At 37.4% G+C, this 562,310-nt stretch overlaps 3 protein-coding genes, 2 long non-coding RNA genes and 1 other non-coding gene across 16 annotated transcripts; 4 read left to right on the top strand and 2 right to left on the bottom strand.

Moving 5' to 3' along the window:
- Positions 1 to 70,586: 70,586 nt before the first annotated feature.
- LOC131824466 (uncharacterized) lies at positions 70,587 to 109,675 on the bottom strand. Of its 3 annotated transcripts, XR_009350864.1 has the most exons (5): positions 109,526 to 109,675; positions 95,488 to 95,595; positions 93,475 to 93,597; positions 72,703 to 72,826; positions 70,587 to 71,473 (listed from the first exon to the last, which is right to left on the bottom strand). It is a non-coding gene; the product is annotated as an uncharacterized LOC131824466 (long non-coding RNA). The 3 variants fall into 3 exon arrangements; XR_009350862.1 differs by having other exon boundaries at positions 70,587 to 72,826; XR_009350863.1 differs by having other exon boundaries at positions 70,587 to 72,826; positions 93,475 to 93,594.
- A 101,355-nt stretch (positions 109,676 to 211,030) lies between these two features.
- Positions 211,031 to 250,397, top strand: LOC131825820 (uncharacterized). Its single transcript, XR_009351322.1, has 4 exons — positions 211,031 to 211,189; positions 240,655 to 240,787; positions 247,608 to 247,703; positions 250,299 to 250,397. It is a non-coding gene; the product is annotated as an uncharacterized LOC131825820 (long non-coding RNA).
- A 3,000-nt stretch (positions 250,398 to 253,397) lies between these two features.
- Positions 253,398 to 352,051, top strand: CMC1 (C-X9-C motif containing 1). Of its 2 annotated transcripts, XR_009350861.1 has the most exons (6): positions 253,398 to 253,622; positions 273,941 to 274,030; positions 339,502 to 339,592; positions 345,530 to 345,650; positions 347,309 to 347,416; positions 348,409 to 352,051. XR_009350861.1 is itself a non-coding variant. In XM_059162425.1 (5 exons), exons 1-4 carry the CDS (start codon positions 253,604 to 253,606, stop codon positions 345,648 to 345,650), a joined length of 321 nt encoding a protein of 106 aa, XP_059018408.1. In that variant the 5' UTR covers positions 253,398 to 253,603; the 3' UTR covers positions 348,409 to 352,051. The 2 variants fall into 2 exon arrangements, 1 of the variants encoding a protein (XP_059018408.1); XM_059162425.1 differs by lacking the exon at positions 347,309 to 347,416.
- Positions 256,453 to 256,564, top strand: LOC131826177 (U6 spliceosomal RNA). The gene has a single exon (XR_009351467.1). It is a non-coding gene; the product is annotated as a U6 spliceosomal RNA (small nuclear RNA).
- Positions 348,112 to 386,157, bottom strand: AZI2 (5-azacytidine induced 2). 2 transcript variants are annotated; one of them, XM_059162415.1, is made up of 8 exons: positions 385,610 to 386,157; positions 372,614 to 372,834; positions 371,061 to 371,186; positions 370,297 to 370,396; positions 369,019 to 369,167; positions 360,323 to 360,381; positions 352,388 to 352,506; positions 348,112 to 350,190 (listed from the first exon to the last, which is right to left on the bottom strand). In XM_059162415.1, exons 1-8 carry the CDS (start codon positions 385,710 to 385,712, stop codon positions 349,778 to 349,780), a joined length of 1,290 nt encoding a protein of 429 aa, XP_059018398.1. In that variant the 5' UTR covers positions 385,713 to 386,157; the 3' UTR covers positions 348,112 to 349,777. The 2 variants fall into 2 exon arrangements, with proteins under 2 accessions (XP_059018398.1, XP_059018399.1); XM_059162416.1 differs by lacking the exon at positions 385,610 to 386,157 and having other exon boundaries at positions 371,061 to 371,179; positions 372,614 to 372,741.
- Positions 386,153 to 519,157, top strand: ZCWPW2 (zinc finger CW-type and PWWP domain containing 2). 7 transcript variants are annotated; one of them, XM_059162417.1, is made up of 12 exons: positions 386,153 to 386,264; positions 393,695 to 393,809; positions 405,408 to 405,512; positions 412,380 to 413,377; positions 427,263 to 427,616; positions 439,502 to 439,661; positions 468,421 to 468,535; positions 481,038 to 481,084; positions 505,082 to 505,137; positions 506,288 to 506,355; positions 513,122 to 513,228; positions 516,537 to 519,157. In XM_059162417.1, exons 4-12 carry the CDS (start codon positions 413,334 to 413,336, stop codon positions 516,696 to 516,698), a joined length of 1,113 nt encoding a protein of 370 aa, XP_059018400.1. In that variant the 5' UTR covers positions 386,153 to 386,264; positions 393,695 to 393,809; positions 405,408 to 405,512; positions 412,380 to 413,333; the 3' UTR covers positions 516,699 to 519,157. The 7 variants fall into 7 exon arrangements, with proteins under 7 accessions (XP_059018400.1, XP_059018402.1, XP_059018406.1 ...); XM_059162419.1 differs by lacking the exon at positions 405,408 to 405,512; XM_059162423.1 differs by lacking the exon at positions 412,380 to 413,377.
- Positions 519,158 to 562,310: the final 43,153 nt, after the last annotated feature.

Below are 562,310 nucleotides of genomic sequence, written 5' to 3'. Positions count from 1 at the left end.
TTTGCTCTGCCACAGACATCCTGGGGCTGCTGTGAATGTTGAATCATGGGACAGCAGCCTGAAACTGGCTACATTGTAATGAAAACCACAGGGAAGAGAAGACACACAAGATTTTGAAGATGACAAAGTCATTTTTAAAGACAAATTTCTTATCTGTTGGAAAAGTTTGGAGAAGATGGGGAAAACATTTGTTTCCTGTTTTATACACAGAAAAACTGGAATATGGAGAATTAAGGTAACTTACCTAAACTTATGCAATAGGTCACTTCTCCTTTGTACATACTCCAATAGTAATTTATATTTATTAAAACCACAAAAGGAAGGAGTCATCACCTTCTTACTCTTGAAATAACAGCATTTCATTTGCATTATGGGCTGAAATGTATTCCCCCCAAATTCGTATGTTTTAGTCTGAGCCCCTAATATCTCAGAATGTGACTGTATTTGGACGTAGCATCTTTAAACACATGATTAGGTTAAAATGGGTCATTAGGGTGAGCTCTAATCCAATAAGACCAGTGTCCTTATAAAAAGAGGAAATTTGGAAAACAAAAGTTTCAGAGGGAAGACCATATGAACATAGGGAGAAGGCTATCTAATCAACATGCAAAAGAATGAAATTGTACCCTTATCTTATACCACACACACAAAAATCAACTCCAAGTGTATTAAGGACTTAAAGATAAGCCTTGAAACTATAAAAATTCTAGAAGAAAACATAGGGGAAAATCTTCATGATATTGATCTTGGCAATGATTTCTTGCATATGACACCAAAAGCACAAGCAACAAAAGCAAAAATAGACAAGTGGAACTATTTCATATTAAATGCTTTTACACAGCAAAAGAAACAATCGACTGAGTGAAAATGAGAGAAAATATTTGTAGACCTACACAGTGGGAGAAAATATTTGCAAACCATCTGATAAAGGGTTAATATCCAAAATATATAAGGAACCCCTACAACTCAGTAGCAAAAAAAACCAAGTAACCTGTTTTAAAGATAGACAGAAAGCTTAATAGACACCTCTCCAAAAAAGCTAAAAAATTGCCAGCAAGTTATGAAAAGATCCTCGACATTGCTAATCATTAGTGAAATGCAAAGCAAAATCCAATGAAATACCACTTCACACCTGTTGGAATAACTGTTCTCCAAAACACAAAAATAAGTGTTGGCAAGGATATGGAAAAATTGAAATCCTTGTGCACTGTTGGTAGGAAGGTAAAATGGTACAGTTCTTACTGAATATAGTATGGAAGTTCCTCAAAAAATTAAAAATAGGATTATCATATGATCTGACAGTACCACTTCTGGGTATATATCCCAGTGAATTAAAATCAGGATCTCAAACAGATATTTTCACGCTGTGTTCATTGAAGCATTATTCACAGCCATCGAGATATGGAAACAACCTAAATATCTACCAGTATATGTGGAATAAAGAAAAAATGATATGCATACAATGCAGCCTTAAAAGAGAAGGAAATCTTGTGGTATATATACACAATGGAATACTATGCAGCCATCAAAAGAAATGAAATCTTGCCATTTGCGAAAACATGGATGGAACTAGAACGTATCATGCTTAGCGAAATAAGTCAAGCAGAGAAAGACAACTATCATATGATCTCCCTGATATGAGGAAGTGGTGATGCAACATGGGGGCTTAAGTGGGTAGGAGAAGAATAAATGAAACAAGATGGGATTGGGAGGGAGACAAACCATAAGTGACTCTTAATCTCACAAAACAAACTGAGGGTTGCTGGGGGGAGGGGGTTTGGGAGAAGGGGGTGGGATTATGGACATTGGGGAGGGTATGTGCCTTGGTGAGTGCTGTGAAGTGTGTAAACCTGGTGATTCCCAGACCTGTACCCCTGGGGATAAAAATATATGTTTATAAAAAATAAAAATTTTAAAAAAAAAAAGAGAGAAGGAAATCTTGCCATATACAACAACATGATGAATCTGGAGAATCTTATGCTGAACAAAATAAGCCAGTCACGGAAGGACTAATACTGTATGACTCCACTTGCATGAAGTATCTAAAATAGTCAAACTCACAGGGCGCCTGGGTGGCTCAGTCGATTAAGCTCAGGTCATGATCTCAGGGTCCTGGCATCGAGCCCTGCATGACTGGGCTCCCTGTTCTGTGGGGATTCTGCTTCTTCGCTCTCCCTCTGCCTCCTCCACCCTGCTTGTGCTCTCTCTCTCTCTCTCTCAAATAAATAAATAAAACCTTTCAATGTAAAGATTTTGCATCGTCAAAATTCATAAAATAGTCAAATCCATAAAAAAGTAGAAAGGTGGTTGGCAAGGACTGGGAGGAAGAAAAATGGGGGAGTCACTGTACGATGGGTGTATAGTTTCAGTTATGCAAGATAAACAAATGCCAGTGGTCTGTTCTATCACATTAGACCTATAATTAACAATACTGTATTGTGTATTTAAAAATTTTTTTCAGGAGAGTAGATCTCAGGTTAAGTGTACCCACCACAATTAAAAAAGTGTTTTTAATATAAAAGAAAAAAATTTAAAAGACGGCCGTCTACAAGCTTAAGAAGAGAAGCCTCAGAAGACATGAACTCTGCTGACACCTCGAATTCGTACTTCTAGCCTCCACAGCTGTGTGAAAATACATTTCTGTTGTAGTTTAAACTACTCAGCTGTGGTATTTTGTTACAGCTGTTCTACCCAACTGATATAGACCAGTCCTTCTTGTTTTTGTTCATCTGTATTTTAAGGGGATATTTTACCAAGCTGAAACTGCATGAAAGGGATAATGATATCAGTCTGCTTGATAGAATTAGGAAAATCCTTCTGTCTTTATTGAGAACCAGATTCACACCTTGCAATGGACTTTTTGAGCCCAAGGTGTGTAATTTCTAACTGAAGGTGGCAAATATAGAATGCATTACCCAGTTGATGGTAACGTTTTCTATATTTACTTGTCTTAGTTAATCACACTTACAGGCTTAGTATGTTTCCCTAAATCATCAATTGTGTGTGCACCACCAATAAATAAGTGACATGTAGAAAGGTGACAGTGGTACAAGTTAGAAACAGGCTGTCTAGGCCCTAGGCATAGGGAAGAAATGAAGGCATGGGGCTTTGATAGGTCACCATAGTGGTGACAGTTCCTACCCGGTGGCCGAGCACCCTGGAATCCTTTCACAATTAATTAGGTTGAACTCCTTGAAATTTGTAAACTTGAAATGAGTTCTAGAGCATGGGTTCTTCCACTATCACCTTCTTCCAGTTTCCAGAGAGATGGACTCTGATGGAACCATCCTGACCATGCGGTGCCTTGCTGGTGGCACAACATGGCTGCCCTTAGGGCAGGCACTCCTCCCTTGCCCCATGACTGGGAGGGCAGTATGATTCCTGTGTCCTCAGTGAGGCTGGTGCTCTGCTGTTTCATATAAAGGGCTTTTAAATCGAGTAGGCTCCATGACTAACATTTCTAATACAGAAACTTTCTCCAAATTCACCACTTTTTTTGGAGATCCAGACTTGACAACTAAGGCGAAACAAGATTAGCTTATTAGCTAGTGATCTGCTAGCCTTCTGTGGCATGTCATTTCTTGTTTCTCTGTTCATGCAATTGACCATTATCCCCCCCTAAAACTGCCCTACAAACAGCCTTCCTAGACTGCTCCTTGTCTGTAAGCCAATCTGCATACATGCATTAAATAGCCTCTCTGAGGACCTGTCCTTCCAAAACCTCTGGAGGTCTGGCCATCTCACCTGCACTGGCCCAGGATCAGTTTTCATCTGACTCTTCTGCACAGCCCATTCTGCACATAGACCACAGACAGAATGAGAAGGGTATCATTTTTCCATTTACTAAAACATTAACAAATGCAGACGTGATCACACCCCAGAGGCTGAGAAACAGCACTCCTGTGAATTCCTGAGAGAAAAACAAACTTTTTTGTTGATTTTTGTTTTTGTTTTTGTTTTTTCTTTAGCTGTGGTTCTTTATAACTCACTAGCTTAACAAAGTACAGAAACTAAGGAAACAGTTTTATAGCTAGATATTTTATAATAACCACATTTGAACAAAACAATTTATAGAGTTCTTCCCCCACCTCCTTCAATGCTCCGTTTAGCATATATATATATATATATATATATATATATATATATATATATATATTCTTCAGTGCAAAGTAACTATGCACTTTGGGCAGAATTCTTTCTGATTTACAGACCTCCAGCTGATTCTCTGTAGAGAATAGGACTGCGGGCCTAAGAATCTGTACAGTCCAGTGCCCAGAGCAACATCTGTACTTTCTACTTTATCTGGAAAAGACAGGAAGGAAGGAAGGAAGGAAGGAAGGAAGGAAGGAAGGAAGAAAGGAAGGAAGGAAGGAAGGAAAGAAGAAAGAAAGAAAGAAAAAACAAACATAAAAACCTTGGGGAAAAGTGATGCCTGGTCTATCTATGTTAATACTGTTGGCAAATCTGCCATCAGGTTCTGAAGCCTTGGTCAATGTTCTCAAATAATTAGAGGTTCTCAATTATATGAAGACTCATTACTTCCATGACTATTTGGGTAAGGCTCTTGAATGAGCTGTTTGTGTTCCTAATCACATTCTTTTAAGCCTAATGCTAACAACGCTTCCACTGCAACCCTTCTCTCCTTCCTCGGTGGTTTTCAGTTTTATTTTTTAAATAAAATACTAGTGTTTAGCTAGGTGGCGGCACAAGATACAGGCTAGGATCCAATTAGCTTTTAACAAAAGCTAGGCAAGGGTTCAACTGAGAGTCAAAATATTAGTTTTTCCCCCGGCCCTGTAGGCAGGGTAAAGGAGATTGGACCTTGAGCTGATAACATCCATTCTCAATGGTAGAAAACTCCAGAGATGGGTGGCACAGAATGAAGAGTATGCTGGGAAACCAAGCTTTTTCTCAAAGGAAAAAGGCTAACCAGCCAGTCTTTTTTTTTTTTTTTTAATTTTTTATTTAAATTCAATTAGCCAATAGATAGTGCATCGTTAGTTTCAGATGTACTGTTCAATAACATATCAATTATGTGTAACACCCCATGCTCATCACACCCTCTGCCTTCCTTCATGCCCATGCCAGCCAGTCTTTATTCTCACTTTCCTATATCCCTGAAAACAAATTACTTAGCCAGCCATGCTGGCTACAAAGAAAAATCCTTTGACTAGAAGCACAGTCCCCTTTCCTTCCTTCTGACATTCTAAACATAGAGAAATCTAGATCTCATCAGATCCCACTGTCCAAAATAAAGCCCAGCAGTTCTAGAGTTAGTACAAATGATATCATGACTAAAGATATCCATGAGGTCTGACCCAGATAGAGCTTAATCTATGTCTCTATGAATTAAAATGGTGGTAGCTTCTTTCCAAACTTCTAAGAAGGAGCTGGGTTTGTAAAATAATCATTATAATAACAATAACATCATCAAATCACAAGTCCTTTCCCTCTCTCCCTCCCCAGTCTCTGATCTTTGTCTTTCATTGGCATTGTTGTTGTCATTCTTGTCTTTAACTATTCTAAAAAAGATTTTAATTATTTATTAATCTGAGAGGGAGAGAGTGAGCATGCTAGCAGGGGGAGGGGAAGAGAGAGAGAGAGAATCTCAAGGAGACTCTGCATTGAGCTTCCATCCCACAGTCCTGAGACCATTACCTGAGCCAAAACCAAGAGTCAGACGTTTAACCAACTAAGTCACTCAGGCACCCCTTTTGTCTTTAACTTTTCCTTATCTCGGTGAGGTTTTTTTTCCCCTTTTCCCTCCTTTCTCCTTTTCTCTCTTCTGGAAGAAAGAGAGATCAATGGGAAGACACAAAGATGTCCAAACAAAAGCCAGAAAACCATCTTGGACTTGGAAGGAGAGTATTGACTGGATCCAAGGACGATGCTGGGGACACAGTGGGCTCTGTGAGAGGAGAATCAATACTGATGACAAGAGTCTGATCTGGCTGGAATTTTGTTAATGAAATTCTCCCCTCCCCACAGCTGCAGGAAGAAGATGAATTGGAAATGGTAGCTCACAGCAGGTTATTCTCTTATAAATTCTCCTTCTCACTCAATCTTTGAAAGGAAAGGATGCCCATTTACTTGAATGCAGCCCTTCTGGCTGTCCATCCCTTTGGAAGCCCAGAGTGCTTGGACATATTAATCTCCCTGAGGCCTGAGGGCATTGAATTTAGCCCAATAATAATTGTCTGAGAATCTCATTTCTGTTTAAGTTTCAGAATCAGGGGCATATGAAGAAAGGGTTCCAAGCTGCCATTTGGGTGGGCGAGATGAATATGTCTTATGGTAGAGATATCATTAATTTTATCCCTGTGGGTGGGTGGTGGTAGTAGAGAAATAAGCATTAGTGGTTGGGGAAAAGTGATGAATAAGAGGCCTGGTCCTTGGGGTTAGGAGGATTGGGTTTTAGAGCCATCTTTTTGTAAGCTAAGTGCTTTCATTAATATAAAATCATGTAACAATGGGAAAATACCCAAGAATATCTTTCAGTTACTTTCTTGCTTTTTTATTCTATGACACACCAATCCATGAGGCCAAAACACTCAAAGATGAAGCTACAGGGTTATTAAAAGAGACAAGATGACTGGAAACAGTTATTACCAACTCACATCTTTGTGCAGCAACAAAGGGCATTGAGCATTTCATGTGAGACTCCATGTTGATAGGAACATTTTCCTTTCATATACTTCAGTCAATTTGTTCGTTTGGGGATATCTTCTAAAAATCTCTCCTCTCTTCCTTTTTCCATCTCCTACACAGCTACCACGTCAAATGTTTTTTCTCACCAAATATGCCCTTATGTGACCCCCACGCACAAGTGTGAAAATGACTTGGTCTGAATAGGCATTTACACGGCAGATAAGTTCCATCATGGTTGGATGGGAGATTTGGTATCTGATTTCTTCTTGAATGTTCTATTAATAATGCCACAAACCAAATTTTTTCCAGTATTTTCTCTTCCTTGTGCTTCTAGAAGCAATTATCACTAATAGGAAGCAAAAGGAAAATACAGCCTCAGTGTATGCTTTTAGGATTTAGGTTTTTTGTATGTTTTTTTAATCGTTAATGGTGGGTGTCTTGTGGAAAAAAATTCTGAAAGTAGTCCTCTGAAAAGATTAAAATCTATTCATTTGCTAAATATTTATTGAAATTTATGATGTGCATAGCACTGTAATAGGCACTATGGAGAAATACGAAAAAATACGTACATAGCAGTGGTAGAATTTTCTAGTTTTCTATTTAATACCTCCCTAAACATTTTTGTTACACACCAACCACTAGCAAACTATGCCAACCCTTATCTTCAAAATAGATACAAAATTTGATCCCTGAGGTGTCATTATCTTTTAACTAGATTATTGCAACGGCTTCCTACTGGCCTCTCGTTTCTCCTGGATTCTCTTACAGTTTATTCTCTATGAAGAACCAGTGATTCCTTTAAATCTTACCAGTGGCTTTCCATCTGACTCACTGGAAAAAGCATTGTTCTAGGGTCCCTACATCTGGCCTGTCATTGCTACTCTGACTGCATCTCCTACTGCTCCTCCTCTTCTCCATTCCACCTGACCAGTCCTCTTTTTACTCCAACCTGTCAAACACCCCCCTGCCTCAGGGTCTTTGCATTTCTTCTTCTCTAGCTTAACTGTTCTTCCCTCAGATATCTGCATATCCTGCTTTTGATGCTTCTTTTATGTCTCCACTAAAATGCTATCTTACGTGTGAAGACTTTCTTGACCAAGTTTCCTGGTTTATTTGTTTATTTACTCTCTCCATAGACTATTAATATGAGGTCCAGGAAGGTAGGATCTTTATGTATGTTGTGCATTGTTCTATTTCTAGGAACTAGAACAGTGTCTGGCACATAAAATACGATCAGTACATATTTTTGGAAACAGTGTTGGCCTTTATAACAAAACACAAAGTTTATTCAAAATGGTGATGTACCTATCTGAAACACCGCATTTTCACAGACTGTCTTAAATGTAGGAATAGTTGACTGGATTTAAGCCTAAGTCATTCGGTGGGTAGGGGGCTTTGGGAGAGCCCAGTGAAAGGGAATGACTAGTCTGAGAAATATATATTTTGTTCTTCCCTATCTTCTCTTCATTCCTGCCTGAATGCAGACTTGATGGCTGCAACTCTAGCAGCCACATTGTGTTAATGAAGGCCCTCTAATGATGATAAATGTAGGCTAAAGATAGTAAAGCATAATGATAGAGTCTGGGTCTCTCTTATGAACACCAGTCCTAGACTGCTTGTCGTATTATTTCTCTATATTATGAGAAAAGACATTCCATCTTATTTAAGACACTGTTGTTTCAGGAAGTTTCCATTACTAGCAGACAAAGAGAATCCCTAGTGGATGTAATGGCCATTTTCCTTCAGAAGCTTATGTTCATTTAAGAAGGGAAGGCATAAAAACAAGAAAGTATAAACAGACAAGGTAATAATATGACTGCCACAGGAATAGTATATATGTCATCCAATGCTATATGTGCAGAAGAAGAAAATATTGAAAGGCTTCATGGAAGGAGTAAGAAGTTGGTTGAGGAGGAAGGGGGCAGCAGCTTTCTGAAGGTTTGGATGTAGAAAATATGTTGCAGAGATAGTTTGTCTCAGCTAACTGTCTCAGCTAACACTTATATGTAGGAGATTGTTAAAAGGTTATGATTTGAAAAGAATATTGGGATTGAATTTCATAGGGCTAGACTAGTGACAAAAAAGGAAAGAAAACAATGGAAATGAGAAAAGCTGCAAAGATTCTGGTCATGGGAAACATGGAGAAAGCGGGGCTATACAGACAGAGACTGTTGAGAGAGAAGAGAGCCAATCATCAGGCTGAGATTCTCAGGAAAGGTGAAGGACCTGGCTTCAGACATATTTAATTCAGCATGTTAGACTGCTACCTAAGTGGAGCTGTCTTGGTAGACGACTAGAGATGCTGAAGTGGGGATTGGAAAAGAAGTCAGGATTGGAGAATTAGGTGAGGGAGACACAGAGGATATGTTAATAATGGGTTAGGCAGCTGTAGACTACAATGGTAGCTAGAAGAAGGAAATTTAGTGAAAGCAATATACTGGGACCAATGAGCAAACAGATTGGGAACCAGAAAGTTAATAGGGCCAACAGAGAGTGGTTCAAGAATTAGAAGGTAGACAATTATGTTCAAGACAAAGCAAAACATTAGGGGGAAAAAAAAAAACCCACCAAAAGGAAACTGAGAAAAGAGGACTGGATAGGGTGATTCTTCAACTTGAGAGATCTGTGAGTATAGCTTTCATGGTGAGAAAAGGCTGCTGGGAGTAAAGGAGCAATGGTAGGGAAAGAGGCAGCCTGAGGTGAGCAGAATTTGAAGAGTTTGGTGACAGGAACCCCATAGCTCGTAGGCAATAGGGCCCATAAATTTTTGTTTTATTCCGTGTCTTTAAAGGAGAAGAACTTTATGTTTGAAAGTTAAGGCAAAGAAGTTAGTCCAGGAAAGACTGATGCTGTGGGGAAGGGAGGAGATGAATACAGAAGGAACTTATAAAGAAGATTTCCCCCTTAGAAGCCAGAGAGAATGTGAAGGGATCAGAGATATTTTCAAGGTGGAAGATAAAGGATCTTCTTTGGGAGGAGAAAGATTTATCTGTTCAATCAGAGGTGGACATCTGCTGAGAACTGAGTTAAAGAGAAATGGATCTAGATCAAGAATATGGAGAAGTTTTCTGTGGCTCATGGGGAGTGTGTCTTGACAAATAATTTAGTGTTGTAGTTACTAAGTGGTTTGTGGCGGAGAGGTACACATTGTCCTACAACTTATTTTTATTAACTTAATAACATCCCAGCCTTGTTTCCAGATACATAAATGTGGATCTACCTCATTATTTCCTATTGGTGTTGTACCATCATATGAGTGATCATCATACTTTATTTAGACATTCTGTTAAATGATGGGTATTTTAATAGTTTCTATTATAATGTCTGCTGCAGCAAACATGTTTATACATAGAGATCTTTATAGACTTTTGACACTTGGGACACAATAGAATCTTAAATTCAGCTGTGTTGCTGCCAACTTTTTCTTCAAAGCATTACACCTAATAAGTCCTTAGCAACCTGGAAATGCTTCTTTTCCAGAACTTTTGCCACTTTGCTCTTAGTAATCTTTTTAATTTTTGCCATTGAGAAGCAAAATGCCTTCTTACTGTTTTAAAATGTTTCATTAAAAATAATAATAATAAAATAAAATAAAATAAAAGCATGTCCTTAGTTGTAGGCAAGGTTTACCATCTTTTTCTATGTCCATTGTCATTTGTGTGGGGTTTTTTTAAAGATTTTATTTATTTACTTGACAGAGAGAGATCACAAGTAGGCAGAGAGGCAGACAGAGAGAGGAAGGGAAGCAGGCTCCCTGCTAAGCAGAGAGTCCGCCAAGGGGCTTAATCGCAGGACCTGGGATCCTGACTGGAGCTGAAGGCAGAGGCTTTAACCCACTGAGTCACCCAGGCGCCCCTTGTGTTTATTTTTGTATAAACTTCCTGTTCACATTTATGGCTCGATTTTCTATTATGGCTTTTCCATATTTATATATATATATGTAAAACATATAGATATATGTATTATATATATACATATTTGTATATACTATATTTGTATAAATGCATTTTGCTTTTAATTAACACTTTATGTGTCATATATTGCTAATCTTTTTTCCTAGTCTGCCACTTTCACTGTTGTTTCTGTATTCTTTGCTTTAGTAATGTTTTTAATATTTATACAATTATATTTATTAAGTTTTTTGCTTAGAGATTTTGAATTTTAAACTTTCCCAACACCAAGGTTAAAAACATATTTCCTGTACATTTACTTCTAATAATTGATTTATATTTAGATTTGTAATCCAGATGAAAGTTATCTTTTTATGCAATATAAGCAAGCATCTAACTACTTTCTTAAATACAGATAACATGATTTGCATCAGTCTGTTTCCCCCCAGGATTAATCTACTACTTTTAGTAAATACTAAATTTCTACTTGTTTTTTAGTTTCTTTAGATTCTGCTCCTATAATTGGTTTATCTGATAGTGTTAACCTTTCACTATAATTATAATTCATTTTCTAAACTATGCTGGCTATTCTCACTCATTTATTCTCCTAAGAGATTCTAGAATCAATTTGTCAAGTTAAAAACCGAACACATATATGAAACAATTGGGACTTGTATAGAATCGTCTTAAATTTATATATTAAGTATTTTGATTTGGACATATGACATATCTCTCTATTTCTTCAAACATTATTTCATGTCTTTTAATACAATTTTAGAGTTAGATATTCTAATATTTTTATTTTCCTTTTTGGCATCACTTTATACTAAGGAACTAAAAATGTGTTAATAGAGTTTTTAAATGTTGAATAACCCTTAAAATAGTGTCTTATTCTTTTAACTATTTTCTGCATTTGATTTGCTGATGTTTAGTTTTATTTTTGCATATCTATATATAAATGTATGTATATATATAAAACTTGCTACCATATTTCTTTCATTGTTAATATGTTTAGCTTTGATGTAAGCATTCTGTTGGCTTTATAGTCTGAATAACATGGACATTGCCTGTTTCTGGAAGGTTAGGTGTGCTCTGAGCCTGGCACCCTTTCAAATGGTAGATCTTTGACAAACTTCAATTTCCTCTTTGGACTTTAGACAACTTGGCTTAACTATCTTTTCCTGAGCATTTCCCACATTTTGACTATTATCATTCAACCATCTTGACTTTCAAATTTTTGGTTAAAAGAACACAAAATAATTACTTAAAATTTTGGAACTAAATTCACAACTGCTGTATTTCTTTCCTACTTTATTCCTGATATAACATTGTTTTTTGTTTTTCTCTTTTGTGGTCTTACTTAGTATATCAAGTATTTATCCATTACATTCAAGTAATTGAAGAAACATCTTTGTTTCATTTATCAATGTTATTTTTAATTTTTAAAAATATATTTTATATTTTCATATTTCTTTATTAATTTTAGCTTTATATTAATTTTTTCCTCCTATTTTCTTTTAGTTTATTTTATATTTTCTTCCTTTTATTCCTAGTTTGTTGAGAGTTTATACCATAAATGCATGTTAGATTTTCTCAAAAACTTCTCCTGTACCTATTTTGGGATGATCATATGATTTTTATTATTTTTTTTTTATCTGTTACTATGGTGCTACTGATTTTTAGATGTTATTTTCTCAAAAACTTTTCCTGTACCTATTTTGAGATGATCATGTGATTTTTTTTTTAATCTGTTAACATGGTATTACTGATTTTTTTTTTTAAAGATTTTATTTATTTGAGAGACAGAGATCACAAGTAGGCAGAGAGTCAGGCAGAGAGAGGAGGAAGCAGGCCCCCGGCTGAGCAGAGAGCCCGATGCAGGGCTCAATCCAGGACCCTAAGATCATGACCTGAGCCAAAGGCAGAGGCTTTAACCCACTGAGCCACCCAGGTACCTTGGTATTACTGGTTTTTTAAATGTTAAGTCAACATGGCCTAGGAATGACCACAATGGCTTATCCTTTTCTATATTGTTGAGTTTAATTGGCTATAATTTTTTTTTTTAGTTTCCTTCTTTGTTTACGTGGGATATTGGTGTATGGTTTTCTGATAACATCTTTGATTTACTATCAGAGTAATGCTGGCTTCATAGAATGAATTGGAAAATGTTTTCTTCTCTCTTAACTTCTGAAAGAATTTGTGTAGAATTGATGTTATGTCACCTTTAAATATTTGATAGAATTCACTAATGATGTCATTTGGCCTGAGTTTTCTTTGCAGGAAGTTTGTTAACTACAAATTCTATTTGTTTTCTCCATAATGGTGATATAATAATGCCTAATCTAGTTAGTTGCTTATTATGTACCAAGCACTGTGAAAGTTAAATGAAGATGTAAGTCAGTGCTCACAACGTTGTTACGAAGTTTGTGGTCTTATTCTTCTCATTTTAAGCAAAGTAACTGTGTCTTCGGGAAGTGAAGTAAGTTTCTAAAAATACAGTAAATAATAGAGCAAGTTTTCATATGTACGTCTTTCCCACAGAATCCATTAACCACATATTGATCATAAACTTTTCATTTTAGTAATAGGTGGGGAGTAGGAAGTGCAATCTCTAATTCGTTTGTTTATTCCATTCATCCACTCATTTCTTACCGTCATTCAACAAACGTGTTAAATGCTTACCATGAGGCTTTACCACGTGGCAGTCCCTGTGTAGTGGGCATGCTTATTAGAGACAGGTGGGTATGAAGGACAAGTTATTGAGGATGATTGTAAACATCTTCTGTACACATTCGGAGAAAGATTTTCTGCATAGATCCTCAGGAATTCTTACCTTTGCCAGTATTATGGCATTTTGATCAACTTCTTTCCTATCTCTTTTCAGCACTCCTGCTAACCCTGATCATGTGAAAAACAAAACAAAATTCCCTCAGCTTAAGAAACTTTTAGCCTGGATGCCAGTTCAGTTTAGTATCACCAATAAAATCGTGCCCATTCTTTGAAAAGTAAGCATAGAAAGTAAACAATGTTAGACCCTCTATGCCAGCTGCCACGCTATGGCAAACCGAAATTCTCTGATGTGGAATTTTCAAGAAGCAATTAAAAACTAAGTCTACATAATTTCCTTAGCAATCAAAAAGATAGACATCCCCCAACCCCAGCCCCACCCAGTGCTTTTTGACTTCTCACCAACAGCCCTGAAGTATTATAGACTTACAGATGTCTGTCTGAAGTAATATAGACTTACAGATGTCTTGCTATGTAGGGTAGATATAGAAAGAAATCATCTGTACAGCTAAAAGGAGATTCTCAGCTGTAACTTTTTCTTTTATTTGAGACCAGTTGTTGCTTTACTTTAAATATTTTTCAGCTGGGTTAAAGGAAGCTGGAGTTGAAAATGTTCTTACACTTAAAAAAATAGTTGTTGCCGGGAGGGTTTTTCCCAGTTTGAAAAATAATGCAGTGTGCCTCCAAAGAAACAAATGCGTCACAAGAAGTGGAAGCCAAGAGGCTAAAAACGAACAAACAAAAAACAAAACAAAACAAACAAAAAAAAACGCTCAACCCTAACGTCTGCTTAGATATGTCAGTGCTTGGTAGAAAAAATTAGGCCTACACCTGCTGTGGCTGTCTAGCCCTGCATGATGTGATCTGTGCTTTGATGGGCCTGGTTGGAAAGCTGGAACCAGGAAGAGACAGCACAACACCTGTACCGATGATTCCTTGGATCTTCAGCAACTGGCTTTGAATTTCAAACTCTGCTCTCAAATCTCCTGAGTGAATTACTGCAGACGATCAGATGGTGATGTACACAGCTTTCAAGTATAAAGTGTCCTTTAAAAAGTCCAAAGTTTAGGGGCGTCTGGGTGGCTCAGTGGGTTAAGCCTCTGCCTTCAGCTCGGGTCATGATCTCAGGGTCCTGGGATTGAGCCCCGCATCGGACTTTCTGCTCAGCAGGGAGCTTCCTTCCTCCTCTCTCTCTGCCTACTTGTGATCTTTCTCTCTCTCTCAAATAAATAAATAAAATCTTAAAAAAAAAATCCAAAGTTTAGTCTATGACCTCATGTTACCAATGAGGAAATTGAGGCACAAAAGCTGAATTAATTCAGCCCAAATCCAACTTCTCAGTAGTAGTAGAACTCAGACCAGAACTAGATCCCAGGACTGAGACGATATATATTTTTCTCAAACTACACAGCTTTGATAGAGGTAAGAAGTATGGAAGGGTAAGAATAATGCTGAAACAAACAAACAAACCCAAGTCTCCCTTGGGTTCTCTGCATACCTGAAGACTCTAGAACCTACTATACTCCAGCTCACATAAAACATTTTTTTAAAAAATATTTTATTTATTTATTTGACAGACAGAGATCATAAGGAGGCAGAGAGGCAGGCAGAGAGAGAGGGAGAAGTAGACTCCCCACTGAGCGGAGAGCCCGATGAGGGGCTCTATCCCAGGACCCTGGGATCATGACCTGAGCCGAAGGCAGAGGCTTTAACCCACTGAGCCACCCAGGTACCCCACATAGAACATTTTTTTAAAACTTCTGTTTCTTTCTTTCTTTTAATTAAGTTTTTAATTTTAATTCCAGTATATTTAACATACAATGTTAGTTTCCAGTGTACAATATAGTGATTCAATAATTCTATACATAACTCAGTATTCATCATAAATATACTCTTAATCCCCATCACCTCTTTCACCCAAACCCTCTACTCAGCTCCCCTCTGGTAACCATCAATTTGTTCTCTATAGTTAAGAGTCTTACACAGAAACTACGGAAGGGCGTGGTATGGGGCAAACCTGAACAACACTCCAAATCAGGATATGGTAATAAAATTTTGAAGATTAAATGAGATAATACATATAAAGCACCTAACATAGAGTTTGTACCTACATAGAATGTAATAATTACAAACATTATCTTGAACATAAAGTTATGTAACTAATATTTGTTGTAGCAGTGAGTATTTATCTCTCTCCCTGGCTATGTTGAAAGCAAAGGAAGCTCTCTTCCAGATTAAGTACATTTCTGTGGGATAGAACATGTCCTGAGTTCAAACTCAACACTTTCAGCTCACTAACCTGGACTCCTAATTTGAGCTACTCAGTGGTGATAGGCAGGTGTGGGCTCTCTCCACTGATGGAAAAAGCGACGGGACTCCTGCTTGTGGTGGAGATGGCCAGTGATCTGCTATATCAGTTGGCTATAGCTACTATACTACCATATAACAGGCAATCGTAAAGCTATTGTGAAACAACTCATTGATAGAGTAGAGCAGAGGAAAACTCCACGCAGAAAGGGAAGATCAGGTCTTTAAGGGAATATTTTCATAGAATTTTACTCTCTCTTACTTTTTTTTTTAGGATTTTTTAAAAAGATTTTTATTTATTTATTTGACAGAGATCACAAGTAGGCAGAGAGTCAGGCAGAGAGAGAAGGCGAAGCAAGCTCTCTGTTTAGCAGAGAGCTCGATGTGGGGTTCAATTCCAGGACCCCTGTATCATGACCTGAGCTGAAGGCAGAGGCTTTAACCCACTGAGCCACCCAGGCACCCCTATTTATTTATTTTAGAGAGAGAGAGCATGGGGAAGGGGCAGAGGACTAGGGAAAGAATCTTTTTTTTTTTTTTTTTAAAGATTTTATTTATTTATTTGTCAGAGAGAGAGAGCACAAGCAGGGGGAGCAGCAGGCAGAGGGAGAAGCAGGTTGTCCGCTGAGTAAGTGGCTCAATGTGGGGCTCGATCCCAGGACCCAGGGATCATGACCTGAGCTGAAGGTGGACACTTAACCAATTGAGGGGCGTACATGTCTCAAGAGAGAGAATCTTAAGCAGACTCCTTACCCAGCGTGGAGCCTGACCTGGGGCTGCACCTCATGACTCTGAGATCATGACCTGAGCCAAAATCAAGAGTCCTGACTGAGCCACCCAGAAGACCTTCTCTCTTCCTTTAAGAACTAAAGGCACTGAGCTGGATTAGAAACAAGTCGGACCAATCATGGTCTCCATCTCTTCAAGAGACAGTGACTGAGAAGACACTATTCTGTTAATAGTGGCCCCTCATTGTCATATACAGGGAAGTGAACACAGATCTCCAAATCATGCAAATAAGAGTCTGGATACTGGTTCCTGACTTCATAGATCTTGTACACTCTATCAGTAAGTCTCTGTTTCCCTATCTGTAAAATAATAATGATAATAGCACCTACTCAAAGGGCATATGCATATAAAACAGCTTGCTTAGGGCCTATCTTCTAATATTTGGTTTAGTCGAGCTGCTGAGGCATCACCAAGTTACACTAGATCCTTTCCTCCAAAAGTCCTACCACAAGCCTGACTTTCATGGATGGAGACAGTATCTCATCAGGCTAACCCTACTCAGTTCTATTTTCTCTACATTCTTTTGGCTGCCAGTCTGAGAGCCACCACAGCCTTGTGGGCTGCACCTAGATACATAGTAGGAATTCGGTAAATTCTACTTAGCCCTCCATGGTAGCCCTGCAAGAAAATACTTAAAAATAAAGAACAAAGTAGTTCACTAACTAAAAGAAGCTGGAGAGTTGGCAGTTGGGATGTAGTCAGGTATGATGTGATGTTCACTTGTGTAAGACAATGGAGAATGGCTGATAGTGACAAATGATGGGACAGTTCCAACAGCTCTTCTAAAGCCTTCCAATGACATTATTTGAAGCAAACAGAGCTGTGAAACAAGAAATCAGTGAATATTTGCTGATAATACTAGATAACAACATAGTAAAAACCAGCAATAATCAAGGATGATACTTGCCATACAAAGACTGACTTGAGGATTTTACTTGACTTGATTTAAATGTCAAGTAGAAAATATTATGGTGCCTACAATAATAGGTGAGCTAGGGAAAATTATTTTAACTTAAGAATTTTTATTTGGACTTAATTGTAGACTCATACGCTGTTTTAAGGATTACAGATTCACATGCAATTTTAAGAAGTTGTGCAGAGAGAGCCCGCATAGCCTTTATCCAGTTTCCATGAATGGTAACAACTTGCAAAGCTATGGTACAACATTACAACCAGGATAGTGACATTCATACTGTCAAGATACAGAGCGGTTCCATCACCACAAGGATGCCTCATGTTACCTGTTTACAGTCATACCCACTTTCCTCCTGCCCCTATTCCCTCCCTAACTCCTGGTCCCCATTTCTATAATTTCATTATTTCAAAATGTTATACATGTGGGAACAAGGTAACCTTTTGCAATTGGCTTATTTACTCAGCAAAATTCTTTGGATTTCCAGCCAAGCTATTGGGTGAACTGATAGTTCATTCTTATTTAATGCAGAGTCATGTTCCATGGTATAGATATATCAGTTTGTTTGACCATTCACCAGTTGAAAGACATCTGAGTTGTTTCCAAGTTGGAGATATGACGAATAAAACCACTATAAATATTCTCGTGCAGATTTTTATGTGAACACAACCCTTCATTTCTCTGGATAAATTGCTGGGTAATATGGTGGTTGCATGTTTTTTTTTTGTTGGTTTTTTTTTTTTGTTTTTTTTTTTTTTCGTAAAGACCACCAAACTGTTTTCCAGAATGCCTGAGCAATTTTACATCCCCATCAGCGATGTATGAGTCATTCAGTTTCACCACATCCTGCCAGCATTTGGCATTGTCACTATCTTTTATATTTTTACTTTAACCATTCTGATAAGTGTGTAGTGATACCTCATTGTGGTTTTAATCTGCATTCCCTAATGGCTAATAATATTGAGCATCATTTCGTGTGCTTATTTGCCATCAGTATATATATATATATATATATATATATATATATATATATATATATTTTGCCATTGGCATATCTTTGATGAAATCTTTTATCATGATGAAATGTCTCTTCATTTCCCGTAGGTCTTTCCCCTATGTTCTAATTGTATTGTTTGCTTTTTTACTGTTGAGTTTCGAAAGCAACATATATATTCTAGTATATATATCTGCCTTTGTCAGATACCCAATTTGCAGATAGACTCTTCCAAATTGTAGTTTGTCTTTTCATTTTCTTAACATGGGAAAAAGTTTTTAATTTTGGTATGGTAAAATTTATAAACTTTTCCCTTTGGAGATCATGTCTTTGCCATCAAGTCAAAGAACTCTGCTTGGTCCTAGATCCTAGAGATTTTCTCTTGTTTATTCCTAAATGTTTTACATTTTCACTAAAGTCCATGATGAATTTTGAGATAATTTTTTATAAGGTGTGAAGTTTAGGTAAACATCCGGGTTTCTGTTTTTGTTTTTAATCTATGGATGTCTGTCCAATTGTTTCAGTACCACTTGCTAAGAAGGCTAACCTTCCTCCATTAAGTTGTTCATACACCTTTGGAAAAAAACCTCTGTTTGGTATATTTGTGTGGGTTGTATTCTATTTCTGCATTCTCTACTCTGTTCCATTGATTCATGTCTATTTCCCTTTGTCAATATTACAGTACAATCTTAATTACTATACTTATATAACAAGTCAATAGTGGATAGATTGTTTCATCTATTTATTTCTCTATGACAAGATATTTTAGCTATTATATGGTATATTTTTTCCATATAAATTTTATAATTTTATAATTTATAAGCTTGTTTATATATACAAAAAATCTTGTTGGGATTTTAATAGGAATTATGTTAAAGCTACATATCAGTTTGGGGAGCACTGACTTCTTTATTATGTTAGTTTTTAAAGCTATTTTAAAGCACTGACTTATTTATTATGTTAGTTTTTAAAGCTATGAACAGAATATGTTTTCCATTTATTTAGGTTCTTAAAAAATTTCTTTCATCAGAATTGTATAATTTTCAGCATACAGATCCTAAACATGTTTTGTTACACTTATATCTAATTTCATTAATTTAATTTCCTTTGGAGTGGTTATAAATGGTATTGTGTTTTTAGTTTTGCTTCCCATAGGTTTGTTGTTAGTACATAAAAATACAATTGGTTTTTGTATATTGATCTTATAAATCGACATTTTAAGGAAGCAATTTCATTTCACAAATGTTTGTTAGTATTTTAGCCTGTGTAAATCACATGGTATCATGGGGAATATTAAAGTGTAGTTAAGGGGTGCCTGGGCGACTCAGTCAGTTAAGCATCTGTCTTCAGCTCAGGTCAAGGTCCCCAGGTCCTGGGATTGAGCCCTGCATCAGGCTCCCTGTTCAGAGGGGAGTCTGCCCCTCTCTCTGCCCTGCCACTTCCCCTCCTTGTGCTCTCTCTCTCTCAAATAAATAAAGAAAACATTAAAAAATAATAAAGTGTAGTTAATTATTACCTGTATTTTGATGGTGTTCATTCCATTCAACTTACCCCAGCAGAAGTTCAAGAAGTGAAAAATTTGAGGAACTAGAACTTACATCCATAAATTATACAGTGTCTTTGAAGAACTGATGAGAAGCTTTGCAAAGGGACAGGGAGAAACTGTTGGGTAAAAGGAATCTGAAGAGTATATCAGGGCGCAAAGTATCCAGGCCTCAGGTTTGGAACACCTGAATTCTCTGGCACTCCAGATCTTCTCTGTGGCTCAAACAAGCCTCTGAATGATTTCCTCAGCACAAATGGCTTACACAAGTCCTCCCCACTCCCACCCTCACCAACATATTTTAGAATCCAAAGAAATCATATTTGTGGACGTGTTTCTGAAATATAGAAATACTACACTAACATAAACTTTGGAAATGTTCTCTTCTCCTGTGACCTAAATAATTAAGAGGCATTTTCCACTTGGAAAATGCTTTTAAGTTTTATCATAAAGGTGAGATGTGTTTGTTCAAGGTAGTCTGTCTACAAAGAGCCATGTTTCTGGGGAACAGGAGTTAATTACATCACACCATGTATGAGTGAGTGCCCCTTCCATCCAGGCCAACTGGGCATTATTACAAGTGAGTAATTGCACTGCTTTTCATCACTCGCCTGAATCATTAGAACACAAGATTATTAAACCAAGACCCTACCAATTTAGCTGCTCAAGGATGGAGTCTATTAGACCATCTGCTACCTTATCAACACCAGACACAGCAAGTCCAGGCAACTTTATACCCAACATGTAGCATCTTACTGCTTCCAACTCATCCATATACTATTTTTTAGTGATGGTTATTTAATTGCTAGAGCTAACAAGCAATCCAACAACTGCTTCTCAGCTGTTAGTAAGATTTGCCAAAAGTAGACCGTTTGGTTCAGTAAGAACCACTGCATAATGTAAGATTATTTCAAATGAAGTTGTGCAGTGTAGAGTCTGGAAAGACTATTTCAGGAAGGTGCAAGTGTTAAGGATACAGATCTGTGACCTCATTCTCCTCTTTGCTATTGTGCTCTCACTATGTGGAAGCTCAGTTCTTTTAAAAGGTGAAAAGCAGAAAAGAAATATGGGATATAGAAAACAGGTGCATTTATTTTCAGCTTTGCTCTCTGAGTCCCTCCTCTCTACTTTATGTCTTATCTCTCTATGGATGCAGAAGTCATTTCTATATTGTTCACTATTGTATCCAGCACCTGGCAGGCACTATGCAAGTATTTCACCAATGAATGAATGTTGCTAAATGAGTATATAGGTGTACACACACACATGTAGGAAAAGAGGCAAGGAGTCATATGCACACAGCTTGGCCGGAGGAGGAGAACAGAGTTTCAGGAAGCAAACCAGCCAGTTTAGCCACGTTCATCTCCTTCAGCAACTTCTGAGAATCAGAAAGTCTGGAAGGAATTATCTAGCTGTGTTGGAGAACTGATGTGCTGGCAGAGCATTACAGAAGAAAAACAATAATGCTTTGGGTAAAAATGGAATGGAGGATTTGCCCTCCTCTCCCAAATAAATCCTACTCTTGCACTCTTCAATGATGCTGCATTCCCACGAACCCCAAGCTTCAGAAGTAATGACAGCCCCACTGCCCCCGCCCCCAGTACTTAACCACTCATTGCTTGATAATGTATTTCACCTTTCATCCAAGGAGGTGGCAACATTATAAGTTCTTCAGCAGCAAGGCCATGATTGCATTTGTATTTCTTAAGCACACCCGGCTAAGTACAGAGTGTGTATGGACCACTGCAGACTGACTGATGGAAAGACCCTTGTTTATCACTCCAGCAGTCGGGGAGGAAGGAACCTGTGTCTCTACATCACTTTCCACTAGGTTCTTCAAAGCTCAAGGAGCTAAATGACTCAATTTTTCAGGTTCCCCTCAGGTCCCCTTCAAAGACTTAATTGATAAAAGGGCCCTTTCCTGGGGCGCCTGGGTGGCTCAGTGGGTTAAAGCCTCTGCCTTCAGCTTAGGTCGTGATCTCAGGGTGCTGGGATTGGGCCCCCCATCGGGCTCTGCATCGAGCTCTCTGCTCAGCGAGGAGCCTGCTTCCCTTCCTCTCTCTCTGTCTGCCTCTCTGCCTACTTGTGTTCTCTGTCAAATAAATAAATAAAATCTTAAAAAAAAAAAAAGGGGCCCTTTCCTTAAAAGGATCCCCCCCCCAGCCTCCAGGCAATATTACTTTAGTTAGATTGCTCAAGGTGCAAAATTTAATTTGAAACATTTGAAGAGTGATAGTGATGGTATAACAGAGAGTGGTTTCCTTGGAGTCAGACAAACTGGGTTCAAATCTAGTCTTGTTCCTTATAACCCTGTGGCCAAAGACAAGCTATTTAACCTTTACAATTTTTGGTTTCCTTTTCTATAAAGTGGTATTGATGAAGTGGCCGTGAGAATGAAATATACATGAAACCATGAGACAAAGGCTGGCACTTTAGTGAGTACTAGTAAATAGTCAATTAGCAGCTTTGATTAGCCTCTTGGATCCTTGATTTCCTCCTCTGTAAAGGAAGATAGCATAGATATTCATTTCTACAGGGTTATTGTGGGGAGTGGGTGCATTTGTGCACACCTGAAGGGGGAGAGTAGAGGTGGGGAGGTGGTATGGAGGTTATTATCTTGAAGATACATTTTACTCTATATTAATGGATTTAAAGCATTGTTTTCCACATTAAAGCAAATACAGAGCTATATTAGAATAGGAAGTAAAATAAGGTTGAATTCTTTTGAAAAATCAGGAAACTTTACAACAAATCTTTGGTCTGTTTCAAAATGCTGGCAGACCCCAGGAAGTCACATTCACTGCCTGCACTGTTAGAGGTAGTTTGGAGGCATAGTTTGAAAAGCACCATGAGAAAATGACTGGTAAACCATATAACACCACGAACTATCAGTTGAAAGGACACATCTGGTGTCTGCTGAGCTTCCTCCTGTGACCAAGAGCCAGACATCAGACATACTAAAACAAATATATTTTTCTTCTTCTACCTTCTTAGTGGAAGCCCATCTCTGCCATTTTTAGTTTCCTGCCTCTCAGCTTCTCCTTCCATAAAAGGCTGTTCTGCTACCTTTGGGAGACTGAGATTCTTTGATGACTAGATGACATTGTGGATTTCAGTCCCCTAAAGAGATATTAAGGAGAATTTCAGCAAGTCCCAGGAGGTTTTCAAGTGACTCCCATTCACGGTGTGTCCCCTCAGAGAAAATGGCAACTCTTAGTCCAGACACTTAGCTACCATGTTCTCAGAACTCACAGGAGTATCAGACTTTATTTTGCCTATAAGCTTTTTCTAAGTTAACCTGAGGTTTATCTTGTTTAAGAAATCTTCCTATGTATATCTACAAATTGCAAATTACAAGATTTTTTTTTTGTTAAGAAAGCTATTTGTTACAAAAATGATACTCATACTTTTCTCATCACCAATACAGCAGTCCGTACAAACTCCTGAAAAGCCCTGAGTAAACCTGGCTCCAAATGGTCTCCAGGTGAAACTGGGCTATTAGATCTCTAGATTATAAATGGCACATAGTAGACAATCAAGCTTTCATGGATTTTTTATTCATTCATCAAATATTTGCAAAGCCTTCATATTATGCCAGACAATGGACAAGACATTGGATGGACAAATGGATGGGCAGATTTACGATAGTTATATCATTGGATGGATGGCTCTCCAAGATGTAAGTGTGTTAACATCTGGTTTAAACCAAACACAGTATTACCTAGAAAAGATGAAGGACAGAAAGCATATTATTTTTAGGGGAACAAGGTCAGATCCATATCCACTGGGACATATACTATTTCAGAAGTAGCTTGGGCTCTGAAGTTTGGATGTTTGTGATAGTGAAACATAGGAGGAGTTGAATAATTTCAAATGTACCAGGTGAAAGGTTTTCTTTGATTTTCAACTACCCGCCCCCCAACAAATTCCTTTAATCCTATTGTAGGGTAAATGCCTTTATCTTCCCCTGTTAGAGACTCCCTCAGGTCTGTAGGGCAGAGCAGAACCAGCCTTCAAAGCCTAAGGAGAAACTGAGAGAGAGAGAGAGAGAGAGAGAGAAAACATGGGAGGGAGGGGCAGCACAAAACTTGATGTGGGGCTTAATCTCCCCATCCTAAGATCCTGACCTGAGCTGAAACCAGGAACTGGACACTTAACTGACTGCACCACCCAGCTGTCCCAGTACATTTTCAGCTTTTATAAGCTGAACCCAAACTTTGTCTTTGGAAAAATCATTATGTATCTCAGTAATTTGCCTGTCCCTGTTATTTAGCGTAGTACATCCATTAAGAAGTTCAGCTTTTGAAGGCAAGGACTTTTCCAGTTGCTCATAGTAACGTTTTAGCAACTGAATACATTCATTAATAAAGTCAAGGACCAGATTCAGGTTTTCGTTGTGAACCATGTGTCTGTGTCCAGTGCGTTGTAACTCTTGTCACCTTGTACTCCCCTTTAGCCTTGATAACAATGCATATTGAAAGAAAAGAGTAAAAGTGGTAGGAACAGAGGAAGTGTATTAAAGTCGGCTGTATTTAAAGAAATTCAGAAAACACTGTCTGTGTCACACTGGCCATTTCTTTCTCCTGACCATACAATAACATCGGCTCTATCGTTTTAAATTCAAGTTTTTCCTTACTACTTTCTCAGATCAGATTAGATTACTTTTCTTCAACACGTGTAAATTTTATTTCTTGTTTTCTAATCTAGGAAGTTCTGGCAAAAATATCTGTTGTTTAGTCTAAGTTCAAATAATAGCTGACACTCTCTCCTGGCAATATCCAAGCCTGGAAATAAACCAAATTCCCCTATTTTCCCAGTTATAAACAGAACATTCTAGAATCTTAAAGAAATAGTCCTAGTGGATTTCCTCTTTCAAGTCTTATTAGGTCTTATGTCTGGTTTGGGGATTGTATAACCTTTATCCATCAAGACAATGGTTAACATAAGGTGCTTAGACCCAATCACAGAGAAAATGTCAACTAAATTCTATCCTCCTATGAATTCTGGACTAGCTTGCTAAATGTTTACTATACTTTACTCATTTGCTTCATTAAGAGAGCTTGGACATATTTTCAAAATAATCATATCATAATCTTAATAATACTACTCTGATTCTCTCCCCAGCATATTAGACTTCCTTAATTTTGAGGTCTGGTTTTAACTTAGACAGATATCTTTCAAAGCCCTGGATTGGTGGGCTCCCTTGAGTACAGGAACAGGAGAAAATGCCCATCTCTTCCACTGAAAGTTCACTTCTCATGTGTAGAACCAGCCTGTCTTGAGGCAGTACTTTATTCTGATCCTGAATATTTCCAAAGCAAGGGAAAAAAAAAAAAAAAAGTCTAACCTATCATTTAGGACCAAAAATGCCATTCTCTGGTTCAAGTACCCTTGGAAGATCTTTACTGTTAGTGCCTTCCTCCCCCAAATTATGTCTGTCCTGAAATTCATTTGTTGAAGTCCAGTGCCTCCGAATGTGACTATATTTGGATATGGGCTTTTCTACAGGTAATTAAGGCTGAACGAGGGCATGGGGATGGGCCCATTATGACTGATACCTTTGTAAGAAGAGGAGATTAGGACACACAAATGTGCCATACGAACACACACAGAAGGCCATATGAAGACACAGAGAAAATGGTCACCTGATAGCCAAGGAGAGAGGCCCTTGGAAGAAATCAACCCTACCAAAACCTTGATCTTGGACTCCTACTCTCCAGAATTAAGAAAGCATAAATTTCTATTATTTAAGCCATCAGTCTGTGGTATTTTGTTATAGCAGCCTTAGCAAACTAATACATTGTCTTAGAAAATCTAGAGAAGAGATGCCTGATTAAGGCAGAGACGAAGGTAAAGAAAAATGGAGTTCCTTTCAGTTGCCAAGGTGATAGAAGTCTGTGAAATGTGACCAGAGATAGTCACCTGCTTAAAAAAAAAAAAAAAAAAAAAAAAAAGAGTAGACCTTAATAAGGACGAGGGACCTTTCCTTTTGGCCCTACTTATATTCAGGTGAAAGCTAGATTGATTTCTGCTTTGTTCCCCAAGCAGCTTGCATTAGCAACTGGCCACTGCCAAGTTTGGGCTGGGAGGGGAGAAGGCTTTATCAGTATGCAGATGAGGCGCTTGGGGCAGGCTGCTAAACCAAACACCCTTGTGCCTTTAACCTGATGTAGGAATTCAGTCTCATTTCTGGCCAGCAAATCAATTCATCCCAGGGAGAAACCTTGCGGATAAAAATTCACACACCATCAGGAATTCAAAACCTTACCTCCTGCAAGACTGGCTTCCAACAATTTGGAATAATAATACACCCCAACACAAAGACCCAAAGCAACAAAAGCCATCTCAGACTTAAACACATTTAAAAAGCTCTCAGCAGATGGTCAGTTCCTTCCCGAACTGAACAGGCTGCACTGAATCTATCAAAATGCTGTGTTAGCACCACGCTTTCATCTTGATTTCAAAATCGAATGCTCCCTAAGCCTTTCCAGTTTCAGGCAAGCCCCCATTTTCACTTTCATTTGGAGAAAAAGTCGAACCAGTCCTCACCCAAATTTAGGTCAATAACTCTTTCTTCATATCCACTAGCACCTGGTGTCCCTGAAATACCTGTGCGTTTCTTCTCTCAGGGGACACCTGGTTTATCTGATGCCCTGAGTGGATCGTTTTTTAACACATCCTCCTCTAATCAACAACATTATTTTTAGCAATAACCATGAAATCAAATGGATCATGCCCAGAAAAGAAATGCAAACAAGGAAAGCTTTTCTTTTCCTGAACTTTGGACCAAGAATCATATTAGTGAAAAATAATAAGAAAATAAAATGTCAACGTTCAAAAAAATGAGAAAGGAGGGAATTAGTACTTTCCAATTAAATGCAAAAAGTCCAATTTACAAAACTAGGAGATCATACCACTAAGTTAGCATTGCAATTTCTTGATCATTCACTTCTTAATTCACAAACACAAAGGAAGATGTATCAGTTTTAAACTTATTCGAATTATTTAAAGTATTTCATCTGTGAGCTAAAATTTGTACTTACCAAACAAAATATGGGCACCTAGCGGTTCCTGTTCTGGTTCACTGTTTTAACTTTTTTTTTTTTTTTTTAAGATTTTAGTTATTTTATTTGACAGACAGAGATTACAAGTAGGCAGAGAGGCAGGCAGAGAGAGAGGGGAGGAAGCAGGCTCCCTGCTGAGCAGAGAGCCCGATGTGGGGTTCGATCCCAGGACCCTGGGATCATGACCTGAGCCCCCACTGTTTTAACTTTTAAACACTCAAAACAAGAACTCCACGTGGTCACAAAGGAAGACAAAAAAAATGAGTAACTCTAGCTCTGATTCTTCATTTGGATTGTTGTTTATATAGAACCCACCATAGCAGGTAAAGACCCCAAATGGAGCCTGCATGCCTGAAGGGAATCTGAATGATTCAGAACCAGTGGGAACTCTCTCTTGCAACAAACACGTGCGGCTAAGTCCATAGCTGTTACAGGTCAACCATGAAACCAGTTATCTTCCAAATTAACTTCCCTGTAGACTACCTGGGTAGTAAAGGGTAAGTAATACAAACGTGCTAATTCAAAGTTTGCACACATTAGTAATTGTCTGGAACCTAGACATACAAAAATTTTGTGGGGAGGGGAGATATTATGTCACTGAGGAGCTTAGAATTGTTGGTAAGTGATGACAATAAGAAACATTTTTACTAATGATTTAGGACTTCCCAGTTCTTTACAGTGAACCCCTCCAGTGCCTCTAGCTGGGGAAAATGACTGCTAATGCCCTGATCTGGGTACCCCACTGACTTCTCTTCCCTACCAAAGCTGCCACAGGGAGCTTCAGTTTTGTTCCTGCACATTCTACCCTTAACAGTCGTGCCTTCACTGAGCCATGGGGTAGTTTGACCTTCTTTAGAGATGTAAAGATTTTAAGAGCAGAAAGTATACCTCTCCTCTCTTTATATCCCTCATGGAACAAATGCTAATTGAAGAAGTGAATTAGCCAATTGATAAAAGATTGATTGATTTCTCTTATAGGTACACACACAGAGCGTGTGATGGATAGAGATTTCATGCCTGTTTTGTTTAAAAAATTATGTAAAATGTTTAATATTGTAAGTCTTAGGTACATGAAAAGGCAGAGCAAATGAAATTAGATGTTTAAAAAGTACATACTATATGATTTAATTTACATAAATTACAATGACAGAGAGACTGTTCTATCAGGATGGTTCCCCATCACCTGACAAGGAGGGGAGGTTGTGTTAATAAGTAAATGAGAGTACAAGGGGCATTGGGAAAGTTCTAGTGATGTTCTGTTTGTTGATCTGAATGCTGGTCGATGAATGTGTTCACTTTATGAAAGTTTCCCCAGGCTGAGCATTTATAATATGTGCACTTTTCAGTAGGAATACTTCAATAAAAATATTTTTCCTAAAAAAGGAATCACAGAAAAATGTATTAAATAATAAAGATATATTCTGACCATATATGGGAAATAGATGATCAAAGCCTTTTATAGGGTTGGGTATATTATAGCCTTAATTTCTCTAAGCTTCCATAATCCTTAATGCTACAGGACTTTCTTAGTTTATTTAGATGAGTAATTAATATCTGCAGAACTAAAGCCAGATTTTAAAATCTGCTCAATGAAAGTTTTGGTTCTGACTTCATCTTCTATACCCATAAACCAGCCGGACTCTGAAATGGTCTCTGGTTGTCAGAGCATTTAAAGATTGTTGGTTTTTGTTTGTTTGTTTGTTTGTTTAGGAAGAGAGCACGCAGGGCACCAGTGGGCAGAAGGAGAGGAGAAAAAGGATCTCAAGAATATTCCATGCATAGCATTCGGTATAGAATCCAATGTGGGGCTCGATCCCATGACCCTGAGATCACCACCCAAGCTGAAATCAAGGGTCAGACCCTTGACTGACTGAGCCATGCAGGCATGTCTCTGGTTGTCAAAGTTTTAATCCTTCTTTTCTCTCTGTGCTCCATTCTTCTATCATGGCTTCTCTCACCTCTCTTCATAGGAGGCTTTCTACTTCCAGAATATTGATGTCAATATATTTCCTAATCATCCCAATAAGCATAGCAAAATTTTCTCACTTTGTCCTCAGAGCCACTCAGGTGATTTCCTATAAGTGTCTAGGCTCCCTTAAATTTTTTTTTTAAGATTTTATTTATTTATTTGACAGACAGAGATCACAGGTAGAGAAAGAGGAAGGGAAGTAGGCTCCCTGCTGAGCAGAGAGCCCGATGTGGGGTTCGATCCCAGGACCCTGGGATCATGACCTGGACCGAAGACAGAGGCTTAACCCACTGAGCCACCCAGGTGCCCCGGCTCCCTTAAATTTTATCAGTGAAGTCCTTCAGCGTCTGAGTCAGTCAAAAGCCCTCATCTACTTCATTCTCATCGCCTTTACCCTGTAGACTCCTAAACTTCATGGCTTCCCATAAATCATACTCTTTCTCCAGAAAGGAGGATGATTTCTGCAGGAAGACAGTCTTGAGGGGAAATGCCCATGAGCCATAGGTGAAATGGAAAGGCACTCAGGGCATGAGAAAAGAAGAAGAAGAGAGGAATTAACAACAGTAAGTAGGTGAACCACAGTGAGTCACAGTTTTGCCACATTCTAACACAATAGTAAGAGAAAAATATTTACTGGAGTTTCTCAGAATCTAATGACAACATGAATAACAAGAGCAGTACCAGCACGAGCTGTTATTCACTCAAGGCTTACTCTATGCCAGGCACTGGGCTAAGCACTCGACTTGAGTCTTGTTTAATTCTCACACTAAGTCAATGAGGTATTTTCTTCTCCATTTCACAGATGAGATAACCTAAGACTCAACCAAGTTAACAGGGCAATCAGACCATACTTTGAATCTAGTTTTCATTTGATGGCCCACATCACCACATAATTTGGCAAATACGATACAGATAATGAAGAACAGGCAGTGAGCCCCAAATCCCAGAATCCAACTGAGAAACGTTGTCTGTCATGAGGGGTTCTGGTTGATCTTACTCCTCTATCTTAGCATTGCCATATTTGACTGAAATTTGTTTGTTGGTTATCTCTTGTTTACATCTTTAAAACGTCACGATGTAGGCTATTGGGTTTTGTTCATCTTGCATCTTTGCATCTTGTAGTGTGCCTGACACATCAGTAACAATGGAGGCTATTACAGGAAACAATGCTCAAGATTTTCAACTCTAGGCTTAATAAAATCTAACAGAGCACCCCTCCTCCATTGCAATCAATCTACATTGAGCAGCATATCTCCACATTCTTATATCATTCAGTCAGGCTGAAACTAGGACCCACAAAGCCAATAACCAAACCCAATAGTAATGAATTTTAAAGTCTTTGCCAAAGATCTAGGTGGTTTTTTGTAAGGAATTCCTTTTTGTTTACATGTTGTTTCTGGGGGGATATGTTTAATTTATTCACTCTGGCACCATCTAGACTCCAAATTGCTTCATTTCTTCTTAATAAGTAGTTTTCCCACCACTATGAAGTTATAGAGCATCAGGCAAAAATAAAACAACCTGCAATTTGAATAAAAGAAAAGAAAGCTAAGGGTCATTTGAAGGTATTTCAGCTTGGTTTTTGCTCTTGTTTTTTAAGTAAAGAGATTAGTGACCATACATGAGGTCCATTTCCACAAAATAATTAGTAGCAATAGGTTATTTTATAGCATGGGCGGTTGTTTATATACAGCAGAAAATTTGTTGATGAAAAAGTGATGAAATGTACCTGATCTTGTTGAAGGCCTTCATAGCTCCTTGTGACTCAACTGGGCATAGAATGAGGTGGCTAGTTTAGATATTCTAAGATTTCAGTCAAAAGTCAAATCCATAAGAACCCATTCTATGGCAGATTTAGTGGAAAAAAATAATTAACTCTAAGTTATCTTTTCAGTTACATCTTGATACTAATTAAGAAAAATCTTAGGTCTGGAAAGCTGTACCATAAGGACATTAACTGCCTTGGCTCTAAGTCCCTGTTTATAATCAAAATCTTAAACATAAAGTATCAAACAAGTGGGGTAACTGGGTGGCTCAGTAAGTTAATTGTTTGATTCTTGATCTCAGCTCATTTTTTTTTAACTTATTTGTTTATTTATTTGAGAGAGAGAGAGAGAGCATGAACAGGAACTGGAAAGGAAGATGGAAGAGAAACTGAAGCAGATTCCCCACTGAGCAAAAGCCGGACACGTGGCTCGATCTCAGGACCCCGAGATCACAGACTGAACTGAAACCAAGAGTTGGACCCTTAACCAACTAAGCCACCCAGGTGCCCCTCAGCTTGTAGTTTGATCTCATGGTTGTGAGTTCAAGCCCTGCATGGGGCTCTACATTGGGCATAGAGCCTACTTTAAAAACATTATACACACACACACACACACACACACAACAAGTTTCTCCATCAACCAAAGAGATTCGGGGAATCTTTGAGAATAGGGCATGCATTCAGGTGTCTTAATGCCCAGAAGTCTAGAGTAAGAATGGAACACAATTCACATTTTTTTAAGATAATTCTTTCTGATCTTTCCTCACCAACCAGAGGAGGCATGAATTAGAATACAGTTCAGAACCCTTAGGACAACTGATTTCATTACATGAGTATGTGCTCATAGACTAACAGTGAGAAAACCCTGTCTTAGGATATACCCTTGACAAGCCTGGTGAGCCTCACTCCAGCCAACGGTACTTCTGGGCTCTACATCGAATAAGGCTCTTTTTCTCTGCCCCCGAACAGATGATGGTTCTTCCCTCTATAGGATACACCTACAAAAATGCTCTTACTCACCCAGCACACATTAAGAGGCCCAAAGTGTATTCAAGACTGGGGTTAAGACTGTCCTCCTGAAATAAGCAAAGATAGCAACCTGTCTACAAGATAGCCAAGAATTTGTCTCAGTTCTGTGACTATTCAGATATATAAATGAAAGTTAGAGCTGCTGAGCATTAATACAAAGAGGTCAGGATCGAGAGTGTAAATACTCTCTAGTTTCATGGCCGCCTTAAGCCTGGAAATATAAGTGAATAAATTTACCTAATAAATGGTGTAATAGTATGATATTACAGTAAATTTTACAATCATAGCATGATAGGATACCTTAATACATTGTTTTCTTAGCCATCCAATCTCAAGGCTTTGCACAAAATTTCAATGAACGTAGTACACGAGTGTGGCATTTCCATTAGCCCTGACATGGGCATTTGTGATGCAATGCCACAGTAATTTGTGTCTCTCATTTTCACTGAATAAACTGTGCTTTAGCATTCCCTAGAACAAGATTAAGAGGGTTCATACTAGCGAGCATGCAGCAGACTCCACGGGGCAATGAGATCCGATCCAGTCTGGGAAACCATGTTCCACCCAGTCCCTCACCACTCTGGTGTAAGGGATGGTACATCACAATATTGAAACCACTCTGGTGAATTCACCTAGCCTGTCGACCTAGAATTTAGAACTTTTTTTTTTTTTTTTTAATGTTATGAGAGTGGAAGTGACTATTTTCTCATATAGGAATCTTGTCTAATGAACCATCTGGCTATGATTCCAGAACCAGAACATAACCTATGCTTCTTTTTTATTTTTAAATAAATTTTAAAATTATTTAAATAACATTTTTATAAAATTTTATAAAATACTTTATATAAGAAAAATAAAATATCTTTAATAAAATATTTTAATATTTTATTTATATATATAATATTATATAATATTTTGATACATAGAAATAATAATTTTGATTTTTAAAGATTTTATTTATTTATTTGACAGAGAAAGACACAGCTGAAGATGGAACACAAGCTGGGGGAGTAGGAGAGGGAGAAATAGGCTCCCTGAGGAACTGGGAACTCAGTGTGGGGCTCGATTCCAGGACCGTGGGACCATGACCTGAGCCAAAGGCAGATGCTTAAGGACTGAGCCACCCAGGTGTCCCTATGGTTGTTTTTAAAATTCATTGATGCCACAAATATTTATTGAACATCTACCATATGCTAGATGATTGACTACACCTGTAAACAAAACATAATCCTGGCCTTTGTTATGTTTACAGACAGGGGGATAAAGACAACAAACAATGAACATGATAAATAAGTATAGAATAGAGTACGTTAGAAGGTCACAAGCAATGGGGGGTGGGGGGAGTAAAGCAGGATATCACAACATTCGTTAATATTTAAATTTGACACACATTTCACACTTGTAACCTTGGCTACACAATGCGGGGGAATCAAAACATATAGACAGAGTGACATAGCCAATCTATAATAATACTTGTGTATGGTTGAATTTCAAGAGAAAATGGCGTTTGAAAAAAGAAATGTCCATTGGAGAATTGGAAATGTCAAACAATATTTCTTCTCTTTTTTCTTTTTTTCTTTCAAATAAGTCTCTGATTGTATTACAAGGAGAATTCACATGTGGAAAATTAGAGGAGATTTGGGTTTATCACTATAGTTGGACTTCAGTCATCTTGAGTAAATAATCAGCAATCTATTTAATCAGTCAACTTTCAGTTTTTACTTTAAATATTGAAACAATCATGATACCTTGGATTTCCTGGCAGATAGTTGACTGTACAGGCCACATAAGCCAATAATTCTAACAAGATTCAAGCGAAGGCTTAGAATTAGAAGAACCCAGTTCAATGATTTGCTGTTCCTCGTACACTGATTCCCAAAAGAAAATGGCTGGCTCTTGGCCGGCTGTTGGGTGAAGCATGCTTATGAGAGACGAAGACCCAATTCTAGCTTCTAATTATGGGAGGAAACGCTGTTTAAACATAACGCATTTCCTAGGACATCTTTGTATACTCCATCATCCCTTCTCCCCAACCAGCAAACTGTCACACCCTGACACCCTCCGTCCTCAATCCATAATCCATGACTCCTACTGACCCAGGAACAATGGGGGTTCTCCCTTGGAAAAAGGCACGAGGGGAGAGGAGTGACCGTTGAGCATATTCTGATTTTTTGAAAAACTGTCATATGGTGAGATAGTAGTAGGTTTCAATGCTGTCACCTATTCAGTCAGTCCAGATGAACTAGAATCACCATTTCAGTTATATCATAGCTCCAGGCAAGAACATGTCACCCTCTTTATTTCCAGCTTCCAACAAGCTGCTTAGGCAGATGCTAAATGTGGTCCTCCCTGCCACGTTCAGTAGAGTGGCCTTTGTGTGGGTTAATTGAGCCCCCACTCCATTTAATAGGCTGTTGAAGTCTTATTGAAACAGAGCTAGTGCCGCAGGTTAAATACATTGCAGTGCTCTTGCTAATCCTCTCATTAACAGGGCTGGAAAGCTCGTTGGGAGCTGTGAGTTTGCATATATTAACAGGGAGCTCTTCACTCAAGTGCTATCAATAAAATGACAAAGCCAGTTTGCAAATAGTGAAATCAACAGTGACACAAAGCTAGATACCTTAAAAAAAATAAACAGCTTAATAACTGATAAATCTTATATTCACACTTGAGAGAAGGAAAAAGATAAGCTGGGAAAAGATGTCTTTTATTGGGTCAGACATAAGACGGAAATGAGACGGATGTCAAACCACTGCAGAGACTAGTAGATGAAGCCGAACTGAGAAATGATGTTAAGGAGCCACAGAGGCGAGGCCCACGTCCACAAGTACCCAACGTGGCACATTATGTTTTTTGTTTTTGTGTTTTTGTTTTTGTTTTTGTTTTTTTAATAAGAGGCTAATACAAAATACTGGCCATGGCTGACATAGGTAAGAAGAGAGAGTGCTGAGCAGCTGGGTGTCCTAGGAAAACAGGGCTGACAAAACCATTCAAAAAGCGTGTGGCATGGGGAGCAGACTCCTGGCGCTCAGACTGCTCTGTGCCAGCAGGGGAAGTGGGGGCACGGGGAGCTGGGAAAAGGGAGGGGAGGACCACGAGTGCATTCAGCCGAACACTGCCCGTCACCGGTTTGTATGCTATACCAGAAAATGGAAAGAGGATTTGGGGAGGAGGGTATCGATAGATACAGTGTCAAAAAGGCCTAAGGAGTGGGGCACAAAGACCAGAATCTTTGTCGATCTGATCTGTTAGCCACCCCTGACGCTTAGCGAAAAGACAAAGCCATGCTCCATGATGGCAAACAGCAAAACGGAACCCCTGTGGCCGAATGGGTTCTGAATGTACTGGGTAAAATGCTATCCTCCTTTTAGGAGAGAAAGACTTTCCCCACACCATCTGGTCAAACGACAAGTCTTTACAAGTTCTGCTAAAATTTTAAGAAGCAAAAACAGATGAGGGCTAATGATAAGTGGTACTTTTCCTAGGAGTGCTGAATCACAGTGCGGGGGTGGGGGGTGGGGTGGGGGGTGGGACCCTGCTGTCCCCCCTCCCCAAGCCTCCTTGTAGCTACAGCCCCTCCACCCCTATAAACCCTCCATAAGGAGGCACGCAAGACCCCAGGGCTTGTGTGTGATGTGTTAGCTCTCAGAGATGAGCCTCAGACCGCTGGTTTTTCTGTCTGTAATTGTTGCTGTGAGTAGACAGTGCTGTTAAGAAAAACCAACTCCTAAGCATTTCCACGTTTAGCCCCAAAGTTTCCAGCACAATTCACACAGCCTTGTACCTGAAACCTCTCTTTAGTCTCTGAACTGGCAAAAGAAAATAAGGAGCTCCTCAAGCCATAGATAGCCTTCTAAACTGTCAACCGTTTTAAGGTAAATTCAGTGAGATCCCTCCTGAGATATTGGATAATAAAGTTTACTCAGTACAACTAATAACCTTCCAGTTTACAAACTTCAGTAAGACTAGAACAGGATCATCCTTTTCTTTGGCTTGCCTGGAGGTATCTTGCAAAAAAGCCTTCAAATGAAAGGGGATCAGTAAAGATTTGTTTACTTAAATGGAATGATTTGCCAAATATACCCTTAAATACTCCCCTGTGAGTTCTAAGCTGCTATTAAAAAAAATCTTTTTTTTTTTTTTTTAAGATTTTATTTATTCATTTGACAGAGAGAGAGTGTGAGGGTAGAAGCAGGGGGAGGGGCAGAGGGAGAAACAGAGTCCCCACTGAGCAGGGAACCTGACTCTGGGCGTAAACCTGGGACTCCAAGATCATGACCTGAGCTTAACCGACTGAGCCAGCCAGTCGACCCTAAAGAAATCTTTTTAAAATGAGGATAACTACCTGAGATTCATCCTTTAATACCTTGAAATTCCCCCATGTTAGGTTTCTTTCATTCTTTTTTTTTTGGCGGGGGGGGGGGGGGGCGGAGGAGGCCCAGAAATGTGAGTAGGCAAAAAACCCATGGAAAAAAGAGGAAATCCAAGTTCTTGAGATCATCAGTAATTTACCCAAGATCACATGCAACTCCTTAACTGACAGACCTAAGATGAGAAGGTCTAGGTTACCCTGATCTAGTATGGTTCATGGATCAGGATCACCTGGGATTTTGTTAATCTCGGGCCCCATCCCAGACCTACTGAGTCAGAATCTGCATTTTAACAAGATCCTCAGGCGAATTACATGTGCATTAAAATTTGAGAAGTACTAGGGCACCTGAGTGGCTCAGTGGGTTAAGGCCTCCGCTTTGGTTCAGGTCGTGATCCCAGGGTACTGGGATTGAGCCCCACATCCAGATCTCTGCTCAGCAGGGAGCCTGTTTCCTTCTCTTTTTCTGCCTTCTTCTCTGCCTACTTGTGATCTCTGTCAAATAAATAAATAAAATCTTTAAAATAAATTTTTGAGAATTGCTGCTCACAGATAGATCTGGAGGAAAGATAATGCCTTTGAAGCTTTCAGGGATCATAATGTTTAATCAAATCTTACAGATTCATATTTTTTCATCAACTTGTATCTGTTATAAAGTTAGTCTACGACAATCCAAACAAGGAATGACATGGTGACCATCCATTCTTATTTGCTCAGGACCAATAATTATTATTTAAAGGTCAAAATAATGCTGAGGACCTTCGATCAGCTCATATGAAAAGTCACTGGCTACATGCTGATTTAGTTAAGTTGAATGAAAGCCATTACCTTTTCTTCCAACTCTGCCTAAATAGTTATTATTCCAGTTTAGCAATTTTGACAATTTTCAAGGCTCCTCTAAAAAATAAGAAAAACAAGTATCCTACATTTTAAATACATTCTGTACCAGGTATAAAAAATAATTTTTTTAGTACAGTTGGGACTTATTTTGGTCTACTATTATATTGCCTGATTTATATGGCATTGTCTGTACCAGTTGTAGTAAGAAATAAAATATGTGGGGAATCTCATAGCCAAAAAATGAACATGACCGACTGTATGAAAGTAGAATACTATGAATTTAAATTTGTTTTCTCCTCTCCTTCCTTTCCCTTACCTCACCTCTACTTTTCTTTAGAAAACAAGATTTGTCGGGGAGTTTCCTTGGAGAAGCACCTTGTCATTTCACCAGTCTTTAAGACAACTGTGGAATGCAAGAGGGAAATTCTGCCTTAAGAATTCCCCAGTATCATGTTGCCCCAAGTTGAAACTGATCACATTTATCAAACACTAGAGAAGTGCTAATGGTATGCATTGTTATCCACAGTTAATGCAATCAAGGGAACACCTTCAGTACTCTGGTGTGTGTGTGTGCGTGTGGGTGGGTGTGGGTGTGGATGCCAGAGTGGCTCTCTGGGTAAAAAGAGCAGGAAAGATTATAGCAAAGGCTAGTGTGGGCTTTTCGCCTTCTGAAGAAAGGCATCAGGAGTTCTGTGTCAGTCTGGTAGGATGTTAACAGTTCCTGATAACTCCTCTCTCAATGTTCAGTGAAAACGGACATACAAAATGCAAGGAGAGAGAGACGGAAACAGTTTTCAAAGGAGAGGAAAGACAAGGCTGTAAGCGATAGTCAAGGGAGAATTTCTATCCACTGTAGCTTTAATGGAATTGCTCAGAGAAACGTAATCCTAAAATACATTTTACCTCCTGAAGCAAAAGCAAAATAGCATGTAAGGACTGGAGCAGTAAAAACAGAATCTTCCTTTAGCAAAAACTAGTTTTTAAAAAAAAAGACTCTGGGCCCAGTTAGTTTTATAGGAAAACGTTCTGCCTAAAGTTGAATATGTGGAAAATTTCTATCTATAACAACAGCATGGTTAAAAAAGAAAAAAACCAGGGGCTCCTGGGTGGCTCAGTTAAGCACTGGACTCTTGGTTTCCACTCAAGTCATGATCTCATGGGTCGTGGGACTGAGCCCCGCATTGGGATCTGTGCTCAGCGGGGAGTCTGCTTGAAGATGCTCTCCCTCTGCCCTTCCCCCCCACTAAAATAAACAAAGAAATCTTTTTAAAAAAATTTTATTTATTTATTTGACAGAGAAAGAGATCACATGTGGGCAGAGAGGTGGGGGGTGGGGGGTGGGAGGGAAGCAGGCTCCCTGCTGAGCAGAGAGCCCAATGCGAGGCTTGATCGCAAGACCCTGAGATCATGACCTGAGCTGAAGGCAGAGGCTTAACCCACTGAGCCACCCAGATGCCCCAAAATAAATAAAGAAATCTTAAAAAAAAAAAAGAAAAAAGAAAAAACCAACCTCATTCCATTTTATCTCATAAAGATACCAACACTAATGTAAAACTGGGTGAGAACCAACCCCAACTTCCACTCCCACCAATACTATAGATAAATCTTGTTTATGAATAAGTAGAAAAAAATCCTTGATATAAGAGTAGCAAATAAAATTGAAATGATTGGAACGGTTTTAGTTCTTAATCTATCTCCCTAGCAAACTATTTCATCCCAAAGTATTTGAGATTGTGTTCCTCAGGAAACTGAAAGACTGTGTTTAGCATACAGGATTTTTATTTCCTAGGGACAAACATGTGGAAGTGAGAGAGAAGGAGCAGAAGTGGGTGGAGGAAGAAGTTGGCCTGTGATACAGGCCCCAGCACATCCTCAGCAGGGCCTCAGGGAGCTCTTAAGCTAGGAAAGTCCTAAGTTTGCATGAAATAGTCCAGCTTTTTTGCTGCCACATTAATCAGCATTTGGATGTTGGCCACTTTGAGAAGGGACATGACTGGGGTGAATAACCAGGGATAGGAAAGATTTGTTGTGCTTAGTGTATTGGTACATGGAGAGAACCTATGTATCCTAATACAAAATGTAAGTGACACCGGAGTGGGACAGAGAGAGACTGTAAAAAGTTTTGGGGTCAAGAGTTTACTATTAGCAATCCCTGAGGCCTGATTCCTCCAGTTTTTTCTTTAATCCTCTGAGATATTCTAGTATCTCTTCCAGTTATAGAAGTAAAGAAGACTTCACTTTCACTTAAGGTAGTATAAATTGGGTTTTTATTACCTGACTTACACACAATATCAGGTTAACTCAGTTGCCAAACCCAAGTAAAGAACGAACACACACACACACACACACACACACACACACACACACACACCTGTAAGCTAATATTAAGTACGTGGGACTTGATCCTGGGACTCCAGGACCATGACCTGAGCAAAAGGCAGTAGCTGAACCTAGCCACCCAGATACCTATCTAAAAAGTTTTTTAAAAAGAGAGATTCTGGGATTGATAATCACTGTTCTCAAATTCTTCTGATATAACAAACATGTACAAGTTAAGTTTTCAAAAAATTCGCAGACAGCAGTAAAGCCTGCCACTTTTTAAAAAAATTACAACAATTAAATCCATGTGGTACCAATTTTAAAACACTTGTGTTGATAAAACACAACAAATCTTTACAACCAAATCCTAGAATAAATTATATATTTGCATATATATATATATATGCAAATGAATTGGCAAGGAAAATATTATCCAAAACAGGATTTTACTAGGGAAAAAAATACCTGCTAAGACCTTTTGTTCACACCATAACCACGAATTAAAGAAGAAAAAGAAATAAACGAATATGTTTAAAATCTATGGGTAAGGTAAACACTTTTTAAATATTCAGATGAGGTAAAGTTTTCTGAGTGGAGAATAGCAATGGATTAAACCTTTTATGGGGGGGGGGGTCAAGTGAATTAAAGAGTAAACAAGATCCAAAAATCACCCAAAATGTTTATGAAAAACATTTCAGACAAAAAACCATCTCTTCAATGTATGTAATTCCTATATTTCATTAGAAGTTACTAAGATCCCAATAGAAAAAAAAAAAAAAAACAGAAAAGGAATTCACAGTTTATATATGAGGAAATTCAAATCCATTTTTTTGAAAGCCACACTAGAAAACACTTGAGATAAAATTCATTTGTTCCTCTCTCCCCTACAAGGTTATTTTGTTATATATTAGATCACCTTAAGTGTAGGAAGTAAACCCTCAATTGTTCATTGAATAAATACCTAAGGAGGTAACACGAAGAAAGTAGCTTAAACAAGAACTTAATATTTCTTCTTTATTTTATTTTATTTATTTAAATATTTTATTTATTTATGTATTTATTTGAGAGAGAGAGAGAGGGTGTACACACACACATAGAGAGGGATAGAGAGATAGGGACAAGCAGACTCCCTGCTGAACAGGAAGCCCGACGAGGGGCTTGATCCCAGGACCTCAAGATCATGACCTGAACCAATGACAGACCCTTAACGACTGAGCCACCCAGGTGCCCCTTAAGTAGTACTTCTTACATACATAGTATGTGCTGGGGATTATGACAAATACAAAAGGTACATAAGGTAAGTTCTTAAATTAAATCTAACAATAAACATGATATGAGTAAGTGGCATTCTCATTTCATAAATATGAGGTCACTTGGGCTGGGAGCATTGTAATGCAAATAGCTGGATGGTAAGCCACCAGTGGAACTGGGAGGTAATCATCTTTTGCCACAAAATCTTCATCACCTTGCAATTAATGTCAAGAAAGAACTTAACGCATAAAAAGATTCTTTACTTCAGAGGCAAACTGATGTAGTAGCAAAGCCTAGTGATCAGAGCATTAGTTACGCTTTTTAAGACTAAAGAGTAGGGTGACAATGGGCAAGTCATTTAAAAGCTCTAGATCTCAGTTGGTCTCATCTCTTTGGTAATAATTCCTGGTGGGTCTTCAGCCTCAGAGGCTTGGTGTTGATGCACTCTTGTAACCTCTTCCATCGTAACATCTGTGAAAGGTTCCTAAAGATCTTCTCATCCAGAGACCTTGGAGGGGAAGATCTTATAAAGAATATCATTCAGAATAGTTTCCCAGAAATGAAATTCCCAAGAAGAAAGGAAAAACTCCCAGGAAAGAAGGAAGGAAGGAAAGAAGGAAGGAAGGAAGGAAGGAAGGAAGGAAGGAAGGAAGGAAATGAGTTTCCAGACTGAAAGAGACATTAAGTCACACACCATGCATATCACCACAACATTTCACAGTATGAGAGATAAAGACAGACCCCACAGGACAACTGCAGGCTTTTAGAATGGGAAAACAGTAAGTGGTATGTATCAAAATCAGAAGTCAGAGTGGGTTTGGGAATCTTCAAGAGCAACACTAGAAGCTAGAAGACCTCGGAGCAATGCCTTCAAAATTCTTAAGCAAAATGATTTCCAACCCTGAACACAATATTTAGCCAAACTATCAATTAAATATGAAGTAAAATACAGACAATTTCAAACTTAAGTTCTCAAAAGTTTACCTCTTATTTGTCTTTTTTTGAGAAGCAACTGGAAAATATGCTCCACTAATATAGATATATATGAGATACATATTATATATATAATATTATACATATAATATGTAAGCATACTTAGAGATAGGGACTTGAAACACCAAATAACAACAAACTTGGCTTAGCCTGACTTCAAACTCTGTTCTTTTCATTACTGCACACATAGTCCCTAATCAAAGAACGTCAGGGTCATTGTGGTCCTTTGGGAGGCGGCAGTAAGTAACAATATTCAGAAAGTCAGTTAGATGAGCCATTGGGAGACTGACTAATGCAATACGTTGTACCTGCTTAAGGAAGAAGGGAAAAGTATTTATCAAGAGCTGGTGATATATTTGGTTTTCTTATTTAATCTGGTTTATCTGAAAAAACAAATAACACTTGCGTCTCTGAACATCTTAGCCTGAAGAGTAGGCCGATATTTACCAACCCCTAGTTTATTTCAAAGTGACATTAGTTTCAAGATGTTCACCACTAAAACTAATGCATACATTTCATGTTCATTTATCTACACAGTCTCTGTGATTTTACTGGAACACCGTAGATCCCAGAAGTGCTGGAGGCCAGAGGGTTCCCACTGATTCTTTCTAAACACTGCTTTATAAAATACATTTTTGATTTGTACATTCTCATTTTTAGTTTATTCTGATTTCTGATTTATGCTTAAATCATAGGAGGATGGTTCTGAAATCTAGCTTAAGAAAAATATATAAATGCAGCAGTGTACCAGGCATAAAGGAAGGGAACTATTTGGTGAACTCAAAATGTTCCAGTTTTTGGATGTTACCTGAGGATATAGTCCCTAGAGTTATTGGCTTAAAGGGAAACAGAATCTTGATTTACATTTCATCTGTCCATCAAATATTAATGCTTTTTGATTACTAGGTTTTATATGCCAATTGAATTTTCATATCCTTTAAAGCAACACCTCCAAGCTGAGTTAATTGTAGAAAACAAAGAAAACCAGTCAAACTGAAAATCATAAGACACTTAAGGGGTGTGGATTTTCCTAACAACTTTAATAGGCGCTGTTTAAAAGTCTAGTTTTAATCATTTCACTGCATTTGAGTCTTGCTTTGAAGCCCACATTTCTCCACCTTGTTCCTCTCACTATATGAGAACCATAAAATACAGATGGCAAAAATTGTAAAGTTGGGCTTCCATCTTCTCAACATCCAGTGGCAGAAAGTGAAATACACTTCAGCAATACAAAAACATGGACTGATGGATATACATACACTTATCAATTATTTGAAAACAAATTCAAAATAAAAATCGAGAAAATGTATCCATGCAGGTCCTCATGCACCAAGGCCTTTAAAAAGTATTCTTAGTTAATGCCAGTCACAAATCTAGAAAACTGAATTGTGTTATTTTTGAAAAATAATATTTTTGGGAATACAAAGACTTTATATTCTTCATTAAACTCCTTAGTTTTGAGACGAGGAAGGATTCACCTCAAATGAGGGACAAAGAGGCTGAACGACCTTCCTGAGGTCACCTATTAAAGAAATTGACTCTTAAGTCAACAAATACGTAGTCTAGTGTTTTGTTGGTTTGATGGTTCATTCATTCAAAAATATTTTTTGAACACCTACCACAAGCTTGACACCAAAATATAGTGATGAAAAAAAAAAAAAATCTCTGCATCGAGAAGCTAATAATCTGGTGGGAATACAGAAAAGCAATCACTGCCATAACGTGTAGCCAGAGAAAAGAAAATGAAGGAAGATAAAATCTAGAACATGAAGGTAGATTGGTTTGGGGAATCATGGTAGGAAATGAAGTTAGAAATGGAGCCAGGGGCCAGGTCATGCAGGACTCTGTAGGCCATGATAGGACTTTTTAATTCAGTTTAATTTTAATTTTAATTAAATTTAAATTAATTTAAAATTTTATCCTATTTTATTTATTTTTTTAAGATTTTAGTTTATTTATTTGACAGAGAGAAAGCACAAGCAGGGAGAGCAGCAAAGGCGGAGGGAGAAGTAGACTCCCTGCTGGGTGCCCTTACGCCCCAGGACTTTATGTTAAGTATAATGGGAAGCCTGGTGACAGTTTCTGAGCAAGAGCCTGGCACGATCAGTTCCATTGCATCATGTTTACTTACAGAACTGGATGGTCTGCCTAAAGCTCTTGTTATATTTTTCTCTATTTTGTTTCAACTTTTATTTTTAAAGACATGGCAAACCATGTGTACAGCAGACACCTCCTAGCTTTGATGAAGTCGAAGCTTTGCAAGCAAACCAGGCAAACTGGCTGAGTCTGAGAGTCAGATGATTTATTTGTCTACAGGTCTAGGTTGTTTCCATAAGATTTCTCTCTCTCTCTCTCACTAATCTAAGTCCTGTGTCCTTTCACCCATCATTTCCAATGATAGCTAAATAGCAATAGTGACTTGTTCCAGAATAGTTTGAAACTCACTGCACCTTATAGGGGCTATACCAGCAGTGCTATAAAAGCAAAATTTAGAAGCCACAATAAAAACTGTAGTTCATCTTTTTAGAGAGCGTATGTCCTGGACTTTGTGGCATGATTTTTATGTCCCTAAAAGATATTTATACTCATTGCCCCATTAGTTCTTTTTTTTTTTTTTTTTTAAGAGTTTATTTATTTATTTGACAGACAGAGCTCACAAGTAGGCAGAGAGGCAGGCAGAGAGAGAGAGAGAGGAAGCAGGCTCTTTGCTGAGCAGATCGATCGGGGCTCGATCCCAGAACCCTGGGATCATGACCTGAGCCGAAGGCAGAGGCTTTAACCCACTGAGCCACCCAGGCACCCCTCCCCCATTATTTCTAAGTCTGAAATAATAACTGTACTTATTTCACATTGCATGACCAAATGAACTGAGATTTGCTCAAAAGAGTCTTCCATTGATCTTATACAACTGTGTCGATAGGCTTTTACCTTTCCACAAAGGTGAAAATTTGAGGAAAGAGAAAATATTGCAAAAAATGCAATTATTGAGATGTGGGTCAGGATTTTTAAGTTTGCTGATTTTATCAACCTCACAGTTGTCTTCAGTCTTTGGGCAATTAATTAATTTCAGCTGAAAAGCATTTTTCATGAATATTACTCTAATAGAAATTTCCAAAGAAAAGAACACCTGAAGAGAGAAGGAAGGAAGGGAACTTCTCCTCATGCTTCTTCCCACACCTCCTGGAAAATACTTTAGATTTATTTTAAGGATCATTACATCATAATTAACTTCTTTCTATTTGATAAGCATCCCCCAAACTGCAGCTTTGTTCTGTTTTTCATTTCAGTTCAGCTAGAACTGCTGTTTTTAAACACATTTCAAATGCTGGGATTTGCTTATCTTTTTACAGTTTCAGCCTATACCAATAAATTCTGTGTGTTATGTTACATAGATACTTCACTCAGCCTAATATACAGCAATGTAACCCGACTTTTTTAAAAAAAGAACAAAAAATATATGTTGAGAATAATCTTGGCAGAGATCAAAGATATCTCTTTAGTTAAATCCAGCTATGGTTTCAGAGTCAACCACAGTGGCAATGCTGACTTGTCAAGTGCTTTTTTCTGCAAGATTGACTTTTATTCACTTATAAATATATCTATGACTAGCAGAATCGCAAAGGGGCCGAGCGAAGGGATGCTAGAATTAGCCTTTACTAGACCTGAGAGCTTGAGTAAATTAAGCCCGTGTTTTTCCATCTGTGTGTGGAAAGGAAATAGCACACATAGTGTATTTAGCACCGTATCTGACACATAGTAAGTTCTCATCAATGCAAGCTATTTGTTACAATTAAATTGGCCCCCAAGTCCTCCCCACAGCCCTACTATCCAGAGGCAGCTGTCCTGATACACAGCTGGCACCAACTATCAGGAGACCACAGTGATTTTGAGTTGGAAAGTACCTCAGAGGTCTTCAGGTTCAACCTCCCACATTTCACAGATGAGGAGACTGAGACCCAGGTCAGAGAAAACAACTCAGAGGCATGGGGTTAGTTATTGACAGAGACTAGAGTGTAGGTTTTCTGATGGCCAGACCCATTTTTATTTCCCATAATTCAAGCTGAACCAAATCCCCTCTTCTAAGGTGTCCTATGCAGCAGAGTGACGCTTCCCACCATGCAATTACGGGCGTTGTCCGAGGGAGCTAATTGAGCTATCACAGAACTGGGACTCTAACTGGCCCCCAGATATAGCTCACAAGGCGGGCTGCTGGTCTGAAGGTAAGAGCTGGGTGGGGGAGGGTGGGAGACAGCGAGTGGAAATGCTCGGTGATGAACAGACAGGACACCTTTTAAAATGCATATCAGAGTCTACCGTTCCACCAAAGTTTTCTAGCAGTTTCCCACCTCACTCAAATCCTAAGCATGGCCTGTGAAGCCCAGAATAAGCTGGCCTCATCCACCTCTGATGCCCCTCTTACGTCTCCTCTCTACTCGCCCCGCTCTGGTCCCCCTGTCCACCTTGCTGTCTTTGAAACACACCAGGTACATTCCAGCCACAGGCCTTGCCTTAGCAATCCTTCTGCCTGGATCGCTGTCTCCTAGACATCCACATGGTTCTGCCTTCCCTTTGTTCACAGCTTAGTTCAAATGTCATCTCACTCCAGGGGCTTCCAGGCTCTGTCCAGAACTGTGCCTCTTGGGCCTGCTGCTCTCCTTACCCGGAAACCTGCATCATTGTTCCGCATAGCACTGATCCAGAGCTGACGTTAGAAGGATACTAATTTCCTTGCTTATTGTGTGTCCCCCCACTAGAATGTGAGCCCTGCAAAATCAGGGAGTTTGACAAGAAGGGTGCCTGGTGCTAGCAGGCTTGCTAAATCCGTAAGGACTGAGTAGAGAAAAGGAGGCAAGGAAAAAGTTGGAGGAGGGATCTGGAAGTCCAGCAAGCTCTCCTGAGGAATTTTGAACTGAGGTAGAAGCATTGAGATAAATAACTTTAAAGGGGACAGTAGGCATCCTCTTTCTTCATAAGCCTCAAGGCCACTCACTTTTTTAAATATAGGGCTTATATTGCCTGCCTTCTTTCACTGTTTTGCAACTGCTTGAGGACAAGAACTTCGGTTCTCTGCTATGTCCCCAACACGAGACCAGTGCCTGGAACATGAAGAGTGCTCAATAAATTGATTGGATGAATCAATAAACTAAGTTTTACTTATGAAGGGAAAAGAATAAACGTGGGTATAAAGTACCCTGTATAGGCCTTGAATGTGAGTCATCAAAATTTAAAACCTTTCATGAAAATCTATACTTTAGAGACCATATCTAATCGTTCAGTCTTTTAATTCCAACATTTAACTTGTACCACGCAATAGATAGATGCTAAGTAAGGATTCGTTGAGTGTATATATGAACGTGCGCAAAGTGCTCTTTAAAACCTGGTCTGCTACATGTGATGTGATTCAATACAGTGGTCATTGCACATTTACTGCAGGAAAGCCCTATATTAGATCCTGAAGCACTGGATATTACAGCTGGATACAAAGGAGTAAGCAAATTGCAGAGAATGGAAAGCCAAGCAAAAATTTTGCTTTTCATTGATTGACTTCATTGATTGATTTCATTAATTGACATCGCCCTCTGGAAAATGAGCCTGGGCAACTTCACCAGAATGAAGCATTCCAAAACTTTGGCATTTGGAGCAGGTAAGCTCATTTCAGTCATTTTCATTGGGTCTTGATTCTATAAACGAACCATAAGCCTTGAAATCAGGGTTGGCAGATGCTTAACATGGGCATGACTCTTCCCCCTACTAGATTGGTGACAGACATCACTAATGAATCTCAGTATCTCAGTATTATATAGCACTGTGCCTAGACGTGGCCTTGGAATCCATCACAACTAGTGCTTCCCAGCTGATCAGAGTTAAGCCTGGAGACAAAACTGTGATAAGCCCGGGTCTGGAATGTGACCTTGCCTACAGCATTCCCTGGCTAAACCTATGAGGCGAATGTCTCACTACCCTGTTTCTATGGAAAATGCCCCTCGCCCCTGGGTTCCAGGGTTCAGGGCGGGAGAGGTGACTGCAGACGCTCGGCTTCATCTGGGTCATGTTCCATCAGAGGACTGGCTCTCAAACGGAGTATTTTTCCTAGCCCTCAATAGACACGTCAGCACTCTCCCTTCCTGCTGGCTCTGGCAGAGAGAAAGGGAGAGACAGGGACGAGGAGCTGCCACGGATTCCAGGTGTCCCTTAATGCAGTCCAATGTGGCCACCACAGGGCCTCTCTGCTTGCCTGCAGATATCCTTTTGAGCGTTCAATTAAAAGGGACATTTGCTGACGTCCGTAGGTGGTGCGCAGGGTCCTGGCGGTTTCAACATGTTGGCTTCCAGCGTTGATGCTTAGAAGCTTTGGGGATTTTTTTGAGTTTGTTTAAATGCAAACATTAATGTTTAGAGGAACTGGGCAATGGTGTGTTTATTTTAAGCCTGAGAAACAACAGGACCACTGTCTTTAACACTAGCAGTGGCCACAGGTGTTTTTGCATGAGAATTTGAGATTCGGAGCCAAGTGCAAAGAAAAACAGTCACAAATCTCCCAGCAAGAGTATACAAAGTTACTTGGAGAAGAGGAATTCCTTTTCTTATTCCTTGAATCGGGTTCTGAAAAAGATTAGGAGTAAGGTGTCCATTTCCTCAGTCATAGAATAAGGCTAACAGTATTTGCTTAGGGACCTTTGAAAAGATGAAAATAACAAGGGAGTGTTTTTGTAACTCTGGAGTGGTGAAGGCCTTTTAATAAGAACTCAAAATCCAGGGGCCATAAAGAAAAATTGGTACATTCAAATACATTTTAAAAATAAGCAAATCAAATCATGAATGAAAAACTGGAAACATTGTGTCTTATACTACAAAGAGCTCATCTCTTTAATATATAAAGAGCTCCTAGAAATTGAGAAGAAAATGGTCAAAAGTTTTATGAATAGACTGTTTATAGGAAAAAAAAAAACACAAACAACCCTTATATGTATAATGTGAAAAGAGGCTCAATTTTACTCCCAATAAGAGACAAAACCGTGAAATTGCACTGAAATTTCTCACCTATCAAATTGGCAAAAACCCAAAAATTGAACAGCACACTCTCTTGGCAAGATGGTGGGGAAATGGGCACGCTCATGCATTGCTGGTGGGAGTGCAAAATGGTACAACCCCTGCAGAGGGCAATTTGGCATGCCTTATCAAAATTACAAATGCATTTACCCTTTGACCCAGCAATCCCACTTCTGGGAATTTATTCTACTGATACACCTCACAGATATGAAACAGTGAATATACATTAATATGCAGGGCAGCACTAATTAATGGCAAAAGATATGAAATAATCCAGCTCCCCACCAGCAGGGAAATAAACCATGGCGTATGCACACCAGGTAATATTATGCAACCATAAAACATAGCCCATTCCAGCCATAATTCATTGCTTCTTAACCTTTGTTCTCATGCAGCACCTTGTCTGCTCACTGCTCTGCCTTCCTTTCCTTTCTCTCTCTCTCTTCCTTTCTTCTTGTGAACAGCTTGTCATGAACTTTGAGCTGTTGATTTTTTCTGTTCACTTTCTAGGTAGCCTGCCTACGCTTGTGATGGCGATGGTTTCCTTGCCCTCAGGGTCAAACCCTGCTTTCCTCACTATGAGGTCTAACCTAGATGACTTGCTCCTTCCTACCTTTCTTATCTCATCTTGTGCTGCTCTTTCCTGCCCTCCGCATTCTGGCCACCCTGCCCTTCTTCCTTTCTTTGAGTGTGCCACACTCATCCCTGCCTCAGGGCTTTTGCATTTGCTAGGCCTTCTGCCTGGAATGTTCTTTCTGAGTCTTCCAAGACCAATCCCTGCGAGCTCTGAGATTTCAGCTCAGATCCCATCTCCTTAGAGAGACCTTCCCAACCACACCATCCCAAAGTGGCCCACCTCCCCTCCTCTCCCTGCTTCACCCTTGCTGGTCGCTCTGTCACCTCTCCCCATTTTGTTTTCTTCATAGCACTCATTAGTATCTAATATCTTCTGTATTTGTTGATGTCTTCATTGTCTGAATGGCTCCCTGAAGCTGGGGCTCTCCCTACTTTGTTTGCTGCCATATCCCCAGGACCTAGAACTGTGTGGAACACCGTAAATGCCCAATCAATATTTGTTAAGGAATCAATGCCTTCCTGCTTTCTGTGGCTTCTCATGCCATCTCTTCCACTTCCTCTCCTCAACCCCACTCCCTCATAGTCTTGGTGCCAGCTACCACTGCTAATGTCCATGTCATGTCATCATTTGTTGATGTGAATTCCTAAGGAATCATCTGGGCTGACAGATCAAGCTGATCCTCTCTCCCCTGTCATAGTTGACTGCCTTGATTTAAGCTTCCACCCCTGACCAAATCCTATGTGGGGTGTGTGTGGGGGGAGCCTGGGGCTTGTGGTGTTGGAACCAGACTCAAGTGGTTTGGATAAGAGCCTGTGAATGAGGCTGCTTCACTGAAAATAATCTATCTAGAAAAACATTAGACTATCAAAGGCCTATAAAAGTGTGGGAAGAAAGGCCCTATCAAGATAGAAAGGGGACAGGAAAGGGAAATTGGGGACAAATTTTGCCTCCTCCATGGTTTTCAACAGGGTCAGCCTTCTTTTAAAGGCGTGCCTCCACTCTGTCCTACTGGGTCCCGGGGCCATTACTAGAAAAGCAAATCAGGGACAAATCAGACTGGGAGCAGAGCGGAATTCACATCTTTTGTGAGCCCAAACACAGACTTGAGTGGGGTCAAGCTTGTGTTGTGAGCTCAACACAGACTTGAGCCAGTGCGGTCATTGAGATCTGTGGTTCTGTGTTCTCCACATCGATTCAGTACAATTAGCAAAGGAAACTGGAGTTTAACGGAAGAAGCAATTTCTATTTTGGTGGTTCATAAAAACAACTAAAACTCTGCTTTACCCCGGCCTCTCTCAGACTTCTGACCAGAGGAGGCGCTGTGGTCCGCTTCAGATGAGATCGGCATCTTCTCCCTTTTGTAAGCTCCTACAAAATAAAAACCACCAGATTCCCAGAAGATAAAAAAAAAAAAATCCATTCTCTCCCTTCCGTTCACATAAGTGCATCCTCACGTATTCACAGGCTTCTGCAGATTTTAATAAGGTCCCCTGTGTGGGTCTCTTCAAATATGGGCAAAATACTCAGAGTGAGAAAATGTCACATCTAATCAAGGGTGCTGTAAAGGCAGCGCCCGTGGCAGGCAGACGGCTCACAAGTGGCTGGAACCAAATCACAGTCTTGGCCTGTAGTAACCAAAATTGAAAAATCTCATTTCAGGGCTTCATTTTGACAATTTCAATTAAATATTTATGATTTTTTTTTTTTTTTAAGGAAAACTATATTTGAGTCGGGCAAACAGCATAGCCTGCTAATGGCTATAGACCCTCAGAACTTTTATTTTCTGGAGAGAAAGTGCTAGAGAGACCAACATTCTCCCCCCCCTTTATTCCCCCCTCCCCCTTTATCCAATGTTTCTTTTAAGCATATACCCTAGACAACACGAGCACGGCTGCCCCTGCCATCCCCTGCAGCCCAAACCCTGTCAGACTCTACGGTCTCTGCCTACATGACTGTAACCTAGACCTGCAGCCTGGATTTCTTTAGTCCTATGGCTGATGTCAACACTACATGCTTTGGGGGGTGTCTGAGCCACATCCGGGATACCTGGAGGGTTTGGGGTAGGATAACTCATCTTAGGGAGATTTTGCCCATAGAGGCTATCTGGAAATGTCCAGAATTTTTTTTTTTTTTTTTTTTTTTTTTTTTTTTTTTTGGTGTCACAACCGGAGAGAGAAGGGTCCTATTGGCATTTAGTAAGTAGTAGCCAGAGATGCTGCTCAGCACCCGAAAATGCGCAATATGGCACTCTACACCCAAGAATGATCAGGCCCCGGACGTCATTAGTGCCAGGGCTGAGAAACCCCGTGGCAGGGACTCGCGTTTCCCCGGTCGCCTCAGGCTATTTGTTCACTCAGTCGGTCCCTCGGCAGGGCGCACCTTGGACCCTCACTTCTACGGGTTCACTGCAGCTCTGGGTTTCGCTCTTTCTCTGTGTGATGTTGCTGCCGCCATACTGGTATCGCAGAGTGCTGGGAGGGAAATACTGCATTCCTCTTTACCGTCCCTTTGTCCCCTCTTACACAAAGGCCTCTTACTGAAAGCCTTAACATCAAGGATGAAGAGAACAGCAGAGCTCAGTAAAGGGAAGAGATTAATATGTTGACATTCAACTGTCCTTTCAATAAATGGTTCTTCGAAGACATTTCCCTGCTAGGACTTTGCCATGGTTTGTCATCCCCATCTTGTCCTCAACCTGCAGCTGCCAGTCTGCACCTCCCCGCCCCCCCAATTCTTTTCGCTTATTATGCTTTGCTCCCTCCACCCAAACTAAATTTATGATCTATTTCTGCATTTTAAAAACCTCAAAAAGGCTTTCACTAAACCAAAAGCCTCTGATTTCAGCATAAAAACAAACAAAACAAACAAAAAAACATTAAAAAAAAAAAACCCTCTCGGAAACTTGTAAACTACAGTTTTTTTCTTGAACATATTCTGGTTCAAAATTTTAGACATGGTGCCCCCTCAAACAAGTCTTTGAGAGAGGAACAAAAGAAAAATATGTTTCCTCCCGAGTTGAGCAAGGGGAGGAGCACATGTATATTTTCTTTTATGTTATATTCTCAGTTTTGTCAAGACAGAAGGGCCGAATAGAAAAGTGATCAAGGGTATTAGAAAGTTCTAGATTTGAACCATGAAACTCCAATATATAACCAATGTGATCATGGCCACATTGTTTGTTCTCCTTGAGGTTTGATTTCCAAACAAGGAGATGACAGCAGTATCTACTGATTAGGGGTTGTAGGATTTAAATGAAGTAATTCATGTAAATACATACAAGTGTATGGCAGGTAGCAAATTTTCAATGAATACTAACTGTAACTATTACACACCTCAAATTTCTGACATCATTACCATTAATTATGGTCCATTATGGACCCAATCCTTTGAGAAATGTGACCAATCGATGACTTAAAAACAAAGAGAAGACAGGCCCACCTTTCCCACAGCTCTGAGGATAAAAGCAATTTCCTTAGTATATAATTTTCACCCTAAGTGTGACCCTCGGACTGTGGTGTTAGTCTCCTCTGGGAATTTGTTGGAAATGCTATATCTCAGGACTCACCATAGAACTACTGAATTAGAATCTGCTCTTTAACAAGATCCCCAGGAGGAAGTGCAGGTTGTATTAAGGTGTAAGAAATGCCAGGGAACTTGGTGTGAAAGATATGGATGTGGCAGCAGAAGACTAGCTTCAGTTGGTTCTGTTTCCATGGGTCTGTGGCTGATCCAGACGACCTATCGGTATCAGTATTCTATTGCTGTGTAACAAATTACCATAAGCTTAGGAGCTTAAAATAATACCCATTTATTATCTCACAGTTCTGAAGGTCAAAAGTCCCACAGAACATGGCTAGGTTCTCCACTCAGGGCATTGCAAAGCTGAAACCAAGTTGCTGGCCAAGCTGAGTCTTCATCTGGACATTCTGGGATGAATCCAATTCCAAGATCACTCAGGTTATTGGTAGAGTTAATTCCTTGTAGGATTAGGGCTGAGCTCCCTGTCATCTTGCCAACTGTCAGTCAGGGTTTCCTTTCAGCTCCTACTTGTCACTCTGTAGCCCTTGCCATGTGACTCCCTCATCTCAGCTACAGAGAACCTCCTTGCATCAACTTTCCTTCATATAAAATCTCTTTGATTTTTCCCTTCTGCTACTTATCAAAACTCTTTGCTTTTTTTCAAGAGCTTTAAGATTAAGTTAGGACAGTCTCATATCAAAAGGTCAAATCTGCACTACCACTTAGCCTAATCACAGGTATAAAGTTCACCATCTTCATATTCCTGGGACAAATGTACCAGGGGGAGGAAATCTAGGGGACATCTTAGAATCCAACATACCATACCAGATGTTATTTTCTGTATGCGTACCTCCCCAAATCCATATGTTAAAGCCCTAAGCCCCAATATGACTATATTTGGAGATGGGGTGATTAAAGTTAAATGATGTTATAATGGTAGCCCCAATCCAATAGTCCTTAGATGAAGAAGAAGAGACCCTGGGAGTGTGTGCCCACAGAGGAAAGGGGATGTGAGGACATAAAGAGAAGGTGTCCATCTCAGAGAGAGATCTCTGGAGAAACCAAACCTGTTGACATCTTAGTCTCAAACTTCCAGCCTCCAGACCTGTGAAAATAAATTTCTGTTGTTTAAGGCACCCAGTCTGTGGCTTTTTTTTTTTTTTTTAATGGCAACTCTGCCAGACTAATACACCCCATAATCATACCAATGAAAATTAAATTTTTCAAAATCTGAAATTGGGATGGCAAGATCTTTTGATGAAGTTGGAAACACACACATCTATAAGCCAACTTAAACATCTGTGAGTCAGACAGGAGACCAGGATGTGAGGTAAGATGAGATAAAAATCTATTTATGTGATGGTCTATGCACCAGAAAATCACATATACACAATTACTATATACCTTCTAAGGTATATAGTAAGTGTGATGGAAACACAGAGAATGAAAGATTGTCTGCCATGATACTTAGATATTTTGTAGATGGAGCACCACCCATCTGATGGGCTAAGAAGATCTAATATGGCTTAGAAGGATCAGTAGCCTTTGTGTTCGTATAATTCCTGGTGGATATTTGTAATTGCTTGTTTGCTGACAGATAGTGAAAAATACCAGTCCAAAAGGAATCCTTTGTGGAAAAAAAAGAAAAAGTATCTGAAGGAGTACTACTAAGAGCCAGAGGGAGAGAAAACTGCATTTTTTCTCATCTGAAATTTTACAATAATTCTGAGTAGCTTAATAGTACAGTTTTACAAAAGACAGCAAATATGTATTTTAAAAGATGTGCATGGACATGTTAGACTTAGTTTATTGCTGCTCTTTTCACATTGAACTAGTGATATTAAATTTTGATGACAATGTCCCACAGACATAGTTAACAACCGTCTTCGTGTGGGTACGGTTGGACATATAGTCCAATAGATAGATGGGTTTTTGTATTTGTTGTCTGTTATCCAGGTGGACTCCATGGAATCTAATCACAGATTTTAAAAAATAGTTTTTTTAACTTGTTATTTTTCCAGTTCAAGCATTAATGCTTTTAGAAAAAATAGGCACATCCACAGTCATCTTATTTCGGGAAGCCAAAGTGTAATTAATGACAAACTAAATTCTCTTCCTTGCATTAGAGATGTAACCAAGAGTAAGCAAGGGTATACCAACAGGTCACTTAATCAAACAAATTTCCAGCTAAGAGCCTGAAGTGCATTTCAGAACTCTTGTGAAAGCTGATATAATCAATCACATACATAAATTGGTCAGAGGATTTTTTGTTGCTTTTTTCTTAAACATCTTGAAAAAGAAAAGGATTTGTTTTGAAATTAGCTGTAATGAAGGTGGGCAGGGAATGGCAAAGGTTATGTGCATGAGGTGTGACTAATTTCCAAACCAACTTCTCTCACAAGATAATGACCTTACCCACGGCCATGGGGGTTGCTGTGTCTTTTATGTGTCTTTGAGTCACGTGTTGTGGGTGAACCCATACTTCAAAGACAAAGATTGATGAGAGAGTGTGTTTCTGGGTGTACGATTTCCTCCAAATGGGACTCACATCCTTTCACCATGCAGAGCCCATGGAGAAAACCTGCCTCCCCAGGGAGGTCTCAGAGTGGTCCCCTTGACAGGGACTCCTGGATTTTCCAGTAGATTTTAAAAGACATATGTGGTTCATTTCCAAGGTAGCTTCCAGATTCTCATTGCCTTTCCCCTCTCTCAGTAGCAGCCTCAGTCTTGACCAACATTCATGGCTTGCAGGAGTTTGTAAGTCTCATAAGCAGAGCTTCATGCCTATAAACTGAGGACCCTGAATGCAGTCTAAATGTTGCCTAGATTCCATTTTTCTCAGAAGACAAAATCTAGAGATCTCTATATTTGTGAGTTTCTTTTTCTAGAGGAAGTTACAGTTGATATGTGAGCCATTGTTATAGTTCCCACTTCTTTTCTGGCCAACAGCTATGGCTGTAACTTGTAGCTGATACTATTAGCAAGAAGTATGAATGGGTAAGTGAATGAATGAATGAATGAATGAATGAATGAATGCTGGCTGGCAGAAGCCCACAGTATAGACACAAATCACCATTCTCACACCTCCATTCAATAACTTCACTTAATGTTACCCTGGTGAATTTATTAACACCGTTGTCACCATTCCCTTTCAGGCACCAGGCCTTGCAAAAATGAAAAAAAGCTTCTAGTCATGAAAGATTGGGTTTCATCACCTTAAACAGTGTAGAGGACCCCGATAAATTCACAATAGCTTCCAACTGCTAGTTGGTTGGTTGTTTTGTTTTTTTTTTTTAAACTTCCGTGGCATTTATACAAAGCTTTGGGTTCTGTATGTGATAGAGCATTTTTCCTACTTTCTGTTTTTGTTTTTTGTTTTGTTTTGCTTTGTTTTGTTTTACTTCTGATAAAATTTGCCCATTTTTAGGACTTGTGTGCTTATGCTGTAAGAAGTTTGTGTGGTAAACCCTATGCATGTTAGCTTTATCATTTGTTACATTAAATAGAAAAAGAAATAAGATATTTTTGTTCCTACTATTCTCTATCTGTACAAGACACATGGGTTTACTCCATGAGTATCTCTCTCCCCTTCTCAGCCACATAGAAAATTTGTGACACATTGCCCACAAAAGCAAGATCTAGGGTACTAAGAATCTCTTACTTGCCATCTTTGTGGACAATTGTTAACCTAGAAGAGGGAGCTTAAAGGTAGTAGGATTCAGTTTGACCTGATGGAAGTCAAGTTTCAGAAATGGAGGGCAGATCCTTCCCACCCAGGCAGGGGTCCCTTGCAGCCATGCATGTAAACACAGCTCTTGTACAAGGCAATGACACTGACCCTGCAACCAGAGTTTACTTAAGGTGAAAACTCAAAACTAAACTTCAAGGAAATGAAAGCCCATCACAAGTGAGACAAAAAGAAAAAAAGAAACAGAGGGAGCTCATGTGGATAGAAACTGTCAAGTTTCCCATTGCTTATACTTGTCAGAATCCTATCAGAAGTCCCCACCCACCTACCCTCCTTCCCTCCTTCCCAAAGTGTTACTGAGAGCAGCCTGTGCAGAAACAATGGGAACTTGTACATAAGAGAGGACTGTGGAGCTAGCTCTGCCAGAATGGTCTCAAACACAGTAGACAATTTGCCCAGCTCTGCTCAGTACAACTATTTCCCTTAACTCACTCTTTTTAGAGTTAGGTTTCAGCACCTGGCAAGTGACATTTAACTTTACCTTCTTGAAAGGGCACACACAGACTATTGCCATCCAATCCCCAAGCTTCTTTCAGGACTTGAACTCATGTAAGAACAAAGGGCAAGCCACATAGCACTTTACCTACCCTCCTCCCACACATGGAAACCTAGCTCAATCTGGGCAGTCTTTTGAGAGTACCTTACTTAAAAGTCTCAGTGCCAAAGGTATCTATTCCCCAGAACTCCAAAAGAATGTAAGCACAATGAAAGCTCCTTGTGAGCATAATACTTCACATTTATAGAGCACTTACATTGTGCCAGGACCTGTGCTAAGGAATGGACAAGGGTGAGGCCATTTAATCCTCATTTGAACACTGTAATGTAGAGGAAACCGAGGCACAGAGAGGTTAAGTGAGTTGCCCAAGATCACTCAGCTGTTAAATGGAGAAACCAGGCAACTTGAGCTTATGCTCTTGGGCATATTCCACAGGATCCATGTAAATACTGATATAAGGGTGTGTGTGTGTGGTGTGTGTGTTTCCAATGTGTACATGAGAGGGTTTGGGTACTAGAGGTGACCCAAGAGCAGAATGAAGTAGAAAAAGAAGAGCAATATCCTAAGAGCCTTGGAACAACTCTTAATGGATACGCCTTCCATGGATAGTCTACGGGACCTTTGAAACCAAACATCAACAGCAGACGGCTGGCGGGATGTATAACAATTTCTCACTCTGTCTCAATGACAATTTGAGGAGACCAATTCAATAGACATCAGTTACCAATTATTGAGGTTTCTAAGGAATTTACTGGGAAAGTTGTGAATGATAGTAAAAAGTATGCTCTAGCCCTTTTGGGTCCCCAAACTTGCTTTTTCCAGCTTTGTTCCGAGAGGGGACAGGAGTGGCAGGTGGGATAAGAGAAACAGGGGAGTAAAGAAGGTTAAGAAAACTCCCAAACTTGCAAAGAAGCTCTTCATCTTACACTATCTTAGAAAAGAACTTTAACTATCCTGTTTTGATTTTCCTTTCCACCATGATCTCTATTGTTACTGGGACTTCACAGACAACATGGGAAGGTTATTAAGACAAGAGTCCTTCTTCAGAAAGTAGCTCCTTTTGAAACCTTATTAGGGAATTTAAGATACACCACCCAACAGCAGTCTTGTGGATTTGCAAGGCTATTACTTTGTAGATTCAATGCCTTTTCTCTCCTTTTTCTCCATAGAACTTCCACTAACACAAGGAACATCCTATGTGGGTAGAAATTTAAAAGATGAAAACAGTTTTTAGTATTATATTTTTATTAATATAAGCCCAGTAAACATTACTGCTAGAAGACCTTAGACATCTTTTTATTTTTCTTGAACAAGGAAAACAAGATTCTGAATATCTCCCAAACCACATGCTGTTTCAAAGTTTGATCCCACTCCGAATCTCACTTTATTTCTTACCTTGACTATGTATTTTATACAACCCCATTTGCTCAAGATGGCAATACACCATTCAACATGAGAAAGGTCATTCAGAAGCTCTCACTGAACTAGCATTCTTTATTCTAGTGTCTTTATAAAGAGACTCCCCTTACCTCCCATATCATTAAAAAAAAAAAAATGTATGACCCTTTTGGCCAAACTTAAATGTTGGTAGAATCCTACTTTGCTTTCAAAACACAGTGCTAGAGATAGTTCAAATTGTATATAATGCAGTTGCTTAACTGCATGGATTAGTAGGTCCTCTTACTGAGGAGAACTGAGATAAAAAAAGCAAAAGTAGAAGCTGATGGCCAGTGTGACGCCACAGTGGTGGCTATAGGCTCTGCCAGGATAGAAAGCTTGCCTGTTGTATTTACTACAGTGAGCCCATGATTAATAGAGTATATGGTAAGTGGTGGGCATTCAACACATTTTGGCTAAATAAATTAACAAAAGGGTAATAGGAGATTGTGTGCGTTGGTGGGGGACGGAGTTCCTCATACATTTCTACATGTTCCAGCTACCATGTTTCCCCAATGTGTTCTTGGCTCATGGCATATCTGACATTGCTGGATAAATAACATTTTGTTAAAGCATGGAACTGAGAAGAGATCATTTAATGCTTAAAACGCATGAAGGTACTCATGTGCACAGTGAAAGGAGAAGTAAAGCTGGCTGCTTTCCTATCTTATCAATACAGTGAACAGCCCCTCTCTCTCTCTAAAAAAGGGGATGCCTGGGTGGCTCCATCAGTTAAGTGTCTGACCGCTGATTTTAGCTCAGGTCATGATCTCAGGATCATGAGATCAAACCCCACGTCAGGGTTCATGCTAGGTGTGGAGCCTGCTTAGGATTCTCTCTCTTCCTCTCCCTCTGCCTCTCCCTACCCCACTCCCCTGAATACTGTGAGCCTCATATTACCCTTGAAGGGTACCTCCTGCTTCTCAAGGTTGCTGTCTCCAAGCCTTAGGTTCTTTTTCTGTGAAATGTCAGTCATTCTGGTTAAAGGCGGTAAATGAGGAAAGGTGCCATTTATGGATCAGAAAGTTGGGGGATAGACAGAAACAGAAATGATTTGTTGGCAGAAAAATCACAATATGGACTGGCAGTCCCAAATTGTGCCGTGAGTATTAAGGCAGCTCAAATCCTTCACAATGGAGAGGCAACAGGGCTGGGTCAATTGATGATCTGTGAGATAATTAATCAAAGGACAGCTGAAGAGCTTTGCCAGTTGATCTCCATCCCCACTCATTTCTCCTTATTCAGCAGTTGGCCATGATTCTGTCCCCCCCCCATTATATCTAGAAGAATGATCTCTAAACAAAGTGAGGACTCTGTCTTGAGGATGAACAGTGAACACGGGGGCAAGAAAGAAAAGCTGATTTCAACTCTGAATTTGGATATAAAATAGAAAGGCAGCTCTTCTTTGAAGCACAGGGTATTAAAGCACATTGCCTCATAAATTTGGTAACCATAAGTGGCGGTACCATGCCCTTGGCCCATCCTTAGAGAAGGCTAAATTCTGCCATTCTTTGTCCACTGCCAAAGCTGTCCCTGTGACAGCTGAGTTCCCCTGCAGACATAATACTTCATATCATGTTGAGAAAAACCCATATCATCTGCCTATATTAATTACTCCAGCCTGCAGTTTTATAAAATTAAGTAGATAACCATGAATCACTAAAGATTTTAGAGGCAAAAATCATAAATAAAAAAATTAAAATCTGGAGCTAAAACATTCTAGTTAGAAAGGAAGAAATAAAAATATGCCAAACACCTGTTTGAAGGATATGGGTTATAAACATTGATTTATTTTGGACAATAAAAATTTACGTATAAATGCATTAAAAATATATGGCTAAACATGAGATAACTAGAAATAAGATGTGGAGCTTCCAAAACCACTGGTTTAAAGCAAAGCAAAGCACAACACAAAACCAGGAAAGGAACAAAGGAAATTCAGTCCATCCAGTGACAGGAATGAGAAGATCACAGCAGACAGAAAAGAAAATAAGATGACAGGAATAAGATCAACTATACATGTAGTCAGAATATAAGTAAAAGACTTGGATTCCCCCATCAAAAGACAAAAATTTTCAGGTCAGGGCTTTAAAAGAAAAAAAAAAATCCAGGTAAGGAAAATACTTTCAAATCAAACTTAAAATACTTTTAAGTTTGATTTGAAAGGATTGAGAGATAATGGAGCTTTACAAACATATATCAAGATGAAGAGGGAATTCAAAAGGAAGAAATATAAATGGTCTATAAACATATGAAAAGATATCCAAACTCTAGTAAGAATAAAAAGATGAATTTAAGGGTGCCTGGGTGGCTCAGTGGGTTAAGCCTCTGCCTTCCAATCAGGTCATGATCTCGGAGTTCTGGGATGGAACCCTGCATCAGGCTCTCTGCTCAGCTGCTTCCCCTCTCTCTCTGCCTGCTGCTCTGCCTACTTGTGATCTCTCTCTGTCAAATAAATAAATAAAATCTTAAAAAAAAAAAAGAAGATGAATTTAAATGATCGTGAGATACCATTTGCCACCTGTAATGAGATAGACAAAATATTTAACAATTGATAGCCAGAGTTGGTGAGGAGGTAGATCGCTCAGAATTCTCCAAGCTATGGAGAGCTATAGGAAGAAATCACAAAAATGGTACAGTCCTACTAACTAACCTCCAAGATGAAGACTGGAGGGACTGGACCACAGGTTGTGTCAACAAGTCATGTCACCATTAAGGGTGGAAATCCAGACCCACCTCTGATTCTTCCTTATTATTTTTTCTCTAGTACAATTCTCCTTGCTAGAGTGTGCTTCCATTCTTCCATCTGCTTTATGACTTCATAACATGAAATGAAATAGTATATGTAAAAGGTTTTGCAGAATAAAAAAATCTATACAATGTATGGCATTATCATTTTTATAATAACATTTATTGATATGTGCCCAAAAGAAGCACAGAAAACATGCAAATGTGTAAAATTCAACAAAATCTGGTTACTGCCCCCTGAATGTTTTTATTCTGCCTCAAAATTTACAAAAACAAAAAACAAAAAACAAAAAAAACTTTAAAGGAAGTGCATTCAGCAACCTTTGATAGATCCAAATATATGGTCAGCTTGTTTTCTTTATAGAAATGCAACAAGATGTTCCCCTGCTCCCCTACAGCTGTGCCTGTCTAAAGCATTCACAATCACTGGGCTTCTTAGAGATCCCACTTAGGAGAAACCAAAGAAAGTGCTTTTAGCAGCTGGGTCCCAAGCCCAGGCCACAGGTCTCAGCATAGCTTGTCAACCCTGAAGTGGGAGGCAGGGACTCGGGATTTTGGTTATACCTTCCATTGTCTGCCTTTTACTGTCACAGCCACTGTTGTTGTTAAGGGTGACATCCGAGCAGGCTTCTGACTCTGGGGAGAGAGAGAGAAGATTTCCACAATCCAGGAATGACAGGCTTTCTCAGAGGGAAGGAAAGTTTCTCTTTCTCTAAGACCTTTGGTATCATCTTCAAAAGTCAGCTCTTCCACAGAAAATTTCCATTGACCTAAGACATTCTTTTTGAGAGTCCTCACTCTATAAATCAAACAATAATAAAACAGTATTGGACAGATATAAATATACTTCAGGAGTAAAGATACTAACTAGGTTGGCATTCTGGTCTACCTATCATTAGATCTGCAACATTTTGTAAGTTACTTCTTTTTTTCTTTTCTTAGTAACTTTCAAACCTTCAATGCAGTATTATCAACTACGGTTACACGTAACATTACACACCCATGACTTGCCTCTGGCAACCACCAATATGTCTTCTCTATCTATGAGCTGAGTGTTCATTGTTCCTTTTGTTCTTGTTTTAGATAGAAATGAGGTCATATGGTATTTAGTTTTTTCCTGTCTGACTTATTTCACTTAAATAATGTTTTTAAGTTCCATCCATGTTGTCACATGGGTTTCATTCTTTCTTATGACTGATTGGTATTCTACTGCGTAAGTGTGTATATACACGTATATATACATATATGTGTGTGTGTGTATATACACACACATACCCATCTTCTTGATTCATTTCTTCACCGATGGATACTTGGGTTGCCCTTATGTCTTGACTATTGTAAGCAATGTTGCAGTAAATACAAGGGTGGATATATCTTTTGGAATTAGTGTTTTCTTTGGATAAATATCCAGAATTGAAATTGCTACATGTGGTAGTTATATATTTCATTTTTTGAGGAACTTCAAAACCTGTTTTCCTGTATTGGCTGCACCAATTTACACCCCACAAACAGTACTTCTGTGTTCCATTTTTGCCACATCCTCACCAACACTTGTTGTTTCTTGTCTTTTTAATAATAGTGATATTCAATTCAGGGGTGAGGTGATACCTCATTGTGGTTTTGATTTGCATCTCCTTTATGATTAGTAATGATGTTGAGCATCTTTCATGTCCCTGTTGACTCTTTGTATGTCTTCTTTGGAAAAATGTCCTCTGCCCATTTTTAAATTGTTTTAATTGCTATTGAATTGTATGAATTCTTTATATATTTTGGATTTCAGATACAGGATTTGCAAGTATTTTCTCCCACTCAGTAGGTTGCTTTTTCTTTTTGTTGATGGTTTCCTTTACTGTGCAGAAACTTTTTAGTTTGATGTAGTCCCAGTTGTTTATTTTTTTCTTTTGTTGCCTTTGCTTTTAGAATCAGATCCAAAAATGCATCGCCAAGACCAATGACAAGGAGTTTACTGCGTATGTTGTTGCCTATGAGTTTTACGGTTTCAGGTCAAGTTTTTAATCCATTTTGATTTGATTTTTGTGTATAGTATGAGGGTATTCTAGTTTCATTCTTGTGTATATGGCCATGCATTTTTCCCAGCACTAGTTAATGAATTTATTTATTGGTTTTTTATATTTGCAATGAGATAGTAATAGTACTTACCCAAATGTTTGTTATGAGCATCAGATGAGACAGGGCTGTATTTTACAGGACTATATTTCACATAGTCCTGGTTTGTGACATTGTTTGGTAAACAGCAGCACTGGTTTTTGTGATTGTCTCATTCATACTCTATTATCCTTTCACTTCCATTCAGGCAGAGGCATCATTTCAGGAGCACACAATGTTAACAAATGAAAGCAGTAGGCAAGATAACATTTGGCCACCCAGGAGGAAAGACCAGATGGCCTAGGTTGCATTTACAGACACGCACCAGGAGAAGCTGGGCCACTGTGAGTAAAAGAGTTTGAAAATTCACTATAGTAATCAGGAACTAGAGAACAAGCTTAGTGTACCTACCACCTGCTTTTGGGTCAGCTGAGGGGACATAGCTGGGAATCAGATTGAAATTGGAATCAACCTAGCTTCCCAAGACTTTTTCAAACTAATCTAGAAGTAAGAGAATAACCCTTCCTTTCTGATAGGCCAATTCAAGTTCAGATTCATGGCATAAAATTATACAGCTTGCAAGTTCTGCTGGAAACAAGTTTGTGAATGAAGACTTCTCATCCTTTTCCTGACCTGTTTCCTACCCTAAAAAAAAAATCATGGTTCAGAGTTCCACTATGGCCTAGGATGTAGGAAACTAGAGATAGTATCCCTGCGAACCTAACAGCAAGAAAAATCTGAATAAATTACAAAACCATCACTTTTCTTGAACTCCTCAGGTTGCTGAGGTTGTAGGGCAAACAAGGAGCTGGAGATCCAAGGAAGGAGAGGCTCCTCCAAGGAAAGATGGGCTAAGAGTTTGGCTCATTTGTGGCAGATGATGAAATGAAGATATTGAGTACCATACAAGCAGGTATAAAGAACTCAGCTTACATTTTTAACAGATTGTCAAAGATTATGCTAGGGCAACCATGATAGCATATAGCACATGGGATACTCAGACATTTAAGATATTTTCCTCCACTCACAGGGTTTGTCCATGACTACCCCATCTGCACCCTGCTATCCTACAGAATATAAATTTTAAGCTGCTAGAGGAGAAGCAACAAACCGTGTCACCCCAATGTGCAGGTGAAAACCCATTGCTGTTAGAGAAGGGAAAGAAGCAGTAGCAGCCCCTCTACCCTTGGAGAAGAGCAGGAAATAGTTTGGGACCCAAGATCTGATTCAATTAACATCAGAGGTTTTCTACAGTTGGGAGAAGGGTCCATAACACTAGTCTTGGATGATGGGACCCCAGGAAAGAAACAGACAAAACCAACTGCATCAAAATTTTCCCTATGTGGCTGTTCTGAGCATATAGAATCATGAAATGGTACTGTAAGGGAAGTGGTTGACTTCATAGGGTATCCTCCAGAAATACAACAACAATTTATGTTAATGGAACACTGTTCTCATAGTTGGCTTCTTTATATCCATCTAGGCAGCAAATCCTTTGTGGTGAGAATTCTAATTTCATCTTAGGTAAGAAAGTTTGGTGACATATTCTCCAAAGAACTTTAGAGTTGAGGCTTCCATATTATGTAATAAACCACAGCTTCTCAAATTTCTATAGAAAGTTTCTTTCAAAGTTCTAAGTATCTTATATTTACTTTATTTTTTTTTATTAGTGCTGAAAACATCTGATTCAAATTAGAACAATGGACACATCACCATTTACCATGTGTGAAAGCTAAACCATAGATGGAGATGGGTCCTTAACTGTTTCTCAAACTCAGTTAAAGAAAATGACCACATTTAGAAGAAAAGATGGTGGAGGCTTGGAATGTGCTGAAAAACTTCTAGAAGGAATTGGCATCATGTACGTAATAGAGATCCATAGAATACAACCTTTTTCACCAGAAGCCATTTGTTTTTAAACACTCTCATTAATTTTATCTTCTGAAAAGAACTTGGCCATCAAATTTATATCAAATACCGGAAGGCTGTCTTTCGGTTTTGAAAGGTGTCTGAGTCACTTAAGAATCACAGAGTTCTGTGCTTGAGGAAGACCTTCTTTGGTGTTGAAAGATGTCTGAGTCATTTAGGATATGTAGAAAGATGGCTCCCTGCCAGCTCCTGGGTTATCTAACATCTGAGCAGCCCAAAGTTCATGTTGGCTGTTTGCATCAATCACCATAATTTGACTAACAAGCCCGAAGTGACAACTCAGCATCAGCAGGGCACTAGGGCCACAAACTGAACAAAGACAAGAAGAAAAAGGAAGAGTGGGGAGGCAGAAATCCCCTATTCCCCTCCATGGTAAGTTGAGAATTTCCCAAGTGCCAGTAAAGGCATCAGCAATTCAAGCAGAAAGAGATCATGAAGGGAAGCCCAGGTGGGACGAGGACAATCTCAACTTCCTTGCTCCCTGATCATGTTTTCGGTTCTATCGATCCAGTTTCTGACTTTTGGCTGTGGCTCTGTGTATGGTAAAGCAACGGACTCAGGGTACCCTGGATTCCCTTGCCACGCTGATCAAGAATTCCAGCTGGGCACTTTTGATTTCCAGCTGTCAGATTTTGTAATTTTCTGTACAAAATATAAGCTTCTATATCCAAGACCTGAGAGAGAATGGAATTTGGGGGGGCACCTGGGTGGCTCAGATGTTAAGCATCTGCCTTGGGCTCAGGTCATGATCCCGGGGTCCTGGGATCGATAGAGCCCTGTGTTGGGCTTCCTGGTCAGCAGGAAGCCTGCTTCTCCCTCTGCCCCTTCCCCCTGCTTGTGTTCCCTCTTCTCTCGTGTCTCTCTCTGTGTCAAATAAATAAATAAAATCTTCAAAAAAAAAAAAAAAAACAGAATTTTTAGAATTTGGCAGAATATGGATTTTACAGTTTAAATTTACAAGGAAACTGAAGGTATCTTCACACATAACTAGACTAAGGCACAGAAGAAAATGACCTTATTTAACACAGATTACTTCATTCTTAAGTCAAGCAGTACATTTTAGTTTCTTAAAGTCAAGCAATCTGTTGGCTTCCTTCCTGGATAGGACTCTTAACTTGCCCCTGGTTTTTCAACTCGGTCTCTTTCAGTTTGCTTGAAGTACATTATTCTGCCAAGTATTAAGGCTGTACTTTTTAATGAAGTATGCTTCTTTCCTCCTTTTGTATGGGCAACCCAACCTACCGGTCAAGTGAGCACATTTCCTTCCACAATCGAGTACTTTTTTCAAAAATCTCTACCATTTCCTGAACTGAGCTCCACAGAATACGAATTTGTGCAAATCCTTTTAAAGCAAACTTAAATAAGAAGCAGGGCTCCTCAGAACCTCTTGTGTGCCTTGCAAATTTCCAGGAACAAATACTGCAGGCATGGTTTCCCAAACTTATCTGACAAAGGAGCCCTTTTAATTTTCTCACTTGCAATACTTACTGCTCCATATAAAACAGTGGATATTTCTGTCAACCTCATAAGTTAGTTTCCCCTCCCAATGACAAGAGAATCTACATCCTCCTGCTTGACAAACCCACCATCGTACTTCATTCCCTGGTCAAAATTCTACCTCTGACTCTCAGCTCATTTGCAGGACAAGGATAATTGGCAGCCTGAGTCCAGCCCCTCCTGTCTGAATTTACCATCATCTGCATTTCCCCAGGTGCTAAAAAAAGATGCCTCTTTTCACAGAAGAGTGGACTTTCAGAATTGGATTCATTACAGTTATACTTTATGATTATTTCACACATATGGTAACACCAAAAAGAGTGCGCTCTCACATTTCCCCCACGTTAATTCATAGCCCGGGGACGTATAATGTGATCTCCCCACAGACAGTTTGCTTCTTTCTGCTCTACCTTAACAAACCATAATCTTTAAATCCGTGCCCCAGAGAATAGCCATAGCACATACTTCACAAAAGATCCCAGCTATTTAATAATAAGATAGAAACAGATATGCCCATCATTTTCTTTCAAGGTATGGGCAGTTTTCTTGTTCATAAATTAAAGCCTGATTTAAAAGAAAACAAGTTTTCTTCATAACTATAAGTCAGCCTGATCATATCCTCACTTTTGATTTCTAAAAACAAAAAAATACAACAATGTACTCCTCTTTCAGTTGCTAATTGAAACTTATTTCAGGGGTTTTGTTGTTGTTGTTGTTGTTGTTTGTTTGTTTTTAAAGTAGAAATGGATCAGATTTACAGAGGTATTTATTTTGAGTTAGTCAAAAGATTCTGTACCTGTTTTGGGATAATGTAATTTTTTAAAGTGTGGGTCCTTAGCATTTGGAGGAAAACAAAGATCGCTGGGTATGGGAAGAGGTGACTCTTATTTTCACAGAGACGTCAAAGCTTGAGTCACCCTTGTCATTTTCTTCAGACTCAACTGCTTAAAGCTGAGTCACAGGGGTGGGCTGGAGTGGGGGGTTCAACAGTATTCATCTTATTAAAAGACTGACCATTCTTTATTCCTATACCTCTTAAAGTCATGGTAAGGAATAAATGTGTTGGTGTGTGCACAACTATTTGAATAGGGCCTGCTGCATAGTGCTGCCGAGTTACTAAATATAAGTAATAAATGTCGGCTATCATTCCTACTATTACTACTTCTACTACTATACTACTATTATACTAGCTATTAACCACCAATTTTCATCTTTACTGAAGAACTGAAACTGTGTTTCCCAGACACAAGCCTGGAGAATAGACGCTGTTTGCTTTTACTAATATCATCCCAGAGTAAGTGCAACATTTGTAACTTGAGTAATTAGCATCTGGTCTGTTCTTTCCAAATTATGAGTATCTCCCTCTCTCTAGTGCTTGTGCACGATATCTCTCTCATTCTCTCTCTCTCATCTTTCTCTCCCTCTTTCTCTCTCTCTCTGGTTTAATTAATGCTAATGCATACTGTCCTACAAGAATTTGCAAGCTGTACTGAGAAATAATGCAGTGTTAGCTTTGTAATTTAGTGCACAGAGCACATTTGTGCAAAAGCTTTGTAAACTGGGCCCGTGGTCAAAAGGAGCAATTAGCACTTTGTTAATATGCAATGATGTACTAATCTGTGCAGTCCCCAAAAGCAATTGTCTGTTCTATTTTGCCCTCATGTGCAAATTTTTTCCAGTGTATACAGCACTGCTCCAAAAATAACACATTGCATGCCTGGTGCTGTAAATTGGGTTCATGACGATGAAGACATAGAAATTAGAAAATATTTGTTGGGGGAAATGATGTGCATAAGTTTGGCCCTACAATTTCCAGCAAGACAAGGAAGTTGTGCACAGCCTTCAAGGGGAGGGGAGTTTTCTATTCCTCCCTCAGGTTTCACAAGCGGAGTTGTCTTCCTCTTCGGAAAAAGACGATGGGGAGGGCATTTGGTGGAAAAATAAGACCTCACACCAGAATAGTTAACCCAAAATCACACTGATGTCGACTTCGTTAACACTGCAGACTGATTTGCATTTAAACAGACACCATCCGTTTCTTTATTTAAATAGCACGTAGGAACCATAACAATCATGCATTCTTTGGACTTCTCAAGATCTTAGTGAAGCACTTGACTGTGTCAGGTTAATAATAAAAATTACAATGTCTTACATTTTTACAGTGATTTGCAGCTCCACCAAGATATTTCAGGTACACAGGCTCATTTGAGTGTCACCACACATCTGTGGGCAGGCATTACTATTACCACTTTGCTGATGTGGGAATGTGGGTTCAGAGAGGTTGGGTGACTTATACAGAGTCACACAGGAGACAGTACTTTGTAGTGGTTCAGAACATGGGCTCTGACGCCAGGCTCCCTGCAGGCAAATTTCTACTCTGCTTCTGTCTGACCGTGTAAACTTGACTTCACACTTCTGAGCTGCAGCTTCCTCATCTATACAATGGGAATGATAATTATAGGACCTGCCTCAAATGGTTGTTTTTTGTCAGGATTAAATGTAAAGCACTTAGAACAGTTCCTGATATGGGAACGCCTGGGTGGCTCAGCCAGTTAAGTGTCTGCCTTTGGCTCAGGTCATGATCCCAGGATCCTAGGGTGGAGCCCCACATAGCATTGGGATCCCTGCTCAGTGGAGAGTCGGCTTCTCCCTCTGCCCCTCACCCTGCTCATGCTCTCTCTCTCAAATAAATAAAATCTTTTAAAAAAGAACATTGTCTGCTACTATTATGTGCTATCTAAACATTAGCTCTTGTTATTGCTGTTATACTTACCACTATAATCATTTAGCATAAGTAAGTTACAAAGCTAGGATTTATTCTCAGATGTCGTGAGCGTTCCAAGGATTGGAAGGTATCTAGTAAATGTAACTATCTTTCTTTGTCAAGTACCTATTTCCCAACCAAAAAGTATCAAACATACTTTTAATGATAAAAGAGAGTTCAAAAGCAAATTAATGCTATTGACTTGAGGGAAAACTATTGTATGGAAGATAGCGACAATGGTTCTTTATAGAATAAAGACTAGCACTAACTGGTAATGAGCTGAAACATGATTTTGATCCAGTTTAGAGACACAGTCCTGATAATGGAAAAGAGGTGTTTTTGGGGAATGTTGCAGATTACAGAAATGACCAGAACCCAGGACCTTTCCTTGTATCGGTGGACTTGTGAGATGGCTTTACAACTCCTGCCATCAAGAGGTAGCCTACCATCCCAGCTAGTGGTTCTAGGGTGGCCCTGTGGCTTGCTTTGGCAAATAGAATGTAGTGGAAGTGATGGTTAGGAAAGAGGCCCAGTTTGCCTAGGCTAGCCTGTCAGAGGATGAGAGTGCTTCTCCTGCCCCAGGGGATAGCCAGCCATTCAGGAGGCAACCATTTACCTCACCAGTACTCGTATTTTGTACTGCAGGTATGTAAGTCCAGAAGAATCACCCAGCTGAGCCCAGGCCAGATGGCTAACCCACCGAAGTATAAGCTAATCAAAACTGTGGTTTCAAGGTGCCAGGTTTGCCGTGGTTTGCTACGTGGGGAGACTGTGGCATCGTTAACCCTAAAAATTATTCAAGACAGTATTGGTACCTCCCTTTGGGAACAATTTAGAAAAAAATGATATGGGGTAAGAGAATGAAAGAAGAGGCTTTAGAGGTTTTGTTCCCACACACATGCTTCTCTGAGTTTGTTAAATGGAGGTTTAATCTCCAGCTAAAGGATTATTTTCTGTTCATAAGCAAACAACATAATTTTTAAATATGCATTCAATAAACATTATTGAGTGCCGACTATGTGCTAAATGTTAAGAAAATGAACTGATTACTAAAAATATAAAAGACAAAAATTGTGTCAAACATAACTTTGACTATGTTTGGTTCACTAGATGACATTCAAGACTATGGTTTGTTAAAAGAAATATTTATATATTTCTTTAGCAGTCATTTCTATAGCAGTCACATAAGTTTAATGACAATGAGTTAACAAATGAGATAAAACAAATGAGTTAAACAATGTTTTTAGAGCATATACTAATAGTTTGCATATCAAAACTATAAAAATATGTATTTGTCAAAAGTTGAAAATCTAGAATCAGACATTCATGCAGATAACAGGCCGTGTCGTCATTTTATTTTCCATTCTACAGTTTGGTAGAATGTGGCCAGAGCTCTACACTTGACTTTGACCAAAAATGTATGTACCAATTGATATCACCTGTGATACAAATTTGATGCATAAAATTTGGGGTACCTCATTCTCTTTCTTCTCTTTGGCATTTGGTAACCTTCATTTTATTATTATTCTCATTCTCAAGAAATTCTTCCTCCTTTTCTCGTATTCTCCTCTGTATTTGCATACTATGGTTGGGGTCATTGCCCAGCCCCCTTCACTGACATTGGCAATTGTGCTTTTATCAAATCTGGCACCATGCTGGTTTGGGGACCAACCTCCTTATATTCAAGGTGCAGCAGGATGGCATGAAGTCCTCTCAGATGTCTCACTGTTGGTTTCATATGGAAAGGTTAGTGTGTATCATAGTTGCAGAACCAGAACACACTCAAATTTTCAGATTGCCTGGAGCATAAAACATAAGCCACAGTTTTCTCTCATTCATTCATTCATCCACTTGTTCATTCACTCAACAAATGACTGTTGATCCAGGAAAAATGCTGCGCATTGGGAGATACACATGGGAGCCAAGTATTAACTTGAGCTTTGTCCTCATGAAGCTTGCAGTCTCGTGGGAGAGACAGACCTTTGTCAAATAATCACAAAATAACTCCCCCCAAACCCAAGTGTAAAACTGACCCCAGGACTAGTGCCACATTTATAGTTGCCAAGGTCAGAAAGAGCTTTCATGAGGAAATGTCACTTGGGTGTGGTGTATAAACAATGAATTCTGGAACACTGAAAAGAAATTAAAAGAAAAAGTTAATAAATATGTAACAAAAATAATAATAAAGTGAAATAAAGCCCATGTAGATATCAACCAAGAGCAGGAGAAGGCACAGTGGAACAGGCAAAGTACAAAGGCCCTGCAGTAGGAAGAGGCATGAAGAGGACATGGGAGGAAAAGGGAGCCAGCACAACTGGGATGGAGGTTAGGATGAAAATGTAGAGGGCTGGAGGAAACAAACTAAGCAGGCCTTGTTGAGGAGTTTACCTTGATTCCAAATGCAAAGGAAAAGCAAAGGAGGATTTAGCAAGGTATCAACATGGGCCGCTATGGAATTCTGAAAAGATTACTTTGGCTGCAGTGGAGGATAAGGACACATTGAACCTCTGTTCCATAAGCTGTCCCCCCAAGAGAGGCCAGACCCAAGCCACAGCTGAGTGTTTAAGACTAGGAAATGAGAAGGAACTGCAGATGAAAAATGGTCTAAGAAAAGACAAAAGCCAAACTTGGATTAGAAAAGACAGTAATCAGTATTTTGCCCACCAGCTGTAAGACCCATCAAAACACTCTGGATGATTTGTTAAAAATGCAGATTTCATAGGCCCCCATCCCACCAGAGTCAGAATCCATGGAGGTGAGACCTGGTAATTGATCTTCGTGTTTTGAGTCATCCGTGACTAAAAATTATATTGCCAAAGTGGACAGGGAAGTTGGAAAATGATGAGGCTGAAAGTATTCAAAATCCCATCCACTCCTCAGCATGAGCTCAGAGCAAATTTTAAAAAGACAAGACAGAGGTGCATTGAAAGAGCTTTAACCTGAGTTCTCTTGCAGGCCAAGTCAGCCCAGCCTCCATGCACCCTGGAGCTGGTCAGAAACACTGCTTTCTGCCTCTTCCTCACCCAGTACCATACCACCAAAGCCCCTTGCAGCAATTAATGCTCAATTCTGGTTTTGTTTTTTGTTTTTTGTTTTAAGTAAAGGTTTTATTTATTTATTTGACAGGGAAAGTGAGAGAGCACAAATGAGGAAGTCACAGAGGGAGAGGGAGAAGCCGGTTCCCCACTGAGCAAGGAACCAGAAGCAGGGCTCGATGCCAGGACCCTGGGATCATGACCTGAGATGAAGGCAGATGCTTAACCAACTGAGCCATCCAGGCACCCCTGAATGTTGAATTCCAAACTAAGTGTGTACGTCGATTCCTATTTTTCCTTACACACGGTGATATCAAGCATCTTACCTTCATCTCATCCTGCTTTCATTCTGTCAATGGAGACTTGCTCACAATACTTTCAATCAGGGGGTGGCAAATTATAATCCACGTGCCAAATCAGGCCATCCCCTGATTTTGTATGGCCCAGAAGCTAAAACAAAAACAAAACAACAACAACAGAAACCATAAGAAGACTATTTTATGACATAATAAAACTATATGAAATTCAAATTAATATCCACAAATGAAGTTTTATTGGGGTCCACAACCATACTTGTTCATTTATTTATTATCTATGGCTGATTTTGCTCCATACATACACTACAGAAACAGAATTGAATAGTTGTCATAGAAACCCTATGTTCTACAGAGTCTAAAATATTTATTACTTTTTTTTAACAGAAGGTTTCTGACTCATGCTTTAAGCTTGCCTTTTAAGCAATTTGGTCAAATAACTAACAAATTGGCAAGGCCTATGAAGCAAATAACTAATTTTTAATGTAAACAATTGCCCCATCATCAAAATCCTTTATCAGCTTGACTTTTCATATTGAATTTTCTCAGTGCTTGATGTGCCTTTATCCCTGTGTACTAGGACTAACTTACTGTTACTCAGGTGAGTCAGAAAATGTATAACTTTGTAAAGGAGCTAACATAATTTTCAGTCCATAATTATGTATATTGCCTATGCTTCTCCAAAAGTAATATGACAAAACCACCATATAGTCCCTACTCCAATTCTAATTGATTTATCTGAAACAGAAATAATTACTTTTGGCTTAAAACCCACTCTGGGTTAATAGTGTACATTTGAATGATAACATTTTGTGAATATGCAAAATACTTTTGGAAACAGTAAAAATCAGATAATTCACACCAACGACAAGGAAGCTCAGTACAGAATAGCACATTTCTTGGGAGGGAGGATTAACTGAAAAAAAAAAAAAAATGATGTAAGTTTACTGACTCACCCTGCAAACTGTGCCCAGAGAGACACACACTGTTGACAAGACTCTTTTAGTAAAGATACTATAACATATTTAGTAAACATAATGGGGGTTGCCCTTGCAGGAGACCTCATTACAGCTCTTGGCTATATATCTTGGTGGAGAAGTAAGGTGACACTGCTGGGTTTACTGTGAGAAGTATTCAGTTTGTGGATTATTAAGGAGGTGAGAACGAGTAAATAAGTAGGGTTAGTCTGTACAGCACTTTGCAAAATTTGTTCTGTCTTTGATGTTTAGACTGCTAGAGATATTCCTTCCCAGTTTCAGCTAAACCCCAAGGAAATATTTTTAACCTAATTATTATTTTGCTTAGTTTTGGGTTTGATTTCTTCTTTACTTTTTTTTTTTTTTTTTTTTTTTTTTGGTACCAGATGCCACTCTTTATAGCAATAAAATCTTCTAAAGGAGAGGAGAGGAATTGGACTTGAAGAGAGAAATAACAGACTGCTAATAAATAACCTTTGGATGTCACCTTCTCCAGCTTTCTCAGCTCTTAATAGGCCCATGAGAGAGCAGAAAATTTTAAAACCCAGTGGGAAAGGAAATTAAAATTACTTCTACCATGGGCCAGGCCTGACCAATCTAATAAAGAGAGCAACACACGTTTTCTTTCTTTCTTTCTTCTTCAGTGCATACTGTTTTTTCTAATCAATTACTTGTTTATTCCTCGATGACCAATTCAACAAGTATTTACTGATCATCCAAAAGGCACCAGTTTAAATCTCTGGCAGGTCTGCAGAAAGGTGTAAGTAGTGCCTGCTGTATTAGTGAGGGTAGAAAGGATGCTGGAATGTACAATGACAAAGTGTCATTGAATTAACTAATAAAAGTTTCTTTCTTGCTCATGTAAATTTGAGTATAGAACTTGGGTCCTGGACTAACTTCCCTCTTGTCCCTCTCTCATATCATGGGGTGTCAGGGACCTCCACTGTGTTTGCTTCAACAGACTGGCTGATGAGGGGAAAGAAGGTCAAGAATTATATCAGTAGTTCTCCATGAACCAAGCATGGAAGTGGCATGACAACGTGTGCTCCCATTCCACTGGTCAGAGCTTAGTCACTTGGCCACAGGTAATTGTAATGAGAAATGTGAGAAATGTGGTCTAACTCTGGCCAGGAGGAAAAGCAAACGGGTTTAGGAAGGAGTTAGCTAGTCTTGGCCACACCAGCCTTCAGAAAACTTGCTGTCTCCCACATGCCAGCCCTGAAGCACTCAATGCCATCATTAAACTTGCAGGGACTACTCTTTCTTTCACACTTCACACTGCCCAAGGGTCTGCAATCTTCTAGCTTCCTGGGACCATTGCACAGAGGGATAGGAAATGTTAACTTGATTGGGGTCAAGTTAATAGGAGATCAATGGCACTCTAAGCCATTATTTTAATCTTATTAAAATAAGTAATCAACCTCAAGTCCCCTGGATCCTTTGTCTAGTGCACTTGCACTATGCTGCTAGGTTCCAGTCTTGAGTCTTTTGTGCCCCACTGGCATCCCCTTTACCATACAACCAGACTAACGTTCCTATTTAGAACATCCACGCACGAAAACTTAGCCTTAGCCGAAGTGATGCTCTCTGTTGATATGATAAGAAGGTACTATATTCTCTGGTGCATATTTCATCAATGCTCAACTTCTCCCACCTTGACAATCACCTGGTTGCCTTTATTCTCATTATTTGTCATTTATATGACATTGGGTACATTCAGGGGTATGACCATAGAGTCATTATTTGTCATTTAGGATAATAACCTGATAAATCATTTTCAGCAAGGAGAACAGACCAGAGTTGATCCTTCTGCAACACCTTCCCTGGGATCTTTCCATTGTTAAAAAGCTATGTCATATTTAACCCAGACAAAGGGTCTCTAAAATTATATCCCTCAAATTAAAACCACCATAAGTTATCATTTCAGAGCCACTGGAATTACTAAAATTAAAAAGACAAATTTAAATAGCGAACTTGACAAGGATGTGGATGAACTGGAACTCTCATAAATAGCTGCAGGGAGTGTAAAACCGAATAACCACTTTGAAAAACAATGGGACAATTTATTTAAAGGTTAACATACATCTATCCCTGACCCGAAAATTCCACTTGTAGGTATTTACCCAAGAGAAATGAAGACATATGTACACCAACCCCTCCCCACACACAAAAACATTTTACTGGTGGAACTCCTCTAAGTTCTTCTTCTTTTTTATTTTTTTTAATGTCAGCATACTTTATTTTTATTAATTTAATTTTATGTTTTTGTTATGTTCAGTTAGCCAGCATATAGTACACCATAAGTTTTTGTTACAATGCTCAACAATTCATTATTCTTTATAGTTACTGAGAACCAAATTCTTTTCATTTTTGTCTGTTAAATTTACTAAATTAGAAATTAAAACCAAGAAATTTTAAAATATTTATTCATTCACTTAAAAGCAACAACTCATTACTTAACCTAAATACCATATTTTTACAAAAAAAAAATCCTCTATTCTTCAAAATTAAAAAAAGTCAGTGTTAAAGTGACACTATTTTGTATTTTTCCAATTATTCTAATATCTGGCTTCATAGGAGACAGCTGGATTCTCTTATCTGCTTCCACATTCAATCTGTTGTGATAATACATACCAGGCAGTCTCTGAAACACTCTGCTGTATGTTTAAGAGAGAATGAGAATGCAAAAGTCAAATAACGTCATTCTTATGAAAATAATTTTAGACCAGGAGCTCTCCTAAATAGGTCTCAGAAACCTCTAGGCCACTCTGAGCCACTCTTTGAAAACTACTACTAGAAGACTTTTCCACCTAGCCACAGGTTTAAGAATGGTGTATTGCATTATTTCTTATAATAGGAAAAAGTTGGAAACAATAGAAATGTGTATTTAATAGAGGATGGATACATTTCATATGCACAATACTAAATAGCTTTTCAACTAGATAAAGTTACAGATATCAACCTAATAAACCTCAGAAATAGTACTTTCTAAAGAGACAGGTAGAAGAAAAACATGTAGTATGAGACTATTTTTATAAAGTAAAAAAAAAGAAGGAGTATTCTAAATGTTATTTACTATATACAAATATACTAAAAATTCACATAAGTTGCATGGAAATTATAAACTCTGATTTCTGAGTAATGATTCCCTTTGGATAAGAGAGGGAAGGTGGGAGAGAAATGAGAGTAGAAAGCAGTACCCAGGGGGTACTTATTTAAAATGTTTAACTTTACAATTCTAAAGCAAATGTGGCAAACAGCTAAGATTTGACAAAGCTGGGTAGTCAATACCTGGGTAATAGTTCTTTTATATATTATTCTTTTATATAAGATTGAAATATCTCAGAATAATATTTAAAAATATTATGTACAAGAATACAAGAGCTTTGGGGAGTGAGCTAAACAAATGTGTTGATAGTCTATGTTTTAAAGGCTATTTACAATTTTCCTGTTTTGAAGAACTTTCTAAAAATCTCCAAACACGAGAAGAGTTTAGACTCAATTTTTGCACATATTGTTGTTCTTAAAACTTTCCTGAATATGGAGCCATTCTAAATTTTAAAGGATTGTTCCTTTATCCAATGCGGATGCCTATTTATGTTCATCTTATGAAAATTCATTGAATACTCTTCAGAAAGAAAGAAAGAAAGAAAGAAAGAAAGAAAGAGAAAGAAAGAAAGAAAGAAAGAAAGAAAGAAAGAAAGAAAGAAAGAAAGCAAGAAAGGAAGGAAGGAAGGAAGGAAAACTGTGTAAGAAGTGGAAGAGGTACAATGTTGGCATCAGCCAATGGTGCAAGAATAAAGCCTTTATTTATCCCAGCTAAGTTCACAGATGAATGGCAACCAGCGAACACTGATCCTGGGTGTCTGTCCTATAGGAATATATGTACCACTATGTGGGACACATGTACAAGGATGTTTACTGATTTTAGCTATGATTAGCCATTGTCAGGGGAATGGCTAAATGAATTATGGTTAGTCTACAGTGATATATTAACCAGCCTAGATTATAGCAGGTAGTCATCTGAGAAGACAATAGCTTCTCTTTGCATAGTGATCTTGGTTATTCTGGAGGAGTTTTTCTTTCTCAATACTTTTAACATAATTTTATCTAAATTTAAGGAAGAAATTTGATTTTTAATTAGAATTGTCTTAAATGTAAATAATGTTTATGAGAAGCTATCTTAATTTTTTTTTTCATTTTTGTAGTTATCATGAGTGAAATGTTTTCCATTCTTAATTTCAGGTATTCAAGCCTAGAATCTATGAGCATGAGAGAGGGAGCCAAGATGGCCATATAGTAGGAGGACCCTAGACTTGTCTCATCCCTCAAATGCCACTAGAATCTATGAGACCTGCAGCTTACTGAAAATATTTTTCATGTATATAGTGCCCCTCCCAAATCTTCTTATTAATTCTATTGATTGTTTTTTTCAATAGAGGTTTGTTACTTTTCTTTGTAGGTTCCTTGGGGCTCAGGTATGTTTGACCAAGGGAAAGTGAAGTGGTCCTGCCTCATGGCCTTCAGTTTAACAGCTAGCCCCTGCTGAGATACCTAGATGAAGGAACATTCCCGCTTTCCACTCTCCTTATTTCCTTTTCAATACCCGGTCCTTCTGTTCAGTTCCTTCTTGACCTCTTGGGGACTAGGAATACCTAGCACTCTCATGGAAGGCCAGTGATGACCTTCTTCCTGGAGTTTGCCAACCTCCAGAAGGAAAATTCTTGCCTGGGGATCCACAAAGGAGATAACCCAGACAACAAGGAAGAGAGTCCCCACATCAATTTTCCCCATAGGGTCTCACCACCCATCCAGCTATCTGGGTCAAGCAGGGGTAAGCAGTGGAATTGGTAGGAATGTTGAAGGGTTACACTTGGTTACATGTTCACTGAATCCCTTTCTTCAGATTTCTAGATTATAAGGCCTAATACATTCAATATTACTTTTTAAGGATACTGTTGAGAGATATATTTATGGCTTTATCCTGGCTCAGGTACATAGAGACTTGACTTCCACATTCCCCTACTCTCATTCTCTATCCAACCATGCACGCACGCACACGCACGCACACACACACGCACACACACACACACACACTTTGGTTAAGTGGAGTCTCACAATGGGAATGCCATTTCATGAATACCTGAGCCACAGGGTTAAAAACCTCTATTCAGTGGAAAGAACTACAGAATAACTGATTAAATTATCCATGCAAGAAGGTACATCATGCATTACTATTGGGGGCTGAAGAGCAAAGTACATAACATGACATGTTAGCTGGCATCCAAAGACAGCTCCAAGTGAGCCACAACTCCCAGTTTTCCAGCCTTGTGTAATCCACTTGGAGACTGAATCTGGGCTAAGCCTGTGACATTCAGCTGATAGAATGCAGGCCAAGTGATACCAGGATGGTTCTAAGACCTAAACCTATAAGAACGCCTAACAGCCTTGAGCCACAGAGTAAAATGTCCAGCTACTTTGCTGGAGAGACCATGTGGAGACATCAGATGTAAAGACCAACTGAAGAGGAGAAAGAGAAAGCCAACAACACCCCGTCTGCCCCCACCAACCAAGACCCCAGCTTAGTTGTCCTTGACAAGATGACAGATTCGTGAGTGACAAATCCTGAACATTCAAGCCCTGTCCACTGGACTACAGTTCCAAGGAGACCTTAGTGAGAACAGCAGAAGAACCGTCTGACAGAGCCTAGGGGAATGAGTGGGGGAAATAACATGCAAGTGATATTGGAGGTCAGTCTTTGCTGAGGCTTCAGCTGGCTTCATTCATTCAAATATCCACTCTTTAGAAGGCCAACCCACAGAACGTAAAGAACCACACAATGGTTGTCATTTTAAGCCACGAAGCATTTGGAGTGGTTTGAGTTGCTGTAATACACAACCAAAACACATATTAAGGCAGAAATTTGGGGTGAGGATGGGGACTCTCAAACCCACATGATGACTTATTTCTAGGGCTGGATTTTCTGTTTTGTTCATTAGTTTCATAGCTCTAACCAGACCCTCTGCTGCCTTGTTACACAAACATACCAATCTTAAATTATTACATGGACATTCCTGACTCCCAGGGATTTAAAAATGCTTTTTAAAAAATATTTAAATATTTAAATACGAGCTGCCTTGGAACCTGGAGTGAAGAACGCTGATAAAAGCTGCCTTCCGTCTACAGCTCCCCAACACACGTACACACCCACTGCTGAAAGCATGGAGACTTATTTCATTTCTCAGAAGCACAAGGCTTTCTGAATCCAGCCTTCGATCCAGTGAAGTGTTTGTGAAAGAGTAAAATAACACACACTCACACAGGCTCATGAAATCATCATCATAATACAAACCAAACCCCTTGGACTTCTTCTTTTTCTTTTTCCTTTCTCTCTCTCTTTCTCTCTCTTTTTTTTTTTTTTTTTTTTTCAGCTGTGAGGCAGCACCTGCCATTAGCTGTGGTGGTTCCTATTTTCATATTGTCTGACAGTAGCAGTTGGATCAGGCTTGAGCCAGTGTGACTGAGAGGCAGGCTCCCTGCTTCCACAAAGCTGAATTTAATAAGATGAGAACAGCATGCCAAGATGGGGAGCTCCCTCCCTAACACTTATCCTGACACCAGCCCCTCAGCGGGGCCGTATTGCCGCGGTAATCTGGGTGAGCCGGACAGAGGGTCCTGCTTACAAGTTCAATATAATGGAACAGCAGGGGGCGAAGGGCTGGCAGAAAAGCTTAGCAAAGTTAAAGCCTATTACTCTATGCTTGAGGAAAAATGAGTCACAAAATATTACACCCAGAGCAAGACTTGAACCTGCCAAATGCAGTAGCAACACACGCTAAGCTTGTCCATAATGGTGCATTCATTACGCCATGGTCCAGGGTAATGTGGATTTAAATGTCTTTAACCCGAATGGAAATGTATATGCAAATTTCCCCATAAGCCCATCCCTCCCTCGCTATTCTTTGGCTCTATTTGAATCTAATGGACAAGGTGACTGCATACTACAGATGTCAAAGAAAATGATGCCTTTTTAATCTGCCTTTAGTGGCAGGAAGAAGGCAAGAAACTGCACCAAAACCGCTCAGCTGCACATTACGGCCTTTGTTGTTTTATGGCTCTTGTGGTGTTCAATTTAAAACTAATGGGAGAAAGAGCAAACAAATGGTCTCTGAGATCAGTCTTCACTGACGCTTGGGCTGGCTTAGTGAATTTGAACACCAACTCCTCACAGAAAGGAGCTCTAACACAAACTAATCAATACTAGTTAATCAAATCAAACTCTTAAGACTTGGAACAGACTTGCCTCACACTTTCAATCAACGGGTGCCCCAGAACCAATCCAGTGCTCCATCCGACTAAAAGGCCATTATGTAGAATCCTGGACATGAAGCGGCTCTAGGACTGGAGTCTTTTGAAAGAACAACAATAGAACCAAGACTTGTCATTCCCACTGCTCCCCCTAGATCAGCTACGACCGGTTCTTATTCCAGCAAATTCACTCAGATCGTCAGATGTGGTGTCAGTGTTGGAGCCACCAGTTCCTAAGCTCTTACCATGGGCCACGTGCTTGCCTGGGTGCCTCCTATCCCTCATCTCTGATCTTTATGTAGTGGGTTGTACAGTTTCTTGCGGTGCTTCATGGCATTTCTGTACCAAGAAATCTCATCTTCTTTATTTATGGCCAGTCGAATCTTCTTCGTAGTTCTCCAGGGGAGAAGCAACATTAAAGTTCAGACTGGGCTAATTGTATTTTTTATTCTCTTCCGGTTTCAACAGCCTCTTTGGTGTGTGGTGTCTGTCCAATATATGTTATCTTTTAGATCTCCTCTCTGTCCCCTTGCGCCTTTTGAAGGTGGTTTCTGGAGCTCATATGCCACATGCCAATAGAGAATGGGGACCATGGATTTGTGTGGTAACTCTCAGATCCCTGGAACGCTCCACCTTGGCATAGCTGGTTGGTCAGCTGCATGGATGGAAGAACAATCATATCTTCACCACCATGTGGAACTTCCTATTGGCTTACTTCTAGAAACTGGTCCTGGCCTATCAATTGTTCATAATGTGCTCACACATGCATCTCAAGGTATATTACAATCCACTGCCTGTCTCTGAAACTTTGTGTCTGCACATCAGGACTGGAAGGAAGATCAGGTGCTGGCCAGGGAGAGAAGCCCACTTTCTTAGGCTAACCTCTCCAATTTTTCCATCAGCCAATGGTGTATTTGTATTCCCACTCTATGAGGACATGGTATAGACATGACTGTGGGGATCTTCCTAGGACCTTAGCTATGTCTAGGGAAGTAGACCATGAAATTGGTGTCGTGGTGTCTCCTATATCTATCAGAACATTTCTATTGTCCTCTTGCTTCATGTGCAGGACCAAGAGTGAGGGAAATGGGAATCTTGGCCTTGATGTCCTCTCTTTATCTTTCTCATCTTTCTTTTGTTCAACACTACCCTGGGCCCAGAAGTGGGGCTTACCCCTTTCTCTTCCTGCCTAGACAGACTCCCTTACTGTCTATGCTGAGTTCTTCTTACACTCTGACTGTCCTAATTTAGATTCCTCAAAAGGAGGCAAAGATTGAAATGGATCTAGTTCATTTGGGAGAGGCAGAGAACACCAAAAGAGGACTGGGAAATGTGAGAGGGAAGGGAAGGCAGTGAGAAACAACATTCTACATCAGTCACCGCTGTGGGCAACTGGACCTTAGTCTCATGGGAAAACTCTGGGTACTGGTCAGAGAACACATTCAGACTTGTTCAATCAAGGGTTAAGGAAGCTGCAGCATTTATATACCAATTCCTGTCACTCACTGACTGAGGACCACTTCATTTGGGATAATGGAACTAGTTTTGTACATGTGTTAAAACTCATAGAATGAAGATATACAGACGGAAAATAAGCCCAGGAAAAGATGCTCATTATCATATGCTGTGAGGGAAATGCAAATTAAAACAATGAGATACTGTTAAACACTTATTAGAATGGCAAAAATCCAAAACACTGACACTACCAAATGCTGACAAGGACGTGGCACAGTACATTCCCACTGCTGGTGGGGACACAAAATGATACAGCTACCTTGGAAGACAGTCTGGTAGTTTCTCATTATACCAAACACACACTTACCATACAATCCAGCAATAGCACTCCTTGGTATTTACCTAAATGATTTGAACACTTATGTCCGTTGGTATATAAAAACCTGCACACTGATGTTTGTAGCTTATAATTGCCAAAACCTGAAAGCAACCATGATGTCCTTCAAGAGATGAATGGATAAATAAAATGTGGTACACTCTGATAATAAAATATTACTCAGCAATAAAAAGAAATGAGCTGTCAAGCCAAGAAACACATAGAGGAAACTTAAATGCATATTACTAACTGAAAGTCGCCAATCAGAAAAGGTTAAAAGGAAAAGAATTCCAACTCTTCGGCTCAGATCATGATCTCAGGGTCCTGGGATGGAGCCCTGCATTGGGCTTTCTGCTCATCGGGGAGCCTGCTTCTTCTTCTCTCTCTCTCTGCCTGCATCTCTGCCTACTTGTGACCTCTCTCTGTCAAATAAATAAATAAAATCTTAAAAAAAATAATTCAGCTTTAAGATTAGAAGATAATAAATTATTTACCTGTTTCACTTGTTTACTTATTTTATAGGCATTACTCGTTTTCTCTTCTGAGGTGATATGCCTCCCAATACATCCTTGAAAATCCAAGATTACAAAAGAGCATGATTTAAAGAGGTGATAATCATTCCTTGATTTAATAGTTTCAAATTATTGCCTCTGCTACCTTTTCAACCCTGCCAGGAACACATTACTGCCCTTATTTTCTAGACAAGGAGGCCCTGGCATAGAGAGTTTAAATGACTAACCTCTGTTGGTAGGTGTGGAAATCTGTGAACTGAATGCCGGTCTGCGTGGTCCCAAAGTTTAGGTTCTACTCACAAAACACAAATACAAATGTTCAAGATCAGTTATTGATAACTCACACAAATGGGTAATACTGTATTTGGAAAGAAACCTCCAAGGTGGAAAAGATAGGAGGGAAAAAGGAAAAGAAAGAGGTGGGAGCCGGGGCAGCAGTCAAAACCCCAACTTCACCTATGTACCACACTTCAGTGAGAAGGAGCTGGAGTGGCACAAGATGGTGTTTTGGATCTTTTCTCCTAAGTTTTGTTGTTGTTGCTGTTGTTTTCTTTTCTTAACCTAAGGGAGTGATTACCTTAATTCCTAACACTAATGAAAACATGGTGATTACATTTCTACCCCCACCGGTCCTGCCATGATGTTAAATAATTCAGACATTTTTCTGTATTATTCTTATTCCAAAGAAAAGCATTTCTTCACCCAACCAGTTCCAGTCATGGAGCATCATTGATTTGTCATTGCTTCAACAAGACCAAAGGATCCTAGCAGTGGATTATTTAATTCCAAATGACATTAACAGTTAAATCCTGGCATTTCGCAGAACTGTCATTTTCCTAAAAATTGTTTCATTGACTCTGAAAAACAAACACCCAAACAAAAGCTACTATATCTTGGAACACTGAAAAAAATAAAATTTAATTAAAAAAAAAAAACTATTACATCCTTACACCACACACGAAAATAGACTTAAAAATGGATGAAGGACCTCAGTGTGAGAAGGGAATCCATCAAAATCCTTGAGGAGAACACAGGCAGCAACCTCTTCAACCTCAGCCGCAGCAACATCTTCATGGGAACATCGCCAAAGGCAAGGGAAGAAAGGGCAAAAATGAACTTTTGGGATTTTATCAAGATCAAAAGCTTTTGCACAGCAAAGGAAACAGTTAACAAAACCAAAAGACAACTGACAGAATGGGAGAAGATATTTGCTAATGACATATCAGATAAAGGGCTAGTGTCCAAAATCTGTAAAGAACTTAGCAAACTCAACACCCAAACAAATAATCCAATCAAGAAATGGGCAGAGGACATGAACAGACATTTCTGCAAAGAGGACATCCACATGGCCAACACACACATGAAAAAGTGCTCCATATCACTCGGCATCAGGGAAATACAAATCAAAACCACAATGAGATATTACCTCACACCAGTCAGAATGGCTAAAATTAACAAGTCAGAAAATGACAGATGCTGGTGAGGATGCGGAGAAAGGGGAACCCTCCTACACTGTTGGTGGGAATGCAAGCTGGTGCAACCACTCTGGAAAACAGCATGGAGGTTCCTCAAAATGTTGAAAATAGAACTACCCTATGACCCAGCAATTACACTACTGGGTATTTACCCTAAAGATACAAACGTAGTGATCCAAAGAGGCATGTGCACCAGAATGTTTACAGCAGCAATGTCCACAATAACCAAACTATGGAAAGAACCTAGATGTCCATCAACAGATGAATGGATCAAGAAGATGTGGTATATATACACAATGGAATACTATGCAGCCATCAAAAGAAATGAAATCTTGCCATTTGCGAAAACATGGATGGAACTAGAGCGTATCATGCTTAGCGAAATAAGTCAAGCAGAGAAAGACAACTATCATATGATCTCCCTGATATGAGGAAGTGGAGATGCAACATGGGGGGTTAAGGGGGTAGGAGAAGAATAAATGAAACAAGATGGGATTGGGAGGGAGACAAACCATAAGTGACTCTTAATCTCACAAAACAGAGGGTTGCTGGAGGGAGAAGGGGGATGGGGGTATGGACATTGGGGAGGGTATGTGCTATGGTGAGTGCTGTGAAGTGTATAAACCTGTACCCCTGGGGATAAAAATATATGTTTATAAAAAATAAATTAAAAAAAACTATTACAATATTCATTCTAGTTCAGTGAAAGCTATGCGTGAAAATGGAGAATAACTTGATCAGGTATCAATATCACAGGAAATTCATTACTTGATAGAACAGGACTAGCTTTTGAATAAAAATCCAGTAGATACTTTTAATCAAACTGAAGCAGTTACAAAAGGAATTTAAAAATAATTTGATTTGTTCTAAATCGAAATACTATCTCAAACATGCAGGGGTGCCACACTTTCTTTTTGTCTCTGAAATTCTTTCTGAAACACCCCACCATCCCACTTTCCAATTCCAAAGAAGGTACTTTTACCCATAGCACAAGCTACTTAATCTATTAGGGAATGCATCTGTCTGTGTGTTAATGGCCAGTTTTCTTCTCTGAAACCCAGTAGCTCATGAGCTCGTGAAGACAAGGACAACATCTAGATAGCTGTAGCTTGATACCTAACATGTCTTACATGCTCCCAATCGTTACAAAATGAGTGAATTACACTTCTGTTCATTTGGCCTGAAGCCTAGCCTAGGTTAGGAGACAACACGTGGAATCAGAAGGAGCTGGTATAAAAATACTAATTACCCTGCTCTGTGACTTTTGGCAAATTGCCTAACCTCAGTAATCTTCTGTTTCTTCATTTGTGTTATGTTGACATTAATATTCACCTGTCCAGGATGTTAAGCTAGTAAGTGAGATGTAGTGAGTCAGTTGCTTGGCATTTTATATAGTAAATAGTAAGCGCTCAATAGCGGGTAAGCGGGTTCTCAACAGACACTGCCTGAAGCCATGTTAACATTTAGAATGTATTTGTTCCCACAATCAAACTAGTCTGAGAGGCTAAATATATAATGGTTCTCAATGGTTCTCAAATCTTAGTGTGTGCTAGGATCATCTGAAAAACTTAACAGAACAGATTGCTAGGCCCCAGCTCTACTTTCCAATAAAGTGGGCCTACCGGAGGGTCTAAGAATTTGCATTTCTAACAATTTCCTGGGTGATGCTGATGCTCCTGGGCCTGGGACCACACTTGGAGAAATGATTCCGTTTCCTCCCCTTCCCCTATATCCCCAGCGACTGCACTCTAGAATCACTCGAGAAGCTTTCAAAATTATTGAGGTCTGGATCTCACAGTTTCTGATTTAATAATAGGTCTCTGGCGAGGCCTGAGCATTGGGATTTTTTTTTTTTAAGCTTTCTAGATGCTTCTAATGAGAAACTAAGGTTGAGAACCATGGCCCTCGATATATGCCGGTAGAACCTTGCATCTCACAGTGTGGTTCCCTGATCAGCAGCATAAGCATCACCAGGGAGCTTGTTAGAGATGCATAAATTCTGACCCCACCCTGACTTAACTAATGAAAGTCCGCATTTTTAGTAAGATCTCCAGAGAATTCCCATGCATGTTAACGTTTGAAAAGCCCTGAACCAGAGAATCCTCCCTCCCAACTTACATTAGAGAAAGAATCAGCAGATCTCACCTTTGCCCTACTTGAGTTTTCCCTTCCTGAGATACTGGGATTTGGACGGAAGGAGGAACTCATGATCTCACCCCCAAGGCAGTGGTTTTTACTTTCTACTTTGCAGGTGTGAACCTGAGGAGCCTTCTGTCTTTGTCCCCGTTCTTTTCTCCTCCCTGTCTTCCCAGACTCAGTTTCCATCTCCAGACACAGCCTGCATCACACCTATTTATTAATGCTGAGGTTTCAACGGATTTGAGTAAAGACAGGAGGCAGGATCAATGTCTTAGTGGGATTCAGAAAAATGAAACTTTGCTTTAAAAAATAAGGTAGCACCTGGTTCCTCCCTAAATTACCCTAACACAGAGATGTGTTGTGAGATGGTATTAAAATAGAATCCTTACCCACTGCAGGCTGGAAAGTGAAAAGTAACATGGAAGAGATGCCTAATGATTTGGAAAAAGGAAAAGATCCCTAAGTAAAGAAATGATGAGGTGTCCGTGACCAGAGAAACCTGAAATGTGCTAATTGAATGCCCTCAGATGCCATTATCAGTGAAGCCCCTCCGGAGCTAACAGCACAAGCACATCTGAGCAGAAACCTGAGCTAACAGCACAGAGAACTGTCTTGACAGCTTAAGCAGGGTTCAGTGTGCATGAGTCAGCAGGGGAGGGTCCTCGTGCACGCAGTTCATTAGAAATCCTTCACAAACAAGAGGGAAAATCTCTTCCAGCTGAGTGCGCCAGGCATACTCAAAGAGAAGACAAGTTTGGTCTTTAGAAAGAATAATGACCATATTAGGGACATGTGTGTGTACATACATACTCACGTGCACATGCACACATTACAGATCACAACTTTTGTTACTCAAAATGTGTTCTGTGGACCAGTATCAGCATCATCTGCCCCTCCCCCCTCACTGCCCCACCTACTCTTAAGGGTCTACATTTTCATTCTTTTTTCTTTTCTTTTTTTTTTTTTTTTTTTGGTTTTTGAGAAATCTCCATACTGTTTTCCAGAATGGCAGAACTAGCCTATGATCTAAATACTGCACCACTAAATATTTACCCAAGGAATACAAAAATATTAATTCAAAGGGATACATGCATCCCAACGTTTAAAGCAGCATTATCTACAATAGGCAAATTATGGAAACCACCCAAATGTCCATTAACTGATGAATGGATAAAGAAAGTAGATATAGATGATATAGATATAGATATATCAAATTTTTATGCAACTGGGACATATGGTTTTGCATGAGGAACATTTGAATCTATATAACCATGAAGTATGCTTTACTGGAAATTTGTTGTGCATAAGAAATCTTGATTAATGGGAACTCAAAGCAAGGAAAAATAAAAGCTGATGTCAAGAATAAACTTTCTTAGACATAACTATCTCTAAGATACATCCTACATTCAGAATATATTCAACAGAGTACATCACACTTTAGTTTCTATAAATTTGTGCAATGACTATCAGTACTTAGAATGATTATGCTAGACAGAGTGTCAGCAAATGTTTTCTGTAAAGGACCAAATAGTAAAATTTTTTGGTTTTATAAGCCATTTAGTCTCTGCAGAAACTACTCAGCCATAGACAATAAGTAAGCAAATGATTGTACTTGAGTTCTAATAAAATGTTATTTATAAAAATGAGTAGATTTGACCTACAGGCTGTAGTTTTCCAACCCCAGAAAGAGAAGATTATAAGAACTTCATTATTTAAAAGTAAAATGGAATAAAATTTACTTAAAATGTGAGCATGAGTTAGTTTGGGGAGAAAGCAGGATATAACCATCTCCACACCCTCGTACTTATACTGTTTTCACATGAACTATAATTCCTTACCAAAATTTTCAGGTGCAATGTTGGCAAGGAGAGGCAGTGGCAAGATGCTCTGTTAACTTGTAAGTTAACAGAATATGTTATTTAACTAGGCCATGATATTTCTCAAATAGTCAAGTTATACAATATTACCTTGCAAAGCCCATAGGACCTAGAATGATTTTATTCTTCATTATAAGAAGAATCGTGTAATGGCTTGAGTAGGTGAACTGGAGCCAAAACCCACCTTAGTTTGCAGAGGAAGCAGGGAAATGGGAAAGCCAGCCAGGAGCTGATGGAAACATAGGCAGTCAAAATGACATCCATTCCACTGCAAGGACCCTTAGCTATTTGGTCTGTGCAGTGTAATGGAAGATTATTTCAATGCTAAGACTGTTGAGTCCTAACTGGATAGGTAAAGAGCTTCAGGTTCCTAGTAATTTCAATTCCTTCCCTCAGAAGAATGGAAGTCACAACAGTTAACCCAAAAGGAAATTCAGCCAAGCCTGAGATGCTATTGTGGGCCCCTTGACAACATCTAATTCATTAGGCTTCATCGCTGGTAAGACCAAGTGTGCCCACATGAGAATCCATTTCTCTAGCAAATAAAACACATTTAATTATTAGCTTGGTCTAAGGCAGATGGTCCTCTGATTTAAATTTGCTTGATAATTTTAGAAGACATACTTTTAGGCTTAGTTGGAAATAATTATCAAAGTATGCTCTGGGTAAAATATTCCGGATTTGAAAAAAAAAAAGAAAAGAAAAGAAATTACTTTGACTCAGGGATTCAGCAAGCAAGTGTCAAGTTTTCTTTTTCATGGTGATGGTGGTGGCAGTGGTTTTCTTTGGAGATTTGGTTTCAGACTCACTTATTAAGCTCTTCATCATCTTCCCCTTTGCTCCCACCCTAGAAGTATTCTTCCTCCAAGGCAATAAGTGTTTAACACAACAAACTTGCTGATAAACTAGAAAGAAGAATCTCTTAATTCAGTATTGGGCAAACTGGAAATATTTTACATATTTTGGCAAGAATTGGACTTTTTTCAGAGATCATTTGTAAGCAGGTCTCTTCGATATAAACCTCCCTTAGAATTTAGGGTTTGTGGAAAGTGTGTAACAGTTTCCCTTTCTGTGGCATTCTGTGCAAATTGGTCGTCAGAGTACCACTGTAGAGAGTCATTCACAAAACAGAAGGTGGCATTCTGATTTGACTGGGAAAAATCTCATTTTCCCCCTTCTATCCCAACAAATTATTAGTAGAGTCCACTCTCAATCTCCAAAGTGTCCCAATTGAAAAAAAAAAAGTGTCCAGATTGGACAATGAATTCTATGGTCACTGTAATGAGAGCTGATGTCTATTGACCACTTACTTGAAGCACTCTGCTAAGCACTGCTATGCAAATTATTTCATCAAATACAACATCTCTCAGAGAGTACATCACCATTGCTTTCAATTAATAGATGAAGAAACTGAGTATAAGAGAACTGCAGTTACATGAATAGTGACTAACAAAACTTAGATCTTAATCCATGAAAAAGATTCTTAAAGTCAGAATGTCTAATCACAACGTTCCATCTAATTAAAACCTGCAGTTAGAACAAGATGCTAGGGAATCATCCTCTTGTTTTAACTGTGTTTGGAAGAAGGTGAGAGTCAAAGAAGGATGGAAAGAAAGGTGGAAGCTTCACAAAGTCAATACTTTTATGTGCAGTGTAGTTTCCACATCCTCTCTTTCTTAGTTGGTATCGTCCAGCTTAGAATATGAGGTCAAAATGTATATTTTCAGGGGGATTTGTACATACCTGTCCATGTCTAAAGCTGTGGGTGGAGAAGAAATCATGAAGAAACAAACAAGAGATGAGGTGGGCAATACATTGTATGGCAGCCCTATCTATAATAAAATATTCATATAAATTCATTTCTGTTTAGGCGCTGCTAATGCTTAATTCTCAGCTTAGTGCATATCTTTTAATATTTCTTGAGATATTTCATTTAGAAGACAACAAATGTGATAATTTATTTAAACCCTTATAGAAATCAGTAAACCAAGCCCTAGAGGGTGGGAATGAATCCACAGATGAAGATGGCAGCCTCCAAACCAGAGATAATTATGAGATATCATACCAAAATCTTTTATAAAAGAAGTAGGTAAAGCTATTTCTGGAAAAACGAGGCTTTATTAAGGACGTAGCTTTATCCTAGATTTGAAATACACAGTCAAAAGCTTACCTGGTAGTCTACGTAGAGGAGGAATATTCCAGAAAAAATGTGATCCAACTCATACAAGCCCTTTGCAAAATAGGGCTAAAAGAAGAAGAGGCCAAGTCTTTCTGCTTCGGGGCAAAATGGCAAGAAGATAGAGGAGAAAAAAGAGAAATATCATAGTTTCTATGATCAGAGACAAGGGCTCTCCCATTTGGTGTCTAACGAGCTCCCACCAACAGGACAGGATTGCCTGGGAGCTAGAGGAGTAGGGAATGTAAAGGAAGAATAAAAACAGCATTTTCTCCTCTCTCTGACCACCAGGAGCCCCCATTGTCTTTCTTCAAGCCAAAATTCAAGGGCTTCTTCGGAGTGCTGTCTGTACCTGGCGCATGGTTCCAGGTATCTAGCTGTCTCCAGATCTAGAACATAAGATACCAGTGTGGGAAAAGTTTGCCTCACTCCTGACTTGGTAGTCTGAGTTCTGGTTTCCCTCCCTCAAACTGCCTGCTGCGATTAACTTTCCAGATTCCTCAGAATTTTCAATGCATTCACTGAGAGACACAGAATGGAGTATTTTACCATCTTGACTAGAACTGGACAAAAAAAGAACATCTTAATTACTGTAAGGAGACCAGCTCTGTGACTGAAAGTGTCCAGAAAACTTCCTACCTATATTTTGAGAAAGATATGGGACCTGTCTTAGATTTCACCCAAGAACTAGGGGAAAAAAGAATAAAGTTGCTTTATGAATGGTCATTCAACCTACTACTCACATATGGCTAAATCTTCATAAAGAATATTTTTACAGGTATTTCACCTTCAGTAATCAATTCTATAGAGCTGGCAAGGAAAAAAAAAAGTCAATCTGAAAGCACTTGAGATGCTTAATTATTTTTCAGAGTAGAGAGTATGGGAGAAAAAGCTCAGTATCCTAACTTTGGCTCTCCGCTTCACTGAATCACCAAAATAAAAGCAAGTCTTCAGCCGTGGCTTCAGATTGAGGCAAGATGAGAACTTCATCATGCCTGCGTTATTGTTGGAGGATTGATTCAAAAATAAAAGACCTAAGTTTCAGCTGGTCCCAAACTATGGAGAATTTTACCCACACAAAGCCCCCATTTGCCAATGCAAATCTGATAATTGGACACTTAATTACCCTATTTGCACACATAAATGAAGGGTGTGTCAGCGAGAAATCAGAACCCTCTCTTAAAACTTTGGCCCCAAGCAATGAAACCACATGCTTTTGTCAACAGCTAAATTGATTAGAATTGTGTTTATTTCTGCTCGTGTTAGTCCACATGTATTTTCACTGGAGCCTGATGTCTATTGAGTTAAAGCTTAGTTAAAAAACCTACGTTATGCAGAAAACCTAGATAGTAATTGCCAACTATGTGCCAAGAGTCCTTTCATTTTATAGAGAATACAAGGTCTGAATAAAAAGAAATATTCTTTGCAACTTCATATGCTTGGGCAGACTCAGCAGCCTTAGAGTCATAATAAAGACAGAAGGGCCTTTTAAAAGAATACTTTAAGCAAAATTTCCAGCATGGATTACTCTCTTGGGTAAACGGCTCAGGCATTGAATTCTCCTATTTCCCTGGGGCAGGTAAAGGGGTGAATTTTCTCTGAATATCTTCTAGCTAGACAGTGTCCTAACTATGTCCTGGGGGAGTGGAATCTTTGATTTGGAAGCATCTATTGTGAGTAGGTCCATCTGGGTTTCCTCTCCATGAATAGAAACATCAAGAAATGGCTGTTTCTTGATTGTTGATTATATATAGACCTGAGTTCTAGTCCTGGCTCTAATTCAAACAAGCCATGTACTAATGGAGACAGATTCAACTCCTTACAATTGCTGAATAATAGTAAAGGAAAAAGGGAAAGCTTGTCAGGGAGGGCCAGGCAGTGGGTCTGAGAAGTGGAAACAGGCCAAGGGAGGCCACTATAGTGTCGAAAAGAGGATAAGCAATAAGGAATGGTCAATGGATTTGGTGATTTAAAAGTCATTGGTAACTTAATCTTTGTTTTGGTCACCAGATACTGAACAAATTCTTGTTGAGTGAGTGACTTACTTATCAGCACAATTTATTGAGCACACTGCACAGGGAGCACTGTGTGAAGAGTCAAGAGTACCCAGAATAAGAAAAGGGACTCATGTCTACAAAACTACTACAAGAGTGCTACTTGAAGAGTAAAAATTCACTGAAATGAAACAATATTAAACAAGACAAAGTTGAAAGACTCAATGTGAAGATAAGGAGCAAGATGACTGACTTTTTACATAGTGCTGGGATGCCTACTATGATTCCATGGAGGGGTTCTGACTTCAGGGACTCAAACTATAAAATGATCAGAGCCGGATTGCCTCCACCACTACTGTGATGTCCTGGGGTTCAGCAGGTGCCAAACAGAGCAGAGGAGCTATGCATCAAAGGTTGCCCCACCTTAACACAGTGAAAACTAGAGAACTCTGGGCGTAGGCCTGGATTTTGCCAGCCTGAAAGGAGAATGCTTACCTTTATCATTGCTTTGGTCTTCTGGATTATGGGACATCAGAGTACTCCTGCTTGGGCTCTGTCTTCTGTTATTGCTCACGGTGTACATCTCAGATATATGACCCAATACTCATTTTTATTCTTCTTTTACATTTAAAACAGAAAAAAAAATACATCACCCCTTGCAAAATTATGCTTCTGTCCCTTGTTTTATTCTCAAGGTTAATTTTCCAACACATCCCTCTGCTAATGGAGTTATGTGTGAAAACTGTCAATTTCTGTCAAGCAGAAATGCAAGCCATTTATGTTGCATTCATTATGATGATCAATGTCTTTGCCGTCTACCTACCCCTCAATAAAAAGTATTATTTAATATTCATCACAATTTCTTTTTCTTCTTTTGTGTCTTCTTTTTTTGAGAAGCTGCTGGTGCTATTCTAATGGATTGACCAGAAGTAGCTCAAAAAGAAACTGACTATTTATTGAACACAGAAGAAACAGTGTTATTATCAGCAGTTAAACAAAAACTCTGACCAAACTTTAGAGGTCAAAGGGCTAAGAGAAATGTTTTTTTCACTGCTAAAAACCTGTGAATTTTAGCTAGGTCTTGTTGGTTTAGAAGCTTAAGAAAGAAAAAGAAACTAACATTTATTGTCTACTAGATTCCGGGCTCATTGACCACATCATCTCAGTTAACTCTTCCTACTACCTTGAGATAGTTATTACATTCACTTTACAGACCATGAAAGTGTTGTTTGGAGAAGTTTGGCACCTTGCATAATACCATCAAGTGAAGGAGAACCATCAGAAGGAATGTTCTACAACCTCAAGATACATCTAAGATATTGGTGTTGTTTAAGCCATGGATAGGGAATCAATTCAAGTGCCATGACTGGAGTTTTTAAAATTAAGAGACTAGATTAGATTTGGAAATATCCTAGTATTATTTCCCTTAAGCTTTTGCTTTATGGGGTGTGTGCCTGTGTGCATGCATGTATGCGTGTGTGCGTGCATGTGTGTGTGTGTGTGTGTGTGTGTTAATTAGTATACTATGTGATGATGAAAAATTTATTTCTCCCTATGAGTTTTGGTCAAAAAGTTTGAAAGCCACTACAATTGCCCATGCTGGCACTATGCAATAGGAATAATTTGTCTAGTTAATTATCATTGGGACATCTATATAATTTTTAAGCCAAAGCACCTCAGAGAATGAGAGGAAGTTCTATTATTAATTACATAAAGTTAGCAAACATAACCAGAATTATTCTGAAGAAAGTGAAATAGGTGTTCATCTGATTATAACCCACTCTTCATTTCCAATTATTTCTTCCACTGTAGTGACAAAAATGACTGATAAAAAGTAGTAAACTCGGGCGCCTGGGTGGCTCAGTGGGTTAAGCCGCTGCCTTCAGCTCAGGTCATGGTCCCAGGGTCCTGGGATCGAGTCCCATATCTGGCTCTCTGCTCAGCAGGGAGCCTGCTTCCCTCTCTCTCTGCCTGCCTCTCTGTCTACTTGTGATCTCTGTCTGTCAAATAAATAAAAATCTTAAAAAAAAAAAAAGTAGTAAACTCACTTAGGAAAGTACATAACACATGTCATACTTGGGGAAGTAAAACAACAACTATTTCAGGCTATAATTATATGTTCTTCTCTAGCACACCATTGAGATCTAAATCATTGTAGACTTGCCCAAATGATGTGTCCCTTATTTGGAGATTGCAATGCTTGTCAGCATAATCTGGAGTTATTAATTTTGCTAGCAATTAAATTGTTAATGTATGAAATAAATAATTAAAATATAAAAAGGTCTCTTGTGTCAAGGGTAAAGGGGGTATGATAGTTTTCTGTCCATAACTCATTTATTCAATATCCACTGGATTCCTATAGATAAAAGCAGGAGCATTTGTGAAGTTAACTTCATCCTTTTACCTTCACTACACTTACAAAATGTGTAGGGTATTAGTTTTAGAAGGCTGAAATTCTAAAGTAAATAAGTAGATGGAAATACATGGAGGAAGCAAGAATCAAAATACCTTATGTCATGTTCAATCTGAAAATATGGATGCTCTGTCTATGGACAGGTACTTAGTGACTTTGGAAGTATATGTAGTCCTTCAGCACATCTTGCTCTTTGACACCTTCTGGAAAAGAATGGAAAATGTCAGGTTATTAGGAACAGTTGACTTTTTTGCTACTGTAGCTCTTCCAGTTTTTTTCCTTGTATTTATTCATTTTGTAGATCCACTTGTGATTTCTATGCTGGGCACTATGCTTAAATGCTAGGGATAGAAAGATGAAGAGAAATATTCTTTGTCTTCAAAATATGTGTAGTCAGAGAGAGATACAGAGAAAAAGAGACACATATAAATGGATAAAAGGCTATATAATGTGACAAAAGCTATAGTAAATGAGCATCATTGTCTAGAAATTCAGAGTTCTGGGAAGACCACATTGGCCTAAGGAAGCCAAGAAGTTAAGAGATAAGGGAAGAGCACTCCAGGCAGATTAAAGAACTGTGTGCATGGCCTGGAGTCGTGAAAGGACATGGTATGCTTTGAGAATGATAAAAGGTTCTTATAGACAAGTGCAGTGGAAAATGATATTTGAAATACCAATAGGCACCAGATTGTAAAAAGTTTTCTGTGTTATGATACAAAGCCTGAGTATAATTACATCAGCAGCAGCCAAACAATAAATAATGCTGCATGTGGAAGAAAAAATAATTAAGGCTTTATATTTTTCTTTAAGAGAAAGATAATTTCTTAGATGTGTGATTGATTGTGATTAGAAGAGCCTATGGTATGATGTCAGGCAAGAGAAGAAGACTTAGCAGGTTAAAGATAGCTGGATAGGCAGGAGGATCCATTCCCCTCTAAAATCTCTGACTCCTTTGACTAATGGATTATGACCAAAGTGACATGACACCTCATCCAAACCTAGTCATTAAGAGGACTGGCAACTTCTGCCTTGGTCTCAAGTCCTCATTGAAGAAGTCCCACTACATTGCTTGGAGAGGCCACAAATCTATATGGCATGTGAGTGAGGCCATTTTGTATCCTCCAGACTAGGTCAGCTGAGTACCACTGAATGACCGAGTGGAGTGGAAGAACCATCCAGCTAAGTCTTCCATGAATTCCTGATCCATAGAATAATGAGATAAAATAAAATGATTTTTGCTTACGCCACCAGGTTGGGATGGCTATCCAGTAATACACTGCCAGGACAAGGACTTAGATTAAAATATTTTAATTGACAAAATGATATACTCAAGATATTTCCAAGTTAGAATCAATAAGACTTGAAATCAAATGGAATTTGGAGAGGAGAGGGAAGATTTGAAAATAATATCTAATACTTACTGGGTCCTGAGTACGTCGAACACAGTACCAGGAAGGGAGATACAACCATAAATATTTCCTACACTTTATAATTTAAAATCTAGCAGTAGATCCTATAATTTTCCAAAGCCTATCTCCATTCAGCCATATTTGAGATTAACAATGTAATTCCTAATAAGACATGCCTCCTCTTCAAGTAGTTTTCCAAACATAGCTGTTTTTTTTTTCACCTAGACAGAAAACAATTTGAGTGCAGATCAACATAAACTTAACTGAATTTAGATCTCACTCACAGTCTTGAAATTGTGCCCATCTAAAAACTGTGAACCTCCATGATAGGATACCCAAAGCCCTGCTGTGCCTCCTGGGAGAAATAACAAAGATTTTGAGACAGATGGCTCTTTCTCACTATGCCAGAATTATGATCCTTGAATTATGGCACTTCAAGGGATTGAATCAAAGAATAAAATTTAGTCCAACCTCTGGAAGAAGTGCACTTGTCAGAGGGAACTCACTTTAAGGGGAGATACAAGAAAGTCCTTTACATATTATACAACAATATTATACATATTGTATTACTCTCTGAGAACCCAATAGACACCCAGGAATACCGGTGGAGGTAGGATAGGGGTTGCCTTCAACCCTGTGAGAGCAGAAGTGTCCGAGTGAATGTCAAAAGCATTCAGAAAGTCAGCCATGGAGTCAAAACACACAGTAGTTAGGACTTTCATTTGTCTCATTTGTTTCTCAGTAAGTATGTATTACTTCTACAATTAGAGTAGTCCATATCATTACAAATTTTAAATTAAAGACAGTGAATCAGTCTATTGGTGGTGATCAAGGTAATCCTTTTAGCATTTAAGATCCTTTTGGACTAAGGGAATTGGGCTGGATGGGTTGGGCGAGACAGAAGCAGGAGGTGTTGGGGTCTGTCTTGGATTGTTTTCCAGAAGCAGATCCTGAGACAATGATTGATAAGTAAGTGATTTGTTGCAGAAGTAACCCTGGGAGAAACTGGGAAGAGGAATGGGAAGTAAGAGGGAGGAAATTGGGAAGTAAGAGGAAATTTTGATAATGTTCTCTTTATCTATTTTTAATTTTATTATTTGTGCTTTTGGTATCTTATCTTTTTAAAAAATTGTCTAATCCAATTATGAAGATTTATGTTTATATTTTCTTCTAAGAATTTTGTAGTTTTAGCTCTTAAATCTAGGTTTTTGATGCTTTTTTTTCATTAATAAACATTACACTTGGAAAAGTTTTAGATTTACAGAAAAATTGTAAATAGTATAGACATAGTATATATTGCAAATAATATGACAGTTCTCATAGACCTCACACAGAGTTTCCCCTATTATTAATAGTTTATATTAGTATGGTACAGTTGTTAACAATTGATGAACCAGTATTAATACATTTTATTAACAAAAATCCATGACTTATTTGGATTTCCAGTTTTTGTTTGTTTATTTTTAAAGATTATTTTAGAAGTTTTCCTTCTATTTCTGTTTTTTGGTACAATTTCAGGAGAATAGGAATTCATTCTTCTTTAAATGTTTGGTAGAATTCCCCTGGAAAACCATCTGGCCCTTGGCTCTTGTTTATTGGGAGATTTTTGATGATTGTTTCAATCTCCTTACTTACTGGTTATAGGTCTGTTCAGGTTTTCTATTTCTTTCTGGCTCAGTTTTGGTAGTTTATATGTCTCTAGGAATGCATCCATTTCTTCCAGATTGTCAAATTTGCTGGCATAGAGTTGCTCATAATATGTTCTTATAATTGTTTGTATTTCTTTCATGTTGGTTGTGATCACTCCTCTTTCATTCATGATTTTATTAATTTGGGTCCTTTGTTTTTTCTTTTTGATAAGTCTGGATAGGGGGTTATCAATCTTATTAATTCTTTCAATGAACCAGCTTTTAGTTTCATTGATCTGTTCTACTGTTGGTTTCTATTTCACTGATTTCTGCTCTGATCTTTATGATTTCTCTTCTCCTGCTGGGTTTAGGCTTTTTTGTTGTTCTTTCTCCAGCTCCTTTAGTGTACGGTTGGGCTGTGTATTTGAGACCTTTCTCATTTCTTGAGAAAGGCTTGTATAGCTATATACTTTCCTGTAGGGACCACCTTTGCTGTGTCCCACAGATTTTGAACAGTTGTGTTTTCATTTTCATTTGTTTCCATGAATTTTTAAAATTTTTCTTTAATTACCTGGTTGACTCATTCATCCTTTAGTAGGATGCTCTTTAGTCTCCATGTATTTGAGTTCTTTCCAACTTTCCTCTTGTGATTGAGTCCTAACTTCATTGTGGTCTGAATATATGCAGGGAATGATCCCAATCTCTTGGTACTAGTTGAGACCTGATTTGTGACCCACGATGTGATCTATTCTGGAGAATGTTCCATGTGCACTAGAGAAGAATGTGTATTCTGTTGTTTTGGGATGGAATGTTCTGAATATATCTGTGATGTCCATCTAGTCCAGCGTGCCATTTAAAGGCTTTATTTCCTCATTGATCTTTTGCTTCGATGATCTGTCCATTTCAGTGAGGGGGAGTGTTAAAGTCCCCTGCTATTATTGTATTATTGTCAATGTGTTTCTTTGATTTTGTTATTAATTGGTTTATATAATTGGCTGCTCCCATATTAGGGACATAGATATTTAAAATTGTTAGATCTTCTTGTTGGACAGACCCTAGAATGTCCTTCCTCATCTCTTATTATAGTCTTTGGCTTAAAATATAATTGATCTGATATAAGGATTGCCACCCCAGCTTTCTTTTGATGTCTGTTAGCATGGTAAATTGTTTTCCACCCCCTCACTTTAAATCTGGAGGAGTCTTTGAGTCTAAAATTAGTTTCTTGCAGACAGCATATCAGTGGGTCTTGGTTTTTTTGATTTTTGGTTGTTTTTTTTTTAATCCATTCTGATACTTTGTGTGTTTTGATTGGGGGCATTTAGCCCATTTACATTCAGGGTAACTATTGAAAGATATTAATTTAGTGCCATTGTATTGCCTTTAGGGTGACAGTGACTGTTCTTTTCTGGTCTATGTTACTTTAAGGCCCTCTCTTTGTTTAGAGGACCCCTTTCAATACTTCCTGTAAGGCTGGTTTGGTGTTCACAAATTCTTATAGTTTTTGTTGTCCTAGAAGTTTTTATTTCTCCTTCCACTTTCAATGACAACCTCGCTGGATACAGTATTCTTGGCTGCATATTTTTCTTGTTTAGTGCTCTGAATATATCATGCATCCTGGCCTGCCAGGTCTCTGTGGATAGGTCTGCTGACAGTCTAATATTTCTACTGTTGTAGGTTACATATCTCTTGTTCCATGCTGCTTTTGGGACTTTCACCTTGTCACTGAGATTTGTAAGTTTTAGTATTTGATGATGGGGTGTTGACCTATTTTTAGTGATTTTGAGGGGGATTCTCGGTGCCTCCTGAATTTTGATGCTTGTTTCCTTCCCCAAATTAGGAAAGTTCTCCTGTAATTAGTTCCAATATACCTTCTGCCCCCTCTCTCTTTCTTATTCTTCTGGGATCCCAATTATTCTAATACTGTTTCATCTTATGGTATCACTTATCTCTCGAATTCTCACCTTGTGATTCAGTAGTTGTTTATCTCTCTTTTGCTCAGCTTCTATTTTCCCCATTATTTGGTCTTCTATAACACTAATTCTTTCTTCTGCCTCATTTATCCTAGCAGTAAGAGCCTCCATTTTTTACTGCACCTCATTAATAGCTTTTTTTATTTCAACTTGGTTAGATTTTAGTTCTTTTATTTCTCCAGAAAGGGATTCTCTAGTATCTTCTACCTTTTTCAAGTCCAGTTAACATTTTTATAACCATCATTCTGAACTCTAGTTCTGACATCTTACTAGTGATGTATTGATTAGGTCCCTAGCAGTCAGTAATGCCTCTTTTTCCTTTTTTTTTTTTTTTTAGGTGAGTTTTTCCACCTTGTCATTTTGGCCAGAAAAAAATAGATGAATGACAGAACAAAATGCTAAAAGGGTAACAACAACCCCAGAAAAACACACTAACCAAACAGAAGAGACTTGAAACCAGTGGAAGAAGAAAGGGAAAAAAATATATATGCTTAAACTGGTGAATAGAAAAGACCCACACACTTGATTTGGGGTGTATTTTGGTCTGTTAGAAGACAGTGCCTCCCAAAATTTTAAAGGAAGTATATATATATATATATATATATATATATATATATATATATGTAAAGACAATGAAGGGATAGAATATGACTGTAAAGATGAAAATTTAAAAAGACTTTAAAAAAGGAATTGATAGGATAAGAAGTTGGTTGAAAAAAAAAATTTTTTTTTTAAAGAAGAGAATGTGATCAGCCTGGAGACTAGAACAAAACCATATGCTAGATTTAGGGTAAATTTTGGTCTGTTAGAAGAAACTGTATCCCAAAATTTTAAGGAAGGAAAAATTTATATTATACAAAAAAAAAAAAAAAAAAGATTAAATACAATGAAGGGATAGAATAGGACCATAAAAATGTAAATTTAAAAGATTTTTTTAAAGGGATTGATAAGATAAAATAGTTAAAATAGGAAAGAGGAAAAATTCAAAAAAATAGAAAATGAAAATTTAAAAAATTTAATTTTGGAAGACTAAAGAATCATAAGGGAAAAGCCATGAATTCTATGTTCTATATTCCCCCTAGCACTGTGTTTTGGAGTTCTCATTGATCTATAAATTTGGTCTTGGATGCATGTTCTTGCTGATCCTCCAGGGGAGGGGCCTGTTGCAGTGATTATCAAATGTCTTTGCCCAAGGAGGAATTGCACCACCCTTGCCAGGGGCCAGGCTAAGTAATCTGCTTGGGTTCACTCATGGGAGCTTTCTATATAGCTTTGGAGGAGGAGAATGAAGATGGCGGTCTCCCAATCTCTGGCCTGGAGCAGCCAGGAGCTCAGGGCCCCACTCCTCAGTGCACCCTTGGAGAAAAGCAGTCAATCCCTCCTGTCTCCCTCATCTCTGGCCACACTCCAAGCTCACCTGGCCTGTGACCAAGCATTTCTATCTCTGGCACATGGTCCCATTTGGAGTCTCCAAACACAGCTGATTCTTGCTGTGCACTCCCACGCTTCTCCTCCTCGAGGAGGAAGGTGAGTCTCCCCATATCTGCCACTTGTGGGTCTCTGCTCGAAAAACAGTGGTCTGACTGTGCTTCACATCATGGTTTAAGGTAACCCCAAGCTGAGAGCCTCTCCTTGGCTGCGTCTCTGTGGCTGGCTGCTGTGGGAGTTCTACTGCACTCAAACACCCCCAGTCTTTCTGTGGCCCCAAGGGTCCTGAGACCTCACTGTTCCTGTAAGGGCTCCACCCCCTGCTTAGTCTGTGGAGCAAGGTCCCTCAGTGGAGCAGACTTCTAAAAGTTCCAATTTTGTGCTTCAATGCTCTACTGCTTACCAAGAGCTGGCCCCTCTCCCCCCAGACCATATTCCCGAATGTTTCCTCAGTTTCACTTCTCCCCACCTTCTACCTTCCAGAAAGTGGTCGCTTTTCTGTTTCTAGTATTGCTGCTCTTTTTCTCTTCAATCTCCTGTTGAGTTTGTAGTTGTTCAGAATAGTTTGATAACTATCTAGCTGAACTCCTGGGATCCTATAATATTTAAGTCTCTTACTCCTCTGCCATCTTGTCCCTCCTTCCAAAAGTCTTTCATTATTCAGTATGATGATAGTTGTAAGTTGCTGTAGATGCTGTTATCAGGTTGAGAAATTTCCCTCCTATTTTTAGTTTATTGAATATTTTTGTTATGAAGTCGTGTTGGATATTGTCAAATGCTTTTTCTGCATTTATCAAGATGATCATATTTTTGGTACTCCATTAACATGATGTATTACTATGAATTGATTTCAGGGTGTTAAACTTGTATTCTTGGGAAACACCCCATTTAAGTCATAATGCATGGTCCATTTGATATGTTGCTGGGTTAGGTTTGCTAGTATTCTGTTGAGGAATTTTGTATCTGTATTCACAAGTGATATTGATCTGTAACTTTCTGTTTCTGTGATGTCTTTGTCTGTTTTTATTATCAGGGTAATACTGGTATCATAGACTTGATTGTGAAGTGTTACTTTGGTCTCGCTTTTGAGAGTTTTCGAAAGATTGTTCATTTATCTTTCAACATTTGATGGATTTCACCAGTGAAGCCAATGGGGACTAAGCTTTTCTTTGCTTAGTGTTTTTATTACTATTTCTATCTCTCTACTTTTATATGTATTTTCATATCTTCTATTTATTCTTAAGCAAGTTTTAAAAATACATTGTTATAATCATTACTTTATATAATTGTATATCTACTAAAGAAGCTATGAAAAGAAAGCAGAACTGGTATATATTTATAAAGTTTGTTAAACTTTTAAAATATTTCATGTTCTTTTCATTTGTTCCTGTGGATTTAAATTTACCACCTCCATCATTTTTGTTGTTGTTGTTGTTCATGTTTCCAGTGCAGCTTTGCTACCACCCACCTCCTTTGTAATATTACAAATGTCATTAAGTTACAAACATTACAAAAAAAATTATAAAATGTCAAATATAGTACATTTCTATATGTTATAGGTCTAATAGTTCAATTATATACATAGTTTTATAAAGTACTTTAAATATGCATTTATATTGTCTTTTAAAATTATGTTTACTGTCACTTGTTTGTTGCCTACATGCAAATCACTGTCTGGATCACTTACTTTCAGGTAGAAAAACTTCCCTTAGTATTTCTTGTAAGGAAAATCAGCAAGCAAATAAATTCTATTAGTTTTTTGTTAATCTGGTAATGTCTTTACTTTATCTTCATTTTTCCAAAAATAGTTTTGCTGGATATAAGATTTCTGGTTGACATTTTTTCCCCAGAACTTTGGATATACCATACTACTGCATTTTGAACCCCATTGGTTTTGTTTTTAATGAGAAATAAGCTGTTTATCTTATTGAGATTCTGTTGTACATGTCATTTTTCTCTTGCTATTTCCAAGATTTTCTCTTTGTCTTCATCTTTCAGCATTTTTACTATGATGTGTCTGTATTAAATCTCTTCATGCTTATCTTACCTTATATTGTTCATGGATTTGTATATTACCCATTTTCAGCAAAAGTTCCAGCAATTATTTTTTCAAAATTTTTTCTGCTTCTTCTCTTCTCTTGTTTCTTCTGGTACTCTTATCATAATATATTGATGCTCGTAATGGTATCCCACATTTCTCTGGCTGTGTTCATTTTTCTTCATTCTTTTTTTCTCTGTGCTCTTCAGATTTCATTATTCCTAACAATATATCTTCAAATCCACTGATTCTTTTTTTCTACAGGTTCCAAATTACTTTGAACACTTCTAGTGAATTTTTCATTTTGGTGATAATGCTTTTCAACTCCAGAATTTCCATTTGGATCTCTTTTATAATTTCTACACCTTTATTGGCATTCTGTATTGGATTATACATTGTTATCATATCTTCTTTCACCTTCTTTAGGCATCCTTTCCTTTAGTTCTTTGACCATATCTATAATGGTTTCTTTGAAGCCTGTGTTAAATCTGATATCTGGGTTTTCTCATAGTCAGTTTTTGTTGTCTGCTAACTTTTTTTTTTTTTCTGCCTGCTAACTTTTTTGTGTACGGGTCACACATTCGTTTTTCTTTACATGTCTTGTGATTTTTTTTTTTTGTTGAACACTGGAAATTTATTATAGAAAATCTGGATACTTATTTATCTTTTCCCTCTCCAGGTCTTGTTTTTGTTATTGTTTGCTTGTTGACTGACTTGACTACATTATTTCAGTGATGTCTATGCCCCTTACAATGTGTAATTTCTGTTGTCATTTCTCAGAGGTTATAGTCTTGAGCATGTGCATAGTCAACATGGGATAAATAGTTTTGGGAAGGAGGTTCACTTTGAATGTCTCTTTCCCTGATTTCTTTGTTAAGTTGTCTGCTTTGGGTATCACACCCAGTTATTAGGCTACGTTAATTGCTGGCTGGATGCTCTATTATATTCTACAGTGCCTTAGAGAATAAGTTGATCCATAATCTGGAAAATTAAATTTAAGCAGGTATAGTTTTTGAGGCTACATTTTGAGGTTCATTCTGACTCCATCAAGGCCACTCTTAGCTGTCTCTTTCTCTGGTCCTTAGTAAATTGGTTGGCCTATGATTTAGTTTGTTGTTCTCATAGAATTATCTGCCTCCTCTTAATTATTCATCACCAATATCTCCAGTGAGACAATTTCTATCTATAAATTTCCCACATACTCTGTCTCAAATAAAATCAGTTCCTTTGGCAATTTTAAGAGCTCTCTATTCTTAAGGAATGCTTTTCCACCTGGGAAAAAAAATTTCTAAGCCATTGCTCTGGTCACTAAGAGGGAGCCACAGTCTCTGATCTTTCTAGGTTTGCCTTCCTGGCTTAGAACCACTATCCTACTATTATGCTGGGGCAAGGATTACTAGGACCCCAAAATTCTTGGCCTGCCATACCTGCGGTAGAATCTCCATCCCATAAACAGGAGCTGGGTTGAAGAAAAGAGACACTGACCTCTTTGTGACCCTCATTGAGAATGTAGCCTTTGAAAATTAGAGTTGAAAGAGATGAGAAATGATAGTGGCCTCTCCCTCCTGGTGAGATACTGTATCCCTTAATAGAGAGCTGAGGGATAGGGTATTCTGTTATCTTTGTCATGTCCAAAGTGGAGCTTCCCTAAAACTGAGCTGGGCAGTAAGAGAAGTAGTAAAAGAGTTAAGTCATTACTCTGGGGCTATAGACTCTTTTCTTACTTGGTTTTAGTAGGTTTTCTTGATTAAATGTTTCTTCACTTGCTGTATGACCTCAGTTCAATTTCCATAGTATATACATATACATATATATGTATATATACATATTATTTCCACCAGTTGCATTTGTTTTTCTGAGGAGTGGGGCCCATAGAGGTCCTCATAATGCATTTCCAGAAGCAGAACTCACAATGGGAATTTTTATCTATAGTTTGGCAGCAAAAAGAAGATGCCAAATTTCATATGACACAATAGAATTTTCTTAAAAACCTCTTCAAATACCTATCTTATTCTCATAATTTCTCTGTTCCTAAAGTCACCTGCATAATTCCCCTTTCTCTTCTTTCTCTTGCTCCTGTCTTTTACTACACCTTGCTTTTTCATTTCCTTTTCATCTCCAAGGCCTCATCCTATCACCATTGCCCCCAAATCCCATCCCATGCAATCATCTTTGGGTTCTCCCATCATCCTTCTCTTACACAAGTGTATGCAACTCTCTCTGTGCTTCTCTTTCCATGACAGATCCAATATCCTACTTAGTGAAACAAAAACTTCCATTTGCAATGTAATCTCTTTGGTAGTCCTAAGAATGGGAAGAGGTAAAAGGCAATGTAACATTCCTTCCCATCATGATATTTTATTTTTTAACTGGAGATCTTTAAATTCATAAATGCCATTTTCACCAGCTATAGTTGATAGGATGTTATAACCAAGGACAATGTTAATACTTTCAAGGAACTGCTAAATGTTTGAGGCTTACACTCTCCCAATCTGTATAGTAAACTCAAATCAACTTAATTGAATAAATATTTACTGATAAATGCCTCTCCTAGGCCAGCAGTAGATGCATGACTTGAAAACTTGTTAGAAATTCAATTTGTTGGCCTCATCCCAGACCTAATGAAGCAGAAATCTTCATTATTAAAACCTGAATTTTTTAAAACAGATTTATTTTAGAAAGAGAAAGATGGGGACTGGGGTTGGGGGACAGAGGAAGAGAGAATCCAAGTAGACTCCACACTGAGAGCAGAATCTGTCACAGAGCTTGATCCCAGGACCTGAGATCATGACCTCAGTCAAAAACGAAAGTTAGATGCTTAACAGACTGCACTACCCACATCTCCTTAAAATCTGAATTTTATGCCCTTCTGGTGATTCTAATGCACACTAAGACTTGAGACCACTGTTTCAACATATGAGAAAAGAACCTTGCTAGAAGTTATGGAACACAGTGCTGAGTGTGACTCTATTTATTCTCTAGAAAGAGACATGGTCGATTGGGGAAGATAAGCATGTACATAAATACTTAAAATACAGTGTAATATGTGCGATACTAAAAGTATATAAAAGGTACAGAATTGTAGAGAGAAAATAAAGTTAAATTAGCCAGTGAGGGAATTGCTGAGCATATTTTACTATTGACTGAATTATACTTAGCACATAGGCTAGGTAGTTGCCTCTCTGAGCATTATTTCCCCATCTCTACAATGGAAATAGTAATACCTATTTTGACAAGTTGTCCTGATTAAATTAAATCAAGGAAGTCAAAGTGTCCAGCATAGACTACTTGGCTCAAAGGAGTCTTAGCCCTTAGCCCTTCCTGTCCAGACCTCCTCAGAACACAGAAGGTTAAGGGATATGTAATCAGATTGCAGAATGATGAATCCCCAGACTTTACAGAAAGAAATAATCATTTTCTTCCCAAATCGGGTTTCTGTCCATCTGCTTTATTGGCTGATGAGAAATATCAATTAGAATTAAACTCATCATTTCTGCTCTCCAGACTCATTGGGTATCAGGGAAGTTCCAGGATGAATTTTGTTCAACATTTGCACATATCATATTGGCAGTCAAATTTATCTGGGAAAACAAAACTTTACTCTTAGTAGTCACTACCACGTTCTACCTCAAGTACTTCACAAAATCAGATCTCCCCCTAAAAGGAGAAAAATACAACACTAATCATTCACTGAAGAATTACTGAGTACCTACTCTGTTCTAGGGAAGAAAGTAAGGGGATAGAAAAGACAAACATCACTCTATCCTCATGAATCTTATAATTCAACAGAGAGGATCAGCCTATCCTGAAAATACAGAACTGAACTCTTATGGAGTTAACATTTTTTTCAAGAATAGAGATGAAGCTCGTGTTTCTGTGGCGGTATCTTCAAGCTATGAACAAAATTTATAAGATATATGGGAAATGGACTACAGCATTTGAAATGCAGACTACAACATTTGCTTCAATTGAGGTCCCCAAGTTTTCTAAGATTCAGAGATGAATAACGTATACTATCTCCCTCCAGAATATTTTCAGCTGATGGGACAGGCACAAAGTAGGATATTCAATAATGGAAACAACTGTTATTATGATGGCTTACTTAGCGCAAAAAGGGGCTTGAGGAATCCAATGTAAGCCCTGCTGCGTGCTCACGCCATATAGCATATCATCAAACATTAGCCAGAGGGATAATTCATTAGTTCTAATAATATTTGTTGAGTTCAGACTACATAAGTGTTGGAGACACAAGAGTGAGAAAAGACGTACTTGTCTTTGCTCCCATAGAGTTTAAGGTCTATTCGTTGATCATTGTAAATGAGGACGCTGTAAATTCTGGATGAAGACCAAAACATCAGGAGCAGGCCTGGCATTCAGGGGAACATATTGGTCCAGCTGCACATGTGGCCAGAATCCATCCCAGTCAGTGCTCAGGTCATAACTTTTAGGAATTCTTTTTATTACCACTTGGACCATGTCTAGACTCTTTAACTCAAAATATCTATGGCAAAATAGATAAAACAACACCACTGATGTGGTAACCTGCAAATGGAGTGTTTTGGGTGTTCCGATTAATATCATTAGATATGAGATAGCCCCTCGACTGAATGGCCAGTGTGAGCCCATTGCTGAACCCAGGATGCAATGTAAATGCAGACCCATTCCCTCACAACTGTGTTCACACCGATAACCCTCTTGGCAAGAACAAGGTCCCACGTACCTCTGCCCCATTCAAAAGAGTCGACCTATTCTCGGACGTGCATACTTTAGCCCCAAGAAATGCTTCTCAGAAAGGGCCCCCCCACCAAAATTTTAAAAATGCTTTATACATAAGACAGCATACGAAGCCCCCGAGGAGTCTTGCGATTAAAAAGAGATCCATGTGATGTGTGATCCAGGCCTCCCCACAGTAATTTCACCAGAGAACCACGTTCGCAAAACATACATTAAGTATCTGGAAAAAATAATATTCTAAGAAAGACACTTTGGAATATTCTGGTTTAACTTATTGAGATCCTACTCTGCTAGGTGTTTCTTTTTAAACTGTCAAAATAGAATATTTACAAATGTACTGAGTTGTTCTAAGTCCATTTTGATCAGTTACGTCACCTGCCAACAGACAACAATTCTATTTTGTCTTTGGATAGAAAAGCAATCGAGAGGAGAATAAAAAGTGGCTTTTGACACAGTCAGAAATAGCCCGATAATGCTCTACCTGGGTCCATGCTGGGGCCTACAGAGGATTCATCCTGCAAGGTTACACATAATTCATTTTTATTCCTTCATTTCATATCTATTTTTCTTGTGTTTTTCTCTGCTTTGGCAATCCTAGATACATTTCTAATTTTCCAAGATTGCCTGCAGTGAAGTCCTATCCCCAGAGATTGTTTTTTATTAGTCTCTTAAGCAAGTTATACAATTCAAATCACCTCTCCCTGTCCACCCATCTGCTTGTTTTTGCTTTTCTTCCTCTCTGCTGGATTTGGTGTAGAAATCCTCTATGCCTCCTCTCTCCCCTCCCTGTCCACTGCCCTAAACTCTCCCCCACCGTTCTGTCTATCCTCTCTGTCAGGGTCCAGGGGCCCCTTCTGTTCAAATGGCTCTGGGCCCACCTGTACCGGCCCCATCTGTCAGCAAAGCAGCCCCAGCATCCCACAAACCTGGTGGAGGAAATTCTCCTCTGAAGAATTGACGTCACTAGGTGTTCTCCTGAGAGTTGTGCCCTGAAAAATTAGCTACATTGAGGAAGAATAAAGGGCATTTCAGCATGGAATAGCGACGTTCATTCCACTGGCATCAATAAAACACTTCTCCCACACAGAACCACATTTGTCTTCTGTTTCAAACATTATTTTACATCAACCAGAAAATTAAAGGAAAAGAGGAACCGAAAAAGATATCTTCAGGCCAGCTAGAAAGTTCAAAATATTTGTATTTTCATGCATAAGAAGATAAACAGGATAAAATCTGTTTCCTGAATCTAGCATGACCAAATATATTTGCAAGATCATTTCCTCTTTCTTGCAATTCAAGTAATGTAGCAATTTTTTTTTTTTTTAAGATGATGTTCAGTTTAGTTCCTTGGCACTATTTGTAAAGAAGTCAAGGAATAATATCTCAGAGGAAGCATTTCCTTGAAAGAAGAGTCTATTTCTAATATTAAAAATCCTCAGGCTCCTATAAAATATATACAGTGAAAAAGAGAGTTCTCTCCAATTGAAGAGTACTAAGCCTTGGCTATCATTTCCTGTCTGAAATTTGATTCATATTTAACCCAGATTTGTGTGTTGATTTAGAGCCCAGAGTGCCAAGAGGAGAACAGAATGGTCACAGCCAGCCATTGTAGGGAGTATTTTGTGCCAGGACGGAACAAGCTCTAAAAAATGTTGACGGCACCTGAAATTCATACATTAGAAGCCCTTGCCGTACAAGCCGGCCTCTCGGTTCCGATGTTCCCGTGCCTGTTTCCTGTGTGTGAGCGAAGCGCCGCGGCGACCCTGTTTATCTGGCCCCCGCACAACATTGTCAAGACACATTTCCATTTTCCAAGTGACTGCTGCCACTGGGCCGCAGTCTGTGCTCATTTCTCGAGTAGCTAAACCCTTTGACACTGTGGTTTTTAATTAAAATTACATTAAAGTTAATCAACCAGAAAGAGGCTGCTGTAGAAGGCAGGTTTGATTGCAACCTGCAAAGGGCATGGAGGCTGCCAACTTGCTAAAGATGTGCCTGCAGATGCCAATCTGCCTGCATAAGCCCCACGGTTACAGAGCTGCTGATGAGAGGTCAGTTCTGCTTGCATTTTCCCTGGGACTGTCAAAAAAAAAAAAAAAAAAAAAAAAAATCGCGATGGCAGTAGCATGCCGTAAAGTTAACAAGCAGACCGGCCTTTCCAAAGTGCACCATCCCCGCATGTCTGCTGCTGCCCCAAACCACGGGTGCGAAATAGTCAGAGCCCAACTGTTTCATCTTCTGACGCAGTTAGGCTCAACAGGGAGCCATTGGGTTCGTTGTTGTGGGACGCAGCGGATGCTCTTAGACAGTCCTGTCTTGTACAGGATGGTTCCGGCAGATGGTGCTGAGCTGGGTTTTGCTTTGTTTTAAAAGGGGCAGAAGTAATACTTGAACGCTTCAGGGTTTTGGTTGTGTGTGTGTGTGTGTGTGTGTGTGTGTGTGTGTGTGTGTGTGTGTGTGTTTTGTTTTCTTCTCCAGGCTCTTTGCAAAAGAGCTTCACTGGAAAATGCCTGCATGTGGGAGAGCCTATCTCCACACAGGCGGAACCAAGAGACTGATGGAACTTCATGTCTAAGACTTAGTTACTTTACACTTACTAAGTGTGGCAGCGGTGTTGAGTCTAAAATTTGCGTTTTATTTCTGTTGTATGATTACATTATTTAAGATACTTAGGCCTGAACGAAGTACCCGACATTGGTAAGGGATTGGCTAATTTTGAGATTAATGAGTGAAGAAAAAAGTGCATTGTTTATCACAACCTGTCCTACGAGTTTTGTTTTGTTTTGTTTTTCTCAAAAGCTATAAAATCACCATGAGTACGAAAAGCCAGGTGTCCTTTTATCCTGAGTGCTGACTCTGATCTATTGGTAATTGCTGCCTAAATCTCTGTGTTGAGAAAGATTCTGAAGCTGGAGCCAAGTAATGTAGCAGAGAAGGTGATCTTAGTCAAAGGCTCCAAATGCTATCCCTGCTTTGAAGCTTACAGAGTAATACCAAGATTTATGTCAGAATTCTGTAGTCTTGTTTCTGTACTAATGAAAGGAGAATGAAGCCTGCAAGGAGTTCTTTTTTGCCTCCCTAACCAGCTTGCTATTTCTTGACTTTGAATGCAGCCATGATTGGAGCTACAGCAGCTATCTTGGGATCATGTGACCGCAAACACCAAGACGCCACCCCCAACCCCCAAAAGTTCTGATGGTAAACAGAAAGATGGAAAAGAAGTTGAGAAACTAAAGATATTTTTGAACTGCTGCCCTCAAACTGGAACTTCTAGAGTCTTTCTAATGTGGAACAGCTAAATGCCACAGTACATTTTTTAAATTTAATTTTATTTTTTCAGTGTTCCAAAATTCATTGTTTATGTACCACACCCAGTGCTCCCTGCGATACATGCCCTCCTTAATACCCACCGCCAGGCTCACCCATCCCGCCTACCCTCCTCCCTTCTAAAACCTTCAGTTTGTTTCTCAGAGTCCACAGACTCTCACAGTTCGTCTTCTGCTTCTTCTTTCTCTGAATGTCCTCCATGTTATTCCTTATGTTCCACAAGTAAGTGAAACCATATAATAATTGACTTTCTCTGCTTGACTTATTTCACTCAGCATAAAATCCTCCAGTCCCATCCATGTTGATGCGAAAGTTGGGTATTCATCCTTTCTGATGGCTGATTAATTGTCCCTTGTGTATATGAACCATATCTTCTTTATCCATTCATCCACTGAAGGGTATCTTGGCTCTTTCCACAGCTTGGCAACTGGGGCTATTGCTGTTATGAACTTTAGGGTACGGATGGCCCACAGTTATATCTTTGGGGTAAATACCCAGTGGTGTAATTGCAGGGTCATAGAGTAGCTCTATTTTTAATTTTTTGAGGAATCTCCACTGTGTTCCAAAGTGGCTGCACCAACTTGCTTTTCCACAAACACTGTAAGAGGGCTCCCCTTTCTCCACATCCTCTCCAACACTTGTTGTTTCCAGTCTTGTTAATCTCTGCCATTCTAACTGGTGTAAGGTGGTATCTCAATTTGGTTTTGACTTTAATTTCTCTAATGGCTAATGATGATGAACAGTTTTTTCATGTGTCTGCTAGCCATTTGTATGTCTTCTTTGGAGAAGTGTCTGTTCATGTCTTCTGCCTATTTTTTGAGTGTCATAGTACTTAAGCCACTGTTAGTTTGGAAATCTTTTGCTCATAGCTAATAGCAGTCTAATTAATACAGTTGTCTTGTTTTCCAACATAGAAAATGAAGCCTTCCAATTCCATCGTGTTCTCCATTCATTCTTCGTTCCATCCACTTTAACATTTTATTGATGTTACATCTTTGTGCTCACAGTACATTAAAAAAAAAAAAAAACCAACTGTGTATTCTTTATAGAAGTCCCTAATGGGGAAACATATCAAAGGTTAGATTTTCTTGCCTGAGCAGGTTTTTTGGACTAACATCTCTCCAGAGGTCTCTGGCAGGTCTCCACAAAACTTTCCCTAGTCAATACTTAGGTTTTGTTTTGTTTTTTTTTCCCTAGCCTTAAAACAGACATAAACTTTCTTGTTCACTAGAATAGAGTTTTCCCATGAGAAGGTGAACACTCATATATGCCTCCATGTAAGTGAACTAACTAGATCATTCCCTGGATTTTGAAAAAAGACAAAAAGGCTAAGGATATGGGCTCATTACTTGGGCTGGTTAATATTCATGAAGAGAAAAGAAAGATAAGGTTGATGCTGTCCCCTAGCAACCTTTGCCCACCCTATGACTGTTCCAGGAAAGTCTTACATCCTGCTCCTACTCACATATGCTAGCCATAAGAATCATCTGGAAAGCTGGAAAATTTTGCTAGCTAACTTGACAGACTGTATTTTAAAATATCCAGTCACATGCTGTCACAAGAGATATCCCTATGAGATAAAGACAGAAAAATTGAAAATAAAAGAATGTAAAAAGATAGACTGGACGAACACTAAACATAAGAGCTGAAATAGCCATATGAGGCAGGATGTTAAATTAGAAATTCAACTGGAGTACTCAGATATGTTAAATGAACATTTAGGAGGTGACTGGACTCCCTCAAATGGTTGGAACAAAGGTATTTGCTCCAAAAAATGATGGGCCATAAATGTTTGCTTTGAAAGAAATGGTGTTTTCCATGCTTTGGTTTTGGAAGATGTGTGAAGTTAGCTAGCTGAGAAGGGAAGAAAGGAAACAGAGAAGCAACATTCTTTCTTCCCTAAAGGCAGCTGATTTATCTGCAACAGGTCAGCTCTTGGTGGAGAGGTTGAGGGAACAGGAAAACTTATTTTTGGTGAACATTGAAAAGAACATTATACTGGTTAATACTGTAAAATAAAATAGAGCACAACATTAAAAAACAAGCAAACAACCCACCCCATCATGACATTATGCAGTCCAAAAACATTCAATGGCATAAAATATAAGGCTGCATTACTGGGATGTTATTGATATGAGCCTGAACAGCTAACATGTTAAAATTCTGGGGGGTTGGGAACCACTTTTCAATGGCATCACATCTGAATTTGTTTTATTGCATGGTATTTGTAGGGTGTCACAGTTTGGATTATCTGTAACAGCAGATACTAAGACAGAGTGTGGGGGATAGGATATTTAGTAGTCATGACCAATACGTGACTGACAAGGCACTTTGGCTGTCAATGTCATCTTGTGTCAGGCTGCAGTGACTAGACATGTATAGCTCTGCCTTTATCAGTCACAGAATGCAGAATGCCCCCAAAATGGTATAAGCTCATTCAGGACAACTCTCTACAGCTGAAGCTTGCCCTAAACGAGCTGCCAGCTGGAGAAAAAATTGTAACTATATAATGTCAACTGTTCTATATGGCTGGGACTATTTCTGATCTCCTTTCTTTATTGGGATAGACAAGACAGCCAAATATCATGTTTCTGAGACCCTAGTAAATCAGCTGTAGCAACTATACTGCTACCTCCACCATGATGGCTGCAATTAGAGCTAACACTAAAAAGCATAAATAGAATCCTAAACCCAAAAAGTACACATCACAGACAGAAAATTGTTAGAACCAAAATCTGTTAGAACCAATAAATGAATTTAACTAAATTTGCAGGATACAAAATCAATACACAGCAATGTGTTACATTTCTATACACTAATAACAAACTGTCAGAAAGAGAAATTAAGAAAACAACCCCATTTATAATTGCATCAAAAGAATAAAATATGCAAGAATAAATTTAACCAAGGATGTGAAAGACCTGTACAATGAAATCTATGAGACACTGATGAAAGAAATTGAAGATGACAAATGGAAAGATATTCCATGATCATGGAATGAAAGAATTAATATTGTTAAAATACTAACAATGTACAGACTCCATACAATCCTTATCAAAATTCCAATGGCTTTTTCCCCACAGAAATAAAACAGTCCTAAAAATCATATGGAATCATAAAAGAGCCCAAAATGGTGAAAGCAATCTTGATAAAGAACAACATTGAAAGCAGCTTGCTTTCTGATTTCAAACTATATCTTAAAGCTTTGGTAATCAAAACAGTATGATATTGGCATTAAAAATAGATACATAAAGAGGCACCTGGGTGGCTCAGTGGGTTAAAGCCTCTGCCTTCGGCTCAGGTCATGATCCAAGTGTCCTGGGATCGAGCCCCACATGGGGCTCTCTGCTCAGTAGGGAGCCTGCTTCCTCCTCTCTCTCTGCCTGCCTCTCTGCCTACTTGTGATCTTGTCTGTCAAACTTAAAAAAAAATAAAAAAAAATATAGATACATAGATCAATACAATAGAACAGGGAGCCCAGAAATAAACCCACAAATATATGGTCAGTTGTTTTACAATGGAGGGAGCCAAAAATATACAGTGAGGGACGGGACAGTCTCTTCAATTAATGGTGCTGGGAAAATTGGACAACTGTCTTACACCATATACAAAAATTAACTCAAAATCAATTAAAGACTTGAATATAAGACCTGAAACTATAAAACTCCTAGAAGAAAACATAGGAAGTAAGCTTCTTGACATCAGTTTTGGCAATGATTTTTTGCATTTGACACCAAAAGCTAAGGCAACAAAATCAACATTAAGCAAATGGGACTACATCAAACTAAAAAGCTTCCGCACAGCAAAGGAAGTCATCAACAAAATGAGAAGGCAACCAACTAAGTAGGAGAAAATATTTGCAAACCCTGTATTTGATAAGCAGTCGATATCCAAAAAAATATAAGGAACATATATAACTCAATCGCAAAAAATCTCCCAAACAATCCAATTTATAAATGGGTAGAGGATCTGAATAGACGTTTTCCCAAAGAAGATATACAGATGGCCAACAGATATATGAAAATATGTTCAATATCACAAACTCAGTATTTTCTGATACCAGGTCCCATACAGGTCATGTTCTCCAAACACAATCCTAGAGAAGTAAAAAGTGAGAAGTCATTTTTTAAATCTAAAAATCTAACCTGTTTGCAAAATGAACACTACAGTTCTAAGTAAGTTATGAGTCAAAGAAGAAACCATAGTGCAAAGTAGACAGGCCATTATGGACCCCCCCTAAACCAATGCTTTCATTATTAAAAATGAGGCAACCAAGAGCCAGAGCAGTTAAATAGTTGCTCATGGTTGCACTTCACATTGGTTAACAAATAGGAGAGTGTAGTTGAGAGTGTAGTTGAGAGCTACTCACAGGATGAGGGGTCCAAGAGAAAGCAGAAGTCTGCAAGGCTCAGGCTAAGACCTGGCACATTGTCACTTTTTCTGTGTTCTATTGGCCCAAACAAGATCATCCCACCTTAAGGGGGCGGGGAAATAGAATCTACCTCCTTATAAAAGAAGGTGCAAAGACACAGAGCAGAACAAAGAGCAAGTTCAGAGGGAGGGGTGGAGAATTTGGAAATGTTTTTGTCATCAACCCACCACAAAGCTACATTGACACCTTGGCAGAAGCTAAGACTGGATTAAAAACTAAAAAGGGGGTGTGTCTTGTTACATGAGGAATACAAGTATTCCTTTTAAAATTCACATGTGGTTTTCTCTTTAAAGGAATCCATACTTCCCAATAAGGGTTAGATACAAAAGACCAAGTTGATATATGAAATGTTAATCAATGGAAGATGTATAAAAACCACTACTGAAGTTACACAAACTAGAATAAATCTAACTTTAGACTTGAAGATTTGAATCAAATCATTCAGCATGGAACATAGCATTTCTAACACCCAACCTGTTTTGGTTTGGTACAGAACAGAATATTTACAGACAAATTAATGAATATGAATGGCAACACATCCTAGGGAAATATTGTTATTTGGACTACATAATTCCAACATGTGAGTTGTAGGAATCTTTTAAGTACTATACCTTCTGGTGTAGAAAATGAAGGTTCTGCTTTTCTTTTTTTTTAAGTTTGAATTTCTTTTTTTTTTTTTTAATTTTTTATTTTTTTTTTATTTTTTTTATTTTTTTTTTATTTTTTTATTTTTTATAAACATATACTTTTATCCCCAGGGGTACAGGTCTGTGAATCACCAGGTTTACACACTTCACAGCACTCACCAAAGCACATACCCTCCCCAATGTCCATAATTCCACCCCCTACTCCGAAACCCCCTCCCCCCAGCAACCCTTAGTTTGTTTTGTGAGATTAAGAGTCACTTATGGTTTGTTTCCCTCCCAATCCCATCTTGTTTCAACAGATGAATGGATCAAGAAGATGTGGTATATATACACAATGGAATACTATGCAGCCATCAAAAGAAATGAAATCTTGCCATTTGCGACAACATGGATGGAAGTAGAGCGTATCATGCTTAGAGAAATAAGTCAAGCAGAGAAAGACAACTATCATATGATCTCCCTGATATGAGGAAGTGGTGATGCAACATGGGGGCTTAAGTGGGTAGGAGAAGAATAAAAGGTTCTGCTTTTTAATGGGGCATCCGAATTCTGCAATAAGACTGGAATATTATATCTTATCCAGTTCTTACGAATGTAAGCCCTCTTTTGTATTGTATGCTTGGCACAAAGATGGAGAACATTTATAACATCATGAGAGAATAGAGGTAGAAGACTTTACAGGTATAAAAAAGCATAAACAATGTAATTTTCACTTCCAGCATCCTGAAATCTGTATTACAAACAAATCTTGAAGCTGCTATCAACCATCTATCCAGGAACCAGGATTCCAGAGAATCCATCTCTCTATCTTAAAAAAAAAAAAAAAGCAAATTTTACTGATTCAATAGTACATTTAAGCAATAGTAAATTAAGCATATGTTTAATAAGGAAGACCCATGTTTTAAGGACCAAATTAGGGGTGCCTGGGTGGCTCAGTGGGTTAAAGCCTCTGCCTTAGGCTCAGGTCATGATCCCAGGGTCCTGGGATCGAGCCCTGCATCTGGCTCTCAGCTCTGCAGGGAGCCTGCTTCTTCCTCTCTTTCTGCCTGCCTCTCTGCCTACTTGTGATCTTTGTCTATCAAATAAATAAATAAAATCTTTTTGTAAAAAAAAATAGAAAACATATATTTATTTTTATAGAAATAAAACAACACATCATGAAATTTTGCTTAGTTTCTTGCACATTTGTTGAAACTTTGCTCCATTCCACACCTGTACGGAATAAAAGTTATGTGAAAAAGAAATGCTTATACAACTCTTCAGAAACAACAGTAAACTATATTATTGACAGAATCAGCAACTTAATTAAAAACTCTGTTAATGCTGGTGTTAATAAACCTGGCATATTTTCAATTTCGATTGACACTTTTCAAAACTGATACTTCTCGGTAATAAAATATGTCACAAAATCTGGATAGGAACACGGGCTATCTAAATTGAGGTTTTATTACTTGAAAATATTGAAGGCTATTACAGATGTTTTTCATCAAATTATAACTTTTCATTAAGATTAAGATTTTCATTAAGATGGGCTGTGTCCTATTTACCTTCTGACTAGAGAAAAATCACCAACACATAGTTAAACATGTTATTAACATTCTAAACAAACAAATTTACTTCTTTAAGGATACATATGTGCACTGTTTGAATTCCAAAACTGACTGCTTGATTTATTGTTTCTTTCACTCCTTTAGCAAATATTTATTGAGTTCCTATTACATGCCAGGCACTTGTGTAGACATCAAAAAGTATAGAACGAGACAGACCAAGATGCCATGCTCATGTACTTTACTTCTAGTGATTTTATTATCAAAATTTAGTGAGTTTTATTAAAGAATGAATGGATCACTACAGTGACACAACAGCTGCTTAACAAGCTGTGAGGACCTAAAATGAAAATTCTGATGAAAGTTCCAGAATTTCTAAAGAGTTATATCAGAGGAAACTATATGTCAGTGACTCCTTGCCCCATCAAAATGAGATGGTGTCTTCTACTTTCTACCAACTCCTTTCTTTTCAGAAGTCCAAAGTAGTACCTAAATTTTCTGGGATCGGGTAAGGAGACAATGGCTTATATTCTCAGAACCAGTAAAATTTTCAGACCTCTGGGTTCTAGAAGTTTCTTCTGTTCCATTCATTTCAATACACACAACTCAGTCCTTGCTTACTTTCCACAGCAATCATATGCATCATTTCCTGAAACTCTCTGTTTTTTACTGTCCTCAAGGCACACTGGCTTATTTTCCGTTTCTTAAGCACACCAAGCTGACTTTTAGATTACTTGCTGTTCCCTCTGCCTGGAACACTGGTCTTCCAGACACCTGTAGAGATTGCACCCCCCACTTCATTCGGGTCACCGCTAAAATGTTGCCACCTTTGACCGCCCCATCTACCCCAATACCCTCCCTCACTACCCCCCTCCCTCACTACCCCAATACCCTGCTTTATTCTTCTTCGTAATATTCAATAATAGCTGACATTTTGCAAAATCATTAATCTGTTTGTTCTCTCTCTTCAACTAGAGTGTAAGCCGGGTGAGATTGCAGCCTTGGGCATGTTCACTGATATAACTTCAAAGCCTTGAATATGCCATGAACATAGAAGGTGCTCAATTACAATTTGATGAATGGATGAATAAATGAATATGTGAAAAAATGAATGAACATGAGTTTAATAAGACTTTTCTGAAGCGTTTTGGGCTAAGATGAAAGAGAAGCTCAAACTACAACCGTACAACTTGTCTTAAAAGGAATTAAAAGGACCCACATCCTCAAGAATGTCCTATAACCACTCACTTCCCTTTCCCTTTGAGATGCAAAACAATGCACACTGCCCTCTATTCTAGAGTTCTTTCTTTCTTCAGGCACTCTGGCCTCAACACACTCACTCTCTGACAGCTCACTTTCTGCCCTGGGCACTTCTTGATGTATTTTTCCAAGGAAAGTTACCTCCTTTAGAGGAAATTACTTAGTATGCACTATTTAAGAATTTCTCCCCCTCTTGCATCATTAATTAAAAGCAATATGAAATCAATTTTTTTTAGAAATTTAATTTATTTATTTGTCAGAGAGAGAAAAAGAAAGGACAAGCAGAGGTAGCAGCAGGCAGAGGTAGAATCAGGCTCCCTGCTGAGCAAGGAGCCAGATGCAAGACTTGATCCCAGGACACTGAGCCAAAGGCAGATACTTAACCAACTGAGCCACTCAGGCATCCTGTAAAATCAAATTTCTGAGTTAAGTATTATCCTAGATGGAAACTATCTGCTTCATATAAGTGGGAGACTTCAAACCATATGTACAATTTTAATTTTTCTGGGGGAAGACTTTTCTTTTTTTAGAATTGTTTGTTTGTTTATTTATTTATTTAACAAAGGGAGAGAAAAGAGAAAGAGAGTGTGAACACGAGGGGAAGCAGCAGACAGAGAGAGAGAGAGAGAAGCAGGTCCCCTTGCTGGGCAGGGAGCCCAAACTGGGGTCAATCCCAGGACTGTGGGATCATGACCCCTGCCGAAGGCATAGGATTCACTGACAGAGTCACTCAGGCACTCCTAAGGAGGACTTTATAATCTTGCCAAAGGATAGAGACTGGTGCGTGAAGGGTAGCACAAGGGAGTTCCTTTGTGCTTATGGAACAGTTTTGTGCCTTGATTGTGGCCATGATTTCATGAATCAATATATGGGTTAAAATTGTATATAACACACACATACATGAATACAAACACATACACAAAAACTTATTAATGGATGCACGTAAAAACTGGCTAAATGTGAACACTTCTCAGTTTTATATTGTACCAGTGTCATTTCTTGGTTTTGATATTATATTGTTATGTAAGATATTGCCATTGGGAGAAGTTAAGTAAGGAGTACCCAGTGCCCTCTGTGCTATTTTTGCAACTTCCTGTGAATCTGTCATTGTCTCAAAAAGCATAAAACAAAACAAAAAACCACAAAGATTCTGCAGAAATTTTCAAGAATCTATTACAGACCTAGACCGTGAGTCCAAAGTTAAATATATGGGCAGTAAAGAAATTTGCAAGGTTTTTGGAGAAAAAATAGTTTAATTTTATTAGAGATCACAAACACAATATTTTATGAGTTTAACCAGGACTTAACTAAAATGTTGATTGACAAACTGACTAAATGTATGGTACATTAAGTTTCTTAAAAATAAAACCAAAGGGTACCTGGATAGCTCAGTCGGTTAAGTGTCTGCCTTTGGCTCAGGTCATGATCCAAGCTCCAGGGATCAGGACCCCACAGTCTGTGCCATGCTCAATGGGAAGCCTCCTCCTCCTCCTCCTCCCTCTCCTTTTGCCCCTCCCCCTGCTTGTGCTCACTCCTACTCTCTCTCTGTCAAGTAAAAAAATGAAAATCTTTTTAAAAAATTAGATAAAATAAGACACCAGGCATTGCCAGGCACTCCAGCCTAAAAAAATGAGTCCCCTGTGAATGGGAAACAAACTGCATTCTTTATTTTCCCTAGACAGTTCCCCAAATTAAAAGCTTTTCTTCACTGACTCTGCATTTAGTGCAATCCTGGTAGTGGAGGCAGAAGAAAGTGTTAGGGCTGGGTAGAGGTTATTCCCTGGTCCACAGGGATTGGGAAGGCAGTGTTGTGGCTCTCAGTATCCTGCCCACTGGACACTATTGTGCCTCCTCTCCTTTTGGAGTGAGAGTTGTCAGACTTCGAGGATCATTCTATGCAAGTCCTGATGTGAATTAGCCAGCTGCAGTGACAAAATATTCTTCATCGTTATAGCCCAAGGCAAATTCCTTCCGCCCTATGTACCTTTAGAAGGATTGGACTTCCCTCAAGAATACATCCTTCTTTTTTGATTTTTTTAAAGATTTTATTTATTCATTTGACAATGACAGAGAGAGAGCACAAGCAAGGGGAGCTGCTGGCAGAGGGAGAATGCAGAACCCAATCCCAGGACCCTGGGATCATGACTGGAGCCGAAGGCAGCTGCTTAACTGACTGAGCTACCCTGACACCCCAAGAATACTTCCTTCTTGGATGTCAAGAAAACCAGTGATGCCCCAGTCCATCTTTTTTAAAAACTATAATGGTTACTGCAAGGGGGCGTGGCAGGAGCTCACAACTAATCTGTGCTATACGATGAAATTCTGTTAATTCTGTTTGAATCTGTCACCTATAAACTAGAAATGGATTGAGTAAAAGAACTGGAAGAAATGGAAAAAAAAAAAAAAACCCCAACTAGTCAAATCCAAATAACATCTATAACTGAGTTAATAGTTTGTTCCGATATCAATTTTCTGGTTTAAGCAATATACTACAGTTATATAAGATGTTATCTTTGGGTGAAGCATATATAAAAAGAATGTATTTTTTTAAAGGGTCAGAAAGCAAAAGAACTGAAAATATAGGGCAGTGCCTCACACACATAAATTAATTTACTGAAAATAACTTTATATACTATCCTTAACTACAGATGTGCAATAACCCTAAAGCAGATTTTATAATAAACATTATCATTGACTGATCTCTTTTTATGTGCCAAACACTATACTAAATGCTTTATATGTGTCATGTTATTGAATCCCCACAGCAATCTTCTCATAGGGTAATTTAATATTTCACTGAGCTATTTTATCATACTGGTTTCACTATTGAGGAAATCAAGATTCAGATGAGGTAATTTTCCAAAACCATGTACCCCAATAAGTGATGAAGGTAGGAATTGGGGCCAATCCCCTTGACTTCAAACTCCATGTGATTCATGGCACAAATAACCATGCTTTCTTTTTTCTTTTCTTTTCTTTTCTTTTTTTTTTTTTTTTGTAGTGAATCTTTAATTTTTCTTTATTAACATATAATGTGTCATTTGTTTCAGGGCTACAGGTCTGTGATTCCTCAGCCTTACACAATTCACAGCACTCTCCATAGTACATACCCTCCCCAATATCCATGTTTTCTCGATGTCTGCCCTATGGCTTACATAAAGAAAGTACATTTGGATTTTTCTATGTTCTGTGATCATACAGACATAAAGATTTTACTCAGATAGGCACTAATCCATCCTTGTTACCCCTAACAGGCCTGAGTGATGAAAATGGGAATGTTCCCTTTGAAGAAATTGACTACAGGTGGTTCTTTTTTCATGTGTTTATTTTGTGTTCTACAGACATGATAAACTGACCTATGTCCACTGGACCAAGAACATTGCTATAACATAGAATACAATCTCTGTTGTCTAGGTCTGCAAAGAATCTTTGGTTTGGTTGGCTCTGCTATATATCAAATTGGGATCCAGAGCTTGACCTAAGGTAGTCCAACTGCTTATCAGATGGATTGATGAAGGAAACCCACCCAACTGCTGTGCTCAGTAATAGATGTTGACTAAGTAACCCAGTCATATCTTCCTCTAAGATATTTTGAATGCAAGATACACAAGAGAAACAGAGGTACAGAAAGAATCAGAGGTTTCAAAAAGAAAGGAAAAAAAGCTAAGTCTGAGAATAGCAATAGCATCATCTTCAGGCAAGAGATCAATGGCCACAATCTGCTAAGAGGAAGTAAAGATATTGGAGGTTCTGGAGATGCTCTTAAATCATGAATCATCACAGTGGATGCTCTGGGTTCCAAAGGCCTGATTGTGTGATTATTTCTAGTGTCTGTTATTTATTATACATCCTTAACTGCTTTGTTTTTATAAATAAGGGTTTCCCTGCAATTGGAGAGTACACATATGGAGAAGTTTCTTACAGTTAAAAAGTAAAAATCAAAAGGATAATATACTTCTAATATAATATCTAAAAAAGCTTTATCATATTTTTTAAAGATTTTATTTATTGGGGCATCTGGGTGGCTCAGGGAGTTAAGCCTCTGCCTTTGGTTCAGGTCATGATCTCAGGGTCCTGGGATCAAGCCCACATAGGGCTCTTTGCTCAGTGGGAAGTCGGCTTCCCCCTTTCTCTCTTCCTGCCTCTCTGCCTGCTTGTGATCTCCTTCTCTGTGTCAAATAAATAAATAAAATCTTTTTTAAAAAGGTTTTATTATTTGAGAGAGAATGAGAGAGCATGAGAGGGGGGAGGGTCAAAGGGAGAAGCAGGGAGCCCAACGTGGGACTCAATTCCAGGACTCCAGGATCATGACCTGAGTTGAAGGCAGTTGCTTAACCAATTGAGCCACCCAGGTTCCCAAAAGCTTTATCATATTAAAAACATAGCAGTAAGTGTATAAAAGTGTTCTTTTTTTAATGCAAAAAATAAAGTTTTTAAAAACATAATTTCAAACTTAAAAGAAAAATTGCAAGAATAGTACAAAGAGCTACCATGGACCCTTTTTCTAGATTCCACCATTATTAACACTTTACCACAATTGCCTCATTCTTGCTTTAATTGACTATATATGCATACATATTTTTTCTGAGCCACTGTAAGTTGCCTGTATCATTCCTATCACTCCTTAACATTCACTATGTATTTCTTCAGCAGCATTTTTTCCTCACATAACTACAGTGCAGTTACTGGATTTGTGAAATTTAACATTGTTACAATATTATCACCTAATGCATAGTTAATATCCCAATTTCACCAGTTATCCCAGTAATGTCCTATATAGTAAATTTTTCTGGCTCAGGAACCAATCCAAAATCACACTGTATTTAATTGTTAGTGTTTTAGGGCTCTTTTGATCTATAACAGTTCCTCAGTCTTTCCTTTTCTTCTCTGACACCAACATTTTAGGATTACATGCCATTTCTTTTCTGGCATATCCTCAGTTTAGGCTTGTTTGATGTTTCTTCATTAACAGATTCTAATAATGCATTTTTTGAAGGAACACTACATATATGATGATTTGTCCTTCTTAATGCATCACATTAGGGGCATATGATGTGAGTTTGAAAATCATCAATTTTGTGACCATCATAGTAATTATTATTATTTAGGCAAGAACTATTAATGGATGTTAAGTTAATGAGTAAAAGTTTGATGAAGAACAGAATATTTACATAATCTCAAATTATTTCCCTATAAATATTTATTCATTACAAGAGGAGAAATAGCTTTGCAATGGCAAAAGTTGGTAAACGCCACCTTAACAAAGTGATCAGAACCATGCACTCTTCAAGGTAATTAAGTACATAGGCCATTCCTTCAGTATGTTTCTTATTTTATCTTATAGTACCTATGTGGAAAGCTACTAACAAAAATGAAAACTAACAAGAAGGGATAGTGAGACAAAATATAGCAGCAAAGAAATTGTACCTTCCTTTCACTTACATTCTCAGTAAATGGGTCTTATAAGGTTAGATATTTCTACATTGAAGAACTGGAGTAACTAAAAAATCAGTACCCCCAAGCCTGCCTACTAGATTTATCAACAAGAGCATTAGTGCAACTCTTGTATTATTCATATGTAATATACTTCTAGCCAGAGCCAAGGGGATGGAGGGTGGGGAGACTCTAAGATGTAACAATCAAAAACTATTGGGTTTATGAGCAAGCGCTCTAAAGAGGAAAAGTAGAACAAAGACAGTCAGAAGGCCTGAAAGTAGTGCCTATAACTACAAAACCTAGACCTGAAAGAGTAGGGAAAGATCTGCTGGGCATATTCCATCTGTATCCATGAAAACAGAAATAACACACAACTGCCCCACAAATATTTACTAAGGGATTTTTATGTGCCAGAAAAGGGGATGGCCTTAGGAATCCATACATGGGTCAAATATAATCCCTGTCTTCTGAATTTTATTTGGCAGTAGAGAGAGTAGACTGGAAGCATTAAAAAAAAAAAAAAAGCAAAAAAAAAAAAAAAAGCATTATTTTATTATAGGCTCTGTGATTAGTAAAAGCAGTATCCAAGATGATAAAGTATTTTAAAAGTGCCCAAGAAGTTGATAGGGGTTGATCTAGTCTATTGGAGAAACTGATAGCAGTTTGATGCAGCTAGAGAATTACTCTCCTTATGACACTTCTTGAGCAATTATTATGAGTAATCAATGAACACATATTAACACATGTAATTCTCAGAGCAACCTATGAGGTAGATACTATTATTATATCTTTTTGCAGATGAAAATTCTAGCAGCATAAGATGGGGTAAATTTGGTGTTTTGTCTGAAGTTTTAATCAGGAGCCAAACTGCAGGAAGGTAACTGTCCCATGCTAAGGACATTGGATATTTATCCATAGCTCTGAGGTAGTGCAGATCTTCAGAACAGAAATGGCATGTTAAGATTTGCATTCGTTCTGTCCACTGTGTGAATGGTGGAGTCAAGTTGGACAAGGCTGGAAAGAAAGAAGCCAACAAGGAGAGAGATGAGACATATAACAATAGGTTTAGCAAGGTAAGAAGAGGACATGAACCACAGCATAGGGCTGGAGAGGACAGTTTGGTCCAGGAGTCCTATCAGTGGGATTAGTGATTGAGTGGGTATGGAGACCAGGGAAGGCAATGGAGAAATTCAGGATTGCTCCCAGTGTTTGGCTAAATCTAATAAATGGTTTTAAGCTCAGGTGACTGAAGCCTAAGTTCTTTGTTCAACGCTCGTATGTGTCCATTAGCTTGGATTCATCTTTGATCACTGACCACACCACTGAACCAGACTTTAATTTTGAGGGGCACTAGGCGAGAATTTAGATGTTTCTGAAGAAATCACTGCCTCTGTTAGGGTGGGGAACCTAAATCACATATGAAAAAAGGGTACGAATCTGTCATATCAGTAGAATCATCTTATTATAAAGAGTACAGCATATGTCAGATATTTCAAGGAAAGATTGGGAGATGGTTCTCCACGGGTCACAGAGTTCTGCATACCTTATGAGCCAGTCACTGTATGTCTTTTTTTTGTCCAGGATATATTTTCAAAGATGTTTATATACTGAAAATATGAAATAATGTCTCCCTCCAGAGTAAAGAATAGGTTTGCTTACATCCTTGAAACCTAGTGTCTTCCTCCAGGGTAAAGGAGGTAAAGTGAACTCATGCTTATTGGTCATTATTTTAAAAATGGGTTTCCAAGCTTAAGGCTGCTCTCCTGTGATATAACCTGGTGTATCTACCAAGGCCTATCTATGTTGCCCCTGAGTGTCCTGGGGATGGGGCAAATAACACAAATATACTTAATTCTGCTTGCTGGCCCATGTATCATAAAATCCTTTGTCTCTGACCTAGAAGTCTTATATTTTCCCTCAGCATGCATGAAATTGTGAAAGGCTTATTAATTTATGAGTAGGATAAAATCACAGACAATTCACAGTTCTTAATAGAAAGTTGTTAGAGATTCCTAATTGTAGTCTGTTTTATATTTAAAAATAAGCAAATTGAGCAGTTTCTGAATTTTATTCATTGTAAGTTCTTTTTTTTAACCTTCTCAAAGATCATATCCCCATTCCCATCCAAGAATCTTGCCCAAGACTTAAATAAGTTCACTTTCTTGGTGATTGACGTGAATTTTCATAATTTTTGAATAGAAGTGTTAATGATGAACAAGTTTGACCTGCCAGAAATCCTCACAGAAAAACAGGAAATGATGGCAATGCTCAGATGTCTATTTCGGTGTTCACTGGTGGAGACTTCTTTTCTTTTCTAAAAGAACAAACCCCTGAGGGGTCTGAAGATGACTTAAAAAGTGCAAAAAATAGCTTACTTTGAGATTAAATATACAATGGCTGTTACTGGAAATGAAATTCTTCCAAATTTCAGCTAACACAAATAGCTACTAAGCATGGAAACCTGTTTTGGATTTTTTACCCATATTATAGGTAAAACAGAGTTGAGGCAGAGGGAACTGGCCCCCAAGAATGTTTGAAATTCTAATGAGTTGATTCTGTAAAAACTGTCATTTAATTGTCTGCCTTTTATGAAGTAGAGACTAAATTTTATTTATGAAGCCAATTGACCTTATTTTCATATGAGAAAAACATTCCATGGGCTTTTAGTTTTACACATGAGAGAAAGATTTCTGAAGTCCAGAGATTCAAAAAGGACAGATCTCAGGAGCTACACTTCTCAGAAAAATAATGCAAAACCTTACCCTTATAGTGGTCAGAGTACATCTCTATAGATTTGAATTTTTAAGCAATGAATAGATTTCTTATATTAATAAATATATTATTAATCATTACTAATAAAAATTTATTTTTAGAGCAGTTTTAGATTTATAGACAAGCATAAAATACAGCTTCCATATATCCCCTCCCCCCCACAGTTTACCTTTTCATTAATATCTTGTGTTATTGTGGTACATTTGTTACAATTGATGAGCCAACATGCATATACTATTAACTAAGGTTGGTTTACATTAGGTTCACTCTTTCTGTTGTACATTCTATGGATTTTGACAAATGTATAATGACATGTTCCTACCATTATAGTGTCATAAGGAAGAATTTCACTGTCCCCCAAATCCCCTCTGCTTCACCCATTCATCATGATCTCACTCTCTCCCTCCAAACCCTTGGTAACCAGTGATCTTACCATCTCTGTACTTTGCCTTTCAAAAACTGTCCTATAGCTAATATCATATAATAATATGTAGTCTTTTCAGAGTGGCTTCTTTTTTTAAAAAAGATTTATTTATTTATTTGAGAGAGAGTGAGTGGTGGGGCAGAGGGAGAGGGAGAAAGAGAATTTCAAGCAGACTCCTTACTAAGTGCAAAACCCAACTCCAGGACATGATCTCACCACCCTGAGACCATGACCTGAGCTGAAATCCAGAGTCAGATGCCTAACTGACTTAGCCACCAAGATGCCCCAGATTGGCTTCTTTCACTTGCAATATTCACTTAACTTTCCTCTTTATCTCATTAATTTTTTTTAAAGATTTTATTTATTTATTTGACAGAGAGAGATCACAGGTAGGTAGAGAGGCTGGCAGAGAGAGAGAGAGAGAGAGAGAGAGAAGCAGGCTCCCCGCCGAGCAGAGAGCCTGATGTGGGACTCGATCCCAGGACCCTGAGATCATGACCTGAGCCGAAGGCAGTGGCCTAACCCATTGAGCCACCCAGGCACCCCTATATCTCATTAATTTTTTTCATTAATTTATTCTTCTTATTTTTTGTTAGCTCATTTCTTTTTATCACTAAATAATACTCCACTGTCTAGATGTACCATAGTTTGTTTACCTCTGCTGAGGGACACCTCATTGCTTCCACATTTTAGCAATTATGAAAAAACTATGAGTGTTGTTACAAGTTTTCAGTTCATTTGGGTACATACTAAGAAGCCATGATTACTGGAGCATCTGGTACTAGTATGTTTAGTTTTGCAAGAAACTGCCACACTATCCTCTGAAGTAGTTAGACATTTTGCAAGTTTTTTCCTTAGGTATTGATTTAGACTGCTGTGTATCTATATTGCTTTTCGTGTGTGTGTGTGTGTGTGTGTGTGTGTGTGTGTGTGTGTGTGTGTATTTTCAAATAGTTATTTCCAAAGGACCTGGAGCAGAGACTCCAAGACAGCTAAAAAGATATTGTGGTAGGCAGAATAATGCCTCCTGAAAGGGGCCAGAGAATTGTTTCAGAATCAGTGAATATGCTATATTACATGGTTGGGAGGAATTAACGTTGCAGTTGGCATTACAGTTGTTAATCAGCTGATCTTAAAATAAGGAGATGACCTACATTATCCAAGAGGGCCTGGTGTAACCACAAGTATCCTTTAAACATGGAAGAAGGAGGCAGAAGAGAAAATCACAATGAGAGATACAATAAGACAAAGACTGCAGGCTTTGAAGATGAAACTGATCACCCTCTAGTACCTGCTAACACCTTGACTTTAGCCCAAGGAGATCCACTATAGACTTCTAAACTCCAGAACTTTAAGACAATAATTCGTGTTGCTTTGAATCCCATGTAGTAATTCGCTACATCCATTACAGAAAACTACTACAGATATGTAACGTCACCATCTCAAAGTAGAGGAAAGATTTTGAAAAGATTTTGAAAAGGAACTAGGCTGGACTGCTCATGGTCCACATGTTATTCTAAGATTGAATGACCTAGAATTAAAAACATATGTCTACACAAAATCTCAGATACAAATGTTCACAGAGCATTATTCATAATAACCAGAGAGTAGGAATAACCCAAATGTTCATTAATTAATGAATAGATAAACTATATGTCATATATCTATACAATAGAGTATTATTCACCCACAAGAGGAATGAAGTGCTGATACACGCTACAATACAGATGATCCTTAAAGACATATGAAAGAGCCCAGTCACAAAAGATCACATAGCGAGTAGTCTCAGTTATATTAAATGTGTATAATAGGCAAATCCATAGAGATAGAAAGTAGATTAGTTGCTGCCAAACATTGAGGTAGAAGGAAATAAATGAGGAGTAACAAGCTAATAGCTATGGGATTTCTTTTGGGGTTAGCAAATATGTTCTAAAATAAGTGGCAATCATTGCAAAACTCTGTGAATATACTAAAAAAACAGTAAATTACATATGTTAAATGAGTGGCTTTTATGGTATATGAATTATATCCAATTATATCTCAATATATCTCAATAAAGCTGTTATTAATAACAAGATGGAAGGACCTGTATTTTGGGGAACGTACTGGTGATCAGTTATTGAGCTCTAATGTGAGTTTTGGAGGGACGATTTTTCCTGGGAGAAATGGACAATGGAATTTCTCACTTTTATTCATTTGGGAGGAAAGTTTTAGATTGTGATGAAAGGAAAACTATATTCTTTCTCTGGCCTTCTGGTTGTTGATTCTAGTTGAACCTAGATTCTGGGTATATCAATCAAGATAGGTGAAGTTACACTGCAGCAAAACGATCCAAATTAAAACAATTAAATTTAGTGACTTTAACAGCATAGGTGTGTTCTTTACTCATTGTTTACGTCACTGCAGGTCAGCCAGGTCTCTGTTTCACACCTCCCTCCACAGAGAAACCAGCTGGTTGGTATAGCCATCGTTCCAAAATTTCCTGTGCTCCCAGCATAGGGAATTGCAGCTCTCTCGTTCTTACACTAGCAATTAACTGCTTAAGTTTAGAAGTGACACAAGTTACTTTTACTCGTTGGTCATATCCCCCATTCAACCAAAGAAGTCAGAAGTCAGGCAGTACAATACTGCCAATGTCTAGAAGATTACAAATGGGAACTATTTGGTGAACAGCACTAAGACTATTGTGGTAGGCTGCATCATGGCCCCCAAAGATATCAGCTCTGAATCCCTGGAACCTGTAAGTGTTCGCTTATTAGAAAAGGGCCTTTGCAGATGTGATTAAACTAAGGATCTTAAGATGGGGGAGGTTACCTGGTATTATCCAAGTGCACCCTAAATGACACAACGTGTATCTTTATAGAAGAGAGAAACTGTGACATTGTGATTTATAGTATTTCCTTTTTTTTTTTAAAGATTATTTATTTATTTATTTGACAGAGAAAGAGAGAGATCACAAGTAGGCAGAGAGGCAGGCAGAGAGGGAGGGGGAAGCAGGCTCCCCGCAGAGCAGAGAGCCCCATGCAGAGCTCGATCCCTAGACCCTGGTCGGAAGACAGAGGCTTAACCCACTGAGCCACTCAGGTGCCCCTGTGACATTGTGATTTAAAATAAGAAATCTGTATTTGGTCTTTATCTCATTACTGACACAGAGCTCGTAAAACCCTTATAATTCCCTGTAAGGAGAGCAATAAAAGTGTCTTTTGTTAGGTTAACAAGGTGATTTCTGGAAAGCCCCTAGGTAACAGGAGGAAGGGGGGCTGGTTACCAGTGGAGCCAACCATGTGATTAGGGGGAAGGGGTTGAAAGTTCCCAAATTCTGGGTAGAGCAGAGGAGCTGGAGATTGAATTCAATCTTCAGTAGCCCATGAGTTACACCAATCTGGCCTTTGTTTTTTGTTTTTTAAGATTTTATTTATTTATTTGAGAGATAGACAGTGAGAGAGAGCATGAGCGAGGAGAAGGTGAGAGGGAGAAGCAGACTCCCGCTGGAGCTGGGAGCCCTATGAGGGACTCCATCCCAGGACTCCGGGATCATGACCTGAGCTGAAGGCAGTCGATTAACTGACTGAGCCACCCAGGGGCCCCCAATCGGGCCTTTGTAATGAAGCTTCCCTAAAAACCTAAAAAGACTTTCTCTGAAGAGCTTCCAGGTTGGTGAACATTTGTAGGGTCTGGGAGTGTGATCCCCAGAGGAACATGGAAGCCACATATCTTTTCCTACATATCTTGTCCTATGTGTCTCTTCCATCTGGCTGTTCCTGTGTTATATCCTTTTCTAATAAACAGGTGATCTGGTAAGTAAAATATTTCTCAGAGTTCTGTGGGCACTCTAGCAAATTTCCAAGGAGGGGGTCAGTCAGAATCACAGGTGATAACCTGGATTTACAATCAGCATCTTAAGTGGGAGGAGGGGGCAGGGATGGCAGTCTTATAGGACTGAGTCCTTAACCTGTGAGATCTGCTCTCTCCAGGTAGGTAGTATCAGAATTGAGTTGAACCGTTTGGCACTCCGGGGTCATAGAACTGCTTGGTGGCATGGAAAAAACACACGCATTAGAACTGGTGTCAAAATCGTAGGGGCTGAAGGAGATATGACATAGACGGGACGGGAGGACTCAATGTGACCCTGGAAGCAGAGATTAGAGTGATAGAGCCACAAGTCCAGGAACGCAGGCGGCCACCTGAAGCTGAAGAGGCAAGAAACAATCTTTGCTAGAGCCTCCAGGGGAGTAAAGCCCTGCTGACACGGTAATTTCCACCCAGTGATAACTATTTTGGACTTAGGGCCTCCAGACTGTGAGGGAATACATTTCTGTTGTTTCAATCATAAAGTTTGTAGTAATTCGTTCCAGCAGCCATAGGAAACAAGTACAATTGCTATATTGGATATGATATATTTGTTTCAGGTCCTCACTTTGGTACAACCAAACTGGTCCCTTTAATATGGTCATAAGGCCATGACTACTAGGTTCAAGCCAAGCAAAGATGCTAAAAAAGAGGAACCCCACAGAGAACCACAGTGGGAAGGCTTGGACCTGGGGACTCCCAGGACTGGTAGAATCAAAGAGCCGTTCTTCACTGGACTCACAGTGCATTATCCTCAAGACCTCAGAAAATGCTCATTAAAAGTAACGGTGATGTCTGTGAAAAATACAGTGATCCAGGGCAGCACAGATGCCTGCAAGAAGCTGGCCTAAAATTGCAAGAAGAGAACAGCAACAGAATGAGCTTTGGCCTGTGCTCCAGAGCAAGTCAGCTGGTTGAAATGGCAAATGACTACCAGGGTAAATCCTTCAAATATATAGTCATTTATTTCTCAGATACTCTCAGGGAAGGAAATAAATCAGCATCTGCATTTCCTGAAATCAAGCAAACTGGAACTCAAACTAAAGTTGACTTGGTATTTTTACAAAAGTGTGACACTATAACAATCCTAAATTTTTAAATCAAAGAAATCAAAAAACTAGGGAACCCTTGGGAAAACATTTAGGATTATCATCTCATTCTACTAATGATGCAGCTGAGGCTCACAGAAATTGTCAGAGCCTCAGTTTCTCTATCTTTAAAACAGAGAAGTTGGCCAAGACCATCTTGAGTGATTTCAGTTAAAGAGTTGGGATCCAATGAATTAAGTCAGTAATGGACTCTAGCATTCAATATGGGAAAGTAATCCAAGATATATGAATACTTTAAACTTGTGCACAAGAGGTAATAGTTTTTCATTCTTCTCAAGAATATTGCTGGGATCAGAAGTGGATTGTGACAGAAATAGCCATCATCTTCCAGGACTACTTAATATTAACTATAAAATGGCAAAGCTCTAAAAAAGCTTTCTCAAGTAAATCTCAGAACATGGTGATAAACAGTTTATGAGTAGAGTTGGGAAATGACTAGAAAAATAAATGTGTAAAGCAGAAGTACATAATCCTTGGGTTTTTTTGTTTTGTTTTGTTTTGTTTTTTTGTCTAAAATACCTCCGACAAGATAGCTCTACTCTCAAAATATATACAGATCTGAACTCTTCTTAAAACACCTGTTTCATGTTGGTCTAACCTGTTATCATTTCCTGCCTGGGTTATTCCAGATGGTTCCTTGTTTCCATCTCTACCCCAAACAGTAGGTGTTTTTAAAATAAATCCAATTAAGTCACTCTTCTGCTTAAACCACCTTCTACTGCAATGGCTTCCCATCTTCTCTGAACTCACTTCCTACTAATGTCTTCATTCATTCTAGTCTAATCACACAGGCCTACTTGCTGTTCTTAAAACACAATTGCACTATTGGGTATTTACCCTAAAGATACAAATGTAGTGATCCAAAGGGACACATGCACCCGAATGTTTATAGCAGCAATGTCCACAATAGCCAAACTATGGAAAGAACCTAGATGTCCATCAACAGATGAATGGATCAAGAAGATGTGGTATATATACACAATGGAATACTATGCAGCCATCAAAAGAAGTGAAATCTTGCCATTTGCAACAACGTGGATGGAACTAGAGCGTATCATGCTTAGCGAAATAAGTCAAGCAGAGAAAGACAACTATCATATGATCTCCCTGATATGAGGAAGTGGTGATGCAACATGGAGGCTTAAGTGGGTAGAAGAATAAATGAAACAAGATGGGATTGGGAGGGAGACAAACCATAAGTGACTCTTAATCTCACAAAACAAACTGAGGGTTGCCGGGGGGAGGGGGTTTGGGAGAAGGGGGTGGGATTATGGACATTGGGGAGGGTATGTGATTTGGTGAGTGCTGTGAAGTGTGTAAACCTGGTGATTCACAGACCTGGGGATAAAAATATATGTTTATAAAAAATATATGTTTATAAAAAATAAAAAATTAAAAAAAAAAAAAAAAAAACACAAGCATGCCATGATCTCACCTCAAGGCCTTTGCATTTCTCTTTCCTCTGAACAGAATGCTCTTTCAACCCCTGATGATGACATAAATCCCTTCCTCATTTAACCATTCCTGCTTAAATGTCACTTTTCCAGCAAGGTCTTCCCGGAACACCCTATGTGAAGTAGGAACAACAACCCCTCTCCTGCTTAGCACTTCTGCCCACTCCAGCCCATGCCTCCTTACTCAGCTTCATTTTTCTCCACAGTGCGATTTATCATACAAAATACATTCACTTCTGCATTGGTTCATTGGCTGTTTCCACTAAGGCAGAGATAAAGACTTTTTTTTATTTATTGCTGTCTCCCCCGAACTTAGTATGAAGCCTAGCACAGACTGGGCACTCAGAAAATATTTATTGAGTGAACCAACCAGTGAAAAGTAGTTTTAAAAATAGAGGGGGGGCGGTGCGTCTGGGTGGCCCAGTGGGTTAAAGCCTCTGCCTTCGGCTCAGGTCATGATCCCAGGGTCCTGGGATGGAGCCTCTTCTCAGCAGGGAGTCTGCTTCCCTTCCTCTCTCTCTCTGCCTGCCTCTCTGACTACTTGTGATCTCGGTCTGTCAAATAAATAAATAAAAATCTAAAAAAAAAAGAAAATTAAAAAAATAAATAAAAATGGGAGATTTTGTTGTATATTAAGAGAAATACAGAGGTAATTTGCCACAAGACTATCTCGGTAGCTCAATGATGCCATCAAGGAACTTCCATGGTGACATCTTCAGGGCATTGGCTATTTTCTTAAAGTTTCTTGCTTCAAGGTTACAAAATGGCTGCTACAGTTCTAAACATCACATTCTCTCACAAATATTTGCATGTATTCCCTCATTCAGTCAGTAAGTAAATATGGTGAGAGACTACTAAGTACCACACATCGTTGTAAGTGTGGGGACATAACCATAAACAAAACAGACGAAGTCCCTGTTCTCATGAAGCCTCATTCTAATGTCAGAAGATTAAAAGGGAAAAAGGCTTTTTCATCCTCATCATATTTTAATCATAGAGAAAAATCTTTCTGGAAAGTCACAAGATTTCTTATAACTCACAGATCAGAATTATGTCACTGACTATCTCTGCTTGCAAGAGAACTTAGGAAAGCAAGTTCCCCAAACTTGCAGCTTCCCATGACAGGAGGGGTTTGCCGTCGAAGGAAGGGGTAGGGGGAATGGCTCTTGGGAGGACATGAAGGGTTTGCCACAAATAGTTCTGAACATATGCAGTCATTCAGTATCTGCTTTTTGATAAAGTACTAAGGAGGAGAATGATTGGCCCATAGCTAAAATTTAATATTTATTTCTGAGGTTTTGTTCCCTATGTTTCTGTCACTTCTCCTAACAGCCTTGAACATACAAAGCCCCAATCTGCTAACAAACCCACTTTGGAAATTTACCGAGAAAGGCTGAATTGCTCCCAGGATGGCATTTAATTTTCTCACCTGAAAAGAATTACAACTCCAGAAAAGACCATTTCTCCTCGTATTACCTATTGGTCAGCCAACAACCTTTAGGCCAAAACTGTGAATATATATTTTCTGTCAGCTCTCTTTGTGTGTACTCTGGGACCAGTCCTGAGCTTAAAACTTCTCTTGTCCAGGGGAACTACAGGATCAGCTCCAGACTCCCCACTTGGCTTCTCCGTGGGCAATAAAGCAGCAGTTTCATCACCGTTGTCCACACGGCAAATGAGAAGTGATGGTTTGCGTATAAGGTACTGTCTAGAAAAGAAGAGAAAAAGGCAACGCTTCTGACAGAGCTGTTCACACTTCCCCGGCACAGCTGGGAGATATTAGCTGGCTTTTCCCCAGACTGCTTTCCTCTCTGGCACGGTGAGTTAAAAACCCTACGAGCCTCCAAGGTAAGCTGGATTTCTATCATACACATTTAGCAGCTAAATCACCAAAAGTCACTTTCAAATATTCATGCAAAGCTGCATCTTTACCCAAGGTCAAGAGTTCAACAGAAGTTAGCCAAAAGAGAATTGTAGGCAGGAGGCAAGAAATAAAAGAGAAAATATTGATAAATCATTTCTGTTCTTTTGGAGGGAGTTTGTGCTCAGGCAAGAAGATGAAAGTTGTGTGATAAATACTGTGGAATATGTAGGAGAAGGATAGACAAAAATAACGTTTCTATGCCACTTTCCAGCCCTGCCTCCCCGTTGAGTGGATGGGAAAGAGGTCAGGAAGGCCAAAGAAATATGAGGTTTGCATGAAGCATTTGAAATTTATTAAGCAAATAACCCACATTTGAGGATATGTTTTTCACTAGTAGTATTCACTAGCCTGGTCTGCCTCTCCCAAAGACTGTCCAACTAATTTTATACAAAAGTTATGAATGAAATCTGTTTAAAACAACATCTGTTTAGAAGTAAAATATCTAGTTTCATTACGGATTTTGACTAAGCTATCTTGAATCAAATGCCCGAAACATGCCTTTATGGAGATTTTAAAATCTTGTGTTATTTGGATAGTAGGGTTGCAGAAAACCCAAGATTGAAGAAGCTCAGAATAGAAAAGGCTGAATTGTAGGCCCGTTTTAATCGTTTTAATAGGAACTCAGTTATGAAAAGTTCTATTTTTCTAGTACTAAGTGATCTAATAGTAGCATTGGATTCCATAGAATCCAACTCTCTCTGGACTTCCTACATTCTGCTTAAACCCAGAAGGAATTCCAGGTTGTTCTAGGGGCTAGCTTATATGATTTTGATTTAGATCTCAAATTCTAAACATTTTTATGAATCTACATGGCGATATCAGAATGGATTTTGAAAGTGCTGATTCTAATTTAAAATGGCTTACAACAGGATCGTGTCTGAAATGTCTGAATATATAGATCACTGAAATGATCTATATATTTCCTCCTGCCCCAACATGTATAACAATTTTAAAAGACAAACATCCTTTCCTAGGTTGATGATATAGTCTTTCTATTACATTATAAGGACGGCCTGAAGAAGAAAACAGGAGGCAAATTGTCAATTTGAATAAAAAAACAGAATTCCATCTCAAGAGGCCTTTGGTATAGCATTCAGATCTGTGCTATAGCTCTAGTTTCTAGAACTGATGAGTCATGAAACAGGGCTAGAAACACTAAGTAAGTGAGCTTAAGCTCCAACCTCAACCCATCCCCAACCATTTTTGTTAGTGGTGGTTTTATTTATCAGACTTCTGTATAAATTTCATTTAAAGGAACAGATTTCTTATCTAAAAAAATAAAATTTCAAAGTCTGATCTAAATGAAAAGAAACAAACTGGGAGTCATTAGAAATCTTGCCTAAGAAATTTGGGGTCTGTAATACACCATTCAATTTTTCAAAAAATGTTGCCAGTATTTAAAAACATGTCATTTTACATAAAAACCAGATTTCTGGGTCCCTTGACAATTGGGGAGGACTGAAAATACTGGCCTTACATTCCTACAGATAACAATTAACTGCAGCCAAGTACTGGCTGCTCCCTTTAGAAAGTTACACACTTCCCCATTCATAGGGTCCCCATGACTCTTTTTTTTATCCACCTGGGTATAGTCACACATTATCTTACTTGCTTCACACCTGAGGGTGGTCTGGATGGTGATCCCTGATTTACATGTTTAACACCTCTGATGCTATGCTATAATAAGAAATAGATCTTTTGGCCTTTCTCAAGATTCCTGGAATCTAGCTTCTACAATCCATGTATTTTCCTGAATGGTTAAGTGCAATAAGAACATCTTTTGTTATAATATTTAGATTTTGTTCCACAGTTCTGAAATAGGTCCAGAGTGATAAAGGTGAGATGGAGGTCTTTTGTTATTCTTAATAAGCACCCTCCTCTGTTCAAACACACCTGAGTTTAAGTTAATGAGGTGGTTTTGTGAAAGCCCCCAGATAATGGGGGGGAGGAGGGGCAGTGTGTGTTGGTTGCCAGGGGAACCATCCTTTGATTACAGGGTTATAACTTTCAGCCCTACCTCCACACTCCCTCAGTCCTAAGAAGGGAGGAGGAGACAGGTGGAGGTTCAGCTGGTCAGCAATGGCCAATAATTTAATCAGCCATGTCTTCGTAATGAAGCCCCCATAAAAAACCAAAAGACAGTGTTTGGAGAGTTTCTAGGCAGTCAGGCATGTGGAGGTGCTGGGAGAGAGGTGCCCAGGAAGGCCACGGAAGGTCTGGACTGCTTCCCCCATACCTGGCCCTGTGCCATCTTCCATCTGACTGTTCCTTAATTGTGTCATTTCATAATAAACTGGTAATAGTAAACTGTTTCATGAATTCTGTGAGCCATTTTTGCAAATGATTGAACCTGAGGACAAGGCTATGTAAACCAGCAATTTATAGCCCACCAATCAGAAGCACAGGTGACAAGCTGGACTTGCGACTGGCCTCCAAACTGTGAGCAGTCCTGAGGGACTGAGCCCTTCCCCTGTGGGATTTGGGCAGCTAGTGTGCTAATGTGAGTTAAGTTGTAAGACACCCCGGGGGTCATCTAAGAATTGCTTGGTGTGGGAAGAAAGTCCGTACATTTGCTGGCCAGAAGCGAAGTTTTGTTTTTTTTTTTTTTTAACTAATTAATTTATGTTCAGAAAAACTATTCACAGAAGCAAAGCATTCTGTGACTGTTCTAAGAGTTCGGAGAAGGAAAAAGCAGAGAATTCTTTTTCCTCAGAACTGTTACATTCTGGCATGTTGCCCAAGATGTATTCCTACTCAAAATTAAGCTTTTTGAGTTAGTCCCATGGAGTCTTAAAGGACAGAACACAGTAGCTCCAAGCTAGGGTTTGTTTCAGCATATGGGCAATTCGGCCAGTCTTATGTCCCTCATGACATTTTGTGAGGAGGAGCTGGATCTTTCTGGGCATACCCTCAGATGGAACCGTGGAACCAGGAAGGCATCAATTGTCTTATCACATAACCTAAGGACGATTGGATTGCAAATCTGCCCTTAAATGGCAGCCCAGACATATTCCACTCTGTCAGAATCACGGCAGAGATGAGGTATACCGGAGGGTTGTCTACCGAGGGCTTTTCAAACTCATTTTTACTAAGACTAGCAGTAAGAAATGCACTGGGACATATGGACACATAAACTCACAACCAAGTTCCTACTAAATAAAAATATTGTATTTTTATTTTATTTTTTTCATTATGATAAGCATTCTCTTTAAATCCCCATCACCTATCCCCCCAACCCACCTCCACTCTGGTAATCATCAGTGTTCTCTATAGTTAAGAGTCTGTTACTTGGTTTGTCTCTCTCTCTCTCTTTCTTTTGCTGGTTTCTTTGTTTCTTAAATCCCACATATGAGTGAAATCCTATGGTATTTGTCTCATTTCACTTGGCATTAAACTCTCCAGCTTCATCCATGTTGTTGCAAGTGGCAAAATTTCATTCTTTTTAATGGCTGAGTAATATTCCATTATATATATATATGTGTGTGTATATATAGGTATGCATGAATAAAGTGTATATATATGTGTGTATGTATGTGCGTCTATATATAGATAGATAGAAAGACAGACACACACACACACACACAATATTCATCTATTGATGGACACTTGGGCTGCTTCCATAGTTTGGCTATTGTAAATAATGCTGTAATGAAAATCAGGGTGCATGTATCCCTTTGAATTTTATATTTTTAAAATAAATACCCAGTAGTGCAATTACTGGACCATAGGGTAGTTCTTTTTTTTTTTTTTTTTTTTTTTTAATTCTTTGTCAGATCTCCATACTGTTTTCCACAGTGGCTGCAATAGTTTGCACTCCCACCAGCAGTGCAAGAGGATTCCTTTTTCTCCACACCCTCCCCAATACTTGTTTCTTGTGTTTTTTATTTTAGGTATTCTGATATGTGTGAGATATCTCATTGTAAGTTTTGATTTGCATTTCCCTGATGATGAGTGATGTTGAACATCTTTTCGTGTGTCTGTTGGCCATTTATATATCTTCTTTGAAGAAATGTCTGTTCATGTCTTCTGCCTATTTTTAAATTAGTTTATTTCATTTTTTTGGTGTTGAGTTGTGTTTTGGAACACCTAGGTTTTCCTAAGTCTCTTGGTTAGGTGAATATGCCTATGTAAAATTAAAATTGGCAATACTCCAAAAAAAGGAGAAAATACCTAAAGAGCTAATAAAGAATGAATAGCTTTAAACTATTGATTATGTGATTTTTGTTATGTTTTAGTATCCATATATAGAAACATAAAAAATAGATGCTTATATATCAAGGAATGTTCTGGTTTATTCAACAAAAGAAACATCTAGATATGGATTTTAAACTCCTGGCTCAAGGGCCAAATTTGGCCCTGAACCAGGCTTAGCTTCTCATGAATAGCATTTAAAAATTTCTATCTTGAATAACTTTACATGAACATGTTCTGACTGATTCACTACTCCCAGCTGTCCTAAACATAGTTCATCACATTAATTTCAGCTACCTGAAAGACTCCTTATGGCTTTAGAATTTATAATTCTTGTTAAAAGTTAAAAGATCCAGGAAAAGTGATCAAATGGAGCCCTTCTCATCATAATCTATTTTGGCTTCCAAATGCTAGTTTTGTTTCTGTTTTTTGTATCATTTCCAGATTAGATTTTATAAGTGCCTAAAATCCCAGAAAGAAAAGAACTATTTTCCTACCAGTCTAAATAGGCAAATACATACATACATACATACATAAAATAGTCCTTAGGTAAGATATTAAGAATAACATCCCTGATTAAGCGGCATTTAAGCTGAGACTTAATAAATAAAGAGGAGCAAGCTATGAAAAGAGCCAGACAAAGTATATTCTAAGAGAAGTAGCAAGTGCAAAGGGCCTGAGGCAGGAAAGAGTTTGGTTTGTCAGGCCAGTGTTAGTAAGGCTTAGAAAGAAAGAGCAAGAACTGTTATGACATTAAAAACTTTGCTAGGGTTTGGAATATGAAGCACCTCAAAGACCATAGTGAAGAATCTGGATTTTTTTTTTTTTTTTTTAACTTGCAACAGACCCTCTTCAAGAGTTTTGGGTAAGGGAGTGATATGGTAGGATTCAATTTTGGCTGCTATGCAAAGAAAGATTTATAGGGGAGCTGATAAAGGAAACCAGGAGAACTGCCTGGAGGCTATTGCTGCATACAAGATGAGAGATGATGGTGCCTTGAAGCAAGTGGTAGTTGTGGAGATGGAATAACTGGATGCACTGGAGATGTGTTTTCAAGGGTAAATTGACAGGAACTGCTGACTGACTGGGTGTGAAGTTACTATTAAAGGAGAACTCTAGGATGACTCTAGGGTTTCTGTTATTATTAATTGAGTGGATGATAGTACCGTTTACTGTGGGGAGACTGAAGAAGAATGAGGTTGCATGGCAGAGAATGGGAAAAGAGAATATCATGACTCATTCTGGGCACGCACAGTTTGCAGTCTGAAATAGGATTCAGAGAAACTCTAGACTGGAGACACAGATTAGCATTGGCTAAAGATGGAATTTCAAGCCTTAGAGAGTGTGGACAGAAAAGGAGGAATCCAACACAAGATCACTGATAATCCAACAACAGATGATGGAATAAAGCAGGAAGAGCTAGCAAAAAAATACTGAGAAGGAGCAACTGGAAAGGAAGTATGAACCCAAGGAGAATGTGATATTATCAAAGCCATCCAGGAAGGAGTTCTCTATCTTGTTGAATGATGTTGAAAAGACAAATAAGATAAGGATGGAAAAACAGCCATGGTGTTTTGGAAAGCCTAGGTTATTGGTGACCTGAACAAAAACAGTTTTAGTGAGTGGTGGAATGGATTTGAAGAATTTGAAGAAGTCAGCCTTCCCTTTGGTTCAGTCACTACTAATGTTTTTCATCTAGCTATTCTTCTCAAAAGACAGTTTTGCGACTTGGCTGTGATCATTCTGCTTGTCAGTGTGCTGCAGGGCCTGAGGTTATCTCAAGATGGTGTGTTGGAGTCAGTACAAGTTTCATTTATTTAAAACTTGGACCTGGTAAAAGAGTCTCTTGAGATATAACACCTCCCTTCCCTGCTAGGCTTGGGAAGAGGAAACAAATCATACATGGCAAATATCATTTACACTGTTCTAACACATTCAGAGCACTCTTAACCAAATCCTAACGAAGGGAGAGATGGTATGTGCGCTCAGCAGAGGAGTTTGTAAAATGAGAAATACACATTTTAAGAATACATAATCCAATAAAGAAGTTTTGGGAAAGCTACTGACCCAGTGTTCATTTTTTACTTGACTAGATATCAATATTTGAAACTTTAAAATTTAAAAATAGGATGAATTTTGTACTATTATTTTGTACCTTTCTGTACAAGCAACTAGTCTTTTCTTTGATAATAGTAAATGGATTGTACCCCATTGCAGCCATGGAGTTGCAATGGCTAGAATTTTAAGATCCTCATCTTAGAAATTAAATGAATATAGCCAGAACATTACAATTTAGCCCAATCAGAAATTAAATTCACTTTAAGCCAAGAGAAGGATCTTATATCTTGAGCTTCTGATTGCTGTGTGATAGAGCCATAGAACCTTCAAGGAGAAGGAATCCTAGACTTTATCTAATGCAAGTTCCCACCTAAAACACAGGGATCATACCAATTCTCTCTGAAAATTTTATTGATTGTGCCCTTATTACCATACAGTGTCAGTAACATTTTGAAGCAGACCTAATAGAAAGTTATTAAGTTTTCAATTTTGTTCTCTTCACATGTATCACAGGACTCAAATATTTAAAGGAAATTATAAAGCCTTGCCATTAAAAATGTTTCTCTTCAGGGAAAATAATAGTAACAAATAATTGTTATCTTTTTAAATATTTACTATATTTACCTGTGAAAATTATGGTGCCATGTTTCATCCCATTATATATTTATAGATATATTCTGAGGTGGTTGAGGCCAACTCCATGAGCTCCATCTCTCTTGCCTGCTCTCCTGATTAAAGGATAGAAAACCAAATGCTTGCTTTCTTCAACTCTCTTGCAGCCAAGGGTTGCTTTAGAATTCAGTTTTGGCCAAGTAGGTGAAGAGGAAAATGTGCAAGGGGGATTCTGGGAAAAAACATTTGCTCCCTTTTAAAGGGAGAGGGGCATGTTGGAGGCTCTCACAGCTGCTAGATTTTGGACTTGAAATTGTGAGGGTGAGGTGTCTGGAACACTGTTTGCCATTTTCAACAATGGAGGGAAAGTCATGGAAATCATAGAGAACTTAGAACCTTCACACCAGGGAGCCTCTGAACTAACTGTAGAACCATGGACCTCTAGATTTCTTGGTAAGTAAACAAGTGCTGTCTTTCCTGACTGGGCCAAGATTAGCTGAATTTTCAGTTACCTGATGCCACCATCATCCTGACAGAGCAGGCCGTGTGATTGTTCTCCTTTCACCGAAGAGGAACTGACTTAGAAAAAGTAAAGTAATATCCCAAGGTTGCACAGAGGACAAAGAGCAGAACTGTAACTCAAACTCATAGCCCCAGAACAAAAATGTAATCTCTACTTTCTTGAGTTAATTTTCACATGTCATGTCTTTCAGATTCTTTGTTATGCTAAACAGCCTCATGTTGTCATAACCTGTTTTCTCATTGTCTCTCCTATGACATCTTACAGCCAAGTACAGTTACTCCAAAATCTTACTAAAGTAAAGGGTGAAAGAACACTAGCTGTCTCATTCTGTACACATACATGAACATAGACTAAATTCCATGAACTTTTTCCCAGGCTTGTTATTCTCTTATTGGTTCATGGTAATTTATTATTTTCCTAATTTCCCTCTAACCCATAAAATATAGACAGTGGAAATAACTTTAGAAAATTGAACAGTTGTTGAAGAAGCATCTCTTTTATATATTTGCCTTCATACATGCATAGAGGATAATGTGTAATCCTTTTTTCCCCAGGTTTACTGATATATAATTGACATTTGATGTTGCAAAAGTTTAAGGTATTGATTTGATACATGTATATATTACAAAATGATTGTCACAATAAGATTAGTTAACACCTCCATCACTTCACATAATTACCATTTCTTTCTTATAGTGATAATAATATATTTTACATATGTGTATATATAATATTTATATACAGTGATATATATGGTGGATATTTATATATATTTTATGTACATATATAAAATTGATATTTATATATCACATTTCATCATCCATTCATCTTCCCATGCAAATTAAAATCTCTCATATACTTAAAGATATTCAGATGTAAATATTCCTAAATCTTACTGTAATGTTCAAGTGTTTAAAATCATTATGGTTATCATTAATTGTATCAATAAAATGTAAGCTGCACAAATGCAGACTTTTTATTCCTATGCTGTATCCTTGGCATTTTAGTATAGTGCTTGACACATATTAGGCACTCAGTAAGTATTGGTTGAATGTGAATTAACATTAAGAAATTCTTCCTTCTAGTTACTTTAAGTTCTTAATTTTATTCCCCTATATTCTTTGCATAGTGGAGACCCCAAAAGTAATGGCCTAAGGTACCGATATCTTACAAATCCCTGGTTGGAGGCTGCATCTGTCTCTACAGTTCATTAGCTCTCTCTAATCAATTATCTGGGTACTGTTTAATACTAGTCTGTACACAGATGACACTATTTACCATGAAACTCAGTCTAATCAGTTTTTTTGGACCCTCTAACTGCTTAACAACCCAGAGCACATGGCTGGTCAATGAATATGTCACATGAGATAGAATTGAGAGCTATATTGGAGCCAGTGACACTGAATGAATGAATGAATGAAATCAAGATCTATTGCAGTTACAATTTTCCTTGATCACTCAGTCTTATCTCCTTTCACAGGAGGAGAAGATAGGAAGACTGTTTCTGACAAGACCTTTTTGATGTTTCCCCAATACTCAATTCTCTTTTACATGTTTTCCATTTGATTCCTACTATTTTCAAAAGAATTAAAATTAGTCTCTGAAGTCTGGATTTTCTTTGTTTTCCCTATCAACACTTACTCCTCTTCCTTTTCTAATCTTAAAAGAATTTTGGTAGGTCTCCAGGAGTACCTAATTGCCCTGAGATTAACCAAGGGCCAATTCTTTATATCAGATTTCAGAAGAACCTATGAATATGAATCCATTTACTCATTATTATTATTTTAATCAGTGTTCACCACTTTTGTTTAGTCATCCTAATTCTTCTCTTATGGGGAGCCTATCTAGTTTTGGACTCACTTACTACAATGATTAGAAAACCCTTCAGATTAAAAATCTAAATAAGACTAATATTAGCATGTTTATAGTTCATAGAGTTACCAAAAGAACTTGTTGAAGTTAAAAACGGGAAAAGATCCAGGAAATCATGAAATTGTAAAGACTATTAGTATTATTTGAATTATGTTCTCTTAATTGGTAAAGATGATGTCAAATAAGGAAAACTATGGGTGTCTCTGAGAACATACTTAGAAATAATTTATTTCTCTGAACTTAATTTAATCGAACATTGTAGCATTTGGGAGTCCTCTTCAAGTCCTCTTCACTAGACATCTACAACCTGGTTTGTCTTTCCAGTAGAAGGAAAACTGTGTTACTATTTACCTAGTAGGAGAACAACCCAGAGATTGAAGCTACACAACTAAAGCCTTATGCTAACAAAAACACGGGCAACTATGGAAACAGAATTGTTAGAGTATTACTGACACTGTTTATCTTTAATACAATTTATGAGTGAAACATCTAAAATAAAAGACAACTAGTACGTGCTTTGAAGTTGGTGTTAAACTTCCAGTGTGACACGGGTTAAGAGGTTGTCATAATATCCGCCACTCCACTTCCCTCTGACAGGCAATACATATAATAAACTATTAAAACTTGATTTATTAGAACAATTTCTAACATGCTGACCCAGGCTGTCAAGTTTCTAATGAAGGATTCTATGCCACCCCCAAGGATAAAAACCAAAATCAGACATTGCCACAAAAGTGAAAGCAATTTCCAGTGATGCAGGAAAACAACCATATTCTATTAAACATCTATTAAATGAAGCATTGGAAACACAGGTCTGAACAGCATGGGTTCACTTATATTTAGATTCTTTTCAACAAATATACAGTATTTTAAATGTATTTTCTCTTCCTCATGATTTTCTTAATAATATTTTCCTTACAAAAGATGTGTTAATCACCTGTGTATTTTATCAGTAAGGCTTCAGGTCAACAGTAAGCTTTTAGTAGTTAAGTTGTTGGGGAGTCAAAAGCTATACCCCTATTTTAGACTGTGGCCAGCACTCCTAGCCCCCCATTATTCAAGAGTCAGTTGTACTGTGAATTTGTTCCCAGTATCCTAAATAGTGCCAAGTTCCAGGGACAATATGTCCATTTTCCAAACACAATTCTCACATATTCTCAATGGGAGAAGAAATTGATGCAACTTATTTGGAGGATAATTCAGCCAAATTCTTCTCAGTTAAAATATTTATATTCCCGGGGTGCCTGGGTGGCTCAGTGGGTTAAAGCCTCTGCCTTCGGCTCAGGTCATGATCCCAGGGTCCTGGGATCGAGCCCTACATGGATGGGGCTCTCTGCTCAGCGGGGAGCCTGCTTCCGACTCTTTCTGTCTCTGCCTGCCTCTCTGCCTACTTGTGGTCTCTATCTGTCAAATAAATAAATAAAGTCTTAAAAAAAAATTTATATTCCCTTTCATTGAGCAATTTCATTTTAAGTGTTCTGTGCGACATATATAATCCACATGTTTCCACAATTGTATATGCATTATTTATAAGATCTAAAAATTGGAAATACCATAAATAGCCGTCAAAAAAGGACTGGTTAAATAAATCATGGTACATTCACACAGCAGAATGCTACATGTTCTTAAAAAGTATGAGCTGAAATGAAACACTCTCCAAAATGTATTAAGTGATTTAAATGAAATACATAATTTTTCTCCCTCTCTTGTATATGCACTGAATTTCTCTAGAAGGAGACATGCAAACAAGTAACTGGCTGCTTCTAGGAAGGACAGCTAAGGGACCAGGGAACAAAGGAGAAAGGAAGAGTTGTATTTCACTACACAAGAGCTTAAAATTATAACACATCTAGGTATTGCTAATTCTTAGACTTAATTTTTTAAAAGTACATATTGCTGGGGTGCCTGGGTGGCTTAGTTGGTTAAGCAACTGCCTTTGGCTCAGGTCATGATCCTGGAGTCCTGGGATCGAGTCCCACATCGGGTTCCCAGCTCCATGGGGAGTCTGCTTCTCCCCCTAACCTGCCTTCTCATGCTCTCTCACTCTGTCTCTCTCTCTCTCAAATAAATAAATAAAATCTTAAAATAAAAATAAAAGTACATATTGCCATATTCACAGTATCTGTGACTTTTATTGATCAAAATCATGTATTCCATATCATATTATGGTTATCTCAGCTGTCTAAAAATTGTGAAGTTCAACATCATTAGAAATTATGTTTTTTTTAATTTAGTTTAATTTTTAATTTTTTATAGTTTAATTCTTATAATTACAGAAATAGAATTACAGTAACTCAGACACTAGAGCTTGTTATTTATTTGTGACTAAGCACATATGTAACTATCGTTAAGTTGGATTTGTTAGCTGTATTTTAATATTAATATTTCCTTTGTAATGCTATGTGTTTTATTTTATCTATTTAGAAGTATTACAGACCTGAGAAAGGTCCATAGGCATGTTTAGACTTCCAAAAGGGTCAATGGGACCAAAGAGTAAGAAGCCCTGGAGAGATGCAACATTTGCTGAAAGAGAGGTAACTAAGGTCTCATCCCTTGTCCTCAGAAACCCCTGGAGAAGCTAAATAGCTAGAGGAAAGCTAGGAACTAAAAGGACATAGGATAGGGAGCAGGGTAGAGGGCAGCTAGCCATGCAGCCATGGCGAACTATTTTACCTTCTGTTCTTGTTTCTCCTCTATACTGCCCTAAAAGAGTCTTTGCAGGCCTGGTGGGCATTTGGAGATCAACACTCACAAGGGAAGCCCAGGTGTCTAGGCATATCAAGGCATTAGAAAATTGTTGGAGTGCGGACAGATTCAGAGTTAGGGTATCCACTTCCCCACCTACCCATCCTTGGTCAGTTGTCATTCTCTGATGCCTGGAGGGTACCCATTTCTCTCTGCCTTATCTCGGCAGAAGGGGCACCAACCATAACTTGGCCTATACCCCCACATGATGCTAGTCCATGCTGCTAAAACCCCCAAGGGAACTAGCCCTCACACACCAAAATATCTAGACCCTTGAGGGACACAGTAGAAGATAGACACACTGAGCATATGAAGTAAATATATGGGATCAATGGATCCCTAATTAAAAGTGAGCATAATATCCATAAAGAGATAAATGAGGGTTTTATTAATTTTATATAGGATACCATAGATTTGAAATCCCCATAGATAGCAGAAGACATGCCCACTGTCAAGGAAGACAAGTTAGTTAGTAATTTGCTGTAAGTCCATGATGAAACTAAAATATTAATAAAATTGCTAATGGTTCTCACAAGGGCCAAGAATACTAAAAACCAGTCAAACAGAGTAACAACGAAACAGGCAGTTAGTATCAATCATGAAGTCCCTCTTGGAGTTGGGCTTTAAAGCAAAACTTTAAGAAAGAAAAAAATAAGGTTTGGTAAAGGGGAAAATGAAGGCATTCAAGGCAGACAGAAATACAGATGAAAACACAAAGGTAGGACTAAAAAAACAAAAACAAAACAAAAAATACCAAACTTGGAAAAAGGAAGTAGATTCATCTGGCTTGAGCTGACAACGTATTAAGAGGAGTAAGGGAAAAGAGAAAGCTGATGTAGGTTATTGAATAAAAGATTAAGAAATTCAAATTTTATAAGCTAGGTAAAAGGAAGCCACCAGAGTCTTATGCAGGTAATTAAAAGATTTCCATTTTACTTCTTTGGTTTGGAGGAAGGTAAATACACTTAAAATTACACACTTAGGGGCGCCTGGGTGGCTCAGTGGGTTAAAGCCTCTGCCTTCGGCTTGGGTCATGATCCCAGGATCCTGGAATCAAGCCCCACATCGGGCTCTCTGTTCAGCGGGGAGCCTGCTTCCCCTTCTCTCTCTGCCTGCCTCTCTGGCTACTTGTGACCTCTATCTATCAAATAAATAAATAAATAAATAAATAGATAAATAAATAAATATTACACAATTAGACTTTCTTTTTAAATCTGCCCTCATTAATAACTTGACATCTTCTGTAATATTCAAGTCTTGAGGCATTACCAATTCTCCAATGGAAACCTGGTAGGAAACACAGGTGTTTCAAGATTTCCATGATAATGTATTTGGATTTTTGTAATCTTTCTTAGTAAGTCTCAGTTTCCAAAAGAATCATCCTGAAAAAGAGTGCTCTTAGAATTTTTATATAATCATTGACATACTAAAATGTCATGGTCAAGATGTTAGCCCTAACTAGTATTAACACATTTTTGACACACTGAACATTAAAAAGTATTCTTTGTCAGCCATTTGGGTTATTTTCTCTGCTTGTTGAATCATTTCAGGAGTTTTATTGTGAATTCTGAGGATAAGATTAAAAGCATGGTTATGGTTGCTTTTTAAAAGGCACAGTTCTACCAGTGAAAACTGTGTTTTATGATGTCTTCTAATCCTCACATGATAAAAGAGCCCAAATACTTATTCATTACTTTTCTGCATTAATTTCATATCATAACCCTGTATACTTTATAATCTGATATTTCCCAGATATGAGTCTAAAAGTTTCCATTATTTATTTGTTTGCTTGCTTACTTTCTAAGAATCTGATAAAAATTGAATATTACATAACTCAAGATCGTCCTCTTAGAATGGGTTTTGTTTTTAATTTATTTTTATCAGATAGTCCAGACAAATAATTTCGATGTTGAGGAATGTTGAAAGGCTTCCAGCAAAAATACAGCAGTCTCTTGATACCTCCTCCCCAGTTCCTCACTCCTGTGCCCAGAGTAAATCATTTTCAGCTTGTTGTTATCGTCTCCTCTGACATTTACATCAATATTTTAAAATTAGGTACACAGTCTTTTCCTCTTGATTTTTTCTAGAAATTAGTCACCATTGACAAGATCGATGTCCTCCTAATCATTGCTCTTTGTAATGTGACCTATCCTCAAGATCTTTTTCTGTCCCTAATGTTTTGACATTTCACAATCATGTAGGTTCTTTTTATGCATTGTGCTGGCATTCCTCCCTTTCAGTTTGAGGAACTATTCCTGTATTTCTTTCTTACCATTTTCTCTATTCTTTCCCTACCCTGTGGAATTCCTGTTCATCAGATATTACCTATATCCGTAATATATGGCTCTTACATACCTATATATGTAAAAAATATATAGATATGTAATATCTATAATATATAGATATTACATATCTATATATTTTTGATCTATATATTTTTGCTCAGTTTTCTTTTTGTTCAATTTCCTTTTTCATTTCCTTTAATGGTATGCTGTTCTTGTTTTATTTGTGCAATATTTCTCTTATCTCTCTGATGTTTACTTTGAGATTTTTCTCTTCTTGAATTTTCTTTTTGTTTTTCCTTTGTTGCCTGTTTCATTCTCTTTCTTTTATGCTGGGTATCCTCAAATACCCAGCTATCACTGGCTGTTCTTCTGTTTAAGAATGAGGCACTAAGAAATCACCTGGCATCTGTTTGTGAAAGAATAAGTTTGTGTGCTGGTGGCTATAACGCAACGCAGTGAAGAAAGCCCCTGGCTTTTTACTTGTGGATACTCCAAGTCCAGATTAGCACGTCTTTCCTCTGGATTTGTTTGTTTTCTCCAAGGAAGGAGATTCTAATCTCCTGTTTTAGAGATGAGGTGATGATAAGGAAGGATAAAGAACCTGCTGCTGTTCTGGAAATGAGTAGGGGAAAGAAACCAGGGGTTCTTACCACTCAGAATGTTCCTTTTCTTTTGGCAACACAGTTTTCAGTATGCCACCTTCTTCCACTGTCTGCCCTCTGTGTCTGAGGTCCCCAATCCAGAATATCTAGTTTGGTTAATCTAGAAAATAAACATTCAGCTTGCCACTTAAAGAGAATAAAGGAAACACTCTGACCCTGTAAGATAGAAGTATCCTACCTACCTATATTTGAGAATTTACCTCAAGTTTCTAAGCCTCTCTCAGGTTCTGCAAAGCTCATCTACTTATTCCCAGTTATCACTCCAAACAAAAACAGTCATTTGACTTTCCTCCCACCTGCTACGTCATTTATGATTTCTCCGTATTTTTCTATATTCATATGTCATTGGAATTAAACATCTCCTAGTTTCATTAGTAATAGAATTTGTTTTTTGTTTGTTTCTTGTTCCTGTTACTGTTTGAGCATGACCTTTGAAGCCAAGAGTTCAAAATATCTCTTTGTTAAGCAGCCTTTTAAATAAGCATTTCTTGGGAGGTGGTTGAAAAATAGATAATTTTTGTGGTTGATGAGGACGCATAAATTTTAGACCAGCATTGCCCAATAAAAACTTTAAGATGATGAGAATATTCTATTCTGGCATTGTTTGATATGGTAACTGTTAGCTGCATGTGGATATTAAATACTGAAATGTAGGTAAGGAAATGAGTTCTTAATTTTATTTAGTTTTAATTAATTTAAACCTTTAATACCTAAACCTGGTTAGTGGCTACTCTACTGGACAGTGTAGTTGAGAAGCCAAATCAAGGCTCCAGGCCAGATAGATGTCTATTTCCAATCTAACTACAGATTTAGTCTTTTCTCACTCATAAATAATTAATGTAATTGCCAAAGTACTATACTGTACACTTCTACAGTATTGTGAAGATTATTTTGTGCTGGAAGTCAAACATATCATCTATGATAACTACAGAAAATGTCAAGAGTGCTCCAGTGCACTGTCCACTTATTTTTAAGAGATTTCAGGAGAAAAACTACCAGAATTGATAGACCACAAATTGTCCTCCTCTTCACTAAAGTATGAAGGAATCTCCTACTGCATGAATGTATTGGCTATATTAATTAAATTTTAGATAATATTTGCTGAAAATAACTTATTAAAGAATAATATCAAGTCCTTTTACATCAATTACTCAAGAATCTTTTGTTCTCAGAGGTTCTTCTACATTCACTATCATAAGAACATATAATTTACAATGGAAGAAATATTGTTTGTCCTATATGTTCTAGCCAAGAGGCATATATCTAGAGCATTCTAATTATCAGGATATAAAATTTTAAAAAGGAAAAACAGCACAGCTCCATTTTTTAGCTCAAATGAACAGATTATTTCTGTAGGCTCTAATTCTCAAATCCATGAGTAGTGAATAAGTTTCAGAAAATCATAAGCCATTAGAGTCCATATCCAGTCTGCTGAGTAACACACTATAGTTCCTGTCTCTGGAACCAAACTCCAAGGAAACATATGTAAAAGTTGAAAAACACTTTATATTATTTCTATCAGATTCTCCATGAGATATAAAAGGGGATCAGTGGTAAGAGAGCCATCCCAGAGGCTTGCTTCCCCTGAGCAACTCAGACTTGCAGTTTGTTGAGGAGTAAACTGGAATAAGGTTAATCTGGGATTTCCATCAAATTGATAAGTTGGAGGGACTTGAAAATTTACTTTTTTATTTATAGTAGGGAAAAACTGACCCTCTGACAAGATTATATCCATGGAATACCAGGCACATACACTGTTCAGTAAAAGTTTCTAGTCATGCTTTGGTTATTTATGATTGTTTTGCTGCAAAAGTAAACAAAAATACCAGAAATCATCATTTTGCATCATCAGTGCCAGTAGTATTTTGATATTAGTGTGTGTAATGTTTGTGTTAAAGATGAGAGGCGAATTTTTGTTAGTTTCTGCAGTTGAAAATATTACCAAATACCTAAAAACTTTAACTATTATTTAATTATGCCCCTATGAGGAATAATAATTGATTGGTCTAAATAAAGGTTCATGTATAAATCCCAGCAAAAGATGGCCTAAGCCTGGGTCCCTGTGCAGTGTATGTGATGTGTAAATCAAGCACACTTGTGAAACCCAAGTGTTCTCTATGTACTGAAAGATACTAATGACTTTAATAAGAGTGAAACATTGTGCTTAAAGTAAACTGATTAACCTTGACAACAGAAGTGTAAACAAGAGTCTAATGAATATTAATTTTTCTTCTTTCCTGCATTAGCTGTAGCTGTTGACTGATTAGCTCTGACATCTACATGGTCAAATTAACAAGCACATTTGTAAGACATTTTCTATTGTTTATGATATCAACAATATTTCTGACTTTGGTAGGTTGTTAATAGCAAGTTTTCATCATTCTTTAGAAATCTACCAGATAACCTTTAAAAACAATCATATATATTATCTCCCATACTGTAAAAGATATATATTTTAGAATGGATAGATATTATTCTAATAATTTATAATGGAATTTCAGAAGCTAAACCAAAATGTAGTAGTGATTCCATTATTAGACTTACACATGAGCAGGATTACTTATCAGCAGCCTTGATGCAAGGTCAGCCTTGATGTATCCAGAGCTACCATATTGAACTAAGTGCCACTTCCCATTGTGCCCTTGCCATCTGTATAATGACATCAAAGGAGACGAGGCAGGAGCAGATGGCACCAATGGAATACAAGAGCAAAAGTCACACCCACAGCATGTTGCTGAGTAATGAAAGTGAGGTGACACACAGGCAGAAAGCAGAAAGAAATTAAGAAAGGGTCATGGTGGTGCTATGGACTGCTTAGCTCTCGCCATCATTACAAGAGCAGCATGCCCCACCCACTCCTACCTCCTTCTTACAGGAAATGCTCTTCTACCATTCCCAGTAAGGGCTGTCATGTTGTTACAGGAACCCAGTCTCTCACTATGGTTGATTATCTCAGGAAGTCAGCACCAGCCTACACAAAATAGTCTTCAGTTAGAATGACAACACTAACTTGAAGTAAGAAACAGAGACAGGTTCTGTTTCAGAGAATAAAAATTTCTGAAATGGAAAAGAGATGGAACTCAGGTGTAAATGGTTCTATCTGCTTTCAGTTACACAGGTAAAGATGTAAACTTTTAAAGACCATGGTAGTGGGGTGCCTGGATTTTTGGATTTTGGGGTCAGGTCATGATCTCAGGGTCATGGGATAGAGCCCTGAATCGGCTTCCCCATTCAGTGTGGAATCCGCTTGTCTCTCCTTCTGCACCTCCCCTGTTCTCTCTCTCATTCTCTCTCTCTTAAATAAATAAATAAATAGAACCTAAATAATAAATAAAGACCATAGTAGAAACGTGTAAAAAACTGTAGTATCCAACCTTGGCAGCAACAGCCAAGAATGGCCAGAGCAGTTCCAAGATCATTCGCTTCCTCTTTTCTATACCTATAAAAGAAACTTGGGGACGCCTGGGTGCCTCAATTGGTTGAGTGTCTGCCTTCACCACCCTAAGCCAGGTTGGGCTCCCTGCTCAGCAGGGAGTCTACTTCTCCCTCTCACTCTACCCTCCCCCTGCTCATACTCTCTCTTCCGCTCACTATCTCTCTTAACTAAATAAAATCTTCAAAAAAAAAAAAGGTCGGGGGGGAAGCATTTGGGCCCATTCCTAAAAATTTCTGCCCGTCTGCGAAATTCACTCCATTCAGAAAGTTTCATTTGAGATTCCTGAAGTATTTCTTCCTCTTAATCCTTTTAAATCTAGCAGAAGCCAGAACATTATCATAAATCTATCCTTAGAGAACACAGCATTGGGATGGTTGGGTTCTTTGCTATGTTTATGATTAGGTTCTCTCTGTAAAGGGAATTGGAGTGGGGGAGAAAGTGGGCAAAAGAGGGATATTCAATGAACCTATGTTGATTAAATTGCTTTCTAATAATGATGATACCATAATAATAGCAGTATGTTAGATTCTTTTCTAAATACTTTACATTATTCATTTAATTCTGGCAACAACCCTAGGAAATAAGCAGTAAAATTAAACTATTTTATAGATGAGAGAACTGAGGCATGGGCAGATGAACTTACTCAAGGTCACATGACTAATAATTGGCAGAACCCAGATGCTAACCAAGTAATCTAGGGCTTGTATTTTTAACCAATATACCCTCCTATGTCTATAGGAAGGAAATATTACTCATATATTGATTGTGTTACTAAAACCAAACTTATTAGCATAATTTTTAATTTAAAAAGGTGTTTTTTGTTCTTGGTTTTGGTTTTTTTTTTTTTTTTTTAAGAGAGAAAGAGCGTGAAGAGGGGAGGAGCAGAGGGAGAGAGAAAGAAAATTTTAAGCAGGCTCCATGCCTAGAACAGAGCCCAAAACGGGGTCCATGACCCAAGCTGAAATCAAGAGTTCGATGCTTAAATGACTGAGTCACCCAAGGGTCCTGGAAATATGAAATACTTTTATAAGTTTGGAAAACTATACACCAAAATATTAACTTAATTAATTTTTAATTAACTAAGTGGAAATTAATTTTTAAATATTGGGAATAATTTTATTTTATTCATTTATTGTTTTATTGCTATTATTGCTTATTTTTTCCAAATAGAAAAAATACTTTACTTTCACAATAAAAAAGTCACTAGTTTTCAAGGTCACATAGTTCAAACCATCTTATGGGACTTCCCACACTATTGCAAGGAACATTCTGTAAAGCATACAGTTACTCCTTTTCTAATTTTTTAAGAAATTAGCTAAATTGGCTAATTTAGCTCTGGTGATTGGCTCTGGTTTATGGTAAATGGCTATGAGAGTTCGATTTTTCAGAGATGTTGTGCCCATGTTTTCTCCCCGTCTGGCACAGCATGCTGTTTGAGAAGGTGTATGTTATACCAACTAAATATGAGCTTGCGTATAATAATGTTGACTTGCAACTAATATGTGAGTGATATCAAAAGTGTGGGCCATGAAAATTTTTTTGTAGTAGTATGAATACAGTCTCTATAATTTTTGTCTGGGAACAGTCATGCCTAAGGAAGAGCACTATGAAATGGCAGCATGATACGATGAAAAGAACATGAAATTGGGACAATAGGCTGGAATTTGGGGAGAAGTACTTTATCCCGCTAGTTAAGGTTTTAATCCCAATTGTATCTTAAATGGTATGACCTGTGTAAGCCAAGTAAGCTCTTTGATTTTTCTTTTCCTTGCATATAGATGCCAGATTTAAAATTTTAATATTCCATGATTACATGCTAATATAGTTGGTCATGTCTGTAGAACTCACTTTCATAATCTTGATTAAAAGAGAAATCTCCTAATCATTCAAAAACTGAACTTTCCCATCTTTTGGACAGATGTATAACACTCCCTCAGGGTAACAGGCTGCTATAGCTATTTGAATGTTTCCCTCTGTCTAAATAAAAGTCGAATATATATATCCAAAAAGGCAGGATGTGCTGGTGAGAGTAACCCAGGAGACATGAGAGTTGCTGTCTTGGTATCAACAGCACAATGGATGTCAGCTTTCAGCTCACATAGTGAAAACAGCTTTTAATATTGATAGCTTCAAGTCAATGCTTTCTGACATGGATTCTAGCAGAAAAGAAAACAGACAAATATAAAAATTTATTTCTGCCTAGAGATAGTTCATTTGGGAATGAGATGGCCTATATCTAAAAAGTTTATTTATTCCTCTAAACAGAACACAGGTAAAAGGAATCTGTTCTCAAAATTTATGAGTACATATGGGCACAAGGGAACTTTTGGTTGTGCTGGAAATGTTCTCTATTTCTTTTTCTTTTTTTCTTTTTTTAAGATTTTATTTATTTATTTGACAGAGAGAAACACAGCAAGAGAAGGAACACAAGCAGGGAGAGTGGGAGAGGAAAAAGCAGGCTTCCCACTGAGCAGGGAGCCTGATATGGGGCTTTATCCCAAGACTCTGGAATCATGACCTGAGCCAAAGGCAGACACTTGACTGAGCCACCCAGGTGCCCCCCTTTTCTTACTTTCTTTCTTTTTTTTTAAGATTTTATTTATTTGACAGACGAAGATCACAAGTAGGTAGAGAGGCAGGCAGAGAGATGTGGTGGGGGAAGCAGGCTTTCTGCTGAGCAGACAGCCTGATGCGGGGCTCAATCCCAGGACCCTGGGATCATGACCTGAATCAAAGGCAGAGGCTTAACCCAATGAGCCACCCACGTGCCCGCCTGCTTATTTCTTGATTGTGGTGGTGATAATAAGGGTATATACATTTGTCAAGACATCAAATCACACAAATTGAATTGGATACATTTTATTATATGCCAGTTATATCTCATGGCATTGAATTAAAAAAAAACAAAAACCCATGGGGATATGTTGTCCAACCACATACTGAAAAGGATTCCTTCCCACTTCTTTGAGCTCAAGATAAAAAATTCCAAAATACTTACTCTAAAATATGCTTAGCTTTTGGGGTACCTGGGCAGTTAAGTCAGTTGAGTGTCCAGCTCTTGATCTCAGCTCAGGTCTGGATCTCAGGGTCATGAGTTAAAGCCTATTTAATAAAATATATATGCTTACCTTTCAGCTCAGAAATCCCACCAAGATAAATTCCTATCATTGTAGGAAAACACTAATTGATGAAACTAAAATTTGTCTTCAAAGATGTCTACTGTTTATTACAGTGCTGCTTATTATAGCAAACAGAAGAATACAAGGTAAATGTTTGACCTTAGGAGATGACAGCCTGGTTGGTTTCTATTTCTAAAATAAGGTTAATAATAGTACTTACCTTATGGGGTTGTTATGAGGATCAAATAAGCTAATATTTAGAAAGTGCTTAAAACAGTGCCTGGCACATAATAAATGTTGGATATATAATCATTAGGTAAGAGCAAAGTGTTTTTCCTTCATATATTACAAAGGTCTAGCCTCACAAAGTTCATTTTGAAGTAACTTTCTTTACTAGATCTAAATAATGTGATGATTTTATACTTAATAAATCTGAATTTTAATGATAAATATAACAAATTACTTTTATAAGAGTAGTCATTTTAGTTTTCTAGATATTTCTCCTTTTTTAAAAGATTTTATCTATTTGACAGAAAGAGAGGGAACACAAGTAAGAGGAGTGGGAGAGGGAAAGGGAGAAGCAGGGTTCCCACTGAGCAAGGAGCCTGACCCGGGACTCAATCCCAGGACCCTGGGATCATGACCTAAGCTAAAGGCAGACACTTTAACAACTGAACCACCCAGATGCCCCTATATAGAGCTTTCTTCTATAGCCTTCTAAACACTGTCCTCTTCAGCATAGTATGCATATGTACTATCTATCATTTTTAAAAAAGGAATATTAAAGTATGTGTGATATTTTTTAAGAAAAAAAGGAGTATAAAAGTCCATCTTTTTAAAGAAAGGAATATAAAAGTGTATTAAAAAAGGAATTAAAAAGTTTTATTTGTAGTGGAAGAATAAGCTAAAAATAAATATAAGTGGTTATCTGTAATGATCAGGAGGGAGCAAGGTAAAGATCAAAGAGATGGAAGCTATGCTTCTCCGAATCCATTAGTTTTATAGTTTTTGTCTTTGGGCACATGTAAATGTTTTACATAATAAAAAACCAAATTAACCCAAATGTGATAGTTAATTTTATGTGTAGGCTTAGAGAGACCCAGATAGCTGGTAAAACCTGATTTTTGAGTGTGTCTGTGAGGATAATCTCTGAAGAGATTAGCATTTGAATTCGTGAACTGAGTAAAGCAGATGGCCCTCCCCAACGTGGGTGGGCAGCCGCAAGTCCACTGAGGGCCTGCATAGAGCAAAGTATGTGGAGGAAACGTGAATTAGCTCACTCTCCCAGTGTCTGCTGAGACATCCATCTCTCCCTGCCCTCAGACGGCTGCAGCATTCCTGGTTCATAGGGGGGAAACTCATATCAAGATTCTCACCAGCAGCTTTGAGGGATTTAAAAATCCCTAAAAAATAAAAACAAATGAAATAAATATAGTTGTAGACTTAACCACCCAGCCAAAAACTATTTTGATGACTTTAATTATATACATATATATAAAACTTTACTTTATATATATATATTAATTATAGATTATAAATTCAATTATACAGCTTAGTGTGATATATCATAAAAGCAAAAAGAACTGCAAGGAAATTAATCTATGTTTATTTTTTTTAAGGTATGTTTAATAGTCATATTGTTAGTATTACTAGTGGTATGGTTATTTTGAAATTGTATATTAGGATCAAACAAAGAAAAACTACATTTTCATTAGAAACTGAGATTTACATCGCCTGAGAAAGGAGTTACAAGTATAAAATCAAATAAATAAAAATTATAAATTTATGTTGGAAATAGAAGTATGAATTCATGATTTGTTTTTTTCTCGAAAAAAAGATTTCTTAGTTCTGTCTTTTGAAAAGGCCTAAACACCATTTCTCACTAAAAGGATACAGGGGTTATTAGAAAAGTAGCTGATTCCAGAAAGTACGAAATCAGCCTCGTCATGCCGGAAAGCAAGGAATCTATCCAGGATACTGCAGAAAAGTTGAAAGAAGAAGCCAACTTGAAAGGTTTTCTTTTGGACAAAGATGAAATAATCTGTGATTTCAAAAAATATTATTTCAATGTATTGAAGCACATCAACCTTTTAAATCTACAAGCTTCCTTATAAGGCGAGATATTTTTAAAACTCAAGCATGTCTCCTATTTCTCTTTTATAAACTTTTGCTTTAAAATAAAAATAATTAAAATAAAGAACTTTATAATAATTTGACCAAGTTGACATCACTTGAATCCATTCCTCTTTTTTGACATCACCAAAAAGAGAGAAAACCAAACATTAAATGCCTCCTAATTTAACACAATTGAAATGAAGACCACCCATAAATATTCTTGCAAAAGAAGATAAAACCAAATCTAATCAAGTTTCTAGTTCTAATTAATTATCAGTTTACTGAAAAGCCAGGTCTAGAGTAACATGTTACTCATGACTAATCAGTAAATCCATAAAGTGGGAAATTTGACATGACAAATGACCTGTTTTCTTTAATACATAAATAGCAAGCGGGGGGAGGGGGGGAACAGTAAAAAAAATCTATAAATAAATGAGACACAAGAGATAGATCAACCTACTCCACACGAAGCTCTTCTTCCTATATCATTTGGACAACAACAGAGAAAAACCACTATCAAATAAAAATTTGAAGACAACTGGAGAAATTTAAACCATGACTAGATATTTAATGGTATTGAAAAGTTATCATTATTTTTATTTCAGGCATTATAATGGTAGTAGTCTTTGCTTTAAAAGAAAAAAAAAGGTAACTTTTAAAGATACATTTTGAAGTATGTGTAGCCCAAATAAAAGGATGCTTGAGATTTTTTTTTTTAATTTTTTATTTTTTATAAACATATATTTTTATCCCCAGGGGTACAGGTCTGTGAATCACCAGGTTTACACACTTCACAGCACTCACCAAAGCACATACCCTCCCCAATGTCCATAATCCCACCCCATTCTCCCAACCCCCCTCCCCCCAGCAACCCTCAGTTTGTTTTGTGAGATTAAGAGTCACTTATGGTTTGTTTCCCTCCCAATTCCATCTTGTTTCATTGATTCTTCTTCTACCCACTTAAGCCCCCATGTTGCATCACCACTTCCTCATATCAGGGAGATCATATGATAGTTGTCTTTCTCCGATTGACTTATTTCGCTAAGCATGATATGCTCTAGTTCCATCCATGTTGTCACAAATGGCAAGATTTCATTTCTTTTGATGGCTGCATAGTATTCCATTGTGTATATATACCACATCTTCTTGATCCATTCATCTGTTGATGGACATCTAGGTTCTTTCCATAGTTTGTCTATTGTGGACATTGCTGGTATAAACATTTGGGTGCACGTGCCCCTTTGGATCACTACGTTTGTATCTTTAGGTAAATACCCAGTAGTGCAATTGCTGGGTCATAGGGCAGTTCTATTTTCAACATTTTGAGGAACCTCCATGCTGTTTTCCAGAGTGGCTGCACCAGCTTGCATTCCCACCAACAGTGTAGGAGGGTTCTTAAAATAATCCAGGTTGTGGGTGAAGTAGGCAGGGTTAAAAATGAAACAATTTGGGCCAAGTGATGATTATTAAGAAACTAAATGTTGGGTTCATGGAGTTTATTATACTGACCTCTGTGTTTGAAATTTTCCATAACAAAAAGTACTGCTTTCTCCTGATTCCTAAAGTTTTGCGATTCTTTGTTCTGGATGTTGGTAATTCAACTGTGGGCGGAGGCTTTTTTACAATGCAATCAAGACAAGATATGGGAGTGGGGTGGTAGTTGGGAAGCCACAGGTATATTAAACCTAAAAATCTAACAGTTTCTAAGTAATAATATATTACTGTATAATTACATGTGTCCTCACTTTGGTTTGACTTCAAATGAAGCTGCATTTCTTCAATTTGCTTCCACTGGATAATAGTGTGTGATGAATGTCAAACATAATTAAAACATAGCAGAGCAAAGGAGAGACATTGTCAGCAGCCAGTGAATACAGTACTGTTCTTCATCCAGTAAAGCATTGTGCCACGGGCAGCCAAACAGCTGCTGCATTTAACTCTAAGGAGTCTATGCAGGAGGGAAGCAAATTCCCAAGACAACATAACCCTGTTCCTCTCCCAGTCCTGTGTGACCCGCACTAGCCATAGACTTTCTTACCTATTTTCCTTGCCTCCAGAACTTTCTTCTCTAATTCCTCTCATTTTCCTGAAACTTGCCTGGCGCAGACCCTGCTCTTGCCACTCAGGTCTGCCCAGTCTGTTCGAGTCAACCCAGTTCCTTACCCTGGCCTTCAAAGCCTCCCACCATCTGGCTCTAACCTTTGGGTCCCACCCTAGCTGCAGCCTCTTTCTCTCCTTCATTCCAAGCCCCAGGCAAATGAGTCACTTACTGTTTCCTTAACACAACCATACTCCTCATTTAGAGTTGCTACCTACTTAAACCTGTTGCTTCCATCCTTTTCTTACACACACCCCCCCATTAATCTGAAAGGTCATTAAAAAGACATTTGTGAAAAACAAAACAAAACAATCCTCCCAATCCTTTGATGGTCCTATCTCAGAGTCTGCCATTAGCCTTTCAAAGTCTTGGGGATACACATTCAACTTCCATCTTCAAATTCCAAAGCCATTTGTCAGTCTCCTTCCATTAACATCACTTTCCTCGAATCCTATACCCCTTCCAGGTCCTTCTTTCCAGCCAAGCTCCTGTTTTCATCCTGTACTTACCAGGTCCATATATTCTTCACCTTTTGTGATAATTATTTGTCAAACGTGTGTCTCCTGAGTTAAGCCATAAATTCTGTATAGCAGGGACAACATTTGTTTTTTTCACATTGTAATCCCAGGGCCTAGAGCAAAGAGATAAAACTAACATTTTCAGTGAATAAATAAAGGCAAAATCTCTCATACCTTCATTTTATGCAATATCAGTTATCCATTATAAGTTAACGAATATTAATTTTGTATTTTCTCACATTAGTGCATTCTCTACCTCTTGTCAGAAATCATCTTTCTTTTTTATTAGGAAACATGTCTTTAATCCAAAATTTCCTTGCATATTTTTTTTCAAACAGAGTATGCATGAACTCTAACAATCCTAAAATAACCCAACAGAGTATGTATCTGCTTTTCTTTAGATATTCGTATCAAGACTCCAAAATAGGAAAATTGTAAAACAAATAAATGTCATGGGAAATATTAAATCTAATCATAGAAAATGATATATGTATAAAATAAGGACTGGTAACATGCAGCCCATGGGCCAAGTCTAACCCACAGACCATTTTCGTCAAGTTTTATTGGAATGCAGCCACACCCACTCACTTAAATTGTTTGTGGCCTCTTTTGCACCACAAGGACAGAGTCAAGGAACTGTGACACACTGTGTGGACAACTCAACCTAAAATATTTACTATCTGTCCCTTTACAGAAAAAATGTTTGATGACCCCTGGTAGGAAAGATTGTTTTTTAGAAGATAGAGCACGAGGGATTTGTGATTGGGGCCGCACTGGGAAGATAGACACCTCTAGGGAACACAGCTAGAGCTACAGAGTGAACATTTGGCAATGTGTGGTGAACCTCCAGATGCAAAGGTAAAAAAAACTAAGTAGTAGTGTCACCAGGTATGGAGGCATGGCTAAAGGAAAACGATTGATTACTAGGAAATAGCAATCACAACAGGGGCTGTTTGCAGTTTGAGTGACCTCAAAAAGCAAGTATCCAAAGGAAATGATTCCAAACCCAGGTGTGCTGTGCCTGAATTAATTATCTGAGTTTGGTTGTGATGTTAAACTAGAGGTTGTGTGGTGATCTGGTGGTTGATGCTGGGAGCCACAGTGGAAGTATGAGACCTGGGGATATTAGGAAGTGATGGGTAGAGAACGAAAAGCATGGCAGGGGCACATAGCTGGGTGCCCATGGGCAAATTAATTCATCAACAACTTTGGGTCTCCATTATCCCACATGTCAGCTGGGAATGATAATATGTAAAAGCTTAAATAAGAAAATGTACATGCAACTGTTGGCATAATCAAATAAACCCACCTTTGATCAGGCTGAATGGAACTCTATAATCTCTCATGAAGGATTTTGTCGTAATCATGGATATTGACAGAGGAAGCGCTCCATAAATAATGGTGTATAAGTACACTTAGATGGTCATGCGGGGTTGTTTTTTCCTCAACTAGACATAGGGGCAAAAGTATTGCACTGTTTCTTACATGTGGCAGTTGGTTGCCCAGAGTAATCTCACAGAGATGACATGACTTTTTTTTTTTAATTTTCATACTAATTTACATGATAGCTTTTCTATGAAACTGCACTAGTGTCTCTGATACAGCTATTATTTGTATGGCTCCACAATAACTTAAAATTCCTATCAGATTCTCTCCTGATCTCTAAAGTCACATAAGAAAATACTGACTCCATGGAATTACACAAGCTGGTGGCATTACCTGCTTCACATTCTTTCTTATTCTTCCTTTAAGATAATTTCTGATTTGGTCTGTTTGACCAAGGTCTTCCCTAGAAGACCAAGGAATTCTGCTTATATGGCATTTTTCTTTGCTCTTCTATAGGCAGCATGTTTTCATTGGTTCATTGAAGGCCTACTATGTGCCAGAAATTCTTCGAGGATTCATATGTCCAGTAGTGAACTTAAGGTAATTCTAGATCCTGTAACAAATAAAACTCCAGATTCCATTGCTTTAAAACTATGAATTTGTATTTCTGGCTCCTGTAAATTCCAATGTGTGGGAAGAGGAAGGGGACAATCTGTTCCACCTAATGATTCAGGAACCTGGGTGGTGGAGTCTGCAGTCTTTTATACATGGCTCCCATAAAAGTACTAAATTAGCAGATGAGGCTTAAGAGCATGAACAATGCTCCAGGGACTTAATGGGTCAGGGCAAGCAAGGGTATACCTCACTTCCATCCACATTTCATTGGCCATTTCTCAATCATGTGACCACACCCAATGCAGGAATGCTGAGGAACAGTGTCTATGACTAGAAATCCCTTTGTTGCAACAATTCTATGCTATTAAATCATAAAATTTAGTCAGAAAGCTGACCATTCTGCCACGCTTCCTCGTAAAAGTGAGCTACCACGAACAGTTAGCGCATTAATATTTGAGTGAGATCTAAGTTCTGAAAAAACAAGGTTGTCCAAGAGGACATGTAAGCCCACGATTTCTGTCACAAAAGGGCTCACTGCGGAATTTTATCAAGATGCAGTAAACCCTCTGAACATAACTCATAAATGTGTTCACACCAAAATTAGAAAAGGACAGATATGTGCAAAACAGAGGTTAATAACAGAGCTATTATTTTTGTTCATTTGGTTGATTTTTTTAGAGTAACTTTATTTTACCACTTTTATTAGATCATTCAGTTGTTTCCTCAAACTTTTCCTTCTTGAATTTTCTACTATAATCTTAAAGGATGAATAAATAAATAAATAAAATAATAAGCAAATAATCTGTGGTGGAAATTCGCTTGATGAACATTTGTCATGGTGTTCAATTTTATGTAAACAGCAACCATAAAAAATGCATTTTGCAGTCTTGAACTTTTCATCATTAAATTGTGTAGGTCAGTAAGTTTTTCAGGGAGAAAACCCAGAAGTTTCCAACTATCACAGGAACTCTGGGTTCTAATTAAGGAATCAGATTCAGCAAAGTTCATATCAATGTAAGATCACATACCTCGGGGGCGTTAAAAAGCTGAAGTCTGTTCCCTGAACATCAATTACAATTTGTAGTGTCACAGTATCACTTAAAATGTCCTAAATTGTACCTGAAGGTATCCCAGAGTCAAGGAGAGAAAGTTTTAATCCCTCCATTGTTAGTCACTTGGTCTGAAAGGCATTTACTTCTAGGTTTGGGTATAACTATATCATGTCATAGTTCTGTTTTTACCTAAAATTACAAGAGTGGTAATTATTTCTTGGATCCCTCTTATATCATAGTATACAGGTTATGTTAGTTGTCAGCCTCAATGATGGGAGACAAAAAGATACCGTATTTAGAAAAGAACACTGAATTTAATGAGGCGATGTGTCCCAGCAGGAGCAATAGTGTTCCTTGAAGGTCTTTTAGAAATTTGTGAGGGCATGTTTGGTTGTCTCAATTATTGGAAGGCATTACTGGAACTTAGTGATATACAGAAAAGTCCCATGTAATGAAGAATTGTCCAGCAGTGGGCACAGGTTAGCATCCCACCAGATCTTCATGAAGATAAGCTACCTTCATTATCTGACCCCAGGACATAACTCTATTTTATATATTAACATAAATTATATTTTGCACCATTTTTAGGCTCACTGACTTTTCTAGAAATGTATGTACCATACAAATCCATGGAAGATTATCCTTTCTCTTGTTCACAATTTGACAAACAGATACTAACCATTTTAAAAAATTGTGTTCATAATTATAGTCCTGGTTCCAATATTTGAACTGCCAGTTTTAGACAGCGTTTGAGCTCTCCCATTTGTGTGGATTCTAATTTTAAGTGAACACATGAATACTTTTTAATGTTTCATTGTATAATCATGCCTGAACTTCCATAGCTGTTCTGTTATAAAATATTTCCCTTTTTTTTTTTTTAAATAAATTTCTAGGTAGAGGTTTGTCTAAATCTCTGAATATCAGGAGACTCACAAAATCTTTGCAACATTGAGTTTGAGAAGATTGGGAACCACTGTTTAGGGCAGTATATGTTTTCAGGGTTACAATAAGATCAGAATTATAATGATGGCTACCATTTATTGATGCTTACCATACACCAGACAGTGTATAATCAGTTGGCAAATATCTTCTCATTTGATTCTCATGATTAACTTCTCAGATGGGCACTATTTTTTCTGTATTTTTCAAGTGAGACAAGTGAGCATAGAGCAGTTAAGTGATTTGGCCAATACAGTAAATAAATAATAGAGCATCATTTGAACGCAAGTCTGTCTGACCTCAAAACCAGGGTGCTTGATTGACCAATCTAGAAAATTCTAGATTATTCTAGAAACTTACTCTAAATAATTCTAGAAAATTACTTGGGGCCCAACAATCTAGAAAAGATTGCTGCATTGTCTGGAGGAACAACCTAAAGCAGGTAATAGCCGTATATCTGACCCATCACTGTTTCTGATACAGCAAACTTCTCTCTGAATTTCAGGAGATAAGAGAGGCTACCTAAAACAATGCTTCTCAATCTTTAATGTGCATGCTCAACTAAGGATCTTATAAAAATGTAAATTCCCATTCAATAGATTGCTGCTGGTCTGCAGGTCACCTTTTATGAAACAAAGATCTAAAAATAAGTTTCAAATATGAATGCATCCTAGCTATAGGAAATTGTTAATTTCCACATAATTTAAATAGTAGAGAAATGTAAGCAGTAAAAATATGCAACATTTTCAATATTTCCATAAATGAAAATCTGCATTACTATCAAGACATAAGAAAATATTAGGCCAACAAAATAGGTTCGTGAATATAACATAGAACTGGTATGCACAACTAGGAATCTCACCAAAATGCCAAAATATAATGAGCCCCAGGAGTGAGTAGACTTAGATAATATACAACAGCACATATATTGAAATTATATATCAACTGATTAAATATAAAGATACTAAACAATGTTTATTGGAAAAAAATCATATTAAAACAAAGAATTAGTTCTATTTTTGCTCCCAGTGTACTAGTTAAAACATTTACATTTTAATCTAAAGCTAGTTAGACTATGGAAAAATACGTACGTTGACATATTTCTGGTTGTAATAAAAACAAAGGTGATTATTTTATAGGATAATCTGGCAACTTTTATGAAAAAATCATGAAAATTTTCATACTCTATGACCAAACTGCCTCTTATGCTAGGCTTTTCAGAGTATCAAAGGATTTACCCTGAAAAAACAATACAACAAAGAAAAGGGTTTAGAGCTTTTCTTGTCTAGAACCCAATGCAGTATAGCAAATGTTTATGGGAAGCCTACTGTGGCACATGTATGAGACTGCTGTAGGTGCTTTGAGAACACTAGGGAGTGAAAAAGGTGAAGATCTATGTATGGCTACCAGGATAATCAGATAATAAATGTGAATGCAATAAGGATATTTTATAATATATGAGAACGTTATTGGTGCTATAGAAAAAGAAAATGCAGAGGAGGGCAATGAAGATCAGCATTTACATTGACAGAATAAGCAGGACTCATGTTGGGCTTTTCCTGAGTGCAGTTGTGGAGCCATTGTTGGGTCCTGAGTAACAGAGGAACAATGGTTATAATATTGAGAAAATAAAGACAGTCTCTCATGTTCAACAGCGGGAGAAGAGTTTAAGACTTTGAAGTTAATAAACCCCATGGAAGAATACAAAGTCTTTATTTATAATAAGATACAAAATAAAAGATAAACATATTTCTGTATTAAAATCATGAAAACTAGAAAAGATAAAACAAAATTGATTATAAATTTTTTCATCATAATAAAGTGAGAGATGATTAGTGAGAAAAAAAAAAGTACACTTTCGCATGCATACAATGTGTGTATTTACCTTACCAAGTGGCAAAATGAAAAAAAAAAAAAAGGGGGAAAGAAAATCTTTAGATCAACCAACTAAGTCTTCCATCTAGTAGAGCACTGTCTCAAGGTTACCATGACATACACTCCTATATTCTTCTTTACATAAACTGCAGGTAGATACATTCAGGTCAATACACAGCAAAATTAAATCCTTCTTAAGGTCGTAAGAGTTCTTTCTCCTTGGACTTCTTTTTTGCCACCCTTACATTTTATAAAGGTAGGTAATTTAAGGTCCTTCCAACTCTAAAAATCTGTGGCTCTTTGGTGTTTTTGTAATTAATTTAGTCTTAAACTCCTGATCTCTATTGCTTTAGCACGAAGGGTAAGGCTCTGGCGTTATCAGGATAGACAGGAAGAAGAGCTACATAGAATTAACAGACTTCAACTAGATCTGCTATTCTCCTATTTTAAAAATAAAAATGCAACAGAAGGCTCCAAGGTCAAAATCTCCTGTACTCGGCCCTTCTCCATGAACAACTTCTTCATACACTCATGCAAACCCTTTGACCCCGAAGAAGCCAGCAGCATCAGTAATTATGTCTCAAAAACAACTCTTTATATGGTATCCACTCTATAATGGATTCAGAGACATGAATAAAACATCTTAATTCTCAAGTATTTCTTTTTAAATTAATTTTTGAAAGAAAAATATCTTATAAAGAAAGGAGATTATTTTTGAGGCTCTTGCATAGAAGGATATAGTTTTCATGGCCTATCTTGTTAAAAATGTTCTAGTACCCATCTGATGCACACTTATTTATGGATTTTAGACTAAAAGCTCTTTTTTTGCCAGTTTTCTTCACAAGCACTTATCTCGACATCCTCATTAGGTGATTTTTCTCTTTTCTTTTTTGTTGAGGCCTAGCCATGCCCTTGGTACTCTCTTTTGTTCCATGCTGCAAAAGGAATGGTTTTAAAGGCTCCCTCTCCACCAGTCCCACCTTTTTTTTTTCTTTGTAATTAGCCTTATTTGAGGACCAGGGAAGCAAAAGACTGGAAAGAAATACAAAAACTGTTGAACAAAAGATACGATGTTCTTTACCCCAACCATATGCTGTATAGCTCGTGTACAACCTGGGTCAGATGATTCGCATATATGCCTTTAAAATGAAAAGAGAAAGAAAAAAGAAAGAAAAAGAGAAAGCACTGACTTACACAGCAGCTGCATTGGTATAAACAGGCTGGGAGTAAATGTCACAGTGAAAAGAGAATAATACATTTTACCTTCATTGCAAAAGTAATTCACTTTAAAACCAAAGAACATGATGAAGCTCCTTAGCAGATAACAATGCTTGCAGAAATCCATTTGAAATATCTTAATATTAATTTTGCTTTAATTGGGAAGAGAGCAACACTGCTTTTTTCAAACTCTGAGCAGGCTTTGTCACTTGAGTTTCACACAGGTGGGATTGTCCAGCTAGGTCCTTTGGTTTTCATGCAGTGGTGATTAATGAAATAATTTTTTCCTGCCTGCTCTTTTCCTTAAATCATTAGTTAAAAACCTGTGTCTGAGTAGAGGGCCAAAGGATGTACGCCAGCCTTGTCTCTAGAAGTAAAACTCTAGCTTTCAGAAGATTAAAATTCATGAATACCAGCTGGCTATTAGGCCTGGAATAGTGTTACTCCTCAAAAAGAAAAACAAGAGGTATTCATACCAATAAAATTCCATGAGAATGACCATCAAGGACACTTTTAATGGGGTAAGTGCTGCAAAAAATGAAGACTGAGGGTTGTCAAGAACCGATCTGTCTTCTTTCCCACTCTACCCCATAAAGTAAAAATTTGAAGGTTACCAGATTGTAGACTTTGTTTGTTGTTTGTTTGTTTGTATTCCGTTTTGGTTAGGCAAATATTAATGACCCAACAGGAAACATAGAGCATACTCTAACTGGCTAATTTAAGGAGAGTTCAGTAAGTGGACTATTTTTATGGAAGTGTGAAAGGGTTTTAGAAAAATCAACATGGTGCAGTGTTGGTAGCCATTACCACCCCTCAGCTTGAAGCAGCAAAAAGAAGAAATCATTATCAAAATCTAGAGAGCTATATGAAATGAACTATGGCTTTTTGAAAAGGCCTGTAGCCAGCCCACAATGACCTGGCAATGCAGAAGTTAGAGGAACAAACACCCAACCCTTCTCACTTCCTGCCCTCTGATTTTCTGCAGATGCCTCCCATTAGCTAAGCCCCACTGAAGCCAAAGGGCAAGGGAAGCTGGTGATGCCATCCTACAGATCAGCCTCCCCAGAAAAAGAACAGGTGAATGGGAAATCAGGAGGGGCAAATAGAAGCTATCCATTTTTTTTTAAAGTCCCAGGTAAGTACCTCTTTCTCTCTCTACTTTTCTCTATAGACAGGTTTGTATTCCCCTTACGTTTTCTTTGCCTTAATGTAAAATAAGTTTAATGAAACTCTTTTAGGGAACAATTCTAAACAGCAAAGATAGTCTTCTTAATCATGTTAATAGGTCTCAAAGAGCTCAACATTAATGCCCCCTCTTCACCCACTATTGGGTAGAAAGTAATTAATGATATGGTCATTTCATTCAACAAATATTTATTGAATACTTACCAAATACATCCCAGGTACCATCTAAGAGCATGGAGTGACCAAAAGTAAATCAAGGATCCCATCACTAGCATTTATCTTTGGATTCCTTGCATCCCTTTCTGATTTCTTCTGTTGTGTGTACTCAGCCACAAGATGGTGCACATGGCCCAGGCCTGCCAATCAACAAGTTCCTTTCTTCTGGTAGCATGATGGGTTCAGGATGGAATAATTATCTAAGATAAGAGTCTTATTTGGGACTTTTCTGCCATATTTATCAAGAAAGAAGTACCTTTCAAAATGAATTGTTCAGTAAATGGTGTTTGAAAAAAAAATGTCTGTAAGAAGGATGAGGCCAAATTGAGATGAGCAGTACTGAGAATAAGAGAAAGAGACTGAGCCTCTGGATCCAGCCATGCCTGAAGCCTCTCAGATTTCTCAGTGTTCTGAGAATCTATCTTATTAAAAAGAAATTATCTTGTTTTACTTAGCTGTGACTTTATCCTTTACAAGGAAATGAATCTTGACTAATTCCTTCTCCTCAAGAAGGTTATATGTAATAGGGAAGATAGGTAGGTAAGTAAAACACAAAATATAAATTTACAAATGGCATTTTAAAAAGACGAAGGGGAGGCTTGGTTTATATATAGATGTAATTATTTGAATAATCAGTGAAATGAAGATGCCATTTGAACTGCCCTAAGTCACAGAAAAAAATGCAAACGTGCCTATCTCTGAGGGTGGGGAACAGAGGCAGCAGATGTGGTATAGTATTTTTTGTGTTAGCATTTCACAAAGAAAGAGTGGTGGGAAAAAATGGAAACATGTTACAATTTATTCCTAGTGAGTACACAAACATTTTGTTTTTAATTATGTGACTCCAAGATCATAGAGTAAATTACTTCACAGCACTTCACTTTTTATAGCAGACTATGAATCATTTGGTTGTTTTTCTTTTTTTCCCCTCATGTTTGTAGTTTTCAAACTGCATTTTTGTACTAAGGAGAAAATAGATTTTTTTAAAACAATAAAGAGAAAATGCCAAAATCAATTATAAAGGGAGAGTCACAGTTAATGTCAAGTTTTTAAAATGTTAATACTCAAGTCCATTTAGTTTGGAATTATTTTAAGACTAAAGATGCATTTTTTGGTCAACAACTCTTAAAAGTATGTCCACAAATTCAAGGGTAGAATTAGTGGAGGCCACTGCAAATCCAGGCTTCAAACCACTCACCATTTTTACAGGTTGCCTAAGATCAATGTCTGCGTAGAGACACTTGTTTAACACTTTACTGTCACGCTAGGAAACTTGATTTTAGCACACCATTTTATCAATGAGAGTCAAAAAAAAACTCAAGTAATATAGTTACATGAACCTAATAAAACCATCCGAACTGAAAAATTCAAGCAGACTGTGCAACGGATGGAGCTGCCTAAGACCTGGTAAGAGTTTGAGCATTTCCTTTACATGAGAGACGAATGGATTTTATTTGTTTAATGCTGAACACCGTTAACTGTGAATGGGAAAAGCAACAATCTTCTGTTACTCCTGAAAAATATAGAAGAGGCCTCCACTGTCTCTCTGATGCCATTATTTTAAAGTTATTCTGGACAGTTATTTTGAATTTGGATAACAAGTTCTGGGCATCCTTCCTGTCCAACCAGCTTTAATCTTCTCAACAGATTTTTTTTTCCTTCCAGTTCTATGCAGTACTTACTACCTTTTGAATTGCTGGAGGTATAGGAAAGAAGGCAGACAAGGAATTGGGATCGTCATCATATAAAATTTAAGATAATCTTATGTGGCATCACAAAGATTCTTTCTCAGGTTAATTTTTCTATTTACTATTGACTTCAGATATTAATTGCTGTTTTATAGCATCTTGTGGTTCTAAATGAAATATAGTGTCCTTTTTACAAAATTCTAAGTGTGCACTAGTAAGTTAGTAAGTTAGTAAACTGACTCTTTAACAAATAGAATTCCTTCTTTCAAATTTTGGAGTGGGCTGAATAGTTTGTTAACTTCGCTATGCTATTAAGAAAAACTCAGGATGATTTTAAGAATCTTGCTACTGTAAATAGAAAAAAAAAAAAGGGCGGGGGGACAAAATAGTGTCCAGAAACAAACCCAGGTTACATTAAAAAAATGTCATTTTTATTTTTTTACATTTTTCTTCACACTTTTAAAATTTTAATGCCAGTCTAAGTAACATACAGTGTTTTGTACAATATAGTGATTCAACAATTCTGTACGTTTCTTAGTATTCATTGTGATGTGTCCTCTTAGTCTCCTTACCTATTTCTCCCAAACTCCCCACCTCTCATCACTGATGGCTAACAGCAGTTTGTTCTCTATAGTTAAGAGCTATTTTTTGGTTTGTCTCTTTTTTCCTTTGTTCATTTGTTTTGTAACTTAAATTCCACATATGAGTGAAATCATGTGGATATAGTAGTTGTCTTTGACTGACTTAGTTCACTTAGCATTACACCCTCAAGATCCATCCATGTTGTTGCACATGGCAAGATTTCAATCTTTTTGATGATTAAATAATATTCTGTTATAGATATATGTTATATGGAATGTATTATATATGCTAATGTATATATACCTCTTCTTCTTTATCTGTTCATCCATCCTTGGAGACTTGGGTTGCTTTCATATGTGGGCTATTGTAAATAATGCTGTAAAAACTTAGGAATGCATATATCTTTTCAAATTAGTGTTTTCATATTTTCATATTCTTTTTTTTAAATACCCAGTAGTAGAACTATCGGATCATATGGCAATTTTATTTTTAATTCTTTGAGGAACTTCCATACTGGTTTTTTTTTTTTTTTTTTTTTAGATTTTATTTACTTATTTGACACAGAGAGAGAGATCCCAAGTCGGCAGAGAGGCAGGCAGAGAGGGAGAAGCAGGCTCCCTGCTGAACAGAGAGCCCGATGCGGGGCTTGATCCCAGGACCTGGGATCATGACCTGAGCCAAAGGCAGAGGCTTTAACCCACTGAGCAACCCAGGTGGCCCTTCCATACTGTTTTTTAAAGTGGCTGCCCCAATTTGCATCCCCACCAACAGTGCACAAGGGTCTCTTTTTCTCCACATCCTCACCAACATTGTTGTTTCTTATGTTTTTGAGTTTAGCCATTCTGACAGGGGTGAGGTGATACCTAGTTATGCTTTTGATTTGCATTTGCCTGATGATGAGTGATGAAATGCATCTTCTCATACACCTGTTGGCCATCAGGATGTCTTCTTTAAAGAAATATCTGTTCATGTCTACTGCCCATTTCTAACTGGATTTTGGGATTTTGTTGTTGAATTGTGTAGCTTCATATATTTTGGATACTAATTCTTTATCAGATATGTCATTCGCAAATACCTTCTCCCATTCAGCAGTTTATCTTTTAGTTTTGTGGATTGTTTCCTTTGCTGTGCATTAGCTTTTCATTTTAATGTAGACCCAATAGTTCATTTTACTTTTGTTTCTCTTGCCTCGGGAGACATATCTAGAAAAATATTGCTCTGGCCAATGTCAGAGAAATTGCTGCCTGTGCTTTCTTCCAGGATTTTTATGTTTCAGGACTCACATTTAGGTCTTTCACCCATTTTGAGTTTACTTATGTGTATGGTGAAAGAAAGGAGTTCTATTTCATTCTTTTGTATGTTGCTGTCCTCTTTTCCTAACACCATTTGTTGAAGAGACTCTTTTTCCCATTGCATATTCATGCTTCCTTTATCAAAAATAAATTGGGGACATCTGGGTGGCTCAGTTGGTTAAGTGTCTGCCTTCGTCTGGGGTCATGATTCCAGGGTCCTGGAGTCAAGTCCTGCATCGGGCTCCTTGCTCAGCGGGGAACCTGCTTCTCTCTCTCCCTCTGCCTGCCACTCTGCCTGCTTGTGCTCTCTCTCTCTCTGACAAATAAATGAATAAATAAAATCTTAAAAAAAAAAAAGAGTTAAACTGACCATATAATCATGAGTTCATTTCTGGGCTCCATATTCTGTTATGTTGATCCATATATCAATTTTGTGTTTAATATTTTATTTATTTTTTTATTTTGAAAGAAAGAGACAGAGAGACAGAGAGAACAGAGTGTGAGTCGGTGAGGGCAGAGGGAGAGAGAGAATGAGAATCTTAAGTAGGTTCTGTCATCAGTGCAGACCTTGACACAGGGCTCAACGTTACGACTCTGAGATCATGACCTGAGCCAAAATCAAGAGTCAGAAACTTAACCAGTTAGGTCACCCAGCCACCCCTCCATGCGTCTTTGTGACAGTACCATACTGTTTTGATTACTACACCTTCATAGCATAACTTGGAATCTGGATTGTTTGTTTATTGTTGTTGTTGTTGTTTTTGTTTGAAATCTGGATTGTGATACGTCTAGTTTTGTTTTTCTTTTTCAAGATTGCTTTGGCTATTTATGATCTTTCGTGGTTCCATGCCAATTTTAGTATTGTTTTATCTAGTTCTATAAAAAATGCTGTTGGTATTATGATAGGAATTGCATTAAGTCTATAAATTGCTTTGGGTAGCAATGACATTTTTATAATATTTGTTCTCACAATCCATGAACATGAAATATCTTTCAGTTTGTGTCATCTTCAATTTCTTTTCAATGTAGCTTTCAAAGTACAAGTCATTCACATAATTGACTAAGTATCCCTAAGTATCTTATTATTTATTCATTCATTCATCCCTAGGTATTTATTATTTGTTATTTTTTATTATTTTAGTATTTATTATTATAAATATTACTGTTTTCTTAATGTCTTTCTGCTATTTCATTATTAGTGTATAGAAATGCAATGGATTTCTGTATTTTGATTTCATATCCTGCAAACTTACCGAATTCATTCCTAGTAGTTTGTTGGTGGAATATTTAGGGTTTTCTATATATTGTAACATGTCATCTACAAATAGTGAAAGTTTTACTTCTTCCTTACTTATTTGGATGTCTTTTATTTATCTTTCTTTTCTGATTGATACAGCTAGAACTATGTACTATGTTGAATAAAATGGTCAGAGTGGACATCCTTGTTTTGTTCCTGGTTTAAGGGGACAAGTTCAGTTTTTCCCCAGTGAGTATGATGCTTGCCGTGGATTTTTCATATATGGCTTTTATTATGCTGAAGTACAGTCCCTCTAAACCTACTGTTGAGAGTTTTTATCATAATGGATCTTGTACTTTATTAAATGCTTGTTCTGCATCTATTGAAATGATCATATGGTTTTTATCTTTCTCTTGTTGAAGTAATTTACCCCGTTGATTGATTTGTGACTATTGAACCACTCTTGCATCCCAGGAGTAAATCTCACTTGATCCTGGTGAGTCATTTTTTAAAATATATTGTTGCATTTGGCTTGTTAATATTTTGTTGAGCATTTTTGCATCTATAATCATCAGATATAATGGCCTGTAGTTCTCTCTTTTAAGTACTACTTTTATCTGGTCCTTTTTGAGTCTTTTTTTTTTTTTAATCAGTCTGGCTAAAAGTTAATCAATTTTGTTGATCTTTTCAACAACATGGATGGATGGATCTCAGCAGTATAATGCTGAGGAAATAAGTCAGTCAGAGAAAAAGAAATATATGATTTCGCTGATGTGGGATTTAACATACAAAACAAATGAGCAAAGAAAAAAGACACACACACACACACAAAAAAAAAACAAAACAAAACAAGACAAAACAAAAAACAGGCTCTTAGAGAACAAACTAATGTTTACCAAAAGGATGGTGGGGTTGGGGATAGTTGAAACAGATGAAGGGGATTGAATATACTTGTCACAATGAACACTGAGTTATGTATAGAATTGTTGAATCACTATATTGTACACCTGAAACTAATACAATACTGTATTTTAATTATACTAGAAATTTTAAAAAAAAGAAAGAAAGAAAGAAACCGGTTCCTGGTTTCATTGATCTGTTCTATTGGGGTTTTTTAGTTTCAATTTCATTTATTTCTGCTCTGATCTGTATTGTTTCCTTCCTTCTCCTGGTTTTAGGTTTTATTTGTTCTTTTTTAACTCCTTTACATGTAAGATTAGGGTTTGGTTTTTTTGTGGGTTTTTTGTGATTTTTCTTGCTTCTTTAGCAGGCCTGTATTGCTATAAACTTCCCTTCTAGTACAACTTTTGCTGCATTCCAAAGATTTTGGAAGTTATTTTTCATTTCCATTTGTCTCCATGGATTTATTTCCTCTTTGTTTTATTATTGACCCATTCATTATGTCATAGCATGGTATTTAACCTCTATATAATTTGTGTTCTTCCCAGATATTTTCTTGTGCTTTCTATAGCATTGTTGTTGGAAAAGATGCATGGTACGACTTCAAATTTTTTAATTTGTTGAGGCTTATTTTATGGTCTAATATGTAATATATTTTAGAATGTTCCATGTGTACTTAAGAAGAATGCATATTCTGCTGTTTTAGGATAGAATGTTCTGAATACATCTGTTGACTCCATCTAGTCCAATGCATCATTCAAAGCCATTATTTCCTTGTTCATGTTCTGTTTAGGTGATCTGTCCATTGATGTAAGTGGAGTGTTTAAGTCCCCTACTATTATCATATTTTTATCAATTACTTCCTTTATGCTTGTTATTAACTGCTTTATATAGTTGTTATGTCTTGTTCAATTGTCCCCTTTATGATTATATATTGTCCTTCTTTTTATCGCTTGTTATGGTCTTTGTTTAAAGTCTACTTTGTCCCGTAGAAGTATTGCTACCCTGGCTTTCTTTTCACTTCCATTTGCATGATAAATGCTTTCCCATCCCTTCATTTTCTTTTCTTTTCTTTTTTTTTTTCCATCCCTTCATTTTCAATCCGCATCTGTTTTTAAGTCTAAAATGATTCTCTTATAGGCAGAATATAGTTTGGTCTTTTGTTTTTGTTTGGTTGGTTGTTTGTTTGTTTTAATCCATGCCATCACCCTATGTTTTGATTGAGCAATTTAGTCCATTCATATTGAAAGTAATTATTGACAACTCTGTACTTATTGCCATTTTGTTATTTGTTTTATGGTTGTTTTTGTAGTTCTTCTCTGTTCCTTTCTTCTCTTATAGTCTTCTTTCAGAGTTTTCTGCCTTTCTATAGTAATATACTTGATCCCTTTCTCTATTTTTTGCATATATGTTACCAGTTTTTGATTTGTGGTTACCACTAAGTTTATATATAACATCTTATGTATATAGCAGTCTATATTAAGTTGACTGTCTCTTAAATTTGAACTTATTCTAAAAGCACTACATTTTTACTCCTCTCCCTTCCCCCCACCCCCAAGTTTTAAGTGCATGGTGTCATCTTTACATCCTTTTATTTTGTGAATATCCTGACTGATTTTTATATGTAAGCTTAATTTTGCTGCTTTTGTGTCACCTGCTTTCCTTACTTCTGCTTATGGTCCTTACTTTCCACTCGGAGTGCCCTTTAACATTCCTTAAAGGGCTGGTTTAGGGGACATGAATTCCTTTCACTTTTGATTGGGAAACTCTTTATCTCTCCATTTTGAAAAATAATCTTTCAGCATTCAGTACACTTGGTTGCAGGGTTTTGTTTCGTTTTTTCTTTTTTCTTTTTTTCTTTCAGTACTTTGAATATATCGTGGCATTTTCTTGGGGCCTGCAAAGTTTCTGCTGAAAAAATCAGTTGATAACCTGATGTGGTTTCCCTTTTATGTAACTGTTTTCTTTTCTCTTGCTTCTTTAAAAATTCTTTCTTTATTACTACTTTTTGCCATTTTAGTTACTCGTGTCAGTGTGGACCTCCTTGGATTGATTTTGCTGGGGGCTTTCAGTGCATCCTGAATCTGGATTTCTATTTCCTTCTTCAGATTTGAGAAGCTTTCAGATATTGTTTCCTCAAATGAATTTTCTACCCTTCCCTCTCTCTCTTCTCCTTCTGGGATCCCTATAATGAAAATGTTATTACACTTGATGGTGTCACTGAGTTTCCTTATTCTATTTTTTTAAATTATTTTTTTCTCTCTCCTTTTCAGCTTGTTTGTTTTCCATTACTCTGTCATCCAGGTCACTGATCAGTTCCTCTGCTTTCTCTAATCTATTATTATTCCTTCTAGTGTATTTTTAATTTCAATGATTGTGTTCATCATAACTGATTGATTCTTTTTTATGTTTTTCTATCTCTTTATTGAGGGTCTAACTATGGTCTTCCATTTTTTTCTCATGCTCAGTGAGTATCTTTATGACCATTTCTTTAAATTTTCTATTAGGCACATTACTTATCTCTATCTCATCAGCTCTCTTTTTGTAATATTGTCCTATTCTTTCATTTGAGACATATTCCTCTATCTCCATTTTGTCTGTCTGTTTCTATGTTAGAAAAATCAGCTACATCTATTCTTGAACAAGTAGCCTCATGAAGAAGAGGTTCTATAGTGCCCTGAAGTTCAGGTTCCCTGTTTGCCAAAATCTGGTACTTCAGGGGTGTCTCCTATGTGTGTTGAGCACCCTAGTGTTGTGGCTGATCACATTTGCCTTCAGTCCATTCATCCCATAATAGCTCTCTCTGCCTATTATGGGCAGGGTTTTGCCCCTCTGTTGTTAGTGGGCCAGTGTGGGACCACCTCGAGCTTGAATTGAATCAGACCAGGTACCTGCCAGAGATTCAGAAGAACCAAATTACAGGGTGCTTTCCCTGTGTTGTGCCTTGAAAAGCTTTCATTGGTGGGCAGGGCCCATACACCAGATATTTGATCCAAGCCCACTGCTGGGATTGCAGTCAAACTGGTATGTGGTTAACTTCCATTCTCACTAGGGCAGGAAACACTCTGAGGTGGTGATGTTTCCTATTGGGGTTATTTGAACACTGGCATGTTTGTGGCACTACTTTGGATGTGTTCCTGGCAAGGGCTTGTTGGAGGGGAATGGTCTGCAGGAAAACATGGAGGTAAGACACATCGTGTCAGTAAGGGCCTTGCCAGTGTACTGTGGGAGGAGGCCTGCACCTGACTAGGAAAATTCCTGTCCAGTCAAGAACAGAAGGGTTAAGTCTACAGAAAAGCCCTGAGGCAGTGCACAGTATTAGCAAGGTAGGTGGAGTGTTGGTGCTCTACTGGTTCTGGCAGATATCTGCATATCTACACTTAGGAACATGGGAAGGAAATGGTGCCCATCAACCCTTTGTTTTGGAGTAGTCTTCCAAAGATCTCTGCCCTTCTGGTACCTGCTCTGAGATTAGTAAACAAATCTCCCTCCTGTGTACCCCAGCTTTCAAACGACTGTTTTTAAGCTGTATGTCAGTGGGGCTATTTGTTATGTTGTCTCTTTAAGGGCAGAGACTCAGTTTCCTTTTGCCGTCTGGCTCTCCCAGAGCTAAGCCAGCTGATTTTTAAAGTTCCAGGTATTAAGCCCAACTGATTGTAAGAACTCGTGAAATTCAGCCCTTCTGGTTTTCAAAACCAAAAGCTATGGAAATTCATCTTCTCAGTGCAGATTCCCTGTTCCTGGGATAGTTGGCATGGTGTCTGTTCCTCTTCCCCCTCTGAACTCCCTACTTCCTTCCTTGCCATGGATAGTCTTATGGTCAGTTTGGCTCCCGACCACATCTGCACTCTTCCTTCTCTCTTTGATGTGGCCTCTTCTCTACATTTGGCTGCAGAGAGTCTGTTCTTCCAGTCTTTTGGTTGTTTTCTGGGTTATTTACACTGATACAGGTGTTACCTATGTGTATTGTGGGAAGAGGTGAGCCTACTGTCCTCCTGTACTGGCATCTTCTCATCAACTTAATGGCATTTTTAATCAGCAGGGAAAGGGAAAACTATTCAACAACTAGTTTTAAGAAAATTGGCTATCTACTTGTAAAAAATATTATATTATTACTTCATACCACCCACAAAAACAAATTCCAGATAAATAAATCTATCAGTTTAAATCTATTTTAGCTCTCTATGTTATAGAAGACAATATAGTAAATACTTATAATAATCTCACTATAAGGAAGATAATTATAAAGCTTGCCAAGAAATGTGGAAAACTTGTGAGACCTGACAACATACAATTTCATTGCCTTTATAAACTGCAAGATACCATAAACAAAATACGTAGTTTGAATCAACAGATTAGAAGAAAATATTTTGAACGCTTAGCCCATATGAAGGGCTAATATCTTTAATTCCTAAATGGTTCTTACAAATCAAAATTGAGAAAATCAAGCAATCCAATTAAAAATTGTGCCTGAAAAGATAAAAGTAGATGTTAAACCCCTATTTAGACAGTAATAAGAAAATGCTTAGTAAAATAACAGTGAAATATAGTTGCAAATGTTTAGAAGCTTGATAAGAAAATATTAACAATAATGTAAAGAAATAGACAATATGATTCATGTTGGTGAAAATGTAAATTGATGCAGCTTTTATGAGAGGACAATGCAGCAGTATCAATATTTTAAATCCCTGTACTCTATGACCTGGCAATCTCATCAAGAGAAGTCTATCCTATAGAAATACTAGCATGAGTATACATACACATCTATTAAAGAATGATTGTTTCTTTTCTTAAAATAGCAAAAGTCAGTTCTAATCTATATAGTTATTTAAAGACCTAGAAAAACAAATTATAGCATATCTACTCATTTAAGTCATCTAATACTGTATAACAAACCACTCCAGAACATATGTTTAACAGAACATAATTTATTATTTTTCATGATTCTGTGGGCTGGGAATACAGTTGTGATATTGACTGGTGGCCAAAAATGTGCTATGACAGCTGGTGACCAGTCTAGGTTAGAAGTTCTAAAAGGTTCTTTCCACAGTTTGGTGACCATGGCGATTGCTGCTATAAATATTGTTATGTTGAAAATAAATTTTAAAAAATTTTTTAACAAAAAAAAAAAAAAAGGGAGTTCTAAAAGGCTTCACTCACATTTGGTGCCTCAGTGTGCCTCACATGGCCTCTCTGTCTTAACATGGCTCTCCACAAAGGATGGTGGTCCCATAGTAGTTGGACTTCTTACATGGCAGATGGTTTTCAAGAGACAGCATTCCAAGAGGACAAACCTCCTTGTGGAAGTACCTATCAAACTTTTGTTCTCCATTTGGTTAAATCAAGTCACATGGCCAAGCTCAGTATCAGTGTGGGAGGGAATTACACAAAGCCATGGATACCAGAAAGTGTGGTTCTTTAGGGACTACCAATGCACCAGTCTCCAGAGCATGAAATAGAAATAACACAGCCATTTAGTTAATTATATTTATTTTGATTACTGGGAATTTGGATTTGAATGGAAAAGGTTTCAGGTTTTTTTAAAAAATTGTTGTTGTTGGCATTGGACTGTAATTTTTACTTGCTCTTTTGTATGCTTTAAATGTTTTAAACTACTTTTTGTTACTTCTGTAGACTTTTAAAAAGAAAAAGTATCCAGAAATCTCCTTTAGTTCACTGTGCAGACATATAAGCATTGGCAATACCTACTTGTGTCCTGCTAAAGCAGTGTGACAAGAAAGGGTGACAGGAAAGAAAAATAATATAGGGACATAAATTATGGCAGGACAACTTATTATAATAACATTTTGAAAAAGTTTGAAGCATAAAGATTTCTTTCATAATTTCTTCCTTATGACTTTTCCTAGGAAAAATGCAACTGAGATTTTGGTAGTAAAATTTAATATGTTCTGCCAAAAAAAAATTCTACCATATGGATTTTTAATTTCTTTGTTTCTATTGAATGAGTAGTTACCAGAATAGGATAGTAATAACAATGTGATAATAACACAGCACATGGTGCATGTCAAGCCCTATATTAAGTATATCACCTACACAATAAGCTTATAAACTATTTACTACTGTAATATGCATTTTGTAATCAAGGAAACTGACACTTACCCTAGGTCATATAAGAAGTGGAGGCTGAGATTTGATCTCAGGAAGTCCTGCTCCAGAGCTCCTAATATACTGCTTCTCCCTGGGAATGATGGTAGATGGTCTCTGTATACATAAACATCCTCAGAGAATTACAAGCTCTATCCTTAATACAAATATGTAAGAGTGATAACTAAAAGTCTTCACTATTTAAAGCCCATTTCCCATGATCATTTGGGGGTACAGCTAGCTGAGGTTAAGTGTATATTTATGTCCATGATCTTGATTTCAGCATTGCACTAATTCAGAGGTAGTTGGGGCATGTAGCTTGCTTCTAGCACCACACATCAGTCTCTCTGTGCCATAAGAATTCTCTGTGGCAGGCAGAATCTGATCTCCCAATATTCTAATGCTGAAATTAGAGAGCTCAAACAACAGCTGATTGCACACCATGAGATCCACTAAAATCTGACAGCAGGTGTATTCACCAATTTTGACCATAATGATGGCAATAAGGAGACTTTCTGTTAAAGGGACAAGAGAGCAGATATCTGGCACCAGGCACTGGAAAAAAGCAAGACAATTTTAAACAAGTACCACATGTGGTGACTCATTAGATGTTGAGAGCTAATAAGAGACTGAAGATTTTTAGCTTAGCACTGATGCTGTGGACAGCAGGATATCCTAACATCTAGAAATTGAGAATGAATCAGGGGGTGGTGATAAATCCTGTGCTGATGCCTGGTGTGTGGAACTGTTATATTTTTAGGATAAAGTCAAGGATATAAAAGTCAAAGAGAGTGCCAGAGTGGAGCAAATATATTGAGAGATCTACACGTTTGTGGGTTCATTCATTCATGAAGCAGTACAACAATGTGGTGGGTAGTGTCTTAGGTTTCAGAATACAGAAGTCAACAAGAGAGACATGACACCTTTCCTGATAGAGCTGGTAATCTAATGGAAAGAAAACAATGAACCAGATAAAAATTATAAAGTGTGATGAGTATTGGAATACTAGAGACAGAGGATACCACTGGGGACTTGTTCTAGAGAAGTGAAGAAATTCCAGTGGAAGTGCAGGTCCAGGACAAGGAGAAGGAATAATGCAGAAGGAGGGAAGTCCCATAAGTAGGACTTGAGCACAGAAGGTCAGCTAGCAGGAGATGGGGGTGACTAGTGAGCATGGAGAGGTGGGCAGGGGCCAGATGTTTATGCTCTATACAAAAGTATCTCTATTCTTGCAAACAAGAAAATTATTCCAGTAACCACCATTTTTAATAGTAGCCAATAGTAACCAACACTTACATTTTCAGAAATTACTATGTGCCACACTGTGAACAAGATAAAGTTCCGGCTCTCAAAGAGCTCATCTAATAGTAGAGGGATTCAGACACTAAACAGATAAAAAAATAAATACAAATCAATATCCACCAAATGCCAGGAAAAGATAAAATTGGGTGCTATGGGAGAGAATGAGTGAGGAGCAGGGGATAGTTTAACTCTGTTGGGCGAGAACGACCACTCTTAGGGAGGAAATATTTGAACTGAGGTTTGAACAATTAGAGGGGAAGAGGCATGTGAAGGTCTGGGGAAAGTATTTCAGTCAGAAGGACAGCAAACAACGAGGGGCAGAAACAAGCAAATGTGTGTTCAAGGCCCAGAAACTAGGCCAGCGTGGCCAAAGAGAGGAAATGAAGGGAGGTTTAAGGTATACTGTGTCAGAGAAATGAACAGAGGACAGAGCAAGTAGAACCTCGAAGGAAGAATGACCAGATACCCACTTTGGCCCAAGATAACCCCAGTTACCACCTTTAACCAAATTTAATTTTTTAAAAAAGATTTTATTTATTTATTTGACAGAGATCACAAGGAGGCAGAGAGGCAGGCAGAGAGAGGGGGAGGCAGGCTCCCCGCTGAGTAGAGAGCCCGATGTGGGGCTCGATCCCAGGACCCTGGGATCATAACCTGAGCCGAAGGCAGAGGCTTTAACCTGCAGAGCCACCCAGGCACACCCCCGAATTTAATTATTAATAGTTAATTATTAATTAATAATTCTCCCTTCTCCCCTCTAAAGCTTGTAGGATATGGCAAATCGCTTAGATCTGGTTCAGATGAAATCCCACCAGGAAATTTTAAGCAAGGGAATGACATGATTTTATTCATGCTTTAGCAAAGTTGCTTGGCTACAATTTAAACAAGTTCTGGAAGGGGGAAGAATAGGGCAGAGAGCCCAGTCAGGAGGTCTCACATTTCCCCTCATTCTGTATAAGGCCCCGACAGCCAAACAAACAAACAAACAAACAAACAAAACCTGGTTTCTCACAGTACTCCAGAATCTTGAAATTTGGAAAAAATCTTGAATTTGTCCATAATTCATGTACTATATAACAATGCAACAGTTGATGCTTATAATTAACTGGCTTTAATGAAACTCAGCTTTTAAAGAGACTACCTGGGGTGCCCGGGTGGCTCAGTGGGTTAAGTGTCTGCCTTCAACTCAAGTCATCATCCCAGGGTCCTGAGACTGAGTCCCTGCTCAGTGGGGAGTCTGCTTCTCCTTCTCCTTCTGCTGCTCCACCTGCTTGTATGCTCGCTCTCTCTCTCTTTTTCAAATAAATAAATAAATAAAAATTAAAAATAAATAAATCAATAAAGAGAAGACTACCACTGAATAAAGAAGCAGGGAATTTAAGATAAAAACCATCTTTGAAGCAAGACAGTGTCTGATATGAGTCCTCAGTCTTTATGAGCTTTGTGACCTTAGGGAAATTATTTAGCCTCTCAGCCTTTCACTTGACATCAGCAAAACAGAAGTAATAAAGACCACCTGGCTGCCTTTAAAGAATTAAACTATAAAGCACTAACCGATGCATAGTATTTCAACATTATAAAAATAAATTATTTATTTTTTAATTTTTTATTTATAAAATAAAATTGAAAAAAAAATAAATTAAACAATAAAGTTTCTTTAATGTCATTTCAAAATTCCAATCCTACCTGACAGTGATTTTCAAATTATTATCAGCATCATTTTTTCCAGTACAGTTTAAACCTCTGTTGAGAACAACACATTCTCCCCCCTCCCCCACCCGCTACCCTGAATGATGCACACATTCATATGTACATGACATTTTACAAACATTTATTGGATGGGGGCTCCAAAACAATTGTGGCAAAACTGTTGAAGGGTGTCTTTCAAACAAACTGGGTTGGCAATTATAGAACTATAATTCCATCTAAACCCCACTTTCAGTATCCCAACTTTGTTGGGAAAGTGACTTAAATCTTTCTCCCTCTGGTTCTTACACTCCTACACTACCTTTAGTCTAACTAACTTCACTAAGCAAATGGATAAGTTGTAAATGACTATCAGACACGCAAGAGGCAAGTTCTATACAGTACCATAATAAGGAAAGAAAAAAATTATGAAAAGTCTCCAGCAATCACAGCAGCAATGTTTTTCCAATAGTAATTTTTGTCCTTATAAATCTAGACAGGTCTGACCGTTCCTAAATATACATTCGCACGTCTCCTCCTCCACTCCTGCAACTAGGATAAGGTGACCCAAATCTTTGCGATTTACCACTGGTGCTAAGAGACCAGAACCACAAACACTCATTCACATCTAAAGGGATAACCTTTCTCAGAAATCTTGACCAGTAATTATACTAACTCTAAAAGGAAGTCTTTATAAAAATATCACAAAAATTATGTTGGTTTTCTAGAGCTGACATAGCAAAGTACCATAAACTGAATGGCTTAAAGAACAGATATTTATTGTCTCATAGTTCTGGAGACTAGAAGTCCAAGATCAAGATATGGGCAGGGTTGGTTCCTTCTGAAGTCTATGAGAGAGAATTTGTCCCATGCCTCTCACCTAGCTCCTGGCAGTTTGGTGGCATTTCTTGGCCTATAGATGCATCTCCCTGATATTTTTTATATTTGTTTGGCATTTTCATGGTGTATATATTTGTCCCTTCACATCACATTCTTTTTATAAAGATACCAGTCATATTAGAGTAGAAGCCCACACCCTACTCCAGTATGACCTCACCTTTACCTTTACAAATCACATCAGCAATGACCTCATTTCCAAATAAGGTTACATTGTGAGGTACTGGTAATTAAGCCTTCAGCGTATAAATTTTGGAGACACAAAACAACACAGAAATGAATCCTTTTTATTTTACATTTACAATCCATCCAAAAAAGATTTCATCTGACCTTTTTTAGTTTAAAAAAAGATGAAAGGGGAACTTCCTCAATTTGCTAAAAAAAAAAAAGAAAAAACTACAAAAAATCAATTGTTAACATCATACTTAATGGTGGAAAAACATGATGTTTTCCCACTAAGATTGCCTGCAGAACAAGGATGTCCCCTCCCACCACTCCTTTTCAACACTGTACTAGAAATTCTAGCCCATTCAGTAAGACAGTAAAAGAAATGAAAGGCATGCAGATTGGGAAGAAAGAAATAAAAGTGTCTTGTTTGGAGATGACACAATTGTCTATGTAGAAAATCCAAAGGAATTGACAAACTCTTGGAATTAATAAGCGAATACAGCAAGATTACAGGATACAAAGTTAACATATAAAAGTGAAACACTTTCCTATATTCCAATAATGAACAAGTGGAATTTGAAATTAAAAACACAATACCATTTACATTTGAACCCCTAAAATGAAATACTCAGATATGATTTTAACAAAGTATGTAGAACATCCAAATGAAGAAATCTATAAAACTCTGATGAATGAATCAAAGAAAACAAACAAATGGAGAAATATTTCATGTTCATGGATAAGATGACTCAATATTGTCAAGATATCCATTCTTACCAACTTGACCTATAGATTCAGTGCAATACCAGTCAAAATCCCAGCCGTTTATTCATAGCCAACATGATATTAAAGGAGAACAAAGTTGGAGGACAAATCCTACCCAACTTTGAGACCTACTGTAAATCTATAGTAATCAAGACAGTGTGGTATTAATAAAAGAATACATAAATAGAATAATGAAACATAATACAGAGCCCAGAAAAGACCCATGTAAATGTAGTTAACTGATCTTTGACAAAGGAACAAAGACAATACCATGGAGAAAAGATAAATCTTTTCAACAAATGGTTCTGGAACAACTAGACATCCATATGTAAACAGAAAGCAAGAGAGAAAGAGAGAGAAAAAGAAAGAGAGAAAGATAAAGGAAAGGAAGGAAAAGAATATAGACACCTTATACCCATTACAAAAACTAATTCAAAATAAATAATGTAAAATGCAAAACTATAAAACTCCTGAAAGATAACACAAGACAAAACCTAGATGACCTTGGGTATGGCAAAGACTTTGTAGATATAACACCAAAGGCAGGATAAAAGAAATCATTGATAAGCTAGACTTCATTAAAATTAAAAACTTCTACTCTTTCAAAGACGTTGGCAAGAGAATGAGAAGACAAGCTATAGTCTGGAAGAAAATATTTGCAAAAGGAAAGGACTATTATCCAAAATACAAAGAACTGTTAAAACGCAATAATAAGAAAACAAAACAAACATTTTTAAAAATGGGACAAAGACCTTCACATATACCCCATCAAAGAAAATATATAGATGGCAAATAAGCATATGAAAAGATATTCCATGTTATTTGTTATGAGGAAAATGCAAATTAAAACAATGAGATACCAGCACATACATATTAGAATGGGCAAAATCCAGAACACTTAGAACACCAAATGCTGGTGAGCATATGAAGCAACCAGAACTCTCATTTATTGTTGGTAGTTATACAAAATAGTATAGCCAGTTTGGAAGACAGTTTGGCAATTTCTTACAAGATCAAGCCTACTCTTACCACACAATCAAGCAATCATGCTCCTTGGTATTTACCCAAAAGAACTGAAAACTTACATATACACAAAACCTGCACATAGGTATTTATAACAGCTTAATTAATAACCACAAAGGTAGAAGCATCCAAAATGTCTTTCAGTAAGTGAACTACGGTACATCTAGATAATGGAGGGGCTCCTGGGTGACTCAGTGGTTAAGTGCCTGCCTTCAGCTCAGGGTCCTAGGATGGAGCCCCGCATCAGGCTCCCAGCTCAGTGGGAGGCCTGCTTCTCCCTCTCCCACTCTCCCTGTTTGTGTTCCCTCTCTCACTGTATCTCTCTCTGTCAAATAAAAATAAATAAAATCTTAAAAAAATAGATAATGGAATATTATTTAGGTATTAAAAAATGACCTTATCAAACTATGAAAAGACATGGAAAAAACCATAAATGCATATTACTAAGTGAAAAAATATGAAAAAGATATATATGTTGTATGATTCCAACTATATGACATTCTGGAAAAGACAAGGTTAAAAAAAAAAATCCAAGATTACTGGAGTCTGACGTGGGGACAGGAAATGAATAGAGGATTTGGGGGCAAATGAAAATACTCTGATACTGTAATAATGGATACATGTCTTATGCATTTGTCCAAATCCATAGAGTGTATAATACCAAGAGTAAACTGTAATGTAAACTATGAAATTGGGGTGTTTATGATGTGTCAATGTAGGTCATCACTTAAAATAAATTTACCACTTTGGGGGGATGCTGATCATTGGCATATCTATGCATATCTGAGGTCTGGTGCATATGGAAAATCTCTGTATCTTCCCCTAAATATTTCTGCACACACATTAAATTGTTCTTTAAAAAAGGTGTTAGTAAAAAAGTAACTTTTAAAAGTATCTTAGAGCTACATAATTCTTTCCTGTTTAAAAAGATATTTCCTTTGAAAATATTATGCTTTGTTTAAAAAAATATATACAACATTATAAAAAAGAAGTTAAAGTAGAAAACAGTCTGAGGCAGACTTCCCCACAGACCTACCCCTGCCACCACTTCTTTCCAAATTGACATTTGAGTCTCAAGGGTAATCAAGAACCTGGAATTTATTCTGAAAATCTCTTCTGTTCGGTTGGAACAACTGTTTGTGTTTAAAAGGCACATGGTATGATGAAGATTACATTTATTTTAAAGTAGTCTGGGGATGGCATTGTTGTTCTAAAAATCTGAAGATGAAATTATAAATTTAAATAGTTCATGGTAGTAGCAAAGCCTGCTGTTTGCTCTGGCGGATTCTGTCATATCCTGTAGGATTTGTCTTATCAAATATGGCTGTCATATCCAGCCATATCCTGTAGGATTTGTCTTACCAAAAGCACCATGACTCTGTGCCAGAAGAGAACTGTGTAGCAGGCTGGGAGTCCTGGGGGTTAATATCACTGGGAGGAATCCTCAGTCAATGGCAGATGGCAGTTTGCAGACAAATGGTATAACTTGGTTGGGATAACTCTAAGAAATGTCTACACTGCCTTCCGGGATTCCCCAGCTAGAGTATTTTCAGTTGCCCATTCTTGTAACTTGATTTATAAAACAGTTTTTATTAGCTGACTTCCTTCCTTCTCTCACTTTCCTACTTCCCTTATGTTTCCTGGTTTCATCTCCTAAACAACCTACTTATACATTGTTTTAGGATCTTCTTCTGGGATAACCCAAACTAAGACCAATATCTTCCCAATACCTATTGCCTTCTTCCTTGTTAACATGACTTCAGTTTTCCTGAAATTCCTACCCTCCTCCCCAACATTATGGGCTTCAAGGAAGGCTGACTCACATCACCCCAAGAAAGGGGTCCTGACTAGTTTAGATCAAGCATGGTGTTCCTATTCTTCTAGCACGGGCAGTTGGTTCAGTTGCGACCACTGAGACATGCTACAAAGTCAGCTGGGGGGTTTTGAAGACAGAGGAAAAGCCACTTTATTTTCAGATCCTAAATTTTGTCATGTCTAGGTGAGATGCTAGAACTGGTGAGGTCCTCTTACAACAATGAGGGGAAATAGTAGGAAGACAGAAACAACACGGAGAGGATAGAGCCATGAGATTTCCCAAGAAGTAGAGTCAGAGCCCCAATTATATTATATGTGGAGCTATTCTGCCCTTGGAGTTCTTGTTATGTGAAATAATTCCTTTTGTTTAAAGCAGTAAAGTCAGGGTTTTTGTTACACCAGGCAGAAAGCATCTTATTAATAAATTTCCTTGACTATAGGAAAAATAGAACATAGTCCTTAGACTGTCAAAAGACAGCATATGGCCCCTGAAGCAGAAATCAGGAGTCAAAAGGAGTCAAAAACATTTCAGCATTAAGAATCCAAGGGGCAGGGTGCCTGGGTGGCTCAGTGGGTTAAGCCTCTGCCTTCAGCCCAGGTCATGATCTCAGGGTCCTGAGATCGAGTCCCGCACCGGGCTCTCTGCTCAGCAGGGAGCCTGCTTCCCTTCTTCTCTCTCTCTCTGCCTGCCCTTCTGCCTGCTTGTGATTTCTCTCTGTCAAATAAATAAATAAATAAATAAATAAATAAATAAATCCATCCAAGGGGCAGGGGAAAGGGGTATGGAACAACGTTCACCAAGCAATAATGGCAAACGGAGCAAGAATATACAAACCGGACAAGTATGGCACCTCACCCAAGCTGTCTCCTTCCTTTCTCCCTCCCTCTTCTCCTCCCTCCCTTCCTCCTCCTTCCTGCCTTCCTGCCTTCCTTCCCTCCTATCTTCCATGATCATCATTGAATGTATATTCTATTCCAGGCACTTTTAGGAGCTGAGAATTTTGTGGTGAACAGGACTGATATGGCCATAGCCCTTGGGAAGCTTGTGTCCAAGGAAATCACTGGAAAGTTAGAGCCTAGGAGTACACATTGGAGAAAGAGGAAGGACGGTGGGCACATGTGCAGGCACAGATAGTTGGTTCTGCTCCTCTGCTACTGTATGTGGCTATTTTCACTCCAAGCCTCAAAGGAGCCAAGAATGACTTTGGACTCAAGACAGTATCAGTGACTAAACTATCCTCAAAGAAAGAAAATTCTTTATAGACCTCCATGGAAGTCCTGTGAACTGGGCAATATTTGGTAATGATGCACTGAAAGAGAAAAATCACTTTTATCATAAATATGGCATGAATGAAGACCGGTAGTTGGCAAATGATTTTTTTCCTCGCACAAGGAATGACCTAAGTGGAGAATATTAGATAAGATCAACCAAAAAGCTACCTGGAAATCTGTGTTGACAAGTTAATGCTCATTAACGAAAAAAAAAATGCTGTGGTATTTTCATGGACACAGAAAGAATGATAGTCACTCAGATAATGCATTTGCTGTAGCCAAATTTCAGGAAATCATGGAAAAGGAAAGTCTTCATTCGTTTTTATCTTTATGGGAGAAATTATTCTGCCACCAAAAGAAAAATAGGACCAAAAATTAGAGCTCTACTTGTTTCTCTTCTTGGAATTTATGACATAAAGACTGTGACTCTTGAATATGGCAAAATACCCTTTCCTGAGTGTCAAGCTGTAAATCGACCCCAACGTCTTTTAAATGTAAAATGCAACATTACTTAAACAATTTAAGTGTAGATTATGCTTTATTATTTATGGGTCCCTAAGATTTACTTAAAATGTTTTACTGAATGTTTACCATTTGTACATTAAGTCTGATAACACCTTTTTTTGTGCACCAGCTTACAGATGGCCATGTTATCTATTGTTGTTCTGCTTTATATGTGCACTGTTTTATTTTCAAACATACCAATAATATCCACATAGACACATTTATGCTCTCTTTTCAAAGTAATATGGCTGGCAGTTATGTTTAAAAATATATGATTATTGCTAAAAATGTGTGGCTTTGTGCATTTTATGGAAGCATAAAGACTACTTGGTTCATTTATTTATTCATTCAGCTAATATTTGTGGAATCCCTATTACACATTAGATGCTAGGACTGGGCTAGAAGTTAGATTTGTCACGTAAGTCTGTTTGTGGAAACTGTATTTTCTCTGTTGCCTTATAATAGAGCCAGTTGTTATTAGAATTATTTGTATCAAAGTCTAAGTAATAAATCACTCTCAGATGGCAAAAAGAAAGAAGTCAAAAAACAGAAGAGCTTTGGTAAGATGTGAGAACCAAGAATTTTGGACACAAGCAGTCACAACAAGGCCAGATTCAGATACTAAAATTCAAAGAATTGAAGATACAAGATTTAAAGAATGATCAGGAGAGAGTATAAAGACAATGGGAAAATCTGAGATGCTAATAGACACAGAAGCTTTCAACTAACAAGGAAAGCATTCTTTAGTCCATGCTCAAAGTAAGCAAATTCTCACTGACAGAGAACTGTATTGAAAACTTTGAGCCCCATTCTTTGATCCCAATTGGCATCTGAGAGGTGCATCTAGTAGAACCTAAGAGCACTATTTTCTACTGCCTGAGACTTCATCACTTCCTCACAGAAAGCCAATCCCTCCATAATCTCCACTTTATATTTTTTGCCTACCAATTTTCAGTCAGTGTCTAATTATGGAGGCAGAATTCCAACACTGCATCACAAATGGCAGAATCTGGATTTATCCTGCCATTTCAACCTATAGTACATTCTTTTTTTTTTTTTTTTTTTTATAAAGTTTTTTTTTTAAGATTTTATTTATTTATTTATTTAACAGAGAGAGAGATCACGAGTAGGCAGAGAGGCAGGCAGAGAGAGAGAGAGATGAGGAAGCAGGCTCCCCGCTGAGCAGAGAGCCCGACGCGGGACTCGATCCCAGGACCCCGAGATCATGACCTGAGCCGAAGGCAGCGGCTTAACCCACTGAGCCACCCAGGCGCCCCTCAACCTATAGTACATTCTCTTCAGTTTATGAGATAGCAATCATTTATGCTACCTGAACATCGCTGTCTTCTAAGCTACAAAGAACAGAACATCACATCATTAATATCAACAAGTTAGAAAAAAGGAAACTTGATGACAGCAAGTTACAAACTAAGATAAGCTCCCATGAATGTGGAAATCTTAATGGGAGAGGTCAGACATTGGCAGGTTAATGCTTAAAGAGCACTGGAATCTAAAGGACAAATTCTGATAAGTGGTATAGATTCAGAAATTTAGCGTTAACATTTTTCTTCAAATTAATCAGACCCTAGAAATTGAGTAAATTAACTACATCTGAAGAGATGGAAATATGTACAGTTGGTCAGTTAGTTGCTGGTGATCAAAATACTCATGTCACCTTTCCCAACCACAAGGGACTTATAAAACTAGAGATTCTGGGGAGATCATGGACTTAGAATAACAAAAGTCAAAGAGTCTTGTGACCTTTTATCCATGAAGTGGTGATCAGACTCTATTCCCTATCATCTAAGAACTCATGCCAGACAGATGGACTGTGGGGCTTGGAATAAGGCATCATTTCCAGGACCTAAGTTCTGAGACTCAGGAATGAGTACTGGAACATAGCAGAGTTGACCCAGAGCCTATTGTATGAAGCAAGTAGAGAGAAAAGGGATGGAGTTATTCAAGATCCAGAGAGTCCAAAGGAAAATCATGGCTGAAGCAACAGGGCAGTTAAGGTTCAAGTAGATAGGAGGTGGTGTCCAGAAAGAGTCTCAGGATGTGGAGTTCCAGCTAGAGACCTTTTTCTGGGGGCGCTTATGGGCCTCACCAATAAATGGAGAAGGATGAGTCAGGTGTGCCAAGTGTTTCTGATTCATGACAATTCACTGGGGTGCTGCTGACTGGAAACTTGGTTACTCTTACATACTACTGGATGAAAACTGATAGATTTACCTTTTGCTTTTCTGAACTCTGAAAATTACCAACTTTCTCCATGCAAACTACAATTCGTTAAACCTTTAATCTATTAATCTTTAATTAAACTTTAATGACAAGACTGAACTACCAAAAGCAAGGTTTGACAAGTCATTTGATCACTCTTACTATGTAATTCCAAAGACAGGAGAAAATGAATGGTATAATTCTTTAGTAGTATATTTCCTTAGGAATTTTGAAGAGAGTGGATTAAACCCAAAACAACAAATGATCATCTGTTAGATATTCTCTGTTTGCCTTTCAACATCTATTCTTTAACATGATCTGCCCTGCTCTGTGTTAGAAATCTACTTTTTTTTTTTTTTTTTTTTTTGGATACATAAACCAGGTTGATGGCTCCTTTTTTTTAAGTTTTTTTTTTTTTTAATTCAGTTAGTTAGCATACAGTGTTATATTAGTTTCAGGTGTACAATATAGTGAATCCACACTTCCGTACAACACTTGGGGCTCATCACAAGTGCACTCTTTAATCCCCATCACCTATTTCACCCGTCCCTTTCCCCCTCCCCTCTGGTAATCATCAGTTTGTTCTCTACATTAAAAGTCTGTTCCTTGGTTTGTCTCCATCCATCTCTCACTTATTTTTTTTCTTCTCCTGCTTTGTTTCTTAAATTCCACGTATGAGTGAAATCATATGGTATTTGTGTTTTTCTGACTTATTTTAACATTATACTCTCCAGTTCCATTGATGTCATTGCAAATTACAAGATTTCTTTCTTTTTTATGACTGAATAACATTTCACTACGTATATAGATCACTTCTTCTTTATCCATTCATCAATCCAGGGACACCTGGGCTGTTTCCATATCTTGGCTTTTGTAAGTAATGCTGCTATAACAGAGGGATGCATGTATCTCTTTGTATTATTATTCTGGAATTCTTTGCATAAATACCCAGTAGTATAATTGCTAGATTATAAGGTAGTTCTATTTTTGACTTTCTGAGGAACCTCCATAATGTTTTCACAGTGGCTGCACCAATCTGCATTTCCAACAACAATGCATGAGTGTTCTTTTTCTCCACATCCTCACCAATACCTATTGGTTTTTATGCTTTTCTGTACTTTTTTGTGCTATTCTGATAGGTGTGAGGTGATATCCATTGTAGTTTTGATTTGCATTTCCCTTATGATCAGTGATGATGAGCATTTTTCATATGTCTGTTGGCCATCTGAATGTCTTCCTTGGAGAAATGTCTTCTGCCCATTTTTTAATTAGGTTATTTGATTTTGGATGTTGAGTTGTATCAGTTCATTAAATATTTGGGATACTAGCCCTTTATCAGATATGTCGTTTACACGTATCTTCTCCCATTCAGTAGGTTGCCTTTAAGTTTTCTTGGTTGTTTCCATCCCTGTGCAGAAGCTTTTTACTTTAATTTAGTCCCAGTAGTTTGTTTTTGCCTTTGTTTCCCTTGCCTCAGGATACATATCTAGAAAGAAGTTGCTAAGCTTGATGTCAAAAGAAATTGCCGCTTGTGCTCTCTTCTTGGATTTTTATGATGTCAGGTCTCACATTTATGGGCCTTTAATCCATTTTGAAATTATTTTGAGGCATGGTGTAAGAAGGTGATCTAATTTCATTCTTTTGCATGTTGCTGTCCAGTTTTCCCAACACCATTTGTTGAAGAGACTATCTTTTTGCCATTGGTATCCTTTTCTGCTTTGTGGAAGACTAATTTGACCACATAGTTGTGAGTTTATTTCTGGACTCTCTATTCTCTTCCATTGATCTGTGTCTATTTTTGTGCCAGTACCATACTGTTGTGATGTAACTTGAAGTCTGGAATTGTGTTTTCTCCAGCCTTGCTTTCTTTTTCAAGATTGCTTTGGCTATTCCAGGTCTATTGTGATTCCATACATATTTTAGAATTCTTTGTTCTAGTTCTGTGAAAATCATTTGATATTTTGAAAGGGATTGCATTAAATGTGTAGACTGCTTTGGGAATCATATACATTTTAACAATATTTGTTCTTCCAAATCATGAGTATGGCGTGTCTTCCATTTCTTTGTTTCTGCTTCAATTTCCTTCATCAGTGTTTCATTGTTTTCAGAATATTGTTCTTTTACCACTAGGGATCCTATTATTTGGTGTGCAATTGTAAATGTGATTGTTTCCTAATTTCTCTTTCATTTCTAGCAGTGTTTTGGTGGAGTCTTCTGACTTTTCTGTATATAGTATCATGTCATCTGCAAATAGTGAAAGTTTTACTTTTTCCTTGACAATTTGCATGCCTTTTATTACCTTTTCTTATTTAATTACTATAGCAAGGACTTCCAGTACTATTTGAATTAAAGTGGTAACAGTAGGAGCATCTGGATGGTTCAGTCAGTTAAGTATCCAACTTTTGATTTCAGATCAGGTCATGATCCCAGAGTTGTGAGATCAAGCCCCACACCAGGCTCCACACTGGGCGAGGAGCCTGCTCAGGATTCTCTCTTTCCCTTTCCCTCTGCCCCTCCTCCCCAATTCATGCTTTCACACATGTACATTCTCACATTCTCTCTCTGTCTCTCAAAAAAAAAAAAAAAGTGATGAAAATAGACATTCTTATCTTGTTACTGAACGTAGGGGGGAAGCTATCAGGTTTGGTTTTTTTTTTTTTTTTTTCCTCTTGAGGATGATGTTAAATGTGGGCTTTTCATAGATGGCCTTTATTATGTTGAGGTATGTTCCCTCTAAACCTATTTTTTGAGTGTTTTTTATCATGAATGGATATTGGACTTTGTCAAATGCTTTCTATTGAAATCATCATGCAGTTCTTATCTTTTCTCTTATTGATGTATCACATTGATTTGTGAATATTGAACTACCCTTGCAATGCAGAAATAAATCCCACTTGTTCATAGTGAATGATTTTTAATGTATTGTTGAATGTGGTTTGCTAGTATTTTATTGAAAATGTTTACACCTATATTAATCAAGGATATCAGCCTTTATTTATTGTTTATTTATTTATTTACTTATGCATTGGTTTCTTTATCTGGTTCTGGTATCAGGGTAATGCTGGCTCATAGAATGAAGTTGGAAGTTTTCTTCCTTTTCTATTTTTTTAGAATAGTTTAAGTAGAATAGGTATTAACTCTTCTTTAAATGTTTGGTAGAATTCATCTGTGAGACCTGGGCTTTTGCTTGTTGGGAGTTTTTGATTACTGACTCAAATCTTTGTTTGTTATTGGTCTGTTCAAATTTTCTATTTACTTCTATTTCAGGTTGGGTAGTTTATTTGTTTCTAGAAATTTCTCCTAGAAATTTATTCTAGGTTACCCAATTTGTTGGCATAAAGTTTTTAATAATATTCTTTTATGATTGTATTTTGTGTTATTTGTTGTTATTTCTTCTCTTTCCTTTGCAATTTATTTATTTGAGTCCTTTCCTTTTTTCATGTTAAATCTGGCTAGAGGTTTATCAGTTTTATTGATTTTTTTTTAAGAGTCAGATCTTAGTTTCACTGATCTGTTCTATTCTTTTTTAACTTTGTATATCACTTATTTCTATTCTGATCATTATTATTTCATTCCCTCTTCTGGTTTTAGGTTTTGTTTGTTGTTCTTTTTCTAGCTCCCATAGGTGTATGGTTTGGTTGTTTGAGACTTTTCTGATTCTTGAGAATTGCTATAAATTTTCCTCTTAGAACTAGTTTTACTGTATCCCAAAGATTTTGGTTCATTGTGTTTTCATTTTCATTTGTCTCCATGTCTTTCTTCATTTCTTCTATTGTTTCCTGGTTGGCCCATTCATTGTTTAGTAGCATGTTATTTAACCACTATATATTCATGTTCTTTCCAGATTCTTTTTCTTCTGGTTGATTCTAGTTTATAGTGTTGTGCTCAGAAGAGATGCGTGGTTTGATTTTGAGTTTACTGAGTTTGTGGAAGCTGGTTTGTGGGCTAATATGTGATCTAGTCTGGAGGATGTCCCACATGCACTTGAAAAGAATATGCATTCTGATGTTTTAGGATGGAATATTCTGAATATATCTGCTAAACCCATCTGGTCTAGTATGTCATGCAGAGCCACTGTTTCCTTGTTGCTGTTCTGTTTAAATGATCTGTCCATTGATGTAAGTGGAGGGTAAACATCCCCTCCTTTATAGTATTATTACTGATTACTTCCTTTGTGTTGGGTATTAACTGTTTTATGTATTTGGGTGATCCTAAATTGGGTGAATAAATACTTACAATTGTTATATTTTCTTATTGGATTGTTCCCTTTATGATTATATAGTGTCTTTCTTTGTCTCTTGCTACAGTATGTGTTTTAAGGTCTATTTAGTCTGAAGTATTACTATTCCAAGTTTCTTTTGGTATCCATTTGCATGATAGGTGTTTCTCCATCTTCTCACTTTGAATCTGCAGGTGTCTTTAGGTCTAAGATGGGTCCCATGTGGGCAGCATACAGATGGGTCTTAATTCTTTATCCATTCTGTCACCCTATGTCTTTTGACTAGTCCATCTACATTCAAAGTAATTACTGATAGAAATGAGTGTACTGTCATTTTTATTACTTGTTTTGTGGTTATTTCTGAATATTTTCTCTGATCCTTTCTTGTCTTTCTTTCATGTTTTGCTGATTTTGTTTAGTGATATATTTGGATTTCTCTCTCTTTTTTCTTTGCATATGCATGAGTGGTTTTTGATACACGGTTACCATTGGGTTTGTACATAACCTTTTCTGCATGTAGCAGTCTATATTGAGTTGATGGTCATTTAGTTTGAACCCATTATTTTCTCCTATTCTCCCCATGTCTTAGGCATGTGTTATTATGCTTATATTCTGTTTTTGAGAACTGCTTGACTGATATTTTACAGAAATGTTCATTGATACTGCTTTTGTGTTTCCTACTTCCAAACTGTTACTTTTGGTCTTCCTTCCCCCTCTAAGAGTCCCTTATAAAATTTCTTGCAAAGCTGGTTCAGTGGTCATGAAGTCCTTTATGGTTTGTTTGTCTGGGAAACTGTTGACCTCTCCTATTCTGAATGATAGCATTGCTGGATAGAGTATTCTTGCCCACAGACTTTTCCCATTCAGCGCTTTGAATATATCATGCCATTCCCTTCTGGTTTGCAAAGTACATGTTGAAAAATCTCTTGCTAGCCTTATGGGTTTTCCCATCTAAGTTAATGACTTCTTTTGTCTTGCTGCTTATAAGAGGTTTTCTGTATCACCATATTTTGCAAATTTAATTAGAGTATGTCTTTGTGTCTGTCTGCTTTTGTTGATTCTGCTGGCAAGTGTCTGTGCCTCCTGGATCTGGATATCTGGTTCCTTCACCAGATTCAGGAAGTTTTCAGCCATTATTTCTTCAAATAAATTTTCTGTCCCCCTTTTCTCTCTTCTTCTTCTTCTGGGACTCCTATGATACAAATATCATTACATGTGATGGAGTCACTGAGTTCTCCAAGTCTATTATTGTTTTGCATGATTCTTTTCTACCTCTTTTGTTCAGCTTGATTACTTTTCATTATGCTGTCTTCCAGGTCACTAATTTGTTCCAGTTCTTCTTCCCTCCTGCTGCTCATTCCGTCAAACGTGTTTCTCATTTCATTTATTAAGCCCTTCATCTCTGCTATGTTATTCCTTGTCTCTGTGTTAAGGGTGTCACTCATGTCTTCCACTCTTTCTCAAGTCCAGTGAGTGAGTGTCCTTATGACCATTGCTTTAAAGTCTCTATTAGGCAAGTGACTTGTATTTGTTTCACTTAGATCTCTGGCTGTAGTCTTCTCCTGCTCTTTATTGGGGATAAATTTCTCCATCTCCTCTCATTTCTGTCTGCCTCTCTGTGTCTGTTTCTGTGTGTCAAGAAAGTCATCTGTGTCTTCTGCTCTTGCAAGTAAGGAGTTTATGCAAAAGAGATCCTGGAGTGCCCTCCAGTGCACTGTCTTCTGTTCACCAGAGCCTGGTACTTTAGGAGAATTGCTTATGCCTTGTTGTTGTGTCTGAGTCACTTTTCCTTTCAATGCAGTCATCTGTACTTACTTTCTGCTTGTTATGAATTGTGTTTGCTCTTTGTGGTGTTAGTGGGATCCCTCAGAGCAGCTCTGAAGGGTGGGGGCATGCCCACTGGTGAAGGTGGGAACAGGGCAGAGACGTTACCAAATTGGTGTTGGGCCTGTATTCTATGTGAAGTGCTGTGGCAGCTGGGATCTGCACAAAAGGGTGGCCATGGTCACACAGCTTGGTGTGGTGCAGTGGATGTACATAGCATGTGGTAAAAACAGTACACTCTGAGTGGGTGCCCTTGAGGCTTTAAAAATTTGCCTTGTGCCTGGGGCAGGGGCTAGCAGGCTTGGAGTAGATGAGTTGTCAGGATAACTTGTAGGCATAGGCCACTGCCATATTATTAGCAAGTATCTGTGCAGCCCCATTTCCTGCAGGTATCTCTGTGTTTATGCTAGGGAGTTGGGGTGGCAAATGGCACCTGCCTATTCCCTTGTTTTCAAAGGAGTTCCCTAATAATCTCTGAAATCTGTATGAGCAGATTTGTCTCCTGTTTGCCCCTGATGTTATACAAACTGCCATTTTTATGTTGCTTCTCCACAGGCTGCACTCTTTAAGGACAAACTAGCTATCATTTGCCTTCCAGGCTCACCAGTGTTGACTCAGTTTAACTCCAAAGTCCTATTTCCATGTGCCACGGGTTTTACAAACTCATGAAATTTCAACTCTTCTGGGTTTTAAAACCAAACACTAAGGGGATTAGTCTTCCCATGTGGGCTTCCTGGTACAAGGACCCATTTCTCTACCCTCTCCATGCGTGCAGCTCCCTCCCTCCAGTGGGCAGCCTCCCTCCACCTTTCTGACCTTCCTAATCCTTCAGATGCAGATCTTCTCTATATTTGGTTGTGGAATTGTTCTGCCTGTCTTTGGATCCCTCCCCAGTTTACTGACTTGGATGTAAAAGACATCTAGTTGTAAACATGGAATTAGGTGAGCTCAAGTTCTTCTATCTCCACCATCTTCCCCAGATATCAGCTGATGACTTCTCCTCTGGCTCCCCCTCAGTTCAGCCAATGAGAACCAGTAATAGGAAGGCAACAAGTGAAACAAAGATGAGATTATGTCAGTAGGCCTCACACATTTTGATCTCAGGACACATTTATACTCTGAAAAGATAAAAATTGTATCTATTGATTTTATCATACAAAAATTAAAACAAAAAAAATTGTATCTAGATATAGATATATAATATAGATATAGATATATAATAGAAATTGATACTGATATATATCAATACATTGATACAGAGAAAAATTCTGTCTATTGATGTTAGAAGCTAAAACAAATTATATCTATTGAAGTTACCACATTAGATATTAAAACAATACATTTTTAGATTAATTTATAAATTTATTTCAAAAATAATAGTTCCATTGTACATTCATATAAATAACATGTTTTTATGAAAATAACTATATGTCCCCAAAACAAATAATAGTAAATGATAAAACTGGCATTGTTTTATATTTTTGCAGATCTCCTTAATATCTGGCTTAATTTGAAACAGCTGGATTTCTGCTTCTGCATTCAATCTATTGCAGTATCATGTCATGTAATCCTTGAAAAATTCCATGGTATACACATGAGGAATTTAGAGTAAACAAGGCAAATACCTCAGTATTATTATGAAAATACTTTTAAAAATAATTATTAAAAACTAAAATAGTTATAAAATTTGTTGGGGACACAAAGGAGTCTCGATGCCACACTTTGAAAACTGCTGGCCAAACCATGACTCCAATGTTCTCCTTTCTGGGCTGCAAGTTGACAGTGGCAGTGTTCCCTTGTCAGAGCTACACCTGCCATTTGGCAGCCAGCCTCCTACACTTACAGGATGCGCTTTCCAGCCCCTTCCCCTCCCCTTGAGTAAGAAAGTCTACTGCTATTGCTAGGCCTAGGGTTCTTCAATACCTCTCGTTGGTTTCTCTTGATTTTGCCCAGACCACTCTTTGTAAATAGGCCCCTCATTAAACTCTCACTAATGTCCTGTGGTGGACAGACTCTGAGCTGGTCCTCCATGATCTCCACCTCCTGATATCCATGCCTTTGTGTAATCTCCTCCACTTGAGAGTGATCTTGACCTGAAATTTGTTTCTAACTAATAGAATGTAGCCAAAGTGATGGGATGTCATGCCCATGATTACATTATGTTTTGTAGACTCTGATTAACAGATACATTCTAGATACTCTCTTTGTTGGCTTGATGGGGTAAGTAGCCTTGTGGGAGAAGCATCCACATAATAAGGAGCTACAGCCAGCAAGAAGCTGGACCTCAGCCCTATAGCTATAAGGAAATGAATTCTGCAAACTATCTGAGTGTGCTTGAAAGTAATTCCCTTCCCCCAGTTGATTCCCCAAATAAAATTACAACCCAGGGGCACTTGGGTTGCTGAGTCGGTGAAGTGTCCAACTCTTTATTTCAGCTCAGGTCATGAACTCAGGGTTCTGAGATCGAGCCCCACATCGGGCTCTGTGCTAGACAGAGAGCCTATTCAGATTCTCTTTATCCCTCTGCTTCTCCTCTCTCTCTCCATCTATAATTAAAAAAAAAAATCACAATCCCATCAGCACCTTGATTGTAGCTTCATCGGATCCTAAGCAGAGGCTCTGATGATGGTATGCCCAGATTTCCTGAACCAAAGAAACTGTAATATAGTAAGTGTATATTGTTCTAAGCTACTAAAATTTTGGTAACTTCTTACACAATAATAGATAACTAATACAGTGCTATTTCCCCCAAAAAACCTGATTCATAAACTACCAATTCATAAACTGTAAAAAATGTTTTACCACTTCCTTCCAGTCTTTAATAACCTTTCCTGTATTCATTTTCATATCACATGATGGCTACCAAAGCAATAATAATTTATAGCATGAAGTATGTAGTAATATTGGAGTCCACCATTTTAGTTAAGACCTTGTTCCACTTGACTTTTCTCTGGATTAGAAAGATATAGTATATACTAGTTATACGCACAAGACTCTTTTACTTTTAATTCTGTAGCAATTAATAACAATACATGCAGAATATTTTCATGTAACTCATACAATATGTGTATAGTATAAAATTGCAGTACCATGAACATCTGCATACCTACCACCCAGTTTAAAACACTTGAGTATGACCAGAACCTTTGATACTAACTCCTTGAATTTGTATCTAAAAGCCTATTTTCAGGTGGTTGGGTTGTGGACATTGGCGAGGGTATGTGATATGGTGAGTGCTGTGAAATGTGTAAACCTAATGATTCATAGACCTGTACCCCTGGGGCAAATAATACACTATATGTTAATAAAAATAATTTAAATAAATAAATAAATAAATTTTTAAAGGACTATTTTCTTGCCTCCTCAATTAGGTAACCAGTATCTGGTATTTTGTGTTTGTCACTCTCCTGACTGTGTTATTAGTTATCAACTATATGTGTATGTTTAACATTGTATGGTTTAGGTTAGCATGTCTCTGAGCTTCATATATATGTATATACATACATACATACGTGTATTTATATTTAATAGAATTCCTCAACAATTTGCTGCTGTTTCTCAATATCATTTTTAAATCCATTCACATTGCTGTATATAGCTACAAATCACTCACAGTTTATTATACCTGAAGTTAGTTGTCTATTCTCCTGTCTTTTTTTTTTTTTTTAAGATTTTATTCATTTATTTGACAGAGAGAGATCACAAGTAGGCAGAGAAGCAGGCAGAGAGAGAGGAGGAAGCAGGCTCCCTGCTGAGCAGAGAGCCCGATGTGGGACTCGATCCCAGGACCCTGAGATCATGACCTGAGCCGAAGGCAGCGGCTTAACCCACTGAGCCACCCAGGCACCCATATTCTCCTGTCTTATATATTTAGATTATCTTCAGGGTTCATTATGAACAAATTTGCTTAACACAGGGTTGAGAGTTGAGAGTTGAGAACTTCTAGAATATATACCTAGGAGTGGAATTGCTGTATCGTAGAATATGTTGATCTTTGCCTTTTATCAGATAATGCCTAGTTCTTTCCCAAAGTTTTTTGCCTAACTATGCTCTTTGAAGCAGTGTATCAGACTTCTTGTTATTCCATGTTTTGCTAATAAGACTAACTTAGCATATTTATTAGTCTTTATTTTCCCTACCATGATTAAGAATGGGGCACAAAAGTAAAATTACATCAGTCATAGAAACAAAGAAAGCTGTATTTTCTTTGTTCATTAATTCACTTATTCAGTAAATATTTATTGAAAATTTACTTCATATTAGACAGTATTCTAGGCACTGTAGATACATCAGTGGATAAAACAAACTTCCTGACCTCATGAAACTGACATTATACAAGAAGGAGACAGACAGTGAATTAGAAAAATAAGTAAAATATACAACGTGCTGAAAACTGATCAATACAGTAAAGGAAAAAAAAATACACAACGAAGGAAGGTAGGGTGTGTTGGAATGAAAAAGGGTGTACAATTGTCAATTGGTTGCCGGCAAAGGCCTCCCTGAGATGGAGACATCTGTATAGAGCTGCAAGGAGGTAAAAGAGGAGCCATGAATAATCTGGGGGAAAAAAAGCAAGTGTAGCAGCCTGGAGATGGGAGCACATTTGTTATGCTCACAGAAGAGCAAAGGAGCAAGGCTGTTGTGGCTAAGTAAAGGCAAGACTAATGGGTAAAAGTGAGATGAATCAAGTAAGACATTGAGGTCATTGAAAGGACACTGACTTTTATTCTATGTGATACAGGAAGTCTTTGGACAGTTTTGAGCAGAGGTGTGACATGATATGTATTTTAAGTGCATCATTGGTTTCTTGGTTGTAGACTGACTATAGGAGATTCAGGAACAGGAGAACATTTTGGAAATGAAGACAATAATTCCAGCAGTTTGACAAAATAATGTCTCAACAGACGTTACTAGTTTGAACCTGGATAATAGTGTTAAGGTGAGGAGATTTCAAGATTGAGGAGCAGTTTGCTGATGGACTGGTTGTCAGGGATAAGGGGTGTTGTCAGGGATTATTCCAACACTGTTGGCTTATCTAACTATAAGGGTAGAGGTGCCATTAATTAAATTAAGAAACGATGCAGAGAGGGCAGGTTTGGGGAATATTGGTCAGAACTGACTTCTAGAGATGTTAAGTTTGAGATGTCCATTAGTCACCCATATGGATATGTTAAATGTGCAGTTGTATATATGAGAATAAAGCAGGGTTTCTCCACCTCAGCTCTATTGACATTTGGAACTAAATAATTCTTTGCTGTGGGGAGCTGTCCTATGTACTGTTAGATGTTTAGTAGCATCCCTGGTCTCTATACACTAGATGCAAGTAGTATCCACTCCCCCTGTTGTGAGAATTAAAACCTTTTTAGTCATTGTTAAATATCCCTCAGAGTGGGAGCGGGAGGCAAAATTGCCCTAAGGTTAGAACCACTAGAATGGAATAGAATTATGAAAAGAAGTCTGGGCTGAAGCTATAAATTTGGGAATCATGAGCATACAGATGATATTTGAAGTCATTAGACCAGTTGATATCACCTAAGTGTAGATGGAAAAGAGAAGAGGTCCATGGACTGGGTTTGGGGTGGGGGGCTTCGATATTTGGAAGTCAAAGGATGAGAAGGAACTAGCAGATGTTCAGCAAAAGAAACCTATAAGAAACATCAGTTAGATGGGAAGAAAACTAAGAGAATGTGATGTTCAATTGGGGGGGGGGTATCATAAAAGGAGGGAGTATACAACTCTGTCAAATACTGTTGAGAAATCAAATAAAATAGGACTGAGAATTGATCATTGAGTTTATTGTCATGCAAGTTATTAATGACTTTGTCATTATCTATTTGTGTAGAGACTAGGGAAAATATATACTTCTAATTGATTCCAGAGATAATGGAAGAAAAATAATTATAAACATTGAGTAAAAAATAATATTCTCAATGAGCTTGCTGTAAAGGGAAAGAGAGAGAGATCAGTAATCAGCTAGCAAGAGAAGCAGACACAGTGAGGGAAAAGGCAGAGCATATTAATATAATGCAGAAGGAAATCCAGTTCATAGGGCAATTTTCATGATGCAGAAAGGAGAGGGAAAAAGGTTTGAGTGGTATCATAAGGTAATCAAGAGAGAATTGATCACAACATTTGAATCATTATATGTACATTTCAATATATTCCACAGATGTCAAGAATGTTAAGTCTGAGATCTGCAGGGCAGATACCCATATCCTCTCAACCCTTTCTGTCCTGTGCTTGCCTACAGTTTCAACCTAGAGCACACCATTTATTTCTCTGACTGGAAGTAGAAAAGTAGATGTGGTCCACAGATGTTGACCCTTCTTCCCCCAACCAATCTTCAACTAATGACAGATAGAAGTTGGAGCGTTAATACCCCAGAGTCTTCACCCTTGGTAAGAGGGCAGCTTTACGGAGGCTGCTATGGCATCTCCTCCGGGTATCCAGGGGAATTGGACCTCAGTTGTCCTCAGCTTTAATCTGCTCATTAGCTCACCCACTACTGCTTTCTTTTCCCTGTTTCACTTGTCCACCCTCTTACAATGCTACTACCTCCTGGGATCACATCCCAAATAAGCTATTACACTCAAATCCTTGTATCAGTGTCTGCTCTAGGGAAACCCAATCCAAGACAGTGTAAATCACATAATTCTGACTAAGCCCTACCCACTTGTTAGTAGTACAATACTTCTTACATGTTGCATAGAAAAGTTGTCATTCCAGACTAACTTCAAACAATGTCTATATGCCTTAGCAGACTCAACCCGGAATATAACTGACAACTAAAATGGCCTTATATCTTTGCCTGAGTGTCATTCTTTGTCACATCAGCATGGCAGCACTAAGTGTTTTGCTTGAATAAGTGGCTCCTTTGATAATACACCACAGGTCCAGCATTCTGCTCGCCATGATTTTCAATTCTATCAAGGGAAACCTAAGACATTTCAGAATTCCCAGAGATTCTCAAACTGTGCTTCATTTATTCTATTATGCACTCAATCTGTCTTGTCCATTTGAACTGGATTCACCAGGGAATGCAATTAGATAGCCACTTTATTTGCTTTTTCTCTTCTTACACTCTCTAACCTGCCATTTCATTTTTAGTCTAAATTGTTGTGTTGCTTTCTCATCCCCCACTCACCCCATCTCCCTCATCTTTCATTTTAAATCCCACAGAGTTAGGCAACTATAATATTATTCCTTCCCTTAGTACCAGAAGATTTCATTTTGCACAGTTAGGTAATAGTAGTTAATATCTATGTAGTGTTTATATGTTCCAGACGTTATTGTAAGTGCTTTACATGAGTATTTCACATCAGCATGTGTAGCAGGTACCATTATTGTCTCCATTTTACAAGATTGAATTGCTACAAATTTTTATTGGCACATTTTGAATTGCATAGCACCTTAGATTTAGAAATAATGTGAAAACTCCTTTAGGTAATCTTTTCTTAATAGGTATTTCCTTGGTAAATAAAGCTGCTTCCAAGTACTCCTTGGGTAATTATAGATCCAAAATTTAAAATAGTCTACAGGTTCTATGCACTGAGTTTTGTCTTTCCAAAATTCAAATGTTGAAGCCCTAATCCCCAATGTTATGGTACTGGGAGTTATTTAGGATTAGGTGAGATCATGAGGGTGGAACTGTCATGATGGGGTTAGTTCTCCTATGAAAAGAGACCAGATAGCCATGTGAGAACACAACAGGAAGATGGTTGTCTGCAAGCCAGGAAGATATTCTCACTAGGAACCAGATTGGCCAGCACCTTGATCTTGGATTCCCCAGCCTCCAGAATGGTGAGAAATAAATGTTTGTGATTTAAGGTACCTAGTCAGTGGTATTTTCTATAGGACAGCCTGGGCTGACTATGACAACAGGTTTTTGCGGGAACCCCCCCTCTCCCTGGCCTCTCTCTCTAGACATTCTTGTCCTCCCCTTAAAGTGACAGTCCAGTTACAGTAGTTTCATTCTGCTTCTCCAATGACATATGTCCCTCTAGTTCAGCACGTCAGTAAGTGCTGTTTCCATTATCTTGTACACTGTGGTAGACAAAATGATGGCCCTCAAAGATGTCCATGTCCTAATCCACAAAACCTGTATTGATTTTATATGAAAAGGGCACTTTGCAAATGTGATTAAGTTAAAGATCTTGAGACAATAAGATTATCTTGGATTATCCAGGTAGGTCAATGTAATCACATGGGAGGGAAGAAGTTTGGAATCAGAAAGAAGGACATATGAATGAGGCAGGATGTTTAGAATCAGAAGAAAGGAGATGTGACCACAGAAACAGAACTCAGAGTGCTGACATTACTGGAAAAGGGCTATGAGCCAAGGCATGTGGCAGTCTTCTAGAATCTAGAAAAAGTGATCTGTTCCTTAAACAGATTCTGCCCTAGAGCCTCCAGAAAGAATGAATCCCTGCTGACCCATTCTGATCTCCATAATTGTAAGATAATGAATTATGTATATTTAAGCCACGATTTGCGGTAAAGTGTTACAGCAGTAAGAAGAAACTTCCCTCTTCATTTTAACTCCTATTGATCCTTCAGATTTTGATTCAAATATCACTTCCTCAGGAAAGAGCGTATCACTTCCCTTCCATTTTGACCACAAACTCATTTAAAAAAAAAAAAATGCCTCTATTACATTTACACAGCATCCCATACTTTTCCTTTGAGACACTTAACACTCTCAGATAATTTGATTAATAACCGTGTAACTCCCAGCACTAGAAATTCCATGAGGGTAGAGTCTATGCTTTTTTCACCATTATATTCCCAGCATCTCACACTGTAATATCACAGTATTCAATAAATAATTGTTTAATGAAAAAAGAAATGAAAGAAATAATTAATATAGGATACAAAAATGATTTATAGCTCTAAAAATGACATGCAAATATTGTCGTTATAATTTTAACTGGTTAGACCTCCAAATGAAAATGCTATCTATAAAAGGCAGCCTAATAGTATATGCACATTGTTCCCATATTAAAAGGCATCAGAAGTTTATAGTCAGAAACAACTTCACTGGTTAATGAGAAGTTGGAAACTCTTTCCTACTTTCTGTCTTATCTTCATTCTTCTCTTTCTAAGACATGGCTTTTCCTTGTTTCCATCAGTTCAAATATATGAAATTGCCCTTATAAAACTATTAGTCGGAGAAAGGGGAACCCTCCTACACTGTTGGTGGGAATGCAAGCTGGTGCAGCCACTCTGGAAAACAGCATGGAGGTTCCTCAAAATGTTGAAAATAGAACTGCCCTATGACCCAGCAATTGCACTATTGGGTATTTACCCTAAAGATACAAATGTAGTGATCCAAAGGGACACATGCACCCGAATGTTTATAGCAGCAATGTCCACAATAGCCAAACTATGGAAAGAACCTAGATGTCCATCAACAGATGAATGGATCAAGAAGATGTGGTATATATACACAATGGAATACTATGCAGCCATCAAAAGAAATGAAATCTTGCCATTTGCAACAACATGGATGGAACTAGAGCGTATCATGCTTAGCGAAATAAGTCAAGCAGAGAAAGACAACTATCATATGATCTCCCTGATATGAGGAAGTGGTGATGCAACATGGAGGCTTAAGTGCGTAGAAGAATAAATGAAACAAGATGGGATTGGGAGGGAGACAAACCATAAGTGACTCTTAATCTCACAAAACAAACTGAGGGTTGCCGGGGGGAGGGGGTTGGGGAGAAGGGGGTGGGATTATGGACATTGGGGAGGGTATGTGATTTGGTGAGTGCTGTGAAGTGTGTAAACCTGGTGATTCACAGACCTGGGGATAAAAATATATGTATATAAAAAATATATGTTTATAAAAAATAAAAAATAAAAAAATAAAAAAAAAAAAAAAAAAAAAAAAACTATTAGTCAAGATAATCCTTACTGTCGTGTAGTAACAACCCCCCAGATCTCAGTGATTTCAGACACAGATAAAATAACTTCTTGTTTTTGCCAAGTCTGAAGAGGGTCAGCAGAGCCGCCTTCCATTTGTTGACTCAAGAATTCATGTTCCCTTCCTCTTGTGATGTCACCATTTCAGCCTGTGGCTTCCAAGGCTATCGTGTCAGGATAAGGCATGAAGAACGCACAGTCCTTACCTACCTTTGTCCAGAAGTCATTGATATCACTTCCACTCATAAGTCATTGACCTAAACTTATCACCTGGGACCAAGCTGACTACAAGGTCTGAGAAATGTAAGGAGCATGGAGAGCATTTGGTAAGCATTGCTGTATTGTCCACAGAGACTATATATACATGTTGTTTTTAGCAATGTTTCATTGCAATATAAATTGAAATGTTGCTTCACAGGTAATATTTTAATGCATTTAAAAGTTCCAGCTCTTCAAGGAAGCAGTGAGGTGACTCATTTTGTAAAGAATCTTTTGTGACTAATCACTTCAAATATGTCTCTTTTTACATTGGCTTTTCTTAAAGTGGTATAATCATTGATGTGCTAGAACTGGCTTGTACTGGCTCAGGAAGATGAGTTGGCAGATCTCTTCCAACTCCTAAGTTCATGTTAATATAGCTTGAATTTGGCCATAGTGGGGATTAGCTATACTATAGAAGTCAGCAAATGCTACAAATCAGGACTTCCTTCATTTTTTTCAAAGAACCAATTGTCAAACATTTACAAGTATACCACTGTATACACAGGTAGTCAAATGACTGTTTGGCCTTCGAAATCAGATTGTTGCATAGTATTACAATAATTGAGTTCTGAAATTTTAAAACCAAATTATGTTTTTGTGCCTAGGTGTCTGTGAATACATGCACACATGTGTTCATGGTTTGCAATGCAATGAAATAAAGGGTTCTAGGAAAGGGTTAGGAAACCAAAGGTCTATTCCGGATTCTGCCACAATCATTCATGAGACTTTAGCCAAAATCCTCAATCTCTCTCAGACACAAGGTTTTGTTTTGTTTTGTTTTGTTTTGTTTTGTTTTAATGTAAAGATCTTGAGATCTTTATATTAAGAGCTGACCTCCTATCTTGTTTTGATATTCGGAATTCAAGTCCCAAGCTGAGTTAAGTCATAATTATCACACACTGCATTAAGATTGAAGCCAACTAAAAGCACTTAATTGTTTCAGGGTCAGAATTTATTCCTAAATTATTCTGTTGTGTTATCTCTGTAAGAAGTACGTGCATACAATACAAAAATATGTATGAAAGAATGGTGCTCTGCTACTATAAGTTAAGTGAAAGATTTGCACTGCAAGGGATTCGTATTGTAAGCTCTGTCATCTTGAGGATTAATCTACTACAATTGCAGCATTTTCTTTCCTTTTAGATAATGCTCTTAAATCAGTCTTCATTCCAGTTATCTATTGCTGCTTAAAAAAATCACTGCTAAACTCAGTGGCTTAAAATGTAAACTACTTTACTATATTTCACAGTTTTCTGGGTCAGGAATTCAGACACATGGGATCCAGTGGGGTTGCCAGATAGTATCCAGCTGACAGCTAAGCTCATCTGGAGAATCCAAGGCATCTTTATTTTCTAGACTGGTGCCTTGACAGGAAGAGATAGAGGACTAGGCTCACTTTGGCTCCTCTCTTTCACTCCAGGAAGGTAGTCAGACTGCCACGTGGTGACTCAGGGTTCCCAGAAATCAAAGCTAAAATGCCAGTTCTCTAAAAGTCTAGATCCAAAACTGCCATGGTGTCACTCGTGACATAGTCTACTTGTGAAAGCAGTCATAGGTCTGTCCAGATTCAGTAGAAACAGGTTCAAATAATTTGTGGTCACTTTAATTTGTAAAATCAAGACAGATCTTAAATGCTATCAGAGCTTCTTTTTTTTTTTTTTTTAAAGATTTTATTTATTTTATTTGACAGAGAGAAATCACAAGCAGGCAGAGAGGCAGGCAGAGAGAGAGAGGAGGAAGCAGGCTCCCCGCTGAGCAGAGAGCCCGATGTGGGACTCGATCCCAGGACCCTGAGATCATGACCTGAGCCGAAGGCAGCGGCTTAACCCACTGAGCCACCCAGGCACCCCGCTATCAGAGCTTCTTGAAGACCCTCTGTAATCCTGTTCTCCCCTAAATACACAACTGCCCCCAATTATGGTAGAGAGATCAACTACCACTACATTGTACCTTGCTCCTCTATATAAACCTTGTAACACTTAGCACAATCTTGATATATAATAGTTTGTACAAAAACATGTTAATTATATCAGTACATTTAAAAATGTTGTCTGTCTACAAAACTGTATAGGTTATGGCTAGTGTATTAGTCAAGGTTCTCCAGAGAAACAGGACTACTAGGATGTATTTTTATATATATAAGATACATACGTATATACATATATGCATACATAACATGTATAAGATAATATACATAAGTACATATAAATGTATATTTATATATATACACATATAAGATATATACACACATACATATATATGTGTGTATGTATATACATATAGCCTATTGGTTCTGTTTCTCTGGAGAACCTTGACTAATATACTAGCCATTAGATAAATATTATGTCTATATTATCTTATAGATCTCATATTTATGCATATAAATAAACATTATATATATATATATATGAAGACATTTATTATAAGATATTGGCTCATCCAATTATAAAGGCTAAGAAGTTTCACCATCTGCCATCTGTAAGCTGGACACCTGGGAAAGCCAGTGGTATAGTTTGAAGGCTCGTAAATTGTAATCAGTTATATAGCACTCTTCACTGATCAGGTTGATAAAAAAAAATTTTAAAACTGGACAGTGTTGGGGTGCTTGGTTGGCTCAGACAGTTAAGCATCCAACTCTTGATCTCAGCTCAGGTCATGCCCTCAGGGTGGTGAGTTTTAGCTCCACATTGGGCTCCATGCTGGGCATGGAGCCTCCTTTAAAAAAAGTAAAAACTGGACAGTATTATTAGCAATATTGTGAAGAAATGGGAATTTCTGGTAGAATTGAATTTGGTATAGTTTGCAGGCCAATTCAGTGGTATTTATTGAAACAAAAAATTTACATACCTACTGTGACTTAGTAATTTCACTTCTCATTAACCTCCCTTATTCTATACAAAGTGAAACTTTGATGTTGTCAGAATTATTGACAAAGTCACACATTTTATCATATTTTTTATTATCAGTTAAATAAAATGCTCAGGTTACTAACCATGACCTGCAAATTTTGGCAGGAAGGTATCATCTTTAATATGCTCATAAATTGACATGTTCTGCACAATTACATAAGCAGCCATATTTAAAGTTACAAAGATTATGTACCATTATGCATAAGCATAAGCATGAAAAAAATCCAGAAACAACCTAAATGACCTTAAATAGTGGAGGGGCTAAACAAGATATACTATAGTACATGTACATAGTAATATATATATATATATATGTATATAGTATATGTACTATAATCTTAGTTAAAAGAATAGGATAAAAAAAAGAATAGGATAAACAAAGTGAGGGTTGCTGGGGAGAGGGGGGTAGGGAGAGGGTGGTTGGATTATGGACATTGGGGAGGGTATGTGCTATGGTGAGTGCTCTGAATTGTGTAAACCTGGTGATTCACTGACCTGTACCCCTGGGGCTAATAATACATTATATGTTAATAAAAAAAAAAAAAGAATAGGATAGATTTATGTGTACTAACATGGAATGGTCTCCAGGACAAATTGTTGAGTGCAGAAGAACATAGTGGAACATTATATACAATGAAAACCTCTTTATAGATTCTGGGTATCAGTCGTTTGTTTGTACTGTCATTTGCAAACATCTTCTCCCATTCTGTGGGTTGCCTCTTTGTTTTGTTGACTGTTTCCTTTGCTGTGCAGAAGCTTTTGATCTTGATGAAGTCCCAAAAGTTCATTTTCGCTTTTGTTTCCTTAGCCTTTGGAGACATATCTTGAAAGAAGTTGCTGTGGCTGATATCGAAGAGGTTACTGCCTATGTTCTCCTCTATGATTCTGATGGATTCCTGTCTCAAGTTGAGATCTTTTTTTTTTTTTTAAATATATGTATATAAAAAATATATGTTTATAATCAAGTTGAGATCTTTTATCCATTTTGAGTTTATCTTTGTGTACCATGTAAGAGAATGGTCGAGTTTCATCCTTCTACATATAGCTGTCCAATTTTCCCAGCACCATTTATTGAAGAGACTGTCTTTTTTCCACTATGTATTTTTTCCTGCTTTGTTGATTATTTGACCATAGAGTTGAGGGTCCATATATAGGCTCTCTAATCTGTTCCACTGGTCTATGTGTCTGTTTTTATGCCATACCATGCTGTCTTGGTGATCACAGCTTTGTAGTAAAGCTTGAAATCAGGCAACGTGATGCTTGCAGTTTTGTTTTTCTCTTTCAACATTTCCTTAGCAATTCAGGGTCTCTTCTGATTCCATACAAATTTTAGGATTATTTGCTCCAACTCTTTGAAAAATACCTGTGGAATTTTGATCAGAATGGCATTAAAAGTATAGATTCCTATAGGCAGTATAGACATTTTAACAATGTTTATTCTTCTGATCCAAGAGCATGGAATGGTCTTCCATCTTTTTGAGTCTTCTTCGATTTCTTTCATGAGTGTTCTGTAGTTCCTCAAGTACAGATCTTTTACCTCTTTGGTTAGGTTTATTCCCAGGTATCTTATGGTTCTTGGTGCTATAGTAAATGGAATCGATTCTCTAATTTCCCTTTCTGTGTTTTCATTGTTAGTGTATAAGAAAACAACTGATTTACAGAAATCATTGTACATTGACTTTGTATCCTGCCACATTACTGAATTGCTCTATGAGTTCTAGTAGTTTGGGGGTGGAGTCTTTTGAGTTTTCCATATAAAGTATCATGTCATCTGCAAAGAGAGAGATTTTGACTTCTTCATTGCCAATTTGGATACCTTTTATTTCTCTTTGTTTTTTGATTGCTGTTGCTAGGACTTCTAATACTATGTTGAACAAGAGTGGTGAGAGTGGGCATCCTTGTCATGTTCCTGATCTCAACGGAAAGGCTGTGAGCTTTTTCCCATTGAGGATGATATTTGCTATGGGTTTTTCATAGATAGATTTTATGAAGTTCAGGAGTGTTCCCTTTATTCCTATACTTTGAAGCATTTTAATCAGGAACGGATGCTGGATTTTGTCAAATGTTTTTTCTGCATCAATTGAGAGGACCATGTGGTTCTTCTCTCATCTCTTATTGATTTTTTCTGTCACATTGATTGATTTGCAAATGTCGAGCCATCCTTGCAACCCAGGGATGAATGCCACCTGGTCATGGTGGATAATCTTTTTAATGTGCTGTTGGATCCTATTTGCTAGGATCTTGTTAAGAATCTTAGCATCCATATTCATCAGTGATATTGGTCTGAAATTCTCCTTTTTGGTGGGGTCTTTGCCTGGTTCGGGGATCAGGGTAATGCTGGCTTCATAAAAAGAGTCTGGAAGTTTTCCTTCTGCTTCAATTTTTTGAAACAGCTTCATGGGAATAGGTGTTATTTCTTCTTTGAAAGTTTGGTAGAATTCCCCAGGGAATCCGTCAGGTCCTGGGCTCTTGTTTTTTGGGAGGTTTTTGATCACTGCTTCAATCTTGTTACTAGATATCAGTCTATTCAGGTTGTCGATTTCTTCTTGGTTCAATTTTGGCAGTTTATAGTTTTCCAGGAATGCATCCATTTCAACAGACAAAGGCTGATATCCAGGATCTATAAAGAACTTCTCAAACTCAATACACACAAAACAGATAATCATGTCAAAAAAATGGGCAGAAGACATGAACAGACACTTCTCCAATGAAGACATACAAATGGTTATCAGACACATGAAAAAATGTTCATCATCTCCAGTCATCAGGGAGATTCAAATTAAAACCACATTGAGATACCACCTTACACCAGTTAGACATAGCTAAAATTAACAAGACAGGAAATGTGTGTTGGCGAGGATGTGGAGAAAGGGGAACCCTCTTACACTGTTGATGGGAATGCAAGTTGGTGCAGCCACTTTGGAGAACAGTGTGGAGATTCCTTAAGAAATTAAAAATAGAGCTTCCCTATGACCCTGCAATTGCACTACTGGGTATTTACCCCAAGGATACAGATGTAGTGAAAAGAAGGGCCATCTCTACCCCAATGTTCATAGCAGCAATGGCCACAGTCGCCAAACTGTAGGAAGAACCAAGATGCCCTTCAACGGATGAATGGATAAGGAAGGTGTGGTCCATATACACTATGGAGTGTTATGCCTCCATCAGAAAGGATGAATACCCAACTTTTGTATCAACATGGACAGGACTGGAAGAGATTATGCTGAGTGAAATAAGTCAAGCAGAGAGAGTCAATTATCATATGGTTTCACTTACTTGTAGAGCATAAGAAATAACACAGAGGACATGGGGAGATGGAGAGGAGAAGGGAGTTGAGGGAAATTGGAAGGGGAGATGAACCATGAGAGACTATGGACTCTGAAAAACAATCTGAGGGTTTTTAAGGGGTGGGGAGTGGGAGGTTGAAGGAGCCTGGTAGTCGGTATTATGGAGGGCACATATTGCATGGAACACTGGATGTGTTGCATAAACAATGAATTCTGTTACACTGAAAAGAAAGTAAATAAAAAAGAAAAAAAGAAAAAGAAAACCTCCTTAAGTTAAACAAATAGACAGAAAAACAATACTATAAATTATTAATGATTTTGTAAATAACGATATATAAATGTAAAGAATAAGGTCTGGAAGGACATTTATAAAGCTATCAACAGTGGTGATAAGAGAAGTATTGAGAGTAGGGGCAGAAATCAAAGCAAGGATTAAAGGGATTTTAGCCTCATCTGCAATTGTTTAATCTCTATGAATACAATATATTATTCATAATGTAAAAAAGTAAAAATAATTAGCAAAATTAGCTAAAAAATTTTTATTTCAAAAATTTGAAATGGGTAGATTACTATTAGTAACAAGATGAGGTATATTTAGTAGACAAAATAAATTTTAGATCATTACATGTAGCATAACTTCATTTAGATAAAAAGAGAGAGAATGACTATTCTCTAGATACATATTGCATTTAAGTGGCAAATGCACAAAATGGAAAGATCCCTACCAACTGTTAATGAAGGTGACTTTGTGTGGGAAGGGAGTTAAAGTGAGAGGCAGAGCAGGCAGGGGGAGATTTACTTATCTTAGTATGCTTCAGTACTGTTTTAATTTTTATAATGAGCATGTACTATTTTTTTTAATTAAAATAGTAAATTCAGGGATGGCCTACATGGCTAGTTTTAAAACATCCAGAATTTCACACCTATACTGTAGATTATTTCCAGGTCTCACTTTTGTGAAAAAGATGGAAGCATCGGGCGCCTGGGTGGCTCAGTGGGTTAAGCCGCTGCCTTCAGCTCCGGTCATGATCTCAGGGTCCTGGGATCGAGTCCCGCATGGGGCTCTCTGCTCAGCGGGGAGCCTGCTTCCCTCTCTCTCTCTCTGCCTGCCTCTCCATCTACTTGTGATTTCTCTCTGTTAAGTAAATAAATAAAATCTTAAAAAAAAAAAAAAGATAGAAGCATTTATGTCTAAGGGATTGACTTGGAGTTCATGTGTTCAGTCAACAGACAATAGCCTCTATGGTTTACATGTGCACGGACTGGCTTTCTTCATTATGAATATAAGAAATAAGCATATGCAATTATTCTTCTGTAAGAGTTGGGGACAATGCCCTAAGAAGGACACATTACATTTCATTGGTTTGTAACTTTCCCAGCAAAAGGTGTAAAAGCTGAATAATCTGATCTAAACCAAATTATAAGGCGTGTACCAAAAGACACTGTATTGACTGTTCAATCACTTTTTTATTAACATAGGCACGAAGGGATAAATATATAAACTGACAACCATTACTGTTCCACTCCCTTATGCCCAAAAGAAAAACAAAAGAAAAAGATTTTACAAAAAACGTCTGTTTTGATGGTATCAAATGTGGTAGGAAGAACCTCTTCCTTTTAGTCGTTTCCTGTTTGTCAGCTTTCTATCTAGGTGTCAGGTTTAAATTTGGAACATGCAATATGCAGTGAATTTATCTCAAGCAAGGGACAAAAAAAAAGAGAGAGAGAAAGAGAGAGAGAGAAGAAACAAAACTTCAGATTACCCATCTGAAAACAAAATATATTTAACATATAAAGTAATATTACCTTTTCTGGTTATAAAAGCCATTGTTCTATAAATGGGGTTAATTTGCATAATGCCAATCAGTGTCATAAATAAATATGGCTCTAATTGTTTATGAATTGTTATACCATGATTTGAAACTTGATTTGGAAAATGCCGGCATTAACAGATTATAAAATAAAATCGATGATGAAAAGTGTTTGATTCCAAAATCAGAAGTCAAAAGTGAAATATCAAGAACAAAATTAATGTAAGAATCTCCAAAGAGAATGATGAGAAATGAAAGAATATTCTAACAGAAAACAAGGAATACAAAGCACTGATTAAATCATATGATTGTTATGAGAATTCACTGATACAAAAATGAAGTTCCCTCTTAGCTAATATATGGAGGAAAGGAAGGGAGGAAATCACTCTTAGACCCACTAATGATTGACCCAAGGAGGGGTAAAAGAGAGTTCTCTCAACGCATGTGTGAATCACTAATGTGTGATTCACTATTACACATATGTGAAATCACTATTAGACCCACTAATGACTGACTCAAGGAAGAGTAAAAGAGAATTCTCTCAGTGCATGTATGTATCTACCTAAACAATATGGAGGACAACCACACCTGGAATTTCAAATACAATGACTGATTTTAACTATGATATCAGTGACACCATAAAAATGCACAAAGCGGGGCGCCTGGGTGGCTCAGTGGGTTAAGCCACTGCCTTCGGCTCAGGTCAAGATCTCGGGGTCCTGGAATCGAGTCCCACATCGGGCTCTCTGCTCTGCAGGGAGCCTGCTTCCTCCTCTCTCTCTCTGTCTGCCTCTCTGCCTACTTGTGATCTCTCTCTGTCAAATAAATAAATAAAATCTTTAAAAAAAATGCACAAAGCTTAAGTGCATAGCACAATTAATTTTTACATATGTATGTGTCCATGTACCATCTCCCACACCAAGATAAAAAATATTCCATCACTTCAGAAGATTTTCTTAAGCCTGTTTCCAGTCAATTCTTCTTCCCCTGGAGGTAGATAGCCACTCCTGTAACCTTTACCATTGTAGCTTAATTTGCATGTCCTTGAACTACTTAGTATAAATGGAAACATACAATATGTAGTCTTTAGTGTCTGATCTCTTTTTATTGCTGAACGATATTTGCGTTATTCCCATTTTGAGATCACAATGAATGAAGCTACTGCGATCCTTCTTTAAAAGTGTTATTGTGGACATTGCTGCTATAAACATTCGGGTGCACGTGCCCCTTTGTTTATAGCAGCAATGTCCACAATAGCCAAACTATGGAAAGAACCTAAATGTCCATCAACAGATGAATGGATAAAGAAGATGTGGTATATATACACAATGGAATACTATGCAGCCATCAAAAGAAATGAAATATTGCCATTTGCGACAACATGGATGGAACTAGAGCATATCATGCTTAGCGAAATAAGTCAAGCAGAGAAAGACAACTATCATATAATCTCCCTGATATGACGAAGTGGTGATACAACATGGGGGCTTAAGTGGGTAGGAGAAGAATCAATGAAACAAGATGGGATTGGGAGGGAGACAAACCATAAGTGACTCTTTTTTTTTTTTAAGAGAATTTTTTTTTTAAGATTTTATTTATTTACTTGACAGAGAGAGATCACAAGTAGGCATAGAGGCAGGCAGAGAGAGAGAGAGGAGGAAGCAGGCTCCCTGCTGAGCAGAGAGCCCGATGCGGGACTTGATCCCAGGACCCTGAGATCATAACCTGAGCCGAAGGCAGCGGCTTAACCCACTGAGCGACCCAGGCGCCCCATAAGTGACTCTTAATCTCACAAAACAAACTGAGGGTTGCTGGGGGGAGGGAGGTTGGGAGAAGGGGGGTGGGGTTATGGACATTGGGGAGGGTTTGTGCTTTGGTGAGTGCTGTGAAGTGTGTAAACCTGGCGATTCACAGACCTGTACCCCTGGGGATAAAAATATATGTTTATAAAAAAAAAAAAAAAAAAAGAAAGAAACAACAAAAAAAGTGTTATGGTTCAATTCTTTAAAAGTGTTATGGTTCACCGCTGGTGGTCAAGTACAGTTCCCATTGATCATAGAATCTGTGAATTAAAGAAAAAGGCTTCTCAACCTATAATGGTGAAACAGAGATTAGATGGCCAAAATAAACAAATCCATCCAAAAAAGGGAAGGAACAGAAAGTACCTAGTGTTTATAGACCCGTAGCAATCCACTCAGGCTCATGGCACCACTTTAATCCCTTGACTGGGGCCCAATTCTGCTCCCTTGTAAAGGGATTATGAATGGTTCTTGACTTTGATGTTTGGGCTCTTGACCCCTCCCTTCAAATCATCATTTCTCATCCATAAAAAAAAAAAAAGAATTTGTTTACACCAATATAGCTCTCTTAGCCTCCTTCTCACTCAGAGAAATTAATTTTGTACTATCTCTGTCTCTTTCATTCCAAGCTGTTTTGATTCCTTTAACAACTTTGTGGGTTTTTTATATCAATTCATAATAAACTCCAGTAAACAAAGTCACACTCCCATTTCTTTCTGAGACAAGTCCTTTTATACCTGGGCCATGTGTAAGGCTGATATAGAAAAATACCCTCAAAATTCTTGAAAGCTTTATCATTTAACTGAGAGGACCTATAAAAGCCTACACTAAACCTTCCTGAAATCCTCCTAAAGGTTCTTACACCTACATATGTGAGATATTTACCCTGAGGCTATGCTCTACTGTTGACTCTGTATTTGATCTTGCTATTTATTACTTTGAAAATCTTTTGCTGGGAGACACTGCGTATAGAAAACAGTTTTATTTTCAAGCCCAGCAAATCCTGGATATATTATAATTCTTCTAAATTTGACTCAAGAAAGCCTAATAGTTTCTTCTTCATTTCCTCTCTTTCTTAAGTTATCATAATCAATAGAAGAAGCCAATTGGCACTTTCTGCACTCCTCCTGGAGATCTCCACAGCCAAGCCCATGAGTACCTTAAGTTTTACCCTTTTGAATTTCCAAATCTCCAGAGGCAGTACTTATGGCAAACTGTGCCACTGCATAGCAAGCATCCTTTCTTCCTCATCTTCAGACAACCTTTTCCGCAGTGTCATAGGAGCCCTCAGCAGTGGCCTCATGAGGTTCTTTGAGATTACATTTACAATAATTTTGAGGCCATACCGGCATCCACTGAGTCCCAAAGCCCATATCACATCTTAAGGTTTTTGTCGTATAGCACCTCTTTTCCATTTGCTGCACAAGAAATTGCACCAAAATGTAATGGCTTCAAACAATAGCAGTTTAATTAAACTTTTGTTTATTTTGTGGGTCAGGAATTTGGATAAGGCTCAGTAGAGTGACTTTTTTGCTCTATGTGACATTGACTGAGACGACTCAGAGGTTTTCAGCTGTGGCAACAGGGTTGTTTGGAGAATCCAAGAGAGATTCCTCGCATATCTGAAGCACTTTGTTGTGGATGGTTGAAAGTCTGGGCTGAACTGGAGTGCCTGCACATGGTTCAACCCTCTAGAAGGCTCTGGTATGTGTCAGAATTATTCAGAAGTATGTCGTCAAAGACAGGGATAAAGAGAAGATTTATGTCATCCACAGGGCCTTCTCTGGCTTAGACTACTACAAAGAATAGAAGAGGTCATTTGCTTCATGCCCCAGAGAATCATTCTGTTTAAGAAAAAGCTCTAATTTAAGAGGAATTTCACATTATTGTATGTTTTGCCCCCAATTAGAGCACCTATAGACAAAGAGGCCATCCAATGTATGGTTCCAAGGAGCACATTTTAAAATGTGTGTGGTGCTCTTATTTTTGAAACTGGTCAAAACTTTGAAAATCTTAAATCTTAAGATCTGAAGTTTCCTGGGAAATACATCTTAATTTCCCAGGTCCCAAGATCCCCTCTCTTTCCATGTGTTTGTGTTTTTTCTCTCCCAGGTCCACAGATGGGCAATAAGGTCAAAATAACACCCAATGAGGACATGGCAGACTCTTTCCTCAGAAGGCATGCCCAATCCAATAAAGATAAAGTTTATTTTCTGGAATGTCTTTTATAAGAAAAAGTCTCTGTCCTGATCACTTTTCACCATCTTCCTTTCAACTATTTTTCTTTCAAAGGTTGGCCTAATATTGCAAACTCATCAGTGAAGCTGCTAGGCCCAAGCTTTCTCAGGAAGTTTCTGGTTAATTCAGGCCTTCCAGGAAAGTAAAAATAAGCCTGAGAACTGAAGTGTCCTCAATCTAAATGGGGCTTTGGTGATAAATGATGGTCATTCTAATTCATTAAATGGAGAGTGTATTAGCCTGGACTTTGGAATTTACATTATAGAAGAGTAACTAAGTACAAACTGACAAGATTGCTTAGAAATATAAGAATATTGTGCTACTTTGTCTAACAAACCAATGATATTTGGTTTTTATCTCATTTTCTTGCTATCAAAAACCCTTGACATTTGCTTTTCGGGTGTCATACCCAAGAAAGACCAAGAAAGAAGAAGCAATTTGGGGTGATGTATTTACAGTTGGAGGCACTTAGAGAACAAGGTTGTTGTTCAGGAGTCTGCAAGCTTGTCTTAGCGTCCATACAGAACCACACCTAGGAGAATGCCTTCACCCACTCTCTGAAAAAAGAAGAAAGCAGAAAGCTTATGACATGGTAGAAACATTTTCTGATCAAGAGAAATAATTTTTTGTTTATTTTCAGTCCTTGGTTTACATCATAAAGAAGACTTGTAGGATATTAAAGATCAATTGCACCAGGTTAATGTAAAATCAAAGCTAATACTGATCTAGGAGTGAGGAATTATTACCTTTCATGATGGATCAAAACTTGAACATATCTTTACTTCAAAACAGTATGCAGTTACAGATAAACTTCTATCCCTTAGTCTCTCTTTTCAGTCACAATACCCTATACATCAAAGCTAACAACTCACTAAGATAGAAAAATCAGTCTCCAAAGAGATGGTGAGCCAGATTCAAAATTAGCAAACTTCATTAGGGTCAGAGAACAGCAAAACTAAAAGCCAGCTGGACAGTTTATTGCTATTATAATAATAGCACTATTATTATTTTGAGTTACTAGTGTGTTCAGAAGGCTCGATGTATTTAATTAACCTTTCAGAAGACAAGTCTAAAATGTCTGGCTTTGTCGTAATGAAGTTACAGCTGTTGTTAAAATCTGATAGAGCTCTGTTCCCTTTCAAATTTCATGAGAAAGTGATTCATTTATAAAATGCCTCCACTTCACTCATTCATTTATAACCAAAGAGATTCACTAATCCACTCAGGAAATAATTCTTATGATACATAGGAGATCAATTGTTTTATGAAATAAAATTAAAAGTGTCAATGTGGTTAACATTTTAAAGGTATGCCAATTGAAAGTACTCCTTGAACTCATTTGACCAAGTATTTTTTTTTTCATTTTTTGAAATCACACCTGTGCTAAGACATGCACTCTCTTCCTCTATCTGGTAAGCACAAGGTGTGGGAACTTGTGCAATAGATAATTAATCTCTATTGCTATCTATAGTTTCATAGTTAACACTGTCTTAGCAGAAGTGTGAAAACACATTCACACCTTTGAAAATGGATAATTAACTAATCAAATGACAATATGAATGTTAGAAATACAGAAATGACTGCAAGGCAGAGCTATTTATGATTATAACATTCTATTTAATTTTTAAGGGTGGATTGTTCAGTGTAATCTGTGCTCCTCAAACATCCAAGTAGATTCTCAACTTTTTAATTGCATAAGTCCTCAAAAAAGAATGAATAAAATTTCATATTCTCCCCTAATTAAGCAATTTTTAATATGAGAGTTTAAGAAGGAGAAGAGAGTTATGTTTCAAGACCAGAGGCAAGGAGGAGCGAAGAAAGAAGAATCACATTTGAGTGAAGAGTCAAGTTATTTTTTTACTCTGGACATTGTCATTTCCATTTAAAATGCAAACTAAGCTGAATAAAGAATTGAATATAGTTAGTTCTCTTTTGATAGTCTGATGTATAGAAATCCAAACTAAGAGGTAGGCCCATGTGCATTATTTTGTTAATTTTTTAGGTTTACTTGTGTGTTCTCTTTAAGAAATAATAATCAGGAAAAGGCAGAGACTCCTTGTTGAAGGAATACAGATCTAAGTACTAGGGCTTTAAAATTAGTATTCTGTGCACACTGTATTAAAAGCCTTTAGATAAAAATATTTACCCATATTTATATTCTTAAAGCCAAAGTGTATATTTGCAACACATATCACTTACTGCCTCATAGTATGATATTTTAAAGACATGGTAACTCCTTTGTAATACCTTGAGATCTGGCTACACGTCTGATTCATTATCCCAGCCCAATTTAGCCCAGTGTTTTATATTGAGTGGACATCCCTGTCTACTGAAGCAAGCCTAAATAGTAAATGAGGAGACAAGTGTTGTTATAAAGTGCATTTTCATGGAAAAACTTGATTATTTAAAGAGTAAAATACATGATTTTTTTCAGTTCATAAATTAGCCACACATTTCTCTGTTATATACAAAAAAAAAATTCTATTAATTAGCAATAGTTGATTTATCAGCACCAAATAAATCCACTGTCAGCTGTTTAACCCGTAGTTCCTATTGCCGCACCTTGAATGTGGGTGCGGGTGTAGGTGTACGCATGCATCTATTCCCTCTCTTCAAGCTGGCTTCTGTCTCCATTTCTTTACTGAAACTCTTCTGAAAAAGGTCTTCTCCATCTTTCTTTAACTTGACTTTGCAGCAACATTTGACACCACTAAATAATCCTTCCTTTTGAAACATTGCCTTCTCTTGTTTTTCATGCCAACACATGCTCCTAATTTTCCTCCTGCATCTCTTCTTGGGAGATCTCATTTACTCCCGTAGATTCAGTTATTATGTATATATTCTTATGCCTACCAAGTTTAAGCCTCTAGCTCAAATATCTCTTCTCATCTTCATTCCATGCACTTATATGAAAGTAAGTACACACACAATACTACACACATGCATGCAAACACACACACACACACACACACACTCAGGGCATCACACACCTGTCCCTCACACTTATTACTTCACTATGTTTCCCTCTCTCAGTAACATCAGTTACCCAAATAGAAAGCTCGGTGTCATCCTTTACCCTTCTTGTTCCTCAACATCTAATCTCTCAACATATCCTATTCATTCTACCTCCCAGTGTATCGCAGATTCATTGTCTCTTATCCATCATGGTCGCAACAACCATTATCCTGAGTCATTTATTGCAACATCCTACTAGCTAGTCTTTTTGTCTCCAGTCTTGCCCCCTTCTGTTTCCTTTTCATACTGTACTCAAACAGATTTTCTGCAGTGGTCATTACACTTTTTTGCTTACAAACCACCCTTAGAATTTTTGAAAAAATATATACTTTCTTACTATTTTTTAAGTTCACATAAAATTATTTTACTGTAAAATTAGATAATTACAAAGGGTGGAATATCCAGTATGATGCAACACTGATACAGAAAATAAAACAGCTGTGTCCTCTTTTGAATAGATCCAAATGAATTTAAATGATAAGATTTGATGTCTATCATTGTTCTCTTATAAATACATGAAGAAGTTCCTCTCTAACAACTGGAAATGGCAGGGGTTTGATACTTTTCCCTTGAACTTGTACTTCCACTCCATTTTTTTCCCTACAGTTTTTATCCTAAAGAGTAATTTTTAGTCCTGGTTGATTATCCTGTCACATTGCAGAAAAACATATATATAAGTCAAAATGTTTAAAAATTTCCTGTGACCATAAGGTTGTAATTATTATTAGGTTCTTATAGGTTGAGTTACTGTTATCTTATAATATAATTGATGAAAACATCATAAACATATTACATATTTAGAAAAGATTTTTCAAACATGAAAGTAAAATTTTGTAAGAAAATGACTTTGTAATGAGACAAATAAGTCTTTTTTATTTTTTTAAGATTTTATTTTTTTATTTGACAGAGATCACAAGTAGGCAGAGACACAAGCGGAGAGGAGGAAGCAGGCTCCATGCTGAGCAGAAAGCTCAGTGCAAGGCTCGATCCCAGGATCCTGGGATCATGACCTGAGCTGAAGGCAAAGGCTTTAGCCCACTGAGTCACCCAGGTGCCCCAATAAATAAGTCTTTTTTTTTTTTTATCAGTTTATGTGTCTGTGGATAAATATTATATATCTCTGGAATGATAAAGCATTCATAATAACTTCTATGCCCATACTTGGCCTTATAGATATAATTTTTGAGAAGCTTTGATTCCCTAAATAACTAGTGGGCCAGGAAAGAACTTTATTACACCAATGAGGACTCATCTCATTAAACTCTTCTCAAGCAATATGCCAAAAAACACATGATATGATATATAATATAATATAATATATTATGCAATGTTATATATATACACTGTAAGTATAAATATATACAATAATATATATTTTATATATCATGTGTTTTTTTAACATTGATATATCAGTTGAAAACATGATTAGATCCTCCTTCATCTTATACAAAGCACAAACTTGGACACCTCTTAGTGAAAGGACATTTTACCAGTTTCTAGTGTTATTTTCTTGGCCTATGCCTGAGATTGTACCAGAAACTGTAATAAACTTTATTAGGAGTTCTCCTGAGGACTCACCTACTCCAAGCCCATTAGACTCAGCCATGAGCATAAGGCACATTTTGTTAAAACCACACACACTCAGGACCCACCCAGCTGCTAGGTACACAGCAGATTCCATGTACCCCACCAAGCCACAAAACCACACCCAGACACCCACTTCCAACCACTGTCACACACTGTGACCACTCTCATACCCCAGGCTGCCCCACAGAACTTCAGGTGATCCATAAAAGGACTATTAACCCAGCTCAAATTTGCTAACACCACTGGCCTGCTCCCAAGGTCTGGCAGGCACATCCCCACAAGGCTGATCTGGCTGAGTCCCACTAATAGCACAGAGAGTAATCATAGCCCACAGCAGGCAGAGAGTCAGTGCAGATGACTGACCTAAAAGGAAAAGACACAACAACAGGACATAAACAATACATGTCAGATACTCTTCCAAAGTGCCAGTCACTGATAGACAGAAGACACTGCAGTGGAGGGCACCCTTCTGCATAAAGCTACGCCTTTTTCCTTTTTTTTTTTTTTTTTTTTTTTTTTAAGATTTGTTCATTTATTTGAGACAGGGAGAGAGCACAACGTGAGGAGGGGGAGGGGCAGAGGAAAAAAGAGAAGTAGACTCCCCACCAAGCAGGGAGCCTAAAGTGGGGCTCTATCCCAGAACTCTGAGATGGAGACCTGTGTGAAGGCAGACACTTAATTGAGCTGCCCAGGTGTCATATAAAATCACTACTTTCAAAAGCAGAAGACATACCTGACTTTCTTAACACAGAGAAACAGACACAGAAGCAGACAAAAATGAGGAGACAGAGAAATTTATCCCAAATGAAAGAGCAGGACAAGGCTACAACCAAGTGAAACAGTTACAAGTAACTTGCCTGGTAGAGACTTTAAAGCAATAGTCATCACTCACTGGACTTGAGAAAAGAGTGGAAGACATGAGTGACACCCTTAACACAGAGACAAGGAATAACATAGCAGAGATGAAGGGCTTAATAAATGAAATGAGAAACACGTTTGACGGAATGAGCAGCAGGAGGGAAGAAGCACTGGAACAAATTAGTGACCTGGAAGATAGCATAATGAAAATTAATCAAGCTGAACAAAAGAGAAAGAAAAGAATCATGTAAAACAAGAAAAGATCTTGGAGAACTCAGAGACTCCATCACATGTAATGACATTTGTATCATAGGAGTCCCAGACGAAGAAGAAGAGAGAAAAGAGGACAGAAAATTTGTTTGAAGAAATAATGGCTGAAAACTTCCTGAATCTGGTGAAGGAACCAGATATCCAGATCCAGGAGGCACAGACACTTGCCAGCAGAATCAACAAAAGCAGACAGACACTAAGACATATTCTAATTAAATTTGCAAAATACGGTGATACAGAAAACCTCTTATAAGCAGCAAGACAAAAAGAAGTCATTAACTTAGATGGGAAAACCCATAAGGCTAGCAAGAGATTTTTCAACATGTACTTTGCAAACCAGAAGGGAATGGCATGATATATTCAAAGCGCTGAATGGGAAAAGTCTGTGGGCAAGAATACTCTATCCAGCAATGCTATCATTCAGAATAGGAGAGGTCAACAGTTTCCCAGACAAACAAACCATAAAGGATTTCATGACCACTGAACCAGCTTTGCAAGAAATTTTATAAGGGACTCTTAGAGGGGGAAGGAAGACCAAAAGTAACAGTTTGGAAGTAGGAAACACAAAAGCAGTATCAATGAACATTTCTGTAAAATATCAGTCAAGCAGTTCTCAAAAACAGAATATAAGCATAGTAACATATACCTAAGACATGGGGAGAATAGGAGAAAATAATGGGTTCAAATTAATGACCATCAACTCAATATGACTGCTGCATGCAGAAAAGGTTATGTACAAACCCAATGGTAACCGTGTATCAAAAACCACTCATGCAAAGAAAAAAGAGAGAGAAATCCAAATATATCACTAAACAAAATCAGCAAAACATGAAAGACAAGAAAGGATCAGAGAAAATATTCAGAAATAACCACAAAACAAGTAATAAAAATGACAGTACACTCATTTCTATCAGTAATTACTTTGAATGTAGATGGACTAGTCAAAAGACATAGGGTGACAGAATGGATAAAGAAATAAGACCCATCTGTATGCTGCCCACATGGGACCCATCTTAGACCTAAAGACACTTGCAGATTCAAAGTGAGAAGATGGAGAAACACCTATCATGCAAATGGATACCAAAAGAAACTTGGAATAGTAATACTTCAGACTAAGTAGACTTTAAAACACACACTGTAGCAAGAGACAAAGAAAGACACTATATAATCATAAAGGGGACAATCCAATAAGAAAATATAACAATTGTAAATATTTATGCACCCAACTTAGGATCACCCAAATACATAAAACAGTTAATACCCAACACAAAGGAAGTAATCAGTAATAATACTATAAAGGAGGGGATGTTTACCCTCCACTTACATCAATGGACAGATCATTTAAACAGAACAGCAACAAGGAAACAACAGCTCTGAATGACACAGCAGACCAGATGGATTTAGCAGATATATTCAGAATATTCCATCCTAAAACAGCAGAATATATTGTCTTTTCAAGTGCATGTGGGACATCCTCCAAACTAGATCACATATTAGCCCGCAAACCAGCTTCCACAAACTCAATAAACTCAAAATCAAACCATGCATCTTTCCTGAGCACAACACTATGAAACTAGAAGTCCACCACAAGAAAAAATTCTGGAAAGACCACAAATACATGGAGGTTAAATAACATGCTACTAAACAATTAATGCATCAACTAGAAATAAAAGAACTAAAAAAGTACATGGAAACAAATTTAAAAAAAAATCTGAAACCTCTGATGAAGCAAAAGCAATTCTAAGAGGGAAATTAATAGCAATACAGGCTTACCTCCAGGAACAAGAAAAATCTCAAACAAATGAACCATACACCTAAAGGAACTACAAAAGGAACAACAAATGAAACCTTAAACCAGAAGAAGGAAGGCAAAGAGAAAGATTAGAGCAAGAATAAATGATATACAAACTAGGAACAAGAAAAACAACTACTAACACAATAGCACAGATAAATGAAACCAGGAGTTGGTTCTTTGAAAAAAAAAAAAATCAATAAAATTGTTAGACCCTTAGCCAGACTTATCAAAGAGAGAGAGAGAGACAGTCAGAAAGACAAAGGATTCAAATAAATAAAATCACAAGTGAGAGAGGAGAAATAACAACCAGTAATACAGAAATACAATCATAAGAGAATTTTATGAAAAACTATATGCTAATAAATAGTATAACCTAGAATAAATGGAGAAAATTTCAGAAACATATAAACCACCAGAACTGGAGGCTTAAATGGGTAGAAGAATAAATGAAACAAGATGGGATTGGGAGGGAGACAAACCATAAGTGACTCTTAATCTCACAAAACAAACTGAGGGTTGCCGGGGGGAGGGGGTTGGGGAGAAGGGGGTGGGATTATGGACATTGGGGAGGGTATGTGATTTGGTGAGTGCTGTGAAGTGTGTAAACCTGGTGATTCACAGACCTGGGGATAAAAATATATGTTTATAAAAAACAAAAAATTAAAAAAAAAAAAAAAAAAAACCACCAGAACTGAAACAGGAGTAAATAGAAAATTTGAGCAGGCTGATAGCTAGCAAACAAATTAACTCAGTCATCAAAAAGTTCCCAAGAAACAAAACTCAAGGACCAGATGGTTTCACAGTGGAGTTCTACCAAACATTCAAAGAAGAGTTGATATCTTTCTTCCCAAACTATTCCAAAAACATGCTAATATAAGGAAAACTTCCAAATTCATTCTATGAGGCCAGCATTACCCTGATACTAAACCAGACTAATGGACCACTAAAAAAGAGAACTACAGACCAAATATGATAAAGATAGGCATAAAAATTCTCAATAAGGGGCACCTCGGTTGCTCAGTGGGCTAAGCCTCTGCCTTCGGCTCAGGTCATGATCTCAGGGTCCTGGGATCAAGCCCCGCATCGGGCTCTCTGCCCAGTGGGGAGCCTACTTCTCCCTCTGTCTCTGCTTGCCTCTTTGCCTACTTGTGATCTCTCCCTGTCAAATAAATAAATAAAATTTAAAAAAATTCTCAATAAAATACTAGGAAACCACACTCAACACATTAAGAAAAATCACCCCCCATGATCAAGCGGGATTTATGTGCTTCAACATTCACAAATCAATGTGATACATCACATCAATAAGAGAAAAGATAAAAACCATATGATCATTTCAACAGGCACAGAAAAAAGTTCAACATCTATTCATGGTAAAAACCCTCAACAAAACAGTTTTAGAGAGAACATACCTCAACATAATAAGGCCAAATGTGAAAAAAAACCCACAGCTAACATCATCCTCAATGGGGAAAAACTGAGAGCTTTCCCACTAAGGTCAGGAATAAGACAAGGATGTCCATTCTCACCACTTTTATTCAACATAGTACTGGAATTCCTAGCCATAGCAATCAGAAAACAAAAAGCAAAAAAGGCACCCAAGTCAGTAAGGAAGAAGTGGATGAAATGATACTATATATAGAAAACCCTAAAAACCATAAAATTGCTAGATTTGATAAAACAAATTCAGTTAAGTCACAGGATACTAAATTAATCTACGGAAATCTGTTCCTCTTCTATGCACCAATAATGAAGCAGCAGAAAGAGAAATTAAGAAAACAATCTTATTCACAATTGCACACCAAACAGAAAGATAAGATACCTAGCAATAATCCTAACCAAAGATGTGAAAGACCTGTGTTCTGAAAAGTATAAAACCCTGATGTAAGAAATTGAAATGACACAAAGAAATGGAAAGGCATTCTGTGCTCATGGAATGAAAGAACAAATTTGTTATAACATCTGTACTACCTATAGCAATCTATATATTTAATACAACCCTTATTAAAATACCAACAAATTTTCACACAACTAAAATGAACCATCCTAAAATTTGTATAGAACCACAGAAGACCTCGAGTAGCCAAAGCAACCTAGAAAAAGAAAAGCAAAGCTGAAGACATCGAAATTCACCTCAAGTTATATTACAAAGCTGTAGTAATAAAAAAAGTATGGTACTGGCACAAAAATAAACACATAGATCAATGGAACAGAAAAGAAAACTCAGAAATAAACCCACAACTATACGGTCAATTAATCTTCAACAAAGTAGGAAAGAATATGCAATGGTAAAAAGACTCTCTTAAATGGTGTTGGGAAAACTGCATATTGCAGTCAGCATATTGCTAAATAAAGCAACTGGACCACTTTCTCACACCACACACAAAAATAAACTCAAAATGGATGAAAGACTTAAATATGAGCCCTGAAACCATAAAAATTCTAGGAGAGAACCCAGATGGTAATGTCTTTCACATCAGCTGTAGCAGCTTTTTTCTAAATACGTTATCTGAGGCAAGGGAAACAAAAGCAAAATAAGCCATTGAGACTATATCAAAATAAAAACCTTCTGTACAGCAAAGGAAACAATCCACAAAATGAAAAGACAACCTACAGAATGGAAGAAGATATTTATAAATGACATATCCAATCAAGAGTTAATATCCAAAATATATAAAGAACTGGTATAACTCAACACCCCAAAATTAAATAATCCAGTTGAAAAACGGACATGAACAGACGTTTCTCCAAAGAAGACATCCAGATGGCCAAGAAACACATGAAAAGATGTTCATTGTCACTCATCATCAGGGAAATGCAAATCAAAACTACAATGAGATATCAGATAATACCTGTCAGAATAGCTAAAATCAACAACACAAGAACAACTATTGGTGAGAACATGGAAAAAGGAATACTCATGCACTGTTGGTGGGAATACAGACTGGTCCAGCCACTGTGGAAAATAGTATGGAGGTTCCTCAAAAAGTTAAAAATAAAACTATCTCATGATCTAGCAATTGCACTACTTGGTATTTATCCCCCCAAAATTAAAAGACACTAATTCAAAAGCAGACATGCACTATGTTTATTGCAGCATTATTTATAACGGCCTAATTATAGAAGAAGTCCAAGTGTCCGTTGAAGTAGAGATTAAGGAGTGCACTTGTGTTGAGTACAGAGTGATGTATGGTTTTGTTGAATTACTATAGTGTTACACTTGAAATCAACATAATACTGTATGTTAACTATATTGGAATTAAAATAAAAACACTAGAAAACCTTATCAGATGACAATTAATTTTACTCTTTTACTTAGAAGCACCTTATTTGTGAATTTAAAATTACTCAAATCTAGGTTTTATATTCACTTAAATTCATACATTTCACATATGTATTAAATTCCACATGTTGGGATATTTTCTGCCTTCTGTTCAAAAAAAAAACCTTTACATTTGTGCCAAAGCTCAGTTTCCTAGGTCATTTCTCGATGCTTTAAAAATCATGACAGGTAGGGACACCTGGGTGGCTCAGTGAGTAAAGGGTCTACCTTAGGCTCAGGTCATGATCTCAGGGGCCTGAGATTGAGCCCCATATTGGGCTCCCCGCTTCACAGGGCTTCTGCTTCTCCCTTTGCCTCCTGCACCCCCTGCTCAGGAGCTCTCATTCTCTCTTTCCCTGTCAAGTAAATAAATAAAAATCTTTAAAAAATTCATGACAGGTAGACATAAAGATAGGCTCTTGAGAATTATTATATATAGATAGTGTGGTAATATTTCATGGTGGAAAAAAAATAGAATTAGAGCAGCAAATCCACATTTGAGATAGTGGACTTAATCACAATAAGCTAATACTGATTTTAAGTTCAGAGTGTCAGATTAATGTTCTTTGTAAAAATTAAGAGTAAACAGAAGAAAAGATATTGCCGTATATTAATGATTTTGGTTCATTGCATTATACAGAGCAGAATCTACAACACATTTCCTTGCAGTTATTCCCATAATAAATACTGGGAGGAATGAGTAGATGACTAAAGATATTGATGAGACACACAGAACGAAAAACATGGTCCAAGCAAAACTTTCAGACGAGTTCACAATATTCAATAATCCCTTATAAAGGATAATGAAATTGTTTCTCCATAACCTGAATAAAAATATGAAACATGAAGTTAACTTTGTCATATGTTCCTTTTACTGAAGCTATAAATTCTGTTGAAAATAAATAATTTTCCACAATTTTCTCTCTGAAATCAGGCCAAATATACAGCTGAAACTGTATATTTATACAATATATAATATATAATACTGTAGATGTATATATAATACATGCAATATATAAAACTGTGTAAGAGGTAAATGAGAATTCTTTCACTGGTGCTTTCTCCTTACTGAGGAGGATGAAAATGTTCAGAAGGCACCCCTTGTTGCAGGTTCTTATTTTCTAACATGCTTTTTTATAATTCTAAAAATTGTTTAGATTTTCTAAAAAAAATCCAAGGAATTTACTTCGGTGAAATAAAGTACCATCTTCATCTATGTTTTTGACCAAAATTCTCTTTCTTTGCTCTTTCCAACTTCTTTTCAGGAAGAATGCATTCTATGGTAGTAATTCAGGAATGAAATGGACAAAATTATTAAGTTAAAGTTTCCACTACTCCTGTATCTCCACTGTGCAGTATACCTGACTTCAAAATATTCTAAGACTGTTTCTGATACCTGTTTTATGCTTAATGAAACTATTTTTAAACAAGAGGAAATCTCAAATCTATAAGCAGATTTACTGTGTCTTGAGAAATGAAGACTTCACCAAAATCAGTATTTAGATTTGTCCATTTTTGGGAGCTCCTGAATAACCCATCAGAGCAAGATTCAGAATGAGTGAAAGATAGGTCTCTTCTGTGTAAAGAGGAAGAAGGACAGACGTGAGATATACCAGGGAAAAGAACCCTGCATGATGCCTTCACTGCAAGTGTATGCTTTCTCGAGAGGGTCCCCTTTAAGAAAGAGTACAAAAGGGAGTGGAGGACCTGAACATTGATTATCTAAAATTGGTTATGCCCGTGACCTCTGGAGTCCCACTGAATGAACCTACCATATTGGAAGTCTTTTGTTTTAAAATGTAATTTCAGACCACTTCATTCTTTATCCCGTAAGTGGCCTCTCCTTCTTCTCAGGACCAATGCCAACCCTGGTAATGTCATCTGTAGGTGAAGGGGCCTGTGTCTACAACTTCACAGCTTAGACTTGCTCTGAAGCATCAGCCAGACTAAACTTATTTAGGTTTTTAAAACCCATCAGGATTTCTGTTGGGTTTCCTGAACCTAGAACATTTTTCTCTTCCCTTTCCTATTTTTTAGCCTGACTTACTCCTATTGATCTCAAATTTTAAATGTTATGACCTCTCACCTTCAGCTCCACTCCATCATTGGCTGGAGTCAGCATCTCTGCTATGTACATATGGCCCAATCTCAGTAAAGCCCCACCCAATTCTCAACTTTATTAATAAAGAATTAAAAAACTTGCTTCTAGATACAAAGATCCTGAGGGCCATTAAGTACTGTTTTATTTACCACTGTTTGACCAACACCTATATCGAATGCCTTGCCTATAATTCAATAGTGGGCATAGTTTTTCAACAGAGAGAGAATTTACAAATTCAAATAAATTTTGACCTTCAAAGTGGTTACTTCAGCCAACTATCAGCTTAAGCTATTACTCAAAAACAAGTAAAACTGTCTCCACGTGAAACATTAACACAAACCAGTTATAGTGTTCCTAGATATGCCAAGAAATCTGGGTTCTAGGCTGGACTTGGGCATGAATTCATTTTCCATTGGGCAAGTTGTTTAAGATCTACTTATCCCTCTACTTCAAAGTCCTGTAGCTTCTTACCACTGTTTTACTTTAGTGAATTCAGTAGCCAAACTTAGGTGTGGGCTATGAACAGAGACTGAGATGCCTCACTTGTATGATAAGATACTTCATGGACAATAGAGTTATCCATCTATAAATTAATCAGGTATCTTATTTCTTTTTCCATATCTTTTTTTAAAATATTTTTTCTATTTTTTTTTATAAACATATAATGTATTGTTAGCCCCGGGAATACAGATCTGTGAATCGCCAGGTTTACACACTTCACAGCACTCACCATAGCACATACCTTCCCCAATGTCCATCATTTGAATTTGAATCCTTGACTGTCTTATCAAACTGATGAAAAAAGTTGATAAATCTGTATCAATTCTTTACCACCTAATTGGGTTGCTAAGAAGTTTGGTATTGAAGAGAGGATAGACACAAATGAAATTGAAGCTTTTAGATTACTGTGGGTTTCATAAAAATTAGGTTTCATTATTCCCATTTAAAACAAGTCACTATTTATGTCCTATCTTGAGAAACTTGATGAATTTGCCATGGAATACTGTATCTTGGAATTCTCTAATGATTTGAGAGAATCGTGTCCTGTAAGTGTGTTTCTGTGGGTTTTTAAAAAATGTTCAATAAGTGATTACAGTCATCTTTTAAAACATGTTAGACAAGTAAGAATTAAAAGTATAAAACCTGTTAAAAAGAAGGAGAATAACAGATGACAGGGACCTGGGATGAGTTAATTTATGAAGTTTAGCAATTAAATAGTGCAAGTTTCCTGGCAGCTAAGATATAATGGGAAATTCGCTGGCTAACTCAGTTCTGAGTCTAATAAAAGAACATGCACTGACTTGTTCTTTCCTAGGCAGGCTCTTTTTCTACTCACATCAAGTCATAGACAAAATCTAACACAAATATTACCCAACTCCTAATGTTTTTGGTATCTTCTCAGTTACTGGTGAACAGAAAGTTTGGGTCATAGGACTCGTTATATCCTTATATTCTCTTATACATTGCCAAAGAAATCAATGCAATTTTATTTGCTTCTTAGTCACGAATTTAAAATCATAACATCCAATTATTAATAGTTATCAGTGGGCAAATCATCCATTAATAGGATGAACTAAAGAACATTTTTATTTTTATTTCATTTATTTATTTATTGAGAGAAAGAGAGCTAGATAGAGCTCAAGAGGAAGGAGAAGGGCAGAGAGAAGGGAAGAGAGAGAATCTTAAGCAGGTTCCATGCTCAGTGTGAGCCCAATGTGGGGTTTGATCTCACAACCCTGAGATAATGACCTGAGCTGCTTAATTGCCTGAGCCACCCAGGCAACTTATAAAGAACATTTTTTTTTAAAGTGCCTTGCAGTAAATATGACCTTTCTGACCTTTCTCATCTATTAAATCTAATGATAGGTATAGGAGTACCTATTATATTTTCTATTTAAAACATTTAATAATAAAAAATAAATTTCTAATTTCTAATGTGATGAAAAATGCAAATATTGAAGGATCTTTTTAAATGATATTTGTATGAATAAAGAGAATACTTGGGAAATTTGCCAGTTCTCAGTGTTTAGATTATAGGGCCATGACAAAAAGTGCTTATTAGAAGCACCTACTGACATCCTAGTGCCATTTTATATTTGTGGAATCAAGTGTGTGTCTAAAGAAGGAGTTTATGGGGTGCCTGCATGGCTCAGGTGTTAAGCATCTGCCTTCGGCTCAGGTCATGATCCCAGGGTCCTAGGATCAAGCTCTGCTCAGCGGGAAGCCTGCTTCTCCCTCTCCCATTCCCCCTGCTTGTGTTCCCTCTATCACTGTGTCTCTCTGTGTTAAATAAATAAAATCTTTTAAAAAAATGAGTTTATAACCATGAGGATGTGTTCTGGACAGAAAATGAAGTATCTCAGGAAGGTTTTAGGGCTCTATTTTACCTTTCCTTGAAAGAGTCACTGCTTATCAGAAACCTTCTGTAAATGGAATGAATGGAGCCCCAGAGGGATAGTGATAAGTGGGAAAGAGTGGGATTATAGAATCAAGTTAGTCCAGATGTAGTCCTGGAAGGCCAGGAGTTTGGAAAACCTGTGGAAACTCAGGGGTCATTGTAGGGTTTTCAGTAAGCAATGCTGTGATGAGTTAGCAAAGGTTGTTAAAAGACATAAACTAGCTGAGGTGCACAGAATGAACTGGAGAAAAGAGAGTCTACAGGTCTGAAGTAGTTGGAGTTGGCAGGGCAGGTTGTGGCTACAAAAACAGTCAAAGTGGGAAAGGATATTGGTGTACACAAAGATGTTGACTGAGGAAAGAACAATCTATGACATTAGAGAACGTTACTCAACATGATTTTAGGTTTAGGGAGTGAAATGTTGAACCAATTCTAACATGACTGACATGATAAGCATGAACTGAGTTCTGAGAATAGTAAAAGAAATAAGGATGACAGAAAGTGAGTCTTTTCTAATATGCTGAGTTCGGCATATCAATACAACATCAACAATTACTCGGTAGGGAGCTGTAGAGGAGATGCAAACCTGAAACTTTAGAAATTAGAACTCCAGTGATATCTGGGAACCCTCCACATAAATTACAAAAGTTGCATCCCCCAAAATGGATGAATTCTCTATGAGAAAGTCCACAGAGAAGGCCATGGATCTCAAGATTGAACATAATGGAAAGTCAAAAATTTAAATATGGAAGCGGTTTAATCAGATAGCAGAAAAGGGCAGAATTCATGAGAGAAGAATGTGAATATAGTTTCAATCTGGTACAGAGAAAAGACTTTCAAAAAGAGTAGCTTAGGGTAGAGGACATGGGCAACAGTGTTGGATACCACAGAGAAGCAGAAAATGAGGGCTGAGAAGAAATCTCAATGCATTCATCTTCCAAATCCGTTCACAGAGACAGCAATTTTAGTGATTTCCTACTTGTCTCATCTCTTGACAATAAACCTCCTCTTGGCAAATGTGATTCTGTTTTGCACAGTGGAAAATGCACATTTCCCAAGGCACTGAACTTCTCTACCTCCCCTCCAATAGCCTTTCTAGAACACCAGATGTGTCCAATTGGGTACTTCATGTGTTCCAACATTCTTCTCGAGAGCACTGCAAGGAACGATTCACTCTACTTGACCAGAAAATATAAATATTCACAACCAATTTCCTGTAAGAAAGCACATGGATGCCTGAGCTATTTCTGGGACTCACAGACAGTGGTACTATTAGGGGACTTCTAACATTTATTGACCACCAACTGTGTGCATGCATTGGCTAGCATTTCCATAATTATTCCCTTATTTAATACTAACAATAATACTGCAAGTTGGACATTATTAAGAATTGTTGTCTCCCATTTATTGAGTAGTACCCCAAGATTGTTTTATTCCTCTTGTAGTAGAAGGCAGGATCTCTATGCCTTTTAAAACTGAGAAAACCAAGCCTACACTTGGTTGAAGGGATCAAAGAATCAAAACTAGAAAAGCATTTCAGCTAGAGAATATATGTATCAGGCCATATAGCACCTATTCTCCTGGTTTGTGATGAGTAATTATTTGAAACGGCAAATTACAGGGAATTTCATCTGGTAGAGATAAAAATCAAACTCCTTATATAAACGAGAAATAACATAATTTCTGAGAGTAAGGAATTTTTTACAAAGTCCGTTTATTTGGCCCAAGTACAGTTAAAATTATTAATTTGAAATTTGACATGGTGGCCTAGCTATCACCTCTTGCATCTGGTTTATCAGAAGTTGACAGTTTCTTCTTTTTTATTTTTAGCCTTTTAGCTTATCTGAGAAATGAATTATCATTTATACTTAAGCCTGACCTACAAAGCAAAAATAATCTACAAGTTTGATAAGGTGTATTTCACCCTGAAAGTAAACAGGGTATGAAATTTTTCACGGCTGATAATTTTTATAATTGGAATACTATATGCTTCCAGTATAATTAATAAAGAGCTGGATTATTCATATCTTCTGAAAATCCAGCTTATGTTGCCCTCTTACTGATAAACTGAAGAGGCTGTCATTAGCAATATTTCACAGCTGAGTTGTGACTGAAATTTTTTTCTTTCTTTCTTTTCCAGCTCAGAGTTTTCCCCCTTTATGACTTCAGTGTGTAATAATACATAGTTTGAAGTAGAAATGTAGTAAGTGATGCCATACACTTTGTCACCTACAAGCTCTGAGTGGAACAACAAATAGAAGAATGAATTGAAGGTTGGTTGAATAATGAATCAAGTGTTAATAGGTGGGAACTGGGGAAAAGGGAGAGTAAGGTGAAAGGTTCAACCAGCAGCCTTTCTTCAGGTTATAGTGACTGCAGATGTGTGGACCATTAGCCTAGTGGCTGTAGATGGTTTCAAAGTTCCGGAACCAGTGGGCCAAATCAGATCAAACAAAGCGTGCTACTCTGGCAGGTAGTAGAGGCAAGGGAGGCTAGTGAGAAGAGAGCTAGAGGACCCAGTCTGAACCTCAAGAAGTAAAGGTGTAAGCCGAAGAGAATGCTGGAGCTTGCCAGACAAAAACATGGCCAGCAAAGCCTGGAATGGAGGTCAGCTACATAGACAAATTGAAGGTGAGATCTGATGAATAAGGGAAGCCATGCACAGTAGCTGAAAGTAGATGAAATGCTCTTCTATAGGGTCTCAGATCCTAAGAGGATGAAAGGAAACTTACAGGATGTCAGAGCTACCTTACATCCCATGAATGGTTTAAGCCTTTTATGGATAATCAAACTGAATTAACTTTAAATACAAATTCAACATATACCAAGCAGCCATTCTTGGCAGACACTATGTGAATCATCAGAAATACAAAAATGAGACATGTCTCCTGTATAGTCAAACCCACCGTGAAAGAGAAGGGCTTGAAAAATAATAAAAATAAAGCAGTAATATAAAATAGATATATATGAATACAGTATGTGGAATCATCATTAAAATACTCCGAAAAAGTAAGGGAGGCTGTGTATAGAAGGAGCATGTGGGCTGGGTAGGAAATAGACTTTGCCAGCCATGAAGGCACGAAGTATGACAATGCTGAAGTATTCCGGACCTGGTGAAAACATGTGGCTAGCATGTAAGATCAATGGGAGTTAGAAGGAGGAGGGTAAGAGGAAAAGAGGTGAGCAAGCTGGGGCCAGATAGAGGCAAGAGTCTGTGGGTCAGTCTTCTCTGCAGGACAGAGCTTCTCAAAAAGTCGTCAGTCCCAGGATCAGTTTCATTTGCGTCACTTAGGAACAGTTAGAAATGCAAATTCTCAGGGCTCTACAGCGTTGGAAACTCTGGGAATGGGGGCATGAGTCCTGGAGAGACACCACTCTGTTTTAATGAGCCTTCTAGGTGATTCTGATAGACAATGAAGTTTTAGAACCACTGTCAGAGGGAGAAATGAATATATAGAGAAATGAATATAAAGAAATGAATATATAGAATATATAGAAATGAATATATATGAATATATAGAGTTAAGCAAGGGAGTGACAAGGTCTTATTTTCTTCTCAGGATGAAAACTAGTCCAAGTATGGAGGATGGAGTAGATTAATGGTTGAAAACCATAGCTATTTCAGAATACAAGAAAGAGAAGCTGAAAGCTGAATGTCTTTAATGAGAAAATGCGGTCAGAATTTGATTTGGTGGTTAAGAAGATACTTCATGGTCTGGCAGCCATTTGGAGTCACTAATTAGAGGAGGGCCAAATAACCCCAATGTTGGAGTACTACTGTCTATTTCTAAAGTTTCTCACACCTTTCATTCCAACATTTTTCTGTTTTTCTCTTATTTCTTATGTAATTAGACACAACTGGCATCATTACTTTCATAATAGGTGTGCAGAAGGCAGAAGGAGAGCATCGCAATACTATCAAAGTTAGATTCCTCTACATCTTTCTGTTTTTATAATAAACCCTGGAAATCTTTCTGTTATGGACCAAATCATGTCCCCCTGCCCCCAAATTCATGTTTTGAAGCTCTAATCCCTGATGTGACTATATTTGGAGATGGGGCCTACAAGATAGTAGTAAAGGTTGAATGAAGTCATAAAGAAAGTTGGGCCTTTAATCTGATAGGACTGGTGTCTGTATAAGAAGTGGAAAAAACACCAGAGATCCTTCTTTCCTTCTTTCCCTTTCTCTTGCTCTCCCCCCTCCCTCCCTGCATGTGCCCAGTGAAGAGGCCACATGAGAGCACAGCAAAATGATGTCCCTACAAGCCAGGATGAGAGGTTTCACCCATAACCAATTCTGATGGCCCCTTAATCTTGGACTTCCAGTCTCCAGAACTTCTTTTGTCTAAGCTATCCAATCTGTGTTATTTTGTTTTGGTAGCCTGAGCGGACTAGGACACTGTCATAGTAGAAAGAGCCTGGCCTCTGGAACCAAACTGAAGTGGACTTATATCTCAGCTCTACCATTTATTAGATCTCTTTTGTATCTCACTTTCTTCTTTTAAAATATAGACAAAGAAGATAATATTGTTTCTTTTAGTCATGTATTTATTCAGCAATTATTTATGGAGTGCTTTGTACCCATTAGGTACTCAACAAAAAATTGCTATGCTCTGAGGCTGCAAAAGAGATTAAAAAACAGACATGGTCCTTTACTTCCTGGAGCTTATGATATAGAGAGGGACAGTTAATAATGAATGTATCTCAGAAATTAACGTTAATTTTTATTTATAATTCTGGTAATTAAAATCATGATTAGTGCAACCTACTAAAAAGACATGCCTCACCCAAGGCCATGCCCCTTCCTAGGACAGCCTTCTACCAATGATTGGTCAATGCAGGAGGGAATATGAAGCCCATTTCCCCTTGCTCCAATTCAGGACAGTTCAGAAGGGTTAACCAGCTTCAGAGCTTGGCTAAGTTCTTATTAGGACTACACCACTGTTTATCTCCTCCTTCCCTGTTTCCTTTTCCTCTTTTCCAAAAGTCTTAACCACCAGAGCACTCCCTAGCAAACTTTCTGTGTGTTAATCTCTGCCTCAGACTCTGCTTCCCAGGGACCCGTGGTATAATAATATAAATAGTATGAAATAAGTATAAACATGCACTGCAACCAAGAATGGGAAGTCAAGAAACATTCTTTAGTTGAACCTGGAGAGGGGAATATGGGCTCTCACAGCCCCTCCCTCATCTGTTCACAAACGAGGAGCCAGCAGGCATAGAGCCAGAGTTGATGGGGCAAGTGACACTGCTCATTGTCCTGACACACACGAATCACAGACGGTGTCTTGAGCGTAAAGTAAGTTCAGTGCTCAAATGTGCTGAGACGTGGTCTGAAATCAGAAGAGAGGATATATCATTTGTATCTTCACTTTATCTACCCAGAGCTTAAGAGTTAGCTAAAAAATGAAAAGACGATGACATAGTCATAGAAATAGGCGGGGAAATGGAGAAGACAAAGAGCATAGAGATAGATTCAAGATCAGAAAAAAACTGAAAAGGAAAAGGTAGGTTATTCAGTAAATACTTTTGGGAAAACAGTGTTAGAAGAATTGGTTAGTTCTCTGGAGAAAAGGATAGATCCTCATTTTCCACCATAAGAAAACAAAATAAAGAGGAAGAAAAGAAAATAGTTGTAAAATAGCAATTTATTTATTTATTTACTTACTTACTTTATTTATTTGAGAGAGAATGAACAAGAGAGAGAGAGAGCAAAAGTAGGAGGAGTTGCAGAGAGGGAGGGAGAAGCAGGCTCCCCACTAACCAACAAACCTGACACGATGCAGTGCTTGATCCCAGGACTCTGGGATCATGACCTGAGCTGAAGGCAGCCACTTAACTGACTGAGTCACTCAGACATCCTGGCAATCTGTTTATTTTTTAAAAACCCAGGAAAAAAGAAATATAGAAAATAGGATGGGTTATTTCTAAGAATTAAATAATGGAATAGACAACAACAACAAAAAAATACTCCATATGTACATGAGTCTGTCAAATTATTATTCATAAAAGTAAAAAGAAAACAAGTCTAATAAATAAATGCCACGAATGATAGAAATAGGCTTCTTATAAAAAAGCAATAGATAAATCAATAAGAAATAATAATGGTTTAATTTAAAATGGGAAAGAATATGGATAGACAATTTATAAAAGGACAATGCCTATTAAACAAGCAAAATATTTATCACTACTAATAAAAATGAGTAAGTTGGAACAAAATGCCTGTCCGTACTAATTTAAGCAAATATATTTAAAGCGACTATTTATTGTGGCCAATTCATCCACAGTAATTAGCACCATAATTCCACTTCTAGGAATTATCTTTCAGAAATAAACAGAGCTAGAGATGAAAGCTTTCTTTTTTTTTTTGAATATTCACTTCAATGTTAATTTTAAAAGAAAAATTAGAAACAGCCTTAATCTTCAACAACAGATAAACAGTAAAATAAAGTGTGGTATCTAGACACAAGTCACAGCAGGATAAGAACAAATAGTGAACTGGAGCAATCCTGGAGATAGTAGGGTTTTTTCATGTGTGTGCCTGGATTTTTTTGTATTCTCAATGACCCGTTGCATTGTTAGGGAGAATTTGATTAACTCTCAACTGGGAGAGGGGATAAACATCTATGAAGCACCAGAGAAGTTAAGAATGTAAACTCTGGATCAGATTTCCATATGTTCCCATCCAGTTCTCTTGCTTGTATGCTTGTATTCTATGGGCGACTGGGGGAACCGTTGCAGGGCTTTGAATTAATCTGGACAATGTCTTTGAGTCACAAGGAATAGGAACCAACTTGAATCAGTTTAAAGGAAAAGAAACAATGAGCAAGTGCTCATTTAACCTAGATTATGTGCAAGTAGATTATCTTTGAATATCATCCCAGAGAGCTGGAAGGGGAGACAGGGAAAAGTGAAGCAGGGAAGGAGGGAAAGATAATACACTCATGTTTTAGTGAGTGTCCCACTAAAGGTGACTAGTACTGGATACCATGAGACTGTTAGAGGGGTCTTATAAAATGTGCTTCAGAACTATTTTCCCAGGGAATAAAAGGTAGGACACTTTTATCTATTGGATTCCATTCACTGTTGACTAAAATAACCCTGCAGGCAGTAGCTTCCCCTGCACTTCTGTATGTGTGTAACTGTGTAACTGCTCAGAGGATCCCATGGATGTTCCAGGCAGTGGTCTCAGAGAGATACAAAGTACTAACAGTTTGCACCTATACGAAGGTGTCCGAAGCCTACAAAGAACTAGTGGCCACATGCGAGAATTGGGACGTAGAAGATTTGGAGTCATGAGTCTTTGGTGGCTCAAAGAGCCAAGCCCCAGAAAGGCAGGAATAGATATAACTCTCAGAGCAGCTACAACCAGAGATTCAAACTCTATATGGATTTTCTCAGTCTTGAATCTCTGTACTTTTCTGGTTAGGCATCATCTTTACTCTTCCTTAAAGATAACTTTCTCTACACGGCACAGCACTTGTGTCTTACTGGCTTCTACATTTTCCAATTCTAGCCTCAGGAGACAAATACTGATGATATACTTAGACCCAGGGCTAATATTTTCTAGACAGAAACATCACTGGTCTACTTTAGGTCAGGTAACTGTTCTTGGACAAATGAGTATGGCTAAAGAGAGAGGTCCTATAAGGACATGACAACACTGGTAGAAACCATGTAACAAAATAGGGGAGGAGCAGAGTCCGAAAGAACAAGACATCAAGCAGATAGTGCCATAAATAAGTATATCATGTTCTAAGTGAGGGGATGCCTTGACCAGGAAACATAAGAATGTAAAACCTGAAAGCTATCTTTAGCCGAAGATCAGGAATGGCAACCTGAATTAAGGTAGGGGTTAGTGACAGGAAGAAGAAGAAAGTGATGCTAAAGAAAAATAATCTGTGGACCATGTGACCCATATTAGTTTTACATGGTGCCACTATACTCTCCATTAATAGGAACTTATGCAACCAACATTTACCCTGCCAGATGCTAAGTTGTCTAAGAGGTACTATAGTGGTGCCTAAGACAGTCTCTTCCCTCAAAACAGCAGAGTCAAGTGGCTTAGCAACAACAATACCTCTTTCCTTTAGGAAACTCTTCATCCATACCTTGGGATCCCTGGCTCCATGATGTAGATTTTTTTTTTTTTAAAGATTCTATTTATCTAAGAGAGAGAGAGCAAGAGAGCACAAGCAAGGGGGAGGCAGAAGGAGAGGGAGATGCAGACTCCCTGCTGAGGTAGGAGCCAGACGTGGGACTCCATCCCAGGACCCCAGGATCATGACCTGAGCTGAAGGCAGAGACTTAACCATCTGAGCCACCCAGGCGCCCCCGTGACATAGAATTTAGTTAATGGAATAGATCTCTGTAATCACTCTTCTTTACTGAGGGTCAGGTCCTGAGTGTTTAGGAGCTCTTCGTTTGGACTGATTTCTTAATGTCCTATTGATAAATATACCAGAATCAATGACATAGGGTTGTTTTGTCTGAGCGTAGCACTAGTGAAAAAGCATCAGAACTTGATAGCAGTTCTCAATTCTTGATTTTTATCTTCTTTGGTGTCTAAGTGGCTCCAACTGATAGTGGCCAATCCAGCTATTTCAACCATATTTGTTGTTCATGATGGTTACCCTATGCCTATTCTATACAGTAAAACGCTGTTAACTATAACCATTGTCTTTCTCTTGTTGAATAATAACTTTTAAAGAGTTATTTCAAATATATCTTCTGGAAATCAAATTAATTTCCCTCTCTGGGCTCCCACATCATCTTTTATCATGTTGGACTGTGATTGTTTGTTCGTGTGTTTGTCTTATGCCCCCTGTACTGTGAGTTCCTTAAGGGAAAGTCTGTCATCTTTATTTATTCCAAGACTCAAAACAGTGCATGGCACATAGTACGCTCTCTGACTTGGGGGAGGGGTGGGTAGTAAATTCAGGAAGTTTGTCGTCTGATGGATTAATAGTGCAGAAACATCTGGAATGAGTTGTTAGAGTTTTCACTAACTTTATTTTATCTAAATAAGCAAAAAATCCTTGAGATGTTTTCAGGACAGCTGGCCATCTAATCAGAATGTCACTGCTCTTTCAGATTCACTGTACAATGAAAAGCCCTACTGTTTTTGTCAAGTTTGCCAGCTCCTGTGAGAAGTTCTACAAAGGATCATAATATCTGCACAAGACCAAGGTGAGAGAAATCCAATATAAGTCATGTCATAGAATTATTATTATCTTTATTACCCTTTTTTAAAAAGTATTTTTTAGGAATAAAATTCTGTGACCCCAGAAAAAAATTGTGGTCTGTCTTAAAGGAGGCCACCCAGAAAACAATTCACAGTAAAAACAAAACATAAAATATAAAAAGCCTTCCACAGAGGTGAGAGGTGATTTTTTTTTCACACCTTTTTTCTCACCTGATAAGTGATAGGGCACACTGTTAAATCTCCTTTGTTCATTTGAAGGATGTTCACATAATACTGATTTAAACATATTGTTACCCAGATTTCAGTCTTGAAAGCAGAGTAGCTCTGAAGTATTACATTGAAAAAAAAAAAAACCACCCTGAATATAGTGCAAAACTTCAAAAAGACAGTTTTCTAGAGTAAAAAATAATCATTGCAATAACAATAGCTTGAATTTAGCAATGGCCTACCATGTGCTAGAAACCACTATCACTGTTTGTCACAGGTCTTCTTTAATGCTCCAATCAATTATGTAGGTGTGGTGTGATTGAGGATACTGAGACTCAGGGGGAGAAACAAATAAATTAGAAGTAGAGAGCAGATATGTGGATATTTACAACATGAATGAGTCTCATGGCTTTTGAGCTGAGCAAAAGAAGCCAGATATGATAGACTATACTATACAGTTATGTTTACATAAGTTTGAGACCGGGCAAAACTAATAAATTCTCAGAGAAGTCAGAAGAGTCATTGTTTTTATGGAGGCTGGTGCATCGGGAGGAGGTATCAAGGAAAGTTCTGGATGACTAGAAATGCTCTCGGCCTCATCAGAGGTGTAGTTCAAAAGTATATACATATATAAGTACTCATTCAGCTGCACAAAGATTTGTGCCCTTTTCTGTGTATAAGTTATATCTCAATAAAACAGTTAAAAAGTAAAAGAAGGCCAGAGGAATTAGAATTGAGCTCTGCTTAGTTCCACAGCCTCTGTCTTTCCACTACACACTCTTTTGGAAATCAGTTTCAAGTGTCTGTATTCAGCACAGAACCTTACCTGTTTTTCTGGGATAATGCACAGAAAAGTCCCCACAGATACTTTCTAAACTATTGCAAGTAGTCTCATACAGTGGATAATGTAGAGGACAAGCAGGTTGTTCTTGAAAGGATGATGTAATGAGCTGGAATTTGTCTATCAGGGGCTTTGTGAACCTTGTCCGAGGGAAAGGTTTGGATTTTATTTATATGAAGAACCACTGAGGGACTCTATGTAAGAAATTTTATGATCTTATTTGCGGTTGTGGGTGAAATGAGTTAGAAAGAATGGGTGGTAGGAGAAACAGCCCAGGAACAGAGAGCAAGTTAGAGGACTATTGTAAACATCTCTGCAAAAGCAGGTAGATCTTGGACTGAGTCGCAACAGTACAGTTGGCAGATGGACTAAAAAGATTCGTTAAAGAGCCAGGTGGACGTTGTGATCATTTGGGTGTGGGCAGTGGGGGACAGACAGGAGCTGACTGAAGTGGCTAGGAGGACTGAGCCACTGCGAGGCAGAACCTACTCAACTACTAGAAAGACAAGAACAAAGTATATTGCTCTGGGCGGAGGCCATAGCTAGGCAAGTTATCAGGGCTCTAGCCAAGTGATTTGGGATTCCAGGAAGGGTTCTGGTCCTTGTAAGGAACTAGACTGTTATAATGGGCTGAACTGCATCCCCCAAAATTCTTTTGCTGAAGTCCCAAGCCCAGTACCTGAGAATGTGAGTGTATTTGGAGATAGCGTCTTTAAAGAGATAATTAAGTTAAAATGAGGTATTCAGGCAGGCCGTAATCCAATATGACTGGTTTCCTTATTTTAAAAAGAAAAGGAATTTGGACACAGATACTCACATCCTGAAGACTATGTATGTGAATAGACAGGGAGAAAATGGTCATCTGTAAGCCAGGAAGAGAGGTCTCAGAATAAACCAAACCTACAGATATCTTGATCTTGGACCTTTAGCCCCCAGTTGTGAAAAAGATAGGTTTCTGTTGTTTAAGCCACCCATTTTGTGGTTCTTTGTAGTGGCAGGCCTAACAAACTAATTTAAGTGTCAACCTGGACCTAAATGCATTCAAATGGGAGAAGGGGGAGGTCCTGGGGGACCAGGGGGCTGAATCATACAGCTCAGAAAGCAGACCCAATGGATAGGGCCCAATGGATGGGGATCTTCTAGCCAAGAACTAGTTACAAATTTCGTGTACTGGTAGTGATGGAGCTTCTAGTATTCTTCCTAATGTAATTCTCACTGGCTCAAAGACAGGGGCAGAGCAGAGCTATTGGTGAAAAGTCTTCAATTCTGACGTTGGGCAGAGTTGGAAGCAAGCAGGGGCTGACTTTCTCAAACATTAGAAATAGTTAACTGATTATCAACATAGAGCAAAAAAGTATGCTAGATCTAGTCAGAATTGATGCAATAAACAAGTAATGTATTTATGCATACTTGCAAATTCCTTAGACATTCAACTAAGAGATATGTATATGTGTGTGTGCATTGATGTCTAGTCTACATACTAAGCAGTTCATTTCTCTTTGCTTTTGCATGTTCTGCCACACATCAGTAGCTGTCCTTCCTCCCTTGGGTCACTGCAATTTCCTCCTAGCTGGTTCCCCTGTCTCAGTGTTGCTCCCCAGTAATGACGATCAATGGCAGATCATTTGAAGCATGAATAGGTACGTCACCATGATTTTCTCATTTGCCTGTGTACATTTGCCAAGGAACAGAATCACCTAGAGATCCTTCTTGACTCCTTGATCTAGTCTCCTAAGTCAGTGACGAAGAATGGATTCTTCCTTTCCAGGAACATTCACTACGGTACTTTCTTTTATATTGCCACATACACCCATTCAGGCTCTTTTCAGATCCTGCCTGAACTGCAATAGTCCCTTACCCTTCCGCTTAGCCCCTGCCTCCCTCCTTGCCAACTATATTTAGCCTACAAAAAATCTTTAGAAGACATCACTTTGACCACAAGGCCATTTTTCTAGTTGTTAACCTTCAACAGCCCCTGACTGCTTATAGCAACAGATTCAAACACTCCTCAGCCTAATATTTAAGGCTTTGGGAATCTGACCTCTTCTAACATTTTCAGTCTCATTTTTAACTATCCTAGCTTCGCAAATCCTCAGATGAATGGTTTCAGGCATTGCTCCCCACCATGCCTGCCACACATCCCTGCTTCCTACCTAGGTTTTGCACATAGGTTTTTATTGCTTACCTTCTGTCCTTTCCATGCCTCATTTGTCCTTCAAGAACATCTCAAATCCTAGGTACTTTTTTTTTTTTTTAAGATTTTATTTATGTATTTGACAGAGATAGAGCATGTGCAGGAGGAGGAGGCAGAGGTAAAGGGAGAAGCAGACTCCCCGCTGAGCAGGGAGCCCAACACAGGGCTTGATCCATCCCAGGACCCTGAGATTGTGACCTGAGCCCAAGGTAGATGCTTAACCGACTGAGCCACCCAGGTGCCCCCTCCCAGACCCTTTTGTTTACTTTTCTCCTAGTGTGACATGCATTCTTCTCTGCTGACACATGCTACCCATCTTTCATGGCCAGCCATAATTTCTACCTCATCTTTGAAGTCCTTTTTAACCATCCACCCTGACATTCAGTCCTTTGTGAAGGGCTACTGTGGAGCCATTAGGTACCAGATATTGTTTGAGCCCTAGAGGTCATGCTTAGATAATATATATTTCTTCATTTCTGGGACATTGTGCTCTCTTCCTTTTTATGTTCCCACTACAGTTACTGCTCAAAGAATTGTCCATTCATAATGTGATATCTTAGGAAATTTCTTCTGTTTTAAATTACCAAAATTACATTTCTATGGTTTAACTTTTAATAATCGACTTATCTTTCCCAGGTACATTATAAAGACTTTGCCCCCAAATGATCTGATTTAATAAGACAGGAGAAGGGTACTCTGTTAGGTACCAGGTACTGAGATGCTAGCGCTTCTCATAGTGTGATATGTCCAGCAATCCATTTTATGGGATATGGAAAACCCATGATTTTACAGGTATTATTGCATAGGATAAGGCTGAAGTGGTTAATACCCTTGTGCGTTTTCCTTTAAGCGAGCTGATTTAGATTTAATAAAAATAAATAGTAGTGGTTTAAGTGATAGAAATGGTTTTTCAATGACTGAAACAGTTAAATGATATCACATTTACTCCTCACAATAATTTTACAAATTAGAAACAAAAGTCTAGAGAAATGTCGGAATTTGTGATGCTAATAGGTTGTAATGTAGGATTCAGGAAGAGGTACTTGGGTCACTGACTGAAGCTCTCTGTGATGCCTTTTACATCTAGGAAGATTTAGTTTAATTACCTCAGTTTGAGGCCTGGCTTTTGTTTTTATACTTCACCTCATCTCCTCAAAAAGATTTATTTTCTAAAGGAAATCCTCCACCTCCAGAAAAAGAAAAGGGGCACCAGAATGAATCTGGTACGTTTCAAAACACATGTATAAAACACACAAGAAAACGGACCTGCTTTCCTGCCTGGCTGAGTGAAACATTAATTCTTCACCTTGGCATCTCAACCTACAGCTGTAATAAGGGCCGTTATGCCCAAATAGGCCCTTAAACGGAAGACTTGCTGAGCAGAGACCCACTTTCCCAGCCCTGCTCAACTGCGGCTGCTTTTTCTGCCAACTGACCAGGCTGAAGCAGCAGCAGGGGAGGAGGGACTGCAGGTAGGTGGGGAGGGAATCATTTTGAAAGCTCTAAATCCCTCCCAGGGAAGAAGCAGCTGCTCCTTGTTTTTCTAACATCTGTCCCATCTGTCCCGGCTGCACCTCACTCTTCAGAGGCTCAAACCAGCTACACGTGGGTATGACAAGGAAGCATTTCAGAAGGCTGGTTGGTGAGTGGAAATGAGCACCACTGCCACCAGAAAGTTTCTTTTTAACAAGAGGGCAGTTGGGGCTCTTCAGGAGCATAGCTATGGCCTTCCTTCATTTTTCTCAAAACAGCTTTAATTGACAGAGTCGGGATTTTTAACATCACCCAAATCAGGCTGTACGCCCTAAGGATATTTTCTAGCGCCCATTTTTTTTTAATTTCCCCTCCAGGGGAACCGCAGGCTGCTGATGCGTGGGACAAATAATGATACTGCACAAACTATACCACTTCTATAGTAGAACAAGCTGTCTATAACTCGCACGTGTGGAGTTCATCCCATTTAACAGCGTGTTGCTGGTATTTGACTCCCCTGCCAACACGATACTCCTCGAGAATAGGAACCTTATTTTTATTCAGTTATCTGTCCCTCGTATTCCGAACCCGTGGCTGGAACCCGACAGGCATAAAATAGACACTTAGGAATGAATGAATGTTAACGAGAAAAAAAATAAAGGAACAGGATGATTCATTCCGTTCTCCGAAGGCGGACGTGGAGGGAGGTGCTTGGCGGTGACCCTAGTCGCCACGGGAGGCGCACTCCCAAAGGCCCACAGCTTCTGCTCTCGTCTTCGCTTAGCCCAGTCTGCAACCGGGTGCTCACGCTCCTTCCCAAGCCAGGCTGCCCGCGTCGGAGGCAGTTCCGCCTCCAACGCACGCGAAGCCACGCCCCCCTGCCCGGCCATTCCCCCGCAGATGTCGGTTCCACAGCAATTACAGGCTTCGGGGCGGGGCCAGGAGGGCGCAGGCGCAATGGGAGGCGGAAGTAGTGACTAGGGAAATAAGAAGGAAGGAAAGAGGCCTGCTGGGCTCTGTAGAGGGCACGGCGCTCCTCCTCCACCGCCGCCTCCTCTTCCTCCCGTGGGAAGCTCCTGGCGGCCGCACGTGCCGCCCAGCCCAGGCTCCTCCCCTCCCCTGCCCCCGCCCGGGAGCGGCCAGGCGCTGCTTTCTCTCCGCCCGCCGAGATGGCGCTCGACCCCGCAGGTACGGGGGCGGGACGCGGGGGGTTGCTGAGGAGTTACGGCCGGGGTCCCTAACTGCGGCTCTGCGGTTGGGGGCTGGCCTGGAAAAGGGGCCGAGCGCTGAGGTTGCACCGCTTCCGCAGACGTCAGCGCACGCCCGGCCGGCCTGCCGCCTTAGGGTTTCTGGCGGCCGCAAACTTCTTCCCAGCAGTCTTCGGTCTTCTTCCCGCTTCTTGGGGTTAGGGTTAGGTGAAAGGCGTTGGGTTTGCTGTGTAAACTCTCGTCCATTCGTGGCTTACACACATTTCCTTCTTAACGCGACTGGTCTCTTCGTCATCTTTTCCGCCCTTCTGGGGCACTGATTCCTTCAAATAATCTGTAATCTAACCTAAAAGCGAAAATCCAAAAGAGCCATCACTATGGCAAGATTCAGTTTCTTGAGAAAGGATCTCCAGGGTTTTGATAAACATTATTTCAACTTTAGTGTTAACACGCCACTTCCATTTGCAGCAGTGGTTTCAGGTTCCTCGCATTCCCGTCCTTAAAGCAGCTCACCTGCGCCTGTGTCCTTGCTTTAAGCTATTTATGTTGCGGGAAGCTCACCTGAGGCTTCCGTAAAGGGTATTCATGTAAATATAGGGAACTTCATTTTGAAGGGAATAGTAATTGGTCTAGTCCACTCCCTTCATTTTATGAATATGAAAACTTGAGGCATTGGAAGGAGTAGTAATAGCTTCAAACTTCTGGAGATTCGGAAATGAAGTCATTTTGGTGACTCTCAAGGAGAGCGGAAAGTGTATGTAGCCAACAAATACTACTACTTATTGAACGCTTTATTATCAAGCTAAGTTTTCACAGTTGTCCAACAATAGTGTGCGGTATGTTAGATAGTATTATCTCCCTTTTATGGATTAAGAAACAGGTGGACAGAGGATCAGGGACTACTCTGAAGCATAAAAGAATTTCTGGAACACCTAATGATCATACCAATACTGGGCCAGGTGGTTGAATTAGACTTTATGAGGCAGTTAACAATTGATCTGGGCTTTTAAGGGAAACTTCCAGTGGTTGGAGTTGGAGAAGAGGCGGCAGAATGAGGAAATGTACAGGCAGTAAAGTGTAATGTTTGGTTGCAGGGTGGAAATAAGGTGTGCCTAAGGAAAATTAGGTTAAAAAGTAGATTAAGGCCTGTTACAATAGCTGCAACCCCAGCATAGAGCCCATTGTAGGGCTTGAACTCACAACTCTGAGATCGATACCTGAACTGAGATTAAGAATCCGAAGCTCAAGCCACTGAGCCACCCAGGTGAGCCTTAGTTCTAGTATTTCTTAGCTGAAAGTGGTATTCAGAGCAGTCTCCTACAAATGAGGAAACGGAGGCAGAGAGGTCAAATGCTTTCAAACATCTATATTCTTGAATTTAGATCCAGGAGAAAATTAAGGAAAAAGAAATCCTACATGCCATCTCCACTTTTTTTTTTTTTTTTTTTTTTAAGATTTTATTTATTTGACAGCACAAGCCAGGAGGAGCAGCAGAGGGAGAGGGAGAGGCAGGTTCTGGGAGCCAGACGTGGGGCTCCATCCAGGACCCTGGGATCATGACCTGAGCCAAAGGCAGCCGCTCAACCAACTGAGCCACCCAGGCGCCCCATCCACTTTTTTACTGTCCAGTTACTCTTAACCCACTCAAATCTTGTGGTATGCCCAAGGCTATGCAGCTAATTGCTCGTAGAGTCCAGTCTGGAATAGAATTCTGTAATACATTTGCATGGTTATAGACCGTGCCTCTGTTGGAATATTTATTGATTAAACAAATAAGTGCCCGTTACATGTCACAGGCATACAATGGTAAAAGAAAGACCCCCCCCCAACTCTATGCCCCCATATACATTCTGCCAGATTATGATAAATATGAAGAAAATAAGCAGTGTCATGTGTTAGGTGGCAAAGAGCGGACTACCTTAGAGTGGTATGTGAACAGATCTATGAGGAAGTATTTGAATTGGAATCTGAAGGACAAGATGAAGTAGTTATGTGAAGAGGTAGGGAAAAAGTATGCCAGGCAGTCAGAAGTAGCAAATGCTTAAATATTTGCCATGAACGAGGGCCAGAGTGGTGGAGCTCCAAAAGGGAAGATGTTGGGAAAGTAGGCAGGAACTAGATGCTGCAAGGCCTTGAAGGCTCTGATAGGAAAGCACTGGGGGGCTTCTAAAGAGGGCAATGGCATATTATAAATTGTCTTTAGTACCCTGACTGTAGTGGTATCATGCACTATGGAGGAGTCCTGAATGCAAGCAGGGAAACCGGTTAAGAGGTGATGGCAGTAGTCCAGGCCGGATATGTTAGTATTGTAGACTGGAATGGTATTAGAAAAGCTGGAAAAGAATATAAAGCTTATTAGGTTGTTTTTGGAGGAACAATTGAGAAGACCTGCTGCTGTATTGAATAAAGATGGTGAGGGAAAGGGAGGCATTAAGGATAATTAATGGGTTTTTTACTGACTGGCTGGCTGGTGATGGCCAAATCTAACAGTGTAATCATTGGAAACTTGATTAAAAGCAGGGCTCAGTGGGTTGGGACTCTGCCTTCAGCTCGGGTCGTGGTCTCAGGGTCCTGGGATCGAGCCCCGCATTGGGCTCTCTGCTCGGCGGGGAGCCTGCTTCCCCCTCTCTCTGTGTGCCTCTCTACTTGTGATCTCTCTCCGTCAAATAAATAAATAAAAATCTTAAAAAAAAAAAAAAAGCAGGAATGGAAGCAAAATTGAATGGGAAGAAAGAAAGTGGATTCAGCAAGTTGGAAGTTTTAAATTTTTCTTCTCGGTTTAAATTTCAGAATAAAAATATATTAAAGCTGTACTCGCTTTGGCAGCACATATACTAAAATTGGAATGATAGAGAGAATATTAGCCTGGCCCCTGTGCAAGGAGGACACCCAAAAATATATTAAAGCCAGTTTTGTATTTTTTAGCTTCATTTTTGTTTGGTTCTTGAGTTGAAGCATAGGTTCACATTTTGATAATTCTCTTGCTTTTTATACAGAGGCTTGTGCCCATGCTGGTAGTTGTTTCAGATGAGGTTTACATAGCAAGGTCTGTTTTCACAATGGTTTATGTTAGATTTTTAAAAATATTTTTATTAAGTTTTTTATTTTAATTCCACTGTTGACAGTGTTATTAGTTCCAGGTGTACACTATAGTGATTCCACAATTGTATGTGTTACTCAGTGCTCATCAGGGTAAATGTACTCTTTAATTCTTATCACCTATTTTATCCATTCTTCCACCTACCTCCCCTGTGGAAGCAATCTGTTCTCTATAGTTAAGAGTCTGTTTCTTCATGTCTGTTTCTTTCTTTCTTTCTTTTTTTTTTTTTTTGGTGTTTGTTTTTCTTAAATTACATATGAGTGATATCATACGGTATTTGGCTTTCTCTGACTTATTTTGCTTACCATTACACTCTCTAGCTCCATCCACGTCATCCTAAATAGCAAGATTTCATTCTTTTTTATGGCTGAATAATATTCCTTTGTGTATGTATATATCACATCTTTATCCATTCATCTATTGCTGGACACTAGGGTTGCTTCCATAATTTGGCTATTGTAAATAATGCTGGTATAAATATAGGGGCGCATGTATCCCTTTGAATTAGTGTTTTTGAATTTTGGGGGTAAATACCTAGCAGTGTGATTGGTGGATTGGAGAGTAGTTCTATTTTTAAGTTTTGGAGGAATCTCTGTACTGTTTTCCACAGGGGCTGTACCAGTTTGCATTCCCACCAGCAGTGCAGAAGGGTTCCTTTTTCTCCACATCCTCTCTAACACTTGTTTCATGTGTTTTTGATGTTAGCCATTTTGACAGGTATGAGATGATGTCTCATTGTAGTTTTGATTTGCATTTCTCTGATCAGTGATGTTGAGCATCTTTTCACATGTCTGTTGACCATTTGATGTCTTCTTTGAAAAAATGTCTGTTCATGTCTTCTGCCCATTTTTTAATTGGATTATTTGGTTTTTTGGTGTTGAATTTTATGAGTTCATTATATACTTTGGATACTAACCCTTTATAAGATATATTATTTGTAAATTTCTTCTCCCATTCAGTAGGTTACCTTCATTGGTTTATGTTAGATTTTTAAAGATCTTTATACAAGTTTGATCTTCGTTTGGCACAGCTTTTAACTAACTTTGTAACCTCCATTTTTTTCTCAAGAAGCTCTGAACCCAGCATTGAAATGCAGATTACATACTTACTCTTCTATGTAGTTTTAGTGACACTATTCTCCTTTTCATTAATGTAGGGGTAATAAGGGCACTCTTTGTACATTTATCAGCTGTAATTATGTTCATTATTTTCTATTACTATTTGAATGCAGAGAGAAAAAGCTGGAGGGAGTTCACAACACCCAAGAAAAGTGGCTGCAGAAAGAGATTAATATTTGTAAAAAATACTCGTATGTGGTTTGCTTCTGGATATTCAGATTTAATTTACTAAGACTCTGACATTTTAAAATAGTCCAGACAGTTCTAATATGCAAACAGAGTAGAAAAGGAACCACTGTTCTGAACTCTTCCACTTTTATTGACTTATTCTTTAGCTTTGTTTTCTTATCAGTCTAATCCCCCTATTTCCAGTGAAAATTATCCCTACGTTTTTAGCCATGAATGGGATCTTTGATGGCATAGTAATGGTTCAGAAATATACAGTATAGCTCATTCTTGCATAATAGACTTAAGCATAGTCTATTCCATATTTGCCAGTTTAGTACCCCTTCTACAAGTATATTTTGAAAATCTAGTCAGACTTAAGTGATTGAAAATTTAAATGATTGTATATTTTGAATGCATAACACATGATCCCCTATAGGAACAATTTAAAAAGTGGTGCTTGTTAAAATAGAATTTTCAAAAAGATAAAATTACTACTCATGCAAATACAAAATAAATGTGTGCTGAAGATTTTCTTCAATTCATTAGTGTGGGAATTAGTAAAACAGTCCAAAAAGCATTTGACAATTTAGATGCATAGACTGTTTCATAGATTGCTTGCTTAGATAAAAGAAAAATGGTGGGTTTAAAACAGGACCATACACTGTAATCTTTGGGGTTATCTTTTCCACTGGTCAGAAATTATTTCTGTCTTTATTCTACAAAGTTCTAGACATTAACCTCCTCCTGTACCAAGTTGTAAAAGGGCCTGGTAATGGAAAGTCAAGCCCAGGGCTGTACTGAAAGAACACTTAATTATTCCTTTGCTATTTCCAGATTCCAGAGAATTTTCCAACATCATTATATTCCCAGATGACAACCTACAGAAACCTGGGCCTGATAATTTTGATTACTTTCTCTAATAACCAGAAGAGATTCCTTTCTCTTCCCCACCCCCTTGTACCATTTCCTCTTTTAGCAGGGTAGTTAGTTCCCCTTCCTTCATCCATTAGTGTGGATTTGTTCTCTACTTTTGCATAGTGGGGCAATAGCAGCAGAGAGAAGTGTCTTTGACCAGGTGTGTGTGTCGCTGTTATGGTGTTGTCCAGAAATCTAATTAGGGGAGGAATATGGGATAGCAAGAGCTCAGAGGATGGAAAGTAGAGTCAGGAATTTCATGACATCCCATGCATAGGTGTTGAAGATGTATCTTGGGGGGGGGGGTGTCATGGCAGTTCTTGGAATATTTGAATTATAGGGGTTCTGTTAATGGTTCTTGTGGGTATATAGGTAGATTAGCTTTAGGGATACCAGCACTTAATCAAATTCACTGGAAATTAAGTTAGACATCTAAACAAATTAGAAGAATCTTTTCAGAGCACTGGGTGACTAATATATAAAAGGTTATGTAGCTGATCAGCAAAATTTTTATTATTGCTTCAGTAGCTCTGTAGTGTTCTCTTAGACATAGATTACATTGGTAGTTCAGGGTTAAAAATCTGTTGAACTTGTAATTTTTATATATTTCTAAACTCGAAGTATATTGGTTATAGGAGTTGTGAATCAAATCATGAAATGTTTTGTCAGCCAGCTTAGGGAATTTGAATTTTATCCCAAGAATGATGGGAAGATGCTGCAGATTTTTAGGCAAATAGAACTTTCCTTCACTTTCTGTTAATGTGGCTTTTCATCAGATCCAGGTTATTTGTTCTCAGCAAAATACTGCCTCAGTGGTGATGTCTTTCTCATGGTGTCATATCTGGAGGCACATTGATGTCTGTCTCTCATAGGTGATACTAATTTTAATCACCCAGTCAAGGGCTTTGTTCCATTTGGTTTTTTCCTCTCACCATTTATTAGTAATCTGTGGGGAGACCATTTATGACTAGGCAAATACCAATTCCTCATCAAAAAATTCCCTTTGATGTGGTATCCATTGATGATTTTTGCCTGATTCAGGCTTCCCTACAGTGGTTTCAGAGTGACGATTTTCTATCTCCAGCATTCTCTCCACATTTATTGGATGGTATTGGTGTTTTGATACAAGCCAGAGATCATTTTGTTTCTTGTTTATTTATTTATAGACTTATCATAGATACACACTCATGAATTCCTTTTTTTCCACTTATAACTTGTTGCCGTATGTAATTATTTTGGTGCTCACATTTTCCCAGATTTAGCCAGTGAGAGCATTCCTTCAAACTAGCTTCCAGGTCCTTGTGATATGCTCCCATCCTTTTTTGGAGCATTTCCATTTTTTCTCACAAGGTATTTCTGGCCCATCCATAGATTTAGTCCTATCTCTTACAAACCCTGGTTCCTTTCTTTGGGAATGACATTAGAGACCAAGGTCTGGGGACCATTGGATGTTTTACATGCAAGTGATTGATGAATGGTATGCTCTTAGGAAAAAACCTGTGAGGGACTGAGGGGAACCGGAAAGGGAAGGGGAAGAAGCTGAGCAAGGATGTGGTTTCAGGGAAGGCCTGTCTCTACCTGATCAGCTCTGGTGTACCGCAGCATGCAGGGCTTGTCCCACTTTGGAGGCAAGGGCTCTGGGCTTTTGTGACCTCTGTCCGTCCTTGCCCACTGCAGGAGATGGGAGGGGGGCAGCAGGCAGGAGAGCTGGAATATGCTGCCATGCCCGGGGCAGTCCTGAAAAGGTTGCAGGTATGAGTGCTCCTGCATTCTACTATAGGAAGGATTCCAGCTTTCTCCTAAAAATCTTGTATCTGAAGCTCTTAGGAACCTTTGTTCAGTTAATGAAAGTTGGAATAGTGGTAGGTCAGGTAGGAAGGGCTATGTGCACAAACATATAAATACGCACAGGTGTCTGTACTGGCTCCAGGTGTGGATATCATGGGGTTGTGGTAATAACATTAGTTTCAGATAGACCTAACATCTGCCAAACTGTGCTTTGTTTTTTTCCCTCTAGGCCATTTGACATACTGTTCTTTCTTTTTAGAATTTTCCCTCTCTTCCCCATCCCCAAGTCTGTCTAATTCTTGTTCATTTTTCACACTTCACTTTAGAATTATTTGCATAGGAAGCTTTCCCTGATTGTTACCACCCCGCAATCTTTCAAAAAACAATTTTAAAATTACTTGAGATTTTTAAAAACTACCAAAATGTCAAATAACCTGAGTATAGAGTTTTTTCATTCTAGACCTAGAATTTTTTCCTTGAGAAATAAAGTGGAACTTATAGATGTGAATGTCTCTGTGTCCGGTGATTTGAGAAATGAAGAAAAGCATCATGTGAAGAATGAGAATATGTATGTAACTGTGTAGTAAACAGTAAATATTTTTACATGATTTCTCAGAGACTAGATGATTAGAGAAGATAAACCAGTTAATTACATCTAGACAGTAAGAGATTGCCCACGGGGGGGGGGGGGGGAGGGGGGAGCACTGTCGTATTATGGAAATAGCACCCAATTGAATTGGGAAATTTGTAATGATATCTTCTTGTTTTAGACTTTGCTATTAACCTTACGCCCAATTCTAAATGGCATAATCTCAGGTTTGAGGATGAGGAACCAGGAGAGTAAGGTTTATCAATAACTGTGAATGCTGCTTTTTTTTTTTTTTTTAATTAAGATTTCACTTATTTATTTGACATAGAGCACAAGCCCATAGAGCAGCAGGGAGAAGCAGGCCCCCTGCAGAGCCAGAAGCCCAACTTGGGGCCCAGGCCCTGGAGCCTGGGATCTTGACCTGAGGCAAAGGCAGCCGCTCAACAGGTGCCCCTGAAAGCTGCTTTAAGCCTTAAACATCTATGATTTTTAAATACTTGCAGTTGGTCTCAAAGGCTTCTTGAGTCAGCACAGATGGTTCACCACAGGAAAAAAAAGTGAGGTTTTATGTTCCATTGACTAGAGGACTCTCCTTATTTTTGCATAAGGATGTTAATAGCATACGTGTAGAAGCCCCTAAGTTTATAAAGATGTCAAAAAATACCACCTTTTACCTGATGTAAATGGATCAAATGAAACTGCCCAAATAAGAACACTGATGCCCAAATTCGCTTTCTCCCTCCACCAGCCCTGATTATAAATATGTAACATTTTTGAGTTGAGAGATTGAGGGGAAAATTTTTTTTAAAAACATGGAATTTAATATCCTGCATTGTGTTTGCTGAGGAACTGTTACTGGGAGTTTTTTGCTTCTTGTTTTTGTTTTATTTTTTACAAATCAAAGGAGTGTTAAGTATAATGAATTAAAATACTGAGTTTTAAATGTTTATGTGGCGGAATAAGGAACTAGCCTGCTATTCTTAGCATTGTGTAGACACCTTAGCGTGGTGACTGATGCATACATAGTAGGTATTTAATATCTGTTAATAGAATGAATATCCATAATTATCAAATGTTGAAACACTCTTAGTCATGGGTCACTTATTAAACAGTTTGAATGTATATTTGCCATGTGCCAACAGTTAAAACGAATTAAGAGATGACTGAGACATGGTCTCGGACCTCATTAAACTTATATTTCATGCTGTGTTTCTTGATTTAGCCACATATTAGAATTATTTGAGGAGCTTTTAAAAATACAAATGCTTGGGGCGCCTGGGTGGCTCAGTGGGTTAAGCCTCTGCCTTCGACTCAGGTCATGATCTCAGGGTCCTGAGATCAGGCTGTCTGCTCAGCAGGGAGCCTGCCTTCCCCCTCTCTCTTTGCCTGCCTCTCTGCCTACTTGTGATCTTTCTCTCTGTCAAATAAATAAAATCTTTAAATAAAATAAAAATACAAATGCTTGGGTTTATCCCAGCATTTCTGATTTAACTGGTTTGGGTGGTGCCCAGGCATCAGAGTTTTACAAAGCCTTCTCAAGTGCTTATTAGAAGATGCAGCCAGAATTGAGAACTTCTGGTACCAAAATCTGTCTTAGTGTCTTTGGCCTACCATAACAGCGTACCATAGACTGAGTGGCTTAAACAACAGATACTTATTTTCCCTCAGTTCTGGAGGCTGGAGAGTCCAAGCTGGAGGTGCTGGCCAATTTGGTTGGTAGAATCTTTTTATAAGACCACCTGTCAGATTAGGGCCCTACCCATATGATCTCCTTTAACACTTAATTGCCTCTCCAGATAAAAGTCATATTAAGGTTTAGAGCTTCAGGATGAAGTGGAGTGGGGGAGGGGGACAAAGAATCAGTCCATGGCAACCACTGCTCTGTCAGGAAAAGAAGATTGCACGGGTGGTGTACGGTATGATGTATGAATCCAGGTGCAGTTTAGAGCCATAGCATTGTTGTGCCCCAAATCCTGGGCTTAAAGGAGGAGAAGGCACTTTCAGGTGCTGAGGTCAGAGAGAACTTTGGGATGGAACAAGGTGGTAGACTTTGTTAAGAAAATAAGAGGTAGAAAATGGAAAATAAGGACAGAAGATTGAGCTGGAGTTTGACTCTACAGTTACTTGCTGGGTAATGTTGTAAGATTGCTTTGGGTTTTCTGAGCCCCTGCTACTTTGTAATACCTTGTGTGTGATGTTTGTAAAACAATTCCTTCTACCACTTCCTTCCTTCTTTAAATAATTTATTGTGCTTCTTCTGTGTACCATATAAATGTAAGCTGGTTTTCTTTTCTTTCTTTCTTTCTTTTTAAAGATTTTATTTATTCATTTGACGGAAAGAGAGATCACAAGCAGGCAGAGAGGCAGGCAGAGAGGCAGGCAGAGAGGCAGGCAGAGAGGCAGGCAGAGAGGCAGGCAGAGAGGCAGGCAGAGAGGGAGGGAGAAGCAGGCTCCCCGCTGAGCAGAGAACCCGATGCGGGGCTCGATACCAGGACCCTGAGATCATGACCCGAGCCGAAGGCAGAGGCTTAACCCACTGAACCACCCAGGCGCCGTAAGGAGTATAACATAACCACCAGGATGGCAGAATGCAGATTTAAGTTGAAATTTTTAAGTTGAAATCATGATACCGTTGGGACTTGGAAATTGCCAATAGACACTTGAAAATGTGGACAGAGTAAATTTTGGAGCTGGAAATAATCACTGAGAACATGGCAGCAGCATCTTTAAAGGTAGAACCTTGTGGGGTTGCTGCAGAAGGACTAGGAGCAGATTTTGGAATCGTTTATGCTTTTCCTAGTATTACGTTTTTTCAGAATATTTTTGAGACTCCTGTAGGATTTGCCTTCAGCCTGTACAGTCCATTCATCTCAATATCCTCATTTTTGGTAAGTTTCTTGTGTAGAAAGTGAACTTGAATTTCAGCCAACATTAGCTAGGGGCAATCTGGTGAAGGTGGTAGGTGATCATCCTGGGAAATGCTCCTCCCCAAGAAAAGTTGTATCATGGAACTGGTTTTCAGGTTAACACACACAGACTCTGAAGGCCATGCCAAGAAAGCCATGAGTGGTGTGAGCAAAGTTTGATTCTTTGAAATAAGTGAATAACCTCTCAATGTAAAAATAATTCCCCCACTCCATTACAAAGTGGCACATGTTTTCTGAAGAAAGGTTATGAAATATTGTAAGATGAAGGAGAACTGATGGAGTAGAGTGGCCAAAGGCACTGAGGAACATTCAGATTTGAATATAGTCTACCATGTTCCAGATGTACCATCAGAAAAATCAGGTGTGTATTGCTGAGAAGACATAGGCATACTGTCCCTTATTTCTTTCTCAAATACCTGTTTATGCCTCTCATAACACTGCTGATTTTCTCTTATGTATCAATGGGAAATTGTGCTTGTAGGAAAAGATAGTCTCAAAGTTTTACCAAGTAAAGTAAATATGAAACCTTTTCATTTAAGAAATTATGGCCACGATGGAGATTGCAGCACATTTCTAAAATTGGCATGTCTTCTTGTATAAGTTTATTTCCTGCTTTGGTATACCTTTAGATTTGTTGTCCCTTTTTGGCCTCATCTTGGTTAAAGTAATGTGGGTGGAAGAGGAAGTTTTCACACCTCACAATCTACAGAATCTGAGGTCCAAGAAATAGGTGCTTTTGGGAAATGGGCACATCTAGTGTGAACTGGGTGGTTATTAACAGTGAAAGCTGATAGGACAAAATAGTTCATATGAAGACTCCTGTTGTGGGCTATAGGGTATCTGACCCAGAAGCTAAGCAGAAGTAGGGACATCTATCTTACTGACTTGCTTTCCCTCTCTTTTTGAAGTTTGAGCTTATAAAAAATTAGATTATTACCAGTTGACCTAATATGTGATGTTTACTTTGTTTGAAGGTATTTTTTCAGCCAACGACAAATGGCTTGTGGTAGGTTTTTTTTCCCCCCTTCTTTCAAATAATTTTCAGCATGCTAGAAATCAGAGATCAGAATTCCATTTAACGCTCTGCTAAAGAAAACAATCTGAAGGGTGAGGTGGGTTTTTTTGTTTTTTTTTGTTTTTTTTTTTTTTAATTTTACCTGTGCTTCTGATGCTTCTGAAACAATCTTGACTATCTGAGGGTTATTTCACACTTTGTATAACTTCTGAAGCTTATATAACCTTATTTGCTGAAATCCCTTTAAAGAGGCCACCACCTGCGTGTGTGTGGTGTGTCATGGAAGAAGATTCGAGAGCTGGGTTACATGATCTTGGCATTGCTGCTTTATCAGAGACTTGATTTTATTTAACCCTGTGGGTCTCCACTTCTGTATCCGCAAAATGGAATCAAAGTACCTTCACCTGGGTGGACTGTTACACAGACTGTGGTCTCATTGCCTCATCTTGAAGGCCTTATAGCCAGCGGCAGGCTGGAATTTGGGGGCAGGGGAGGGTGGGGAATATCTCCTACTACTGACTGTCTTTTCTGGTTTTGTTCGTTCAAGTAGGGCTTGAAGGAAAGAAAGAGTGTGAAAGGAGCACTGATCTTCATTGTCGTAATTTTCCCAGCTTAAGTATCTCTATCACCCATCCACCCCTTCCTCATTTTATCATAGCAAGAAAGTATGAGCAAGCTGGCAAGAACCTGAGAATTCTGATCAAGATCATCCCTATTTTTGTGCTGTTGAAAACTGGAAGCTGCCTAGATTCCTGGTGTGAAGCACTTATTGGAAATGTAGCAATTGAGAACACTGGTCTTTCTATGTTTTTCCTGATACCATCTGCCTGGAGCTCTTCATTTCTAGGCTCTTGGTAGCTAGTAGAGAGCCCTAAAGATAGAAACTGTGGCTAATGAGGATACCGTTGCAAACTTAACTGCAAGCATTTTTCTTGTTTTTCTTCCAGAGTGAAGAGTAGCATGGAAATGTCTTCAGGAGTGAATAAATTTAACCAGGAAGTTAAAAAAAAAAAAAAAAAAAAAAAAGTGGCATTTTCTAAACAAGAATCAAATTTGTTAAATTAGAACATTCTCACTTTTGTAAAGGCATACCTTGCCCTTCCAATGTCACTTCTTTCCAGTGAAAGATTCTGTAATACTTTGATTTGCTTCACTGTTATCTTTGTGGATTCATAGCAACTGCTGTTGCCAGTAGACTTACAATCTAATCTATTCCTGCCATACTGCAAGAACTTGTGAGCCCCCAAGCAAAATCTGAGCTAACAAATTCAGCCAGTGAAAAAGGTGAAAATTGACTTTCAGGTGATGATAGAATGTTGAAGTTAGAGCTTTGGAAATTTTCTTTGGTGGTGTTATCCTGATTTTTTATATCAGTATAAATTCATATGACTATATGGTAGCAAACTCTCAAAATTTGATTTTTTTGTTGCAGGTTCTTATACAAATGTATAACATATATGCATCACATTGACTTTGAGAGAATCATTTGAGTTTTATGAATAAAAAGGATAATTTTATAATTGTGTTGAAGATAGCTTTGTAATACATATAAAATTATAATTAATAATGCTCAGTGGTTGATATGCTATCAAATGAGAGCATCTTTAGTAGAATTTATTTATGTATTTTTATTTTTGAATTAACACCAAGAGTTCGGAAAATCTAAGTATTCGTGTGATTCTGTAATTGATTTTGTTTGTTTTGCCCTAGGAGGTTTTAGAAGAATGTTCAGAAGGAATTTTTGCAAGCTATTTAAAACATATGTTTAAATAGGAATTATAACCTAGAATTCATAAATAGGTAAATTTCTGTTATAATTTCTTAAGGAAAAATAGCTTGATATTACACAACTATTCCCATTTAAGGAACTGATTTAAAAAATTAGTGCTTTTGTTATCTGAGACCACTACAAAGTTTCTAGAACAAAAGATACTCATCAGGACACAATATTAATAAGTTGTATAGTTTAAAATTATATAAGTGAAAGGAAGAGGTAACATTTTGATATTGATTTTATAAACTAGGTCGGTGTATTACAGTGTTTCCTCCACTCCTCATTAATTATCGTGTTAATAACTGATGCCTGCTAAAATATGTGCTGCAGACCAGGAGGAAAGAAGTATGTGGAGATAGTCTCCTGTTTCATTATTTCCCTTCAAGTACACATCAGCTTTCCACTCCACAGGAAGTCTCACAGGCATCGGAAATTCACCATGTCCACAGCTGAAGTCCTCTCCCACCTGGTGTTTCTCGTGCGTTCCCTGTGTCATTGAGTGGTCACAGCATTTCCCCGGGAGCCAGAAAAACTGGCAGCCTTCTTTGAATCCTCTTTTCCTTAGTCCCTGCAGGCCCTGTGATCCTGTAGGGCCTCCCTCAAAGCTGCCTTTTTTCCTCCATCCATATTTCCGGTGCCTTCTATAAGCTCACTGTCCTTTTTCCCATCTGACAGCAGCTCTGGCAAAGCTAAGGAGAAAGAGGGGCATAAATAAATAGTTTAGGCCAGGTTTCAGTAAACCAGGGTCCAGGCAAAAGGTCTAGAGTAAGGTCTGTAAGCTGTGAATGGTTAGTTATATTTTCAAAGGGTGGTTTAAAAAAGCATATACATGACAGAGATAGTTTGTAGCCTACAAAACTTTATTCACAAGTCTGGTCCTTAACTAGAAATAGTTTGTTGAACCCTGGCATAGGCAGTGAAAATTGGGATACAACTATAGGTGTGGTAAAGAGGAAAAAAAAATCATGTGAATATCTTCATATCATTCTTTGGAAAATTTGATGAAATGGATAGTTTCCTTGTGAAATATAAATTTGCTAAAAACTGTAACTGACTAAAAAATAAAAAGCCCTTAGAAAATAGAATTGGTAGGTAAAACTCTGTCTCTCTCACACACAGAGACTGCAAGACCTAGGCCCTAACAGCTGGTGTACCGGTCAAGAATTCCAGCAGAGAGCCATCGGTCCTGTGACTGTGGTAGCTAGTTGGGCAAGTCTGAAATGTAGGGCCGGCCAAGCTATGAGGAAGAATGGCTATCAGCATTAGAACCCTTGGTTCTGAGCTGGAGCTGCAGTTTGCAGAAGGCATTCTTTACGAAAATCTTAGTTCTGTTCTTCAGGCTTTTGAAGGCAGCTATGATCCCCACAATACCACCAATGCTGTTCTTCAGGCTTTTGAGACCCACCCAGATTAGCTAGGAAAATCAAGTTTACTTAAAGTCAAGTGATCATAGACTTTAATCACATCTGCCAAGTACCTTCCCAGCATAACCCGGATTAGTGTTTGTTTAAATAACTGGAGAGGATAGCCTAGCCAAGTTGATTCCTAAAACTGATAGCTACAGGTAGTTTCTACCAAACTTTAAAGGAACTGTTAATCTTTATTTTATATAGAGTGTTCAGAGAATACAAGGGGAGAGTTAGGTCCCCAGTTTATCATTTAAATAATGTAACTGTTATACAAAGCAACACAGAGGAAAATCATAGGCCAATCTCAACAGGAAGATCACTATAAAAATTCTAAATGGAATTTGAGCATCCAAGACTGAGGTGCTGTTAGTTCATACTTACTTTACTTTCTAAAGGACCTAGCCAGTAAGCTTTTAAGAAGAAAGAGCTGTCCCTGTGATTGTCCACATAGAAATTAGAAGACTATGGCCAATTTACTAGAATTAATGAGAAGTAAGATTGTGTTGGCTATAAGGACAATAAGATTTAAGTGAAACTAGCGACAAATAATTACATGTTACTTAACCCTTATTAGTAGAAGTAAATCTAGTAAAAGAATAATATCTTTAAGGAGAAAATTACAGAACTTTTTATCTACTTAATTATTTAAAGTTACATGTTAAAGTCCTCCACTGTGAGTGCAGTTATTTATCCTGTTTTAAAGCTAATATATTATAAATTGAGGTAAAATATGCAGTGAAATCTGCAGGTTGTAAGTTGTGATACATGTCTACAACTAACCGAATCAAGACCTCTCCCAGAGGGTATTCTCCTCAACTCTCATAGATAACCAGTGTTCTATTCTTTATCACAATTTTTTATGTTCTTGAATCATGTAGTATTTACTCTTGGGCCTGGCTTCTTATTGTCAACAGTTTTTAAGCTCCACCCATGCTGAGTGTATCAGCAGTTATTGTATTGCTGAGTAATATTCAGTTGGGCATTTAGGTTGTTTCCAATTTTTGGCTAGTGTGAATGCTTCCATAAACAAACTTGTACAAGTCATTTTCTGGAAATGTGTTGTTATTGACGTTAGGTGAATGAATACCTAGGAGTGGAAAGTAGGTTGGGTGTATATTTAACTATAACTTAACAATTAGTTTTCCAAAGAAGTTTATCTCTTCACACTCTTACCAGCAATATATGAAAGTTCCACTTGCTCCACGTTCTGACATTTGGTGTTGTCACTATTTTTAATTTTTAGTCATTCTTGTGGGTGTGAAATAGTATAATGGGGTTCATTTGCATTTTCTTAATGACTGATGATTTTGAAAACCTGTTCATTTACATATTTACAATTTGTATATATTTTTGAAGAGTCCATTCACACCTTTTGTCCCTTTTTTATTGGGTTTTTTATTTGGTTGTTTGTATTTTTGTTATTGATCCGTAGGAGTTCTTTATATATGCTAAATTCAAGTCCTTTGTCAAATAAGTCTATGTATCTACATATATAGATATAGAACTGTACCTATTTCTGTATTTATCTGTGTCTGTAGCTATCTGTCTATCTACCATGAACGCTTTCTCCTGGCTAGCCTTTTAATTTTCATCATGGTGTTTTTTGATGAACAGGTTTTATATTTGATGAAATTAAATTTATCTTTTTCTCTTCTGTTTAGTGTCTTTGTGTCTTATATCTTTTTCTACTCTGAGGAATTGAGGGGTTTTTTTGGTTTAATAGTTTTAGTTTTCATATTTAGGTTTATAATCTGTGGCAAATTAGTTTTTATGGGTACTGTGAAGTAGATCAGAAGGTTTAGGCTGATTTCCCCCCCCACCTCCATTTTTATCCAGGTCTACTACCATTTATTGAAAATGCTTTTATTGGGTGCCTCAGTGGCTCAGTCGGTTACACCTCTGCTTTCAGCTCAGGTCATGATCCCAGGTTCCTGGGATCAAGTCCCACATCAGGCTCCCTGCTCAGTGAGGAGTCTGCTTCTTCATCTCTCTATCCTTCCTCTTTGCTCACACTCTCAAATAACTAAAATATTAGAAAAAAACGCTTTTGTTTCTTCATTCAGTAACCTTGGCGAATATGTCGAAATAAAGTGACTGTATCTAAGTGGAAACATTTCTGGACTCTGTTTTGTTACATCAATCTATTTATGCTAATTATACCTGTACTGCACCACCTTGATTTCTGTAGCTTTGTAGTGAGACTTGGAATCACCTGAAGTCAGGTATGTAAGTCATCCAGATTTGTTCTTTTATACTGTTTTGGTTATTCTAAGTCCTTTACTCTTAGATGTTTTTAAGCTTTTTAAAATTATAACTTTATTTTGAAATAGTGTAACACATAAAGCTGCAAAACATGGCAGTTTTCATGTTCCCTTTCTCCAGTTTTTCCTAATGATACTGTCTTTCATAATCTTCATATAGGTCTTCAGTGAGTATGATATTGCCCTCAAAGGGGCAAAAATTGTTAACGGAGGGAGAAAATCTTACTCTTTCAATATATGAAGTACTGTTATACATGAAGCATATAAATAGACAATGTGTCTGTGGTATTAACATTTCATGGGGGGCATTAGGAAAAAACTAAAAAGGCTCTACTAGAGTAAAAATGGAAAAGAATTGGAACACACTGCTCTAAATTATACATAAGGAAAACAGGAATTGGCATTGGTATGCTAATTCAGGTACATACCTTAGTTGAATTTTATCAAATTTTATGCGTGTGTGTGTGTGTTTATGATATTTTATGGCTGGTGAATAGTTAGGTAGCCGTGATCACAGCATTCAGAACTATTCAGTCAGCACAAAGGAAACCTCTGTTTGCTTTTAATCGTCCTACTGCTTCCTTAGCTCTGAACTACTGGGAACCAGTGATCTGTTTTCCATTACTCCAGTTTTGTCACTTTAAGAATGTTATATAAATGGAATCATACAATATGTAGCCCTTTGAGATGGTCTTTTTTTCATTCAATTTAATGCGCTTGATATCCATTCAAGTTCCTGCCATTGTTGGATGTCAGCAATCCATTCTGTTTTATTTCTGAATAATATTCCGTTGTCTTGCTGAACTGTTACTTATCTGTTGAAGTACTTATGGGTTAATTCCATGTTTTGGCTGTTATGGGTAAAGCCACAGTGAACATCTGCCCACATGTTTTTGTGGGAACATATTTTCATTTCTTGGGATAAATCCTGATGAGTGTTTTGCTGGGTCACATGGCATTAAGTTAAACATAAAAGTTAAACTTAGGTTTAACTTAATAAGAAACTGCCATTTAACATAAGTTAAATGCCATTTAATGTAAGTTTAGTTAAGTTTTAGTTAACATAAGTTTAATAGAAGTTAAACTTATGTTTAACTTAATAAGAAACTGCTTGATTATCTTCCAGAGTGCCTGTACCATTTAATGTTCCTACTAGGAATGTCTGAGAGATCCAGTTACTCTGTATTCTTGTTAGCACTTAGTATTACTACTTTTTTTCTTTCAGCCATCTTAATAGGTCTTTAGTGATAACTTTTGTAATTTTATTTTGGATTTTCCTAATGACTAATGATACTAAGCATCTCTTCATGTGTTTATTGCTATCCTTCTATCTTTTTGTATAGTGTCTGTTCAAGTCTTTTGCCCATTTCTAAATGGATTGTTTTCTTACTGCTGGAGTTCAAAGAAGTCTGTATGTATTTTGGATGCAAATCCTTTTTCAGATACGAAATTTGTGAATAACCTTTTCCACTATGTGCCTTGTCTTTATCTTCCTAAGAGCAGTTTCTGTGAAAGCTTTTAATTTGGATGAAGTTTAAATTTTTTTTTTTTTTTTTATGGATCATGAGTTTGGTGTTATGTATAAGAACTCTTTGTTTAACTCTGGGTCATGAAGATTTTCTTCTATGATTTCTTATACAAGTTTTTTTCCTTGATCTTTTAATTTTGAAATAATTCAGAGACTCACAGGAAGTTGTGAAAAATATTGTATAGAGTCCTACATGCCCTTTGTGCTGCTTTCCCTCAGACCTACCTGCTACACTCTGAAAAATCAGCCCACACGGAGAAGTCATGTATAGGTGCTCTAGTTTACAGTTCTCACCACGCCCATTCATCAGCCATTTCATACCAGAGGTTAAATGGGTAAGTGAAGAAAGAAGTCATCTTGGAAGTAGATCCTCCAGCCTCAGCTTTTGTAGCTGTTGAAGTCAATGCCAGTCCTTTGCCTCTTCTAGAAGAGGCCTCAGATAACTATGAAGCTGAGAAGGGTCAATTCTCCTTAACTTTCTGAAGTACTGGCCTGTTGGAACTCTATGCATAACAATGTTTGTTTTATGCCACTAAGTGTGTTGATGGCTTGTTGCACAACAGAAAGGGGTGGCTTCATGTCAGTAGGATTGGGATAGAGGTTTCAGTCCCTACACATCTGAAAATATCTTCACACTCTTAATTGGCTTTGGAATCCTTGGATATAAAGAAATTCATTCTCAGAGCTTTGAAGTTATTTCTCCATTGTCTTCATGTATCAAAGTCTTGCCAGTGAAACAATATAAATCTGATTCTCATTCCTCTGTGGGGGTAACGTTTTCTCCCTTTTGAAGCTTTTGGGATTTTTGACCTTCAGATATTTCTTTACAGTGTGCATAGGTAATCCGTAATCCATTTCTGTCTGAGGACTCATGTCTTTATATTTACTTTAGTGTATTTCTTAAACTTTAAATTCTTTTTTTTTTTTACTCTTCTAAGTCTCCAAGGTTTAAATATTTCTTGATTAATTACAGTTGGTTTTCCCCTTTCACCATGTTGTCCCACCAAATTTAAGTGATTCTTGGCTATTTTGTTGTTGATTTTGTTTGCTTTTTAAGCTGCCGTTTTACACGCTCGGCAAATACTCTCAGTTCATGGCTGCCTATATCCAAAGGTTGTTGGGAATTGAGTAGTACCAGGAAAAGTTTAGGGGTCCTGGTCTTCCTATGTGTCACTAGATACTGGGAAATGTCCTGATCCTTTGGGGATAAATACATGTTATTTACTAAACTACTTGTGTGTCTCATAATCTTGGATCTGTTCATCTATCCTTGAATCTCAGTATTGATAAAAATCCTCTTTCTTTGGGTTATGTTAAGAAGGGAAATTATAATGTTTTAGTTTATGACCTTTTGACAAGGCTGCATAGAATGTTATCAAAAGTGTTGCAGTGTAGCTTGTAGAAATTTTTAGAAACGTATTGCTTGTGTCCCACATTTTTTTGTTTTATATAAAAAAATACTTAGAATGATTTTTACTAACTAAAATAATCACAATCTTAATGAAGTTGTGAGAGTCAGCTTTTAATATATTTGCATAGGCTTTCATTTTGAGTAAAGCGGATATTTTTTCCCTAAATTGGTGATTTACTTGAGACTTCACTATATTAAACTGGTGATTTTTTTCCCTAAACTGGTGATTCCCTAAACTGGTGATTTACTTGAGACTTCACTATATTAAAGAATGATCTTTTTTTTTTTTCCCCAGGGCAGCATCTCAGACATGTTGAAAAGGATGTTTTGATCCCTAAAATAATGAGAGAAAAAGCCCGAGAGAGATGTTCTGAACAAGTTCAAGGTAAGATTCAAATATTCATATAAAGATCAAATTCATTTTTTTATAATATGATCTGAATTTAATCCTTAGCCTCAGAGTCAAGTAGTCAATGAATTAATATGTATGAATTGCTTCTCACCCTTTCACAGAGATACCAGTATTTCAGCTTTCAGAACTTCCAGACGGTGTTCAGTTCATTTACAATTTAAAAATATTTTCCCAAATTACTAGTAAAAAAAATTTTTTTCCCAGGAGTACAGTTACATATATAGAGAAACTTGGTTATTAGTATTTTAGAGAAACAAGTTATTCCGGTGATTTCGATAGGGAAAGAAGAAACCTCAAATGTAACATGTACCTGTTTTTTCTTCAGCAACATTCTTATATATTCTAAGATGATTTTCTTTGGTGCCATTGTCTATTTCTGAATTGTTACTGTAAGTACTACTAAGATTCCATTGAGACTTTTTATTTTTTACTTTTCTATATTTTAGGATATTTATGTAAATGAATGCATTAGGCACCCACATATGTATGTTTTGTTTAGAAAATGTTTCTTAATGCAGGATACTCCTGTATTCTGTACATCTAGAAGACATGCTGTTGATTAATATATAAAATTTAGTGAAAACATGTAAACAAAGCAGTGGAAGGTAAAAACTGAGGCCATAGATGGGGGGTCATTAGAAAAGCAGATGACAGACAGTATTACTGTAGAAACAAACATCTTTTTACACAAATCTATCCCTGAAATGGCCATCTAAAAGAGGTAGTAGTAAAATTTTTGCTGATGTACACCATTTTTCTGGCTCCCCTTCTTCACTTTTCCCTGTAGTCTTCTTCCTTGAGGGACTTCAGTGATTCTTTGTGGAGGATGATGGCCTGTGATTCCCATCAGCAAGTTTCTCTATAGGGAGCCAGGCTGTGACATCTGTAGTTTTGGGACTCTGTCAGTAATGTTTGGATGCCGGGAACATTTCTGTCCCTCTGATGCTGTTCTTTGAGAATGACTTCTGAAATCCTTGGATTGAAGCGATAAAAGAAGAGTAATTCTCACAGTGGACATAGTGTGGTGGTCATTTCTGTTTGTTAGATGACTTATTGTGCCCTATTCCAGTTTCAGATTCATTCATAAGATTTAAGTTAAATCCATCCATAAATAATGTTATCAGTAATTACTTCGTCTATGATACTAGTTTTGCTTTCACTGTGAATTAGTTGTTTAATCAGAGCACCTTCCTTGCACTCACACCCCCAGGTATCAGGAGTAACTAACCCATTGCCATCTGCAGGCAGGGTTCACTGCAAAGCTAGAATTGGCAGGTGTCATGCGGATAGTCTGGAGATAATTCTCCACTTGCCTCAGAACTTTAAAATAAGTAAATAAATGTGTGTGTGTTTGTGTGTGTGTGTGTATACACACACACACGTATATATTTATATATATAAAATCTCCTGACCCAGGTGAGGGAGGATAAAAATTAACAATGTGTAATGGAATTATAGGGCTAAATTTTTACTACCAGGAAGATTTACTTGCTACTGATATATTGGTTCAAAGTTATAAATATGAGTTGTATTTATTCTGTTTTTAACACCCTATTCTGATATCTAGAATGAAAAAAAGCTAGCTAACTCAATTACAGATTGAGTTTTTACTCACATGATACAGATGAAAATGCAGAATTGGGTTTGGGTTTCAGAACTGCCTTTGCTAACTCCTAAAACAATGAAACTGTTTTTGGTTTTTTTAAAAAACAAAAGAAATAGAGTATAACAAAATATAAGTTTGTGTTGCACAACTATCATATAACGAGTGGTACAGAAAAAATGTTTATTTTTTGCTTTATCAAAAGTTAAGTTGTTTTTAGGATGTTGACTTAGTTAAATCTTTCTTAAAATATACTTAAAATCTTCTGAAGACTGAAAGCATCATAAAATTTGAGATCTGCTTGGGTTTTTTCAATGCATTTGTCCCTGTTAGAACATGGTGTAACAATTGATTTTTTGAATATTTGAATCTTTTATAGATAATCATATATTGACTTTTTTTTTAGGCCATATGGTCTAAGACTGTTATAGAATCTAAAATTATTTTATAAAACAATACTCTTTAGTATTCTTGCTTAACCATGTGGTTTAGTCAAGAACATACATTGGTGTTCAGCAGCAGCAGATCTATATTTGAATTGAACAATAAGATGTAATTTAGAATCAGGACACTCACCTTGTAGTTTATTTACTATTTATAGCCTTTGCTTTATTAAATAATTATAGAATTTTTATATAAAAGCATTGTGTGTGCTCACTGTATAGTTTTTCGATAAAGATACAGGAATTTTAATAAGTGATCTGACTTTCTGCTAAATGCCTTAAACCAGATTATGTAGGAAAGCTTTTCTGTTTGATTTTTTGCATGTCATTTCATCCCAGCTGATCATAAGAACTGGGTCAGACTGCCAGCAACTTAGGTTTGTGAAGGGAATGGAACAGCTTTTGCAGGGACAAAGAGAAATGAAATCACTTTCAATGAAAGAAGGATGCCTCATTATAATCACCAACAGCAGTTATTGACAGCTACACTTCCTATTAACAAGGAGCATTTAACTAAGAGTTTGGCTGTTGGATCTTTGGACTTGATCTAATTTGCTAGCATTAATTAGTTTCTTTTGAGCACAGACACTTGGTGCTCACAGCTATAGATTTGGAGGGCTAATTAGGATAGAAAATTGAACAGAATGGGGTAAGGCATTAACCTTCAACCATTACCAGCTGGGACACTGATAAAGACCACAGAGTCCAAATGCTCCCTATTGATGTGAAGAGTACCCTAATGAATATCAATTTCAGCCAGGTTGCTATATTCTTACTAGTTCTCTCTCCATTATAATTTTTAACCAGTTTCTGCGATACCTTCATTATCTGTATATACACTATTGGTTTTTACTCTACACTGATTTAGTCTGAGTTGCACATTTCATCTTATGTTTAAACACAATTAAAATTTGTCTTAAGTAGCTGATAACATTTAGAATGTTTCATTGTTACATGCCTTAATGCTTCTAAAACTTAATTTTTATTTACAATTCATGATTCTTATTCTACAGTGTATGTTTATAAAGTCACAATAACTGTCATTTCAAGTAATGAAAACTATAACCAGAAACAAGAAAATCTCAGCTTCTGGGTAACAAGTAAGCAGTACTTGTATTAAACTGGTGTCAACTTGATAATCTTTGTCTTTATAAAATATGCTTTTTTGCATTTTGTTTTTTTTTATATAGAAAAATAATACCTATTACCTTTTCTTTTGGAATTTAACCTTGATTTGATGAGTAAAGGTGGCTTAACTTAGAGATTAGATACAGAACTGAGAATGCTGATCTTGTTATTATATACACTCAGATAAGATTAACTGTTGGTAGAGTATACATCAACAGAAAAGCAAGTGATCAACTGGTTGAGATAGAAAACTGAACTTTATAGTATTCTTTTGCCAGTGATACTGGCAATGAATAGAGCCACTAAATTACCAGTGTATTTTTAGATATTAACACAATGAACACGGACAATGTTGGGAACGAAACTGAAGGAAAATTCTAGAATGTCATGGCTCTCTCCAGGTCTCCCATTTTCTAAAAGCCAAAACAGAAATTCTCTTTCATCAAGTATGATGGTGGAATCATTGGTTTTCTTGGATCTGGGAGTTACCAGCTTGTGGTGTTTTAGGAAGACAGTTTGATGACCTCTGGAGGTTACTTTTCATTCTGTGACTTTTTCCATGTGTCTGACTCTGCTAATTTAATTTAATTTTTAATTTTTCTGTGTTAGTAATATTGTGTCACCTATACTGTATGTTGTCTGTGTATATATGTGTGTGTGTGTGTATAGTTTGTCATATATACATTGCATAGTTTACATATGTGCATATTCTATACATTCTTGTGTTACAGTTTTTCTTCTGGAAGTAGTCCATGAGAGGAATAATCACTGAATTGATGCTTTGTAAAAATTCATTATATTTTGTTGCTTTTTCTGAATTGCATAGTTGACATTTGATATAAAGCTTCCACATTGAACAACGAAATTAACTTTAAAAATAACTTTTTTTTCTTCTTGCTATGACACATCAAGACCAAAGTAGTACTCTGTCATCAGGGATGGCCTGGAGCTCTCTTTAACCTAGATGTATCTACTGCTCACTAACACCTTTTTTTTTTTTTAATCATATTTTAATGTTTCTTTTGTATAATGTCTTCTTCTGAGTCCGTTTTGATCTTTTGCCCAATAGGTGGTAACAGTTAGTTCTAAAGGAATTCTGTAAACCATAAGGAAGCACAGATTCTTCATTTCTTTGAGACCTTGCAGAGCTGTAGCAAACAGAATATCTGTCGTCTTCTGTCCGTCACATGCAATGAAGTATGTTACATTTTACAAATTCCAAGGATTATGAACTGACAGGAAAAAATCAAATTAAGAATGCTTTGGATATCCTTTAGGATGTTTACAGGTGGAAAACTATCAAAACTTAATTAAAACAAACTGGAGGACTGAAGACTGTGCATGGTCAAAGAAATCCATCTTTTATCCAACTGTGTTACTTGAACCTGCCAAAAACTTTCCCTTTGTTGTTTGAGTGGTGCTGTTACCACTACATATATTTTTGCCATTGAACAGTTCATCAGTGTTAACTAACACTAGGGAGGGTCAAATATGTAAAATCACCAAGTGTGATGCATATTGTTAAGAGTATGTTACATACATTAAGAAATAATAGAGAGATTGAAAGTGCAGTTCTTCTTCTTTGGCCCTGCACTGGACTCATCGTGTATTTACACTCATGGCTAAGGTTTCTTACAGCCAAAGGGAAAAGGCACATGAAATGGAGGAGACCAGGCACATGCTTCCAAGAGCCCTCTCCCAGTAGTCACTCAGGATGTGCTTAATTCCTCCAGTGTTGAATTGTGACTCCATGTGTGAAGTGTTGTGTACTGGGGAAACTCATTAGAGACTTAGTCCTCAGAGTTTTTATTAGGAGTTGGTCACACAGGCATCCTTTGGTTAGCATTACCAAAATTTCAGACCCCCAGAAGGAAAGCAGGTGTTCAGCATAAACCATATGGTTTGCACAAACAGTTTAGAGACAGTGAGCCACTCTTAGCAATTAGGGAACGGTGGGAACACTCCCAAAATCCAAGTTGTCAGACACCAGCTAGGCCAACCTTCCAAACAGGCTTTTCTAAAGATAACAGCATCAGGCCTGCCGTGTTCACCCCTTTCTGTACATGGACATAATACAAATTAATTGCCAGTAAGTACTTGTGTATGCCTCTCAGGCCTGATGTCATGACTTTATGAGTAATAGACCTATATCTGACAAATGCAGCTGAATTATTTTTAAAATGACTGAGCAAGGTATATGGTGGTCATTACTTATTGATCATAGTGCTTCTCCATTATGTTTAATTCATACCTGTATTGTAGGACTTAATGGCTTATCATGACTGCCTTGTTTCTGCATAACAGGGCAGTTTTGTAATTATGACTGTACGTAAGTACTCTTGAATGAATTGGCTAGTTTTCTTCCCACAGAGAGAGATGTAGTCTCTTTGAGTTTTTGAAGTAAGTTAAATATGTAAATGCTAACTCTTTAAGGGACTACATTAGCAGGGAGTTTTGTCAGGGCAGATGAATTTAGTATCTCAAACGTAATTTATGCAACTTATTTTTGAAGGTCTAAGTGTGAAAAGTCTACTTGAAACTTTTGTGACTTGAAACTTAGGAATATTGTTAAGATGAATAAATAACATATGAACTAACTTCTTTATTCTTCTTTGTTTACTTCATTAACAAGTTTTTATTATATCCCAGCTTTCCTAGGCCTGACCTTTCAATGATTTTGCTGTAATAGTCTTAAATTCTTTTATCTTATGGGAAATTAATCCAAAATTAAATATGGGCTTGAAATAGTACCATCCCTTGTTTACAAAACCTAAGTATAAGATCACATTTCACTTAACTGATGATCCTTAAGTTGTAATTGACATTCTTTCAAGATAAAGCGGATGGCTGGTTAACTTTGTGCAAATACTCACATATATATATATATATATATATATATATATATATATATACACACACACACATACATACATACATATATATATATAAAATTATTTTTTTTTTTTTTTTTTTATAAACATATATTTTTTATATACATATATTTTTATCCCCAGGTCTGTGAATCACCAGGTTTACACACTTCACAGCACTCACCAAATCACATACCCTCCCCAATGTCCATAATCCCACCCCCTTCTCCCCAACCCCCTCCCCCCGGCAACCCTCAGTTTGTTTTGTGAGATTAAGAGTCACTTATGGTTTGTCTCCCTCCCAATCCCATCTTGTTTCATTTATTCTTCTACCCACTTAAGCCTCCATGTTGCATCACCACTTCCTCATATCAGGGAGATCATATGATAGTTGTCTTTCTCTGCTTGACTTATTTCGCTAAGCATGATACGCTCTAGTTCCATCCATGTTGTTGCAAATGGCAAGATTTCATTTCTTTTGATGGCTGCATAGTATTCCATTGTGTATATATACCACATCTTCTTGATCCATTCATCTGTTGATGGACATCTAGGTTCTTTCCATAGTTTGGCTATTGTGGACATTGCTGCTATAAACATTCGGGTGCATGTGTCCCTTTGGATCACTACATTTGTATCTTTAGGGTAAATACCCAATAGTGCAATTGCTGGGTCATAGGGCAGTTCTATTTTCAACATTTTGAGGAACCTCCATGCTGTTTTCCAGAGTGGCTGCACCAGCTTGCATTCCCACCAACAGTGTAGGAGGGTTCCCCTTTCTCCGCATCCTCGCCAGCATCTGTCATTTCCTGACTTGTTGATTTTAGCCATTCTGACTGGTGTGAGGTGATATCTCATTGTGGTTTTGATTTGTATTTCCCTGATGCCAAGTGATATGGAGCACTTTTTCATGTGTCTGTTGGCCATCTGGATGTCTTCTTTGCAGAAATGTCTGTTCATGTCTTCTGCCCATTTCTTGATTGGATTATTTGTTCTTTGGGTGTTGAGTTTGCTAAGTTCTTTATAGATTCTGGACACTAGTCCTTTATCTGATATGTCGTTTGCAAATATCTTCTCCCATTCTGTCAGTTGTCTTTTGATTTTGTTAACTGTTTCCTTTGCTGTGCAAAAGCTTTTGATCTTGATGAAATCCCAGTAGTTCATTTTTTCCCTTGCTTCCCTTGCCTTTTGCGTTGTTCCTAGGAAGATGTTGCTGCGGCAGAGGTCGAAGAGGTTGCTGCCCGTGTTCTCCTCAAGGATTTTGATGGATTCCTTTCGTACATTGAGGTCCTTCATCCATTTTGAGTCTATTTTTGTGTGTGGTGTAAGGAAATGGTCCAATTTCATTTTTCTGCATGTGGCTGTCCAATTTTCCCAGCACCATTTATTGAAAAGGCTGTCTTTTTTCCATTGGACATTCTTTCCTGCTTTGTCGAAGATTAGTTGACCATAGAGTTGAGGGTCTATTTCTGGGCTCTCTATTCTGTTCCATTGATCTATGTGTCTGTTTTTGTGCCAGTACCATGCTGTCTTGATGATGACAGCTTTGTAATAGAGCTTGAAGTCCGGAATTGTGATGCCACCAACGTTGGCTTTCTTTTTCAATATCCCTTTGGCTATTCGAGGTCTTTTCTGGTTCCATATAAATTTTAGAATTATTTGTTCCATTTCTTTGAAAAAGATGGATGGTACTTTGATAGGAATTGCATTAAATGTGTAGATTGCTTTAGGTAGCATAGACATTTTCACAATATTTATTCTTCCAATCCAGGAGCATGGAACATTTTTCCATTTCTTTGTGTCTTCCTCAATTTCTTTCATGAGTACTTTATAGTTTTCTGAGTATAGATTCTGTGTCTCTTTGGTTAGGTTTATTCCTAGGTATCTTATGGTTTTGGATGCAATTGTAAATGGGATTGACTCCTTAATATCTCTTTCTTCTGTCTTGCTGTTGGTGTAGAGAAATGCAACTGATTTCTGTGCATTGATTTTATATCCTGACACTTTACTGAATTCCTGTATAAGTTCTAGCAGTTTTGGAGTGGAGTCTTTTGGGTTTTCCACATATAGTATCATATCATCTGCGAAGAGTGATAATTTGACTTCTTCTTTGCCGATTTGGATGCCTTTAATTTCCTTTTGTTGTCTGATTGCTGAGGCTAGGACCTCTAGTACGATGTTGAATAGCAGTGGTGATAATGGACATCCCTGCCGTGTTCCTGACCTTAGCGGAAAAGCTTTCAGTTTTTCTCCATTGAGAATGATATTTGCGGTGGGTTTTTCATAGATGGCTTTGATGATATTGAGGTATGTGCCCTCTATCCCTACACTTTGAAGAGTTTTGATCAGGAAGGGATGTTGTACTTTGTCAAATGCTTTTTCAGCATCTATTGAGAGTATCATATGGTTCTTGTTCTTACTTTTATTGATGTGTTGTATCACATTGACTGATTTGCGGATGTTGAACCAACCTTGCAGCCCTGGAATAAATCCCACTTGGTCGTGGTGAATAATCTTTTTAATGTACTGTTGAATCCTATTGGCTAGTATTTTGTTGAGTATTTTCGCATCTGTGTTCATCAAGGATATCGGTCTATAGCTCTCTTTTTTGGTGGGATCCTTGTCTGGTTTTGGGATCAAGGTGATGCTGGCCTCATAAAATGAGTTTGGAAGTTTTCCTTCCATTTCTATTTTTTGGAACAGTTTCAGGAGAATAGGAATTAGTTCTTCTTTAAATGTTTGGTAGAATTCCCCCGGGAAGCCGTCTGGCCCTGGGCTTTTGTTTGTTTGGAGATTTTTAATGACTGTTTCAATCTCCTTACTGGTTATGGGTCTGTTCAGGCTTTCTATTTCTTCATGGTTCAGTTGTGGTAGTTTATATGTTTCTAGGAATGCATCCATTTCTTCCAGATTGTCAAATTTATTGCCGTAGAGTTGCTCATAGTATGTTCTTATAATAGTTTGTATTTCCTTGGTGTTAGTTGTGATCTCTCCTCTTTCATTCATGATTTTATTTATTTGGGTCCTTTCTCTTTTCTTTTTGATAAGTCGGGCCAGGGGTTTATCAATTTTATTAATTCTTTCAAAGAACCAGCTCCTAGTTTCGTTGATTTGTTCTATTGTTTTTTTGGTTTCTATTTCATTGATTTCTGCTCTGATCTTTATGATTTCTCTTCTCCTGCTGGGCTTAGGGTTTCTTTCTTGTTCCTTCTCCAGCTCCTTTAGGTGTAGGGTTAGGTTGTGTACCTGAGACCTTTCTTGTTTCTTGAGAAAGGCTTGTACCGCTATATATTTTCCTCTCAGGACTGCCTTTGTTGTGTCCCACAGATTTTGAACCGTTGTATTTTCATTATCATTTGTTTCCATGATTTTTTTCAATTCTTCTTTAATTTCCCGGTTGACCCATTCATTCTTTAGAAGGATACTGTTTAGTCTCCATGTATTTGGGTTCTTTCCAAACTTCCTTTTGTGGTTGAGTTCTAGCTTTAGAGCATTGTGGTCTGAAAATATGCAGGGAATGATCCCAATCTTTTGATACCGGTTGAGTCCTGATTTAGGACCGAGGATGTGATCTATTCTGGAGAATGTACCATGTGCACTAGAGAAGAATGTGTATTCTGTTGCTTTGGGATGAAATATTCTGAATATATCTGTGATGTCCATCTGGTCCAGTGTGTCATTTAAGGCCTTTATTTCCTTGCTGATCTTTTGCTTGGATGACCTGTCCATTTCAGTGAGGGGAATATTAAAGTCCCCTACTATTATTGTATTGTTGTTTATGTGTTTCTTTGATTTTGTTATTAATTGGTTTATATAGTTGGCTGCTCCCACGTTGGGGGCATAGATATTTAAAATTGTTAAATCTTCTTGTTGGACAGACCCTTTGAGTATGATATAGTGTCCTTCCTCATCTCTTATTACAGTCTTTGGCTTAAAATCTAATTGATCTGATATAAGGATTGCCACTCCTGCTTTCTTCTGATGTCCATTAGCATGGTAAATTCTTTTCCACCCCCTCACTTTAAATCTGGAGGTGTCTTCGGGCTTAAAATGTGTTTCTTGGAGGCAACATATAGATGGGTTTTGTTTTTTTATCCATTCTGATACCCTGTGTCTTTTGACAGGGGCATTTAGCCCATTCACATTCAGGGTAACTATTGAGAGATATGAATTTAGTGCCATTGTATTGCCTGTAAGGTGACTGTTACTGTATATGGTCTCTGTTCCTTTCTGATCTACCACTTGTAGGCTCTCTCTTTGCTTAGAGGACCCCTTTCAATATTTCCTGTAGAGCTGGTTTGGTATTTGCAAATTCTTTCAGTTGTTGTTTGTCCTGGAAGCTTTTAATCTCTCCTTCTATTTTCAATGATAGCCTAGCTGGATATAGTATTCTTGGCTGCATGTTTTTCTCGTTTAGTGCTCTGAAAATATCATGCCAGCTCTTTCTGGCCTGCCAGGTCTCTGTGGATAAGTCAGCTGCCAATCTAATATTTTTACCATTGTATGTTACAGACTTCTTTTCCCGGGCTGCTTTCAGGATTTTCTCTTTGTCATTGAGACTTGTAAATTTTACTATTATGTGACGGGGTGTGGGCCTATTCTTATTTATTTTGAGGGGCATTCTCTGAACCTCCTGAATTTTGATGCTTGTTCCCTTTGCCATATTGGGGAAATTCTCCCCAATAATTCTCTCCAGTATACCTTCTGCTCCCCTCTCACTTTCTTCTTCTTCTGGAATCCCAATTATTCTAATGTTGTTTCGTCTTATGGTGTCACTTATTTCTCGAATTCTCCCCTCGTGGTCCAGTAGCTGTTTGTCCCTCTTTTGATCAGCTTCTTTATTCTCTGTCATTTGGTCTTCTATATCACTAATTCTTTCTTCTGCCTCATTTATCCTAGCAGTGAGAGCCTCCATTTTTGATTGCACCTCATTAATAGCTTTTTTGATTTCAACTTGGTTAGATTTTAGTTCTTTTATTTCTCCAGAAAGGGCTTTTATATCTCTCGAGAGGGTTTCTCTAATATCTTCCATGCCTTTTTCGAGCCCGGCTAGAACCTTGAGAATTGTCATTCTGAACTCTAGATCTGACATATTACCGATGTCTGTATTGATTAGGTCCCTAGCTTTCGGTACTGCCTCTTGTTCTTTTTTTTGTGGTGAATTTTTACGTCTTGTCATTTTGTCCAGATAAGAGTAAATGAAGGGGCAAGTAAAATACTAAAAGGGTGGCAACAACCGCAGGAAAATATGCTTTAGCCAAATTAGAAGAGATCCAAAATCGTGAGTGGGGAGAAAGGGGATAAAAAGAGGTTCAAAAAGGAAGAAAGAAAAAAGAAAAAAAAAAAAAAAAAAAAAAAAAAGAAAAGAATTTTTTTTTTAAAAAAGAAAACACCTAAGAAAAATGTAAAAAAATATATATATATATTAGATAAACTAGTAAAAAATCGTTAAAAAAGAAAAAGGTAACAGTTAAAAAAAAAAAAAATTTTACCCGAAGGCGAGAAAAAGAAAAAAAAAAAAAAATGAAAAAGAAAAAATTAAATTAACTGCAAGACTAAAAAAAATCACAGGAAAAAAGCCATGAGTTCCGTGCTTGGCTTTCTCCTCCTCTGGAATTCTGCTGCTCTCCTTGGTATTGAAACCGCACTCCTTGGTAGGTGAGCTTGGTCTCGGCTGGATTTCTTGTTGATCTTCTGGGGGAGGGGCCTGTTGTAGTGATTTTCAAGTGTCTTTGCCCCAGGCGGAATTACACCGCCCTTACCCGGGGCCGGGGTGAGTAATCCGCTCGGGTTTGCTTTCAGGAGCTTTTGTTCCCTGAGCGCTTTCCGTAGAGTTCCAGAGGACGGGAATACAAATGGCGGCCTCCTGGTCTCCGGCCCGGAGGAGCCGAGAGCCCAGGGCCCCACTTCTCAGTGCGCCCTCAGAGAACAGCGCCCAGTTACTCCCGTCTGCCTGACCTCCGGCTGCGCTCCGAGCTCACCGAGCCTGCGACCGGTTCAAGGTAACACGGAGCTGCGAGCTTACTGTCGGCTCTGTCTCTGTAGCCGGCTTTCCCGTTCCAATACCCGCAAGCTCTGCGACACTCAGACACCCCCGATCCTTCTGTGACCCTGCGGGACCTGAGGCCACGCTGACCCCGCGTGGGCTTCGCTCCGGTTTAGCCTCTGGAGCGATGTCCCTCAGCGGAACAGACTTTTAAAAGTCCTGATTTTGTGCGCGGTTGCTCCGCCGCTTGCCGGGAGCCGGCCCCTCCCCCCGGGGTCTATCTTCCTGTCGCTTTGGATTCACTTCTCCGCCGGTCCTACCTTTCAGAAAGTGGTTGTTTTTCTGTTTCCAGAATTGCTGTTCTTCTTCTCTTCGATCTGCCGATGGATTTTCAGGTGTTTGCAATCTTTAGATAAGCTATCTAGCTGATCTCCGGCTAGCTGAAGCAGTCTCAGCTTGCTACTTCTCCGCCATCTTGACTCCTCCTCATAAAATTATTTTTTAAAAAATTTTATTTATTTATTTGACAGATCACAAGTAGTCAGGCAGGCAGAGGATGAGGGGGAAGCGGCTCCCTACTGAGCAGAGGACCCTCCACCGACCATGCAGGGCTTGGTCCCAGGACCCTGAGATCATGACCTGAGCCGAAGCAGAGACTTAACCCACTGAGCCACCCAGGCACCCCACAAGTAATTATATTTTGACTGAAATACATTCTTAGAGGAATCTTGTCTATTGGAAAGGGGGGTAATTTATAAATCTGGTTAGTACAAAACTCTGGAATGCATTTAGATTTAGAACCACTTAAAAAATAATCAGTTCCTTTTTACAGAGGGCTAGAATTTGGTTGGAACTATAATGTATAAAACAGATAAAGACAGCATTTTATTGTAGTATGTTTAATTTTATCACATTTACAGAGCCAACATGTAGAAACAATCTTGCATTATTTTCATGAAGCAAATTATAAATCAGATATTATTGATTGCAGATGTAGCCTAGTATGTATCTCCTCTTCCAGTTCATTTTTCTGGCTTTCTTTTTGAGGAATACATAATAAAGAGTAATTCCTAAATCATATAATGTAGTAGTCTAAGTAGTAATGATTTCTTATGATTTACTCAGATTTTTGGAATATTCAATTAAACAGCTATGAGAGAAATTTTGATCCAAGGCCCAGAAATAAGTTTATCTGGCATCATATTTTAACATATTGGTTGTCTAGCATTCAGTTGATAGCATTCAGTTGTACTATTTGCATATATTTTAGTGTTATCCAATTACCATATCACTAAAGATATATTTTTATTTTATTTTAGATTTAAAGATTTTATTTACCTGACAGAGCGAGAGCACAAGCATGGGGAACAGAAGAGGGAGAAGCAGGCCTGCTGAGCAGGGAGCCCAATGGCAGGGCTCAATCCCAGGACCCTGGGATCACGACCTGAGCTGAAGGCAGATGCTTAACTGACTGAACCTCCCAGGTGCCGCTGAAGATATATTTTTACAAGCAAAAAAGAACTTTCAGGTTCCCTTATGCACTTGAATGGAACCTTAGGGTTATATGCAACATAGTCAGAAATGTTTACTGAATATTCCCTAGCCATTGTTACATGGACAGTGAATGAAACAGAAATTCTTATCATTACAGACCTTACATTTCAATGAAGGAGGGAGGTAAATATTGTAGGTTATTATAAGTAAATATAAGTCATCTGGAGAAAAAGTTGAGTGAGGGCCATGGGGAGTGCTAGAATGGTGCTGCAGTTTAAGGATGTGATGGGGGATTAAAAGGGTGATAGCACTGGAGATGATGAGGATGAACACATCCAAGACATACATTGAAGGTAGAGGCAACAGGAAAGAGATAGCTTCCTATGAGTTGTCCTGAACAAATAAAAGGATGGGACTGTAGTTACCAGAGATGAGGCAAAATTTTGTGAAGAAATATTAGTTTAGTTTAGTTTTTGGTGATTGATGGAGTAAGAGTTTAGTTTTGGACATGTTAACTCTGAGGTGCCTAGTAGACATCTAAATTTGAAGCCACTATATTAATAATACTGTATTAAGCAATAGTAAAAAGTGATCAGTTTTAAAGGGAAACATAGGAGTAGACTGTTTATGCAAATGCAGTGGTTTTGGTATCAAAAACTGACATTTTTATTTCTTGGTTTTTCTTTAAGATTCCACATAGGCCATTTCCCTTCCAGAGCAAATCATAACTACACTGATTTGTTAATTTAACAAACTATACCTCAGTACTCGAAGGGAGAAACTAATGGTGCCAAGTACAGAGAGGAATGTGAGGATATGGTCTCATACCATAATAGATTATTCAGTATTGTGTGATGAGTTAATATATCACAGTTGGGGGGCACCTGGGTGGCTCAGTGGGTTAAGCCTCTGCCTTCGGCTCAGGTCATGATCCCAAGGTCCTAGGATTGAGCTCCACGTCAGGCTCTCTGCTCATTGGGGAGCCTGCTTCTTCTTCGCTCTCTGCCTACTTGTGATCTCTGTCTGTTAAATAAAATCTTAATAAAAAAAAAAAAATCACAGTTGGTGTCAGAATCCAGGTATCTTAATTCCCAGTTTAGTGCTCTTCCATTAACATGCCATTTAACTATGTCAAAGATAGCAAATAAACTTTATGCTGACTTTCAGCAGTTGGAAGTGGTTGCCTACCATACTATAAGGGGATCAATCAAAAACCATGTCATTAGATCACTTAGCTATGTCTGTCTTGGGTGGTAGATTTGGTAAGTGATGATATGCTTTGCATATGTGCTAGTTTATTTTTAGTTACTACTTTCCTGTTGCTGGATTGTGTGTGCTATGTATTATTTATCACAGACTTCACCAAAATGGAAACGTTATTTTCTTCCTGTAGCTTAAGTGATTCTGAGTTTTTATTTCATTTTTGGGGAACATTTCTGGTATTTCCTATGGCACTCTTAGAGCTATAGCTCTATACCTATGCAAACTATAAACCATTTACTTGTTAAAAATGCAGTCATACCCATGCAGCATAATAATGTGATTTATGCTTTGAAATTGAATGTTTTCTTTATTTTTATAATTAACAGTTAACAATATCTACTTCTTTGATTTTTTTTTTACTAGAATTGAAACATTTTTATTTTCATTACCTTATATCTTCTTATGAAATCACTCAGTAAAATATGTGGTAACTAATAGTTGAGTCTATGAAGGATCATTAAAAAATGTTAATATGCTCACATCACTAAGTACATGGTGTAGTTCTAGCACAATTATAAATATATGTTGAAAAAAGTAAATACATCCAAAATTTAGTAAGTATCTGAAACACGAGAAGGTGGATCATAGGCTCTGTAATTTGCATAGCTTTTTCAGTCTTCAAAATGAAAACATTACTTTAAGCTTTGTCTCCTACATGCACAAATCATAAATGTACAGTTTGTGGATTATGATAAAGTAAACATATGGGTAATTATTGTTGAAATCAAGAAATAGAAATTGCCAGAAGTTGTCCTTCTTCCAGTCTCCTCCCAATCACCGTCCTTTTCCTGCTCTGCAAAATAACAACCATTTTGACTGAGAACTGCATAGATTAGTTTGCCTGTGTTTTAATTTAAATGGAACCATACAGCGTGTGATCTTTTGTGCCTGGCTTCTTTCACTCATTATATTTGTTAGATTTATCCATGTTTTTGTATGAAGTTATAGTTCTTTCATTTTCATTGCTATATAGCACCATCATATGAATGTGCTGTAATTTATAGCATAGAAATGGGATTTCTGGGTCATACAGTGTATATAACTTCAATTTCAGTAGATAATGTTAAACAGACTTCCAAATGACTGGAAGTATACCCGGTTTTTAAAAAACAGCCATAAAAGGGTATTGGAAGAAGAAAGGATGGTTGATATAGGTGATTTTTATTTTATAGAATGGATTTTTAAAAATTTTCCCATAATGAACATGTATTTGTAAATATAAAAAAAAATCAAACTTTTTGTATGTCTTATAGTACAAACATAATAGATCCTAAATAAGGAAAAGCTATTTGTAACATATGTGACAAAGGTTTGCTATCCTTAATATATAAAGACCTACCAGTTAGGAATTGGTGAATATCAAATTTAAAAAATGAGCAGAGGACACAAAGTTCCTTTTTGACAAATTACATACATATTATTAAATATGGAAAATACTTGCCCTCGCTTTCAGTGGGTGAATTGCAAACCATGCCTACAGTATTATGTGTAACTAGCAAACTTGATATGTCTTAAAAATTTATGATGGAGAAGTTCCGCTTCTGGCATGGCCTGATAGCTCTGATCGCTTATGATTCTGCATGTCTCTCTGCAGAAAATAACTATAAAGTATGACCAAAATGTAAAAATAACAACATAAAGTCATTTGAGTGTAGACAAAAGCAGTTGGAAGTCAGAGGGTAGTCACAGTGAAGGAAGGGAATAGTACTGGCTGAGTCTCCATCTTGTAAGATGGCTGTAACTCTGACTAAAGCAAACAAACAAACAGAAAAACCCTTTACTTTTTTAGTCTTTACTCTTACTGGTCTGCAGGACCTAAAATAGGGTTTAGTGTAACTAGTTAGAAAACTTTGTATTTATGTGTGATGGTGTAAGAGGAGAGTAAGAACATTAATCGCAACAAGTTGGGAGCTAGAGAAAGTGAGCCTCATACTGTGTCTAAACTCTGTCTCTGACTCAGTCCTCAACTACATGTGGAGCAAATTCCAAGCCACTCAGTTAAGCTACTCATTCACCAAACTTTGAGCTGCTACCCGCTATATGATGTAGGAGAGATAGGGTCCCACAGTTTGAGGTCAGCAAATAAAATTGACTAAGTGAAAAAGAAAAAAAAATTCTTTAGGAAAAAAACACAGAATCCAAACACTTTACATGATATTGATCGCATGATAGAATGCCAAATTTTTCTAGGTGCACAGAAACAGGAAAACCTGATCCATTTTCAAAAGAAATCAACAGAGGCTAATTTCACGATAACTAAGAGGTTGGAATTAGAGAAGAATATGAAATCAGCTGTTGTAATTGCTTAAACATGTAAAGGAAAATATGCTTGCAATGAATAAAAAGACTGTAAATCTTAACAAGGAATTCAAAATAATAGACCCAAATTGAAATTCTAGAACTAAAAATTACTGTATCTGATGTAGGAACTTCAGAATAGAAATGGCAGGAGTCCTGAATCTAAAGAGAGATCGATTGAAATAGCTACTCTAAACAATAGAGGAAAAAAGTAATTTAAAAAGATGAATAGAATATCATTGATTTTTAGAACAATATATTAAGGACAACCTTTATGTAATTGGAATTGCATAGTTAGCATAATAGCTATAGTTAAAAACACTGAAAATATTTACTAAACCACATACCTGCCCACAATGACCCAGCAGCTCTACCTAGGAGAAATGAATCATTTCAACATAATTTTCATTTCTGTATGCTAATATGTACAGTAGATTTTTTTATAAGAGCCAAAAATGGAAAATAACCCAGGTATTTCTCAATAGAAGGGATAGCCTGATTGTGGTATACTCATACAATGGAATACTCTTCAGCAATAAAATTGAATAACTACTGTATAACACACTGCAGCACAGGTGAATCCTCAAACTATTATTCTGAGTGAAATAGAAAAATGAAAGAACCTACTTAAAAAATACATATTCTAGAATAGACTACACTAATCCAAATGAGGGTTACACCATTAGGCTGGGAGTGGGCCAGGAAGGAACTTTAAAGGAACTTAGTAGAGTCCTTTTCAATATTCTCTAATTTGTTGGTTTGTGATGCAGAGGTGTGTATACTTTGTTTCATCGAGTGCAGTACTTAAGATTTATTTCCTTGTGTGTTAACTTCCCTAATAAGAAAAAAAAATAAACAAGTATTGTCGCCCTCGGCTCGCAAGAACGACAATCAGCCTGGTATGGTGTTAATGCTTCATCCATTTATATCGTCAGCTTCCTTAGCTTATATGCGGCACGGTGACCAATAAGGGGCCAAGCAATGGGGAGAGCCAATGAGAGTCCTGTTACTATGCTGATTAAATTTGAAAGAGCCAATGACTGTGTCCTCCTTTAGGTGGGCTTCACCAGAACGTTCGTTGTTTACTTGCAGCGTATTTTGCTGGCAGTGAGCCAAGTGCCATCTTGTAATGGCGGGGACTTTCCCGGCCGGAGGCGGTCCCCGACATCTCTCCCATTTTTGTTTTATGGCAGAGATCGTGCCTGTCTTAGGTTGTCAGTAGCAGAAAACATCCTTACCTGTCATCAGACACAAGATATCAATGACCTCTATCCTGTCTTAGGTTGGTATGCTTTTCTACTGATCTTACCCATCTTTGACTACCAGTCTAGCATACTTAGCCATATCTGGGGAGATGTCCCAGCCTCTATTGACATAAGAGCAGGCCTATAGCTCGGCTCTGCTCTCGCTGTGTTCTCCATTGGCGAACTTTTCTGAATAGAAGCAGAATGCCAATAAGAAGGAGGACAAGAAGACCAATTGTGCCAGGCCATTGTTTGGTGAACTGGAACATATTGCTGAATGTTTGAAATAGCTCTGGGAGGGAAGCTGGTTGCACACGCTAGTTATCTCAGTTATCTCAGCCAGAAGGATTCGTGTGAAATTTTGAAAATTGTCAGACCAAGCACCCTGCAAATACTGGGAGAGCTGTTGGGAGGAATTCCTGGCCTTATTAAATGGAGAGAATTTTACAGGGGTAACACAAAGGGCTGGGGGTAAGACCCTGTAAGACGGTAACATTACCTTTAACGGCAGTATGATTATATGGCTGAAAATGTCCGAGTGTTTGATTACTCAATTGGATACATGGGGGTGATGTTTGGTTCATGTCTAAGGTAATAGTAAAGTTCCTGGCAGATAGAAGGTATGATTCTGTAAAGACGCAATGTCGGGCTAATTGTGTACAATAGGCAGTCCTAATGTTTGATTAGTTGTGAAAAATGGAGGGAATATTAATGAGGAGTTAGTAACTGGCAAAGGGTAGGGCCAGGCTTTAAGGATTGCTCACAATTCATGGGTCGCTATCGGCGGGAGGTGGAGTGTTAATGCTCCCCATATCAGTAGTATCAGTGGCATCTTCTTTAGCGCCGTCTTCAGGGTCTAGGGCTTGTCGGGTTAACCGCTCAGGAATCCAAATAGGTACTTCCTTGTCATGTGGAAAAACACAAACAGAACCTCGGCTCCAGATTAGTACAGGGTCTGGACCCTTCCTCTGTCCTGTAAGAATATCCTTCCAAAGGATTAAAGGCTTAGGGGAGGAGTTGGTACGTGCTGAATGTCTCTCAGCTGCTGCATGTCCATTTTTATCAAGTGTTAGAATCGTGTTTAGTTTGCCTTTAGGGGACTGAAACGTGTCCCCTATTCCCCCTTTTTGTTTTAAAAGAGCTTGTTTGAGGGTCAAGTGGGCGCGTTCTACTATAGCTTGCCCTTGAGGGTTGTAGGGAATACCATGATTTAAGGTAATATCTAGTTGGGCAAGGAAACTGCGGAATGATTGTGAAGTATATGCAGGACCATTGTCCATTTTTATTTGTCGGGGTTTACCCCAAGTGGCGAAGGCTTGAAGGCAGTGGGAAATAACGTCTTTGGTTTTTTCTCCTGTATGGATAGAGGCAAAAATGACTCCCAAGCAGGTATCTACCGAGACATGTACATATTTGAGTTTGCCGAATTCAGAGATGTGAGTTACATCCATTTGCCATATATGGTTGGGCAGTAAACCGCGTGGATTTACTCCTAGGGAAGGTGACGGAAGCAGCATCACACAGTTTTTACAGGATACAACTATGTCTCAGGCTTGAGCTTTTGTTATATTAAATTTTAATCTGAGTGTGAGTGCATTTACATGAAACAGTTTGTTGTAATGTATCCTCTATTGTAAAGATAAACTGTTCCTTTGTTAGTAGATCCGCGGTGCGGTTACCTTCTGCTAGGGGACCAGGTAGAGTTGTATGTGCTCTGATATGACCTATAAAAAAGGGGGCTTTTCTGTCCCATATTATTGTTTGGAGGTTTTTTAAGGCTTTGGTAATAGAAGATTTGGTACTAATATGACCTACATTTTCAAGAATGGAAACGGCTTGAACAACATATTTGCTATCTGACAAGAGGTTGAAGGGTTCATGATGAGATAATCGAAAGGCTTTTGTAACTGTAAGTAGCTCTGTGACCTGTGGGGAAGTGCTCTGAAACAGGAAGGTCCAATTTTTTTTTTTTTCCTTTGTGACTATAGCACCCACCCCATGTTTGGATCCATCAGTGAAAACCAATTTAGCACTATCGAGTGGTTTGTGGCCAGTTGCCCTAGGGTAAATGAGTGGATGTGTTAAGCTAAATTGAAGCCATGGGCTTGTAGGATAATGATTGTCGAACTTTGCTGTAACAATGGTCATGGTTATAGCCCAATCGTCATCACATGCTGCTAAGCAGATTAATTGGTCTTGTGTATAAGGAGTGACGATGATGTCAGGTTGTCTGCTAAATGCTGTGACACTGAGTTTTACACCCTTCAGTAAAATTTTTGCAATGGCGTTTGGATACCATGGCAGAATTTTTCCTGGGGAGTAGGCTAGGTTGACCCATGATATGGGTCCTTCCTACCAGAAGACCGCAGTCGGGGCTCGTTCCACAGCGAGAATACAATAATATAGCGTTTTTGAATAATCAATTCTGTCAACCTGAGCAGCTTCCAGTCTTTTTTTGAATTAACTCGATAGCTGCTTGGGCTTGTCTGGACATATGACGGGGTGAAATTGAGATCAGCATTTCCTTTGAGCGTTTCAAATAAAGGATGCAATTCTTCGTTTGTAAGCTTTAAATAAGGCCTAATCCAATTAAGGTCTCCTAGTAGCTTTTGGAAGTCATTTAATGTTTTTAAATTATCTGTTCGTAGGGTTACCTTTAAAGGTTTAACTTTAGTATCATCAAGTCTAGTGCCCAGATAGTCCTTGATAGGTGTTTTTTGGATTTTTTCTGGTGCTATGTGTATCTCTTAAGGGCCTCAGCTCCCTCCTGAATAGCTGACTCACATCTTGGCTTATGTCCCCCAAGGCATCCTCTGACCAGAGTCCATATAGCTAATGTTCCAGGCAGCAATGGTTTGCTTTTATCTCTTTTCTTAAGATCCTCTCCTAAATGGTCCCATTGTGGAATATTTAACAAACCCTCATCCAAAAACCAAGGTGCAACGGTTTCCACTGTAGTTAGAAATGCTCTGACGGTTTTTGATTTCAGCGGTGCACCGTTGGCTTTGAGAACGTCCTTTAAAGAACCCTCCAATCTAGATTTTGATAATTCAGAACCCATCTGGCCGCTTAGGTTAATTTCACAAGCGATAAGAAAATCCCGGCTCTATGGCCACCCCGCTTCTTGTTGCGGTCTTGTAAAATCCCGGCTCTATGGCCGCCCCGCTTCTTGTGCGGTCTTGTACAAGATTCCCACCACTTTGATCGTGGTCCCTTTCCCGCTTACCTGCGGTTTTTCTCCTTGCAAGGTTTACTACTCGTTAACAAATCCCGGGTTTCGGCACCATCTGTTGCCCTTGGCCCGCAAGAACGACAGTCAGCCTGGTATGGTGTTAATGCTTCATCCGTTTATTTCATCAACTTCCTTAGCTTATATGCGGCAGGGTGACCAATAAGGGGCCAAGCAATGGGGAGAGCCAATGAGAGTCCGGTTACTATGCTGATTAAATTTGAAACAGCCAGTGACAATGTCCTCCTTTAGGCGGGCTTCACCAGAACGTTCGTTGTTTACTTGCAGTGTATTTTGCTGGCAGTGAGTCAAGCACCAACTTGTAATGGTGGGGACTTTCCCGGCCGGAGGCGGTCCCCGACAAAATATAGAATTCTAGTCCAGTCCATGCTAAAGTATTTGTAGGTAAGAAAACATATATAGTATATAACATTGACAAGGTTTTAGAGAAGCAGGTTTTTACACTGCTGGCTAGAAATGCAGATCAGCACAAAGTCATGAAAGGCATTTATGAGTATTTTCTTTTTTTATTTTAATTCCAGTTAGTTAACATACAGTGTTAAAATAGTTTGAGATCTACAGTGCAGGGATTTGATATTTCCATATATCACCCTGTGCTCATCACAAGTGCACTTCTGAATCCCCATCACCTATTTAACCTATCCCCACATTCACCTCCCCTCTGGTAGCCATCAGTTTGTTCTCTTTAGTTAAGAGTCTACTTCTTGGTTTGTCTGTTTCCCCTTTGCCCATTTGTTTTGTTTTTTAAATTCCATGAATGAGTGAGATCATATGGTATGTCTTTTTCTTATTGATTTATTTCCCTTAGCATAATATTCTCTAGCTCCACCAGTGTTGTTGCAAATGATGAGATTTCATTCTGTTTTATGACTAAATAATATTCCAGTGCATGTATATGCCATGTCTTCCTTATCCATTTGTCAATCTATGGACACTGGAGCTGCTTCCATAGCTTGGCTGTTGTAAATAATGCTGCAGTAAACATAGGGTGCAATAAAATATATATATATATATATATATATATATATTTTTTTTTTTTTTCCTTTGGGTAAATACCCAGTAGTGCAATTGCTGGATCATGAGATCCATTTTTAACTATGGATCTGTTTGAGGACTGTTTGAGGAACCTCCATACTGTTTTCCACAGTGGCTGCACCAATTTGCATTCCCACCAACAGTGCAAAAGTATTCCTTTTTCCTCACATCGTCAGCAACAGCCGTTGTTTCTTGTGTTTTTTATTTTAGCTGTTCTGATAGGTGTGAGATGTCTCATTGTAGTTTTGATTTACATTTCCCTAATGGTAAGTGATGATCAGTATCTTTTTATTTATCTCTTGGCCATCTAAATCTTTGGAGAAATGTCTGTACATGTCTTTGGTCCATTTCTAAATTGGATTATTTTTTGAGTGTTGAGTTTTATAAGTTCTCTCTATATATTTTGGATACTAATCCTTTATTGGATATGTGATTTGCAAATATCTTCTCCTATTCTGTAGGTTGCCTTTTGTTTTGATGTAGTCCCAATAATTCATTTTGCTTTTGTTTCCCTTGCTTCAGGAGACATATCTAGAAAACAGTTGCTGTGGCCAGTGTCAAAGAGGGTATTGCCTGTGTTCTCTTCTGGGATTTATTTATGGTTTCCTGTCTCACATTGGTCTTAAATCCATTTTGAGTTTATTTTTGTGTATGGTGTAAGAAAATGGTCCAGTTTTGTTCTTTTGCCTGTTGCTGTCCAGTTTTCCCAGCGCTATTTGTTGAAGAGCAGGTCTTTCCCATTATATATTCTTTTCTGCTTTGTCAAAGATTAATTGACTATAGAGTTGTAGGTTTATTTCTGGATTCTTCTGTTCCTTTGGTTTGTGTGTCTATTTTTGTGTCAGTGCCATACTACTACTTTGTAACATAAAGTCCAGAATTGTGTTGCCTCCAGCTTTACTTTTTTTTTTTCAAGATTGCTTTGTCCATTTGGGGTCTTTGTATTTCCATACAAATTTTAGAATTCTTTGTTCTAGTTCTGTGAAAAATGCTGTTAGTATTTTGATAGGGATTACATTAAATGTCTAGATTGCTTTCGGCAGTGTTTGTACTTACCAGTGTTTGTGCTTCCAGTCCAGGAGCGTGGAACCTTACCAGTGTTTGTGCTTCCAATCTATGAATGTGGAATATCTTTCCATTTTGTGTCATCTTCAATTTCTACCATTAAGTGTTTTATAGTTTTCAGAGTACAGATCTTTCACCTCTTTGGTTAGGATTATTCCTTGGTCTCGTATTTTGGGTGCAGTTGTAAATGGGATTGATTTCCTAATTGCTCTTTCTGCTGCTTCATTATTGGTGGATAGAAATGCAACAGATTTCTGTACATTGGTTTTGTATCCTGTGACTTCAATCAGTTCTAGCAGTTTTTTGCTGTAGTCTTCCAAGTTTTTCTCTGTAGTATCATGTCATGTGCAAATAGTAAAATTTTTACCTCTTCCTTACCTATTTGGATGCCTTTTTTTTCTTTTTGTTGTCTGATTGTTGTGGATTGGACTTGCAGTACTGTGTTGAATAGCCCTGGTGAGAATGGACTTCTTTATCTTGTTGACCTTAGGGGATAAAGCTTGACCTTAGGGGATAAAGCTCCACTGAGGATGGTTTCATAGATGGCCATTATTATGTTGAAGTATGTTCAATCTAAACCTACTTTTTTAAGGATTTTTATCTTGAATGGATGTTGTACTTTGTCTGAAGCTTTTTCTGCAATTTTCTGTTACTGAAGTGATCATATAGTTCTTATCCTTTCTCTTACTTATGTGATGTACCCTGTTGATTGATTTGTAAATATAGAACCACCTTGCAACCCACTTGATCCTGGTGAGTGAATTTTTTTTAAATCTGTTATTGGATTCAGTTTGCTAGTATTTTATTGAGGTGTTTTGCATGTGTGTTCATCAGGGATTTTGGCTTATAGTTCTCTCTTTTAGTGGTGTCTTTGGTATTGGTATCCAGATAATGCTGGCCTCATAGAATGGAGTTTGAAGTATTCCTCTCTTTTCAATATTTTGGAATGTTTTAAGAAGAATAGATCCTAACTCTTCTGGAAATGTTTGGTAGATGTAACCTGTGAAGCCATCTGGTGTTTTGGGAGGTGATTTATTTTTTTCCTGTTGGCTTTTTTTTTTTTTTTAAAGGTTTTATTTCTTAGAGCAAGCACAAGCTGGGAGAGAGGGAGAGGGAGAAAGAGAAGCAGACACTCCCACTGAGCAGGGAACCCGATGCAGGGCCCGATCCCAGGACCCTGGGTTCATGACCTGAGCCAAAGGCAGACGCTTAACTGACTGAGACCTAGGTGCCCCTTTTGGGAGTTTTTGAATTACTGGTTCAGTTTCTTTTTTTCATTCTTAGTCTGTTCAAGTTTTTTACTTCTTCCTATTTCAGTTTGATAGTTTCTATGTTTTCAAGAATTTATTCATTTCTTCTAGGTAGTCCAGTTTGTTGGCATCTAGTTTTTCACACTATTCTTTTACGATTGTTTGTATTTCTGTGGTGTTGATTGTTATTTATCCTGTATCATTTGTGATTTTATTTACTTGAATCCTTTTCTCTTCTTTTCTTGATAAGTTTGGCTGAAGGTTTATCAATTTTATTGATCCCCCCCCCAACTAACCAGCTCCTTGTTTCATTGATCAGTTCTGTTGTTTTCTTTTTTTTCTTTTTTTTTTTTTTTTTTGTTTCCCTGTATCATTTATTTCTGCTCTAATCTTTATTATTTCCTTCCTCTCCTGGTTTTAGGTTTTGTTTTTCTAGCTGCTTTAGGTGTAAGGTTAGGTTGTTTGAGATTTTTCTTCATGAGGTAGGCCTGAGTTGCTATACATTTTCCTCTTAGAACAGCTTTTGCAGCATCCCAAAGGTTTTGGATGTTATGTTTTAATTTTCATTTGAGTCCATGTACTTTTTAATTTCTTATTTCCTGGTTGACCCATTCATTATTTAGTAGCGTATTATTTAACTTCCATTTGTTTGTGGTCTTTCCAGATTTTTTTCTTGTGGTTGACTTCTAGTTTCATAGTGTTGTGCTCAGAAAAGATGGATGGTATGACTTCGATCTTTTTTAATTTGTTGAGGCTTGTTTTGTGCTAATATGTGATCTGTTCTGAGGAATGTTCTGTGTGCACTTGAAAAGAATACATATTCTGCTGTTTTAAGATGGAGTGTTCTGAATATATCTGTTAGATCCATTTGTTCATGTGTCATTCAAAGCCATTGTTTCCTTGTTGCTGTTCTGTTTGGACGATCTGTCCATTGATGTAAGTGAGATGTTAAAGTCCCCTACTACTATTGTATTATTATTGAATAGTTCATTTATGTTAGTTATTAAATATTTTATGCATTTGGGTGGTCCTAAGTTTGATGCACAATTTACAGTTATTGTATCTTTTTGTTGGATTATTCCCTTTATTATTGTAAAGTGTCCTGCTTTGTATCTTGTTACAGTCCTTGTTTTAAAGTCTATTTTGTCTGTTAAAAGTATTGCTACTCTGGTTTTGTTTGGCATCCATTTGTTGCTTGATAGCTGTTTGTTTATCCCCTCACTTTCAACTGTAGCTGTTTTTGAGTCTGAATGAGTCTCTTGTAGGCAGCATATAGATGGGTCTTATTTTCTATCCAGTCTGACACCCTGGTGCTTTTTTTTTTTTTTTTTTTAAGATTTTATTTATTTATTTGACAGAGATCACAAGTAGACGGAGAGGCAGGCAGAGAGAGAGGGAAGCAGGCTCCCTGCTGAGCAGAGTGCCCAATGCGGTACTCAATCCCAGGACCCTGAGATCATGACCTGAGCCAAAGGCAGAGGCTTAACCCACTGAGCCACCCAGGCACCTCTAATTCCATAAGTTTTTTATGAGCACTTACCAGGGACCAAGTATTGCACACACCCAACACTCTGCACATGACTGTGACAGAAACAGATTTAGTCCTTATTCTTACTGAGTTTAACCAGGGGAGATAGTTATTCAGTAAGTATTCAAATTTAAATTATGGCTAATACTATGAAGAAAGAGTGCTATAAAGAAATGCTTCTAAAGAAATGTTAGAAATATCTGTGATTTTAAAAATTTGTTCTTGGGGCACCTGGCTGGCTCAGTTGGTGGTTTCTGTGACTTTTGATCTTAAGGTTGTAAGTTTGAGCCCCATATTGGGTGTAGAGATTACTTAAAAATCTTTAAAAAAATTTTTTTAAGTTTTCTAGATTTTTCTTAATATTTGTCAGTTACTTTTTATTGGAGATAAATCAAGAACATTAAGTAGATAGGCAGACATTTCCTCAAACCTTTCTAAAAACCCTTTTAAAGAATAATACTGCTCCTAATTTACAGAGTTCATTGTAATAGCAGTCTTACTGCATGTTTATTGACTGCCTAGCACATGTTCAGCACCATAAGAAGTTTTATAGAGGCAGAATAGGAGACTTGGTTTAAGAAACTTGTCTGGTTGATGAGAGACAAACCAGACATGCCTAAACTAGACTTACATCGTATAAAGCAATTTATAATAGAATAGCTACATGTTAGTTGAGAAAAAAGCCAGTAAATTCTGATTTAATCAGGTGAGACTGAAAGAAAATGGGCTATATGAAGTGGACCTTGAAGGGTGGCTAATGACTGGGTAAGTTCCGGGGTGCTAGAAAAGCATTTTATACCATAGCCTCAGGATTGAAAGCCCAGAAGTAAGAATGGGCACAGTGTGTCTCTACAGCAGTAAAGAGATTGACCTTAAGAGACATTGTATTTGGGGGATATTGACAAGACAAGACTTGGAGTCAGGCCTGATTTTGGAGTGCCTTAGAAAACCTACAACAGGGCGCCTGGGTGGCTCAGTGGGTTAAGCCACTGCCTTCAGCTCAGGTCATGATCTCAGGGTCCTGGGATTGAGTCCCGAATCGGGCTCTCTGCTCAGCGGGGAGCCTGCTTCCTCCTCTCTCTTTCTCTCTGCCTGCCTCTCTGCCTGCTTGTGATTTCTCTCTGTCAAATAAATAAATAAAATCTTAAAAAAAAAAAAAAAAAAGAAAACCAACAACAAAAGTTTAGATTTGTTTTCTAGTTAGAAATCAGAAGCATCTCACTGATGAATATGGATGCTAAGATTCTCAACAAGATCCTAGCAGATAGGATCCAACAGCACATTAAAAAGATTATCCACCATGACCAGGTGGGATTCATCCCTCGGTTACAAGGGTGGTTCAACATTCATAAATCAATGTGATAGAACAAATCAATAAGAGAAGAGAGAACAACCACAAGGTCCTCTCAATTGATGCAGAAAAAGCATTTGACAAAATCCAGCATCCGTTCCTGATTAAAATGCTTCAAAGTATAGGGATAGAAGGAACATTCCTGAACTTCATAAAATCTATCTATGAAGAACCCACAGCAAATATCATCCTCAATGGGAAAAAGCTCACAGCCTTTCCGTTGAGATCAGGAACACGACAAGGATGCCCACTCTCACCACTCTTGTTCAACATAGTATTAGAAGTCCTAGCAACAGCAATCAGACAACAAAGAGAAATAAAAGGTACCCAAATAGGCAATGAAGAAGTCAAACTCTCTCTTCTCAAATGACATGATACTTTATATGGAAAACCCAAAAGACTCCACCCCCAAACTACTAGACTCATACAGCAATTCAGTAATGTGGCAGGATACAAAGTCAGTGTACAGAAATCAGTTGCTTTCTTATACACTAACAATGAAAATACATAAAGGGAAATTAGAGAACTGATTCCACTTACTATAGCACCAAGAACCATAAGATACCTGGGAATAAACCTAACCAAAGAGGTAAAGGATCTGTACTCGAGGAGCTACAGAACACTCATGAAAGAAATTGAAGAAGACACAAAAAGATGGAAGACCATTCCATGCTCTTGGATCGGAAGAATAAACATTGTTAAAATGTTTATACTGCCTACAGCAATCTATACTTTTAATGCCATTCTGATAAAAGTTCCACAGATATTTTTCAGAGTCGGAGCAAATAATCCTAAAATTTGTATGAAATCAGAAGAGACCCCAAATTGCTAAGGAAATGTTGAAAAACAAAAATAAAACTGGGGGCATCACGTTACCTGATTTCAAGCTTTACTACAAAGCTGTGATCACCAAGACAGCATGGTCCTGGCATAAAAACAGACACATAGACCAGTGTAACAGAGTTGAGAGCCCAGATATGGACCCTCAACTCTATGGTCAAATAATCTTTGACAAAGCAGGAAAAAATATACAATGGAAAAAAGACAATCTCTTCAATAAATGGTGTTGGGAAAATTGGACAGCTATATGTAGAAGAATGAAACTCGACCATTCTCTTACACGGTACACAAAGATAAACTCGAAATGGATAAAAGACCTCAATGTGAGACAGGAATCCATTAGAATCCTAGAAGAGAACATAGGCAGTAACCTCTTCAATATCAGCCACAGCAACTTCTTTCAAGATACGTCTCCAAAGGCAAAGGAAACAAAAGCGAAAATGAACTTTTGGGATGTCATCAAGATCAAAAGCTTCTGCACAGCAAAGGAAACAGTCAACAAAACAAAGAGGCAATCCACGGAATGGGAGAAGATATTTGCAAATGACAGTACAGACAAAAGGTTGATATCCAGGATCTATAAAGAACTTCTCAAACTCAACACACACAAAACAGATAATCGTGTCAAAAAATGGGCAGAAGACATGAACAGACAGTTCTCCAATGAAGACATAAAAATGGCTGTCAGACACATGAAAAAATGTCCATCATCACTAGCCATCAGGGAGATTCAAATTAAAACCACATTGAGGTACCACCTTACACCAGTTAGAAATGGCTAAAATTAGCAAGACAGGAAAGAACATGTGTTGGAGAGGATGTGGAGAAAGGGGAACCCTCTTACACTGTTGATGGGAATGCAAGTTGGTACAGCCACTTTGGAGAACAGTGTGGAGATTCCTTAAGAAATTAAAAATAGAGATTCCCTATGACCCTGCAATTGCACTACTGGGTATTTACCCCACAGATACAGATGTCGTAGAAAGAAGGGCCATCTGTACCCTAATGTTCATAGCGGCAATGGCTACAGTTGCCCAAACTGTGGGAAGAACCAGGATGCCCTTCAATGGACGAATGGGTAAGGAAGATGTGGTCCGTGTACACTATGGAGTATTATGCCTCCATCAGAAAGGATGAATACCCAACTTTTGTGTCAACATGGACAGGACTGGAAGAGATTATGCTGAGTGAAATAAGTCAAGCAGAGAGAGTCAGTTATCATATGGTTTCACTTATTTGTGGAGCATAAGAAATAACACAGAGGACACGGGGAGATAGGAGAAGGGAGTTGAAGGAAATTGGAGGGGGAGATGAACCATGAAAGACTATGGACTCTGAAAAACAATCTGAAGGTTTTGAAGAGGCGGGGAGTGGGAGGTTGGAGGAGCTTGGTGGTGAGTATTATGGAGGGCATGTATTGCATGGAGCACTGGATGTGGTGCATAAACAATGAATTCTGTTACGCTGAAAAGAAATGTAAAAAGAAAACAATAAAAAGAAATCAGAAGCATCTGAAGTCTGTCCTTTCTTCCTCCCTTTCTTTTTTCCCTCTCTTCCTCCCTTCCCAGAAAGAGAACTGATATAAATAGAATTGAAATATTAGTTCTGCAACGGAACACTGTATATATTAACAAATTTCCTTTCCAAAGTCTGGTTTTCTGCCTTCTAAAACTAAAAGGTATTGTTCATTAAAATGACAGGCAATGATGTGTGTTTGCCAGAGCTAAGGGGGCACCCCTGTCTCAAACTGCTGTATCATAACCCCTGGCAGTGATGGAAAGTGTCCGGCTACAGTGTGAGGATGAGCGTTAACTGTATGTAGTACTTCCCCAGAGTTAACTGTGACACAGCCTTTTTGTTTTTACAGGTGTCTTTAGGTAGGTAGTGTTACCTCTTTTAGACAAACTGATTTGTCAGGTTTTTATAACATTTTACCTGAGTCCTCAAATCTAAAGAAAAAATTTCTTTGGTCTCAGATTGGCTAAATAGCGAAATGGCAGTTTATTCTCTTAATTTAATGGCAGTTGATTTCTGCTTACATAATTAGAAAGTTCACATTGTCAGGCTGCTTCTTCCCACCCTCCCCTAACCCCCACAAGTAGTCTTAGTCTGCATTCTGATACAGTACCCAGGTCCTTACCTTTAAAGTGCATGGGTAAACAATGTAATACTGATTTTTTTTTATCCCTTTAATTCTGCATCATAACCCTAAAACCTCTTTTAATGATGACCAAACTCAAAAATACAGCACAAATTTAACTCTGAATCCATATTATCAGAGGTTTTTTCTTATTTCAAATATCTCTCAGCATAGTTTGAGAAAATCTTACTGGATTTAACTTCTTAAGACAAATTATATTTAAGATTTCTAGGTCATCACACACAAATTCAGCTTCCTCCTGATTTTCTAAACTTTACCATGTGTTTATTAAAATAGTTCTGTAGTTCAGCCCCATATTTACACCTCCTTAGTCAGTGACACTGCCGAAGAACCAAGTCTTACATAGAATTTAAGTGATGGGTAGAATGTTTAAATATCGCTTTTTCGAGTGTCTTTTATGTAAGAGATTAGGTAATTGATGGACCTCAGTTCAAACCATGGGTTAATATCAAATACATGATTAAAACCCAGCTCTTTCTGGATTAACATATTGTCTCATTCTTTTGATTGTCTTTCTGAGCCTATTGAATCCTTGAGCTCAGGTAATTTCACTTCCATTCTGACTGTTCCAGATAATAGCTCTTTATTGTGGTGGAAGATGCCTTTATTGGATCAGTAGGAACAATTCTGTTCTAACTCAGTACAGGTTGATGCAGTTATAGCTGCTGCTTACTTTACTCACCATTCACCTACACAGATTGTGAACTAGACCATCCTAGAAGAGTCAAGACTATGTTTGGAAATTTGAAACTGACTTTTAAGGAAGCTGAATCCTAGATCATGTCAGTAAGAAAATATGTTGCATCCTATTCTTCGCCTGGTATATCTCCCATAGATATGCCAAGCTCATAAAACTTAAGAAAAATTTAAAAATTCCGACCTTATTGAAGGTTTGGCCAACCATAGTTTTCATGTACCAGTGTGAAAAAGATGTTTTTTCCTTACTTTGTCCTCATGAGACAAGTACTTATGGTTGAGGTACATGTAGTTGAGTTTATTAAGGAATTCTAATTTCATAAGTACCCCCATGCTTTTCAGAGTGGACCTGTTTACTAAATGCCTCAATGATAAAGGCTTTGGGTGGTTTCTTCTGTGTTATCTTTTTCTTCCACATCTTCCTTCCCTTGTCATATATTCATATGATGAGATTCAAATTGTCATATTCTTTGGGTAGAACCTCTGCTCTGCCTTTATGATTGTATCCTCTCACACATAAACTAGATCAGTGGTCCTCAGCCTTTCCTATACATCAGAGTTAGCTGGGAATCTTTTAAAAAATACCAATGCACAGGCTCCTCTCCACAAAGAAAAATATGGTTGGATGTTTTTATTTTCTTTTCAAAGCTTGCATCGTGATTTGAATGTGCAGCCACAGTTGAGAATAAGTGACTAGCCAAAGACCCAGCGCTGCTCCTTAAAGCAGCACATGGCAACAGGCCATTATGGATTTTACCTGCCTACGGCTCATTTTGTGTATCTTCAGGTTACATACTTCCTGATCTAGAGCACTTGTCCATATAAACCAGAAGCTTTTAGTTGTTGTTCTTGATTGTGTGTGTGTTTTCTATTTTTGACACTTTATTTCCTTTCCTTCCATCTTCAAGGATGAGCCCCACATTTTCTAGGCCAACCTTCATATTTTCTAGTGGGCCAAAGAATCTTAGGAAGTAATGAACCCAAGTATGCTCTTAAGGTCTGAACCCTTGCCTCCTTTTTATTCTATACTACTCCCTGTCCCTCTTTCCTATTCTGAAAATGACTGACCTCATGGCACACAAACTTCACGCTTCTCAGCAGCCTCTCTCTTTGTGTTCCATTAGTCTGTGCTTAATTTGTCATACACAGATTCTAATTTACGTGAGCAGTTTGATTTGTGATCATTTTAGATCCATGAGTCTGTAGGGTGTAATGTAATTACAAGAAATTGTACGTGTGACTAGTTTACAACAAAGTTAGTGAAGAAAATTATGACATAAGGTCTTAACCAGCATGTGTATGTATGTATTCTTTGCCTTCCGGGGGATGGTTGCTTTGGCACTGAGCCACTGCTGACAGACCCAGGTGGGAAGGAGGGCCTTGTGTGGTTACACTGACAGTCAAAAACTGTGGATTGGGGGCACCTGGGTGGCTCAGTCAGTTAAGCATCTGCCTTCGGCTCAGGTCATGATCCCGGGGTCCTGGGATTGAGCCCTGTGTCAGGCATCCAGCTCTGAAACAGGGAGTCTGCTTCTCCTTCTCCCTCAACATCTCCCCCTGCTTGTGTTCCCTCTCTCACTCATTCTCTCTCAAATAAATAAAATCTTGAAAAAAACAAAAACAAAAAAAATCTGGATTGATTTAAAGTTTTGTTCTTGTTAACAAGTTACATATTGTAGAGTAAACATACAAATATAAGAGTTTATTGTTTAAAAATCTTTTGGGATTTAAAAAAAACACAATCAAGTTACTGTTGTAACCCCATATACCATCCAGGTAAATGCTCAACTCATTCTGCTATGTTCCTCTGCTAGTATATACATGTTAGGGTTGTTGTAGATGCCTCATTTCTCAAGTTTCACTAAGAAAAGGCTAAACCAGATATACCATTGTTGCATTGTATAGGTTAGTGGCCTTGCTAGCTAGTATTCTTTCACTTTGATATAGTGATGCCTTTTTTTTTTTTTTTTGTATGTCCGTATTTCGAGTGGGTCTATTTGAATATTAACACTTGTACCTCATGGTATAGAATTAACTGAGATGGACAGTTAGGAAATCTTGTCACATTTTTTTACCTTGAAGAGATACTGATTTTCCTATAGTGAGTTATATTGGGTAGTTTATATAGGGTTAATTGTTATAGAGATTGGGTTCTTCACTTTTTTTTGTATAAATTTTAACGTGCCCTTTAATAAATGTAAAGTTATGCAAAGCATTTATATTAAATAGACTCATTAAGTAGATCTTCCTATCTGCTACATGGTTACTGCTGAGGGTGCTAATACTCAGATATTCGTTATGATCTGTGTTATTCGGGATGTCTATAAGAATATACCATATTCTTCATCTTTGAATTATCAGTGTTAAAGAATACATTCCATAATGGTATTTTTCATTAGTTGGTGGAATATCTTAGTTTTCTTCTTTCCATTTCCCTTTGTTTTAAAGGAAAAGTTCCAAAGTATAAGGAAATAGGTCATGGTGTCTATAAACTGGTTAGGAACTGAAGTATATTCTGAAGTAAAAATTGAAGCTCAGTTGCCCTCTAGGGGTTCAGTTTTAACACAGCACATGAAGAAATCATTTAATGAGATCTTTTGGGGGAAGGGTAGATCTGCTGAAGAGAAGAGTTCTATTTTTCATTTTCTTTTGGAGTGTGACTAGTCAATGGCATGCCGGTTTTGACTATTACAAATGAGAACGTCCTAATTTTGTAACCTACAGATAAGTAAACATTCTTGATTTTAAAGTCAGAGCACCTGTGTCCAACCAGCAACATATTTTCAAGAATTATTTGCTGATGATTCCACAAATTCTTTTCTACTCTCCTATCTCCTCAGTGTTGATTTCATAGCATTTCAGTTCGGCTCCCTCCCTTATCTGCCCAAACCCCAAAAAGACATGAATAAAGCAGTTTGGTCTTGAATCCTTATGCTTTCAGGATGTGATCATGAAATTTTTTCCTTTTGGTTTCAGCACTTTTGATTGGTGTCTTTGGCTGGATGGTGAGAGTACTTCTAGTTAGAAACACCCTGGCTGTTGGCTCTCTAGTCACATGGTATGCAGCTTGGAATCGATTGAGGTCCAATGGATTTTTTTTGGAATCTCTCTGTTGCAAAGTGCTCTACTTTGTAATTGCAGAGTTAGACTCTTACTCTTTGGTAAGAGGGACCAATTTTGTTTTTAAATGTTAACTCAACTTGGACTTGAATAAGTGGTAAACATGGAGTTTATTTTATGTGCAATTATTTGATATTTAATATTTTGAATATTTAACCACATTTCTATATCAAATATGAAAGTTCATATGGTCATTGTTATATTTTTCAAAGATTTGTGTGTATTATATATGTATGTTTTAATGCTCTTTTATTCTCTTTGAAGGATGGTATAAAACTGTTTTAATACACAGTACTTTTTCATTCCTGTAGTTATTTTGAGTTTTTGGTTTTTTCCTCATGGTTATGGATAGACCTCAATTATTAATTGTCAGAACACATTTTTGTATCACTAATTCATAACTATATTTCATGTTTTATCTGTTTAATATCTGAAAACTCTATTAGATGTTGATCTACATTAAAATATTAAGCTGGCTATGATCTAGGCTTAGTAGTTGTTAATAGCTAGTAGTAGCTAGTAATCACTAGTCCTATTAGTTACTTAATTTTTCTTAGCACTAGGCACATTTCAAATGCTGAACAGCCACATGTGGCTTGTGGCTACCACATTGGATAATGCAGTCTATTGTTCATTTCCGTTATTGTAGAAAGTTCTTTGGACAGCACTGGTATAGACATAATGAATCATCTTCAGTGAATGTTTAAAAATAATCTTAATATACTGGTAGTTTCCTGTGTAAAATGAATTGAAACATGAGAACATGGTATGTCTTTGTTTTCTTTTATCAAAAGAATATTTTGGAAATAACTTTAATTGAAATTGATGTCATATAAACTAGTATTACCTTTCTGTTTATCTTAAAGATCAGCATATATTTCCAGTTATGAACTACATGACATCAAATGTTTTAATAAAAATGATATCTTTTAGACATATGTAAATATGTCTACTTTATCTCCATCTTGTGGTAGAAATATCTGAAAATGCTGTTCTTAGGAGACTATAGTTAACCCATATTCCTCTTTACATGACTTATGCTCCTTCCCATTACTGTAAATATAACATTAAATGTTAGGGTTTATTAATAAAGTTTTAGGTCTTATAGAAAAAGTCAGCTAAAGATAATTTCAGATTTTAAAATTACAGTGAAGGGAAAAAAAACAATTACAGCTACCATTCTGAATGTGTTGGAATATTGAAACAAGGAATATAAATATTTTAATCATGGTTCAGAGGAAGAACAAATAAAGCTTTAGTTGCTTACTTGCAAAAGTAGTTTTGTCGTGGTAAAGAGTATTTTGATTAAAACGTTTCTGTGATAAATCAATGAAGTTTCATAAATTGTTTCTTACTGAAGCAATTAAAATTTTCATTTTTCTAGTTTCTGGTTTTTTAATGTGGTCTTAGTGGATAATTATAATTGTAAAATTATTTTTAGAGGTAAATGAGCATTAAGATACTTTGTAAACTGTAGCATGCTATATAAATGCATAAAATTCTCTTTTTAAAATACCTAATATGAATTATTTGACAGGGTAGACCACATCAAAGGTTTAAGAACATATTTCAAATCAGAATTATTTTTATCACCCTTTCATTTTATTTTTAATTAAAAACTTCAAGATTTTTTCTTAAGTTTTTTTTCCAACTAAATATATTTAACCTAATATTTAAAACTTTTTCTATTCTTTCAGGTTTTTAAATTTGTTAAGACTAACAGATTTACACAGCATTAATTTAGAGTTTTGATATAAAAAAGTCTGAATGCTCTAGAAATTCTGAAAAATGTTTAGGAAGAGTTTAGGAAGAATTTTATGCAGCAGATAGATGTTTTAGCTAGGTTAGATTTAGATAGCTTTTTAAAACTTAAGTCTCTTTATCTTATTAATTGTTGGGGATGAAATAGCCTATAAATTGGTAACATTTCAATATCCGTCTGTTTAGAAGATATCCCACATAGGATTTAAAACATGAAAGCTGAATATAGTACAAGGTATCTATGAGACAGTGAGCAGATTGGCCTAATTGTGTAAAACTGGTTGCCTTTAGAGTCATATTTTGGTGCTTCTTAAAAGCCAAGCAACGAAATCTAGACTTTGATTTAATAGAAAACAGGGATTTTTATGTTGCCTGGATTTTAGTAGAGGGGAAATTCTGCGATCTTGGAAACTTAGAATCAAATGGAGCCTTTGAGGATTACTATTCCCAGTTCAGGAATCTTTCAAATACTATGTGAAAATTTCTATTTTCAATACCTCCTTGCCAGTTGAGGCTTTCATTACTTACTTCCCCCATATGTTATTGTTAATTTTTTAGAAAAATATCTTTTACTACAAATTATAAATACTCCATTTATATAACATAAGAAATTAAAAAAGGATGACCCCCTCCAAAAACTTACCCTTAATCTCCCCATTCATAAATAGAGATCTCTATGAACAGACACGGAATGGGTTATATAAAAATCACTATTTTTTAAAGTTGAATTTAGCAAAACTAAACTGAACAAGTTGCTGAAATTCAGGTGAAAAATGTATTACTGCTGAATGTGCCTCAGATAAAGGCCATTAACAAGCTGAATTATTGTGTATTTTAAAGTTCATATCTAGTTTAGGGCAGTATCAGTTGATTCTCTGCTTTGAAGGTGAAATTATACTTCTCCACATCCCACCTTTTAGGTTCCATTTTTTCTAAGTTATTTTTATATTGTTGATATTTATAATACTTCCATTCTTTTCTGTAACCATAAATTCAGTGCACATCACTTCTCCACCTTTTATTACTTGTTTTGTTTTTTTTTTTAAAGATTTTATTTATTTATTTGACAGAGCGAGATCACAGTAGGCAGAGAGGCAGGCAGAGAGAGAGAGTGAAGCAGGCTCCCTGCTGAGCAGAGAACCCAATGCGGGACTCGATCCCAGGATCTTGAGATCATGACCTGAGCCGAAGGCAGCGGCTTAACCCACTGAGCCACCCAGGCATCCCTTATTACTTGTTTTGATTCATTGTTTGATTGGCTAGATTTCATTGTCAAATAATTTAAGAATCTTTGCATTTTAGAATCCTAGATATTTATCATGTTTGGAAAGGACTGCTTGTTGTCTCATGCATGACATAAAATTGTCAGTTCATATTTCTTTCCCTCAGAAATTTGTATACATTCTGTTAGTATTTTTTTTTTAATTTTTTTTCTGAGATTTTTTTTTTTTAAGATTTTATTTATTGGACAGACAGAGATCACAATTAGGCAGAGAGGCAGGCAGAGAGAGAAGAGGAAGCAGGCTCCCCGCAGAGCAGAGAGCCCGATGCGGGGCTCGATCCCAGGAGGCTGGGATCATGACCTGAGGCTTTAACCCACTGAGCCTCCCAGGCGCCCCCTGTTAGTATTTTTTGACATTGAATGTTGCTCTGGGAATTCTGAGCCTGATTTTCATCCCTGCCCGACCTCACAACTATCCTGCCATAGGAGTTTTCATTTTACTTAGATAAAAGAAAAACTCTTTTTTAAATTCTTGGGTTAGGTCTATAGACTATATCTTAAGTGGTTATTGTTGTCTGTCAGTTCTTTTTGGAATATACAGTGTCTTTTTGATTTGCAGATTCAATTCTTTATGTCAGAAAACTTAAATTATGTAAAATATTTTTTCTTTTTTTGAATTCTCTTTATCGGAGAGACCAGTGATCCTTAGAACACTGAAACAGGGTTACCACTTGATGCCATTTGCTATGTAACAAGTTACCTCAAAACTTAAGTGGCTAAAAACAGCACCTATTTATTACTTCACAGCTTCTGTGGGCCAGGACTCTAACATGACTTAGCTGGTTCTCTGCTTCAGTCTCTCACAAGGCTGCAGTCACAGAGTGGTCTTAGGGTCTGCGGTCTCATCTGAAGCCTCGACTGGGGAAGCTTATCCAGTGGTTGCTGGCGGCATTCAGTTCCTCCGTGTGATATTGTGCTGACAGGCTCAGTTCCTTGCTCACTGTTGTCCCGAGGCCAGTGGCCCCTCTGTTCTTTGCCACAAGTCTCTCCCTCATGGCAATTTTTATCATTAGAGCATGCAAACTGGGAAGGCCTAGAGAACATCTGGTAACAACACAAAAGTCAGGCTCTTTTGTCACCTAACCATGGCAGTGACATCCTGTTCCTCACATTGCCTGTTCTTTAATTAGAAGGAAACCGCTAGGTCTAGCCTGTTCTCAAGGGAAGTGGTTTATTGCAGGGCATGGATGCCAGGAGGCTGGGATAATTTGAGGCCATCTGAGAAACTACCTGTCACATTTTGGTTTTCTTTGTGTTTGCATTAAGTTTCAACATTTTTCCTCCATATTTACTATGATTATCTAAAGTCATTCTTACAAAGTCTCTCACTTAAATTTTTAGCTGTGTATAGTCTATTTTTTATGTATTTCTAGTATATTGGCACATTATACATCTGTTTAGATATTTAGATTTTTATCTCCTCTTAAATCTCACTCTATTTTCTCAACCATTCTTTGAAACCTAGCTTTCTTGAATTTATATTTTTATTGAGTTCTTACATAGTGTGACATTTGAGATGAATCTTTTTTCCTTAGGGTATGTTTGCAGAGTTGCCCTGCTGTTTCTCTGAAATTGTGGGTGAATTCTCTTTAACACTCCACCTTTCTCTGATATCTTTGTCTTCCCTTGTGGGCTATAGTGTGAGAGCTGAGGTGTTCTTCTCTGTACTTTCCTGAAGCCTGAAGGGAGGGGAGAAAAGAAAGGTACTGGTCAATGCAGTGTTTTTGTTAAATAGCCTTCAGGAATGTTTTGTTTTTTCCTGTGGGGTTACCTTTGGGTTATCCTTGCTATTAAGCGTGGAGCCCTGAAAAATGGCATACTGTGGGCTTTTTTTTTTTTTTTTTTTTTTTTTAAACCTCTGCTGAGATCCTCTGAATGTGGTTAGAGGCTTTTATTCTAAGGGCTCTCACTTTGTTTTTTACTCTTCTCTAGGATTCTTATTTATGCCCTTGGTCTGTTGCTCTCAAAAATAAGGAGTGCTATTAGTGGAGATTCTTAGCACTTTTTAAAATTCATTTTCATCCTCCAGTGTGTTCTAAGGGGTGGAAATGGGACTAGTGGCCATGCTACGCTGATCCTCACCATGCTGAGTTTTCCAGTCTTTTCTTTCTTTCCTATTACTTTTTTTGAAGTTTAGGTATGAGATTACATATGCCTCTTTCCTTGCATTGTGGAAGTTGGGCAATTTTTCCTCTTTTGAAACTCCTCTTGTTTATTTTATTGTGGAAGAGTTTATGAGCTTGCAATATCCTTTGATTGTTTTTCCCCCTAGAATTGTCCTCAATATCTGTTGTCTGAATTGTTTTATTAGCATATAGACTACCTTTCCCTATCTACAAAATTTATTTTCCTTCATCTTCCTGAACTTTATTCTAAAAGTTGCTAGGTAAAACTTTCTTAAGTATACAGTTAAGTTCATGTCATTCTCCACTACCTCTAGGATCCAGTCTAAAGTCTTATATTCAAGGTCCTCCAAGATTTTATTTAGGCCTACTTTACTAATCATAGTCTCATTTCCTTTCTTGAACTCATTTCAGGGTAGCTTGGAAATTTCTGTGTTTTCCCACACATACTCTGGGTAGATTTCCAAGATGTAGTTAGTACATAACATGGTGTATACAGATGACCCTTGAATAATGTGGAGGTTATGTATGCCAACATCCTCACCCCTACCACTATGGTTGACAACCCATGTATTACTTTTCACTCCCCCAAAACTTAGCTACTGTTAGCCTACCCTTGACCAGAAGCCTTACCAATAACAAAACAGTAAACACATATTTTGTGTATGTACTATATCCTATATTCTTAAAGTTAAGTTAGAGGAAAGAAAATGTTATTAAAATCATAAGGGAAGATACATTTATAGTACTATACTTATTGAAAAAAAATCCATATATAAGTGGGCACATACAGTTCAAACCCATGTTCAAGGGTCAACTATATACACACTGTGGTTTTTCTTTCTTTCAGTCTCCTGATCATCTTTAGGAACATGCTTATTTGTCAAAATCCATCTAAGTAAATATGTGGTCCCCAGAGAAGAGCACAGATACCTGTGAGCTTGTGCCACTGTAACTAGGATATTGGTATTAACGTGGGTTTAGGTGTTCTATCATGTTTCATTTTGTTGGATCACATTGAGTTTGTTTGTCATCCTCTTCTAAAACATGAAAGGATTTCTTTAAACCTAAATGCAGGACTTTGCATTTATTCCTGAGAAATTTCACCTTAATTTTTTCTTTTCTTTTTTCTTTTTTTGCCCTGGTTGACCATATTAATTGAGATTATTTTGAATCTTAAGTCAGTCCTCCTTTAAATCCATATAATACTAATCACACCTTTAGTGTAAGTCTCTTCTAGAAACAGGAACTTTCGGGGAGGGTAAGTTGGAACTGCAGTACTTCCAATACAGTTGCGTCTTTGTAATCTTGTCAGGCTTTGTTTTCTCCGTCACGCCTCTGGTGACATGAGAGAAAACTAGTGATTTTTCTGTTTATGGGGGATGGCTGGATGGAGGAGATGTTAGAGAAAGGGGATGCTTTTCCTTTCATTAAGCTATAAGCAGAGGGCCTGTTTCAGGGAAGATGCCAGTGAGAATGAGAAGCATCACAGAAAACATTAGCAGCATTTAGTGACTGGAAAGATGACCCCGAAGAGAAGGGTGATGATGCCAAAAGTTTGACTTCAAATGATTTTCGAGAAGCAGGGAACCTGGACATGTTAAATTTGAGGTCAGTGAGTTGAGACATAACTAAGAAGACATCCAGCTCTTAACAGAAATTTGCTTTGTGTCTTAGGTTTCTATTTAAGGTATTACAACAGAGTTTTAAAGCAAAACATGTATCTTTCTTTAACTGAAAAACCCTTTAGTTCTATAAAACCTGTGTTAATTTTTTTTTTAGATTTTATTTATTTATTTGACAGAGGGAGACAGCAAGCAAAAGCAGAGGGAGTGGAGTAGTAGACAGGGGAGAAGCAGGCTCCCTGCTGAGCAAGGAGCATGATGTGGGGTTTGATGCATGATGTGACCTGAGCCAGAGGTGGCTGCTTAACTGACTGAGCCACCCAGAGTCTCCTCTGTGTTAATTTTCTTTCTAAGACCTTATGTATTTGGATACATGATTAATTTTGAACTGTGAATTTCAGATAAGGGAAGAAGATAATTTTAATTTTTTTTGAAGAATTCATTTTAATTGGGTGAAATAAATGTGAAGTTAGTGATTTTTTAAAAAATTAATGTCCAGTGAGGTAGAACTGCTTTCACTGGTTCTCATCGACCATAACTTGTATACCCATTAAGCATCCTTAATCAGTGGCAGTTCTGGGGCAGTAACATAAATTAATTCCATCAAAAAAATTACAGAACTGGCATTGCAGTTATGAGACCCTGACTCATTTGTTGTGTGTAACAAAACAGAAACAGCTTTTCCCTGTTCATATGCAAAAATTTCTGTAATTGCCTTATTTTCTTACAGAATAGCTTGAAGTTGCATATTATGTAGTTAAATAGCAAAAGTTGGCGATAAAATTTCCTTTTTGTTGTATGAAATAAATTTCTCTCTTCTATAATATAGGAGAAATAAATTTTACTAACCTTTCAGCTGGATTTGAGAAAATTTTTCATGGGATTTTATAAAATAAGTAAGAAAAAGTATTTGTATAGCTACATCGATATTGGTAAGTATCAGAAGTTAAGTACTGCTTGTATTTAATAAATAAAAAGAAACCTCTTTAATTGCAAGTTAAAGCATGAATGAAAACTGAATAGGTAAGTGAAAGTCAACAAAAAATAATACCAGAAATCCTTAATTTGCTCATGCTCTTTCATTTTTATGAATCAAGAACATAGTTTTAACATAGGATATAACATTATTTTTCCCACTTTCTCTTTAAGGAAATATATTTGTGTTTTCTGACTGAAAAAAAAAAAAATAGAGGACATAGGTCCTTAGTGCATACATTATGTAGTAGTTACTTCCAGATTTGTCATTCCAAAACATCAGTCAATACTCATGCTCCCTACTACTGAAGGAGCTTATTATATTAGAAATTAGGTTTGGGTTCATTAATGAAACTCCTCTCTTCATTCTTTTGTTACCCAGGCAGAAGTCGCAAAGATGCTTATTAGTTTATGGCATTTATTGATTTTTTTTTTTTTTTTTTTTTTTTTTTTAGAAAAACGAAAGAATTTGTAGACTCTAGAAAGAATAGAGAATGCTATTTCACACTTGGCTACCCTAGAAATATCTTTAGTGAATATTTTTTTTTTCAGTACATGCATTTTTATCTGAGCTCATTTTGCTTTAAGATATTTTTTTTTTTTTAAGATTTTATTTATTTATTTGACAGAGAGAAATCACAAGTAGATGGAGAGGCAGGCAGAGAGAGAGAGAAGCAGGCTCTCTGCTGAGCAGAGAGCCCGATGCGGGACTCGATCCCAGGACTCTGAGATCATGACCTGAGCCGAAGGCAGCGGCTTAACCCACTGAGCCACCCAGGCGCCCTTGCTTTAAGATTTTAAATCACTCTTTATGTGTCTCTTTTGTCTCTAGTCTTTATTTTCATTTTAGTGACATTTTAAAATTAAGGCCCTTGTCCGAGTCCCACAAGAGCAACTTCGTTGACATTAATAATCTTGCCTTCTCTTTGGTGGATGGTAGTGTGCTTAGAATCCAGTCTTGAAATTTAGTTTTAACTACAGTTATTCTTTCTTCAGGTCTGTTTTCCTTATAAATATTTTTTTGTTATGTATAGGATTAGAAACTAAAATATTTATATTACTCTGTCATTGGATGTATAAATGATGATATATTCATTCCTCCACTTCTTTTAAGGTCTTCCCCTCGAATTCTCAGAGGGGCCTACCTTGACAGCCCTATATCAAATACAACCCACTGTCTCCATACCCCCATGATGCACCTTACTACTCTCTCCTTTTTCCCTATAACTCTTACCATATATATATATTTTTTAAAGATTTTATTTATTTATTTGACAAAGATCACAAGTAGGCAGAGAGGCAGGCAGAGAGGGTGGGGGGAAACAGGCTCCCCACAGAGCAGGGAGCCTGATGGGGGATTTGATCCCAGGACCCTGGGACCATGACCTGAGCTGAAGGTAGAGGCTTTAACCCACTGAGCCACCCAGGTGCCCCCCATACATATTTTTTAAAGATTTGTTTATTTGAAAGAGAGAGTAAGCATGCACATACATGGTGTTGGGGTGGGTATAGGGAAAGGGAGAGAAGAACTTGAGCAGACTCCACGCTGAGCTCAGAGCCTGCTGCAAGGCTCAATCTCACAACTTAGAGATCACGACCTGAGCTGAAAACAAGAGACAGATGCTCAACTAACTATGCCATCTAGGCACCCCAACTCTTATATATTTGAACATACTGTACAATATTATTTCTCTTATCTGTCTTCTTGCTGGATAAGTTTCACAAGGGCAGAGACCCTGAGTTTGTTTTACTCATTTGTCCCAAGTGTCTAGAATAGGACTTGGTATGTAGAGATATATTTATATAGACACATAGGTTTATTTTTTAATTTTTATTTTTTGAAGATTTTATTGATTTATTTGAGAGAGAGTGAGAGAGCATGAGCAGGGGGAGGGGCAGAGGGAGAGAGAGAATCTCAAGAAGACTCCCCTCTGAGCAGGGAGCATCAATGCAGGGCTCTATCCCAGGACCCTGGGATCATGACCTGAGCTGAAGGCAGATGCTTGACTAACAGAGCCACCCAGGTGCCCCTAGATATATAGGTTTATATAGACGAAATGCATAGCATATGTTGATATTTCCTATTTTCTTTCATTTTTAAAAGATTTATTTATTAATTTGAGAGAGATTGTGGGAGGGGAGAGGGAGACAGAATCTCAAGGAGATTCCCTGCTGGGTGGGAGCCTGATTCAGCACTCCATCTTATGATCCTGAGATCATGACCTGAGCTGAAATCAAGTGTTGGATGCTTAGCCCACCAAACCAGCCAGGTGCCCCTATTTTTTTTCATTTTTAAAAATAAATACTCTGTAATCTACTAAATTTTCATCATGTACTAAAACTGCAGACTACAGTTTGCCTTACACAATGGACAAGCCTCACATCTTTTTTTTTTTTTTTTAAGATTTTATTTATTTATTTGACAGAGATCACAAGTAGGCAGAGAGGCAGACAGAGAGAGAGAGGGAAGCAGGTTCCCTGCCGAGCAAAGAGCCTGATATGGGGCTCGATCCCAGGATCCTGCGATCATGACCTGAGTCGAAGGCAGAGTAACCCACTGAGCCACCAAGGTGACCCAAGCCTCAAATAATCTTAAGTAGCCCCAAGCCTCAAATAATCTTAAGTAAATAGGACTGGTTTTCTTTTTGTCTTCTGTGACCATTGGCAAGTGTCTTGCTCAAATTTCAGATAGATCTTTGGGGGTACTTGAAACATTATTTTTTTAAGTCTTTGTATCTGTTAGCTGCCTTTATGAGATACTGATTGTGTGGATCAATTATTTGGATTAAGCAGTTTTGGATAAAAGCTATAGATACATAATTTTAGTAAAAAGGAAAATAATTTTAATAAAAAGGAACTTAATTCGTAATACGTGCAATATTTTTTTTTTAAAGATCGATTTATTTATTTGACAGAGAACACAAGTAGACAGAGGCAGGCAGATAGAGAGGAAGGGAAGCAGGCCCCCTGCCGAGCAGAGAGCTCGATGCGGGACTTGATCCCAGGACCCTGAGATCATGACCTGAGCCGAAGGCAGCGGCTTAACCCACTGAGCCACCCAGGCGCCCCACGTGCAATATTTTTAAAGTGTGTTTAAGTTTGAGTTTATTTCTCTTGGAAGGAGGAAGAGTTCTATCCAATATACGGACTGGTAGTTAGGATACAGAGCTGGAACTGCCGTGGAGTTAAAGGCAACCATAAGATTTATTTTGAGATCTGAATAAAACCCAGGACCAAGTGGATTGGGAACAGATTGTTAGAAATCTGAATTCCTTTCTTCCCCAGCTGTTCTAAGACTTAACAAACCAGGAATTATGCATACATTGAGTTAACGAGAATGTGACAGATACCTCCCATGAAGAATGTAATGCTGAGACTCCTTAAGTGGTTAGTTGATTATTTTTGTAACCATGTAATATTTTATACTAAAACCAGAAGACCTAGAAAATAACTTCTGTTTGACTTTAAAAAAAAATGATGATTCTCTAGTTTTAAAGTTTGTACATTTTGAGAAAGCTTAATGTCAGCAAAGCAGCTGCTGTTTGAATTTACTTTGTAAAACACTGAATTATTCATTTCCATAAACAAAACTTCCTTAGTAATTATTTAGCATTAATTTATTTCTCTTTATTTCAATCAGCCCTGTTGACATTCTGTTTTAAAATTAAAAATATTCTTTGTGGAATCTAACATAAGACTTTGTGATAGCTATTTTCTCTACTTCTTACAACAGAACGTTTCTGAATCCTTTTTTACTTTTTTACTTTATATTTTATTTTTATTATCTTAATGAAAGTTACTAATAAAATATAGAACAAAAGTAAAATTCTTATTTAGCGGTGTCTGATAAGTAGGTGAAGACCAACCCCTATGTTTTTGACTTTGTTTGATTTTGCCACAATGCTTTATGCGTGAGTATAATTAACTGCTATTACATTGGATTCTGAGAATGTAAAATTATTGGATATACTTTAAAGAATTCTTCATTTTATCCTTTCTACTCACAGATTGCTTAATAGAGTAGTAGGGAGGAGAAGATAAAGATTGCTGTTTTACATTTCTTGGAGTTCTTCCATCCATGTTTGCGAATGGTGGGGTTTGGGGGGAGTAGCCCTTTAACATGCTGCTTTCGAGCAGCCTGAGCTGTGCCCTTTCACGTGTGGTCTGGTATTGTCAGTCATTGCACATGCCCTCTTTGGGTAGCCCGTCTTTTACTGTTATCTGATACTTGTCATTTTTGCATAATTGCAGTTTTATTTTGTATTGTTTAACATTTTCAGGGTGTCATTGCTTTGCTGCTCCATTAGACACTTCCTGAGGGCAGCAGACAGACGATTTGTTAGTTTACCAAGTGCCTGGTAATTTAGTAATACTTTATTTTTTAAAGTAGCATCCACTCAGATGAAACATTCTTCTTAAGGACAGTGCTTCTTGGAGCATACAGAGATGTTTAACCCAAAGGAAGTGTAAACTTTCAGTTAAGGGCCCGTGTTGATTCCCTGTTGTTGATTCCTAAAAGGAAGTAAATGCATTTACATCCATCATGACAGAGGTGGTCTCACAGGATCATGGCAAGACTGGGGAGTCTGTCCTTACTCTGTTTCTACAGCTACATTACTTAGAATAATTATGAGACTTCTGCTTCAGTAGTTGTCAAGTGAGTGATCGTAGTTTTTGAATGGATAACCACGTGTGCATAATTACTCTGGAAGTGAAGTGTTCAAGAAAGCCTTTGAGGTCAATGGCACAGACCATCAGCTTTCCAACCAAGGCCCTTGATGTAGACATATTTTGTTTTTCCTCTGTGCAGTGTCTTAGAAAACAAAGTTAGCTAAACTATTTAAAATTGCGATATTTTACGTAAAACAAAAACTCCAGCTTAAAAAACAGTGTAAATCCTCAGATCCGGTAATGATGTGTTTCCATTACTGCAAGGCAAAGAGGGTATCTGGAATGAAGTAACCGCTGACATGTGTGGTTCCTTTAAACAGGGGGACATGTGCACTGGTTCATTACAGTCAGCTTGCACGGTTACTTTATGTATTTGGAGAAATACACATATACACACACACACACAAAATATTTCTCCAAAAATAATGCGCTTCAATTATTAGTTAAGAAAATCAAACTGAAATGTCTGTGTGACTCAATAAAAACAGTCTTTCATGAACGCAAAAACTGTCCCTTTCTGTATATCATACAAGTGGCCCAAATTCGAAGTTGCCTGTGTGCCTGCAAGTTTTCCAGGCAGCCCAGCATCAGATTCTACAAGTGTTTGGAGAGTACCCTATCTTAACATAAAATCCAAACTTTTATGCCCTTAACTATCTACTAGTTTTTTATGCCCTACTAATTCCTATGGCTGTTTCTCATTGGGTATGGTTTGGGGAATCTTTATTTCCAGACTAGTTTGCATTTTTTGTTCTTCATATTCTTTTCTGTGGGTTGATATGTCTTAAGACACCAGAAAAGGTACATCTAAGGTAGGTAGCACCAGGAGTTATTTAGAGCACAGTAATAAACCTATTTTGTGAGGTTTGAGAATAATGTATATGAAATATATATATATATATATTTTAAAGATTTTATTTATTTATTTGACAGAGAGATCACAAGTAGGCAGAGAGGCAGGCAGAGAGAGAGAGGAGGAAGCGGGCTCCCTGCTGAGCAGAGAGCCCGATGCGGGACTCGATCCCAGGACCCTGAGATCATGACCTGAGCCGAAGGCAGCGGCTTAACCCACTGAGCTACCCAGGCGCCCGAAATATATATTTTATATAAATTATATCCTATTTTTAAAGTACATTATAGAAGTATTTTTATATGATATATACATAATATATAGTAAATGAATGTATTGCACGATGTTTGGCACACAGTAAGTACTCTTCAGATTGTATTATTGTTTTCAGTTCTAATAGTACATTTAGCTGTGATTTTACTTTCTTCAGTGTATTGTTTAAAATTTGAGAATTTTCTGTCCTTTTTATCTAAATTTTGAGTTTGCCAACAAGCAAAGCAATACTTCGTATTCAGCTAATCCAACAAACAACAAATAATTTGGCTTTACTCTTCTTCTGTTCCATCTTAAATTTGAAGTGGCATTAAAGAATAAAGAGTAGGAAAATCTATTTTGAGTCCTCTTCAAGTAGTAAAAGTTACAAGTATGTAAGTATTTTGTTATTTTAGGATGCACTGATTTTTTTTTTTTTTTTTTTTAACCCTGCTTAGCAAAAATGAGTTGGTATGTCTTTTTTCTAGAAAAGTCCTGCTTGGTCGTTTTTAGGTAGGTGCATGCTTTTTGGAGGTCACAGTGGTAGCAAGAGTATGATCTAAAAAGAACTGTGTCTGTCCATCTTGTATATATTTGTGCCTGAAATAAGACTCTTCTGTCAGAGTAATCAATCTTTAATAAGATCGTGTTCCTAACTACTTGAGCTGATAAATAGTGAGGTTTGTTTTAAAGAAGTCAAGTTTACTTTATGTCAATTTTCTATTTGCCCTGTATAAGATATATTTAATTACTTTATTCCATCTCTGTGTTCAAATTAATCAGATTCTGCTACATATCGGTGCTCAAATTAGAATAATTCTTTAATCAACTGTGTTATCCATGCCGTGGTAGACCAGAATAGAAAAAGCTACTCTTGGCATATTGAAGATGCGTGCATTTTATTTTCTATTGTAATTTAAAAGTAAAATCAGAAATATTGATTTCTACTTGACTGGAGAGATGATTTAGTTTGAATATCAGTCTGATCTTAATCAGGTGAGAATTAATTGAGTTGGAGGTATTAGATATTCAGTGATGTTAACTGAACCGTGATCAATCTAGAGAGAAGCTTTCTTTTGTACTATGTTAGAATTATCAAATAGCTCATGCACTACAATGTGAAATAATCTTTTCGTGTTCATCATTCTACCTTCTTGTCTCATTAAATGCACCACTAAATTCGTTCTGTACACAAACTAATCTTTAAAGTAGCAAGCTAATAAATCACAATTTAATAGAAAATTAAAAGCATAATAATTTTGTCACAAAATGCTGCTGTTGTGAGAATTTTATGATGTTGTGTTTTTCTAGTGCCTAATTTTAAAGCCAAGTGATTAACTTCTGCTTTTCAAGTATACCTGGGACTTAAAAAAAAAAAAAACTTAGTTTTACTTTTTTTTTTAATGTTCAACATTGCAAGAATAAAGTGAGCAATACCGAATTATTTTAATGTTTATTTCTAGAAATAAAAATAGAGTCTGTAGCATTACATTGGTCTGAAATGTGGCATGGGCTTTTCATTTATTTTAAGAGTGTGATAGCAATATCATAAGTGTTGTGAAAATATAAATGGTGAGATAACACCTCCATAGGACTTGCTCTTAAGTAGTAAAATTGTAAAGTCTTTAAATAAACTGCAGCCAGAACTGAAAGGATCGATTTGCCTTGTTAACTAGGGACACTACACTTAGTAAATGTCTAATTAAATTTAGCATATCATGTCTTTTTTTTTTTTTTTTTTCTTTTTAAAACTGAGAGTTTGGACCTATTTATGAATAAGGTAGCACATGTTATTGTCAGATTTCTTCCGTTTTGGCAGTTGGTGTGACCGTGTTAAATTACAAGAAAGCCAGTAGTGTGACTTTTGATAGTGTCATTTTACCTTGGAATAGTGCTTTTTGCTTGGCATTGGTATAATGGGAATAGTAGGATCTATGTAGCTGTGTATTTTGTGAAAAGGAATGTCCAAATTTGTATTTGAGAACAATTAGCATTTAATGAAAAGAAGCCATATGTGCAGAAATAGCCCTAGAGTGTGATGAACGGGGTGTTCTTAGTGAGATATAGAGGGGTTCCCCACCCAGTCGTTGGTGCACAGCATTCAGGGAAAAGCACTTGCTTAAGAAGGAAACTGCAGAGGATTTTTTCACTCTGATCATCAAAGTCTGAACCGGACTCCACTCTCCCCTCCACGCAGAGCTATGGCTTGCTTGCTTGCTTTTTTTAAAATTACATTTTGGAAGGTTGACACATGTGTCTACTACCCAGACACGGTACAAACATGTCTCTTTATTTCTTGGCCCTCCAGAGCCCCAGTTTTTCTCCTCTGAGGCAACCACAATTACCAGTTTTCTTCCTTGTTCTTCTCTGGCCCTTTGGAGTTTGTGTAGACATCTGTCTGTATAGATGCACAGATATGCACGCATACACAAACCTGATGTTTTATTTTTTAAATTTTCTTTTTTCAGTGTTCCAGCATTCATTGTTTATGCACCACACCCAGTGCTCCATGCAGTACGTGCCCCTCCTTAATACCCACCATCAGGCTCACACATCCCCCCACTCCCTCCCCTCCAAAACCCTCAGTTTGTTTCTAAGAGTCCAATATCTCATGCTTCGTCTCCCACTCCGATTTCCCCAATTCACTTTTCCTTTCCTTCTCCTAATGTCCTAGTTATTCCTGATGCTTCACAGGTGAAACCATATGATAATTGACTCTCTCTGCTTGACTTACTTCACTCAGCATAGTCTTCTCTAGTCCCGTCCATGTTGATACAAAAGTTGGGTATTCATCCTTTCTGATGGAGTTGTAATATTCCATTTTGTATTCTAAGCAGAAATGATAACATGCTCCACTGTACTGCTCTTGCCTCGATTTTCAGTTGGGGTCCTAGGGATCATTTCCTGTTAATGTACTTTTTTCCTATTCTTTTCTTTTTTGTGGCTGCATAGTATTTCATGGTATAGTATTTTACTCCTTTGGTTGTTGATGTGACAGAGTAAAAGAAGGCTGATTCAGTGTTTTTCAATGGTGTCAAAGGCTATTTTTTACTTAGATAAAACCTTTTTTGTTTCAGCTCAGGAAAAGTAGAATGAGGAATGGCTAGTGATGTGTCATTCTCTTAATGATTCCCTCCAAAGGATTTTTTGATATCTATGTATTTATTTATATATTCATTTTTGTTAAGAAATACCTAGCCATAATCATTTTCATATTTTAATCGCCTGCTGTGTTTGAATTTGCAAAACTTACTGTCAGTGTTTTTAACGGAGATGCCAACCTCTTTTAGATCCTTTTGGGAGCGAAACAAGGTGTTAAATACATAAATAAATTTGACAAATGAGAAGATTATGAGGGGGGTGCCCAGGTTTTGTTAGTACTCTAGAAAGCATATCCAATTAGGAAAGAGAGCGCCACATTCACACTGCCTCTGAACCAGGAAAAGGGAGCAAGAAGGATGTTATTTCCTGTAATATTTGAGGAGGAGGCAGCATTTCTATGTACTGTGCTTTTTTTTTTTTTTTCTATGCCATAAATCCTCCCTTAACCCACAGCACACATGTGACACGCACACACATAGGAACTGGCTACCATGGGGGAGATAAGGAGTTTTTGTCACAGTGTTTAAACAGAGAGATGGTTAACAAGGACCTTCCGAACTGAGTAAGAGTTTAGATTAAGTGACCTGTGAAGTCCTTCCCACTCTCACCATTTCAGTCCCAGAAGTCTGGAACAAGGCAGCTCGTCCTTCCCCTGGACCCTCTGGGAATTGTGGTAAATGGTCAGTGGTGGCTCATACTCATGCCCAGAAAGGACTGTAAAACCTCTTGAAAGAGAGAAAAAGTATAGCGGGTTAGTTTATTGCTTGCATTACTGACATTATTAAAAGCATGGATTCTACTTTTGTGTGATGGTGCTTCTCATGAGGGGTGGGGGAGGGCAGAGCACCCACCAGGAGATGGCAAGGAAGCCTGGAAGGCTCCATGTTCACAGCTGTGCTGTTCTGTTAGCTGCTTTGATCAGTGCCTGTTAATGGACAGCTCTTTCAACTTGGGAGGCAATGGGAACAGAGAGGGAACATGTAAGAAAAATGTACAGCATGAACCAGACTCATTCACTTACATTTCTCCTGCTTTATCACCTTCTACATCCTCCACCTCTGCTATTGTTAATGACAATGGATACTGTGATTTGGGGAGACTTCAAACATCTCTTAGTGGCAGTCTTTTTAAAAAAAAGATGGGGTGGGTGAGTGTTTTGCTCAGCAGCACTAGGCTATGCTAATGTGTACCTTTCAAGTGCTGGTAGCACTTAAAATCTGACACACAGAATTCAGTGTTTCATTATATACCGTTTGGAGAAGCCACTTTCCAGTGCATAAAATACTTAATTTAAGTATTTAAATATATTTTATAGGAATTCTAGAAAACAGGATGGGACCAAAGAGTGAGAGACCTGATGTTACTTATTTCAGATGATTGCTGCTAAGTAGCATAAAATTGAGCAACAAGTCTACAGCTTATTTTTTCCTGTGGTGATGATAGGGGTGTGCTGGGCTACCCCCGCTCACTCCCCACTTCTCAGTTGCGACTTTCTGTGAGCTAACTGGCCTGGGTTTAGTTTCCTCTGTGACCATGGAAATTGCAGCTAGATGTGGAGACTTTTGTGTGTGTTCTTATTGTGGAAGGAGCAAGTGGAATTCAGTAGTAGTTACAAGTATTTTTCCAGAATGAGGAAAGGCCGGTTGCTAGGCTAGTCTGTGCCAGGCTCTGTGGTCTTAGAAATGTGACATAACCTAAATGTGACATCTGGTAAATGAAGATAATAAAAGTGCTTATCTGACAGTGGTTTTACAAAATTCAAGTGAATAAACCTACTCAGTATAGTACCTGGTACATAATAAACACCCACCGTATTTTAGTTGCCATTATTATTTTGTTCTTATTGCTATTATTAACACCTTTAAATACCTTTAAAGGAATTACGAATTTCCATGGGAAAATAGGAAAACAGGCCAACAAAACAGCCACCTAAAATCAGACTCTTGATTTCGGCTCAGGTCATGATCTCAGAGGGTGCTGGGATCGAGCCCTATGTCGGGCTCTGCACTTTGTGTGGAGTCTGCTTGAGATTCTCTCTCTCCCACTTCTGGCTGACACAATCTTTCTAAAATTTATTTCTAAAAATAAATAAAATCTTTTTGTAAAGGAACCATTTTACTTGTTTTTTAAAACTTTATGCATATTTTATTTTTAATTATAATTTTTAAAATTTCAATTCCAATATAGATAACATACAGTATTATGTTAATTTCAAGTATACAATACAGTATTGCAGCAATTCTGTATATTACTCAGTGCTTGTCAAGGTAAGTGTACTCCTAATGCCTTTCCCTATTTCAACCATCCCCCTACCCACCTCCCCTCTGATAGTCATCTGTTTGTTCTCTATAGTTAAGAGTCTGCTTTTTGGTTTGTCTCATTTTACCTTTGTTCATTTGTTTTGTTTCTTAAATTCTGCATATGAGTGAAATCGTATGGAATTTTTCTTTTTCTAACTTACTTTGCTTAGCATAATAATCTGTGTTGTTGCAAATGGCCAGATTTCATTCTTTTTCAAGGCTGAATAATATTCCTGTGTGTGTATGTGTGTATGTGTGCACATACCTATGTACACCCGATATCTTCTTTTTCCATTCATCTCTCCATGGACATATGGGCTGTTCCATAATTTGGCTATTGTAAATAATGCTACTGTAAACATAGGGATGCATGTATGTCTTTGAATTAGTGTTTGTGTAGTTTTTGGGTAAACACCCAGTAGTGCAGTTAATGGATCATACTGGTTTTCTATGTTTTAATTTTCTGACGAAATTCGATACTATTTTCCACGGTAGTTGCAGCAGTTGGCATTCCCACCAGCACTAGGGTTCCTTTTTGTCCACATCCTCACCAACACTTGTTTCTTTTGTTTTTCATTTTAGCATCTGACAGGTGTCAGATGATATGTCATTATAGGTTTGATTTGCATTGTCCCAATGATGAGTGATGTTGAGCATCCTTTCATGTATCTGTTGGCCATCTGTATGTCTTTTTTGGAGAAATGTCTGTTCATGTCCTTTGTCCACTTTAATTGAATTCTTTGGGTTCTGTTGGTGCTAAGTTGCAGAAATTCTTTATATATTTTGGATACTAAACCCTTATTGGATATATCATTTGCATATATCCTCTCCCATTCAGTAAGTAGTTTTTTAGTTACGTTGATTATTTCCTTTCCTATGCAGAAGACTTTTATTTTGATGTAGTCTCAATAGTTTATTTTTGGCTTTATTTCCCTTGCCTCAGGGAGACATATCTAGAAAAACATAGCTAAAACCACTGTCAGAGAAATTAATGCCTGTGCTGTCTTCTAGGATTTTTATGGTTTTGGGTCTCACATTTAGGTCTTTAATCTATTTTGAGTTTATGTGTATGGTGTGAGAAGGTAGTTTGATTTCATTCTTTTGCATGTTGCTGTCCAGTTTTCCCAACACCATTTGTTAAAGAGACTCTCTTTTTCCCATTGTATACTCTTTTCTGCTTTGTCAAACATTAATTGACCATGTAAATGTAGGCTTATTTCTGGGCTTTCTGTTTTATTCCTTTGGTCTATATGTTTGTTTTTTGTGCCAGTACCATACTGTTTTGATTACTACAGCTTTGTAGTATAAATTGAAACTTTGGCATTGTGATACCTATGGTTTTTTCTTTTTCAAAATTTCTTTGGCTGTTCGAGGTCTTTTGTGGTTCCATACAAATTTTAGAATTTTTTGGCTCTAATTCTGTAAAAAATGCTGTTGGTTTTTTGATAGGGATTGCATTAAATCTGTAGCTGACATTAAGTGGTATGAACATTTTAACAATATTTGTTCATTCAGTTCATCCAGTCTGTAGTATGGAAGGTCTTTCCATTTGTTTCTGTCTTCAGTTTCTTTCATCTCAGTATTTTATAGTTTTCAGAGTACAAGTCTTTCACTGCCTTGCGTAAGGAAGGAAATTTTCTTATTTTTGGTACAGTTGTGAATGAGATTGTTTTCCTGATTTTTCTTTCTACGGCTTCATTATTAGTGTATAGAAATGCAACAGATTTCTGTATATTGATTTTGTGTCCTGTGACCTGTGTGAATTCAGATACCAGTTCCAGTAGGTTTTTGGTGGAGTATTTAGGATTTTTTACATACAGTATCCTGTCATCTGCAAAAAGTAAAAGTTTTACTTCTTCCTTACCAATTCTTCCATTCCTTTTTCTTGTCTGATTGCTGCGGGTAGGACTTCAATACTATGTTGAGTAAAAGTGGTGAGGAAAAAAGCTCTCAATTTTTCACTATTGAATAAGATAGTAGTGGTAGGTTTTTCATAGATGGCCTTTATAATATTAAGGTATGTTCTCTCTAACTCTACTTTGTTGAGGGTTTTTATTACGAATGGATATTGTACTTCATCAAGTGCTTTTTGCATCTGTTGAGGCAATCATACAGTTTTAATCCTTTCTCCTGTTGATATGATGTATCACATTCATTGACTTGAGAATATAGAACCACCCGTGCATCCTGTGAATAAATCCCACTTGATCGTGGTGAATGATTTTTAAAATGTATTGTTGGATTTGGTTTGCTAGTATTTTGTTAAGCATTTTTCTATCTATGTTCATAAGCAGTATTGCCCTGTAGTTCCCTTCTTTTTGTAATGTCTTTATCTGGTTTTGGTATCAGTGTAATTCTGGCCTCATAGAATTAATTTGGAAGGTTTCCCTCCTCTTGTATGTTTTTGAATAGTTTGAGAGGAATAGGTATTAACTCTTTAAATGTTTGGTAGAATTCGCCTGTCAAGCTAGACAGTCATGGATTTTTGTTTATTGGGATTTTGATTACTGTTTCAGTTTCACTGCTGGTAGTCAGTCTGTTGACATTTTCTATTTCTCCCTGGTTCAGGTTTGGTAGTTTACATGTTTCTAGGAATTTCTCTATTTCTTCTAGGTTGTCCAGTTTGTTGGCATATAATTTTTCATAATATTCTCATAAGTATTTGTATTCCTGTTTGTTATTTTTCTTCTTTCCATTTCTGATTTTGTTTGAGTCTTTTCTCTCTCTCTCTCTCTCTCTTTTTAATGAATCTGGGTAAAAGTTTATCAATTTTGTCAGTCTTTTCAAAGAACCAGTGACTGGGTTCATTGATCTGTTCTATTGTTTTTTAAGTTTCTATTTCATTTGTTTGTGCTTTAATCTTTATCATATCTTTCCTTCTACTGGTTTGGTTCCTTGAGTTTTAGGGTTAAGTTGTTTATTTGAGATTTTTCTTGCTTCTTGAGTAGGCCTGTATTGATATAAACTTCCCGCTTAGGACTGCTTTTGCTGCATCCTAAAGATTTTGAACAATTGTGTTGTCATTTTCATTTGTCTCCATGAATTTTTTTCATTTCTTCTTTGAGTTCTTGGTTGACCTGTTCATTGTTTAGTAACATGTTATTTAAGCTGCATGTATTTGTGCTCTTTCCAGACTTTTTTTTGGAAGTTTGTTTCTAGTTTTATAACATTGTGGTCAGAAAAGATGCATGATATGATTTCAGTCTTTTTGAATTTGTTGAGACTTGTTTTGTGGCCTAATATTTGATCTCTCCTGGAGCATGTTCCATGTGTACTTGAAAACAATATGTATTCTGATGTTTTAGGTTGGAATGTCCTGAGTATATCTGTTAGATCCATTTGGTCCAATGTATCATCCAAAGTCACTGTTTCCTTGATGATTTTCTGTTTGGTTGATCTGCCCATTGGTACAAGCTGGGTGTGAAAATCATTTGCTAATAAATTTACTGTTGATTACTTGCCTTATGTTTGTTATTAGCCTTTTTTAATGTATTTCTGTGCTGTGATGTTGGGTGCATGAATACTTACTTTACAGTTGTCATATCTTGTTGAATTGTCCCCTTTATGATTATATAGAGTCCTTTTTTTGTCTCGTGTCTCTTGTCTCCTCTTCAGTGTCTGTTTTGTCTGATAGAAGTATTGCTACCCTGGCTTCTTTTCCCATCTATTTGCATGATAAATGTTTCTCTGTCCCTTTGTGTTCAGCTGCAGGTTTCTTTAAGTCTGAAATGAGTCTTTTGCAGGCAGCATATTGATGGGTCCTGGGGTTTTTTGGTTGTTTTTTTTTTTTTTTTTTTTTTTTTTTTTTTTTTGGTTTTTTTAATCCATTCCATCACCCTCTGTTTTTGTATGGAGCCTTCAGCCCATTACATTCAAAATAATTATTGATAGGTAGATTACTTACTGCCATTTTTGTTTTATGGTTGCTTTTGTAGTTCTCTGTTCCTTTTTTCCCTTGCTCTTTTCTCTCATGATTATTTGGCTTTCTTTAGTGACATACTTGGCCTCCTTTATCTTTATTTTTTTGCTTATCTACTACTGGTTTTTAGATTTTTCATTTGTTTATAACCACTTCTGCATATATAGTCTATATTAAGTTGATGGTTGCTTAAGTTTGAATCCATTCTTTATGCCTTTCCCCTCCATGTTTAGGTGTATGTTTTTACACTTTACACCCTTTTATTTTGTCCCTTGAGTGATTTTGACATATAAACATACTTTTACTGCTTTTGTGCTGTCTGCTTTTCTTATTCCTGCTTATGGTCTTTCCTTTCCATGTAAAGAGTCCCTTTTAACATTTCTCATGGGTTAATGGTGATGAATTTCTTTAACTTTTGTCTGGGAAACTCTTTCTCTCTCCTTCTATTCTGAATGATATCCTTGCTGGATAGATAATTTTGGCTGCAGATTTTTTTTTCTTTTCAGCAGTTTGAATATATCATGTCACTTTTTTCTGGCCTGTAAAGTTCCTGCTGAAAAATCAGCTTGTAGCCTTATGAGGTTGCCCTTGTGTATAACTATTTTGTTTTCTCTTGGTGCTTTTAAAATTCTTTTTATCACTACTTCTTGCCATTTTAATTATTCTGTGTCTCGGTGTGGACTTCCTTGGGTTGATTTTGTTTGGAGCATTCTGTGCCTCCTTGATCTTGATTCCCCAGATTTGAGATGTTTTCAGCTATTATTTCTTCAAGTATTTATTTGCCTCCTTCTCTTTCTCTTACCCTTCTGGTAGCTCTATAAGGTGGATATTATTATGTTTGAGTTCCCTAAGTCTATTTTTATTCTGGGTTTTTTGTTTTTTTGTCTCTCGCCTACTCAGCTTGATTACATTGCATTGCTCTGTCTTCTGGGTCACTGATTTGTTCTTTTGCTTCTACTCCACTATTTATTCCATTTGGTGTATTTTTAATTTAATTTATTGAATTCTTCATCTATAAGTTTTCTTTTTTATGTTTTCTGTCTCTTTGTTAAGGGTCTCACTGTCCAATGAGTTTATCTTTATGATTTATTACTTTATTTTTTTAAGCTTTTATTTATTTGACAAGTAAAGAGAGAGAAAAAGAGTGCAGCAGGGGGAGTGACAGGCAGAGGGAGAGGGAGAAGTGGGTGTCCTGCTGAGCAGAGAGCCCATGTGAGACTTGATCCCAGGACCCTGGGATCATGACCTGAGCCAAAGGCAAACATTTAACTAACTGAGCCACCCAGGTGCCCTATGATTTGTTGCTTTATTATTTTTTTCAATCTTTTCAAAAGATATTTATTTATTTATTTATTTGACAGAGATACCGTGAGAGAGGGAACACAAGTTGGGGGGGAGTGGGAGAGGGAGAAGCAGACTTCTTGTGGAGCAGGGAACCTGTTGCAGGGCTTGATCCCAGGACCCTGGGATCATGACCCAAGCTGAAGGCGGACGCTTAACTACTGAGCCACCCAGGCACCCCAGATTTATTGCTTCAAGTTCTCTATCAGGCCTACTACTTTTCTCCATTTTGCTTAGGTATCTTGCTATGATTTTGTTCTGTTCTCTCATACAAGACATTTTCCTCTGTCCTCAGTTTGTCTAACTCCGTATCTGTTTTTGTGGTTTTTTTTTTTTAAGATTTTATTTATTTGATAGAGACAACGAGAGAGTGAACACAAGCAGGGGGAGTGGGAGAGTGAGAAGCAGCTTCCCTTTGAGTAGGGAGTCTGTTGTGGGGCTCGATGCCAGGACCCTGGGATCATGACCTGAGCCAAAGGCAGATGCCTAATGGCTGAGCCACCCAGATGCCCCTCCATATCCATTTTTGTGTGTCTGGAAAGTTAGCTACGTTTCCAGCTCTTAAAAGTAGTGACCTAATGAAGAAGAGGTCCTGGAGTACCCTGCAATCAGTGTCCTGTGTTGACCAGAACTTGACACTTCAGGGCTGTCTTCTGTGTGTGTTGCATTCATCCTGGTATCGTGGTTTGGCTTTTCTTCCTACCATCCAGCTCTTTCCAGTGGCTCTCTGCCTGTTGTGGGCAGTGTTTGCTTCCTGTGGTGTTGGTGGACCAGTCAGGGGCCACTTTAGGCTTGAGTTGCTTCAGTCTAGAGGTGGAGTAGCACCAAACTGCAGAACACTTTTCCCTGTGTTGTCCCCTGAGAAGCCTTTGTTGGTGGGTACAGCCTGCAGTCAGACTTCTGTCTGCCCCCATGCCACTGCCGGAGTTGCATTTGGGACTAGTGTGTGTGGTAATCTTCCCTTCTCTCCAGGACAGGAGTCACTTTAGAGTGGTGCTGTCCCTGTCACGGCTGCTTGTACACTACCAGGCTTGTGGTTATGCTTTGGAAGGGCTCTAGCAAAGAGTGTATTGGAGCAGGCAGCGCTGTAGAAGCTCACTGTCCTGGGTGGTGCAGTGTTAGCAGCATTTGCATGTGCGGGGATGGCAAACTCTTAGCAAGTTAGGTGGCAAGTGTTGGTGCCAGGCTGGTTCCCACAGGTAGCCGTGTGTGTATGCTAGGGCACAGGGGAGCAAAATGGTGCTTGCCAGCTCCTTTGTCCCTGGAGGAGTCCCCCAGTGATCCTTGTCCCTCCAGGACAAGCCCTGAGATGACTAAATTAACTTCTTTCTTTATGCCCCAGACATTTTTCATACACTGCCTCCATGCTGTATCTTCCAAGGCTGTTGGTTGTGCTGTCTCTAAGGATAGGGACTCAGTTTTCTCTTACCCTCCCAGCTCTCCCAGAACTTGAGCCAACTGATGCTTAGTGTTGCCAGTGTAAAGCTCTGCTGATTGTAAGAACTCATGAAATTTGACCCCTTTTGTGTTCAATGTCAAATGTTATGGGAATTTGTCTTTCCCATGTGGGCTCTCCAGTGTGAGAGTCATTTTCTCTTTCTTGTCTGCACACCTGACAGCCCTCCCCACTATGTTTCACCTATCTTACCCTCTTTGAGGTGGCCTCTTCTCTACTTTTCAAAGCTGGGTTTGTTACCAGTCTTGGGATCATTTTCTGGGTTATTTATATCGATGTGAATGTTACCTAGTTTTATTGTGGGACAAGGTGAGCTTAGAGTCCTCCTACTTTGCAGTCTTCCCCAGAAAATCTCCAAGAACTGTTTTAGAACCTACCCAATATTAATGTGCCATTGCCCTTTGGTTTTACATAAGTAGAAGTCATCTGTATCCCAAGTGTTACCTACTAAATGCTTTGTCAGAATCGCATCTTAATTCCCGTTTAAAATATGTTCTAACAAATGTAGATAACAAATCTGAGTATCCCTCTCAAGCTTTTTAATTTCTTTTTATATCAAATTTTTGCAAATATCTTCTCCCATTCAGTAGGTTGCCTTTTCATTCTGTTGATGGTTTCCTTTGCTGTGCAAAAGGTTTTTATTTTGATATAGTCCCAGTAACTTATTTTTGCTTTTGTTTCCCTTGCCTCAGGAGACTTATCTTTAAAAAAAAAAAAAAAAAAAAAAAAAAAGTGTTTCCAGGGCTGACATCAAAGAGATTACTGCTTAATGTTTTCTTCCAGGAGTTTTATGTAGTTTTATGGTTCAGGTCTCACATTTAGGTCTTTAATCAATTTTGAGTGAATTTTTGTTGTATTGTATAAGACAGTGTCCAGTTCCATTCTTTTGCATGTAGCTGTCTAGTTTTCCCAGCACCATTTGTTGAAGAGACTGTCTTCCCTATTGCATATTCTTAACGCTTTTGTTAAAGTTTAACTGCCCATATAAGTGTGGGTTTATTTCTTGTTTTTCTGTTCTGTTTAATTGATCTTTTTGTCTGTTTTTGTGCCAGTACCATACTGTTTTGATTATTACAGCTTTATCCTATATCTTGAAATCTGGGATTGTGATCTAGCTTTGTTCTTCTTTTTCAAGATTGCTTTGGCTGTTCAGGTTCTTTTGTGGTTCCAAATGTATTTTAGGAGTATTTGCTTTAGTTCTGTAAAAACTGCTGTTGGTATTTTGGTAGGAATTGTGTTGAATCTATAGGTCTCTTTGTGTAGGGTGGGCATTTTAACAATATTTGTTTTTCCAGTCCATGAACTTGGAATATCTTTCCATTTGTTTGTGTTGTCTTCACTTTCTTTCATCAGTGTTTTATAACTTTCAGGGTATAGGTCTTTTACCTCCTTGGTTAAGTTTATTCCACATAAGCTATTCCTTTTGATGCAATTTTAAGTGGAATTGTTTTAATTTCTCTTTCTGTTACATCATTATCAGTGGATAGAAACACAGCCAATTTCTGTGTATTTGTTTTGTATCTTGCAAGTTTACTGAATTCATTTATAACTTCTAATAGTTCTTAGGTAGAGTATTTAGGGTCTTCTGCATATGATACCATGCCATCTGCAAATAATAACAGTTTTATTTCTTCCTTACCAGTATAGATGCCTCTTACTTCTTTTTCTTGTCTAATAGCTACAGCTAGGACTTCCAGTACTGTGTTAAATAAAAGCAGTGAGAGTGGACATCCTAGTCTTGTCCCTGATTTTTAGGAAAAGCTCTCAGTTTTTTACCATTGAGTATGATATTAACTTTGGGTTTTTCATATATGACCTTTATTATGTTGAAGAATGTTCCCTTGGAACCTACTTTGCTCTTGCATTTTGTCAGATGCTTTTTCTGCGACTGTTGAGGTGATCAAATGGTTTTTAATCCCCTTGTCTTGTTAATGTAATGTATTACATTGATTGATTTGTGACTAATGAACCACTCTTGTATCCCTGGAATAAATCCCACTATTGTAATTTTTTAATGTATTGTTGAAATCAGTTTTCTTAGATTTTGTTGAGGATTTAGGCATCCGTGTTCATCGGAGACATTGGCCTATAGTCTTTTTTGTAGTGTCTTTACTGGCTTTATACCAGGGTGATACTGGTCTTGTACAATGACTTTAGAAGTTTTCTTTTCCTCTTCTATTTTATGGAATAGTTTGAAAAGAGCAGGTACCATGTTCTTGACATTTTAAAGAAAAAAGTTTTGAATGTTACCTCTAAATATGTTTTTTAAATTTGAAATAACTTTTTAAGCTCTCTGTTCTTACTGTTTATTGATATTCATTTGTATTTCCTTTAAGATCTACTTAAGTGCATGAAATTTTTTTTTCATAATCTTCAATGGTAATGCATTTAAATTATATGTAGGCATATAAGCTTTAAAATAACATTGAAAGACAAAGAATTTCTATGAATATCGTAGAATACCATTTTAGAAATTAGTTGGCTGTATTAGCGACATCATTATTATATGAATGTTTGTTAATGTGGTATGAAAGCAAGATCCTCATTAAAATCTTGTAGCTAAACAAGTGACAAAAACCTTACGAACAGCTTGAGGCTTTAGGCCAGTCGTGGTTATTCCAAGAGATTTGGACAAGTATGAAAATATACAGACTGTGCCTTTATTGTGGTCAGAATACAGGGATGCTATCTTGCATCAGTTCCCTACTGAGAATATTTTTATTCATAATAGGGAAAATGTATCTGGAAGTAAGATAATGTGTAACCATTCTGTTGTGAATCTGTCAAATGTAAAAGTATTGGGTTTATTAAATTTGGAAAGTGGACTTGATAATAGCCATCGTGTTGGTGTTTTTCAGGAAAGGAGGGTTTTGATCACCTAGCATATTTTCATTAGGCAAATTTGTGATGCTAATGATCTTTCTTCTAGGCACTATTTGAGCATGGACTGGTCTGCTATAGGTCTAGTAAGATGTGATGCAGAGCAATCAGCCCATGGCTCATCACCACTGTGGAATACAGCAGTTCCCTTACAGAAGCCCTTAGCCAGATTCAGTCACTTCCAGGTTAACTTTATATATACATACTCCCTTTGAGGATTTCCTAGGTCTTTTTAAGATTTTGTTTATTTATTTATTTGAGAGAGAGAGAGAGCATGAACACAAGTGGGGGGAGGGGCAGAGGAACAGAAGATGTAGACTCCCTCACTGAGCAGGAAGCCCAATATGGGGCTCCATCCTGGGACCTCAAGACCATGACCTTATCTGAAGGCAGACGCTCAACCGACTGAGCCATCCAGGCATCCCACAAACCAGGTCCCTTGGTCTTAGAATCTTACTTAGCATCATAACCATTGCTTGTCGAAAAGCAGATTTTAATATCCTTTAACTAGAGAAATTCACATGTAGGAATACTAGTGACATTCCAGAGTGAAAGTTAATGGACTTCTATAGCCATGTAGCCACCCCTCAGGATCTCCCCGATAATGAGCTGATTATATAAGTCTGTTATGCCTTTTTGAGTTGGAGGGAGTCCTTAGAGGGCACAAAGGAAATTCCTTGGTCTGATTTGGCTCAGGAGCTCAACTCGTGCACAGAATGGAACAGAATATTTGTAGTTGAAGTAGAAAAGGATAGCTGAGTGAGTTCAGGGGTCGGAGAGCAGTGGTGGGACTGCCAGGACTGGAGAACAAGCAGCTGAAGGAAGAGAATCCTACGTGTCTTTGACGTGGAGTGTTACTGCATGTCCCCCGCTTTCATGTGATCACACACATTAAACTGTTTGAATTAAAGTCATTGCCTGCATCTCTCGGCCTTGTTCCTGTTTTGCTGCTTCTCCGTCAGAGTATGCTGTGACATTTCAGGGAGACACAGATGTCTGTGCTGTGGGGCTCTTGTCTCAGCACAGCCCCTCTCCTGAGGTTTTTTTTTAATGCATTTAATAGATTCCAGTCATTTCCAGTTTGCTTAGGTTTAAAACTTTTGGTTAACATATTCTGTGTCATCAGGGAGACCCCTGAATTACCTGCTTGCTTTAAGATAATTATAAATTATATCCTCTAGTAACTAGAAGGGTAATAGTTCAAGAAAAGAGGGAAATCTTGATAATTTTGCATTAAAGGAATTATAAAAGATACTCAGAAGACACTGTGTTTTACCTATAGCTTCTATGCGAGGGTGATACTGAATTGAAGTCTGACATGGAAATGGTTCGTTACTTAGAGCAGACTGGAGATGGCAGAGCTGAAACTAGAGTAGCCAGTGGACAAGAGGAAGGGCCAGAATAGTCGGGAGCTGCAGCAAAGCACACTGTCCTGTGGGAAGAATAACAGAGGACCAAGTCTGACTTTCCAAAGCAGACTGGATTAGGGCGCCAGGCTTCTCTGAGTTGGGAGTGTTGAGAAGGCAGGATACCAAGGGATTAGTACAATTTAAAAGACAAACTACTAGAATGGAAATTTGACAGAAAGCTGTTTCCAGGGACATCTAAGAGTTGACCTGGGAATGGAGTGGGAACCCTATTATCAGAGAGGAAGGCCCTTTGGCAGGGTTGGCTTAAAGTGGGTGCCTTGATGCCTGACCTGCAGGTGACCTGCAGAGACTAGAGGCCAGAGGCCCATATCTGCAAACAACTCCCCTTTCACCCTTGCACTTATTTCTTGTAAAAGAGACCCCTCTTCTGTGTTAGGAATCGTCCTTATTCTCCACATCCCTTCTGTGTCTAGGAGGCCTCCTCAGAGGTCCTCTCCCCCACCCCCCCCAACCCCCGCCCTTTCAGAGTCATCCCTTATTTCTGCAAAGTTAATGGCGCTTATCCTGTTCTGCCTTTTATTTGTGTGCATGTCTTCTCTGGAGTGTGTACTATGTGCCAAGCATAATCTAAGTAATAGATGTTAAGTGGTGAGTATTTTAGAGCTGTTAAAAATTAGTAGGAGTGTCTACTAAGCCGGTTGAGTGTCCATCTGATTCTTGGTTTCAGTTCAGGTCATGATCTCAGTTCAGGGTCATGGGATTGAGCCCTGTGTTGGGCTCTGTACTCAGTACGGAATCTACTTGGGACTCTCCCCCCGCCCACGCTCTTTCTCTCTTTCTCTTTCTCTAAGGAATCTTTAAAAATTTTGATGTAACTGCAAGTCATTTTTTTTTCTTTCCAAACTTTTTCAGATTTTACCAAATGTTGCAAAGACTCTGGAATCCTTATGGTAGTAAAATGCCGGAAAGAAAATTCTGCATTGAAAGAATGCCTAACTGCTCAGTAAGTAGTCACCACATTGTTGGTGCTTCTCTATGTTTTTAATACATGTAGCAGGTAAGACTGTTATTTAACTCATTACATGTAATAGATTTTGTACTTCACCCCATCAGATCTTTGATATTGTTAGCTCAATCTGAGACTTCAGTTTGTTAAATATTAAGCAATTTATTTATTTATGAAAGGTATTATCAAGTTACATGGGTCAACATTATATCTGATTAAAAATATGAGGTCAAGCAAACAAAAATGCAGGATTTTTCATATGACAGCAAATTCCTTTTCATGAAGAGGTTGAACTGTAGAATATATTATAGAGGGGCTTATATTTGTCTCTTCTAATGAAAAGGTACTGAATTAGATGATTTGCCAGCCTTGTGATTTGGGGATTAATATAATTTTTAACTCCTGGGAAAGTTGTAATAAATCAAATGAAGGATAAAATGAAGGATACAAAGGTAAATTTAGATTTTTGAAGTTAATCAATTTTAAAATAATTCTTTTTTTTTTTTTTTTAAGATTTTATTTATTTATTTGACAGACAGAGATCACAAGTAGGCAGAGAGGCAGGCAGAGAGAGAGGAGGAAGCAGGCTCCCTGCTGAGCAGAGAGCCCGATGCGGGGCTCTATCTGAGGACCCTGGGATCATGACCTGAGCCAAAGGCAGAGACTTTAACCCACTGAGCCACCCAGATGCCCCTAAAATAATTCTTAAATATCATGTTCACTGACATGTAGTTGAATATTAAGGTAAAAATTTGCAAAATTCTTGGAATGCAAGTGCTTTCTTTTTTTCAAAGACTTTATTTTTTTTTTGAGAGAGAGCAGTACCAGGGTAACGGGCAGAGAGAGAGGGAAAGAATGTCAAGCTGACTCCATGCTGAGCTCAGAGCCCGATGTGGGCTTGATCTCACAACCCTGAGATCATGACCTGAGCCAAAACCAAGAGTCGGACACTCACCTGACTGAGCCACTCAGTCACCCCAGGTGCTTTCTGTTGTATCTCCCCACACATTTTATTGTCTACATTATTGATGATATTGCAGAATACTTTAGTATTGTTAACTGACAGTTGTGAGGTCTTTTTGGTTAACCCTTATTTCCTTCTATACTTCTCTAGCCCTTGAAACATAGGTCCGCTGTCACAGACCTAAGCATGAGGAGAGAACCGGGAACCCATTTTAAGGAATCAGTTAAGGTTTGATGCTTCCTTAGGGAATTATATAACAAGTGATTATCTGAATCAAATATTTTTGTTTTTGAGAACAACTAATGTACATATACATTTAAATTTACAAACTTATTTTAGAATTCTATAGTTAGAAGACTTGAGAAGTTAATCTGCACTAATCATTTCATAAGAGAGTAAGAGTTCCTTCTGTGACTTGTTTTTCTTCCATTCCTATTTCCTCCTGTTCCCAAGAGATGTGTAATGAATAAACGAACCTGTTAAACTTCTTTGTGACTGAATTTAAATTCTGTTGTATATTAAGGGATTTTACACCTCAGTTTTAGTCATCATAATAACTTGTTCTTAGTTTGCCATATTATCCATCCCTCTCAGATGGGCATTATTAGAGCAAAGGGGCAGGAGTGCCAGCTGGGGAGAGGGCAGCCAGGGCTTACCTTCTGGACCAGCCAGAGCTTAGCTAGCCATGCAGCCTCAGGCAAGTTCCTCACAGAAGATGGGAAAATTATTCCTCATGGAGTGATCGTGGGGGACTATACATAAACTCATTACAACAGTGCCTGGCACATAGGAGGTAGTGAGTAAAAGGTAGCTTTTTTAAAAAATTGTACTTGTTTTTGTTATCTGAATGTTAATCATTTAAATATCCTCCCATCTTTTACCCCCGGAAATAAGGAGAAAGAACTTCTAGTCTGTTCTGGGGGAAGGGGCTGGGAAGGGTTGGAGGAGGCTGCTTCTGTTTAGGAGAGAAACAGTAAATGAAACTGAAAGTAGATGGAGTTAAGGATTTTACTGCTTGACCTGAACTCTCAACAGTCTATATCTTCATTTTGGAATAAGAAAGTGCTCTGCTTTACTGTGAAATGAAGTTAACCACTGCCCTCTCATCTTTTCATAGTGACATCTTGAAATATGAATGCTTGTTCTCATTTATCTCTGTCTCATTTTCACTCATTCCTTAGTAAACAGCAGCCTTGCTTCTGCCCCCTTCCACTGGAACTGCGTGTGGCTCTTCAAGTTTCTGATAGGTTCCTGGTAGCCAAATGCAGTGAAGTGCTTTTCATTCCTTCCTTTTACTTGACCTCCAGAAATTCCTTAAAATTCCCTTCTATCTGGCATCCCTTACACTCTTTCCTATTCCTCCAACATCTCATTTCTTCTCAGCCTTTTCTTCCTTAACTGATTCCATAAAATGGGTTCCTGGTTCTCTCCTCATGCTTAGGTCTGTGACAGCTCAGTTTACACCCATGGATTCAGTTACTTCCTATAGGTCATGACATTTTTCTGCTCTCTTCAGGTCCCAAACTGAACTCCCCTCCTTTTCCTCCTCCTGCATCATGTGTCTAGAATTTAGACTCCTCTCTCTTAACTCTAAATGGTTATTTCCTATTGGTTTTATTACCTATATCTCCCCCACATCGATTTTGTCCTTTTCATCCCAACTTCTCCATTAGCTTAGGCCCTCATCATTCTTTTCTGGTTCATTGTGGTAGTTTACTTACTACGGGGCATCCTGCACTGAACTCTGCTGCCCCCTTTTGGGCTGTACAATGTGGCCTGACTCACCTACGACATAGAATTGATCTTTGAGTTTCTGTTAATAGTGTCCCATTGCCGCTAAGGTCAGGAACACGGCAGGGATGTCCATTATCACCACTGCTATTCAACATTGTACTAGAGGTCCTAGCCTCAGCAATCAGACAACAAAAGGAAATTAAAGGCATCCAAATCGGCAAGGAAGAAGTCAAATTATCACTCTTCGCAGATGATATGATACTATATGTGGAAAACCCAAAAGACTCCACTCCAAAACTGCTAGAACTTATACAGGAATTCAGTAAAGTGTCAGGATATAAAATCAATGCACAAAAATCAGTTGCATTTCTCTACACCAACAGCAAGACAGAAGAAAGAGAAATTAAGGAGTCAGTCCCATTTACAATTGCATCCAAAACCATAAGATATCTAGGAATAAACCTAACCAAAGAGACACAGAATCTATACTCAGAAAACTATAAAGTACTCATGAAAGAAATTGAGGAAGACACAAAGAAATGGAAAAATGTTCCATGCTCCTGGATTGGAAGAATAAACATTGTGAAAATGTCTATGCTACCTAAAGCAATCTACACATTTAATGCAATTCCTATCAAAGTACCATCCATCTTTTTCAAAGAAATGGAACAAATAATGCTAAAATTTATATGGAACCAGAAAAGACCTCAAATAGCCAAAGGGATATTGAAAAAGAAAGCCAACGTTGGTGGCATCACAATTCCGGATTTCAAGCTCTATTACAAAGCTGTCATCATCAAGACAGCATGGTACTGGCACAAAAACAGACATATAGATCAATGGAACAGAATAGAGAGCCCAGAAATAGACCCTCAAATCTATGGTCAACTAATCTTCGACAAAGCAGGAAAGAATGTCCAATGGAAAAAAGACAGCCTCTTCAATAAATGGTGCTGGGAAAATTGGACAGCCACATGCAGAAAAATGAAATTGGACCATTTCCTTACACCACACACAAAAATAGACTCAAAATGGATGAAGGACCTCAATGTGCGAAAGGAATCCATCAAAATCCTTGAGGAGAACACGGGCAGCAACCTCTTCGACCTCTGCCACAGCAACATCTTCCTAGGAACAACGCAAAAGGCAAGGGAAGCAAGGGAAAAAATGAACTACTGGGATTTCATCAAGATCAAAAGCTTTTGCACAGCAAAGGAAACAGTTAACAAAATCAAAACACAACTGACAGAATGGGAGAAGATATTTGCAAACGACATATCAGATAAAGGACTAGTGTCCAGAATCTATAAAGAACTTAGCAAACTCAACACCCAAAGAACAAATAATCCAATCAAGAAATGGGCAGAGGACATGAACAGACATTTCTGCAAAGAAGACATCCAGATGGCCAACACACACATGAAAAAGTGCTCCAGATCACTCGGCATCAGGGAAATACAAATCAAAACCACAATGAGATATCACCTCACACCAGTCAGAATGGCTAAAATCAACAAGTCAGGAAATGACAGATGCTGGCGAGGATGCGGAGAAAGGGGAACCCTCCTACACTGTTGGTGGGAATGCAAGCTGGTGCAACCTCTCTGGAAAACAGCATGGAGGTTCCTCAAAATGTTGAAAATAGAACTGCCCTATGACCCAGCAATTGCACTATTGGGTATTTACCCTAAAGATACAAATGTAGTGATCCAAAGGGGCACATGCACCCGAATGTTTATAGCAGCAATGTCTACAATAGCCAAACTATGGAAAGAACCTAGATGTCCATCAACAGATGAATGGATCAAGAAGATGTGGTATATATACACAATGGAATACTATGCAGCCATCAAAAGAAATGAAATCTTGCCATTTGCGACAACATGGATGGAACTAGAGCGTATCATGCTTAGCGAAATAAGTCAAGCAGAGAAAGACAACTATCATATGATCTCCCTGATATGAGGAAGTGGTGATGCAACATGGGGGCTTAAGTGGGTAGGAGAAGAATAAATGAAACAAGATGGGATAGGGAGGGAGACAAACCATAAGTGACTCTTAATCTCACAAAACAAACTGAGGGTTGCTGGGGGGAGGGGGTTGGGGAGAAGGGGGTGGGATTATGGACATTGGGGAGGGTATGTGCTTTGGTGAGTGCTGTGAAGTGTGTAAATCTGGTGATTCACAGACCTGTACCCCTGGGGATAAAAATATATGTTTATAAAAAATTAAAAAAAAAATAACCACTATAATAAGCATTCAAAACCTAAATAACATCTTAGGCATATAATTGGAGATGCAATTAGACCTGTCAGCTTACTATTGTTTGCAATTATAAAAGTAATGCTTTAAATAAAAGACAATAACCACTAAGCCTATTTCTAAAAAAAAAAAAAAAATAGTGTCCCATTGCCTTCAGGATAGATTTTGACTTCTGGATATGGCATACAGTGGCCTTCATGATGTGGCTCCTGCCCTGTCTAGCTTTATTCCAGGCCCTTTGTCTTATATGCATAATCTGCTGTAATGGTAGTTATTTGCAGTTCTTCATTGTTTTTCCTCATCTTTGTTCCTTTCCAGTGTGCCTTCAGTCTGGACTTCTCTTGTCCGTTAAAGTGCAACTCCTGCACTTGTTGCCACCTCTCCTTTCCCCACTTCTCTCCCAGGTTCCCATGGTGCACTGGGCCATACCTCTGGCACAGCATTTTGCATCTTTCCTTGTGGTGCAGCCTTTCCTTCCTGTTCCAGAACGCCATGCGCTCCCTGAGGATAGGCGCTGTGCTTCTCATCACTCTATCCTGCCATTCAAAAACAAACCACTAGGTCATCCCCCTTGCCCTCTTAAGTAAGCAGGTTGATAGCCTAATGTTTACAGTAAGTTTATGACCATTTCTTAAAATCTACTTTTAAAGATTGTACCTGGTGAAATGTCTGAATATTATTAAACCAAGCTTATATTAAAAACACTCGTGTGGGCGCCTGGGTGGCTCAGTGGGTTAAGCCGCTGCCTTTGGCTCAGGTCCTGGGATCAAGTCCCGCATTGGGCTCTCTGCTCAGCAGGGAGCCTGCTTCCTCATCTCTCTCTCTCTCTGCCTGCCTCTCTGCCTACTTGTGATCTCTCTCTCTCTCTCTGTCAAATAAATAAATAATCTTAAAAATAAATAAAAATTAAAAAAAATAAAAAACATTCGTGAAGTTTCACTTTTTTAAACGAGATTTTCATTTCCTTCTTGTAGTTATAATGATCCAGCCTTTTATGAAGAATGCAAAATGGAATACCTGAAGGAAAGGGAAGAATTCAGAAAAACTGGAATTCCTACCAAGAAAAGGCTACAGAAGCTTCCCACAAGCATGTAGGCAAGTGTTCAGATACTTAGAAGCTCTGATACTCACGGAAATCATTATCACCTAAAATAATGGACTTAAGGAAGTGTTTGCTTTATTCTAAATTATGGAAATACTAATTTTATCTGAAATAAAGTTTGTTTTTTTTTTTTTAATTTTAAAGTCAGGTGTGTCAAATGTGGTAGGAGTAGTAAATAGTGAAATGGGATATGGTCTGCCTGGTCATCATGGATTTTTTGGTAAATTTCCCACAACTACAGTTCTGTAACAGAGATACTGAGATTTAGGGTTCTATATAGACCTTATATTCCTTTTGTCCAGTGTATAGGCTAATGGGTAATCATAGGGATCAGAAGTAACCAAAGTAGGGATGGACAGCCATCAGAGGTATTAATAAGGCAGTATAGTAGAATAGTGATGAACCAGACTCCTTCTTGGTTTTGTTACTTATTAGGTATGTAACCATGGAAATAATTTTTAGTTATTGTGAGGATTATTGCAAGTAAGTAGAGTGTTTAGGACAGTGCCTCAGATGTGGTAAATGCTCTTTAATGGTTGTTGGAAGTAGTAAAGGATTATTTGGAAACATACAAAGAAATAGATGAATTAATTTTACTTATATGTTTGATGGAAAGTTTCCTAAAATGAATTATGTTCCTTGACCTGTTCATTTGGTTACTGAAAATATTTTAATGATTTCAGGAGCTAATGTAAAAAATTGTCCGAGTACAATAATTTGGTTCCAGTTTTTTATATCAAAACTTGCTTTTCTTTTCTTCCATGAGCTGTTAACTCTCCACTATAGCCACGGCAACCAGTTTCTATGTATTTCTCATTAAAATCACAAATAGAAATTACTACATACTAGGACAAGATTAAATCTTGACCCCTATCCCATAAAATAGATCTGAGCTTATTCTTTTTTTAAAGGACTTAGTTTAAAGCAGATAGGATGCTAAGGAACTAGTGTGATGCTCAAGTTCCATACTTTACTCAAGTGAACCACTCAAAGAACTATTTTACTCTTACTTGAAAACCAAAGAAACCACATTTTCCCAGCCCACAGATCAAAAGAAAGATTACTAGAGCAGACAAAAGCAAAGCAAATGTAGAAACCTAGAGACCACATACCATAGGCATCATCCAGCCTATATTCTTCTGTTGGCTTTTCAGTACCTATTACATTTCTTAGCGCACAGGACCTTACTTTTAATGGTGTAAATGAAGATAAGGCAGTAAATTTAAAAAGCTAGTGAAATATATAATCTGTGGCTAATTTATAATTTGGATGACAATCAGAGGAGCTAAATTTATGTGGAAAATTTATTTTCTGTAGATGTCACTTTCTCCACAGGTACTGGAATAGTAGTATGTATGTTCATTCCTCTGCCAGAAACTAAACCATTTATCACAGCTTTCAGGATATCCTGCCTAGCCACCACACTGTCTACTCTAAAACAGCTGCCTCAGTTGTTGTCTTGCTTGCTTATTCATACCTCTGGCTGAAGCTATTTCTGTGAAGAAATAGTGCACAGATTTTCTGCCCCTAAAGATCCGCCTTGTTCATGTAGCCTCTCTGGATCAGATCATTATGGTTTTTCCATGATTAGGTCTCAGGTCTTTAAGTTTGAATTTTCCCCTACTTACTTGGTTTCTAATGTTTCCCATAGGTGTGTCCCTGCTCTGCTTAGGAATAGGTTCCATTTGGGCAGAATCTCCATTTCCTTTTAAAGATGATGCAGATTTTATTTTCACTGATAGGAGACCAAGAGGAAGGAGTGAGTGGCTTTTTGTTGTTACCTGTTTTCTCTTCATTCTGTTATATAAATGTAAACTGGGTTATAAAAAGCTAAAGATTAAAGATATTTCCAAGGGAAGCCCTTTGGAGCAAATTTCAAGCAGTATGAAAGAAATCAACATAGAATTTTCCATGTCGGGGGCACCTGACTGGCTCAGTTGGTTAAGCATCTGCCTCTTGGATTTCAGCTCAGGTCATGATCTCAGGGTCCTGGGATCCAGCCCCTGGTTGGGCTTGGTGCTCAGTGGGGAGTTTGCTTGAGATTTTCTCTCTCCTCCCTACCCCCCCTCAGGTAAATCTTTAAATTTTTTTTTTCCATCTCAAATAGATTATCAAATGATGGGCCATTCCCATTTCTCTTTGAATCTTATGTACAACGGAGATGATCATAAAGCATACATTTTTAAATTTGTGGCTGGTTAAAAATTTTTGGTTAATCTTTATCAGAGTCCTACACATCATTTATTTAGCACTTTACACTGTAAAGAACATACAACCACTGATTTTTAGCATACCTGTTGGATAGCCACCCTCTTGTTCATATGGAAGAACATTTTTTCCGCTAAGAACTGGTTTAACAAGACAAATGCCTGTTACATGAATCAAATGAACAACTAACATTTAAATAGTACCTGACCTTGGAATATAAAGGCAAGGACAGTATTTCACATTCGCTTCAATTTCAAACAAAAATAATTTATTTTAATTAAACAATTTCTTGGCATTGTTCAAAACATTAATCAAGCCATTATCTCATACTACTCCTTTACAAAGAAAAGTTTCCAACCTTGGTTTAAAAAAAGACAAACCAGTAAGCTACCTTAGAGATTAGATAGAATATATAGTCTATGCAGCCACATGAGAAATAGTTTCTGCTGCTTTGTTATTACACAGGTAGTTGCTTCCTTTAGCTAAAGCCTGGAGTCTTGTATTTGTTTTATGCATATTGGGTTTTGTTCTATTACTTGGCAGGAGATTGTACTCCCTGGAGTCAGCTGTGTTCATTGGTCAGAATAAATTCCAGCATCTGACACCAATTCCATTAATCACAGACAAGCCTGAATAAGTGAGTAAGATAATAGAAAGACAGAGAAATATCTGGTGAACGGTGAACATTGTTTATGTATGTATGCTATTCAGTTAATATAGAAGAGATCTGAGATACTCTTTTGAGTTCAAGATATTTGAAACTGTCTATCAAAAAGGATAAAGGCTTCCTACATGAAACACTTTATCTCAGGGAAAAGATGTATAAGCCAACTAATATATTATATTACTAATATGTTAATATCACCATCCTGTAAGAATTTAGATAGATTTGTGTGAAGCCATCCTTGTTATATGCTTGTTTATAAATGATAGACCACTAAGAATCAAAAAGTCTGGGGACATTTCATGATTGTACTAGATCAATACAGCACAGAATTTGGTTTACAGAATTACAATTCCTAATTTGGTTAATGAAAAATCACTATCTTAATGAGTACAATGTTACATTTCAAATAAACTAGCAATTTATAAGTTGCTCTACATAACCATCAGGTACAGACCCTGATGAAAATGACTTTATCCAGTTACATACTTAGATTTTCATTATGGACCACTGATGGCACAGATTTAGACTAAAACCTTTGTGGTACTCTTTCTGCTTCTCATTGAATACTATAGAATTATAATAGTTCACACACATTTTCACTTTTCAGTTAGGATTTGAGGAATGTATAGGACAAGGTTGGCTTTGATGATCAGGTTATTTCAAGTTTTAACACTGTGATTAAAAAAAGTCTTAAACTTTGAAAACATAATAGCATACGGAGATGGAATAACCTGTAAGAGATGCTATTATTTAACTATAACACTTTTTGTCTTTATTCAGTAGGTCAACAGAAACATAACTTACTCATTTTGCCATTTGCTCTTTTTTGCAACTTAAAGCAACTTCTAATTTGTCTCATATTAATGGCTTCTTATTTTTACGAATGGATATTTAGGCATTTCACATGCTTTATAAAACCATGTCCAAGAAATTTTAATTCCATTCTTTATGTGAGGCTGTTATTTACAATTACTATCAAAGGTAAAATTGTCTCTTTAAAACGCCTTAAGCTTATTTATTAGTAAGTAGCATATGTCTGATTCTTAGCCAGAACGTGAAGCTGGACGGTGCTCTTTCACATTGGAAAATCAACTACATAATGTGGAACAGTATGTGCAAACGTATATACCGAAGAACTTTGCAAAGTTTAATCAAAATCTGCTTTCAGTTTGTTAAATAATTTCTTGAGAGTGCCACTGAGGGAGATACAATAACCTCATGACCAAATCATGAATCTCTTCAGAATTAATTCTTAAAAAGACAGTTTTGATTATGTTGATCCAAGTAATGCAGTGGTGGCAGGTTGGGTAAAGGCAAAGTTTTATTTTTAGTTTCCCCAAATGCTGTCTCACTTGATTTAGGAGGGCTTGGGAATACCCAAGAATTATCTTCCAGAGAATTTCTGCCATAAGAGCTGTGTTCCTGAAAGTTAGGACCATCATGAAGAACGGATCGCTCATTATCTGTCCATGATTGGAGAATTGCTTTCTCTGATAAAACCTTTATATCTCCTGGTAAAGGGGAAGATGTGGTATGGCAAACACTTTTGCCGTTCGGTGAGAGGGGGGAATGTCTTTTGTATGTTGCAGTAAAATTCGCCAAGTGCAGTTTTGTGCTGTCTTTCCCAAGGTCTTCCATGCATCCTACTGGGGCACAGGCTAAAAAGAAAGCACAGGCTAAATGTCAGTTGTCAAGGCATTTGTGATCATAAAACACATAACACTTCATTAATTTGGTTAAATGTAGAACGGGAAATAAAATTAACATTTCTAAGTTCGCGTGACCACTGGGGCACTGTGACTTGAAGACTGATGAAAAGTGATCTGAGTTCTAATTCTGGATCACTATTTACTGGCATTGTGACTTTTAGATAGGTTAAGTCATTTACATCCACGTGTTACTTATTTCCAAAATGGACATAGTTATCTTGTCCTGCCTATATCACAGAATAATTAATGAAGATGAAGAATTCCATAGAAGTTAGAAGCCAATAAAGTTAAAATACAGAAAGGATCCCCTTCTTGGCTTATAGTGTGGCTAGAAAATGTTTGCAGACTACATGTCAGTGGAAACTAAGCTGTTCTAAAGTAATGTTTTATTAAATATAATATCCTTTGCTTATTCAAATCTTTTTTCCATAGGTGCTTCAAAAGTAAATTTTTTCAGAAATAATTACATTGTGAATTGATCCAAAGGTTTTTATGGATAAAAGTTTTAATACATAATAATCTGTTTCTTAAATAAACATATATTTCTGCTGTGGTTACAGTAATAGGTCAAGGAAAAAAATGTTAAGTATGCACATAATGGCTTAGAAAACAAACTGCTTTAAAGCTGTTATTTAGTAATAGCCAACATAATGGTAGTATGAGTTTATGAGCTTCTCTGCCCCTTCCAATTTAACCAACTGTGGCAGAATGCTAGGAATTAGAACAAAGACTTGAATCTATAATTTTATAAAAAACTGAACCACATTATAAGCTCATTGCCTTTTCTTCTTGGGAAGAGGGATAGAAGAAGTAGAAGTTAAAGGTGCTCAACTTCTGGACAAGAGTGATCTGTAGATTAGAAAAAAAGTAGATTTAGTCTGTCTCTACTCCCCAAAGCACTGAGTGCCGCAGTTAGGAGTGGTGGCCTTGAGCCCGCCACTGTTGTTGTATGCTAGAAAATTTATGGTTCAATATACCAAAAGGCATCCTTCATCAGAAGGTACATACAAATGAGTTATTATTAAATATGGAAAGAAAATTCCTCCTATATTGTTCTTTGGAAATTATTACATTAAAAAAAGAGCCTCACTGAAAACTCCCTACAAGATTATTCTGTGTTCCTTTTAAAAGGAGGAACTTCCCCATCGACATACCTTGGCCTCATATGTAACCCTGGCCACTGGAAAACTCAAGGGCAAAATGAACCATAAATTAAGTTGGAGCCTGCTAGAGCACTGTATTAGTTTTCCTGATTCATAAATAACTCTCACGAAACTGAAAGGAGTTTTGACTTTAGTTTTCCTTTTTCCCTACTAGTAAACACTCCTGAGGAGATTTATAAAACAAAATTCTCTTGTGCCCTCTTTAGCAGCAATACGAGGTGCATATAATTTTAAATTAGGTGGTAGTGAATATAAAGTCACATCTCATTCCTTTAAAATAAACTTAGGGCATTCAAATTTACAACTTTTCAAAAATATACTTATTATGTAATAAAAAGTGCAAATGCACTGATTGAGGTATAAAAATAGCTTTGGCAAAACAGTACTATATTAGCCCAAAACTCAGAAAGTGTAGTCAGCCAAGCAGTTACATATGAAAAGCAAATCAATGAAAATTTTCATTTCATTGAAAGAGATAAGGGGATAACACCTGGTCTCCATTCTAAATAATCTATCCTTTATGGAAAGAAAAATTGTTTACCAAATGAACCCAATAAATGCATCAAAGTAATTTTCTTCAAAAACAATTTAAAGAGCTAGGTCTTTGATATATTCTGTAACGCTGGAATAAAAAATAGCTTTCGGTGTCTTGGTGTCTTTTTTTTCTTTTAAATATAAGGAGGAGTTGTGGTAAAAGGTCAACTAGAGCAAACTTAACACCTCAGGCTTATACACATAAGCTCAACACTTGGCTGAGAAAAAAAGCCACAAGGGGAAAAGAATACAGTACGAAGAAAAAACACATCAGCAACACCTTTATGTGTGAAGTTGACCAGTATGAGAATGAAGCCAAAGCAGAGAATAGGTAGGCTGTGAACATACTGTATATATACTTTGACTTATCAAAATCATCTGATGAGATTTTGATAAGAAACGATAGCCAGCTGCTCTTCTAATAGGGTTTCCAGCAAACATTAACTTGCCTTTCTTGATTGTAGTTGGGGTTTTCAGTTTTCTTAGTAGTTCAGCTTGTACTTGAGTCACCAAATGTAAATTAGACATTTCTCTCTTCAGTTCCCAGTATGCATTTTGCATATTATCACTGAAATAGATTTTTTTTAAAAAGTTACTGGTTATATAACTTTCTTTATGGAAAGAAAGGACTGACTTTAATATAGAAATGAGCATTATCTGCATTTCTGCTCCAGTTTTGAGATAAACAAAACTTCCTCATTAAGTAACAAATATGGACATTAGAATAAGTAAAAAGATCTTATTCACAATTCTGGCCATTAACTGAACTATATTAAACAGAAGGTTATTACAAAAAATAGTATTACAATCAAATTTCTTAGTAATTATAGCCTATAATGTGCCGTGCTGTGACACTACTTCAAGGGGTATGGTCTTCATTTACAAATCGGATCAAAAATAAAGTGACGTTTATTCATGTATAGAGTTTTAATTTGTATTTAACTCTTACTTGGTTTTGACATTGTGAATTGAAATATATCAACTACTGAATGTATACCCAGATCCACATTAAAATTTAGGCTTCATGCATTTCATTCTTTTATGTTTGACTGGGCTGTCTCATATGGTTGGTCTAAACCAATGTGACATGACAGCACAAGACAAGAAGAGCCAGATGATTTCCTGGTAAGAGAAAAGAAGCTAGAGAGAGGATTATATGAAACAAATTTAAAACTTCATAAATGCCTCTCATTTTCATAATTAAAAGTATTTTGCCTCAATTATCTGAGAAGTTATAAATTATTTTACACCTAATTTGTAAAGTCTCATTCTTCCATTAGACATGGATATTCATGATTTTTTTTGGTTTTTAATTGCCAACTAAATAAACAGATCTTCAATATATATTCCTACTTTGCTATACAAGGATATGTAAAATGTTAAATATAAAAACAATTGATCTCATAGCATTCAAATGACCATTACTGCCTCTTAAAGATAGTGGTGTAAATTTAATAAGTAGAACAAGTTAGAAAATATATCAATTTTTATCTAGCTATAAACAAAAACCTTTAAATAAACCAAGGTATAATACTCTTGATACCTAAATCTAAGATTCTGTTTGAATTACAGTGCAACAGAGCTACTCAAAAATCATTGTTCTGGGGCGCCTCGGTGGCTCAGTGTGTTAAAGCCTCTGCCTTAGACTCAGGTCATGATCCCAGGGTCCTGGGATCAAGCCCCACATCGGGGGCTCTGCTCAGTGGTGAGCTTGCTTCCCCCTCTCTCAGCCTGTCTCTCTAACTACTTGTGATCTCTGTCAAATAAATAAAATCTTAAAAAAAAAAAAAAACATTGTTTTGAATGTAAGGTTATATGTTTTTTGTCAAGGTATTTCTATCACACTAAAACTACAATTCTTTCACTAGAAGCAGAATAAACTTAATACTGCTTTTGGGAAAAATCTACACGTTTTAGTCTATTGAAAATGTCATTTGTCAAACAGGAGTCTATTAAAAATCACAGGGCTTTCTGCAGGTTTTTGATAAGTGTTAAATACTTAACAAAAATTAGTTAACCACCCCCATTTCACCAGTAAACATCTGAGATGTACGTTACAATGAATGTTTCACATAGGAACTCATCTTAAGTGTGAAGAGTGGTTTGTTCCTTGTTGCAACTGTGGGTATTCAATACGCTTTCCAAAGAGTTACTCACATTGCATACACATATACAGCACTTAAACTTGCTAATTCATGCAGACTGTGATGATATGAATAGTAGTTTAAATATACTGTTTAGTTATTGGCATGAGATGACAAATCAGTACCTAACTTTGAGAAAACAAAAGCAAATATCCAAGACCATGTTTGGGTCCTAGAATATCAAACACATTTAATCATTCAAAATAGCTAAGCATGTAAAGTAAAAGAAACAATCAGAAGTGTTAAAGCAGTATCTGATACACATTTTCCAATTCAATTTAATGAAGACTGCTTATAAATTAGGTTAAACCAAAAACTAGGTCACCAAGTTCAACATACATCTAAGTCTTTTTCTTTTGCCCTTAATGTCACCTGAATTAAAAACTACAGCTAATGATATGATACTCTATGTGGAAAACCCAAAAGACTCCACTCCAAAACTGCTAGAACTTATACAGGAATTCAGTAAAGTGTCAGGATATAAAATCAATGCACAGAAATCAGTTGCATTTCTCTACACCAACAGCAAGACAGAAGAAAGAGATATTAAGGAGTCAATCCCATTTACAATTGCATCCAAAACCATAAGATACCTAGGAATAAACCTAACCAAAGAGACACAGAATCTATACTCAGAAAACTATAAAGTACTCATGAAAGAAATTGAGGAAGACACAAAGAAATGGAAAAATGTTCCATGCTCCTGGATTGGAAGAATAAATATTGTGAAAATGTCTATGCTACCTAAAGCAATCTACACATTTAATGCAATTCCTATCAAAGTACCATCCATCTTTTTCAAAGAAATGGAACAAATAATTCTAAAATTTATATGGAACCAGAAAAGACCTCGAATAGCCAAAGGGATATTGAAAAAGAAAGCCAACGTTGGTGGCATCACAATTCCGGACTTCAAGCTCTATTACAAAGCTGTCATCATCAAGACAGCATGGTACTGGCACAAAAACAGACACATAGATCAATGGAACAGAATAGAGAGCCCAGAAATAGACCCTCAACTCTATGGTCAACTAATCTTCGACAAAGCAGGAAAGAATGTCCAATGGAAAAAAGACAGCCTTTTCAATAAATGGTGCTGGGAAAATTGGACAGCCACATGCAGAAAAATGAAATTGGACCATTTCCTTACACCACACACAAAAATAGACTCAAAATGGATGAAGGACCTCAATGTACGAAAGGAGTCCATCAAAATCCTTGAGGAGAACACGGGCAGCAACCTCTTCGACCTCTGCCGCAGCAACATCTTCCTAGGAACAACGCAAAAGGCAAGGGAAGCAAGGGAAAAAATGAACTACTGGGATTTCATCAAGATCAAAAGCTTTTGCACAGCAAAGGAAACAGTTAACAAAATCAAAAGACAACTGACAGAATGGGAGAAGATATTTGCAAACGACATATCAGATAAAGGACTAGTGTCCAGAATCTATAAAGAACTTAGCAAACTCAACACCCAAAGAACAAATAATCCAATCAAGAAATGGGCAGAAGACATGAACAGACATTTCTGCAAAGAAGACATCCAGATGGCCAACAGACACATGAAAAAGTGCTCCATATCACTCGGCATCAGGGAAATACAAATCAAAACCACAATGAGATATCACCTCACACCAGTCAGAATGGCTAAAATCAACAAGTCAGGAAATGACAGATGCTGGCGAGGATGCGGAGAAAGGGGAACCCTCCTACACTGTTGGTGGGAATGCAAGCTGGTGCAGCCACTCTGGAAAACAGCATGGAGGTTCCTCAAAATGTTGAAAATAGAACTGCCCTATGACCCAGCAATTGCACTATTGGGTATTTACCCTAAAGATACAAATGTAGTGATCCAAAGGGACACATGCACCCGAATGTTTATAGCAGCAATGTCCACAATAGCCAAACTATGGAAAGAACCTAGATGTCCATCAACAGATGAATGGATCAAGAAGATGTGGTATATATACACAATGGAATACTATGCAGCCATCAAAAGAAATGAAATCTTGCCATTTGCAACAACATGGATGGAACTAGAGCGTATCATGCTTAGCGAAATAAGTCAAGCAGAGAAAGACAACTATCATATGATCTCCCTGATATGAGGAAGTGGTGATGCAACAGGGAGGCTTAAGTGGGTAGAAGAATAAATGAAACAAGATGGGATTGGGAGGGAGACAAACCATAAGTGACTCTTAATCTCACAAAACAAACTGAGGGTTGCCGGGGGGAGGGGGTTGGGGAGAAGGGGGTGGGATTATGGACATTGGGGAGGGTATGTGATTTGGTGAGTGCTGTGAAGTGTGTAAACCTGGTGATTCACAGACCTGGGGATAAAAATATATGTATATAAAAAATATATGTTTATAAAAAATAAAAAATTAAAAAAAAAAAAAAAAAAAAAAAGATCAAAATAAAAAAAAAAAAATAAAAAAAAAAAAAAAACTACAGCTAAAAACCAAACCAAACCAAACCAACAAATTACTAAGTATAAGCTCTCCCCCTTGTGGATAATAAAGTAATAACAGTCTCTTTACACTAGAAAGTGCTACAGTCTTCAGAGTACTTTCACAAAATTAATTTATTTGAACAAAGTATTTAAATCATTACCTTAAGTGAGATTGGAAAAGGCAAATTACCCACAAATCTTTAGCGGGGTTCCAACTAACCTTCACTTATCTAGGTATTTTTGAGATTGTATAGGCTGGCTCTGTCCCCCTCCCCAACCAACCAGGAGTGTGAATTTAGCTAAGTTTTGCTTTAAATGACACAGGTGCAAATGTGTGTAAGAAATTATAAAACTACTTGAGCACTGATCTGCAACACTAAAAAGCACCCCAAATGAGAACCCCACAAAAATGCCTAACGTAGTAAATGCTCAACCATGTTCTTGCACCAACTTGACAAGCTGGGTATAACCAGTTTCCCTGTGAGGAAACAGGTTCAAGAGATTACTCCATATTCTAACATGTTGCTGATCAAAGCCATCTTTTAATTATCCAGTCTAAGGACTGCCTGCTGCCCTGCTGGGGGTAACATTTTTCATATCATTATTACCATCTTCATCACACATTTACCAAGCACCTCCAATATGCTGGCTGCCAACACAACCTTTTTAACCACAAATTTCAATCCTCTAAATTTTAAATGTAAAGTACCTCCTCCTTGAGATGTGAATAAGCAGGTTTCATGTCCTGCTTATGAAGTCAAATTGTGTAAAAGCCCAGTTTTTTTTTTTTTTAAAGATTTTATTTATTTATTTGACAGAGAGAAATCACAAGTACACTGAGAGGCAGGCAGAGAGAGAGAGAAGGAAGCAGGCTCCCTGCTGAGCAGAGAGCCCGATGTGGGACTCGATCCCAGGACCCTGAAATCATGACCTGAGCCGAAGGCAGCGGCTTAACCCACTGAGCCACCCAGGCGCCCCAAGCCCAGTTTTCTTAATTGAAACTATTCAACTCTTCAATACTGAAATTAGTATTCCTTGTCTAAGAAAAATCCAATTTTTTACTTCACCTATTTGTGTTTTTCTTTAGCTTCTGAAAATTTATTACAATTACATTCCCCAGAAATCCTAAAATCAAAGTATGAGATAACTTACCCAACAGCTAAAGATTTAGAAGTGTGTATTTTGACAACTGTGATTCCCCCAAATCAAGTATCTTTTAGAAATTTTTTAATGTGAGGCACAGCAACGAATCATTTTACACTGCAACCCAAAGAGTAAGTTATGAGAAACCATACTTAACCCCCCTCACTATGTGTAGTACACACTGATATGTTCTTCTATTTTATTCAGTATTTGTTTAAAATACTTCTCTCAACACACCAAGTTTCATGACCACTCAGGGAGCACAGCACCATTTGAAAAACACTAGCCTAATCCTTATTTCCTAAAGATATATATTTTTTAAAAATTTACCATATAAGTTTACTCCATACCTACATATGTTTAAGCACTGAGCACAACAACCTATAAAGCTAAAACCAAACAGAACATGAGCAAGACACAGGCCAAATTCCTGGTTGGGCTGCTGTTAAATGATATTCTACACAGTAAGTACCAGATAAAAGGCCTCCAGTAACTAAAGGTTCACTCTATATGAGGGAACAATACCTCATTCACCTGACATCATATGGAGGACATATGAAAAAAAAAGTTTCCCCAAAAAGGGTGTTTTACAAATAAATAAAATATAATCCTTAAAAATACATAAACTCGTACTTAAAGGTTTTGTGGAAACATTCCTATTAACCTTTCTGCTAATGTAGTAAACTTTGAACTGTTCCACTTAAAAGTGATGAAGTAACTTAAAAATATTAACACAGGACTATAAACTGGGCATAGGTAAAAACGGTAAGGTGAAGGAAAAACAAGATAAAATGCAGCTAGGAATGAGACTAACATTAAAATGCATGATAACAAAGTTTACCAAGGGGTAAGCTACAAATTTGGTTATTAGTTTTCTAGTTACTAACCAGAAAAGGGAAACCTAATCAGTTTTGCAATCCACATTGTTTACATAAAATAAATGCAAACCAACTTGTATAAAACCGTAAGTACACTTTGAGCACTAGCAAACCATCAGGACATGCTTTAATTATGCAATTCTTTTAGCAGACACATAGCTCTTGGAGTGAAGAACTTAGGGCAAATCTTTCTAAAAATTGTTTCTCTCAGCTGATACTCTGAGATACTACCAAGCTTTAGAGAATTCATAACTGTACTTTTGAAGCCACAATTATATAGCCTGGCAGCCTCAAAAACTAGACTCATCTCCTTGTGTATTTATCCCCTTAAATCCTGGTGTGGAGATTCCTTACTGTCTTGTTCATTATATGTCTTAAAAAACATTTGCAAGGAGGTTGCGGTGGGGGGAGGAGGGGCAGCTTTTTGAGTTATTCTCAGGTGATGTGATCCAAATTATATAAAATTTCCCATGAATGGAAGAAGTCTCATTCTGTATCACAGACCTCTAATATAAAATATACATAGCTCTTTCATTTGACATACTGTGATTCTAACATATTTCTTTGTTCCCTGCTTCTTACCAAAAATGGTTTGAAGAGGCTTATAAGCTGATAAATACAACAAAATGAGGGGGGAGGCTCAGAAGAAATTAAGAAAACTTGAAGAAATAAGGGGCACCTGGGTGGCTCAACTGATAAGCATCCAACTCTTGGTTTCAGCTCAGGTCATGATCTCATGCTGGTGAGATGGAACCCCTGTGCTGGAATCAAGGCTCTGTGGGGAGTCTACTTCCCCTCTCCCTCTGCCTCTCCCTGCTCACACAAAACTCCTTTCTTTCTAAAATAAATTAATGTATCATAAAGACAACTTTAAGAAATAATTTACATGGACACTGACCTTGCTGTAAAGTTAGATGAAACTTGAAGGCATCAACGGAAGAACTGTTCAAATGGCAAAGTTTAGTAGTTGCAAGAAAGAGGTTATGACCCACAAGGCCTAAATATGATCTTCCTTTATAGAAAAAGTTTGCCTACCCCCTGGATCTAAAAGATTGGCTGCAATCCTCAAATTGTTTGCCCTAGTTGATCATTTCTCTCAATTGGGTTTTCAAAAGAAATATAGGAGCCATTTCACATTATTTACTTTAGATCTGTAAACCTTGGAAGCCAAATGATCCAACAATGAAGTCAACTCACTATTTTTCATTGGATTAAAGTATCCATATATAGAAGGGATGTAAAATAAGATAATGTGAAACATAGTACATGTTAAATAAAAATTATATATATTTAAGGGAATAAAGGTTAAAATAAAACATGAATTCTTACAGCTACTTTTGTTTTTATCCCAAGAGAACAGTTCTCTTGTGATTCATGTTATACCAAAGACTAAGGTGGTCCAAGTTTGCCTTAAGGACAGGGTGGTATTACTGTATATGGAAATGTATAATTCTTCATGCAAAATCAGGATTTAATACAGAATACTTTCTATACAGCTAGCTCCTTAAAGCCCTATCTAAAATATCGCATGTTCAAAAATTTTGTTTAAGGCTTCACAGTATGTACCTTTCTACTATTTTGGTTCAAACCAACTGCTAAAGAGCAGTTAAATGTTTTATAAATCCACTGTGATCAGAGATTATATGCAGTACCCAAATGGTATCCATTCACTTTTAAGGTTAAATCCTAACAGAAATCTAGATAAGCTATAGAAAGTGGCCTACAGAGGAGAGTATGTTATTTCTGAATGTTGAAAAATATTCATACCTTGAAATGCTCAGTCTTTGGAGATCACTGTTCTTCAGATTGTCTTCCTGAGATGGATCCTTTCATTTGTTTAAAAAAAAAAAAAAAGTTAAAAAGTTCTAATTGTTAAGAAGTATAGATCTGTTTCCCAACTAGTACCTTGTGATGGAACATATACAGGGGCCATCACTATAAAATACTGGGATGGGGCACCTGGGTGGCTCAGTGGGTTAAGCCTCTGGCCTTCAGCTCAGGTCATGATCTCAGGGTCCTGGGATCAAGCCCCGCATGGGGCTCTCTGCTCAGCAGGGAGCCTGCTTCCCGCCCGTCCGGTCCCGTCCCTGCCTGCCTCTCTGCCTACTTGTGATCTCTTTGTCAAATAAATAAATAAAATGTTTAAAAAATAATAATAAATAAAAATAAAATATTGGGAAACACTGTTCAAGTTAAACAGGTTCTTACAAGCTAAGAATTCTCAGAACTTTGGTATACATAAGAGCACATTGTGAATCACTAACTGGGCTATTATTAGGTATCTCGGACTTTTTTATTTTTATTTTTATTTTTTTTAAGATTTTTACTTATTTGTCAGAGAGAGAGAATAAGCAGGGGGAGCAGCAGGCAGAGGAGAAACAGACTCCCTGCTGAGCAAGGAGCCCAACTTGGATGGTGACCTGAGCCAAAGGCAGATGCTTAGCCAACTGAGCCACTCAGGTGTCCCGGTACCTTAGACTTTACACCAACTCCATTTTATAGATCCAGTGCTTTCTAAACTTCTTTGGCCCCAGTGTCTTTTTTTTCCCCAAAGGATCAACTTTTCTGAATATAAATGACTGGAATATTGGGGGAAAGTTTAAAAGGGACTCTGAAAAACAATCTGAGGGGTTTGAAGTGGCAAGGGGTGGGAGGTTAGGGGAACCAGGTGGTGGGTATTAGAGAGGGCACGGATTGCATGGAGCACTGGGTATGGTGCAAAAACAATGAATACTGTTATGCTGAAAATAAATAAAGTTTAAAAATAAATAAAATAAAAAATTTAAAATTAAAAGAAAAAAGGGCCATAGTGGAACAGACACTGGAAACTTGATCTCATTAATACAAAACAGTAATCTACTGAGTAAAAAAAAAACATAAACCAAAAAACTTCTCATTATTATGTCCATGTAATGCTATTTTCACACTTTAAAAGATGTTATAAAATGTTTCACAGAAAATACCACCTCAAAAGTATTTGTAAATATGGCTATAGTAGATATAAGATTAATAAGATGAACATAAATTTTTCTCCTTGACTTCCTTTCTGATTCCATATCAAGAGGACTCTGATCAGCAATACCTTTGAACAAAATTTAAAAGTATACACCTCACAACATCCAGATTTTCCATCACTTGGAACTTCTGGTAAGTTTATATTAAGCATTCCATTCTCCCTTTTCCTGGTTAATTTTTTTATCTTAGTTATGAGCATTTTTAAATTTTAAATCCCCCCTCTCCCTGCCGAAGAAATTCCTATGAAAGTAAGAAGTCTTAAATTTTTTTAAAAACAATTCCTCTTATATTAAATTCTTGTTTCTTAGTCTTTCCAGATGCCATTTCAGCAGTAAGTGAAAAATTTCTAAAGTTTCTTCTACCTTCAAATGTCTGTTTTTATGGATTTATGATAGGTAAATTATACTAAAAGCAAATTTATCCCCTAGCACCATCTAGTGGAAAAGAGTAACTAATAAGAACTGAACTATAACCCACACCCACTTAACAAGACTGCATTTCTGGATTACCATAAGTTTTTTTTTGAAATACACTGATTTACTGAATACATTATATACTAAGTGTACATAGTTTTTTGAACTACACTGATTTACTGAATACACTATATACTAAGCATTGTGCTAAAAGTGTTACATGTTATCTAACCTTTATGGAAAAAAACAGATTTTTAAGTCTACTTTACAGAAAACAGGTTAAGAAGATATTCCTAATGTTACATAGTTAATAAGCAACGCCGTAATTATAAGACAAAATATTTTACAATTCCATGGTACTTTTTCCTACTCTGTAATGAAATATCCATTATGTAAAAAGCTATCATCATCCTTTCAAGGAAAATCTGTTTACTGACAATTATAATTCAGAGCTTCAAGGTATAGATCTTTTGTTGGAATCACATCTTAAAAAAGAGAAAAATAGCATCTAGGGGTGCCTGGGTGGCTCAGTCAGTTAAGCCTTTGCCTTCAGCTCAGGTCTCCTGGGACTGAGCCCCACCCTGGGCTCCCTGTTCAGCGGGTAGTCTGCTTCTCTCTCTGCTCTCCCCATCTCATACTCTCTCTCAAATAAATAAAATCCTTAAAGGTCTTTTTTTGAAAAAGAAAAAGAAGAAGAAAAATATGGCAGAGTAGGAGGATCCTATGCCCACCTCGTTCCACAGATACAACCAGATAACATCCACATCAGTGTAAATAACCCAGAGAACTGGCAAAACAAACTATTCACAGCAAAAAGTAAAGAGGAGGCCATATTGAAGAGGCAGGAATTGCAAGCAGGAGCTAAACACATCTACCCACAGGACTATCTGCAGGAGGGAGGGACACCATTGGCACCAGGAAGGGAGAAAAGCAGACCCTCACACCAAGAACCCTAGGTATGGGGACCACACACAGGGAAAATGAATCCCCATAATATTTGGCTTTGAAAATACAGAGGGGCCTAGTTACCCCACTTCCCACGATCAGTGAGGCTTAACACTTGGGACTTCACAAATTGGTGGGCTCAGCTCTGGGAGAAAAGGGAGGATGAGAGGAAACAGAATCCTGGCCCTTAAAAAGACAGCATAATCAGCCCCAAGAAGACAAAGCAAAGAAACAGCACTTGGAAAAATGCCTCCAGTATATGGAAGAGAGCACGTACTAGAGGAGCAGGGATCCTGAGGAGACTTCCCCAAGAACAAAAGGGCTGGTGGGTGCCATTTCCCTCCCTGGGCCACCACCCTATTTACATGGACACGTGCGGGAACCAGTGCAGCACACTTTCCACATAGGTTGCTAACAGCATGCCTTACATGCTTCTGCAGATCTGCCCTCTCTAACCTAACCAGCCTCCACAGTTTGGGGCAGCAGCAGGTACCCTCCCACAGCAAACCAGGCTGCAATTCCCCCGGCCCCAACTCTTCTGTAGACTCACTCCCACCAGCAATAAAGCAGTTTTCAAAAGCAGCTCCAGCTCCCCTCTCACAGTAGACCTCATCAAACCATGCTAACACCATATGCCCTGCCCCTACATTCTCCTGTGCACCTGCCCCTTCCAATATGCACCCACTCACAACAAAGAAAGCCACTGCAGACAAATGGACTGAAGGCAAAAGCAGCTCAACCTGAATGGTAGGGTTAACACAACACACACAGAAGACACCCCTGAAACATGAGGTTCCAGTGAACAGGGGACATTGTACTGCAAAGTACAGGACCTCTTCCATTTCACTATTTCAAGAGTGGAGACATAGCAGACTTTCCTAATACAGAGAGACAAAATTAAGAGAGGATTGTATCCCAAAAGGAAGAAGGATAAGCAAAGAGAGCTAAACAAAACAAAGTAATATGCCTAATGTAGAATTTAAAATAATGGTCATAAAGATACTCACTGAAGTTGAGAAGAGGGGAGGACCTCAGTGAAACCCTCAAAAAAGTGATAGAAATGATAAAAAATAGTAACTCACAGTAACTGAAATTAGAAATGCACTAGATAAAAAAGTGTACTAGAGAAATAAAAAAGTAGACTAGAGAAAGCAGAGAAAACAATGAGTGATCTGAAGGACAGAGTAATGGAAAACAAATCAAACTGAACAGAAAAATGAAAAAAAAAAGAGTTTTAGGAAACTCAGTGATACCATCAAATGTCCACAGCAAATCATAAAATGGCAAAAAGTAGTGATAAAGATAAATTTTAAAAGCAGTAAGAGAAAATATTTATAAGAAATACATAGGACTGTAAGAGAACATTATGAAATATAATATGCCAACAAACTAGGAAACCTAGAAGAAATGGAGAAATTCCTACGAACATATAATCTCCTAAAATTGAATGAGGAAGAAATAGAGAATTTGAACAGACTAATCACCAGCAATGAAATTGAATAAATAATCAAAAAATTCCCATGGAACAGAAGTCCAGGACCAGATGGCTTCACAGGGAAACAATACCAAACATTTAAAGAAGAATTAATACCTATTCCTCTCAAACTATTCCAAAACTTAGAAAGGAAAGCTTCCAAATTTATTCTATAAGGCCAGCATTAGCCTGATACCAAAACCACATAAAGATACCACATAAAAAGGGAACTATAGGCTAATATTGCTGAAGAACATGGCTGCAAAAATTCTCAATAAAATACTAGCAAACCAAATCCAACAATACATTAAAAAAAAAATCATTCACCAAGATCAAGTAGATATTGCTGGGATACAAAAGTGGTTCCATATTCCCAAATCAATCAACATGATACATCATATGAACAAGAGAAAAGATGCAAAAGATTCAGAAAAAGTATTTGACAATATCCATTCATGATAAAAACCCTCAATAAAGTAGGTAAAGAAGGTACATGCCACAACATTATATACAGCACACAGGAAAAACTCACAGCTACCATCATACTCAAGAGGAAAAAATGGAGAGCATTTCCCCTAAGGTCCCAAACAAGAAAAGGATGTTCACTCTCACCACTTTTATTCAACACAATACTGGAAATGGCAGCCACAGCAATCAGACAAAAAGAAAAAAAAAAAAAAAAGGCATTCAAATTGGTAAGGAAGAAGCAAAACTATCATACGTGCAGATGACAGGATACTCTATGTAGAAAACCTGAAAAGACTCTACCCAAAATCTACTAAAACTGAGAAATGAATTCAGCAAGATTGCAGGACTCAAACTCAATTATACAGAAATCTGTTGCATTTCTATACACTAATAATGAAGTAGCAGGAAGAAGTTAGGGAAACAATCCCATTTAGAACTACATCAAAAATAATAAAATACCTAGGAATAAACTTAACCAAGTAAGTGAAATACCTGTACTCTGAAAACTATCAAACACTGATGGAAAAAACTGAAGATGACATAGACAAATGGAAAGATAGTCCACGCTCACGGATTGGTAGAACAAACTGTTAAAATGTTCATACTACTCAAAGCCATCTACAGATTTAATGCAATCCTATCAAAATACCGAGAGTACTTTTCACAGAACTAAACAAATTATACTAAAATTTGTGTGGAACCACAAAAGACTCTTAATACCCAAAGCAATCTTGAGAAAGAACAACAAAGCTAGAGATACCACAACCCAGATTTCAAGACATACCACAAAGCTGCAGTAATCAAAACAGCACGGTACTGACACAAAACAGGCACTGAATAGAGCACAGTGAAATAAACCCGTGCCTATGCGGTCAATTAATCTATGACAAAGGAGGCAAGAATATGCAATGAGGAAAAGACAATCTCTTCAACAAATGGTATTGGGAAAATTGGACAGGTATATGCAAAAGAATGAAACTGCACCACTTTCTTATACCATACACAAAAAGTAATCTCAAAATGGATTAAAGACCTAAATGTAAGACTTGAAACCATAAGACTAGAAGACAACATAGGCAGTAATCTCTTTGTCATTGGCCTTAGCAACATTTTTCTAGATATGTCTCCTCAGGAAAGGGAAACAAAAGCAAACTGCTGGGACTACATCAACATAAAAATCTTCTGCACAGCAAAGGAAACAACAAAACTCAAAGATACCTACTGAATGGGAGAAGATAGTGGCAAATGACGTATCTGGTAAAGGGTTAGAATTCTAAACATATAAAGAACTTAACACAAGTCAACACCTAAAAAATAATCTAATTAAAAATGGGCAGAGGAGATACGAGGAATTTGAGAGGCAAAGCAGGGTGTTGTGGGGAGTAGGGAAGGAAATAATGAAACAAGATGGGATCGGGTGCAAGACAAACACTAAGAGACTCTCAGTCTCACAGAACAAACTGCAGGTTGTTGGGGGTTGAGGGGGTAGGGAGAGGGTGGTGGGTTATGGACATTGGGCAGGGTATGTGCTATGGTAAGTGTTGTGAAATGTGTAAGCCTGATGATTCACAGACCTGTAGCCCTGGGGCAAATAGTACATTATATGTTAATAAAAATGATTTTTTAAGAAATGGGCAAAAGACCCGAATAGACATCTGTCCAAAGAAGACATACACATGGCCAACAGACACATTAAAAGATGCTCAGCATCACTCATCATCAGGGAAATGCAAATCAAAAATACAGTGAGATATCATCTGACACCGGTCAGAATGGCTAACATCAAAAAATGAAACAAGATGGGATTGGGAGGGAGACAAACCACAAGTGACTTTTAATCTCACAAAACAAACTGAAGGTTGCTGGGGGTAGGGGAGTTGGGAAAAGGGGGGTGGGGTTATGGACATTGGGGAGGGTATGTGCTTTGGTAAGTGAAGTGTGTAAACCTGGCGATTCACAGACCTGTACCCCTGGGGATAAAAATATATGTTTATAAAAAATTAAAAAAAAAAATACAAGAGACTAGTGTTGACAAGGATGAGAAGAAAAGGAACCCTCATGCATGTTGGTGAGAATGCAAACTGGTATAATCCACTTTGAAAATAGTTTGGAAGTTCCTCAAAAAGTTAAAAATAGAATAACCATGAGTCTGTATACATACATACAGACAAACATACAGACACAGGACTAATACTCAGCAATAAAAAAAATGGAATCTTGCCTTTTGCAACAAGGTGGATGAATCTAGAGAGTATAATGCAAATAAGCAAAGTAAGCCAGTCAGAGAAAGACCAATATCATGCTTTCACTCATATGCAGAATTTAAAAAACAAATGAACAAAGAAAAAGAGACAAACCTAAAAACAGACTCTTAACTATTAATAATAAATAGATGGCTATCAAAGGGGAGGTAGGGGGAATGGGTAAAATATGTGAAGGACATTAAGAGTACACTTATGATGAGCAGTTAGAATTGTTAACTATAGGGGCGCCTGGGTGGCTCAGTGGGTTAAGCCGCTGCCTTCGGCTCAGGTCATGATCCCAGAGTCCTGGGATCGAGTCCCGCATTGGGCTCTCTGCTGAGCGGAGAGCCTGCTTTCCTCTCTCTCTCTCTCTCTCTCTCTGCCTGCTTCTCTGCCTACTTGTGATCTCTGTCTGTCAAATAAATAAATAAAATCTTAAAAAAAAAAAAAAAAAAGAATTGTTAACTATATTGTACATGTGAAACTAATATAACACTGGATGTTAATTAGATTGGAATTTTTTTTTAATTAAAATTAAGAAACACATATATAAACAAGCAAGCAAGCATAAATGCCAGCCAGCCAGCTAGCTAGCTTCTCAGGGGCTAAGGCATCTAAGATTGTGGGATAGGATGCTGGAAGCATTTGAAGAAATTTTCTGTAATCACAGGTTCAAAGGGAGGCAGAAATTAACCTCATATGTTAAGCAGGAAAAAAAGTATTTTGCCCTACTAGAAACTGACAGTAATCGCTGTAGTGTTTCCCCTTTATCAATTCTCATTGGCCATTTCAGAAGAATTCATTTGGCCGAGGCCAGGGTAGAATGCTACATTATTCTTAATGCGTGGCTCATCCGTAAGGGTAGTCACCTTCAATAAAGACAACATCATAAATAAAGAACTGTCAGTTCCATTTAAGGACAATTGGGATTCAGGGGCAGTGTCCTGGTAGGCAGTCAAACAATATGGGGGAAGTAGTGTCTTCATCAGTTATTGGCATCCCAAGAGGAACCTGGGGTAGAATGGGGTTAGAATGCTATGATGGGCAAAAAATGGTTAAGCTGAAAAACAATTCTCACTGGTTAACTTATTTAAAATACTTCAGTGTATATAATGACTGACTCTAGACTACTGAACTTTGCTTGTAACAACTATTTTTAAAACTCTGCATTTGGTACATTGCTCTTATACTCCTCTTTTTTTCTACCATTTCTTTTCTCTTCAGCACTATCTGTCATAACATCTAAAAACTTGTGTTCAACTTTGTTGGAACCCAGTGTAAAGTATTAGTAAACAGACTTGGTGAGGACCTGAGAGGCAACTTATGGAGGACTTCTGGCTAACCATACTTTAGCAGCTCAGCAGGGTTTTTTGTTTTTACTTTTCCACCCAATTCTTAAAATCTCAGCTATTTGCTGAAAATTGAAGTTGCCCCAAAAGTACTGAGACTTTTGTGAATTAGTAGACTCTTAAGAGTTTTTTCTTTTCAAGAGTTCTAAAAACTAAGTTGTCTCTTGTGGGGTCTATATTAACCAAATTATTAAATTAAAATGATAAACTTAAAACGAGTTCTCTTTAAACTTTACAGAAAAAAAGGACTTAAAGAAACTGAAGGAAAAGGCGTTTAAAAGAAACGCTTCAATAAATTAATAAACTAGTAAAGCTTTTTTAAAATGAGCTCTTTAAAACAATAAAATTTTATAATTCTGGGATTATGCTAGAAGTATATAGTATATCAAATTTTAGACAAAATGATTAAAAGGGAAGATAAAGGTAAATTTTTCAGAGAATTTAACTCTCCAGGTAGTTATAATATATTTAACCCTATGATTTAATCCTTAGTTATAAATCCTATAGATAACATACACAGAATACTGAATTTCTTAATTTAATAATTCTGTAGTACCATTTGTTTGGCTTTTTGTAGCTGTATTTTGAGGTCATTACATTCTTTCCTCATCAGTTCCAGCTCTTGTTCCAAACCATGGATCTTCAGGTCACAGCTCAACTTTTCCACCTCCCAGTTTGATGAAGGTGGATTTAAATTCCTTATCACTAAAAAGAGGATAGACAATAAAATTGTTATTTCTGCCTTCTACATTTGTTGTGATAAAGGTTATACTAGTAAAACGTAGATAATATAAAAACTAATATAAAACATGCACAACTAACAGTTTTTAAAAACAGTAATATTACTTTCAAAGACCTATGCTAATGAGAATAAGAAACCTACTAATCTTGTTTCAGAATGCATTAATCACCACTATCCCTGATTTTCTGTTTAGGTTAAAGTACCAGTTTGTCAGTCTGAAACCTTAAAATATACAACACTAATTAAATACACGCTAAAACTGTTGGCAAGTCAACAATATTTAAGTCAAGGTTAAGACAGTGATAAAAATTAAATGAAGTGAGGAAACTGAAGCTCATGACTCTAATTACTCCATCTAGTCCCCTCAGAGTATAAAGTATGACCATCAGGCCTAGAAAATGACGTCAAAACAATTTATTCATAAACATTTACTATAGAAACTCAGTACAACTGGATACTGACTTACCTTTGACATAGTTCTTTAGTCTCTCTATCTAAAGATAGAGAGGCTAAAAAGCCCCAACCAGCTACTGTAAGAGAGCTCATCTCAAATGCCTATCAAAAGGCCTCTCTCAGAGGCCTACTCTTCAGTCTGTCTCATCAGAATGTTCATGGGAACAGGCCAATAGCCATATGCTCCAGAACTACTTATTTACTCTAGCATCTCATCTACACATTTTAACAACTTCATAAATTTAAATTAAAAAAAAAAAAAAAGTAATTGTAACTACTTCATGACAGTGTGCTTAATAGGGGCAAAAGTTTAGTAGAAAGGAAAATCCAGGACATACCAGCAGGCAAGATCTCAGACAAGGATGGAGTTCTACTCCTTTCTTCATCTACTTCATCACAAACTAGCCCTAAACAAAAACCATCAAATTTTCTCTAGGAAAAGTGCAACTTATATCTAAGGAAAAGTTAAAGGAGTTGATATTTTGGTGAAAGCAGATCAGAGAAATTAATATAAGCCTAAAATTGTAAAATAAGTTAAGGCCTTAGCATACAGATACAGAAAACTGATAATGGATATAATGCATAAATGGAAAATTATACTGATTCCATTATAATATTTGTAACAAATAAGTGGCATACCCTGCTGAGTCTCCACCTCTGTCCTTAGCTGGAGCAGTTCTACTTCTTTAGATTGTAGCTGTTCATTCAGCATTTTCAAAGATTCAGAGTTGTCTTTATTCTAGTTAAGTAGGGAAAATGCCAAATTATATTCAATAAAATCTATAGGTTGATATACATTAATTTTCAGGTAGATGAAAAAAAAAACAGATTTAGGCCTTTATAAAAGCAAGGTGGGATGATTAGCCCAGTTTTTCACTAATTTCCTTTTTTCTTTTTCATTCTTAGGAAATACTAGTCACTAGCTTTTTTTCTTAAAAACACATTGACAAAATCTACCATGTCATGATTTTCCAAAATAAGTTAGTGGTGTTAGATATACTTAATTCCTAAACATCATCACATACTATGTATTTATTTTGTACAGAAATAAGCTATAAATATCACCATTAAAAATTCTTATTTTGGGGGTGCCTGGGTGGCTTAGTGGGTTAATAAGCCTCTACCTTCAACTCAGGTCATGATCCCGGGATCCTGGGATCAAGCCCCGCATCAGGCTCTCTGCTCAGCAGGGAGCCTGCTTCACCCTCTCTCTCTCTGCCTAGTTGTGATCTTTGTCTGTCAAATAAATAAAATCTTAAAAAAAAATTCCTATTTTTGCCTTCAGGATGTATATTTTCAATTTTTTATTTAATAAATGTTAAATATCTTTCTTATTTCTAATTTTAAACTCCCGGAAGAAAACTCATTTGCAATATATAGAAACTGTTTTCAAACCAACTTACCATTTTATCCAATTTGCTTTTCAAATTATCTCTATCAATGCAAACCTCTCGATATGCATGATAGGCCTTATTTACTTGTTCACGTCCCACAGAATTTGTTTCTTCATCTAATCGCGCTCCTATAAGCTAATGGTATAAAATTAGAAGGGAAAGCTCAAAGGACGTATTCTACGAAACAAACATAAACAAAAAAAAGCCGCCAGTCTTCTGATGGCTCCACACCTTACTTTTCTTTGTAATGCAGGGATAAAGCCTGGACTATAATCAAAAATAAACATTTTACTTTCAACAAGTAAGCCTTACTGATTAAGAAAGCAAAAAAAGTACAGGTAAACATTTTTAAAGTCTTCTATTTTATGCTTTTACTTAATCAGTATTTTTTGTTTTATAACATATATTTACTCATCATTCTAAAACAGTACATTATTCTTTTATAATACTTAAGATGTTTTTCAAGGCAGTAGTATTTCATTTCCACCATCATAAAAAATGACAAGTTAAGGTATGCTTGACCTTTTTAAAGAATAAATGTGGTAGTTAATTAAATACTACATTATTCCAGAATAGAAATTATAAGATTGTTGGTCACAAAGTACACAAATATTTCCAATGTTAGCTATACCAAATCACATTTTTCTACTTAATTTTAAAATAAGCATAACTACAAGCTCCAAAATGTTACCTTTTCTCACTCTACCCAACTATATCACAAATTTGATTACCATTAAAGACAATGTACATGAATATAAAGAAATTATAATGATTTTTACAACTGACCTCCTTTCTCTTAATTCTCCTAGATGAATCAAACTCTACCAAGTCCCTTCCTAAAGTTTTTATAACAAGATAATTCATTTCCTTAGCAGCTAAGAATCCATTTCCTTCCCCATTGGGGAAGCTGCTGTTTATAAAATACAAATACAATGATCTAATCAGAAGAAACATAAAACTAAGTTAAAACTTTAAACCTCAAAAAATATAAGGATGAGTGATAAAGATTTTCCAGTACAAAAAGCCAAGTAGGTATGATGATTTATAATGGAATCAGCTATCAACCTTATATATTCTGTAAGATTTAAGAGTGTCAGATTTCTGCATGAGAAAGGTAAACAGATGACCTTTATCAGTTAAAAGCATTATTCTGTGTGTTCAAGAACAAAAGAGACAAGTTGAGGTAGAGAAGATATCAGTGCTGGTGAAGAAGTTTTTAAACATTAGAACAATGTTACATTTAATTTCCTGTGCTGGCATATCATTTGTTGCACAGATTTTAAAATCCTGAATAAAATACATACAATTTATGAAGGTAAGGCAATCTGAAAAAAAGATTCCAAGAAAAATATATTCCAAAAATATATTCTAAATCCAACTCTACACATATTCCCCATGTACATGATATGTGAAGCATAGTATGAAAAGTACTGGGTTTTGAAACCAGCTATGAGTTAACCTTGGAAACAGTACAACCAGTGAAGAGAGGATAGGAAAATATTTAAAACTTCAAGTATTTTGAATTATTCTTTAAGTCATAAAATATAATAGATAGTAATTACCTTTTCTTCCAAAAATCTTATTCTTTTCTTTAAGAATGAGTTCTCTTTCTCTGAATCCTTAAGTCGTTTTTTGATGTCTTCATATGCAGTGACAAGGGCAAAATGTGAAGCAACAGACTCATCTCCTGAATATATTGATATTGGAGTCACTGTGTCTCTCCTGTGTGCTTTTTCATGATTCAGAATGCAGATATCATCTTCTACCAGTGCATCCATGACAGCTTTTTCAAAGAATGTAAAAGAAAAATGTCTCTTTCAATAAATGAGCAAGAAAAGAGAGATGGTATTCAGAATAATGAAAATACTGTCAATGTTAAAAACTCCTATTTCTTTTAGAGGCAGCATAACATAGTGGTGAAGAGCATGGACCCTAGAACCAGATTCTAGGAACTGCATCCAAGCACTGCTTAGTGTGAGAATTTGTGCTTAATTTCTCTGCCTTGGCTTCCTTATTTAGAAAGTATAAGAAATAGTAGCAACTACTTCACAGAGTTAAGGATATTAAATGAGCTGATATCCATATAGCATTTGAAACCAATCTAAGCTATTATTAATAAGTTTTAGAAAAAGTTGCAAAACACCATTTATACAGGATAAAAATTTTTAAATATTTTTTATCCACCTATTGCTTCATTATCAGTATTTCCACTTTAAGATATAAGCAGCAAGTTTTATAACTTCCCAAACTATACATTTTTTAAAACTCTTCTGAATACAATTCATTACAAGAGTATTATGGAAGTTTTAATGCATCCTCCACTGTATTCTTTGCATACCAGTAACTGATTGATTGTTGTCCATTTGCAATAGAAGACACAAAGGAATTGTTTCAATATTCGCCATGTCCCAGCACCATGCAGTACATTTTTTTTATTATCTCTTTCAAATTCATCCAAACAATTTTATGAGGTAAGTATTATCTATATTTTATAGGATCAAAAAGGTAAAGTAAATTGCCCAGGTTAAAGCTAGTAGATGTTAATTAGCTCCAGGAGGGTACAGGTTATGTCTGTTTTGCTTATCGTGTCCCCAACTTATCATTGTGTGTAAGATGCCCAATAAACACTGGTTATTAAATGAAGAGTCAATAGTATAGGATTCAAATCAAACTCTAACTCAAAAACCTAAGACAAGAAGCCAGTTACTTCCGTAGTTAGTGAACTTGCTTGCTCTGTACATCTACTTTTGTTGTTAGGTTCAGCATTACTTCCTCATCTCAAAGTTATGTTCCTGAAAAACACTGTGGAAGGAGAAATTGTAGCTGAAATCTTTTAAGACCTTATGGGAAAAACAGAGTAAGTGGGACTGCAGGTCATAAGAGATCCTAAAAAATCCTTTTAGTTACCTTTTAGTTTGAAATAAAACATCAAACAGAGCAATCTAAATAAGACTATCAATGGAATTTCATGGATCTTGTATTAGTAACTCATGACTACTGAAAAACATTTTTATTTACTATTCCTTGCTTGGAATGACATTTGGTTGCTTAGCATGTCACTGTTCCAAGAATATTATAGGTAAGGAAATTAAGGTAGAAAGGAATTTAAGTAATTTTCCCAAGTAAAATAATAAATAAGAAGATGTAAACATAGGTGATTAAGGCACAAGAACTATGTTTTACTGTGCCTGCTTTTCTCCAAAACTTCTGACCTCCCTCCCTGTATCAATCAATGCCTGAAAGTTCATTTTGCTTTATTTCAGACAACATGAATACTAAGGAAAAGTGTAGGTTTTTTCTAGTTCTGGTTTTCTATCACTGTATTTTTGCTTTACTGATTTTTTATAATGGAAGGCTTACAATTGTTCTCAATTAATGTCAGTTTGGTATATCTAGCAATTGGTTTATATCTAAAATTACAGGAAAGGTAGGCATATGATTTCTCATATCTTAATATCCAACCAAATGGGCAGGATTTATTCAACTGAGATTTTTTTTTTTTCTGAAGACTCTTGAAAAACAAGAAATAAGCATAAGCTACTCTACAAAGTCAAAAGAGATGTCCCACTGATTGTGCACTTCAAGGATCAGAGCATGGATGCTTTTACTTTATATAAAGTTCTAACCAGCTCAGCTATTCATTTTTATTATGAAATAATCACTTACCCGGGAAGGAAAAAAAAAAACCACCAGTGTGAAAGACAGCTGTGCAGTAAAATAATCATGCCATAAAGATTATATATATATATATATATTTATATTTTTTTAAAAAGATTTTATTTATTTATTTGACAGAGATCACAAGTAGGCAGAGAGAGAAGATGAAACAGGCTCCCTGCTGAGCAGAGAGCCCGATGCGGGGCTGGGATTATGACCTGAGCTGAAGGCAGAGGCTTTAACCCACTGAGCCACTCAGGTGCCCCAAGATAACATATTTGAAATAAGAGAAAGTGCTACAGGAATTGAGGGTTCAGGTGAAGGAGCAGTTTCTTCTTTTTTTAATTTATTTTCAGCATAACAGTATTCACTGTTTTTGTACCACATCCAGTGCTCCATGAAATCCATGCCCTCTATAATACCCACCACCTGGTACCCCAACCTCCCACCCCCCACCCCTTCAAAACCCTCAGATTGTTTTTCAGAGTCCATAGTCTCTCATGGTTCACCGCCCCTTCCAATTTCCCCCAACTCCCTTCTCCTCTCTATCTCCCCATGTCCTCCATGCTATTTGTTATAAGGAGCAGTTTTGAAAGAAGGTATCATAAAATAATGAAAGGACTCTTAGTTCCACACTCTTAGGTGAGAAGGATGGTTATTTTCATTGTATGTATAACTTCTGACAAGGGAAACAAGTTCAAAGGCCTGAAAGAGTAGAGAAGAAAGTATGAAAAGGGAAATGGCAAGATGTGAAATTAAAAAAATACCTAACAGAAACAAACTGAAGTGGTCTTTATGTAGACAGACTACAGAATTTGGTTCTTTTTTTTTTTTTTTTAAGATTTTTATTTATTTATTTATTTGATAGAGAGAGAGAGATCACAAGTAGGCAGAAGGCAGGCAGAGAGAGAAGGGGAAGCAGGCTCCCCCCAAGCAGAGAGCCCGATGTGGGGCTCTATCCCAAGACCCTGAGATCATGACCCGAGCTGAAGGCAGAGGCTTAAACCACTGAGCTACCCAGGCACCCCAGAATTTGGTTCTTATTCTGTGGAATTCAAAACAGACCTGAACATAATTCAAGAATGTGAAGAATACTTATACAACATTTGTAAACTATATCCAACCAAATGAACTACTTAGTATTGTGCTAAATATTTTGTAAATATTCTCTCTTTTCATTCTCATGACTACCCTGAGGTAGGAAATCTTACTGGGAAAGACGGAAAAACTGGGGCCTGGGAAGGTTATAGACCAGATGATTAGTATATAGCACAAGCACCTGGATTTCAGAGCCTGAACTATTAATATTTTTCCCTCCCCAAAGAATCTTTCACATAGTTATATTCATCAAGAACTACAAAACTAGGGGGCGCCTGGGTGGCTCTGTTAAGCATCTGACTCTTGATTTTAGCTCAGGTCCTAATCTCAGATTCCTGAGATTCCATCCCCGACCCCTCCAGCTCAACATGGACTCCTCTACTTCTCTCCCTCTCTCTCTGCCCCTCCCCTACTCATGTGTGCGCACATGCATGCATGCTCTCTCTAAAATAAAATCTTAGGGGGGAAAAAAAAGGACCACAAAACTAGGAAGGTTTTTAAGTACCTTAGATGGAAGGAGGTATACTGATGTAACAATGTCACATACACAATATGATCACTGGTCTTTTTAGAACAAATGAGTAGTGAAACTAGCTTATTTTATATATTTAAATCTATTGCCTAAAGTAAAATGATTTATTTTTAAATCACTAAAAAGTAGCATATGGTGTCCTCTCTCCAAATATGAGAAAATTTATTTGGATATAAGAGCTTCTTCCAAGTTTTATACTACAATTCTATTTATTTAGTTATTATACTATAAACATGACTTGGAAAGCAGCATAAAAACTGTCCTAAAAATTGTATAAGAAATAGCCAAATTGTATGAGAAATACCCATACATTAAAACACACTCAAGAGGTACCTGGCTGGCTCACTTGGTAGCATATGACTCTTGATCTTGGGGTTGTAGGTTCAAGCACCATGTTGGGTGTAGATTACTTAAAAATAAAATCTTAAAAAAAAAAACACCGAAGATAAAATCTACTAGCATCACAGATATGCATGCAGTTTTAATGTTTTAAAATCAGTATTTTAAATTTGCTGTAAAATGAAAAAGGAAACTTTGATTATCTTTGCAAAAATAAATATGAAATCACAAAAGTATCAGAAATATTAATGCTTACATTACTCTGTACCAGCTGGACTTAAAGAGATTAAAAGCCGCAGGGCCAAAGAAAATGCTATCTTAGAAAGGTTCTGAAAAATACAAGGCAGCTATCCCATTATATAAATTATTATACTGAAAGGAAAATTGCTAGAAAATTAACAAAGTAGGCTAGGCCTTTATTGCTTATGTATCTCCCTCACAGTAAAGTATGATTCTGTTTTATATACTTCTGTTGTGATGAAATGTCTCTTCATGAGTATCCAAAGTTACTGGCCCAAGAAATTTGATTTTCTGGACAAATCATGAAAGCTTAACTAGCTAATACTATCCTTAATAAACTAGACAAGACCAGTTTTAACATCTAAAATTTGGGAAAACTTATCCTACACTGATCTAATGTTATTTACTGTAACTTAAACTATCTTAAAATAACAAGCATGTGCTTAACTTTAATCTTTAAAAAGTGTCATAAGCAGGGACACCTGGGTGACTCAGCCAGTTAAGCGTCTGCCTTCTGCTCAAGTCACAATCCATTTCACAATCTGGAAATGAGTCCTGCATCAGGCTCCCTGGTCAGCAGGGAGTATGCTACTCCCTCTCCCTCTGCCCCTTCCCCCTGCTCATGCCCATTTGCTCTCTTTATCAAATAAATAAAATAGAAATAAAAAAGAAATTTTAAAGTGTCATAAGCAGATTATTATCAAAATTAGAATCATCAAAAGACTAGACAATATTTTAAAGGTACACCTAGCAAGAATTGAGAGCATTAACTTTTAAATCTCAACAAGTATCAAAAATATTACCCAAAGATTAAGCAGACCTCTCTTGATCATAAAAATCAGTAATAAATACATTCTATAGTAATATACCACACACACAAAATGTCTTTTTCAAGAACATTCTAAGAAACTGGAGATGACCTAGAGGAGTGTTTGACAGAGTGAGATGTGGACCACTGCCCCAGAATCAGTTGGGAGTACTCTTCAAAATCCTGATGGCTGGTTCTGGCCCAAGATGGTGACACAGAAGATTCTGACCTCAAGTCCTCTAGGAACAAACCAAATCTGCATCTATTTATACAACAACCACTCCTGAAGAACTGAGGCCTGACTGAATGACAACAACCACACACACAGAATGGCAAGAGAAACAGAGACATGGTACAAAGGGAAGCTCCAACCTGGCCACCGCAAACCACAGTGGGGTGAGATATTATGGGAGACTGTGAGCAGATTCCTCTGCCCTCTGGCAGAGAGAGACAAAGAGGGAGAGACAGAGAGAGAGAGAGAGAAGCAAGCTATGCCTTTATAAGGGCTATAGAAAATAAAAGAACCAGCCAAAGCTGCTGAACTCCCTCTGGGTCAGGAGACTGACGAGTGCTACAGTTGACATTCCCCTTCCACCTTGATAATGTAAACAGAAGCAGAGTCCAGGTGTCCTAGCTGGCTTACCACCTCAATGAGTTTCAGGCCCCTAATCCACACGGGGATACCCCTGGTGAGTGCTCACTACAGCTCAAGCCTCCTTTCAAAGGTGGCATAGACAAAAAATTCAATATCCATTCATGATAAAAACCCTCAATAAAGTAGGTAAAGAAGGTACATGCCACAACATTATATACAGCACACAGGAAAAACACAGCTACCATCATACTCAAGAGGAAAAAATGGAGAGCATTTCCCCTAAGGTCCCAAACAAGAAAAGGATGTTCACTCTCACCACTTTTATTCAACACAATACTGGAAATGGCAGCCACAGCAATCAGACAAAAAGAAAAAAAAAAAAAAAAGGCATTCAAATTGGTAAGGAAGAAGCAAAACTATCATACGTGCAGATGACAGGATACTCTATGTAGAAAACCTGAAAAGACTCTACCCAAAATCTACTAAAACTGAGAAATGAATTCAGCAAGATTGCAGGACTCAAACTCAATTATACAGAAATCTGTTGCATTTCTATACACTAATAATGAAGTAGCAGGAAGAAGTTAGGGAAACAATCCCATTTAGAACTACATCAAAAATAATAAAATACCTAGGAATAAACTTAACCAAGTAAGTGAAATACCTGTACTCTGAAAACTATCAAACACTGATGGAAAAAACTGAAGATGACATAGACAAATGGAAAGATAGTCCACGCTCACGGATTGGTAGAACAAACTGTTAAAATGTTCATACTACTCAAAGCCATCTACAGATTTAATGCAATCCTATCAAAATACCGAGAGTACTTTTCACAGAACTAAACAAATTATACTAAAATTTGTGTGGAACCACAAAAGACTCTTAATACCCAAAGCAATCTTGAGAAAGAACAACAAAGCTAGAGATACCACAACCCAGATTTCAAGACATACCACAAAGCTGCAGTAATCAAAACAGCACGGTACTGACACAAAACAGGCACTGAATAGAGCACAGTGAAATAAACCCGTGCCTATGCGGTCAATTAATCTATGACAAAGGAGGCAAGAATATGCAATGAGGAAAAGACAATCTCTTCAACAAATGGTATTGGGAAAACTGGACAGGTATATGCAAAAGAATGAAACTGCACCACTTTCTTATACCATACACAAAAAGTAATCTCAAAATGGATTAAAGACCTAAATGTAAGACTTGAAACCATAAGACTAGAAGACAACATAGGCAGTAATCTCTTTGTCATTGGCCTTAGCAACATTTTTCTAGATATGTCTCCTCAGGAAAGGGAAACAAAAGCAGAAATAAACTTTTGGGGCTACACCAAAATAAAAAGCTTGCATGGCAAAGGAAGCCATCAACAAAATAGAAGGAAGGCAACCTACTGAACAGAAGTAGAGATTTGCAAATGACATATTCAATAAGGAATATTGAAAATATATAAAGAATTTATATAATTCAACACCAACAAAATCCAAACAATATGCTTAAAAAATGGGCAGAGGACCTGAACAGACATCTGTCCAAAGAAGACATAATGGTGGCCAACAGACACATTAAAAGATGCTCAACATTACTAATCATCAGGCAAATGCAAATCAAAACCACAATGATATATCATCACCTTACAACTGTCAGAAGAGTTACTATCAAGACAAAAAATAACAAGTGTTGGCAAGGATGTAAAGAAAAAGGGGCCCTAGTGCACTGCTGGTGGGAATGCAAACTGGTGTGGCCACTATGAAAATGGTATGCAGGTTCCTCAAAAAATTAAAAATAGAAAAACTGTACAACTCAGTACTTCCAAAAAAAAAAAGGAAACACTGATTTGAAAAGATATATGCACCATGTTTACTACAGTATTATGTACAACAGCCAAGATACAGAAGCAACCTAAGAGTCTGCTGATATATAAACAGATAATGAAAATATAGTAAGCACACCATAGAGTATTACTTAGTCATAGAAAAGAATGAGATCTTGCCATTTGCAACACAGACCTAAAGGGCATCATGCTAAGTGAAGTAAGTCAGACAAAGATAAATTCTATATTTCACCTAAATGTAGAATCCAAAAAACAAAAGACCAAACAAAAGCAGAAATGGACCTAAACCAAGAACTGATAGCTGCCATAGTGGAAGGGATGAGGGATGGGCAAAATGAAGGGGAGTAAGAGGTACAGGCTTCCAGTTACAGAATAAGTCACAGGATGAAAAGGTACAGCATAAGGAATATAGTCAATGATCCTGTAATAGCACTGTATGGTGAAAAATGGTAGCTATATGTGTACTAAGCATAGCATAATGTATACAGTTGTTAAATTCCTATGTTGTACACTTGAAACTAATGTAACACTTGTGTTAACTATATTTCAATAAATAAAATTCTAATAGAAAACAAACAAAAAAATACTGAGTGCTAGACAGCACTGCAGAACTTCACAAGTCAATATACCTGGGGTGAAAAGGTCAAATTGTACTTTCAATAATCAACCCATGTAATTTTAAGTCCCTCTCTAATTTGAGAGCCACTATTCTACAGAGTTAAGTGGCTACTATGAGATTTACGGAATTCCAGTTATAACTAGTATTCTTAAACATTTATGGTCCTGGTTAGTTCTGTATTATCAATTGGTAAACATCACCTAACTTGTACATGGAGACTGTGTTTTTAATAGTATAGAAAATAAATTCATAATCATTGTCTCTCTCATCACAATAATATAGGAGAATCAGATATATTTACCTATAGGAAATATATTTATATAATATGCAATTATTTTATATATTTGGAATTAAATTGTTTCTTCTTAGAGGTTTACATAAGAGATGTATAAATTAAAAGAAAATTAAAAACAGTTAAGTGAGGGGTGCCTGGATGGTTCAGTCAGTTGAGCGCCCAACTCTTGATTTTGGCTCAGGTCGTGATCTCAGGGTTGAGCTCACGCCCTGGTGAGTCACCACGCTGGGTGTGGAGCCTGCTTAAGATTCTCTCTCCCCCTGCCCCTCCCCCTCCTCATAATCACCCCTACACTTACATGTGCACTCTCTCTCTTTAAAAACAAAAACAAAAAAACCAGAGTGGGGTTAAGGTGAAAGATGTTGACGTTTATTGCCGAGAACAATGAAATTCCCAAGAATGATTAAAAGGTGTTCTGGTCAGCCAATTCCAATGGGAGGAGGAGATGTTTCCACACTATCAAGCAATGTTCCGGACACCAGATGGGTAGCCTACAATTCAACTCCATTCTGATAGTATCTACCAACATATTCCACAGTTTAAGGGCTTGCTCCCACAAGACTGCCCTCTACTTTGGATACTAACTGTAAGCCTAGGTTGTTACCTGTGCTTCTGAACATACATATACATAGGGTGAGGTCCTGAACGAAGCCACTGCTGTCCTTCTGGAATTTGAGGCCAGCATAATGGCATGTGAAATGTTCTGGAAGCTCTCGGAACCATCCCTCTTTTGGTTTTTACAAAGGCTTCCTTACATAAAATGATTAAATCATTGACAACTGATTAAAATTTCAGTGCCACCCTCTCGCCCACACCGCCACCAACCTTGGTGGGGCTGAAAGGCTCAACCCTCTAATGATAGGATTGGTTTTCTTGGCAATCAGCTCTCACCCTTAGTTGCTGTCCAAAAGTCACCATATTAACATAAACCCAGTCTTGGTAGAAAGGAACTTGTTAGAAATAAACAAGACATGCCTTTCACCTTCATTGCTCAGTAAAAGATGTTAAGAGACCAAATATTATGACAAAAGATGATCCTATAACTCTTTATCCTCAGGAAATTTCCAAGAGTTTGGGAGCTGTGGGCCAAGAACTGTGGACTAAAGCCAAATATATATGAGAAATACATTTTGATCATCTAAACGATCAAATACATATTTCTTATAAATCACAATATTGCAATGATAATGGAGAAAGAAGGGCACAATTTGCCAGATAAGGTGGACAGAAAGGAGCAAGAGCTGTTTGTGAGGCTACAGAAGAGACAAAGGAAAAAAAATTTTAACACTTTAAGAATTATTTTAGAAAATCTTAAATTTCAATATTTACTACAATCAACATTAAGAGTACCCTGAGTTAAGACATGCTATATATACTGGCTTGTGACATATTAGAAAACACAGAAATATCTTCTTTTCTAGGGAAAAAAATATGATTATTCTGTCATATTTCATCATCATCATATTTACCACATTCATCACTTACCAAATACCAGGCACTAGTGCTTCCAAATGCATTTTCCAATTTCTTAGGTAGGTACTATAATCCTAATTTATAAACAAAGTCTTAGAAAAAAATTAAATATCTTATTTACAGCTATATGAGTAATCGGTGGCAAAGGTGGGATGTAAACCCAGATAAGCTTCCTTCTGAATTTGTGCTCTTAATACAACATTTTCAGAGACAACAGAACATGGATTCAGATTTGTTCTAATAAGAATCCAGAAAGGAAAAGCTCAGTGGTAGAAACAACCCCAACCAGAGATTCAAAAACCCAGACTCTAGTCTACAATCTGCCACCTTGATTACTGATTGGTTTACCTCTCAGGATGTAAATTTTCCCACCAATAAAAAATGACAAGGTTGAACTTCATTACTAAGATGCTACCTTCCTAAATTGTGAAAGGAAAATTTAATGCAAATATAGAATAACAACCTAAACAGATAGAAGGAGTTCCATTTTTGCCAAAAACTGAATAAATGGTATAGTACAAATCTTAGACCTCAAATCCATACCAAACATGGCTAAAAAGTTATCACCACCATCCCAGATGAAGAAACTTAAGCTCAAAGAAGTGTGGTTAATTTGCTTAAAATCACACTGGCAGTATATGACAGAGCTAGGGTTGGAATTAAGCATTATCTAGTGGGCTCTTTCCTCTGTTCTACATTTCCTTCTGAACTGAATCTCCTATTGCCATCATCCTCCTACCTCTGAAAAGCTAGAATATCCCTAACCCACTTCATAGGTTTATTCACAATACAGTGGAGCAAGGATTAAATCTTAGGGAGGCAAAGAGACCAACACTTAAAATCCTCATTCTTTTTTGTTTTTTCTAAGATTTTATTTCTTTTTTGGGGGGGGGGCAGAGGGAGAAAATCCCAAGTTGACTCCCCACTGAGCATGGAGCCCAACTCTGGGCTCCATCTCACAGCCCTAACATCATGACCTGAGCCTAAGAAGAGTCAGATGCTCAACTGACTGAGCCACCCCGACACACCCCCCACCCCATATTTTTTGAAGATTTCTTTCTTTTTAGACAGAGAAAGAGCAGTGGAGCACACACGCAAACAGAGAAGAGGCAGAGAGTGATGGAGAAACAGAGAATCTCAAGCAGACTCCCACTGACATGGAGCCCTACCCCAGGCTCAATCTCACAACCTTGAGATCATGACCTGAGCCTAAATTAAAAGTCCAAGACTTAACCAAATGAACCACTTAGGTGCCCCTTCACTCCCTATTTTTAATTAAACAATTGGGGCAGGAATGGCTTAACTAGTTTATAAAGAAGGGATGATCAAGTGCCTTTTTTCATGATACTATCACTCCGTCTATATACCTCAGAACTCCAATGCCCTATAATTCAGTGAATGCCCAAAATGTGCTCAGCAACAGATATACAGTAGGAAAAACTCCACTCTAATTTCCATATGTCACTAAACTGCATTAGTCCAAAAATGTGTTATGGCTAGGGAATCATAAGATTTTTTTCAGGGTTAGGGTAGGTATGAAGTACAGTCTACTTCTTTTCAGTCTTTTCATAAAGTAATAAATCTCAATGGAATTGAGCACTTACATTCCCTCTTTAGTGTATTAGTATATTAGTAATTTAGTATTAGCAGTGGTTACTCTCTGGTAGCCATTAAGATAACTGTACCTTAATCCAGAATATAAAAACAAGGAAAAAAAAATCACATTTGTTCTGTTCATGGATTATGAAAAACGTCATGACATTTCATTCAATAAACAAAAATGCTCAGTGTTGGTAATTAATATTTACCGAGTGTTTATGGTCTCTCAGGCAGCTTTTAGGGGAGCTATCTCATTTGTTCCTCATAACAATTGGTTAAATTTAAGACCTCTGATGTGGAAAGAATTTCCTGTTATCACAGGTGGACTAAAAGAAAGGCAAAGATTGAAAAGTGAAGCCAGGAATGTAAACCAGCCAGCTGACTACAGCTAGGGAAACTTAGAAACTATGTACTGGTGCCTTGGAGAGTTAGGCATTACTCTCATTTCAAGAGAGTGGGAAAATGGCGAAGAGATTTAGTCTCCTACCCAGTGTCAAGTGAGTAAGTGGAAAATTCAACACTCAGATCTGACTTAATGTTCTGACTTAATCCAGTGCATTTCCCATTACACTATATTCTCTAATACTAAACCCTTATATTTGTATACCTCTTCCCATTTTATAAACAATATGGCATTAAAATTTTCCAAAGACACTGTGAGTGATTATCATTCCTAATTTACAGATGAAGTAGGGAGTGATCACAACAGGTTGGGAAATCAGATATGGCATGTTTAAAGAACCAGAATTTAAATTATGCCGTTGAAATCTTAAGCAATCCAATTCAAAATTCTATAGTAGGAAAAAAAAAATGTCTGCTATGTTTAAGAGGCACAGGTCATTTCAGTCTAGTACGTCACTGTCTTCGATCACCTTAGCAGATCTCCAACAACACATGCTGGAGTAGTTCATATTCCAACTTGTATTACAGTTTCAGCGAATATTTTATCTCACTTACGACTATGTGAGTTCCTTGTTTGTACCGTGCGTGTATGTAGGAGTCACTCTACAAATGATCAAAAATCATACCAAACGTACAGGTTAGACACTGCAAGAACGACGAATATCTACTGTTAGCCTCGATAACGGACAGGGCGGGGGGGGGGGGGCGCGGGGTGATGACCACTGCCTCAGGCAGTGCCGTCCTAGCCACACGTCCCTCTTCCGTTTTCGATATAAATGCAATCTCAATGAATGAAATACAGTAATGGCGCCCTAGTAATTCAGAGTACGGAAAGAAAATAAGCAATAGAGACAAAGTGAAAAACCAAGTAGGGCCTGGAAGAGCTAGCGTGAAAAGGTGACAGGACTAAGGGATGCCCAGGCGCGGGCGGCTCCCTAGTCAGAGGGCGCACAGGATTGTGAAGAAAATGACGTGTCTCTTCGAACCAGCAATGGCAGCGGAGGTTGGTCCTGGCACCGCCCGCGCCCCTAGCCCGGCTGAAGCGAGTCACTCACCCCGAAGACAGGTTACGTAGGGCCGCCCCCTGGGCCGCCGAGTTTCGATTCCCCAGTGTTTGGAAACGGACGGAAAACAAACCGGGTCGCCAGGGGTCACCATGGGCTTCCGGTTTCCTCGAAGGCACCACCGCTTCCCCAGAGAAGGCAGCCGCTCCGGGAACGCCGCGGAATTCCCATTTCTTTAGCCTCGGCTGCGCCGCAAGCGGCGCAGCCCGGCTTGTCGTCTAGGGCTCCGGAGGTTCTGGAAGGAGAGCCAGCCGAAGCAGGAATTGCCGAACTGCTGCCGGAGAAGGCCCGTTACCCAGCAACACGCGCGCGAGACCTAGGCCCGCCGGCGTCCGCCTCGTTAGCGTCCGCCCCGGCTGTTGGCCCTGTCGCGTTCCGAGGGAGGGAAGCGCTGTCGAGGGGGGCTGGAAGGGAGGACGAATAATGAACCGCCGCAAGTGCGGCTTCCGCCGTCCTCAGGCTGGGCTCCGAGGCCACAAGAGCAAACCGGAACCCGGTCCGCAGGGAGCTGAGAGGGCGTTCTCGAAGCCGGGGCTTTGAAGGGTCGGGGGGAAGGGGAAGGTGGGCGCGGCGTACTACGTGTCCCGTGAGTCTCCGCGGCGGGGCGGGGCCGCGTCGACGCGAGAAGACGGAGGCGGAGCTGGAGGTGGGTAAGCGCTCATCTGGTCTCTGAGGCGGTTGGATTGCTGGCTTGTTTTTTGGCCTACTTCCAGCGCGCTCCTTTCTCTCGGCGTCCGCTTGGGGGTCCCCGAGCGTCTGTGGTGTCTGTTGGATGCGCTCAGTGTTTAGATCGCTGTGGCCGGGAGCTGGGAAACTAACGACGCCTTCGGGGCTGACGGAAGGAAGCTGTTAAGGCTTCCCACCTCCGTTTCCCGGGCGCTGCTGTAAACTTCAGGCCAGCATTTAAAACACAAGCTCGGCGAATTACTCAGGGCAGCATAGTTATTCAGCACAGTGCTCTTTAAAAAACAAACAAACAAAAAACCCTACATAACTGAGTTTAGGCAAAGCTTTGGGATTTGCGGATGGTACCCGGCGGCCCTAGATTTTCTACCGTCTTTAGTAATTTCTAGATGATAGGCCTGAGCTGTGAAGTCACGAGTAGTTGAACTCGTCACTGTCTCTGGAGGTCGCAGCCACGTGAAACCCCTCAAGCTCTAGGGCTGTTTCTGATTTTAAAAAATAAATGAGAGAACGGTAATTGTTGGCAACTTATCCTCATTTACTGCCAGTGGGCAAAAAAGACCCCCCTCGCCACCCTCTTACATAGTGTTTTGTCAACTAAGACTTGAATATTGTTTAAATAAGTGTTCTCTTGGAAGGTGTTTTTACATCGCGTTTTAATTCATCAGCCCACCTGGTAGCTCTGATCAAACAATGGATTCGACGCAAGGATTAACTTTAAAATACGCTTTTGTTGTTAATCTTCTCTTTTTGGTTTAAGTGAAAGTTCACGGTGGTTATGAACAAAGACCACACGCAACTTAAAAGTTACATCATATTTTTTAAAAATCTAAATAATTAAATAGTTTGCTTTAATTTATCCGGCTGCGGCATGAAAGAGAGCACTGTTTTTAGTATATTAGACGTGAATCGTTTATTTTTTGATTGCCTTGGTAATGCGCTTTGATAATTTAAAAAGCAGACCACTACAGTAAGGATGTTTTGGCTGGTAAAGTTTTGAGGAATGTTTACCAAATCGGCGGAGGTACCCGAAATCATCAGAAATAAAAATGATACTCTGGTTTCTAAAGTTTTTTTTTTTTTCAAGATTTTATTTATTTATTTGTAAGAGACAGAGAGAGAGTGAGAGCAAGCACAGGCAGACAGAGTGGAAGGCAGAGTCAGAGGGAGAAGCAGGCTCCCTGCGGAGCAAGGAGCCCGATGTGGGACTCGATCCCAGGACGCTGGGATCATGACCTGAGCCAAAGGCAGCTGCTTAACCAACTGAGCCACCCAGGCGTCCCGATACTCTGGTTTCTAATTTGTAGATATGAAAATGCTTTCTGTTATTCAACTTTGACAAGTTAGAATACTTTGAGACTTGTCAAAAACGAAGGGAAATTGACTTTTATCTTTTCCCTCTTAGAAAATGACAGCCCATTATTTTAGTTTTCTGATGAAAAACTAAACACCTCCTTACTATCATTATGAGGAAGTTTATTAACAAAATTATTTTGTTAAAATTATTTTCTCTCACCTCATCACAAACACACACACACAGACCCCTAAGGGGGAAAAAAAAGGACATAGACAAAAAGATGTGAACTACTTAAAAGTCTTGACTTGATAAACTGTGTATATCCAAATCTGTGTATATCCTGAAGCAACAGGCTTCAAACAGGGCAACACATATTCCTAACCCTTAACTTTAGAAGATACATGGAGGATTTCCATACATATCCCTACATAAAGGATAGTTTGAAGGTACTAATTCTCAGGTTGTCCCCTTGCATGTTTTCTTCCCTAAAATTGATCTACGTCAGAGTGTGCTGAATCAGATACCTTCTCCCTTCCTCTTTGGTAATTTTCCCTCTACTACTCTAATATAAAGCAATACTTTTAATCTGATCTAAATCTGTTTAGAAAGTGAGTGATTCTAATGACTGGGTAATTGATTCCTTTGTAAGAATGGCAATTGCCAAAGGCCTTCAGAAATATTGCAGAACTTAATTGAGTTGTCAACTGACTACTAAAAAATAATTTTTGATACATACCTCTATGTGATTTTTGGTACATGGTTTAGTAGTTCAAAAAGATTTTACAACCAGAAATCCTTCTACTCCCAAATTCTTGGAATGGAAGAATACAAAGTAAAAGAAAAACTTTACCTGTTTTTTTCCTAGCAATGAGTAGTATTCATCCTGGATATATGATATAAATGGGTGTTAGAGAAGGGCCTACCTGTTTCTTTATGAGATGCATTTCTAATAAAAGCTGACTTGATATTTTCAAATGAACATAATTTATAATATGTTTGTTACTTGATCAATAGTAGTCTAGTCAAACCATAAGTGACTCTTAATCTCACAAAACAAACTGAGGGTTGCTGGGGGGAGGGGGTTTGGGAGAAGGGGGTGGGATTATGGACATTGGGGAGGGTATGTGCTTTGGTGAGTGCTGTGAAGTGTGTAAACCTGGTGATTCACAGACCTGTACCCCTGGGGATAAAAATGTATGTTTATAAAAAATAAATAAATAAATAAAAAATAAAAATAGTAGTCTAGTAATTTAATGATAATACAATACTAAAGAAAATTTTTAGAACTTATGTTCTCAGGAATTTAAAAATCTTTTTGTTGTTAGAAGGAAATTTGATAGGATGGTCAGCTTAAAATATTTTCAAACACTAAAATGTTAGGAGAAACGTATGCAGGAGAATAATAAATATGAGATAAAAATATGAATATATATATAATACAAATTCATATATGAGATAAAAATATGAATTCAAGGAGAAAAGGAATGATAGCCAAGTTCCCAACTGTGAAGGGAAAGCTTGTTTATGTGCTTTTCAACAGGATGAATAATCATAGATATAAATTAGTATGGCATTTACATTTGATTTATAAAAGAGAGAGATGCTACTGTCTGTAGGAACTAGCCTTGTTCTGTATGTACAGTCTATGCTTCATAATAACTTTGAATTGAAATACTTTGTATTCAGTCAGAACTAGCTTCTGACAGAGATTTCATTTTTTTTTTAATAAAACTTGAGTGTCATAATTGTATGCACAGTAACTAAGTGTAGTGATTTTTTTTGGAAACATGAAGGTGAAGAAAAATTTGATAGCCCTGAAAAGCCCTAAAGTATGAAGAAGAAATAGCTAACAGAACAGCAACAGAGAACCCAGAATAGGTTTGGTATGTTGTACAGAGAAAGAAAAAAAGATCCAGTGGAGAGAATCGTATATTCTTATTAAGTGAAGTAAGAACAACCCTCCTCTGAGGCTTGAAAGTTGTACTCTTGCCGTTTGGGATAATAATTCATTAATTTATTAATTAGCAAATTAAATAACAAATTTATTAATTAGCATTAATTTATTAATTAGCAAATTGCTAAATTAAATAGCAAATTAGTAAATAAATTTATTAATTTAGCACCTACCATGTATTAGACATTGTTTTAGGCCCTGAGATGAAACAGGCAAATGACTTTTTGATGTATAAGGAAATAAAATCTATCACGGGAAATCAGTCACATAGACGAAGACGTATGTGAAATTTAACAACATGACAAGCAGTTCCCTCCCACTGATTTTCTTTTATAGCAATTCGTATATGTGCCTATGAAAACTTCTTTTCTTATTTAAAATGGAAAGAAGAAATAATTCGGAGATTTCTGCATGTTCACTGTAAAATCCAAGAAGACAAAGTCAGTTTGTTAGAGGAAAGATATTTTATAAAGCTACCAAATAAACAACAAAAGGATGACATTAAGCTTCTATAAGAACTGTAGAAAGAAATTAAACTAGATTTTTAAAAATAGAATATTTAGCAAGGGAAAATTTCCAAGCCATTGCACAACTCACAGCACATGAAAGTGAAATTGTTGAATTTATAACAGTTGCAAAGTTAAAGACATAAGTTCTTAGCGTAGATTTTTTTTCTTTTTTAAAATTAAGGCTTTAATTTTTTAGAGTCGTTTAAGATTCATGGCAAAATTGAAGGAAAGGTATAGAGATTTCCCATAAAACCCCCACCGCCACACATACACAGTCACTTCCATTGTCAGTATCCCCCCCACCAGCTGTTTAATTGTTAAAATTGATAAACTTGCATTGACACCTCAAAATCAGGGGCAGTCCATAGTTGGCATAAGGTTCACTCTCGGCATTGTGCATTCTAAGGGTTTGGACAAATGTATCCATCATTATGGTTTTGTATAGGGTATTTTCATTACCCTAAAACCTACTATTGATTTTTAAATTGTCTACGTATGGATAGTCAGTTGATTCTTAAAAGTACAAAAAAAGATTTTTTAAATTTTTTTTTATAAACATATAATATATTATTAGGCCCAGGGGTACAGGTCTGTGAATCGCCATGTTTACACACTTCATAGCACTCACCATAGCACATACCCCCTCCCCAATATCCATAGCCTCACTACCCTCTCCCTACCCCAGTCCCCCTCAGTTTGTTTTGTGACATTAAGAGGCTCTTATGGTTTGAAAAGATGGGTCTTCAATCACTGATATTATATCATTATTTTGACATTCTACTAGTGTTCCCTAGTAGAAATCAAAGCTATTTTGTTCCCTTTGTGCTCAGAATAAAAAAATTTTCGATCATCCTAAACTAATATCAAAATTCTTAATTGTTCTTCTAAATCTTCATAATGAATTGCATTGCTATGTATATGTTATTGGCAGGAGTGTTTAAAAAGTTCTTTATCCTGTCCTACCAGTACTTTTTCTAGAATAATTCAAATTTTCAATTTGAAGAAGTGTTTCTTTTGTTTCTGTGACAGGACAGTTTGATATATTTATTATCTCAAATGAACTAATAGGTTTCAAATAACTGTGTTAGATAATATAGAAGTTTATACATCAGAGATAAGACAGAACTAGAACTACTTGGAAATACTTAACTATACATTGAAAAAATCATTGATATTTTGAGCTTAGTGACTGAAGTGATTGCTCAAAACTAAGAGTTTTAGAAGCCAGACTACCTTATTATCTTTCAGTTTTGATTTTTAGTTCTGTTTAGATGACAAGGGAATGAAATAACTACATCTACCCCAAATCTTGTATTTTAACTTGGCAATCTATTAGCCGCAGAAATACAGTTTAAATTATCAATAACATTTATATTCATGAAAAATAGTTATTTTTTGACATTGAGTATGTAATTCACTAAGAGTATATCATTCACTAAGTGGGGATATTTAATGTTTTGGTCAATATTTGTTGTAAAAGTTATGAAACATGGGCCAAAGAATCTAAAGAGAATGAAAAAAAAATTTTTTTTTGTCTGTGCAGCTAGGCAGAGGACAATTACAGTTTTCCAGATAAAGCAAACTCACTTAAAAAAATATGCATGTGAAAACAATATATGCATGTGGAGATCTTTGGGGGGAAACAATGGCTTGGGTTGAGGAAAAGTGGAAGAGGCCTGAGGAAAAATTTTATTCATCTTGATATTAAATGAATCAGCATACTATTCCATAATCCTTGTTCTCTAAAAATAAAGCAACAAAAATCTTAAAAGATTATAAATATCTTTCATCTTTACAGAAACTGTGAGACAAGTTTATTCACTTTTTTCAGAAGAGAAATACAGAGCAATAAGGAAATTGTCAACTATAAAATGTAGCATTAGGCATATTTATATGATGTGTCTATGAAATGTTCCTTTAGTTAAGAGTTAGAGTGTGCTTTTACCCTACATGACCTAGATTATGTCAGTCTCACTTCTCCTTTTTGCTGAAAAAATAATAGAAATTTTAAATATTGATAATACATAATGTTAATAATTGTGGTCACTTCTAATGATATCTTAATAAAAAGTTTCAGAAAAATAGATTTGAATGACATTCATTGCTTTGAATACTGGAGGATATATTGAAAACCAAATATCTCAGTATTAATGTTAAATGTACACAGACTGCTCAAAGACTGTCATGTTGGATTAAGAAAAAAAATGTGCTGATAATAAAAGATCTGTGGAAAACAGCAAAGGATACAAAAATATCGATCTTAAATAAACTAAGCTGAAGTAGAAAATAGCCTGATATAAAATATTACCGTGAGACATAGCAGATTTTCAGAAAAAAAAGTATTAATTCCACCAGAAGATTAAAAAAAATTCATCTAATAAAACAGCTTCACAGTATATGAACTAAGAGATAAACACACACTACTAGAAGATTTGAAGTTCCCTCCTTCACTAACTGATAGAATGGAAAAAAAAAAACATAATAGGTGATTGGAATTAGAATTATTAACATCACACCCCCTAGGATGGCTATCCTCAGAAATAAAAAGCAAATGGAAGATATTTATGTTAACATTAATATGGAATCTCAAGGGAATCCCTGAATCCAAAACAGTCTTGAGAAAGTGGAACAAACTCGAGGTTTCACATTTGCTAAATTTAAAACGTGTTACAGAACAACACAATCAAGACAGTATGTCATTGACATAAAGACATGCATATAAATCAATGGAATAGAGAGCCCCCTCAAAACCTTCATACAGGTGGTCAAATGATTTTCAGCAAAGATGCCAAGACCATTCAACAGAAAAGGGCAATTTTTTCAACCAATGATGTTGGTTTTGGGAAAACTGAGTATCCACATGCAAAACAATGAAGTTGGACCCTTACCTACCATATACAAAAATTAAGTAAAAATTGATCAAAGCCTTAAATTTTAAGAGCTAACACTATAACATTCTTAGAAGAAAAATAGGGGAGAACATCATGGTATTGGATTTGGCAGTGAGTTTTTGGACATGGGAACAAAAGCATGGGCAACAAAAGAAAAAAATAGGTAAGTGAAGGCCTCTAAATCAATCACTAATAAAATACAAAGAATCATCTAGTGACTGCAATCTTGGAAAAATACTGTGATCTTTACTTTAAATTTCATTAGACATATCTAAAATAACATGACTGAGGAGTAAAGAACAGCTTCAAAACTAAATCATACCTATGCTTAAATATATAACATAAATGACGTGTGAAAATGTTCACATGTGTTCACGTGTTGGTAAGAAAGCAAATTGTTCCGGATTACAGCCCGATTTATTTATGTTTTTTCCTTCCATTACAATTACAGTTAAAAAATAAAAAAGAAAATATACACGTAACAGCAAAGGAAAGAGGGAGTCATCAGTGGATAAAAGATTACAAGTATTCTGAAAGAAACTAGGTATGAACATTTCAAAGAAATAGAGCCCAGGAAGTTTCAGCGCAGAATATATTAGGCTTCACAGTGGAGCTGGGAATCAATCTTCCTAGAAGATGATGGCAAGGCTATGAAGGCCCTAAATGTAAGATGGAAGAAGATTTTTGGAAGTCTTTTATGAAACTAATGTGCCTCCTTGTCTTCTTCATTTCATCATGCAGAAAGACAGGCAATCCAGAGTGTCTTCTAAGGCCAGAAGAACAAAGGACCCACCCACTCTAAAGAAACTGAAAATTGGACAAACTGGGAAAAAGCTTTAGATTGTTTCTCTCCAGGGTAAGAATCCCAACTTATTCCTATTCTCAGTGTGTCATGTTTACTTTGCAAATTTAGATGTGATATGTTGAAGAAGCATGTTCTCAGTTTTACATTATGCAATTTAAAATTACTTCTGTTTTCACGTTCTCATTTTAAAACTCTTGATTGATTTTCTCAATACTTGTTTAGTGATTCTTGAAACAATAATTATGTAGTTACTCACTAGCACCCAGTGTAAGAAAGTCATCAACGCTTTATTAGAATTATGACACTTATTTCTAAAATGAGGAACACAAATGACAATGTATAAATCATTTCGAATGACAAGTTGAAATTCTCTAATTAGACTAGATTGAGAGTCTATTCTTGTGCCTTGCGATTTGAGGGAAGTGGTGAACTTAATTGAAGATCGTTCTTTCAGGTTAGTGGAACAAAATTTTATGTTTAAGCAAATCAACTATATGACTTCTGTGCAAATAGCTTAGAGAAAAGTCCATTGAGAATAGGCACACGTAGGGAGAAATAAAAAAGCCCATCTGAAATCAATGCTCTCTTTGCTCAACCTACAGATATAATTCGAATCCATTTATAGCACTATTATATTTGGTAGATGATCTGAAGAACTTAATCGTGATTATCCTTGTTAGTTCTGTTATTTTATGCTGACAAGTCTCACTATACTGAATAAACTGAGATACTTACAACCAATATAGCATATTAAAGCATATACATCAATTACTAAGATTTGAAGTTCGCATTTAGCACAATTTATCAGATCTCTAATTATTTGTTAACTGTTCCCTTAAAAAAAATTAAAGCTGAAGAATATAGTTGCTGCAAAAGATACCAGTTTCTCATTCTGCCAGAAGCTCTTTCTTTGCCTTCAACTTTAATTTCTGATTTGGGATGAAATTCATTAGTTATCTTCATTAGTAAAACAAAAAGGAAAGAGAATATCTGTTAAGCATCTTGGAGCGTTTATTAAGCTACAGTCTATCCAGAAGTATCTGCATAAACTAGTCCATGAATGATAAAGCTAAATTACAATTTTGCATAGATAATAGGCCCTTAATAAATTTCTGTTGAATCATTAAGTACAATCTAAGGTTGACAAGTAGGCACAAATTAGGTAAATGAATGAACAGCAAGTGTTAAACTTACTTCACAGAGAAGATTAAGGATAAAATGCATTTTAATGTTTAGAAGCAGGGGCACCTGGGTGGTTTAGTCAGTTAAGTGTCTGACTCTTGATTTAGGCTCAGGGTCCTGAGATCCAGCCCTACATGAGGCTCTGTGCTGGTGGGTGAAGCCTACTTAAGATTCTTTCCCTCTGTGACCACCACTCATTGGGTGCTTTTGTGCATTCTCTCTCTCAAAAAGATAAACGAATAAAACTGCTTTAAAGTTTAGAAGTAAACTAAATTAGTTGTTAATAAGCATCTGAGAAAAATCCTTAAGGAAAGATGAAATAATTGGAGTACACTCATTCCACTTTGGTTTCTGCATGTTTTATTCTGTCCAACTACAAACAGAACTTACTTAAAAGCAAGGTAGAAAGGGAGTCAGACATTTATTATATATCTTTAGTGTGTCAGATACTGAAATGGGTTTTATATGCTGTTTCATTTTATCACTGAAACCATCCTATGAATTAGGTATTACTGTGATCAACATGTTCAGATGATAAAATGATACTCAGATCATTTAACTGACTTGCCTTAATTTAAAAATCTCAGGAAATGGAGCTAGAATTTAAATCCAGAGCTACAGATGATGATATTTAGTTGATACACACAGTCATTCTGGTTGTTAAATATTTTGAATATCAACACTGCCTGGGCCAGTCTTAATTCTGAAGTTCATATTATTTCCATTATTTTATAATACTCTAAATGTTTAGTGCTTTTCTTTGATAGGAACTTTTTTAGATGCTGGGATACAGTGGTTAACAGTATAATAATATAAACCTTGACCGAAGTGGACTTTCATTAGCTTGTAGAGGACTTCATCAAACAAATCGTAATACAGTGTGTTAGGAGGTGTGTAAAGGAGTTGAGAGTCCTAGGGGCCCATGATAGGAGATTTGACCCCTACTTACCATTTTTTAGATTGGTTTAGACATCACCTGAACCTGGTCTAATACCTTCTACCTAAAGGCTTAGCCTGCCACATCTGCTTCCATAGCATTCTCCATTTGTCTCCTAGTGCTTAATGCTCAACATTTCTTGAGGAGAGGGATTTTGTCTTTGCTTAAGCATTATGTCTGGCTCACAGCAAATCCTCAAGAACTATTTTAGAACCCAAAACAACAAAAAAATAGAGTCAGGGTTTAAAACTGCAGCAAATATGCAAGAGAGAAGTTTTAGATAAGATTTTTGGGTATTATGATGAGAAGTGATGGAGATTTCCTTGTAAAGTAGGAGACAAGTTTATCTTTTGAGAAGGAGGAAGATGGTATAGGATTTATTTATAAAGGTTTAGAACAATAACTGTCCAGATGCAAGAGGAAAGAGAAAGAATAAAAAGGATAGCCTTGAAGATGTGCTAATAGCTCCTCTGAGATTGGAATCTTTCAATATGTTGTGGTACCGATAGGCATGACTACATAATTTCCTACAAGAATCCGCATCTCAGATGCAAGAAATCAGAGATCAAGCCTATATTTGTTAGGAATGCTCTTGGCCGCAAGTAGTTGAAAAGATAAATAGTAGTTTGAACACGTAGGGGTTAATTTTGTCACATATACAGAAGAACAGAAATATAGAATGATGATAAGATTCCTAAAGTTAAGAACAAAAAACTTAACTCCTCGGAATGTTACTATGGGTTCTTGTCTGCATATCAATTGGGAATGGTTTTTCTTTTATTTTTTCCTAAAATATTATTTTGTACAATAAATATTTTTTAATTAAAATTGATCTTTAAAATAAAAGTTCTGAAGGAAAATATCTCCCTGTGTCCAAAACATTTTTTGGTTCATGCTGAATGTTATTAGCACCAGACAACACTTGAACATCATTAAGGAATCCAGGACTATTTGTTGTGCAAGTAATATATCAAGAGGTTTCTTAAAAAATGGCTTCTAGTTCTGGGGTGACAGGGAAAGGCAAATTATGGTTGATGAGGCCTGATCTTCTACCAAGACTATTAAGTAAGTGAAGCTTATGTTTTTATGCCAGATTTCTTCTCTTCAACCATTTGTAGAATGTTTGTCGTAACTTACTCTGCTCACAATACTTTCCACTTTGCTCTTTTCTTGCATTTCTGTTCTCCTAATTCACAGAATTAAAAAAAAAAAAACCCAGAAACCAACTTAGAGTTAGCTAAAATTGTTTTCTCCATTTCCTTCATAATTTCACTTTAGCATGCTCCAATGAGGTTTTCATCTCTACCTCTAACTTATTGTTGTTCATTGATCATTGATGACTGCCATGTTTCTCTGTTCCTCTTACTCAGATAAGCAATATCTAATATAATCAACTGCTGTGTCTCTCTGGAAACATAAAATCACCAACTTTGATCCAGTTACTTAGGCTGAAAGCTTAATAGTGTTGATCACTACCTTTCCCTTATTCCCTACACAAGATACAACTGTGAGTTCTACCTATTTCACCTCCAGAACACACAGAATTAGTCCCCTTTTCTTAGTGCCTGATTTCTACCCAAGACCAAAACATTATCTCTTTTCTAAAATCTATTTTTTACTATAATAAATTTTTAAAATATATACTTTGTTGAATTTTACCATTCATACAAAAAAAAAAGTGTGAAAGTTGTAGATGAACTCACAAATTATCCCAAAGTTAGTGTACATGTATAACCACATGCAAGGTATTAATCAATCTCTTCTTCTCACTCTTTATCTTTGAAGAACATTACCTGCCCCAGAGAAGCTATCTCATGGCCACTTTCAATCATTAGACCCCTTTGATCCAAAACTCACTACTATCTTAACTTTTAACACTGTGAATTTGTTCCACTTTTTTGAAAACTATTTAAATGGAATCAAGGGGTGCCTGGGTGGCTCAGGCGTTAAGCATCTGCCTTCCACTCAGGTCATGATCCCAGAGTCCTGAGATCAAGCCCTTCATTGCACTCCCTGTTCAGCAAGAAGCCTGTCTTTCTCTCTCTCCCACTCCCCCTGCTTGTGTTCCCTCCTCACTGTGTGTCTCTCTGTTAAACACATAAATAAAATTAAAAATAGATAAAAATAAATAGAATCAAATAATATGTATTTTTAAAATCAGGCTTCTTTTCGTATGTTTCTGAGATTCACTCAAGTTTTGTGTAGCAGAAGTTTGTTCATTTTTTTGCTGTATATTATTATAAAATGTGAGTACACCATATTTCACTTTCCTGTTCTGCAGCTTATAGATTCTTGAGTTTATAGTTTTTGACTACAAATCTTGAACATATCTTGAAATTACCTATTGAGACAGGTAGATACAGATATTAGATATAGATATTTGTATCATATATATACCCAGAAGTACTTATGGTCAAATTTAGTAGATAGTGAAGAGTAAATTGCCAGTGGACATACCAATTGGCAACCCATCCAGCTGTATATGAAAGTTCAAGTTCATTTGTATCACTAAAACTTGGCGTTGTCAATCCTTCTAACATTGACTTTGCTGATAAGTTTGCAGTGGTATCTCATTGTACTTTTAATTTGCATTTCCTTTATGACTCTTAAGTTGAGAAACTTTCATATTTATTGGTCATATGGATTAACTCTTTTGTCAAGTACCTATTTAGGTCTCTTGGCTGTTTTTCTATTAGGTTTTCTGCCTTTTTTCTAATTGATACTAGATCTGTACCAGAAATCCTGCCTGTATTTAACTACCTGTCATACTGGTCTCATTTTTGTCCTTCACATAGGCTCAGATTTTCTTCTTTTCAAGGATGTTTATGGGTTGTGTCTTCAGTTTTCAGGTTTCAGGTCAAATGTCATCTTTCATATAAACCTTCCTTGACCATCTCCTCATCTCCCCCGAAAGTGTGTATCATTCTCTTATATCATCCTGGGTTTTTTTTTTTTTTTTTCCCCTTAAGCATCCATCAACATGTGAAATTTTATCTTGTTTATTTATTGGTTTGCTTATATATACTGTCCACTTCGCTTCTTACTAGAATGTTAACTCATGTCTGTTAAGTTATCTCTGTTTTTATTCACTGCTATTTCCCTAGCACCTGGAACTTTTGTGTGACATGTGAGAGGTTTGAAGTAAGTATCTGTGAAAAAAAATAGAATGAGGACACTTGGATGGCTCAGTCATTTGAGCATCCGACTCTTGGTTTTGGCTCAGGTCATGATCTCTGCGTTATATGCTCCATGCTCAGTGGGGTGTCTGCTTGGGATTCTCTCTCCCTCTCTCTCAGCATACCCCCAACTCGTACTCTTATTCTGTCTTCCAAATAAATAAATAAGCCTTTAAAAAAAAAAAAAGAAAGAATGACTAAGTGAATCAAGGAACAAATTAATGCCAAATTTGAGATACTGTTCTTACTGATATATTTACAGAGGGGTACATATCATTTTTCCCCAAAGAGTATATATTTTTGTAGGTGAAAGGAATTTTCTTGAACTAGGATCATTGCCTGATATTTCTTATGTGCATTATAATTATATTCATAGTAAGATTACTTAACCCCTATTGATCTTCATTTTCCAAGGTGACACTAAGAGTAACCATTATTGATATATTGCCTGGTACACCTTTACAATGCTAAAATTTACAAGTCCATAAAACATTTTTATGATTTAACTTTTGTAACAAGAAGTTGTTATAATTGGCAAAATTATAAACAAGTACTTTGGGTACACAAGGGTTTAAGGCTATTTAATTAGCAGAGACCCTGCAGGTTGAAATTTATTGAAAATTTGTAGTTTAATGGTTTATTTGGAAACTTGTTTTCATATTAAAATATTTCGTCAGAATTTTCAATAATTGATTTTAATTGAAGATCTGATATATGGACTGTAATTATGAGCAACATAATAAAAAATATTAAATCTGATAAATTACTATTCAGAATTTTCTGTCGCTACTTACCACTTTGATATATGTAGATCAATATGTAGATCAATATCAATTTTTTAAATAAAGATTTTATTTATTATTTATTTGACAAAGTGAGAGACAGAGAGAGGGAACACAAGCAAGGTGCATGAGAGAGGCAGATGCAGGCTTCCCACTGAGCAGGGAGCCTGATGTGGAACTCAATCCCAGGACTGGGACCATGACCTGAACCAAAGGCAGGCATTTAACCAACTGAGCCACTCAGGCATCCGGTTAGAATGTTTATTTCAAGGATAGATTATGTTGCTAAAATATTTTTAAGAAATTACTCTTTTATATTGTTAATTTTGTTCTTTTATACTTATATTAGCCTTTTGTATTTATTTCCTATATTCATTTATAAAACTCATTGAAAATTTAATTTTATTATGTTTATTTAAAACACATATATACCATATATACTTGCAGTCTGATCTCATTATTCAGGGTCATTATGTTCTCCTACATTATTGTGAAAACTGTATTAGCAAATTCTGAATCCTTGATCCTAGAAGAAATGCAGAATTAGATTCCTACAAACCTTTGGTCACAACATTTTCATTAATCAATCAATACAAAAGCTTATTTTTTTATGTATGTTTCTGTTTAAAGATAATTTATTTGATCTATACTATTGATTCAGTAACACTGAGCTCATGACCAACAGCACTTGCCTGAACAAAGCTTACCTAGCAGATTTTCTCCTTAAGGCACATCTCTGCCTTCTTGAGCTTAAGACTGCTAGCCCGCTGGGGGCGGAGGGGGGAGGATAGGGGGACATCGTTTTTAACAATAAAATCAGTTACTGAAAAAATGTGGCACTAAATAGATCACAAAATGGTACCTCTTTATAGTATGAGAGCTGAAACAAGAAGACACAACATTGCCTTGTGAAAGTGCAGCAAATATTGATATTGGGGGTAACAAATACTTTATAGAAAGTAGGCAAAATTGCAAAAATGGAGTCTGTAAATAATGAAGATTGATGTATAGTTATATGAAACAATACAATTTTAAATTATCCAACATAAAAACTTTAGAAAAAGAGCAGAAAACAATTTATAATCTTACCAGCATAAGATTCTTTTTTTATATATTTTTCAATTTTTGCCTCTGTTGTATATATTTTCAAATATTGCAGTTTGTTTTCCACCCAGTTTGCTGCTGGAAAGCCCTTCACCTCCTCCATTAATGGGTTTTAGGTGGAGCTGTCTTTACCCATGCTTTAAGGATGGGTATGTGACCTATGCTTTAAAATTATGGTATTCACCCACTATAGTTACTGATACTGGGATAGAGCCAGTGTGGTGCCATAAGATTTTTGCTAGATTCCTGCAGAGACACTTGCTCTTTTGTACTGGACTTGAATTTGCTGCCACCATCTTTTCTATAGAATCTAAGATTGAACCTAATGCCAAAGGAGGCAGAGAAGAGAGATTAAGAAAAACCAAATCCTAATGAAATAATTTAATTGGTTCTAATTTATTTTTATAAAATTATATATATTTAAGGTGTATAATGCAACATATATATATATATATATGAAGTGATTACTACAATCAAGCTAATTAACATATCCATCATCTTACATAGTCACCTTTTGTGCATGTGTAGTAAGAACACTTAAGATTTACTCTTTTAGTAAATCTCAAATATATAAATTATTAACCATAGTCAACATGCTATGAATTAGGTCTCTAGAAATTAACTCATTTCCGTATAACAGAAACTTTGTTCCCTTTCACAAACATCCCCATTTCCTCCCCACCCCTGATAACTACCATTTCCTCTGCTTCTGTGATTTTGACTTTTTTTCAGATTCAGTGACAGTCATCCAGTATATTTTTTTCTGTGCCTGAATTATTTCATTGAGCATGATGCTCTCCAGGTTCACCCAGGTTCATCCATGTTGTCAGAAATGACAAGATTTCCTTCTTTAATGCTGAATGATAGTCCAGTGTATGAGGTATAGGTTTGAATAAAGTAAACAGTGTCACAGTGAACATGGGAATACAGATATTTCTTTGAGGTAATTTTATTTTCTTTGGATATATACCTGAAAGTGAGATTATTAGATTATGGAACAAATACGTTTTAGGTTGTGCGTACATGCATATGTGTTTATGTGTGCATGCATCCTTGTGATTGATCCTGGATGAAAACAACAACTAAATTAATTCCACATGACATTTAAGATCATATGACAACATTCAGTTGTTCAGGTGAGGGGGAAAAAAGATGACCGAGTTCATCAAAAGAAGATCAAAGGCAAAGAGGTTTCTAAAGATTTTTGAAGGGAATAATTTTAATGATGGGCCATAGAATCCAAGCTGGAAAAGGATATAAATGAAGACAGGAATGAAGTGTAGTGTATGATATGTTACTTGAAAAGTGATTGGTTTTAATGGACTTTTTGGGAGGACAAGAGGATTAGAGAAGCTTGCAATTGATATTTTTGCGGGGTGATAATACTGGAAGAAAGTACTTATGGAAGAGAATGGTTAAAGTGAAGTGAGTAGAAATAGAGAAGCAGAGTTGAGTATCAGAAGATGGCAGAGCTATGAATTGGACATTAGATGAGGACAAGGTGTTTACATTTCCATCATACGAGTAATTCCATATATAAACCAAATACAGGTAAGTAATTTATAGGTACTTAGCTTAATTTTAGTGTTCAATTTTGCTTTGGTAAAATAAAAAGAGCTTCAGAGTCAAGATCTCTATCTAAACCTGAGTTTGCTATAAACATGTATCTTAGACCAAGGAGAAAAATTTTGATGTTTATCAGGTGCTTGTATCTCCTGCCCCCATCCTACTCATACATAACCAAGGTCTCTTTCTTCTGCCAGCAAAGAAAACGGAATGTTCAGCCAGCCCTTTCCCTTTTGAGGATAGTTTCAAATAGATGTCCCACCTTTCCATATTTAAGCAAAAGTGAAAACCTATCCATGTTTCAAGGTCTTGACTAGTCCTGGGGTTACAACTATGTCTGTCCCCCCCAAACTGAGATTTGTGAGCTATTGGAAGAATATGTATATGGTCACAGCAGTTCCCTTTCTGGGCCACCTTGTCAGACTGCAAGGTAATTTTGCTGAAAGTTACGACATCAGTGATGAGCTTCTTCTTGGAGTCCATTGTTGTGAGTGGAGGACCTGGCCTATGCCCAGGGATTTGGCTAGTTGAGGATCATATTTTAGGAGACTGAATCATCTCTGTGTCCCACGTTCTTCCCAACACTCATCACTGCCTTCTTTTAAGATTTGTTCCTTATTAGTAATAAAGTATAAATCTATTTAGTAATTCTTATCTATATAAATATCTCCTAAACTAATTTGATCTTGTCATTTGTAATTATTCTTCCACACCTTGCTGGAGGACCCATTTCAAGAATCTCAGTCTGGGGGCTCCTGGGTGGCTCAGTAGGGTTAAGCATCCGACTCTTGATTTTAGCTCTGGTCATGATTTCAGGATTTTGAGATGGAGCTCCACATCAGGCTCTGCGCTCAGCTGGGAGTCTTCTTGAAATTCTCTCTCACCCTCTGGTCCTCCCGGACCCTGCCCTCTCTAAAATAAATAAATCTTCGGGGGGGTAAAAAAGATTCTCTCTTTCCCTTTCCCTCGACCCCTCTCTCTCTACACTCCCTCTCTTAAAGAAAAAAAAAGGAAAAAAAGAATCTCAAAGTCTGATTATACAGGTAGATTATTTTCCCTTTGCTTTGTCATGTGGATGTTAACTTGACCTAAGAACCCAGCAAGAAGAGAGAGATTGAATACTACCACAGAAGTAGTTCTTTGTAGCTCGAAATTCAAGACTTTATAGATCCTCACTTAATCTCTAGTATTTTCAAACTCTGGAGCCTAACACTGTTAGAGCATTTGGTTTATTTCAGTGATAATTCAAAAGCCTTTTCCCCCATTCATGGCAGTGTCCCTTCTTAATGTTTCCAATTTATAGTAGTAAACACCCTCTACCAGTGGTTCCGTAGTCTGTTGTATGACAATAGCATAGTATTCCAACCTTCAATGGTTTCAGTCATAGCCAATAAAAAGAGAGATGGGGGCGCCTGGGTGGCTCCGTGGGTTAAGCCTCTGCCTTCGGCTCAGGTCATGATCTCAGGGTCCTGGGATCGAGCCCCGAATTGGTTCTCTGCTCAGCAGGGAGCCTGCTTCCTCCTCTCTCTCTGCCTGCCTCTCTGCCTACTTGTGATCTCTGTCAAATAGATAGATAAAATCTTAGGGGGAAAAAAAAGAGAGAGAGAGAGAGAGAGATGAACGCTGAAGCAGTCTAACTATTTCCACCACAGACCTCTTGTTTTGGATGAGGAAAGACACCGTTTCTAATGATTAGGTATCTCTGAAGGCTGGATTAGAATGAATTTTTAGCCTGTTAACTTCCCTGTTAATTGAGAGAACGTGTCTATTTAGTGAAATCATGAAATGGTGCCTAAATCTGGTTTCTATCTGTAAATATCTAATCTTGAGCCCTGAATTCCCAACTAGAATTCACGTTCTTTTTGCCTTAAAGTAATTCCTAACTTGTGAAAGGTTGGTACCCAACCCCCTGAGAGGTTATGGTGAAGGTTAATTTGTGGTTTGTTTTAGAGTAATGATTTAATACGAGGTAGAGTTGAATATTTTACCATTACCCCAAACTCCCATTTGGTAGTCCTTCAAATATATCTCAAATCTCAGACTTTCTTCTTCCTGTCCTAATAAGGCCCCCTCAGTGTCACACTAAAAATATATATAAATATTATTTTTGAGAGCATTGAATGGGAGCCTGGGTGGAATCAGTTGGTTAAGTGTCTGACTCTTGATCTCAGCTCAGGTCTTGATCTCATGGTCATGAGTTCAAGCCTGTGTTGACATGGAGACCTGCTTAAAAATAAATATAAATAAATATTGAAAATTAAGTTTTTATGAAGTTTCTTAAGACAGTGACAGAGAGGAAGTCCTTCATAATATGATGTAAACTAAAATTTTCTTTACCCACTGTACCACCTCAAGTACTTCTCCAGCTGAGTCTCCCTGTTGCATCATCAGTCAGATAATGGCTTTGATACAAAGATGGCTTCTGGTTCTAACAACACACCTCTATTTTTTTGTAATCTCATGTGTTAGAAAAGGCAGAAAGTAGGTTGTGTGTTTAATATAAAAAGCACTTTGAGGAAGTCCTTGACACCCATCTATGGAAGTCTTGCTGCAGCTGTAAGAAAGCAGTTTCTGAGAAGCTGGAGAAGCAGGGTATCAGAGCCTCTATTTCCACTGAGGAGTGGTGACTAAGGGTTATTTAGATGGGGAACAAAAACCCTAGTTTTTAGTAAGGCTGTATTAGTTTGCTAAGGCTGCCGTAATAAAGTACAACAGAGTGAGTGGCTTAAAAAAACAGAAATTTGTTTTCTCATAGTTCTAGAGGCCAGGAGTTTGAAATCAAGGTGTCAGGAGGGTTGATTCCTTTGGAGATCCTTGAGGTAAAGACCTGTTCCAGGCCTCTCTTTTTGGCTTGTATATAGTCACCTTCTCTCTATGTTTTCATATTGTCTTCCCTCTGTAGGTGTCTGTCAAAATTCCTCTTTTGATAAGGGCACCAGTCATGTTGGATTAGGACCTACGCTAATGACTTCATTTCAAATTAATGGCCTTTTTAAAGACCCTATCTGTAAGTACAGTTACATTCTGAGGCACCGTGATTTAGGACTTTAACATATAAATTTGGGGGGGGGGCAGATATAGTTCAGCCCTTAACAGTGGGTTTCCAGCTTTTGACTTGGATACTTATAGTTAAAGACATTTTCTAGAATGGTTTTGAATTGGTCTTTTTTTCTCCATTTTTACAAACTCTGAAGCCAGTACTAGCTTACTGAAAGAAAAACGTGCATAATATTTGAGATAGCAAGTGTTTCATTGGAAAGCTACATGCCACTATAAAGTCTTTATATCTCCTTCTAATGAATGAAATTAAGGGAATTTCAGGGAAGAGAGATATGATTAATTGTGTGATAGCCCATATGTAATTCTGTCCTTCTATATTGAGAAGCAGTGGTTGAGACATTTTTCAAATATGACTGGCTATACTTGTTTTCCCTCATAACAATAAATTTTGTAATAATACATCTTGGCATTGGAAATATATATATAAAATAATAAAAGTATATTTAAATATATATAAAGTATATATAATATATGTAATAATAATATGTAATATAATATATAAAAATATTTTAAAAGTATATATAAATATAAATAAAAGTAGTCTTGACACTGGAAGTATTTGTTAAGAGTTTCGAATTAAGGTTTTACCAAGGTTCAGATCACTCAAATCTTTACTACTGAAATATTAATCAGGACACACTACACTTTCCTAGTGTAAATATCTTGAAGGAGAAAGTAATTCCTAAACATACAAAGAAGTAACTTGACTGTCTATGTTGTATCTTGTGTCTCTTCCCTCTATGTTAATATTTGATAAGGTGTTTCATTTATCTAAGACTTCTAAAGCATAACCAAAGTTGTCTTTGGGAAAACTGGCATCTTCTAATTTAGAGATCCTCTATGAATAGTACCAAAACATTACTATATATTGTTATATAGTATATATATATATATATATATATATATAGTAATATGTTACTCTGAAAATGAAAATGTATAAGTCTTCAAAATGGCAAAAAAACAAAGGCTGATGCTGCTTGGGTTTCATTTCTTAGAATGCTTACCATGTTGACTTTTGTTTGTATTATGTGACCAGTGATTTGACTAAAAACCTGCACGATTAAGTTTTAGTTATAGATTCAGTTGATCTTTGTGAAGTATTTACCTTTTTAGAGTGGGCATTTGACTTGTTTTAACCTATTAGAATTTTTTGTTTTATTTTGTATTAAAGAAAAATTCTGGAAGAAAATAAGTACATATTAATGCTGAGTGGGTTGGTTTTTTGGGTGGCTTATTTTAGTCAGGATTTCTGTACATTGAGATATTACATGATTCATGAATCCTGAATCTGAAGCTCTTCAATTCTAAAATCTCCACTAAAAGCCTTTCTTATTTAAGCCTAAGCCAAAGTGCTCTCTCATTGCTGCTTTCCTAAAAGTTCAGGGGAGAAACCCCACAGGTTAACACTTTTTATAGTGAGGGAATAACATTTTGCCTACCTTATAAAAATGTGATTCTTTAAAGATTTATTTATTTATTTATTTGAGAGCAGCAGTGAGCCACTTTTATGGATACCCTGTAATTTTATAATTATTAATCTAAAATTAAAATTCTGTACTTCTTTCCTTCAGAAGAACCTACACATATGCCACCCTATACACAAACTACATAGTGAGTTGGATGAGTTCTCCAGTAGCCTTTGAGATACATTATAAGGTCTTAGCCATTATCATGTCTCTCCCGAGTCATATTTGAATTTTATTTTGTGCATTTTGGCTGATATTGGTGATATAGGACCTACTAGAGTATAGATTATCTCTACTTCTGTATTTGTTACTAGATCAACCAGTCTTCTTTTTCTCCTTTTAACTCTCTTGGTTCATGGAGTTGTCCTACATTTTGTATTAATATATTCAAAATCACGAGTCTGTTTTATACTTTTTATATTGTTGAGTAGTGATAATCAGGCTTATACTAGCATATTAAATTTAGTCTCCAGGGGCACCTAGGTGGCTCAGTGGGTTAAAGCCTTTCCCTTCGGCTCAGGTCATGATCCCAGGATCCTGGGATCGAGCTCCGCATTGGGCTCTCTGCTCAGCAAGGAGCCTGCTTCCTCCTCGCTCTCTCTGCCTGCCTCTCTGCCTACTTGTGATCTCTGTCTATCAAATAAATAAATAATCTTTTTTTTTTTTTTTAATTTTTTATTTTTTATAAACATATATTTTTATCCCCAGGGGTACAGGTCTGTGAATCACCAGGTTTACACACTTCACAGCACTCACCAAATCACATACCCTCCCCAATGTCCATAATCCCACCCCCTTCTCCCAAACCCCCTCCCCCTGGCAACCCTCAGTTTGTTTTGTGAGATTAAGAGTCACTTATGGTTTGTCTCCCTCCCAATCACATCTTGTTTCATTTATTCTTCTACCCACTTAAGCCTCCATGTTGCATCACCACTTCCTCATATCAGGGAGATCATATGATAGTTGTCTTTCTCTGCTTGACTTATTTCGCTAAGCATGATACGCTCTAGTTCCATCCAGCATCACCTTGATCCCAAAACCAGACAAGGATCCCACCAAAAAAGAGAGCTATAGACCGATATCCTTGATGAACACAGATGCGAAAATACTCAACAAAATACTAGCCAATAGGATTCAACAGTACATTAAAAAGATTATTCACCACGACCAAGTGGGATTTATTCCAGGGCTGCAAGGTTGGTTCAACATCCGCAAATCAGTCAATGTGATACAACACATCAATAAAAGTAAGAACAAGAACCATATGATACTCTCAATAGATGCTGAAAAAGCATTTGACAAAGTACAACATCCCTTCCTGATCAAAACTCTTCAAAGTGTAGGGATAGAGGGCACATACCTCAATATCATCAAAGCCATCTATGAAAAACCCACCGCAAATATCATTCTCAATGGAGAAAAACTGAAAGCTTTTCCGCTAAGGTCAGGAACACGGCAGGGATGTCCATTATCACCACTGCTATTCAACATCGTACTAGAGGTCCTAGCCTCAGCAATCAGACAACAAAAGGAAATTAAAGGCATCCAAATCGGCAAAGAAGAAGTCAAATTATCACTCTTCGCAGATGATATGATACTATATGTGGAAAACCCAAAAGACTCCACTCCAAAACTGCTAGAACTTATACAGGAATTCAGTAAAGTGTCAGGATATAAAATCAATGCACAGAAATCAGTTGCATTTCTCTACACCAACAGCAAGACAGAAGAAAGAGATATTAAGGAGTCAATCCCATTTACAATTGCATCCAAAACCATAAGATACCTAGGAATAAACCTAACCAAAGAGACACAGAATCTATACTCAGAAAACTATAAAGTACTCATGAAAGAAATTGAGGAAGGCACAAAGAAATGGAAAAATGTTCCATGCTCCTGGATTGGAAGAATAAATATTGTGAAAATGTCTATGCTACCTAAAGCAATCTACACATTTAATGCAATTCCTATCAAAGTACCATCCATCTTTTTCAAAGAAATGGAACAAATAATTCTAAAATTTATTTGGAACCAGAAAAGACCTCGAATAGCCAAAGGGATATTGAAAAAGAAAGCCAACGTTGGTGGCATCACAATTCCGGACTTCAAGCTCTATTACAAAGCTGTCATCATCAAATAAATAAATAATCTTTAAAAGAAAAATTGTTTTAAAAAATTTTAGTCTTTTAAAAAATTTAGAAAACAGTATAAACAGAAAAGCAATCTTGAAGCTTCTCTGCTTTTCTAAAGCTCTTCTCCTGAGGACATTCACTCCATACAATATACTTTCTAAATATTAGCCCATATGTCTATATATTGGAAATATTTCATCTCTGTCTCTTTCTTACCTTTCAATTTATTTTATGGTTTAATTTTTTTGAATTTTAATTCCACAGAAGATTTAATCTCAATGTGTTCAAGTTTATCAATCTTTTAATGACTTCCGTGTCATATATACAAACACATTTAGACTTCAATATTTTATATGCTATTTTGTAATTTTATCATTTTTTACATTAGTGTTTAGTCAGTCTGGAATTTATTTTTATAAATGGTACTAGATTGAGATGGACCTTCATTTTTTTTTGAAAAATTATTAATGAATGTTGAATTTCTCACATACTTTGGGACAGCAAATATGATGATGATTATATAGTTTATCTTGTGTAATCTGTAATGTGACATGTCATCATTAACAGTGCAGGTCTCCAAGCAACACACATATCAGACCTGCTGGAGCAGTATTTACTAGGGAAAGCATAGAGGAGTAGGGGTCAGAACCTCAGTGGTGGGTCACCATTGCCTCATTCCACTCTAAAGCAGAGCATAGCAATCTCTTTAGGCCATGTGACAGATTCTACTAGTGGGAACTTGACCACTGGAATATGAACTTTTAATGAGTAATTAGAGAACATCAGCTCCTCCCCTGGCATGATCAGGAACCAGAATACAGTAGTAGTATGATGTGGCAGAACTTTGATTTCAGCACTGTCCTGACAGCATGGCATTCAAGATTGATAAAAAATCCTAATGTAGCTGAAATCTAAGACTTCTGGTTATAAATAGAAGATGGCTGCAAGTTAGGGGCACCTGGGTGGCTCAGTTGGTTGAACATCCAACTCTTGATTTCAGTTCAGGTCGTGATCTCAGGGTGGTGAGTTCGAGCCCCACGTTGGTCTCTGCACTCAGCCGGTCTCTGCACTCTGCTTGAGATTCGTTCTCCCCCTCCCCTCTGTTCCTCCTCTTGTGTGCACACACTCTCTCTAATAAATAAATAAATCCTTAAAAAAAAAAAAAAAAAAACTGAAAGTTAGCAGGATTGCCATGCCAGTGGACCACATCAGTATACATGATTGATTGTGTTAATGCCAGCACCTTCCCTAACGTGAGTACCACTGGAGGTGGCAAATGGGTTCAAACATTATAGCAGATCAGTATTTACTGCCTTAGGATCTGAGCTATAGCTAGTTTCTGTGGAGCTTTGTAAGATGCCACATTTTGGGTAGGCCATCTTGCAAGGGACCATTCTCACAACTAAATAACTTTTACTTCCCATTGCCTATTTGGCCAGGATATTTTTTTTCTTAATATTCTAACACATGTGATTTACTTTATAGATCTGATCTGCTTTAGCTAGGATTTCTTTTTAAAGATTTTATTTATTTATTTGACAGAGAGAGATCACAAGTACACAGAGAGGCAGGCAGAAAGAGGGGGAGGGAGGCTCCCCGCTGAGCAGAGAGCCTGACCTGGGGCTCCATCCCAGGACCCTGAGATCATGACCTGAGCCAAAGCAGATGCTAAACCCACTGAGCCACCCAGGCACCCCTTAGCCAGGATTTTTAAAACTACTTTCCTAAATGAAAGTAGCATAGTTTTTCCTTTTTCTATGCTTTCATTATCTGGTTTTTTAAATTTCCTTTTGAATTAAAAATATTCAAGGTATACTCTAGGAGCTTGTACATTTTTTTTAAGGTTCTTTAGTTATGTTTCTAATATGATTTATTTCTGAATTTTCTCTTGTTCAAGAACCAGATTTTGTTTTATTGACTGTTATTGAGTTAAGTTTGTGTACCCCCCAAATTCATATGTTGGAACTCTAAGCCCCAACTTGGTTGTGTTTGAGGATGGGGCTGCTTAGGAAGTAATAAAGATTAGGTGAGGTCCTAATAGTAAGAGCCTGATCTGTTAAGATTAGTATCCATGTAAGAAGAGACTCCAAAAAAGCTCTTTCTCCTTCTCTTTGCACATGTACTGAGGAAAGGCTGCAGGAGAAAGTGAACAAGATAGCCATCTTCAAGCCAAAGACTTACAGCCTGCAAAACGATGAGAAATAAATTTGTTTTCTGTTGTTTATGACTGTTACATAAAAGGTGCCTGTGTGGCACAGTTGGTTAAATATCTGACTCTTGACTTCAGCATAGGCCATAATCTCAGGGTCTTGAGATGGAGCCCTGTGTCAGGCTCCATGCCTAGATTCTCTCTCCGTCTGCCTCTCCCCACTGCTCTCTCTTTCTTTCTGTTTCTTAAAATTTAAGTCACCTAGTCTATGGTTTTTTTGTTTTTGTTTTTTTGTTTTTTGTTTTTTGTTTTGACAGAGATCACAAGTAGGCAGAGAGGCAGGCAGAGAGAGAGAAAGGGAAGCAGGCCCCCTCCTGAGCAGAGAGCCCTATGCAGGGCTTCATTCCAGGATCATGACCTGAGCGGAAGGCAGAGGCTTAACCATCTGAGCCACCCAGGTGCCCCTATGGTAATTTTTTTAATGAAAGTCTGTATTGACCAACTCTATTAGTTCTTTGGTTTTTTTCTGTATTATTTTTTTTCTTGCTTCTTTCCTAGTTTATTAAATTTCTCTTATACATCATTTTTTCAAAGTTTGGGTTTCATTCTCTGAAAAACCCTTAGTTCAGTCTTGCAGTATATTAACCATCTTGACAGTGTATTGATTGATTTTTTAAAATTTTAGTGGTCAGATTTTAAATTTCCATGGTATTCTGTTGTTTTTTTTAAATGAATATTCATCCATATCTTTCTAAAGTTATTAAATATTTTAAAATGCTGTCCTTCTCACTTTATTAAGCTTATATTTTATAGGTACTGAGTTCTTCCTTTTGTTAGGCTTATTTTCTATCTTTCATACTTGCTTTTCTCTTTGATTATTGTGATTGAGTCCTCAACTATGTATTTGAGGTTATGAATTGTCTGTTGACTTAAGCTTTCTCCATATATGAAAGGAGCCATGGTGGGATAAAACTTCTGGATGGAGTGAGAATAGTATTTGACCAAACATCTGATCCAAGTTGAGAAGTAAAACTAACATTACCCACCCACTGTCCCCCATCTCCCAGCTCACAGGTAGAGGTGGGGATGGCAGCTTGCATTCCTGATGCAGCTTGCTGGTGCCAGAGGGGTTGACCACATAGACCAGAGAATACAGTCTTTCATGTGTAAGTTACTCTTGGAAATCCTTGGATATGTTGTAATTTTACCATCTGGAATTCACCAGTCACAAAATACATAAGCCTTCTCTGTCGCTTAATACTTAAGTGTGCATTTCCAAAAACAAGCAATCATTTTTATTATTATATGATCATAACGTAGTTATCAAAGTCAGCAACTTAACTTTGATGCAATACCATTACTATATGGATCCATTTTAAAGTCTCTTGTTACATATTGCAAAATTTCACTCTAGAGTTTCAACCAGTTTATACTTTTGTTGGTAGAGTATGGCAATTTTCAATAATTCCTTACCATTTTAAAATTGTACATTTCTGTGGTTTTGAACTTTGCTGAATTGATAACCAGCTTCTTTAGATTCATTCCAGTAGAGCCCCTATTTCTTTGATGTTGTTGTTGTCGTTTAATATAGATCTCACTATCCTCCTCTGTATTTTGGTTTTTCTTTTTCTTCATGGAATCTTCCTAAGAATAAAAAATAAAAAATAAATTCCAACTCTCAGAGTATTCTAAACTTGACTGTTCCTTGTACAAAAGCATTTTTATCTATTACTGTTATCTATTACATTCACTTAACATTTTTTTAAATTATCTTTCCAACCTCTCTATGATGTAATAATTTTGGGGATAAAATTATGAGAGGTTAATTTCCCAAAGTTATAGAACCAGTAATTGGTAGACTCTGTACTCCTCTTAGACTTTGTGACTTCAGAGCTAATATCTTATCAAGCTGATTATGTGGGAAGGACAGTGACAAACTGGATCAACATTTGCCAAAGGGAATTCATACCTGCTACATTTAATTGTCTGGATGATAGTGATAAAAGCATCTTTCATGAGAGATGATACAATGCATCAGACTGAAGACCCTGGATGGGGATCAAAGGTAATGAAGAGTGCGGTGTTAATGATTGACAATAAATGTAGCTTTTAGTCTAATCGGATTGCCAGGTTAAGGGATATTATGTATGAACTGAAGACAGAATAGACCGTGAAAACCAGCACCTCCAAAGCAAGTAAGGTTTAGCAGGTCTTCAGAGCTGACGAGACTTAATAACACAGATGTGATGAAAGGGTGGCTGATGAAATTTGGGACTCTTGATACATGGTTAGAAAGAACGAAGCACAGAAGCTGATAATCTGGTAGAGGGAGCAGAATATTTTTGAGAAAGAACAGCCAGAATGGATAAATCAAGAAACACTAACGCAGTAGAACTTTTAGAAATCGTTTGGCCTTATTCTCCCACATTACATATAAGAACACTGAGCCCCTCTTGAGATTACAGAGTTACAAAGTTGCATAACCAAGATTAGAAACTACAGTTTTGATACCAAATCCTGATCTTTTTCTACTGCCTCTTGAATATTATGAAATTATCATCTATAACATTAAAATTATCTTATTACTTCAAATTCTCTTTGGAAGCTAAAAATTGAAATTATGATACAAAAATGCCTGAAGTCTAAAGACCTTGAAACCGATACTACTACTTTTCTTCAACCCAAAAGAGTGGCATTATCTGGGGTAGCCCATGGTTAAAAATGGAAACACTTCCTGTAACAGCAGTTTTGGAAAACAAAAGAATAATGACAACTTTTTTCATTTGGAAGAAGAATCATTATTTTTCTCATTCACATACAAACAATAAAAACAATTTCTGTTATAAGCAGTCATTTATCTTCATTCCTATTCTGTATGTATTTTTCACACTGTCTCATTAAATTCTCATATTGTTCCAAACTCCTTGGATATGTTGTAATTTTGCCATCTGGGCTTCATCAGTCACAAAATACATATACATTGTAATAAAAATGGATGCTTCACAAGGATTCATATTGGCTATAGTCCATCTTAAAGGCCTTTGTTCTGTTAAACAATGGAACTATGTAATATTTCAATTCAAGAACAGTAAATCTTATTTCTTAATTTTTTCAAACTCTACTAGCAACATTCTAAAATAATGTTCATGGATTACATAAATCTGTGGAGAATTTATGTAAAATCCACATGGACTTTTTTTATTTTCTTATTTTTTTGAGCTTATAAATTTTACTTTAATGCTACAAATACCTATAATAGTAATTATACTGCATAAAATTGTTTAGAACTGTTTAGTTGGGTTCTGCAGACCTTGGTGGCCTCTTTAATAAATTTAGTTTAGCCAGTAGTATGTTTAATGTATTGTTACAAATTAAAAATTGCTCACTAATCTTTTTCCCATCCATTGGCTAGTTCTAGATGTTCCACAGCAATATAGATGACACTGAGAAAAATTAGAGAAATGATAGGAAAAATTCCTGCATTTTAATTATTTAGGCATTTGTGGATCAGAAAACAATGTTTCCATCATCAACGCCTTCACTGTTGGAGATACAAAAATAATGTGTCTGTCCTCAGCTCACAATTTAATGATGGAAAGTATGGATTAACACTATAATATGAACCAGAATACTAACTATGAGAAGTTAAGGAAAATGTAGAAGGAAGAAATTGCAGCTATTTGGGGATATCCAGAAAGACTTCTTGAAGAAGATGGCATTTGAAGTAGAGCTTGAAAGTCAGCAATTTACAGGTTAAGGTGGAGTAAGGAGGATAACATGAGCAAAGGAATAGAGACAGACACATTTGGTTTTTTTGGAAAATGATAGTTATTTAATAATGTAAGTTGATGCAGTTTGAAAGAGTAGTAGAAGAAAGTAATACTAGCTAGCAGACATTTAATGAGCACCTACAGTGTGCTCTGCTTCTTGCTACATACCCTACATACTTTATTTTATTCAACTTTAAGAACCTGCTATGCAGCAGGTGCTAGTATTATTATTCCCACTTTTCTAAAGATATTAAATGATTTTCCAAGGTTTTACAACTATTAAGTTGATGTTCTTAGATCTTAATCCAGGTCTGACAGGTAATAAAACCCATACTCTTAACCACTACAATACAAAGTTATACTGTGGAGATTTCAGATATAAAGTGGAGACCTTATATTAGCAATGGAAAACTCTGTGTGTGTGTGTGTGTGTGTGTGTGTTTTAGCAAGAGGACCAGTTATTAAGATTTTCTAAAATTAACCTATCATTAGTGAGTTGAAAGAATAAATGTGAGGTGAGAGAAATAGACCAGCTGGTTCATAGGCTCCTTAGAGGAGTCTGAGTGAGTTACTGAACTGAGCTGGGTTTATAGGTGGGATCATACACAGAGACCCTTTAAAATTTTAAAGTTATAACAAAATGACAAGTATTCAAAGAGAGAGGATGAGAAAGTAGGCAGTTTCAAAGTTGGTTCTGGGTGAAATTCAAGCCTAAGTAGCAAAAATGGTGAAGAGAGACTTTTGAAGGAAATGAAAACTCGATTTGGCCCAGATTCAGAGTACCTGAGGAGGATCCAGGTGACACTGTCAGAATTAGTTGGAATATAGGTATGAAGGTGAGACTTGAGATGGAGAATTGGTAGCTATTTGCATAGGAGAGAGTGTCAAAGCTATTTGAGTGAACACCAAAAGGAAGAGAATAAAAGGAGAAGTTTAAAGACAGACTTTGAGAAAAGCCTACATTTAGGAACTAGGAGGAGAAAGAAGAACTAGTGAAAAATCAAAGTTAGAGAAAAATCCTTTCAACTATGTGATTAGAAAGTCTCTGGTCTCCTTTAAAAGAAGTGTTTGGTAAAAGCCAGATGGTCAGGCATTTAAAAATAAGTAGATGCCTAGGATTTCTGGCGAGTAGTTGATACTCTGACTTCCTGTTGTGTGACTCTAGAACTTTTCTCTAGAGAAACAGACCCATACTTCAAATTACCTATCTAGTAGAACTATAGGCATCTTAAGATCAAAAAGAATGTATTATTCCTATTCCCCAAAACTCAAACTTGTATTTGTGCATTTGATTATTAAACCTATTCAATTATTAACTCCACTGTTCATTTGCCCTAACCAGAAATCTTAGATTCATCTGCCACTATCCTCCCTTCCTTATCATTGGGAACCTTCCACTTCCAAAACCAACATACACTTGACGGTTGCTATATACTGAATGTGTATCCCCAAAATGTGATGGTGTTGGGAGATGGAGCCTTTGGGAGGTAAATAAATTGTGGGGATAGAAATGCTCATTAATGGAATTAATTCCCTTCTAAAAAAAGACCCCAAGAGATACCTTGCACCTTATACCATGAGAGCTAACTGCAAAAAAGCAGCCATCTGTGAACAAGGAAAGGGCTTTCATTAGACAGTGAATCTGCTGGAGCCTTGATCTTGGACTTCTCAGCTATCAGAACTGTGAGAAACAAATTTGTGTTACCTCTAAGTCACCTAGTCTATGGTACCTTTGTTATAGCAGCCCAAATACCTACTGCTTAGCCTTACTTCAAGGACTTTCACTCCCTGCATTTGGGGCAAGCTCCTTGATTGCCCCAGATTTGGTTCCAGTGAGTTCTTATGGCACAGGCTGCAGTAGTCACCCCACCAGACGGTACAGGCAACGGATTTTGCTGCATCCAAGTGGTACTGTTCATGCATCATCTCTGCCAGGACACAGAGTGCACAAGCCATGAGATCATGGCTATTTCTGCCTGGTGTGTGACCCAGGCAGAAAATCCCTGCAGAGGTAGAGTCACCCCAGAGAAAGAGCAACCACTATAGCACTCCTCAGTGGAGCTGTGGGAGGCTGCCCTCATGACTAGGAGCCACCCATGGGCAATTCCAGTCTAGGAGAACCACAGATTGTTACTTTAACCTTTAAGAGCTAGGTGTGGGCTGCTTCAAGCAAATTCACAGGGTTAGGGGCTGCCCAAAGCCATGGGGCAAGGCCATCTATAGCCTTTGGGACCTAACCCCTATCTGTATCATCCTTTGTTACATTCGTCTAGTATTTTATGGAACTTAATTTTATCTGTTTCTCTGTCTGAACTCAAAAGGAGAGATTGTTTCTTATTCATCTTTTGTTCATAGTCCTGATATCCGTGACTGACATCTAGTAGAAACTCACTACATGTTTGAATTAATGTTCAAAGTCAATCATTTATTTAACAAATATTTATTATCAAGTATGTAATACACTGCACCAAGAGCTCAAAATAGGCTAATAGTACTCTTAACATCCCTAGATAAGGGACCAAAGATTTTAGAGTGGTTAAGTCATTTGTTTAATAAAAAGTAGTAGAGCTATTGGACAGAAAATTGAGTGTCTGTGACCATTCATAACTATTACCTTGAATGAAAGAATAAATAATAAACAGCCTGAACTTAAGGCTGTATTATTTTGGATAGCTGTTCTATGATTTTTGTTTTCAAATTTATTTATTTTTTTTTAAAGATTTTATTTATTTATTTGACAGAGAGAGACACAGCGAGAGAGAGAACACAGCAGAGGGAGTGAGAGAGGGAGAAGAAGGCTTCCCACAGAGCAGAGAGCCTGATGCAGGACTTGATCCCAGGACCCTGGGGTCATGACCTGAACAAAAGGCAGATGCTTAATGACTGAGCCACCTAGGTGCTCCTCCAATTTATTTTTTAAATTTTCTTCTGATTTCTATGGTTCAACGTTAGCTAAGTCATGGAATCAAAAATTAAAAAGAAATCATTTAAAGCAAGTATTAATGCTTTGCATAACTTTGCATTTAGCAATATCTTTATAATCTGTAGTGTGAAGTACTTAGGCATAATTTTATGGGGACCCATTTAAAGACTCTAGAAGTTTCCAGGGGTGTTTCAGTGAGTCAGTCAGTTAAGCATCTATCTCTGATTCAGGTCATGATCCCAGGGACCATGATCCCAGGGTCTTGCTCAATGGGGAGCCTGCTTCTCCCTCTGCCCCTCTTCTGCAACTCTGTGTGTGCACGCGCACACATGTGTGCACATTCCCTCTCCCCCAAATAAATAAATAAAATCATTAAAAAAGAAAAAGACTAGATCTAGACCACATTGTCTTTTCCTGCTTCATTTGCATCTTCTGTATGTGCTACTAATTTTTTTTAAAGATTTTATTTATTTATTTGACAGAGATCACAAGTAGGCAGAGAGGCAGGCAGAGAGAGAGGAGGAGGAAGCAGCCTCCTGCCAAGCAGAGTGCCCGATGGAGGACTCGATCCCAGGACCCTGAGATCATGATCTGAGCCGAAGACAGAGGCTTAACCCATGGAGTTACCCAGGTGCCCCCATGCTACTAATTTTGAAAACCAGCAAAGTGTTGGAGAGGAGGTGATAGAGATCATGAGAATCTGGTTTGAAAAGAATAAGTGTTTTGTAATCTGTATTATAAATTCTATTAGCCTGGATAAACTGTGTCAAATCTAAAATACCAGAGGTTTAAGTTAGATGCAATTGAAAATGAGTATCACTGTCATTTAAGTAATAATGACATTTCCTTAGTGTTAATTTATCTTCTCAATATTATCCACTGTGAGACCCAACTTTCTAAGAAAATCTGAAAACTTTATCTACCATTTAAAAGTAATCTTTTAATCCCCTTAACATTTTATAATAGCCTATCAAAATGGATTTTCCTAAGCTTTCTATTGAAATAGTACCATAAACTTAGAGTACTTTCTCCATTATAGCAGACCAATAGTTGCAAGATGGACAAAATCCTAGGCAGTTCAGTGATAGATAGCAATCATTTTTCACTTCCTTTCTATCTCTTACACATTATTTACATTATTAGTGTTCTCTTCAATATGCTGTTTCCTTGTAGAAATACAAGTTTTCTGAGGAATAATTTAATCTAGATAACATAATCTGTAAACCTGTTGAACTAGTTAATTATAACTCAAAAATATTGCAGTATGGTAGAGCTAACTACATAGCTTAAGAGTACCTCTGTGAAGCACTCTGAGTTGTGGTACTTCTCACCTCTGCCCTCTTCCCCCAACACACATGCTCTCTCTCTCTCAAAAAAAAAAAAAAAAAAAAAAAAAAAAAAAGCACCCAATATTGGAGCATCTAAATATATAGAACAAACATTAGCAAATCAGAAGGAAGAGATAAATAATAGTAAAATAATAATAGGGAAATTCAGTATCCCACTTTGAACAGTAGATAGATCATCCAGACAGAATATCAAGGAAACACTAGACTTAAACTACACTTCAGACCAAAAATATCTAACATATATGCAGAACATTCCAACAGTGGCAGAATACACATAGCATGCTCTCTAAGATAAATAATATATTAGGTCACAAAACAAGTCTTAACAAATATGAAAAGATTAAAATCACATCAGGCATCTTTGCTGATCACAATTACATGAAAGTAACAAGAAAGACTGGAAAATTCACAAATATGTGGAGATTAAACAATATCCTTCTGAATGTCAAAGAAGACATTAAAGAAGAAATATCAAAGTATCTGAGACAAATCAACACACTAAAATTATGGGATGCAATAAAAGAAACTCCAAGAGGGAAGTTTATAGTAATAAATGTCTACATCAAAAAAACAAAGATCTCAAACAACCTAGCTTTACACCACATGGAACTAGGAAAGGAAGAACAACTAAACCTGAATCAGTAGAAGGAGGAAATAACAAAGATCAGAGCAGAAATAAATGAATAGAGACTAGAGAGATAATAGAAAAGATCAGTTAAAATACAAGTTGATTTTTTTAAAAGATAAAATTGCCAAAACTTTAGCTAGCCTAACAGAGTAAAAGAGAGAAAACTCGAAATTAGAAATGAAAATGATGTTACAAATAATGCCAAAAAAATACAAATGACCACGAGAAACTATGTGGACAATTATACGCCAACAAATCAGACAACTTAGACTAGATAAATTCCTAGAAAGACACAATCTACAAAGAACAGATTACAGAAAAAATAGAATATTTGAACAGACCAATTACATGCAAGGCAATTGAATCAGTATTCAAAATCTTTCAACAAAGGTGCCCCTGGGTGGCTCAGTGGGTTAAGCCGCTGCCTTCGGCTCAGGTCATGATCTCAGGGTCCTGGGATCGAGTCCCGCATCAGGCTCTCTGCTCAGCAGGGGGCTTGCTTCCCTCTCTCTCTCTCTCTCTGCCTGCCTCTCCGTCTACTTGTGATCTCTCTCTGTCAAATAAATAAAATCTTTTTAAAAAAATATTTCAACAAAGAAAAGGCTAACTACAGATGGCTTCACTGGTGAATTCTTCCAAACATTTAAAGAATTAGTGGCAATCCTTAAACTCTTCCAAAACAACTGTAGAGTAAGGAACACTTCAAGACTCATTTTACAAGGACAGCGTCACCCTGATACCAAAGCCTGGTAAGGACATTATACAAAAAGAAAATTATAGGGTATATGGGTGGCTCAGTTGGTTAAGCATCTGCCTTCCGTTCAGTTCATGATCCAAGGTCCTGGAATCGAGTCCCACATTGGGCTCACTGCTCAGCAGGATGTCTGCTTCTCCTTCTCCCTCTCCCTCCCTTTCCCTCTGCCTGTCACTCCCCCTGCTTTTGCTCTTGCTCTCCTCTGTGAATCAGATTAATAAATAAAATCTCTTCAAAAAAAGAAAAAACATTACAGGTCAGTATCAAGTTCTCAACAAAATAATACTAAATAGTATTCAACAGTATATTAAAAGGATTATATATCATGATCAAATTAGATTTATCCATAGGTATTTCAACATATTCAAATCAGTAAACATGACATAATGAGAAAATAATCACATTATCATCTCACTAGATGCAGAGGAAGCATTTTACAAAATTTAACAACCTTTGATATAACTCTCAATAAATGAGGTATAGAAAGAATGTATCTCAAAAAAATAAAAGGTCTTATATAACAAGTTTACAACTAACATACTATGATCAGGGACAAGACAAAGGTGTCTGCTCTCATCACGTTTATTCAACTTAGTACTGGGAACGGTAACCAGCGCAATTAGGCAAGAAAAAGAAAAAGCATCCATATCAGAAAGGAAAATGTAAAATTGTCTTTGTTTGCAGAACATACTATCTTAATAGAAAATCCTAAAGACTCCAATGAACTTAGTAAAGTTGCAGGCTACAAAATCAAAATCTGATTGCATTTTTATGCACTAACAACAAACTATCTGAAAAAGAAATTACAATCCCATTTCTAATTACATCAAAAGGAATAAAATACGTAAGAATAAATAAAGGAGGTAAAAGTTCTGTACAATGGAAATTACAAAACATTTCTGGAAGGAACTGAAAAAGACATAGATAAATGGCAAGATATCTCATGTTCATGGATTGAAAGAATTAATATTCTTAAAATATCACTGGTACACAAAGTGATCCACACATTCAATTCAATCTTTATCAAAATTCAAATGGCATTTTTTACAGAAATAGAAAAAAGTAGGCATAAAATTCATATGGAATCATAAAAGACCCCAAATCGCTAAAGCAGTTTTGAGCAAGACGTTCAAAGTTGCAGGAATTTTACCTCCTCATTTCAAACTATATTTCAAATCTATAGTAATCAAAATAGTATGGTATTGGCATAAAAACACAGATCAATGGAAAAGAATAAAGAACCCAGAAATAAACCCACATATATACGGTCAACTAATTTTTGACAAAGTCACCAAGAATACACAATAGGGAAAAGATAGCATCTTCAATAAATGGTATTAAAAAGTTGGACTGTCATATGGAAAAGAATAAAACTGGATCCTTATCTCATACCATACATAAAAATCAACTCAAAAGGATGAAAAATTCAAATTAAGGACCTGAAACTGTAAAACACTTAAAGAAAACACAGAAGAAAAGATCATTGAGATTAGTCTCGTCAGTGATTTTTTTGTATCTGACACCAAAACCAAATAGGTAAGATTATATAAAACTAAAATGTTTCTGCACAAAAAAGGAAACTATCAACAAATTTAAAACGCAACTTATAGAATGGGATGAAACATTTGCAAAATATATACTCTATAAGGGGTTAAAGCCAAGATATGAAAGGAAATCTTACAACTAACAGAAATAATAGTAATAATCAGGATTTAAGCAAAGGTAGACATTTTCCAAAGAAGACATAAATACAGCCATCAGATATATGAAAATATCCTCAACATCAATAATCATCACAAATGCAAATAAAAACCATAATTACATATCACCTCAACCCTATTTAAGATGGCTATTATCAAAAAAAGGATAAGAAATGTTGGCAGGGACATGGAGAAATTGGAATCTTGTACACAGCTAGTGGAAATGCAAAATGATACAGCTACTATGGAAAACAGTATGGGGGATTCCTCAAAAAATAAAAAATAGAACTACCACAGGATCCAGCAATCTCACTTCTGGGTATGGATCCAAGAGAACTGAAGTCAGGATTGCAAAGACAAATTAGCCCTCCCATGTTCATAACAGCACTATTCACAATAACCAAGATATGGAAACAACTTAAGTTTCTGTTGATGGATGGATGAAGAAAGCCTACAAGAAAATATTACTAAGCCTTCCAAGGTCTGCAAAATCTTGGATATGGATCAAGTTGGGGCCATTATGCTAAGTGAAATGAGCCAGTTACAGAAAGACAAATACTGGATGAATCTATTTATATATAGTATCGAATATTCAAATTCCTAGAATCAGTGAATGGGACTCAAGGGGAGATGGGAAGTTATGAATCAGCAGGCATGAAGTTCTAATTAAGCAAGATGAATAAGTTATACAGATCTGCTTTACAATATTGTACCTATGGTCAACAATATTGTATTATACACTTGAAAACTTGTTATGAGGATAGACCTTATGTTAAGTGTTTTTACCACAATAAAATAAAATTAATTTTTTTTAAGATTTATTTATTTATTTGACAGAGATCACAAGTAGGCAGAGAGGCAGGCAGAGGGAGGGGAGGAAGCAGGCTCCCCGCTGAGTGGAGAGCCTGATGCGGGGCTCGATCCTAAGCCTGGGATCATGACCTGAGCTGAAGGCAGAGGCTTTAACCCACTGAGCCATCCAGATGCCCTTAAAATTAATTTTAAAAAGACTGAAAATAAATTAACCACGCACCAACTCAAAGACAAGAAAGATAAGATCAACAGAGAATGCCTAAGAGAGAAGAGGAAAGAAAGAATAAAGTGCAGCTATTAATTAAATAGAATTCTAAAAAATAAATGGGAAGACTCAAATTCTGCTTGCGTTTAAAAAGTACTGACAATAAAATGAAGAAAATAAAAAAATAAATGAAGAAAAAGAAGATATAAATAAATTTCAGAGTGAAGGAGAGAAAGGTAATAAAAAACATAGTAGATACAATAGTATTCTTAAACATAAGACAGAATTGGTTCCTTTGCTGTGCAAAAGCTTTTCATCTTGATGAAATCCCAATAGTTCATTTTTGCCCTTGCTTCCCTTGCCTTTGGCGTTGTTCCTAGGAAGATGTTGCTGCGGCTGAGGTCGAAGAGGTTGCTGCCTGTGTTCTCCTCAAGGATTTTGATGGATTCCTTTCGCACATTGAGGTCCTTCATCCATTTTGAGTCTATTTTCGTGTGTGGTGTAAGGAAATGGTCCAATTTCATTTTTCTGCATGTGGCTGTCCAATTTTCCCAGCACCATTTATTGAAGGGGCTGTCTTTTTTCCATTGGACACTCTTTCCTGCTTTGTCGAAGATTAGTTGACCATAGAGTTGAGGGTCTATTTCTGGGCTCTCTATTCTGTTCCATTGATCCATGTGTCTGTTTTTGTGCCAGTACCATGCTGTCTTGATGATGACAGCTTTGTAATAGAGCTTGAAGTCCGGAATTGTGATGCCACCAACGTTGGCTTTCTTTTTCAATATCCCTTTGGCTATTCGAGGTCTTTTCTGGTTCCATATAAATTTTAGAATTATTTGTTCCATTTCTTTGAAAAAGATGGATGGTACTTTGATAGGAATTGCATTAAATGTGTAGATTGCTTTAGGTAGCATAGACATTTTCACAATATTTATTCTTCCAATCCAGGAGCATGGAACATTTTTCCATTTCTTTGTGTCTTCCTCAATTTCTTTCATGAGTACTTTATAGTTTTCTGAGTATAGATTCTGTGCCTCTTTGGTTAGGTTTATACCTAGGTATCTTATGGTTTTGGGTGCAATTGTAAATGGGATTGACTCCTTAATTTCTCTTTCTTCTGTCTTGCTGTTGGTGTAGAGAAATGCAACTGATTTCAGTGCATTGATTTTATATCCTGACACTTTACAGTTAACAAAATCAAAAGACAACTGACAGAATGGGAGAAGATATTTGCAAACGACATATCAGATAAAGGACTAGTGTCCAGAATCTATAAAGAACTTAGCAAACTCAACACCCAAAGAACAAATAATCCAATCAAGAAATGGGCAGAGGACATGAACAGACATTTCTGCAAAGAAGACATCCAGATGGCCAACAGACACATGAAAAAGTGCTCCATATCACTCGGCATCAGGGAAATACAAATCAAAACCACAATGAGATATCACCTCACACCAGTCAGAATGGCTAAAATCAACAAGTCAGGAAATGACAGATGCTGGTGAGGATGTGGAGAAAGGGGAACCCTCCTACACTGTTGGTGGGAATGCAAGCTGGTGCAGCCACTCTGGAAAACAGCATGGAGGTTCCTCAAAATGTTGAAAATAGAACTGCCCTATGACCCAGCAATTGCACTATTGGGTATTTACCCTAAGGATACAAACGTAGTGATCCAATGGGGCACGTGCACCCGAATGTTTATAGCAACAATGTCCACAATAGCCAAACTATGGAAAGAACCTAGATGTCCATCAACAGATGGATGGATCAAGAAGATGTGGTATATATACACAATGGAATACTATGCAGCCATCAAAAGAAATGAAATCTTGCCATTTGCAACAACATGGATGGAACTAGAGCGTATCATGCTTAGCGAAATAAGTCAAGCAGAGAAAGACAACTATCATATGATCTCCCTGATATGAGGAAGTTGTGATGCAACATGGGGGCTTAAGTGGGTACGAGAAGAATAAATGAAACAAGATGGGATTGGGAGGGAGACAAACCATAAGTGACTCTTAATCTCACAAAACAAACTGAGGGTTGCTGGGGGGAGGGGGTTTGGGAGAAGGGGGTGGGATTATGGACATTGGGGAGGGTATGTGCTTTGGTGAGTGCTGTGAAGTGTGTAAACTTGGTGATTCACAGACCTGTACCCCTGGGGATAAAAATATATGTTTATAAAAAATAAAAAATTAAACATGCAAAAAAAAAAAAATTAAAAAAAAAAAAACATAAGACAGAATTGGGAATTCCCTCCTTAGGCGAACTTTTAAAAAAAGGAGACATTCTGTTCTTCATTTTATGAGGCTATTTTAATCTTGATATCAAAACCAAACAAAGGCAAAAAAGAAGAGAATTGAAATTATTAGACCAATCTTATCTATAAATAAATATATGTGTAATCTTAAATAACTATTAATAAGCTAAATATAGTAATATATGTTTAAAATTTCTCATAACACTTAATCATGTAAAGTTTACCTAGAATGCAAGTATGATTTATCATTAATACATTCATTGTTATAACATACCCAATTAATACACTTAGACAATCTTTGTGTTTACTTCAACACATACAGAAAAGCAGTAGATAAAATTCAACAGTGGTTCATGATAAACAAAAAATCCTCATAGTAAACTGGTAATTTATGGGAAAAATTTTCTGGCAACTTTTTAATGGTCTCTATCAAAAAATAGACATATTTGGCTTTATAGTCCAATAGTAGAATCATTCTCTTTGAAATTAGAAAAAGATGTCTCCTATCATTGGCTTCTATTCCATATTATCCCTCTCTTACGCAGTATATTAAAAGATGGCACAAGGATTGTGAAAATAAACAAAAATGCTACACACACACACACACACACACACACACTTACACCTAAGGTGAAGTGAAATGCAAAATAATGTCTTTTCCAAGGACAACTGGTGAACAGTAAAGCCAGGAGTTCACAAATAATTTGGCTCCAGTGTCCAAACTCAACAACTTGTGCTACTGTCCAGTGGCCCAGAGAATTGAAGAAAGGACTAGTCATTTCAAATGCAATCTAAATTGCAGTCATGCTTCTCATAAATTTCCTCACCAGTTATATAATTAACCAGAAATTTTGCATGAATATTATTAGCAAAATTTTATTTCTCTTTTAGTAGATTCAGTTCTTTGTGTTTTTAGATTTGTCCACTCTTGATATGATAAATAGTGTCTTAGTGAATATTGTTGGGTCTTTGTATATGTAGGATAGTTTTTTGAAGTTCATTTTCTGTGGATACATTCATACGAGTAGTATTAACAGGTAAAAAAAATTGTGAGCTATGGCTATTGGCATAAATTGGCAAATTTCTAAAGCAATTTGTGGTGACCCTGGAATTTGATGAGTGAGTTACTAAATATATAATTAACTCATGAATTGAGAGCTTCTTTAAATGGTGCTTACACTGGATAGTAGTGTTTTGCTAACTTGTGAATGTGGTATATTGAAGTCATTCTTTAAAATAGGTTTCTATTGCAAAATAAGTTGCTAATTACTTTTATTTTATTTTGGTTTTATTATTTTTTACTATACACACAGTTATTATTGAAGCTAGAAGTTGGAAGCTTAATCATACAATTCTAACATTTTATATGTTTAAAATTTTCATAATAAATTCTGAGAAATGCTTTTTTCAAGCTGCTTGAATTAATGGATAAAAAGCAATATTATATAAGCAAAAGGTCTCAAAGAGCTCTTTTTCTGATTTTGGCTTGAACTTTCCTTATATCCTTGAATCTTTATTCTTTTCTTCTTATTTGTTTTCCAGATTAAATGCATTTATGGAAAAAGAAAAATTGGATAGTAAGATAATAGTAGAATATTGTAACACTGCAATGGATCCCTCAGCAAAAAACAGTATGTATGTAAACAAAGTATGGGTTCAATGTGAGAGTGAAAGCTGTTTGAAATGGAGATTGTTGTCAAGTAAGGATGCAGCCAGAGTTGACCACAATAAACCATGGTACTGCTTCATGAATGCTGATTCAAGATACAATAACTGCTCTGTTTCTGAAGAAGACTTCCCTGAAGAGTCTCAGCTTCATGAAAGTGGATTTAAGATTGTCTATTCACAGCTCCCTCTTGGGAGCCTGGTTTTGGTAAAATTACAGAATTGGCCAAGGTAAAGTTGTTGTTGTTGTTATTTCAAAATAAACTGTTAAGTTATGGTCTTGCTAAGTTGATGAATTTTTAAAACTTTTCAAAGAATCAACTTTTTTTTCTACTGTTTGTCTAATTTCTTATTTATTTTTTCCTGGTCTCATTATTATTTCCCTGACATTTTGGGGTCTAATTTTTTTTTCTAGTTTCTTGGGTTGGAAACTTTAAGTAACTGATTTAAATCTTTCTTCCTCTTGATATAGACAATTACAGCTAAAAATTTCTCTTTAAAGACAACATTAGCTATATCCCACAAATTTTGGTATATTGTGTTTTATTACCATTCAGTTTCAAGCATTTACTAATTATCTGTGTGATGTCTTCTTTCCAGATGATCTGTTAGAAGTATATTTTTACCTGATATTTGAGGATTTCTAAATATCTTATTGTTACTGAGCTCTAATTTAAATCTATTGCCCAAAGAGTATATTTATGACAATTACTTTGAATTCTTTATCATGCATATTACTTATCTTTGTTTCATTTGGCTGTTTTGTTGTGGTTTTGTCTTGTTCTTTCCTTTGTGACATATTCCTCTTCCTCTTCGTTTTGTCTAACTCTCTTTGTTTCTGTATATTAGAAAAGTCAACTATGTCTTCTGATCTTGAAAGTCGTGGCCTTATGAAAAAGAGGTTCTGTGGTGGCCCTTAGTGCAATGCTCCCTCTTTCTCAGATCCAGGGGTGTGTCCTGTATGTGTTGCTTGCACCCTACTATTATGGCTGAGCTATGTTTGCCTTTAGTCCAGTTGGCTGCAATGGCCCACTTTGCTTGTTGTGGATACAGTGGGCGACAGAGTTTCATCTTTGTGCCATTGAGGGGTCAGTCTGGAGCTGCCATGGGCTTCTGGTTGGGTGGCAACAGCAATCAGACCAGATGTCTGTCCCCAGTCTGCCCCAGGAAGGCTGTAGTTGAACTGATCAACAGGACATTTTCTCTGTGTGGCCAGCTGTAAGTTTTGGCTCCTGGGACTATGGGAGCAATTAGTGTGTGTGGTTATCTTCCCCTCTCCCAAGGAAGAAGTCATTTTGGAGTGGCGCCAGTCCCTGTGGGGGTTGCTTGCAGGTAGAAGCTGCTTTGGAGGACACCCGCTGAGTCTCTTTTATACTTTTATATGAAATGAATTCTGTTCCTTAAGAAGAGGTTTTTTTCAGTCTATTTTCTCTCTGTTCAGATTGGATCATTTCTTGCCTCTTGCATATTCATTCTGCTGTTGTAAATATCCATTGAGCTTCTTGTTTTAGTTCTTGTATTTTCAGGTGTAATATTTCCATTTGGTTCTCTCTATATACCTTCTATTTATTTGTTATATTTTCTTTTCTTTTTTTTTTTTTCATTTTGGATCTTATTTAAATCTTTCTAGCAGGCTGCCCCTACTACTGCACTGGAGAGATATGAGGGAACCTCTTTGTTACTGCCACGTTGGGAGTGGAAATCTAGGTTTTCTAGTCAGCCTCCACTTACTCTCTGGAAAGGGTGGGGTGCCTCATTACTGCCGGGAAGGGATTAGAGTTAAGGCTTCTCACTCACCAACTTTGCTGGGAAAGGTAGGGGAACCTTATTCTCACCTCCACTGATACCCTGGCGGGGAGAACCATGTTAATTCTGAAAGGTGATAAAAATTCCAGCTTCCCAGTAGTCCTCTTCCACCACCATCTGAGTGGGGATTCAGTGGGAGCTTTATTACTGCTCAGTGCGTTGAAGTCCAGGCTCAACACTCGCCCTTTGTTAAGGACGGAGATGGGGATCTGTAGAAATTTCCAGGGTATTTGGCTGGGAAAAGGTAGCTATTGCTTTAAAGTTTTCTGTCTTGCTAGGTTGCCCCTATCCTGGTTTTTTGACTCAAAAGACCAGGCTTCATATGAACTTTTGTTCCTTTGCACCCATTGGTATCTCTGGGTTGCTGACTTCTTTAGCACCCAGTCTAGGATATAGGAGGCAAAATAAACTCAGGGAACTCCCTGCCATGTCACTCTTCAGGTCCTCAGGCCCTTCTCTGTTTATCTTTTCTTCATCCTTTAGAATCTTCTTATGTTTATTTAATATATAATACTTAGGAATTTTTTGTGTACTTAGTGGGAAGAATATAGAGAATTGAGTCTACCTCAACTTGTCCAGAAATGGAATCTGCAGAATAGATTTGCTTTAGTTTTTTTTTTTTGTTTTTTTTTTTTTCTAAATCGTATACCCAGGGCCCTTTATTCTATTATTTCCTCAGAGCATCAAAAATATGAACTTGGTGTCTGAGATTTCCTAGTTTTTTCTTCCCTAATTTTATTTTTAAAATTTTAAAATTAAATTAATTTCATATTTTAACAAAGTTTATTTTCTAGAGCAGTTTTAAGTTTGCAGCAAAACTGAATGGAAAAGTGCAGGGTTTCCACATTCCACCCCTGCCCCATACAAACTCATATACCATCAACATCCCAAATCAGTTTGGCACATTTGTTACAATCTCTGAACCGGCATTTACCCATCATTTTCAACCAAAATCCATAGTGAATCATTGGGATTCACTCTTTGTGCTGTACATTCTATAGGTTTTTGACAAATGTATAATAACATGTATTCACCATTATAATGTCTATCATACAGAATAGTTTCACTGGCCTAAAAATCTCCTCTGCTTCACCTATTCATCACCACCACCCCCTGGCACCTGGGGATTTTTATATGTCTATAGTTTTGCCTTTTCCAGAATGCTGTATTGTAATCACAATATGTAAACTTTTCAGATTGGCTTCTTTCACTTAGTATTTCCTCTGTGTATTTTCATGAACATACATGGTTGTTTTAATTTGCATTTCCCAGATGACATATGATGTGGAACATCTTTTAATATTCTTATTTGCCATATGTCTACTCAGGTCTTTTGCCTATCTTTTAGTTGAGTGGTTCATTTTCTTAGAGAGCTTAAGAGATCTTTGGATATTTTGGATACCGGTCCTTTATCAGATATCTGTGTTGCAAATATTTTCTCCCAGTCTGTGACTTATCTTCTCATTCTCTTACTAGTGTATTTTACACAGCAGACATTCTTAATTTTAATGAAATCCAACTTTTTCTCATGGATGGTGCTTTTGGCATATATCCCCACTTTTATTTGTACCCTCACTTTTCTTTATTCATATTGATCCTTTCTTCTTCAATTTGGTTTATACTCCCAGCAGTTTCTCATCAGTGTAAGCTCTTGTCACTGTAAGTTTTAAGTGTTTGCAGAGTCCAGAGTGCTCCAGTAACTCCAGGTTTTGTTGTGATCCTCCTCACAATTTTGGCTGCTGTGCTCATGTTGACCTGCTGCACTTTTCAATAAGTACTCCTTGTGGTTTTGAGGTTCTTATTTCACAAACCCATCAGACCTCTGGTTGCCTTTTCCCTGCCACCCTGCTTTCCCTCATACAGATGCTAGTGATATGTGGGTCTTAGAACTGTCAGTAGTTTGTACCTGCCTGCTCCAGTTTTGGTAGTTTCTGTGGGTAGTTTATCGTTTACTTTTGTTATAGATGTTGTATGTCAGGTCTTGACTGTGCTGTTATAGTTGTTCTACCTGCACTTACAGGAAAATTTCAGGAGATTCTAAAACCATAACACCATTGTTACTATCTTCCCAGAATCCCTTGCTATTTTGCATTACATTCTCCTACTTAATATTCTCAAAGCTGAGATACTCTGGCTCATATTTTCTCATTTCCATTCACGGTCAGCTGTTCTCCATGAAGAATATAAAATGTTTGCTGTCATAGAGAGACTGTGATGGACTTTCTTTAACATACCACACACACACAGGCACACATACACACACAGACACGCACACCCATACAGACAAGAGACCTTCAAATCAAACCTACATTTGTGTTCTTGTTCTGTCACTTACTATTGTGGGCTGAATTGTGTTCCCCAAAAGTCATACTTCAAAGTTGAAACATCAGAAGTGACTGTATGTGGAATCAGGGCCTTTAAAGAGGTGATTAAGTAAAAATAGGCCGTTAGGGTGGGCCCTACACCAATCTGACTGGCATTCTTATAAGAAGAGAAAATGTGGACCCACAAAGAGGCATCAGGGATGCACATGCACGGAGGAAAAACTATCTGAAGACATAGCAAGAAGGGAGCCAAAGAGAGGCTTCAAGGGAAACCATCCCTGCTGACCTATTGATCTTAGACTCAAAGCCTCCAAAACTATAAGAAAATAAATTTCTGTTGTTTTAGCCACTCACTCTGTGGTATTTTTCTGTGGCAGCCTTAGCGAACTAACACATTTAATACCTTTGCAAATGTGGAAGTCTCTCTGAGATATATACCTTTTGCTACTGAGGACTTTTCTAGAGATTAGCTGTGAAATGTTATAAGTATATATGTATTATTTATTTAAATATTAAAAATATTTTCTTTTGTAAAATAATTAGGATGGGCACAAAGAGAAACTAGATAGCTATGTAAAAACAAATATCTTAAAAGACATGAATATGAATGCTTATCTTATGAGTTTACTTATGAAGGTGTTTGTAGTCCCATATCATTTTTCAGGTCCAAAATTAATATTTTTGAAAGCAAAGAGTTTGTATTTTCTATTAGAAATTCTGAAGGTTCAATAACTAATTCAAGAAATGTATTTGTTTCTTGTCACTATATCTGAAATATTATGTTAGAAATCTGATTAGGAATTTCTTTTGCAGTTTTGTGCTTGTAACTGAGGATTAGGACTTGAAATACAAATGAAACGTGTTTTACTCCAGGCCTTAAATTATCTCGAATCTATGATTAGAACCATCAAAATACCTGCAAAATGCAGCTGTATCTACTTCTTTCTATTTGGAAAGAATAGAATGGATTTGGCTAAGTAGTAATATGTATTCTTCTTTATGAACTAAGTATAGTTGAGCACAGGCTTAAAATATAGCCTTAAAATATTAAAAAATCTAGTTATATTTCTTATTCAGTGCTACAGATACATAGAAAGCTGATAGCAGGATAAATTGCAATAGCAGAATATAAAACTAGAATTAACCCACTAAACATAGTCAAACATCAGCGCTTAATTAAGCAATATTAAAGATGTTGAAATTTCAAGTGGAAAGACCAGCTAGCTGGCTGTAGAGACACTTAGCTGGTAGCATTATCTGGGTCAGTTCTCATTAGCCCATGGCCTTACACCCAACTTTGAAGGCTCAGAAACAATCTTAACAACATCCCAGAGTTACTCTTTCCCAGAACAGTTGACCTTCTCTAACAAAACTTTAAAAAGGCAAAGAGAGACTGATACAGAATCTAGAAATGCATATTTAATCTTTATATAATAAAAATAAAGAATTGTCAAGAAAAAGCACTTTGTCTCTGGGCAAGATCCGTGGAAAATCAAATTACAACAGTTACATTTACCTCCACATTGTGAGATAACACACACTTACATACTTAAAAAGGACATATGCAGCCTCTTGTCTTTGGATTATGCTATGTCTGTTGTGCTGGTGGTGGGGATACCTGTATGTACTAGGAGGAGAAAAACTATCCTCAAAATATTAAGCAGACTTCATTTAAAAAAAAATAATCAGATATAATTGTATTCAGCTGGAAAGAGCGTAGAAGTTAAAAGTAAAAAATAATGGTGCATAACTCCCCTAGTAGGGACAGACACATTGTCAAGTAGAAAATAGGCTTCTATTGAAAGTACCTACCTTGGGCATATTTACAGATTTCACAAAGCTTTTTGGTAAATATGAAAGTTAATTTATAGAAAATATATTTGCATTCTAATGTACTATAGTACAAACAATTTAGTGGTAAGATATGCCTTTAAATTAACAAGCCAATGCAGCAATACATTTTAGATATAGTATTGAAATTTATAAATTGAGATTTCTGTAGATCCTTTCAGTCTTATAAAATATTATTTGACTACTTCTTATTTGCATTCTTTTGTCTAAGGATTAATATACTTATAATGTGGGGAGAGGATGGGGAATTTGCTCTTCCTATCATCCCCCTATACTTAGGTACAGCTGAGAGATTTTGTGGCAAATACAGCATTCGGTTATTGATGATTCCAACTCATCCATTTTGTTTCCCACAGATTAAGAGTGAGGTCCAGGGGGCTCCTGGGTGGCTCAGTTGTTAAGCATCTGCCTTCAGCTCATCATGATCCCAGGGCCCTGGATCAAACCCTGCATCAGGCTCGCTGCTCAGCAGGAAGCCTGCTTCTCCCTCTCCTACTCCCTCTATTTGCCTTCCTTCTCTTGCTGTGTCTCTCTCTCTCAAATAAATAAAATCTTTAAAAAAAACACACACACAAACGAGTGAGACCCAAACTATCTCTCCTTTTAAACATCCGAACCAGAGTTTGAAAATAAGTCACGTATTTCTCATTGAGTATAAAAACATGGCAACTGAAATCATGCTTACGCGTCAGCTTCTGCTGAGGGCAATAGCTATCTTATAAAGATCATTTCCACTGGATGAGAAATGTGTATGACACCAGTTTCTTTATGATGTATTTGCACTCCTCTCGAAGCTACATGTTGTGCCCAAATTTTCCTTTTCTTCCAAGTGGATTCCAACACTTGATATCTATTTGTCCGTGTTGTATATGTACATTTTACCTCCCACCACCACAGGTTCTAAAATCAATCACACAACTTTCCTTGTAATTCAAATACCTTCCCATTGGGTTGCCTACTCTTACTCTCCCTCTCCGTCTTTAAGCCCACAAGAGAACACTTCAGAGTTTCTCATCAATATTAACATGAAAAATCAGGAAGTAGAATTACACAATGCACTATCATCATTGACAGTTTTGGAACTCAGAATTCAGAATGAAAGCAAAAAATGGACATCAGCTTTCTTCAGTCACGCTGAGTCAGAGAAAATGATGGATAAAGTATGTGGAGAGAAGTATCATGTTTTCTGCATCTGTTGCCTCTCAGCTTCTCCTGCAGTTTGGTACATTCTGTTTTAGCTGAAACAGACTAGGAGTCAGAAAATTCCTTTACACTGCCGGAAGAAATACTAATGTGCCCCAATTATAAGGACATTTGACAACACTTTTCATAATTCATCTGTAAATCAGCATGCAATATTTTGTCTAATATGACATGTTTTAAATAATGAACAGAAGCTTTTTTCTTTTATTGGCATGTAATTGTTTTTAGGAGTCATTTCTAGTTTTAATTTTGTTTTTTTTAATTTTTATTTTATTTTATAGAGTAACAATATAAATGGAATACTCTAGGGGCCAGTAGTCTTTATTTAAAAGAAGTTTTCTCAAAATCTGTGTCAGAAAAACTCAAACATAATAATGGCAAAATATTTTTCTTTCCCTTCTCAAGTGTTATAAATCCCGTGATTGTTTTACACTGAATGAAATTGGTGCTACTTATAATTTTATACTAAAATGTTGGTGAGATGCAAATCACCTACTGTTAAACATGAGCCCCTTGCATTTTAAGAAGAGTAGTCAACAAATATAACAATCACAGTTTGGTTTCTTTTCAAAGAGTTACTAATCCATTGGAGGACCCACTATTTCTTTTTTTGTTTGTTTTGGGGGTTTTTGTGTGTTTTTGGACCCACTGTTTCTTGATTTCTAATAAATTAGGAGTCTCCAATACAGCTATCATTCATTTTTAGTCATTTGTTTGCTTATTGAAATCTTCTTTTGAGCGAGTTCCTTCAGAAATGTAGATTTCCAATGTAGGTTTAAAAGATAAACTCTAATTCAAGCTTCTCTTAAGCACTTTTAAGCCCAATAAGGGTTGCCAAATAGCAATGATACTGTGATGTGAATCTGATTACTAGATCTAGATAGCGGTCTTCATTTAGGTCCTGAACCTCTACTTGACTTTCCATTATCAATTTTCCAAAGTATTAGGCGGCTTTGGGTTCCACATAGTCTGACTCAATTTGTAATCTTCTAGCCTTTCCTCTTCCATGATCTAGGGATGCCAGGCAGACCTTCTACCTTCCCTTTCCCTATCTCAGAGAGGTCCAAGAGCCAAAGAACTCTGCTCAGCATCCAGGGAACAGCTAGACATCTGCTCCATTCTCACATTCCACCTTCCCTGGTGACTGGTGCACCCAACTCACTACCTCCTGGCAACTATAGTTGGGATTTGTTAATTTCCTGGAATCAAACTTTTTTCATTAATAATACTAAGCATGAAATATTTTTGTTAGTTTAGATTGTGTTATTTATGATCTATAAAAACTTTTTTACAATGGTATGGTAGATAAATTTCTATATTTATAACTATGTAACTTTCATATCAATTGATAATTTATTAGATCAACCATCTATAGTCCTCAAACCCAAGTAATTTATGGATCTTCCATTTTTGTGATTTCATATTCCTTATAGCATGATCTGTATGCTTCCTTTAGGTTTTAAAATTATCTAAATATCTAATTTTATCTAGTTTCTAAATAATTAAATGAGGCAAAAAATGTTTTTGTGTCATTCTTCTTACCTCTCAATTATACCAATTATCTTACCTATATATAATTGCATACCTGCATAGGATTAGTTTGCTAGGGCTGCCAAAACAAAGTATCACAGACTGAGTAGCTTAAAAATAACAGAAATTTAATCTCTTGCAATCCTGAGGCTAGAAATCTCAGGTTAAATTGTCAGCAGGGTTGATTTCTTCTTGGGCTTTCTCCTTGGCTTGTAGATGCATCTCTCTCCTTGTGTCTTCACATGGTCTTCTCCCTATGCATGTCTGTGTCCTAATCTCTTTTTATTGAGTTTTTATTTTTTTAACAAATTCAATTGATTAACATATAACGTATTATTGGTTTCAGAGGTAGAGGCCAGTGATTCATCAGTATTATATAATACCCAGTGTTTACTACATCACATGCCTTCCTTAATGTCCATCACCCAGTTACCCCATTCTCCACCCACCTCTCCTCCAGCAACCCTCAGTTTGTTTCCTAAAGAGTCTTTTATGGTTTGTCTCTCTCTCTGATTTCATCTTGTTTTATTTTTGCCTCTCTTTCCCTATGCTCCTCTGTTTTATTTCTTATATTCCACATTATGAGTGAGATCATATAATAACTGTCTGATTATTTCAGTTAGCATAATACCTTCTAGTTTCATCCACATCCTTGCAAATGGCAAGATTTCATTTTTTTAAAGATTTTATTTATTTATTTGACATATAGAGATCACAAGTTGGCAGAGAGGCAGGCAGAGATAGAGAGAGGAGGAAGCAGGCTCCCTGCTGAGCAGAGAAGCTTGATGCAGGGCTCGATCATTCCAAGACCCTAGTATCATGACCCGAACCAAAGGCAGAGGCTTTAACCCACTGAGCCACCCAGGCGCCCCTTTTTTGTTTTGTTTTGTTTTGTTTTGTTTGATGGCTGAGTAGCATTCCATTGTATATACATACTGCTTTTTTTTTTTATCGATATCTGGGCTCTTTCCATGGTTTGGTTATTGTGGACATTACCACTGTAAACATTGTGGTGCAGGTGCCCCTTTGGATCACTACATTTGTATCTTTAGGGCAAATACCCAGTAGTGCAATTGCTGGATCATAGGGTAGCTCTACTTTTCAACTTTTTGAGGAACCTCCATACTGTTTTCCAGAGTGGCTACACTAGCTTTCATTCCCACCAACAATATAGGAGGGTTCCCCTTTCTCTGCATCTTTGCCAACATCTTTGGTTTCCTGAGTTGTTAATTTTAGCCATTCTTACTGGTAGGAGGTGGTTTCTCATTGTGGTTTTGATTTGTATTTCCCTGATGCTGAATGATGTTGAGCACTTTTTCATGTTTCTGTTGGCCATCCGGATGTCTTCTTCGCAGAAATGTCTGTTCATGTCTTCTGCCCATTTCTTGACTGGATGATTTGTTCTTTGGATGTTGAGTTTGATAAGTTCTTTGTAGATTTTAGACACAAGCCTTTTCTCTGATAAGACATTTGCAAATACCTTCTCCCATTCTTTTGGTTGTCTTGCTTTTGTCGACCGTTTCCTTTGCTGTGCAAAAGCTTTTGATCTTGATGAAGTCTCAATAGTTCATTTTTGCCTTTGTTTCCCTTGCCTTTGGAGATGTGTCTAGCAAGAAGTTGCTATGACCAAAGTCACAGAGGTTGCTGCCTGTGTTCTCCTCTAGGATTTTGATGAATTTTTCTGCATGTGGCTGTCCAGTTTTCCCAACACCATTTGTTGAGGAGACTGTCTTTTTTTCCACTGGATATTCTTTCCTGCTTTGTTGAAGATTAGGTGACTTTAGAGTTGAGGGTCCATTTCTGAGTTCTCTATTCTGTTCCATTGATCTGTGTGTCTGTTTTTGTACCAGTGCCATGCTGTGTTGATGATTACAGCTTTGTAATAGAGCTTGAAGTCTGGAATTGTCATGCCTCCAGCTTTGGCTTTCTTTTCACCATTCCTTTGGCTATTCAGGGTCTTTTCTTGGTTTTGTACAAATTTTAGGATTATTTGTTCTAGCTCCATGAAAAAAAGTTGGTGATATTTTGGTAGGGTGCTCAGAAAACTATAGAACACTCATGAAAGAAATTGAGGAAGATACAAAGAAAAGGAAAAGCATTCCATGCTCATGGATTGGAAAAACAAATATTGTTAAAATGTCTATCTAGAACAATCTATACATTCAGTGCAATCCCTAATCTTCTCTTTTTAAAAGGAAACCAGTCATGTTAGATTCGGGCCCATTTTTTAACTCAGTTGGACATTTCAAAAGACACTATCTCCAAATACAGTCACACTCTGAGGTACTGGAGTTAAAAGGACTTTAACATATGAACTTGATGAGGGGGGACACAGTTTGGTTCATAACAATGGCACTTTATAATATTTTAATTTGTCAAAGCCAGAAATGTATAAAGCATATATTTGTGTGAACTTTGTAATAGCACATTGAGGAACCAGTATCACAGCAAGGCCTCATTACCTGCTTGAGGCCTCTTGCCTCTTAGAAGGCAGAGCCAGAGCCTGGATCTCCTGATTTGATCCTCACTCTCTCTTTTTCACAGGGGGGCTGCAAACTGAGGTAGAACTTGGCATCACTTAGTTACTGCTTCCTGACTTTATTTATTGTCTTCCTTTCCTACTTTAGACTCCAAACAGTAGGTCTAGGCCAGAAAGATTGGTAAAATAGTTAAAACTTAGTTAATGTGTATGTATTTTATTTTTCTCAAAGAAAAAGATGAAATGTATTTCTAGTAGAATTTCTAGAGGTTTATGGCACAAAAAGATATACCCCTTAAGGTTTATTTTTAGTAAAGGATAAATTTTACTTCTAGTACTAAAAATTTTTATAAATTTGGTCTCCTTCCAATGGAGCAGAGGGGCAGGGGGCAAAATAAAACCGCTAGGCTCTATTTCTGCTTGTCCCACAGTAGTTAGAATCTCCAATGTTATCACAGCCTGTGCTATCAGTACCCTTTGGGCAGCCCTGGCTCAGGAAATGAGAGCTCTCTCCTGCCCCATCAGAAGCTCTGCCAGTGGGTTAACATTTTAGTAATTATGCATTCTTATTGCTTAGAGTTGATTCAAACTTGCCATGAATCTTAACCTTTCCTGTTAGCAGTGTCTAAATGTCTCTTCCAGATCCTAGAAATCATTCTTTTGCCTTATAATTCTTTATCCTTGTATTTTATGTTTATCTTAAATATGTGACTTTACCAAAGCTTTCTATATATCTACAAAGGCACAACTGATGACTTATCAAATGAGTATCCTACTTTTAAAGGATACAAGGCAATATGTTTAAGTTTTGTGAGTTATTAAACTCAAAGGAGAAAGTTTGGTATATGATTATAACAGATGCACTGATTTCTGCCTTTCTTAATGCATAATAATTAAATAATTAAAAATACTTTCTTTTGAAGCTGGCCAGGGATACTTTGCCCAGATTCTTTTAAAGGGAAATACGTGATCTATGACCTGGATGGAAATGTTGAACAATATCATGTAGAATTCCTGGGAGATCCCCATTCAAGATCATGGATAAATGCAACATTTGTTGGATATTATAGTATCACATTAAAGGTAGGTACAGTAACATCAAAGCTTTTTTCTTTTGCACTTGTTTTTAGTTATGGCCATTTTTAGTGCTCTTAGAGCCTCAAAGATACCTAATTATTTATTTTTATATTTATATAAATGAAATAGTGTGTACTATTTGTTTAAAATTGAATATTTATATTTTTAAACAAGTTTTTTCAAAGAAAATGTGGGAAGTAGGGTAGTTTTAAATTTTCTTTTCTGAATGGCAATGCAGTATAAATCAACTGAGGACTTTACATAATTGCCTTTTGAAACAATTTTAATATTATCATTTGGTAGTTTTTAAAAATCCCCTTGAGAAGACTTTAAGTTGGAGGCCTAGCTCACAGGGAAAATTAATTATGGAATGCAACTAGATTTTCAAATTTCAAAGAGAATATTTCATTATACTAACTCCTTCAGTATCTTTTTTACTTTTTCAACTTTAAATCACACACTACAACTAATGAATAGACTGGACTCTCAGGTTAATGAGAATAGGCGAACTGGGCTTATTTCCATGGTTTAGTTTAGTCATTATAAATCAATTCAATTATCTGTGTCTGTATTCTAATATTGAAACTTTTCATCTGCAAACCATACTTTCATTAGAAGTCTGATTTAAAAATAGATGTCAAATGTGGGTTCCTTCGGCTGTTTGGATGATTTCTATTTTATAGTGGAAATATCTATGTTCAAATACACATGTAAGTGTATGTACATTTAAGGCACATCCTTTAGTCCACAGTATACGTAAATCTGTGTGAATTTGAGGTCCTTCAAAATGGGCTTTTGCTATATCTTTGGCATAAGCAGTATCTTTTTCCATCCAACTTGAAAGCAACTGAAAGGGAAGGCCATTCTAATGAAAATATTTAAGTACAGAATAAAATACATACATTCATTTCATGGTAGTTGTGAGCCAATCATCTTAATGTGAGGCGCCTTCTCTGCTCTGACATTTTGGATGTGCTCCTAGGCGCTTCTGCTGGCAACCACAGAATACAAGAATTGTTCTCCTTTCTGTGCCCTTTCCCCTTTCCTAAAGAACAGGGAAAACTGCTAGCTTCTCATGAAACAGACCTTAGAATCTTAGAGATCTGACAATATGATGAAGAGCAAGACATTCTTAAGAAATTATATTTAAATATAAGTAAAAACCAGAAGTGAATTTTTAAATTGTCTCAATTGATATCTCTCTTGGGATTTGAATTGTGTCAGGACAAAGGCAAAATCTGATGCAAAACAAAGCCAAACTCAAGCATCTGAAGCCATAAGTTTTTAACCTTCTGAAAACATTAAAGTAAACTTAGAAATTCTTACAAAGACCATCAATTCAAGGCTGCTTAAATTAAGCAGCCCCCTAACGCAAGGATGAGGACAGAAAAAAATAAAGTATTTGTTTCCCCTCTTCCTCCCCTTACTCCTCCAGCTAACCAAGTGCTCTTAGGTGAATAACCCACTGGGTGCTTACAAGCTTTGGGGCAGGCTCTCTCCTCTACAGTCATTCAGGGTACCTTTCCTAGGCTCTTTCTTTGTCCCTTACTCTTTTTATCTGTGTCTTCTTTTCTTTACTTGCTCCCTTGGAGCTGGTATAATTTAGGTGCCTTTATCTGTGGGTCTCTTCATTCAAGGCTTCATTCATTCAAGAATTCCCTTCTACCACAAATTCATCAAGCACATGCCAGATTGTCCCTCTGTGTTCTGATTCCCCACTTCTGCCAATCTAAGGATCTGCTTACCCAGAAGGGAAGACTCACACTGACACCTCATTGACACCAGTCTAGTCAAGAAATAGAAAGGAAGAAAGTTGACTCAGAAATACTGCTAGCCAAGGTTGAAAAATGGTCAAAAATTTTGCATATGAGAAATTGATTGAAAAAGAGTAATTTCAAAATACGTATTGTCCAGGGACAGCTGAGATTTCACTGGACCTGAGAGATGGAAATAGTAGTAACCCCAGCCTACCATTTTCTTGCTTAGACTTCTCCAAAATTTAATCTTTTAGTGGTCCTCTCTGCACCAGGGCTCTCATATCTTCAAATGCTTTCTCTACACTGTAGTACATTGATCTGGATATTAAGTTCACATCCCTTTCCCCCATGAAAAAAGATCACTCACACAAAAATTAATGCGTAGTAGGCAATGTGGACTTTCTTAAAGATTCCTCTAGAAGTGGAGGTGGGATGCATATTGCACAGGTTGTCCGATCTCTTTTTCTAAAACCAGCAAAGAATGATAGGCATTTATAACTTTCACTGCTTTAATCAACTAAATCTTACTTCATACCTTATTTCAATATCATTTTATCCTAATCTGTGTAAGTTTAGTTTACCAGATGATTAAATATTTTAGCGTTTTCACTGCATATGGACTATGAATATTTTACAGTATATATGTTAAGGTGGGAGAGAAATATGTTATCCTAGAAAGACATATGCATTTATAAGAAAATGAAATATCTTTTTAGTGTTAGATTATGAAAATTTTAACTTCTAATTTGTGTTTGCCAAGCTTTTTTTTTTTTTTTTTGAATAGTCACTTTCCCCTTGTTGATATATTTATGGGACCCACCGACTTACTAATTTCATTGTTGAAGGCACAACAGAGCTGTCACTGTCTATTGATTGGTACAGATGATAAGGTTTTACATAATAAATAAAATTTCTCATAGATACACTGGGATATACTTTAGAAAAAAGTTGAACGTGGTATTTAGTTGTGTACTTGTGATTTATATTAGTTTATGGATACATTTTATTTTTTCATTTACTATAAAATCAGTAGCTATAAAGACAGGTGAAATCTCCCTTTAAAGAAAATAGATGTGAACATGTGCTGAATGGCTATTTTTTTAGGTGTTAATGCATGGAAAATAATTTTTCCCCACTAGCACAAATGCTGTTCTTTTATATTTAGCAGATACCTGTCTGAGGAACCCATTACTTGCAAGTTTATTTTTTAGTTTGATAGATTACATGACTTAGTTTAGCATTTCTTGAGCCTGGCTATACATTAGAAAGCTTTACAAAATAACAACAAAATAACAACACCAACAAGAACATGGTAATGCCTGGGCTCCAGGCTAGTAGATCAGTTAAATCAGAATCTCTTGGAGTAGGGCTAGGCCTCAGTAATTTTAAGTCTGTCAAATGAATATAATGTGCAGTCCAGAGAGTAAGAACCACTGCCTAAATTTTCCCAACTTGAGGCATCAGAGTTTTGTCAGTTTTATCTCTACTAGTGTAGTAATATAACTGTGCTTATGGCTTGTTGTTTCCTGTTGCCTTCTACTTCTTTGATTAGTCTTTCACTTAGGTTTGCCTGGAGATTGTGCTTACTGCCATACGTTCACATGTCAAACCCAATAATGATCTGTTTCACTGAACACAGCTTTAAGGTCACTCCTGTCATTCAGCATTATGCATAATCTATAGATATTGCTGGTAAAGCTGCTATATAATTTGATCTTAGTATTTTTAGTATGTTGAAGTTGATCATCTATCTTATTGGTTATATAGAGTCATTATAATTTTTCTTGGACATAAAAAATGTACTCCAACCAATAATTGCTTGGCCTACACTTTTCTAGTTTTTCATGTTGCCAAGAAAAGTAGGTAGGTAGTTCACCTCTGATGCTGTGATGCTCTTGTGGTAAAATGTAGGGGGTTATTTTGTTCGTGATGTGAACTGATTTTTTGGCCTATATATTTTAGTAGTCTGCTTACTACTGTATGTAGGATGTACCTATAGGTATGCAGCCATCTGTTTGGGTTCCAGATATCATTTGAGAATTTACCCATTGTATTGTGGAATTGCCTGTATTTTCCAGGAAGCAGTGCCATATTGCTAACTTGGGCTCCGCAGCTCTTACAGTTCTGCTTCCTAATTGGAGGAGTTATTGATAGTGTTCACCAGAACTTTCCAAGTCTCTTCCTTCCTGTTGCAAAGTAGAATTGCACATTTGATAATTGGGGTGGGATGGGGCGAGTGAGTTGTATGAAATTTATGAATATTACCTCTTTGTACGTGCAAATGTGTGCAGTGCAATATCCTCCAGACTTTGGTCTTTCCCTGTGGCCCTGGGACTGATAATGTTTGAAGTGTTGATTTGCTGCTCTCTCATACTGGATCCCTGAATTGACCACTCTTAGCAAACTACCTCCCTCTCCCCACCAGGTAATAAGTAAACAATGTGAAAAAGATATAGACCTTGTGTTAAGCACCTGGGATTATTCCAAAAGATACACTAATGATGAAATGGAGGATGTCACAGTTCTTTGTAACTTATATCTTTAGAAGAACCGTTCTGAAATTTTAGTACCCTTGAGAATTTGGCCAAATGACTGAAATCACATTACTCTTAACTCTTCCAAATCTGTAAATAGATGTGATAATACAACTTGCTATCCTACAGTAATGTATTAAATAAGTTTGTTTCTTTGCTGTATAGTGATAAACATATGAGTAGAAATTACCAACTGATGATCAATGTAATGAGTATAAATTTGGTTTAGTAAATACCCTGCAACAAAGGACTCTCACATCAGCATGCAGTATGATGACTCCAACAGCTAGAAGAGCCTACAAACAGCAATGATATAGTATAGTGAGTCTCTCCCCTAGGCCATGAATTGGGTAGATCCTTTTCATATAATTTTCAAAGTCTTAGAGCAACCCCATGAAGATAGGCATTGTCACTATTTGACATATAGAAGAAACTGAGATTCAGGCCACTTGTCTAGCCCAAGGTCAGTCAGCTAGCAGGTGATACAATAATTATTAGAGTTACAATATCTGACTCCAAAGTCCAAATTATTTCTCTTTCTATACCATGCTAGTGTATTTATTCATATGCAGTCATCTAATTTATTGTTGAATGTTTTCCCAGATTTGTACCTACAAAATGAGGAAAATTTTCACCTTATAATTCTAATATACATGTTGAATCATGGCAGTCTCTGGTAGATATTCTCTTTATTTGTCCCTTGAGGTTCCCCTTTGGAGGACTAGTGTGAAGCAGAACTCTAGATATTTTCAAATTACATTTGCAATAGTCATAACAAATGCATCTGAATTAAGATCTATTTGAGCAAGTGTTCTGCTCTTTAGGATCCAAATTCTAAGAATGTAATGTGTAATAAGGATTAGCAAATTAGTTTATAACTAGATCATCAGGCAGTGTTTTGTTCTTAGAGTAATGGAGTGAAAGTGAATATAAATCTGTTTAGCCAATTCAGTGGAAAACTACATTTGCTATATATATCTTCCTCATCTTACAATGTGGTTACGTTCAGATAAACTCATTGTAAGTTGAACACATCATGAGTCAAAAATGCATTTAATACACATAATCTACTCAACCTCATAGTTAAGTGTAGCCTACCTTAAATGTTCTCAGAGCACCTACATTAGCCTAAAATAGAGCTAAATCATCTAATACAAAGTCTAATTGATAATAAAGCATTGAATATTGCATGTAATCAAATACTGTACCAAAAGTGAAAAAAGCATAATTGTATGGCTACAAAAGGTTGTCAGTGTATGGGTTATTTACCCTCATGATTGTGTGCTGACCAGGAGCTATGGCTTACTACCACTGTCTGAGAGAGTATCGACCACATATTGCTAGCGCAGAAAGAGATTCCAATTCAAAATCTGAAGTATGGTTTCTACTGAATGTATATCACTTTTGCACCATTGTAAAGTCAAAAAATTGTAAGTCGGACCATCATAAGTTGGGGACCATATATGCTATTTCCTACTGGCAAATAATTGTATAGCTATCAAACTCTCAGTAAGTTTTTATTATGCAAGTGCCATATTTGATATAAAATTTGCTGTAAATTTGGTACTATTGGATTAAGATTTTTTGTTTGTGTGCTTGTTTTCTAAGCATTCTTTAGTTTGGGGCCTGGAGAAAAGTTAAAGTAATTAGAACATATTTATGCAACTGTGACCTTAACTTGTGATAAATAAACCAAGAAAAGTTCCATAGCAGTGGATATTAGGGGGAAAAAATTAAGTTGTCATACCAGTTAATAAGGCAGGCGCTAGAGCCATGCTCTTTTGGTTTTGAACATTGGCTGTGCTGCTTACCAGATAATTAACCTCAGGCAAGTCACTTAGTCTTCATGAATCCCACATGCCTCACTTTAAAAAGGAGGTTGAAATAGCATCTGCCTCATAAAGATGTTGTAAGGGTTAACTGAGATACTACATGCAAAGCATTTGGTATACTGCTTTGTCATATAATAAGCTCTTTTTAAATTATTATTTTTGAAGTATAGCTGACATACAATGTTTTATTAGTTTCAGATGGGCAGCATAGTGATTTGACAATTTTATACATTACTTAATGCTCACCACAATAAGTATAGTCACTATAGTAGGCTCTTAATAGACATTAGGTGATGTTATTCATTGGAAGTACAGGTGAAGTATACTTTTAAAATTACTTATTTCCTTTCCTTAGAAACCCACATCTACAAAAAGATACCAAGAACAATAAGATGAATAATATCTTTTCTCTTAAGATCGTATGTGAAAAATGATATAAATTCAGTGTTTTCTATCAACCAACATGATAGTCCCAGCAATGGGAGGAAATAAAGCTAATGGATCATCTTATGTTTTGATTCTTTAGTACATGACTGAAGAGGCCATTGCTGCAGTGCTTTTCTAGGTTAATGTAAACAGAAGTGCTCTGAACTATTCAAAGGAGGAGATAAGTTAGAGCCTTCTTAATCTGACTCCTTGGTGAGTGAATAGTCCCCAAGTACTTTGGATTTGTTTGATGGAATTTGGAAGGAGAATAGGAAATACTATCTTTCATGTTCTTTGCAACTGAATGAAACCAGTTTCTTTCCCTATCTCTGTTCTGCTTTTTGATTCACTCACATTTATGTATGCTGACTTGGCTGCTCCAAATAAATTCTTGAATTCACCTCTGTCATCTCCCAACTTCATCTCTTATGAATTTAGATAGCTGTGAACTTCTACTGAAGTTAAAAAGTCCAAATCCAAATAATATGGCCAACTTTATACTCAGCTTATAAAGGATAGAACAGGTGGCTACCTTTCCCATCATCAAATGCATGAAAAATGTATTAAGTATCACCTAGGTTTTTCATGTTGACTCTTCACTGGAACAGCAGTAATCTTTTCTAAGAAATTCCAACATATAGCTTCCTCAATTTTCTAGAAGTGTTTAGTTTCTCTTAAAGGAACCAGAGTCAGAACATTGTTTTTAAGCCAAAATACAAGGCTCACTAAATTGCCTTCAGAATCATCCCTCTATGAGTAAGTCTGCCTTAAGATGAGTCTTTTATGTTAGGGTTCTTAAATTAGTAAATAATGTAGTAACTTTTTGGTACATTCTTCCATTAGTGAAGAGTGAAACCCAAAACTCATAATCATATAGCTGAAAGTCTACAATTGATCTACTATCTTTCCTTTTTCATTTCTTTCTAATTCCCTCACATATTAATTGATTATATCATATCTTATAGCCTAAGGCCAGGACTAGTCCATGACTCAGTCAAAACCCATTCTCCCTAAACCCTAAACAATACTTACTAAACTAACTTTGGAAATAAATTTCAGAATTAACACTTGCTCACCATTTTGTTTAGTTCCCAGAATGTGTACTGATTCTGTATCACATATTTAACCATCCTCTTCTAGAATTCCCACCTTCTCTCACAATTCTTTTGTGAAACAGAATCTGAGCAATTGTCTGTAATAAATACAGCAATTGTTTTCCCATAAACACATATTCCATGAAAAAAAAAAAAAAAAACAAGTAAATGTGGAGTAGAAAATATCAGCCAAGGAGCTTTCCTTTAGGTCCAGGTCTTGCTAACTCTATGTACTATTGCTTAAAATTCATTAGGCCAATCCTGACATTTTTAAGGCTCAGAACAAATAAGCACATGCTTATTTTCATGGCTGATTTAAACCTATCCTCCCAGTTCTGTTGAATATTCCTAGCTGTAACAGACAGCCTGGCCAGAGCAGTGGGAGATAGCCACACTTCAGGTGAACACAGGCCTTAAAATTACCCATGGACTCAAGTGTTCACTTTGCTTCATGTGCTCTGTTTCATCAATATATTAGTAATACTTTATTACTAATAGTTCATTACTAGTCCTGTCATTTTATGTAGCAGTGTTCACAATAGCTTTCTTCCTACAGACTTAATGATATACTTAGTTCTGCAAAATAAAAAGTCTACAACTTGAGGAACACTTGGGTGGCTCAGTTGGTTGAGTGTCTGACTCTTAGGTGAGTCATCACTCTAAGGTGATGATCTCAGGGTCTTGGGATGGAGGCCCACATTGGGCTCCACATGCAATAGGGAGTCTGCTTGGGGTTCTCTCTCTCTCCCTTCCTTCCTGCTCTCTCTCTCTCTCAAATAAATGAATCTTTTAAAAAAAGTCTACAATTTGAAAGCAGAATATGCAAAATTCTTTAAATTGCCACAATAAATTCAAGTTTTTTATTCTTTTTAAAAATTATGAAAAAACTTGTAACATAAAATTGAATATTTAACCATATGTTCAATGGTGATTTAAGTTTTCAATGACTAATTAATAATCCTAGAAGAAATTTTCCAAAGAAGTATAAATATGACCTTATATAGAAAGTACCAGATGGAAGTTCTCTGTTATTTTTGATACTTTCTATTTCTTATGATATGAGCTGCAAAACCCTTCATAATACCATCTTTGATATTTGGGCAACAGAGTTGCCTTTTTTTTTTTAAAGATTTTATTTATTTATTTGACAGACAGAGATCACAAGTAGGCAGAGAGGCAGGCAGAGAGAGAGAGGGAAGCAGGCTCCCCGCTGAGCAGAGAGCCCGATGTGGGACTCGATCCCAGGACCCTGAGATCATGACCTGAGCCGAAGGCAGCGGCTTAACCCACTGAGCCACCCAGGCATCCCGAGTTGCCTTTTTTTTTTTTTAATAAAGATTTTATTTTTCTATCAGAGAGAGAGAGCATGAGAGGGGAGAGGGGCAGAGGGAGAAGGAGAAGCAGACACCCTACTGATTAGGGGGCCCACCACAGGGCTCCATCCCAGGACCCTGAGATCATGACCTGAGCCAAGGGCAGACCACTAACTGACTCAGCCACCCAGGCACCCCTACAGAATTGCCTTTTAGTGAAATAAAATATTATAGTGGTTGAGCCCACGAATTCTGGAGCTTGATAACCTGTATATGAATTCCAACTGTGTCACTTGCTAACTATAAGAGTCTGGGCAAGTTCTAAACTCAATACCTCTATTTCCTTATTTGTAAAATGAAGATAGCAACAGTACCTACCTCATGAGCTTGTTAGGAAGTTAAAATAAGTTGTTTGTGAGGTGCTTAAAGCTGTTCTTGACACCTGGCACTGCACAAGCATTGGATAATTAGTAAATTAAAAAATTAATAGTAGACTCTTTCACAGAACTCCTGTGAAAAAAAAAATATGTACCCAGTCAGCTCCTCCCTTCTGTGGATGGTTCCTATCTCATTATCTTGGATTGCATAAACCAAATGATAAATATTTATGTCCTGATCAGTTATGACATTAATAATGAACATTTGAAAAAAAGCTTTATACTTTACAAAGTACTTTTTCATGCACTCTCTCATGTGATCTTCATTCATTGTTAAGAAAGTTGAAGCTTAGGTTAAGTGACTTGACTAAGGTCACACACAACAGCAGAACTGGGACTCAAGCCTAGGTCTTCTGATTACAAATACCAGGTTTTTACATTATGTGTCAACCTGCTTGAAATTTATGCTGGGCTTTCTGCTTCTAATCTTCATAAGCATACCAAATTCATAATGAGCTATCATCTATAAACTAGAAGATCACAATATCCTTCTTATTGATCTCCTGCTGTTAATTCAACCAACTTGATTAATTAGCCATAAACCAGAATTTTCCAAGTTGGACAAAGATGTGAAAGTTTTCTTCTTCATGTATTGATTCTTAGCCAGAGATTTAGGACCTCTTCATGACTACTATTAAAACCTAGTATCTGTTCTCTTGTAACCTTAGTGGTAATTGTTTATTATTAATACAAACATTGGTATCTCAATGCCAGGATTTGTCTTTTGTTTTGTTTTGTTTTGTTTTGCTCTATTGCCAGTTCCTAAAATTGCTCATTATCATAGAGCTCTTTAAAAATATTTCTATTCCTTATTATTCATAAAAAAGGTAAGGAAATCCTACCATTTATGATGACATGGATAAACTCTGAAAGCATTATACTAAGTGAAATAAGTGAGACAGAAAAAGATGAATACCATATGACCTCACTTATATGTGGAATTGAAACAATGACAACAAACTCATTGAAAAAGAGGTCAGGTTTGTGGTTATCAGAGGTAGAGGGTGGAGGAGGGGAATTGGAGGAAAGTGGTCAAAAGGTACATACTTCCCACTATAAGGTAAATTAAGTACTGGGGTATAAGGTATGACATGATGACTATAGCTAACACTCCTATGTGATATATAAGAAAGTTGTTAAGGGAGTAAATCCAAAGAGTTCTCATCGTAAGGAATACCATTTTTTTGTTTTTTCTTCTTTCCTTTCTTTTTATTGTATTTATATGAGAAGATGGATATTAGCCAAACTTTTGTGGTAATCATTTCACAATATATGCAGAACAAACCATCATGCTGTATCCCTTAAGCTTACACAGTGATGTGTGTTAATTATTTCTCAATAAAACTAGGAAAAAATATATATACATATGTCTGCATATATACATATATTTGTATGTATGTATTTCTGATATATATTTGCATATATATGTATAAAAATACATATATTCCTGAACCTACATACTCAGGAATGTTCTGTGAATCTATGTAGTTCCTCAGTGAATCTCAAACACCAGTCTGTAGCAGATTATCTCACTATAAATACTTATTTTTTATGTTTTCTGGAATTAGCTAAAGAAAATATTTATGAAAATTTTTATTTTTTTTATTATTTTTATTATGTTGTGTTATGTGTGTATGTGTGTGAAACATATACGTGTATTTAAGTTTGTGGTACTAATGAAGCCAGACAAATCTTTAGCAAAATTATGTTAGACTCCCTTGTCCCTTTAAAAAGTTTCTTTCTTTGGTGGCGGTTGATTTTTTCCCTGCTGTCACAGCCAGAGCCCTCTTCTTTTTCTCTCCTTCTCTCAAAATCTGGTTTCAGGTCCATCACACTAAGTGACCAATATATTGGTTGTATAAAAATTGTTTTCAGAAGAATGTCAGTAAAAACAATAGACCACACTAAAGTGTCAGACTGGAACTTCTTTTTAAAAACCACCACCACCACCACCACCACCACCACAGCATGTAGCAGTTATAGATCTTCAGATTACTTAGTAAATATATATCAAAATCTAAGTTAATAAAAAGTGCATCATCTGGTATCCTGTGATTTTTCTGATTTTCTGCTGGTACTGCTTTAAACTGCTTGGCTTTCTCCTCTGCCCTCTACACCCACCTTCACAAGGAATGCTCAGTTCCTGTTTTGGTAATTCCCAATATTTCAAGCCAAGTAATGGAATCACACTGTAATTGGACTCTCAGATTTTCTTACTCTTTCTTCCTAATTTCTCCGCTGGTACTCATTGCATTCTCAGTGTCTTAGTATTATCTCTCAGACATAATCTATAATCTCTGAGATCTTGTAAAGGATCAGACTAAGCAAAACTAGAACACTTTTTTTTTTTTTTTTTTTTGTCAATTTAGGTAGTTCACACTTTCCAGTAGTGTGGAGAGTGGACATAAGTTATTTTGATCTTAAAGTCCTGCTGAGTTAGAGTAAGCAAAATTCCTATTTATGTGCAAAGGAAACGTAGAGTAAACAATAGGTTAGTAAGATTTTGAAAGCAATAGTTCCTTCAAGTGTTCAACAATTGAAATAAACTATCTAAATAATCCAGAGTTCACTATATGAAGATTATATAAGTCTATGTTAAAGATGAAGGGTAAGAGGAAGGAAACCAAGAAGTGTATGATGCAAACGAGTGTGATATGACTATCTTCTAGCGTGCATCAAAGGAACGGGAATGTTCTTACTGTCTAGATTACTGGTTGATGTTGCAGAAATCCAATTTAAGGAGGACAAGATATCCTGTGATTAACTTTCTACCGAATTGCTTTAAGTGAAAACAATCTGCCCAAGAGAGGAGAAGAGCGATAGCTTTGGTGTGATAGTAAATAGAACGATGCATCAGGGCAATGCATGGTTAGAGTCAGCGACCTACATGGCAAGTCTGAATGTATAAATAGCAACAATTAACGTAAATCACCAGGCAGAGTACCTCAAACATTCAGTAGAGATGCATTTAAAAGGAAAATTCTTTCATATATTTTTAGATTATGAAATCTATGAATTATAGTCTCATGTTTCTAACGGCATATTATGTAAGAAATAACTTAAAGTAATGGTCAATATTTGAAGTCATTTCAATGAATTTATGAAGCTCAGTAAAGCAGGCTAAGTACCTATGATTCTTGTTTTTCAGCTCTTTAATATATGTTCAACATTGTGTTCTAAAAGATAAATTTTCTAAATTTTAAGTACTTTTTTGCAGTTAACTTTAATACCGATGTAACCAAAATGATAATTTTGGATTATAGATACTGCTATTGTACCTACAGGACTGTAGTGAGGCTCTACCATCTCCCAAATAGGTTACATAAAAAAGCATTTGATTGAACTACTCTAGTTTCAATAGGTACTATTTTTTTACGTAGTATTTAAAGTACTTGAAATTAGATGCATTTTTTTTTCTAAGAAAAAAATATACTTACTAATATCATGGAACAAATCAGTGGCCCATGAAGTATTTTACAGATCTGATTTCTATACAAGAACTGAAAAGTTCTATGTTATCTTAGAAGTAATATTACCATATCATAATGCCTAATACTCCTCATCCTTATAAATTTTTCTTTTACTCTTCAAGGGTTAATCACATAATTCAGGATTAAAAATGCAGTAGCTTTCATTTTCATCTCCAGTTTTGACTGGTTTTTGTCAGTGCCACCCTGAACAAAAAGATGTTTATTTATAGTAATAAATATTTACTGAGCTTCTATTATTTACAACTCTTCTAGGCTCAGATGTGCACAAAACAAACAAAATTCAAATGCCCTCATAAGACTTAAATTAGTAGGTTAAGACCCATAGTAAACAAACAAATAATAACAAAGATATAGGTATGTTAGCTGTCAAGGAGTACTATGGGGGGAAATTAAGGAAAAATCATAGGTGGAGTAAGGAAGTAAGGTGCCAAGGAGAGAGGAGGAAAGACTACCACCTACCTATCTATTCTAATATTCAAAGTCCCTTAACCAAGAAATGCTTGTCCCCAGCCCACCAAACACGAATGGTTGTTTGATGATATTTACTTTGATGGTGTTTTCCCCTTTCGTTTGTTCCAAAAAGTAGTTAGGCCCCTTATGTTCCCATGTGTCAGGGGAGTTTTCTCTTGTGAAGGTCAAAAGCAGAGCTTGCCTGTCTTCCCCACCTGAGTTCCTGAAGGGTGGGAAGGGTGGACTGGGAACAGAGAAGTCAGTGCCTCTGAGAGGGACAGGCAGGAGCAGCTGAGCAGCTGAGCAGGGAAGAGATCCTTTTAGACTTGGAAGAGTTCAAAAGTCTGTCAGTGCCCTGACAAGTGGCTCCTCACAAAAGAATAGCACCAGGGTTCACCCAGGGAGGTTGAACTCATGCCATTAAGGTTCCCAACTTCCAAAAAACTTCTTTTGTTTAGGTGTGGCCCATAAGCTTTAGACTGCCTGACTTCAAGGGACTGAAACAAAGATGTTGCTATTCATGTAACCACTATGGGTTGTAGAGTAATGATCTGTCTTCACGGGCCTTGTTAATTTTATTACAATTTATATGAACCTAGGCAAAGTAAGAGGTGAGCCCCCAAATGACTGAGATCAATTTTCCTATCCTTTTTGGATGCAGGCTGTTACATTGTATTTTATTTAGCAGAAATCAGTAATGGGACACTGCTTACACATTCCAGTTTGAAGCATAAGATTTAGGGGTACCTGGGTGGTTCAGTGGGTTAAACCTCTACCTTCGACCCAGGTCATAATCTCAGGGTCCTGGGATTGATCCCTGCATCAGGCTCTCTGCTCAGCAGGGAGCTTGCTCCCCGCCACCACCCCCACCCCCGCCTCTCTCTGTGCCTGCTTGTGACCTCTCTCTCTCTCTCTGTCAAATAAATAAATAAAATCTTGAAAAAAAAAATTTTATCCTGCTACAACTTCGGGTTATTGTAAACTCTGAGGTGAAGAAGCAATCTTAAAATATAAAGCAACAAAAGATGTGAATTTCTGATGGATTGCAGATTTTGTTCCTCTGGCCTTACTGGGTGGATAAACACATGTATTATTTTTCTTGACTTTACCACTCCATGTTAGTGTGTGGTAATAGCACAAACATTATTCAATAAAATGGGACATTCAATTTCTTCCTCAAATCTTGGAAAATGTAAAAATGATACTAAGTCCTTTCAGTCAGCCAGTAATACTCAAATTGAAACAAGATCATATAGGACAGTAGTTTACAAACTTTTTAATTTTGGACACAGCTAAGAATTTTCTCAAACATAGGGTACTATCCTCCCTCTCTAACCATCTGTTAGTAGTCTCAAACCTCATCTTTACTCCAAATAATTTACATGCTTATTCATCTACCAAGAATACATCTATCAAGAATCATCTTATTTACATTCATAAATTCACACAAATTTTTAGACTGTCTTCCTTCTCTTTCTATGATGATTACTTATTTCCCACTCTACCCTAAATTTAATAAATTGATTGAGAAAACTCAAGTTGCCAGAGTATTATAAACATAACAAAGGGCATGGTATTATTCCTTCTTGGGATCATAGAATTTACTTGAATTTGAAGATGTCCAGCTCTTTCTATGATTTCTTGCAAAGTCATTGATCTTTATCCTTGACTTTATAAGCTTGTAGCACCTTGAAAATTTGCTGAAGAGCTGCCTTTAAAACTTTCTTCTTAAGTATGTTTGAAAACTTTTCGTGTTTTGTTTTGTTTTGGGGTGGGAGATAATTTGAAAGCTCTACCATTATTAGATATGTCCAGGTTTTAGTGAAAGACACATCTTTAAGACTGTAAAAGGTGAAGACAAATAATTATTTACACGTTGCAAAGAAGGGGCCAAAACTGACTCGGCAGCCCTTCATCCAATTTATGCAAGGATATAAAAGGTCAAACATACAGAAATTTCTTTGGAGAAAATAATGATATTCTGTGGCATTTTCCCTGCACCTCCTCATGCTCCATCTTGGGAAAGGGAAAGATGTTGATTTTCCTGTATGAGGGATTTTTTGAGAGCTCAGTGTGTGTACTCTGGAGCTTGAGCAACACAGCATACTGGCAGCCAGCTTTCCTCTAAAGAATCTACAGAGTGAGAATATCTGGTATCAGGTCTGGCAGCAGAGTGGAAAGGGCTAGAGACACTGAGAATGGTCAGCATTCCCATGGTTTGGGGTATCGACGACATAGACAATGTGGGGAAAAGCATCGGAGTGATAGAAGGGTTCCACCACCAAGATGGCTCTCTGCTCCTTGGCAATCTAGGCAGAACAATGCAGAAAAATGATAATAGGGTGGGGGATTAAAAGCAACCAGCTAAAAAAAGACCTCCTCTATTAGGGGAGTTGTTCCTAGTTGGTGAAAATGTTCTCCAAAAACCCACAAGGCACCCCATAATAAAAAACACTTTAAAAACCAGGAAGCACCAACCCCAAATTGTTGTGGTAGCAGTCAAAAATGTGGTTTTTTGGGTTGTTTTTTTTTTTGCAATTTCTTTTCCATTCTCCACACCAATCTTTTCAATCCCAGAGAACCCAGAAGATGTGGGGAGAGACAGAGAAGCACATGGAGGAAAAGAAGACTACTTCTGCCTGAAGTATGCTCCTAGCAAGTGGAGGACAGAAGTTCTAACTTAAACTAGAGTGTAGAATTTTATCTCTTAACGTGCGAGTAGACATTTTAGTTTTTGAAATTCAGGGGACTAAGTAACTCTGGGACATTCTATTACTGGTTATCAGAAAAGTCACAAGAGCTGCAGTAGATTTCAGGCAAGGGTTAAGAAACCTCTAGATTCCAGTCGATAGAGTGAGTTTGAATGGCAATTATTTTCTGCTGGAGTTTGAATCCTATTTTCAGTGCCCATTTGGTTTTGAACAATTCTTTGTTAAATCTAAAGTTAATTATCTTACTTGACTTTTGGATGAAATGTAAAAGTTTTCATGCTTTTAAAAGGTAATTTTATTAAAAGCAAATTTTTTTTAATTTTTTATGTTTTATAAACATATATTTTTATCCCCAGGGGTACAGGTCTGTGAATCACCAGGCTTACACACTTCACAGCACTCACCAAAACACATACCCTCCCCAATGTCCATAATCCCACCCCCTTCTCCCAACCTCCCTCCCCCCAGCAACCCTCAGTTTGTTTTGTGAGATTAAGGGTCACTTATGGTTTGTTGCAACATGGGGGCTTAAGTGGGTAGAAGAAGAATCGATGAAACAAATTTTTATTTCTTAAGAAAAGGTTGGGGGCAGGGAACAATAGTTTTTGCCTTAGTTTGGACTTAATTCAAGACAGCATTATTTCCTTTGCTGAATTTTGTCCAAAATGTAACTTCAAGTTGAACATTTATCTCATTAAATACTATAGTGTTTTAAAATTCGACCTAATCACAATGTTATTACTATAATTCATTCAAGCATGATGTTCATTCATCCTTCACAAACTTTGCCCTAGTAATTAGTATATGGAATAAATGTGTTATATTTGGTAAAATGCTGAGTCTTTATTTCTTTCTTGTCAATCCAGAAGCCTTTCCTTAGCATATTCCAGTTGAAAGATTATGATAATGTCTTAAAAGCTTAGTTTATGAAGATGATTACAAATAACCATTTTTTTTGGTAGCTTCTGCAGAAGGATTCCATTTAAGTAACTGTGAATCACTTCAGCATGTCTTGAAAAATATGCAAACTCATTCAATTGAAAGTTTTATTTTAATTAGAGAAGACATTGCTTATTCAGGTAGGAAATTTGGGTTTTCAAAAGTATATAAGATTACTATTATTATGTAATTGTCTTGGTATAATTGGCCAATACAGATAACTAAAGAAAGAAGCAAAAGTACACATACAGGAAAGAAAAAGAGCAAAGTTACCTTTTTTAGTAGATGACTGTTTACCTGGAAAACCCATGGAACTCAAATAAAAAACCATTATAAGCAATAAGAAAATTCAATTATATGGCAGTTTTAAAATTACTGTACAGAGTAACCAGAGTGAAAATATAAAGGGATTAAAAGTTCCCACTTATAATAGCAACAAAACATACCTGATACACTGGAATAAGCTTAAGAAGCATATGTAAGTGCTGTATAAATAAAACTTTGCTACTAAGAGACAGAAAATAAAACCTAAGTAAATGGAAAGGTAAAATCCTCATCTTGGTTTAGAAAATTAAATACGGAAAGATATCAATTTTCCCTAAATTAATTTTAAAGCAATCCAATTTTTTTTTTTTAATTTTTTATTTTTTATAAACATATATTTTTTATATACATATATTTTTATCCCCAGGTCTGTGAATCACCAGGTTTACACACTTCACAGCACTCACCAAAGCAATCCAATTTTTTAAAAAGAACTTAAGATGAGTACTAAAATGTATAGGAAAATTAAATATAGGAGAGGGAGTTAGGCCTATAAAATGTAAAATTAAAATAAAACTCAAGTAATTAAAGTAGTTTGGTACTAACAGTGATTCAACAGACAAATAGAACAATATAAGGTTCAAAAACAGACTCCAGAGTTCTTGGAAATATAGCTGGTAGGTAAGGTTATACTCAAATCATTAAAGTTGTATTATTTAATAAATTCTGTGAGTACAAATGGCTAGCTATTGGGAAAAAAATAAAGTAGAAGTATAGTTCATACCTTGCACTCAAATTACTGCTGGAAGGATGAAAGATTTAAATGAACAAAAATGACAATGCAAATATCTAAAAGATAAATTATCAACAGGAGAAGATATTTGCAATACATGTAACAAAGGATTACTTTTTTAATTTATAAAAATCTCTTACAAACCATTAAGATAAAGACCAATATAATAGGAACACAAGACTTGAACAATCATTCTGTAGAAAAGAAAGTGACTTTTAAAAATGTGGAAAATTGATGGATAAGTTCCAGGATCGAATGTACAACATGGAGACTAAAGTTAATAATACTATATTATAGACTTACCAAAAAAAAATAGATCTTAAATGTTCTTACTACATACACACTCACAAAAGTTATGTGAGTTTATGAAGGTAATAGCTAACCCTATTTGTGGTAATGATTTTACAAGATATACATGTATCCAATCATGTTGTGCTCTTAAATTTACAGTTATATGTTAAATTTATAGTTATATGTAAATTATATCTCAAAGCTGCAAAAGTATTTAAAATTTCTCATAGTTACAAAATTTAAGAAATGAAAATGATAATGAAAAAAGAAATACCATATTTCCCTTAAAATACTGACAGAGATCTAAAAGTTTGGTAACAGAAGTGTTCTCCAGGATGTGAGGATACATACTGTTTATGGTATTAAAAATTGTGAGCACCTCATTCAAGAGTGAATTCAGAGTAACTTCTAAAATTTAAAATAGACATACTTCAAACCTAGTAATTCAACATCGGAAGTTACTCTTCAGTACTCTTTCACATGGGCAAAGTGACCTATGGACAAATTTTTTTATTACAGCATTGTTTCAAATTGCATGGTATTAGAGATAACTAAAATGTTCATTATTAGGGCATCTGTCAAATAAATAATGATATATACATAGCATATATGTGGGTATACATACATATTATTTCCTCATTCCTTTGGTTACCTCTTCCAGTTCCTTGGCTTTAAATACCATGTGCATGTGAACAATTCCTAAATGTTATCTACAGTTCTTTTCTATTTGCTAAATTCCCTTACCATCCTCCTCTTGGGATCTCTACTTGGATGTGGCAATAGATATCTCATACTCAATAAATCTGAACTCTTGACAGCCATCTTCTCAGTAGACAGCAAATTTCACCCTTCTACTAGCTCAGTCCAAAAGCCTTAGGAGTCATCTTCTCTTTCCCTTACAACCAGTTTCCAGCTAGACAAAAATTCCTTTTGCTCTACCTTCAAATTATGTCCAGAATCCTACCACTTTACACCATGGCAACTGCCACTACCCTGGTCTACACCACCTTCGTTTCTTGCCTGGATTATTGCAGTAGCTGGTCATCTTATATCTACGTGCCCCTGTATTGTCTATTCTGGTCAAAACAATCAGAAATTGTTTTAAAACATTGAATCGGGGCACCTGGGTGGCTCAGTGGGTTAAGCCTCTGCCTTCAACTCAGGTCCTGATCCCAGGGTCCTGGGATGGAGCCCTGCATCAGGCTCTCTGCTCAGCAGGGAGCCTGCTTTCCTTCCTCTCTCTCTGCTGGCCTCTCTGCCTACCTGTGATCTCTGTCTGTCAAATAAATAAATAAAATCTTTAAAAAAAAAAAAAAAAAAGCCAAACCTTTATCTTAAAAAAAAAAAAAAAAAAAGCAAAGCCAAAACTTTAAAGCTTAAAAAAAAAAAATTTGAATCAAATCAAATGTTATTCAAGCTCAGAACTGTGGAATGAGGCTCCCATTTTCTTTAAAATAAAAGACAAGTTCCCTACACTGGCCTGAAAGAACCTCCATGATCTGACCTCTGTTAATTTTGTGACCTCATTTCCTGTCACTCTCCTTCTTCATTTAGTGTCAGCCAGGTTGGCTTCTTCAAAGCTTTTTTTTTTTTTTTTTCATTATTTTCTTTATTTTTTTTTATAGTTTTTTTTTAATTTTTTTATTTTTTATAAACATATATTTTTATCCCCAGGGGTACAGGTCTGTGAATCACCAGGTTTACACACTTCACAGCACTCACCAAAGCACATACCCTCCCCAATGTCCATAATCCCACCCCCTTCTCCCAACCTCCCTCCCCCCAGCAACCCTCAGTTTGTTTTGTGACATTAAGAGTCACTTATGGTTTGTCTCCCTCCCAATCCCATCTTCTTTCATTGATTCTTCTTCTACCCACATAAGCCCCCATGTTGCATCACCACTTCCTCATATCAGGGAGATCATATGATAGTTGTCTTTCTCTGCTTGACTTATTTCCCTAAACATGATACGCTATAGTTCCATCCATGTTGTCGCAAATGGCAAGATTTCATTTCTTTTGATGGCTGCATAGTATTCCATTGTGTATATATACCACATCTTCTTGATCCATTCATCTGTTGATGGACATCTAGGTTCTTTCCATAGTTTGGCTATTGTGGACATTGCTGCTATAAACATTCGGGTGCATGTGTCCCTTTGGATCACTACATTTGTATCTTTAGGGTAAATACCCAATAGTGCAATTGCTGGGTCATAGGGCAGTTCTATTTTCAACATTTTGAGGAACCTCCATGCTGTTTTCCAGAGTGGCTGCACCAGCTTGCATTCCCACCAACAGTGTAGGAGGGTTCCCCTTTCTCCGCATCCTCGCCAGCATCTGTCATTTCCTGACTTGTTGATTTTAGCCATTCTGACTGGTGTGAGGTGATATCTCATTGTGGTTTTGATTTGTATTTCCCTGATGCCAAGTGATATGGAGCACTTTTTCATGTGTCTGTTGGCCATCTGGATGTCTTCTTTGCAGAAATGTCTGTTCATGTCTTCTGCCCATTTCTTGATTGGATTATTTGTTCTTTGGGTGTTGAGTTTGCTAAGTTCTTTATAGATTCTGGACACTAGTCCTTTATCTGATATGTCGTTTGCAAATATCTTCTCCCATTCTGTCAGTTGTCTTTTGATTTTGTTAACTGTTTCCTTTGCTGTGCAAAAGCTTTTGATCTTGATGAAATCCCAGTAGTTCATTTTTTCCCTTGCTTCCCTTGCCTTTTGCGTTGTTCCTAGGAAGATGTTGCTGCGGCAGAGGTCGAAGAGGTTGCTGCCCGTGTTCTCCTCAAGGATTTTGATGGATTCCTTTCGTACATTGAGGTCCTTCATCCATTTTGAGTCTATTTTTGTGTGTGGTGTAAGGAAATGGTCCAATTTCATTTTTCTGCATGTGGCTGTCCAATTTTCCCAGCACCATTTATTGAAGGGGCTGTCTTTTTTCCATTGGACACTCTTTCCTGCTTTGTCGAAGATTAGTTGACCATAGAGTTGAGGGTCTATTTCTGGGCTCTCTATTCTGTTCCATTGATCCATGTGTCTGTTTTTGTGCCAGTACCATGCTGTCTTGATGATGACAGCTTTGTAATAGAGCTTGAAGTCCGGAATTGTGATGCCACCAACGTTGGCTTTCTTTTTCAATATCCCTTTGGCTATTCGAGGTCTTTTCTGGTTCCATATAAATTTTAGAATTATTTGTTCCATTTCTTTGAAAAAGATGGATGGTACTTTGATAGGAATTGCATTAAATGTGTAGATTGCTTTAGGTAGCATAGACATTTTCACAATATTTATTCTTCCAATCCAGGAGCATGGAACATTTTTCCATTTCTTTGTGTCTTCCTCAATTTCTTTCATGAGTACTTTATAGTTTTCTGAGTATAGATTCTGTGCTTCTTTGGTTAGGTTTATTCCTAGGTATCTTATTTGGGGTGCAATTGTAAATGGGATTGACTCCTTAATTTCTCTTTCTTCTGTCTTGTTGTTGGTGTAGAGAAATGCAACTGATTTCTGTGCATAGCTTTTATATCCTGACACTTTACTAAATTCCTGTACAAGTTCTAGCAGTTTTGGAGTGGAGTCTTTTGGGTTTTCCACATATAGTATCATATCATCTGCGAAGAGTGATAATTTGACTTCTTCTTTGCCGATTTGGATGCCTTTAATTTCCTTTTGTTGTCTGATTGCTGAGGCTAGGACCTCTAGTACTATGTTGAATAACAGTGGTGATAATGGACATCCCTGCCGTGTTCTGGACCTTAGCAGAAAAGCTTTCAGTTTTTCTCCATTGAGAATGATATTTGCGGAGGGTTTTTCATAGATGGCTTTGATGATATTGAGGTATGTGCCCTCTATCCCTACACTTTGAAGAGTTTTGATCAGGAAGGGATGCTGTACTTTGTCAAATGCTTTTTCAGCATCAATTGAGAGTATCATATGGTTCTTGTTCTTTCTTTTATTGATGTGTTGTATCACATTGACTGATTTGCGGATGTTGAACCAACCTTGCAGCCCTGGAATAAATCCCACTTGGTCGTGGTGAATAATCCTTTTAATGTACTGTTGAATCCTATTGGCTAGTATTTTGGTGAGAATTTTTGCATCTGTGTTCATCAAGGATATTGGTCTATAGCTCTCTTTTTTGATGGGATCCTTGTCTGGTTTTGGGATCAAGGTGATGCTGGCCTCATAAAATGAGTTTGGAAGTTTTCCTTCCATTTCTATTTTTTGGAACAGTTTCAGGAGAATAGGAATTAGTTCTTCTTTAAATGTTTGGTAGAATTCCCCTGGGAAGCCGTCTGGCCCTGGGCTTTTGTTTGTTTGGAGATTTTTAATGACTGTTTCAATCTCCTTACTGGTTATGGGTCTGTTCAGGCTTTCTATTTCTTCCTGGTTCAGTTGGGGTAGTTTATATGTTTCTAGGAATGCATCCATTTCTTCCAGATTGTCAAATTTGTTGGCGTAGAGTTGCTCATAGTATGTTCTTAAAATAGTTTGTATTTCTTTGATGTTAGTTGTGATCTCTCCTCTTTCATTCATGATTTTATTTATTTGGGTCCTTTCTCTTTTCTTTTTGATAAGTCGAGCCAGGGGTTTATCAATTTTATTAATTCTTTCAAAGAACCAGCTCCTAGTTCATTGATTTGTTCTATTAATTTTTTGGTTTCTATTTCATTGATTTCTGCTCTGATCTTTATGATTTCTCTTCTCCTGCTGGGCTTAGGGTTTCTTTCTTGTTCTTTCTCCAGCTCCTTTAGGTGTAGGGTTAGGTTGTGTACCTGAGACCTTTCTTGTTTCTTGAGAAAGGCTTGTACCGCTATATATTTTCCTCTCAGGACTGCCTTTGTTGTGTCCCACAGATTTTGAACCGTTGTATTTTCATTATCATTTGTTTCCATGATTTTTTTCAATTCTTCTTTAATTTCCCAGTTGACCCATTCATTCTTTAGAAGGATGCTGTTTAGTCTCCATGTATTTGGGTTCTTTCCAAACTTTCTTTTGTGGTTGGGTTCTAGCTTTAGAGCATTGTGGTCTGAAAATATGCAGGGAATGATCCCAATCTTTTGATACCGATTGAGTCCTGATTTAGGACTGAGGATGTGATCTATTCTGGAGAATGTTCCATGTGCACTAGAGAAGAATGTGTATTCTGTTGCTTTGGGATGAAATGTTCTGAATATATCTGTGATGTCCATCTGGTCCAGTGTGTCGTTTAAGGCCTTTATTTCCTTGCTGATCTTTTGCTTGGATGATCTGTCCATTTCAGTGAGGGGAGTGTTAAAGTCCCCTACTATTATTGTATTATTGTTGATGTGTTTCTTTGATTTGGTTATTAATTGGTTTATCTAGTTGGCTGCTCCCACGTTGGGGGCATAGATATTTAAAATTGTTAAATCTTCTTGTTGGACAGACCCTTTGAGTATGATATAGTGTCTTTCCTCATCTCTTATTATAGTCTTTGGCTTAAAATCTAATTGATCTGATATAAGGATTGCCACTCCTGCTTTCTTCTGATGTCCATTAGCATGGTAAATTCTTTTCCACCCTCTCACTTTAAATCTGGAGGTGTCTTCGGGCTTAAAATGAGTTTCTTGGAGGCAACATATAGATGGGTTTTGTTTTTTTATCCATTCTGATACCCTGTGTCTTTTGACAGGGGCATTTAGCCCATTCACATTCAGGGTAACTATTGAGAGATATGAATTTAGTGCCATTGTATTGCCTGTAAGGTGACTGTTACTGTATATGGTCTCTGTTCCTTTCTGATCTACCACTTGTAGGCTCTCTCTTTGCTTAGAGGACCCCTTTCAAGATTTCCTGTAGAGCTGGTTTGGTGTTTGCTAATTCTTTCAGTTTTTGTTTGTCCTGGAAGCTTTTAATCTCTCCTTCTATTTTCAATGATAGCCTAGCTGGATATAGTATTCTGGGCTGCATGTTTTTCTCGTTTAGTGCTCTGAAAATATCATGCCAGCTCTTTCTGGCCTGCCAGGTCTCTGTGGATAAGTCAGCTGCCAATCTAATATTTTTACCATTGTATGTTACAGACTTCTTTTCCGGGCTGCTTTCAGGATTTTCTCTTTGTCACTGAGACTTGTGAATTTTACTATTAGGTGACGGGGTGTGGGCCTATTCTTATTGATTTTGAGGGGTGTTCTCTGAACCTCCTGAATTTTGATGCTCGTTCCCTTTAACATATTGGGGAAATTCTCCCCAATAATTCTCTCCAGTATACCTTCTGCTCCCCTCTCTCTTTCTTCTTCTTCTGGAATCCCAATTATTCTAATGTTGTTTCGTCTTATGGTGTCACTTATCTCTCGAATTCTCCCCTCATGGTCTAGTAGCTGTTTGTCCCTCTTTTGCTCAGCTTCTTTATTCTCTGTCATTTGGTCTTCTATATCACTAATTCTTTCTTCTGCCTCATTTATCCTAGCAGTGAGAGCCTCCATTTTTGTTTTCACCTCATTAATAGCTTTTTTGATTTCAGCTTGGTTAGATTTTAGTTCTTTTATTTCTCCAGAAAGGGCTTTTATATATCTCGAGAGGGTTTTTCTAATATCTTCCATGCCTTTTTCGAGCCCGGCTAGAACCTTGAGAATTGTCATTCTGAACTCTAGATCTGATATATTACCTATGTCTGTATTGATTAGGTCCCTAGCCTTCGGTACTCCCTCTTGTTCTTTTATTTGTGGTGAATTTTTCCGTCTTGTCATTTTGTCTAGATAAGGGTATATGAAGGAGCAAGTAAAATACTAAAAGGGTGGCAACAACCCCAGGAAAATATGCTTTAACCAAATCAGAAGAGATCCCAAATCGTGAGGGGGGAGAAAGGGGATAAAAAGAGGTTCAAAAAAGAAGAAAGAAAAAAGAAGAGAAAAAAAAAAGAAAAGAATTTTTTAAAAAAGAAAACAAATAAAGAAAAATATAAAAAAGAAAAAATATGTATATTAGATAAACTAGTTAAAAAACATTAAATTAAAACGTTAAATTAAAAAAAAATTTACCGGAAGGTGAGAAAAAAGAAAAAAAAATGAAAAAGAAAAAAATTAACTGCAAGACTAAAAAAAAATCACAGGGAGAAAGCCATGAGTTCCGTGCTTTGCTTTCTCCTCCTCTGGAATTCTGCTGCTCTCCTTGGTATTGAAATGGCACTCCTTGGTAGGTGAACTTGGTCTTGGCTGGATTTCTTGTTGATCTTCTGGGGGAGGGACCTGGTGTAGTGATTCTCAAGTGTCTTTGCCCCAGGTGGAATTGCACCACCCTTACCAGGTGCTGGGCTGAGTAATCCGCTTGGGTTTGCTTTCAGGAGCTTTTGTTCCCTGATCGCTTTCCGTAGAGTTCTGGAGGACGGGAATACAAATGGCGGCCTCCTGGTCTCCGGCCGGAGGAGCCGAGAGCCCGGAGCCCCACTCCTCAGTGCGCCCTCAGAGAACAGCGCCCAGTTACTCCCGTCTGCTTGACCTCCGTCCGCGCTCCGGGCTCACCGAGCCTGTGGCTGGTTCAAGGTAACACCGAGCTGTGAGCTTACTGTCGGCTCTGTCTCTGTAGCCGGTTTTCCCGTTCCAATAGCCGCAAGCTCTGTGACACTCAGACACTCCCGATCCTTCTGTGACCCTGCGGGACCTGAGGCCACGCACCCCGCGTGGGCTTCGCCCCGGTTTAGCCTCTGGAGCAATGTCCCTCAGTGGAACAGACTTTTAAAAGTCCCGATTTTGTGCTCCGTGCTCCGCTGCTTGCCGGGAGCCAGGCCCTCCCCCTGGGGTCTATCTTCCTGTCGCTTTGGATTCACGTCTCCGCCAGTCCTACCTTTCAGAAAGTGGTTGTTTTTCTGTTTCCAGAATTGCTGTTCTTCTTCTCTTCGATTTGCCCATGGATTTGTAGGTGTTTGCAGTCTTTAGATAAGCTATCTAGCTGATCTCCTGCTAGCTGAAATAGTCTCAGCCTGTTACTTCTCCGCCATCTTGACTCCTCCCCCCTCTTCAAAGCTTTTTGAATACACTTGTATTCTCTCACCTTAGAGTATTTTTTCCCTCTGCTCGGAGTACTCTTTCTTGGAATATTTATGTGGCTAACTCCCTGACTTCTTTCCCATCTTTGCTCAGTGTTACCTTTCCAATGAGAATTACCCTGACTACTTTATTGCCTTAACTTTTATTTATTACATAGAATTTATAACTTCTTTCACCATACTGTAAGCTTTATTGATTTGTTATGCTTATTATAGGTGGTCTGTTTTAATGCCTAGAATGAATGTCAGCTTTATCCATTTTCTTCAATGATAGGTCCCAACGATTTAGAATATGTTGAATCAATCAATAAATGAAGTGATCTGCAAGACAAATTGAAGAACTCAAAAGTATATATAACTATTCACAACACTCTGTAAAATGAGTTATATTTATATAAATGATATGTTTGTAGATGCATACGATATCTCTGAAAGACTATGAAAGAAATTGGTAATAATGGACACCTGTGGTAGAAACATTACCAGGAATGGGTAGGGAGGCACAGTCTACACTTTAGGATATGCACCTATCATTTCTTTAGTTGTAAAATATAATGCATAGCTGAGCCTAATTCTGGAATTCAAAATTCTTTATAGTCTTAATTTTTTTTCTTTGAAGATGTTTAGTTGTATTACCACTAGATGGCACGTATTTACTGATAAATCTCAAAGAATCTCCAACACAGATTTTTAAGAAAGTGTTTAGTTCCCTAAACTCACCAAAGTTTACTTTAGCTGTGTACAGTATTGGTTTTTCTCAAGAAATTTCCTTAACATCATCATTTAGTGCCATATCAGCTTCTAGGGTATTTTTCACTAACTTTTTATTTAGCATCATTATAACATTTGAGTTGTAGGAAGATCTTAGATTTGCAGACACTAGCTTAGATATTCTTAGTTTATAGTTTCTCATGTTTTTTGAATTGTATCTACCTATATTTTCATCTCTTTTTCTATTAATGAATAAAATATAAATATTCTGTGCATAAAAGTAGATTTAAAATAATAGATTTTTGTTTGATTATATTGTTTGATGGCTTTTATATCAAATCAGTGTCCAGAACAACATGCAATTTAACAACCACTTTCTGATTGCTTACATTATACACAATGAGATTAGACAAATGGGTACTGTGGAGGACACACAGATGAAATGCTGTTTATTGCCTCTGTCTTCAGGACCTTTCATTTTATGGGTGGGGGCAGTTATGAATACAAATATCTATAATACAAGTCAGAATGTAGTAAATGATTAAAAGAAAATAGTAAGTGTAATGGGAACAGATGGCTTATATTAATTTGAGGATTCTAGGAATAAGGTGGAATTTGAAAAGAGCTTTAAATATATAGATGGTTTCATTCTCTGAATGAACTAAAAAAAGTGTTACATAGATTTACATTTCTGTATAAAGTGAATTACGTATCTGATGATTATATGCAAGTGGTAAATATGGAATTATGCAATAAAAACCTGTATTCTTTTTGATGGTACAGTTTCCAAAAAGAAAATGGTGGTATAGCATTTTATAAATTATAATATTTATAAAAGCATTATAAAAAATTTTTCAGGCAAATTCTGGGTGCCTGGTTGGCTCAGTCAGTAGAGAATGCAGCTCTTGATCTTGGGGTTATAAGTTCAAGCCCCAGGCTGGGCATAGAGATTACTTAAAATTTTTATTTTTTTAAATCTCCTTAGGCATATTCTAAAATAACATTGGAAAAATTATTGGACCAGATAATTTTTGTAGTCATTTTTAGCATAGAGACTTTTTTACTCTTGTTTCTGTTTTCAAAATATTTTTTAAATTACTTAATATGCAGAAAAAGTACTGAACTCAAGTAGAATAATATTTATTGTGTGCTTAATAGGCAAGAAAACTGCCATCTATTATTTCATTTAATACTCATGAAATTTTATGATGAATATACTGTTATCCACATTTTACAAATGAAGAAATTGGGCAAAAGTTTAAGGAACTTGTATGAATATTTCACCTGCCTGTCATAACACAAAAGCTGGATGTGAATAGAATTAACTTTGTTACAATAAGAAGCCTGGCTTTTCATTTTATACCACTTCAGGATCATTGCTCTTAAAAGAGAATCAAAATTATTCTAATAAGATGTTTTAATACTGACTACTTTGTTACATTGGTGATCTTTTGGTGACTTTTTAAAGTGTGAGATGAATCATATTAAAATATTATCTTAGCGAATCAAGAATCTGACCCTTTGACTTTTAATGTACAAGATTTCCCCAACCTTGGTATACTCTAAAATAATAATCATATACAAAAGTCTAAGTAATATATGGTATAATGCTTAAATCAGATTAATTCCAGCTCAACAGCTAAATCAAGTAGATATTAAAACAAAATAATATGTTTATAAATGAGTCTCACTATTTTTCTGTGTTTCTTTAGCCAGAAAAATGTAAGAAAAAAAAGAAATGGTATAAAAGTGCACTACAAGAAGCCCGCCTCCTCTATGGATATTCCCCTGAGCAAAGACTGGAAATGTGCCGCCTAGCCAAACAGGGTATATGAGCTTTTTTATTCTTTACCACCCCAACATGAGGATTTATTCAGATGCATGCTTTCTAAAATATATTTGCACGTTTAAAAAAAAAAAAACTCTTTTTCTTCATTGGGATATAATATATCTTTGTCCCCTGAAAAAAAAAATTTTGTGTGGATTAATAGTATGTATTTTGCCCTTTGAAACTATTTTCAGTGACTAAACATACATTCTATTTAAATGCAAGGGTTTTCATTAGCACTTCTATCATCTTCTTTACCCTTCAACTATCTACATAAGTTCTCTTGTGTATTTCAAAGTATATATTTCAAAATTAGAAGCTGTGGCCTTAAAACATATTTCTGGGGTGAAACTTTCACTTGCATATGCTGCATTCTTTCAGAACAAAGTGTTTTTCAAAAATGTTTTTGTTTTTAAAGAAATTCAAGACAGAGATAAAAACAATCTTCAACTTTTTTAATGAGGTGAAAGAATATAAGATTTCAGGTCATTTTCAGAGAAAGTTCTCTTGAATCATAAATATTATGGTTTGTACATAGCTTTTTAAATGGATTCATCATAGGAATTATAGTAGATAGGACATACTTTTAACTCAATATGACTGTCACAGAAAAAATGATTTTGAATAAACTTAAATATGTTCTTAGTGATAATAATAATTATCATCTTAATTTCTAAAATGATCATCTTAAGTTCTAAAATAGATTATGGGAAGATCTGTCATTTTAGTGCTGACTGAATTTTAAAGTAAGCATGACTTTTTTTCTTTTGGAATTTAATATATATTTTTTTAAACTTAGATGTGAGAACATTTTATTTGGGAAAAATTTGAATATTAACTTAGCTACCTAAGTTCATATTTTAAAAGAAATAAGTAGATTTGAAGATAGTGGAAAAGAATGACAAGCCCATTACTCTGGTTTACTTTGAAACTGAGAAAAGAGACATTATTACCATAAATGTGATTTTATTCCTTGTGCTGAAAATATGTCTTAGTTTATTATCAGTAAAGGTTGAACTCACTTTATTGTCACGCATACAATTTTATTATTTACACAGAGTATACATTTTTCTTGTATAACCAAAATAAACTTTGAAATACTAATTTTTTAGTTTTTAATATGAATATCTTGAAGTAATATAGTCAGTTATTTTTTAAAGTTTATTGTAACCATTTCACATTAGTAGTAGACACACTCAATAAATATTGAACTATGTCTTTGTTGTTGTTGTATGTGCTAGCATATTTATGTCTGGGTCCTTTGATATTCTTGCTTGTCTCGAGAATATGGAGAGGGGTTATTTCTCTTTGCTTTTGCAGCAGACCCATTTTCTTGTTGAAAATCTGATGATTTTTGCATGCAGAATTTGATGTAATTCAGTCAGATTATAGACAGTCCTGTGTCTAAAGACTTGATTCTTATCCCTGGAGAAGTCAAAATGGAAGGGCATGAAGACACTTCCAGGAATTCAGCCTTTGCCATAATAGGCTCACTCACTTCTTATTCTTTACTATCTCCAAAATAGACACTGTAGTCCTTGCTTAGTTTCCAGGGTAAACTCTAGTACATATTCAGCTTCTTACTTTGTTTCAAAGTTATTTTGAGAGGTAATTAGCCATTATTCAGATATCTTACAAAGATCTTAGAGATAAACAACCTATTTTACCCCGCTACTTTGAGGACTTCTTTAACCCAAAATGTCTTCTTTCAACCCAGAAATAATGACTAGTAATTTCATGGCCTAAATTCTTCCTACCCTACAGAAATTGGCACACTATATTTGATGTAGCTCTTTCATTGCTGAAATCTTCAAGGTCAGTAAATTATATGTAAAAAATATAGACCCATTTCATATGGTATGTTTAGTTTTATGAGAAACTGCCAAACTGTCTTCCAAAGTAGCTGCATCATTTTTTCATTCCTACCAGAAATGAATGATAGTTCATATTCCACGTAGTTGCCAACATTTGGTGTTGTCAGTATTCTGGATTTTGGCCATTCCATTAGGTCTGTGGTGGTACCTCATTGATGTTTTCATTTGACATTCTCTAATGGCACGATAATGAACATCCTTTCATATGCTTATTTGCCATCTATAAGTCTTCTTTGGTGAGGTATTTGTTTATTGCCTGCTTTTTAATTCAGTTGCTTATTTTCTTATTGTTGAGTTTTAAGAATTCTTTGTATACTTACAGCAGCATTATCAACAATAGCCAAACTTTGAAAAGAGCTCAAATGTCCATTGACTAATAAATGGAACAAGCAGATGTGGTATCTATATCTACAATGGAATATTACTCAGCCATCAAAAAGAATGAAATCTTCTCACTTGCTTTGATGTGGATGGAACTAGAGTATGTTATGCTAAGCGAAATAAGTCAGAGAAAGACAAATACCATGTGATCTTATTCATACGTGGAATTTAAGAAACAAAACAGATGACTATATGGTGGGAGGAGAAAGGGAGAAGAAGGGAAACAAATCATAAGAGACTCTTTTTTTTGAACACTGTAATTTCTTTTTTTTTTTTAATGTTATTTTAGTCACCATATAGTATGTCATTAGCTTTTGATGTAGTGTTCCAAGGTTCATTGTTTACTTATTAACACCCATTGCTCCATATAATACATGCCCTCCTTAATACTCATAGCCAGGCCAACCCATCCCCTCACCCACCTCCCCTCTAAAATCCTCAGTTTGTTTCTCAGAGTCCACAGTCACCATAAGAGACTCTTAATGATAGAGAACAAACTGAGGGTTGATGGAGGGAGGTGGGTGGGGCATGGGATTAAGGAGGGCACTTGTTCTGATGAGCACTAGGTGTTGTATGTAAGTGAAGAATCACTGAATTCTACTCCTGAAATCAATATTGCACTGTGTGTTAGCTAAATAGAACTTAAATCTAAAAAAAAAAAAATGAAGAGAGAGAAGAAAAAAAGTTATTTGTATATTTCAGATAACAGTCCTTTGTCAGATATTTTGTAAATACTTTTTTCCACTCTGGATTATCTTCTCATTCACTTGATAGTGTTCTTTGCAGAGTGGAAATTTTAATTTTAATGGAATCCAGCTTATTAATTATTTCTTTCTGGGATCTTGCCTTTGATGTTATATCTGAAGTCATCTGCATACCCCAGGTCATCTACATTTTCTCCTATATTGCCTGCTAGGAGTTTTATAGTTTTACATTTTTCATTTAGATATGTGATTTGAGTTAATTTTTGTGAAAGGTGTAAGGTCTTATCTAGATTAAGTTTTTTGACATGTAGATATCTAGTTGTTCAATCTGTTTCTGAGCTCTCTATTCTGTTCCATTGATCTGGGTTTTTAAAAATTCTTTCCCCAATATTACATTGCCATGATTGTTGTAGCTTTAGAGTAAGTCTTAAAGTCAGGTAGGGCCAAGTCCTCTGACTTTGTCCTTCAATATTGTGTTGGCTATTCTAGATCTTTGTCCCTTCATATGAACTTTATTTTTTTATTTTTTATTCTTTTAATTAACATCTAATGTACAGGTCTATGAATCATCAGTCTTACACAATTCGTAGCACTCACCATAGCACATACCCTCCCCCACTTTAGATTGAGTTTGTTGATATCCACAAAATAACTTGTTGGGATTTTCATTGAGATTACACTGAATCTTTAGATCAAGTTGGAAAGAACTGACATCTTGACAATACTTCCCATCCATAAATATAGAATATACCCAAATTTGTAGTTCTTTGATTTTGTTCATCAGAGTGTTGTACTTTTCCTCGTATAATCTTGTCCATATTTTGTTAAATTTTGCCTAAGTATTCTACTTTGGGGGGGGGCGGGCACTAGTGTAAATGGTAATGTGTCTTTAATTTCAAATCCTGCTTTCTCAGTTTGGTAAATAGGGAAGTGATTGACTTTTGTTTGTTAACCTTGTGCCCTGCAATCTTACTATTATTACTTATTTGTTCCAAGAGTATTTTTTTTTTTAATTCTCTTTTGGATTTTCTACATGGATGATCATGTCATCTACTAAGAAAGGCAGTTTTATTTCTTCTCAGTCTATACCTTTTATTTCCTTTTTTTTTTCTCGTATTGCATTAGCTAGGAGTTTCAGCACAATATTGAAAAGAGTGGGGAGGTGAGAAGATCTTTGACGTTCCTAATCTTAGTGAAAAAGCTTTGAGTTTCTCACTGTTAATTAAGTATGATGCTAGCTGTAGGATTTTTATAGATTCTCTTATCAAATTGAGGAAATTCTCCTTTATTCCTAGCTTGCTGAGAGTTTTTATCATGTATAGGTGTTGGATTTTGTCAAGTGCTTTACCTGCATCTATTGATCTAATCATGTGACTTTACTTTTTTAACCTGTTGATGTCACAGATTACATTAATTGATTTTGAATATTGAATCAGCCTTGTATACCTCAGATAAACTTCACTTGTTTGTGGTGTCTAATTCTTTTTATACATTGTATTTGATTTGTAATATTTTATTGAGGATTTTTGCATCTATGTTCATGAGAGAAATCGATCTGTAGTTTTCTAGTAATGTCTTTATTTGGTTTTGGTATACTGGCTTCCGTGAGTGAATTAGGAAGTATTCCCTCTGCTTCTATCTTCTGGAAGAGTTTATAGAGAATTGATATAATTTGTTCCTTAAATGGTTGGTAGAAATCACCAATGAACCCATCTGTGCTTGATGCTTTCTGTTTTGGAAGGTTATTATATTAATTTAATTTTATAAAAAGATACAGATTATTTATTCTTGTGTCACTTTTGGGAGATTGTGTCTTATAAGGAATTGGTCCATTTCATCTAGGTTATCAGATTTGTGGACATAGACTTATTTACAGCATTTCTTTATTATCCTTTTAATATCTTGGGATCTGTAATGATGCCCTCAGTTTCATTTTTGGTATTAGTAATTTATGTTTTCTCTCTTTTTTTCTTAGTTAGACTGGCTAGAGTCTTGATTTTATTGAGCTTTTTAAAGAAACAGTTTTTGGTTTTATTTCCTCCATTAATTTCCTATTTTTTCTCTTATTGATTTCTGCTCTAGTTTTTATTTCCTTTGTTTACTTCATATTTAACTTGCTTTTCTTTTTCTAGTTTTCTAAAGTGGAAGTTCAGCTTATTGATTTTAGGTCTTTGTTTTTTCATAATATTTGCATTTTAATGCTATAAATTTCCCTCTAAATACTGCTTTCACCGCGTCTTACAAATTTTTATATACTCTATTTTCATTTTCATTTAGTTCAAAATATTTTTAAATTTCTCTCAAGATTCTTCTTTCATCTCTATGTTATTTAGGAATGCATTGTTTAATCTCCGAGTATTTGGGATTTTCTAGTTATCTTTCAATTTTTCTATTCTAGTTTAATTCTACTGTGGTCTGAGAGCAGACTATTGTATGTTATCTATTTTTAAATATGAGTTATGGTATACTTTATGGCCCAGAACATAGTATGTCTTGGTGAATGTTCCAAGTAAGCATGAGAAGAATGTATATTCTGCTGTTGCTGGATTAAGTAGTCTATAGATGTAGACTACATTCAGTTGATTGCCATTCATTGATTGATGGTGTTTTCCTCTTATCTGCACTTTCGCTTTCCATGGTTTCAGTTATGCATAGTCAGCCATGGTCTGGAAGCAGATGATCCTACTTTGATGTATCATCAGAAGGTCAATAGTAGACTAACCCTATGTCACAATGCCTGTGTCATTTGCCTCACTTCATCTCATCATGTAGGCATTTTGTCTCACATCTTAATAAGAAGGATGAGTATAGCACAATAAGATATTTTGAGAGAGTTAAGGACCCATTCACATAACTTTTGTTACAGTTTATTGTTATAATTGTTCTTTTCATTAGTTATTGTTGTTAATCTCTTACTCTGCCTAATTTATAAATTAACTTTATCATATATATATATATATATATATATATATATATGAAAAACAGTACATATAGGGATTTATTACTATCCATGGTTTCAGGCATCCACTGGGGATCTTGGAATCTATCCCCCACAGATAAAGGGGAACTACTGAATGTCATTACTGATTTTCTGCTTGCTGGACCTGTTCATTTCTGCAGAATTCTCCAATTATAATAGTGAGTTCATCTATTTCTCCTTGAGGTCTATCAATTTTTGTGTTACATGCCTTGACACTGTGTTGTTGGACACATTCATATTAATAATCATTATGTCTTCCTGGAGTAATGATGCCTTTATTAGGTAATGCTCCTCTTTATCCCTGATAACTTTGCTTGCTATGAAGCCTGCTCTGCCTGAAATTAATATAGTTACTTTATTAAAATAGCTTTATTTTGATTAGTGTTAACATGGTATATCCTGTATCTTTTTACTTTTAACCTCTGTGTGTCTTTATACTTAAATTGAGTTTTTTGTAGATAGCGTATAATTACTCCACTCTGACAGTCTTTGTTTTTTAACTAGTATATTTAGACCATTGAAATTTAAAATGGTTATTGATAGAGTTGGATTAATAGCTACCATTTGTGTTACTGTTTTCTATTTGTTTTCCTTTTTCTTTGTTCCTTTTTCTTTTACTCTTTTTTTGCCTTTTTTTGTTTTTGTTTTTGTTTTTGTTTGTGTGTTTGTTTGTTTAGAGAGGGAGAGAGAGACACAGGGGTCTAGAGAAGGAAGGAGAGGGAAAGAGAGAATCTTAAGCAGGCTCCATGAGCGTGGAACCTGATATCACAGTCCAGAGATCATGACCTGAGCTGAAATCAAGAGACAGACACTTAACTTACTGAGTTACCAACGCGCCTCATCTTTTTATGGATTTTTTTCCTCCACCTTTTTGGTTTTAATTGAGTATTTTATATGATTTTATTTCCTCTTTTTAACTTCTCTAGGGAAAAAATTTTTAGGAAAATGGTTTTCCTAAATTCAACACACTGTTGCCATTATTATTTTGAACGAATAGTTTTCAGTTAGTTAAAGAATAAGAAAATTTAAAGTTTATATTTTACTTTCACTTAGTCATTCTCTGATACTCTTCCTTTATGTCAACCCAAGTTTCCGCTCTATATCATTTTCCTTTTCTCTTTTAACATTTCTTGCAAGGTAGGTCTACTGGTAACAAATCAATTTCTTAAATTCTCTCAAGTGTATTTGCTTTATTTTGAAAGATAATTGCACAGTGACCAGAGTTCTAATTTGGTGTTTTTTCCTCTTAACACTAATCACTCCACTCCACTCTAAAACTCCACCCTCCCCTTATTTGCATGGTTTCTGAGAGGACCTCAATGAAATTCTTGTCTTTGCTCCTTTATTGATAAGGCAATACCTACCACCAGGCTTCTTTCAAGAATTTTTCTTTATCTTTGGTTTTCTATCTTTAGCTTTTATTCTGCTTATTGTTCTCTGAGCTTCCTGGATCTTCATTTGGTGTCTGACATTCATTTGGGGGAAGTTCTCTGTCATTATTGCTTCAGGTATTTCTCCTGTTCCTTTCTATTTCTTTTCCTTTTTTTTTTTTTTTTTTTAAGATTTTATTTATTTGACAGACAGAAATCACAAGAAGGCAGAGAGGCAGGCAGAGAGAGAGGAGGAAGCAGGCTCCCCGCTGAGTGGAGAGCCTGATGTGGGGCTCGTTCCCGGGACCCTGGGATCATGACCTGAGCCAAAGGCAGAGGCTTTAACCCACTGAGCCACACAGGCACCCCCTATTTCTTTTCCTTTTTATATTCCAATTACACATATATTATACTTCTGGGGTTTTCCCATAGATCTTGAATATCCTGTTCTTTTTTTCCCAGTTTTTTTTCTCTGTGCTTCCAGTTTTAGAAGTTTCTATTTTACATATCATCAAAGACACTGATTTTTTCCTCAGCTATGTCCAACCAATAAAACTATGAAAGGTATTCTTCATTTTTGTTATAGCATTTTTCATCTCTGGCATTTCTTCTTTAATTATTATTTCTTAGAATTTCTATCTCCCTGGGGTGCCTGAGTGGCACAGTAGGTTAAGCTTCTGCCCTTGGCTCAGGTTCAAACCCTGCATCAGTCTCCTATTCAGCAGGGAATCTGCTTCTCCCTCTCTCTCCACCCCGCCCCCCAGGGATGCTCATGCACATGCTCTTTCTCTCTCTCTCCTCTCTCTCTCTCAAATAAATAAATAAAGTCTTTAAAAAAAAAAAAAAAGGATTTCCATCTCTCTGCTTATAGTACCCATTTGTTCTTGAATGTTTTCTACTTTAACACTAGAGACTTTGAACTTAAAACGACTGTGATCAATACACTCAGTCTGATCGTTACAACATCTAGGACATATATGGGTCTGTTTTTGATGCTTGATGCTTGCTCTGTCACTTCAAATTGCTTTTTGCCTTTTAGTATGCCTTGTTTTGTGTATATATATATATATATATTTTTAATTTTATTTATTTATTTATTTATTTGCAGAAAGGCAAATATGATGTACCAGGTGAAAGAAACTGCAGTACATAGTCCTTTACGAGTGGAGTGGTGAGGCATGTAGGGCTGAGGCAGGCAGTCTGTAGTTCTACGATTGGGTCTCAGTCCTGGAATTTGAACTACACAAGTGCTTCTCACCTTTTTTACCCCCTTACGTGGCACATGACAGTTAAAGGGGAGCTGGAGTTGGATATTTCCCTTCCCCCACATGGAAGACTACAGCAGGCTAGATTTGTTGCCTTCCCGCTAATTAGTTAGGCTCTGAAAAAAACCACAATAGGTTAGGCTTTGATAAAATAGTTTCTCTTGAGGGCAAACTGTTAAGAACTGAATGCCCTAGCATATTTCAGAAAGGTTCCTTTTTTTCCCCCCGCTGAGGAAGCACAAAGGTATTTTTCTCCAGTCTTCACTCTGAGAACCTGATAGAACTCCTGTAGGTAAACTCACAAAAGTGTGCTTCCCTCATGCATGACTGGGTCCCCCTAGAATTTCTATCTCTCAGCTTGTTCACATTGAGGCTCCAGCAATTCATCAATTACAGTTCATGTGTTCCTACCCCAGCACTAGTTCCTGTGGAGGTTTCTGCTCCATTAAGTTGTGATTCTTTGTATTCACCTGTCTCCAAATTTGGGGGCAGTGGTTTGCTCTGTGACCTCACTTCTCTAAGGGAATCTAAGAAGAGTTATTGATTTTCAATTTGTTCAGCTTTTTACTTGTGAGGATGGAGTGTGACTTCCAAGCTCTTTACATGCCAGATAGGCAACTGGACTGTCCTCTACCTTTTTAAGAAAATGCTTTCTTTCAGCTGTCATCTTTAAAGAAACATAGACTGACAGATTTTCTGAGGCAATGAATGGACAGCCTTTAAAAATTTATATTTTAGAAAGAAACCATTGATTTGTGTTCATATTTGTAGTCCTCTCTAATATGCTTGTAAATAAAAAAAAATTTTAACATCTGTTATGAGTCATGAAGCATAACCATCTCTGCTGACTTGGAACATTTTCATTTTTTACCTGCAGCTCCTTTTTTGCACTTTAAAACTATGATGTGGCTATAGCCCAAAAATGGAGTAAAGGCCCTTTTAATTATCCAGATCTACATTTCCTGTTAACTGCTTTTCACTCTGTGTGAGGGTCCCTACATGCAGAGATTTCTGAAGGGAGGAAATTAAACCTTTCTCACTAGGGAAAATTTGGCTCTTAGAAAGTGTTTAATGTTGCTGAAGTTGAACATGGACTTACTGTTATTAATAGAAAAAATGCTAATGATTGTAATGTTTCTCAGCATTATACCAGACTTTCTCCCTTTGGCAAATCCCTTTGAAAATCAGAGTGGTTGTTGATACTTCCCAAAACACTTCTGTGTTGCACTGGGAGATGATTGTGTAACCTTTCAACATAAAAAGTTCCTAAAAAAAAATCTTAAAAAAAAAAAAAAAAGGAAAAAGAAAAAGAAGGCTTTGGGACGCCTGGGTGACTCAGTCGGTTAAGCGTCTGCCTTCAGCTCAGGTCATGATCCCAGCATCCTGGAATCGAGTCCCTCATAGGTTCCTTGCTCAGTGGGAAGCCTTCTTTCTCCTTCTCTTTCTGCCTGCCGCTCCCCTACTTGTGCTCTCTCTCTCTCTCTCTGACAAATAAATTTTTTAAATCTTAAAACAAAACAAAACAAAAATTTCCTGGAACAGCAGTTTGGGTGTTTCTGTTTGCAGTTGTCTCCCTGCTGGAAATTTTACGTAAGAGTGACGTATATGTTGAGGAAAGATATAGGAAAGTGATAATTTTTTTTTTTGTTAACTCTCAGTATATGATCAGGGTCCATTGGACCCAATTTTAGTTTTTGAGTTTCCTTTTTGTACAGTTTTAACTACATGTACAAGTTGATATTTCATCATGACTTTTGTTATTAGGGATCTTCAAAAGAGAAAAGAGAAAAAAATTTTAGATATGACAGTTTATTCTCTTATAATTATCATCAGGACCCTTTTATAAATTTGAAACAAATTATGGAATTTCAATAATCTTTGCTCTTTTATCATTACTCTTTAATTTATTTCCAACTATGCTAAAAAGACTAAAACAAATTACTATTTTTTTAAAGATTTTATTTATTTATTTGACGGACAGAGATCACAAGTAGGCAGAGAGGCCGGCAGAGAGAGAGAAGTGGAAGCAGACTCCCTGCTGAGCAGAGAGCCTGATGTGGGGCCAATCCCAGGACCCTGAGATCATGACCCAGGCTGAAGGCAGAGACAACCCACTGAGCCACCCAGGTGCCCCTAAAACAAATTATTTAAATGGGAGAATGATAGAATCACTTAAGATGATACAGTGGTAAAATGTATCATCACTAAACTATTTTTTTTAGTATTCCAAAAGTTAGATCCCTCTTTCTCTGTCACTCACATACACACATACACACACGCACGTGTGCGAACCCCAGAATGTCTTTATTAGCTAAAAGAGAACATTGTTGATTGTTTGAATCTCACAATATACCTGTAAGATAGTAAATTATTACTTCTGGTTTATCAATAAAGAAACTAAAGGTCTGAGAACATATACAGTGTTTTATATCTTACACTGTCTAGTATAGTAACATACCATCTAAACATATGTATTTTAACTAGTAAATAATATTCATTTGTTCAGGGAAAATGCATATTTCAGATCCATATAAGATTTTGAATAAAATACATGTGCATTTGTTAATTATAAAAAAATATTGAGCACCTACTGCCTATAAAATGTGGTCCTTGCCTTTAAGGTACATTCTAGTCTTACAGAGTGCTTAGACATGTACAGAAGTAACTATAATACAGGGAAGAAAGTCCTGTGTCCTGGGATGACTGTGGTTTTGCAACAGAGGTGATTATTTCTCTTAGGTGGAGGAATTCTCTATGATGGTGGATGGTCTTGTGCATTCATAAGTGGGGAGAAAAAGGGTATTCCAGAAGGGATTATTCTAAGCATGCAGCCAAACATAGGAAAGAGGGCAGTTGACATGTGGCCAGCTAATTATAGGTATAAATGTAGCAACCTGCTTCTCTGAATTTCTCTGTTTTATGCCAGTAGTTTGTTTCTTACTGCAATATTTGCTTTTAGATAGGAAGCATTTATTTACTCTTATATTCATGGATATTTATTCTTTTTATTAGTTTTACATGTTCATTGTGAATTACAGTCCTATATTAATAAATTTAATTTCTATGTGTTTTTCTTTAACATTAAATGTAACTCTAAAACCATAATACTAATGTCCATAGCTCTAATTGTTTTTCATTACCATAATATTAAGGTTAATAAAACAAATGTATGAGTAAATATTTATGTACAATTAATTTAGTTGGAATTCTACATTGAACCTATAAAAATCCAATTATTAATTATTATTGCCAATCATTTTTATTAATTCACATACTATTTTGCATACATCAAAATAATATCTTAAAATAATTTTCTATATTCTATTTGGTTCTAGTCCTCTTTTTTGTTGTGTTGCTTATGGGTCCCACATGGAGGCAGCAGACATAAAGATTAGAGACTTGCCAACACATGGATCTGGCCCCACTGCATGGCCTCAGGCATGGTACTTAGCCTCAACTTTCTCTGCTGTGAAATGGGGATGGACTACATGCTTTGCAAGATTATCAATGAAGTTTAAATAAGATACTGTCTATGTAAAGTCTTTATCCCATGTCTGGCATCAAGGAGATGTTCAAGTAGAGGTCACTGGGATTTCATTCCAGATCTTATATACTTCAGAATACATAAGCTGACCAGAACCTAAAATAGGATACACTAGATGGCTAACTCAAGAATGTCCAACCAATTAGACTTAGGGAGGAGATTTGTCAAATAAGTATATGAATCCCTAATGCTATTACTTTTGGATTATTTTGTTCTACTTAACTCTGGAAAGTTGAGTTTGTTAGCATTTTAATCAAAAGAACCATTAAAAACACATATTACAGTATGAGAAGGTAGAAAATTCTGATTTTATAATGTTGCACTTACTCAAACAGGAGTGTAGGCATTTTTTTTTGAAACAGCCATACTTTATTATCTTACAGATAAATCCAAAGCAGATGGCAAAGTTGCTGTGGTAGCCAAGAAAAGGGTAAGATCATGTTTCATTATATAAAATACGCAGTCTTCAAATTCCATTTGATTACAGTTATTTTTAAAAGAGAATTGAATTAATATTTAAAAGCAAAATGACATATAATGAGTTTTTTTCTTCTAGACATTGGTTGAGTATATGTTTCCTTTTTTAGGTTGACACTAAAAATTTAATATTTATGATTACTTTTTTCACTGTTACAGAATTATCAGAAAATAGAACGATGAAAAACTTAAAGTTAACAAGTTAGCAATTGCTTTTATTTACATTGTATTTCACATACATACTCTCATATACTAAAATATTTTTTGTGTACCATATTGAAATGTGTGCGATCTCATGGAAAATTTAAATAATTAAAATCCACAGTTTAATATGAACTTTACCTTGAAGTTGAGAATATTATCAGCCATTTATATCAATCTAAACCTAACATCTTTTAAATAAAATTTGTAAAGTCAATAGCACTTTAAAAGAATTTTTAAAATTTAACACATCATTCTGTACATTGTATGCAGGGAGATGTTTAACTACTTATTTTCAAAACTATGATTGGAATAGGAAGAACATTCTCCTCAAGCGACAGTATTCTTAATAGGACACTACTTAAAAAGAGAAAGGCCCAATAGTTAAATTCTTTTAGACAAATAATATATTGATGTCATAAGAAAAAGAATTGTGATTAAAAGGAAAGCTTATCCCTCTAGTTTTTCCTGAATTGAATGGTGGGACTGGTGCAGGGCAGACCTAGGGAAGGTTGAGTGTAACCTGACAGAAGAGAAAAAAATGTTGGTCACAGACCTATAGATAAACAGGCAATGAGGTAAGCATCATTTTTGTACTCTGAGTATGTATATATTATGAGTCCTTTCATTTTTGTATTATTTATTTTTATCATGAGTTCTTTTAAAATCTGATTTTGTTTTACACTTTTGCTTTTTGACTTGTAAAAGTAATCTGTATTTTTCACCAGCTAAATAATGTTGCACCTGTATCATAGAAGACAAGGTTGCCTTTTTCAAAGAAAGGAAATAGTACTTCTGTCTATGTCTGACTATTTAGACAGGAACATGTGAGAGAGTGCAGGATTATTAATGTGGGTGGAATTGTTTATTTTAGTAACTGCTAAAGGATATTTAGAATCAAAAATGATACAGATAATAATGACTAACATTTCTATATATTGCTTTATTTTTGCCAGTGATTCTCAATGAACATGGTACTACTGTCTCTAGGACAGTGCCATTTAAAGTGTGAAGTAGCCTGTGAACTATTTATTATTTGTTATTGGTCTGCAGTGAGACAAGAGCAAAATATGACAGGAACCATTTAGAAAGTTGTATAGCAATTTGACAGAGTCACTTTTGTCTGTTGAATATAATGATAAAATAGAACTTATATTTATTTTCTATTTCATTTTTTTCCTAGTAACTTATTTTTAATTGTATAGAAGTATAGATCTGGGGCATACTCGGGGCAAAACTGGTCCTTTAAATATTATTTGAGAGACACTGCCCTATGTGTCTTGGAGCGTGTTGGGAATTTGTACAAGTGTCTTGGGCTACAGTAGTTTGGAGGAATAGAGGGCTTTTTGTTGGGCAAAGCTAAGGAAACTAGCTATCTTGGAATGTATGGAACAAAACTAAATAACGAAAACTCTTCAGCATTTGGCATGACTTTTGAATGTGCTGCTAGACTCAACAGACTACAAATATACAGTTGACCCTTAAACAAAACGGGATTGGAGCACTGACCGCTGCAGTCCAAAACCCATGTATAACATTTGGCTCCCTTAAATTTAACTACTAATAACATGTTGTCAACTGAAAGCAAAATAAAAACATAATCAATTAACATATTTTGTATGTTATATGTATTATGTACTGTATTCTTACAATAAAGCTAAAGGAAAGGAAATGTTAAAATCATAAGGAAGAGAATATGCATATACAATACTGTATTGTAAAAAATCTATGCATAAGGAGACCTGTGAAGTTCAAACCTGTGTTGTTCAAGGGTCAACCATAATTGTATAGTGATTTAATACAAAGTAATACTGAAATATAACATGTTAGACAAAAAGCCAAGGAATTTAGAAGGCTTATTATAGAGCAGGAAGCCAAAATGGAATAAACACATTGTTCTTGAAATTACTGAAGAATTTACCTATCTTCTACTCAACGTATTGTAACATATTTAGCTACATATTTAACCATAAAGAGTAGAAGTGCAGTTCCTGAGGTACCAGGAAAAAATCGGAAACAGGAAATTTGAGATGCCTTTTAACAGTCTTAAAATCAAATATTACTGAATTGACAGATAAATGAAATGTATTGTTCTGTTTGAATTTCAAAAAATAAACATTTAGAAATATTTCATAGTATTGCTACCCTTTATATATGTGTTAACACTTTAGAATTAATACTAAGAAATTTGCTATAGGTATTACATATGGAAATTACTTTTAGAAAATTACTTTCTATTGTTTTCCAATCTTACTCTGATATGTCCCCAAAGTCTACCTTAAAATTCTTCATTACATAAGTATAATATAGATATTAATTGCTTCTTTTTCTAATTTATTATCAAGACAGTCTTCCTTGGGGCACCTGGGTGGCTCAGTCAATTGAGTGTCCAATTCTTGATTTCAGCTCAGGTCATGATCTCAGGGTGGTGAGGTAGAGCCCCCACCTCCAATCAGCCTCCACACTCAACACAGAGTCTACTTGAGATTCTCTCTCTCCGTCTGCCTCTCTTCTTGCTTTCACTCTCTTTCTCTGTCTCTCTAAATAAATAAATGAAATCTTAAAAAAGAGACATTCTTCCTCACATGTTAAAAGTTATGGCGAAGTTATTTTCAAGTACTAGAGACTGAATGTGGCCCTGATGTGTTGTGGGATTTCTGTGATATTTTGTTACTAGGTCATCTCATGTCAAATAATTTAGGGAATTATTTTCCCAAACTCATTTGGGAGAATATAATACTTCCCATTTTCTATGCTTGGGCAATCTATAATTTATTTTAGAATATTATCTTTCTTTAAGATTTGTTTCTTTTCTTAAAAGTTTCTTAGCTTAAAAGTAGTTTCACACCCTTGCCAACACCTGTTACTTCTTCTATTGTTGGGAATACAAGTTGGTAGAGCCACTTGGAGAACAGTATGGAGGTTCCTCAAAATGTTAAAAATAGAACTACCCTACCATCCTGCAATTGCACTACTAGGTATTTACCCAAAGGATACAAAAATACATGCACCCTAATATTTATGGCAGCATTATCAACAATAATGTACATTTGGAGGAGCCCAAATGTACATTAGCTGATGAATGAATAAAGAAGATGTGGCATGCACACACACATACACACACCCACATACATACACACAGGAATATTACTCAGGCATCAAAAATAATGAAATCTTGCCATTTACAATGACATGGATGGAGCCAGAGTATATTATGCTAAGTGAGATAAGTAAATCAGAGACAAATACTATATGATCTCACTCATATGTGGAATTTAAGAAAACAGAGAATCATATGGGAAGGGGAAAAGAAAAAAAGGAGAGAAGGAATCAAGCAATAGAAGACTCTTAATGATTGAGAACAAAATAAAGGTTGATGGAGGGAGGTGGGTGAAGGGTGTTAGGAGAACACCTGTTATGATGAGCACTGGGGGTTATATGTAAGTGAGGAATCACTGAATTCTACTTCTGAAACCAATATTGCACTGTATGTTAAATACCTAAAATATAAATAAATTATAAAAAAAGAAATGCATATACTCTCCTACAGTCTAGAAGAGAACTCAGATATTTAAATTAAAAAGAATTATATAAGAATGAATGAAGTGTGGGGTCCGTGGGAGGCTCAGTCAGTTAAGTGTCTGCCTTTAGCTCAGGTCATGATCCCTGGGTCCTGGAGTGGATCACTGCATTGGGCTCCTTGCTTAAACAGGGAGTCTGCTTTTCCCTCGCTCTCTGCCCCCTCCCCCACTCATGCTCTGTCTCGCTCGCTCTCTCTCAAATAAATGAAATCTTTTTTAAAAAAAGAAGGAATGAAGTATGTCTACATAAAGTTATAAGTAAAAACAAAGAAAGTAGTTTCTGTTCTTATGACCACCACTACTTCCTGTTAGTACATTTTTTATAGATCCTGTACAGATTGACTTTATCCAAACTTATATATTCATGATAGGGAAAACTGGCATTTATCTCACTGATTATGTCTTCAAGTTAGTTGTTCTCAAGCATACACATATAGAAATGCATTTTTATTTTATGATAAATATATTTTATTTCTCTTTTATAGTATAGTTAAAGTTATAGTATTTTGAAATTATTCATGTAGTCAGATCTATTAATTATGTTACAGGCTACAATTACTGTAACAAGGAGACTCCAAATTACAGGGAGTCATATAAGATAGGAGTTTATCTATCACTTTATTCTATACCTGACCAAAGGTGGGCCAATGATCCAGGGTGGGAGGAGGCTTTGCCCCACAAAATCATTTAGACTCCCAAGTTTTTTCTGTTTTATTTTTATGTAAATCCCCAGGGTGTGGTCTAATCTATATGGTCAAAAGCTGAGTGCACTATCACATCCACATTCTGGCCCATGAAAAAAGGTAAGGAGTACAATTAGTTGAACAAGAAACATGAACTTGAAGCTGTGCATGTCATTTCTCTGACATCGCATTGGCAAAACTTAGTAATATGTCTATACCCATTGCCAAAGGGAAGGAGGGGACTGCAGCTTCTAACTGGACCAGTTTAGATACTGGTGTTTTAGTTAGTGGTCTGTGACTTTCATTTAAGAATAGAGAATGGTGTGTTTCAAAATATTTCTTATAAAAGGGATTCGTTAGGTCTGATAGAGCTGAGAAGCTCGTAGATTGCCTCATTTGACCCTCACAATACTAGTGGGAAATAGGTATTACCATAATTATTCTTACAAAGAAACTCCTCCCAGAGGTATTAAGTGACTAACAGGAGAGGCTGAGCCAGGGTAAAATTCCAGTTCTGATAGTCCATAATACCACAGCTTCTTTTAACATTTCTTAGGTTTTTAAATCCCTTTACTATCTTCGAAATACCAAATCATTTTTTAGTGTCTTTTTAAGTATCCAAATCACTTTGTATATTTGACTCTTAAATAATTGGAAACTTCATCTTATGAACAGGCACAATTCTAGTTTTTAAAACAATTCTTCCAGGCACATGGCACATGGGTGGCTCCATCGGTTAAGTGCCTGCCTTCATTTCAGGTCACAGAGCCTACTTCTGAACCCTCTCCTCCCAGTTCCTGCTCACTCTCTCTCTCTCTCAAATAAATAAATAAATAAATAAATAAATAAATAAATAAAATCTTAAAGCAAGGCACAATTCTTCATCAATATAGTACTTTCAGATTATAAAACATTTCTGCAAATATTGTCTTTCACTTCAGACCCTTGGGAAGAAGGCATAGAAGACAATATCATCATCACCTGACAAAGGAGAAAATTTATAGTTAGAGAAATCAAGGAAATCATCATAGCCACACAGTGCTCCTTAGGTAGTTTTATTTAAAATTAATTAGTTTTCCTTAGTTCTTATTCAAGTATTAGCAAGCTAGTCCTACTAGAGCTTGAGTGTTAATTTCACCTAATAAGTAGTTTTTATTTTTCTATACATTTTGGATATATGGCTATTGAAGATACTATATTTTTAAAGATTTTATTTATTTACTTATTTAAAGATCTGAGAGAGAGTGTGTGTGTGTGCAAGCAGGCAGAGGGACAGAAAGAGAGGGAGAGAGAATCCTGAGCAGACTCCATGCTGTGCTCATAATCTGAAGTGGGCTCAGTCTCACGACCCTGAGGTTATGACCTGAGCGGAAACCAAGAGTCAGACGCTTAACTGACTGAGCCCCCCAGGCTCCCCTGAAGATGGTATTAAGATTTAAGATTTTAGATTTAAGATTTAAGATTTTATTTATTTATTTGACAGACAGAGATCACAAGTAGGCGGAGAGGCAGGGGGAGAGAGAGGAGGAAGCAGGCTCCCTGCCAAGCAGAGAGCCCGATGCGGGGCTCAATCCCAGGACCCTGAGATCATGACCTGAGCTGAAGGCAGAGGCTTGAATCCACTGAGCCACCCAGGTGCCCTGAAGATAGTATTTTTTAAAGATAGAACTGTTTAATATAAAACTCAATATGTGGACAAGAAGAAGCTGTTGGTGTGAAACCAAAAGGCCATAATAATAATAGGTATTAAGTACCTTCTAAGACCAGGTGTATACAAGTGTTACTTCATTTGATTCAACAACTATTATGAAAGAGAGTCATAATAATTGGGGCACCTGGGTGGCTCAGTGAAAAAAATGCCTCTGCCTTTGGCTCAGGTCATGATCTCAGGTCCTGGGATTGAGCCCCCCATTGGGCTCTCTGCTCAGCAGGGAGCCTGCTTCCCCCCTCTCTCTGCCTGCTTGTGATCTCTCTCTCTGTCAAGTAAATAAATAAAATATTTAAAAAAAAAAAAAAAAAGAAAGAGTCAGTGTTGTCTCTTGTTCATGAATGAAGACAGCAGGCATAGGGCTATTCAACACTGATAAAAAAGTAAGTTAATTGGTTGTATAGCTCCTTATCCTGGGTTGCAAATCCTAACAGTCTATTTTATTTATTTGTATTTATATAAACAAATGTTCATACATACATGTAAAAGTATTTTGTGATTTTCTTATTTTTACAACAATGAGATCTGATTATATGTTATTCTGTAGATATAACACTTAGGCTAACAGATCCAGATCTGTTTTTAATCTTCTTCAGAGCCTACATCACCAGATCTATCACAGTTAGTCAGTCAGCCCTATAGTGATGAGTGAGTGGGAGTTTTCAAGTCACGGGTATGGTTTGGTACTGCTATATATAGTGCTCTCATAAATCTCCTTGTACATATATCTTTAAATACTGACGCCATTATTTTTGTAGGATAAATTCCCCAAATGGGTTTGAAAGATCAAAACTAACCACAGTGTCACCTGCCTCCCTTGAATTATGAAAGGACCTTGAGGAATAAGTTGTCCAAGTTCTGTGTTGGCCTGTGCTGGGTTGCACTGGTGGTTGCTGCCGCCTCTTTGAACCAAGATGTGAGAATGTTGCCATCTTGAAAACCGTCGCTAAGTGCCAACTGGGAATAGTGCTTCTTGGCTCAAGTAGGAGCGCTATATCTAAAGGCCGCTACCATTCCCATAGGCCCCTTTGAGCTGTTCAGCTGTTATGTGGCTATCTGTTAAGATTGAGGTGAAGAGTATTAGGTGCACACACCTTTTCACCTGACCACCACTCTGCCCAGTGGAGCAGTCTGAATGAAAGAGAATTAGAGTAAGCCCATCTCTGAGTCCTACTTGAAAAAAAAAGAAGGGGAAGATCTAGATTGTCTCTAAGTCCCTTTCTGCTCTAATATTCCATGAAATATTTATAACAGCTCGGTAAGTAATTTCAGAATGTCAAAGGACTTGTGCAGACCAGAGTAAATAATCCGGGTCAGTTGGCCCTAGAAAGAATGAAATGAAAGAATAAAAATAGTAATGTATCAGGTAATGGGTGAAGGCTGTTACCTGTTACAGATTCTGAAAAGATGTTTAAATATAAAACCAAGTATTCAGGAAACAGCATGTCATGGTGGACAGAATAGAAACTTATGAATGAACCAGATCTGACTTCTGTAGCTAGTTCTGCTATTTAGATGTGTGACCTTCTTTGTTTTAGAAACCGAATAATAATTACTTTATGTGAGTATTATAAAGGTAACATAAAACACAATTATAATAGATTTGGGCTTACTGTATTTTAGTAGGTGCTTGTTTAATAAATGCCTAGTACATCTCTAATTTCTAAGAAATAGGAAGGATTTAAGAATATTTAAGATTTGTGAGATTAAGAGTCACTTATGGTTTGTCTCCCTCCCAATCCCATCTTGTTTCATTGATTCTTCTCCTACCCACTTAAGCCCCCATGTTGCATCACCACTTCCTCATATCAGGGAGATCATATGATAGTTGTCTTTCTCTGCTTGACTTATTTCGCTAAGCATGATACGCTCTAGTTCCATCCATGTTGTCGCAAATGGCAAGATTTCATTTCTTTTGATGGCTGCATAGTATTCCATTGTGTATATATACCACATCTTCCTGATCCATTCATCTGTTGATGGACATCTAGGTTCTTTCCACAGTTTGGCTATTGTGGACATTGCTGCTATAAACATTCGGGTGCACGTGCCCCTTTGGATCACTACGTTTGTATCTTTAGGGTAAATACCCAGTAGTGCAATTGCTGGGTCATAGGGAAGTTCTATTTTCAACATTTTGAGGAACCTCCATGCTGTTTTCCACAGTGGCTGCACCAGCTTGCATTCCCACCAACAGTGTAGGAGGGCTCCCCTTTCTCCGCATCCTCGCCAGCATCTGTCATTTCCTGACTTGTTGATTTTAGCCATTCTGACTGGTGTGACGTGATATCTCATTGTGGTTTTGATTTGTATTTCTCTGATGCCGAGTGATATGGAGCACTTTTTCATGTGTCTGTTCGCCATCTGGATGTCGTCTTTGCAGAAATGTCTGTTCATGTCCTCTGCCCATTTCTTGATTGGATTATTTGTTCTTTGGGTGTTGAGTTTGCTAAGTTCTTTATAGATTCTGGACACTAGTCCTTTATCTGATATGTCGTTTGCAAATATCTTCTCCCATTCTGAGGGTTGCTGGGGGGAGGGGGTTTGGGAGAAGGGGGTGGGATTATGGACATTGGGGAGGGTATGTGCTTTGGTGAGTGCTGTGAAGTGTGTAAACCTGGTGATTCACAGACCTGTACCCCTGGGGATAAAAATATAGGTTTATAAAAAATAAAAAATTAATAAAAAAAAAATTGGAAAAAAAAATGCTCAGAGCATACACATGGCCAACGAACACATAAGAAATGCTCAACATCACTCAGCACAATGAGATACCACCTCACCTCACTGTTCAGAATGGCTAAAATTAATAACTCTGGCAACAAGAGACAGCGAGGAGGCAGAGAAAGGGGAACCCTCTTACACTGTGGGTGGGAATGCAAGCTGGTGCAGCCACTAGAGAAAAGCATTTTGTAATGTGTATAATTGTTGAAACAGTATGTTGTACACCTGAAACTTATATAATGTTATATGTCAGTGTATATGTAAAAAACTTCAATGAAAAATTTAAAAATAAATAAAACAACTCAGAGACCTGTAAAAAAAAAAAAAAGAATATTTAAGATTTTCAGATTTACAATAGCATCATAGTTCTATTAGGTTAGATTATGTCAAAGCTTCTTTTTAAAATTAACTCCCACATTTTTAAAAAAAATATGTTATTTATTTATTTATTTGACAGACAGAGATCACAGTTAGGCAGAGAGGCAGGCAGAGAGAGAGGAGGAAGCAGGCTTCCTGCTGAGCAGAGAGCCTGAAGCAGGGCTCAGTCCCAGACCCTGGGATCAGGACCTGAGCCAAACGCAGAGGCTTTAACCCACTGAGCCAACCAGGCGCCCCTAACTCCCACATTTTAATCATGATTTAATTTTTTCAGAGTAATATAATAACATTATATTTGGAGGACAGAACTTTTTAAAATCATCTAAAACCCATCTGTATGATTAAAAATTTTAAATTAATTTTTGCATTTGTTTACAGTTGTTTCTATATGCATGTTTATTTGCATAGTTTTAATCATTGAGCAATGTGCTGTTAATGTTCATTTATGTATTATATCACAAATCTTTTTCATGTTGCCTTATAGTTCTTATTACTTTTAAGAGTTGGGTTTTTTTTAAATTAGTGAAATAGCATTATGAGAAAACAAAAAAAAGCAGATATAAATTCTTTCCCACCTATAATTTCACTTCTGAAAGAAAAGCCACTGTTAATAGTTTTATATACTTTATGCATGTATAAATATATGTAGTATATGTACAAATAAATGTGAAAAACTATATAATATTTACATGTATAAAATATATATGCTTTATTAACATGAATGTAATGAATTAAACCTTACTTTTTTCATTCAATAATATATTGTGGACATCTGAGAAGAATGAGAAAGTCAGAGATCTACCGGATATACCAGATCTATCCCATTTGCGTAGCATATCTTTTTATAGAGGCTTCTTCATTTATTGAACATTCTCCTGGACATTTAGATTGATTGATTCTGGATTAGCAAAATTATAAATAAAATGCAGCAACATTGTACACAAATCTCTTTATATATTTCTGTAAATATTTCTACACTAAAAATTGCTAGAAGAGAACTTGCTGAGTCAAAGAGTAGGCACATTTTCAATTTTGCCAAATTACTAAACATCTCCCATCCAAAAAGTCCCCCAACATTATGGTACCAATTATAGTCCCATTACTAGTGTAAGGAATGTCTAGACTGCCTTAACATGCCAACTCTAGCCATTACCAGTCTTTTTTCTTTATAAATTGTTTTATTTTCATTATAAATTTATGTAATACATCCGAGGGAGAAAATACCAAAGGTTACAAAATGTGTAAAATGGAAAGTTCAAGTCATTTTCTCCCCTCTTGTTGCCCCATCTCTAACATTTTACTATTTCAAAATCTGGAAATAAGCATCCTTGTACATTTTTGCACAAATTCAACAGAATAATTCCTGTAAGTGAAATGGCTGGGGTAAAGGATGTGAGTATTTAAAATTTGTTTATATATAAGGAAAGACTGAAAAATTGTTACATATTGAGGGAAACTATGGAGGCGTAACAACCAAATGTATTGTGAGATCCTACTTTGGGTCCTGAAACAGAAAAAGGACATCAGTGGGAAAACTCATGAAATTTGAATTAGGTCTTTATTCAATTAATGGTTTTGCAGTAATGTTAATTTCTTGTTTTGATAATTGTACTATGATTTTGTGTAATGTTAACATTGGGGGAAGCTGGGTGAAGACCATGTGGGAACTCTTTTGAGCTATATATGTAACTTCCTGTGAATCTAAAATTACTTCAAAATAAAAGTTAAAAATTCCAGTCAAGCATTGTCAAATTGTCTTCAAAGCAGTTATATCTGAGTACTCCTACCAGTGCTTTTCCTACTCTCTTGCCAGTTGTAGATATCTTTACATATTTGCCAATATTTAAAAGGAGGTATAAAATAACAATAACATTGTTTTCATTTGTTGTTATCTATTTTTTTTTACTTTAATGAGGTTGAACACATTTTTTTTAATTTTATTTGTTTATTTATTTATTTGAGAGAGAGAGAGAAAGAGGGAAAGCACGCACATGTAGGGGCAGCAGCAGGAGGGGGAGAAGCAGGGAGCCTGATGCACAGCTCCATCCCAAGACCTCAGGTTCATGACCTGAGCCAAAGGTAGACATTTAACTGACTGAGCCACCCAGGCCCCAATAAATGCATTAAAAAGTGCTCTGTTGGAACACTTTTTAATGCATTTATTGGGCATGGTATTTCTTCTGAAAACTGACTATTTATACCCTTGCCTGTTTATTCCATAGACTGGCTTCTCTCTCTCTCATTTTTTTTTTAATTGAATTGTAGGTGTTCCTTTAATTATCGATTGTTAGTACTTAATATGCTGCAAACATTTTCTCAGTTTCCCCTTTTTATAATTCTTTTGTGCTGTACTTATATAGTAAAAAAAATTTTTTTTTTCTTTTAGGATTTTAGAGCTTTTGTGACATGCTTTGAAAGACTGCCCTTTCATTAAACAAAATATGTCGTGATTCATTTAATCTTTCTTTAATTCCCGTTGGTCACACTTTGATGAAAATCTCCATGAATATTGCTTCCTTTCCCACCACATGTTTGGTTTCCTTCTGACAGTTCCCAGTAGGAGGATCCCTGGGACAGTGATAGCAATACATCAGGTTGTTCACTCTCACCAGCAGTGCATGCAAATGCCGCAGTCAGTGACAGGTGTTCTCACATAAAAATGTTGTTGCCAGTGTACATCATACTTTGTTGTTTTAATTTACATTTCTGTGACTTGTAATAAATTGCCTATGTGTGAGTTCTTAATATTATCTTGCAAATTTATATGAATACTTTATATGCTAGTAATGAAAATATAAAATTTTGCCATCATTTCAGTATATGCTTTTCCCAGCATATTACTTGTTTTTCTATTATTTTTTTCCTGGAAATAGGGAGGTTAAATATTTGTATGTGGTCACATCTGCATTTCTGAGATTTTTTTATTTCTTACTTAGCATAGGCTTCTTCATAGATAATAATGCAGTGGAGTGAGTAAGAAGAAGAACATCTAGAGGTAGACTATTGAGCTGTTGAGGTAATAATCCTGGCTCTGTCACCTACTAGCAGTATGATCTGAAATTAGCTACTTTGGAAGCTCTCAATTTCCCATTAAGTGGGAAGAATGGAAGTATTGCAAAGACTCTGACTCTGACAATTTGTGTAAAGATTGCTCTAACAAGTTGTGTAAAGCACATAACATAGGAAACATTTCACAAATGTTAGCTATTATGGGAATATAGATTTATTTCTATATGAGATATGAGGATAGGGTATAAAAATTTTATGCAACTTGCTAAGATGGAGTTCAGGACATGCTACTCCAAAGATGGCATCTTGGTATATTGAATATTTCAAGCTGAAAGATTTTATGAAATGGCAGGTGCAGGAAGAATTTTCTTTTTCTCGAACAGGTTATAAGACCCTCATGTAAGATATCATCCTTACAATGGAAGGAAAGGAGGTTTCTTATCTCTAAAGGTAGAGGGAACCTGAGAAGAATCTGAGGGAGTAAGCCTTGCCATTTCCACAGTTTACTACACTTAACTCCTACCCTTTCATATCCTGTCACATTTTCCCATGGCCTTCTACTCTTCAAACCTAGCTTAAAAACTCAGGATTAACTGCTTCTTTGGATGTTTATGTCCTTAATGAAGGCTGCCATGTCACATAAAACTTACATTAAATAGGGGCGCCTGGGTGGCTCAGTGGGTTGGGCCACTGCCTTTGGCTCAGGTCGTGATCCCGGGGCCCTGGGATCAAGTCCCACATTGGGCTCTCTGCTCGGCGAGTAGCCTGCTTCTCCCCACCCCACCCCACCCTCTGCCTGCCTCTCTGCCTACTTGTGATCTCTATCTGTCAAATAAATAAATAAAATGTTTAAAAAAAATATTAAATAAATCTGTATGCTTTTTTTTGTTTGTTTTGTTTGTTCTTTTTTAAAAATTTATTTACTTATTTGAGAGAACCCTCAAGCAATCACCCCACTAAGTGTGGAGCCGAGTTGGGGCTTGATTCCAGGACCCAGAGAGCATAACCTGAGCTGAAATCAAGAGTTGGACAATCAACTGACTGAGCCACCCATACGCCCCCTAAATCTATATGCTTTTTCTTTTCTTAATCTGTTTTTTTGTTACAGGGGCCCCCCTGGAGAAATTAGAAGAGTAGAGGAAAAAGATATTTTTCTTTCCTACACTGCCAGTTATTCCAATACCATTTATTGACTAAAAAGTAATGTTTCCCTTTACTCTTTTTTATCTTCCTTATAATATTTGCCATCTTCACTATGTGACATATGACATTTAATATGTCAGAATGCCTACTTCTCTATCTATTCATCTATTGGGTCTTAAATTTCAAATTGCTTTAGTTGTTGTTTATCTTTTCTTTAACATGTATATTTGTGATCCTTCATTAGTATAATCTTTAACAATTGTTCTCATAGTTCGTATCTGTTTACTTTTTCAGATTGTATTGTGTCTGCATATGTGTGTGTGTGTGTGTGTGTGTGTATGTATAATGTATGTATGTATTTTCTGTATATTATCATGTTTTGACATTTTCAAAACCTTTCTGGCTGGGGAAGAACTGCCCCTTACCAGTAACAAAGGATACATCTTGCATATGCAAATCAACCAGTTCTAAACCCTTATTCCGCAACTAACTTCTTAGGAAACTCTGAAATACCAAGCCAATATTTCCATTGCCCTCAATAATCCCATAATTGAATACCAGGCAACTGGTGACCATTCCTATAGGCCAGAGCCCTCCAGAATTACTGAAACTAGCCAGTCCTGAACTGTTCACCCTACCCAACCTTGCCTTTCCCATGGAAACCCCAATAAAGGCACAATTTAAATAGTTTTAACTACATACAAATGAACTTTAGAATTACACAGTTGAAGCACCCAAGAAAAATTGTGTTGAGATAATGATTGATATTGTAGGAAATCTATGTGTTAATTTAGGGAAAAATTATATATTTATAATATTAAATACACCCATGTAGAAATATAACTTTTCTCCCTGTTTCCCTTTAGTTTTTTTAATGTAAAATTTTACATATTTCTAATTAAGACTATCTCAGATAGTATTACTAATTAGAAAAGGATCTCTTTGTCATTATGTTTTCTAATTTTTTTGGCTTATATACAGAAATTATGTCTGTACGTATGAGTATCTTTTTTCTTAACACTTCACTTTTGTTAGTGCCAAGAGTTTAACTTGTAACACTTTGAAAGACAAAATTAATGATCACTGTCTTGATTTATACATTTATGTATGAGGAAATTAGGCTATTATATTTTTTGATGAAAAAATATTTTTCTCCAAAATCATTGTAAAAATTCTTCATAATAAGTAGGAAATTTTCATTAGCCCTGTCGCAGGATAAGTTGCCTACATTTTATGACTAGATGTCTAGATATTTGTGTTAATTAATAAGTTTGCTATTAATATGGAATTCATGTATGCAACTCACTTGATTCACTAGCTTTATATGTATCCTTCCCCAAAGATAAATATTATAATAGATCCCTACTGCTGGCTTCTAGCCCCAGGCAGAGAGAAATCTCTGAAAAGAATAGTAAGCAGAGGAACCCCTTGGGAAGAGTCACAGTCAGAATTCAAAACTCATTTAGTTTCCTTTTGGATTCTACTCTGTGGGCATCATTCACCTTTCCATAGGCCAGTGTTCCCCAGACTTGAATCATTCAGGTATTTTATCACCATTTTGCCATTTACTATACTGTTAGTTACTATAGTTTTCTTTCATTTGGCTTAACTTTTTCTTAATTTAACTTTTTAATTGAGGTTAAAATTTAAACACTGTGGAAGATACTAAGTGTAGAATTTCGTGAGTTTTTCTTAAATGTATATACACTCATGTAACTACCATCCCTGATCAAAATAGATAATATTTTCTTCACCCGAAATCTAAATTTTAAAATGTAATTGCACTATTTTGTTGTGCATTTGCATTTTTAAAATACATAGAAAAATATATTACTATACATAGAAATTATCCATTTATCACTTTAAATCATCAGTGGAAATCTTAACATAGAAAGTTTTTTTTTTTAAAGATTTTATTTATTTATTTGATAGAGAGAGATTACAAGTAGACAGAGAGGCAGGCAGAGAGAGAGAAAGGGAAGCAGGCTCCCTGCTGAGCAGAGAGCCCGATGCAGGACTTGATCCCAGGACCCTGAGATCATGACCTAAGCTGAAGGCAGCAGCTTAACCCACTGAGCCACCCAGGCACCCCTAGAAAGTTATTTTCATGCTAATTTCAATTAACTTGTACTCAAAACATGGAGGGTAACTGGGAAACTGCACCACCACAAGGCAGTGTTGTGAAACAGATTTCCAGGGAAGTGTTTTTGTTGTTGTTGTTGTTGTTGTTTTTAAGATTCTGTTTTTAAGTCATCTCTACACCCAACTTGGGGCTTGAAGTCAAAACCTGGAGATCAAGAGTTGCATGCTCCACTGACTGAGCCAGCTGGAGGCTCTTGGGGGAGTAACTTTTAACATGGTACTCTTTAATAACTCAGTACCTAAAGATGCTTAATTAGGTTGCAAGGTTTACTTCTTTTATCTTGAATTACAATCTATGGGAATTCTATAGGATAACTATTAGCAGTAAGATACAAAATTAGAAAAAAAATGGATTAATCTTGGATATTCAAAGCTTTTTATGTACCATTTATGAGAGCAAGCAAAGATCCCTTGACTCATAGTACCTGTTTTCTGGTGTGGATGATTGTATTTGCTCTTTAAATTTTATTTATTTATTTATTTAAAGTTTTAAATGCAGTAATGTCTGCACCCAACGTGGTGCTTAAACTCATAACCCAAGATCAAGAGTCATATGATCTTCTAACAGAGCCAGCCAGGCACCCCTGCTCTTTAAATGTCGGGGGGGGGGGGGTTACTTTGGGATTTATGTATTTGCTTAACCCCTTCTTTGCTTTGACTTTCAGCCCATGGATCTGACTTTAGCCAGATTGATCTCCTCGTCATTCTCATAAGATGGGCAGTGGGAGTGGGAGGAGCCTAAGGGATAGAGGAGAAATGTGTCTTCAATTCTGTGAAGGCTGAGAGAGGTGAGGGAGCTGTAGAAGAAAAATTTGAAGATAGCAGAGATTGGTTTGTAGGGTTGAAGGAAAGAAGCTGTCTTTATAAAAGTGTAAGGTCAAGCAGTAAGTGTTGATGTAGAAGCCACAGCAAGTTATCCGGAAGATCTAGCTAACATAATTTATGAATGTGGCTGCATTAAACAACTCTCTTTCACTGTAGATGAAATAGTTTTATTTTGGAAAAAGATGTCATCTAGGACTTTTGTAGTAGAAAGGAGAATTCAATGCCTGGCTTTAAAGCTTCACAGGGTAGGCAGACTCTCTTGTAGAAGCTAATGTACCTTGTGACTTTAAGTTGAAACCAGTGCTCACTAACCAGTCAAAAATCCTAGGGCCCTCAAGAATTATGCTAAATTATCTATTCTACCTGTGCTCTATATATGGAACAACAAAGCCCGGATGACAGTATCTCTACTTATAGCACATTTTACTGAATATTTTAAGCCCACCGTTGAGACCTACTGCTCGGGGGCGGGGGGAGGGGAAGAGAGAGATTCCTTTCAAAATATTACTGCTCATTGACAGTGCACATAGTTGCCCGTGAGCTACAATGGAGATATACAATGAAAGTAATGTTGATTTCATACTTGCTAATTCAGCGTCCATTCTGCAGCCCATGGATCAAGGGCTGTAATTTCAAATTTCAAGTCTTATTATTTAAGAAATACATTTCAAAAGGCTGTGGTTGCCATAGAGAGTGATTCCTCTGATGGATCTGGGCAAAGTAAATTGAAAACCTTCTGGAAAAGATTCACCATCTAGATGTCATTAAGTCAGGGGAAGAGGTCAAAATATCAACTTAGGGGCATCTGGGTGGCTCAGTGGGTTAAAGCCTCTGCCTTCTGCTCAGATCATGATTTCAGGATCCTGGGATTGAACCCGCATTGGGCTCTCTGCTCAGTGGGGAGCCTGCTTCCATCTCTCTCTCTCTGCCTGCTTCTCTGCCTGCTTCTCTGCCTGCTTGTGATCTCTGTCAAATAAATAAATAAAATCTTTAAAAAAGAAAAAAAAATCAACTTAACAGGAATTTTGAAGAAACTGATTCCAACCCTCATGGATAACATTGAAATATTAGGACTTCAGTGGGGGAAGTAACTGCAGATATGGTAGAAATAGCATGAAAACTAGACTTAGAAGTAGAGCCAGAAGATGGAACTGAATTGCAGCAAACTTATGATAAAACTTGAACAGATGAGGAGTTGCTTCTTATGGACGAGCAAAGAAAGTGGTTTCTTAAGATGGAATCTACTCCTGGTACAGATGCTGTGAAGATTGTCAAAATGGCAACAAAGGATTTTGAATATAACAAAGTTCGTTGATAAAACAGTGACAAGATTTGAAAGGATTGACTCCAATTTTCAAAGTGCTATTATGGGTAAAATGCCTTCAAACAGCATCACATACTAAGAGAAATTGTTTATGAAAGAAAGAGTCAATTGATGTAGCAAACTTCACTGTTGCTTTATTTTAAGAAATTTCCACAGCCACCTCAGCCTTCAGCAATCATTACCCTGATTGGTCAGCCGCCATCAACATCGAGGCAATACTCTCCGTCAGGAAAAAGACTAGGACTTGTTGAAAACTCAAATGATGGTTAGCATATTTTTTAGCGATGAAATATTTTTTAATTAAGCTTTGTACATTGTTTTTATAGACATAATGCTTTGCACATTTAACAGACTACAGGATAGTCTAAACATAATTTTTATATGCACTGGGAAACCAAAAAATTAATTTGACTGACTTTATTGCATTATTCACTCTGTTGCAGTGGTCTGGAACAGAACCTATAATATCTCGGGGGTAGACCTGTATATCTATTCCAGGAAGTCTTCCTTAGAGACCCTATGTTCTCCTCTTGCTAAAATATCCAGTGACTTTAGGAAAAACTATGTGCTAACATGAATTGTTTGCAAAAGACTTGGATCTTAGAGTCTCCAAATAGAGGTCAAATAATCAAATGTGCTGGTACCATTCAATGAGATAAACAACTGTGACATAAATTCTGCTTTTCATACAGGTTTTATACTCCCCGGACACCCTGTTTCCATTAGCATTTAGTATTCTTCATCTCTTTATAGATATGAGAGAAACCTGTCCTATTTAAAAAAACAAACAAACAAACAAAAACTCCTGTTTTTATATGTTTTATCCCTGGTGTAGATAGTCAAAGACCATTTAAAAAAATTAAATCCAAGACTTTAGAAATTATCAGTGATGTAGCTAATCATAGAATTTCTTGAAGTGTGCTGTTACTTGTATCTTCAGCAAGGATTGGGAGGTGTTAATAGAAAGTGTTTCATGCCTTCTACTTAAGGTGGTCTAGTGGTCAACTTCTATTTTTAGGGAAAATACTCTCCTCTGTCTCAGCTCACTGCTTGAATACAGACTCCACTGTTTTCTCTGCTAAGCCCCTCAAAGCAGAGAAATCCACAGTACTTTAGTGAGAACTTACACATGGATAAAGGTAGTGCAGGGGACAGCAAGATATTTATAAGTCATATTGCCAGGCACTGATCTCTGATATTGTCCAAATCTCGCAGTAATACTGAGCTCTACTAAGAATGACTGGACTGGAGCATATGGTAATTGAGTGACATATATGTAAGAAGCACTAGATTTGTATTCTCTCTGTTAAAATCTTGTTTAAAATAGGCTAGAAAATGATTATTTTAATTTTCCCCCTTTTCAAAGTAGAGTGAAAACAATCATATGTAGGCCCAAAGACTTAACTTTATTATTTGTACTCTCCGGATATTCAGATTAAGTAATAACCATCATTTACAATGCTGCGTAAAACTAGTTATCATCCTTATTCCAAGCAGGTTTTCCCAACAGATTTCCCAAAGAGAAATGAGAATATTGGCTTTTCCTTCTATATGATAACTTTTGACAAGGAGTTTGTATATATTATTCAAGGCACAGATTCACGTTTGGAAATTCTGTCAAAATAGGCAGCTTTTTAGTGATCATTGACTGGCAATTACTCTCAATGGAAGGTTAAAAAACATATTTATGTCTTCTTTGAGCATAAAATGCTAAATCAAAACTTTATGCCCTCAGATTTAACACAGCCAGCAAAGTTCTTCTTCTTAAAAATAAAATGATTTTCATTTAGATGAATAGTGACTTAAGGAAATGGGCAACATCAAGTCAATTTATGAAGATTATATAAATCTGATGTAAACATAATTCATATAGATTATATGTCTTTGGCGACTAAAGGCAATTCTACTATTTGCCATTCCAGTCAGCAGTCCTAATTATCATTAAATAAATATATTTTTTTCAATAAATGGCATTTTCTTTCTCTACATATGCCTCTTATAGATGCATCTACATCTAGCAAGAAAAGAATTAATATTTGCTTTGGTTTCTGTAAAATCAATGACAGTATATAGCATTGTATTTGTACCAATGTGTTGTGGGCTAGACTAAGGCCTAGAAAAGTCTAGTTGGGGTAGAAGTCACCTGAAGAATTTATTTAAATATGGATTTCCGAGCCCCACTCCCTGAGTTTCTGATTCAGTAGGCCTAGGATGGGCATGAGAATTTGCATGTCTAACAAACTCTCAGGTGTTGCTAATTCTGCACACAGCAGCACTACTCTGAATAGCATGAGGCTCAACAACATAGGAGAATCAGCTGCAACACAGGAAGAGAAGTAGAAGGGATGACATAGATAAAGATTATAGTATCTACCTGTGGGTTGAATAGTAGTCCCCAGAAAATACATTCTCCAGGAATTTCAGAATATGACCTTATTTAGAATTAAGGATCTTTGCAGATGTAATTAAGGTAAGGATTCAGTAGTGCAGATGTAATTAAGGTAAGGATTTAGTATGAGGTCATCCTGGATTAGTTGGGCCCTCATCCAATGACAAGCAACATTAAGAGTCTGTCCATAAGAAGCAGACTTCTGTCTTACAGAACTATAAATAAGTAAGTTTCTGATGCTTTATAAGTTTATGTTACTTTGTTAGGGCAGTCTTGGGAAACTAATGGACTCCTATAAGTCCAACCATACCAAAGTGCCAAGTTATGTTATATACTCTAAGGAAAAAGGATAGAATTCTGACACTGGCCCAGTGGACTAGTGTAACAGGTTGAACAATGACTGAACATTGACTAACTGTTGGGCACTGTTAGATACCTTTTGGGATGTTATTTAATTTCACCTTATCCCCAAGTGCTTTGAGGTAGTTTTTTTTTTTTGTTTGTTTTTTGTTTTTTAGCCTATTTATAAAAGAAGATCCTGAAACCCAGAATGGTCATTTAGTCAGAAAATACTGCTTTATACCAGACTCTTGCTAGATATTCCAGTGGTCAGTGATTTACCAGAAGTGATACAGCTAGTAAGTAGCATGGATTAAATTCAGATCATGATCCTGTCATTCCAAATTCCATGCTCTTCTCCATCATAGCATATTTTATCAAGGCTTGGAGCTGGAAAGTACAGGGCATTTGGCAATACTGACTAGTTCATTTTTGGCTGCTGTGGAATATTTAAGAAAGTAGAAAGGAATTTATTATCTCTAACAGAAATCTTCCTGATTTATGGTAGGTATTCAACAGTATTTCCTCCTATTAATACCTATAAAGTAGTTTGTACCTTGTTACTTTAATATTATTTCTCCTTGTAGCAACTCTTTCACTTTATACTCAAATATGCACATAATTTAGGCTGATCGTGAATAACAAGATAGAAATAATAGCTCTACATTGTCTTTGGAGATGTGGAACAATGAGTTAGACAATAATATTTCCATATACTTTTTTGCCTTATTTATATATATATACACATATATGTATGTATATATACATACATATATGTGTATATATATATATATATATATATATATAAACAAGGCTGGAATAATATTTGAATATTACCTTGTGGTTGCAGATCACACACACACACACACACACACAAAACCCTACACACAAAAAACCTATGATTTAGCATCATAATATGAATTCCCTGAGTGTTTCATACAAACTTCTTTCGAATGGTTATTAAGCTATTTAAGCTGTTTAATAATGCTTTGAGAGTTATTAAATTCAACCTTCATCTCATTATAGTTAATGCTTTTGAGCATACAATGTGAATGGCACTCTGCTAGCTGCTGAACATTTGATATGTAAAAAAATTGTTCCCACCCTTGCACTGTGGATGCTTGATTCAGGATCAGTAAAATTAAGATCAGTGTAACTGTGAAAGATTTAGACAAAATTGGCTAAGAAACTGCTCACTTTAGCAGGTTAAAGCAAAAAGACAAAAGAAGCTAACAAACGTTGCAGTGACAGTTGCATTGAGGTTCTGTCTCAGGAGATGAGGGCAAATTGTATGAATTTGTTAAATGCTTAACAACCACGATGGTATTGAATGGACAGTAACACTGGCACTATTTTTTTTTCCTAGTAATATATTTTTTTTATTGTATCTTTCTCTGGACATTTATTCATTCATTTATTCCACAACACTCCACATGCACCTATAGCATGCAAGGTTTGGCATGGAGACAAATGTATTACCCAGTGAGAAGATAAGTCACATATACCAGTAACTAAAGTGTGAGACAATAATTCTGATCTAAATGACATAGATCATAACTCTTATCATGGGTAGGTTCATGGGAGAATATAATTATTCTACATCTATGAATTGATTACAAATTTATTCAGCCATCTTTTGAGTTTTGAGTTCTTATTGTATTGCATTTTAGCCAGTGACTGTGGTCTGTAAAATAGATTACTTTAATACTTTGAGGCTTCCTTTGTGACCTAGTAGGTGGTCAAATTTGTGAATGTTTCAGGCTTGAAAGCTATGTATTCCTTAATTATTCAGTGCTAGGGTTGATATGTTTTTATTAGACTAAATTTATTATTTGTGGTATTGAATGCCACTGTTTCTTTGCTAATTTTTTTTTACTTTATCACCTTTGTATGAGAAGTAAATTAAAATATCTCATTTTAACTATAGGTTATTAGTTTCTACTTGTAATTCTTTTCTGTTTTATATATTTTAAGGCTGAGATTCTAGGTATATATAGGTTAGGACTGCTATATTTTCTGGGTAGGTCATTTCTTTTAGCATTTGATAATAACCCTTTTTTTTAAAAATCTCTGATTATGCTTTTTTCTAACAGTAATACTGCTACATTGGGTTCCTTTTGTTAATCATTGGTACATTCTATTCTATCTCCTTACTTTCCATTTTTCCATGTCACCAAAGTTTTAAAAAATTATACCTTCATTGAGATATAATTTATTCACTCATTTCAAGTTTGCAATTTAGCAGTTTTTAGTATAATCACAGTTTTGCAATCAATACCACTATGTAAATTTAGAACATTTCTTCATCATCCCAAAGGAAACTTCATACCCATTAGCAGTCACTGCCCATTTCCCCTCTTCCACTAATCCCTGACAACTACTAATATAACTCTATCTCTATGGATTTGCCTTTTTATGGACATTTTGGATAAGTGGTGTCATACCATGTGGTCTTTATGTCTGACTTTTTCACTTTCCACTTACTATAATGTCTTCAAGATTGATTCCGTTTTAGTATTAACATCACTTTGTTGTTTTTAAAGGTTAAATAATATTCCATTGTATGGATAGACTATTATCTATCCTTTAGGTTGAACATTGGGTTGTTTCTACTTTGCAGCTATTATGAATAATGCTGCTATGAACATTTATATGCAATTTATTATATGGATATAATGTTTTTATTTCTCTTGGGTATGTACCTAGGAGTAAAATTGCTGAATCATAAGGTAATTTTCTGTTTAACATCTTGAAGAACTGTCAAACTGTATTCCAAAGTGGCTCCATTTCACGTTCCCACCAACAATGTACGGAGGTGCCAATTTCTCCACATCTTGTCTTTGCCTAGATATTAAAATCCCAAACCGCTTTGGCGCTATCCTAGTATACATTTTTTGTAGGCTTTTACCATGCCACTTCCTATCTGTATACATTTGCACTCCTCATGTTTCTGGCATATGTATAGTTCTTTTTCCTCCTTTAAAGGTCATGTATGGGGCGCCTGGGTGGCTCAGTGGGTTGAGCCGCTGCCATCAGCTCGGATCATGATCTCAGGGTCCTGGGATGGAGTCTGGCATCAGGCTCTCTGCTCAGCGGGGAGCCTGCTTCCCTCTCTCTCTCTCTGCCTGCCTCTCTGTCTACTTGTGATCTCTCTCTCTGTCAAATAAATAAATAAAATCTTAAAAAAAAAAAAAGGTCATGTATGTTTTAAAGCTTAAAGATTGTTTTACCTAGTGTTATTATATGTTTGTGAAGTGAGAAGGGGGAGTGGCCGTGGGAGAGGGGGACTCATGTTGGATTAGTCTACTATTTCTGAAAGTTGAGCAGATCAGTGTAATTGTAGTGACTATGAAGTGGTTGACTTGGGGTTCCAAGTCAACTATTTGAAAGCAGTGGGCCAGAGTTTTTCTTCTGTACTAAATTAATTGGACCTTATAGAACCCATTATCTTACTGAACTCATCTAGTCCCATTTGAACTAACTTGTCTTTTTGTTATTTTGTAGATGCAAGTTTCCAAAAACACAACAGAAAAGAAGAAGCCCAAATTTAGAAGGAAAAGGTATTTTTTTTTACAAAAAGTATTATGATAAAATTGAAATGTATATATACATTGGATTAATTATTATGATACTTCCCCCTGATTCTTGATTCTTTTTCTCTAGGGAAACATCAAAATTTTCTAGAAGAATTAGAGATGATGAGAATTAAAAAATAAATTATTTCTTAGTAATTAAAATAAATTATTAAGAAATAAGAATTAAGGTGATAAGTAGTAGTTTTAGAGTATGGAGAAAGTTTTATGTTTATACAAATATGTTGAAGCAGAACTAGTGAAGATTAAAATCATGTGAGCAAGCAGATGAGAAGCAGGTGTTTGGTTTAAAAATAGTGCAAACCAGAAACAGGCCTTTATAATGAACTGATAAGCCACTGATGACAAGTTTTAGTGTTTATCATTGAGCCAACCACACAGTTTATTTACATATTTTTTTGAAGAATGGTAATCAGTGCTGTATTAAAAGGAGTCCTGCTCAACGACAAAGTCTGACTCCGATATGATAGTCCTTCTCTTATTCTTTGTCCTTCTTCAGAGGATGAATAATTAAATTTTTAAAAAGGCCTTCCAGTCTTATCTTAGTTATACTTCACAATAACCCCATCAAATACGAAGTATATCATAATCATCTCTATTTAAAAGATGAAAAACTTATGACTTAGAAAAACTACGTGGCTTTCTCAAGATCTTATGGTTAGAGAAAATGCATTTGAACAAATGTTTTCTGACTTTAAGTCAGCAATGCATTGTCATGGGAAAAGCATGGATTTTGCAGTCTGACAGAATTTAGCTGTGTCATGCTCAACTATTTCCTACATTGTCAAATTTCTCAATTTCTCAGAGCTTCAGTTTCTTTATAAAATGAGAGTAGCAATTCCTTAGTAGGTTTTTTAGGGGAAGATTACATGAAAAAGCCTATATAAGGTACTTGGTAGATCATTAGTGCTTTTCACCAGATGAGAGCTTAGATCAATATTATTTCCTTTTGGCTTTTTCACTGTATCATGCTGTCTTACTGTATAAACCAAGGAAAAGTACCTCCAGATAAAGAAATATATTCATAATTTATAATTATCAATGAATATGCAAAAATGGCCATTGAAGTATACATGATTGGTCTTTTGAAACTAAATCTGTCAAATTCCTTTTCTAGGAAAGCTATTTTAAAATGCTCTTTTGAAAATGTTTGTTCAGATGATGCCTTAACAAAGGAAAACATGGGTATGTGAAGGCCTCTCCTACTCTTAGTTCCTTTACTTCTATTTAATTTTACTAAATGTAGTTGTAATTTTTGGAAGAAAAAAATATATTGATGAGAACTGTTAGTGGGTCATTTTGGATATTGATTTACATACTAGATCTCTTCAGTTGTCTTTAGGTTTCTGTTCCCATAAATTAAATTTTCTCTGGCTCTGTCACATATTTAATTTTTAAAAAAATAAAGCACCAGTAGCTGTGGGAGGAAATACCCACATCAATACATTAAAATCCAGACCCTTCCATTCAAAAATTATTGGGGTCCTCGGGGTGCCAGAGGGAGAGAAAGAAGAAAAGCAGCAGCGTGGGGCTTCCAGCTGAATTAATTGCTGTTCGTATCAGAACACAGTAGGGAGAATGTGGAATGCAGGGAGAAAGTTTTAGTTTTCAAAAGCGCTTTACTCTTCCTTCATTTTCATTAGTCTTGAAAAGCAGGCAAATGCTTATTTGCAAGATGGAACTTTGGCAGCCATGCAAAGAGGTTCCAAAGCCCATTAACCCCCAAGAAGTTATCCGTACCATATTTCCTTTCCTTTATAGCCACCCCAAGTGTTCTATGGCACTGTGTTTCAACTGACTAAATAAGCCATTCATCTTTAGCCTTATTAAAAGAAAGGAAAGTAGTCAGAAGAAGGACAAAATAGTTAACTTTTTTTAATCTTTTGTTCCTCTCCTAAACCACTACAAAATTCTATTCTTTCTATCTCTTCTTAAATTTATTCTGCTGTGGGGTGCCTGGGTGGCTCAGTGGGTTAGGGCCGCTGCCTTCGGCTCAGGTCATGATCCCAGGGTCCTGGGATCGAGTCCCACATCGGGCTCTCTGCTCAGCAGGGGGCCTGCTTCCCTTCCTCTCTCTGTGATCTCTTCCCTTCCTCTCTCCTACTGTGATCTCTCTCTGTCAAATAAATAAATAAAATCTTTAAAAAAAAAATAAATTTATTCTGCTGCTACTTTCCTGCTAACTTAGGTTCATTTTCTTGGCTCTATTGTCCTTTTGCCTCACATGATTACATAAGATACTCCTGTAGAAAGGCAAAAAAGTCAGTTTATCCCTGGACTGAATTCTCACTAGGAGACCTTGGTACTGCAGCTGAGGGCTCCAGTGCTGGGATCCTTTCTGCCTCTGACTCACAGGGGCTACTGAGGAAGAAAGCCATCATAGCCAGGAATCCATTGATTGGAAATCACTTTGCTGCATAAATGAGTGAATACATTTCCATAGTTATCCACTGACACCCTTTCAGGAGTCTCACATTCTGTGTAGCTCTCAAGTCTCAATAGTTAATTGTTCAAATCTTTAACCTGATCTGTGTTTTACTCCTTTATCCCATTTCAAACAAATAAAAAGCATAAACATCTAATCTGCTGTGTTCTTTGCAAGAGCTGACTACTTCTTGAAAGAGTGGTTATTTTTCAGTAAATTATCTCCGCCTCAGTTTTTTACCCCTACCCATATTTCAGTGTATCCCTTGATCTTAAGTCTCTGAAATCACTCCTTTCGTTCTTGGCTTGAGGTAGCATCAGTCCTAGATCAAGTGAAAATTGGAGCCATTTTCCTTACACTCCCAGGTGCTCAAGTAAAGTCTCCCATCAGCCTACTGCCCAGATTTGCTGTTCCTTTCTGGCTTATAAACTCTACCCTTTGCTTTTCTCTCTTCCTTAATTAGAGGTCGGGAGGAGAGCTAATTAAGTGTAACTACTTTACCTGCCCAAGTGTCAGTTGCTTCATCTGTGATAAAAATGTACAGTAAAAACCCTCTTATCCAACAAGGAGAAGATTTCTGAAATTAATAGAAAAAGTTGAGGAATCATTAAATAATTTAAACTGTATGCCCATGGATATGCAGATATAATCTAAGAAATAGCTATTTGTGGAGCATATCTATGTTTGGGGGGAAATTACTATAAGGAATATTATGAATTATGTTTGTATTGGCCCTCTACCTCATTTTTTTCCCAGTGTTTAGGAACAAGAAAGCGCATCTATAATGATGCAATAATAATACCAATAGTAATAATGATAGCCAACACCTGTAAAAATTACTGTGTGTCTTCACTTTATATATATTTATTTAGCCCTTGTAAGATCATAAGAAGTAAATAAGGTAGATATTTTTTCTTTAAGATTTTATTTATTTATTTGACAGAGATCAAAAGTAGGCAGAGAGACAGGCGGGGGAGGGGGCGGGGGCGGGGGAGCAGGCTCCCCGCTGAGCAGAGAGCCTGATGCGGGGCTCGATCCCAGGACGCTGGGATCATGACCTGAGCTGAAGGCAGAGGCTTTAACCCATTGAGCCACCCAGGCAACCCTAGATATTATTTTATCTCCCATTTTATCAATGGGGAAACCAAGACACTTCAGAGGTTGTTATATGGTTTTTCTAAGTCACATATCTTCTTAAAGTTAATCAAAGTGTGCAGCTGTTTCCTTGGTTGCTTTGAATATCAGGAATCGTAAAGCTAACTATATTGGGTTTTGGTACAGTACTGATAACTAACCTAAGCAATTTTAAGATTTCATTATAGCCTTTCATACCCCCTTAATGAACTGATTTTGACTTCTTTTTGTCTTTGGGTTTTCATCATTTGTTTTGTTATATCATTGTTTTTTGTTGGGAAATACCTCACTTCTTATTGGGTAGTCGACAATCTATGAAAGTTTAGATAGGTAAAAGATTGGCATATTACCCAGGTTTAACTGATAATCTGTGGCATTCATTAATAAATTAGCAAAGGATATATTCATCAGCCACCTGAGACAGATAGCCATGGAAAAGAATGGCTAATACAGGAAAGGTCTGGATCATGACGGAAATCCTGGGGGAGCATGACCTTAGGAGTAGGAACTGGGGCTGGGAGGTAGAAGAGATGACAGGGAGAAAGATGATTTCTTGCTGCTCAGGACAAACTTTGCCCATCTACTCTTGGTTTGGAGTTACCTTTAACCTCTAGACTAAAAGGTGGGGTTGGCCCACATGCCCCTTTCCTGGAAAACTCCTTGCCTCCTGTTTCTGTTTGTATCTCCGGGAATGGTGCTATCTTCTTCATTACATTCTAATTTATATTTTACTCATCACTACATTTAAATTTAAGCATGCAAGAGGAGTGTTTGTGGTTACTTAATAATAAAACAAAACACAAGTACTTTTTCTTCTTCTTCACCGTCTTCCATAAGAATGCTTTCAAGGGACGCCTGGGTGGCTCATTGGGTTAAATCCTCTGCCTTCAGCTTGGGTCATGATCCAAGGGTCCTGGGATGGAGCCCCACACCGGGCTCTCTGCTCCAAGGGGAGCCTATTTTCTCCTCTCTTTTTGCCTGCTTCTCTGCCTGTTTGTGATCTCTGTCTGTCAAATAAATAAATAAAATCTTTGGGGGGGGGGGGGAAAGAATGCCTTCAAAATTTCAATATTGAAATGACCGTGAAAGTTTACTGCAGATGGTGTTTTTCAATGCCAGCTTTGGGGTAGGTAGACTTACCAGTAGCCCCTTAACATAAGGAAATAAACAGCTTCCTTAAACATTTAGTAGAAGAGTAAAGATTGGAGAAAACTCCATAAATGTACATTTGAAGACTTCTAAAAAAGCAACTGATTTATTGAGACCAAGAGTAAGTTACTTCTCATCAGGATGGAAAAAATACACAGATTATTTTATAAAAATTCATTTTTAAAAGCCATATATGGACTTTGGTGTAAGAGACACCTTTTTCTTACTTTTAAAAAAAAAAAACTTTCTCTTGAGTGATGGAATAACTGTAATACTACCACTTTACTCTAAACAACAAATTGAAACAAGTCCCAGAAACTACAAGATAATCAGTATTGAGAGAAGATGATTGGTCATGCAATCAGCAAAGGCATTCATTCTGTCCCTATCTTTGGAGGATATCATTGGCCAATTTTGATAAGCTAGTTTTTAGATAACTGTAACTGCTGTTTCTTAAGAATTATTTTTGAACTCTATCAGTTTACAATATACGAATACGTATTTAGAAAAGCAAACCTCCTATTGCTCTAGCAGCAGAATTTGATATCAATCAAGTCGGTGTTATGAACCCTGGTTGATTTATGAAGTCATCCATTACTTTGTATACCCTTTGATCAAAAGGCAGTGTACATATTTTTCCACATCACTTGAAAATGGAGGGCCTACAATGCCATTCAGCAATGACATTCATTATCATAAATTGATTGTATTTTAGCCTAGCCTTAGAAATATAAAGATGTTTGCGTACCATTTTTCCTTTACAGCATAGCTCAAAATCCATCTTCTCAACAGTGCATTAAATGTCAGTATCAATTTCCATAGACTCAGAATGTAAAGTAGGAAAATACAATTCTGTGAGTGGGACTGGAGAATTGGTGTGAAGATAATCACAAGTAGTTGTCTGTTGAGTAACAGGCTACTAAGTAGGAAATCTATCATAAAGAGAGGTTAACTCCATTAACAAAATTGCTTCAATATAAATGTACATACCTCTAGAAAATTCTGATTCAGTAGACATGGGTTGCCTTCATGTTTTTTTAGTAAATTCTCCATGAGATTCTTATGCCTACCAAATTTTGAATTCCATTGTTTTAGAATATAATAGTTTAAATTCTGTATTCCTATGCTTTAGCAATTATACAGAAACACATAGATATGTGGACACATCTAAAAGGTCAGTTACAGTTTTTGTTGTGTTTTTAAACATAGGAATTTGTTCTGTGGTATGCAAATGGCTTATCAGAAAGCTACTTTCAAACTGTTTTGAAAGAAGTCTTCATGGAGAAAACCTAAGATTGGCTGGAAAGAGATGATGGCCAGGAAGGTTCATTGGTCTGTGCCTACTCTCTTGGGTCCCGTGCACTTAGTAGGCAAATAATTGATATTATTTGAATATTGAATGAACATAAAACTACTTGGGGCAAGTGATAAGTATTGACAGAAAATCTATTTTTGTAGGTAAAATTGTAATGTGAAAAATGGTAACTAAAAATTGTTCTTTTATACTGTAGTGACAACCAAGAAAGGGAAAATTTTCTATTTCATAACCTCCCATGACTTTATTTAACACTAGTATTTAAAAAATGTTCTAGAAAAATTTTAAAATTTCCTTCTTATGAGTAAAAGATAAGAGGAAAGGACACATAAAACTTTTTAAAATTTTAAATTTTAAATTAAAATTCTAAAATTTCCTTCTTATGAGTTAAAGATAAGAGGAAAGGACACATAAAACTTTTCACATTAACAATCTCTGTTTTTTACCTTCCAACATGCTTAGTTTACAAGGATGCCAGGGATTCATATATCATATGCACTCTTCCTAAACTGATTAGTTAGAAAATTTTAAAATATGTTCAATAATTAGATTAAAACTTAGTGCTGAGAATGCCTTGCTTCCATATTCATCGATAATATTTTAGCTTGAAAGCGTATGTCCTGTTTCGGTCTATTTTCAAGTTCCATGAACTTTGAGCTGCTCTACCTAGTGTGATTTTTGGTGACCTGCCAAAGAATGGTGGATAATAGGAGGTGGTATGTCAGGTTTTTGTCACCAGAGTGGAAAATGATGGGGTGTATATTCATGGCCTTTATCTTTGAATCATGTTGCCTTTGGAAGGACTTCTCAGATGCTCCATCTGTCTGGTGTACAGGACAACAGGCCACACGTGGTTTCCTTGATTTTTACTTCAACAAGACTATATCAAACAAAAATGTCTATTCTATTTAAGTCAGGATTTCAACTGCATGTTATTAATCAGTAGCTAAGTCTATAGTTATATAATAGTTTATTTCTTGTATGGGTTATTATTTTATCTCAGCAAGTTCAGTGAATTCATGTCACAGTGTACATACACACACAAATTTTGTTTTAGTGTGGTATTTAAAATATATATCTACATATAGATATAGCTGCGGATAGATATCAGACTAAGCAGTTAAGATGCATTGGTATTTGAATTAGGAATAGAGTAGCCTGTGTTTAACCTGGCCACTTAATTACGTGGTTTCCCCTTTTAAACAGTAAGAGTTTACTGTAGGGATGACAAAGTGTGGCCCACAAGCCACTTGCTATTGTAAATAAAGTTTGATAGGAACATAGCCACTCTCATTTGTTTAGGTACATGTGTAGAGTTTGGACTGTAGCAGCAGAATTGAGTGGTTGTGACAGAAACCACAAAGCCTGCAATATTTACTCTCTGTCCCTTCACAGGAAGAGTTTGCTGACCCTTGGTTAATAAAAAACAATTTAGTTTGTCCCTGATTTAAAAACAAACAAACAAACAAAAAACACTTCTAGTGAGCTTTTTGTGATCATGGCAAGAATATCACCTACATTTTTGGGGGGCGCCTGGGTGGCTCAGTTGGTTAAGTGACTGCCTCAGCTCAGGTCATGATCCTGGAGTCCTGGGATCAAGTCCCACATCAGACTCCCTGTCTGCTTCTCCCGCTGACCCCTCTCCTCTCAGGCCCTCTTTCTCTCTCTCTCTAATAAACAAATAAAATCATTTTTTAAAAATTTAAAAAAAAAAGAATATCACCTACATTTTTAAAGGAATAATTGTAAAATATTCACCTGGAAATCCATAATTAAGTTGCATCAGGCAGAGGTCACATGGGAAAATCGTACAAAATATTTATTTTTTATCTTGTAACATTTAGACAGTTTTCTCTTCTGGGGCAGTTAAGCTTATGGATTTGATGGAATTAATTAAGATGTAACATTTTTTTACCGATGTTTTCTAGTTGTCTCTGAGACCGAAGTTTTACTGAAGGAGCTAGAGCAAATGCTACAGCAGGCGCTGGACTCCACAGGGGCACCTGATGAGCCCGAAGAGGAGCGTGGAGAGGAGGTAAATGCAGGAGCGAAGGTAGCCTGGTCATCGTGATCAGGCCTAAACAGCAACTTCAGATTCTTTCAGTGGCAGGCATTTTTTCTGGATGTACGTTTTAATTATATGGAGAACTTCTATTCCCTTCTGAAATTTGAGTCCTTGATTATCCTGAAGTGAATAATAAACTAGCAGCCTGTTGAAAAGTCAGAATACATCTATCAGTCTTTGAAAAAAAAAAAAATCTGTGAGTGGAGGAGCTCTTTGTGTTTCGGGTCTTTGAGGTTGACATGAAGAAAGAATGGAGGAGGGGCTCACAGTATCTGATGGGGCACCACAGCAGACAGACCTCTCCACTACTGCCGATTTTCACAGTCAGGAGAAGACGGGCCAGGCTGAGAGCAGCTTGCTAGGACATCTGCCCTGTCTGGTTCAGGCACAGGGACAACCTCTGTAGGGACAGACTTCATTATTAACACACCGGAGGTAGAATTTTCCATTTTTTCTCTTTCGGCTACCTATGTTGGGCTAAGTAAGTGTGTGCTTACTTTATTCAGTATTTGTATGTGACAACATAAATTTTAAGTTGGTTGATCAATTGCTCAGCACATCAGCTCCAGGTTCATGCAAATAAAACAAAGGCATAAGCCCAAGTGATTAATACAGTGCAGCAATATGGTAGGTGTGAGAAAAATAAGCCATAAGACAGGCACTTCCACAAGGCAATACAGCTGTTCTCGAAATAGGGAGAACTGGCAGCAAGAGGTCCTATACCCTTAAGGTTTCATTCATTCTCTCATTCATTCATGTAGATATATACTGTGCCTGGAGTCGAGAGAGCACAGTGGTTAGGACTGCTGACTCTGGAATAGAATATCAGTGTCCCAGTCCTAGTCCGGCCACTGACAATTTGTGTAATTTGGCACAGTTCCTTATCACACGCCTCAGAAGATTTTTTTTAAATAAGACAAACCAGGAAAAGTACTTTGCATAGAAACTGACTTCTAAGGTCAGCTGTTATTACAGATGAGAGTTGGCAGTGGCAGTCACTGGAGAGAATAAGGCTGAGATTTCCTTACTTCATCTCTTTTCCCACATTCTTACTTTGAGCAACTACTCATTCCGGAGTCTGTCTCTTCTCAGATGCTGAAAAAAGTGACTTTGTATATGGACAAGGTTGTTGACACACTTTGGCAGACTGCCCAATTGCATGATTTCATTCAGGACTCCAACAAGAAAAAAGATGATTCATAAACACCTCCCTTCTTGACTTAGAAATCGGAATATACAGGATTTACAGTTAAAGAGATCAATATGCTAAAAGAAAACAAAATTAATGCTAAAAACTCTTACCAACTTGAAAACCATAGCCTGTTTAATTAGCACCAGCAATATCAACCTGTATTTGAATTGCATGGTTGTGAATGCCATTTTTCCAATTAGAGTTCCTTTTTGAAAAAACTCGTTTTCTCTGTATAGATCCTACCTTCCATAAAACCAGATCTATAGATTGGTGACATATATATTATATATATGTAATTAATATACAAATTATTTTTTCCTAACAAATGAAACAAGATCTGTAGGTTGGTGGCATATATATTATATACATGTAATTAATATACAAATTATTCTTTCCCAGCAAATGTGTGCTTTGTTGGAGCACCATATGGTTTTGTGCAGTGTGTTTTCAGTCTTTGCAGTTTGTCTTTTCAAAACTCCAGCCAGGGTGATTTTTATAGAGATGTCCTGGAGCTTTTACAGCCACAGAATTGGCTTCTATTTTACCATTATAACCAGTAACATGATAGAACAGAAATTGACTTCTGATTTTTATTTCTTAAGGTAAAATACATAGTTTCAATGTATTACCAGGCAGGAGCTTGCTTTTTGTTTTAGATTCTTGTAATATTTTATGCTTTCAAAAGCCATTGAGGAATTGTAAAAATTAACCATCTTAACTTGCTGGCAGGCAGGTGAGTGCCTCCTGCAGACTGGTTCATAAGCCCTTCTCCTCAAGGAGCTTTGTAAGCCTGGCATTCACACCAGGTTCAGTATATTTAGGACCTTGTTCACTTTTAAATGAGGAGAATAGCAATGAAACCAACTATCAAAGCTGGAACAATTACCAGTTTAAAAGAAAAGAAATGATCACCTCAGGGGTTTCTTTTTTTTTTCTTTTCTTTTCTTTGTCTTGCTTGCTTTTTCTAAGTTAGTAGGGAAAATTAACATGGCCTCCAAAGTTAACACCACTTAAAACTGGAGCTGTGTTGTGTTTGCAGGAGAAAGTGGCCTCTTACAAGCTATAACCTCCGCAATAAAGCCACTTGATAATTTTAATGTTCTGAACATGTTTACTCTCTGAGCAGATATTGTTTGAGCTCTTTCCAAAGTTGTAAATTTGATAGTGTTTTCATCCGTCATTTCACGTATGAGGATTCAGGTTGATTACTCTCTAGCACTTACACCAATAGGTGAGAGTAGCAACATTAAAAAAAAAAAAAAAAAGCATACACATGTGGATAATCAAAATTCTTTTCTATTTGTCACTGAAATGTTTTATGAGATTATTTTCCTTAGTAGAGTCTCCTTCCTAATTACACTCTTCTTTATGTAACACTGGTTGTCATGCCACGGCTTTGCAAGCAATGGGAGGGAATTAATATCAGATTTTTATAAAATCCACCTGAATTAGATAAGTCATAAATAAATAAGACAGAGTTTAGTGAATAATTATTTGTATTAAAAGGTACATTTTTTGATATGTGAAAATACTTGTATAAATTATTCTTTTTCTTCATTTCATGGAAGTTCGCTCTATCTTTAATGAAACTTGAAGTTATAAATCTTGTGTGTGTTTATAGATATTTGCATTGTTTTTACTAGTGTCCCTTCCTACTGAGCTAGACCAAATGATGGCTATTCTTAAGTAATACAGAGGATTATGAGAAGATAGCCATAGAAATTGTGACTTAGTTTTAAGTTGTATTCCCTATAATGATAACCTTAAAAATAAACAAATACAGAAAACAAATGTAGCAAAATTCATAGAATGAAATGTTTTCCCAAAGCTTAAAATGAAAACTAAAAATGTGTAAAGTTGGGAGAAAGAGATAGGGCCTGAATAGTTAGTTCTTCTTATATTAACACATTTACTATACATTCTGCTCCACATGGGGATCATTATTTGACCACCAGAATAACAATGCTTTGTGTCACTGCTTTTGGTTGTGGAGCTACTGACTACTTTACACTTTGTTCAAATAATTAAGCCTGATCTTCCAGTAAATTTGATGTAGTTCTGATGAATTGTATGTTTATTTTTACAGTTAACTAAATGCAGCTCTGAAGTCCCAGCAGGCAGTCCATTCGAAAACCACTATGAAGAGGACTATCTTGTAATTGATGGGATAAAATTAAAAGCTGGAGAATGTATTGAAAATATAACTAACAAATTTAAAGAAATAGATGCTCTAATGTCTGAATTTTAGCGTGTTATAAATATTTTCAAAGGCTAGTTATAAAGACACTTACATGTTTATATTTTCCCAAAAGTCAAAAGCTTGAAAATAGGGAAATAGGTGTATGTTATACCAAAGCTAATATTTATAATAACTTTCTATTTTATACTTTGAGAATAGCCATTGTTTTGAGAATCAATCAAATGGTACTTAAATTAGTAATAAAAATTTAGGATTTAAGAAGCCCTGATATTTGTATTTATAGATTTTTTTCTTGTGTGCCTTAGTTTTAAAATGGTTTATAAACTTACTGCACAAACGCATGCTTTACAATGATTTATTTAGGCCCTTTATTCAAATGTGGCTATTTAGATGGCCGTTGAGGCTATTATAATTCATACAGATAATTCAGGTGTAGTAGAGATGTGAGAATGTATATTGGTAGTGGAATTAAGCTACTACAAAATAAAAGGAAATAATTAAAAAAAGTACTGTATAATAGAGTTGGTGCTTTTCTCAGAGGTGTCAGTTACCTTTTATGGGAAATAATCATTTCAACCCCGATTCCCAAAACTGATTAACAGAGTCTCAGGGGAGGTGGGGAGGCTGTAGACAATCAGAATCCTGGATGCTTCCCCTATTGAATCAGTATCTCTGAAGGTGAGGATGGGAAAATGCAATGGAAAACATAAAGAGATAAGTTAAATATAGTCTCACTAAAAAAAAATCCATAAGCAATGTAGGCAGGCAAAATGTGTATCATGCAACATCACTCCCTTAACACTTCCCCTACAACCCCATCCTATAGTGATTCCCAGGAACAGTTTCGGTGAGTGTCCTTCTACATCGTGTTCTAATGCACATCCATCTCTAGTGCCCACACTTGCACTCTTTCCATGCCCTTCTCTCTCCTGGGAGTATGGGGTCAGAGAAAGGACAGTCCAAGCACATGGAAACAAAACCAAGGCTTGAAGAGAGAAGAAAGCAGTACAGCCCCTTGGACCTATTGCTTGTTGAATTAGCTAGAGTGACCGTGTGCTGGTGTGAAGGTCACCACAGCAGGTGAGCTGCACTGTGTACATAGGCTGAAGAGTTTGTAACTGCAGGGCCAAGTGGAGAGTTTCAGGCAGTGGAATCCCTTTTACATTTCAGGAGGATCACACCAGCAGCAGACGAAGGTTGGAGTGAGCAGGAGTAACACCAGAGACAGGAGGCCTGTTAGGAGGAGGGAATTCAGGTGCAAGACTTTGAGAGCCTGAGTATGGCACAAATGGAGAGAGTGGAATGGCTTCCCAGCTACATTAGCATTGATGGATTATTAGGATTTAGCAATTGGATATAGGGATACAGCAGTAGGGAGAGGTAGGAACAACTCCTGAGTTTTTCACTGAAGGTCAGCATACACACAAGTTAGGGGCCCCGGGTGGCTTCATTAGTTAAGCGGCTGACTTCTGCTCAGGTCTTGATATCAGGGTCCTGGAATTGAACCCCACATTGGGCTCTGCGCTCAGCAGGAAGTCTGCTTCTTTCTCTCCCTTTGTCCCTCCCCACCTTGTGCACTGTTTTTCTCTGTCTCCCTCTCTCTCAAATAAATAAAATCTTTAAAAAATGAATACATGCATATTAGAAATGGGTGGCGTATACCCAGTTTGGGCCAAACTGGTAAGTGCAGCAGAACTTTCATGCTTTGACAGAGTCTGCCTTTCAGAACCACTCCAGGAGCCAGAGTGTCAATGAATAATCTCTCAATACATCATATTTACATCTCAGTGATATGAAACAGTGGAAGTTAAGCCTTCCTCTTTTTCCTCCAACAGAATTTACTCCATAGCATTTCAGAAAAACGTTTCTTCTTTCTCTTGGCATTATGATTTTATATTCAGAGTCTACAGATGTCTCAAGAAGTCATAGATCCCATTTTCCTGTTACTTCTTAAAATCAAATCTATAAAGAACTTATCAAACTCAACACCCAAAGAACAAATAATCCAATCAAGAAATGGGCAAAAGACATGAACAGACATTTCTGCAAAGAAGACATCCAAATGGCCAACAGATGCATGAGAAAATGCTCAACATCCACTCAGCATCAGGGAAATATAAATCAAAACCACAATGAGATGCCACCTCACACTGGTTGAAGTGGCTAAAATTAACAAGTCGGGAAATGACAGATGTTGGTGAGGATGCAGAGAAAGGGGAAACCCTCCTACACTATTGGTGGGATGCAAGCTGGTGCAGCCCCTCTGGAAAACCATATGGTGGTTCCTCAAAAAGTTGAAAAGAGAGCTACCCTACTATCCAGCAATCATATTTTCCAGGTAAATATGTATTTACTACTAGGTATTTACCCTAAAGATACAAACATAGTGATCTCAAGGAGTACCTGCACCCAAATGTTTATAGCAGCAATGTCCACAATAGCCAAACTATGGAAAGAGCCTAGATGTCTACTGACAGAAGAATGAATAAAGAAGATATTATATATATATATATATATATATATATATATATATTCCATTGTGTGTGCATATATATATATGCACACACAATGGAATATTTTGTAACCATCAAAAAATGAAATCTTGGGGCGCCTGGGTGGCTCAGTGGGTTAAAGCCTCTGCCTTCAGCTCAGGTCATGATCCCAGGGTCCTGGGATTGAGCCCTGCATTGGGCTCTCTGCTCGGTGGGGAGCCTGCTTCCTCCTCTCTCTCTGCCTGCTTCTCTGCCTACTTGTGATCTCTGTCAAATAAATAAAATCTTTTAAAAAAATGAAATCTTGCCATTTACAACAACATGGATGGAACTAGAAGATATTATGCTAAGTGAAATAAGTCAGTCAGAGAAAGACAATTATCATATGATCACACTGATATGAGGAATTTGAGAAACAAGACAGAGGATCATAAAGCAAGGAAGGGAAAAATGAAATGACAAAACCAGAGAGGGAGACAAACTATAAGAGACTCTTAATCTCAGGAAACAAACTGAGGGTTGCTGGAGGGGTAGGAGAAGGGAGAGATGGGGTGACCGGGTGGTGGACGTTGGGGAGAGTATATGCTTTGGTGAGTGCTGTGAATTGTGTAAGACTGATGAATCCCAGACCTGTACCCCTGAAACAAATCATACATTGTATGTTAATAAAAAACCTTTTTAAAAATGACTATAATTGTATTTGAAGGACTTTACTCATAATTCAAATGTTTGATATAAGCCCTCATGTAGTAGACTAATTAGATCACTTACAGCTAATTCCTCTTGGTGGAACAGCCAGTGTTCATCAAAGTCAGATTCTATAGGTAAGATACTGAAATTGCCAGAATAAATTCATCTCTGCCATGTTCTAACTTGTAGAAGTCTGGAATTTCCACTGAAGTCTTTGTACACTTGAGCTGCACAAAATGGTTCTGAGAACAAACATTTGGTTTGGCTCTGTCTGCAGAGGAAAGTTCAATCTCCTTCCAAGAAGAGGCTCTTGGGGGAAAGGCCTCTTACAAGAGGACAGAGGGGAACCTCTGTCCATGTGAGAATATAGACTTACAAATTTCCAGGTAGAATGTGTTTAGGAAAATGGATGAAGAAGCATTCAGCTAACATCTCTATCCTCAAGGCTGAGAATCGTGCCGGGCTGGCAAACCCTTCCTACTGGTAAATACCCCATGTTCTGGGGCAGGCCAGCCAAATAACATACACCAGGGCATAGCAGTTGGACTGTGGAGACACAATGCCTGCCTCCTGGTCCCAGTGCTGCCACCTACTCATTGGGAGACCTGAGATATGTTATTCAACTTTCCAGAGACTAAGCTTTTTTCCCCACAGAAGTTGCTGTGAAAGAAAATCTATTAATATATATAAAATACAGAGAAAAATCAACATGCAGAAAACTATACAAGTTACACCATGATTATTGTCCAAACCTTTCTTCTGAGGGACCCTGTCTTTTTCTTCCAAGGTGAAATGGACTAACATGCTTCTTTCAGTAGAACCTGAGGTAACAAACCTGCTTTGGGGCCACTGGGACCAAGGATTATATGTGATTATGCTGACTCCTAGGGTAGGCCTAGAGGTGGACAATACCTTACTTTTATAACTAAGCCCAGAGGAGGACATTGTAAGAAAACTATATCTACCCATCAAGGGAGATTAAATTCTAAGTATACTGGTCATACCAAATTTGATATGAGAGGTATAAAGCAATATGTTAGAACCTCCTGCCCAAACATTCGAGTTGGAATAAGAGCCCCTCTTTGTTTAGTTTGAGGAGTGGCTGGTCCTCTTTGGAATGAGTTGGGCCAAACCCACCTAGTGTCTGGCCTCCGTGAACCTATAAAAGTGCTGGGTCCATTGACAGCTGAGTCTCCAGTTAGATCTACAGACAGTGGAGAGGTTAAGCATCAAAGCTAGCTCTGTTGCCCTATATTCCAGGAAGTCCTGGTCCATTTGCCCCTTGCTAAAAGCTGAATTTATGCAGGGATTCCCAGGGGTAAGAATCTTAGCTTTATCTCTGCTGCAGGTAGGCAGTGCACTTTTGATAGGTTAATCTCTTGTGGGCACCAGTGGGATAAAGAGGAGAGTGCTCCCATATACTTGCCAGTCTGTAGTATCTACAGCCCTGAACTCACTGGGGTGGAGAGTGATGGGCCACAGTTAATACATCCACTAATAGACCTAAGCACTATCATAAACTATGTAAAGTCGAGAGCCTTTGTGGAAAAAATTGATAATTAGCTCTAAAAGGAGGAATCTTGGGGTGTCTGGGTGGCTCAGTCTGTTAGGCATCTACTTTTGGCTTGGGTCATGACAGCGTCCTGGGATTGAATCCTACATAGGGATCCCTGCTCAGCAAGGAATCTGCTTCTCCCCCTCTCTCTGCCTGTTGCACCCCCTGTTTGTAGTATCTCTCAAAAAGAAAAAAATCTTTAAAAGAAAATTTTAAAAGGTGGACCCTTTTATTCATGAACCTGAAGTGATCTGTGTCATGCTTGATGGAACCAACCCATTCTGTTATCTAATGCTCTACCAACTAGTGGGTATTCCAGGACTCCACCATTTATTGGGACTACCAAATAGTATAGTTCTGTTCCAGATACTTCCAGACCAGTAAAATTTGCACCTGTGGCCCTTCCAAGAGATAAAGGTAAGATTTTGAAAATCCAAAATAGAAATATCCAAATCTTGTTCTATTATTTCTTCTCTCTCTATGGTTCCAAGAAGAGATCTAAACAAACATAGTACATTTTAAAAATTCATTTAAAAAGTTCTTCCTTAGGGCCAAGCCAGATCTTGCTATCACTCAGTATAATTCTAGAAGAGTTGTTCTGTAGAGGTAAATTTGACCTTAAGGCCCAAGTGGGACAATCTCTGTATACAAATCTAAATATTGGGATTTTTCTACCCACTGATTTGTTGCATGGTATAAGCACACAGAGCAGTGGACAGCATAATCAAATGAAAAGGCAGGGAAGAGAGGAGAAACTTGTTTTCCAAAGAAATTTTGAAAGTATGAGTTGTTTGCTTTTAAATAAATGCCTGTAGGAAAATACAAGAAAGAGATATGCTCAGAACCAAATAAAACACAGTTTGCAAGCAGTCCGGAAGTTGTTGACTTAAAAAATAAAACTTTCTAATCTTCAGCCCCTCCAACCACAGAAAGAGTCTCAAATTTACGTATGACCTGGGACAAAGATCAAGTTGAAGGTCTGGTTGTTAAATCATAGCAGAAGAGTCAAAGACCAAACCTAGTACACTTAAGGAAAACTTGGCCTCAGGGTAGAGGCTCAATCAGGGGTGTGGCTACTAACAGTACAAATATTTCCAAAGGACTTGCAAACCTCCTATAAAGCTTAAGGGCCTAGTACTACTGCCACTTGATGTGCCCAAAGTGCTAGTAATTAAATCGGGAGAGAACAACCTGTCTTTTTTTTTTTTAAATTAGGAAGTTTTATTTTATGTTTGAGTAATTCAATATCAAGCTATTTCAAACATCTGTCATAATGTTTTTATCATTGGTTAAATCCCTTTCACATTCACATGATTAATTTTGTTTTTATTTTTTATTTCTTTTCAGCATTAAAAAAAAAATTTGTGGCTTTGCCAGATAGAATGGACTGGAATCAAATACATAGAAAACCCACTAAGTTTTTGGAAAAAATGACTTTGCCGGGCACCTGGGTGGCTCAGTGGGTTAAGCCGCTGCCTTCGGTTCAGGTCATGATCTCAGGGTCCTGGGATCGAGTCCCGCATCGGGCTCTCTGCTCAGCAGGGAGCCTGCTTCCCTCCCTCTCTCTCTTTCTCTCTGCCTGCCTCTCCAACTACTTGTGATTTCTCTCTGTCAAATAAATAAATAAAATCTTAAAAAAAAATGACTTTGCCTAAGTACTAGCTGCTGAGCTAAAAGAGACAAGCTGACAGGGAAAAAAAGACCTCTGAGCCCCCAGATTTTTTATTTTAAAGATTTTATTTATTTACTTGGGAAATGGTGCACAAATGGGGGAGGGAGGGCACTGCAGAGGGAAAGGGAGAAGCAAACTCCCAGGAGTCTGGGATCCCAAGGATCCGGGGATCCTGAGATCCTGAGATCATGACCTGAGCTGCAGGTAAATGTTTAACTGAGTGAACCACCCAGGTGCCCCAGAGCCTCCAGTTCTCTACAGGTAGGAAATAGGCTGGGAGAACTTCTTAGCCATCAAAAAAAAATGTGTAAGTTTCAATGTGCACTTCAGAAGCAAATGAGAAAATATGATGTAAAAGGATGTCTCAGAGGACAGCTATGGGGCTATAGAGAACAATGGACCAGAGCTCTTCCTCTTGGCTCACTCAACTCAACCCCAACCCCTTACTTGCCAACCCTTCCCTGGAAACAGAACCAAAGTCTTTTTTTTTTTTTTCTTTTTATTAACATATGATGTATTATCTGCTTCAGAGGTACAGGTCTGTAAATCATCAGTCTTACATAATTCACAGCATTCACCATAGCACATACTCTCCCCAGCCACCCTCAGCCCCCAGCAACCCTCAGTTTGTTTCCTGAGATTAAGAGTCTCTTTGTCTCCCTCCCTGGTCCCATCTTCTTTCGTTTTTTCATTCCCTTCCTCCCAGGACCCTCCCCCCTCTCAAATTCCTCATATCAGAGAGTTTGATAAGTTCTTTATAGATTTTGGATACTAGCCCTTTATCTGATATGTCATTTGCAAATACCTTCTCCTATTCTGTTGGTTGTCTTTTGGTTTTGTTGACTGTTTCCTTTGCTGTGCAAAAGATTTGATCTTGATGAAGTCCCAATAGTTCATTTTTGCCCTTGCTTCCCTTGCCTTTGTTGATGTTTATAGGAAGAAGTTGCTGCAGCTGAGGTCAGAGAGGTTGTTGCTGGTGTTCTCCTCAAAGATTTTGATCATTCCTGTCTCACATTTAGGTCTTTCATTTATTTTGAGTCTATTTTTGTGCCTGATGTAAGGAAATGGTCCAGTTTCATTCTTCTGCATGTGGCTGTCCAATATTCCCAACACCATTTGTTGAAAAGACTGTCTTTTCTCCATTAGATGTTCTTTCCTGTTTTGTCAAAAATTAGTTGACCATAAAGTTGAGGGTCCATTTTTGGGCGCTCTGTTCTCCATTGATCTATGTGTGTGTTTTTGTGCCAGTACCATACTGTCTTGATGATTAGAGCTTTGTAATAGAGCTTGAAGTCTGGAATTGTGATGCTGCCAACTTTGATTTTCTTTTTCAACAATCCTTTGGCTATTCAGGGTATTTTCTTGGTTCTGTATAAATTTTAGGATTATTTGTTCAATTTCTTTGAAAAATTTTGATGGTATTTTGATAGGGATTGCATTGAATGTGTAGATTGCTTTAGGTAGCATAGACATTTTCACAATATTTGTTCTTCTGATCCAGGAGCATGGAACATTTTTCCATTTCTTTGTGTCTTCCCATTTCTTTCATGAATACTCTATAGTTTTCTGAATACAGATTCTTTGCCTCTTTGGTTAGGTTTATTCCTAGGTATCTTATGGTTTGGGGTGCAATTGTGAGTGGGATCATCTCCTTAATTTCTCTTTGTTCTGGCTGTTGGTGTATAGAAATGCAACTGATTTCTGTGCATTGAATTTATATTCTGACATTTTACTGAATTCCTGATGAGTTCTAGAAGTTTTAGAGTGGAGTCTTTTGGGTTTTCCACATGAAATATCATATCATCTGCAAAGAGTGAGAGTTTGACTTCTCTTTTGCTGATTGGGATGCCTTTATTTTCTTTTTGTTGTCTGATTGCTGAGGCTAGGACTTCTAGTATTATGTGCAGTAGCAGAGGTGATAGTGGACAGCCCTGCCATGTTCCTGATCTTAAGAGGAAAGCTCTCAGTTTTTCCCCATTGAGAATGATATTTGCTGTGGGTTTTTCATAGATGGCTTTGATGACATTGAGATATGTATCTCTATCCCTACACTGTGAATAGTTTTGATCAAGAAAGGATGCTGGCTGTACTTTGTCAAATGCTTTTTCAGCATCTATTTAGAGTGTCATATGGTTCTTGTTATTTCTTTTATTAATGTATTGTATCATACTGATTGATTTGAGGATGTTGAACCAACCTTGCAACCCAGGAGTAAATCCCACTTGGTTGTGGTGAATAATCCTTTTAATGTACTGTTGGATCCTATTGGCTAGTATTTTGGTGAGCATTTTTGCATCCATGTTCATCAAGGATATTGGTCTGTAATTCTCCTTTTTGATGGGGTCTTTGTCTGGCTTTGGGACCAAGGTAATGTTGGCCTCATAAAATGAGTTTGGAAGTTTTCCTTCCATTTCTAATTTTTTGGAACAGTCTCAGGAGAATAGGTATTAATTCTTCTTTAAATGTTTGGTAGAATTCTCCTGGGAAGTCATCTGGCCCAGGGCTCTTGTTTGTTGGGAGATTCTTGATTACTGCCCAATCTCCTATCTCTTGAATTCTCCCTGTGATCCAGTAGTTGTTTATCTCTCTCTTTCTCAGATTCTTTATTCTCCATTATTTGGTCTTCTATATCACTAATTCTCTCTTCTGCCTCATTTATTCTATCAGTAAGAGCCTCTATTTTTTTATTGCGCCTCATTAATAGCTTTTTAAATTTCAACCTCATTAGATTTTAGTTCTTTTATTTCTTCAAGGGCTTTTATTTCTCCAGAAAGGGATTCTCTAGTATCTCCCATGCTTTTTTCGAGCCCATTAGCACCTTGATAATCATTATTCTGAGCTCTAGTTCTGACATCTTACTAATATCCATATTGATTAGGTCCCTAGCTGATGGTATTATGTCTTATTCTGTTTTTTGAGGTGAGTTTTTCTGACTTATCCTTTATCCAGATAAGAATAGATGAATGAAAGAACAAAATACTAAAATGGTAGCAACGACCCCAGAAAAATATACACTAACCAAAGCAGAAAAGACCTGAAACTAATGGGAGAAAAAAGGGGGATATCTGTATATCTCTCTATATATATACAAAATAAAGGTAAACATGATGAAGGGACAGAATATGACTGCAAAGATGAAAATTACAAAAGATGCTAAAAACGGTATTGATAAGAAGTTGGTTGAAAAAAGAGGAAAGAATGTGATCAGACTGGAGACTAGGACAAAGCCATGCATTATATTTAGGGTATATTTTTATCTGTTAGAAGAAACTGTATCCCAAAATTTTAGAGAAAGAAAAACCTGTATGTATACAAAAAATAATGGATTTTCTTATTTTTTTGATGTATTTGATTTTTAAATAGAGTGAAGAAATAGAATAATAGAATATAGCAATGAAAATTAAGATTTTTATAAAGGTATTGATAAAATAGTTAAAATAGGAAAAAGGAAAATTTTTTAAAAATCAAATAAGAAAAAAATTAAATTAAAAAAATTTGACCTTCAAAGACTAAAGAATCATCGGGGGAAAGCCATGAATTCTGTGTGCTATATTCCCATTGCTCTGAAGTTTTCCAGTTCTCATTGATCAGTGAAGTTGGTCTTGGCTGGATGTTCTTGCTGATCATCTGGGGGAGGGGCCTGTTGCAGTGATTCTCGTCTTTGCTGTGGCAGAATTACACCACCTTTGCCAGGGGCCAGGCTAAGAAATATACTCGGGTTCGTTCTTGAGAGCTTTTTTCCCTGAACACTTTCCGTACAGCTTTGGAGGAGGAGAGTGAAAATGGCAGCCTCCCAATCTCTGGCCAGGAGGAGCCAAGCGATCAGGGCCCCACTTCTCAGTGAGTCCTCAAGAGAAGAACAGTCAATCCCTCCTGTCTCCCTGGTCCCTGGCTGCACTCTGTGCTCACCCAGCCTGTGATTGAGTGTTTCTATCTCTGGCGCACAGCCCTGTTTGGAGTCTCTAAACCCAGCTGATTCCTGCAGCACACTCCTGCATTGCTCCTCCCAGAAGAAAAAGGTGAGTCTCCCTGGATCTGCCGCTTGTTGGGTCCCTGTCTGCAAAGCACTGGACGACTGTACTTCGGATCACAGTTTAAGGTTACCCTGAGCTGAGAGCCCCCACCTTGGCTCTGTCTCTGTAGCTGGCTTCCCCGCTTCAATACCTGGGAGCTCTGACACACTCAGGCACCCCGTGAATCCTGAGACCACACTGTTGCTCCCCCCAGCTTAGCTTCTGGAGGGCTGTCCCTCAGTGGAGCAGAATTCCAAAAGTTCCAATTTTGTGCTCCACTGCTCTACCACTTGCTGGGAGCCAGCCCCACCCCCTGTGGTCTATCTTCCCATAGATAGATTCACTTCTCCACATGTTCTAGCTTCCAGAAAGTGGTCAATTTCTGTTCATTTTTGAGCTCCTGTTGAGTTTGTAGGTGTTCAGAACGGTTTGATATCTATCTGAACTCCTGGGACCCGATGATATTAGGTCTTTTACTCTCCTACTCCTCCACCATCTTGCTCCTCCCACAGAACCAAGGGCTATCCTACTACCTTGGCTGGGAAACTTGGTTTCCCAGGAAGAGGAACAGGTTTCTTCACTGTGAATGAGGTGTTCACTGTGTCCTATCCCCATTGGACCATTGCATATTGTTTAGGTGGAAGAGGGCATAGGCCAGTGATCTGTCTTCTTAGTTTATAGGTCTAATTCACATCTGGATCAGATATAGATCATGGAGTTTTAAATGTTGAACCTGATACCATGACTGGGTGAGACTTCTGGGTATCCCTTGATGGGGATGGTTCTTTCTGTATTGGAGAGATGTGAATAATGTAGCCAGGGAGGTGGACAGTAGTCAACTGAGTTGCTAATCCAAATTCTTTGTGTCTTCCTCCACTGCATAATTATCATGGCTCTTTTGGAGGCAGAGTGTACTTCCTGCCTTATGTCTTTGGCCTTGGAATCTTGCTTTGATCAATGAAATAGAGCTGGAGTGATGGTACTAATGGTACCAATTTATACTAGAGGACCTAGGTGGTTTCTTCTTTACCTCTTGTATCCTCTGCCATTGCCTTGACGTGAACATGCCCTGGCAAACCCTCTAGTTCAGGAAGCATGAAAGGCCAGGGAGAAGACTCAGACCCAGAGACATGCTGAATGAAGCTGAGCTACCCCAGGCGATCTGTAGATACAGGATAGAATAAAGTATTTTGTTTCTAGCCACTGAGCTTTGGGGTGGTTTGTTACACAGCATCATTGTAACACTAGTTAACGAATACACCTGATTTCTTAGTCCTAGCAGCAGTTTCAAAGATCAGGTCTGGTGGCAGCTTTCCAGCTGTATCTGGCCTATGGGATGTTTTCTTGTTAGGATGGAGTTCCTATCAAAATACTCCTGCCACCTAGGATGGACCCAGAGTTCTAGTGCAAGGCCTTGTGCCCAGTGACACTCCCAGCTTTTTCTGAATCTGGCCCAGATAGGCTTCTCAACTGGAGAGGCTTAGCCCATTAAATATATATACACATATAAATATATATTTATATATTTAGCCCATTAAATATATATATATTTATGTATATATAAATGTATATATACACAAATATATAAACATATACATATATTTATATATATATACTTACATATAGTGTATATATATATACATAGATATACAACATATATATTATAAATTAATGGAATACCAACACCACCAACATATCACTAAGGGATCCTAAGTGTGGATCATTTCCTCCTTTTTTAAAAAAGTTATTAACATATACTGTATTATTTGTTTCAGGGTCACTTCTTCTTTTAAGTATTTTTAGACTCTATAGTAATGCCCTTAATGGTGGAATGTCTGCTTTGGCAAAGGAGAGTATGCAAAATAATTCCATCCTATTTCTGTTCCTTAAGTCTTCCTTAGCCCAGTGGTATGGTATCATAGCATTTTAACTTGCAAAATCTAGTTTAGGGTCAGATTTTACTAACTTGTCTAAGTCATATTACCAATAAGTGGAAAGGTCAGAATTTGAGTACATTTCTGTCTGTTCCCGATCCCATGCCCTTGATTACCGTGTATACTGTTTCATAATCTGGTTACTAGGTGGGTGGTGGATTGAGCATCTAGTTTCCTCATATATGAAGTAGGGAAGGAACTATCTAAACAAAAGCATTGTTGTGAAGACGAAATGAGGTATTTTATGTGAAAGGGCTTTGTAAATCAACTTTATCTTCTATTTATTCTTTCTGAAGGAAACTGTGTTTAAGTACATTGCAACTAATAATTACCAGGATAAAATGTAACTATACATTTGAAATGATCACTTGCTTTCATATTACTCTACTAGTCATCAATACCAGAGTTACTTTTTTCCTCTTTTTTAAAATTAATCTTAGGAAACCATTGCTAGCAGCATGTGATCTTTTCTCTGATGGGAATCAGAGAAAATCAACAGCAATGTCTATCTTTTAAGGGACATTTAATCAACAGCAATGTCTGTCTTTTAAGGGACATCTCACTGTTGAATTCTACCTGTGGCTTTAATCACCTGCTTTCTTCATAGACATTCAGTTAAAAAAGAAAAGGGGAAGAGAGTCTTAATATTCATAGGTGGTGGCAGGATTCTATGGCATTTTGGATGTGTTCCAGTAAATGTTTGGATGTCTTTCATAGGAAACCTAGGTTGTGTTCAGCATGCCCTCTTCCAGCAAGTTGGAATTTTGGCCCTGGCTCCAAAGATCTTTGGAAAGACAGGAAGCTCACCAAAATATTTGACCAGAATTAGTCTATTTTAGCAATGACACTCACTTACTATGACATACAATTAAATTGCATAAGTTGAAAATGTTGTAAAACGGTCCTCTTACAATTTGCAGAAGGAATGGAGTAGGCAGAAGAGAACTATGAATATGGCCATGCCCCTCTCTTCTGGAGCTTACAATCTAGTGATAGAAGAACATAAAATTATATAGGTGGTCCACAAAACAGAAAGTGCATTTGAAGATTGAATGTCTGAAAGCAGAAGGGAGCTCTCTTTCTAGTTAGCTGGGAGTCACTAATTACAAAATCCCTTAATACAATTCCTTCCTTGTCAAGAGCCCCCTGCCAGAAGTGAGAAACCACCCTACAGAGTCTGACGTCTACAAACAGCTTTCGCCCTTGGCTGCTAACAGAATAGCTATTTGTACAGGGAGTTAAGCCAGAACTAGCACTCCCCACTCAAGCCCCTCCTTGGGTTCCTTTCCAATTGCAGAGAGGGCCGATGACCATGACACCTGATCTTTAAACCCCATAAAGTCTTGACCTAAGGGAACTCAGTACCTTGGCCAACAAAGCTGGGTGAAACCCCAGATCCTCCATATGGTCACCACCATTTGCCCTCTTCACTCCCTCTTTAGTTGTCCGGCTGCCATCCATTGCGCCCCATTTCTCCATAACCTCCGTAACTCCCCGAGTTACTCTGGATGAAGCCAAAGTGTGGGAGGACAGGAGGGGGCCAGGTCATCAAGGCACACTCATCTCTCATGGTAATGCTAAATGAGCCAGCAAGTTCTTGGAGCCCCTTCATTCCAGAGGGGGCAGCCCTGTGCTGCTTCAGGGTAAGTGGTGGCAACACAGCCTCCAACCCCTTGCCTGTAGTCTTTCTTCCACGTCTCCCAGACTCCTGGTCTCCTCCCTTGGCAGCAGCTGCTCTCAGGCAGCCCCAGAGCTGCTGGAAACCACCTGATCTATGGAAGCCTGACTTCTTCCAAACAAATGAGGGTTAGGGTTTGGATGTTCAGCAGTGTGTAAAAGCACAGATTATTTGGAAATGGGTGGGGGGAGGCAATGTTATGAAGTTAGGTGTTAAGTACTGGGGAAGAGATGTGAAAGGAAAGGGGAGTGAGATTAATTCTGACTGCAGAAACAGCTTCATGGGGGCATTTTATTCCTTCCTTCCTTCCTTCAATACTATGGGCCAAGTTTCGTGTTAGGCAGGAGTAATACAAAAGTGAACAAGATACACATGATCTCTAACCCCAGGGAACTGATTCTGACTTTAGGCAAGATGCTTTAGCCTCTCTGTGCCTCACTCTCTCTATCTGAAAATTGGGATGATGGTGATGGTAATAACATTAATAACAATACCAATCTCCTAGAGCAGTTGAACAGAATAAAATGAGTTCAAATGGGGAAGGCCCTCGCATAGTCCCTGGCACAATGCATGCTAAGTATCACTACTACTATTATAGTCTATTTGGGAAGAACGACTTGTGAAGCAAAGCCAGAATTTGAAGGTAGAAGAGTGGGCTGGCTGGAGACCATGAGAGTTCCAGGCTGGACAAAGCACACAGGGGAGCAAAGCAGGACCAGCAGATACCTAACCTGAGTAAGCAGAGTGCAGGGGATGGGAAGAACATTGGAAATGAAGGCTGGACCAGGCAGGCTGTGCTTTGCTCAAAGAAAGCCTTGCATATCACACTAAAGGGACAGCCCTTCATCCAGCTGGAAGCCAGGGATTGTGGTAATGTAGAGCAAGGAGCACCGGCCTCTCCAAGATCCAGCACCCAAGGGTACCAGGCACTGCGACTGGCTTGGAATCAGACCGTGGTGCAATCTGCATGCACGGAGGGGGCAGCGGGCAGGCTTTATTATGCCAGCTGGTGCCCCTCTGTCTGAGGAAATCCATGCCCTGATGTTAGCTCGGATTGTCAGCTTCCACAGTGAGTGCCGTAGGGTTGCCAGCAGGCAGCCGGGGACTGGAAGGTGAGGTGTCTCGGTGAAGTCTTATTAAACTCTCAGCTGCCTGGGAATAATGCACCACAGCAGCAGAGTTTTAAATGGCAAAGGGTCTCCGGCTGTCAGAAAGGTTACAGGTAGATACTTTCATTTGTCCTCCATGAAAGCTTAATATCATTTTCTTCTGTCCAAGTCAACTTATAGACCTCATTACTTCAAGTTCATCGGGCAGCTAGAGCAGACTTTTTGATTTTACTGTGCTTTCAGAATTGTGTTGGAGAAGAGCTAATGCATTTTTAACCAACTTCAGCAATTTGAAGCTCTTCCGTGCTGTAGCGTTTTAATATGATTGTTGCTAACTCTGAAAACAGTATCTATTTGTGTCAAGAGAAATTCCCTTTATTGCGGTTTGAGCTCCAGGAGGTAGAGGCTCTGTGTCCTTCCATTCGTGACCCACCCAGACCATGGCATAGTGCCTTGTGCAGGTTAGAATATCCGTTTTATTTTGATATTGATGTTAGACTTTCTGCCGGTCTCACCATTCAAAAATGTTTTCTGACGCTCTCCATACTCAACACCTTTGGACTGAATCTCAGTTGGTCCTTGCTCCCCCTCACCCCCAGTTCCCCAGATCCTGACAAGCTCTAGCTCTATCCATTATCTATTGCTACAATAATGCAGGGTAGCAGGCAACCATGTTTGCCAGGGGCAAACAACAAAACACATTTTTTAGTTTGCGAACCTGCAAGGTTCAGCCAATTTGGTTACATACAGGTGATCTCACTTGTGTGTCTGTGGTCAGCTGCAGGTGTACTTAGTTGTGGCTCTTCTGTTGATCATGCTAGGCTTATTTATCGATCAGGGACCAGCTAGCAGTCAGATGATCTAGGACAGTCTCAGATGGGGAAACGGGGCAACTCAGCTCCGCTTCATGCATCACCTGTCATCTTCCAACATGCTAGCACAGGCATGTTCTCCTGCCAGAGGGACAAGAGTAGGAGGAAGAGAAAATTCTAGTAAGAAAATGCAAATCACCTTACAATGCTATCAATTACAGATAAATCACTATATTTGACATTTTAAAATTTCTACAACCTTATTTCCAAGGAAATGTGTAATCTTTTTTTTTTTTTAAGATTTAATTTTTATTTATTTGTTTGAGAGTGAGAGAATGAGAGAGCATGAGAAGGGGGAGATCAGAGGACGAAGCAGACTCCCTGTAATCAGGGATCCCAATGTGGAACTCCATCCCGGCATCAGGATCTGAGCCAAAGGCAGTCACTTAACCAACTGAGCCCCTCAGGCACCCCAGAAATGTGTGCTCTTAAATGCACATATGGAACAACAATTACGTAAATATTTCCATTGCTTTTTTTTCTCTTAACTATATATTGTGAATGTGTTTTATTGTCATAAGACGTTGTCCTACAACATGATTTTTTAATGATTGCTTAGTATTCCATTGTATTTTACCCATACATTGAAATACTCCCTTGATGGATGTTTAATTTGTTTCTGCATTTCCAATTATACAGTTATAAACCACTCTGTCATGAACATCCTGATCACTCAGGCGGAAAAGTAACTGAGATAAGAATAATATATCAGGTGATAGGCAGGAGAAAATGTTAAAAGAAACAATGGTCACTTGATTTAGACATTAAATGTCCTTTTGTTCATTTGCTGGCATGGCAAATACGATGTGGAAAGTCATCGGGCTGGAAAAAGTTGGAGTGGACTGGTAAGTTTAAAAATCTAGGAAGTCACATTCCAATTTGAGCAAGAGTGGGGATGTTGAGGTGCTTGACAGAATAACATCAGTTTCTCCTGATTTCTTGTATTGATGTAGTCTCATGGCTTACCCTGGTGTATTATAAGCATGATGGGTGAATTTTTGATATTAGATTACTTAGCTAACTATTCCTAAAACCCACCTTTCTTGTATTAAACCAAAATTGCTTATAATGAGAGCATGAAGACTTTTATTGTTCATCAACATGTGTGATTATTTTGTGTACTTATAATTTTTGCTTTTAGTGCCCAGAGAAAAACTGGATTTGGATGACAGTTCTTGCCTTCCTGCACAAAGTATTTAACTTCATTCAAAACCATTATTGCTCCAAAATTTTTACCTTCCACACAATGGACTATGAATACCTCCTTCCCGGAGTCTGGGCTTTATTTGTAATCCCTGCACCTAGCACAGAAAACACAGTGCTTAATAATTACCATTTATAAGTGTTTAAACACACTTGCCCAAACGAGGGTTAAATTTGCCACCAGATGCCTCCTTTCTTTTCTTTTCTTTTCTTTTAAGATTTATTTATTTATTCATCTGACAGAGAGAGAAACATCAAGAGAGGGACTATAAGTAGGGGTAATGGGAGGGGGAAAAGCAGGCTTCCCACTGAGCAGGAAGCCTGATGTGGGGCTAGATCCCAGGACCCCAGGATCATGACCCGAGCTAAAGGCAAACACTTAATGACTGAGCTGCCCAGGTGCCCCTGACTTGGTCTTTCTAATTATGTATTCTCAAACCGAATTCTCAAAACCGATTGAACCTTGAATGTGTTTATCATGTAGTCCTTAATTACACATGGGCATGTATGTTTCACTGTTTATTTTATGTGTGGGAGCTGGTCTCCAAGATAATTTTCACCCGGGATTCATACCCTGGCTCCGCCCCCTTCCACACTGAACAGAGTTCACCTCCATCACCATGAAAGTACCTTAGACATGACACATTCTGCCCCCCGAGGCTGGATCATAAGAGATTCTGTGGCTTCCACTTCACTCTCGTTTTGGATCCCTCATCTGGAAGAATCCAGTGGCATATCATGAGGACACTCAAGCAGGTCCATGTGGTGGAACCAAAGCCTTCTGCTGACACCAGCACTGACTTGACAGCACACAAGGCAGCTCTTCTGGAAGTGATCCTCCAGCACCCATCACGCCTTCAGATGACCATAGCCCTGTATCTCCACTGCAATCTCATGAGACCTTCTGAGCCAGAACGACCCAGCTGAGCATGCCATAGAAACTGTGTGTGATAATAAATGTTCATTGTTATAAGTTACTAATGTATTGGGTTAATTTGTTCCACAGCAACAGATAGCTAATATAATGTGTGACAGGCTCTTCTCACCAAGTAGATGATAAGCATCTTAAGGAGAAGAATCATAATCTTTCATTTCTTGCAGTGACTTGCATTGTATTGAGATATTAGTCAAAGTAAATGATGTTAATGCTTCACAGTTACCTTCTGGTCAAATCAACAAATATTTAATATCCACCAGACACTAGGAGCTAAGGAAAGCAGTAAACAAAAACGAACAAAGTAAATGCTAGTGGATAAGACATATAGAAATAATTAAAAAAAAAAAAATAGGTAGGGACCAAGTTAGTGAAGATGTGAAGCTAAGAAGAAAAATCAAAGATGGGGATGCTATTTTATATATTTGATACAAGATGTCAGGAAAGCTTTCTCTGATAAGACATTTAATAAAAGAACTATGCATGTGTCTGGGAAGGAGCATCCCAGGCAGAGGAAATCGCAAGTTAAAAGGCCATGAGACTGAAAGAATGTGGCACATTCAGTAAGACACATATGGCTAAGGCTGAGTTCACCATTTTTTGCAGATTTCACTAGTTGGCTCTTATGTTTCTCACCAGTCCAACTACACCTTTAAATCTCTCTCAGTGGCTTGGACACTTCTTTCTCTTGTTTTCTAAATTTTAACTGGGCACTGGATGTTGGAGTACTTTAAACAGACCGATTTATGTAAATGAATCATTATATAAACATGGACATGGCTAATGAGTGAAAATAGGCTAATATTTGTAGCTGGAATGAAGAATTAGAAAATTCACTGATTGCAATCTTCCTTTCATTACTTTTGCCACTTGAAGCTTTCTGACTTCATTAAAGCCATTAGTGCCCACCAATAAATTACACAGCTTTTGTAGTAACACAAATATGTGTGAATGTGTCTGACATTGCAGGAAATAATCAGGCTTAATCAATATATGTTTATCAAGACATTAGGTCTCAAATCGATGAGTAATTAGCTCTCCCAACAGAAGAACAAATAAAATTCTGTTTCCTAAATGTTCCTGTCATTCTAGGCTGCGAATTTCCTCTTTTCCCTCTCTCGCTGGAAGAAACACATGTCACAATGAATCGAGTGATCACTGACTAATGAGTTCTGCTTTGATTACAGCATGTTGGTGATCATAAATAAATGAAATTGTGCTTGTATTTAATAGACATCTGAATTTTTTAATCTTGCGTTTCACCTCAGATAAACAAGTTTATCTTCACTTTAACAGGTAAACACCCCTCTGAAAGGCATTAGGCAGAACTTAACCCTACATTTGACATTTTAAATTACCACATAAACAAGAGCTCCTGCATGTTCTCCTATGGCAGCAGTGTTCTCTCAGTATAAAACTGATTTGCTTGCTTACTTGCTTGCTTACTGTCTTTTACAGTTTTGGCAAATTAATGAATTATTTTATTTGTGCTTTCATTCTGAACAGTAGATTTCATAGAAAGGGAGACATAGGGGAAGGCGGGGAGTAGGGTACAGAGAAAGAATCAGAGAGGAAACCAGAAAAAGAGAAACAGATAGGCAGGCAGAAATTCTGTAGTGCACACACACGATACACACGCACGTGTATGTCTGTGTGCATGTATGTGGGTGTGAAGGAGGAAGAGAATAGAGCGATTGCCACTGAAAAGGATAACTATTTAAAGACTAGGATTTGTTTGTGGGAAGGAAAAAGAGCATGTTACTTAAAGAAAAAATATTAATACTGAAAAAAAATAATTACACGTCTTTCTTCTTAAAAATAAGTGGCTATTCAAACTGTGAGACAAGTATTCAAAATAACTAAAAGGAAATGCACTTAATTAATAGCTTACCAGAACCTACAACTGTACATTTTTATCAAAGCAAATTAATTTAAAATACTTGAGGACCAGGTATGTGTAGTATCATTTATAATGAGTTTTTTTCTGAGCTCTGAACATGTTTACTGTGTCGCATAGGTTATGAAAACAAATTCTTTAAATCTCTAGAAAATTTTTTTATTAGGCTAGTCATGCATAGGCAAAAGTATTTTTAAAAAATATTTCTTTGGTGCATATTTAATTAATACGAACATAGAGACACTTGAATATGGTAATGATTTACCAAAAACATTCACTTTAGTGGAAAGCAAGCAAACGAATTTTAAGAGTAAAGAAATTTTAATCTTTCTTACAAATGATTTTTATGAACTATAATGCCAATGACCTTATAAATTTGGCATAAATGTAAACATGCTGAAATCTGTTCACATTAAATGCACAATCCTTAAAGATAATTCATTTAAGAACATTAAAACAAATTTTTTGGATTGACAGAACCTCAGAAATTTGGTTTGCTAAGTAGCAAGAACTTTAAATATTTATTCTCCAGAGAAATGATTTTCTCTAAACAGTAGTTTCAAGAGAATTCAAGAGTGATTTTATCGTAGAGAAAATTTTCAACAATTTTTTAATCGTTTTAAGTAAAACAAAATAGAACAACAAACAAACAAACAAAACAAAGCAGTAAATCCTCACAAATATTTTCCCCAAGGACTCCTTTCTTTTGGAAACTACATTTCAAAGGAAACTTAATCTGTGTGTTCCTGATGCATTTATACACCTCAGAGCCATTTCAAACACCAACACACCTTATGAACCTTTTTATAAGGCTTTTCAAAGATATTTTTATTTGAACTAGAAAGTCATGTTTTGCTGGCAGTAAATGGAGCTTGGATGTGGGAGAAAAAGTTAGCTTGGAGCCGGCAGAGTTCAAGTGACTCCAAACAAGGTCAAAGCTATTCTTCCAGTCTCTGATGAGATTGAAATAAAGAATAGAAATGCTCACTGTGTAATAGCATTCATGAGCCAAAGATTTTTGGAAGAAAGAAAAAGTTCTCTTGAAAGCATTAAATATCTAAGGCTCAAAACAAATTCTACAGAAAGTAGAATAAGTTGGAGTTTCTTGAATTTGCTTGGTGTGCATTTTTATACTTTTCTTAATTTAAAGACATATGTTTAAGAACCCATTTTTGAAGCTTTTGTATTTTATTGCTGGCTGTCTTAGTTGGGGTGTCCCCCAGAATCAGGCAAGATTTGGGCTCACTGGTTTACTTAGAACAGAAACCCAGATGGTTTGCACCAGACAGCACAGTACAGTAGGAAGGTAGGGAAATGACGCAGGAAAGGGATGGGTTCCTTGAAGGCGTCCTATCAACAAGTTACCCTTGTGGGCAACTGGAGCTCGGTGCTGCTGGGGAACCTAGAATCCAGCAGAGGGACATGCCTCAGAGCTATCCCTGGGCAAGGAGATAGGGAGGAAGCTGGGGTCTAATTTATATACCCGTTCCCACTGGCCTGTACTGCTCCTAGAGGATGGTAATTCCCATGCTTCTGGTCTGCTGTACACATGGGAATGGACTGAGATGACAGGTGACGAGGTGACCTGGGACACACATACAACGTCTACTACTCCGACACATTAAAACATTCCATTTTATTTCAGAGTAACAACCGTAGGAAGTTAACGGTGGAGAATCAAGAAAAGTTTCATCTAGGTAGGTTTGTCAAATGAGTGGTTTTTTTCAAGCAAAAGAAAATCTGTGATTGATATAAAGGGCAGTTTGAAGGCCTTAATTATCTAGAGTTAAAAATCAGACTCAATGTGTATTTGCTTTGACACTCCACTTTCCTTTGCATGAATGATGATAACTAACTTTGTTCAACGCTTATTGCTTGCCAGACGCTGTGCTATGTGCATAAGCTTGTAAGAAGACATTTGATCCTCACAACCACTCAAGGAGTTGGGCCCTGCTATTGTCCGTGTCTTAGAGATGAGAAAACTGCCACACCCGAAGGTTCTATAACTTGCCATCTTGTAGACGAGCAGGGGTTCCAGTTCAATCTGGCCTGGAACTGTGTTCTTCAAGATTACATATGTTGTCTTGCTGGGTAATCTAGTGTAAATGATTTTCCCATTTTACATTTCTGTGACTGTTTGAAGCCATATGATCACAGACCCTACTAACACCCAAGACTAGAGATGGATGCAGAACCACTCTGCCCTGCCTCTCGAACCTCACAAGAGCACCTTTGGGTTTAGTGTGCTGCAGCCTTTGGCAGAGCTCTTCAGTGTTGGTGGCTAATTGTTGCCTGAAATATTAAGTGCCCACACTGCTTACTTCTCATCTGCTGATGGGTTTCTCTAGTGACCCTTGGGCCTATGAGCTAACATGGCACCTGGGTGCCTTTTCCCACTCATCTTAGTGAAGGAGTCCTGTGAGGGAGTAATTTTTGGAACATATATTCTCTCCATACCTTGACTTTCACCATGTTTTCAGTCTTTTAAAATTCATGGTTATGTTGAAGTCAAACTAAACTTAAAAAAATAAACTTAGAGGGACATCTGGCTGACTCAGTCAAGAGAGTATGTAACTCTTGATCTCAGGGTTGTGAGTTCGAGCCCCACATTGGGTGTAGAGATACTTAAAATCTTTACAAGAAATAACTAATAAAGTCATAGAATAGGAAACACCTTTGGAACCAAATAAAGGCTGAACGTGTGATTGTTTCAAACATGAGAAATTGCGCGCACACACACGAGATTACAGAGTTGTGACGAGGTCACCTCTTCATTGTCCCTTGGCATATGAGTGAAACTAAACACTGGGTTCATCTACACATACTGCACAATTCAGATTTGCTTTGTATGATATTTTATGGGCAGAAACTAAAACTTGGTTCACATGTCTTTTTTCTTTTTTAAAAGATTTTATTCATTTATTTGACAGACAGAGATCACAAGTAGGCAGAGAGGCAGGCAGAGAGAGAGGAAGAAGCAGGCTCCCTGCTGAGCAGAGAGCCCAATGTGGGGCCAGATCCCGGGACCCTGGGATCATGAACTGAGCCTAAGGCAGAGGCTTTAACCCACTGAGCCACCCAGCGCCCCTATTCATATGATTTTAAGTGAAAATTGTCATATATCCCTAAAACAGGAGGTGGGTTATGGAAAAGCCATTATAAGAAAAGTGGCATAGCATCGGTACCCCAATGTTTATAGCAGCAATGGCCACGGTCGCCAAACTATGGAAAGAACCAAGATGCCCTTCAATTGACGAATGGATAAGGAAGATGTGGTCCATATACACTATGGAGTATTATGCCTCCATCAGAAAGGATGAATACCCAACTTTTGTAGCAACATGGACGGGACTGGAAGAGATTATGCTGAGTGAAATAAGTCAACCAGAGGGAGTCAAGTATCATATGGTTTCACTTATTTGAGGAGCATAATAAATAACATGGAGGACATAGGGAGATGGAGAGGAGAAGGGAGTTGAGGGAAATTGGAAGGGGAGGTGAACCATGAGAGATCAGGGACTCTGAAAAACAATCTGAGGGTTTTGAAGGGGTGGGGGGTGGGAGGTTGGGGGAGCCAGCTGGAGGGCATTAGAGAAGGCACAGATTGCATGGAGCACTGGGTGTGGTGCAAAAACAATGAATACTGTTACACTGAAAAGAAATAAAATATTAAAAAAAAAAAAAAGAAAAGTGGCATAGCTTTCCAAGACTTACTGACTGCACAGCTTAAGTGAGGTGAGTCTATGTATTTATTTGCTTTCCAGTTGGTATTAGGATAAATAAAAATATGGTATGAAGAGACCCCCATTTATCATGTACTTTTTAAAATACTTCACTTTTTTTTTCACTTTTTAATTGTTTGTTCTTTTTTTATTTAACTTTAAGAGCTTAAATTTTTTAAATTAGGAGTCTAAATTTCTTCTGGTCTCAAATGTATTATTGGAAATAAAATAAGTTAAAGTGTGAATGCAGGGAATCTGAAGTCGGAAATACTCATTTATTCTTAAAAAAAAAAAAAAAAAGAAAATGTTGTTTTTTAAAGTGGTCAAGAGGCCAAATTAATTCTGTATTCTATAAAGAGAATAAGGTGACCTCCAAAAAACCAAAGTGGTGAGTTTTACCCCACGTTCTAGAAAAGTTGTTTTTCAGATATTATTTCAAGACCTCATAATACAATGTAGAGAGAAAATAAAGAAGTAAGCACAAACAAATCCTGCTGTGGAAGGAAAAATCATCCTAGTTATAAAAATCTTAAAAAGAGTAAACAAAAATGATATCGCTTTTCCCCAGGACTTTATTAGAGTAGTTTACCTGGATTTTAAAGGTTGTGATAAGGCTTTCAAATGAAGCCTGTGACAGGCTCACAAGCCACATGGAGCATCCAAAGGACACAGAACAACTGCCTTTCTGGGTACAAAGGACCAGGTTCCAACTTGTCCAAGGATATAAACTTTCATAAGAGGACATGGGTGCCCAGTGACATACCATTTGCCACGACAAATTGATGATGAACCTCAGTTCTGTGCTGAGGGAGAAAACTGGGTTGTGAGAATTTCCAGGAATAAATGGACAGTCAGCAGAGATAAAGAGAGTGTTTTGTTCTTAATATCATCTACTTTTCTTTTTTTTTTACTTAAAAAAATTTTTTTAAAGATTTTGTTTATTTATTTGACAGAGATCACAAGCAGGCAGAGAGGCAGGCAGAGAGAGAGAAGGAAGCAGATTCCCCTCTGAGCAGAGAGCCCAGTGCGGGACTAGATCCCAGGACCCTGAGATCATGACCTGAGCCTAAGGTGGAGGCTTTAACCCACAGAGCAACCCAGGCACCCCAATATCATTTACTTTTCATGATTGCTGCCATTTTATTTGGAACTGCATGAGATGTTTAATAATCAGGAGTGCAAAAGAGATTCAGGTTTAAGGAGGACTCATAGTGCTTGACCTGAGAAGATGGCTCAGCTGTGGCAGACACCATTGGAAAGGTTTTCTGGCTCCTTAACACAGAAATTATGTTCTATGAGATTATACTGTAACCTTTCCAGCTATTTGTCCCTCTTAGGAATTTGGAATAGGAAACAGACAAGCAGAAATGAGGAGTTGCAGCAGGTTAATGGAACACATTTATAAAAAGACAATAAACTTGAATACTTCAGGATCTGCTTAATTCCTATTGTATTAATTAGCTATTGCTATGAAACAAATTATCCCTGAACTCAATGGTTTACAACAATGATCATTTGTTAGTATAATGCACACATGTATGAGTTGTCTGACCTGCATTTGAGTTCAGTACTGCATCGTGATGTTGGCTGGGGGCTCTGATTTTGATTGGGACATCTCTACTCCATGTGCCTTATCTGCTCACGGGGCAGAGAACTAGTTCAGACATGTTCTTCTCGTGGCATATCCACAAGACACTGAGCAGAACACAGAAGTTTCTTTGAAGAATAGTCTTGGAATTTGCACACGGTTATTTCCATCTCATTCAATTTGTCGAAAAGAAGTTATGTGGCTGAGCCGAGATATGAAGGTAGGGAGATAGATTGTGCCTCTTTAGTGAGTGGAATGACGAGTTCATGTGACACAAGGAGAGGTAAAGTGCTGGGCCCTTTAATGCAATCTACTGTGCCGATCTGGCAGAAGATCGGTTGTATTGATTGTTTAGCTTCCATGTCTATTCAGTATGTCCACTTCTTTTCCCCACCTCAGAAGTAACAAGCAGGAAGCCCATTAGCACTGTTGGAGGAATGATCGCTGCAGCCTCCTGGTTTAAGATCCAGTTCTCATGTCCATGGCCTTGGGTGGAAGAGGGCAAAAGACAACAAACAAAACTCTACTTTATACAGGCAGTCCACTGAGCCGGGGAAGAGGAATAATTCTCCTGTAATCCAGGGACATCCCAAAATACATGCTTAGAATTCGGTTTTTATTCAAGTCCTGAAACCCCTCCTTTAACTCTATCCAAGTCCCTGCCGATTATCTACCTTGGGGAAGTCCACCCCCCAGGACACTCCAGCAATGTTGCCTATTTCCATTTTCAAATCAGGCACCTCCTTGTATCACCATGTCCTTACACTAGGAGAACTGGTCATCCTGGGACATTTTATTTGGTGGTGGCTTCCCCAGGGCTGAAGATTACAATGGAATATGTCTGGTTAAGGCTGGTTTTACCTGTCTAGAGGAATGGGAATGTTTTTCTGATTGACATAGAAGTGTCATGTAAGTCATAAGAGGCTTAGCTTTTTTAAATTATTCTTTGGAGATAATCCTAATGCTGGGTGGTTTTCTTCCAAATTAGTGCAAGCTATAGATGCCTTGTGGTACAAATTATTCAAAGAACCAACTTTTACCATCTAGTATAATTTATAGCCACCCTTTGGTCTTAAAGTGACTTTTCCCCTCAACTCTCCTTGTATTTTGGTGGTAACCTGTTTTCCTTTACAACAGTAACTCCACTTATTTCATAACTGCTACTTGAACTTGAGCAGACTAATAAGTTTTGTTTTCAATTTTATCATCCATCTCTAGCTGAGACCGACTCTGGTTACTTGTGGGCAAAAGGATCTTAGTTAATACCTTAGCCTAAGAAATAGTGCAAAGAAACACCAAGATTGCTTAATCAACATGGCAGCTCTATCTGCAAAAGTTTTTTAAAAATGCCAAAGTAGTCTTGGCTGTATTAGCAGCATCAGGCAATTACGGAATCTGCTGCAATAAATGGCCAAGGTTATGGCACCCATAAAGTTTAATTTGCATTCTGAATATTATGATGTGTTCACTGAGAATGCAAAGCAGGCTCTGCAGGATGTGAGCGGCTAAATTACAGTGCATTTTAGGATTTCTTTGGTTCATGCAAAGGCAGGAGGGAATGACTTGCCTGTTGGTGTGTGGTCGGCTTCAACCTTCGCCTGCTTCAGCAGGACATACAGAGCATTGAAGCAGATGGTCCTTGTGGGCTACCCTCGGAGTAGAAGGAATCACCAGATGGTCTGATGTAAATTGTGACTAGGTGGCACTGCAGCCAATCAGATTATCTGGGTCATTCTGGGGATTAATGGAGATGGCCAGAAGATTGATTAGGTTGCCATGATTGGAACCTGCTGGTGGCAGGATGAAAATGATTTAGCCAATTGCACCAAATGTGTTATTCCAAGTCACCCAGTGAGCTGAGCTGGCATGGTGCTGAGACTCTGAAACCTGCTGAGGATCTCATTGCTGGAGTGCTAAAACATATAGGAAATCATATTTCCAGGTCAACAAAATGTACAGGAATCACACTTTTACAAGGGAAAGAGCCCATAACACTTTCACATGACTTTCTCCTGCTCACTGATCATGCATATGTCATGCCCTCCCCAAGGAGGGGAGGCCAAGGCTCTGACTCTTGTTGATAAACTTCTCTGCTTGGCTGCATACATCTCCTATGCTTCTTTCCCCCATTCCTGGGCATCTTCCACACGTCAGGGTTTACAATGGACCAATGCAGGAGCAATCTGTTGAAACTTCCATTTGTACAATTAGGAGTTTCCTTCCAGTATGTTTGCCTGTTCCACATCTAACTGCTCTATCATGACCACTAACTGGACCACTGATGGGCCTCAGACTAAATCATAGTGAATTTTTTTTGGGGGGGAAATGAGGTGGAATTTTAGGACATGAGGAGAGTGTGAGAGAAAAAGTGAAAGGCTGGCCAGAAATATTTCATCATCTTTTATTCCCTAAAAATGGAGTGCCAAGCCAACTTAGAAATAACCCCAACAGACACTGACATCATCCCAATAGAAGGTCACAACCTGAGCAAAAAACCAGAGTTGGACACTTAACTGCACTACTCAGGCACCCCAACAGGGAACATGCTTTATGCTCATGAATAATAATGAATGAACATCTATTTATATAAGTGTATGAATATGTCTTTCAGTTAATTTGTTAGCTGTTTGATTCTAACTTTATTTATAATGCAGAGATAAAAGTCATCAGGGCGACAGCAGTGGTGACAAATAGAGCCATGGACTCCAGCATGTCCCACTTCTCCCTACTCCACATAATATTCATGGACTATAGGCCACTGAGTGGCAGGGGGCCCGGGCCCAATACCAAATACTTAACCATCCCTGCCCATTGTGATCCCAGCCACACTGTGGGATGTGCCTGCTAGTTCCACTCATCTTCCTGTGCCATGGTTCTTGTTACTGATATTCCTCTGGTCCTTTGATGTCCCTTTTCTAGACTTTTACTTTTCTGGGTCTTCCCAGGTCTTGTTGCTTTTATTTTATTTTATTTATAGGATTTTATTTATTTATTTGACAGACAGAGATCACAAGTAGGCAGAGAGGCAGGTGGCGGAGGTTGGGAGAGAGCCCAATGCGGGGCTCGATCCCAGGACTCAGGGATCATGACCTGAGCCAAAGGCAGAGTCTTTAACCCACTGAGCCACCCAGGCACCCCAGGTCTCATTGCTTTTAATACATTTTTTTATTCCACAATAATCAAGGGGGTTCTGCTTCCCTGATTGTGTCCTGCCTGATCCAGGCAATTTACCTCTCTGGTCCTCATGGGTAAGGTAGAACTAAAAATAATGCACATGTCAGCAAAAGTTACTTATATATTTTAAGGTATGCTTGGATGGGTGTCTGGTTTATCAAAAGGACTCAGTAAATCCAAGCCTTAGTATTATCATCATCAGCATCATCTTCACCTATCTGTCCAGGTACCTGCTTTCGGTTTGTAATTTAATCCAAGCATGAATCTTAGCTTACAAAAATCCACCCACAGAAACATTTGTAAAGCATAGTAAATTTTACTGGGCAGGTGTAGGAGGATGTGAAGGAGGATTTTATAACATAGTATTGAAAACAACTCCAAGTTGAAGAGCCAGATTTCTTATTCTTGACTTTTTTCTCCTGCCCCTGGGAGTTCTCCCTCGTTCTTTATCTGCTGGACCCCAAAATGCTTGCCTCTTTCAGGCTGTTTTCCCTTTCCCTGCGCTTCCCATCCTCACTTGCCTTCTGTTCCTCTTTCCCAAGAGCAAACCCTACTTTTTCTTATTTTTGCCCTGCAGAGCAGCTTGGCCTTGGCTGTGTTTCTTGACCTACTGTAGTGGTTCTCAAGCAGGAGCAATTTTGATCTCCAGGGGACATTTGGCAATGTCTGCAGACATATTTGGTCGCCACAGCTGGGAATGATACAGGCACTGACTGGGTCAAGTCCAGAGATGCCACTGACCATGCTGTAATTCACAGGACAGCTCCCGCCCCTAACAAATAATTGCTCAAAAGTGCTGAGATTAAGAAACCTCAAACTAGTGCCAATGGTCATGTTCTCGCAGCTTTGCTATAACCCCAGTTAGCTAACCAAACTAGTTTTCCGAGGAAAGACCCTTCTCTCTCCGTGAGGAATTTTGGAAAGGGAATGCACTTCCAACTCTGTGCAAGCAGACATCGCTCTCCCCACCCTATGATGCCAGATGTGCTCCATTCACTCAGCTCTCGGGTTAGCTTCTAGAGCTGTGCTGTCTGTCCACTTGGTACATGTGGTTAGGAATTCATTAAAATTAAACAAAGTTAAAAATTCACTTCCTCAAAAAAATTGAGTTCCTCAGTCCTACGAGCCACACGTGAAGTGGCTACCAAATTGCCAACACAGAGGTAAGACATTTCCATCGTCCCAGAAAGGTTTGTTGGACAGTGCTATTGTGGAACTTCTGACATATAACCTTTCTCGCCAGGTCCCTGGACCTCTCTCCTCACTATCTTCTGTTCACTTCTCTAGATCACCTTGTTCTTGATGATCCAAGGCAGAAAACCATGGCAGGTCTTGCCCCTAGTACCAGAGCCAGCTGAATGTCTGTCTCCAGAAAAGGCATTCCGCCTCAGGTGTGAGGAAAGTATTCAAAAATATTCAGTGTCTTTGAAAGGAATTGTAAGGAACTTTTCTTCTCTAAGGATCCACAGCACATAGTATGGTTCTTGGTGCATGATCAGCATTTAAGAAATAATTGTTCAGTGAATAAGTGAATTACTTACTTTATTGGTACAGGTGCTAACAAGTTACATATCTGTGTGTTGGCCTGCATCTTGGGCCCTCTAAGGCTAATCAGGGTTGGCCCTCAAGTTGGTTTCACGTAGCTGAAACTTACACAGCAGTGTGGAGTAAGGAACAGAGAGTGGGAGTTTGCACTTGAAGACTTGAATTCCAGCTCCTTCCCGGCAAGGTGACCTTGATTGCTTAACCTTTGGAGCCTCAGTTTTCTCCTTTGCAGACCAGGGATTTAATTTTTGGCTTGTCTACCTCCTGAGGTTTTGTGAAGCACGAATACGGTAGCAGCGTATGTGCTAGCACTTATTTTTTTTTTTAAGATTTTATTTATTTATTTGACAGAGAGAGATCACAAGTAGGCAGAGAGGCAGGCAGAGAGAGAGAGAGAGGAGGAAGCAGGCTCCCTGCGGAGCAGAGAGCCCAATGGGGGACACGATCCCAGGACCCTGAGATCATGACCTGAGCCGAAGGCAGCGGCTTAACCCACTGAGCCACCCAGGCGCCCTGTGCTAGCACTTTTTAAAATGTAGATAGCACTAATTTTAGTTCTCTTTGTAATACACAGTAACTGATCCTGTTAGAATTAGCAGGGACTCTATATTTCTTTCCACTACAGAACTCTAACTTTCAGACTCATGGTAACAATGGTTTATCTTACTGCTGAAAAGATTCTTAGTTACCTTGAACTTATTGTCTGGCCCTCATTCCCTTCCTTTATTTAAAAAAAAAAAAAGAATCTAGTTCACAGGATTTTGCAAAGGAATAGCCAATGGATTATGGATGCCATAAATTCCAAGTATTGACATCAGGTTCCTCTCCAGGGTTCAGTGTCAGTGAATTCCACCACAGCAGTCTCTTCCACTTTCTTTTCACCTGGCATTTAATGCCACACATGATGACACCCTGGTCTCATCTTCAGAGAGTGGTGTAACACAAGTTAACACTTTTGTCATTATCCATTGAGCTGATTTTGAGATTCCTTTAGAAGGTTTAAAAGCAAGAACATCTGGATCCAGTCATAGGCAGAGACTCTTTTGGAAACATGCTCTTCTGAAATGGCTAATGAGGCTACATCCATGTCTACACCTGAAATCCAACAGCAGCTGCTGCACACCCCATTCATTTTGGGGGTGTCCAAGTTTAGGACTTTCTATTGTGAGCCTTTCAAGTTGTAAGCATTATTTCTACAGCATGTCTTTCTAACCCTTGCTTTGATGGCAGTGCTCTTTATTTCACTTTATTCATACTCATCTCCACCTTTCAAGGTCCATTTCTTTCTTCTCTTCTTCCCTGGACCTCTCCACTACTCTTTTCCTTCCATACAGGAAAAGAATGATAGAAACTTGAAACTGGAAGGGACCTAAAGGATTCCCTAGCCTCAAACACTCCACAGTACTTGATCTTGGCTTGAACCAAATATTATATCATATCCACTATCTTAGACTGAATACAAATGGTTCTCATTATCTTATAACTTAGTTTTTAATCTTCAGTGAAACAGACATGGGCTGTGTGCCTTCTTGATCTCTTTCAACCCTTAACGTTGTCCTCGGTATTTGTATTGGTTAGGATTGGTTTTGGCTGCATGTAACAGAAAATTGAATAACACTGACTCAAACATATAAGGTTATAACTTGTCCTATAGCAAGAGGTCTCAGAGATGGCCCGGTGCTCTTATTGGTTCAGAGGGTCAGTGATGCTGGGGGCCCACAAAGTCTGTGCAATGGACCTCTTTTCTGTAGCAGATGCCAAATGGTACCATAATCGCATCTAAAGCAAGAAGGGAACGGTTGCATCTATAACTTGTTATCAGGAGGACAACATCTTCTCCAGACAACTTTCACTAGCCTTATGCTTATATTTCACTGGTTACATTGATCATGATACCCTCCTTTCGTTGCAACATTGGCTAGGAAAACAGAAAATGGGATTGCCATGTTTCATGTATCCCAATAATAAGCCATGTCCTGGGGCTGGGCTTATTGTATCTCCTCAATACATTAGGGTTCTGATAACCAGGAAAAAGAGGAGAATGGCTAGTAGGAGGACTACTGTCATAGGCTGTGTTCCTCCAGAAGCTGATCATGAAATAAGGTTGTAAGGAAAAGGGCTGGTTTATTTAGAAGGTGATCCTAGGAAGCATTGGCAGGAAATGGGAAAGCAAGAAAAGGGAGAAAAGGTAACCAATGAAGTGTATATTAATGAGGAGTTTATTGCTATAGGCAATTGAGGCTCTTTCCTACTCAGGATCTCTGTGACACCAGCATAGGACATGCCTCAGAGCTGTCAGACCTGAGAGGCTGAGAAGCTGGGACATTTAACCACCCATTGCTATCCATCATTGAGAGCTGCTCCCAGGACAGTACCCACAGCCTACTCCATGTAAGGACTAATAACCTCTCTTAAGCAGAGCCTCAGATGTTCCTGATAAGAAGCCCTCCATTTACTTGGGAATAGTGAGTGCCCAGGGATATGTACAGGGTCTTCTAAACTACCATCAGGGTCTGTCACAGTACTTACAAGACACTCAATAAATACTTTATTTCAACGAACATTTATTAAGTACTTACCACTTGCAAGTACTGTGTAAGATATTTAGCAATTGATTTGTTCTTAGGCAGAATTTCCTGATATAAATAAAATAAAACAAGTGGTATTTGCACTCAGATCTGGGTGATTATACAATGCCCTTGCCTGGAAGCTGCAGCCTTTCCCCCTTCCCTATTCAACACTGGCATGTAAACTTCTTGTTCCTATCAAAGGACTCACTCAGTTCTAGAACATCTTGTCACTGCACGTAGTGCATTTCTTAGGAAACAAGTTGTTTTATTTAATGAAATGTTTAGCATTTCAGAGTTCTACTTTGTCCTTAAGAGCAGACATTTACTAAATAGTCCATTAGTTGCTTGAAAGAATGAATGCCTTGTTTTCTATTCTAGAGCGGTGATTTACTGCCATGAGATATCTGGCATTATAACCATCATTGTTCTTTTCTTAATAATTAAAATCAGGAAGTGACTGCCGTGAATGTCCATCTTGGCTTTAATCCTCTCTAAGAAGTTATTCTTAGTGACTGCACTAGCAAGAATATAATCAACCTACCATTTGAGGCTGGTTTGCTTCAGTGTGGGATTCTCTTGTGCCTAGGGAATTGAGTCTGATGCTGGTGCCATGACTGGTTTGCTCTCAGATTCTTTTGCTTCCTTTTCCTCTGGCTCTATCCGCCTGCTCTTATTGGTAACTGATTTAGCAGACATTTCAGTGGACACTGATGCCTCTCTAGCATCTGTCCCGTTCCTTTCCTGTTGTGGCAGACATGTGGTCTGGTGACATTGGCCTCCCCCCGACCCCACGCACGCACGCACGCACGCACGCACAGATTCAGGGACAGGACATGATTCGCTTACATCATTAGATTATCATATTATCTTGGCCATGGTGATTAGTTCATGGGAAGGTATGTGACATAATTTAGTCTAATACATGTGGAGCCAGCCAGAGGACAAAGATTATACAGCAGAGAGAGATAGATCCAGGAGAATAGTAGTGAAATCAGGTTTCCGTGGTCCCATCTTTACTAAAACAAATAGCTTGTTACTTTTTTTCTGGTTATAGCCTTGAATCGAGACTATGTTTCACTCCTGACAACCCCCCCCCCTTTTTTTTTTTACTGAATTCAAACTCTGGACTCCAGTCTTCTAATACCCATGATCTAGCTTTCTCAAAATGTGGCCAGTACTTGACCATGAAAGGAGCCTGTTATTTATCCAGCTTACGAAGACTTTCTTAGACATAGGAATTTACTATAAAATGTAGGATAATTATATCTTGTAATAGTGAGTATCTTTCAATTATATACTCCAAAATGGTTGCTCTGTTTTTTGTTTTTGTTTTTTGTTTTGTTTTTGCTTGTTCTAAATATATATGCAAACTATGAGGAAAGAAAATGTTGAAGATAATCCTAGTTCTGGAATTGGTGTTCAGGGTTGTTATTCCTTCCACTGTAAAACAAAATTCACTTATTTCTAAGTGGTGAGTGATTAACTATAGAACCTGAGAAGGGTAATTATCAGCAAATTATACTTAGTGTTGTTCACCTTGTATTGATCTCTGAGGGAGAAGTCATTTCCATTTATAAGATCCAGTCAAAGCCAAGTCTATGCCTTTGGTATAATAGCTATTCTTCAGCACTCTTCAAACAGCATGAGAAAGAGTCTTACTTGACCAAGGGGAGAATTATAGTCATTGTGAGGAAGGTTTTTATCATGGCAAGGGTCTTAAGGACTGGATTGGTTTGCTTAAACATAGTTGATGCTAAAATAGGTCAGTTTTGTTTGAAATCTGACAACTACATAACACACAGATTTTGCTCTCACTTTGGCCATTTTTTGAAAACTTGTTTGACGTACTCACATGTGGTCAGAGGATATTTATGGCTTGCTCAATAATCTTAAAACTCTTAATTTAGAAGCATCAGGTACATGTAATGACTCACCCAGTCCCGTTGATCATCTTTCTAATTCCAATTTAGAATAGAGTGCTTTCTCTTCCTTTCGGTGGCAGCTGACTCATTAGAAATCTTATTTCTTGCTTCTCTTACTACTGTGGTGCCCTAATTGGTTTCCTTGACCTCTAAGCTTAGTCTTCTCCATAGAATAGTCATAGACATCCCTTCCCTTTTCTTATTTCCAACTTAAAATACCATAATCATTCCCCCGTAGTATGTATGGTCTCACATCTGAACTTCTGACATAGAAATGCCTTCATGATCTGTGTCCAGCCAACTTCTGCATCAGCCTCTCATTTTTCTTTTACACACCTGAGGTTTCCCCTCTTTTTTATTCTTTTTTGTTAACATGTCCTCATCCTTCCAGATTCAGCCCAGCCATGACCTCCTCCCAGACCCCTCAGACTAAGTTAGATGCCAGGAGATTCCCAGAGCACCTTGTGCTGATCCCCTGGAGGCCTAGAGCTGTGTCTTGCATGTCTGATATTTTTCTAACTGCCCGGCACAGGTTTTCAAGAAGGGTTTGTGAAATGAATGGATGAATGAATGAGGTAGATATTGTGCTTTATTTTCTCATTTAATTAAGAAGAAGTAAATAAGTCAGGCTCATTATACAGTCCTGGGAACTTTGGACTATGGTTGACAAAAAGTGCTGCCCTCATGAGAAGACCCTGGTTGACCTCATTTAGTTGATCAAAATCTTGATTTCTGACTTCTTGTACTACACAAAAAATGCAGTGCTGTGGAGTCCTACCATTTAGGTATACTGAGGAAAGACCAGGCCTCTGGAGCTTGTCTTACTTACACAGTAGATTGCCTAATTGATAAGAAGTTCCTATGCACTGAGGAGTTTGGGAAAGGCAGGGGAGGGTTGCATATGGAGCCAGGCACATTCTTTTTCAGTGTGTCCTAATATATCCCAACCAGAATTTCCTCTATGAAATGTAAAGTTTCAGTGAATGGATCTCTCAAGAGTGGATCCATTAATATTTCAAATTTGTAATTAAAATAGAATCTAATAATCATTGACGCATATTTATAAATGCGATAAGTAAGAGTTTGAGGTATTTTATCATCTAATCTCCACAACAACCCAAAGGTATAGGAATGGTTATTGGGCCTATTTTACAGATAGGGAAACTGAGGCTCAGGGACATTTAATAATTTCCAAAGTCACACATTTACTGGTGGCAGAGTTTGGATTGAAATGATAAGATCAAACATCAGGGACTTGTACTTTTAATTAATCACCTCTCCGAAGCTTAGACACCAGGGAAAGCAACATGTGCACATTTTCAGTTCTTTTTATTGATACTGTGTCAACAAAAGCATATGAGATTTTAACTATATAAACAACCTAGCAAGATATGAAGCATCAAATATTTAAAACTAAGAATCTGGAATATAAGTAAATATGTAGAGAAAATATAATTCTTCTAGCTGTGTAAGCCAGAGGTTATTATTTGCAATGTAATGACAAAAAAGACCTGAGATCGAAGAGAGGTGTGCTGAATTGTCCAAGGTCATGGAGTGTTGAGGTGGGATTTGAAGAAAAGCTTTCTCTGAAATCTTCGTGGGACCTCAACTCTTGGGCACTGGTGAGGCTCTTACTTAAACTTGTCATGGAAATACAGAATAGCAATAAGCTTAATGCCAGAAATCCTGGTTCTCATTTGCCATCAAATCAGAAGACAAGATTAAGTCAATGATCTTTGCCACCAAAGCCAACTGTTCTGGTATTAAAATGAGCTAAGAACCACAATGAGATGTCACTGTATACCCATTAGGGTGGCTCTTATCAAAAAGACAGAAAATAGGAAGTATGCGCAAGGAGATGGAGAAATTAGAACTCTTGTGTGTGGTTGGTGAGACTGTACATGGTGCAGCCACCAGAGAAAACAATCTGGTCGTTCTTCAAACAATACAAATAGAACTACTGTATGATCCAGAAATTCCAGGACTCAAGTCAGGGACTCAGGAGCATTATTTCCAATAGCTAAGGGCCCATCAGCAGCTGAATGGAGAAACAAAATTTGGTATATACACACAATGGCAGGTTATTAATTTATTCTTGAAAAGGAAGGGAATTTGGCACATCTTGCAACTTGATGAACTTTGAGGACATTATGTTAAGTGAAATAAACTAGTCACAAAAGGATAAGCACTGTATAATTCCACTTAACATGAGGTACCTAGCGCCATCAAATTTATAGAGAGTAGAATGATGATTGCCAGGGGCTAGGGGTTGGGAGAATGAGGGGTTGTTAATGGGTACAGAGTTTCAGTTTTGCAAATGAGCAGAGTTCTGGACGGTGGTGATGGTGTGCACCATACATGTACCAGTGTCACTGAGCTACACACTTAAATACGGTTATGATGGCAAATTTTATGTGTATTGCATAATAATTAAAAATAACTTTAGGGGCACCTGGGTCGCTCAGTGGGTTAAGCCTCTGCCTTCGGCTCAGGTCATGATCTCAGGGTCCTGGGATAGAGCCCCACATCAGGCTCTCTGCTCAGCAGGGAGCCTGCTTCCCTCTCTCTCTACCTGCCTCTCTCCCTACTTGTGATTTCTCTCTGTCAAATAAATAAATAAAATCTTTTAAAAAATAACTTTCAAGAAATGAGCTAGCTGGGTGTATAAGCCAAGGTCCAATCAGGGACCCAGATGCCCCTCTAGTCTTTCAAATGGAAGACACGGTGATAGAATTGTTCACACATGGCAGCCAGAGGATGCTGGGAGCACCAGAGCTTTGTGGGATCAAGAGGATGTCCCATCTCTAGAGCTGGAAACCTTCGGGAGAGGAGGATGTGTTACCTAATCCTAGAATCTGGGGTTATTTGTTGGGAACAAGAGCCACAGAGTGTGCTGCTTAGGATGCCACCAAGGCAGAGAGACAGAAGCAACACCCGAGCTTCTCTCCTCCTTGGACCCTTGTGCTTTCTGCCATTGCCTCCCATGGACTTAAACCAGAAACAAGTTAGCAAGGGAGCTCAGAAACGCAGCTCCTGGTGACACAGAGCAGAGCAGGGGACACAACAAATACAATGATGAAAATCTTCCAGCGCAATCTAGCAAAACAGGGCCATGGGAGATTTCTTCCCTTGTCATTTAAAAAGCTCTCAAATTCCTGTAAAGACTTGAAAACGATCTCTCTACATTGACTTTCAAACATTACAGTGCTCAGTGATATTGGTTAATCCCAACTAAATTAATTTACCTTCCACGGGTTAGACATATTCAAAAAGAGTCTGTGGAGAAATATATTTGAACAGAGGTTCAGTTGTGGGTATTATTCAATGCTTCAGAGACTGTCTCTTGGCAGACCAGCTGATAGTCAACCTGAGCTAAGTAGTATTCTATTTAGTTTACATATATAAACTAAATAGACATAAATAAATAAATACATAAATAAATAAACTAAATAGATATAAATAAATAATAGATAAATATATATAAATCAAATCGATATAAACTATAGTTATGTAACTATAGTTATGCAAAGATATAAAATACATTTTAAAATTTATAAATACAAAATTATAGCATGCATGAAATTTTATGAATATTTATGTATATAAATACATAATATATAAATATATATTATATATACAAATATATAAATATACGATATGGAATGTATTTATAATGTATTTATACATGTCTGTTTGCAGTGTGTGGGCTCTGATGGAATCAGGCTCCTACTATTCTTTAAACTCACTGCCTTCTTCCTTGACTCACCCAAGTCTAGGACAAAGTTCCTTTTCCTTGCAAACTCCACACCCTGTGGTGTGCTTGGAATATAATGCTTCTAACAGTTGTAAGTTTTTATTGATTTGTCTATTCTTTCTGCAAAAACCTATCAACTACTAGAGAGCAAAGACTGAATGTATGTTTGTAATTTTTTATGCATGTTTATGCATGTATGGGTACTACTGTATCTTTATCCCTAATAACTAACAGTAACCAGTGTAGGGCCAATTATATAGCAGGTGCTCAATAAATATTTTTGCAAGAATGCCTAAATGTCCTGATGTAGAAGGACCGACAGGTTAGAGCAACGGAGTGTGGGACTGCGGGGACAAGAGGAGTAAGAGCCGCAGGTGAGCTGGTCAGCATTGGTGACCAGAGGGATGATGCCTGGATTTAAAGTGAATCCAGCTTTTGAAAAACTCAAATAGACAATCAGAACTGGGGAAATGGCTTCAGGGCTTGGAGATCAAGATTTGTTAAGTCCTCTTTACAATGGAGGAACCCAGCTGTGGCAGCTTGCTTTCTCCACAGATGGAGATGGCCGCCACAGCGTTTCCTCTTGTTGTACATGCTCTTCTGGTACCTTCCTCTTTCCCCATCAGGAGGCAGAGTCTGTGTCGCCTCCCCTTGAACGTGGGTGGGACTTTGCGTCTGCCTCAACCGCCGTATAACAGAAATGACCATACGCGACCAAGTCATAAAAGTGCCTTGTACTTCTGCCTCCCTTTATTAGGTTCTCTTTGGGAACCCAGCTTCCATGCTGGAAGAAGCCCACATAGAATCAGGGGAAGCCCATGTGGAGGGGAGGGGAGGCCCTGAGCTCCCAGACAAGAGCCAGCCGTGGCTTGCCAGCCCTGTGAGGGAGCCATCCTCAGCGGAGCTCCAGCATGGAGCAGAGGCGTGGCCTGCCTACTGAGCTCCGTCTGCCAGGCAGACGGGTGCTCAACGTAAATAATTATTATTGTTTCAGGCACTCAGTTCTGGGGTGGCCTATCACACAGCCACAGATAATTGATATACATAGGCGGTGAAGGAGCATGCCACTTAAGCCAGAGGGGCCTGGGTTCAAACATCTGATCCTGCTACTACCAGAGACAGGCTTTAGGTCTGTTTCCTGGACTGGCAGAACCTCTGTGTCCTCGTGCATCCAACAGGATTAGTAATGGCTGCTGCAGAGAGCTGTTATAATAATTAAAGAGATGCCATCAATAAATGTCTAATGCTTGGCTTCATCTCCCTGGTGGTGACGCGAGCACTATTTCTCTAAGATGAGCGAGTTGAAGTTTTGTGAAGAAAGAGTATATATGTGGACTAGGGAAGGTCACTTGGAGATGAGTCTGGGAGGGTCAGAAGGACAGTAGGGAATAGTCAGAGGCTGGGGAGGGAGAAGGTTGAGAAGGTTGGAGTGAGATATGAGACAGGTGGCCAGCTAAGATCAAAAGCTGGAAGAGTACTGATTTCGGCTGCGGGATGGTGACCAGTTTACAACACAATGTTGTGAACAAGAGCAGAGCCCGGAGGCCTGCCTGCTGAGGAAGTAGTGAGAAGAAGCAAACAGTTGCTATTTACTTATGCCTTAATTTCAAAGCATGTGCATGATATTCTTAAAGAATATGAGAATACTTTTCTATTAAAAATGTATATATCACCCATTCAAATTTCAATCTCCCCACAAGAGTGGTCCTTTGCTCTAAAAATACATCCAGGTGAATGGTACAACTCATCATCACACTCTGTGGGTTTTCCCCAGGACCTCATTTATTATATCCATGGCTGTCTCCTGGCTTGTTTCCTAGTCCATATTTACATTTAGATTCTTAGTTTTCCACGATGTCTTTTCTAATTATGACTATAGTTGTATATGTTGCTTATATTCTGCTTCCAAAATGAAAATCCCTGTGTACAGATAAGGACATCATGACCCAGGGACCAGTGGCCATATCCAAAAATAAGGGATCTGCTATTCAATAGATGAAAATGAAAGCATATCGTTACGAATTGTAGAGGGTGTCCCACTCTCACTTGATTATTGGTTGCTTTGGTCAGGAAAAATATCTACTATTTTTAGATCCTTTTTTTTTAAAAAAAAAAATTTTATTTATCTATTGACAGAGAGAGAGATCACAAGTAGGCAGAGAGGCAGGCAGACAGAGAGGGGGAAGCAGGCTCCCTGCAAGCAGAGAACCCGATGCGGGGCCTGATCCCAGGAGCCTGGGATCATGACCTGAGCCGAAGGCAGAGTGTTAACCCACTGAGCCACCCAGGTGCCCCTATTTTTAGATCTTTGAGCTGAAACAAATGATAGGTCCCTCAATTCAGAAAGGGAATGGAGGCTCAGACAGAGCAAGTTATGGTTCTTTACCTTCCTGCAATTATTCAGTGTCATTGATATAAACATGTGGCCACAGGAAGTCCATGGTGAAAACCTAGTTTCCAAATGGCCTTTTCTTGTTTTCCAAGACGAGATGCAAAATCATTTCTGAGCCGTCACATAAAAGGTCTTTAATATTCATTCTCAAACATTTATTTAGTCCCACCATGTGTAAGGCACTACATTAGGTGGGTCTTCTAAAATATACTACACAAGGGAATGAAAGATAATTTCTGGTGTAAAAAGCCAAATTATGAAAATGTAATATTTATTAGGCACTTGAAAGATAAAAGGCACTTGCTACAGCAGCACCTCGGCAAGCTTTACACCTCTGTAAAATGTCTGGTTTGCTCAGTTGATTCTAGCATGATGCTAATGAGAGCCAGGTCAGGAGTTTAATTCTTGACAGCTTTGTAAGAGGAATATTAATTCTGACCAACCACATCTAAGACCCAATGAGTTAGTGCCCATAACTGAGGGGAGGGTGACTGGTAGAGCTGGTGGTAGGCTGGTGACCACAGGAGTGAATCAAAGAGGCAGGAAATGGAGCTGTCCAGCATGGGCTCCCAGAATTGCCACCCAGGACAGGAGACCCCAGGGAGCGAGGAGGATAGGGACAGGGGACATGGGACCTGGGGTTGACAAGGAATCAGAATTTCTTTGGAGCTGAACACTTCTTCCCTACTCCTGATGTTTCTTTCTGTATGTAGGTGTTCAGGATCCTCCTAGCATCTCCCCTTAAGATACCTCTTACCTTCCCAGTGAATTTGGGGAGAATGAACTGAGCTTCCTGGCCTCTTCCTTGTACCTCCTGGAAGCTAGCTGCCTGAAAGGCACACATAAGGAAAGCTTGCAAAAGCCCTAGGAAGACCATCACTGAGTAGATCTGTCTCCACCCCCATCTGGGGTGGGGCTGGGGTGGTTTTCAGAAATAGGAGGAGCAATTGCTTACAGATGCAAGCTAGCTCCTCTAAGCTGCTCTTTATTGGTAACAAAGGTGGTATTTTGGCACTAATCAAGTCTAGGACCAGCTCAGCAAAGCTGGCATTCTATATAAGATACCAGAAGCCAAACAAGGGCTCTCACTAGACAGACGGGCTCCAATATCACCACAGCACAAGGTGATGGCTCTTAAAGCTGCAATGCTTGGGAATATTTTCAGGTGGCCCCGAAATTAAAGTTCAGAATCCTTGGAATCCTTAGGTCTATAAACTGCACCTATAACTTTAGCCGAGAAACGTGCGTATGTCTGAACAAGGGTGGAGGAATCCTCCAAACATTACCTTACAACAATGATTAGAGCATGTGGTTTAATTTTTAATCAGCTGCATTTTAACAGCACGTAGGCTATCAGCAAAGTCGCATACACATAGAACTGGGTTTGGCCTTTGTTGTCCATGGGGGAAGGAAGTAAATATTTTCTTTTGCTTTCAGGGTTACTCCGCCTCCTCCTTTCTGAGGTAGATTGATGTGGATTATAAAGAAACTTGCCCTCACTTTCTGCAGAAAAGGAGTCTGGTTGAGGGGATCTGAAGACTCCTGCGTGAGAGTCAAAACGAGTTTTGAATGGCCTCTGAGTTGGCGGCCAACCTCCTGAAATCATATTGTCTGAAGTCCCTCGGAGTTTCTTTTCTGAGGACAACAACGGCAGTCTATTTATTGGTTTCAGTTGCTATGAAGTGACCGTCCTCAGAAGTGAGGCTGTTGCCCTTAGCTACACATTTCTTTGTGGGCATAATCTTGTAACATACAGTACCAAATCAGCAGCTGGGCAAGGCAGAGACCCTGATGAAATATGAATATAACGATGATGAAATATTTTCCTAGTGTTAGCCTCCTTTTATAAGATAGGTTGTGGTTAATGCAGCTTGGAAACGCCACATGACCTTTTCAAGGCAGAGGGTGGACTTTATTTGAATGCTGTCCTCTTCCGTCTCGAGTAGGGATTTAAAAAAAAAAAAATTTAATTCTGAGATGTGTCAGCTAAAATCATGTCCTTTGAACAATCTCTTTCCTGATGGCACCTACCTCATGGGGTTGATGTCTGGAGCGTACTTGAGAGCCAGCAGGCAGGGCTGAGGTAACTAACAGTGGTTGCTGCTTGTTCTCATCCTGGAGAAGGGAAGACTCAGATGCTGGTGCCTGTCTTCAGATAATGAGTATTTTTGTTTCGTACTCTGCCCATCCCTCCTTCCCTCCTATCCTCTCCCATTCCACAGATCAGGTATTTACATTCTGGATAATTGTGGAGTACATTTCTACCTTGAATTTCATTTACTCTCTTTTGTCACCTCAGCTCCTTGATCCCTCCTTTGTTTTGAATCTCATCTTCCATTTTGAGAGGACTCTTCAAGTTTTGGTATTTATTTTCAAAAGAGATCCACTCTTAATTTTTGCAACTTTCCATTTTGCACCAATAAGATATTGGGGGAGGGGTATCTTCATGTGTCTTCTACCCAGAATCTATTTGCACTCTTTTGTCTCCTTTTCTTAAGGCAGTTCCAAATGCACCCCATGTGTGCTGACGTCTGAAAAGGCTGTAAAATTAAAGCTACGTAATTATGAATACTATGAAAAAGGTTTTGACAACTTTTGGTGGCATTTAATTCAAGTTAAACTCCTCTCATTCAAAATAATAAGCATAATGTTACTTATTATGTAAATGAGGTGGCAAGGCAGATGTTTTTCATCCTGATGCATTCACTAGGGATTAATACATACAAAAACTGAGCAGGAGGGGCCTGTGTTCAACCTGGGAATTTGAATAAGGGTTGAACAACAGGAAGGGTGATTACTCTAGAGCTGCTCTGTTCAATAGGGGAGCCAATAACCACATGAGGTTATTTAAATTTGAATCAATTAAAATGAAATAAAATTAAAAGTTTTTCACATTCGCCATAATTCATATGCTCATTGGCCACATGTGGCTGGTGGCTACTTATTGAAGAGCACAGATATAGAACATTTCTAATATTTCAGAAATGTTCTGCTAGCCAGTGCCACTAATCACAGAGATAGTAAGGCAGCTAGGATGCTCGTGGATTCCTCTTCTCAGAACTTTATCCAGGAGGTTCTCTACAAATGTATAGGAAGGGTGTAGATCCATAAAAAGCCAAATAAAAAGCCAAGAGATAAAAGAGTTGTGATCCGGTTGCTGTTATGCTTCTCAAACTTTAAATGTGCAACCATATCACCTGTAGGTAGGTCTTCAACTGTGGATACTGAGTAAGTTGGGGGTGGAGCCTGAGAGCCATCATTTATATCTGGCCCTCAAGTGCGGCTGCTGCTGGTAATGGGGACCATCCTTGGAGAATCACAGATTTACAGTGATTTCCAATCTTGTCTAAATATCATTACTACTTGGGTAGGTTTAAAAACCACTGATGCCTAGCTCTCACCTCCAAAGATTCGGATCAGATTTGTCTGGAAGCGGGTAGTCTGGGCATGATAGATATAAAATATCTCCAAGTGATCACTCTCCCGGTGATTAAAATGTAAGAATCATTAGTGATGATAAAGCAGCTCTGTTAGGTCTGAGGACCTAAAGCCCTGGCTTCACCTAGAAGTTTGTAAGAAATGCATATTCTCTGGCCTAGATCCTGTCCTGCTGAATCATGACCTGCATTTTCAACAGCTTTCCCCAGGTATACCATATACATTAAAAGTGAGAACTACTGTACTTGACAGCCTTTCAAAGTAACAGTTTATTGCTCTACCTATATGCACTTTAGAGAAATTCTTTCAAGTAACAAGTTCTGTTAGTTCCTAAAAATACTGAGGCATATAGTTTAGTCCATCTTTATGCCAAATTACTAAAGCTTTATTAGATAGTCATTGCACAGACCCACCCAAACTTGGTGGTTTCTGCTTTCATGGTAACAGAATGTATCAATAATCCAGGCAGAGAGGAAACTGTGGACTTTCAAGTCTCAGGCAGGTCAAAAATAACCAAAGCTAAAGGAACTAGTTCCACATGTTTGCATAAAATTTATTATTCAAGATAAATTGCTCTTCTCTTTTTAGGTTAATGCCTTTTGATGTGAAAAAATTGTATACTTCTAATCCATTACCAGATATACAACATATTTATATTCTTAATTTACATAACTTCTCATTATGCAGCACTAAGATCCTGCAAGGGAAGGCAAGGAGGGACCTTGACCAAGGCGGAAAAAAAGTTTCTGTGATTGTGTTTTCCTAGTAAGTCTCTCCCAGAATATTTTAGGGGAATAGTGCCAAAGATAATTAAGATGTTGAAAGGCCAACTATGTGATGTATTAGAACAGTGCTTCTCAAACTTGCATGTGGTAGAAATCCCTTGGGGGATCATGTTAAAATGCAGACTGTGATGCAGTAAGTCTGGAATGGGGCCTGAGACTGTGTTTCTAACAATACAGGTGTTGGGATGCTAAAGCGCCATTGGCCACATTTTCAGTAGCAAGGGGTTAGATGTTTCTTTCAGGACACCTTTTTGAAAACTCTCTTTTCTATGACTCAAAACATCAAATGGTCTGGTATAAACAATAAGAAGGTTGATTTTGTTTAAAGTGCTGATCTGCTAATTTGAATCATCTAAAAGAGAGACATCAAAAGGTCAAAATTATTCATAGATCCATCATTATCGGGAGGCTAATCGGAAAATGAAGTCATTTAAGGCAAAAGCAAAATAGTAACACAAATATCTCAGATGACTACTAGGGCAAAATTTTCAAAATGTTGCAAGCTGTCTGCATGCTTGAAGTAGCAATTTACATGCATAATTAGGTGCAATCAACAGTTTTGAGATGTAATATATTTTCTGAGCCCATATTTACTTATGACAGATGCAAAAAAGAAAAAAAATCTGTGTCCCCAAAAAATAGAAGGGCAGAGAAAGAAAAATATTTGCATTTAACAGGGGGACTCTTTACAAGCATGTGGCTAAATTTAGAACAAATTTGG

Source organism: Mustela lutreola, chromosome 2 (genome assembly GCF_030435805.1).
Source record: "Mustela lutreola isolate mMusLut2 chromosome 2, mMusLut2.pri, whole genome shotgun sequence".
NCBI classification, from domain to species: domain Eukaryota; kingdom Metazoa; phylum Chordata; class Mammalia; order Carnivora; family Mustelidae; genus Mustela; species Mustela lutreola.
This window is presented reverse-complemented; position numbering and strand designations above follow the sequence as displayed.

Coding starts and splice junctions, on each gene's coding strand:
- CMC1 (XM_059162425.1), top strand. Junction 274,031..339,501: donor ATGTTCTGAACAAGTTCAAG/GTAAGATTCAAA, acceptor AAACTTTTTCAG/ATTTTACCAAATGTTGCAAA. Junction 339,593..345,529: donor AAAGAATGCCTAACTGCTCA/GTAAGTAGTCAC, acceptor TCCTTCTTGTAG/TTATAATGATCCAGCCTTTT.
- AZI2 (XM_059162415.1), bottom strand. CDS start 385,712: ATGGTGACCCCTGGCGACCCGGTTTGTTTTCCGTCCGTTTCCAAACAC. Junction 371,187..372,613: donor TAAGATTTTTGGAAGAAAAG/GTAATTACTATC, acceptor TTATACCATTAG/CTTATAGGAGCGCGATTAGA. Junction 350,191..352,387: donor CCCAACTACAATCAAGAAAG/GCAAGTTAATGT, acceptor CTTTCTTTTTAG/CCTGTGCCCCAGTAGGATGC.
- ZCWPW2 (XM_059162419.1), top strand. CDS start 413,334: ATGATACAATGCATCAGACTGAAGACCCTGGATGGGGATCAAAG. Junction 439,662..468,420: donor ATTATAGTATCACATTAAAG/GTAGGTACAGTA, acceptor GTGTTTCTTTAG/CCAGAAAAATGTAAGAAAAA. Junction 513,229..516,536: donor AAGAGGAGCGTGGAGAGGAG/GTAAATGCAGGA, acceptor TTATTTTTACAG/TTAACTAAATGCAGCTCTGA.